This window comes from Ambystoma mexicanum, chromosome 9 (genome assembly GCF_040938575.1).
Source record: "Ambystoma mexicanum isolate Mex_15411 chromosome 9, UKY_AmexF1_1, whole genome shotgun sequence".
In the NCBI taxonomy this organism is placed as follows: domain Eukaryota; kingdom Metazoa; phylum Chordata; class Amphibia; order Caudata; family Ambystomatidae; genus Ambystoma; species Ambystoma mexicanum.
This window is the reverse complement of record NC_090931.1, coordinates 585,574,510-586,151,225: the sequence shown is the minus strand read 5'-3', so window position 1 is coordinate 586,151,225 and position 576,716 is coordinate 585,574,510. Positions and strand designations below refer to the sequence as shown.

Genomic DNA, 576,716 nt, shown 5'->3' with positions numbered 1-576,716 from the left:
ATAAACAATGTGAGTAACCCGTCATCTGTCCACCCTGTCTCTGAGGATAACTGTTTGAAATGTGTAATATATGTCAACAGGTCTTACTACCTTGCTTAAGATCTAGCAATTTCTCTTTTGTGGCTACTGAAATTTCTTGTCAGCTAAACATAGATTTTAGGCTATTAGTAAAGGCGGAGTGAGAGTCTAAGATCACGTTGTTTGATGTCACCAATGGAGTTGCCCAGGCCAAAGCGGGACCGGCAAGGTGGGAAATCACAAAGCCTACTTTATCCTTGTCTGTTGGAAAGAAACGAGATTTAAAAGTGAATTGCACTGTGCATCTGTCAAGAAACTCTATAAGTTTATGTGGGTCTCCATCAAACTTGCCTGTATTTAATGTAGATGGGGGTGAATCAGAAAACTACTGGGCGACCTGTTGTCGCAGCTGGACGTTATCTTGTTTGAGGGATTGCATCTCTAAAGACATCACTTGCATGGCGGCCATAAGTTGTTGCATTTGCTGGTCCATTGAATATCAGTCTGCCAACTCCTTTCTTGAAAAATTTTAATAGGCGTCGCTATCTGTTATCTCTGTAAACTCTAATCAGAATTTATGCCTTTGTAAAGCATCAACAAATTGGAAAAATAAGAAAGTCTCACCTCGGCAGACTGGAAATATTCAATGGGAAGCCAATGCTGAGTGAAAAGACTCCCCCAACCGCCATGTCACTCTCTACCCGGTAAGAAAATTACTGAGAGAAAGTACGCGACCGTCAGGGAAACCCTCTGGGGTAGAAAACCCTGGTAGGAAGCGGAATCCGGTGTATAGAGCGAATGGTGAGGACAGCGTCGACGATGGTAATGGCAGTTCTGTACGGGAAGGCTTCTTCTGATGGTAAAGAAACAACAGGGAGAAATAAGTTGCAGGAGAGCAGAAAGGCTTGGATATAGAAGGTCAGTAAGAATAGGAAGTACACCTAACCTCTTAGTCTGCAACTTCTCGGATACCTGAAGTGAACCCTGAAAAGCGGGATTCCGAGAGAGCTGAAAGACGGGAAGTCTAAAGGATAATTGAGAGGTAAGTGCGCGCACTTGGAAATGGGTAAGTATTGAGTCCGAAGGGATGACAGGATATCGTTCTGAACTGTAAAGAATATTTACCTGGAAGGACAATGAGAAACGGGATAGAAGCCGAGGCTCCCGATGAGGTGACGGGAGCAACCCCTGAGTTTGGGCAAGCAGGAAAGGCTGATAAGAGGATATGAAATTAGAGGAAAGAAAGAATTAGCAAGGAAAGTTGTAGGAAAGGTTTATCCAAGGGTAGAGTGAAATGAGAGCACCTAGTTATGAACTCAGGGAGCATCAGCCAAAAACAGTAGCGACGCAAAGAGCGGTCAAACTTTGTGCAGTATAAGGGATCACGTGAGCTGTTCGCCGCGTCCCTGGCGAACGTGTAAAGACTGCAACGTTGCTCTCCGAACAGACCGTTCTGCGGTCCGCCATCTTGGAAGTACCAACCCGAATTGAACCGCATAATCGGTTTTGGGACCAAAGGGACCAATGTGTTGCATGTGTAACAGTATGCCCCCTTCTTCTGGGAGGCGACCCCGGCTTCCCCGGATGTAATCGGAAAAAACATTGAACTAGTCGGGGCGCGTGAACCCCCGAAGCTGGTTCCCAGGTTCTCTCGGCGGGAGAGTACCCCTTCCAATCCACCAGCAATTGTAGTTTGCCCCTGCGATAGCGGGAGTCGCAGATGCTGGCAACTTCAAATTCAGAACTGGTATCTGTAGATACCGGAGGTGGAGGGGTTCTATCCAATCGATGAAAACGGTCTTGTACAGCTAATTTGATCTGAGACAGTTGGAATACAGGATGTATCCGAGACCATGAAAGGGGTAGAGCTAGCTTGATTGCAGCTGAACCCACCAAGGAAATAATCTTGAAGGGTCCAAAAAATCTCAGAGAGAGCTTAGATGGGACCAAGTGACGGGGAGAAATCGAGACGCCAACCAAACCGAAGCTCCCGGATTCAACAGTGGGAGTATCGGCGATGTCGATCTGCAAAATTCTTGGCCCGGTCTTGAGCGGCTTGCAGTGATATCTTGGCGAGTCTATGTCCTTCCTAAATTCCAGATATAAGACTATCCACTCCCGGGCAGCATGAAGGAGAATTGGTAACCGCTGGTACAAAGGAAGGATGAAATCCATATGAACAATGGAAGGGGCTAGTGTGAAGGGCAGAATGTCTGGCATTATTGTAGGCAAACTCTGCAAAAGGTAGTAATTCCACCCAATTGTCTTGAGCGGCGGATACAAAAACAATGTAATTATCCCTCCAGGGTCTGATTAAGACGTTCGGCCTGTCCGTTAGTCTGGGGATGATATCCTGAACTGAGAGCCAGTTTGATTCCTAAAGAATGACACACCTTCTCCCAGAAAACTGAAGTGTATTGAGGACCCCGGTCTGACACCACAATATCTGGTAGACCGTGTCGGGAAAATATTTCCGAAAGAAAGATTTTAGCCATTCCTTCTGCTCCTGTGTCAAGGAGTTCCCCCCTTCTCACCTGAGTTCGAACTTTGCTGGATTTCTTGATCGATGCCTTCTTGCGGACTGATCGAGTCTTGAAAAAGGCTGCAGGAGTCTCTTCCGACTCCAGCGTGCGTTCAAAGTTCCGGGATGCAAGGATCCAGGAATCCGGGAAATTAACAGAGTGCGCTACTAGCACACGAGTCCAGGAATCAAGAAAGGAAGGAAAGGGACAAGGAATGGGGTAGGCTGGAAGAAGCAAGGGAACCAATACCGCGAGCTACGGAGCACACGTCTGGTCGCTACTTCGCAATAGCATTGAGATGCGCAGAGCCGCGGGAGGCGTGGTCTATAAATAGAACACGCTACATCCAAGGTGTAGAGCGAGGAAGGTGTTTCACAGTGGACGGCCATGTTGGAAGTACAAGGGAGTGTAAACCCCGTTGAGATAAGGGCCAGGAAGTCCAAAAGGGGCGTGTTCTGTAGTTCATGACAGCATGCCTCCTCCGAAGACCCGTTCCTCTGGGTTTGCCCGGGTGTATAAGGTGAAATCTTCTGAGTAGTCGAGGGGCCTTGAGAATAGATAGTGGTTCCCAGGTACTTTCACTAGGAGGATATCCTTTCCATTCAACCAGGTATTGAAGCTGCCCCCGTTTATACCTGGAGTCACATATTCGGGATACTTCATATTCCAATTGGTTGTCGACCAGCAGAGGAGGAGGTCGGCAGGATTTCCAGGGGGATTGGGTGTAAGGTTTTAATAAGGATGTGTGAAATACTGGGTGAATTTTCTTTCAGGAGTCTGGTTGTCTGATCCGGTATGAAACTGGATTGATAATTTCCTTGATGGGAAATGGACCATAGTACCGAGGGGCCAACTTGTTTGGCCATAGATGTCGGGGTAGTAATTTCGAGGACAACCAGACTTGATCACCGATTGCATAAGAAGGACCTGGTCTTCTTTTGAAATCTGCATACCTCTTAGTCTGTGTCCTGGCCCTCTCTAAATTTTCTTTGGCCTCCTGGTGTACGTTGATGAGGGTTTCTTTCCAGGAGTTGACAGTAGGTACTGGTGTAGGATGAGGGAGACCAGAGGTTAGAACCGGTGGATGGAAACCTTGACTACAATAAAAGGGACTGGTCTTAAGTGCTGAATGATCGGAATTGTTGTAGGCAAATTCAGCCACGGGTATCAGAAGCGAACAGTCATCCTGAACCTTGGTGGCGAAACATCGAAGATACTGTTCCAGGGTCTGATTAGCACGTTCTGTGGCCCCGTTGGTTTGGGCATGATAACCAGACGAGAGGGCGCGTTGGATTCCCAAAATGCGACTGAGATGTTTCCAGAATTGAGAGACGTATTGAGGTCCTCGATCAGATATGATCTTGGAAGGAAGTCCATGTAAACGGAATATGTGTTCCAGGAAGATTCCAGCAAGCTCGGACGAGGATGGCAACTTACACAGGGGTGTAAAATGAGCCATATGAGTGAACAAGTCTATGGTAACCATGATGGTCGTGTATCCTCGGGAAGGTGGTAATTCCACAATGAAGTCTGTAGCAATGAATTCCCATGGCCTTGTTGGCAGTTTAGGTTCCAGTAGAAGACCCGCTGGTCTCTTGTTATCATGTTTATTTTGACTGCAGACAGTACAAGCTTTGATGTACTGCTGTACGTTGGTCTTCATTCCAGGCCACCAAAACTGTCTTTGAATAAAACGGAGGGTGTTGGTTATGCCACGATGTCCGGAGTGAAGGGTATCATGACAGAGGTTTATTATTCTTTGTTGTAATTTCTGTGTAGGAATGACCAGTGCATTGTCCTTGAATAAATATCCTTCCTTAACTCTTAGTTTCCATGGATTCTTCCTTGAAATATCCTTCCAGAGGTCAGAGGATTGGGTTTGCACTCGAATTTCTTCCAGGGGGTTGACTGCTTGAGCTACAAAGATTGTGTGGGGCAACATCTTAGGATAGGCCTTGTCTTCAGTAGTTACATATTCAGGACGTCGAGATAAGGCGTCAGCAATCATGTTTTGTGATCCAGGAACATGAGTGATTTGGAATTGGTACTGGGCAAAGAAGTAGGCCCAACGCGCCTGACGACTGTTCCTGCACTCCAACAACTGTAGAATTTGAAGATTCCAATGGTCCGTGCGGACCTGAACTGGATATCTAGCACCCAGAAGTAGATGTCGCCATTCAGTGAATGCTTGGCGGATGGCTAACAGTTCCTTTTCCAGGACGGAATAGTGTGTCTCACTGGGATTCAGGGTTTGTGAGAGGTAAGCAATGGGGTGTTCCAGTTTATCCTCAAGTTCCTGCTTCAAGACCGCTCCTATGGCGTAGTTAGAGGCATCCGTTTCCACTAGGAATGGTCGATTTATGTCGGGTTGGGCGAAGATGGGGGCTTGCGTGAACTCTGTCTTTAAACGTTGGAATGCCTTATCTTGCGGTGTAGACCAGATAAAGGGGGTATCTTTCTTCCAGAGGGCAACGATCAGCTGAACGATCTCGGAAAAGGTAGAAATGAATTTCCGGTAGAAGTTGGCAAGCCCCAGGAAGGATTGAACTTGTTTCACGGACGTGGGAGCGGGCCATGCCAGTATGGCCTTTACCTTTGAAGGGTCCATACCAATTCCTTCTGGGCAAAGGATGAATCCTAGGTAGTGAACAGAAGTAACGTGAAACAAGCATTTTTCGGGTTTGGCTAAAAGTTTGTGTTCACGGAGTCGTCGTAATACTGCCTTTACATGTTCTTCATGCTTTAGAGAATCCTTGGAAAAGATCAATATGTCATCCAGATAGACAATGACGAAGAGGAATTACATGTCAGAAAACACCCTATCCATAAAACGTTGGAAAACTGCGGGGGCATTAGCTACTCCAAAGGGCATGACTAGATATTCATAGTGACCAAAGGGTGTTCTAAAGGCTGTTTTCCTTTTGTCTCCTTCCCGGACACGGATCAAATGATAGGCACCCGGGAGATCCAACTTCGTGAATATTACGGTGCCTCTCACAGCTTCCAGGATATCCGAGATCAGAGGCAGTGGGTACCGATCTTTGAGGGTGCATTGATTTAAGCCACAATAGTCGAGGCAAGGTCTGAGTTACTTGGTGTCCTTCTTGGGAACAAAGAACAACGAAGCACCCGCTGGAGATTTTGAGGGTCTTATGGTGCCGTTTTCAAGGGTGTTATCCAGGTATTCTCGGAGGGCCTTTTTCTCTGGTTCGGAAAGGATGCACATTCTGCCGAAGGGGATCACTGCTGAGGGATCTGTATCTATGGCACATTCTTCAGGTCTGTGGGGGGGTAAGGCCTGGACTATGGCAGTTGAAAATACATCAGCATATCCCTGATAGGCCTCTAGGACTTGTATGATATTGGAAACTATGAGTGGTATTTGCTGGTCTCTTAGTGGTTCTTTAGGGGGTGTCGAGGAGGGATCCAGGAATAGACAGTGAGACATACAAAACTCTGAGCCTAGGAATAGTGATCCTGCTGTCCAATTGATATACGGATTGTGCTTCTGTAACCAGGGCATACCTAATACCATGGGGTAATGAGCTGACTTAATGATGTCGAATGTAATCCGCTCTTGGTGATGGTTTATGGAAAGCTGGATCTCTTTTGTCTGCAGGCTTATGGGTCCTGAAGTGAGGGGATCTTCCGTCGATTGCTTCCAACGGCTGCATGGTGCTTCGTGTCTCTACGGAATATGATGACTAACAACCCAGTCTTGATCAATGTAAATTCCCATAGCTCCGCAGTCTACCAAGGCCAGAATGGGATAGGTCTTATTCTTGGAGGGCGACATGAAGGCCTGTAGTATCACCAAATTGTTTTGTCCAGGAGAGTTCAAGGATGGAATTGATGTGGAGCAAACATCTCTCTCCCGAAGCTCTGCTCCATCTAGGATCGGGAGCTGGCGTTTCCCGAACGCCGAGGAGGGGCTAGAGGACACTCCCTAACCAAGTGTTTGTCTGAGGCACAATACATGCACAACCCCGTATGAATCCTTCTCATTCTTTCTTGCGGGGATATAGGTCCACGGAAGGCACCTATCTGCATGGGTTCAGGTTCAGAGACTGTGCCTGGGTTTGTGTCCGTCTTGGTGGTACTCTCAAAGGACAGCTTCGGAGGTCTACCTCTGGATTTCTTCTTCTCTGCCTTCCTTTCCTGGATACGGAAATCTATTTGCATGGCAAGGTCCATTAGTGCCTGGAATGAGTTTGGGCGAGCCACTCTGGCCAACTCATCCTTAATCTCCTCATTCAGTCCTCTCCCGAAAAGGGTAAAACTCGCCTCAGGGGACCAATCAGCTTCCTTGACTAATTGCTTGAATCGGGTAACATAGGTGAGCATATCCTGGGATCCTTGCTGAAAGTCTAACAGGCGTTCCTGGGCACTATAGACCTGCTCTGGACGGTCAAACATGGTCTTAAGGGCTTGTATGAAGCCATCATATTCGTCTAGGAGAGCATTGCCGGAATTAACGAGCGGCGTAGCCCAGGTTAAGGCGTTTCCTGAGAGGTGGGAAATTATGAACGCCACCTTAGCCCTGGGAGATGAAAAGTAGTAGAGCTTAAAAGTAAAGTGGACCAAACATGAATCCAGGAATCTGCGAAGGGTTTTAGCCGACCCATCGTATTAGTCCACTATGCCGCCCAGAAAGACACTTTCTTTTGGGGCAGAATCAAGGGATAGAACTAATTGTTTGAGAGCAGCGTTTTCCGCCTTTAGATTCTGCACCTCGGTTGATAGCTCTTGCATGCCACACATCAGGTCCTGGACAGCCGCTTCCATGTCCATACCGAGTTCGGTCGGTTGGCGTCTCAAACTGTCAAGGAGTTCCCCCCTTCTCACCTGAGTTCGATCTTTGCTGGATTTCTTGATCGATGCCTTCTTGCGGACTGATCGAGTCTTGAATAAGGCTGCACGAGTCTCTTCCGACTCCAGCATGCGTTCAAAGTTCCAGGATGCAAGCATCCAGGAATCTGGGAAATTAACAGAGTGCGCTACTAGCACACGAGTCCAGGAATCAAGAAAGGAAGGAAAGGGACTAGGAATGGGGTAGGCTAGAAGAAGCAAGGGAAACAATACTGCGAGCTACAGAGCACACGTCTGGTCGCTACTTCGCAATAGCATTGAGACGCGCGGAGCCGCGGGAGGCGTGGTCTATAAATAGAACACGCTATGTCCGTGGTGTAGAGCGAGGAAGGTGTTTCACAGTGGACAGCCATGTTGGAAGTACAAGGGAGTGTAAGCCCCGTTGAGACAAGGACCAGGAAGTCCAAGAGGGGCGTGTTTTGTAGTTCATGACATCGTGGTAATTTGGCAAATGGTGTAAAGTGAGCCAGTTTAGTTAAGTAATCTATAGTGACCATTATAGTGGTCTTGTTATGTGAAGTAGGAAGGTCCACTATAAAGTCAGTAGAGATTACTTGCATGGTTTATCTGGGATAGGCATCTGAGTCAATAATCCCATAGGTGGTACTCTTGGATTCTTAGATTGTGAGCATACGGTACAAGCAGCTACATAGTCTTGAACGTCAGTGCGGACTCCTGGCCACCAAAAGTGACGTTGCACTAAGTCCAATGTACCTTGAAACCCTCGATGACCTGCTGCTCGGGAGTCGTGGCACATCTGTAAAACTTCTTGTTGAAGTGTCAATGTAGGAACCAGAACTTGGGTTTTGTGAAAGTAGTAGGGCTTTTCCTCGGTGAGATGATGGGTAGAGGCAATCTTTTCGCAGATTGATTGGTTAGCTGTGGACGCGGATCTTAATTCTTGTAGAAAATCTGTTATCACAGCGATAAACTTTGCTTTGGGAAACAATTGTTCTGGACTGAATTGAGAGGTGGGTGAATCTTTATGGGAAAGGGCATCCGCCCTTAAATTTAGTTTTCCAGGAAGGAAAGGAAATTCAATCCGAAACGGGAGAAAGAAATATGCCCAGCTCACTTGTCGACTGTTGGTCGTGTGTGCATTCTGTAAAACCTGATGGTCAGTGCGGACCTCTACTGGGAATGGTGAACCTAATAATAAGTGTCTCCATTCCTCAAAGGCCTCTTTGATAGCCAATAATTCTTTTTCAAGCACTGAATAGTTTTGTTCAGAAGCATTGAAGGTTTTAGAAAGATACGCTACTGGTCTTTCGTCTCCTTGTTCCGTGCGTTGTAGTAAAACTGCGCCTAACTCATGATGGGATGCATCTGTTTCTATAAAGAATTGTTTGTTCTGGTCAGGAGTTACCAAAATGGATGCAGATGTGAACATTGACTTTAGGGTTTGAAATGCTTGACTGGTTGATTCGTCCCAAAGGTATGGAATCCCTTTTTTCAGGAGTCGCGTCAGTGGTAAAATGATTTCTGAAAAGCGAGGGATGAATTTCCTGTAAAAATTTGCGAAACCTAAGAAACATTGGATCTCCTTAACATTGGATGGAATAGGCCATTCGACTATGGCAGCGACTTTTTTTGGATCCATGGATGTGCCTTGTGGTGACATAACAAACCCTAAATAGGTTACTTGATTTTGATGAAATTCACATTTTGAGGCTTTGCAATAGAGATGGTTGGACTGCAGGCGTTCTAATACTATATTTACATGTTTGATGTGTTCTTCTCGGTTAGATGAATACACAAGGATGTCATCCAAATAAATTATCACAAAGTGAAACAGAATATCTGCAAAAAGATGGTCCATAAAACGTTGGAACATGGCAGGTGCGTTTACCAACCCAAATGGCATCACGTGATATTCATAATGTCCGAATGGGGTTCGGAAGGCTGTTTTCCATTCATCTCTGGGGGTAATGCGAATGAGATGATAAGTCCCACAGAGGTCTAGTTTAGTGTAGAAGGAGGCCCCCCGGACGGCTTCCAGGATGTCCGGAATCAGCGGCATCGGATATTTGTCTGCCACTGTGATCTTATTAATCCCTCGAAAGTCGATGCATGGTCTGAGTTCATTGGAATCTTTTTTGGGAATAAAGAAGAGTGAAGCACCAGCGGGGAATATCGATTCCGCAATGAGTCCATTTTCGTAAATTGGCCTGAAGATATTCTTTAAGGACACTCTTTTCACGCTGTGAAAGTACATACATTCTCCCGAAAGGAATAGGTTGGTCAGGGAGTAAGTCAATGTGACAGTCGTCTCTTCTGTGAGGCGGTAGGGTAGGGAATTCGGGATTGGAGAATACAGATTGGTACATCATATGGCAGTCTGGAATAACCTCCAAGTGAATTATGGTGGAAACCGAAGGAGTATCTGAGCTATCCATCGGGATGTGTATGCCTACTGACTCATCGGATAAACAATGGCAAATACAATATTCAGAGCCGAGGAAAAGGGTTCCTGCTGTCCAGTTTATAAAAGGGTTATGCGCCCTTAACCAAGGAAGACCTAGTATAATCGGAAAGTGAGCCGCTTTGATGAGATCAAACACCAGGGTTTCTTTGTGGGCAGCAATCTGACAAGTTATTGGTTTGGTTTGTTCTCGGATTGGGCCAGAGCTTAAAGGGTTTCCATCAACCCATTGGATAGGAGTGATCATAGCCTTGGGTATACGGGTTATTCCGTGATCCGTGGCCCATTGATCGTCCAGGAAGTTTCCTGCGGCTCCACAGTCAATTAAGGCAGGTATTCCTGGTAGGACCTGATTAGGCAATGCGATGGTTACGGACACAATGACCATGTCTGAGTGGTTGCAGCAGTGTCAATATTCAAACCGAACCTCTTTGGGGAATCAGACTTATGTACCCCTACCGCTGTTCCCCCTGTGGTACGGTTTTGAAGTTTCCCAACACCGAAACTTGAGTACAGCGGGGAGGAACCAGAAGACAATCTCGTAAAATGTGAGACGAAGCTCCACAGTACATAAATAATCCCGGGGTTTTTCTTCTCTCTTTCTCAGTAGTGGATAAAGGTCCTCTTACAGCTCCAATTTGCATGGGTTCATCAGTCGGAACTGGTTTACTGGCAACTGAATGGAATTCGATATGAGGTCGGATCCCTTTATTCTTTTTCCTTTCATGCGATCGTTCGTGTAGGCGATAATCAATTTGCATGGTAAGGGTAATCATGTCGGCTAGATTGGCAGGACGAGGAACTTTAGTTAACTCGGCCTTGAGATCATCCGATAGCCCCCGTCTAAACAATGTGAGTAACCCGTCATCTGGCCACCCTGTCTCTGAGGATAACTGTTTGAAATGTGTGATATATGTCTTGTCGGCTAAACATAGATTTTAGGCTATTAGTAAAGGCGGAGTGAGAGTCTAAGATCACGTTGTTTGATGTCACCAATGGAGTTGCCCAGGCCAAAGCGGGACCGGCAAGGTGGGAAATCACAAAGCCTACTTTATCCTTGTCTGTTGGAAAGAAACGAGATTTAAAAGTGAATTGCACTGTGCAACTGTCAAGAAACTCTATAAGTTTATGTGGGTCTCCATCAAACTTGCCTGTATTTAATGTAGATGGGGGGTGAATCAGAAAACGCCTGGGCGACCTGTTGTCGCAGCTGGACGTTATCTTGTTTGAGGGATTGCATCTCTAAAGACATTGCTTGCATGGCAGCCATAAGTTGTTGCATTTGCTGGTCCATTGAATATCAGTCTGCCAACTCCTTTCTTGAAAAACTTAATAGGCATCGCTATCTGTTATCTCTGTAAACTCTAACCAGAATGTATGCCTTTGTAAAGCATCAACAAATTGGAAAAATAAGAAAGTCTCACCTCGGCAGACTGGAAATATTTAATCGGAAGCCAATGCTAAGTGAAAAGACTCCCCCGACCGCCACGTCACTCTCTACCCGGTAAGAAAATTCCCGAGAGAAAGTACCGCGTCAGGGAAACCCTCTGGGGTAGAAAACCCTGGTAGGAAGCGGAATCCGGTGTATCGAGCGAATCGTGAGGACAGCGTCACCGATGGTAATGGCAGTTCTATGCGGGAAGGCTTCTTCTGATGGTAAAGAAACAACAGGCAGAAATAAGTTGCAGGAGAGCAGAAAGGCTTGGATATAGAAGGTCAGTAAGAATAGGAAGTACACCTAACCTCTTAGTCTGCAACTTCTCGGATACCTGAAGCGAACCCTGGAAAGCGGGATTCCGAGAAAGCTGAAGGATGGGAAGTCTAAAGGATAATTGAGAGGTAAGTGCGCGCACTTGGAAATGGGTAAGTATTGAGTCCGAAGGGATGACAGGATATCGTTCTGAACTGTAAAGAATATTTACCCGGAAGGACAATGAGAAACAGGATAGAAACCGAGGCTCCCGACGAGGTGACGGGAGAAACCTCTGAGTTTGGGCAAGCAGGAAAGGCTGATAAGAGGATCTGAAATTAGAGGTAAAACAGAATTAGCAAGGTAAGTTGTAGGAAAGGTTTAACCAAGGGTAGAGTGAAATGAGAGCACCTAGTTACGAACTCACAGAGCATCAGCCAAAAACATTAGCGACGCGAAGAGCGGTCAAACTTCGTGCAGTATGAGGGATCACGTGAGCTGTTCGCCGCGTCCCTGGCAAACGTGTAAAGACTGCAACGTTGCTCTCCGAACAGATCGTTCTGCGGTCCGCCATAATCGGTTTCGGGACCAAAGGGACCAATGTCTTGCATGTGTAACAGTACAACTCTTTATTCAAGTAGACTATGGTAGATGTGCAAAGGTGTGAATACTATTCTTTTAATGGTCCCAATAGCTGGAGGAGCACTGTGAGAGATACAAGAATGGTGGTTTGTGGGCATCTGGTCTGCCTAATCATGCACGCCTTATAGATTTATTCTTTGGGAATTGTAGTTGCTTCTGAGTTTGCCAGAAGTTCTGACTCTGCTGCCTTGTCGGTTCTCCTTTATGGCGATCATGGTGATTAGGGTGATTGAGAGTGTAGTGATGTTCATCCAGATGGGTATGCTGGTGATGTGGATCCAGGATTGTTGATGGTGTGGATTCAGGTGAGGGTTTCCTCAGGCCAGTGGTCACAGATGGGTTATGCAGAGGACAGGTGGATTCCAGCGCTTAGTAGCTCTTGGATCCCGAGCGGGTTCACCTCTGTGCGGGCATTGTCAAAATCATGGGTGTTTGGTGCCTCCATTGATGGAATCCCTGGGAGGAATGCTGCTTGTTGGCTGGCTTCAAAGGCCTCCATATTAATAAGGCCAGAGATTTTACTAGGAGCTGGATGGGGTTAAGGGTTGTTGACGGTAATAGTTGTTAACTCAGGAGATCTGTCACCTCAGGAGATAGACCTGAAGGAGAAAGATACCTTGTCGACATAAACGCAATATTTTAATCAGTGCCCAAAGGTTCAGTATAGTGAGAGTGCCCTCAGGAGATTTGATAGCCATTCAATTGCAATACCTAAAGAGTGCAGTCAGGTGTAGGGGTTATCAGGCTGGAAACATCACTGGATGCAGGAACCCCTAGGGTGAAACCAGTGGAAGCATCACAGTAGATCAATAAGGAGCAGACACCGCCAGGGTGCAGTTTTGTACAATCAAGAGCACAGTCAAAAGTGAGCAGTCAGGGACAATGATCCCAAGGGTGCAATCAGGAGCTACTGCAAGAAGTGATGAATTCTCACTGGTGCAGATTTACGATAGTCCAGGCAAGGTGTAAGTGTCACAAGAGTATAACCAGGAGAAAGTCTCAGTTTTGCAGCTGTGACAATTGGACTGGGAAGGAGCTGACATCAGAAAGGAAAGAGCAGGATGCATTTATTACAAGGGTGCAAAAAGGACAGAGTATCAGATTAGTGCAATCAGGAGCACACCAGAGGGTTGGAGATGTCACAAGGCTGTAATTGTGAGCCTAGACACTGGTGCAAACATGGGAAAGGTGAAATCAGGAGCAGAGTAGTTCTACTATCAGAAAGGAGTATCAAGCAATTATCACACAAGTTAACAGGAGCCAACAGTGTAGTGCAAACATCTCATTAGTGCAATCTGGGCAAAATACAGTGTGCAAGTATCAAACAGGAGCAAAACTCCAAAGGGTCATACCAGAAGCAGACAGTGGAGAAAATGGTACACATGATCACAAGGTGTAATCAGGAGCACATCACAATGGTGCAACTGTCATGGTGCAGGATATTATCAGGAGCAGATATCCCAGTGGTGTAGTCAGAAGCAAAAAACAATGGTGCAGGTAACACAGTGTGTCAGAAGGGTTCAACCACGAGCAAAATATCATAGTATCATAGTTAGGAGGAAAAACACAACTGTGCAAGTATCACAAGGCACCAATCAGCATGATATAATCTGCAGCAGATATCCCAGTGGTGAAGTCATGAGCAAATCACAATTGCGTATGTATCAAGAGTGTCTCAGAATGGTATAATCCGGAGAAAACACAGTGCTATGTGTATCAATTGAAATATCAGAAACATAACCAGTAGAAAACATCACAGTGGACCAAATACAGAAGGAGGTGCTCGAGAGCAAATATAGTGGTGCAAATAACAGAAAGGTGCTATCATGTGGCAATATTGCAGTGGTGGAAATAATCCAGTGCAAATGTCAGCCGAGTATAAACAGGACCGCCATCATAGTGGTGCATTCAGGAGCAAAATTTAGTTAGGCAAATATCAGAAAGGGGTAACAAGGAGCACATGTTAGAAAGGAATAGTCAGAAGCAAAGACACTATTGTAAATATCAAACAGGTGCAGTAAGACAGGAGTAAAACAGTGGTTCAAATATCACTGTGCATATATGAGAATGATATTCATAGGGGATAAAGACATCACACTAATGCAAGTAAATGAAGGGAGTAGCAAGAGCAAATATCCGAACCGGCATTGACAAATTAGTACAAGTATCGCAAATAAGAGCAACTAGGAGAAAAACCAGTGGAGCAAATATCAGAAAAGTGGAGTAAGGAGAGAGTATCAGTGTGGTTCAAATATGCCGAAGTGCAAATATCAGAAGAGTTTTATCAGGAGTTGAAATACCAGAAGAAGGTATATATGAGCAAACCCACTGGTGCAAATCAAAAGGGTATCACAGTGCTGGAAGTATCAGTAGGTGTAATAGGAAGCTAGTATAGCAGGTATATTTAGGGGAGATGTCCGTTACCTGATCGGCAAGCAGGTCTATGTCCCAGGAGCCAGGCGGGGTCAGGGCTTCAGTGAATGGGTATAAAGGTGTCACAGTTGGCCAAGGCCCTTCCTCTGCAGACTGGGCCAGGCTGTCTTTAGGGGTCCGAATTGAAGGGGAGGTGTTGCCAACCCACAATGGGAGGGGTTGGGGGGAGGTAGCGGGAAGAGTCAGGGCAATGGCTGCTGGGAGAATGTAGACAATGCAGGACAGAGTGGCAAAAAAAGCCAAGTCGAGAGTGGAGGGTCAGCAAACAGTGCTCAACTTTAGGCAAGCACAAAAGAAGTGGTGAAGTCCTTGATGCTGCTCTTGCAGGATCTTTATCCAATAGTAATGGTGAGGGTTATGGCGGAATGTGTGGCCCCCGCTTCAACCATGTACTAAAAAATCCAGCCTACTGCCATAGAAAGCAGTGCATTTTATTTGTATTTGGTCATTTGGCTGTTTGCATTTAATACCCGCGCTGTCTTGTATATTGGGATTATAGCAGAATAGTGAAACGTTTCAGTTCATGTATTATCTAAATGTATTTGACTTTTATTTCCTTGAGGCATTTGAGTAAGAGCATATAAACTCGAAACGTTATGGTATTTAAAATTGGTTGACTAGAAAGTACCATAATGTTAAAAATTCAGATTTTTAGAGAAGATCTAAAAAAAGACTCTAACTTAATGTGACATGAAAGATTCAGCATTCAATATCCAACAAGTCACATATGTGTTTAAATCACTACACAGTACAATGTATGCATTTTTGAATGAGTTGGCCAGTACAATCATATATGTTTACAACTTCTTGCTTGAAAGAATACAGTATGACACCACCTTAAATGAGTGTGCAAACACAGGTGGATTTAATTATATAACCATAATAATCCTATCAGTGGTCGCACCGATATGGAAAGCAGCCAGGAGCGGGCCCCGGGGCCCAACCATGTGGGGTCAGTAAAGTAAAAGACGATTATAGGACTGATGAGAAGAAGTGATGAGGGCACTTTAAACACCTCAGACTGAGTCTGCCATCCCCCAGCGACTGCTGTGCCTGGAACCCAGACAGTGAGACTGAATTCCAGAGAGCCTGGCCTATTGTATATTTGCCTCAGACCAAGGAGAAACCTTCACAATATTTCTTTCCCTATAACTTTGTTTTTACCAACAAATAAATCCCCTATAAAGTATATTCCACGTCCATTTGTTTAATTGATTCTCACATGGTTTATTGGCACATTCTAGTCCGAGCGACATTGGGACTCCTAGTTTTAGGACAACCGACCAAGAGATCCTCTTTGGGGATCTGTCTGACTCAAAATGTCCTAGTCAGAGTGTCTGAATCAGACTCCCTACTAATCTAAGGGTGCCGATTCTGAGACCCTCTTCTCCTAAGAGATTCTAAAACTAATAATTACCTACATAGAGGGATGAGGCCAAAGACGCCCCCCTGATCTTAGGAACTTTGATTTTGAAACCGTCTGAATCCAAGATGCTTGGACTCAGTCACCTACTCTGGTTGGAGGACATTTAAGGATCCCCTAGTCTGAAACCTTTGGCATCAGGGTTCAAACATGGGAGCCGTCTCAATTATATGCAGTTCATGGTCAAAAACCTTCTTATATTGAATGACTCAATTTCTGACAACCTCTGCGTATATGAGGGGTACCTGCACTGAAATCCTTCTAGATTAAGTGGGTAGTCTTAGAAGTAGCCATTACAACAACCCCCTGGTGGGAAGAGATGCAACTGGGAGAACCTCTTACTAAGAGGTACTCAGACATTACTGGTCTATACGCCTCCGACTCATGAAATATTTCTGTTAGAAAAGGCACTTTGACTGACAATGTTCTAATGTGAAGTGCATATACACTCGAAACGTCATGGCATTTAAAATTGGTTGACTATAAAGTACCATAATGTTAAAAATTCAGATTTTTAGAAATTTTGTTTGTATGCATGTTGTGGGGTACATGGCCATATGATATCTTGGACTGCTCCTAGACCTATGACGGGAGTAAAGAGCCAAAATAGTCTGCCTTGCCCCCTGCAGTCCTCGCTCGATCCTTCCCCCCCAGAGCTTTTCTTGTGCCTCCTTACCCCAGCTGACCCCCTCCTCATGCTTCTTCCCCTTGCTGCTTCCACAGTGCTCATTCCACTGCGTTCCTTACGTCGGTGCCCACAACACTGAATAGTGTTTCACTATAGAAAAGCCGAGTGGCTTTGGCAATGCTTTTGTGTTGAGGCGGACAAGAACGTTTCCTGCCCTAGAAAGTCTGGTTATATTGGTTTTTCCCACGTTGATGATGTTTCAGGCTTTAATGAACAAAGACACACAGCGCTAGCTGCCTCACTCACAGTGCGTCTTCTGACGGTCACAAGATTGGGCCGCAGCCCAGCAGCGTGCAGCCACAAATGCATCTTCTATCATGTGGTTTCAGTTCGTTTCGTCCGCGGCTCACGTTACAGGCCATTACGTAGAACAGACCACAAATGGCCCCGCAATGAAGTTAGTCATCGGCAGCCGGTAAGCAGTTCTGCCAAGCATTAGAGGGAAGCGTATTTTAAAAAAAGTCACACGAGGTGGTATATCACATGCACTCTTCCTCTAGAAAGCCGCAAGTTTTCTGTTCACCAGATGTAGAAATCCCAGGGGGCGTCTAGGTAGCCTTTCTTATTTGTATAGTTGAGGAAATGAGTACAGCCAGAGTTTGAGAATAATAGCCGCCAGTAGAGTCAATTAATTTTTAGTTTGAGCTATTAGGTGGTGCTTTAGCACTACCTATAAGCAGTAACTATTCCATTGGGGAACAGCTAGGAGGGAGAAGGGATGCACTTTTCTGTTCACTTGGCTTACCACAAGTGTGTGTCTCTCTCCTACTCTGTGCAACACTTACACAAAACCCCTCTTCGATCATCTCGACTCCAGAGAGATCATCTACACCAACTTTGCTGATGATACACAAATTCTCATCCCCCTTCACAGGAGATCACAACTCAGACACTATCAAAATCAACACAGTTTACAGTACAATCCAAACTTTATGGCCACGTACAACTTATGCATAAATGATGATAAAACAGAGCTCCTCATCATTGGCTCCCCACATGTGCTTAGACACCTGGACGCTATCTTCTCCTTTTGTATTGACGGTACGCCCATCCCGGCTCTCACACAAATTAAAACACTGGGGGTATACCTTGAAGCAGACATAACTATGTCAAGTAAGATGAATGCCTTGGCATCGTCCACTGCCTACACAGCAAGACTCATTTCTCCTACTGAGTAACTGCCTCAAACTCACACAAACATTCATCCTTATGAAACGCGAATACTGCAATGTATTACTTATTGGCACCTCGACTGCCAACATTTCCAAACTCCAACTACTCCAGAACAAAGCACTTCGTGCCACCCTCGGCCCCAAACCCTCAGACCACATCTCAGCTACTAGGCACAAATCCCATTGGCTCTCCATCAAAGCTTGCATGGAATTCAAAACCTTATCCTTCGTCCACCGTTGTATTCACAATGACGCCCCTCTGTACCTTAACAACTGCATTATCCAAATTGTCCCAGTGCGTGCGCTCAGATCCAGTACTAGCATCTCACTGCGTTGCTTCTTTCCTCGTGGTGACTGCAGGTGAGGAAATCGTGGCAGAGCCCCTCCTGGGCTTCATTGTGTATTTTGCTTTATTTACTGCGCCACGAGCGCCGTTGGTCTCTCCCTCCGTCCTTCCCTCCCTCCCCTGCTTCCAGTTCCTTGTTGTCTTCCCTCCTGCCAATCTGCCCGCCCCCTCCCCTGATTGGCGGCCTTGCTGCCGTGTGTTTAGTGCTTCTGGGCTCCGAGTCCCAGACACGCTTCTTTCCTCGTGGGGACTGCAGGTGAGTAAATCATGGCAGAGCCCCTCCTGGGCTTCATTGTGTATTTTGTTTAAAAAAGTATAATTTTTGCTTGATTGCCTGCGCCACGAGCGCCGTTGGTCTCCCTCTTCCTCCCTCCCCTGCTTCCAGTTCCTTGTTGTCTTCCCTCCTGCCTCCCTTCCCGCCGCATTCCCCTGATTGGCGGCCTTGCTGCTCTTACTGACCTTCCCAGGGCAGCCCCCACGGCTAAGGGCCCCTAGGCAAAGGGTGGCTCCCATAGAGGTGGCTCCTCGTTGTGTCCGCAGGTGTCTGCAGGGGAAGCCAGTTGCCAGTCATCTACCAGGGTTGACCCGCAATCTACCCTGCTTACCCCTGTCCACCTAGCAGACTCTCAAACTTAGGTGTGTTTTACTCCTGTTTTTAAATTGCATTGTGAAAGTATTTAAAATTGCATTGTGAAACCTAGGCCTTTTCCCTCTATTCAGGACTCTCAAACTTAGGTGTGTTTTACTCTTGTTTTTAAATTGCATTGTGATAGTCCTTTAAATCTGATTGTCTGTCGTCTTGTACAATTGTTCAACTTGTCTCGCCTCTCTCTGTTTAGTCTTGTCTGCTTCCACCCTGCCCTGTGTCCTTCCCTAGGGTTCTCCCCTTCCCTTTCCCTTCCTCGTCTCTCCTCTACCTACTCTATGGTGCTCTCTGTCTCACCTATCTTTTTTAACTGCTTCTCTATCGACAATCTTGCTCTCCTCACTAAATCTGGTAGGAAGAAGTTTAAAAAGGACACCCTGGTCCCCAATCCAGGCCTCCCTATCGCTGACACTTATACCAGTGCCTCTTCCAGGCAAACTTTCACAGACATCCTCTTTGTCGTTCCCTCACCAGACCTATTGATCCTACATATGGTCTCTGTGCTCTCTCCTTTCTCTTCTTCTCCCATTAATGGTGGCACCCGGTGGGAGGCCCTCCTGGCCTCCTTCCACTCCTCTAAGGTAATCATTAATGTTTATGTGAATGGTACCTTCTTGGTGTCCAAGGCCCTCAGGCCAACCTTCTCTTCGATAGACGCTTCCCGCGCCTCATCAATTTCCTTTCTTCTCTTGCTGCCCCCCCCCCCAAAGGCTTCCTCGCCTCCCCCTGCTGCCTCCTCCTTGGCTACCTTGTCCTCTCCTCCTTCCCTCTCTGCCACCCGTCAGGCTTCTTCTATACCTCCGCAGGGTGTACCTCTGATTTGTACCCCTCCCCGGAAGTTTTTCAAGGATGGCCACCTTCTCCATATTGCCACTCTTAACTCATTCAGCTGTCAAACAGTCCTCTGACACCTGCCGCCTTCTGGAGGAACTTGACCTCGATGTCCTCGGTCTCACGAGACATGGTTCACAGCCTGTAATAATTCAGACTGTTACGAGAGATGTGAATGACCGAAAGGTTACCTTAGAGAAACACTCGTCGTTCTCCCTCCTTCGCCTCCTTCTTCGGAAATGGTTCCGACAGGGGTAGAGAATGAGTGCCTCCCTGAGACCCTTCCTCCGCCTCAAATACAAAGATTAAGGAAGGGAAGGATTCCAGGGAAACCCTCTGGGGAAGAAAACCCTGTGTCGATGTCCACTGGATGGATGTCGTCTGTCCGGAGAAGTTCTTGGTAACCAGAACGTCTGCTGGAGTGGGCCGTCTGATTGGAGACAGAGGAAAGCGGTAAGTTGGAGCAAGGAAACTAGAAAGCAGAATATAGGTTGAGGAAATGAGGAGTACCTGATGGGAAGGGGGAAGCACCTATAAGGCTATATTGCAGGTCTTCCGAAGAGCCGCGGACAGAAGTAACTTCGAGGACGTTCCCGAAAGAAAATGGTTCTCAGATTTCTCTGCACAGGTAAGAGAATATTAGGTGTAACTTCTGGTCTATTTCTAACCTTTGATATATTACGGATTGAATGGCAATATTCACGTACCGCACGCCAGGGAGGGAGTCTCACTAGCGAACCGGTCAGTGAGCTTCAATTCGGAACGAGTGATGCAGAGGGAAACCACTCGAGACTTAGATGTCGTGTATGAGTTGGGAGAAGGAAGCGAGTCTGAAAACAGGGGAGAGGAAAGGGTAGAGTTATACGGAAGACATTACAAACAAACGAGCCTATAATAGATCCTAGTATCGAACTCACGAAGCGTTGTTGTTGAAGAGTAGCAACGCATCCGCGCGTTGTTCGCAGGACCAGATGAACCGGCTCCGGAGTCGGGGGGCGGTCCTTCCAGCGCGCGGCAATGGTGCAAGCCTAGACCCACACATTCTGTAGCGGCGGCCATCTTGGGAGTAAAGATGGCCGCAACCCGTCTAATCGACCATCTATGCCAGAGTGACCAAGGTCTCCGTAGGGGCGTGACAGTATGCCCCCTCCGAAGGGCAGGGCCCCCCGGCTTCCCCGGATGATTACGGAAGAAACGGCGAATAAGGGCCGGTGCATGCACTGCAGATGCAGGTTCCCAGGAACGGTCCGCCGGAGAATAACCTTGCCAGTCAATCAGAAACTGCAGGCGACCCCGAAAGATGCGAGAGTCACAAATACCCGCCACCTCATATTCAGGACCCGACGGGGTAGACACCGGAGGAGGGTGAGCATTCCTTAACCTTGAAAATCGATCACACACATCCTTCTTAAGTTGGGACACGTGAAACACGGGATGAATACGGGACCAAGAAGGGGGAAGCCTGATTTTGAAAGCAGAGGAGCCCAGCACCCGTAGAATGGGAAAAGGTCCGAAATATCTAGGAGACAGCTTGGACGGGACCAGATGCCGTGGTAAGAAACGAGAGGCAAGCCACACCATATCTCCCGCCTTCAGGGAGGGTGCTGGAGAACGGTGCCTGTCCGCAAACCGTTTGACTCTATCCTGAGCCTCAAGTAGCGAAGATTTCGCCGCCAAATGACCTGTCTGGATAGCTCGAAGTAGGTTATCCGCATCAGGAAATCGTGACGAAGAAGGAAGTCCAGTAGGAAAACAGGAAGGGTGAAATCCATAGGAACAAAAAAAAGGACTGGAACCCAGGGCGGAATGACGGGAGTTGTTGTAGGCAAACTCCGCCAATGGTAATAGAGAAACCCAGTTGTCCTGTGAAGCTGAAATGTAGCAGCGTAAATAGCCCTCCAATGTCTGGTTCAGGCGTTCCGTCTGGCCATTAGTTTGAGGATGGAAGCCAGAACTCAAAGCCCGGGAGATTTTGAGGCTTTTACATATCTGTTGCCAATAACGTGAAGTATATTGGGGACCACGATCGGAGACGATAGTTTCTGGAAGCCCATGGAGCGTGAAGATCCGCGAAAGGAAAATTTTCGCCATCTGAGCTGCAGTGGGAATGCAAGGTAAAGGAATAAAGTGTGCCATCTTCGTGAAGTAGTCTATGGTAACCATGATTACTGTACAACCTTCCGAGATAGGGAGTTCGACTATAAAATCTGTCGAAATTATCTGCCAGGGTCGATCAGGAATCGGCATCAATGATAGGAGACCCACTGGGGCAGACCGAGAGGTCTTTGTCTGTAAACAAATGGCACATGCCGTCACATAGTCTCTGATATCTCGGCTCAGCTCTGGCCACCAAAAATGGCGTTGAATCAATTCCTTGGTATTAGCCATACCGCGATGTCCAGCCATCGGAGAATCATGACAGAGTTGAAGTACCACTTTTCTCAGTTCTTCGGAGGGAATGAATAACTGTTTGTTTCTATAGAAACATCCCTGAGATGAGTTAAGCTTCCAGATAGCGGCAAACCGAGGATTAGTCTGTATAAATCGAGAGGTCTCCGTAGCTACTAGTTGAAGAAAGGTGGTGACTTCCTGCAAAAATCTGGCCTTGGGAAACAAGGGTTCAGAACGGAAAGGATTGGTAGAGTTGTAATCCTTTCTGGATAATGCATCTGCCTTGAGGTTAACTCTTCCCGGTATGAAGGAGAAGATGATATTATAGGGTGAAAAAAAATGAGCCCAACGAGCTTGGCGACTATTTCGTGTTTGAGAGTATTGTAAGACTCGGAGATTGCTGTGATCGGTCCGTACTTCGATGGCATATTTGGCCCCTAGCAGCAGATGTCGCCACTCCTCAAAGGCTCTCTTAATAGCCAATAATTCTTTTTCGAGGACCGAGTAGTTGATCTCCGAAGGCGAGAGCGTCTTAGATAGATAGGCCACAGGACACTCGTCTCCTTGTTCATTTTCTTGCAGTAGAACGGCACCTATAGCATGATGCGAGGCGTCTGATTCTACGATGAACTTCTTGTTTTGGTCCGGGGTCAGGAGTATAGGTTCCTTGGTGAATTCTTCCTTGAGACTCTCAAAGGCTATTAGAGCCCTGTCTGACCAAAAGAACCTTGCATTCTTCTTAAGGAGAGTCGTCATCGGGAGAATCTTCTCCGAATAGTGGGGAATGAAACGCCTATAAAAATTGGCGAATCCTAAGAATCTCTGCAGATCTTTAACACATAGTGGAATTGGCCATTCCTTTATAGCAGAGACTTTTCGGGGATCCATGGCAACTCCTTCAGCGGATAGTATATAACCCAAATACGCCACTTTATCCTTGTGAAACTCACACTTGTCAGGTTTACAAAAAAGATGATTCTCCTCCAGTCTCTGTAATACTTCCTTCACATGTCGGATATGGTCCGACTTGGAAACTGAGAAGACCAATATGTCGTCCAAATAGACAATGACGGTGTGTAGAAGGATATCCGAGAATATGTGATCCATGAAACGTTGGAAAACAGCTGGCGCATTGGAAAGTCCGAATGGCATTACTTTATATTCATAGTGGCCCAAGGGAGTACGAAAGGCGGTTTTCCATTCATCTCCTGCGCGGATTCGGATAAGATGGTAAGCTCCGCGTAGGTCTAGCTTGGTAAATATCTTGGCTCCCTTTACTGCCTCAAGAATATCTGGGATTAATGGCATCGGGTAGCGATCTGGAGTAGTGATTTTGTTCAAACCCCGATAGTCTACACATGGTCTGAGTTCTGTCGAATCCTTCTTAGGAATAAAGAACAGCGAGGCGCCAGCAGGAGAAGTGGATTCCTGAATGAGGCCGTTATGTAAGTTCTTCTGGAGATACTCCTTCAGGACTTCCCGTTCGCGTGCTGATAGTATATACATGCGACCAAAAGGGATTGGAACACCCTGATCTAGTTCTAGGGCGCAATCATCTCTACGATGGGGAGGTAATTCAGCGAACTCTGAATTGGAGAATACTACTTGGAACTCTTGGTAGTCAGGAGGAATCTCCTGTATGTTATGTAACACTGAAGTAGTGCTATTCCTTTCTTGGACGGGGTGTGTAGAACAGAACCCCAACGCTCCACCAGAAAGGCAATGTGTAATGCAATGTTCTGATCCTAGAAAAATGGTGCCGGCCTTCCAATTTATGTATGGATTGTGGGCTCTAAGCCACGGTAAACCCAGTATTAAGGGGTAATGTGCGGTGCGAATGACATCGAATACGATGGTCTCGTGATGAGACGCAATCTTCATTCGAATAGGTCTTGTTTGTTCCCGGATAGGACCGGAAGTCAATGGACTTCCATCAACCGATTCTACTGGAACAGCAATGGTCTTAAGGGAACATGGTATACTTCTGTCATTCTTCCAATGGGTGTCTACAAAATTCCCTGCAGCTCCGCAATCAATCAATGCTGGAACCAAAATTGGTTCGGAGGTGCCCCATTCCATTGAAACCTGTATGACAATCATTAGAGGATCAGGAGTGTCTGTGACTTGAGAAGACACTGACATGGATGAGGAACCCGTTATTGGCTCCCTAGCCGCGGTTCCCCGTGCGGTTGGGAAGAAGCGTTTCCCTGTCGTTTGATAGGGGTGATGGGGCAGTCCTGTACTCGGTGGTCCTTGGAACCACAATACATACACAAGTCTTTCGCCCTCCGTCGATTACGTTCTTCCAAGGTGAGTCTACCTCTTCCTCTTGTGATTCCTATCTGCATAGGTTCATCAATTGGGGTTTTCATAGGACTAGAAGGCTGCATAGTAAATGGTCTCACAGAACGATTACGACGTCGTTCTCTGAGTCTTTCCTGTAGACGGTAGTCCATCTGCATCACTAAGGTAATCATTTCCGCTAGGTTTGGGGGTCGAGAAACCCTAGACACCTCGTCTTTAAGTTCCTCATTCAAACCCCTGCGAAATAGTGTTATCAGAGCATCATCAGCCCAAGAGGTTCCAGCAGCAAGCTGCTTAAAGGAGGTGATATACGACATTAGATCCTGTGATCCCTGTTTGAAGTCTAATAATTGCTCTTGGGAAAAAACAGTGATCTCTTGTCTATTAAACATGGACCTAAGACTGTTCAGAAAGGCAGGATAGGAGTCTAGCAGAGCATTGTTTGTCACAACCAGTGGTGTAGCCCATGCTAATGCCGGTCCAGTCAGGTTAGCTATCATATGTCCCACCTTATCTCGATCGTTCGGAAAGAATGCCGTTTTAAATGAGAACTGGACCGTACATGCTTCGATAAAGGCCTTAAGCTTGTGAGGATTCCCATCATATAAACCCCCTGGAATGGGACCTGGAGGTAGTTCTGAACAACTAGGTACCCTTCCAACCTGTTGCCGCAAAAAGGCATTTTCCTGCTTTAATGCCTGAACTTCCGCAGTCAGAGACTGGACTGCAGAAACCAATTGCTGCTGTTGGGCAGCGTCCATGGTATCACCTAGAACTATCGAGTTCTCCAAGGCAACCGTTCAGCACCGGGGAAGCCCCAGTATTCCTTCTATATTTGGGCGTTGCTAACTGTAATAATTCAGACTGTTACGAGAGATGTGAATGACCGAAAGGTTACCTTAGAGAAACACTCGTCGTTCTCCCTCCTTCGCCTCCTTCTTCGGAAATGGTTCCGACAGGGGTAGAGAATGAGTGCCTCCCTGAGACCCTTCCTCCGCCTCAAATACAAAGATTAAGGAAGGGAAGGATTCCAGGGAAACCCTCTGGGGAAGAAAACCCTGTGTCGATGTCCACTGGATGGATGTCGTCTGTCCGGAGAAGTTCTTGGTAACCAGAACGTCTGCTGGAGTGGGCCGTCTGATTGGAGACAGAGGAAAGCGGTAAGTTGGAGCAAGGAAACTAGAAAGCAGAATATAGGTTGAGGAAATGAGGAGTACCTGATGGGAAGGGGGAAGCACCTATAAGGCTATATTGCAGGTCTTCCGAAGAGCCGCGGACAGAAGTAACTTCGAGGACGTTCCCGAAAGAAAATGGTTCTCAGATTTCTCTGCACAGGTAAGAGAATATTAGGTGTAACTTCTGGTCTATTTCTAACCTTTGATATATTACGGATTGAATGGCAATATTCACGTACCGCACGCCAGGGAGGGAGTCTCACTAGCGAACCGGTCAGTGAGCTTCAATTCGGAACGAGTGATGCAGAGGGAAACCACTCGAGACTTAGATGTCGTGTATGAGTTGGGAGAAGGAAGCGAGTCTGAAAACAGGGGAGAGGAAAGGGTAGAGTTATACGGAAGACATTACAAACAAACGAGCCTATAATAGATCCTAGTATCGAACTCACGAAGCGTTGTTGTTGAAGAGTAGCAACGCATCCGCGCGTTGTTCGCAGGACCAGATGAACCGGCTCCGGAGTCGGGGGGCGGTCCTTCCAGCGCGCGGCAATGGTGCAAGCCTAGACCCACACATTCTGTAGCGGCGGCCATCTTGGGAGTAAAGATGGCCGCAACCCGTCTAATCGACCATCTATGCCAGAGTGACCAAGGTCTCCGTAGGGGCGTGACACAGCCAGCATTGTCACGAGCTTTGACACTCTTCTCCATGACGGCTACAAGATCCTCTCTGCACCCAGGTCCAACCGTTCCGGAGGGGCTGTAGCCCTGATCTTCCCTGAGTGGATTCCTGCCTATGTCATTCCTACTCAGTCCTACTCTTCTTTCGAATACCTCGTCTGCAGGTTCTTTCTCTCTCTCTCTCTCCCCTAGCCATACCCTTACTGTGGCTACTATCTATCGGCCACCTGGTCAGATCGCCTCCTTTCTCTCTGAGTGGGCAGACCTCTACTTTTCCCTCCTAGTCTTGACCACTCAACTCCTCCTTCTTGGACACCTCAACATCCACCTGGATGCTTCCTGTGCTTCCTCTGGACTCTTTCGCAACCTTTGTGACTCTCTCTCACTCTCTATTCTCCCCTCTGGCCCGACTCACTCTGCAGGGCACACTCTAGATGTTCCCTCTCACCACTCCTCTCTCCTGGAGTGATCACTTTCTCCTTTCTTCCAGCTCAACTTCTCTACCCCTCAGGCCAAGCCAACTCCATCACTGCCACCCACCTTTGCAGTCATCCGACCCATGAAGCGCGTGTCCCTCCCTCTTTGGCTGACTCACACCCTGACACAGCCCTTTCCATGCTCCACTCTGCTATATCTGATACTCTCAATGTTCTTGCCCCTGTCATGAGGATCCGCCTGAAGCCCAATGCCAAGTGCAACTCCTGGTACGACTCAGACCTCGTCAGCCTTAAACACAAGTGCAGGGTGACTGAGAGGAAATGGCATGCTACATGTACATCCTCTGACAAACTGGCCTGCCGCCTGCTCCAAAGGCTATACCGGCTCTCTGTCCTCAGCAAGAAGAGAGCTCACATCCAAGCCCGTGTCTCTGCAGCATCTAACAACTCATCTGAACTCTTTAAAATCTGCAAGGAACTGGCCAATCCTGCCGCAGTCTCTACCTCTCCTGTCCCTTCCCAGGCCCTCTGCATGCGACTGGCTTCTCATTTCATCTCTAAAACTCAGGACATCCTGTCCTCTCTCTCCTCCTCTCACCTTCCTCCCTCTACTCCCTGCACTTCCTCTGGCCCTTCTTCAGCCACCTCTCCCCCCTCCTTCTCTGCCTTTCCCCTGTCCTCCCCAGACAAGGTTTCTAGACAAATCCCATCTATGAAAGTCTCGTCAAAACAGGTTCATCCCTGTTCCTCCAAAACCATCAAGGACCATATTGACTCCCTGGGTTCTGCCCTGGCCGACTTCTGCAACCACTCCTTTGCCACTGAAGTCTTCCCCTCCTCCCTGAAGCACTCCCTTGTGCACCCTCTTCTTAAGAAATCCTCTGCTGACCCGTCCTGCGCGGCTAACTATTGCCCATACTCCATCACTCCTTTCCTGGGCAAACTCTTGGAAAAGCTGGCCATCTCCCAGCTCAAGCTTGACACTGAATCTGTTGTTTGTCTCGATGATCATCAGTCTGGCTTCGGAGCTGCCAGAAGCACGGAAACGGCTCTCCTGAACATCCGTGAAGACATGCTTTCCAACCTTGATTCCAACACCCCCTGTGTCCTCATCTTACTTGATCTCTCTTCTGCCTTTGACACGGTCAACCATGCCATCCTGCTCAACCATCTGCGTGATAAACTGGGGATCACCGGTCAGGCCCTTGCGTGGCTTACTTCTTTCCTCTCTGGTCAACCCTCCCAGGTTCAACTTGGGTCCTTCCTCTCCTCTATCTCTATATCTACCTGTAGTGTTCCCCAGGGGTCTAACCTCTCTCCCTGGCTGTTCATCCAATACCTGGCACTTCTTGCCCACTGCATTGCCATTCTCTGCCCCAACTTCCAGTGCTATGCGGATGACACTCAGCTCATTTTCAGGCTACCCTCAGCCACCTCTTCTCCCTCTCTCATCTCTGACTGTGTTCGCCATCCAGGAGTGGCGTACCGCCAGTGATCTCTGTCTTAATGCCAGTAAGACCGAGATTCTCCTCATTGGCACACCCGCTCCCTCCTTTCCTGTCACTCTGTGGGGGGCTTCTCTTGGCCCTCTTCCTGCTCCCACCTCTGAGGCTAAAAACCTCGGGGTCATCTTCGACTCCACACTCTCCTTCTCTCCTCACATCTCTGACGCCTCTAAGAAGTCACACTACCAGCTGCACCTCCTCAGAGGTATTCTTCCTTTCCTTTCCTTCCCCCAGAAGCTCACTATCTCCAGAGCCCTGGTTCTCTCTAGGCTGGACTATTGCAAAAGCTTCTTTTCTTAATCTGTCTGCTTCTACTCTCCGCAAAACAGAAAGGTGATGGCTGGAAGGTTTTGAATTAATCATAACCACGGGCAAAGCTCTGGGCAACCCTCCAGACCATCGTTTTTCAGCCTGCCAAGCCATTACAGAAGGGGAAAAACCATATGCAAATCAGGCTTGGTCCTACCCCAAAAGGGGCAGTCCAGCCCGAACTGCTAGGTCACATCCCTTCTGCACGAGACCACAAGCATCCCCAGACATGTTTCAGCCTTTTTGGGCGTCATCAGTGAGGAGTAGCTTGGGTCTCTAGGCCCGGCAGACTCGGGACCCACGTCTGGGCATACCCGTCCCACTCGGGGTGACTTTAGCAAAACAGAAAGGTGATGGCTGGAAGGTTTTGAATTAATCATAACCACGGGCAAAGCTCTGGGCAACCCTCCAGACCATCGTTTTTCAGCCTGCCAAGCCATTACAGAAGGGGAAAAACCATATGCAAATCAGGCTTGGTCCTACCCCAAAAGGGGCAGTCCAGCCCGAACTGCTAGGTCACATCCCTTCTGCACGAGACCACAAGCATCCCCAGACATGTTTCAGCCTTTTTGGGCGTCATCAGTGAGGAGTAGCTTGGGTCTCTAGGCCCGGCAGACTCGGGACCCACGTCTGGGCATACCCGTCCCACTCGGGGTGACTTTAGCAAAACAGAAAGGTGATGGCTGGAAGGTTTTGAATTAATCATAACCACGGGCAAAGCTCTGGGCAACCCTCCAGACCATCGTTTTTCAGCCTGCCAAGCCATTACAGAAGGGGAAAAACCATATGCAAATCAGGCTTGGTCCTACCCCAAAAGGGGCAGTCCAGCCCGAACTGCTAGGTCACATCCCTTCTGCACGAGACCACAAGCATCCCCAGACATGTTTCAGCCTTTTTGGGCGTCATCAGTGAGGAGTAGCTTGGGTCTCTAGGCCCGGCAGACTCGGGACCCACGTCTGAGCATACCCGTCCCACTCGGGGTGACTTTAGCAAAACAGAAAGGTGATGGCTGGAAGGTTTTGAATTAATCATAACCACGGGCAAAGCTCTGGGCAACCCTCCAGACCATCGTTTTTCAGCCTGCCAAGCCATTACAGAAGGGGAAAAACCATATGCAAATCAGGCTTGGTCCTACCCCAAAAGGGGCAGTCCAGCCCGAACTGCTAGGTCACATCCCTTCTGCACGAGACCACAAGCATCCCCAGACATGTTTCAGCCTTTTTGGGCGTCATCAGTGAGGAGTAGCTTGGGTCTCTAGGCCCGGCAGACTCGGGACCCACGTCTGGGCATACCCGTCCCACTCGGGGTGACTTTAGCAAAACAGAAAGGTGATGGCTGGAAGGTTTTGAATTAATCATAACCACGGGCAAAGCTCTGGGCAACCCTCCAGACCATCGTTTTTCAGCCTGCCAAGCCATTACAGAAGGGGAAAAACCATATGCAAATCAGGCTTGGTCCTACCCCAAAAGGGGCAGTCCAGCCCGAACTGCTAGGTAACATCCCTTCTGCACGAGACCACAAGCATCCCCAGACATGTTTCAGCCTTTTTGGGCGTCATCAGTGAGGAGTAGCTTGGGTCTCTAGGCCCGGCAGACTCGGGACCCACGTCTGGGCATACCCGTCCCACTCGGGGTGACTTTAGCAAAACAGAAAGGTGATGGCTGGAAGGTTTTGAATTAATCATAACCACGGGCAAAGCTCTGGGCAACCCTCCAGACCATCGTTTTTCAGCCTGCCAAGCCATTACAGAAGGGGAAAAACCATATGCAAATCAGGCTTGGTCCTACCCCAAAAGGGGCAGTCCAGCCCGAACTGCTAGGTCACATCCCTTCTGCACGAGACCACAAGCATCCCCAGACATGTTTCAGCCTTTTTGGGCGTCATCAGTGAGGAGTAGCTTGGGTCTCTAGGCCCGGCAGACTCGGGACCCACGTCTGGGCATACCCGTCCCACTCGGGGTGACTTTAGCAAAACAGAAAGGTGATGGCTGGAAGGTTTTGAATTAATCATAACCACGGGCAAAGCTCTGGGCAACCCTCCAGACCATCGTTTTTCAGCCTGCCAAGCCATTACAGAAGGGGAAAAACCATATGCAAATCAGGCTTGGTCCTACCCCAAAAGGGGCAGTCCAGCCCGAACTGCTAGGTCACATCCCTTCTGCACGAGACCACAAGCATCCCCAGACATGTTTCAGCCTTTTTGGGCGTCATCAGTGAGGAGTAGCTTGGGTCTCTAGGCCCGGCAGACTCGGGACCCACGTCTGGGCATACCCGTCCCACTCGGGGTGACTTTAGCAAAACAGAAAGGTGATGGCTGGAAGGTTTTGAATTAATCATAACCACGGGCAAAGCTCTGGGCAACCCTCCAGACCATCGTTTTTCAGCCTGCCAAGCCATTACAGAAGGGGAAAAACCATATGCAAATCAGGCTTGGTCCTACCCCAAAAGGGGCAGTCCAGCCCGAACTGCTAGGTCACATCCCTTCTGCATGAGACCACAAGCATCCCCAGACATGTTTCAGCCTTTTTGGGCGTCATCAGTGAGGAGTAGCTTGGGTCTCTAGGCCCGGCAGACTCGGGACCCACGTCTGGGCATACCCGTCCCACTCGGGGTGACTTTAGCAAAACAGAAAGGTGATGGCTGGAAGGTTTTGAATTAATCATAACCACGGGCAAAGCTCTGGGCAACCCTCCATACCATCATTTTTCAGCCTGCCAAGCCATTACAGAAGGGGAAAAACCATATGCAAATCAGGCTTGGTCCTACCCCAAAAGGGGCAGTCCAGCCCGAACTGCTAGGTCACATCCCTTCTGCACGAGACCACAAGCATCCCCAGACATGTTTTAGCCTTTTTGGGCGTCATCAGTGAGGAGTAGCTTGGGTCTCTAGGCCCGGCAGACTCGGGACCCACGTCTGGGCATACCCGTCCCACTCGGGGTGACTTTAGCAAAACAGAAAGGTGATGGCTGGAAGGTTTTGAATTAATCATAACCACGGGCAAAGCTCTGGGCAACCCTCCAGACCATCGTTTTTCAGCCTGCCAAGCCATTACAGAAGGGGAAAAACCATATGCAAATCAGGCTTGGTCCTACCCCAAAAGGGGCAGTCCAGCCCGAACTGCTAGGTCACATCCCTTCTGCACGAGACCACAAGCATCCCCAGACATGTTTCAGCCTTTTTGGGCGTCATCAGTGAGGAGTAGCTTGGGTCTCTAGGCCCGGCAGACTCGGGACCCACGTCTGGGCATACCCGTCCCACTCGGGGTGACTTTAGCAAAACAGAAAGGTAATGGCTGGAAGGTTTTGAATTAATCATAACCACGGGCAAAGCTCTGGGCAACCCTCCAGACCATCGTTTTTCAGCCTGCCAAGCCATTACAGAAGGGGAAAAACCATATGCAAATCAGGCTTGGTCCTACCCCAAAAGGGGCAGTCCAGCCCGAACTGCTAGGTCACATCCCTTCTGCACGAGACCACAAGCATCCCCAGACATGTTTCAGCCTTTTTGGGCGTCATCAGTGAGGAGTAGCTTGGGTCTCTAGGCCCGGCAGACTCGGGACCCACGTCTGGGCATACCCGTCCCACTCGGGGTGACTTTAGCAAAACAGAAAGGTGATGGCTGGAAGGTTTTGAATTAATCATAACCACGGGCAAAGCTCTGGGCAACCCTCCAGACCATCGTTTTTCAGCCTGCCAAGCCATTACAGAAGGGGAAAAACCATATGCAAATCAGGCTTGGTCCTACCCCAAAAGGGGCAGTCCAGCCCGAACTGCTAGGTCACATCCCTTCTGCACGAGACCACAAGCATCCCCAGACATGTTTCAGCCTTTTTGGGCGTCATCAGTGAGGAGTAGCTTGGGTCTCTAGGCCCGGCAGACTCGGGACCCACGTCTGGGCATACCCGTCCCACTCGGGGTGACTTTAGCAAAACAGAAAGGTGATGGCTGGAAGATTTTGAATTAATCATAACCACGGGCAAAGCTCTGGGCAACCCTCCAGACCATCGTTTTTCAGCCTGCCAAGCCATTACAGAAGGGGAAAAACCATATGCAAATCAGGCTTGGTCCTACCCCAAAAGGGGCAGTCCAGCCCGAACTGCTAGGTCACATCCCTACTCTCCGCCCTCTGCAACTCATCCAGAACAGTACTGTGAGACTTGTCCCTGGCCTCAAGCCCAGGGATCGTACCTCTCCAGGACTGAAATCTCTGCACTGGCTCCCAGTGGCTGCGAGGATAAAATAAAATAAAAAAACCTGCATTTTCCACAAGGCCTTCTGGGGCCTGAGGCCTCAATACCTTCAACTCTCTCTTCCTAAATATCTTCCTTCTCAAGCTCTTCGCTCATCCGCCTCCAACTCCCTCAGGGTCGGTTGCTTTTCCAAGCAACGAGTTGGCGGTACATCTCTTTCTTCCGCTGGGGCCTCCCTCTGCAACATACTCCCTGCCTTACTGAAACTTGAGGAGAATCATCCCCGGTTCCGAAAGCACCTAAAAACCTTTCTCTTTGCTTCTGCTTTTTCTCCTCCTCTCCCCTGCTGACCTTCTGGCTGATGCTGAAACTGCACTGGTTACCTGGCCACCCTCTGATCTCGGGCCCAGGTCCTCTCCCCTGTCGCACACCTGCCCTGCCTTCCTGGAAACCCCCCACTTGGGGACTGTTTTCTGTATCCCTACAGTCCCACTACCAGCACTTAACACCTAATGTCTGCACTTATCCCTGCACCTGCCACCTGCTGGCCGTACTGTTACTTATTGTTTATCTATTCTATTATCCCATGTACTGCACTGCCCCCCTCACACTTTCCTCCTTCCCATGCACTTGCGCGATCTGAATGACACCTGGCCTAGTAGGATCGTTGTCTGTCTTCCCTCTGTTCCCCCTCCCTTGCCTCATCGCGCCTTGAAGCACGTGTGTATAGGCGCGTTATAAATGCCATATCATATCATACCTCCCGTTTGAAAAGCAAAAGGGAAGGCAGGGTCAGTTTCTCATCTTACCCTCCACACTGAATCTGTTGGTTGTCTCCATGACCACCAGTCTGCCTTTAGAGCATCCAGAGACACGGAAACTGCTCTTCTGAACACCTGTGAAGACCTGCTCTCAAATCTTAACTGTAACTCTCCCTCTCCCTCTTTACTCATTCTTCTCGACCTCTCTTCTGGTTTCGATATGGTGAACCACAACATCCTAATCCCCCGTCTCTGTGAACCCCAGGGCATCATAGATCTGGCCCTGGCGTGGCTTGCCTCCTTTCCCTCTGGCTGGCCCTGCCAGGTGGAACCTGGGTCCTTTCTCTCCTCTACCACTCTCTATACTTGTGGTGTCCCCCAGGGATCTAACCTATCCCCCTGGTTCTTCATTATCTACATGGCCTGCTTGGCCCACAGGATCTCTACCTTTACCACCAACTTTCAGTGTTATGTGGATGACACACACCTCTCTTTCAGGCTATCCTCAGCTTGCTCCTCCTCCTCGCTCATCCTTGACTGTCTATCCGATAGTCAGTCTTGGTGTGCTGCTAACAATCTCTGCCTGAATGCCAGTAAGACAGAGATAGCCTCATTGGAATCCCTGCTCCCATTTCCCACTTTCCCACTGGCCGGCCCTCCTTGGTCCTGCGCCCTCACCCACCAATGAGGCAAGAAATCTAGGTGTCATCTTCGACTTCACTCTCTCCTTCTCTTCTCACATCTCAGACATCTCAAAAAAGTCCCACTACTGCACCTCCTCAGAGGTATTTGACCTTTTCTCACATTCCCCCATAGGCTCACCACCTCGAAAGCTCTGGTGCTCTCTAGGCTGGACTATTGCAACAACCCCTTTCTCAATCTTCCTACTTCTACTCTCCGTCCTCTACAACTCACCCAGAACAGAACCGCAAGAGTTATCCTTGGCCTCAAGCCCAGGGACTGCATCTCTCTGGCTCTGAAATCGCTCCACTGGCTACCTGTGGCTGCAAGGATCAAGTTAAAGACCCTCTGCATAATTCAGAAGGCTTTCTGGGGCCTGGGCCCACACTATCTACAACGCTCTCTTCCTAAGTACTCTCCCTCTATAATACTCTTCTCATCCTCCTCCAACTCTCTGCGTGTGAGCCGCTTTCACAAACAGAGATTTGGGGGTAGATCTTTATCTTCTGCAGGTGCCTCACTCTGGAACAGCCTCCCTGCCTCTCTCCATCTTGAGCCAGAACACCTCAAGATCCGGAAACCCCTCAAGAACTTCCCCCTCTCTTTCTCCCTCTCCCCTGCTAACCTCTGTCTTTTTCTCTCCACCTTTCCTTTCGACCTCTCCTCCCTAACTCTGCTCAGTTTTTGCTGACTGGTTGCATGGTTCACCTCCAGAGCCTTCAAGGTCCCAGGCTTCCCTGCCTTACCTCAGGGCCACTGCACTATGCTCAGCATTACTGCACTTTCAGTTTTCACTCTGAGTGGGGGCAACCTCTCTGCACTTAACCCAGGGTCCTGTTAGACTGGACATGCTTGTTCCCCCCCAAACCCCCATTCCTCGCACCCCCATCTGTACGCATGCATAACCTAAATGTATGAGGTCTAGTAAGTTTGTCTGTCCCCCCGACCCCTCCTCTTTTTGTCCCCCCTCCCTAGCTTGGTCCCAACTGTACCACCTCATGCACTTGCACTAGGAGAAATGCCATCAGGTCTAGTTTGCTATTTCATTCTGTCGGATCATTCAGAAACTTCAAGGCCTAAGAATTATTACTGTACTCCCCTGTTCCCTTCCCACCTTGAAGTGCTTTGAATCATTCCACCTGTGTATAAGCACTGTATAAATTTACAATTACAAATAGTTAAGCGACAGTTAAGGTGATCAGATTTAACTCAGAAAATGCTTGAAATTCAGCAGATGTGGCAAGTGTTGATCATCTTAACTCGGTGCCCCCTCTGTTGCAAAGCCCATGAGCACATATATAACAGATGGGATTCATAATGACATACAAAATTAGAGGCCAGCAAGATAGCTCAGTGGGTTGCACGCTCGCTGCAGCATTCTGTGTTGATCTGCAGGTCGCAGGTATGACTCCTGGCAAGGCCAAATCAGCCTTTTATTCTTCTGAGGTCAATAAATGAGTACCAACTCCGGTTGGGGGATTTTCAGCCTCATCACAAGTTGGTCGGAGCAGGAAAATGCGGCGATAACGCTATTGCCACCTCATTTACCGAGTTGGGCGGAAAGTGGGAGTTTACATCCAGCTTTTTGCTGGAGGTAAAAATCTCCCGTTATCACCCCTTTTTGGTGCTATTAGCGCAGCGCTAATTGCGCCAGCGCTAACAGCCCTAAGATATCCCCTTTGGGTCCAATGGACCCAATGGGAATGGAGATTTACCTCCCCATTGCAACTCGGGATCCAGAGCAATTTCCACCGGACCGAGTTACGGTAACGCTAATAGCTCAGGGCAGTATCCTGGCACAATTAGCACCAGGATACCGCCCAACCCCTGATGAGGCCCATTGTATGTATATGTGTTCTATGTAAAGCACTTAGGCATAAGCGCTATATACATAACACATACTTAGATCCTAGGGGTCATCAACGGGGGACGCCAAGTTAAGATGATCATCATTTGCCACATGCGCTGAATTTCAAGGGATTTGTTGCCAGCTACGTCATTTCACCAAAATGCCTGGGATAGCGGAAGTGATATCACACAACCTATGACCTCTGATGACATCACAGGAAGTAATGTTATTTGACCCCATCCCTAGGTGACATCACGGGAAGCGATGGAACACAACCTTTCACCCTTTGACAAAACAGGAAGTGGCATCACATAGCATTGTTTCGAAGTACACTATGAAAAATATGGTTATGATATCACTGTAAAGTGATATACATTTCATACAAGAATGGATCCCCATATGTATCATTAATATAAGCGCGTATAGGCCCATTTACCAAATTACTGTGAATGCAAGCAGGCGTCCAAGCGATAATGATGTGTTATTATATACTACTTATGCTTAAGCGCTTCATACAGAACAAATATACATACAATATCACCCAACCTGTGTTGGTACTCATTTATCAACCTTGGCAGGATGAAAGGCTGAGTTGACTTTGCCGGGACAATCGCACATTGCAGCAGCGAGCGGTCAACCCACTGAGTTATAATGCCGACTATAGCTACCAGACAACCAGCCACTCCAGAAACCAAGAGCCACATGCTGCTGGCCACAGCTCAGGAACATCAATTTAAAAAACAGAAAAAAACATTTTTTTAAAACATTTTTTAGGGGTAGAAAGGGAGACCTCAACGGTCGCAGTTGCGACCCTTGGCATCCCCCTAAATGATGTCCCTGTTTGATGCATTAAATCTGATCACCTTAACTGTTCCTTAACTAAAGTTTTTTTCAGTGAATTTAGATTATGATTACTAGCACAACACAATACAACTTAAACTCACTTATTATGATACACACTCACATGATTGATGCAGTACAGAAAAAAATAGTAATAGGTGTAGAATAGGTAATTTCAGCTAAGCCACACATGCCACTGCACATCGAAATTCACCTCCAGTTCAAAGCCACTAAGCACTGGATTGTGAGTATGCAGATGAGCTCAAAAGAATGCTTTTGGCTCCCAAAAATGTTTTTGTTTTACTTTTGATCTAAAACTGCATACCCACAAAGAATTGCAAGGTAGCATTGGGGCAGCACGCCTCAAATCTTCTCCACTTGCACGCATACAGTGATCTTGTTGATGGTCTGCATGCAGCCAGCAGCATCCCCAAGTATCTCCTCAGAGAGGTCCCAATCTTCATCTGTTATCCTCTCAAGAGCCACGCATGTAGGTTGAGGGACTCTGGGTTTGGGTGGAGCACCCGACGTTCTGACTGGGAAGGAGATCCGGACGACTAGACAACAGGAGAGGTGGACAGATGGTCAAGTCCACAAGGTCTGAGTACCATGTCCTCCTCGCTCAACCCGCGGCAATCAAAATCAGGGTTGCTCGAAACCTTCTCAACCTCTTGAGACCCCACAGAATGACGTGAATTGGGGGGAGGGAAGGCATAGTGGAAGGAGAAGGTCCAGTCCACTAAAAACGCATCCGCTAGCCCGCCATTCACTGCAAATTCTCTCGAGAAAAACTGTCTGTCCTTCCTGTTGGACTCTGTGGCATCCACTCCTGGATATGATATGATATTTTATTTTATATCGCACCTATACACAAGTGTTTCAGAGAGAGAAGGCCTCTTCCACTTTGAGTTTGAGAAAACTCAAAGTGGACCAGTGGTGTGGAACAAGGGTGCAGCCACAAGGTGGCAATAGGGTCAGCAATAGCTGTGTTGAAGGGCGTAGCCCTCTCAGTAGCAGGACCCTCATCCAGAATATCATTTAAGTCATATTTTGAAACTGGCCTGGCTGGAGCACTCCACCCCAGGGTATCCACCACCTTGTCAACCAAAGCCCTGTACTTGGCATTAGTGTGGCCATAAGGGGGGGCTTGCTGCAACTCCACATCTGGGGATGTGTCCAGCCCACTGGCATCCTGCAGACCTTCAGGCAGTGCCTCTAGATCTGCATGGTTGGTGAAAAAGTCAGCAACTCCAGCCCCTGAGTACATTGGGTCAAAGACACCCTGGTTGTCAGGGGCACAGAAAATGTCAGCCCTGGAGCCAAAAAAATTGGTCCTGGATTTCCGCACGAAAGACTGCTAGATGGCAGTCAATGTCAATGTTTTATTGGCCAAAGGTGGCCCGGCCTTGATCGGCACGGAACCATATGGCTCTGCCGACGCTGAAGACAGTTTTTGCTCTTCGGCCGGAGTTACCAGGTAACGCTGCAGCTACCAGGGACTGCTGCATTGAGGGCTTGCCCGTACTGCCAGCCGCCTTTTTAACCATGTCTAGCATCTGGGTTTTAAATTCCTCCCATTCAGCTCTGGATGCGCGCTCCGTCGACAACTTGCTGCGTTCACTAGAAGGATCGGACTTGTGCCAGTGTTAGTGACGTTGTTTCTTTTTGTGGGAGGAGGAAGAGGACAAACGGCTTCAGAAATGAGATTTCTTTTGGATTTTTCTCTGATGCCTCTCTTCCTTTTCTGGAGTAAGCCCCTCCATTTCAGCTTCCGACGACCGTACGTCGACCATGCCAAAGATTTAGAGAGAGGCCAGCCTACCGCAATCTTCACCGATCTTCACTGCCTGTTCCCAGAGGGACTTGGGATTCGTCTTGCCACATGAAGTACAGCCCATGGCGTTGTGACCGGTGCCGAGGAACCACACGCAGATGTGTGGATCTGTCACAGATATTTTCGAGCTGGAATCCCTGCAGCATTTGAATCCTGATACTAACTCGCGCCAAGCAAAAAACAACAAAACCATCGAGTGAAATCAAAGTTATTGAGCAGGGTTCCTCTCGAGCAGCGTGCTGAGCATGCGGAAAAAGGAACTAAGCTACATGGACCTAGTGACGCAGGGTATGTACGACGACCAACGTCGTGCCTGGAGCCGACGACTGAGGCATCAAGTCAAGATGGATCAACGGCAGAGTCGAGGTGCACTACACACCCTGTCGAATGAGGTATCTGTGGGAGAAAGGCTAATTCTAATTTCACATTTCAAGTGAAGTTCTTTTCCCAAGCATTGTGAACCCACCATAACTTTGCTGGTGTTTGTTCAACACGTCCAAATGCTCCAATCGCAGGCACTTAGACTATATTGCACTGAGATCCCTACTAAGGATGAAACATGCATGCAGTAGCCTGAACCCTTGGGATCTGTATATCTTGGTTTGGAATAAACTATGTATCACATAGCACTGCCCTATGGATAAAAACATTTTCCTGGATCAAAAGGCTTGACATTTGTGCTAATTGGCGTACCCACATTGCATTGCCCATCTACCTCTGAACCAGAGGTGAACTTCCAGTGATGGCTAGTGAAATAACCAATTCTACTTTCACATTTCAAACGGAAATGTTTTTTTCAAGCATTTTAATCCCACCATAACTTTGCTTGAGTTTATATACATAAATATGCAGTGCAAACAAAAGCAAACTTATGGTTGCTTTTTTATTTAAAAAACTGATAAACCATTCCACCTGAAATGTGAAAGCAGAATAAGCCATTTCAGCTAAGTCACACATGCCAAAGCGCAACCCAGCAAACAGTAGTGGAAGATCACCCCCAGTTCAATACATAAACTCCACCAATACAAGTAGTGTATGGGCTACGTGAGCAGTATGGCAGCACATTCACTAACACAAGTTATGTTATCTTACAGGGTCTTGTACCACGCACTGTTGCAAGTGGTCTCTTGGCGCTTTGGCTGATCTGCAATGAAAGGAGGGTTAGGTGGGTATCTTAACTTGGATTGAGAGGGAGAAGAGCAAGACAGCATTGATGTGCTGTTGGCAGCTTCAGTTCGGAGAAAACGGTCACTGAACGTTGGTGCATTTTTCGGTTAGTAGCTGTCATGTGGTGTTGAGGTATGATTGTGCATGGTTTGGTTTCTTGGTTGGTTTTGTGAAGTATGTGCGGTTTGTGGTGCGGTAGCGGTATGGTTATGTTTAGTTAAGAATTTGAGAGGGAGTATGCAGAAGGGGGAGTTTTAGCACGGTTAGTTAGGAGCAACACATTTCCTACCCCCAACAATCCATCCAAGTGCGACACTCTTCCTGTCCCCAACAATCCATCCAAGTGCAACACACCCCCTGCCCCACCAATCCATCCAAGTTTGACACACTACCTGCCCCCACCAATCCATTCAAGTGCAACACATTTCCCACTGCCAACAATCCATCAAAAAGCGGCAATTTCCCACCCCGAACGACCCTTCCAAGTGGACTACATTTCGGAAAACCATCAGGAAACGAGAGAAGGAGGAATGGGTAAGGGCACCTTGCACCAGTGTAATGCAGTCTATGTGAAGTTTGTTCAGTGATTATGAATGCTAGGAGTTCTATGTTTGCATCAGTTCGGTTCCACTATGCTCCCGAGGTGCCTTTTACTACTGAAAGACAAAACAATGTGCCTATCACACAGACCAAGGTGCAAAAGCATGTCACAACACAGCTATGTGGCCAATCTTTGGACCAACTCAAGATTTTAAACTGGCAATGCTACCTTGGATAATCCTTAATCTATGCTAACCTGTAGCTCATACTTCTACTAAAACACGGACCATTCAGTCAGGTAGCCTATTGCTAAACATATGAATACCTCTGCCCCACACAGACTTGCATACGGTGCAAAAGCTAAAGAGCATAACAAGAGACACCATGGGAATTTATTTTTTAAGTAAATGAGGGAAAGTGTAAGGATCATTATGTGAAAACTACTGTTGCAAAAGTTGAATTATGCATCCTAAAAGCGCAGGACAAGAGAAACTGCATCCTTCTATGATGGGAGTCGATTTTGTCCCAAACCTCTGGTTAAGCGTATGATTAATGGTTTATGAGATAGAGATACATGTGTCATCAAATTCCACTATGTAGTAGGCATGATTCACATCCATGCACTCTAGAATGCAGCTATGGCTACAACAAATCTGCTCTAGTTGCACGCATAACTGTCTGCACTAAAACACCTGACGGGCCGCAACACCTCTGCCATTAGTATGCAGCTACAACAAGCAAAAACCTTCAGTCTAGCTGGGCACACATCAACTCTCCTGCACTAGCACTCTACCTCAATCACGTGCTTGATCTCTGGGCTGCTTATTGGAGCCTAGCTAGCCCTCATTAGTCCTAATCCAGGCAGAATATGCACACGCATCTTAAACTAAACTCTTAGAACCTCCCATACATGTACCTCGATCCCCGAGGGCGTTGCAACCTCAAAGTGAATTGAGGCTGTACAAATGGGGAAATGGCATTATATAAATGACGACTGCAATACAATGAACAAGTTACTTTCTTACCTGGTAACGTTCTTTCGATGGGATGGTCCGACGACGTATTCCATATCTATGACATGTAATCACCACAGCTGTGCTGCTTCGGAAACTTTTTTCGGCGTCTGCGTCCTGCATCGATGACGTCGATGCGCTGTCGTCGAGGACCTCCTCCGACGTCCGACGTCATCCGATGTGATAAGTAGGACGCACGACGCCCGTAGCCTCAGTTGTAGTTTTTTCCCCCAGAACGTGTGACATAAGTCAACTGCCAGTCAGACACAAAGCCTTGCGGAACGTAAGCCGCAATCGCAAAAGAAATTCTGCAGCGGGGAAGGCAGGGCGGGAGCGATATGGAATATGTCGTCGGACCATCCCATCGAAAGAACGTTACCAGGTAAGAAAGTAACTTGTCCTTCGAGGGGATTGGGTCCTCCGACGTATTCCATATCTATGACAGACTCCCAAAGCAGTACCAGAGCAAGGAGGAGGGAAAGAATTTAGAATCAAAATTTAGAATAGCCAATCAAATAGCAGAGCAAAGGACCGCCTTGCCAAAGGCCAGATCCTGCCCTCGGATGGAATCGAGGGAATAGTGACGTACAAATGTATGTACTGAAGCCCAGGTGGCTGCATTACAGATGTTGCGAATAGGAACACCCCTCTGCAGTGCAGTAGATGCAGCCACACCCCTGGTAGAATGGGCCCGCAAGCCAGCCGGTTGGTCCTTACCCGCCAAACGGTAACACTCCGAGATGGCTAAAATAATCCAGCGAGACAAAGTCTGTTTCGTCACAGCTTGCCCCAAACGCTTCCCAGCGTAACCAATGAAGAGTTGATCGTCCACTCTGACCCGGGACATGCGTGAAACATAAAAGCTTAAAGCTCTCCTAGGATCAAGCCTATGGAGCCTCTCCTCTTCCTTACCGGGATGCGGAGGAGGATAGAATGCCGGAAGCACAACCTTCTGGGCCAAATGAAATTCCGACACTACCTTCGGAAGAAAAGAAGGACGAACACGAAGGACAACCCTGTCCTTGTGAAATACAGTGAAGGGAGGCTTAACTGAAAGTGCCTGTAACTCACTCACTCTGCGAGCGGAAGTAACCGCAACTAAAAACACAGTTTTCAGAGTTAACAGCCTCAAAGGGCAAGAATGTAAAGGCTCAAACGGAGCACCCATAAGAAACCTAAGAACAAGGTTTAAATCCCAACCAGGCACCAGGAAAGGTGACGGAGGGAACACATTAGTGAGCCCTTTCAGAAACTGTGAAATTAAAGGGATTTTAAAGTAAGAACACTCTTCAGACGAGCGCTTAAAGATGGACAGCGCCGCCAGGTAACCTTTAATGGTACCCACTTGCAAGCCCCTGTGGGCCAAAGAAAGTAAAAAGGACAGAACCATGGGGATGTCACATGCAAAAGGATCCACATTCTGAACTGTGCACCAGTCGCAGAACTTACGCCAACGGCAACGGTACAGAGACTTTGTTGCTGGCCTTCGGACCGAAAGCAACACCTCCATCACGTCTTCAGGGAGGTCCCAATCCTTATACCTCAACCTCTCAGAAGCCAAGCGTGAAGGTTGAGGGATCTGACCTCTGGATGGAGAACCTGACCCCCCTCCCGTGAGAGCAGATCGTCTCGGTAGGGAAGACGACGTGGAGGGCAGATGGACAAGTCGAGAAGGTCCGGGTACCACGTCCTCCGAGCCCACGCCGGAGCAATGAGGATCATCCGGGAACCGAACTTCCGTAACCTCCGCAGCACTTGCGGGATGACGGGGACTGGAGGAAACGCGTACAGCAGCGGGAATGACCACTCCACCACGAACGCGTCTCCTAAGGCTCCGTTTGGAGGAAATTCCCGCGAGCAAAACCTTTCGCACTTCCGGTTGACACTGGAGGCGAAGAGATCCACTTGAGGGGTCCCCCAAAGGGCAAAGATCTCCAGGAGAATCTCCTGAGCCAACTCCCACTCGTGAGAGATCGCGCTCTGCCTGCTCAGAGCGTCCGCCGTCACGTTTTCGGCTCCGGCCAGATGAACTGCCGAGATCGAAACTCCCTGCTGGATGGCCCAGAACTCGAGCTGCATCGCCTCCCTGCACAGAGGAAGTGACCCTGCCCCCCCTTTCTGTTGAGGTAGTGCATGGCCACTGTGTTGTCCGTCAGGATCAGGACATTCTTCCCTTCCACAGACGGCAGAAAAGCCTTCAGGGCTAGCCTGACGGCCCTCAGCTCCAACAGATTGATATGGAGTCTGGACTCCGACGGAGACCAACGACCGCTGACTGTCAGCCCGTTGGCATGAGCTCCCCATCCCGTGAGGGATGCATCCGTCATGATCGTCACCTGCGGCCAGGGAAGCCAAAATGGAGCCCCCTTCATCAAGTTGCCTTCGACGGCCCACCACAGAAGGTCCTGGGCGACCGAGGACGCCACCTGAATCGAGTCCGACATCCTGCCGGAGGACTGCGACCATTGCGTCTTGAGTGCCCACTGCAAAGATCTCATCCGCAGGCGAGCCTCCGGCACCAGAAGAATGCAGGATGCCATGAGGCCGAGCAACCTCAAGAACTCGAACGCTGGGAGCGTCTGGGCATGCTGAAACTTGCGCACCATCTGCTGAATGTGAAGAGCCCTCACCTGGGGAGGAAAACACTGCCCCAGGGAAGTGTCGAGCACTGCTCCGATGTACTGGAGACGCTGTGTTGGCGTCAAATGGGACTTCTTTAAATTGAGGGAGAAGCCCAGCCTGTGAAGGGAGCGACAGGTGACCGATAGATGATCCAAGACTTGCTCGGGAGAGCTCCCCCTGATCAACCAATCGTCCAGGTAGGGGTAGACGTGAATCCCCCCTTGCCTGAGATGCGCTGCCACCACCATGAGCTTGGTGAAAACCCACGGGGCAGAGGTCAATGCAAACGGCAGGACCCGAAACTGAAAGTGCGAGTCGCCAACCGCGAACCTCAGGTACTTCTTGGCACATGGAAGTAAGCATCCTTGAGGTCGAGTGACACCAACCAGTCTTGAAGCTGAAGGGCCTGGAGGACTTGAGAGAGAGTAACCATCTTGAACTTGTCCTTCCTGAGGAGTTTGTTCAAACCGCGCAAGTCCATGATGGGTCTCAATCCCCCGTCTTTCTTGGAAATCAAAAAATAAGGGGAATACCATCCCTTGTTCCTCTCCGCTACAGGCACCAGTTCTATGGCGCCTTTCTCCAGCAGGGCTTGAATTTCCTGCGCAAGGAGCGGATCCGGACACCGCAAAGAGAGGTTCCCCGGTGGATTGTCGTGAGGCCTGTGCCGAAAGGGAAGACAGTAGCCGTGGGTAATGATCTCCAGAACCCACACATCTGAAGTAATGGCTTGCTACTCTACAAGATGCTGCGCCAGCCTTCCCCCAACCGGCGAACCATGGGACATGGCCTCATGACTGAGTGGGAGCGGCTGCGGCGTTACCTGAGGGCAAAGAGGCAACTGCCCGAGCGGCCTTGGCACCACGGGTACCCTGTCGTCCACCTCTGGTACCCCTGCGTTGGCCTCTTTGACTGCCAGCACCTCTCACTTTACTGAAGGACGAGTAATAGCGAAAGGAACCACCCCTCCACTGCTGTCCCCTAGGACGAAAAGGCAGAGGTTAGCGAACTGCAGCGCCCAACGACTTCGCTGCAGCTTTCGAGATCTGCAACCTCTCAAGGCTCTCGTCAGCCTTGCTGCCAAAAAGGTGCTCACCGTCAAAGGGCATGTTGAGGAGCCGGGACTGCACATCCGGAGCAAACCCCGACTTCTGCAACCACGCAAACCTGCGTATCACGGTGCTCGCCGCCATGGACCTACTGACGCATTAAGTCCAAACCCGACTGAACGGACTCACACATGGCATCCTTACCATCCTGGACCATAGCAAGGAAACCATCCCGTTCGTCCCCTTCGGGAATATGTTCAGCCGCTAACGCAACACAGTTCCACAGAGTGTGCGTGAAACGCGACAAGGCACAAATGGAGTTGGCCACCTGAAGCGCCATACCACCAGAAGAAAACACTTTCTTCGCCCAGCCATCAAAACATTTGTCGTCCCTATCAGGAGGGATGGTAGGGTACGACGCCTGCTTCGCCGGGGCCGTGGCCGCCTGCACCACCAAACTCTCTGGAGTGGGATGCCTGGTCAAGTAGCAGGGGTCGCCACTGGCTGGACGGTATTTTCGCGACAAGGATCTGCCCACCGCCGGGAGACTCTCCGGAGCAGTCCAACCCGCCGCCACCCTTCTCTGTAAAGCCATATGGAACGGCAGAACCGGGTCAGTTGGGGGACCAACATCAAGGATGTCCGTCAGATCATCCTGCACAAACTCCCCTGGGGGAGCAGACCATCCCAAGTACTCAGAAACCCTAGCCATAAGGCGCCGGTACGAGGAATCAGCATGAGAGCCAGGCTCAGGCCTACAAAACTCCACCTCCGGAGAGGTGTCCAGTCCACTGGCATCATGCAGTGACTGTCTCAACTCGTCAAACTGACTATGGCCCGAGACAATTTCATCCGGAACCTGACTAGGAACCAGGCCATCAGAATCCTCATCCGCCTCTGAAATATAGTCCAGGTGGCGAAAAGAAGGCACCCTAGAGTGCTTGCTCTTAACCAGATCCTTCCTAGGGGGTCCACCCGTGCCACGGTGTACCTCCGACACGAAAGGCGTCGATGGCGTCGAGCGAATCGGCGCCAGCGTCGAGAGAACCGGCATCGGCGCCGAGAGGATCGGCGTCGACGTCAAGGAAATCGGCGTCGACGTCAGATGCAGCGCCTCCAGAATCGGCGGCGTCGACACAGCCCTCGAGGCCGGAGCCCCGTGCGTGTCCCTCGACGACCTGAGCGTCGACGGCATCGACGACTTCCTCGGAGCCAGAGCCTCGAGAAAGCCTGTCGACGCCCTCGACGCCTCAGACGTCGATGCCTTCTTCGAAGACCTCACAGGTGCACACGGTCTCGAACGCGTCGAGGACCGGGACCTGGAACGGGTACGTCGAGAACGAGTCCCCTTGTCCGAACGGGACCTCTCCCGTGACTCGTGCCGACCACTCTTGCGAGCGGTGTCTCTCGACCTCACACGACCGACCCCACTCGGGGGCGCGGACGGCTGAGTACCCTGCGACTCAAGAATCGCCAGCATCGTCTTCCCGAAGAAAGCCCATTCCTCCGGTGTCGCACGGCTGGAGGGGTAAGCGACGTGCCGGGCAGAGTCCTCCGAAGAGGACCTGGAAGACGACCGGTGTCGGCGCTTCCGAGAATGCCTCGAAGAGGCTGAGGAGTGGCGAGACCGACTCCTAGAAGGAGACCCACGAGACTTCCGACGATGACGCGGAGAGTCACCCCTCGAATCATCCGTCGAAAGCCCTGCAGACTTCGACTTCCGGGGCTTGGACACCCGACCTACCGACAACTTCTTCTTACGTTCGCGTAAGGCTTTGGACGTGAGCGACTGGCAGTCGATACAGTCATCCGTGTCGTGGGCCTCCCCGAGGCACCAGAGGCAGGCGTCGTGCGAGTCCGTCACCGACATCTTGGACCCACACTCCCCGCACTTCTTGAAACCCGGATGCGGGGTCGAAGACAAAGTAGAAGACATCTTCTGAAGGATTTTCACAAAACGAACAGGTTCGAAGAACCGAGAAGAACAGAACTCCAAAGAGTTGAGGCGTTTAAACCGAGAAACACGAAGCAACACGTTCGCGGAAAAAACGGAACTGAGGCTACGGGCGTCGTGCGTCCTACTTATCACATCGGATGACGTCGGACGTCGGAGGAGGTCCTCGACGATGGCGCATCGACGTCATCGACGCAGGACGCAGACGCCGAAAAAAGTTTCCGAAGCAGCACAGCTGTGGTGATTACATGTCATAGATATGGAATACGTCGGAGGACCCCATCCCCTCGAAATAATACTATGGGTCTCATTACGGATCTGGTGGTAACCTTGCCGGTGCTACCGGCGGGTTGCTGCTGGACCCATAATAATTTATCGGCACCTGACTTTCCTGTGCCACCGGCCCATTATCAGTCCGGCAGCCCGGGAAGTCAGGCACCGGCAAATTGTAAGTATGCGAGTGGGGACACTGAAGCACCGGCACCGTTGCTAATGGTGTCAGTGCTTCTGTGAGCAGTCTGCCAACCTTGGCCGCTGCACCCGGCAGGGTCAGACCTGTCGGGCACAGCGGCCATGGCATGCAGACTCGAAGTTTGCCGATCCGGAAACAAGGGTGCTGGAGAGCTTACCAGCACCCTTATGTCCGGACCAGCAAACTCGTAATGAAGCCCGATTTCCTCAGTAGCTCGTGTTAAAGAATTTGTAGAGTATGAACAATACAATACAATCGGAACCTCAGTAACACAAGCCAGTGTGCTGTATGGGCATGAAATAATTACACAGACACACAAAACCAGTGTACACTCTACGAGAGTGAAACAACACCGTCTGTGACACAAGTGTGAACTCTTCGATGATAAAATAATTTTCTCTGACATATGGCACAAGTATGAAGTCAATGAGAATGAAATAATGATCTAATTCCTGAAACAACACAATTGTGTGCTGTACAAAGGCTGTCCAGGTTGCACATATCCAAAGTGGTTGCCTTCAAAATCAAACAAAGCCACAGATTTGACAACAGTCACACACCAACACTCACACACTCCAATCTAGCACACATGTAGTTGCGTAACCTTAAAGGTGTCTACATCTCTCCTATGCTTTTCTACATCATAGCTTTGACCTTCAGTGAAGGCTGGTGGTCAGTGATTCGGCTTAAAACCAGCGCTCACTTGTATATTAAACCATGAAAATCATGTCCGCAGTTGTAAACCAAACCAACAAGCAGTGCGACTTATGGTGTTTTCAAGGCCTGTTTGATCCTCAACAGATTTCCCTGATTTTTTAAAATGCAAGCATTAGTGTGGAAGTATCTTTTAGTCTTAACAAGACCAGTCTCATGTAGACCACTACTAAGTCCTTTCACAGCACATTGGCCGCCACCTTGCCACAGAGCATATAGCCGATATTGGAGATATGTTGTGATGCAGAGCAGAAATTAAACATACCCTTCCAGGTAGAAGTTGCTAAAGTCACAAACAATATCCTTATATTGCTATAAGTCCGTAAGCACTTTTTCATCTACAGCACATTCAGCATCCTTATTTATTTATTTATTTATTAATTTATTCATACCACTTTTGTAACTCCATTATCCAAGGGTATCACACATTTGTTTTTTTATTGCTTATTTTCTGGTTATTCAAAGAAAACCTTTAAGCCATTGTATCCAAGATCTGTAACTCACAGTGACATCAGATCAAATGTCCACATTATGCACATTCCCTGTAAAAATGTAGTCTTTTTAGTTACTACCCATTCTGGTCTAGAGGTACAAACTTTAGTAATTCCGGTTTCTTAAAAATAGCAGTAACCAGGTTGACAAATGCCACATGTCACGGCATTTGGTACAGTAAGCAGGCATAACAGGTACATTTGATACAGTTTTTAGTTGTGTTAAACAATGTATTTAAATATTACTCGTATTTATCAAACAACCACGTTTTTACAAGCTTTTTGAAGGCAGTGTAAGATTGTAAATTTCTGGTGGATGCAGGAAGAGAGTTCCAGAGGGACGGAGCCATGGCACAAAAACAGACACTCTTTTGTTCTTGAAACGAGGAGTGACCAACGAGACGCTAGAGGTAGATCTTAACGAGTGCACTGGGTATTTTTAGTGTAATACAGTTGTTGAGATAGAAGGATGCCTCCTTGTAAATGCATTGGACAGCAATAGTCAGAGTGTTAAACTTGATATGAGCTTTGATAGGTAGCCAGTTAGACTCACGTCTGGTTGCTGGGATGTGGTCTGCTCGTTTTACTCCTAGGGAGGCCTGTAATGTTTTGTTTTGCAACAGTTGTAGTTTGATCAAATTGGCTGCTGAGGTGCCCATCAGTAGAACGTTGCAGTAGTCCAGCTCGGTAAGAATAAGTGCTCATGCGAGTGTGAGGCAATTGTTTGGTGAAAGGGGTTGCCTGCTCAGGGAAATTTAGTCTGGCCGTGTAAGCGGTGGAATTCTGTATGGTATTATTAATTATGAACACACCCCTTCTATATCTTTTTTGAGTTTTAAAGAGTTAGTGCTTTACTAACAGAACGTCGCCAGTATACCCATGCAAGCTGATTCGGTGTTGGCCTAACAGCATGCAGATCGTATCCAATGGACAAAGCTTCATTTGCCTTCTGGGGAAAGGCAGATGTGAAATGTCAACCACAGCACCCCCACTTATGCTTGAAGATGCCATACCAGAATTGTGTCTCCTCCCCAGTCCCGCCTTTGGAAGGATCTCCTAGAGATCACGAGGCCTTTGAAGTGTCTGGTGTGCCATGTAAATCCCTAGCCATGAAAAGTGGGACAGACACCATCTCAGTTTTGAAGGGGAATATAGCAAGACAGTTTCTAAGTTGGCAACCAACTCTCACAATATTTTCATCTTGTCAGACTGCAGTAACAGAGGCCTCTGACCTATTTAGGGGCATCAATAACTTGGGGTGTGGAAGAGCTGAAGGGGTGGAAATTAGCCAAGGCAGTACCCCCTTTCAGGGCCAAAGTTTGGGGCCACATGACTCTTTGAGAATTTGCATCAATGTCTCCCTTGCCAAGGAGCCCAGTCTGTAGACTGCCTAGTAGAGTTGGGAGGGTGCACGTTCTAATCACCCCCAGGGGCAGAGGAATGTTCTGCCTTGTTGTGGGGCCTTGCCCTAAATGGCATTTGGAATCATCATCTGAAGTTGAAAGCTAAAAGTGCAGAACTATGTCTAAAACCCGACCGTTGAAGGTCGCATCTCAAAGATACTCATATTTTCGGTAGATTTGGTGCGGCTTTCAAAGGGCAAGAAAATGGCTCTTGCAGAGGCTCTACCCTCCTGAACACGTTGCCCCCACCCACTCTCCGTCCCCACCTTCTCTGGCGCTGGTGGGATTTTCTTTTAATCAGGGGGTTTCACCCCCCAACATTCTCTCCACAATGGCTTCTTCCCATTTCCGAGCTGCTGTGAAAGACGGCCCTGTCAGCCCCTCTGCATCAATATGCGGTTGCCTGCGGTTAAATGACCACACAGTAATTATAATAATTGGTTATTTATAACAAGCTTAATACCCAGAGGTTTCTAAACCAAAGGTTTCTAAGCGCGGACCCAGGGATCGAAGCTGTGTTGCTCCGCTAGTCTTGCTTCGAAGGCAAGCAAGTTGCCGCTGAGCTATCCTCCCATGACAGAGGTAGAAGAGCCTGGGGATTTGCCTCTGCATTTAGTAGAGACCCATGTGGTATGAAAAGCTGTGTCTGCCAGTCGCCTACTCGACTGGGGACTGAAGAATTGAACTGTAGTTCTTTGTGCGCCCCCACTTTCTTCAAAGAGACAGCAAGATGCAGGTCTACACCAGACAGACATGCGAGTAAAAGTATCCACAGGCTCTGCAGGTTTATTCTTCGTCTTCTTAAAACTGGAAGTTCATTTTGGTAATTGTCACAAGAGTGAACATTTTTGCTACATCTGGGTGGAGAAACTGATAGTGAAGTGTGCTAAACAGTACGCCCGCACTCACTGCCTCCCCCACAGGCTGTCTGGCGAACCTGGGGACGCCGCCCCTCTCTAGTGGTTCACAGGACCTCAGGGCCTCATTACAAGTGTGGCGGTCCGGAAACAAGGGTGTCAGTAAGCTTACCGGCACCCTTCTTCCCAGACTGCCACACTACAAGTCTGCCTGCCGGAGCCATTGCGCCGCGCAGGTCTGACCCTGCCAGGCGCAGCTGCCCTGATAGGCAGAGTTGTTATGGAAGCACCGGCACCATTAGCAACGGGGCCAGTGCTTTTGTGTCCCCATTCCCGTGGAGTCCAATCGGACTCCACGGGAATGGGGACTTACCGAATCCCCCGCCTGACTTCCTGCTCCCCTGGGACTTGTAATGTCCTGCTGGCACCGGGAAATCAGGCGGCAGATCCTGTGTTACGGATACGGATACGGCGGAAAGCCGCAGGTAGCATCGGCGGGTCGGCGGGTTACCACTGTATTCTTAGTGAGGCCCTGATCAGTGTTACCAACTTCTTTTGTGGTCAGTTTGTTTCTCCTTGTGAGAGAGGGTATGCCCAGACGTGGGTCCCTTGCTCGCTGCGCCACAGGGAACCGGGCTGCACCTCACTGAGGAGGTCCAACAAGGCCAAAACATGTCTGGGGTTGCTTGGTTTTCTGTGCAGAGGGGACCTGGCCTAGCAGTTTGGGCTGGGCTGCTACCTTCGGTGGCGGCATCTGCTGACTGATTTGCACATGGCTGGTCCCCTTTTGCAATGGGGCAGACGGGCTAAAAAACGGTGGTGTGGAAGGTTGCCCAGAGCAATTGCCAGTGGTTTAGATTCATTCGAAACCTTCCACCCATCACTTTTGTGGTCAGTTTGTTTCTCCTTGTGAGAGAGGGTATGCCCAGACGTGGGTCCCTTGCTCGCTGCGCCACAGGGAACCGGGCTGCACCTCACTGAGGAGGTCCAACAAGGCCGAAACATGTCTGGGGTTGCTTGGTTTTCTGTGCAGAGGGGACCTGGCCTAGCAGTTCGGGCTGGGCTGCTACCTTCGGTGGCGGCATCTGCTGACTGATTTGCACATGGCTGGTCCCCTTTTGCAATGGGGCAGGCGGGCTAAAAAACGGTGGTGTGGAAGGTTGCCCAGAGCAATTGCCAGTGGTTTAGATTCATTCGAAACCTTCCACCCATCACTTTTGTGGTCAGTCAAGGCTGAAGCAGCCAAGACTGGTTATCTATTCTTGAAGGCAGTGAACGTGAGATGGTGAATCATCCCTTGTTAAGATGCAAAGAAAGAACACCAGGGCCCTCATTACAAGTCAGGCGGTGGACCATGGTGCTATTAGCACCATGGTCGATGCCGGATTCCGCCATGGTGGATGGCGGAATTACTGCCCCATTCCAAGGTGAGTGGGGCGGTAATTCCCCATTCACCATTTGCCCTTCCCCATTCCCATTTTTGCCCCATAGGGCATAATGGGGATGGGGAAGGGGCTAATTACGGCACCGTAATTTACGGTGCCGTAATTAGCACCAAGGTCGCTTAGCGCCTTGGACTTTAACGCCTGCAAAAAGCAGGCGTTAAAGTGTGAATCAGGCGTTAAGGGTTAACGGCGCCAACGGCACCGTTAAACCCTTAACGCCTGACTTGTAATGAGGGCCCATGAGTGCCAAGATGTATTCATTAAAGACAATTAAATGCAGCAAAATGAACCAGATCGTGGTCTCCTGTCACGCGAGTTAAGGATGGAAAAGAAGCGTGCGAAGAATTCAAAAACAACGATAGTGCGTGCCCGCACTCCCTTATATTCCCAGAGGCAAGGATACTTTGCAAGGCCAAGTTCAAAGACAATCTTCATGGCAGAAGGCATGGGTGATGAGAGACGTTGGGCTAAGTGGGTGGGGAGGTACAGTCAAGTCCACCTCCTGGCACCTGAGGTATGAGCTTACGAGCTGCTAGTGAGCCGAACGTTCCAGACTGACACGAGCGTGCCAACCAATTGCAGAGGGTCTTATAACGACGGGCCATATAGTTTGAGAGCCAATAAAATACTGTGTACTTAATGATGAAGATGACTTGCACTAGAGGTGGGCACAAGATGTCCACCTGACAGTAGAGACCCAATCACAATCCAACCCCTTATGGAAAGTACAATTAGATGTTCCCCTTGAGCACATCACAACCCCCCCGTAGGTTTCCCTTATTTGCCACATAGTATGACATGATTTATGACACATTTTCTATATATAAATGTAATTCTTTGCATCATGCGCCAAGAGAGCTCGTGCGACGTACGTTGATATCCATTATTACTCCTTGTTTTAGACAATTGAAACTAAAACAGAAGATCTTTTGCCATCTTCCTGAGTTGGTTCCGTTATTTGGTGTAAGAGTTACTTACTCTCCTTCCCATCCACTGCATGACACGCTACTCAAAGGCCCCTGCGTTCACGTGGGGCCCTACGTTCACGCATCCTCTGCCATCTAGCCAGAAGATCTCTGGGTTTCTTGTGGAGAGCGGCCGAATAGAAATCTTGCAGAGAAATCGAGAAGGTGGTCAGGGCCCACTTTGACAAAAGCCCTGCCTGGTTTCCACGGGCGCTCTGTGGATGGAAAACAAAGTGGTCGGTTGGGGGAGGAGATGATACCGAAGGCCTTGAGTCAATTAACGAACGAATGGTGAGTAGACTAAGGAGAATGGCAAATTAAGGGGACAGGGTTGTGATACATTTTGAGTAACGGGAAATATTGTGCGAAGATAGAGATACCGCCAGAGAGACCTGGCTCAAGGGAGCTTCAGAAGGAGACATTTCAAACTCCAGTCGGAGTAGAGAGAAATATATAACGTGAAAACCTTGCATAAGGTGATGTCTCAAACCGTGTACAGTGCATAAGTAAAGGTGAGGGAAAAGAAAAAGTGTGATCACAGTGTTTATTTTATGTGTAACGTCAACTGATCTTTGTGTTGTTTGTTGAGTAAAGAAATTGAAAAACGATAGAAGTTGTGAAAGAATTGAGAAAAGAATTAAGGAGCTATAGTGACAACCTAGTGAAGTGGTTGGTACCAATCTAGAGGTAGACATAGAAAAGTGAAAAGTAGAGACTTGAGCGGCGATTGTTGGTGCACGCTCATATTTGTTGTTAAAGTATTGAAAAAGTGGTGAGAGAATTTTATAAAGTCTGGTAAGTATTGACAGTCGATTGAGACTTGTCACAATGGGAGACACTCCGCAGATGCACCTATGCAAGACACTATCATAACATATGCCCAAGCTCAAACAGTATAGTGCGGAATGGGTAAAAGCCACGGCAGATAAGATGTTCATGCTGTGGCCCAAGGGGGATTACTGTCAAAAGCAGTATTGCAACACATGACTACATACTTGCACGCTGCATACACGGGGAAGAAATTAGAGAAAAGGTTAGCGATCCTAGAGCTCTGGAGGATTTACCAGGAAGAAGATCCTCCACCTGAGGAGTGGATGCTTAGTCAGTGTAAGGAGGAAGGTGTTAAGCCTTCAGCTCCCCTTATCTCTCTTGAAGTGAAAGGCGCTAGTGCAGAAGAAGTAGGGTTGTACCCTTTAAAGGAACTGAAAGCGGCAACGGCGTATAGTAATCCGATATATGAACCGCCAGTTTATAGCAGCGATGATAGCCTAGAGGAGAATAAGGGAAAAGAGGAGATCTTTAATATCATACAAGACAAAGAATAGAAGAGTGAGTGATCGAATGTATCGACAGAAATAGAAAGAGAGATTAAGAGATGGAAAGGAGAGAAGAATAAAGCTGACGAGGTAACGCTTGTGCAGAACGATGGGAGGACAGGTATTACTCAAGCTAGATAGGAAAAGCATCGAGGAAGTTAGGCAAAGAGAAGATAACAACGAACAGGATAGAAAAGACCGGGAGCGAGAAAAGAGATTAAAGGAAGATGAACTAAAAGAAAGAGCAGGGAGCGACGGGAACAGATGTATCAGGAGGAGCAAGAGAAAAAGGAAGAATGGGCAGAAGAGCAAAGCAAGTATGACAATAGACAAAAGGCGATGGAAGACAGGGATGAAAGAGAAAGGAAGAGAGAGGAGGAGGAAGCGCAGAAATTAAGGGACAAAAGAATACAGAGGCGAAGAGAGGAGGAGGAAAGGAGTAAGGAGAGGAGAATAAAGACAAGAGGAAGACAGAATTAGAAAGGATGCAAGAAAACGAAGAGAATTAGATGAAGAGCTAGAACAAAGAAGGAGACAGCAGGATCTTGATGTTATCCTTATTCGTAAGGAGCCAGTAGGGGCAAGCTCAGCAATACGATGGGATAGAACAGAAGAGTTCCTTACGATAAAGGAAGCAACGTTAGGGGCATCTAGAATACTATTGGAAGAAGAAAACTTTGATATAGGAAGCATCGGAGATAGGACCGATATGGACTATCAAGAATTGAAGGAAGGGAGCTACTATGGGAGTCAAGGGAGGAGGGAGCAATCCTCAGGACTCCAATCACGAAGCAAAGAAGAAAATCTGTTCAGTCTCGAGCATAGAGCCTTGTCCTTAAGCAGACTGAACTTAGATAAAGGTGAAGGGGACGATAGTCAAACTCTTGGGGACGAGACATGTCTGACGAGGAAAGAGAATCCTTCCTTGGGGAACAGGGAGGAAGCGCATGCACACCCAAGGGAAGCCTGCAGATAGACAAGGAAGTAAAATGGTTGGATTTAGAACAACCTATTGCTAGGATGCCCAAACCCATAGCATACCCAGAGCATCCCAGAGGACGATCGTATAGTGAGAGGGGAGAATCACTGCCATATGCGAGCAGACTAAGATCACTACCAGCAAGAAGAAGGTCAGGGACGATCGTCCATGCGATGGATAGGCTGATGATGGGAGCTGACTGTGGGTTAGGGTTTGCGCAGTTTCCCTTATTGGAAAAAGGGGGGGCAAGACCACAATATATTCCATGGCTGCAGATGGATAAGGACAATATAAGGTGCATGCTCCCGAGCTTGACTTCGGACGCAGGGAAATGGATATACGAGAAAATGACAGGAGGAAACACATTGGCCACAGGGGACATTAAGGGTCTCTTGGCAGCTATTCTTGGGGAAAGGGCTGATGAGATATGGAGGAGAGCACGGCATTCAAGTGTGACAGCACAAAACACAGCACATGATGGAGCGCTGTTTAATAATTGCAGAACAGATGTGTGAAGGGCTCTTAGAGTACAGTATCCCGACAAATCAGATATGGATGCAATCATGACATGAAAGATGAAAGAAGATGAAGACCCTATTGCTTACATTCAGGATATTCAAGAGCGATGGCTACTTGAAACGTGCAAGCCGTAGGAAAAAACAGTGGCATTATTTTATCACACTTTATGTCAGGGGTTGCCTGAGCCAGTACAAAGGCAGATGAAAAAGCAAGTAGGAACTGGAGTAAACCCCTGGGCTGAGATACGACTGATGATAGTGCATCACTGTCGGTTATTGCAAGAGAAAAATAAAAAGAAAGATGAGAATAGGAAGATCTAGGATGCCAAGTTAGTTCTGAAAAAATGGTCAGTTTGTCATTGAAGGGGCGGTATTGACAAGCGGAAAAGGATTGAGAATGCAGGAAGCAGTGGGTACATCGCAGGCAAATAATCAGCGCCCGATGGAGCAAGGTGGGTATGAGTTCATGCCACGAGGTAGAGGTATGGGCTATAGAGGAAGGGGTGGATTCCAAAATAATCAAGGTGGGTTTCAGAGTGCACAGAATGAGAATCAGTATACCCAGGGAGGATTTAACCAAGGGGGATTAGTCAGGCAGGCTCCCCCTGTACGTTGGACCTGTGGGATGACAGGACACATTACATGTTTGTGTGGGAGCCAAAGCAATGTACAAAATAGTCAATTCACAAGAGGGGGGACAGCTTATCCTCCACCATATAGCCCTCAAACGAAGGAAAGGGTTTGCCCAAGATCAGACAGTGTATCAGACACAAGCGCTGCAAGTGCAGCAGGCACAACAACCTGAGCAAGTGCAAATGAATCCACTGCAAGGGCAGTCACAGCAAGCCCCCAAACAGACACAGCAGTATGCAAACACAGGACAATTGCTGACACCCAGAATAGGAGGCGTCACTGTGGTAGGAGGAAATCCATTCACAGGAACAGGGATGAGCCTGCACCCATAATAGGGCAGCTCACACAGTGACTTGATGTGTTCAGTACTATCAGTGACACCAGACCCCAAGAGAAACCAAGTGTCGATGTGATGATAGGAGGCAAATCCTTTAGTTTTTCAGTAGACTCTGGGGCTACTTGTTCATGTATACGAGAGGGAAAATATCCAATGTCGGTTATTGCCATGAATGCTCAAGGGTTCTATGGAGCTACAAGTTGAGTTCCTTTTACTGATGAATTACCAGTCTCTATAGGAGAGTGTGACATGTCTGTACCTTTGTTGTATTCGCGGTAGACACCAGTTATCATTTTGGGAAGGTATTTGATGACAAACCTAAACATGACGATTTCATTTACTGATCAAGGAATAGTGTGTTGCACACCAGGAATACACTATTTAAACGTGGGCGAATTTATAATGGCTTTCACAGGGCAAGTGGCTCTGCAAGGCGTCCCAGTAGAGCCAGAGGATTTCCTATATGGGGTGAGCATTCTATTGACATGGGTACCTGGCTTAGTGGGAACAATTGTGAGGATACCTGATGAGTTCCTGTTTAGACCACAGATACCTATGGATGAAGAGGGGGAGGACAGACAATCCCTATAGAATTGGAAGCAGCCATGGTACATAGGGAATTGGAAATGCTCGAAGGAATGGACAATGAGGGTGGACCATGGAGGACAGTAATAGCTTTCGAAGAAGGGTATAGATTGACTGATATAACTGATAATGACATGTTCAGGGAAGACCGAACAGATGATGAAGTGGTGTTCTTTATGAGCATCACATACTGGATAAGAATAGAGAAGAGGGAAGTCCCACAGCAAATGGCAATAATGCGGCAGCATCCAGCATTTTATAAGGAAGACTTGGAGAAGGTGCCCAGCGTCCTATGGACTACAGGCCCTTATGACATAGGGTTCTTGAAGGGGATAGGGGAAGTCAAAATAAAACTGAAGTCAGTAGGAATTTTACCTTGAGCAAGACAGTACCCCATGTCTCGAGGGGCTGATGAGGGTATATTTAAGACCATTTCAACACTGATGAAACAAGGTATTCTGGTGCCATCTGAATCATTGTGCAATACCTCAGTGTATCCTATCAAAAAATCAAAAGGAGGGTTGTGGAGATTTATACAAGACATGAGACTGATTAACAGATTGTAGAAGCAGAGTTTCCTCTAGTTCCTAATCCGGCAACAATACTATGCAGTATCCGAGTGGAAGCCCGATCTCACAGTGATCGATTTGAAGAATGTAATGCATTTTTCGCGATCCCATTGCACAAACATTCACAAGACTTGACTTCCTTTACGTTTCGCCAAACTCGTCTGAGACACACTTGTTTGCCCCAGGGGCACTGTGAGTTCCCATCAATCTTTAATAGAGTCTTACAAATGACTTGGGCAATATTGATCTTAAGAGTGCGGTGATACAATACGTAGATGATATTTTAATTTGTAGCACAACAGAAGATGAGTGCAGACAAGATTTGATTCAGCTGATGACTATCCTAGCAGACTAAGGGTGCAAGGTAGACAAAGAAAAGTTACAGTACTGTCAAGAAGAGGTGTTATACATAGGGCAGTTGATTTCACATGAAGGAAAGAAGGGGACACCTGAAAGAGCTATCGCGATTATCAAAACTGCAAAGCCAGAAACATTGAGACAAATGCAGCAGTTTTTGGGGCTCTGTAACTATGTTAGGGCCTGGGTGTTTGATTACAGTTCATATATGAGACCCCTTTTGCAAGCTTTAAAGAAAGCACTAGTGAATAAAGTAAAAATAGAGTGGACTGAAGAAATGGATAAAGGGTTTGAGGAAATGAGAAAAACAATTTGTACAGCCCAATTATGCTGAGGAGTTTTATTTATTCTCAGACACAAATAGGACAGTTATGACATCAGTACTCACACAAAGGACTACATTAGGGTACAAGCCTTTAGCATATTACAGTGGGATTTTAGACCCAGTTATGAAAGGACACTTTCCATGTGAACAGTCATTGGCAGCCGCTGCGTTGGCAATTGAGAAGTCTACAAGTATTGTTATGGGCTGCTCTATGACTCTCTTTGAGGAGCATGCACTGTTTGCCATTTTAGAGAACCCCAAAGGTACATTGACATCCTAGAGAGCTTCCACCTATGAAGTAATAATTTCAAACCCAGCGATTAAAATAGTCAGATGCAAAATAGCGAGTCCTGCCACGTTTGTAGCTGAGCCAATAGCTGATGGCGATCATGTGCATGACTCTGCAAATTATGTTGAATTCGATGATGATATACCCCATGTGAAAGAAAATGCTTTGTCAGTAGGGGAAATTCTCTTTATTTATGGTTCTTCAAAAATGTTTCAAACTAGTGGAGAGAGGCATTCAGGCGCAGTGGTAGTAATGCACAAGTTAAATAGGGAATCTGAAGTTGTAGCAAGTGCCAGACTACCGTCTTACTTTTAAGCACAAGCAGCAGAATTTGTAGTACTTATGTCACGCTTGAGTAACACGAAGGGCAGGAAGTGATGGTGTACCGTGACTCCGCCTATATGACGTCAACCGCACACGCAGGACTAGCATGTTGGAAAAGGAGGGGATAACTCCGTGCAGATGGCACTCCATTGCAACACTCATCCTTATTGGACAGGATTATTAAGGCACTACAACTCCCAGTAGCCATTGTGGTCGTTAAATGTGCAGCTCATAAAAATCAAACAGATTTTATCTCTTGCGGAAATGAAGCCTCAAACATAAAAGCTAAAAGGGTTTCATGTTCTCCAGATATATCGAGTTTCGATACTCTGAGCGTTAAAGAGAAGGTCTTCACAACTATGTTGATCCAGGAAGGGTTTAATAAATTGCAGATGACCCAAATAATGGAGATTCAAGGAAGTGCACCACAGCAAGAACAGGATTTATGGAAACAAAGGGGGTGTTCTTTATCCCCCACTGAAGCATTATGGCGACAGGATAGCACAGGAAAGCCGGTGATGCCAGTTGCATTATTAAAGGTAGCACTTCAACAGCTGCATAACCCCACGCATGGAACAAGGGAGGGTCTTGCTGCAACACTTGCAGAAGACTGGTTTATTTTGAATTTATTGGAGAACATTGCACTATTTATAGTGAATTGCATTGTGTGTCAAAAGTTTACTGCTGGGCATACACTGAGAACAATTGCAAGGGTAATACATTGACTGAATGGTCCATTTCAGCATTTACATATTGACTATGTCGATTAGCTGCAAGTGTGCAATGGATATAGGTACCAGATAGTGGTAGTGTGTCCCTTCTCTAGGTGGATCGAGACAGGTCCATGTACACACCCTGATGCCACTTGTGCAGCAAAGTTTTTAGTATGCAAAGTCTTTCCAAGATGGGGCTGTGTGTGAAGTGCTAAAATCCGATAATGGGCCACATTCTGTGAATGAAGTGTTCAAACAGATAGGGCTCCTATTAAGAATTAAACACAATTTTTCTTCCTCTATTTATCACCCGCAAGCAAATGGAATATGTGAGACTCAACGGCCTCCTAAAAGAAAGGATTGCCAAAATCAAATTAACCTTAAAGATAGGATGGGTATATTGCCTTTCCTTATCTTTATATGCCCTTCAGAATCACCCTGGCTCAGACCATCACCTCACCCCCCACAAACTAGTGACAGGGAGGTGGATGGGAACGCCTCATATACCTCTGTCTAGAAATAGAAGTGATGCCAACAGTGTAGTCAAAAGGTTAGGTGATGAATTGAAAGAATATTTGACATGCAAGACCACTAGCATCTCTCTAATTTCAGATAAACTCTGGCATCTGGGGGGTCGGTCTCAGAACATAGATGAAGACCATTCTGCAACTGAATCAAACTTTTATTGGCACCCAAGTTATTTGTTGGAGATTCTGTACTGGTTAAAAATGTACCCAGGAAGTGTCACGACCCATGTTTTCATGGCCCCTTTTGCATTGAAAATATATAACCCCGAGCAGTAAAAGTCCAAGGCAGGGGAGTTTGGCTTCACTTAAAGTGATGTGAAACAATATAAAGGCAAGACCTTACCTCCCACCGTTACTGATCCAAAAGCAAGACAAGAAGAAGAACTTCAGCGTGTGCAGACTCGATTGATGATAAAGAAGAAGGACGATAATACGACTAGCTGTTGATGCAGATTTTGCATTTGGACTAAGACTCATACAAACTCTCCTTATAGATATTTTAGTAGGAGTGTAAACCCTTGCTGAGAGTCTTAGAAATCTTGAAAAATGAACTTTAGAAGTACATTGACGTATCAAAGTTATGCCTAAACGCCAGTTTTTGATAAAGAACTGGCAACAAGTTCAATATCCAGATTCATTTCTTGGTGCATACCTGTTCTAAGTGGTCAAATCCATGGTTTTAACTGATAGCGATTTGCACAGACTTGTGCTTGCTGTTTTTGCATTTATCCTACAAGCTTATCCTGCTCTTGTCAGAAGAGACGTTGATATATGCACTCTTTTATAGCATCCTCATAATGGCCCTGTGATTAGAAGGCTGTTAATTGCGATCATTGAGCAAATACTACAACTTCAAGAGGAAAATAATTTGGTAAAGTGTATTAGAAATGAGAAAGATAGAAGTTATCACAGTTCTAGAGAATTGACACGTGCAACCAGCGCCAGGGTGGCGCGAGAAGAAGATGTTGATGGTCTTATGCATAGTATATGCCTGTACAATTACTCTTTTTGTCTTTCTGGACAAGTGAAATCCAAGAAGAGATGGGAAGGGGGACTGATGTCCTGTGCAGCTCATCTACTAAAGCCATAATATGTGCAAGAGCTACAGAAGAGAGTAAACAATGGCTGTTTGAAGTCATGGGCCAAGTATGTCAAACTGCTGACATGGATAGAAGATGAATCCGGTCCAATAATTGTGGTTCTATTGGCGAATGCAACATTATGTTTCAGAAGAGAAGGAAGGAAGCACGTGGGAGATAACATAGGCTGCAAAACTACAGTTGACATTACCAGAATGGGAGCAGTGTAACGCTTACCTGGACTCCTCGGGAGCATAATGCCTTCTCAGCCTGTGAACCTGTACTTGGGCACTTTTTGGATATCTTTTCTGTAAAAATGATAACAACAACATTAGTATGGCTATAACATCTAATTACTGAGAAGGTGCTGCCTATAAATACATATACTTTTTTGGGCCACCCTCGATGTTGTTTCCCTTTACACCTCCATTGATCACCAGGTGAGAATGGGACCCTGCAAATACTTTCTGGATACTCGTTCACTCAATCACTATGGCCATAGCTCTATGATTTTGGAGATGTTGTTTTTCTGCTTGACGAACAATGTTTTTTTGTTTGAGGGTGCCTTTTATCGGCAAGTAAGGGGTACTGCCATGGCCAGTACCTTTGCCCCGTCGTACGCCAATTTGACGATGGGATGGTGGGAGGCTACTTTTTTATTTGACCTGCATGCATCCAGTTTTCCTACACAAATGGTTGCCTGGTGGCTATATATCGATGATATTTTCATAATTTGGAAAGGTACAGAAATTAACTGGCAATCGTTTGTGAAAAGCATTAATATCAACACGGCTAATTTACGTTTTACAGAATGCCATAGTACCACTGAAATCATCTATCTTGATGTGGTTCTGACCCTTGAAAGATCTGGATTTCACACAGCATTGCATAAAAAACCTTCCAATACTGGTTTACATTTGCATGCCACCAGCTGCCATCCTGTGTCATGCAAAAGAAGCATTCCCTATGGCGAATTTATTAGTTACCGTAGGAACTGTACTGACTTGGCATGTTTCGCCTATCACTGCGCCCAGGCGGCCATCGACTTCCTGAAACAAGGCTGTGAAAGAAGAACTATAGAAATGGCCTATACGAAGGCCCGTGGATTATGTAGGGATAAACTCTTGTATGGCATCAAGTCTGATAAGATCATTACTGATGATGAACCTAGACTCATTGTTTCTTTCAATAATGCCTCCAACCATGTTCGTAGGATCATTGAATGACATTGGCGTGTTTTGATTTTGGAGGAAGATCTATGCCCGTTGCTTTCCAAACGTCCCACTATTACTTATAAAAGAGTACCCTCGCTTAGAGACATGCTAGTTTCCAGCTTTTTGCCACCCATTGACAAAAGTTCCTCTCTGACCAATTGGCTGGGGGGTCTCCCCTATTGGTTTTACCAAATGTTCTAAATGTAAACCCTGTGCTCATGCCACTGTTTGTAAATCTTTTATACATCTGGTTACCAAATGTAACCAGACTATCAAGTATTCGATGAATTGTGACATCGCATTTGTTGTTTACGTTCTCTCGTGTCCCTGCACGAAGTGGTATGTTGGGAGTAGCACATGCAAGCTCAAATTAAGGATCTTGCAGCATCTTAGGGCGATTAAAAACTCAGACCCCGCGTACCCCATGGCTAAGCACTTCAGGCAGGAACATGAGAATGATTTGAATCTACTTACGTTCTTTGCGGCGGCACACATTCCAATTCATCCCAGGGAAGGAGACAGTGTTTTAAAGTTAAGACAATTGGAAACGAGATTTATTCTGGACTTCGACACTAAGTTTCTCAATGGTCATAACCTTGATGAGGAGCTTTATACATTCTTGGGCACCTAAGCTGGAATTGCATACATATATTTTCTTTTCTTTCTCTGGTGCTATTCGATTTTCGTTTTTTTGTAGGTGTTTCTTCTCAGTATCTATCTCCGTCCACTTTATCCTTGGCTTGATTGTATTATTATTCCACCTCATTTTACTGGTGGTCCTTTCATCTTTTTTTAGACTTATTTAGTCTAATTTTTTAGCTGCTGTAGTCACGATCCTGTAGGAAATGAGCTATGTATTATTTATTCTGATTATATCTCTGTAGTTCTTTGTTTTTCTAACCTCAGTCATCTTTTCCTGCTGTTATCCAGTTCTGTCCTATCGTCATCTTTAGGCCTCCTTTGTTTTTTTTACCCTTTTATGCATTCTGATTTTTCTACACTGTGATGGGTTGCTGTGCTTTTATGCTGCTATAGGTGTTTTCATTTTTGATATATCATTAACAACGCTATTAAGCTTGTATTCTTGTTATATTTGCACCTTGTTCATTCATTCTTCATTGAGCTGCTTTCTATCGTGGGATGGCATTCTTTTTATTTAGCAACATGTCCTGGGAATCGATTGGCATTTCCGCCATTACATTTGCATTTTTCGATCAACTTATCGCACTTGTCGATTTATTTATCCAGCTGCTGCTATTTTGTTGCTACTCTGGATGTATTTTATGGACAGAGTTGTATTTTGCATAATTGCACATGCAGATGAACAAGTTACTTCTTACCTTGTAACGTTCTTTCGACAGGATGTTCCTCCGACGTATTCCTTATCTTTGATAATACGTTTCCAGCTTGCTGGCCTCGGAAATTTTTTCTGTAGAGGGCGCTGCGCGTCGACGTCCGCCGAGTCGATGTCCCTCGACGCCCACCGTATCGGTGCCGACGTCACCATGCCCATAAATAGCCATGCGCTGCGTCCGTTGCTCAGTTCCATTTTGTAGCATAAGAAAAGTCATGCCTGAATTGGTTATTGACCTTGAAGGAGCGTAAGCTGCAACCACAAGGGAAGTATCACTGCAGGGATGGATGGGAGGGGCGATAAATACGTCGGAGGAACATCCCGTCGAATGAACTTTACAAGGTAAGAAGTAACTTGTTCTTCGAAGGGATTGTGTCCTCCGACGTATTCCTTATCTTTGATAGACTCCCATAGCAGTGGCATGTAATAGGAGGTGGGAGTGAGAATATTATGTATCCCTTTAGGGATGGACCGAATGTAATACGGCCTTGCCAAATCTGGTCTCTTGAGTAGTGGAGGAATCCAGATTGTAAAATGTTGTGAATGTATGTGAATGTATGTGTGGACGACCATGTGGCAGCCGCACATATGTCTCGGACCGGTACCCCTCTTTGGAGAGCCGAAGAGGCTGCAATACCCTGGTTGAATGAGCCCTGAGCTTTTGGGGTGGCTCTTTCCCTGCCAGTTTGTAACATTCCAGAATGGCCAAAATAATCCACCTGGAGATGGTTTGTTTTGTTATGGGTAGTCCCAACTTGTGACCTGAGTATCCTACAAACAGTTGGTCTGCTTGCCTGATCCTAGCCATTCTGCTGATATAAAAGCTGAGAGCTCGCCTTGGGTCCAGCCTATGTAGCCTTTCCTCCTCTTTCCCCGGATGGGGAGGAGGGTAGAACGAAGGTAAGGTAATTTTCTGAGTAATATGAAATTCAGAAACCACCTTTGGGAGGAAATTAGGCTTCACCTGTAGGACAACTTTGTCCTTGTGGAAAATTGTATGTGGGGGTTTACAGGGGAGAGCTTGTAGCTCGCTCACCCTCCTAGCAGATGTTAGTGCTACCAATAGGACAGTTTTAAGTGTGAGAAATCTCAGCGAACAAGAATGAAGTGGTTCGAATGGAGTGCCCATTAGGAAGTTTAAGACTAAATTTAAGTCCCATAAGGGAAACTGGAATGGTTTTGGGGGATAAACATTAGTTAATCCCTTGAGAAATTGTACCACTAGAGGAAGTTTGAAATACGATGGTTCGCTTGAAGATAGAAAGCGCTGCGAGATAGCCTTTTACAGTGGCAACTTGAAGGCCTGAGTTTGCCAAGTAAAGTAGAAACGATAACACCGTTGGTGTACCACATGAAAAAGGGTTGATATTCTCTTCCCTACACCAGCTGCAAAATTTGTTCCAACGGCAGCGGTATAAAGACTTTGTTGCTGGCCTTCTGGCCGAAAGCAACACCTCCATGACGTCATCAGGGAGATCCCAATCCTTGTACCTCACCCTTTCAGAAGCCAAGCGTGAAGGTTGAGGGTTCTGGTGTCTGGATGGAGAACCTGACCTCCCTTCTGCGAGAGAAGATTCTCTTTAAGTGGAAGACAGATTGGAGGACAGATGGACATATCTAGAAGGTCCGGGTACCACTTTCTCCTGGCCCAATCCGGGGCAATTAGGATCATGGTTTTCCGGAATCTTCTCAACCTCCTGATCATTTGAGGAATAACAGGGACTGGTGGGAACGCGTAAAGGAGTGGAAACTCCCAGTCCACTACGAACGCGTCTCCTAGAGCTCCTCTCGGGGGAAAATCCCTTGAACAGAACAGATCGCACTTCCTGTTGGTGCTTGTGGAGAACAGATCCACCTGAGGGGTTCCCCAAAGGGCGAAGATCTCTTGAAGGACTTCCTGAGCTAGCTCCCACTAGTGGGAGACTGTGCTCTGCCTGCTCAGAGCATCCGCTGTCAAATTCTTCTCTCCGGCTAGGTGGACTCCCAATAGAGAGATTCCTTCTTGGATTGCCCAAAACCAGAGCTGCATCGCCTCTCTGCACAGTGGCAGTGATCCTACGCCTCCTCTTTTGTTGAGGTAGTGCATGGCTACCGTGTTGTCCGTCATTATCAGGACATTTCTCCCCTGTACTGATGGCAGGAAAGCTTTCAGCGCTAGTCTGATCGCTCTCAGCTCCAATAGGTTGATGTGTAGTCTGGACTCCGATGGAGATCAACGACCGCTGATGGTCAAGTCGTTGGTATGGGCTCCCCACCCCGTGAGTGAAGCGTCTGTGACTACTGTTATCTCCGGCCATGGTTGCCAAAACAGTTCTCCTTTCAAGATGTTCTCTGGATAGACCCACCATTGAAGGTCAGAGGCTACCTTGTCCGGAATCCGGAGGATATCTGTCATTCTCCCTGAGAATTGCGACCACTGACTTCTCAGTACCCACTGAAGAGATCTCATTCTCAGGTGATCCTCTGGCACAAGGAAGATGCAGGATGCCATGAGGCCTAGCAACCTTAAAAAGTCGAAGGCTGGGAGACGTTGGGCATTTTGAAACTTGGTGACCATCTGTAGAATATCCTGAGCCCTCACCTCTAGTGGCAAGGCTTTTCCCAGGGAAGTGTCCAGGACCGCTCCAATGAACTGGAGTCTCTGTGATGGTATCATCTGTGACTTCTTTAAATTGAGGGAGAAGCCCAGTTTGTGAAGGAAGTGGCAGACATAATCTAGCTGGGCCTGGGCCTGTTCCGAAGATACAGCCCTGATCAGCCAATCGTCCAGGTAGGGGTAGACGTGGATCCCTTCCCTCCTTAGACTCGCCGCCACTACCGACATCAGCTTGGTGAAGACCCTCGGGGTGGAGGTCAGCCCAAATGGCAGAACTCAAAATTGATAATGAGAGTCGCCAATTGCAAACCTCAGGTATTTCCTGTGTTATAGATGGATTGGCACATGGAAATAAGCATCCTGAAGGTCCAGAGATACCAGCCAGTCCTGGAGCTGGAGGGCCTGAAGGATCTGAGAGAGAGTTATCATCTTGAACTTGTCCTTCCTGAGGAACTTGTTCAATTCTCGTAAGTCCAGGATGGGTCTCAGTCCTCCGTCCTTCTTTGGTATGAGAAAGTAGGGGGAGTATCAGCCCTGGTTCCTGTCCGCTACAGGTACCGGTTCTATGGCACCTTTCTCTAGCAGGTCTATAATGTCCTGCAAGAGGAGCGAATCTGGAACTTTTAGAGAGCTGTTCCCCGGTGGATGACTCTGAGGGATGTGTAGAAAGGGTAGGCAGTAACCCTGGGCAACTGTCTCCAATGCCCAAGCATCTGTCGTTATAGCCTGCCATTCTGTCAGATGGTGAGTTAACCTGCCCCCTACAGGTGTATTGTGTGGAAAGGCCCCAGAGTGGTTTAGGGGCGGCTGATGCAGATGCTGAGGGTAAAGAGGCACCTGCTGCTGCTGCGGCCTTAGTACTTTTGACCCGTCCACCTTGGGTGGATCTCCTTTGGCCTCTTTGAGCCGGCTGTCCTCTTTCTTTCCCGAATGCGGAATAATAGCGAAAGGACTTTCCTCTCCCAGAGGTTCCTGAGGGGCGAAAAGGAGTTTGGTGGATAGCAGCTCCTAAAGATTTTGCTGCTGCCTTAGAAGTCTGTAACTTTTCCAGACTGTCATAAGCCTTTTTTCCAAATAGTGAAGAGCCGTCAAAGGACATATTCAAAAGTCTGGCCTGCACATCTGGAGCAAAGCCAGACTTTCGCAACCACGCATGCCTGCGGATTGTTGTACTTGCCGCCATGGCCCTGCTGATACTGTCAGCAGAATCGATGCCCATTTGAAGTGATTCGCACATGGCATCTTTGCCATCTTTAATAATGTTAAGGAAGGCTTCCTTTTCCTCTCCTTCGGGTATGCAGTCAGCCGCTGATGAAGCACACTCCTATAGTGTGTGACTGAACCTGGCGAGCGTACAGGTGGCGTTGATGGACTTCAACGCCATACTACAAGCAGAGAAGACTTTCTTCACCATAGAATCGTACCTCTTGTCACCTCTATCCTGTGGGACAGTAGGGTAAGCGGTCCTATTGCTAGATGAAGTTGCCGCTTGAACCACCAGGCTCTCTGGAGTCGGGTGTTTTGATAAGTATCCAGGGTCAGCAGCCGCTACCCTATACTTGGCTGACAATCTTTTATTGACCGCAGGGATAACTTCAGGAGCTTCCCAATTAGATGTAATTTTCCTTTGTAAGGCTGCATGGAAGGGGACCACAGGGTCCTCCTGTGGACCTTTGTCTAATATGTCTGTTAGGTCATCCTGTTGAAAAAACAGGGGAAGGCGCAGACCAACCCATAAATTCAATAATTCTTGCTCTAAGGGTTCTATAGGGTGTTTCGGCATGTTCCCCTGGGTCTGGCTTAACAAATTCCACTTGCCTTATGTAGTGACTCTTGTAGGTCCTTCAGCCTTCTTTCCTCAGAGGTGAAATCCTCTGAAATAGGCAGTGTGGTCCTCTGTAACCCAAATGTTTCCTGGTCAGAATCTTCCCCCTCTTCATAAATTGACCTCTGAAATGGTGTAAAACCCATCTCTAAGGCAGAAGGAGCCAAACTCGTCATTATTGGGCGAGAAAACGTCGATGTCGTCGACGCCGATGTGACAGGCTTCGAAGGCGCCAAGAACGGCGTCGAAAAAACTGGAAGGGGTCTCGAAGAACTCGAGAGGATCGGGATCCTACTCGAGGACATCGACGAAGGTCTCGGCGTCGTGCCGGAGGCCCTTGGAATCACCATTGGCTGTGGAGTAGCCTTGGTGTTCTCTTTCATCGGCGTCGATGTCGGCGTCGACGATGGCATCGAGTCGATCGACCGATGCGTCGAGGAACCCTTCGACAACGGAGTCGATGGCGCTGATCCATGTGTCAAAGGAATCTTCGACGACGGCGTTGAAGATGGTGCCTTCTTCCCCGATGGCTTGTGGCGCTCTCGGGTGGAATGTTTCGCCGGGTGCTGCGACTCGCGGCGTTTTGATTTTTTGGGTTTTTCACCCGGGGTATCACCCTCAGCTGTCTTCGAGGGGGTCGAGGCCGCGTTCTCGAAAACGCTTAACATTTTCTGAATTCCTCCCACTCAGCTTGAGAGCTGTGTTTTGTGGGACAGGAGACCCTTTCTGGGGACACAGAAGACGATGAGGAAGGGGATTTTCGACGTCTCTTCTTTGAGTGTCTTGATCTCGACGAATGGTGGGAGCTACTTCGAGATCTAGAATGGGAATGTTTTCGACAGCGAGGAGACAAATGCCTCGACTCAGCCGAAGAAACCTTCGAGGAGGTTTTGATTGACTTACCTCTCTCGAGCTTCCCCTTGCGCTCCTTCAAGGCTTTCGCCGTCATGGACATGCAGTCCTCACACTCCGAACAATGGTACTCGGATCCCAAGCACCACAAGAAGATCCTATGTGGATCCGTTATCGACATTTTTTTTTACCGCAGTCTCGACATTTCTTGAAGCCGGATTGCGGCGTCGTTGGTTCCAATGAAGAAGCCATCGAGAACGAGTAGGTATTATTGGAGTAGATATAGAGTTATCCTGACTGAACTGAGCAACGACGTTCCGAGGCCCCACGAAGCGCGGAAAAACGGAACTGAACAACAGTCGCAGCGCGTGGCTATTTATGGGCATGGTGACGTCAGCGCAGATACGGTGGCCGTCGAGGGACATCGACTTGGCGGAGGTCGAGATGTGTTTTGCATTTTTGCACATGTAGATGCTGCTATTCTGACTTTGCATATTTGTACATGTAGATGCTGCTATTTTTGCTTGCACTTGCACTTTATTCTATCCATCGCCTGTTTCAGAATTGCAGGCCGACTGGATGCGTAGTTATCATTTACATGTACTAGCTGCTTTATTTTTAATACTAACATAGGGTTGGGAAATGGTGGTCTTAAGCTTTTAACTTATAGTCACTCATGTATTCTTATTCTCTCAATTTTGTGTGGAATTTCAATTCAACAAATTTCATGTATGTTATGACTATGTTTTCTGGACTTGTAAACTGAACTGGATTTTGTAGTGGAACTGTGGGTGCGCCTGGTGTAGACTTGGTGTTCCAGTCCATATTCTTTGCTCTTCAATTGTTCATTCGCAATTGTTTTTATTCAGTGCACTACGCACTACATAGACCACCCCTTTCTTTATGGGACACATTCTGGCTCCCATTGCTGGCACCTGTTGCCTGTCCATTCCAATATGGCTGCCACATATTCCATATCCCACATGCACCTTTTCAGTTCCACTCACACAGCAAAAGGACTACATTCTACAGTTGATATTGTGCTCTGGTCCTTCTTTCCTTTTCGTGACCAAGCGCTCAGTTGAGCGTGAAACGCAGTGTTTGCAGGTCGTGCCCACGGGCGTCCTGCCTCTGTTGTTGCTGCTGCTACCGTGTTATTGTTGTAAAACCAATAAATTCATGAACTTTCCCTTTTTTTGTGAGCTGCGCTATTTTTTCCAATTTTGGTTTCGCTAATTGGTCCGCGGAGAGTGCGGTCGCCCCTCTCCCCTTTTTTGTTGTTGATATATATATATATATATATATATATATATATATATATATATATATATATATATGATACATTACTCACTATAATCGTATTTCTGATGCTTGTATCTGCTTAAATTCACATGCTGTGCATAGGCCAACATCTAGTGGAAGCTGCAGAGTATTACAGTTTGTTTTTCGAAACTCGAAAATGGCCGTTGACCTAGGGCATGCTAGTAATACTATCCCTAGTGTGACGTCCCCTGTATCCATGATCCCTCACGCGTGTAGGACCCTCAGATTGTATTTTTTCTGAAATGAGGTAGCATGAGGAGTAGCGTGAGTACAGATTATCCAAGCAGATAGATAGATAAGACTACAAGCATCCATGCACCTTCTCTCAGAGGGGAGGAAGGGCGGGCGCAATGTGAATCTAAGCAGATACAAGCATCAGAAATATGATTACGGTGAGTAATGTATCCCTTCTGAGGCTTGTGGAATCTGCTTAGATCACATGCTGTGCATAGATTAGCGAGCAGTGTTAGAAGAAGGAGGTGGGATGTGAGAAGGGTCATGAGCAAATAAATGTCTTAGAACCGCTTGTCCGACTTGTGTATCTGTCTTGGAATGAGCATCAATGCAGTAGTGCTGAGTAAATGTGTGAATAGAGCTCCATCTAGCTGCTTTGCAAATAGTGTCAAGGGGTACATTTGCAATGAAAGCCAGAGTGGCCCCAGTGCCTCTTGTAGAGTGGGCCCTTGGCGTAAAAGGCAGAGTTTTATCTGAAAGGGAGTAACACAGCTGGATACATTTGACTATCCATTTTGAGATGGCATCTTTTGAGACGCAATCTCCTTCTCTGCCTGTAGCTACGGAGACGAACAGTTGATCTGTCTTTCTTAGCGGTCTGGTCTTGTCTACGTAGTAGAGGACAACTGTTCGCACATTTAGTGTGTGTAGTTTCACCTCAGCAGAGCTCTTGGACTGGTTAACATGTAATTTTGAGATGAACTTAGATGACAACCTAGGGTGAGTTTGTAGACCAGTTTATCCTTGTGAACAGTAAAGAAAGGATCCTGCACTGACAGAGCCTGAATTTCGCTGACCCTTCTTATGGATCTAATGGCTACTAAGAAGGCAGTTTTATAGGTCAGATGTTTGAGACTAACTTTATGCATGGGTTCAAAGGGGGGGCCCATGAGTTTTGCAAGCACCACATTAAGGTGCCATCCTGGTGGTGGGTTCGAAATTGGAGGATGGAGTCTCTTTACCCCTTCCACAAAGGCTTTAACCACTGGTACTTTCCACCACGACACCTTGTTATGTGAGGTGGTGTAGGCTGACAGCGCTGCCAGGTGTACCTTGAGTGAATTAAATACCAACACTGTGTCTAGCAGGTGGAGCATGTAGGTGACAATATTGGAAGGAGTGCAATCAACCGGGTTGATTTCTTTATTCTGGCACCAAATAACAAATCTCTTCCATTTATCAAAGTAACAGTGTCTTGTGTTTGGTTTCCTTGATTCTTTTAGGATATCCATACATCTCTATGGTAGATTGAGATGGCCAAACTCTATGACTTCAGGAGCCATGCTGCCAAGTTCATCGAGCTGGGTTGAGGATGCACTGTTTGTCCTTCGTGCTGGGATAGTAGGTTGTGCCAGCACGGTAGTCTGATGGGTTTGCACGTTGCCATCTTGCGCAGGTGTGGGAACCACGGTTGTCTCTCCCACATGGCAGCAACTAGGATGAGCGTCATCGATTCCCTGTGCATCTTGTTGACCACCTTCCTCAACAGAGGGGTTGGTGGAAAAGCGTAGGCAAACATCCCAGACCAGTTAATCCATAGAGCGTTCCCCATGGAGTCTGGCTGGGGGAACCTGGATGCGAATCCAGGGCATTGTCTGTTTTCGCTTGTGGCGAATAGGTCTATAGTGGGGAAACCCCACTGTGAGAAGAGGTCTCCTACGACTTCTTCGTGTAGACACCATTCGTGTTCTTCTGGGTGTGGGTCTCTGCTCAAAGCATCTGCTAGTGAATTGAGATCCCCTGGAACATGTTGAGATGACAGGTAAATGTTCCGTCTGAGTGCCCATATCCAAATTCTCTGGGCAAGCCTGGACAGATTTGGCGAACGAGTGCCCCACATTTTGTTCATGTAAAACATTGCTGTTGTGCTGTCCGTTAGGATCTGCACTGACAGATTCGACAGGTGGGGTTCGAATGCCTGAAGCGCTCTGAAGACTTTCAGAATCTCTAGCAGATTGTTGTGATTCTTGGCCACTGTGTGAGACCAGAGACCCTGAGCTGTGTGGTGAAGGAGGTGTGCTCCCCACCCTGACAAGGACGCGTCCGTAGTGACCACCGCCTGTATCTCTGGATCGTAAAAAAGGGTTTCCCCTTTGTCAGGTTCTCTCTTGTCCACCTGTGAAGACTTTGTACCAGTGTTGGCGAAACTACCACTAGATCGTCCCACTGACCACTTGCCTGAGACCACTGTTTCGCCAACCATTCCTGCATGGGTTGCATGTGCAGGCACGGCTGGGGGGGGCAGGTAAATACATGACGCCATCATGCCTAGCAAACACATCGCTTTGTGCGCCCTTATCTGGCGACCGGACTGATATTGTAGAATTTGCAATAGTATGTTCCGAATTCTTTCCTCTGATGGAAAAACCAACCCCTCTTGAGTGTTTAAGATAGCTCCTAGGAACTGTTTGGAGGTGCTTGGCACCAGGCTTGATTTTTTCTCGTTGACTGAGAAACCCAATTCGAAGAAGAGGTTGATCGTTCTTTGGATGTTGGATCTGCAAATTACTGGGGTCTCCCCCGTGATGAGCCAGTCGTCCAGGTAAGGGTACAGTGGGATTGCTTCCCTGCGTAGGTGTGCCGCCACCACCGCCACTACCTTGGTGAATACCCTTGGAGCCGAGGCTATACCGAAGGGCAGCACCTTGAACTGGTAGTGCTGACTGTCCACCTTGAAACGCAAGAATCTTCTGTGCGCTGGGAACATGGAAATATGAAAATAGGCATATTTCATGTCCAATGTTTGTAATCTCCTCTTTTTAGGAGGGGGATTACCTCTTGGAGTGTAGTCATGCGAAATTTTTGGGGCTTGAGATACTTGTTTGCAGGGTGTAAGTCTAAGACTGGGCGCATTGTCAGATCTTTTTGTTGGCACCAGGGAGTAAGTTAAATAAATACTCTTGTTTACCTGGTTGCTGGGGACGAGTTCTATCGCGTCCTTTGCGAGAAGATTGACGATTTCCTCGAGGAGGATCTTTTGGTGGTCCAGGGAGTGTATTTTATGTCTTCGAGGGTGTTTGCCGGGACGCTCTAACAGTTCAATGCAGTGTCCCGCGGACACTGTGGACAGCATCCATCTGTCCGAGGTGATCCCTTCCTATGCCTGGGTGAAGGTGGAAATGCGCCCCCCTACTGGGGATGCATGGGAAGGGACCCTGTGCGGAGCATCACTGTTTGCTGGAAGGCGTACCACCTCTACCTGGGCTGCCTCTCCCTCTACCATGGCCCCTCTTGTTACCTCTAGTGTAACTTTGGGTAGTCTGTTGGTTTCCACCCCATGATATACCCTGCCCCTGTGAGAAATTAGAACCCTTCTGGAATTCTGGCCACGTGAGCGACGAAAATTATCATTATTCCCTCTTTGGTTCGTGGGTTTGTTAGTTAATTGTCCCAGGGACCTTAGGGTATCGTATTCTTCTTTGCCAGTTTTGAGTGCCCCCTCTACCGCTTTCCCAAACAAGACATTCGGTTCCACCGGCATGCCGATAAGAGTAGCCTGCGTCTCGGGTTTGAACCCCGACTGTCTCAACCAAGCGTGTCTCTTGATGACAGTGCTCTCTGCAATGAGCCGGCCTGCATGGTCTGCTGCATCAAAAGTCGCTTTCAGAATGCACCCGGACACCGATCTACCCTCCGACGCAATCTGGGCTAACTGGACCTTTAGTGGTTCTGGTGCGGAGGCAATGAGGGCAGCTACTTGCTCCCATTGGTGACAATTATAACTTGACAGCAGAGTGGTGGTATTCACGATTCTTGCCTGGTAAGTGGAAGTGGAAGCCACTTTCCTTTCTAGAAAATGGGTGTCGACCTAGGGCATGCCAGTAATACTATCCCTAGTGAGACGTCCACTGTACCCATGATTCCTCACGCGTGTAGGACCCTCAGATTGTTTTTCTCCGCCATACTTGTCGGAAGCATAGTTGCGGAGTTCCCTGGCTTTCAGCCTTTTTGTCATAATTCATCTAATATTCCCCGTTCTTTAAATCCCACGTCGACATTCCGAAGATCGACGCCGGTCCGAAGAACGAACAGCCGTCGAGACTGCGTGATGGACTTTGGGCCTCGGAAGGCCTCTGGCCTCGGCCTGGGCCTCGGAAGGCCTCTGGCCTCGGCCCTGCAAGTAAGGAGAGTGGTGGGTGGACATACTCACACTTGTTTATTTCCTACTTACACTCGCCCGCTGCCATAGAATAACATATGAATTCTGCCCCAAGTGCAACCGCAAGTTTCCTTGGGTGGATAAGCTTAACACTTATCACTTAGACGACCATACCTCTGTACCTTTGGTGAGCGAGGCACCCTTGGCAATCGTGGACGTTGCCGTGTGTCGTGAGGCGATCTCGACCTGGAACGCCCAGAGGACACCGTTTCTGTGGACCGCTCTCTTTGTGCCTCTTTCTTCCGATTACTCGACACGCGTGTCGAGTCTCGGCTAGGGTTAGTGTGCTTAGGTGCAGTAGTGTGTGTATCGCTCATGTCGCCGGGTGTGGTCCCCATAACTGCACCGCCGGACAATCCTCTGAGGCCGGGGACTCGCGAATGGGTGTCTATCGACGCCCCTGTGCCCTCGCCGTCCGATACGGCGGCGTTGCTGCCATCACTGAAGGAACCCACCGCCTCCATGGCCTCGAGCTGCCTGGCGTAGTGAGCCCAACTTTTAGTGGAGCGGTCCTTCAGTGTTTTAGCCTTATAGAGCTTACACGCTCTGCAGTTAGCTTCGGGATGATCCCTAGGCAGACAGAGATTACAAGTGTTATGCTTATCCCCCCAAGGAAACTTGCGGTTGCACTTGGGGCAGAATTTAAATGGAGTACTCTCCATATGTTATTCTATGGGAGTGGGCGAGTGTAAGTAGGAAATAAACGAGTGTGAGTATGTCCACCCACCACTCTCCCTACTTGCAGGGCCGAGGCCAGAGGCCTTCAGAGGCCCAGGCCGAGGCCTTCCGAGGCCCAAAGTCCATCACGCAGTCTCGACGGCTGTTCGTTCTTCGAACCGGCGTCGATCTTCGGAATGTCGACGTGGGATTTAAAGAACGGGGAATATTAGATGAATTATGACAAAAGGGCTGAAAGCCAGGAAACTCTGCAACTATGCTTCCGACAAGTATGGCGGAAAAAAACAATCTGAGGGTCCTACACGCGTGAGGAATCATGGGTGCAGTGGACGTCACACTAGGGATAGTATTACTGGCATGCCCTAGGTCGACGCCCATTTTCGAGTTTCGAAAAACAAACTGTAATACTCTGCAGCTTCCACTAGATGTTGGCCTATGCACAGCATGTGATATAAGCAGATTCCACAAGCCTCAGAAATATATATATATATGTATATATATATACACTTTGGTAATTCTCCCCTCTCACCTGTGTTTATTATGTGTGTAGCTCTCCATCCTGGTTTCTACAGGGGACGCGTTGAAATGGAATACAATAGAGTTTTGGAATTCTGAGGACTCAATAGATGTTTGCCTTGAAAATGCCTATACTTTTCCAGAAAATGTCTTTGGGTAAAGTATCTTGGTAAAAACACTGTATTCTTTATATCTTGTAATTATGCCTATGTTGGAGAGATCTCTCTTTCTAACAATTAACCTTTCTTTTGCAGATTCCAGAATTCGGAACAGTTTATGGCTGCGAAAGACTACACAGTTACTTAAGCTGAGGAAACGTTAAACAACGTAGGTTCAACTATGCGGAATAACTGCAGTCTTCAGGAAAAGTGCTGAACAAACTGTGCTGAGAGAAACTTGAAATACTTCAGGTACGTAAGCTTATTTAACTTTCTTTTGTATTTTTCTATTCAGTTCTTTAGTTAATTAAATACCTCTGTTTTATCTGCAGATTTGCGGTATGCTGAGAAAAATCCTTTCGGATGATGCGGAGGCGGCGGAAGACATTTCTGACTGAAGATGCTGTGGTTTCGGAGAAAACTGCGGTCGGAGATGCTGTGGCTGTGAGACGAACTTCTGACAGGAGCTGCTGCGGTAATAAATGACCACTGCTGACTGACGATACTGCTTTGAAGAAAACTACAGTTCTTTAAGTTTTTTCTATAAACTATGAGATTCTGTTGTCTTTTTTTTGTAAAGCTAATGTTTAATATTTCTCTCCTTTTGACAGGTTCTGTGAGGAGAAAGCGTTCGTAGCGTTACCCGCTGTCAGCGCAGAAGACACGAAGCGAGCGCTTCAGCGGAGGCGGTGCTTAAGACGTTCCGTCTGCAATATCAATGGAACGCGCTGTCCGAAATTAATTGGATCTTGTGGAAGCCATGTTTGGAGTATAAGGCCAATGTTAAAACTATGAGAGTCTATGGAAACTGATGCTGGGAGTGGTGGTATTGCCATATATGCCTGGCTAACACCCACTTAAGACCCACTGACTAATGTAATGTTCTGGGCTTATCTGGGATGCCTGAATGTACACTGTGCTCATTAGCTGGGATCATGACAAGCAGAGACAGCAGTTCTGGTGGTTCGATAATGGGCTTGTGGGCCTAAGGCCTACCTTAAGCTGCCCAAGGATTGGGAAGGAACGTGTTCCTTGGTGCTCATTCATGTTCCAGCATTAGTGATTCCTCAGAGTGACTTGAACATTGGAGAATTTCCAAAGATGGATACCCATTTGAGAAGGAGAAGATCACTTACATTTCTCAATCGAACCAAAAAGGAGAATTACTTCTCAGCAAAATCAATAGACGCATATGAGGCCATTCCATATGAACACAGGTTGTTCAGTAAGACTGCTTCAATCTTCACGACCATCTTCATGCTTGGGATTCAGACAATGGCTAATGCCAAATGGTTGCAGATTACCAGATGGGAGCTTCTGCTGACAACAACACCACCATAAAGGGATTCAATTATTATTATTATTAACTTTTTTAGGCTTATATGGTTCCCAATTAGAAAACCTTTAGCCATTTTTAATAATACAGATGTAACTACAAAAATAAAACCAAAAGTTTTCAAATCAATTACACCTATCAAGGTAAAGGAAGAGAAGAAAAAAATGAAAACAAGCAGAAGAAACAGCTTATCTTTAAGTTAAAAAGATACTCAAGTTAGAGGTTTCAAGTTTTGCATGGATTGCTAACAGAAATGTTATTAAGGCGACTGTAATGTTAGTTTTCTCTCCCTCTATTAATATGGTCCACCAAGCATTTTCTGATGAAGCACCATATTTGGCAATGATACTTCCCATCATACTGTATCTTTCTGTACTCCGTGACGGACAGTTCATTATTAAATGCTTAATTTGGATCGTAGAGATTTCCTCTTGTCACAGCCTACATACAGAACTCATCTCTTGGCCACTTAGCTTAGTCTGGGCCAATCTGGGGAGGAAAACATTAAGGCGGAATATCATATATTGTTGTCTCAGAAACCAGTTAGGAAAGATTTGAATGTACCTAGGAAGCTCATTCAGCTTTCTCTCAGCAAACCAGAAGTGTTCTCGATTTGTGTAGGTGTAAACTTTGTCCACAGTATCGATCCAGTCTTAGCGGTATAACTTCTTCTTTACTCTATTCAGATTTTGGATCAATGATTCCCCTGTTTCGTTCAGATATTCTATTAGCTTCTGGCATTGTTGCTCCACTGTTTGAGGATTCTTTGGGGTCCGTCAATGCCTTTTTCAAGATTTTAAAACCTCCCTTTGGGGTTTCTTCCAGACATTTTCGTTAGAAAGATATTGAGCTCCACCTAGCAGTAGCCTTTAGAGATGTCAGCGCCAGTTCTCTTCTGACAATCTGTATAAGGATACTTCGTGGTACTCCCAATACTGATTTCCAGAAGATCCCCTCCAGCAGGGACCATGAGTCTTCGGCCAACATAAGTGATGTTTGTGCGCTGTAGGTCAAAAACAGGACCACTTTTGCTCTATAAAACAAAATTAGCGGGATCAGCGAAAAATTACAGAATTCTTTTAGAATCACTTGCCCTTGCGCTGCTATGTTTTTCGCTTTTTTGTACAGTGCAACTATTCGGGGTGTTTTGCGTCTGCTGGTGTTGATGTTAAATTCCGTCACCACTCTAATTTTTTGACCTTTAGAGAACCACACTGGTCTTTTACTGCTTCTGTGTCGATCTTGATCACCAAAAACCATCACTCTAGATTTTTCTGGATTTATTATTAAATCGTTCATATCCAGATATCTTTCAAGGGCAGTAATCTGACGTTGCAACCCAGTGGGGGTGTGATCAATGATGGCGATGTCGACATAAAGGAGTCTGCTGATGGCGATGTTTGCGATCTTTGGGAGGAAGGCACGTATATCTACAGATGTATCTTCAATGTCAGATAGAAACAAATTGAAGAGCTCTAGTGCTAGTGGGCATCCTTGTCTTAAACCCACATTTGTGGGAATTGCCTCTGACAGATGCCCCTTTTGATCTAACTTGACTCTGATAGAGGTACCCAAGTGGAGGTCTTTGATGTTTTCTAATAGCAGCCTCAGGCACTTAATTTTTGCAGTTTTGGCCATAGTTTGTTTCTTCGTATAGAATGGAAAGCTTTCGACAGATCGATAAATGCAATGTACGTTTTACATCCATTTTTTGTTTCAGCTTTTGCTTTCAGTAGGTTGATTATAAAGATGTTACATCGTGTGGCGATCCCTTTAACAAAGCCCGAATGCCAAGGGTCACAATGGGATTTCTCATTGCTCCATCTAGAAAGTTCTTTTAGAAAGATGTATCTAAAGATTTTGCCCGCTATGCCAAGAAGCGCAATCGGGCGGTCGTTGTCTGGGTCTGATCTTAAACCTTTTTTAAAGATTGGGACAACTACCGCCAATTTCCATGTGGCCGGAATCTTGGAGGACTGTAGTATGCCCTTAAATAGGTAATGTAAAAATGTTGCACATAACTCAGGATTTTGAATCATAAGGACGTTGCTCAGCCCGTCTGGGTCTGGATCTCTTGAGTTTTTTAGTTTACTTATGATTAGTTCAATTGATGATGGCTCTATGTCAAGCGAGGGATTCAATGCTATCAAGGAAGAGCTAAGGGCCAAATGATTGACCATGCAGAACAGATATGTCCTTAACATGATCACTGTGATGGAAGGAGGAGTTTGTGCCAAAATTGGGTCATCATGTTTCACATTCATACCTTCTCACGATGACGAGAATTGGACCTTGACAGAGGCTATAACCTTGTTGATGAATCTACATACAAAGATGGAAGATAAGACAGAAGACATTGCAGATGACAGTTGGTTTGTGTCTATATTCTCATGGATTCCACAATCGATGGCGAACATCTTCAAGTTTCTTGGAGCAGTATTAGTGATGGTGATGTTTGGATTCTGTGTGATCAGGATAATAATTACAGTGTAAGAAGACAGCAAAAAAGGCCATAGGAATGAAGATCATGATCGATGTCGAATCAGAGTTTGGACCCAAGGAATTGACAGATGAATATGTCAGAAAAAATATAGAGACTAGCATTGTAGCACCTGAGCGAACGAAGTTCCTGTATCCAAAGAATCATAAGAAGTATGTGGGACAATGGGTCTATTGCAATCTGAATGCACAGTGCAGTTACATGACCTGGAGTGTGGATGAACATGTCAAATCAGCCAGATCCCTGACGGGAGTGATAAAGATCTGCACTCCTAAGAAGCACTTCTTCAAGACGAAGTATCAAGATGTGGAAACCGGTGAAGGTGTGGTAGATAGATCGATCATAGTGGGAGTGTAGAGGTGCAGCCGAATACCTCTCCAGTACGCCCGCCCACCTATATGTTGGAAGCCTGAGATTGTGCCATGTTTGACACCAGCAGTTGTGACCATTCCGCAGTGAATCTTTGAGAAACGGTATCCACTAAGAAAACCCTATCAGATGTACTCCCGAGGAGATGACAATCTCATGGAGGAAATCCCAGAAGGAATATGAAAGAGAGCAAGAAAAGGAGCTGGCGATGTCACAAGATGTGAGAGTTGACACACAGAGAAGACTGGCTGAAGAAGATGTATGATCCTTATAGAAACTGATGACGAAATAAAGAATTGAGTAAACTTTCATTATGCAAAAAGAAGATTGCACGTGTGAAGAGCACTGCAGAAAAGACAGGTTGTTTAATAATTGTACAGATGCAGCAAAGCAAATAGATCAAGTGATCTTAGAAGCTGGCTATGAGTAGTGAATAGACTGCAGGTGAAGCCGCCATTGTATAGAAACTGGACATCAGTGTCACAACTTTAGTAAGCTTAACCCATGGAGAGAAGAGCCATGAGCGGTGTTGCAGCAAAGAATTAACCGAGATTGTGGCTGGAAAGGCTGTCTGGACTGGTGTCAAGGCTGAAGCAGCAAAGACTGGTTGCCTCCTGTTGAAGGCAGTGAATGTGAGATGCTGAATCATCCCTTGTTAAGGTGCAAAGAAAGAACACCACGAGTGCCAAGTTTTATTTATTAAAACCAATTAAATGCAGCAAAATGGACCAGATCATGGTCTCCTGTGACGTGAGCCAAGGATGGAAATCGAAGCGGCAGAAGAATTTAAGAACAACGATAGTGTGTGCCCGCATTCCCTTATACACCCAGAGGGAAGGATACTTTGCAAGGCGAAGTTCAAAAACAATCTTCATGGGAGAAGGCATGGTTGATGAGAGACGTTGGGCTAACTCGGTGGGGAAGTACAGTCAAAGTACACCTCCTGGCATGTGGGGTATGAACTTCCGTGCTGCTAGTGAGCCGAATGTCCCAGAGTGGCACGAGCGTGTCAACCAATTGTAGAGGACCATATAATGAAGAGCCTTATAGTTTGAGAACCAATAATATACTGTGTACTTAATAATGATGAAGATGACTTGCACTAGGGTGGGCACAAGGTGTCTACCTGATAGTAGAGACCCAATCACAACCCAATCCCTTATAGAAAGTATACTTAGATGTTCCCCTTGAGTGAATCACAACCCCCGTAGGTTTCCCTTATTTGCCACGTAGTATGATGTCACGTATGATGGATTTTTGTTATATAAATGTCATTTTTTGTATGATGCGCTGAGAGAGCTTGTGCAACGTTCGTTGATGTCCTTTGTAACTCCCTGTTTTAGACAATTGAAAATAAAACAGAAGACCTTTTGCCATCTTCCTTAGTTGGTTCCTTTATTTGGTGTAAGAGTTACTCTGCTTCCCATCCACTGCATGGCACGCTACTTAAGGGGCGTTCGTTCATCTGCTTTCAATTTCACTTAAACATGATCTTGGAATCTGTAGGCTCAAGACTGATGGCTTTGTGGCACACTCCCCGTAAAGGCTGTGAGTAGCAGTGCCATGCTGACTCCAGAGGAATATGAGGTTCTAGCTCAGAATCAGGGGTTTTGTGTCTTAAACCAGGACAGCATCACTCTGATTTTGAAACGATAGTGTGAATAAAAGTAAGGTGGAGGTGTGTCCTGAAGTAACTGTCCAGCTCAGACAGGGATTTCATTGGGAAACCTGGACCTCACAAGAAGTGAAGAGCCAGGTCGCACAGAGGTGGGTGTGAGCTGGCATCAACCAAATAATTTGCCCCTCCTGCATTTTCTTGCATTCCTACCCACTCAACAAACCATGGTAGAACACTTTATTGCACTGACAAGCATTGATTCGAGCTAGATTAATCCACGTGGTAGCAATGCCTCTGGAGATGAGACACAATGCAGCAGGTTATAGGAATTGCAATGGTGGAGTTTGCGGAAGCAATAGAGTGTTGGGCTTGTACTTCTGCTTTTCCATGTCCGATGTTGGTTTTCCTAGTTGTGATGCTCATGTGGTGCATGGTGCCGTAAGTATGGTGAATGTTTCCTTTTTGGCACTCATTTATTTTATTTATTTATTCATTGTTGCATTCGTAGATGCACACAAAGCCCGTGGCCATCTAGGCACTGGTTACAGAGGTGACTAGACAGGCAAGTACAGTGAGATAAGCCAGTAAATTGCAGAGAAAAAAAAAACAGCATAACGCATAGGTGCAGTGAGGTTAGTTGCACAGGTGGGTGATAAGCTTTCTCTTGAACAGGTGGAATGAGGATCTTCCATGCAAGGAAGGGGAAGGCTGTTCCAGAGGGTGGCGACACGGACCAGGAAGTTGGCACCACCAGCTCTGTTGCGCTTAAATTTAGGTATGCTGAGGCAGTGGGTGTGGATGGAGAATAGGGATCTGGCCATGGCGTGCCTGGTGAACCTGCGAAACAAGGTATGATGGGGCATTGTTAGACAGACAGCAGTGGGTGGCGGAAAATAATTTTTAATGCAATTCTTCTCTAACAGGGAGCCAATGGGCGGCCCTTCTAGCTTCAGAGATGTAATTGTGCTTGGCCAGGTCCAGGGATTGTTTTGTGTCACTTGTAATTTGTTCATGTTTTTCACAGATTTCGGGAGGATAGCTCAGGGGCAACGTGCTCGCCTTGTAAGCCAGACCGGAGCAACACAGGTTCAATCCCCGGGTCTGCACTTAGAAACCTCTGGGTATTAAGCGTGTTATAAATAACCAATCATATCATATCTATCATGTGTCACTGAGAAGGGTTATACAGTAGTCCAGTTTGGAGCAGATGAGGGCTGGTGCAATGGTAAAGCGTTTTTCCGAGGACGGCAAAGGTTTGCTTGCTTTGAGGAGCTTTGTGACGTAGGCGCAGGGTGTGGTGTGGTTTACGAAGCAGATGAAGAAAGTTATTCTGTTTTTTTCTTTATTTTTCTTTATTTATGAAGCACTTTTGCCAATGTGCCAGTGTATGAAGTAATACAAATTGCTGAAATATTTTGCGGTGATGACAGGAAATGTACAATTGAATGCCATGGAAGAAAGAAGTGCAAGTGGAGACAAAGGGGCCGGAGGAACCAGCAGAGGGAGATCGGAGGTGGAGAAATATGGCCAAAGGGAGGGAGAGTACAAAGCAGACAGCATTGTTGGAAATAAACTGAAAAGGAAAGAGAGGGTGGTATATAGTAGTCTTGTCTTGTCACTGGCCTGGAGTGCTTGATATCAGAATGTTGGTGCATGAATGAAGCTCAGGAGAATGTTGAGTGGATCTGTGTGTGAATGTTCTGAGAGTGTCAGTTGGGGGCCTGAGCTGGGATGATAGGATGGCCAGTGGGTCTACTCCTCTGATAGTACTGTTAATACCTATCCATGTTCCTGTCCTGTCCATGCGTGACTGTAAATACCACAAGAGTAACTGGAATAACGTATGGACAGGACAGGAACATGGAAACAATTGTCTAGCGGGTTGCCCAGAACAATATTAGTTGTTATAATTTATTCCGAACCTTGCTGCCTCCTTTTTCCCTCTATTTCTTCATCTGCTTCCCTTTGCTTTCTCGCATTTCTTCTAACCTTTTCTTCCTCCTGCCTCTGTTCTTCCCTTCTTACTCCTTCTCTTCGTTCCTCTTCTTCTCTGTAACCTTTTGTCCCTTAATATTTGTGCTTCTTCCTCCTCTTTCTTTCTTTCCTTTCTGTCCCTCTCTTCTTTCGCTCTTTGTCTTTCTCCTGTTCCTCTTGATATATTTGTGCTTGCTGCTCCCTGCTTTTCCTTCTTTGCTCATCTTCCTTTAATCTCCTCTCTCGTTCCTCATCTTTCCTTTCTTGTTCGTCCTTATGTTCTCTGTGCCTAACTTCCTCGATTCATTTCCCATCAATCTTAAGTAATATCTGTCCTCCCATACATTTGTTTTGTACGAGCTCTACCTCATCAGCTTTATCTTTTTCTCCTTTCCATCTCTTGATTTCTCTGTCTAAATCTGTTGATAAATTCGACCGTTCGCTTCTTTCTTCCTTGTCTTATATGAATTTAAAAATATCTTCCTTTCTTTTATTCTCTTCCGGACTATTGTCACTACTGTAAGCGCAGGGTTCAAGTATCGGATTACCATACCACGTAGCTGCTTTCAATTCCTTTAAAAGATACACTCCTATCTCTTCAATAGCAACACTCTTTACATCAATCAAGGTAAGGGGAACTAAGGGCTCTGCGCCTTCCCCCTTATGCTGATTAATCATCCACTCTTCAGGTGGCGGGTCTTCTCTCTCCTCTTGGTACATCTTCCAAAGTTCTAAAATTGGCATAATTTCTCTAATTTATTCCCTGTGTATGCAGCGTGCAGGTATGTGGTCAAGTACTGCAATACTGCTCTTGACAATGATCACCCTTTTGGCCATGGCATGAACATTTTATCTGCTGTACCCATTCTGCACTGTACTGTTTGAGCTTAGGCGCGTGTTTTGGCAGTGTCTTGCATAGGTGCATGAGAGGAGTGTCCCCCATCATGACAAGTCTCAATTGACTGTCAATGCTTACCAGATTGTTAAATAAACCTTTTTACTTTGACTTTAAGTCACCACTTTTAACGTTTTAAATCAACAAATATGAGCACGCTGCTTAATCCTCTTATTTCAATGACCTTTTGATTGGCGCCAATCATTTCACTACACTTGATCCTATATCACTGTTATTTTTTTCCAACTCTTCACAATTCTATTGCTCCTCAATAATTTATTCAACAAACAACATTTAGACTATTCAGACATTACACATTTAAAAACACTGTAAATACGGGTTACTCTTCACTCGCATTTACTTTACCCTGTACAGGGTTTGAGGCATCACCTTACACTGTCCTGACCTGTGTATTATTTTCTCTATTTCTACTCCCGTTGGAGTTTTAAATGTCTCCTAATTCCTTTGAATTAGGACTCATAGGCAGTATCTCTTATCTTCACAATATTTCCTGTTACTCAAAATTATCACAATCCCGTCCCCTTATTTGCCATCCCCTTTGTTAATCGTCACAAGCCCTTCGATATCGATTCCTCCTCCAATCCTACCACTTTGCTTTCCGTCCGCAGAGCGCCCGTGGAAACCGGCCAGGGATTTCTTCAAAGGGGAACCTTCTCACCATCTCAGTTCTTCTTGTAAGTTTATTTCTATTCGGCTGCTCTCCACAGGAAACTCTGCGATCTTCCAGCTAATGGTGGAGGATGCTCGACCGTCCGAAACTCTGGAGCTGAACTAGTTTGGATCTTTAAACCATCCGCACCGCTACCACGTGAGCTTAGGGCCCTTTAGGAACGTGCATAAGTAATGGAGGAGATCACACAGATTAATTCTGAGTCCAAATAACCGAACCAACTCAGGAAGATGGCAAAGTACTGTTTTATTAACAATTATCTAAAACAGGGAGTTTACAAGAACATTAATAGTAAATAAAAATAATTTGGCATTTATATAGCGCTACGAACCCTCAGGTCTCTGAGCGCTGCTTATTATTGTGGTACTCATTTATCGACCTCGGAAGGATGAAAGGCTTAGTTTGGCACCGCCGGGATTCAAACCTGCATTAGCAGACTCTGCACCGATGTCAAAGCGAGGGCTCTACTCGCTGTGCCACTTGACCGGCTGTAAGTACATTAATGTAAGTACGCTCAGTTTCTCTCTTCAATCTTTTCACAAAACATAGACTTTATACCAAAAATACATCAGAGATGATGTCATACTACGTGGCAATAATGAAAAACCTATCAACGGTCGGGATTGGCTAAGGGGAACATCTAAGTATACGTTATATAGGAACTAGGATTGTGATTGGCTGTCCACTATCAGGTGGACAACATATGCCTACCTCTAAAACAGGTCATCTTCAGAAACATTAGATACACAGTTTCTCTTTGGTCTTTAAACGATAAGGTCCTTCATTATATGGACTGCAATTGGTTGGCATGCTTGTGCCAGCTCTGGAACATTCGATTCACTTAGCAGCACGTAAGCCCAGACCCAGCTGCAAGGAGATGGGACATGACACTATCTCCCTACCCAATTAGCCCAGCATCTCTCATCACTCTTGCCTTCTGCCATGAAGATTGTCTTTGAACTTGGCCTTGCAAAGTATCCTTATCTCTTGGAATACATGGGAGTGAGAGCTCTCACTATCGTGTTCTGGGACTCCAAGTTCGAACTCTGTTTTCATCCTTGGCTAACCTATTTTGCAGCTTTTAAATGCTTTAGATTAATTAAACTTGCCACTCTTGGTGTTCTTTCTTTGCACCTTAACAAGGGATGATTCATCCTCCACACGTTTGCGCATTTCCAGAATAGATAGCTGACATTGGATGCTTCAATCTTGATTCAAGGCCAGACAGCCTTGTCTTGTAGCTCCACGATTCTGCTCATTCTTGCTGCAGGACAGTTTTCCCTTCCCGCTTCATGGGTCCTGGCTTACTAAATTCATGATAGCGATGTCCAGCTTCTATATAATGGCAGCTTCGCCTGCGTTCTATTCACTACATATAGCCAGCTTCTATGATGACTTGGTCTACCATGCGTTTCAGCATCTGTACATTTATTGAATGCTTGATTTCCTACAGCACTTCGTCATTAGTTTCTTTAAGTTCCATACATTCTCTTCAGTCAGTATCTTGGAACGTTGTGCATACTTTGTATGATGTCACTGGCTTCTCTTTTCTGCGCTTACTCATATTCCTTCATGGAGCTCCTCCCTTAGGTTGTCATCACTTCGGGGATACACTTGTTAGGGCTGTCTCAACGGGTATCTTCTTTCGAACACACGTCGCAGTATTAGCACAACTGCTTGTGTCAAACACGGCACAGTCTCAGGTCTCCAACATATAGGAGGTAGGGGGGCAGGGTTTCCTGCAGATGCATGCAGCTGCTCCTCTACACGTGGAATAAGAATATTTCATTTTTTACCAGATCCTAAAAAAGAGACTACCTAAGGAAGTCCAGCATGATCTGGACAAAGTAGTGGGGATGGAGGCCAAGAGTACGCTGGAAATTCAGGCACATATTGTGTGCATTTTTGCAAAAGGAGACAGGAGAAGGAAAAGGAGAGCATAGAACAGGCACAAAAGGCAGAGGTCAAGCTTGTTCAGAAAATGTTAGCAAAGATTTGTTTGGAAGGAGCAGTGCTTACCAGCTCAACGGAGGGACAGCAGGGATAATCAGAACAACAGGGACATATTGAATTGTGTATGGTACAAGGTTGGATGGATGGGTATGCTCCCAGTCAGAGGTAAATGAGAGGGTTTCCGAGGGGTAGCAAAGGATTTTCACGAGGCGGTGGGTCATTTGGCGGGTTCGGAGGAATGGGGGCCCGGTTTAATGGGCTGATGGGAAATAATTATGGAGGATTGTATGGAATCCAGTTTGGTCATGCGGAAGAATGGGACACATGGCAAGAGATTGTCTGGGCAGGCCACAATATTTTAATGTAGGTGCCCAGCAAAAGCAACCCCTAAATATGCCATATGCCCCAGGTGCTGTGCAATCACAGCAGGTAAGGGTTGAACAGAACCCGGCATCTGGGGCTGCACAGACCGACGCGTTTCAACCGACCATGCTGGCACAGGCACCGGTACAAGCATGGGAGAAAAATCCTTTACTCCAAGGAACGGACACTCACTACACTGAAGCAAGTATTTTTGGAGGGAACCCTTTCCCACACCCCAGTGCTAATATGCACCCGGATTAGGACAGCCCACAGGGATCTCTGATGTGTCTAGTACTATCTGTTACTACTGATCCAGAAGAGTAACCCTGATAGGTGTACAGGTTGGTGACTAAACGTTTTCATTAATGGTCGATACAGGGGCTACAAAATCTTTAATCAAGAAAAGTGAGTTCCCATTGTCAGGCAAAACAATGGACACACAGAGATTCGCTTGGGCTGTCCTGTCGGTTCCTTACACTGAGGATCTCCATATTAAGGTAGGTACACAAAATGTATTTGCTCTCTTGTTGTATTGCATACATACTCTGGCGAATCTCTTGGCCAGAGACATCCTAAGTAAGCTCAACATGTCGATTGCTTTCATGGAGAAATGTATAGTATGCTTGACTCCAGGTTGGTATCCAGTAAGAGAAGCGGAGCATTTGCATGCATACTGTAGTTATAAGGTGATAAGTGGGATACCTGTACATTCAACTTTGTTTCTTTATGAAGTCGACGGAGATAACACCAGGCAATAATTTCACGGTTCTCTTAGAAGCAGTAGTGATATTGAAGGACAGGGTGGTTCTGTCAAGCACTGATGAGGAAGGCTCAGAGTGGCACACTGTTCTGTGCATCAACCCAGCCTTGTCGCTAAGGGACGTGTCCGACTAGCAATTGTTTGAAGACACCGAAGACACACGAGAGATTGTTTTTGTGATTGGGATGCCTTGCCAGATAGCGATAGAGTAAAATGAAGTACCACCGACCATGCTCATCATTAGAAATACATCGCCATATTGGAAGGAGGATTTGGAGAAGGTGCCTGACCATTTATGGACCAGCAATCCACATGATGTGGGGCTGTTAAAGAGTGTTGGAGCAGTGCGGATAACATTGAAACCTGGTGGGATATTACCTCGCTTAAGCAGTTTCCCATATCTAGAGAGGCTGGCGAAGGGATTTATGAGACCATTATGGTGTTGATGAAGCAAGGCATAATACAACCTTCTCAGAGGTAGGGATTGTAAAATGCACTGTTCATTCTAACCGTATTAACCATATAGCACTTGGAAATGATGCCACAGACAGGGCGGCAACAGAAGTCTCGTACTTGCCATTTACAGATTCCCCGAAAATGGAAACCGAGTCCCAGCAGGTACAGTTGGCAGCCACGTACACTGCAGTACCTTTGCTTCAAATAATGGAGATGCAAGAGAGAGCACTGAAGGATGAAAAGGAGCTCTGGGCAAAAATGGAATGTGCCCTCTCACCCATGGTTTTGCTGTGGAGGCAGGAGCTTACAGAGAAGGTAGTAATGCCTGTAGAGCTGCTTCTTGTAGCTCTAGAGCAACTACACTACCCGTCGCATACTTCTCGGTAACAAATTTTAGCAGAGCTCCAGGAGGAATGGTTCACACCAAACCTCTAGGAACAGATAAGTAGATTTGTAGGAAACTGACTGTATAGTTTGCAAGGAATTCAATCTTTGAAACACCATGAGGTCAGTAAGGGGAGTTTTGCTGAGGCCCTCTGGCCCATTTCGGGAACTCCATATTGATTTTGTTGATATGATTGAAAAATGTAAGAACTTTATCTCATTGTTGTAGTCTGCCCATTTTCCCGTTGGCTCGAGGCTTGGCCCTGCACACAGCCTGATGCTAAGTCTGCAGCAACATTTTTGGTGAGGGAGGTATTTCCATGGTATGGAACTTGTGAGGTCTTGAAGTCCGACAATGGAACCCACTTCTTTAATGCCTAGTTCTCAGAAATCACTTTTCACCTGGGATCAAGCACAGGTTGTGTTCAGTGTACCACCCACAGGCCAACGGGATAACAGAGCAGCTCCACGGGCTTCTTAAGGTTTGGTTATCCAGAATGTGTAGTGATTTACATAAGAATTGGATGTATTGTTTGCCTCTGGTTTTGTTTTCCTTGAGAAATCAGCCAGGGAAATATCACCATCTTAGTCCTCATGATATTATGACTGGGCATAGGTTACACACACCACTCTCACCTGCACGCAAAGCATCAGATGCACATAACTCAGCAGAGGTCCTGGGTGAGGAGTTTAGGGAGTATTTTAGGGCCTTAACTAAAAGTGTCATTGACTTATATCTTCACAGGTGGTGTCCTCTCATCAACAGACTATAGGAGAAAACGGCAAAGAATCTGATGATCTACACCGGCCAACATTGTTCCCCAGAGACCTGGTGTGCGTCTGCACCTTTGTTCGACGCTAGAACAAGCAGCGTTTCCATGGGCCACACTGCATGATTTGTTTGCAACTCTGTCTGCTTTGAAGGTGGTGGGCAGCAAGAGCTGGGTAAATCTCAGTGACATGCAAAGGGGTACCCGTTCCCCTCCAATGGCACAAGAGCGTGCTCCAAATAGTAGGCCCTAAGGATTTGTAGTTAATTCAAGTAGAGCATGGGGAGCAAAAGTAGACCAGCAACTGTTAATTTCAAGAATAAGAAGAAACATTGGATTTAAAATGAACATTAGAATGACTGATTATGTCTTTCTCGTTATTAAGCCTATATCCACCCCTCACATCAGTACTCCCCATAAATGAAGACCATAAATCACCATATTTCTTAAGAAACTTGCCAAAACGCCAGCGACCCCGTGCAGCTGAGACATTGAAAAGCAGAACTTGCGCAGCATCACCTTTGTGCAAGAAAGGGGTAACACAATTCCCACTGCTCCACGAGAGAGTAGGACAGCCCCACTATACTCCATGGAATCAGACAGACAAAAATAACTTGATAGATAAGCTACAATCATCTAGAGGAAGAGACAGCTGGGATAGCATTAGCCATAGGTGACATGAAAAGCCTATTTGCATCCATATTGGGTGATTAGGCAGAGGACGTGTGAAAGCGAGCAGGTTATTTTGCAGTAACAGAACATAACACCACTTAATATGATGGGTCACCATTCAATAATTGTAGAGCTAATGTATGGAAGGCGCTGACGGTGCTATTTCCAGACCAATCTGACATGAGTGCCATAATGACTAGGAGGATGGGCCTACTGAGGACCCTGCTGCCTATATTCAAGACATTAAAGAACGTTGGTGTTTGGAAACTAAAGACCATTAGGATAAAAATATACCAGTGTCTTATCATATTTTATGTCAGGGCCTACCTGAAGAAGTACAGAGACAGTTAAAAAAGATTGTGGGAATTGAAATGAGACCATGGCCAGAGACACAATTGACTATTGTCCATCACTGTAGGTTAAAGCAGGAGAAGGATCAAAAGAAAATAGAGGAAAGGCAAAAGGAAGAGGCAAAATTGGTGCAGAAGAAAGTATCCAAAATGGCAGTAGAAGGAGCGCTATTGATAAATACAGGAGACAGGAATAATGGACAGGAAGCTGTCATGCCATAGCAGGGCATGGGTGGTTATTTTGCAGGAAGGGGGGGAGTCGTTTTTACCCCAGAGAAGGAAGAGGATTTGTTCCCAGAGGGAGAGGCCTTGGGTTTGGTGGGGACAGCCCTGCTTCGGAGGACCTGGGGGCACCGGAGCAGTATGTTGGACATATGGGAAAGTAGGACACATTTCACGAGGTGCAATGTAGTATTGGCCAAGAGGGTGGATGGCATATCCAGTACCATATGGTGCACCACAGCAAGACTATGGTTATTATGACTACACACAATATTCACCAGATCAGACACAAGCACAGCAAGTGCAGCAACCACAAGGGCCACAGATACAGCCACAGATAGTGCCACAACAACCACAGCAGATGTTGACACAGCAGCCACAGAATGCAGCACAATCACAACAAGCAGTGACACAGTGGGATACAAAGATATTGCCACAGACACCCCGGATAGGAGGAGTGACAGTGGTTGGGGGGATCCCTTTTACAGGGACAGGACTGAACATGTATCCCCAATAGGCCAGCTCACAGAATAGCTTTATATCCCTATCCTATCAGTAACCACAGACCCTGAACAGGAACCAAGGGTGGAGGTATCTATAGGTGACCAGACTCTTTCTTTCTTAGGTAACACTGGGACAACAACATCCTGTGGCAGTAGGAGAGCAGACGGTAGCTATCCCATTCCTGTATTCCAAGAAAACACCTGTTAACATATTGGAAGAGATCTTATGGCCAAACTCAATATGTCAGTTCATTCACCTAGGTCAGCATAATATGCTCTACACAAGGCATACATTTCCAGACAGAAAAGGAATACATACAAGCCTTTCATGAGCAGAAAGTACATAGGGGCGTACCAGTGGGTCCTGAAGTATTTTTCTATGCAGTACAAGTGATGTTAGCATGGCTTCCCCGCATTGAGGGACAACTATTGAGACTACCCACAGACTTTTTATTCAAAGCACAGAGACCTACAGATGTAACTGAAGGGGAACTGGTTACAATTGAGCTAGAGATGGCTGTAGTTAGAGAGGATATAGTGATTTTACACGGCACTAATGAGGTAGGGGTGAGTTGGCGCACAGAAATAGCACTTGACGCATCACACAGACTGACCCAGTTAACAGATGATGAGTTGTTTGAGTACGGTGACTCTTATGTTGAGGTATTGTTTGAGTTAAGTATACCATGTCAATTGAGAATAGAGTATACAGAGGTGCCACAACAAATAATGCTAGCTAAAAAGTACCATCATTTAGGAAGAAGATTTGGCAAGGGTACCCAGCACACTATGGATGATTTGTCCATATGATGTGGGGTTGTTAAAAGGGAATGGGGCAGTAAAAATAAAATTAAAGAAAGGGGCAATTTTACCTTGAGTGAAACAGTTTCCAACGTCCAAAGAAGCAGCGGAGGGTATTTATGAAACAATAAATTCAGTCATTAAGCAGGTAGTGATCGTGCCATCAGAATCTCCTTGTAACAGTGCCGTATACATAGTGAAAAAATCTCAGGGAGGGTCTTGGAGATTTATTTATTTATCTATTTATTTATTTTACATTCATAAAGTGCACAAAAATCTCGGGAATCACGGGTTAGCACGATAAGCAAGAATAGCAAGATTACGTGACACCCTGCATATGGACTGACTGTTTTACACGTGCGCAGACAGATGCCCAAAGCAGTGCGACTGTGTTAGGAAATGAGTTACATGACTATTTGATGTCCATGTCTAAATACCTCTCCATTTCATTTCTTTTCAGGAAAGGGAAAGGCAGGGAGGTATCGCTAAAGGCACAGAAAAAGACGAAATAGAATTGAATACTACTGCAGTTGTCCATTTTTTTCTGTGGTTCAACATAGCCAACATAAGACGATACAAGAATACTGCATCCCTGCCCAACTACCAGGATCCCAAGGGAGAAGAGAACGAAAACAGACCCAGCACAAGATCCCAAGTGCATGCTGAGAAAGAAGATAAAAGGAATAAGGAACTTGCGAATAAAGGAGATATAAAACACATTGCGCCACTTGAGTAACACTGACGCTTAACTATCACTGGAACAGTAAGAAAGGAGTTGATGCTGAGGACGTTTTGAGTATCTAACCAGCATAGTATTAAAGACTATTTTTCACAAGAGCATACATCTATAACTGACTATTGTTTCTACTTTTCTATCTTTACATTTTTATTGGGACTATTTTTTATCTTCAACATTTTTATATTTTTATGTTTTTTTATCAGCACTATTTTTATATTTTTCAATGAACCACATAACAGTGGAAGTGGTATGAAAAAATAAATCTGTCAAATCTTTTATTATTGCCATTATAATTGGTTGCAAATTCTTTGAAAAAGGTATATACAGCTAGACTGCCTCACCATTGAAAAATAATAACCTACCATTGCCCGGTACTAAGTAAACTGTACAAATGTTTTCATATCCTTATGTTCCTGATATCTTCATAATACCCCGGTCAATACGCTGCAAGACACATGTACAAACAACTTACATTATGTATGGCTATTGCAGTCCTTCTGTTTTCCTTTCTCTTTTGTTGTTTTTATTTCTTATTTTATCTCACACTTCATTTGACTGATTATGATAAGATAAATGTGTCCCTATGGCATAATGTTGGTGAAGAAGTTAAAAAACAAGTAGATTTCCAGTTAGAGCAGGAAATTGTATTCCGCCCAGTTGGAGAGACAGTAAGGGCTACGAGAAGTATTGCAGATGATGAATATTATATGAAAAGATATTTTGCAAATTCCATAGATATTAGACGAAACTCTTGGTATATAGGTCAATGGTGAAGGTGGGGAGAGAGAGAGATCAAGGGAAAGCTACTTTGTTTGCTCACTTATCCCCTATGTCATGAAAGCCTCTTGAGTATTTATACCTCAAGAAATACCTGAGTCCAGAGCCCACTGCTTGGTACATCTTGCAGTATGCCACACCAGAGGACAATTTCAGGAACAAACAGCCATGGTGAAGTAAGTATCTCGCAGGATCAGAATTCCCATATGTAGACAACTATGTAAAAGAGGCACACATGATGGAGAATATAAGAATGAAAAGCAAGGTTCTCAATTATATACTATCAGGTCCAAAAAGAGGAGATGTCAAAGTAGTGGATCACCAAATATTAAGGTGTACAGATGCCCAGTTTAATTTGACACCTCATTGTGCCAACAGACCACAATTGCAAATCAAAACGAAAGTATATTCCTCTGGAGGATGGGTTGATGGAATAATGGGATGCAAAGCAGAGGCAGTATGGACTGCCCCAATAGAAGTGATAAAAAGTGTAGACAGAGTGTGCCGTGAGGAATGGAAACAAACTGCAAATCTTTTAACATGGGTGGAAGATGAAGCAGGACCACTACCCATAACCAAACTACAAACCTCAACACTGTGCTTTAGAAATAATGGTTCAGTAAAGCTTGGTAACAATGAAGGGTGCAAAAGCATTATGGATTTACCAGGTATGAAAGTGGGCACAGCTGTACTAATTGACCATTACTGGGCCTGCAGTAGAAGAGTTTATATGCAGCTTCCATCCAACTGGGGTGGCATATGTACAATATGCTACTGAATGCACCAGCATTGGTAAAGTGAGGTTGACATTGGGACTTTTCTTTCACTGCCGCACAACAGGAAATAAAACATCCCTAGGCCTAAAACGCACAAAAGAACTAAATATTTTTCCAAGAAGGCCAATGCTTCCTTCGATGAAATCCCAGAGAGTTATAAGTTGTTTGGTAAAACAACAACGTTCTTCACATCCTTTCTACAGCAAATGCACACTGGATCCAGATAACTAGGTGGGAACTGTTACAAACTATTAATGCCACAATAAAAGGCTTCAATGCCATCAAGGAGGAGTTAAAAGCGGTCAGATTGATGACCCTGAAGAACAGGTGTGTTCTGGACCTCCTCACAGCCATGGAGGGAGGAGTGTGCGCAAAGATAGGGCCAGGTTTCTGTACATATGCACCAGCACATGATGAGGAGAATGGGACATTGACAGAGGCCATATACTCCTTGAAAGAGATGCATGATAAAATGGAGGAGCAAGTGGATGACATTGAAGATGATAGCTGGTTCAGTTGCAGATGCATTCAAATTTCTATTGGCAATTTTAGTACTGGTCCTAATGGCTTTTTGCACCTTCAGAATAGCAATAAGCCAAAGTAAAATGACTGGCAAGAAAGCACTCCAAATGACAGTTTTGGTTAATGTGGCTGACACCGTACATCAGTACACTCAAACTGATGATGAAGTTTACTGTCCCATGTACCCGTTGGGTCAGCCAGGTAGACAACCTGGAGCATTGTTTACATACCCAAAAGATACCCATAACTACAATGAGCACTGGATGAAATGTGACGACAATGGCGAGTGCTGGCTTATGACATGCAGTCCAGCCAAATATGTAGCACAAGGAGGTATCTTGAGGGGTCACCAGAGTGTGACTGCCCAAGGTTGGCTATAATATGAGACAAAATGAAGGAGTGGTCGATGACTCGACCAGAGTGGGGATGTAGTGGGGAAATTATTGACTAGAGAGCATGTTCAGCTTCTGCCCCCTGCCTTGCTCAGTAGAAACAAAAGTGTAAGATAAGAAAGGACACATATGAAACTGCACTTTAAATTCTCCTGGAAATGCAGCTCACACAAAGAATAGTTATTTTTGCCCCACACAAGTAGGGAACAGATGAGGCATTAGCTTGCACAATTTGTGTTTTAAAATAGAATGCATTAGGTGACAGGAAGGCGTGCACACAAGATAGAGACTCACTACACAAGTAGGGCAGACAATTGTAGGCAGATAAGGTTGCGGCGTACACATAGGGAGGGAAATCATGTGGCAGGCATACACCAGGAAATCAGTAGATAGCAAGTAAATGTGTCCTGCAGAGGAAAAAAACGTGACAAGCAGTTGCCATTTTAAATTCCACCAGCAGAGCAGAGAATTAAGCTCTGTAGCGTTAAGTGAAGCCCCCAGCTAAGCACACTATTTGAAACAAATACATTAAATTCAGTAAAATGGGGCAGTGGCTGGATGGTAGCTGCCTCAAAGGAATGTCAAGGCCCAGGACATCATAAGGGAGTTTTACATAACGGAACACGGTACCATTGTGACCGTTCAACTATTAAGGTAAATCAAGTTACGACAACACGGCAGACTATTTGAAGTCCATGGGATGATCTGAACATCCCAGGAAATTTCCTAAGTGGCTGACAGATCATTGTCTCAGTGATCGGCTAAGCGTGACAGAGAAACTTAGATGCAGCTAAAAAGACAAACAATTGCTGCGGCAAAATCTTAACATGGTGGAAGTGGCATGACTCACAATAGTTATTCATAAATGTGTCAAGAACAGAATGGGGAGTTTACTGTTGCAAGACAGGGGAGTGCCGGAATTAGTGGAATTGGGCAAGGACGAGGTCCTTGAAACTCAGAGACATCATGGCAGAGATAACACGGGCTGTTTTATTTAATTAAGAACAAAGGCGATAGGCTTGTCCTCTCCTTCCATCTACATAAACATGTCATCATGCCGCCAGTTCACGGAGAGTGTGACTGCATGTTAACCGATAAGCATAGATCCTTTTCACCGTAGAAGTTAGTTTACCAATAATATTCAAGCATAATGAGGTTGTACATTTTAATGAGAGGTTTTATGGGTGGGACCTTAGATAGAGAGTTACCCAATCGGTAGGGTGGGACATATAGATACTATATGTAGCTTAGCAATTAGGACCAATGAGCAGTAGATAGGTTTTCATAGCACAGTGATTATGATGACATCAGAGTGACTCGTCATCATTATATAAACTGTGTTTTCTGTTCAAAACAGTGAGGAATTTGTGAGAGAGAGCTTAGCTGTTAATCTTGTGTTCTCCCCAGCTTGCAGTCTTCCAATAAAAGCTGAGTTACATTGCATTTGGCATACCACAATCCACTGTGTTGTCTCTTTATTGGCAAATACCAGATAGATGGCTATATTGTTTTGGACCTCTGATTTTCACTCTTAACAGCTATGGAGGGGGGAGTTTCAGAAGATAGGGAGCCCCTGATGCACATTTGTGACTCCTAATGATTCAGAAAATGGGATTCTGACTCAAACAATTGCCGCTTTGGGCAAGCTTAGGCTGGTCATGGAGGACGAGGCAGGAATCACAAATGACCCTTGGTTCGACTCCCTTTTTTCCTTGGGTGCCGTCTTGGATGAACCTAACTGTCAAGATCTTAATGCCAATTTTTGTCTCTTTGTATGTTATCTTTTGTTCCTGTCAAATTCTCTTACGATGTTGTTCTGCCCAGGTACCGAAAGCAGCTGCCATGATGACTGTGACCCTGTCCAAAGCTAGATCCACTAGCATTTATTTCATATCACATCGGTACTCACACTAAAACTGTCTTGTGTCCTCCACCAAAATGGGATGATCGTGTGGAGCAGCGGGTAGATTGGAGAAATGGTGGGGGGGGGCAACTGGGTTTGTTCAGTGGGGGAGTTTGCCCACACTGGGACTGATGTGAGAGGTGGATATAGAAGTTTATTTCCCAGACAAGATGGTTTTGAAGAACAAGATATTGGGTTATTAGTTAAAGTATTAACCAAAGAGGGGAATGTTTGGCTGGTCAATAAATGTCCCCATGAGGAAAAGGGGTTCATGTTGCGTGTGCCATATTATTGACTGGTGGAATTGGCGGTTTCGATATTTATCTTGTTACACACGTCTGATCTAATGGATCATTTTAAAACACAAAGTAACACTAAAAGTAACACATCGCCCATTCTTATTAACTATACTAAATACATGTGAAGTTGCAACATCGAGTCAATATCGCTGATGTTGTAACTTCACATGTATTTGGTTTAGTTAATAAGAATGGGGGATGTGTTACTTTTAGTGTTACTTTGTGCTTGATATTGATACATTTTAGATTGCACATGCGTAACAAGATACATTAAGAAACAGCTGATGAAATATAAATGCAATATAGGTATGATGTGCCACGAAGCGCCCAGAAACTGGATAACGAGAAGCTTCAAAATGTGCATGCAAGAAAGGAGATTTGTCATGAAGAAACCATTGGGAAGAGGACGCAGTAGTTTTAAACATGCATGCACCGATATACATACGGGGGGTCTGAAGGGACATATGTTTGGGACAGTTTGGGGTACATGGTGAATATGTAAAACCTGTATGTCGTGTGCTCTTTCAGAGTTGGGGCAGGCCCTGCAACCAGGGTTTGCAAGGGGAACTCTGTGTGACTGGGAAAACTGGTTTAGCAATGTTGGGGGGCAGTATGTCAGATGGTTAGTTACGGGCAGGCCCCGGGTTTTTATGTCTTGGCACTATTGCGGAAAGGAGAGGCAATATTTTTAAGTGCATGGGAGCTTGTTATTTATTGGCATGGGGAATCCGGCCTTCTGTTTGTGGCTGAGTAATAAACCTGGGTTCAAGGGACACCTAAGGAAAGAGCTGACCAATACTTTATGGGATTTTATTATTTTCTCAGGTTGTGTCCAGAGGCCATGCATGTTGAATTGGTAGTCGTTTAGATTAGAGTGAAACAAGGATGCCAGCAATTCCGGACAGGTGAGATAGTTATTGCCAGTCCAAAGTAACTTGTTTATTCTCCCCATCCTCATTTTTTGAAATGTTCTTGCAAACCATGTGCATCACGTCCGGGGCACGGCCTCGTGACTCCGAGTGTTTCACTTGTTTCAAGTCTTTTTGGCAGATGCATGAAACTAGAACAGAGCATGCACAACAACCTATGGCATGACTCAGTTGTACACAATTTTACGCACATTTGCAGTGTTTTTGCCCCGAGGACGGACCTGGTTCCAAAATGCATTGGCTATTTGACACCTATGGATTTTCACTGCCTTTTATGGTGGAATAAAAGAACTGAGTTATTAAAAATGTGCTCTGAATTATATGATTTAAAGATAATATGAATTATATTTAATTGATTTACATCAACTTTCTATGAATTTTTACCCGACTCTGCATAAGGGAGGAGGGAGAGCATATGGTTGGCTCAGGGGGAACCCTTTTTTGTTGTATAGAAAACCCTTGTGTCAAGGGCTTTTTTCAACATTTTGCTCCGTAAGAGTAGACAGACTGTTCTATTATTCACAAGAGTTAACATACAATAAGGTTGTATTAATATAGTGGTGCCCATCCTTAATTATCTCATGATGTCATGAACTACCACGGAAGACTCCAGGAAAGAGGTGTGCTACCAATATAAGCTGATGATGACAGCTAAATAAATGTGACCAATGAGAATGTGGGGGCGGGTGATTTGTAATAAAATATGGAGGAGTGTTTTAACTGTTTCAAAATGTATATAATGTGAAATGCTGTGTGTTTTAGGGGGACTCAGGTTAGTTTGACTCTACAATGTCATCTAGCCCCTCCCGGCCATTTTTACAATAAACGTGCTTTACGGACAAATGTGCAGTCGCTTCTTAAGTGGTGGGCCTACTTTGGGTTAAGATGATCAGAGGTCCACCTGCACACTATCCAGTGGTTTGGTTTGGGTCTCGGCAGTAAGCAGTCACTTCAGGCCTACCAGGTGATGAGCTTTAGCTGGGGCACGATGCAGTGTCGAGTTGGTCGAAAGTGCAGGCGATGTTCGATGTGGTGGAATAGTGCAGCAAAAAGCATCAGTGACTTCCTTCCTGTTGCAGGTGTGGTGAACACAGAGCGAACGGTTCAGTGCAGTAGTATAGGGAGCTTCTACTGGCCTGGTCCTCTGGTTTCAGGGAGGCCTACTCAGTGGGACTCGAGGATAAGATGGTTCCGTTCAGGGTCTGCTCTCCCAGCTTAGGCGATTCCGGAGCAAAGTGCAAAGTGATACATCCTGTTCCATAGCAGAGGTTACTCCCGATGTGCCCTGGGAGTGGTAGGGGGCAGTTCTTTCTTCTGTTTTGGATAATTCCTTCTTCACCTCAGGCTAAGGGCTTTGGAGAGTACAACTCTTCCAAAGGTAGTCCAGTGAGATCTTCAGAACGAATCTGCGACCTTAAAGGATCTGAAAGAAACTGAGCGAATATGCTGAAGGAGTGGAAGACCCCCTTCTTTTAAGGTAAAAAGTCCTTTTTCCTTAAGGGACAGTGAAAATCAAGATGGTGAACATCCTCTTCCATTTACCAGAGCACTCCTACCTATCATAATCCCGCCCCTTCCCTTCGCACTGAGAATAAAGGCCTTTAGAGTCTCAGCACCCTGGTGTGAGGTTATTCCTTTTGAATGGGTGTACTCCCTGGATGCCTGTGCCCAGGACAGATCCCTACTGTGTGGCTGTCTCGGGCAGAGGGTGTTGCCTGCATTCATGAAGACATCATATTGGAGGCCCGGTGCCCCAGGTCTCTGTCTTGCCATTTGGCTACACCTGGCTAAGCAGAAAACAGGTCACCTTCCACAGCAGAGCTGACTCACAGGAGCTGACACATGTGCGATATCAATTGGGACGTGGCGGTTGTGATCATAAGTAGTACCATGCACTATGCCTAAACTTAGGCATAGCTTTCATTTAGAGTTTACGATGCCATCAGCATGGGCGACTTATGATCATCATAGTTTTGAGTGCAAGGAGGCAAATCTTAAATACTGTGTCTGCTCTGTACCATGGTTAGAGCAGGTGCGGCGTATCAGGCTACTGATGCAGCAGTGTATAGCTTTTATTTAGAGTTTACCCTGCCACCAGCATGGGCGACTTATGATCATTATAGTTGTGGGTACAAGGGGCACATCTTAAATGCCGGCTCTACACCACAGGGACTTGGCTGTCTCATAGCATATTTATTACAAGAGGTACAGAGAAAATATCCAAGGGGCAGACCACTGTGCCCCATGCTACAAATACCCATTCAATCACAACAATAATTAGGTGGGATTAAAAACATATGAGGTTTATAAAATACCACATTTTTACCAATGCCACCTAAATTCATAATGACGCTGAGAAATATGACCCTTGGCTCATCTGCGTGACTGGTACAAGTAGCTTCGTGTCACACGTGGGCACGTGGAGCACTGGGGTGGGGGCAATGCTTTTAATTGTTGCCCATCCGGGGACACAAACAGCGGCACTGGAAATAGGCCTCACTGGAAATATGCCTTTGAAGTAAGACATCAATGGCACCAGCAGCCGGGAGACATTTATCATCAAACCAACTAGACACAATCCTCGGGGTTTGCACCACACTCGCAGCCTGTGCACAGAGTGAAGATGTCAGCAGGCGTGAGCTGTCTCCCTTCGGCTGACGGGTCCCCCGCTCGAGCTTTCAGGGCTTAAAGAGGCAGAGGCCTTGGAGCACAGCAGACCGGTCCTCCAGCAAGAAGCCCGCGTTACTAAAAGCAGCCTGAGCACATGCCGATGTCCACGCTAAGAGCTTTCACGCACCCTGGGGAGGCCGCGCTGCTGCTGCTTCCCGGGAAGCTCTCCGCCTCCATTGTGTTGCTGTCAGCCCCTGCTGCGCGACTGACCATCTCTGCCCGGGGGCAGCAGCAGCACCGGTCCTAACTAAGGAAGCCAAGAGGCGCTGACTCCATCCTTGGTAATGTAGAGGCCGACCCAGCATAGCGCTCTGCTAGGACCACCCCGCGACGAGGCACTTTAGAGGCAACCCCGCTGCATGTGTAAGTACCGGTTGTTACCCCTTCCCTGCAACATCCTCCCGCTTTGCCGCCATCCTCTTGGAGGCATCTTGGTCGCCTGTCCATCATGTCATCTATTATAGCACGGATTGCTCGTGTGTTAAGCGCTCGCCTGTGACATTGGGCAAGGCTTGACTTGCCAGTTCAAATCCAAGCGGGCTTAACTCAGCTGTTCATCCTTCCGACGTCATGGGTGATATGAGAACTGTAATTACAGTGCTTAGAAACGGGTTGAATTTGGGATTACATATTACAGTAAACGTTTGATATTATTATTACTAAATAGCACACATTGCTGATGCTGATACACCTCTGGCGATATCGCTCGGCCATGTTACCCCACCCCATGGGTTATGGTTTCATGGATTTGTTGGGAGATATGCTATATCAGCCGCTTTCCCGAGTGGCTGGAGCCACTAACATTGACGTGAAGTAGGTGGACCCTCTGAGGAGATTGCGTGAAACGTCTGTTTACTGGTATCGTGTCATAGTTTTGTGTAACGGCGTTTCGTGTTGAACCTAGACGCTTCCACCTGGCCCAAGGCACGGTTCGGACACACTCACTACTGCCGGCATTGCAGAATATTCTGAGCAGAGAGCATATTACATGCGTTATCCCAGACACGCCTACCAGCCCTGCTTGTAATCGTTTTGCGGAGTTCATGTGCAATGCAATGTTCCGGTATTACCCGGCAAGGTGTTCCAGAGTGCGGGCCGGCCACAGAGACACCAGGGTCTCTGTCATCATCTCAACTGAAAGATATTTAGGAAATGCAACGTGCTCGCAAGTGGGGTGCCACTTTTTCATCACGTTGAACTGCAAAAGTCTACATACAACAATATGTAACACTGTTATGCTATGTTACGTTTATCAGTGCCCTAATATAACATAGTATACCACAGCATAACATAACCCAAGATATCATAACCTGGCACCTCATGCTAACAAATGTACTTTTATTACTTGTCCAAGCATAATATAGCGCACTGTAGCATAGAAACTAACCATATCATAACTTACCATATCATGCTATGTAATGTAATTATATAATTTGGCCAAGCATAACATAGTGTAGTGCAGGCACCCATCATTCCATACCATATCTTGCTATGCAGTGTAAAGTCATGATTTGCCGAAGCATTACATAGCATAGTCTATCACTGAAACCCACCATATCATGACACATCATGGGGGAATGTACTTTTATAGTTAATACAAGCATAGCCTAGCATAGTGTAGCACAGAAACGCACCATATCATAACACATCCTATGGAATGTAATGTTATGATTTGTATAAGCATTACATAGCACAGTGTATCACGGAAACCCACTATATCATAACACATGGTCATAAGAATTGTAATTTTATGATTTATACAAGCATAGTGTAGCACAGAAACCGACCATATCATAACACTTTATCCTATAGAATGTAATGTTAGGATTAGAACAAGCATAACGTAGCATAGTGTAGCACAGAAACCGACTATATCATAACACAACACAATATCCAATGGAATTAAGTTGTATGATTAGTACAAGCATAACACAGCATAGTGTAGCACCTAAACCCACCATATAACATGCTCTGTACTGTATCTTTTTTTGTTGAACATCTTTTTTATTGATTTTGTAACCTTTTCAAACAACACAGAAGCATAGACAATGAGCAATGAACTAGAACACATCTGAACTATAACAGCAACAGTAACAGGCTCTGTACTGTCATTTTGAGATTTACCGCAGCATAACCTCTTCCCAGCGGCGTTTTATTCATTGAAGAACTAGAGCGCCTTCCCTGTCTCCTCAATATTGTTCTACTGCAGACATAGTAACTAAAATAAAATCTTGCTTCCCCAAAGCCCTCGCTCACTGCTCTCTATAGCACCACGCAGCCACTCTAGGGCAGCCATCACGCTCTGCAAATATATTCAACATAACCTAACACACCTTTAGGCACCGCAGCATAGCTCATTATATCCCAACAGATCATTCTATATCATTTGGCAGGTTTCCTTTGCCTTACACAGCATCATGCAGCACAGCAGAACCGTTCCAGGACATATGTTACAATGACACATGCACAATGTAATTGTAAGACATGTCCTAGCATAACAAAGCATAGTGTAGTATATTATAACCCATCATGTCATATCATTGCTTGCTGTACCGTGCATTTCATGATGTCTCCTACCATAAAGAAGCATGCTGTTGCAAGACATAGCCCGCCGTAACATAACACAGCATATCATCCTATCTAATGTTATATTCAGCTATGTTTCGATGCCCTAATATAACATAGCATGATTTAATATAAACCAGCCTAGTCCAACACAATCCATCCACCACGTCTCAAAGGGTAGCAGAATAGGGCGACTGCCGGGCTGCCCCCTTTGGCCTGCACTCAGCATTTCAGCTGAGCGCCCATGCATGAATACATTCAATGGACATTAGCCCACCTAGTAATGCATTTTTAATCATGGAAAGTATTTGCTGAGAAGAATGCATGAGTTGCATTAATTTATGAACATAAATAATTATATCTGAAGACCAAAAGCTACAAAGAGAGCACCTTTTGATACTCCCAGATTCTAAATTGTGGCATCGGTAATAATACATTGCGTTAGTATATGTTAATGCTAAAGGTATTTGTACCGCGCACCGTCACCACCAGCGTGGTCCGCAGGCGCTCTGGCGGATCTGGAAAGGGAAGAGGGTAGGAAGGTTAGTAGGATTGAGCGGGAGAAAGGCAAGAGAGCGGTGATGTGCTGGTTGCAGCCTCAGTTCGGTTAGCACCGTTTGGTGAGCTGTACTTTTCGGATGGGAGCCGTTGTGTGCTGTTGCGTGAGGCTATGTGTAATATATTTTGGTGTTGAAGTGTGGTGAATCGTGTGTGGTTTATTGTGCATTAGAGGTATGGTTGTATTTAGTTAGAGTTTGAGATATGTATGCAGAGGGGTGAGATTGGTTGGTTAGTGGCATCACTATTTAGAAGTGACACATGCTAATCTTCACAATCCTGTCTAGATATACGCAAGCTGACTTCACAAACCTGTCTAGATGTGACACAAGCTAATCTTCACAATTATGTCTAGATGTGACGCAAGCAAATATTACAGTTATCTAGATATGACGCAATGCCAATCATCACAATTCTGTCTAGATGTGACAGAGGCTAATCTTCACAATTCTGTCTAGATATGATGCAAGCTAGTATTACTTATGTCTAGATGTGACACAATGCAAATCTTGCAATTCTGTCTAGATATGACGCAATGCCAATCTTCACAATTCTGTCTAGATATGATGCAAGCTAGTATTACTTATGTCTAGATGTGACACAATGCAAATCTTGCAATTCTGTCTAGATATGACGCAATGCCAATCATCACAATTCTGTCTAGATGTGACAGAGGCTAATCTTCACAATTCTGTCTAGATATGATGCAAGCTAGTATTACTTATGTCTAGATGTGACACAATGCAAATCTTGCAATTCTGTCTAGATATGACGCAATGCCAATCTTCACAATTCTGTCTAGATGTGACAGAGGCTAATCTTCACAATTCTGTCTAGATATGATGCAAGCTAGTATTACTTATGTCTAGATGTGACACAATGCAAATCTTGCAATTCTGTCTAGATATGACGCAATGCCAATCTTCACAATTCTGTCTAGATATGATGCAAGCTAGTATTACTTATGTCTAGATATGACGCAATGCCAATCATCACAATTCTGTCTAGATGTGACAGAGGCTAATCTTCACAATTCTGTCTAGATATGATGCAAGCTAGTATTACTTATGTCTAGATGTGACACAATGCAAATCTTGCAATTCTGTCTAGATATGACGCAATGCCAATCTTCACAATTCTGTCTAGATATGATGCAAGCTAGTATTACTTATGTCTAGATGTGACACAATGCAAATCTTGCAATTCTGTCTAGATATGACGCAATGCCAATCTTCACAATTCTGTCTAGATGTGACAGAGGCTAATCTTCACAATTCTGTCTAGATATGATGCAAGCTAGTATTACTTATGTCTAGATGTGACACAATGCAAATCTTGCAATTCTGTCTAGATATGACGCAATGCCAATCTTCACAATTCTGTCTAGATATGATGCAAGCTAGTATTACTTATGTCTAGATGTGACACAATGCAAATCTTGCAATTCTGTCTAGATATGACGCAATGCCAATCTTCACAATTCTGTCTAGATGTGACAGAGGCTAATCTTCACAATTCTGTCTAGATATGATGCAAGCTAGTATTACTTATGTCTAGATGTGACACAATGCAAATCTTGCAATTCTGTCTAGATATGACGCATGCTACAGCATGTCATGCTGGATTCCTCCTGATTCTAAATGCATTAATAGCTGGTGTCATTATTACCCAACCGTAATGGTACTCAGTTCAGTTTATTGACCTCGGAAGGATAAAGGGCTGAGTCGCATCCTGCTGAGATCAGAATTTAGCGCTTAACCCACGAGCTATCCACCGGACTTTACACCTTTCACTGGAGAATAAAATCATATGATGACCCTTTTCAATAGCTGAATATGTTTATTCGTCGACTGCCTTTTCAAGTACTGTCTAAAAATAACACGTTTACAGATGTTTGTGGGAGGAAAAGCTCTGGGAGAAGCATATAATAAAAGAAAGAGGCCAGGTCTGCAAATCTGAATAATGCATCCGATAGAACCAGCGCCTTCTATTCTGGGAATTATTGATCCCAGAGAGTTAATACCGGAGCTGCTGAGATTACAGCCTGACAAGAGGAGTGATGTGTGTCTAGTGGCTAAACTATTAGCAGTGGAATCAGGCGACTGGATTTCTAATCCCAACATCACCGCTTGAACACATTTGTGATCCTGGACAAAATGACACATTCTTATTAATTTGCCATCCGCCGTAATATGTGCTGTCGGAAAAAGTGGATGTTAACATTTACTTCTGCGATCTGGCAATGAAACCAAACCAACTTCAAATTATACTTTGAACTGCAAACCGGTTCATGTTAATGTTAAAAAAGGAGGAAAAACAGCACTTCCTGAGGATAAGCCCCATGTGGACTTAGAAGCTATCAGATCTAAATAAGAGCTAGTCTAAAAATGGAACTATCCTGTGTATTTTCCATTTTTTGTTATCAAGCTGTTCTTTGCATCTGGGAAACATGGCGCTAGGCAAAGGCTCTCAGAATAGATGAAAGCCACCCCCTAGTTTATATGCTGTCTGATTCACGGCAAATATGCTAGCGACACAGACACGTTACATTACTGATGATCTCCATGCGTGCATACTACGACAAGAGGAAGCTACAATGCAAACTAAGACGCAACGTAAAGAGCCTTGAAAAAGCACGACAACGGCACGAAACACGTGTCAGCTGAGGGCTAAACATTTATATCGAACCTGAGGTTTGATACATGACATTTAAAATGAGAATACAAGAGTGAATGCAAATCTTTGACCTCTTATTTACGAAGTCTGGGTCTTTATCCCCCGAGAATATGCCAAGAGAGTATTCCAAGAACTTTGGAAATAATAATTTGTAATAATAAAAGTGTTCTGTGAATATTTCATGAAAAGTGGTCAAACCACCCATCTCTTGTTTGATTGGACAGGTTTGTAAAGTTTCAGCTGAGGAGATAAAGCTTGAAGTGGTACTGTATATAGGTGTTGTAAATCATGTGTGCTCAAGTGCGTGTGCTGGGAGAAGAACGTGAATAGTTTAGTTTAGTTTATTATTTGTAAGGCGCGTCTTGCCCTGGACCATCGGGGCGCACAAGACAAGAATATGCTCAACTTCGTTGCAGGTACATCTGCATGGTCATAGTACAGTATGCAATAGAAAAAAAAACATGTACAGGTACATGTGCGTGGTCATAATACAGTATACAATAAGCAAAATATGTACAAGGCAGGAACTAGGTCCAGCAAGCAGGTGATACAGGTGAGGGTATAAAGGACATATACAGTGGAATAAATACAGTAATATACATTGGTGTAAATACCGACCGAGGTAATGGTACTGGGGGCATGCAGGTGGATCACCAGTTAGGACAGTTGGGTCCAGTAGGTCAGAGTAATTAGCTGTCATTGGCTCTCAGCCACTTGGTCAAATTCTGCCTGAATTTCAGGAAGGGCTGGGGTTCTCTAATGTCATGTGGTAATGAGTTCCACAGCTGAGTTGCTTTGACTGCGAAGTTATGTCCTCCAATAGTGGTACGTTTAAAGCGAGGGGCATGAAGGCAGTTCGCATTGGGCATTCTTGTAGGTCTAGATGAGGTTCTCAGGTGTATCCTGTCCATGAGGTAGGGTGGTGCCATGTTATTAAGACACTTGTGAGTAAGGGAGGCAATTTTGAGTTGGATTTTGTCCTGAGTGGATAGCCATTTATATTCTCTTCTTATAGAGGAGATATGCTCTTTTCTGTTTATCATGAGAGCAGCTCTAAGGGCATTATTCTGGAGGACCTGGATTTTGTGGATGGTCTGTTTGTTAGCCCCAATGTAGAGACCATTACAATAGTCCAGTTTGGACAGTATGAGGGCTCTGGCAAGTGTGATGCAGCTGTCTGTGGAGAGGACTTGTTTGCTGGCTCTAATGAGTTTGCAAGTATATGACGTTGTTGAGACTAGGGAATTGACTTGCTTGACAAAGTTTAAAGTGGCGTCAAGGTAGAAGCCTAGGGTCTTGACTTCCTTTGCCACCTGGATATTATTACCGTCTATGATGAAGCTTGCATAGTCGGGGTTAAGTTTAGTTATGTGAGTCGGGGTGCCTAGGATTATGAGCTCGGTTTTGTCGTCGTTCAGGCATAATCCATGGGTGGCCATCCATGCCTGAACGATGCTGTAGATTTTATTCACTAAAGCCAGGTCCATGACGTAATCGCCTGAAAGCGGAAAGAGGATTTGGGTGTCGTCTGCATAGTTGGTGTAGGCGATACCCAAATGATCCATTTCGTCGAAGAGTGGCTTTGTGAATATGTTATAGAGGGTTGGTGAAACACAGGATCCCTGGGGCACGCCGCATGTTATGTGGATCGGGTCAGCTGAGGCTGATGGAGAGAAGACTCTCATGGTGCGGTTACTCAAGAAGGATTTGATCCATATTATGGCCTCTTTGGAGAAGTGAGCAGCCAAGTCTAAGTGGCTGCATAAGACTGTATGGTCGACTAAGTCGAAAGCTGCTGAGAGGTATAGCAGGAGGAGTAAGGCTGCTTGGCCATTGTCCCTACATTGATCTATTTGGGCCTTGAGATCGATAAGGGCAGTCTCGGTACCATGCTGTGGACGGAATCCAGATTGGGGGGTTCCGAGCAGGTGGTTGGATTCAAGGAAGTTTTGTATTTGCATGTATGCCACTTTGTCTAAAATCTTTAGGAGAAAGGGCACGGTCGTGATAGGCCTAAAATTGGTGGGAATGGCCGGGTCGAGGGTTTGCTTCTTTAGGAGTGGCAGGACCCACGACTCTTTCAGGTTATTCGTTACAGTGCTGGTGGTGAAGAAGCGTGTTATTTGTTTAGGTTTAGGTAAAGGTGCTGAGGTGAGAGCGCCATGTGGTGTGAGAGATGCTTTTTTAAGGGCGATTTTAATTTGAAGGTTGACTACTTTGTTGGTAAGGGCAAACTGAGTGTCTGAGCACCATTTTCAGTCCTTGGTGCAGTTATCTTGGGGAGTGATAGGGGGTTCCAGCTCTTTCAAGATACTGAACAGTTCTCTGACACTTGATTTGGATTGGGATATTCTGGTATTGTTGTTTCCTGTTTAGCTAGTAGGATATCTTTTTTGTATTGGGAGGATACCTTTGCAATGTTCAGTTTGTTTTCTGCTGTAGGAGTGAGTCTCCATAGGGATTCTAGTTTTCTTTTGGTTAACCTGAGATTTTTTAGATGAGGGGTGAACCATGAGTTGAGATGTTTTTTTGGTTTGCTAGTACGTAATTTGAGTGGTGCTATGTGGTCAAGGGCTGTGTTCATAGTTTCATTGAAGTGATCAACTAGCACATTAGGATCAGTGTTGGCTGGAAGCGAGTTTAGCTGTGGAAGTATGATGGGCAACAGTTTTTCCATGGTCATCAGCTTTTTGTTCCTCGTGGGTATAGGAGGGGCAGGTGTGGACTTGGCTGTGACTGAGTTTGTAGCAACTGTGAATAGTAGTAGATAGTGGTCTGTCCAGATCTGAGGGATAGAGTCTGTGATGGTTACTCCACAATTGTGTTCAGCTATCCAATGAAGGATGCAACCTTTGTTATGAGTGGGAAGGTTCACTTTTTGGGCGAAACCCAATTCTTTTAGGATCAGAGCAGTAGCTGTATACTGGGTATCCTTAGTGTCATTGTAGCCTAGGTTAAAATCACCTAGCACTATTGTTTGGGAGGTGCTTTTCAAATTGTTAGACAGGGTGGTGGAGAGGTCCTCAGCAAAGGTTCCAATAGGGCCTGGAGGTCTGTAGACCAGGACGATGTTTAGTGTTTGGGAGCTAGTGGTGGCGATTTTGACCGAGAGGCATTCACAAGATTTCGTGATAGGGGATGTAGAGATTCTCATGTCAAGACTGATCTTGGCTATAATGGCTAGACCTCCACCTCGTGAGGTGTGTCTATCTGCTCGTATGATGGTGTAATTGTCGGGAACTGCTAATGAGAGGGCGGGACCCGCTGCATCGTGCAGCCATGATTCTGATATGGCCAGGAAGTCTAGTTGGTCTACAAGAATAATATCTGAAATTTCTGTTGCATGGGCGATTAAGGACCTAGCATTTATGAGCGCACCTTTGAGATGATGTTTGGTGAGCGTGGTACTTGCTATAATGGTAGGTTTGGAGCATTTTTGTGTAGGTCTTTTAGGGATATGAACTTTCCTAGAGTATTCTGCAGTTAATTTCGGCTGTATGTTCTTTTTTAGGAGGTTTAGTTGTTCAATTTGCTTTGCTGGTAGTTCGTACAATTTCGCTAGGCGTGCACGAAGTTTGAGGTTTCTGTCTGCAGTACTACAAGGCCTATATGTAATAGTATCTTCTTGATACTGGTTTTATGGTTTGTTGAGAGATGGACATGATAAGGTAGGAGAGTGATAGTGCCGCTAGTATGATGAGGGAGGCGGCGTAGAGAGGTAGCTTAGCTGTCCTATCTAGTGCAGCGATATTTAGTTTGCTTAGTTTTAGAGAGTACATGCTAGCTGACTTAGTCCAAGCAGGCTGGCTACACCTAGCAGACCAGTTGAGATACAAGGTGCGCTAGTAGCTGGTGTGACAGGCTAGGAGCGTCAGACGTGACTAGGTGTAATTTTATCTCATCTCAGTTTAAGTATCAGCAGCTCTATGCAGGTTCAAGTGTCGATAGTGCACTACAGTTAGGATATGGCAATGGGGCCTATGTAACTAAATTCCACTTTAACAGTTAATCTGAAGAGGCAGTTGCAAAATGTGAATCAAAGCCCACCTAAATGCAGCTTTAAAAGTATGCAGTTGCAAAGTGCGACTAAAAGCACAGCTAAATTCCACTTTAAAGTTCTGTGTTAGTAATGCCAACCTTAATGTACATTTCAGGCATGCTTAGCATTGGTCGTGCAGGAGGTATTTCCATGGTATAGGGAGAATGAGTGTCTGTATTCAAGGTCTGGTGCTCTCCTGTGTGGGCCAGGGGGGCTGGCAGAGGCAGAATCGGCAGCAAACAGGCACAAACAGGTGTTGGCCTTACTTCCCGTGGGCCTTAGAGTGAGTGGGCCGGCTTCGCCTGCCGACAGCCAGTGGGGGAAGAGAAGGGCCCGGTGGCCAATCAGATGGCTGCAAAAGGCTGCAGAAGGCTCAGTTAGGTGGAAGGGCTTCGGGAATCGATCGGGCGGCCATCTTGGAATTACCAGGTACCTCGTGTACCTTAATGGTGGCTTGGGCTTCCTGGAGCTTTCTGGTGCTCCTCATGGAGTGGTTGGGCAATTCCGTGCAGTATTGCAAATTAATTCAATGCACAGGCTGCCGGAAATTGCTTTTAAATCCCTTTTTCTTGGTTGCTGAAAATACAAAATACCGGTCCAGAATAGTAACATTACCATCCTGTATATAACCATTATCACTGTGCCATAGGGATGTACAGCTATTTAGCTTTATGAACCCCCTTGGAGGTATTCTCTGTGTGTGGTTGGTCCATTCATGGCCACATGGTGTGATATTGGTTCATTTTCTATGACCCCTGGGATGTATGCTCTGCCATCACTAGTGCACATATGAGAGCATAGCAATGCAAGCCATTAAGAAGCTCCAACAACTGTTAATGTGTAGTGCTACTTAAAAATGCCATTTGACACAAATGACCCTCTACAGAGTAAAATCCAGGCCAAATAACCTGGTCCGTGGGAGTGGATTCTCTTACCTGTGGGATGGGGCCCTCTGGCCTGTGGGATGGGGCCCTCTTAGAAAGGTCTACAACTACATTTTTGCTCATGTGCCTGTTATGAAATCCCTACTCCTCTGCAAGAGTACAGGGATGAGTATGGCTAAATCGGTTACTCAGACCCACACTACTACTAAACCAGCAGTGACCACCATCATAAAGGTGAAATTGGCACAGCCAAACAGGTAAGAAATACATGGCTGCTTTTGGTAGAGCGGGCTGAGGGCAGGCTGTATCTCCAGGAATGGAGTGACCTGATACAGTTGCAACACAAACAATAGTATTGTGGTACCATAATAAAATGTCTAATCAATGGTCTATAAATAGAAACTTTAATAAAAGCTAACAATGTGCACAACTAATTAAATACAATAAAGACCCACCCCTGTAAATGAAGCACAGAGAAGAAGGCAGACTTTGAGAATAAAGGGCACTCTGGGTTGGTAGGCGGTTTTGCACCGGCAAAAGATTTCAGCAACAAAGTCAATGTTGAAGAATAATTATTTAAAAGTTAAGAAAGGGGGCTTAAAAGTGACTATGGTCTTTTAAGGTGGACTAGGTGCTCGACAGTGTCAAGCCAGCGCTTCTGGGTGCTTTCCTGCAGTGAACCCAGTGTTGAGATGGTCAAGTAACGCTTATCCAGTGGCAATTTGACATCAAGGCGGCTTTAGGCCAGGGCACCTGTGGATCGAGTGGGCGCTCAACACGGTTCGAGTCTATGGATCCCAATAGCTCGCGGCAGTGGTTGAGTCAGTTTAAAACAATAGCTCCGCTGGGTCAGGTCAGCATAACAGATAGGAGAGTCGATGGCGTTTAGCAAGTCGAGTCAGCTTCTTTAGAGTTGTGTCGATGATGATGCTTCTGTTGGGCCAAGTCGGCGCTCTGGATGTAACATGTCAGGTCCTTCCAAAGCAGCAAGCCTGAGATTATGTCACATTGGCGATGCGATTCACTGTGTTACGTCTGCACTGCAACAGCTAGAAGTGGTCCAAAACAGTTTATAGTGAATAAGTTGAATTCAAAAAAGCCGAATGCAAAAATGTCGAAAAAAAAAAAATTCGAATGTGTTTTTTTAATTTCTTTTTTTAATGGGGGGGTCCCCCGGGGGGGTCCCCCCCCAGCCTCCTGTTTATTTTTTCTAGCTAAAGCCAAAAAAACATACAAATAAAAAAAACGCATTCGAATTTCTTTATCGAAATTTTTTTTTTAAAATGTTTTTTTTGAAATTTTTGGATTCGACTTTTTGCATTCGACATTATGACTTCAAAGAAAGTACCACAGGTCCTGTGGCAGCTCAATGCGAGATAAAAGCAGTAGAGCGGTCTCGAGGCAGTAAGCAGGGTTTCTGATGTCTTCGTACCTCTGTGCTGCAGGGAGGCACAATCGAGCATCTCCAGTGAAAAGGTCAGGGCGCCTTGTCCACAATGGGAAGCAAGGTGTCACCCCGACCCGATAAAGGACGAGCCAAGCAACCCAGTGAAAGCACTGAGTGCTGCACCAGCTGCAGCAAGCAGCCAAAGGGTGGCTCTTGGGCTGGGCTGGCTTTAACTGGTTTGTCAAAGGGAAACTCCACAGTGCCTTACCAGAGGAGCAATAGCAAGTTTTATAATCCATCAGGTGTAACGCTCACCTGATTCCCGTAGAGGTGCCGGTCTTGACTGGGCGTATACCGTATCTTCAAAGGTGATGTGTAACACACGGCTGGCTCTTTGGGCTGGACCTCTGTGCACTGTATGTCTGACTAGAAGGGTAAGATGTCTGCAGATAGAAAATATGGGATTAATGAACTGGGTTATTGAATGTCTCTCTCTTCTTCCCTTTCTCTTCTCCTGTAGAACCCCAAAGGTTAACGCTCTCACCTTAGGTAAGTGAACGCCGTGCTCTCCATCTGCCGCGAGGCAGGGTGCTGTAACCAGTTTCTTCACTGGATAAGGGGAGCAGGCCTCTTGACTTCAGAGGACTGCTGTCCGTCGTTTACTGCACGAACGGTAAGTTTCGAGTAATTCTAATGTCTTTAAAGTCTTTAGTAATGATGTCTCTTGTTTTGCAGGGTTCCGGCGATGGCGGATGACGGGCTGAAGTGAGTTGAAGATGGAGCCCGTGTGATGAATAGAAGCGCCTGGAAGCACGTAAGTAAGCGCTTGTTGCCTGCTTCACGATGCGCTCTAACTGTCTTTTTATTTTGCAGGTACAAGTTCGGAGCGGCTGCAGGGTGCCGGAATACCCACTGGGTTAGATGTGGAAAGGAGTAATGGCACGTGAGTATTAAAGTTCCCCAATGTCTTTAAACGCACCTTGTTTTGTCTTTCAGATGCGGGATGCAGCGCCGAAGGCCTCCGGAGCGTGCGAAGAGTTGGTAAGCTTTTGTCTTTCAGATGCCGGAATGCAGTGTGAAGACCTCCGGAGCGCACGAAGAGTAGGTAAGCCTTTGTCTTTCAGATGCCGGGTAAGTGAAGAGCTGTCACTGAAGACCGTAATGCTAACCTGTTCTTTCTTGTCTTTATAGGTGTTGCTGAAGACTGGATTCAGGATGGTAAGCCTTTTTCCTTAGGCCCAGGATCAGATGCAGAAGACACGATGAGCGTTCTGCTGCTAAGGATGCAGAATAACGCAAAGCAAGATTCATCCATCGGGTGTGGTTTAAATAGCCTCCTGTAGTGCTTAGGTGTCTCCTTCTACGGCCACGCCTAGATAAGAAAAGAGTTCCTGCTTTCCAGAAGAGTTCCAGTGTTCTGAATCTAGGGAGTGGCTCCTGCCCCACCCAACAGGAAAAGTAGTTCCAAACAGAAGAGGATCAGAGGCTCAACTGGCAGGCAAGTAAGCAGCATGGTCTGATGCAGGTAAGTCCAACCAAGCATTATGAGCCCGGCGCTTCCAGCGCTGGGACTGGGCATATTTATGAGCCTGGTGCCACTGGCGCCAGGACTGGGTCCAAAAGGTCCCAATTGGGACTGGTTGGCACTCGGAACCTGGGTTATGGATCTGCTTCCAAGGGAGTTGGGAAAACCCTGACCTTTTGGAAGCAGAGATCATGACATCAGGTCCTGCCCACCAGGATAACCCAGCATTGAACTGCCGTGCTATTCTTCTCTGAACCGAGTACCAGCAGTAACCCCAGACAGATTTTTCAGCCTTGTTGGATGCCATTCATGAGGTGCAGTATCTCCAGACACTGAAAGCAAGAGGTCCACATCTAGGGTTCCCTTCCCCACTTACTATGAAAGCCCAAGCCTTCCACCATATACCAAAAATGGCAGGGCCGAGTGCTCTTCTGAGAATGAACAAGACCAAATAAGCTCTTCTATGGGACTAGTGTCCACTCACGAGGGTCTACAGTAAGAATCTGTTACCTGCCACTTTCAGGGTTTTGTATATGTGTATGAAAGAGGTTATCTGAAAATGTTGCATGTTAAAACAAGATAAGTCCAGGTGGATATTTTACAAGTTAAGTGCTGGCCTCAAACATGGTAGCAGCCTGCACTTTGCAAGCTTGAATTCCTCAGGGCTGGCTCACCTCTTCACCCTTCAGAGGTTAGGAAGTACAGCACTATGAAATTGAGTAATAACATATGTCATTACAGTGCGTAGAAGCAAGAGGAACTCTAGCATGAAACTTGACATTATTCTATCTATCTATCTATCTATCTATCTATCTATCTATCTATCTATCTATCTATCTATCTTTTTCTTATATTATATTGCGCCACACGCCCAAAGGCCTCAGGGCGCGTATTACTGTTATTCCTTGCCATCCTAGAGAAATGTGCCCCTCATGCTGTATCCATTGGAAAATGTTTTGTGTCACCAAGAGAATCAGAGTAGACAGGAAGGGACCAAATCGGGTCTTTACCGACTGCCTTTGCGTGATTATATTGGAGTGCAAAAAGAGCATGTCGCATAAGTGATACACTAACTGCTGCATGCATAGCCACGCCCGCTGCTTAAGAAACATTGAGTCATCACAGCCAAACACTTAGGGGATGTTCCTGGGGACCTAATGGGAGTGATCGTGACTTGCTTACAAAAAGATCTTAATGTCCCACAATCAGGGGTGTTGCTAGGTTTGTAAGAGATCCAGGGCTACGCTAACACCGGGACTGTCGGAACTCGGGGCTGGCTAGCCTTTTGGTTGCAGTCCCTGAGCTTCTATCTGGTGCTACAACCAAAAAATCCGGGGCTATAGCCCTCTCAGCCCCCATCCTAGCAACGCCTCTGCCCACAATTCTGAACAATTATCGCCCACTTACGAGTCCATCTGATTTTGCCAAGTTTATGGGGCATGCATTTGTGATACAATTCCAAAGTACTTGGGCTGGCAGAGGCTGCACCATACAATCTAATCTGGCTATCACACCCGCCAAGGCACAAAACAATGCTTGTGGTTGCGCGAGAAGACACCTGCAGATCGTGGATGAAGGTGGCTCAGCACTACTCATTCTTTTGGGGGGCAGGAGGATAGTTTAGGGGCAATGTACTTGTGCTGGTAATAAGAGAGGGCTGAGCTGCATGGGTTCAATACCTGGTCCCGCGCGTACAGGATGGAGTCCGTCATGAAGCGTGTTAGAAAAAAAACAATACTTTTTTTGTCAGTCGCCTGTTACATGGTCAACAACCCCACACTGTTTAGCTGCCCTCAATGCTATCTAGGATTACCTTAATGCCTGTCCTGTCACCGTTTACCTTTTCCAAACTATTCCCCGACACCATCTGGTAACAACTACTACACCATGGCATATACAGCTCCCAGCAATGGGACAGCACCTCCCATCAATATGCCCTTTGCATAGTAGTTTTTGGTGAAAGACATTTCATTTTCAGTAAATAAATACAAAAAAGGAATTTGCATATCACTCATTTTGGAAGAGGTGCTGCCACTACACTGAAACAGGACCTCTTCTGCAGGACTCCTCCAGCCACTCTTTCATGTAGCGACAAGAACAGTTCTTCCTAGGGCGGCCCCTGTATCTTGTACACCGCGCCCCCTCAGTGTTCCATTATTGACACTCATAATGTCAGTTGCCATTTCTGCACTGATGCCAACCATGTCTCAAACCTCTCAGCCAGCCTTGCTGGCATTAAGTAATGGATCAACCAAAGGCGCCTTAGGCTCAAAGCAGCATTTTTCTTTTTTTGACAGCTCTTTTCTGCTCAATCTGTTCCAGGTTCTCAATACCCTTCTATTTGGCAAGTTGGGTTACACCACAAGAATCGGGGAGGCACTTTTGACACCACTGTGGGTGTGGTGGCTGGAGAAGCCCCTTTTATGTCTGCCACCTTAATGGGGTCGGCAGATACGCCATCACTGTTGAAAATGTATCCGAAGAATGTTATTTCCTCCATTGGGATGGTGGATTGTGAGTTCGGCCGTCTCCAGTCTGTTGAGTACCATTTCTTATTTGCATATGTGTTCTTGTCACTGGCGTGGACGAGGATGTAATTGCTGATGTTCAGTACTCCAGGAATCCCTTGGATTACTTCTTGGATGGCTTGTTGGAGCACCTCCGCAGCGGACAATATTCTGAAGCTTAGCCTCTTATATCGTCTTAGGCCCAAATGAGTTGAGAAGGTTGTGATGTATCGTGAATCACAGTGTAGTTTAAACTGGTGGTAACCAGTATTGAGGTCCAGTTTTGAGAAAACCAAAGAGCCTGTTAGGTCCGTTATTATTTCATCTAGAGTTGGGGTGATGTGCCGTTCTTTTTTTATGGCCGCGTAGGGTAGGCGCATGTCTTGCAGATATGCACTTTTCCCGGTTGTTTCGATTTCTTCGTGAGAACCATTGGGGACACCTAGGGTGTTGGGCCGGACAGTGGTTCGATGATGTCAGCCTTCTCTAGTTACTGTAGTTCTTTCGCCACTGGGTCTCACATGTGGAACGGAGTTCTTCTGTGCCATATCGCTCAGGGCTGAACTGTAGGGTCAATATGGAGTTTGATCAGCTTTCCTTTCAGACATCCTATGCCTTGGAGAATGCCAGGGTGTTTTGCAAGCAGGTTGGCGATCCCCGTTGAGTCAGTAATGTCGCAGATAAAGTTTATGAGTCCTAATTCCTCTGCTGACTCCCAACTGAGCAGGCACTCAATGCCTACATCTACTACAAACATTATTGATTGGATTTCCTTTTCTCCTCTGCTTAGTGCAGTCCGGTAACGTCCCACCACCGGCAATGTAATTTTGCTGCCATATGCGAATAGCAGGGTCTCTGTGCATTTGATTTCAGGCTGGGGATGTAGCTGTCGGAACATTTCAGCCGGCATCACGTACACCGACGCTCCAGTGTTGATCGTCATTATCGTTTCCTGGCCTTGTATGTTAACGAGACACTTGGGTCTTCCCTTCTTCCTCTTCAATATGTTTTCCCCTTGTTCCAGTGCTCAGATGAGGTGAATCTTGCCTTTTCTCCTTGTCCATCCCGCTTCAACTGCCGTTGCTGCTTCTTCATGCTCGTCTCCCAAATCATCTGCTGAGGAATTGTCACCAGTCACCACCAAGCGTGTGTCCGCTTGCTTCTTTTTCTTGAGAAGAGGTTTTGGCGGTTGAGGTTGCGTGCGTTGGTGGGGGCATGATGATCGACACACACGTGTGTAATGATCTCTTCTGCTGCATGCTCTGTACATGGTCCCTAGTGCTGGGCAGATCCTTTTAACATGTCGCGCTCCTCTACACCATGCGCATTCAGACTGCCCCAGGATTCTTGGTTGCCACCGTGATGTGGTGTGCGTGTCTCTGCTTTCCTCCCTGGGTGCTTAGCGGTTTGTGACATGTGCTACTGTTATTGTTGTTGTGGCCAGTTGTAACTTTTGCAAGGTTGTGCCCATTTGCACTGCTCTTGCGTGCAATATCTATCTCTGGCATCCGTATTCTAGTATTCTTGCCAGGATGATTCCTTTCTCACTCAGCGCTATTCTTTGCAGCTTTTCTGAGCTCATCCCATTAATAACGTGGAGCCTTATCTCCTTTTTGATGAGTTGAAAATGTGTAACACGTCATCACCGACGTTGAGTAGAAGGTTTGATCTCATTTTCCTTGGTGTCGTCACGTCTTTACAGTCCTTTGCCATCTCAAATTGTTGAATCCAGATCATGTAGTGGGACCCTACTGATGATGGGTCTGAGTAAGGGTCAAAAGGACCTAGCCATGATGTGGCACCCCCCTGGTTTTGGTGTATTGGGGCCGGTAGCATCAGTGGCGCTGCTAGTCTCACTTGTGTGCTGGGCCTTCGTGTTGACAGCCCTATGGCCAGGTAGTTTTGTTTTCTTTCTGGTGATTACCAGTGTGTGTTGTTTATGAGTGGTTGGGGCCACTCCTTCTCACCTGGCGTCTTGCTGTTGTGCAATGCTGTGCGCCTGTGATGAGTTGTGCTTCTTGTGGTTTCACTGGTCCCACTGTGTCTGAGTGGGGCGAAGTTTTGATGACTGGCAGTTTCTGTCACACGTGACATCGCACAATTCCACATGCGTCCAAAAATTGTTTTTGTTATTGAAGTTCCCTCAGCAGAGAGAAATAAGTGTTGTTTGTGGTGCGCATGAGTTAATTTTGTTTCCTCGTCGCCAGTGTAAAGTCCTTGCCGGTGCTGCTGGTAGAGATTGGGGTGTATGCAGGCCCTGCAGTGAGAAATAAGTGTTGTTTGTGGTGCGCATGAGTTAATTTTGTTTCCTCGTCGCCAGTGTAAAGTCCTTGCCGGTGCTGCTGGTAGAGATTGGGGTGTATGCAGGCCCTGCAGTGTTGGCCTTTCGTCCCGCTGAGCAGCTCACAGAAAGCATGGCACGCCCATGGGCTGGTAATTCCCAAACTGGCGTCTTCCGGCAAACGAGTTCTTTATTATGTCTTACGTCACTGCGCATACGGGACACGAGGCGGATGTAACACCTAGTAAAGCAGAAACACCTCTCGGGTGTTCCTGGTGGTACCCTTACTCATAGAAGAATTGCCACCTAGCATTTCTGTGCTGGGCTGTCCTTGTGGATGGGACCAGCTGGAAATGGTTGTGTTTATTGTGTTTATATAGCGCTTTACGCCAAAGCGCTTTACATTATAACAACAAGAATACAATAACAGTAGAAGCAATTACAAATATGAGTAAAACCAGTAATACAGCAACTAGAACAATTTGCCAGCGAAGATAAATGAGGGAAGAAGGGGTGGAGAGGGGAAGGGAGTGGGGAACAGGAAGTGAGATAAGCTGAAGGTGAGAGAGGAGGAGAGGTGATTTAAGAGGAAACGAGGCAGGGGGAGAGAGGTAAGATGAGGAGGATAAAAAAGGGGGGGGCAGTGGAGGAGGATCAGAGTATCAGGGAGGGGAGTGGAGAAGAAGAGATTTTAAGGAAATGCAAATGGCTATTTCTCCACTGGTTCGATGCAGAGAGCAAAACGTATGTGAATGTAGATCCTTGTGAGTGGGTGCCAGTCACACGAATGGGTCATTTAGCCCTGTTAATTAATTCTTAGTAGAGGGCATCTCACACTCCTGAAAACTGGGGCAGTTATTGTGTTGTTGCTGGTCACTTTACTCATCCCTGCTTCCCAGATTCTTGCTTTCCCTGTGCAATGAGTCTGTAAATATTAAAGGCATGGTCTAGTAAAATTTGTTATTGTCCCTACGGGTCGGCCATGTTTTTTTAAGCCTAAGTGGCTCGATTTTAGAAAACTTTCCTATGGACCTTACCCGAGTTTTCGTCCATTAAACGCACGCGAAAACAAGCACCAGGGAGCCGCCATTTTCTGATAATCCTATCTTTTCCCCCATCGCCCTGGCTGACCTGCTTTTGCGGCACTAAATCAATTACCCCATCCCTGAGCCTGACATTATCAAAACATTCATATTCCCCGCCTCTCTCTGTGACGTTACTGTGCTGCGTAGGCAAACGCGCCCAGTCGTCTTCTGCGCGACTCCACACAGAACCCGGAAACCAACACAGATCAACTCACAACAGAGCGCGCCACAATTCGGAATATGAAACTGTACTTTAAAATGAAACAGCAACACGGTACATTTGGTAAAGTACATTTATTTGACATTAAATGTTTAGAGAATATTCAGCAATTGCCATATGAACTCCGAAAGCCATTTATTTTCTTTTATCTGTATCCGCAATAACTGTTCCGTTTCATCTTGAGTCACGCGCTGTTCCTTCATGGTACACAGGGTGTTCATTTTCGTAAAAAGAATCACTTTGGAAGCACGGTGAACCGCAAGGCTGTTCCATCAACTAGGCACTAGTCCAGCCTAAAGGTTGATATGTTGCTTTTAGCCACTAGTACAGCGTAAGGGCATGTGGGCCCTTGGCGATCGTCCCATAATATGGTGATCGTGCTCCAGTTGTTGACACGAAGCTGCAGGTGTCTGCTGAAGAATCCATCCGCCGGTGTCTCAAACAGATGGCAGTGGCAGAATGGGATCAAATACCTGTTATGAAAACAAAAAAATTATAATTAGTCTCGCTAGCCGAACTTCATTAATATTACTCATTTTATTTATTACGGCCGATCAGAAACTATTTGCTTGCAAGGATAGTTCAATGGAGTATGTTCGTCTCTAAAATCAATGCGAAAAGTAACGAGATAAATCGAGGCCAACACACAATGATAAACGACAGTTAGTCTACATGCGTGAGGAATGATATGATACATGATATGGCATTTGTAAAGCGCCTATACTCAAGTGTTTCTAGGCATGACGAGGCAGGTGGGGAACAAGGGCAGACAGACAACGATCCTACTAGGCCAGGTGTCTTTCTGATCGCGCATGGGGAAGGGCTGTTCATGGTTAGTTGAATACAAATTAAATAATAGGGCCAGCTGGTGGCAAGTGCAAGGTAAATGCCGGGAGAAGGGGCTGTAGGATACAGAGACAGTCCCGTAGTGCATGTAGGCAGTGCAGGGAAAAGTGGCTGGGCCAAGGACCGAGATCGGTGAGACCAGTGGACCTGCATGCCCATGTGCTCACTACGAACACGTTTTACTTGCTTTTCCTAGCTCTTCATTCATTCATTTATTCATGCATCCATTCATTAAATCTTCATTCCGGTATAAAAGCGTGTAAAGATTTACTTACATTATATTTGAAATTTCCATTGTGTCTCTTCGTAATGCAGTCTGTAAAACGGACCATGCTCTTGACAACGATTTTTCGTATACTGAACTAAAATTAAACTCGGTCTAGTTTCTGAATTTTCTGCCTTATCGTCTCTTACGTTATTGCGCAGTCCCTTCAAATATAGTTCTTTCGGCATGGTCCCTGTCTCAAGGTAAAAAAACAATAGACCCTTATACTTCCAGTGCGACTTGTGGGCCTCATCTGGGCGCTGTCCTTCACATTCTTTATTTGCAACATCACGTAGTATAGGCATCTGTGAGAACTTGAAGTTTAGAATTCGTCTATGTAGTGCGCCTCAATGTGCAAATGCGAACTGGCTTCTCTCCCAAATGCCACGGCCCGCTTGGCTGGAGCATTCTAGGTGCCCCAATTTTGTCCCCGTTTTCTGCTTGCTTTGCAGCCCAAATTGAGACATTTAATTTTTTTGCGGAAGGTCAGGGAAAGTATAAAGTACCACAGGAGTTGAGTTAAAAGTGAGATTTATTGTTTGTTTGTTTTATTATTTGCAATACGCAAGCCTCCCCTCCGTTAACAGTGCGCAGCATTTACATTTACATGAGATGAGACATGAGAAAAATATATACATACACATATGTGAGGTGAATAGAGAGAATTCAAAGATGACACCCAGCTTGTTCGCCACCCATGATGGTGAAGGTAGGGGTTAGGTTTACAGGTACACTGTACAATAACATTTATTTACAAAAAGACAATCGTATTGCAATTATTTAAACCAGGATTTGTACTTCACAATCAGCTGTGCTTCGGGTGGGCATGGCACAGTCGCAATGTTCGGTGGCAATGGATCACTGCTCTGCACAGAAACGTCCAACATTCCATATCTGTGCTTCTCTAACACAGCAACAATAAGGCCTTTCACAAAGTCGAACTGCCTTTCATCATAGACTGGTTTGATCACCCATTGCTTACTTCGTTTTGAAAACACCTTAGTGTAGCGAGGAATCCTTACTTTACCCCTAGTCCTAGATTGTTCACATCCGACATTGCTGTTATGGGCCAAGACCGCTATTAGAGTGCGATGTTTCATGCCCCGAAAGCTAAAATGCAAGCGCTTTGGCCTGTACTTTAGGCACATATTGTGGAACACCTCCAAATCTCCTGTGTGACAGAATTCTGTCAGTCCTCTCAAATCTCTTGATAGAGTTTTGTCGAAAACAATCTTCTCAATGGCTTTGTGTGTCGGTGAAAATGGAATCAACCACTTCTTCTTCCGTGCCTCCTCTGGGGAGAAAGGGCCATGTTCACATTGGTGGAAATGTTCATTTGCTGTCCAGCCGTGAACGTTGGTACAGTGGGCATCAGTGACCGCCATTTAGTAGTAGTATTTGCACTGACCCCTCACAAGTTTTTGAGCTCCACCAAAGATGGTTGGTGATATAATGTGACCACTGCAAAATACTTTCAAAACCTTTTTTTTTCCCTGCAGCCGAGATTTTCTTATTGATTGATTTAGCAAGATGCCATACGTCAAATTGATGTTTAATATGTGGGAACTGCTCTCTCATTGTCTTGGCAATTGAAACGTGTCTATCCGTGGCTATGAGGTCGATGTGCATTCCCCTTGATTGCAGATATTCCACTGATTTTATAAATCCTAGTTTCTCCATGGCCACTGACGATGAACATTGTGTTACCTGCACGACCACCGAACTCACAATTTTATTACTATCCATGTCCTGAAGGTGGTAGGTGCAGTACTTGGCAGAAAATCCAGGGCTGTCGCACTGTCCATCGCCGGCTAGCCTGAATCGTTTGCCTTCGAATGTACTTGCTAGAGACAATTGTTCAATTTTCCAAGCATCACTAATGGCCGGAAACAGATAATCACGTTGGTATATGTAGTACAGCGCTTTAGAAATGAAATGGAGTCCCACAAACTGAAAGAAAACCTCTAACTTTCTAAAACTGGAGCCACTAAAAAGTGATGCAGCTGCACACAGTAGATTGCCTGCTGGCAGTTTCCCCAGCATCGGTTGTGCAGACCATGAGAACCTATGATTTAATCTACAGGCGGCATTTATTTTGACGTTACTGCCTTTTATTTGACGAGTCAAATTAATCAGTGGCTTCCCACATACTTTCCCTCTAATGGAATGGACACATTTCAGTATACTTATAATTTCCATCAAACAACTGTCGAATACAATGTATTTGCTCTCTTTCATTAGACTGTCATCCTGCGTCAACGTTGTTTCGGCCTGTGACGTTGTGGAGATTTCAACACATTGGAAAGTAATATCGCTGATATCAAGTTTTGATGCGTCTATGGATGCTGCGGCTGATTCATTCTCTGTCATTTCGACATCTATTACTTCAACATTGATGGGAGAACACAACAATGTCGACAGGTTTTTTGGTGGCAAATTTTTGGCGGGTGTAGATTGTGTAAATTGATCTGCAACTACTTCAGAGCTATCTTCAATACATTCAATAACATCTTCTTGTGGTGGTGCGGTCGCACTGTAGCTATGGTCCAATGCAACTTTGCTGTAGTCTCCAAACACAGTTAATTCATGTTCTGGCCATTGGACATGAGCATCTCGAGCCTGAACACGCCTCGCCTCAATTAATAGTTCCTCCATAGTGCACACGGTCTGGCAAGCCACATCTCTCATTCGCTTCACTGTCTGTGTGTGTATAGTTCTGACACCCACGGGTAACTGGAGGAGAGATTGGAAAAGGGATGTTCAGTTTAAACACAAGATGGAGTGTAGTAGAATTGACTGGAAAATAACATAAAATAGTCCCCAGCACAAACATTTTTTTAAAGTTATGAACTGTTTGTAACTAACCTTTTTTGTTTTTTTTTCTTTGCAACTTTTTTGACTCGACCTTCAACATCTGCACGCTGTAGCTCCGATTCGTTTCTGCATGTCCTCGCTTCCTCTTGCGCTGCAACGACTATATTTTCTGTATCGGCATAGACAGCACGGAATGAGGCTCCATCGTCTCCCTGAAACATAGTACTTTCATTACTATGTATCAAAATATTGTTAGCATAAAACACACGTGAGGACGAACACACAGGTACATCTCAATAGCCAAACACGATTTAAACATTGTGTGCAACAATCAAACAACAAGTATTCGACCAGTGATGATCTATTTCGATGGAACTGTCAGTATCCATACCTCTGGCTCTGCATGGACTGCCATGAATGGTTGTAGTGGAGAGGAGGCATCCGCATCTCCCTGAAACACAGTACTTGCATTAGTATGCTTTTCAATATTGGAAACACAACACACACTTGGGGTCGACGGCACAGGTACATATAAGGAGATAACCACAAATGATGCATTGTCCAAAAGAATCAAGGAAAATCCAAATATGATCACATTTCATCGACTTATTTCAATGATTCCTTTACATCTGCATCATCTAAATGAGATGTTGTGATTGTGGTGGAAGCTCCGTCGACTCCCTGAAACACAGTACTTGGATTAGTATGGTTTTCAATATTGGAAACATAACACACACTTGGGGTCGAACGCACAGGTACATATAAAGAGATAACCGCAAATGATGCATTGTCCAAAAGAATCAAGGAAAATCTAAATATGATCACATTTCATCGACTTATTTCTCCGATTTATTTACATCTGCATCATCTAAATTGGATGTTGTGATTGTAGTGGAAGCTTCGTCGTCTCCCTGAAACACAGCACTTGCGCTAATAGGGAAGAAAGTATAGCAAATGGAATCACGTTATATGATCACGCATGATGGAGCTGTCATTATCCATACCTCGTGCTGCTGAATAATATCTATGGATGTTGCAAATGTAGTGCGCACTTCCGAAAGCTGTTGCGCCGATTCGTATACGCATGGTCCCGCTTCCACTTCCCCTGGAATTACTTGAATGTCAGGCTCTGCATCAAGTGCAAGGGTTGACGCTCCATCAACTGCCTGAAACATAGTACTTGCATTAGTGAGGATTACAATAGTGAAAACATAACACACACATGGGGTCGACAGCACAGGTACATATAAAAAGCTAACCACGAATGAAACATTGTGTAGAACAATCAAACGACAAGAATTCCAGCTCTGATGATGACGCTCGATGGAGCTGTCAGTAACCATACCTCCTGCTGTTGAAGAACATCTAGAAATGTTGTAGATGTGGCGGACGCTTCAGCATCTCCCTGAAAGACAGTACTTGCATTAGTATGGATAACACTAATTATAACTGAAAACAAACACCAGTGGACGATAACTAAGGTGTATATCAATTGGAAAGCACTAACCAAACATTTGGTAAAATGATTACACGATAAAATAAAAATATTACTTGACATGCATAAAACAGGTCTGTAGCGGATTAGCCTAGTAAGATTACATGATAGGCGCTAGAAGTGGTTGATAACTGCGACCACGTCAAGGATGTAGAATGTTCTTGCATCAGATTCAAGGGATAGTCAAGAAGTTGTAAAGGTAAATTAATCATTGATAATGAAATGCCAATATTAAAAATAGCCATGTAAGGCGACGGAATACTTGTAAAATGCTCAATACAGCACAGTTCCCTGTTCCCATATATATACATTGCGTTTGTGGGTTATGAAATAGAAAAAGAATATATTGGTAAATGTCATTATTCAAAAAACTATACACTCATATCAATATCGAAATTATTACAAGGGATAGAACACCTACAATATCAATTAATCCGTTCGGATACCTACACACTACCGCAATGCCTAAAGCTAAATCCGGACACTTGACTCACCTGTGGCGGAATGTGGACGAATAGAGTGGGAATAGCGTTTTCGAGCAATTTCTGTGTCGTTCGCCGTTTATTCTTCTTTGTTACCCAAGATGTTGTATACATGTCCAAGGAAAAGTGCCGGCTGCAGATGCGGTATCGATCACCCCTCGTGTCCTGTAAGACTTGTTGGACTCTACTTTCCAGCTCATCCAGTGGATATCCGCAATGTCTGACCCATTCTCTTATTCGATCAACAGTTTTCGGGAATACATGCATTGTAGTGCCTTCAGATTTAGCATGGGTCTTCGAAGGGCAACCGCTAATCGAACAGGCAGGCATTGTTGATAAATCTGAAAAGTAAATATCGACATTATTATACAATCTTCAAGAATAAAGATTTGATACAAAAGTAAATGAATCATACAATGATCAATGCAAGGTTTGTTTTGGTCGCAGGAACTATACCAGTTCATTATGTGCGGCTTAGTATTTGCATAAATTGCAGAAATGTATAAATGATGTGACTAAAAACTGAACATGTGACTCGTCCCTTGGATGTTCTGTATTGCACGAGAAGGAAACATGCTTACATTATAGACTGGACCCCCGAAGGGTGCAATTCGATGACAATAGACACAGATGAAAATAAATAGATCTATTCATAGCATAGCAATGGAAACTCAAGTCAATAGCAATGAGACCAATGAACCTAGCACTATTGTGTACTCAACTCACAAATAGATAGAAATTTAAAAATCTGCGAAATATGACTAGGATACATGGCCTTACCTTGACCAACAAACAGTTGGATTCAGCAAGCGGAGCAGTATGTTGCAGGAGAATAGGTGGGTGGCCACAGATAGCACACTGATGGGTTTGCTCTAAGCGGTCACAGAAGTTCACGGATAGCACGATGACGAGCAGATCAGCGTAGATCTCAGTGGTTGCCAGGTAACACGTTCAGGAGATGACTTGCAAAGCACAAAGATGTTCTCATGAGACATATCAAGTGGTTTATAAAGTATTAGAAACAGGGTGTGTTTGTGAATGAATGACGTATGTATGTCGTGGTCTTAGGGGGGCGGCCTGCTTCAAGGGGAGGCCTGGCTGGAGACACGGGGTCTGAGGAGGCCATGTGACCGATGGCCCCTTGGCGTGGGACACCTTTTGAAGTGTATATGTAGTTTGGCGCCTTGGCCTTTCGCGCCCCTGACAGGCCCCCCATGCCAGCGCTCATCCCCGGGTGAGAACCGCCTTTGATAGAGGGGGGTGGGATGGATGGGCCTAGGGCGTGCAGATAAGGCACAGGAAGTCTGCTGAATGGAGACACACTTATGTGGATTGCAGGGGGGCGGCCTGCTTCAAGGGGAGGCCTGGCTGGAGACACGGGGTTTGAGGAGGCCATGTGACCGATGGCCCCTTGGCGTGGGACACCTTTTGAAGTGTACATGTAGTTTGGCACCTTGGCCTTTCGCGCCCCTGACAGCCCCCCATGCCAGCGCGCATCCACCGGCGCGAACCGCCTTTGATACAGGGGGGTGGGATGGATGGGCCTGGGGCATGCAGATAAGGCACAGGAAGACTGCAGAACGGAGACACACTTATGTGGATTGCAGGGGGGCGGCCTGCTTCAAGGGGAGGCCTGGCTGGAGACACGGGGTCTGAGGAGGCCATGTGACCGATGGCCCCTTGGTGTGGGATACCTTTTGAAGTGTACATGTAGTTTGGCACCTTGGCCTTTCGCGCCCCTGACAGCCCCCCATGCCAGCGCGCATCCACTGGCGCGAACCGCCTTTATATCAATATATAGTACATCGTCTTTAAATCAATGATAGTATATCGTTGCTTATCAATAACAAATGCCACATACCGGAGATTCTTGTGAGCACAGACCCACACTTCAACCGGTGTATTATAGTGGTCAAGACCCAAGGCCTGTATAATCCAATGGTAATAGTTAGTATAGACATATGTGTGACTTTTATAGAGACATAACCCACTGAAAGACTTTGAACAAGTGTTATTTAGTGCATGCATTATCGAGAATATGTTATGTTAGCTTAGATAGATAGTGACCACCCTGCTTCACAGCGACCAGACCTTCACCCATTCGGAGCACAGATGTCTGACATCCATCCTTGAATGGAGACACACTTGATTCATTTAAAAAATCGAAACAACCGTTGTTAAAATATATGTGGTGTTTTATTTTGTATCTTATTTTGATGACACAAAAATACAAGACTTTAAACATTGTACAGTTCAGGTTGCAGCACAGCGAGAGAAAATCCCCTGTGCTGACCGCTGTCACTCGGGAACGTTTCTCTAATGGCACGAACGGCACAGGCGGGTATCACTCTTCGAACGCGGTGCCCAAGCCTCCCGTGGAGCCACCATGTAAAGGAACGATAGGCCACCAGCCTGTACCACCTGTGAAAAGGAATGAAACAAACTGTTTTTAAATTACCAAGATAAGTTTAATAAACGTTTGTTGTCAATGACAATTCTTTTAACTAATGGCATTCTGCACGGACAAATGCTATCTAGACAATGCACACTAATGAACGACTTACATGCGTTACAATGATATGTAGATATAATTTTGGATATAGTAGAAGAACATGAAATAGGAGTGGCATGACAAGCAGAGTATACTTACTCGTTACTCGGATTACGAGGACGAACAGTTGCGCGAAGTTCGTGCATAAGCACCATCATTATTCTCAACACTGCCCGTGTGAGGCAGGCTGCCCTGAAGTCTGGCAGCTCGGTGATGCATTGCGGTCGTGGCTCGCCTTCCGAAATGTAGGCCAGGCATCCCGAGTTTTCTCGGCAGCAGCAGTTCTCATCCTCGGTCGGCATTAGCTTGCACCGATTGCATGTGCACCAGGTGGAGACGCCGTCCATTCGACTAGGCCCAGGCTCTTCATCTGTTGATTCGTCCTGCCAACTGCCGTCCGAATTCCCATCGTTTTCGCATGCTTCCCTTTCCAGTAGTTCCTCCTTGGTATACTCGGGCTCGTACATGTAGGGCATTATTGTAGCCATTGTGTGTTAAACAAACTAAAATAATTTATAGCGGTGGTACTGGTATCTGTTCACACGGGCTACAAGCGGCGAAGGTAGCTGACCAGAGCACTGAAACGAGTCACAGAATACTCAAAGTAACACAGAGAGAGGAATGGAATCGAAAATCTGCTGCTGTGTGTTGTGAAACGGTCTGTTTATACTTATTGAGGAAAGAGGCGTCCTGCCATTTCCATGGCGACACGTCATTAGCTGAAGCGCAGCGAATGTTGACACGAGACGTGCTTTGGCGTTGGGAAATGGGCGGTAAGAGTCTGCTGATGACAGGCTCAGGGGCGGGGGAATTGATTTAGTGCCGCAAAAGCAGGTCAGCCAGGGCGATGGGGGAAAAGATAGGATTATCAGAAAATGGCGGCTCCCTGGTGCTTGTTTTCGCGTGCGTTTAATGGACGAAAACTCGGGTAAGGTCCATAGGAAAGTTTTCTAAAATCGAGCCACTTAGGCTTAAAAAAACATGGCCGACCCGTAGGGACAATACCATTTTTTACTAGACCATGCCTTTAACTGCATTTCATTGCTGCAAAACGTCACTGGGGTTATAAGGGCTTCCAAAGTCTGTTAAATTCTGGAGCAAGAGTGGAGTCGTGAGTTGTCATCTGAAGGGGAGTAGTTTGTAGCCAATGCAGTACTTTGCAGGGATATTCAAATGGGTAGTGTTGCTTAGATGTATGCACCAGCTTGCAATTTTGTAAAAAGAGGACACTTAAAAATATTTTGGGTGGTTACAAATCTGTTTACTTCAGATGTTATTCAGTTTGGTTTTCAGTTTCAGTTTTGAATTGCTGAGTGTTAGTATGCATCAGCTATAGTGGATAGTCTCTATCAGTTGCCTGTAGTCACTTTTTGAAAGATACTTTTGCATATAATCTTTGATAAGTAGTAGTTATTCCAAGACTTATTTCAGTGGAGTATATTTGAGTCTTTTGTGAGGCCTCTAAATTATCTCAAACCTCACTTGCTTTCAGTGAGGTATATTTAAGTCTTTGTGAGACCTCTAACCTTTCTCAAACCTCAACACATGTTTCCCCAAGGTGGCTTCAGTGGAATATCATGAGGGTTTACTATGGTTGTGAGAATTTATCCTTTGATATCCTCGTCATCGTCCGTAGTCGTGCTGTATCCGTCCCCGTACCCATGTCTGGGTCTGCTGGGGGGGAGGGGGCCCGACGGGATGTGGAGGCTGAAATGGGGGCAACGGATAACGCTTCCTCTTCTTCATTGGAGGCTGAACGGGTGTCTGGGGGACCACCAGAACCGGGCCTGGTGGCATCCTCTTCTGGATCTCGGACACCAAGGTGTGAAGGGCCGGCAGAATGTCCAGAGACACACCCCTTGGCTGAGCTAGCAGGATTGTAAAACTAGGCCCCAAGCCATTGTCACAGTCGTCGCTGTCGTCCTCCTCTTCCACGTCCTTGTGGATCGTGTTTAAGGACTCCTGGTACTCGTCATACGTGGACGAGACCTTTATGGCTTGGCCCACCGCCTGGTAGGGCTATTTCAGGGCCTCCCCCCTTTTTGTTTCCCCCTGCGAGGCTTGACCGGGACCTGAGACAGTTTCCCCGTTCTGGCATGCCAGTAGACTTTTTTTTTTATTTTTTTTTATTTTTATCGGTTTATTACAAATCTTTAAAATGTTTACTTTGCCAATGTCACTGTGGCGGTGCTGCGCCTTGAGGGGCAGCCTTTACCGGGTCAGCTCCCTTAGCACTCGTGATAGCAGCTGTCACCAACTCTGTCGTCGACAAAGTCTTATCCTGTGCCAATTGGGCCTGCTTGGGCTGTACGGCCCTCTTCTTCTCTGTCGGTGTCTTCTCAGACATTTCCCGCAGTTTTTCCAGGTTAGATTTCCTTTTCGAGGAGGAGCATGATTGTCAGCTGGCAATGGAGGCGGAGCGTGATGTCGATCGCGCCCTGTCCACCTTGGGACCCGCTTTTGCTGTGAACCCGGTGGACTTGGACTTAAAATTCTTGGCCTTGTCTTGGGCCCGCACGAATGAGGCACACTCAAAGGATTTAGAAGACCGCTCCTCAGACAGGCCGGTCCTGGTTCAGGCATGACCCTGCTCGGAGCACAGTGCAGAGGCCTTAACATTAAGCCACGGCACCAGTCTACTGTGTCTGTCTCTCGCCATCTTTTTGGAGAACTGAGGCATAACTCACACTCCACCTCCTTATGGTCTGGTGCAGGCAGTAGAGGCATTGCAAGTGCTTGTCTTCTACAAAAACATTCTGTAGCCCGCATTTGGCGCAGGCTTGAAGAGGGATTTTCCCTCCTTCTTCTCCTCTGTCATGGTCTGAGTGCGCAAAGTAGGCCTGATGGCCTTCTGGAATCTTCGACGATCTTTGCCCTTGGGGGCGCTGAAATTCACTGACAACGGGTGCCCATTGTCAGCAGATGGAGAAAAGAGCACACAGCCTCTTTCGGAACAAAAATAGAAAATGTTTCCGTTAAAAACATGAAAAAACATAGAAGTAGCTCACAGAGCAAACTCGAGGACTCACAACACTGAAGCGTGCTGTAAAAATCTGAAGATGGCTGCCAGAGGAGGGGCTTGGGGAGAGGACTGTCACTGGATGGGGGCAGTATGACCCAGAGAACAGAGATTGGTTTAAAGGAGAAATACAGTTTTTAAGTGAAAGTGAAACTGTTATTTCTTTTAACGAGGATTCCCAGCGTGAGAACGGGGAATATTCATGAACATGTGAATCCATGCAAGACCCCATGCTGGAGAAATATGTATGCCAGTGGCATGGCCAGTAGCACATTCTGTGTTATCTAAATTCATGTCACATTTAAGTGATTTAAAACAGTACTCACTGTCTGCAAAACAGTTGTTTGCCTGAATGTAATTGGTTATCTTCTCCTTATCTGCATTCCTTTAATATTTTGGTGATTTTGAACAGCAAATTCTTCCTCCAAAGCATCTCTTTGAAAGAACGTGGGTTAATAACCTTGCAGTTATTAGACAGTTTATGGTGTAATAAAGAGCCTTAGCCAAATCCGCCTTCAGCCACTTGATTTCTAAGGAAATGCAACATCCGAGCACACAGTCGTTGCTAGTTATTTTTAGGTTTGGATGTTAGAGTGTGCTCCCACTGAGACAAAACTATTGGCACAAAATGTGAAGATAGGCACGAGATGAAATGAAAGGAGGGACACCGCTTGTGGGTGGTGGTGTTTTTTTTTTTTTGCCATCCTTCGACCACCAATGGCTCTGCTAGTCACTGTGACATTTTCAGTCATTACCTGCCCATCCCAACCCAAAACACAAACCCCAGGGATCTCTTTGAGCTTGCTCTCTGCCTTCAAATGGATGCCAGTGTTATCTCTAAACAGTCTTGGGAAAGTGAGTGACATCATTGCAGCTGTATGCCAGCTACCGCTGTAATAAACATGTCTTGACCAAGTGTGCCTTCGGGCACTTGATTTTTAAGCATTGTGTCCTTCGATCTCTTCTTTGCACTGAATTCCTGTTAAAAACAAGCACTGTAAAAGTAAACGATTGCTGGTACTTGTATGGGCCTCAGCCTGCTGTGGTCGTATACATAGGTATGGCCTTGCCTGGAGAATGCCTACCTCATGCCCACACAAAAGACAACACTATTAGCTTTGCCTATGCCTGTTTTTTCTTTTGCACAGAACATGTAACGACTAGTAGTGACATGTTGTTATTTGTAATGGGATCAAACCATTTAATATGGAAGTTGCAATGTTAGGAATATTTGAGTAGGGGCAAACTTGACAACTTTTAATTCGTGCGATCTGGATTCATCTTGGCTGCACCAGTGAAGGTCCGGCTGCCGCACTCTGCCTCACTTGCCGCATCGCCAAATTTGGCGTGGCTTAGAAACCAGCGAAAAGCAGATGCTGAGCGCTGTGTAAACAGCAGCCCACTTGCGCACGCGCACACAGCCCAGCTTCACACTAGCAGCGGACATGTGGCAACTGCACTGCGAAACGTCCAGCCATGAAGCCGAAGGGCCCCGCGGAGGGGGTGAACTTTACACAAAAGACGTACATCTCAACATGTTTCCCTTTTGTTTTTAAACATTTCCGAAACATTAAAAGAGCGGCTAGGCAACCGGGACATAAAGCAGGTTGAGTTGGCGCTGTCGAAGAAAGGCTCCCCTCCTGGTGGTGTGATGATGATGCTACACAGCACTCTCCCGAGGGCGATGTCATCACACCATAGCCGTGGACATGTGTCTCGGTTCAGCGCAGTGGGAGGTCTTATATATGCTGGTTTCAGTGGAGGAGAGTCAGAGAGAGATGGTCAGTATTGTGGGGTCGACTGTGGGGGCTGGCGTCACAGGTCCTGGGTGTGCCAGTAACTTAGTGGATTTGCCAGGAGGACCCAGACTTACGGTGGTTGCTGGGCAGGCCTCTGAGAGGCCATAGGGATACTGCCTGGGTGTCTGGGAACCATGGATGCGGGGAGCACCCTAGGTGGAGGGTGCACTGCCTGGGTTGGATCCAGGGCACCAGGCTGATCAGGGGATGCCGAGACCAGCAGGGACCTGCAGGACTGTGATCACACAGTGTGGGCCTGCAGGCATGAAATGAGAGATGAGTCAGCAGTTCCATTGTTGGAGTCTGCAGCCATTCTTGTCGCAAGTGCAAGCAGGGGCTCTTTTTATTAGCTCAGGCCATGACTGTGTCAGGTCTCATCTTAAAAGGGCAATACACTGGGGAGGATCACACGTAACAGTCAGGAATAGTCATGAAGCACCATCTAAGAGTGAGCCATGAGCCCCAGATGGCTGTTAGTCAGTGGTGGAAATGGAAACAAATTGGTGGGGGATCCCACAAGGGCCGGGGTGGGGGCAGAGTTTAGGGGGGTGGTGCCCGAGGAGGCTGGGTTTAGGGGGGCAGAGCTGGCAGTTGACCTCTGATCAAAGGACATGTCCAAAATAATAGTTTAAAACTGTGCTATTTCTTTCATGCTGCTTCTTTTCCAAACTATATATCAATTCCACTTTAAACCAATTCCATGGCACTGGTGACGAGTCCCCCCCCTCTTTTAAAAAAGAAAGGGAGTGTACAATCTCTATAAAAAAAGTATTCCCAAATAAGTACAATATCTGTGTTATGTGCTAAGGGGCATAGATGGTAAAATTGAGCTTGTGATAAGAAAATCTGACAAAGCTAGATATTGTCATTTGAGGTAAAGGTCATTATGTTCAAGTGGGTTGTAGGCTCGTCTGTGTTATGCACACCTGTGAAAAAACCATAATATTGAATGTAAACATGTTTTGGATGACCGAATTTAGTGTAAAGTTCCTCTGATCGTAACAATATGGTACCAGAAGATTCTATCAAGGTACATTTGAGCAATGCAAACGATACACGCCCTTTCCGAAAATCTACAAATCCTTACAGCCTCGACTGGGTTGAACTACTGGGATCAAAAAACATCTCTTAATGAGAACATGTCTATGATCTAGGATCATTATGTTTGTCTATATTTAGAACACTTAACATAGTTTGTGTGGGCACAATAGGGGGCCTTATCTAAATGTTTCAGATTCCCCTGAGAAATACTAGATGTTCCCTTTTTGGATATATCAGTTGACTATGGCAATGATAATGATTTGTTATTTATTTATAGCGCTTACGTGTAAGTGATGTACATAGAACATGTTTACATACATCATCGTCATCCCAACTTAAGTTGGTACTCATTTATTGACATTGGAAGGGTGAAAGGCTGCGTTGGTCTTGCAGGGATTCGAACCTGTGACCTGCAGATCACACATAGATTGCAGCAGCGAGTGCTGAACCCGCTGAGCTATCTTACCAATTGTGACACTGGTTTTATGCCGTAAACTATTTCTTTAAAGCTAGGTCCGCCCCCTGTCACCATCATGTTAACTTGCCAATCGAAATGATAGTGTTAATCCCACAACCAAGTAGCGTTATGTGCAAAATCAACACTATGGCCCTCATTACGGGTCCGCAGGTAACCGTGCCGGTAAAACCAGCAGGTAACTGCCAGACCTGTTAACAGTTAATAGAGCCTGGCTTGCCGGAAACACCAGGGTATTACAACCCCGGCTGCCGGAAAGTCAGGCGCCAGTAAGGGACAAGTTACTTACCTGTAAGGAACAAGTTACTTACCTGTAACTGTTGTTCTCCAGCATGGGTCTGGCATGGATTCACATGCTCATGAATATTCCCCGTCGTCAGGCTGGGAATCCTCGGTAAAGAAAAATCAGTATCAGTTTCGTTTCTGATCTGTCTTTCGTAGTAGTAACCAATCACTGATCTCTACGTCATACTGAACACAGCCAATGACTGCCATCTCCCTAAGACCCGCCGCTGGCAGCCATCCTCAGATTTGGTAGCACGTGAAGTGGCAGTATGACCAAGTGAAGAGCCGCAGAGGGGTAGGCGGGAGGGTTCGCATGTGAATCCATGCCAGACCCATGCTGGAGAACAACAGTTACAGGTAAGTAACTTGTTCCTTCTCCAGCATGGGGTCTGGCATGGATTCACATGCTCATGAATAAAAGAATATATAGCAGTACACACATGCACAACCACGGGAGGTGGCAACAGGCTCAACATTAAGCAATAAAACAACTCAACATTAAGCATCTCTTACCTCCTCACCAGGCTCACCTTAAGCGAACAGTTGCGCAGCACTGCCTGGCCGACCCTGGACTCCTCCCTGGAATCCCGGTCGACGCAGTAGAATTTCGTGAAGGTGTGCGTTGACCTCCACGTAGCAGCCCTGCAGATATCCAGTAGGGGCACACCAGATAGGAACGCCGTGGTAGCTGCAATCGCTCTGGTGGAATGGGCTCTCGGACGGCCGGGCAGCGGTCGGTTTGCCAACCGATGACAGTACATGATACAGCCGGAGAGCCATCTGGAAATGGAAGCCTTTGAGAGAGCCTTCCCCTGATTGACAGGTCCAAAGTTCACAAAAAGTTGTGACGTCTTCCGAAAACTCTTCGTGCGGTCCACGTAGAACTTCAGCGCTCTAGCCACATCCAGCGAGTGCAAAGTCCTTTCAGCCGGAGACGAAGGCGACGGGAAGAAAACAGGCAACACCAAGGGTTCGTTGAGGTGGAAGTCCGACGGCACCTTGGGCATGAAGGAGGGGTGCGTCCTGAGCACTACCCTCGTGTCGTGAAAAGTCAAGTACGGGGGCTTGCAGGAAAGGGCCTGGATCTCTCCCACCCGGCGTGCGGAGGTGATGACCACAAGAAACGCTGTTTTCCACGACAAGAACTTCAATGGAGCTGAGTGTAGAGGCTCGAACGGAGGTCCCATGAGCTTGGTCAGCACCACGTTGAGCTCCCACGCCGGGGCCGGAGCCTTCACCGGCGGGAACGATCTGAACAGTCCCTTCATGAATTCTTTCACCAGACGATGAGACCACAAAGACGTCCGTCCCGTGGTTCTGGTGTATCGGGAGATCGCAGCAAGATGAATCTTGATGGAAGCGTACGCCAGTCCAGCCTTGGCCAGCGTCAGTAGGTACGGCAGTACTTGAGGAGCCGTAATCCGTAGAGGGTTAATCTTCTGTGCGTGGCACCAGACAGAGAACCTCTTCCATTTGTGTCTGTAGCATTTAAGAGTTGAGGACGCCCTGGCCTTTGCAAGAACCTCTCTGCAGTCGGCCGGTATGTCGTAACCTCCAAACTCTAACGCTGCAGGAGCCAGGCCTGCAAATTCAGTGACTTCGGGTCGTGATGGAGGATGGCGCCTCCTTCCCTGGAGAGAAGATCCGCGTCCACTGGCAGCTTGATTGACGGGGACGCTGACAAGTCCAGAAGGTCCGGGGACCATATCTGCCTCGCCACGCAGGTGCGACGAGGATCATCCTGCCCCGTGACCTCTTGAGCTGGTTGATGAGCCGGATCAGCAACAGCAATGGAGGGAACGCGTATAGAAACAGGCCCTCCCAGGGGAACGAGAAAGCATCGCCCATGCTCCTCGGCTGGGGAAACCTGCTGGCGAACCTCCGGCACTTGGAGTTCGTCGCCGTCGCGAACAGATCGATCTGGGGTGTGCCCCACCGTCGGAAGAGGCGGTCCACTAGATCCTGTCGTAGTTCCCACTCGTGGCACGAACGCAGCTCTCTGCTGAGCGAGTCGGCGATGGTGTTTTTTATTCCTGCCAGATGAAACGGCACCAGAAACATCCCTTGGGCGACGGCCCAATGCCACAGATCCTGCGCCTCCTTGGACAGGGCTGGGGATCTGGGACCGCCCTGCTTCCTGATGTAGAACATGGTGGTGGTTTTATCGGTGAAGATCCTCACCACCTTGCCCTTGAGGGACGGAAGAAAGGACCTGAGGGCCCAAAACACTGCACGGAGCTCCAGGACGTTGATATGGAGGGACTTCTCCGTCGGAAGCCAAAGGCCTCTCGCGTGCAGATTTTCGGTGTGCGCTCCCCACCCTTCCAGGGAGGCATCCATGGTCACTGTCTTCTGGTGGCCCGGGGTCTGGAAGTCCATGCCTGCCGTCAGATGCGTGCGGGTGCCCCACCACTGGATCACTCGTCGGAAGCTCTCGTCGAGTGTGATCCTGTCCTCGAAGCTGCCCGTCGTCTGGATCCAGCAAGCGCCGAGGAACTCCTGTAACAGGCGCATTCGAAGCCTGCACAGGCGGATGAGATAAATGCAAGAAGACATCATTCCGAGGAGGGATTTGATGGACCTCACCCTGGCCGCGTCCGCAACCAGCATCCGCTGCACCTTGCCCAAGATGGCCCTCGTCCTTTCCTCCGACGGCAAGGCCAGAAGCGTCACTGTGTCGAGTTTCGCTCCCAGAAACAGTGCGTCTTGCGCGGGCACCAGGTGGGACTTGGCGTAGTTTATGGAGAATCCCAGGTCCGTGAGTAGTTACGGTCCTCGCCGTCTGCTCCGCGGCGAGCTCCCTTGTCTTTGCTTGGATGAGCCAGTCGTCCAGGTAGGGGTAGACGTGGATCCCCTCCAGGCGCAGCCGCGCCGCCACCAGTGCGAGGCACTTGGTGAACACCCTGGGTGCCGACCTCAATCCGAAGGGAAGGGCTCTGAACTGGTAGTGACGCCCTTGGACCACGAATCTGAGAAACTTTCGGTGTCCCTTTAGGATGGGGATATGGAAGTAAGCATCCTCCAAATCCAACGACGACAGGAAATCGCCCTCCTCCAGCTGACCCAGGACGTGCTGGAGGGTGACCATCTGGAACTTCTGTGCCTTGATGAATTTGTTCAGTCGTCGTAGGTCCAGGATGGGACGCCATCCTCCTGTCTTCTTCTTCACGAGGAAGTATCTTGAGTAAACTCCGGAGCCCCGAAGCCTCTTTGGGACGAGCTCGATGGCGCCTTTCTTGAGCATCGCCTTTACCTCCAAGAGAAGTTGAGGGACGTGATGTTCCTTCCTGGCCACGGGGGGGACGCGCGGGCACTTCTTTAGAAACTCGAGCGCGTGACCCTGGGCCAGGGCGTCCAGCACCCAACGGTCGGTGGAGATGGACTCCCACACGCTGACGAAGTTCGCCAGCCGGCCTCCCACCGGGGTGCTTCGGTGGGGGCCCATCCCCACGGCCGGTTCAGTCCTGCTTCGACGAGGTTTTGCCGCCTTGTCCTCCCTGGCGACGACGGCGGGGTCCGCCCGACTTGCCTCGTCCCCTGTAGGCTTCCGGTGACGACGAACGGGCCGCTTGACGGTAGGTGGAATATCCGCCGCCGGAACCTTTGGAGGCACCCTGCTTGTCTCCGGTGCTCCGAAAGGGCAGCCCTCGTTGCTGGAGAACACCAAGAGCCCGGGCCGTCTCCGTGTCCGTCTTGATGGCTTGCAGGGAATCGTCCACTGTTTTCCCAAACAGGTTGCTCCCGTCGAACGGCATGCCCAAAACTCTGGTCTGCACGTCCTGCCTGAAGTCCGTTGCCTTGAGCCATCCACGTCGTCTAAGGCACACGTCGTTGCCCAACTGGCGAAACCCAGTGTCAGCGATGTCCGTCGCTATCGTAATGGCGTGGTCCGATGCCACTTCTCCTTCCTGCAAGATCTCTAGGGCCTCTGCCCTCTTGTCGTCCGGTAGGAAGTCCAGCAGGGGGCGATCTTGTACCACAACTCCCTGTCGTAGGCATTGGCAGCCTTAATCGTCGTCGCTGCCGATGAGATGACTCTGCGTCCCATCGTGTCCAATTTCTTTCCCTCGCCGTCCGGGGGGGAGGTTGATGTAGAGGCCGATGCCCCCTCCGCTTTCTTCCTGGCCGCCGCAGAGACGACCGAGTCCGGGGTCGGCTGTGCCCGAAGGCACAAGGGGGCCGCGTCCTGGACCCGGTACTTCTTCTCGTACCGATCCCTTCTTGGAGGCGTTGTGGATGGGTTCTTGAGGAGGGCGAGACCCTCATCCCAGATATCGTCGAGTAGAGGTACAGAGAGGACCGTCTTCCTCTTGGTCTCGCGCCGTTGATAAAGGAAACCTTCCTTCTTCTCTTCCGGGCAGAGCTGGAAAAGCTCGGATGCCCTGGCGATCATGTCATGAAACGATCCAATCTCGTCGGGCGGGGAAGCCCGGGGAGGAGGGGACGACGGAAGATCCTCGTCATAAACTTCGTCGTCTGTACACGTCGCGGCCGTGTCCATCCCCGTATCATCCCCACGGGTCGTGGACGGGAAGGAGGGCTGAGCAGGGCGCGATGGTTGAAAAGGAGGTGGAGGATGAATCCTTCTTCTCTTACGGGAGCGGTTCCTCCATTGGTGGTAACGGCAATCTTGTCCATAAGGACTGTATAGCCAACTAAATGGCCACCGAGTTGTCTTGCAGCACTGGTTGAGGGGATTCCGACGGGCGGTCAGGAACCTCGTCAGCACCCTCGACGTTCTCGTTGTCTCCTTCGTCAGGGTCCCTCACGACGGGCTGGTCTTCTTCCATGCCAATGCCGTGGCTTAAGACTTCGATCAGCTCCTCTTCAGAGGTTGAGGCCGAATCCACGATGGACTCCTGCCCCCCCCTTTTTCTTCTCCGTCGGAGGTTTCACGGGGGTCCTGTCGATGGGCTTGAAAGAGGACTCCCTCAGCGGTGGCAGGGAGACTCTGGGCCCCGAGGTCGCCTCCACTGGTGTAGCCTCCACAGGCTGAGCCAGGGTCGCCGCGACTGTCTCGATAGAGGCCTTGGCAGGGTGGATCAAGGCTTTCACCACCTTAGGTGCGCTCACTGCCTTCTCCTTGGGGGGAGGGTCACCGCCTCGCTCCCCCTCCGATGGGGCCTTCGAGCTCGACCGGGGCCTCTCCAGAAGCTTCGCCGGGAGCTCGGACTTCCTCTTACCCGAGCCAGAGCGTTGGCTCGTGGTTGATGGCGCCGGGGAGGTTGCGCCCTGCCTGGCAACCGAAGAGCCCGAACGTTCGGCGCTCCTGGTGCCAGCGGACTCGCGGTGCTTGGCCTTCTGTTGGGCCCCCGTCGCCGGGGCGCCCTCAAAGGTCTTAGAAGACCGCTCGGACTTCTTCTTTTTCTCGCCTGACGGGCTCTTCCCTTCCAGCCAGTTGGCGAGACGCACATGGCGGTCCTTCATGGTCCGCTCTGACATGTTCCCGCAAAACGCACAGTCCTTCTCCACGTGCGTCTTGTCCTCATGCAGGCAGTAGATGCAAAGGGAGTGTTCGTCCTCCTTGAAGACATTCTGAAGCTGGCATCCAGGGCAGACCCTGAACAGCTTTCCGGGCGTCGAGCTTCCCTTCTCCTGGGCCATGTCCGAGATGGGCCTGAGAAACTTCTGGAGTCCTCCAAAAGTGTGGCTCGACGTAATCTTCACCCTTGAGGATCGTAGAAGAATCCGACACGGGTCCCCATTGATCGGATAAAGAAACGGTGGAGCTTGAGGCTCTTTTGACCGAAAAAAAGAGAGAATTTTCCTATGAAAAAGCGCGAAAACGCACTAAAGCTCGAGAGCAATAGCACGAGGATCCCAACACTTGAACGTGCAGTAAAAATCTGAGGATGGCTGCCAGAGGCGGGGCTTAGGGAGATGGCAGTCATTGGCTGTGGTCAGTATGACGCAGAGATCAGTGATTGGTTACTACTACGAAAGACAGATCAGAAACGAAACTGATACTGATTTCTCTTTACCGAGGATTCCCAGCCTGACGGGGAATATTCATGAGCATGTGAATCCATGCCAGACCCATGCTGGAGAACTGTTGTTCTCCAGCATGGGTCTGGCATGGATTCACATGCTCATGAATATATTCCCTGTCGTCAGGCTGAGAATCCTCGGTAAAGAAAAAATCAGTTTCAGTTTTGTTTCTGAAATGTCTTTCTACTAGTAACCAATCACTGGTCTCTGGGTCAAACTGCCCCAAGCAAATGACTGCCCTCTACCTAAGCCCCTCCTGTGGCAGCCATCTTCAGATTTGGTAGCAAGTAAAGTGGCAGTAGGACCAAGTGAAGAGCAGCAGAGGGGTAGGAGGGAGGGTTCGTATGTGAATCCATGCCAGACCCATGCTGGAGAACAACAGTTACAGGTAAGTAACTTGTTCCTTCTCCAGCATGGGGTCTGGCATGGATTCACATGCTCATGAATATAAGAATAAAAAGCAGTACACACATGCACAACCATGGGAGGTGGCAAGGCTCAACATTAAGCATTTCATCAACTCAACATTAAGCAACTCTTACCTCCTCACCAGGCCCACCTTCAGGCGAACAGGTTGCGCAGCACTGCCTGGCCGACCCTGGACTCCTCCCTGGAATCCCGGTCGACACACTAGAATCTCGTGAAGGTGTAGGTCGACTTCCACGTAGCAGCTCTGCAGATGTCCAGCAGGGGTACGCCAGACTAGAACGCCGTGGTAGCAGCGATCGCTCTGGTCGAGTGGGCTCTCGGACAGCCGGGCAATGGTCGGTTTGCCAACCGGTCACAGTGCATGATGCAGCCTCCATCTGGAAATGGAGGCCTTCGAGAGGTCCTTCCCTTGGTTCACAGATCCAAAGTTCACAAACAGTTGTGATGTCTTCCGAAAGCTCTTTGTGCGGTCCACGTAGAACTTCAGCGCTCTAGTTACATCCAGCGAGTGCAAAGTCCTCTCAGCCGGCGACGAAGGCGACGGGAAGAAAACAGCTAACACCAAGGGCTCGTTGAGATGGAAGTCCGACGGCACCTTGGGCATGAAAGAGGGGCACATCCTCAGCACCACCTTCGTCTCGTGGAAAGTCAGGTATGAAGGTTTACAGGAGAGGGCCTGGACCTCTCCCACTCGTCGTGCAGAGGTGATGGCCACAAGAAACGCAGTCTTCCACGAGAGGAACTTCAACGGTGCCGAATGCAGCAGCTCGAATGGCGGCCCCATGAGCCTGCTCAGCACCACATTGTGCTCCCAAACCGGGGATGGAGCCTTCACCGGAAGGAATGATCGGAAACAATCCTTTCATAAACTCCTTCAGCAGGCGATGGGACCACAGAGATGATCGCCCCAGAGTTCTGGTGTAGCGGGAGATCGCCGCTAGATGTATCTTGATGGAGGCGTGCGCTAGCCTCGCCTTGGCCAGCGACAGTAGGTACGGCAGCACCTGGGGGGCCGTAATCCGCAGAGGGTTAATCTTCTGTGCATGGCACCAGACAGAGAACCTCTTCCACTTATGTCCATAGCACTTGAGAGTCGAGGACGCCCTGGCCTTTGCAAGCACCTCCTTGCAGTCTGCCGGGATATCGTACCCTCCAAACTCTAGTGCTGCAGGAGCCAGGCCTGCAAGTTCAGCGACCCCGGGTCATGGTGGAGGATGGCACTTCCTTCTCTGGCGAGGAGATCCGCATCCGTCGGCAGTTTGACTGGGGGGGGGACGCTGACATGTCCGGAAGATCCGGGAACAAGATCTGTCTCGGCCACGCCAGTGCGACGAGGATCATCCTGCACCGGGACCGTCTGAGTTGGTTGATGAGTCACAGCAGCAACGGCAACGGTGGGAACGCATACAGGAACAGGCCGTCTCAGGGGAATAAGAAGGCATCGCCCATGCTCCCCGGCTGGGGAAATCTGCTGGCGAACCTCTGACACTTGGTGTCCGTCGCCGTCGCAAATAGATTGATCTGGGGATTGCCCCATCGTTGGAATAGCAGATCCACTTGATCCTATCGCAGTTCCCACTCGTGGCACGAGCGCAGCTCCCTGCTGAGTGAGTCGGCGATGGTGTTCTTTATTCCTGCCAGGTGGAAGGGTACCAGCAACATCCCTTGGGCGACAGCCCAGTGCCACAGATCCTGCGCCTCCTTGGATAGGGGTGGGGATCTGGTACCTCCCTGCTTCTGGATGTAGAACATCGTGGTGAAGATCCTCACCACCTTGCCCTTGAGGGACGGAAGGAACGACCTGAGGGCCCAGAACACGGCCCAGAGCTCCAGTACGTTGATGTGGAGTGACCTCTCCTCCGGGAGCCAAAGGCCTCTTGCGTGGAGATCTCCGGTGTGCACTCCCCATCCCTCCAGGGAGGCGTCCGTCATCACCGTCTCCTGATGCGAAGGAGTCTGGAAGTCCATACCCGCCGCCAGATGCGCACGGGTGCCCTACCACCGAATCGTTTGGCGGAAGGTCTCGTTGAGCGAGATCCTGTCTTCGAAGCTGCCCGCCACTTGCATCCAACGGGCGTAGAGGAACTCTTGCAGTGGCCGCATCTGCAGTCTGCACAGGCACACTAGGAGGATGCACGAGGACATCATGACGAAGAGGGGACTTGATAGACCTCACCCTGGCCACGTCCACAGTCAACAGCCGTTGCACCTTTCCCATGATGGCCTTTGTCCTTTCCTCCGACCGGGAGGCCAGTCGCGCAACTGTGTCGAGCTTGGCTCCCAGAAACAGTGCGACCTGCGACAGAACCAGGTGGGATTTGGCGAAGATGATGGAGAATCCCAGATCCATGAGCAGTTGGATGGTCTTCGCTGTGTGCCCGACGGCGAGTTCTCTTGTCTTTGCTCGGATGAGCCAATCGTCCAGGTAAGGGGAGACGTGCATCCCCTGCAGGCGCAGCTGCACCGCCACTGGTGCTAGGCACTTGGTGAATACCCTGGGCGCCGACTTCAATCCGAAAGGAAGGGCCTTGAATTGGTAGTGCCGTCCTTGGACTACGAATCTGAGAAACTTTCGATGTCCTTTTAAAATGGGGATGTGAAAGTAGGCATCCTCCAAGTCCAGTGACAATAGGAAGTCGCCTTCCTCCAGCTGCCGCAGCACGTGCTGGAAAGTGACCATCCAGAACTTCTGGGCCTTGATGTACTTGTTTAAACGATGAAGGTCCAGAATGGGTTGCCAACCTCCGGTCTTCTTTCTTACTAGGAAGTATCGAGAGTACACTCCAGAGCCCCGGAGCCTCTTTTGGGACGAGCTCGATGGCTCCTTTCTTCAGCATCACCCTTACTTCCAGCAGCAGTTGAGGCACGTGGTTTCCTTCCTGGCCACGAGTGGAATGCGGGGGCACTTCTTTAAAAACTCGAGAGTGTGCCCGCGGGCCAGGGCATCCAGCACCCATCGGTCGGTGGAGTTGGAGATGGACTCCCACACGCTGACGAACTTCACCAGCCGGCCTCCCACCGGGGTGCTCAGTTGGGGGCCCGATGCTACGGCCGGTTCAGTCCTGCTTGGCGGCAGCCTTGCCGCCTTGGCCTCCTTGGCGACGACGACGAGATACTTCTGACTTGCCGCGTGCTCTGTAGGCCTCCTGCGACGAGGAGCTGGCCACCTGGCGGTACGTCGAGGAGCCGCCGCCGAATCCTGTGGAGGCACCTTGCTTGCCTCTGGAGTTTCGAAAGGGCGGCCGTCGTTGCTGCAAAACCCCCAAAGCCCGGGCCGTCTCCGTGTCGGCCTTGATGGCCTGCAGTGATTCGTCCACTGTCTTGCCAAAGAGGTTATTCCCGTTGAAGGCCATGTCTAAAACTCTGGTTTGCACATCCTGGCGGAAATTGGTCGCCTTGAGCCAACCACGCCGTCGAAGACAAACACTGTTGCACAACTGGCGGAAACCGGTGTCAGCAATGTCCGTGGCCACCATTATGGCGTGGTCCGATGCCACCTCACCTTCCTGCAGGATCTCCAGGGCCTCCGCCCTCTTGTCGTCCGATAGGAAGTCCAGCAGAGGAGCTATCTTAAACCAAAGCTCCCGGTCGTAGCGGACTACAATCGCTAGGGCGTTGGCCGCTTTAATCGTCGTCGTCGCTGACGAGATGACCCGTCGCCCCATGGCATCCAGTTTCTTCCCCTCGCCGTCCGGGGGGAGGTTGAAGTCGAAGCCGTAGCCCCTGCCGCCTTCGAGACAACCGAATCCAGGGTCGGCTGCGCCCTAAGGCACAGAGAGTCGGAATCCGGGAACTGGTCTCTCTTGGCAGGGGTCGTGGACGGGTTCTTCAGGAGCAACAGCCCCTCGTCCCAGATGTCGTCAGGTAACGGGATCGAGAGGACCGTCTTCCTCTTGGCCTCATGCCATTGATAGAGGAAACCTTCCTTCTTCTGTTCTTCGGGGCAGAGCTCTAAGAGCTTGGATGCCCTGGCAATCATGGCGTGAAAAGAGCCAATTTCGTCGGGCAGGCAGGCCCGAGGGGGTGGTGATAGAAGGCCCATCCCATCGTCACCACCGTCGTCATCCGTCCCCGTCGTAGCCGTCTCTGTTCCCGTGTCCTCCCTAGGATCAGGGGAAGGGGATGAAGGCTGTGAGGGCCGCGAAGGCTGGAAGGGCGGGGGGGGGTATTAACTCCCCTCCGCTTGCTTGGAGGGCTCCCCGACGGGCCAGGCTCTGCTGGATCATCCGTTGGGGCAAGGGCAACCTCGTCCTTATCTCCGTACATAAGGCCTGGATCGCCATCAAGATGGCTCCCGAGTTGTCCCATGGCTCGGGTACCGGCTGCAACGGGCACGACATTTGGGGAGTGGAATCCTCCGCCTCCACGGGAACCTCGTCGGCACCGCCGTCGCTCTCTTCGTCCGCCTCATCGGGATCCCTCCCGTGGGATCGGACCTCCTCGAGCTTCTTGTTGAGGATCTTCACGACTCCAGCCAGCTCCTCTTCAGATGCTGTATCCGTGTCTGTGATGGCCACTGCCCCCCCCCTCTTTTTCCACCGGGGTTCTCACGGGGGTCTTATCGATGGGCTGAAAAGAGGATTCCCTCTGCGGTGGCAGGGAAACTCTGGGCCCCGAGGTCACCTCCACTGGGGGAGCCTCCACAGGCTTCGCCAGGGCCACCAAGACTCCCTCGATAGAGGCCTTAGCCGGGTGAATCAAGGCCTTCACAACTTTAGGCGTGCCCAAGGCCTTCACCTTGGGGGTAGGATCACTGCCACGCTCCCCCTCGGCTGCTTCCGTCGGGATCAACTGGGGCTTCTCCAGAAGTTTACCCGGGTTCTCTGATTTTCTCTTCCCCGAGCCAGAGCGTTGGCTAATGGTTGATGGCGTTGGTGAAAGCGTGCCCTGCTTGGCAGCCGAGGAGCCCGACCATTCGGCGCTCCTGGTGCCCGCGGACCCGCGGTGCTTAGCCTTTTGTTGGGCTCCCACTGCCGGAGCGCCCCCATAGGACTTAGAAGACCGCTTGGACCTCTTCTTCTCACCTAGCGGTGGGCTCTTCCCCTCCAGCTAGTTGGTGAGGCGGATCCCAAGATCCTTCATGGTCCGCTCCGACATGTTCTTGCAAAACGCACAGTCCTTCTCCACGTGCATTTTGTCTTCGTGAAAGCGGTAGAGGCATCTAGAATGCTCGTCCTCCTTGAACACATTCTGCAATCCGCATCCAGGGCAGTTCCTGAACAGCTTGGATCCGGGCGTCGAGCTTCCTTTGTCCTAGGCCATGTCCACGAGGTAGACCTCAAGGTCTTCTGGAATCATCCAAGAAGTGTAACTCGATTAAAACTTTGCCCTTGAGGGGCGTAGAAAATTCCGAAACGGGTCACCGTTGATCGCAAGTAGAAACGGTGGAGCTTGAGGCTCGATTGACCGAAAAATGAGATTAAACTCTTTGAAAAATCGCAAAACGCAGTAAAAGCTCGAGAGCAATAGCACGAGGACTCCCAACAGTTGAACGTGCGGTAAAAATCTGAAGATGACTGCCAGAGGAGGGGCTTAGGTAGAGGGCAGTCATTGGCTGGGGGCAGTATGACCCAGAGACCAGTGATTGGTTACTAGTAGAAAGACAGTTCAGAAATGAAACTGAAACTGATTTTTTCTTTACCGAGGATTCCCAGCCTGACAAAGGGGAATATATTCATGAGCATGTGAATCCATGCCAGACCCCATGCTGGAGAATTATGTTGTTCCCCATTCCCAAAGAGTCCCATAGGACTCTATGGGAGTGGGGACCACGGAAGAACCGGCAATGTCAATAACGGTGCTGGTGCTTCCGTGACGGTCTGCTTACCGTGGTCGCTGTGTCCTGTCGGGCACAGCAGCTCTGGCATGTAGACTTGTACTTTACCGGTCCGGAAACAACGGTGCCGATAAGCTTACAGGCACTGTTGTTTCCGGACCGGAAAAGTTCTAATGAGGGCCTACATCCAGGTTAAGGGTATGGCCTTGGGGGAACATGCATTTCCACTGACTAAGCCACCCTACATCTGGGGGGCGGGAGAAGGCAGTAGCCAGAAAAAAAGATAATGAGAGGTTATATAAGCATGTTCTTGCAGCCACAGGGTCCACTGATGATTTCCAGTGGTTCTGGAATGGCAGTACTTTGGCGATGGAAGAATAGGTTACATTTGTTAATGGAAATCCGTTAACGTTTAGACTTATATAGCAAAGTACAGTTATTCAAACCCATCACGGGAAGAAATAAAAGCACATTTAGCCAATCCTGAAAAGTTTATCTTCTATTATGCAAAAATGTCAGCGCCAGTAACAATTTCTCCTAACCTGCATAGTCGTGCTAATTCAGTGCAAAATACAACCACACACAAGAGTAAAAGAAAATAAACGTATTTCTTTACCTACTGGACTGGAAAGCAGAAGCACAGCTTGTGTCCGGCACACACAATCCTCCATGTCCCCAGTCCGAAGGGCCCATGCTATGGCACTGCAGTGAAACAAACATAACTTTGCATCAGCCCGCCAAAAATAAACAAGCAAACCCTAATCAACACTTTTTCTAAAATCAATGGCATCAAATGACGGCCATCTTAGGTCTGTATTAAATGCACTACTCAATGTCAATCTGTCATCTTGCAAACATATGTATGAGTTATGCAGATTTTAAATGTCTAAATATAAAAATAGAAGACCTGGCTAAAGTGCTAAATTCTAAAATATATAGGAAAGGAGCACCCGCAAAATTGATTCTGAACATTAATGCCTGCTGTCCCCGATCCACTCAAAAGCAAGCGCCTCAGAGAATTGATCAGATCTCGCTGGGACAGCGCTGTAGACAATATTCGGATAGAGACAGAATGATTACGTGATTTAATAGAAGAGGCTTTGAGAAATGCAGGAAGTACTGTACCAAGTGTTGTATCATCAGCCAGTTTCATTTCTAGCTCCAAAGAAGAAAGAAGATAATTATAAAATTTGATTTGTAGCACACTAAAGTGTATGTGTCCCACAGGTGAGATCCTTGTCGGTGAAACAATGGCATATGGACCATGGAGATCCTTCTTGGCTAGAAATGAATCCTGTACTTTTGGATTGCCCAGACACCACTCTAAGCATCACTGAAGAGTTGCTCTCCTGCTCAAGTTCATGGGCCCTGAGGGTGAAATCTGAGAGGACAGGGAGAGGAAACGGAGGCCAGTGTAACACATTAGTTTCAAAACTGTGATGGAGTCTCATGGAACGAAGAATGGGAAAAAATTGAGAACAATTGACAACTATGTGGGTTATTTTAAGAATGAACATAAGTAATTACACATTATAAAGAAATATTGTCAATTTTTCACCCAATATCATCTGTTCGTCTTATATTTTATATCCCATTTTAGAGTTTCAGTCTAATACCTAAGTGTATAAATGGGGATTTTCACAAAAATCTACCCCTCTTGCAGGTTCTCTCTCTCGTCCTCCCCTCTTCTTCTCTCTTTCTCGCTCTCTCTTTCTTCCCCTCCCTCTCTCACAACTTCTATCTTTAATTATGCAGACCGCTCATTGTCCCTAGGTCTTACTTTACCTCAAAAACATCTTGGATTTTCAAGCTGTCCTGCTTATTCGTGAAAGGAAGTAGCATCTCTGTCTCAGACGGGCCTATCGTGCAGTCGTGAATTTGGCGATGGGCCCGCCAAAGAACATACTGTGTGCACATTTTCTGGGGACAAAGCTTGCATTTTTGATTGATCTTAATGTCCAACTGTATGCTTTAAAAGACAGTACATTATTTGTCATTAGTTGTACATAGGTATTACTTAGTTTGGCACGAAAAGTAAGACTTTTCTTAAGGTAGATCGTCACTTTCTGAATCTCCCACTTTATTCGTCTGTCTGAACAATCCTCAAGACAAGTGTACAAGCCATTCATTTGACCTTTGCCTGTAAAGGAAATGGCCAGGTCAATCAAAGTTGACATTACTCACTTCTCATTGCAGCTGCCATCGTCTGGCCATTGATGATCTTGCAGTCACGCAGGAGGCTGTGAATCCTTCTTGGATTGGTTTTGGTTGATGTGGCTTTTTTAACCACCACAAGCGGTTACTGGAATAGAGAAGCTGATATTTAAAGTAGAACAGGTTTATCCAGCAGGCCTGGCTATCTCACTATGCGCAGGATGCCAGGAACAAACCATCGAACACTGATTCAGCAGTGATGCTCGTTGTTTCCGATCAGGGTCCCAGTTCTGCGGAGCGGTCCCTCAGCAGATCCTTGGTGTGGATGCAGTCACAGAAGAGATGGTACTCCATCTCGTCTCCTGGTCATCCCCTCTGGCAGCTCTTGAAGGGGTAGAGTCTTATGGCATGCATGAGGGCTATCACTGGCAGCCCTCCTTGGACGACCACCCAGGTGATGTCCTTGAGCATGTTTATCAGTCTGTAGGATGCAATGTTCTCCCACATGTGCTCTGCTGTCACTGAAGGTATGGAGCCGGTCTGCTTGCAGATGTCCTTCTCCTGGATGCACGTGTAGATATTGGGTTGACAGGGAATCTTTCTGGCAGTTTAGGGGAAAACTCAGGACTGGTGGCTCTTCTTCCTGCCAGGATTCCACAACACCTAAGGATTATGGAGAAAGCCACCAGCAAAAGCTCCTCATAGACAAGTTCCATTTACAATAGACATTGGAAAATAGGCCCAGTGCCAAACAGATGTTGCAAGACCCACATCACACACACTGCTGTACCAGGGACCTAAATCGATCAAAGGCCCAACAGAGTCTCGCATACCAGCACAGACTCATACTTACCTGACAGACTTTAGGCAACTGTTCTCCCTGCAAGGATTGTACTCCCAACACCAGAGCCATATTGTCCTGTAGAGCAGGTCTCTAAGCATCCGGCACTATGTCATGAATACACAAAGGACCCAAACCACTGTTTTAGACCATGATATAACTCCTATAGGCCAATGCATCTGCAATTTTCGAGACACTAATACATCAACTCAACAAAATGAAACATGTAGGATATGCAGTACCCAACTTCCTCAATTGCAAAGATCTATACCATAACCTTAACCTTCCAACAGCCAGGAGATAACAACATCTTATAGGTACCAGACCCCTCTCCTTGATAGCACCCATCAGGACTCACACAGATGCTTATTTATCACAACAACAAACTTGGAAATGTAGGTGTTGGGGAGAGCCTATAGGTACTTGACCCCCCTTCCAGGAGTGCTCACTTGAACCACTCCTCATACCTATACTGTGTTGTCCTACAGACACACCTATCACTGTCTAGTATATCAGTGATCACTGGATATGATAATGCAAGTAGTATCTTTATCAACCCATCATATCTTGAAATTACATGGCCTATACCCTTGGGGCTCAGAGAATAGAAAGATGCCCTGCTGTCCTCTGGAAAGCACCCAGCAGCCATCCCCTTGCCCTCCCTGAAGTGTAGGGTATTTGGCTTCTAGTCAAGGAGGAGTCTATGCCACTGCCCCCAGGTTTAGATTGCTGTGTTATTGAATGCCAGCCTGCTAGCCAGATCCTGGCAACACAACTCTCCCCACTCTCTAGTAGATGGAGACATGCAGCATTAGTCTCAGACAGTGCATCTCTCAATGGAGTGCTACAAAGTGAAGACTTCTCTTCAGGGAATTAGGACCGTTAATTTCCCAGCCTCACTTACACTTTCTTCTCCTTCAACATTTCACAAGGATTTTAGGGTACCACAATGTTTCTCCCTGCCCCAGTCTCCTGTTATTGCCATGGCACTTTTGGAAGCAGCCACCGAGAAAGGTAGCCCGGGGCACCACAACATTGTGCATCTTGAGTTACCCAACCACAATGAGTCTAAAGGTAATAGAGGGGTACATGACTCCTTGCTTTTAAATGCCTCCCAGGTACCAGGAATGTTACTTGTGCTACCAGTGGCTTCAGGAACTTATTTATTTAAAGAGCTTTCATAGTGCTTTTGACCGAAACGCTTTATAAAATGACAAGAAGTCGGTGCACTTAGGGAGTGTAAATCAATCAGGAAAAAACAGTTAAATTAGAAATCCTGACCAATTGAAACATTGATAATGGACCAGAAAAGAAACGGTCAATTGTGTTCAAAGTAAAACTAATCAAAGTTCTGCCCCAAATAGACCACATACATTGGAAGGACAAACTGGGCTGGAGACCTGGCAGATGGACAAACAGGTGAGTCACTGGTGGCCGCAGGTGCTACGAGGGCATCAAGCTTCATGGGCAGAACCGGCCCATGGAAGCACAATTCATACAGCAGCCAGGGAACCCAAAGGATGATGCGGGCTCCACAAATAGAGAGAAGAAGATGCTAAGGCAAAGATAACAGAGAAATGTGGTGGTCTCTGGTCCTGCTGCTACAGAAAGCCACAGCTGAAGAAAGACCACTGACTCACTTCTGTCCAGTGACCTTGCCTTCACAGCTTTGCCATGTTTCCACTCCCCCAGGCTCCCCACTCCAAGCATTCAGGCTCCCACCATTGCACTACCTGCAACAGCCACACAGCCTTGCCCTGCTTACTCAAAGCACAAACTGAGCATAGACCCTGGTCTGAAACGATGTTGCTGTTTTCCCTTTCATCTCTAACTGGTAGCATGACGGATGACTCAACTGGCACAGAAGCAAATGGCAAGGAGGTAGAGCTGCCTACTTTGGACTTGAAAGAGCCAGCCTACAACCCAATGTCCCTCAACCACTAGCTCTGTTTGGTTAGACTTAATCATCTCGAAAAAAAACACTGGCATGGGGCGGAAGGGTCGCAACCCCATGATCCTGAGTAACGGATGGAGGACCTAAATTTGGTGCTTGACTTAACCTGTTGGTGAAACAGTTTCCTAAAAGAGTCGGATGGTCACTCTGTGGAAAGGCCTTTACTTACTAGGCAGTTGACAGCACTGCTCTGGACCAAGCAGACTGGATCCTGATGGAACAGTCTGTTGGGCTACTGGGAGAGAAGATGGTAACGCTGCCCAGTGGTTTCCCCGACCCCAGCTTATGAGCATATTTGGCCTCGTTTCTGATTGTTAAACATATACCCGGGAGACCGGGGATTTGAGGAACACAGCACCACACCTGGCTTTCAAGACATTGGACCTCATTACGAGCATGGCGGTAGCTGTTCCTGTATGGCAGGCACGGCTACAGCCATGTTCGCTACCGCCACCACCTCCCGTGATTGGGCAATAACCGGCCCATTACCAGATGAAGGGGCCAGTAATTGCCCATTCGCAGGAGGCGGTAATGCCAGGCTCCCGCTCCCAATTCTGCCCCATAGGGCACAATGGGGGTGGGGAGCATGGTTGCACCGGCACTGTCAATAATGGTGCCGGTGCAATCACGAGTTCCACTCGCGGGTGCCACACAGCCCGCCAGGTAAGACCTAGCGGGCTGTCAGGAACCCGCAAGCAGAACTCATTATGTGGCGGCCCGGTATGAACAGGGTCGGTGCCTTAATGGCACCGTTCATACCGTGACTGCCACTATTGTAAAGAGGCCCATTGTAGCTACCTCCTGATTGTTGCACATCAAAATGAAGTTCTATACCACCTGTGAGATGTCGGCACTCTTTTCTGCATAAGGCAGCGGCAGCTCTTCAAAGGCCGTGACCAATGTGAGCACAGAATGAGTAGACAGTAATCAGGCGGCAATTCACCAATTAGCAAATGCAGTGTTTGTGGTGGTCAAGTGGAGGAACCCGCTATTGCAACAATCTCCATTGACTAAAGCCGGGAATGTAAGCCATACATTGCCTGAACTAGAAAACCTCATCAATAAACTTTATTTGGATATAAAATAATCCATTGAAGTTTACACACAATAATAACTGTGACATATGCAACAAGGTTATACAATGCAACAATTAATAAGCTCTAAAAACGAATGAATTTGCAAATAATTGAAACCAATAAACTTTGGTGATACAAAGGAATCACTTATGGAATATAGTTCAGCAATACATCTCTCAATTGTAATGCCCTTCACAGAAATATGTTAAGTGGGTCCAGGCAACAGATTTCGAATCAGCTAATCAAAGGGCATATAAAGCCGGCCTGCACTGTCTGAGTCCTGTTTCATGTAGCAATGGTTGTCAGACTTGTGTCCCTATTATAAAGTCCACAGGGCAAAACACAATAAGATGCATCAAGTCTTCAGGAGCTGCATTGCATAACAAGCAAATTACATTATTCATATTGTGTGGGCCACTTCTATGCCAATTCCCAGCAATTGCCCGGATAGGTATTAAGTGAAACCTGACCCTTGAAATAAGAACCCGCTCATATTTATAATCAAACCATAGCAAATAATCAGAAGTCTTAAAAGGTGACAAAATGATATATGAGCGGTAGGTACTTTGGCTTGTTCTCTCTGTACACGTTCGGTCAAAGGAAAAGATATCAAGTTCTGCAAGATACCACACACACTGTGCGTTTGTAATAGGTCTTGGGTACATAAAATAGCCAAATGGGTTTACGAAGGCCAGATGTTTCTTTATAAAAGACAACCATGCAATAGAAATTCAAAGGGGCTTCCCGTGACACCACATACTTTAGTATTGCTTGATGAAGATTCTCCTTTCATTAGCCCATATTTTCAACCAAAGCTTAACTGTTCCCAGAACAGCTCATCTTCAAGATATGGCGTTCTGACCTCATGCACAGAATATGTTGGAGCCGAAAGTGGCAGGCCATGCACTTATTTGTACAGCTCCAGGAGCACCTGGGTGCTGTCAGCATAGTTTGTATATTGTACACCCAGGTTATCCAGCAGGTCAAGTAAGGGCATAATGTAGATGTTGAAAAAGGTAGGCGATAGGTATGATCCCTGTGGCACTCCGCAGGTGGTGATGATAGGGGAGGCATGAGCATTCTCGACAGCCACTTTTGATGTTCTTGGACCTAAGGATACAATCCATTGTGTGGCCTTCTCAGAGCAATATGCAAGGCCTTTCAGTCTTTCTTGCAGGAGAATGTGAATCAATGAGATTAAAGACTGCTGAAAGCTCCAATAACATCAACAGTGCTGGATAACCATTTTCCACAATGCCAACAATGTGGTACTTGAGGTCGAATAGAGCTGTCTCTGTCCCGTGCCTAGCTCTAAATGACGATTGGCATGTACCTGAGATCTTATTACTTTCTATGAATCCCTGAAGCAGCAGGTAAGCAACTCTATCTATGATTTTGAGAAGATACGGGACATTGGTTATTGGTCGATAGTTTTTGGCCAATGAGGGGCCTAAGGAACTCTTCTTTAATAATTGCGTAATCCAAGCTTACTTCAGGAAAGGTGCAACTGTGCTATCCCCGAAGGAAGTGTTCCACAGGACAAGTACATCTAGAGACTCCTTGAAAATGTTGGCTGGGCAGATATCACCCATGCATGAAGTAGGTTTGAGTTGGCAGACTATGGCAAGAATGTCGGCTTCTGTTCACAGTGGAAATCAAACTTGGGTAATGTTAGGTTAGTATTGGAAGTAGTCGGGTAAAGTGATGCTTCGGTCTCTGCATTAGTACCTTTTAAGCAGAGTTGCCGGTCGGAAATGGCCTGCTGGAGGCCAATGATTTTATTAACCAATTAATTTTGTACCACCTCAGGCTGCGTCCCTGGTGATGGAAGGGAACGTGGAGGTTTTACTCTCGAATTCTTTGAGAATTGTAAAGAGCTCACTGGAGCTGGATCTTGCATTATTAATTCTCGAGTTGCAATTCGTGGTTTTGGCTTCTGTAATAGTAAGCTTGAATATTTGTACGGATTCCTTGTACTCGCTCAGGGTGAGAGGGCCGGGATTCTTACGCCATTCCCTTTCTAAGGCCCTTTTCTCTTTTTTAGTTTGTATGATACTGTTGTCAGACCAAGAGGTCTTTATATTCTCAGGTTTAATCTTCTTTGTTTTTTCTGGAGCCAAAACCTCAATAGTGGAGGTAACGGCATGTGAGAGATGTAATGCCAGGTCTGCGGGGCTGTCAAAGGTTTCCAATGAGTCTGGTTTGGTGGGTTGCTGAGAATTTGGTAGCCGTGGCATTTTTGAAGTTACTGCATTTTGTTGCTGTTTATCTAGCCTGGATGGTGCAGTAGGTAGAAGTACTGTCATATGGTCTATAGAATGGTCTGACCAAGGGCATGCCAGCGTGGTAATGAATGTACTTTGGAGGTTGTGTGTCAGTACCCCGTCTGGAGTATGGACTTCTATTTGGGTCTGATCTTTGACTAGTTGGGTGAAGCCGATGGCTTTGAGAGCTGAGAGTAGAGATAAAGCTTGCATATCTTGCTTGTCCTCTGCCCATAGGTTAAGGTCCACTACCACAATCATTGGGGTTTTGGGTTTAGTTATGCTGTAGGGGCCCCTAAGGGACCCTCGCATATGGAAACAAGGCACAATCACCACACACAAACTGATACTTCAGACACTAGGTTGAATTCCCAAAAGCTAGGGTTTATTGCAAAGCAAATAGTCTCAGTTGGCCAACTGGGTCTCACGCCCCGCAACGTGTATCTCCAGACCCCGAGGGATGCAAGAGAGCGAGCATTGTACAACAGTTACATATATACAAAATGGGGATCTCACAATCAGTAATGACATATTCAATACCGCCCATAATGTATTTCCTTTGAATTGGGTTCGATGATTGACAATTGTGAAGAGTATGACACCTTCAGACATTTATTTAGCAACAGTTTGCAATTTCATGAGCCTGCAGACACAATTCTTTGTTTCAAGAAAACACTGCTTCTGTTCTCTGCAAACAAGCTGTTTGCAGGGGAGAGATACATTCCAGGCCTTGCTATCTCTTAGTTTCTATTTGTGTACTGGGGGTCAACTCGCTCTCCAAGCTCTACCGGGCTCAGGGAAGGGGGGAGCCGCAAAGAAGAGCATAATTCAAACCATTAATTGTTAGTTTCTACCATTCTTACCACATGAGCGAGACTGGCTGGCACCTGTGTAATGATTAAATGCCTTCTTGCTCAGTTCCAAGGATTAGTGAGGGAGGGGACCGGGCATTTCTGTCTGGGTCGCCGGCGTTATGTTTCAACAAGTATCTCCCAGCCTTGCTCTATGCACGAACAATAATATACTAGTGGAGCAGAATAAGCTTTCAGCAAAGCAGCTTAAACAGAAAAGCAAGAGGCGAAAGTTAAAAACAAAATGGCAATTTCAATCACTTCAAAATGGCCGCACTTTAGTCAAGCTGATAGATGCGTATTTCTAATACCGGCACATGAGGCGGTTGGTTTCTGGCCAACAAAATACACTGCCTCCCTCATGGGGGGGTACCTACTTTTTCTAGACTGACAAACCCTCCTTTTGGCCGTATGCTAAACACCTCATACAAACATTGCATCCTCTTCCGACCAAGTATATGATTCTGAATTTTGCATACTACTAGTCTCCTCCTCGTTATCAATATTGATTGTCATGAATTCTTTTAATGTCTTCAATTCATCATTTTCCTGAGTACCTGATTTAGTAGTGCTCTTTTCCCCTACCATCTGTACACACTCCTCGCTTATTTCAGTACACACTATAGGTAAGCAGTGTATGCAACAACATGTCATGAATATTCCTAGTACTCCTACTAGGATCGCAAATAATTTCCATCCCCATGAGCGTAATACCTCCCAGAACCAGGAGCTTAAGTTCAATTCCCAACTTCCTTCAGGGGGGTGCAGGTCAGAGCTCAAAACGTGCAACTTTCTTATGGCTTCAAAAATCGTAGGGGAGGAGTCGCTTACAAATACGCAACTTGCTGATCCCACGATTTTGCAAACTCCCCCACGATCAACCAAGATTACATCAAGAGCCATCCTATTTTGGCGTGCCATCAATCTAATTCCTCTTTCCTCTATTGTCATATTGTATAATATATCTGCTGCCCCATTTATCGTTTTTTCTAATATTCTAGACAGTTGTCTTATATTATAGGAGTTTATTGGCTGGCCCCAAAATGGTATGAATGATTTTTCTATGTCTTCCCCGATCAAACCTCCTTCCTCATTTCGCCGTGGTCTTGACCTGGCCAATTTGGCTATATCTGCTGTTCTTGAAAGGAATACCCCCGGGAACAAAAGTCCCAAATAACAAGTACCTTCCCAGTTTCTAGGTAACCAGGGATACGCTTTTTCTCCACATATGAAATATACAGGGTCACTTACATACTCTGGCTCTACCTCTCTATCAAGGAACGCTATATTCATGCATCTAGTAAATGTCCCCACAGAATAGGAACCCTTTTTTTCTCAGGCAAAAGGGGACAAAGCGTGGACTGTAATTTACTGAATAGGAGGGGGGCACTGTATCTTTGTTTCTTTCTGGGTTCATATGAAACGTGATTACAGATGATTTATAGGGCACAAATAATCTGTCTTGTGGCATCACTACTGGTGTGATCAGTCGTGCTTTGTGAAATATAGAACAACCTACAGGTTTCATAATAATTTCTTCGAATTCATTTATATTTGTTCTATCTAATTGACCGGTTTCACTTTCGTTCAATTTCCCATAGTATAATGCACTCAAGGATGCGTAACATGCAGAACTCAATGACAACGGCTGCACATACCAACCAATTCCCTTTCCACCATGCTGTGGCAAATAGGCACATACCTAGCAATTATTTTTTCTCAATATTGAATGAGTCATATTCATTATTAGCAGTAATGTGTTATTCCCATAACCTTCTCTGTGCCTTTCTTCCATCAGGGACAAAGTGTAAGTAATCACATGGGCCGGGCTTTCAGTAGTGGAGATGTTTCTAGTGGGCAAGAACACTTCCAAGGGGTGTATTTCTTCTAAATACCATAATACCATTACAGTCATTATTGGGACTAATATACTTCTCACACACATGACTATTTTTAAGATCAGCATACAATTGTTCCGACAATTTCTTTTTTGTAACCTTCCAGTCTCCACATTTAACTCATTATCAGCAGTGGTGCAGGAGGAGGCAAAAGCTGGATCCGGCAATTTTTCTCTCGCTGTTCTTCTTCTCCAACTATGTTCGCCGTGAATGTCTCTTCTCGTTGCACTCGTTCGAATGTCAGTAAGTTTTGAAAATGTCTACAGTTTGTTCTGCCAGTTCTCAGCAGCCTGGATTGCTATACGTTGGACAAGATTTCAGTGCATCTGCACATTGCTCAAAAAACTCCAGAGCAGTTATCAATTGCCTTCTTACCATGTGAGACCCTCTTGTCCGTAAGGGGTGATCTGCACATGGATTTTTTCTTCTAGCACGAGGAGCCGCGCTCTTGAGTTGTCCGATTTGCACTACCCTTACGCCACTCTCCTCTAGGCCTCCGGTTCCTACGTCATCCGCGATAGGAAACAGAGGCAACAAAGATCAAAAGAAATGAAGATTTGATCACTCCTTTTTCCAAGGCCGTAAATTATACCGCCTTGCTCCTGGTATTGTGTGATCAATGAATAGTGCGGACGCACTTCCAGACTCAAGCTCAGAGTCAGCCTGCAGCGCAAAGGCAGATGGTGGGCGCCAAAGTGGTAAACGTTTTGTGTCAGCCAGCAGTGATGCAGATTCTGCTGGACAACGTTGGGGCACTCTTTGCCCTTTCTCCTATATAGCAATTTTCCCAGGCTTCGTTTCAGGCTCAGACAGATCTTGTGACAAAGAACTGGCAACAATTTCTTTCGTCTCTGGGGCTGCTGTCTCTTTCTGGTTGTCTTGATCAGGCAGTTTTCCAAACGGCGGTGGAACCTTTTTAGCATGCGTTGCATGTATCCACGCCTTTCTCCCGTCCACGCGGATTGCAGTCTGGATTGTCAAAAGTATCTGGTAGGGTCCACGCCATCTAGGTGCAAGTGATGATTTCCTCTCGAAATTCTTCACTAGAACCCACTCTCCGGGTTCTAGTGATTGTCCCGGACCAGTGTACCTGACAGGTCGAGCCTCCTGCACCTCGTGATAAATCAAACGCAATTTCTGAATTAAAAGATTACAGTAAATGCTGAGCACAGGATATTCTATCTCGTTTAGCCTCTTCAGCTGCGGTGCACACAAAACATTCGCCGGCCTCCCCATCACTATCTCGTATGGGGAGAGCCCAGTTCTTGCCTGCACAGATGTGCGCATGCACAGTAACGCTAGCGGTAAGGCGTCCACCCAGCTCAACTTGCTTCCTGCACAAATTTTACTTATTTTGGCCTTCAAAATGCCGTTGTGACGTTCAATAAGACCGGCACTCATGGGGTGTCTGGAACAATGGAATCTCTTGTCAATCTGGAGACCTGTGCAAATTTGTAATATCACTGCGCAAACAAAATGCGGGCCATTGTCTGACCATATAACACGGGGCAGACCAAACCGGGAAAAATACTCCTTTAACATTACTTTCGCAGTGCTCCTGGCGGTGCAGTATTTTAATGGATATGCTTCCACCCACTTACTGAACGCACATATAACCACTAAAACATATTTCAAGTTTTGGCACCTCTCCATCTCTATGAAATCAAAATGGATTACCTCAAATGGCATGGAGGGAGGGCCGAAACTGCCTGTTGGAGTCACCATTCCCTTCCCCACATTGTGTTGTATGTACATGATACAATTTTGGACCAGCCTCTCGGCATTTTTCTTTATGTGTGTATTCTCCCATACTGTGGCTAGATGCTCGACTATCTTCTTAGCACAAATGTGTGTAGGGCTGTGGGCCATCGTGACCATTGCAGTTACGTAGGAGTTGGGCAGCATCCAGTTTTTACTTTTCTTGTCTACCCAGCAACCTTCTAGATCTAATTCTGCAGAGCCTTCAGCCCACCCTTTTATCTCGTCAGCAGTAGCTTCTGCCTGCATCTCCTTGACAGTGCAAATTCCATTTTCTATCATGCAGGGCACTTCCTCAGACTGTACTGTCAACATTTTAGTATTCAAATCAGTGGCAGTTTGCTTCGCAATTCTGTCTGCAAATGCGTTTCCCTCTCCCACTTTACATGTTACCTTTTTATGCGCCTCGCATTTCACTATTGCTAGGCGCTTTGGACACGTAAGTGCAGACAGTAACCGTACAATCAAAGGGCCATGTTAAATTCTGGCTCCATGTGATGTCAAGAAACCCCTCTCAGCCCAGAGTCGGCCAAAGTTATGAACCACGCCAAAGGCGTATTGGCTGTCAGTATATATGTTTACTCTCAGATTCTCAGAAATCTCACAGGCTCTAGTCAAAGCTATTATCTCCGCAGCTTGTGCAGAGTTGTAAGGGATTCTTTTGGTTTCTACAATTCTTTTCAGTGTAGTGATAGCATAGACAGCAGTTGATGTGCCATCAGGTAATTTAAAACAGGAGCCGTCACAAAACAGTTCTCCATCTGGCTCTTTTTGTTGGGTATCTGTTAAATCAATTCTTCCTTTCGTTTCTTCCTCAGTAACCATTAAACAATCATGGGGAGGTGATTCATTGTCACCTAATTCTCCAATGGGCAATGGCATTAATTCAGCAGGATTCAAAGCGCTACACCTCATAATTTAGATGTGTGGTGCGAACAGGACAATTTCGTATCTAATTAGTCTAGCAGATGTGAGGTGTTGCATCTGCGTTCTATTTAATAGAACGTCTATGGCATGTGCCACCATCAAAATGAAGGTGTTTCCCAGTACCATTCCTTCTGTTTGTTTCACTGACGCAACAGCCGCTGCGACAGCTCGCAAACAACGTGGTAGTGCGCGCGCTACAGGGTCCAGCACAGAAGAAAAATAGCCGCATGGCCTATTTCTTCCACCTTGTTCCTGTGTCAAAACAGCCAACGCACAGCCTTCACTCTCGTGTACAAACAATCTGAAAATGTTTTCATAATTTGGTGTGCCCAAAACTGGAGCAGAACACAATGCAGTTTTAAGCAGATCAAATGCTCTCTGACACTCTTCATTCCACTGCAAAGGCGTCACAGCATCCTTGTTGTCAATGCCACCATTGGCTTCACAATCAATGCAAAACTCACAATCCACTGCCTGGAATAGGAAGCAATGCCTATTATAGCTCTGACTCCTTTCTGTGTTTTTGGAATAGGCATACCAGAAATACTCTCTATACTTTCTGGCGTTAGTCTTCTCCCCTCTCTCGAAAGTAGGTAGCCCAAATAGGCCACCTCCTTTCGACAATATTGAAATTTCTTTAAGCTCGCTTTATAACCATGCGCTGCTAAGTGTGACAAAAGCAAAACAGTACTTTTTTTTACAAATCTCTTCTGTATCAGCAGAAATTAATAGATCATCTATATATTGCAACAGCACACATCCGGTCGGTAATTCTAGCATATCTAATTGTTCTTTCAATGCCCTGCTGTAAATACTCAGGCTTTCTGTATAGCCCTGTGGAATGCATGTGAATGTGAATGATTGTCCTCCTAGCGTGAAGGCAAACAAATATCTACTTTCCTTGTGTACTGGAATGCTGAAGAAGACATTCTTTAAGTCTATAACACTAAAGTACTCTGACGTGGTGGGAATCATTGTCAAAATCGTGGTGACGTCTGGGACCAATGGGAATTGAGGGTCAACTACTTAGTTTAATGCGCGCAGATCAATTATGAAACAATATGGTACCTCATTACCTCCTTTCTTGTATACCGGGATAATGGGGCTGTTACATGTACTGCCTGTAATCTCTTCGATTACCCCCAGTTTTACCAGATCTGAAACAATACTCTTCAATCCTTTCTCTCCTTCTGCTGAAATTTTATACTGTGGAATACGTGGTAGCGTTACTCCTTCTTTTAAAAAATCTTCACTGGCTCTATTTTCAAACATCCCACATCATTGTCATTCATCGCCCATATGCAAGTTGGCACTTTACTCAATTCTCCTGGCAAAGGTTTGGACAAAAAATCAGACACTGGTACATTCTGTGGCGAAATTGTCAAGAACACTCCATCAGGAGTGCAATGGATAACTGCACTCAGTTTTTTCATAAATTTAAACCCAAAAGATTTTCCCCACAATTTTCTGTTAAGAGAAATGGACAATATTCAGTGAATAGACCTAATGTTACTGGTACTGGTTGGGACACTGGATTGAATACCGGGGTACCTGCGAACCCTACTGAAATATTCTTTTGCCCTGACAGTGGCATCTCTGGAACCAAGTGATGCTCTATCGAGCACTTTTGCGCCCCTGTATCTACGAGAAAGCTATGTTCTCTATTCCCGACTTTGATTTCTACGTAGGGTCCTTTTTTGATTCACGGGAATAGGCACTGGTTCCGACCCCTATCCTGGGCTGTCCTATTGAGGGAACAACACATCATCCGATGTGTAATCACTACTATAATACGTATTTGGTTGAGTATCAAAAATGTTTCCGCCCCTCCCTCTATTTCCATTTTGCATGTTCTGTTGGCTCTGGTTTTGGCTGAAAGCGTTCTGATTTTGAGCTTGGTTCTGATTCTGTGTAACATTTCCTTATTTTGGTGCTGCTGCATATTGTTTCTATTCTGCCCATTCGTTCCTGGGTGCCCCCTATGCTGTCTTCTCTGTCCATACCCATTTCTATTTTGTAAATGTGGACATTGCGCTCGCCAGTGGCCTTCCTCCCTGCAGTGCGCACGCTGATTTACTCCCAGAGGCCCTCCATGCATATTCGAATTACTTCTGCCATGCGCGTTCCCTCTTCCTCTATTGTGTCCTGTCACTTGCTGAAGTAGCACCTCAATCATCGTCTGTAGTGCTTTTCTTTTCATTGGCAAGGGGTACTCATCAAATATCTCATGTATTTCCATTGTGGGAATACTAGGATCTGTAATCCATCTTAACGCATCTCGTATACACACTTTTAGTTTATCACCCGTTTGTCTTGATGATGGGAAAAAATCGCCGCTGTATATTTGGTATCGCCACCTCCCCCCTGTCTCTCCTTATATCCTTTCCCCTGTACCCTGGCATACTAAACATTTCAGCATATGCATCATCAAGTTCATTCTTATATTCAAAAAGCCTGTCTATATGTTCCTTTATTTCTTCATCTCTCTCTCTACATCGTGCCAACGCATTCAAATCCAACAACTGCTGTGGCGGTACCCTCCCAATCAACTGCTTCCATTTCCCCTTCAAATATTCTCCCATGCATTCCAACACTACCTGTCTTTCATTGTTCCTCCTGAAGTCATACATCGAAGCCAGAGTTGACGTTTCATCATTCTCGTCTATAAATATCTCGGCTTGTTCTTGCAGCTCCCGCTTTCTCTCCTTATTAATCGCGCTGCGAGTCACCCTAGTGCATTCACTTTGTCCCGTCCCCTCTCTCCTTTCAATGAGTTCAAGTTCAAGTATTGGGGGTGCGGATGGGACAGCGACAATCTCTTGGGAGGGAGGTACAGATGGGACAACGGGATCGGGAAGTAACTGCTGCAGCGCTAGCTGGCTAATGGGAGGTGCTACTTGTGAGATTTGTGGCTGTGCTGGGATCTGAACAATAGGGAGCGGGCTGAGCAGCTGGAGGGTGCTGAACAATAGTCACAAGTGCGGTCTTCTTAGACTCTCTTGTTGAGCGCTCTCGCCTTGTTTAAGTTAATATCTTGCTTATTAACTCATCTGATGAATGCAATTCTTGTTGTGGATATATCTTATCTATACTCAGTTGGTCACGTCTGTTTGATTTTCTCAAGTTATTATCCCACTCCTCCTCCTCCTTTTCTTTTGCTCTTTCCGCTTTCGACTTGTGCCTGCGTGCTTTTTTCTCTCTACTTTTCCAACGAAGCATAGCTTCCTTTCTCCAGTCTCTAAGGATATCAAATGCTGCCGGACGTGTTTTCTTTTTCAACAGCATTTTTTCCAAATAATCTATTCTCAATATCTCAAAACTCCTGTGATTCGGCCATTGTAAATGTTCTTCTTTTCTGGTTTGCCTATGCCAAATCTCACAAAACATTATCGCCCCTAAACCATATTTCACATACATCTCATACGCCGGCGTCTCCATGGGTGGCGCGACCTGGACAGTTTCCAAAGATTGTCTACCGCAGTGGAAAAATCCCGCTAAGGTGGACAATACCCCAGGCATGTTGTAACCTTACCCTCGGCTAATCAACCTTACACTGGGCGTTTGATTTTGCAAAATCAACTCTCAACCAATATCAGGATTACTTTGAATCAGGGCACGACTCACCTGATCAATCAAGCCGTCTTTCAAGACGCGATTTGTCCGTATACTGACGCAACCAATAATCATCGTGTCTGCGTATCTTGGCTCACTCTGCCTCGTTTCGGGATCCTCGCCTCCTTGTTCTCTGGCCGGGCACGTCGATCAGGCATCAGTTGTGTACAGATCTGCAAAGGAGTCTCTCATCTCTTTCACAGGGGTGTCCGAACACCTCTTGGTCCCGGCTCGACCGTCTCCGCCGTTCTTTCCGCCTTCCTTATTTTACAACGTACACGATTGAACAAGTGTGGGAAGGTCTATATTCGTGTGCCACCTTGAAGGGGCCCCTAGGGGACCCTCGCGTATGGAAACAAGGCACAATCACCACACTCAAACTGATACGACAGACACGAGGTTGAATTCCCAAAAGCTAGGGTTTATTGCAAAGAAAATAGTCTCATTTGGCCAACTGGGTCTCACGCCACACGACGTGTGTCTCCAGACCCCGAGGGACGCAAGAGAGCGAGCATTGTACAACAGTTACATATATACAAAATGGGGATCTCACAATCAGCATTGACATATTCAATACCGCCCATAATGTATTTCCTTTGAATTGGGTTTGATGATTGACAATTGTGACGAGTATGACACCTTCAGACATTTATTTAGCAACAGTTTGCAATTTCATGAGCCTGCAGACACAATTCTGTTTTAAGAACACACTGCTTCTGTTCTCTGCGAACAAGCTGCGTGCAGGGGAGAGATACATTCCAGGCCTTGCTATCTCTTAGTTTCTATTCGTGTACTGGGGGTCAACTCGCTCTTCAAGCTCTACCGGGCTCAAGGAAGGGGGGCCGCAAAGAGCATAATTCAAACCATTAATTGTTCGTTTCTACCATTCTTACCACATGAGCAAGACTGGCTGGCACCTGTGTAATGATTAAATGCCTTCTTTCTCAGTTCCAAGGATTTGTGAGGGAGGGGACCGGGCATTTCTGTCTGGGTTGCCGGCGTTATATTTCAACAAGAACTTGCGGCCTTGCTCTATGCACAAACAATAATATACTAGTGGAGCAGAATAAGCTTTCAGCAAAGCAGCTTTAACAGAAAAGCAAGAGGCGAAAGTTAAAAAACGAAATGGCGATTTCAATCACTTCAAAATGGCTGCACTTTAGTCAAGCTAATAGATGCGTATTTCTAATACCGGCACATGAGGCGGTTGGTCTCCGGCCAACAAAATACATCATGGGTGGGGTACCTACTTTTTCTAGACTGACAATGCTGTTAAGGAGTGAGGGCAAGTAATTGCTCTTCAAACTGGGGTAAGGTTTTAGGCGGTTTGTATAGGGTGAGAATGCTCAAGGATGAATTGCCATTAACTTAATCTTTATTAGCAGGTCTTCACAACCCTAGAGAATCGGGAGCTAATGGAGTGGCAAACCAAGTGCTCTTTAACAATGAGTGCTACCCCTCCCCCTCTCTGTCCGAGGCGATCTGCTCTAAATATTTTATACCCAGGCAGGAGGGATTGCAGGACTGATCATCTGTGCAGTTTCGTGAAGCCACATTTCTGTTACTACTAGCATATCTAATTTAAACACGGTGAGATGTTCAGCGATCTCAACTCCATGTTGGATCAGCGAGCGTATGTTGAGCAGTGAAATACTCAGGTGCTGCTCATGACTATGGTCCTTGATGTTGACATTGGCATTTAATGTTGTATAGTTCAAATGTGCGTGATTGAGTGAATGCGTGTTGGTGGTATCCCCAGTAGCCGTGTTTTCCCTGAGATGAGCATTCTGATCACTTGTAACTAGTTTGTAGGTGGAGCTTTCAAGCAATATGTTGGAACTACATTTTGATAGAGTCTCGTCAATAATGGGTATGATAAGTTCCATGGATTTCCCAGTCTGGTCCATGTCTGTTTGATCAGGTACACATCTTTCTAATGGGATTTCACTGGCATGCTGTTTAGATATGTCAGCGGAATAGTCAGTGGCTTGAGCATTACACACGCATCATATTTAGGCATGGCTTTAGGTTTTGCCAATTCTCAAAGCAGCTGGTATCGGCTGGGCTTTATATGCTCTTGCTAGTCTATGAATGTACCCCTAGAGTTTGTGACATTTGTATCTGGGGCTTTGGTGTGTGTTGTGGCCCTGTCAATCTTGGTGTAAATCTGAAGCCCAAACATTTGTATGAAGTAGACTTTTTTGTCCTCGTTGGCAGCTTTAAGTAGTTTAGAGGATTTATGACCATTTTGGCAGACCATTATAGCAGATTTGGAAACATTGGTAGACAAATCCAGTTTCCCCCAAAAATGAACATAGGCAGATACTCAGTAGTTTCTGTAGTAGAGGTCCCCTCTCTGTGTGTGATCTCATATTTTAGTAATGACAAGTTCTGTTAAATCCATATTTAGTTTACTGGGCAGGGTTGAGTTGGGCACAGACTTCATGCAGGCAGGGCTTAGCCTTGCAGCTCCAAAGCCACCTTTATGTATTTTTGACATCGCCCTCTATTGTCTTTGCAGAGCAGCCTCCTCGCTCCCCCTCTCTGCCCAGCTCATGCCCACACCCCGTGCTGATTGGCTGTTGGGCCCCTTCCTTATCCCGGAAGCATAGTGGTTTCACTTGTGGCCTCCCACCTCTGCCTATTTAGGTCCAGGGTTGAGTTCAGCAGAGGCGTCATGCAGCTAAGGCCTCCTGACCCCCTTGCAGCCCCATAGGCATCTTTATGTATTTTTTACATCTCCCTCTGCAGCGCTCACAGAGTGGCCTCCTCGCTCCCCATCCCTGCCCAGCTCCCGTGCTGATTGGGCCACTACTGTCCAGGAGCACCTCTTCGCAGGCAGTGCCTGGGCAGCCACCGGCTAAGGACCACAAGGGAAAGGGCAGCTCTGCCCCGTGTTCACCTGGGAAGCCTGCCGCCGTCAACCAGCAGCGACTAATAAGGTAAGTGTGGTCTGGATGGGGAGTACAGCAATTACTGTACTCCAGTAAAGCCCTACCACTCTTCTTACCTTACATAACACAGAACTCCCATGTTAGACATTGAGTTTGTAGTTTTCCCATCTCTGCTGTATGTCGAATGTAGGCATTTCCCCGACTGCTCAAATGTCTCAAATCTGGGTGGTTCTCCATTTCATAATGTGTCCCAATTTCAAGCATTTTATATGTATTGTTGTGTCTCAAATTTAGGAGTTTATCCCATTGCTCAGTTGTCTCAAATCTGTATGGTTCTCCATGTACTGCTTTGCCCCAATTTCAGGTGTTTTATATTTATTGCTGTGTCTCAAATGTAGGCATTTATCCCACTGCTCAGGTGTCTCAAATATAGCTGTCTCTCTCTCAATTTACTGCTGGGTCCTAATTTCAGGCTTTTATACTTATTGCTGTGTCTCAGATTTACAAGGTTTGTTCCACTATTCAGGTGTCTCAAATGTGGGTGCTGATGTGTCCCAATTTTAGCTGTTTCTCAATTTACTGCTGTGTCCCAATTTTAGGTGGTTCTCCATGTGCTGCTGTGTCACAATTTTAGGTGCTTCTCCATTTGCTGCAATGTCCCAATTTTAGGTGGTTCTCCATTTGCTGCTGTGTCCCAATTTTGGGTGGTTCTCCATTTGCTGCTTTGTCTCCATTCCATGCATTTTATATTTATTGCTGTGTCTCACATTTGGGCGTTTATCCCACTGCTCAGGTGTCTTAACATATAGGTGCCTCTACATTTGCTGCTGTGTCCCAGTTTTAGGTGGTTCTCCATTTACTGCTGTGTCCCAATTTCAGGCGTTTTATATTTATTGCTGTGTCTCAAATCTAGGCGTTTATCCCACTGGTGCAGTATCTCAAACCTAGGTGTTTCAACATGGGGCTAGCCCATTTATGTGAGTGAGCCATATCTTGCATTTAGCCTACCTGTGTTAGTGAGCCTTGTCTCGTATTTAGCCCATTTGTGTTAGTGAGCCAATCTCTCACTTAGGCCATCTGTGTTAGGGAGCAATATCTCGGACGGACAAACCACGGGGCACAGGGAACACATCACCCCTGCATGAAACCGTGGGGGTGGTAATTGCTCCACACCAGAATGTACGACACGGGGAGGGATATCGACCACAGTTAGTCAGAGCAGCAGAGGTGGGTAAGGGTACTGCCACTAACCAATGCTATTAAACACTCACCCTTCTGCATACACTTTCTCACACTCTGAACTAAACACAACCATACCTCTACAGCACAACAAACCACACATAGCTTTGCCCAACAGCACATGTCAGCTACCAACCAAAAAACACACCTACACTCAGTGAACAGTGTCAACTGAAATGAAGCTGTCAAGAGCACATCACAGCTCTCTTGGTTTTTTCTCCTGCTCAGTCTAACTTACCCTACATCCCCCTTGCTTTACAGTTCCGCCAGAGTAATAGGAAACAATGCAGGTGGCAACACTGCGCAGTATAAAAACCTTAACAGAACAATGTGGGCTATAGCCTAGTTAGGACCCGATTCACAGAGCGTTTTCCTATGGGATGCCCCATTACAAAATAATGAATCAGGCCCCTAATCTTTTTTCCCTTTAACAAAACATCTTCCTCATGTGTCTTAGTAGAAAGTATAGAAAAAAATCTATTACGTAATAGTAAATTGGTCCGTGCCAGTTTAAAATTGCCCACAGAAAACTGTTGTGACAGCTGCCTATGACCCCGAAAACTGTCACACTAATTTCATTTTGTCCCAGGAAATTACTATGCCAGTTTACTCGTGCCCACTGACATCTATCAGCCCAATTCTACATTGTTACCCATTCCACTTTCACATTAACCCAGAAAATGACATCCAGTTTCACGTTGCCTCCAGAAATGTTTACCGTGGTCGATAAACCCATCATACAGGTAGTGTCAATGATCAGTTTCCCTGCACTCCCCCAAACGCACCTGCCAGTCATCTCCTTCGCCCAAAAGAAGTGTGCCAGCACCGATAGCTCCATTCCTCCACATAAACACGCTAAGCCCTCACTATCTCCACTTCTCTGTGTCATTATCCCTTGCTCACACATGGCCAAATGTGAAGGGCCTCTCCCAGTAAAGGCCTTATGAACTTAAGATAGCAGAGACTTTTTCAGTAAAGATGTGAATCCCCTGGCTCTGGAGGAAGAAGACGATCCAAAGAAGATTGCACCGGTGCAAATGTAAAGTTGCACGGTATTAGCACTAAAAACACTGGGGCATATTAGAAAACCATTGATCCATGACAAGTGCAGTTTGGCATGGTGTAAACACCAGGGCAGCACTTTCCCTAGTGTAAAGAAGATGATCTTTTCACTGCATTTCTGCACCAGGGCAAAGTTTGCCCTAGTGCTAAACTGCACTTGTCGAGGAGCAAGGGTTTTCTAATATGTCCCAGTGTTTTTAGAAATAGGGCAAACTTTTCCCTACTGCTAATACCGTGCACCTTTGCACTTGCACCAGTGCAAAGGTTCTGTAATCTACTCTGTAATCTCCTGGGATAAAGAACAAGCAAAGAGTGCAGAGAACTATTCCAGTTGACGCCAAAATATATTTGAGGGCTATTAGTGGTCTAAAAAAAAGTGGTACTCGATTAGCAGACACATATGTTCAGGGGAGAAAGAGTTTGAATAGTGTCTCTTTTTTTTATACTGGCCTGGGCTTTGGGGAAAGCGATCTCTATGATTGGCACTCAAAGATAATAATGTGATCACTATCTGCTAAGCATCATTTTCATGCTTTGTGATTTCTATGAGGACCTATGGCTGTAATGACGTGGGCGAGCCATTTGCCGGGAGGGTGAATCTATGACTAATTAGGGTAGAAATAGTTTTTCAAGCCCATCATTTTATTCTGAAAGTCTTACAGAACCGAAATCCAAGTGCAAACATTGAAACAATTGATGAATTCATGAAGCAAGTTAATTATGTGGTATCACCACCTCTTGTGTTAGGTTCACAGCCTCGCAAACTTGGTGGCTGGTTTGATGGGAAAGGCAGGAATTCTGAGACCCTCCTTTTGGCATAGGCAGGCTGTTTCAGAAATATCCATCGAGATATGCCCGCGAAAAGATGCGCTGTTCCCAACCAGCTATTTAAATTTAATTGTCTGGTGGCAATGTCAGTTAGGCTAAGTAGGTAGCGGTTGATATTGTATTTTATCTCCCTAAAAAAACCTTTGTTCCCCATCAATAAAACCATTCAGCTTATAGCGATTTTGCGCTTGCAGCAGAAAATTGCAAAATTCATAATTTTTAATTGTCCCGCAATATTTTGGAAATGACGATAAACAAGGCACAAAAACAAGGCACAAAATCTATTAATTTACCCATATGCCACTTCATTGACGAATCCATGTCCATTTCTGATATCCAGTGACCTCCATTTGCAAGAGATTAGGTTCAACCCAGAGGCACAATCAGGACATAAGAAATACAATGCTGTACGTTTAGTAGCTACCTTTAACTATTTTAATTAGGCATGGATTCCGAAAATATACATATTTGTGCTGCAATAGTTCCCTTATCTTTTCCGCAACATTTGGAAATAAATGCTGCAATATCCTGGGGATCTGGTTAATTTTCTTTGGGGCAGAACCTGCATTGCTTAGAGCAATTACTGGTGTATACTCTGATAAGAAGACTGCGGTAAGAGGCGAACTTAAGGGTGAGCTATCATAACGTGTTAACATTGGTAGGGAGGAATCCCCAGGGTTCAGTACTGGTCCCCTCCTACGTAACATACACTTCAGTGTGATTTACTTCGGGACTGCTGGAGATGGAACTTGTGCAAAGCTTTGGTGGAGTATCCCTATAGGCGACCAAGCCGCTGAGTTCAATGCGCAGCAGTCGCCAGGGGGAGCCGGGGCACTCACGATATGATATGATAGGTTATTGATAATGCGCTTAATACCCAGAGGTTTCTAGCGTGGACCCGAGGATCGAACCTTTGTTGCTCCATGTCATCTTGCTTCCAAGGCGAGCACTTAGCCGCTGAGCTATCCTCCCGAGACAAGATCATCTCTGGGGTTAAGGCGCCAAAGGCACCAAGAGGGCAGAGTCCCCTTAGTATAACTACATTATAGAACACACGTGAATGTGAGTATGTAGATTGTATACAATATAAAATCAGTGAGCTATATAGTAATTTAAGCTGGTATTAATATGGGGGAACAATCACAATACGTGTTTTGAGTTTTTTTGTTAATGTAATATTTTTCCTGTTTTTGTATTAGTCCAGGTGGGGTATGCAGAATTTAGACTTCGACCTAGCAACCCTTTTAAATCGACTTCTAATCATTCTATAATGACAGAGCGGGCCTCCAGAGCTTCCTGTAACCTTTTTCGTTTTTCAATACTTTGATGTCAATGTGGGGAAGGCAAAAAAAAAACCTAGAGGCTGGTAGTGTGTTTTATCAGTCTGCAAACAGCCTTTCACGGTAATTCATAGAATTTCGCACAAAAGTGGCGCACGCGGCCGGCGCGCAGTGTGCGCGTTGCAAATGTCTGCGCCAGCCGTGTGCGCTAAAATCTATTTCCGCGCACAGCGTATTCATGGATTTTAGCCTCCAAAACCAGCCGTGGTACAGAGTGGCGCAGCGACCCTGCAGCAGCGCCAGTTACACCCCCAAGAACGCCCTTGCGCAAGGAAAAGCCGTCAAAATTCCCAATTCAGCGCAAAGGGCTGCGCTAACCCTGGACCAGTTTACAGGGCTGCCAAACAGCAAACGCCAAGCGGGGAACGTGTATTACTGGGGTGCGCGTGAAGTTTCACACGCGAAAGGGCCTGTTTGAGTGGGGTACGTGTGTTACTGGGGTTCGCAGGAATTTTCACACGCGATTTTAGCAGGGTATGTGTATTACGGGGTTCGCGGGAAGTTTCACACGCGAATGGCCTGGGTACGTGTATTTCAGGGGTGCGCGGGAAGTTTCACACGCGAAAGGGCCTGTGCGAGTGGGGTACGTGTATTACGGGGGTGCGCAAGAAGTTTCACATGCGAATGGCCTGGGTACATGTATTTCAGGGGTGCGCGGGAAGATTCACACGCGATTGGCATGTGTACGTGTATTTCAGGGGTGAGCGGGAAGTTTCACATGCAAAGGGCCTGGGTACAAGTATTTCAGGGGTGCGCGGGAAGTTTCACACGCGATTGGCCTGTGTACGTGTATTTCAGGGGTGTGCGGGAAGTTTCACACGTGATTTCAGCAGGGTACGTGTATTACGGGGTTCGCGGGAACTTTCACACGTGAAAGGGCCTGTGCGAGTGGGGTACGTGTATTACGGGGGTGCGCGGGAAGTTTCACACGCGAATGGGCTGGGTACGTGTATCTCAGGGGTGCGCGGGAAGTTTCACACGAGAATGGCCTGGGTACGTCTATTTCAGGGGTGCGCGGGAAGTTTCACACGCGATTGGCCTGTGTATGTGTATTTCAGGGGTGTGCGGGAAGTTTCACACACGATTGGGCCTGGGTACGTGTATTTCAGGGGTGTGCAGGAAGTTTCACACGCGATCGGGCTTGGTACGTGTATTACGGGGTTCGCGGGAACTTTCACGCGTGAAAGGGCCTGTGCGAGTGGGGTACGTGTATTACGGGGGTGCGCGGGAAGTTTCACACGCGAATGGGCTGGGTACGTGTATCTCAGGGGTGCGCGGGAAGTTTCACACGAGAATGGCCTGGGTACGTCTATTTCAGGGGTGCGCGGGAAGTTTCACACGCGATTGGCCTGTGTATGTGTATTTCAGGGGTGTGCGGGAAGTTTCACACACGATTGGGCCTGGGTACGTGTATTTCAGGGGTGTGCAGGAAGTTTCACACGCGATCGGGCTTGGTACGTGTATTTCAGGGGTGCGGGGGAAGTTTCACACGCGATTTTGCTGTCAGAGCGGGGAACGCATATTTCGGGGGTGCGCGGGGAGTCCTACACGTGAATTGGCAGTGCGGGTCCTCCCAGGTGTCCCCTCTACCCCCTCCACGGCCCCTGCAGGCAGCCCACACCACAGGGGACTACCCCATACCCCTGGTCATGTCCCGCAGGCAGCACATCCACCATGGGCATGCCCCCCAGCCAAGCCACATGTCACGTTGAAATATGATCACCAACTCATGTCTCCCAGCACCCCCACTCCCCAGCAGTGCAGGGCACCTGCCAGCAGGCCCTCACACATGGCCCACTCATGTCCCCCAGCACCCCCACCCCCAGCAGTCAGGGGCACCTGCCAGCAGGCCCCCACACATGTCCCACTCATGTCCCCTTGCACCCCCAGCAGTGCAGGGCACCTGCCAGCAGGCCTCCACTCATGTCCCCTTGCACCCCCACCCCCCAGCAGTGCAGGGCACCTGCCAGCAGGCCCCCACTCATGTCCCCTTGCACCCCCACACCCCAGCAGTGCAGGGCACCTGCCAGCAGGCCCCCACTCATGTCCCCTTGCACCCCCACCACCCAGCAGTGCAGGTCACCTGCCAGCAGGCCCCCACTCATGTCCCCTTGCACCCCCACCCCCCAGCAGTGCAGGGCACCTGCCAGCAGGCCCCCACTCATGTCCCACTCATGTCCCCTTGCACCCCCACCCCCCAGCAGTGCAGGGCACCTGCCAGCAGGCCCCCACTCATGTCCCCTTGTACCCCCACCCCCCAGCAGTGCAGGGCACCTGCCAGCAGACCCCCACTCATGTCCCCTTGCACACCCACCCCCCAGCAGTGCAGGGCACCTGCCAGCATGCCCCAATCATGTCCCTTTGCACCCCCACCCCCCAGCAGTGCAGGGCACCTGCCAGCAGGCCCCCACTCATGTCCCCTTGCACCCCCACCCCCCAGCAGTGCAGGGCACCTGCCAGCAGGCCCCCACTCATGTCCCACTCATGTCCCCTTGCACTCCCACCCCAAGCAGTGCAGGGCACCTGCCAGCAGGCCCCCACTCATGTCCCCTTGCACCCCAACCCACCAGAGGTGCAGGGCACCTGCTAGCAGGCCCCCACTCATGTCCCCCTACACCCAGGTCATGACGATCCTCAATCATGGCCCTTATGGCCAGCCTCCCCAGCCCAAAGACCCAACCAAGTACTGCACCTACCCACATAGAAAAGGCAATTACATGATACAACCCCAATGGCAAGTATGTAAATGAACACATGTCCGTCACACACACACACAATGGTTGCAAGTGAATGTGAAAACCCATATCATGACATGCATGAAACCAATGAGATAATACCACACATCGAAGTCTGAAGAAAAAAATCTATTAAAAGCAACATGAATGGAATTAAAATCAAACAAACAACAATGGGAATAAAAAAAGAAAAGTTGCATGTCCGTAAAATAATGAAAAACAAGAAATCATAATCCAAAGGAAAGGTGTCCAAAGTCACAGTCCAACAAAGCAAATCCAAGGGAAAAACAAAAGTGAAAACCATTGCTCCATGGGGAAATCAAAAAAAAAGAGATGCATCCAATAGTGAACTATATACAGATGAACAATCCAGGGTCCATGATCCCAACTGAAGAAATGAAACCTATCAAAAATACTACCTAATGAAAAACTATATACAGAAACGTGGTGCATTGTCCAAGCACAACCAAAATAAAGAAAAAAAAAAAGGAAACCTAACACTATCTAACTATTTACAAGGGCAGCGGGCTAGTCCGACGGCTCACTTTTGGATGTCCCGGGCCAGGGCATCATCGAACTCCTGCTCAATGTCCCGGAGGCGGTCCTCTTCCATGGCCCCGAGAGTTCGCAGGGACGATGACATGTTCTCCTTCAACTCCCTGCGAATTGCCTTAGAGGCACTCGGCCCGCCTCAGGGCCCTCCGCTTGGAGTTCTCCGCCCTGACCATCGTGAGCCGTGCCTCTTCTGCCCGCTGCTGCTCCGCATCTATGGCATGGCCTAACCGCTGCCACACGGAAGTCACTTCCCGTCCTGGGTCCTCCTGCCCTCTGGCCGATGCCTGCCCCTCGATGACGAAGGCCCCGAGCCATCATGGCTCCCACCTTGTTGCTGCTGCTGCTGTGCCTCTGCCAGTGCCCTGGCTCCTGCTGCCTGCACATCCTCCTCCGGCTGGGGTGCAGTTGTTGAGGTGGCCACCCCTGCTGGACGTCCGACTCCCGACTATGGCAGGGATGTGTCCTCCACCAGCCTGGCCGCAGGGTCAGAGGCAGCTCCACAGGGCACCCAGGTGACACATGGGTGGGAAGATGGCACGGAGTACAACTGGTGCATAGGGGGTTCAGTTGAGGAGGGGGTCGGAACAAGGCACAGCAAACGGAGGAATCCGGCCGAGGTAACCTGTCCCAGTAAGTCGACGTGGTCAACGAGCCATCCGAGATGACATGCAGTCCCCCCATGAAAAGACTGCATTTCGCCTCGCTTGGCCCGTTGACGCAACGCCACACCACCCAGGACAGGCTCAACCCGGTCCCGGATAGCCACGTCTGCAGGCAGAGGAAGGCCAGTTGTCGTAAGTTCATCCCCTGCCTGAAAACGGGTCTGGACGTAGGTATCCCTGCTGGTGCAAGATGATGCAGTCACAGGATCGGGGACAGGATTACACACAGGCACCTCTGCGGTGGCCTGTGCTGCCTCCTGTCCCTGCCCCTGCACTGCACCACTAGCACCAGTGGAACCCCCACCTCCAGACCCCGTCTCTGTCCCTTGCACGGCCCCCTCCTCCACCAAACCCCCCACCAACCTGGACGACTCCGTGCCATTTTCCTCCGTCGGGCCCTGTGGGGTCTCAGCTGCCCCTTCTGCTGCCGAGGAGTCCAACTCCGACCTCCGCCTCTTGGACCTCCCCTCAGCAGCTGCGACCTGGGACGCGGCACCGGACTCCTCACTCCCCGACGAGATGACAACCTGGGAGGGGAGCCGGGCCTTGCGTCTCCGGCTGGCGGTGCGATCCCTGCCGCTGTGCTCCACAGCACCCTCTCCGCCCTCTTTATCAGTCGACGCTGCAGACAGGGAGAGATAGGACACAGGCAACAGGGCACTGTACAATGGACTCATACACACATGACAGTTGCACACGAGTGTCATTGTCAAACTTCAGACATGGCATCACAATCCCCAACACACATGTAATTTCAAATCACACACATGAGCTATTCCACAGCCATATCGCCACAGCTAGCACCATCCATACACATACAACAGCATGAGCAGGCAAAGGTGAGCCAGACATCACATGAGACACAGGGAGTGCACTAGACATGCATACACGCCACCACACTTACATGCATGTGTACACCTCCACCAAGTGTCGCACTGATGAGATCGGCATCCATGTCACATCTGGCAATCAGTCTTCTACATATCAGTCTCACATGCATCCATGTTGCATGACAGTTGCACACTTGTCAGAGACACATACATGAACATGTACACAGTGCAGATACATGCAGCTGGAACCAACATCCATGTGTGACACCACAACCTTGACAACTGACATACACAGTCATTCAAACATGTGTGCTCACACATCTGCATTTGGCCTGCATGCTTACCCACAAATACACCATCCATGTGACTCACACATGAAAGGACTCGCATGTGTCAGCCTCACAGCCCTGTACATACACATCCATACATGGCCCTACAAAACCACATGTGCAACCTGCACACTACTGGCACACCACCACACGCACAGCTTCCAATCAGTATGCATGTACACTTACCGCTCAACTCCAGATGGGTGTGCCTCTCAAGGACCTGGACGTGGAGCGCTAGGCATACGCGTTCCAGGACCCTCATTTGGTCTTCCGACAGGTGGCCCCGGCGCCCCGGCGCCCCTTAGCATCCGCTGCCTTCAAGAGGTGCCGGGCCTTGTTGAGGGTCCTGGACCTGAAGTCCTCCCAGCGCTTCTTGACATGATGGAATTCGCGGACTGCCACCCCCTCCGCGTTGATGGCAGTCACGATGTTCGTCCAGATCCTTGTCCGTCCTTCCTTGTCGGCGCGCGACCTTCCGAAGAGGGCATCATACTGCCCCAGGACTTGCTCCACCAGGACACCAACTTCGGTGGCGGTAAAGCTGGTGGCCCTCTGCCTCTCTGGCTGGGGGTTACCAGTGCCGACAGATGGTGTAGTGCTGGACATGGCAACCCCAGAGGCAGGAGTGGGTGGGTTAACTGGGTCCTGGGGCTGGGCTGTGGAGCAATGGAATCCCAGTCGGGAGTCTTCGGTTCCAGCAGAGGTGGTCACAGCAACAGCACCCCTGGCTGACGTGCAGGCAGCAAATGGCAGGGCACGTGGGCAGCAGGCAATCAGGCAGCAGCAGATGGCAGGTGGGAGCGTGCTCGGGGCTCTGGGGGACAGTAATTCGGCCTTCTGGGCAGGAGCGTAGTCTTCCGTGTGTGAACGCGTGGCCAGCTTGATACGGAGTGATTTGGCACGTGAAAATCTTGCACGTCAGCATGTAATTCGAGGAAAGGCCCTTAGCACGTAAGCGCGTCAGCGCACGTACGCGATTTCATTGGACGAAAGGCCCTTAGCGCGTAAGCGCGTCTGTGACGTGACGCGCGCAGTGTTTCCCCTCATAGCACGTGATGACAGAGCACACGTGGAAAGGCTGCACGTCCGAGTATCAGCGCGTGTAATTGGAGGAAAGGGCGCGTACATGCGTAAGTGACATGTACGTGTGGGCCGGTATAAAAGGTACGTGTAGGAAGCCATTTCCTTGTACGTGCTTTTTGTGGAGAGCGAGTGGGTGGATTCTGTACTTCTTGTCGGTTCACACGCGATTACTTCACAGCGTTTCAAGTTCGTACTCCCTGTTACCTCTGACAGCTTTCATTTTTCTACTTTTTTTGGGCCTGTTTCCTCAAACAGTGTTTACTTCTCCTTTTGTCCTGTCTCCTCAGACAGCATACAATTCTTCTTTTGGCGGGGGTGTTGCCAACGCGCACATGTGTGTATTTTTCACGTTCTTTTTCCAGGCAGACAGTGAGTTCCGCACGTACTTAGCAACTGTGCTTGCCCCGTGTGTCGCGTACCCCTTCAGAGGTCATTGTAGGCTGCGTGTATCACACGTACGCTTATTTTTGTGTTCCTGGGTGCCACAGCGTAGTGTGGGTTCATTTTTCCACGCATGTGGTCTACGAGGGTTTGCGTGAATGTTTATTTTGGTTTTTGGGCTGCCTGTGCGTTGCGCGATCCGTCATCTTCCGCCAGGGGTCACAGACAGCCTTGTTAGAGCACTAGGGTACGAATTCCATCTAGTACCCTACCCCTTTGACCCCCAATTGCCCAGGACAATAGTTTACTGCTCCTCCCATACGTACAACAACATCAGTGCCATGGTTGGGAGGCGACCAAGCAGTAAGGGAGGCAAAGGTGGCCGACCTTCAAAAGATGGACTTGGTGGGCGCGGTAGGGGACGTGGCCGGGATTTGCAGGGTGCCCCTATACCCCCATGTGTGGAGGAGCAATCAGGGACACCCATTACCCCCCCCATGGTTGAGGGAAACGTGGCTGAGACCATCCGAGCTCAGCCCTTGTTGGACCAGCCCATTGTGGCACCTGACCTGGCACAGGATGACTCCCTGGCTGACTTCCAGGTCAGCAAGTCTAAGCCACGCGTGGCGGTTCAAGTTGTCACCAAGCCACGAGGATCTGGGGCAGCTATGTCATCTGCTGCCCCAAGTATGCAGGGTGGTGAGGCTGCAGGGGCAGCTGCAGCTCCATCCGCCCCAGCTCTGACTCTCCCAGCCAGGACAGTGTCGGTCCTGGTCCATCATACTGATGTTCCCCCTGCCAACGTCACACTTCAGACAATGCCTGCACCAAGTCCTATGGTCAATGTGAATTTGCACACTCCAACAACCCAGTCCACCGGTGATTCTGCCCCTGCTGACCAGAGCGGCGTTAGCCACTCTGGCTCCGCTCCACCTTCTAAAAAGAGGAAGAAGGGTGCTCTGGCACGACAGGCTGAGACCCCAGGCACGGATACACACTCCGGTACCTCAAGGAAGCCTTGCTTCAATGATTCGGAACTTAATGCACTTGTGAGCTATGTGTTGCAACATAGCCACGAAATGGTGGTGACTGCAGGGTCCAAGACCACACCTGGTCAACGTAAGGCACACTGGCAGACCATCGCCAACCACATAAGTGCCCTTGGATTTGTGAGGCGCTCAGCTGATGATTGCTACAAGCGGTGGAACGACCTGAAACGCAGAGCAAAGGACAAGCTGGCCTCAAGTCATGCCGCTACTCTGGTGACTGGCGGTGGGTCTCCACAAGAGGACAACGAACTCACTGAACATGAGTCTGTTGCTGGGACCTTCGTCACAGAGGAACAGATCCGAGGTGTGGGAGAACTACCCGATTATGACACATTGTCCGGTGAGTGCCCATGCGTGTGTGTTTAATGCATGTGTATGTTTGGGTGACGAGTTCTGACTGAGTGCCAGGTGAGGGTGTGTGGGACTGAGTAGTATGGGTCACCCATGTGCTTCATCCAAAACATTCTGCGGCCTTGAATTTGGGTGTGACACTATCCCTTCTGCCCACAGTAGTAATTTAGCACAACATTACGGCAGTTGCCCTTGAGGTGGCATCATGCAACAACATTGTTTGTATTTTTCAGTGTTCTTTCAGGCTGATTGTTTCAATTCTCCCACTTTTGCAACACATTCCTCAGCCCTATTGTGACATATGTGACATACTTCTGTCATTGAAGAACCCCACATTGGCCCACATATGTCACCTTGGTAGTTGAATGATTTGACCATTCAGGCTGAATGAGTATTGTCCTGATCACATGATGTTTTTGGGCCTGTTTGAGTGTGGAACATGCTAGTTGTTTCCTGTCATGTTGAAGAGCACAACCATTGATGTGTACATGGCCCTGCAATCACTGTATTTTTGTACACTGGATGTGTTGCAGTGTGTGGCACATGGTTTATCTTTTCACACTATGTGGCATTTTTCATCTCTTCATGTCCATCTCACATGGATGGGTGACAGTACTCATTCACTGACATATGGATGTACTTGCGGAATGTACTATGGCTATGGTACATGCCATCTGTGTGATGGCATGTGTCATTTATGTGTACAGGACATGCCACTCACAGGCCAATGTGTGATGGCAGTGCTACCCAGCATGCAGCAAATGTGTTGCTCTTCCATCTTGGTGTCATCAGTGTCAGACTTTTGCCTCCCCTTCCAACTCTGTGATGGTGCATGCATGGGAGGGTTATAGTCATGTGGGACATGTGTAAATCATGTACTGGTTCTGTAGCTTTTCAGGCCTATTTGTGTGCTATGGTGCTAATGCCTGTTTCCATTTTTTGTCTTTCATGTTTTTGCAGGGGATGACGCACTTGATGCTGTTGCGGTTGAGGAGATTGTGCAGACCCAGGAGGAACCTGAGGCACAACCGGCCAGCAGTGGGGGACGTGGTGTGGTGGTGGGTGAGAACCCACTCTTGCTACAGACTATTCTGTCCAGGGGTGTCTCTGGGTGCACCTCCCCAGACCTCTATTCAGGTGTTGATTCGGATGATGAGACCTATGTGGCGTCGCAGGTAAGTGTTTCTGGAAGGGGTTCTTTTCTGTCCAACCCACCTGCACCAGGGGTAGAACCCTCTATGGGGATGTCAGTGTTTGTTAGTCAGCCTTGGCGGTTACGGGTGCAGGGTCACACTCCACAACATCTGATCCTGTTCCTGGGCCAGCAGATCAGAGGGGGAATGCAGTCCTGCAGCCTCAGGCAGTGCCGGCACAGCAAGGCGCAAGTCGCCTTGCCCCAAACAGTTGTGGTGCCCGCCGACGCGGTGGCCGTACGCCACCAGGCAATACTGCATGGGAACAATCCATTAACGGTATGGCAACCCAACAGGCAGCATCAGTTGAGATGATGGCTCAAGCAATGGAGAGAGTGGCCACTTCCATTGTCCCCCCTGAAAGGCAGATGGAGCTACTACAGCAGGCAACACACTCCATTTGCCAATCACACAGGGAGGACATGTTGGCGTCCAACAGGAGACTCTACGCCAATCGATATCAATAGAGTCCCAGGGCCACAGGGAAGCCCTGAGGGTAAAACTCCATCACCTCACGGAGACTCTTGTTGACCTTGAGACTTCCACTAACTTGAGGACAGAACAGCAGCTGGAGCGGCTCACACGTTCGCTCTCAGCTGAGATGCAGGCAACTCGGGAGGAGATCCGGGCATCACGTCAGGTGCTGCATGGGGATCTCCGCAATATAATCCTCCGGAACGAGCACTTCCACACCCGCATGCTTGCTGCCATGGAGGACCATACCAGGGCGTTGCGTGGGCTGCCTCCCATAGCACCACCACCTCCTGTGGCAGCAGCAGAGGGTAATGAGAGCGACAGCAGCAGTTCTCCCACATTGGCATAGCCGTGCAGGCCATGAGCCCATGGAGGTATTTTTTTTCCCAACATCCACACAGGCGGCTGTTGGTGCGCACCCTGTCCTCAGACCTCCTGGGTGGCCTCCCCACCCCCCCCCCCGGCCCCCACATTGCCATTTTTGATTTTTGCTTTTTTGATTTTTGATTATTTTTTAACAGTGTGTTGCCTTGTGTGGCTCCAGTGGGCATCCACTGTATTCCGGCTGGGCACATGCAGGATTGCCCTGAGTTTGGGTCCGATGCTTGGGTTCGTGAGACACACACCCCTCCTGCTTCAGGTTTCCATGGGCTTGCAAAGGGTGTGACCAAGTGACAGTGATGTACACAGTGATGTTGGGCTCCCATGAGCTGTGTGGGCAGTCTGTAGTCAATACTGTGTAGACATTCCTTGTGTATATTGTTGTTGTATTGTACACTGCATGTTGGAATTATGTATGCTTCTACTTCCATGTCTCCCTCTGAATTTGCAGGTTCATTCCTCATGTCTTCACAAGGCCGTCTGCTTTGGAGATTGAGTTCATGTTGTATGCAGTACACAGACAAGTTTTGAAGCCTGCAAGACTACAGTTGGAAGGGGGCGATGTGGTGGCTGTAAGACTACGACTACTTTATCTTAGTACGTCATGTTTTAGTTATATTTGAGCTTGTGTAGCTGCATTGTATTATTGGTAAGTATTTGGTCATGTGTGTTGTTAGTTCAACATTACTGGGAGCATATTGTGTGTGGCCAGTTTCTATTAGGGACACTGTACTTTGTGACACTTGTGTCAGGTTTTCGGGATTGCTTTGTTTGCTCTCACATAGCATGGCATGCCATGGTGTGTTGGGTGGTGGTGCTGGGGAGGGGTTGGGTGACATGGCACTGTTCTCATGTTGTATTTTGCAAGGGGGTAATGCATTTAGCACCACATGTGTCTTTTGATGACACAGCATTGGTGGTGTTTCTGTAGGTAGGGATGCACACATTGTGACACTTCCAGGTGACCAACCTCAGGCTGGTATGGTTGTGACAGTTCACTGTCCCTTGTGTCATCATCAATTGTCAGCTGGTATGTGGCAGGGCTGTGTGCACTCCACAGGGGTGTGATTCTAAGTGAAGTAATTAGCCACCAGCTGCGTTCGGGCTGCCTCACCCCGTGCCCTTTCCCCTCCCATGCGCAGCGGGCATGCATGTGGTTCGGCATGTGGGGGCACCACCATGTCCATCGGCAGGCCCCGGCATGTTGCAACGTTGTGCAGGACACATGCTGCCACTATGATCCTGCCCACAACTGGGGGAGCGTATAACAGCTGCCCGCCAGAACGGTCAAGGGAGCGAAAGCGTGACTTGAGCACTCCGAATGTGCGCTCCACTATGCCCCGGGTTGCAATATGGGCTGTGTTGTATCTTACCTTGGGTGGCGTGGTGGGGTTCCGAATTGGCGTCATCATGTGGCTGCTCAGAGGGTAGGCATTGTCCCCTGGGGAGGTGGTGATGGGTATCATTAGTAGGGTTGTGACATTACTCAGTATCTGGCATGCATGCATGTGCTGTGGCATTTATACTCACCGAGCAGCCATGTATCGCCATGCCGCCCAGCTTCTAGGTCCCGGTTTAGGGTTAACATTCTGTAAATGAAACTGTCGTGGGTGGACCCTGGATAGTTGGCATATACTGAGGTGATGATTCCCTTGGCATCACATACTACCTGGACGTTGATGGAATGCCAGTGCTTGCGGTTTCTATAGATGTGCTCTGATGCCCTGGGGGGACGTAGAGCCACATGGGTGCAATCAATGGCACCTAGGACTTTGGGGAATTGTGCCACCCCGTAGAAATCCTGGACGGCAGCCTGCCTTTCTGCAGGTGTTCTGGGCAGGTATATGTGCCTGCGGACTGATGGGCGTGCAGTCATGATGGCCAAGACCTGGTGTAGGCAGCGTGACTGCGTGGCCTGTAACACCCCCCCCACTATGACACTTGTCCACTGAAATGATCCGGTGGCCAAAAAGTGCAGTACATTGAGGACCTTCTCCAGGGGGCTGAGTGCTTGGGAGCAGAGGGTGGGTGATGTGAGGTCATCCTCCCACTCACTGACCAGGTCGAGTATTATGTGAGGTGGAAACCTGTACCTCCCATACACCTGATCATCAGGCATGCCAAAAAGGCTGGTTCTGGGTGTGAAAATTCTGGGCATGACTATCCTCCTCCTCCTCCTGCGGTATCCCACGACCACTGCTGCTAGGAACGGTATGTTCATCCTGGCGTCTGAGCTTGCTTGTTGTTTGCACGCACTTTTATGCCCTGCGGGTCCACGTACGCCTGCTTCCTGCTGGCGTACGTGTTTCCGGATTAGCGCGTCTTTTTTGGCGCGTGCGTGTGGGCGTTCCGCGCATTTGCCTCCTGTACTTCCCCGCCCACCCCAGTAATACACGTACCCCGCTCGCCCAGGCCCAATCGCGTGTGAAACTTCCAGCGCACTCCCGAAATACACGCTATTTTTGACACAGCGGGTGTCCGTGTTTGTCGCGTACCCCTTTGCACGTCATTTGTCCTAGAGGGCCACAGTATGGGACATTCATCAGAGCTGCATATACGGGCTTTTTGTTAGCGCACATTTTTTAATGCGCAGGGACGCTACCACCTGCCTTCGTGTGGCGGACATGTGTTGATGTACATAGTTGACTTTTGGTTTGTGTCATGAGATTGCCATTTCACTGCTGGGGGGTGGGTGTGCAAGGGGACATGAGTGTGGGCCTGCTGGCAGGTGCCCTGCACTGGTGGGGAGTGGGGGTCCAAGGGGACATGAGTGGGACATGAGTGGGGGCCTGCTGGCAGGTGCCCTGCACTGCTGGGGGGTGGGGGTGCAAGGGGAGATGAGTGTGGGCCTGCTGGCAGGTGCCCTGCACTGCTGGGGAGTGGGGGTGCAAGGGGACATGAGTGGGACATGAGTGGGGGCCTGCTGGCAGTTGCCCTGCACTGCTGGGGGGTGGGGGTGCAAGGGGACATGAGTGGGTGCCTGTTGGCAGATTCCCCTCAGTGCTGGGGGGTGGGTGGGCAAGGAGACATGAGTGGGGGCCTGCTGGCAGGTGCCCTGCACTGCTGGGGGGTGGGGGTGCAAGGGGACATGAGTGGGACATGAGTGGGGGCCTGTTGGCAGGTGCCCCTCAGTGCCGGGGGGTGGGTGTGCAAGAGGACATGAGTGGGGGCCTGCTGGCAGGTGCCCTGCACTGCTGGGGGGGGTGCAAGGGGACATGAGTGGGGGCCCGCTGGCAGGTGCCCTGCACTGCTGGGGGATGGGGGTGCAAGGGAACATGAGTGGAACATGAGTGGGGGCCTGTTGGCAGGTGCCCCTCAGTGCTGGGGGTGGGTGGACAAGGGGACATGAGTGGGGGCCTGCTGGCAGGTGCCCTGCACTGCTGGTGGGTGGGGGTGCAAGGGGACATGGGTGGGACATGAGTGGGGGCCGGCTGGCAGGTGCCCCTCAGTGCTGGGGGTGGGTGTGCAAGGGGACATGAGTGGGGGCCTGCTGGCAGGTGCCCCTCAGTGCTGGGGGGTGGGGGTACAAGGGGACATGAGTGGGGGCCTGCTGGCAGGTGCCCCTCAGTACTGGGGGGGTGCAAGGGGAAATGAGTGGGACATGAGTGGGGGCCTGCTGGCAGGTGCCCCACAGTGCTGGGGGTGGGGTGCAAGGGGACATGAGTGGGGGACTGCTGGCAGGTGCCCTGCACTGCTGGGGGGTGGGGGTGCAAGGGGACATGAGTGGGGGCCTGTTGGCAGGTACCCCTCAGTGCCGGGGGGTGGGTGTGCAAGGGGACATGAGTGGGGGCCTGCTGGCAGGTGCTCTGCACTGCTGGGGGGTGGGGGTGCAAGGGGACATGATTTGGGGCCTGTTGGCAGGTGCCCTGCACTGCTGGGGCGTGGGGGTGCAAGGGGACATGATTTGGGGCCTGTTTGCAGGTGCACCTCAGTGCTGGGGGGGTGGGTGTGCAAGGGGACATGAGTGGGGGCCTGCTGGCAGGTGCCCTGCACTGCTGGGGTGTGGGGGTGCAAGGGGACATGAGTGGGGGCCTGCTGGCAGGTGCCCCTCAGTGCTGGGGGGTGGGGGTGCAAGGGGACATGAGTGGGGGCCTGCTGGCAGGTGCCCTGCACTGCTGGGGGGTGGGAGAGCAAGGGAACATGAGTGGGACATGAGTGGGGGCCTGCTGGCAGGTGCCCCTCAGTGCTGGGGGTGCAAGGGGACATGAGTGGGGGCCTGCTGGCAGGTGCCCTGCACTGCTGCGGGGTGGGGGTGCAAGGGGACAGGAGTGGGACATGAGTGGGGGCCTGTTGGCAGGTGCCCCTCAGTGCTGGGGGGGTGGGTGTGCAAGGGGACATTAGTGGGGGCCTGCTGGCAGGTGCCCTGCACTGCTGAGGGGTGGGGGTGCAAGTGGACATGAGTGGGGGCCTTCTGGCAGGTGCCCTGCACTGCTGGGGGGTGGGAGTGCAAGGGAACATGAGTGAGACATGAGTGGGGGCCTGCTGGCAGGTGCCCCTCAGTGCTGGGTGCTGGGGGTGCAAGGGGACATGAGTGGGGGCCTGCTGGCAGGTGCCCTGCACTGCTGGGGGGGTGGGGGTACAATGGGACATGAGTGGGACATGAGTGGGGGCCTGTTGGCAGGTGCCCCTCAGTGCTGGGGGGGTGGGTGTGCAAGGGGACATGAGTAGGGGCCTGCTGGCAGGTGCCCTGCACTGCTGGGGTGTGGGGGTGCCAGGGGACATGAGTGGGGGCCTGCTGGCAGGTGCCCTGCACTGCTGGGGGGTGGGGGTGCAAGGGGACATGAGTGGGGGCCTGCTGGCAGGTGCCCTGCACTGCTGGGGGGGTGGGGGTGCAAGGGGACACGAGTGGGACATGAGTGGGGGCCTGCTGGCAGGTGCCCCTCAGTGCTGGGGGTGGGGGTGCAACGGGACATGAGTGGGGGCCTGCTGGCAGGTACCCTGCACTGCTGAGGGGTGGGGGTGCAAGGGGACATGAGTGGGGGCCTGTTGGCAGGTGCCCCTCAGTGCTGGGGGGTGGGTGTGCAAGGGGACATGAGTGGGGGCCTGCTGGCAGGTGCCCTGCACTGCTGGGGGGTGGGGGTCCAAGGGGACATGAGTGGGGGCCTGCTGGCAGGTGCCCTGCACTGCTGCGGGGTGGGGGTGCAAGGGGACATGAGTGGGGGCCTGCTGGCAGGTGCCCCTCAGTGCTGGGGGGTGGGGGTGCAAGGGGACATGAGTGGGGGGGCTGCTGGCAGGTGCCCTGCGCTGCTGGGGGGTGGGGATGCAAGGGGACGTGAGTGGGACATGAGTGGAGGCCTGTTGGCAGGTGCCCCTCAGTGCTGGGGGGTGGGTGTGCAAGAGGACATGAGTGGGACATGAGTGGGGGCCTGCTGGCAGGTGCCCCTCAGTGCTGGGGGCTGGGGGTGCAAGGGGACATGAGTGGGGGCCTGCGGGGAGGTGCCCTGCACTGCTGGGGGGTAGAGGTTCAAGGGACATGAGTGGGACATGAGTGGGGGCCTGTTGGCAGGTGCCCCTCAGTGCTGGGGGGTGGGTGTGCAAGGGGACATGAGTGGGGGCCTGCTGGCAGGTGCCCTGCACTGCTGGGGGTGGGGGTGAAAGGGGACATGAGTGGGGACCTGCTGGCAGGTGCCCTGCACTGCTGGGGGGTGGGGGTGCAAGAGGACATGATTGGGGGCCTGCTGGCAGGTGCCCTGCACTGCTGGGGGTGCAAGGGGACATGAGTGGGACATGAGTGGGGGCCTGCTGGCATGTGCCCCTCAGTGCTGGGGGGTGGGGGTGCAAGGGGACATGAGTGGGGGCCTGCTGGCAGGTGCCCTGCACTGCTGGGGGGTGGGGGTGCAAGGGGACATAAGTGGGACATGAGTGGGGGCCTGTTGGCAGGTGCCCCTCAGTGCGGGGGGGTGGGTGTGCAAGGGGACATGAGTGGGACATGAGTGGGGGCCTGCTGGCAGGTGCCCCTCAGTGCTGGGGGTGCAAGGGGACATGAGTGGGGGCCTGCTGGCAGGTGCCCTGCACTGCTGGGGGGTGGGGGTGCAAGGGGACAGGAGTAGGACATGAGTGGGGGCCTGCTGGCAGGTGCCCCTCAGTGCTGGGGGGTGGGGGTGCAAGGGGACATGAGTGGGGGCCTGCTGGCAGGTGCCCTGCACTGCTGGGGGGTGGTGGTGTAAGGGAACATGAGTGGGACATGAGTGGGGGCCTGCTGGCAGGTGCCCTTCAGTGCTGGGAGTGCAAGGGGACATGAGTGGGGGCCTGCTGGCAGGTGCCCTGCACTGCTGGGCGGTGGGGGTGCAAGGGGACAGGAGTGAGACATGAGTGGGGGCCTGTTGGCAGGTGCCCCTCAGTGCTGGGGGGGTGGGTGTGCAAGGGGACATTAGTGGGAGCCTGCTGGCAGGTGCCCTGCACTGCTGGGGGGTGGGGGTGCAAGGGGACATGAGTGGGGGCCTTCTGGCAGGTGCCCTGCACTGCTGGGGGGTGGGAGTGCAAGGGAACATGAGTGAGACATGAGTGGGGGCCTGCTGGCAGGTGCCCCTCAGTGCTGGGGGTGCAAGGGGACATGAGTGGGGGCCTGTTGGCAGGTGCCCCTCAGTGCTGGGGGGTGGGGGTGCAAGGGGACATTAGTGGGAGCCTGCTGGCAGGTGCCCCTCAGTGCTGGGGGGTGGGTGTGCAAGGGGACATGAGTAGGGGCCTGCTGGCAGGTGCCCTGCACTGCTGGGGTGTGGGGGTGCAAGCGGACATGAGTGGGGGCCTGCTGGCAGGTGCCCTGCACTGCTGGGGGGTGGGGGTGAAAGGGGACATGAGTGGGGGCCTGCTGGCAGGTGCCCTGCACTGCTGGGGGGTGGGGGTGCAAGGGGACATGAGTGGGACATGAGTAGGGGCCTGCTGGCAGGTGCCCCTCAGTGCTGGGGGTGGGGGTCCAAGGGGACATGAGTGGGGGCCTGCTGGCAGGTGCCCTGCACTGCTGGGGGGTGGGGGTGCAAGGGGACATGAGTGGGGGCCTGTTGGCAGGTGCCCCTCAGTGCTGGGGGGTGGGTGTGCAAGGGGACATGAGTGGGGGCCTGCTGGAGGTGCCCTGCACTGCTGGGGGGTGGGGGTCCAAGGGGACATGAGTGGGGGCCTGCTGGCAGGTGCTCTGCACTGCTACGGGGTGGGGGTTCAAGGGGACATGAGTGGGGGCCTGCTGGCAGGTGCCCTGCACTGCTGGGGGGTGGGGGTGCAAGGGGACAGGAGTGGGACATGAGTGGGGGCCTGCTGGCAGGTGCCCCTCAGTGCTGGGGGGTGGGGGTGCAAGGGGACATGAGTGGGACATGAGTGGGGGCCTGCTGGCAGGTGCCCCTCAGTGCTGGGGGGTGGGGGTGCAAGGGGACAGGAGTGGGACATGAGTGGGGGCCTGCTGGCAGGTGCCCCTCAGTGCTGGGGGGTGGGGGTGCAAGGGGACAGGAGTGGGACATGAGTGGGGGCCTGCTGGCAGGTGCCCCTCAGTGCTGGGGGGGTGGGTGTGCAAGGGGACATTAGTGGGAGCCTGCTGGCAGGTGCCCTGCACTGCTGGGGGGTGGGGGTGCAAGGGGACATGAGTGGGGGCCTTCTGGCAGGTGCCCTGCACTGCTGGGGGGTGGGAGTGCAAGGGAACATGAGTGAGACATGAGTGGGGGCCTGCTGGCAGGTGCCCCTCAGTGCTGGGGGTGCAAGGGGACATGAGTGGGGGCCTGTTGGCAGGTGCCCCTCAGTGCTGGGGGGGTGGGTGTGCAAGGGGACATTAGTGGGAGCCTGCTGGCAGGTGCCCCTCAGTGCTGGGGAGTGGGTGTGCAAGGGGACATGAGTAGGGGCCTGCTGGCAGGTGCCCTGCACTGCTGGGGTATGGGGGTGCAAGCGGACATGAGTGGGGGCCTGCTGACAGGTGCCCTGCACTGCTGGGGGGTGGGGGTGCAAGGGGACATGAGTGGGGGCCTGTTGGCAGGTGCCCCTCAGTGCTGGGGGGTGGGTGTGCAAGGGGACATGAGTGGGGGCCTGCTGGAGGTGCCCTGCACTGCTGGGGGGTGGGGGTCCAAGGGGACATGAGTGGGGGCCTGCTGGCAGGTGCTCTGCACTGCTGCGGGGTGGGGGTGCAAGGGGACATGAGTGGGGGCCTGCTGGCAGGTGCCCCTCAGTGCTGGGGGGTGGGGGTGCAAGGGGACATGAGTGGGGGCCTGCTGGCAGGTGCCCTGCACTGCTGGGGGGTGGGGGTGCAAGGGGACAGGAGTGGGACATGAGTGGGGGCCTGCTGGCAGGTGCCCCTCAGTGCTGGGGGGTGGGGTGCAAGGGGACATGAGTGGGGGCCTGCTGGCAGGTGCCCTGCACTGCTCGGGGGTGGTGGTGCAAGGGAACATGAGTGGGACATGAGTGGGGGCCTGCTGGCAGGTGCCCCTCAGTGCTGGGGGTGCAAGGGGACATGAGTGGGGGCCTGCTGGCAGGTGCCCTGCACTGCTGGGGGGTGGGGGTGCAAGGGGACAGGAGTGAGACATGAGTGGGGACCTGTTGGCAGGTGCCCCTCAGTGCTGGGGGGGTGGGTGTGCAAGGGGACATTAGTGGGAGCCTGCTGGCAGGTGTCCTGCACTGCTGGGGGGTGGGGGTGCAAGGGGACATGAGTGGGGGCCTTCTGGCAGGTGCCCTGCACTGCTGGGGGGTGGGAGTGCAAGGGAACATGAGTGAGACATGAGTGGGGGCCTGCTGGCAGGTGCCCCTCAGTGCTGGGGGTGCAAGGGGACATGAGTGGGGGCCTGTTGGCAGGTGCCCCTCAGTGCTGGGGGGGTGGGTATGCAAGGGGACATTAGTGGGAGCCTGCTGGCAGGTGCCCCTCAGTGCTGGGGGGTGGGTGTGCAAGGGGACATGAGTAGGGGCCTGCTGGCAGGTGCCCTGCACTGCTGGGGTGTGGGGGTGCAAGCGGACATGAGTGGGGGCCTGCTGACAGGTGCCCTGCACTGCTGGGGGGTGGGGGTGCAAGGGGACATGAGTGGGGGCCTGCTGGCAGGTGCCCTGCACTGCTGGGGGGTGGGGGTGCAAGGGGACACGAGTGGGACATGAGTGGGGGCCTGCTGGCAGGTGCCCCTCAGTGCTGGGGGTGGGGGTCCAAGGGGACATGAGTGGGGGCCTGCTGGCAGGTGCCCTGCACTGCTGGGGGGTGGGGGTGCAAGGGGACATGAGTGGGGGCCTGTTGGCAGGTGCCCCTCAGTGCTGGGGGGTGGGTGTGCAAGGGGACATGAGTGGGGGCCTGCTGGAGGTGCCCTGCACTGCTGGGGGGTGGGGGTCCAAGGTGACATGAGTGGGGGCCTGCTGGCAGGTGCCCCTCAGTGCTGGGGGGTGGGGGTGCAAGGGGACATGAGTGGGGGCCTGCTGGCAGGTGCCCTGCACTGCTAGGGGGTGGGGGTGCAAGGGGACATGAGTGGGACATGAGTGGGGGCCTGTTGGCAGGTGCCCCTCAATGCTGGGGGGTGGGTGTGCAAGGGGACATGAGTGGGGGCCTGCTGGCCGGTGCCCTGCACTGCTGGGGGGTGGGGGTGCAAGGGGACATGAGTGGGGGCCTGCTGGCAGGTGCCCTGCACTGCTGGGGGGGCAAGGGGACATGAGTGGGACATGAGCAGGGGCCTGCTGGCAGGTGCCCCTCAGTGCTGGGGGGTGGGGGTGCAAGGGGACATGAGTGAGACATGAGTGGGGGCCTGTTTGCAGGTGCCCCTCAGTGCTGGGGGGTGGGTGTGCAAGGGGACATGAGTGGGACATGAGTGGGGGCCTGCTGGCAGGTGCCCTGCACTGCTGGAGGGTGGGGGTACAAGGGGATATGAGTGGGACATGAGTGGGGGCCTGCTGGCAGGTGCCCTGCACTGCTGGAGGGTGGGGGTACAAGGGGATATGAGTGGGACATGAGTGGGGGCCTGCTGGCAGGTGCCCTGCACTGCTGGGGGATGGGGGTGCAAGGGGACATGAGTGGGACATGAGTGGGGGCCTGCTGGCAGGTGCCCTGCACTGGTGGGGGGTGGGGGTTCAAGGGGACATGAGTGGGGGCCTGCTGGCAGGTGCCCTGCGCTGCTGGGGGGGGTGGGGGTGCAATGGGACATGAGTGGGACATGAGTGGGGGCCTGTTGGCAGGTGCCCCTCAGTGCGGGGGGTGGGTGTGCAAGGGGACATGAGTGGGGGCCTGCTGGCAGGTGCCCTGCACTGGTGGGGGGTGGGGGTTCAAGGGGACATGAGTGGGGGCCTGCTGGCAGGTGCCCTGCGCTGCTGGGGGGGGTGGGGGTGCAATGGGACATGAGTGGGACATGAGTGGGGGCCTGTTGGCAGGTGCCCCTCAGTGCGGGGGGTGGGTGTGCAAGGGGACATGAGTGGGGGCCTGCTGGCAGGTGCCCTGCACTGCTGGGGGGTGGGGGTGCAAGGGGACATGAGTGGGGGCCTGCTGGCAGGTGCCCTGCACTGCTGCGGGGTGGGGGTGCAAGGGGACATGAGTGGGGGCCTGCTGGCAGGTGCCCCTCAGTGCTGGGGGGTGGGGGTGCAAGGGGACATGAGTGGGGGGGCTGCTGGCAGGTGCCCTGCGCTGCTGGGGGGTGGGGATGCAAGGGGACGTGAGTGGGACATGAGTGGAGGCCTGTTGGCAGGTGCCCCTCAGTGCTGGGGGGTGGGTGTGCAAGAGGACATGAGTGGGACATGAGTGGGGGCCTGCTGGCAGGTGCCCCTCAGTGCTGGGGGCTGGGGGTGCAAGGGGACATGAGTGGGGGCCTGCGGGGAGGTGCCCTGCACTGCTGGGGGGTAGAGGTTCAAGGGACATGAGTGGGACATGAGTGGGGGCCTGTTGGCAGGTGCCCCTCAGTGCTGGGGGGTGGGTGTGCAAGGGGACATGAGTGGGGGCCTGCTGGCAGGTGCCCTGCACTGCTGGGGGTGGGGGTGAAAGGGGACATGAGTGGGGACCTGCTGGCAGGTGCCCTGCACTGCTGGGGGGTGGGGGTGCAAGAGGACATGATTGGGGGCCTGCTGGCAGGTGCCCTGCACTGCTGGGGGTGCAAGGGGACATGAGTGGGACATGAGTGGGGGCCTGCTGGCATGTGCCCCTCAGTGCTGGGGGGTGGGGGTGCAAGGGGACATGAGTGGGGGCCTGCTGGCAGGTGCCCTGCACTGCTGGGGGGTGGGGGTGCAAGGGGACATAAGTGGGACATGAGTGGGGGCCTGTTGGCAGGTGCCCCTCAGTGCGGGGGGGTGGGTGTGCAAGGGGACATGAGTGGGACATGAGTGGGGGCCTGCTGGCAGGTGCCCCTCAGTGCTGGGGGTGCAAGGGGACATGAGTGGGGGCCTGCTGGCAGGTGCCCTGCACTGCTGGGGGGTGGGGGTGCAAGGGGACAGGAGTAGGACATGAGTGGGGGCCTGCTGGCAGGTGCCCCTCAGTGCTGGGGGGTGGGGGTGCAAGGGGACATGAGTGGGGGCCTGCTGGCAGGTGCCCTGCACTGCTGGGGGGTGGTGGTGTAAGGGAACATGAGTGGGACATGAGTGGGGGCCTGCTGGCAGGTGCCCTTCAGTGCTGGGAGTGCAAGGGGACATGAGTGGGGGCCTGCTGGCAGGTGCCCTGCACTGCTGGGCGGTGGGGGTGCAAGGGGACAGGAGTGAGACATGAGTGGGGGCCTGTTGGCAGGTGCCCCTCAGTGCTGGGGGGGTGGGTGTGCAAGGGGACATTAGTGGGAGCCTGCTGGCAGGTGCCCTGCACTGCTGGGGGGTGGGGGTGCAAGGGGACATGAGTGGGGGCCTTCTGGCAGGTGCCCTGCACTGCTGGGGGGTGGGAGTGCAAGGGAACATGAGTGAGACATGAGTGGGGGCCTGCTGGCAGGTGCCCCTCAGTGCTGGGGGTGCAAGGGGACATGAGTGGGGGCCTGTTGGCAGGTGCCCCTCAGTGCTGGGGGGTGGGGGTGCAAGGGGACATTAGTGGGAGCCTGCTGGCAGGTGCCCCTCAGTGCTGGGGGGTGGGTGTGCAAGGGGACATGAGTAGGGGCCTGCTGGCAGGTGCCCTGCACTGCTGGGGTGTGGGGGTGCAAGCGGACATGAGTGGGGGCCTGCTGGCAGGTGCCCTGCACTGCTGGGGGGTGGGGGTGAAAGGGGACATGAGTGGGGGCCTGCTGGCAGGTGCCCTGCACTGCTGGGGGGTGGGGGTGCAAGGGGACATGAGTGGGACATGAGTAGGGGCCTGCTGGCAGGTGCCCCTCAGTGCTGGGGGTGGGGGTCCAAGGGGACATGAGTGGGGGCCTGCTGGCAGGTGCCCTGCACTGCTGGGGGGTGGGGGTGCAAGGGGACATGAGTGGGGGCCTGTTGGCAGGTGCCCCTCAGTGCTGGGGGGTGGGTGTGCAAGGGGACATGAGTGGGGGCCTGCTGGAGGTGCCCTGCACTGCTGGGGGGTGGGGGTCCAAGGGGACATGAGTGGGGGCCTGCTGGCAGGTGCTCTGCACTGCTACGGGGTGGGGGTTCAAGGGGACATGAGTGGGGGCCTGCTGGCAGGTGCCCTGCACTGCTGGGGGGTGGGGGTGCAAGGGGACAGGAGTGGGACATGAGTGGGGGCCTGCTGGCAGGTGCCCCTCAGTGCTGGGGGGTGGGGGTGCAAGGGGACATGAGTGGGACATGAGTGGGGGCCTGCTGGCAGGTGCCCCTCAGTGCTGGGGGGTGGGGGTGCAAGGGGACAGGAGTGGGACATGAGTGGGGGCCTGCTGGCAGGTGCCCCTCAGTGCTGGGGGGTGGGGGTGCAAGGGGACAGGAGTGGGACATGAGTGGGGGCCTGCTGGCAGGTGCCCCTCAGTGCTGGGGGGGTGGGTGTGCAAGGGGACATTAGTGGGAGCCTGCTGGCAGGTGCCCTGCACTGCTGGGGGGTGGGGGTGCAAGGGGACATGAGTGGGGGCCTTCTGGCAGGTGCCCTGCACTGCTGGGGGGTGGGAGTGCAAGGGAACATGAGTGAGACATGAGTGGGGGCCTGCTGGCAGGTGCCCCTCAGTGCTGGGGGTGCAAGGGGACATGAGTGGGGGCCTGTTGGCAGGTGCCCCTCAGTGCTGGGGGGGTGGGTGTGCAAGGGGACATTAGTGGGAGCCTGCTGGCAGGTGCCCCTCAGTGCTGGGGAGTGGGTGTGCAAGGGGACATGAGTAGGGGCCTGCTGGCAGGTGCCCTGCACTGCTGGGGTATGGGGGTGCAAGCGGACATGAGTGGGGGCCTGCTGACAGGTGCCCTGCACTGCTGGGGGGTGGGGGTGCAAGGGGACATGAGTGGGGGCCTGTTGGCAGGTGCCCCTCAGTGCTGGGGGGTGGGTGTGCAAGGGGACATGAGTGGGGGCCTGCTGGAGGTGCCCTGCACTGCTGGGGGGTGGGGGTCCAAGGGGACATGAGTGGGGGCCTGCTGGCAGGTGCTCTGCACTGCTGCGGGGTGGGGGTGCAAGGGGACATGAGTGGGGGCCTGCTGGCAGGTGCCCCTCAGTGCTGGGGGGTGGGGGTGCAAGGGGACATGAGTGGGGGCCTGCTGGCAGGTGCCCTGCACTGCTGGGGGGTGGGGGTGCAAGGGGACAGGAGTGGGACATGAGTGGGGGCCTGCTGGCAGGTGCCCCTCAGTGCTGGGGGGTGGGGTGCAAGGGGACATGAGTGGGGGCCTGCTGGCAGGTGCCCTGCACTGCTCGGGGGTGGTGGTGCAAGGGAACATGAGTGGGACATGAGTGGGGGCCTGCTGGCAGGTGCCCCTCAGTGCTGGGGGTGCAAGGGGACATGAGTGGGGGCCTGCTGGCAGGTGCCCTGCACTGCTGGGGGGTGGGGGTGCAAGGGGACAGGAGTGAGACATGAGTGGGGACCTGTTGGCAGGTGCCCCTCAGTGCTGGGGGGGTGGGTGTGCAAGGGGACATTAGTGGGAGCCTGCTGGCAGGTGTCCTGCACTGCTGGGGGGTGGGGGTGCAAGGGGACATGAGTGGGGGCCTTCTGGCAGGTGCCCTGCACTGCTGGGGGGTGGGAGTGCAAGGGAACATGAGTGAGACATGAGTGGGGGCCTGCTGGCAGGTGCCCCTCAGTGCTGGGGGTGCAAGGGGACATGAGTGGGGGCCTGTTGGCAGGTGCCCCTCAGTGCTGGGGGGGTGGGTATGCAAGGGGACATTAGTGGGAGCCTGCTGGCAGGTGCCCCTCAGTGCTGGGGGGTGGGTGTGCAAGGGGACATGAGTAGGGGCCTGCTGGCAGGTGCCCTGCACTGCTGGGGTGTGGGGGTGCAAGCGGACATGAGTGGGGGCCTGCTGACAGGTGCCCTGCACTGCTGGGGGGTGGGGGTGCAAGGGGACATGAGTGGGGGCCTGCTGGCAGGTGCCCTGCACTGCTGGGGGGTGGGGGTGCAAGGGGACACGAGTGGGACATGAGTGGGGGCCTGCTGGCAGGTGCCCCTCAGTGCTGGGGGTGGGGGTCCAAGGGGACATGAGTGGGGGCCTGCTGGCAGGTGCCCTGCACTGCTGGGGGGTGGGGGTGCAAGGGGACATGAGTGGGGGCCTGTTGGCAGGTGCCCCTCAGTGCTGGGGGGTGGGTGTGCAAGGGGACATGAGTGGGGGCCTGCTGGAGGTGCCCTGCACTGCTGGGGGGTGGGGGTCCAAGGTGACATGAGTGGGGGCCTGCTGGCAGGTGCCCCTCAGTGCTGGGGGGTGGGGGTGCAAGGGGACATGAGTGGGGGCCTGCTGGCAGGTGCCCTGCACTGCTAGGGGGTGGGGGTGCAAGGGGACATGAGTGGGACATGAGTGGGGGCCTGTTGGCAGGTGCCCCTCAATGCTGGGGGGTGGGTGTGCAAGGGGACATGAGTGGGGGCCTGCTGGCCGGTGCCCTGCACTGCTGGGGGGTGGGGGTGCAAGGGGACATGAGTGGGGGCCTGCTGGCAGGTGCCCTGCACTGCTGGGGGGGCAAGGGGACATGAGTGGGACATGAGCAGGGGCCTGCTGGCAGGTGCCCCTCAGTGCTGGGGGGTGGGGGTGCAAGGGGACATGAGTGAGACATGAGTGGGGGCCTGTTTGCAGGTGCCCCTCAGTGCTGGGGGGTGGGTGTGCAAGGGGACATGAGTGGGACATGAGTGGGGGCCTGCTGGCAGGTGCCCTGCACTGCTGGAGGGTGGGGGTACAAGGGGATATGAGTGGGACATGAGTGGGGGCCTGCTGGCAGGTGCCCTGCACTGCTGGAGGGTGGGGGTACAAGGGGATATGAGTGGGACATGAGTGGGGGCCTGCTGGCAGGTGCCCTGCACTGCTGGGGGATGGGGGTGCAAGGGGACATGAGTGGGACATGAGTGGGGGCCTGCTGGCAGGTGCCCTGCACTGGTGGGGGGTGGGGGTTCAAGGGGACATGAGTGGGGGCCTGCTGGCAGGTGCCCTGCGCTGCTGGGGGGGGTGGGGGTGCAATGGGACATGAGTGGGACATGAGTGGGGGCCTGTTGGCAGGTGCCCCTCAGTGCGGGGGGTGGGTGTGCAAGGGGACATGAGTGGGGGCCTGCTGGCAGGTGCCCTGCACTGCTGGGGGGTGGGGGTGCAAGGGGACATGAGTGGGGGCCTGCTGGCAGGTGCCCTGCACTGCTGGGGGGTGGGGGTGCAAGGGGACATGAGTGGGACATGAATGGGGGCCTGTTGGCAGGTCCCCTTAGTGCGGGGGGGTGGGTGTGCAAGGGGACATGAGTGGGGGCCTGCTGGCAGGTGCCCTGAACTGCAGGGGGGTGGGGGTGCAAGGGAACATGAGTGGGGGCCTGCTGGCAGGTGCCCTGCACTGCTGGGGGTGCAAGGGGACATGAGTGGGGGCCTGCTGGCAGGTGCCCCTCAGTGCTGGGGGGTGGGGGTGCAAGGGGACATGAGTGGGGGCCTGCTGGCAGGTGCCCTGCACTGCTGGGGTGTGGGGTGCAAGGGGACATGAGTGGGACATGAGTGGGGTCCTGTTGGCAGGTGCCCCTCAGTGCTGGGGGGTGGGTGTGCAAGGGGACATGAGTGGGGCCTGCTGGCAGGTGCCCTGCACTGCTGGGGGGTGGGGTGCAAGGGGACATGAGTGGTGGCCTGCTGGCAGGTGCCCTGCACTGCTGGGGGGTGGGGGTGCAAGGGGAAATGAGTGGGGGCCTGCTGCCAGGTGCCCTGCACTGCTGGGGGGTGGGGGTGGAGGGGGTCATCCGTTGGTTATCAGTAGTGCAAGCTGACATGTGGCTTGGCTGGGGGGCATGCCCATGGTGGATGGGCTGCCTGCGGGTCATGACCAGGAGTGCAGGGTAGTCCCCTGTGGTGTGGGCTGCCTGCAGGGACCGTGGAGGGTGTAGAGGGAACACCTGGGAGGACCCACACTGCCATTTCACGTGTAGGACTCCCCTGCACCCCAGGGCCTGTCGCGTGTGAAACTTCCTGCGCAGCCCCGAAGTACACGTACCCCGCCGCCCAAGGCCAATCGCGTGTGAAACTTCCCGCGCACTCCAGATTTACATGTGATCCGGTCTGGGAATCTTTTACCCACAGCAAATATACCTCTAGCCCTGAGGCCGTTTCTCAGAAGAATAGCACCCCATTAATCCTTGGTTAGTTGTTATTTCTCCCTCTCTTGTACCCAGAAGGCACCTGTACAACCTACAGCCTGGAACCTAACTCCTCAATGTCACAAGTAATGGCATTGGTTCCTGCTTTAGACTGAGAGGTTTTCTTTCGAGGGGGAAATGATGGAAGAGTTCCGTATTGATGGACACAGCTTCATATTTTGATTATTTGGGTCCAATGATGTACACGTTCCATATCCAAAGCTGCCAGTATATAATGCAAAGGTGATTCATGCTTCAAGAAATGCAGCTGAGTTCAAGGGTATAGCAAATAATGCACACATATAGGTTGAAGAGAATACATTTCTAAAAGAGCTGTTGGGGGTCCCATTGTTAGTAAATAATATTTTCCTACTTCAAATGGGCCACACTCCAATCTCAGACATCCTTGTGTTGGCTTCCTTAATCACTTTTGCCTTGTATACCGGTAGCGTTAGACATGGTACATGTTCCCCAACAATTTCTATTAAATTAGGCTGACTGGCTGTGCTGCAATATTAGCAGCATGAGAGACCTGCCTGGAGCAGGAAGACATCTTTCAGGCATCATTAGACCCACATTCCATATTGCGCATCCGCGGTCCTCATGTGCATACACCATCAAGCTTCTGAAACAGATCAGTGCTTATTTATCATTGAACAACAGAATACTCTTGGCCTGCGCCCTTGTCAATTCTAAACTCAACTACTGCAACGGTTTGTTGGCAGGCACGTCCTTGACCAATCTGAAGACACTGCAGATCATTAAAAATGGTGCATTAAGAGCCATCCGGTGACTAGGCAGGACTGATCATATGTCGGGAGCAAGAAGGTCTCTTCATTGACAATGTCAGTCTGGAAATGCTCCACTCTACCTATCCGACCGACTCATAGATGCTGCCGAGTTCAGACTTATGCTATCAAATGATGATAACAAACTCTTTCAGCCATGGTTTGGGGGAAAAAGATTTGACGTTTGTGTGCAGAGCGCCATAGTAATCTTCCACCTAAGCTCTGTGGAATATCTTGTGCTACTCAATTCAAGAAAACAGTTAACACATAATTCTTTAACTCAGAGGACTGAGTAAGCTTGCGTCCTACCTTCCTCTGTTAATGCACTGACTGAACAATGCCTGGAACTGGATATGAATTTGCCTTCTCCCTTTGAATCCCTGTCACCTTATGAGTTTATTGTGTTGCACATAATAAGTATTACATTAAATTAAAATATCGAAATACGGAGCTCTCTCCATCAATGTGGAACTCTCCTTGTACTTGCTGTGCATTTGCAGAAGTAGCATTGCCAAGATCCCTTCTTAATGATCTTGTAAGGATGATAAATGTGCATATACACCCTTGTAAAGTCTACACTCATTTCATTGAACTTTCAACACTTTGAGATCTCTGGTGCATGACAAAGAGGTAAATGACCTAAAAGTCATAGAGACGCATTCAAGAAATAAGATTGCAATACTGTATACTAGAGGACTAGAGGATAGTAAGCCATACTTCACCCAGTACATTGTATCCAAATAAGATTTTAACTGTCAAAAATACTTTTTGTGCATACAACCACTTAGCTCAGAGCAAATATCTTGGTTTCAGGTTGAATAGATGTCACATGAGTCATGGCATATTAGGGGAAATCTAGGAAGCCTATCAGATATGCTTGAGGATACTTTTAGTCAATTTCTAGTAGTTCGCCCATTGTATATAGCTATACTTTAACTATAAATGAACCTGTTATTGTTATACTGTAGCTTTAGTAGCCAAGACAAAGGTATTGCTTTGTTGATAACTTGTGATGATCCAAAAGTGAGTATACATGTGGAAAAGTACCTCAGATATTTGAGTATTCTTTTCCTACACATTTAGTCTTGCTGATGTTCATAAATTAGCATTAGCTTCAGAGCACATGTTTACTTCACTTGAGAGAAGTACAATCAATTTAAATTAGGCACTTTAATTCTATATGTATTAGAGACCAAAAACACAGCCAATTGTATTAGATGTTTTCACTCAAATACCCTCAATTGTAGTGGTTAGCTTAATATTATATTTTGAAATAATGTCTATTTGAACGTGTTTGGATAATATCTCCATCAATCAGTTTTGATACCTTGAATTATTGATTACTCTGCATGGGGTCACTCCCAGTGCTGGCTGATGAATGTTTCAACTGGTGGGCTGTACACATTTCCTACCAATGAGTCACCAAGCGTAGCCTGAACCAAACAAGCAAGCTCAGGGGAAGTGCTTGAGGTCCTTTACCATAGACATATTTCAAATTATTGTGTTAAAACAGTGGATTTAATAGCACACGGTTTTTGATAAATTGAACAAAAAGTCCAACAATTTACTATTGTACGGTAACACATACAATAGATGTCAGATCACCAACAGTACTGTACAAAGAAGCATGTATTTTCATGATGCCTATCCCGATGAATAATGAGCATTGTTACTGCAAAACACACTTCATGATGCCTATGCTCACATTATATGCCAACACTGCCACTGTATAGCACATACTCATTATTGCCTGTGCCCACACATTTATACCATCATTGACACAGCAAAACATTTCATGATAATGGTTCCCAAAATGTATGGCTGTATTATGCCACAGAAAGAAGACATTTTGATGCTGGCTGTGTTAATATATAGCAGTATTGCCACTTATGTTCGTTGTTGTCATCGACAAAGTAGCGTATTTTTCAAGGAAGCCGAATCAGCCTCAATTAATGTTGCCACAAAGTGCATGCACATCACCATGCCTGTACAACTTATTTACGGCTCCCTTATTTGCTATGCTGACATTGGAGGGAGTCATATTCACAAACTATGCGGATGACACGCAGTGTGTCATCCCACTAACTGGCAATTATGATACAGACATTATCCTGATCGATAAGTTCTACTCCCTAGTAGAGTCTTGGATGATCTCTAATAAATTAGCTCTTAATAGAGTGAAGACCGAATTATTTGTTATCGGTTTTCCTCATACCATACAGAAATTAGGCTGTAACTATGAGAACTTTGCATTAGGAGACACCAAAATGACCCCTCTTAAAAAGGTAAAAACTCTAGGAGTAGTGTTTGATCAACGCCTTACCATGAAACCACATGTAAGCAGTTTGATATCATCTTGTGCCTACTATATAAAACTACTCTCCCACCTTAGACCATATATATCGCGAAAGAGTGCAGAAACAATTGTGCGAGCAATGATAGGTGCAAAGATTGACTATTACTCTAGCCTCTTGATAGGCATTGATAAAACCACATGTAACAAACTGAAAGTACTCCAAAATGGAGCGGTAAGAGTGGTTAAGAAGCTTGACCGAAGAGATCATGTCACTGAGGCAAGGGGGAGCCTGCATTGGTTAACCATTCACTCACGTATCCTTTTTCGTATCCTCACTATTACGCAGAAATGCATTCAGGGAAAAATGCTGCTTTACCTGCGAGAACTACTAGCCGACAAAACTCAAGACTAGGCTGCTTAGATCTACCCAGCAGAATCATCTGTCTATTCCAAGATGCAGAACGGTGAAAGTCGCCAATGCTGCTTTTTATGTCATCGCACCGAAAGCCTGGAATGACCTCCCACTAGAAATGCACTACATTGAGTCCCTTGATATTTTCAAAGGGAAACTCGAGACCTACTTGTTTGCCTAGCTACTGCAGGAATGCTCCTTCTTCTCATGCACGTTATTCATGCCTATTCGTTAATTGTTGTCTGTCTTTTTTGCGTCCTTAAGCCCAAGGTTCAATGGCCGTGCATTATAAATTTAATAAAGTAAAGTAAAGTCGCCAATAGTAACATTATTGTCATTGAAAGAAGTCATTTTCAAGCTGGCTATGCTCTTAAATGTGTTCTTAGATCTGTTATCCTTGACTTCTCTTTCTTGCCTTGCCCCTAAAACCAGTTCTAGAATTTTATTCAACTATGCACTGAACACACAGGACTTCAACACACACCAGACCTCATGGCTTGAACACCTGGACACTTGGACGAACTCAAACAGACTTAAGCTCAACCATACCAAAATAGAGCTCATGCTCAGTGGTGAGAACCACTCAATCCCATATCAACCCACTGGCTGGAAGTAATGCACCCTAGCCCACTGCCCTCTTCAGCTGTTAAAAAATCAGATTCAAAATGTAAGGCTTGCACTGACCCACAGGGTAAAACCATCATAAAGAGTTGCTATTTCCAACTCCACACCTTACAGCATATCATGCTCTAGCTGACCTTGATACACAGCACCAGGGCTGGGCGATATATCGAGTTTTGGAGATATATCGATATATATTTTCAAAATCGATATAGGATGAGACAATATCGTTAACATCGAGATATACAAATGTATACATTATTACATATACTACAATTTTTTATTTACATTTTGATATTTACATAGCTGTGTGTATTCTCAAACAGGAAGAGGAACCCTGTATTTGCACTTTATTTTGAGCAACTTCTTATACGTAAAGGTGTTTGGGACATCTCACATGTAGTTGTCAGCTTACAACTGAGCCTTTAACCCACATAAACAATATTGAGATATAGATGGTATGTCGCCATTCAGCCCAAAACTATACAGATATAACTTTTGGTCCATATTGCCCAGGACTACACATCACCATGGCAATAATATCAATGGTACTATCAAGACTTGGCTATGCCAATAGCCTTCAATTTAGTCTCCCATAATGTCTATTTAACAGAATAAAAATAAGCCAAAACACAGCAGCCAGATTACATGTAAGACTGATAAGATTTGAACAAATGAGAACTTTAAAGGAGAGTGGTTGAGAGAGTGGTTGTGCATGGAGAGCCAACCAGCATATTGTTGGTAGGTAGAATTTGGGTAGGATATGTGAATATTGTTCAGTGTACGTGTATCAAAGTTGAGGACTTTTTCTAGATGAAGAAAGGAGTAGATAGGAAGGCCAGGAAGTAGGCTTGAGAAGTAGTCAAGCTTTCTGAGCATGTGGAAGGAGGATAGATTTTTTGGAGGGTGGTTATTAAGAAAAGGACAGATTTTCTGAATGTTAAGGAGGTTAGTATGAGCAGCTTAGGCAGAGGCAGTGAAGAATCGTTACAGCGTAGGTCGCTATGAAAGAAGACCTGAAGTTTGCAAGCCTTGGTTGGGGGAGCAAAAAGGTCAGGTGGAACGGAGACAGGAGATGGGAGAGAAGGAATGGAATTTGAAGCTTGGAGAGATGACTTCCATTTTTAAAGAGTTCAGCATGAGGCAAAGGAGAGCCATCCAGTGACAAATTGCAGTGACACAGTTCGTAATCTGTTCCAAGATGACAGGAGGTGAAGGTGGAAAACGAGAAATAAAATTGAGTGTCATCAGCAAAAAAGTGATAGTGAAAGCCAAAGGATGAGATACGTCTTTGTATGGCAGAGGTATAGAAGGTGAAGAGCAGAGGTCAAATGACTGATCCTTGGGGGACACCAACAGAGAGAGGGGTGGAGTCAGAGGTTTGCAAATTCGAAGAGATTTTAAACCATCAGCTTTCCAGTTAGGAGGTGATCCAGGCATGAGCTGATTTGCAAAGCTCAAGGTCCTGGAGAGTGAGGACAATAAGAAGGCATAAGTGGAGAGGGAAAGGCAATGGGGCACTGAGAACTGAAAAACAGCAATCAAGGGATGGCACTCATTGAAAGGAAAATATGACATCCAAGAACACAATTTCTGTCTAAAGAATAGCAAGTCAAACAAACAGGCATCAAATAACATCTTACTAAAAACATTGCACAATGTAATGGGGGTTGGTGTAACCACATTGAACCATATGCCAGTATTGCCACTTAAACAACAAACACATGTTGGCTAGGCCCAATATTGCTAGTATTGCCACTATTATCAGAAGGCATGTTCATACTTGCCATAGAAAGAAGACCTTTTCTTGTGGACTATGCCAATATATGTGCCCATTTTGCACTCTAAGTGCACTCTCATGTTGGCAGTAAACAATTATGCCAGTATTGTCACTGTGAGAAGCTATTCCATGCTGGCTGTGCTAATATGTTTCAGTGCTGCCATGGCAAGAAGACATTTTCATGCAGGCAGCCAAATACATTAAACCCCCCCCCAAAAAATGTCAAAGCCTGCCTAAAACGAAGATGGTTCTAGGGCCCTCTTAAAGAGGGGGGAAGCGCATTCCACAATTTTTCATCCGCAAAAGATAAGCTCGACCTCCAACTCGGGATAGATGGACTTTGGGTATCAGCAACAAATTGGCTCCAATAGAGCGGAGAGAGCGGCCAGGAGAGTATCGACAGAATTCTTCTCTCAGATATTCAGCCCCCAGGCCATAGAAGGCCCGCTAGACCAAGCACAGGGATTTAAGCTGGACTCTCTGAGCCAATGGAAGCCAGTGTAGAGTCCAGAGTACTGGGCTGATATGAATTCTGTATGGAGAATTAGTGTCCACCTAGCTGCCAGATTTTGCAGCAGCTGTAGTCGGTGAATAGAGCCAAGAGGTTGCCGCTGCTAGCCAAAACAGCAGGATTGAGTGGTCGACAGTGTCAAAGGCCACTGATAGATCTAATAAAATCAGGGCCCGCATTCCACCATGGTCAACCAACATTGTCAGCTCGTCGACCACAGACACCAGGACACTCTCTGTTCCCCTCCCTGGGCGGAATCCAGATTGAAAGGAGTCAAAGAATAAAGACGTTTCCAAAAAAGAGCAAATGCCAGTATTGCCACTGTACAACAATGTCAAGTTGATGGTGCCCAATATATGTAAGCTTTGAAATGGCAAGTAGACATGTTTATGCAGACTGTGCCAATATATTCCAGCATTGCCACTGTGCAAACACACTCATACTGGCAGGCTGTACCCAATATTACCAGTATTGTCACTATAAGAAGGCAGTCTCATGGCAATATATGCAAGTATTGCCACTTTAAAACCCACTCATGCTGGCTATACCCAATAATGCCAGTATTGCCACTTTAAGAAGACATGTTCATGCCAATATATGCAAGTATTGCCACTGAGTTGCTTGCAGCCAGTGCATACAATATGCCAAGATTGTTATTGAAAAACACACTGCTGGCATTCCCATCTACCATTTCACTCTGCTCCTGACCCCCACATATACCACCCCAATACACTGCCTCACACATGCTAATACACACAAACATTGCATATGCATGTGCAAAGATAAATGAGAACTAAAATACAGACGGACACACTTATTCACACAACACTTGTGCATACACAAAAGCAGGTTTTGGTTTTGCTCTCATATTTTCTGATGGTTGCACCTGGTCCTTTGCCCTTTTAGATTATCTTCTTAGGGTCACCACACAGTGACAGGAACGAGGGAGGAAAGTTGGGTGACACTTCATTCCATGAGTCCTCCCTTTGCACAGCCCGTAGAAAAGCATGATAATAGCCTCTAAATAGACACCTTCATGGCTTCCTAAGGGCCATGATCCCTTGCTCTCACTTCTGCCTGCAGTGTCATTGACCTTGTTGGCCTCTGCCTTGGACAGCACCCCGAATAAGAGACTGTGGAGCCCCTGTCACGGCAGGCATTAGATGATTATTATGTCATGCACAGCACTCCTGAAGTAGAATGCCTTGCATGACAGAATAAGTGAAGGCCAGGGCATATTGGGACGGGACACACCCCAATGCTCATTATGCACCAGCCGGTCATGGTTACTGCCCTCCTGGGCATGGAAAGAAGTCCATGAAAGGAGTAACTAACAGCATTGTTGGTTACTACCCTACAGGACAAGAACCAAGAAACTAGTAATGCAGCTGTTAATTCCCTCCTGAGCCAGTTAGCATTACGGAGTGACTCCCCTACCCCAGGAGGAGAGTTGCTCAGTAATGAATGACTCTCTAAACCCTTCCACTCCCTTCTTCTGGCAGTAACCAGTAAGCATTCACTGAAAACAATTAAAATGTCTAGAAGTTCTGAGAAATGCATTTCATGAACGTACACCCTTTTTCACACATATCTCTTGAACTTATTGTGTTCTAACAATTACGTTCAAGAAGTCCTAACTTGGGCCCCAGTACGTTTGAAACATTATTTGGTGTTAGTTTCAAAACCTGTAAAAATTAACAATTTAACAATGCATAATTTGAAAACAGTGTGTTGTTTTGCATATACCTAACGCATACTAAATATATGTTTTGCAGGTTCTATGCATTGTTATGATTATGTAGTGATTACAGCACTGGCTTTTATACAATGTATCCCCTACAAAATATGTTATTTTGGTTTAAATGGTGGAAAGACCAATACTGTCACAGTATGCCTCAAGTTTGATAATGGGTTTCTGATTTGCATACAATGTGTCAAATCCAAAATACGCTACCCATTTTTGAACAGCCCAATGCCGGCTGTTATATCAGTGCACCCTTTTCGCAATAACGGGTACCATTTGAGCTTAGACATCCAAGATTGCCATTTCCAATATCCTGTGACCTCACCCATTAGGAGTTCTAAACAGTAATGTCCAACAGCTGTTGGTGAAAGGTGGTGCTGGTGAGTTGTCCTATGGCATTGTTAATGTGATTGCCTTACTAGTCCTGGGTTGAAAGTTGGCTTTATTGTGGCAAATGAATCCTGTATCTATGTTCATACCTCTGCTTTTAAGGTTAAGCATCTTCAAGTACTTTGGCTACCATTTTCCTCTATCTATTGTATTGAAGAAGCCACCTTTTAATACCAGCTGGGCACCTGCGCCAAGTCCCTTGGGTTTGATAACCACAGACACCTCTCCTTCAAACAGCACATAGCACGGAAGACACAAACAGCTTTCTCTCCTGCAGAAAATAAAGCCCTTCATCCCAGAAAACAACTTCAGATCTGCTGTCCAAACTTTTGGCCTTTCCCACTTGGATGGTGGCAATTCCCTTTTGGAAGGCCTTTCTGCGACTACCCTGGCTCCTCTGAGATGTGTCCTGCATGCTGCAGCACGACTCATCAGAGAACTCTGCAAATTCGACCACATCAACCCGAGCGGTATCGAACTGCACTGGCTCCGGCTGCAAGCCTGTATCATCTTCAAATCCTGCTATATAATCTACAAGGCTGTCACCCTGAAGTTCCCTTCCTACCTCACTGAGAAGCTTAGCATCTCCGGAGGTCTAGGGTCCACCAGACGTAGGGGCATGTGCAGACTCCACTAGTGCAGGAAGGAAAAAAACAGAAGACAAACCTTCTCTGTCTATGCCCCGAGGCCCTGAAACCTCCTCCCCATCAACATCTGACTTGCCTCTCACTTCTACAGTTCAGGAAGGAGCTCAAGAACCTCCTCTTCAAGGAATGGCTCCTCCCTAACATCTAGGTCCATACATGGTCTACTCCCCACTATACATGAGACTAGGTGATTTGATCCTCTGTGTTTCCTCCCCTGATTACTTGCGGATCCATTGCTGACAATTACCCTCCCTCCCCTGATGTTAGGTCCCATCTCACCTGTTCCCTAACCTTGTTCTCCCCCCTATGACTGTAAAGAACTCAGTTCCTTCCCATAGCTAGGACTGCGCTCAATAAATACCCTGATAATAATATGAATAATAACCAACTGATCCTACATTGTGTCCCCACCTTGTGTGAAGTGGCATCCTACTGATGTTTCTTTTTTGGTGTTCGAGATGGCTTAATCTTTTCAATGGAGCTCTAGGCAAGTCTCATCTATATATGTTCCCTGTGGGCCTTTCTTGCATTGGGTGAGCTGCGCAACACTGGGCAATCTGCAGGTGCATGTCCTTTATATTTCCACAGTTTGGTTCTGTGATTCTTTAAAGCAAATTCATCAGAAGATGTTTTAGCACATTTTCGATTGACTAAAACTGCACGGGTATGTTTCAGGTTTTATGTTTTCTTCATCTAGTGGAAATCCACTTTTGGTTATGGGTCGAACTAGGTTTCTCAGTTGTTTGTATGCAATTAAGGGGGTTCTTTGAAAATGTCTCGAAGCTCATTATCTGCTAAAGATTTCTGCAGGTCCTTAACAATCCTACTCACTTGGGTTGGCATTGGATGAAAAGTGACCATGAAGGGTATTTGTTCTGTATTTCCAGTGTCTCTGTCTTGTATCAAGCTGTAACTTCAACGCACAATCAAATTCCATGTCAATTTGTCTGGCTGAGTGATCCTTTTGTAAGAAGGATGTACGGGGTGTGACAAGGTGATTGTTACTTGTCTTCTTGTTGGAATATATGAGTTGATGCTGGATGGCCTCGCCGCAGATTACAGACCATTTTGTGTGGCTTGGACAGAAGGTTGCCCTATGCAGGCATGTGTCCCTGTCCATCGTTTCCGATGTACAGATCTTTCTAGGTGTTCATTTCTTCCCATAGAAAGAGTAGTATCCAGGAAGTGTTTGCTCTTCTTGGAGAATTGCATGGTGAACCTGATGCAGTGGCAGATGTCATGCAATTGTTTAAGAGAAGCCTTGCCTTCTGTCTCAATCAAGAAAATGTTATAAATGTATTGTAGGTATGTTAGAAGTTTGTAGGATTCTCATTGGTGGAAATAATTTTTGAAGTGTACCAAGACAAGGTTAGCATACTCATATTCCACTTTTGTGCTCATGGCCATTCTGGTTCTTTATAGGAAGTGTCTTACATTGAAAGAAATGTAGTCTTTTTTCTGCTACTGAACATTTGGTACTTTAGCTAAGGTGCCCATCTGATGAAGAACTCAATAGGACTTCGAAAGCTAATACATTGTGCAATCTCTGCATAATATTTCCAGTTTATCCAGTAAAAGGTATCACAACTTGCATCGTCTGTTATTTGAGTCAAGTAAAGAAATATTTAGTGAATAATGTTTGCCTCCATACTTTGATATAATGTGATCAAATCAATTTATAATATCCAATATTTATATAGCATTCCATGATAGATTCCATACACCTTGAAACACTTATAAAAGCTGTAAAATCTGTATATGTATAAAACCAGCAGATATGTTTTATTACAGTCTAGTAGTAGGGGGAGTTGTCAGGAAGAGTAGCTGCATGTTGCAGCTTATTTTAAAATGCAACACCTGCTTTTAAAAAAATTAAAGTGCATTATGGTTAAAAGCATAAATCCTTTTGCACTACAATAATTAAAACATTAATAACAAATATAAGTGTCATCCTTCCATACAAAATAAATAATTTCATTACATTTATCATTTTCCTTTTATACAATGAATACACTGTAAATACATTGCATTTAAATCAACTATTATTTGAAACAAACAAGGAACACCTTCTTACATAATATATCACATATCGATTAAATAGAAGGTAGTGAGTTTCTTTTAATACCCATCCTCCAAAATCAATACCAAGAGTATACTAATAAGTTTTTTTAATACAAATAAAGTCCTAAATCACTGATTTTTTCATTTTCCCATAGTTTCATTATTTCCTTCCATACATGTAGGGTGGCTATGGTAATAACGAATGATTCCCCTCCTTGCAGGGTACACCAACATTGATCTGCTTCGTAGGCTCTATCTAAACATACAAATCTACCATAACTGAGCAAATATATTTCTGTTAATGCTTCACAGTTGGTAAGGAGGTGTTAACAAGCCTCTCTCGTTCTCGTGCAGAGGCGACACAATCTATCATCTTTATTAGTTTTGTCCCTTACTCCTGTATAATCTAAAGTAGGTAGAATATTAAGGCGCAGATAGCTAATAAAACGCCTTGCTTCATGAATGCACGGTTTAATGAGATATGATCTAGATTTACCTGGTTGGAAGCCTTCTTTACAGAACTCTCCATACCTTTTCTAATGGGCTAATGTACACAAGTTCTGATCTCTGTCCCAAATCAACCTTTTCTTTTTTAATGCTTTTGTAAATAAGTGTAGAGTACTAGGGGGGCGTGGCTTGGCGGCCATGCGAGAGTGAGCAGACTCCGAGAGGCTCCCACCAGATCCGACCAAAGATCCTGAGAAAGGCGTATATTAGGACAAAAAAACCCGAACAAACGCCAGGAAAAGGCGTCGGAAGACCCAAGGCACACACGGGAGAAGACCCGAGGAATAACGGAGGCCAGAAGAGCGAAAACGAGAAGAGGGAGAGACGCGCGGCAACACCAACAAAATGGCGGGCGCGCAACGCTGAAAAAGAGACCCGCGTCTCAACACACGAAGAAGGCCGAAGGGAAGGAGTAGAACCGGGCGAGATAGCCGATCAACATCCAGCGCAGGCAGGACCGAAGTACCACCAGAGTGGCAGAAATCCGAGACGCCAACTGCGGAGATAGCCGCGCGACACCGACCCAGAGAAGGTGAAGACGGCTCGGCTCAAGAACAGGAAGCGGCCCACGGACCGGGGCTGGAGAACAGCTTTCCCCAGCCGATGCGGAGACGAGCAGCAGCAGTGGAGGCCTAGCGGAACAACGAAAGAACCTGAGCGGTGAGGCAGCGGAAGCGAGGGGCGACCCATAGACCGAGCCTCAGAAGAGCGGAGGTGAGCGTCAACGGCGGAGAGCCAACGGAGCGACGTGGGACCCCGAAAGACGAGGCGGCGGAGACTGGGAGACGACCCGTGGACCGGACCAAGAGAGCCCTCCCCTGACGCGGAGGAGTGTAGAAGCAGCGGAGGCCCAGCAGAATAACCGGAGAACCCGGAAGGCGAGGCAGAACGGATCGAAAGCGGCCCACAGACCGAACCGAGGCAGATTCCCTCACGCCGAAGCGGAGGTGAGCAGCAGCAGAGCAACGAGGGATCCCACAACGAGAGGAAACGGAGAACGAAGAGCGATCCATAGGCCGGACCACAGAAGAGCCTCTCCTGGCCGACACGGAAGTGAGCAGCAACGACGGAGACCCAGCAGTGCAACGAGGGACCTCGAGAGGAGAGACAGCGGAGAACGAGAGGCGGCCCACGGACTACACCCAGAAGAACCCTCCCCTGCCAACGCGGAGGTGCGTAGCAGCAGCGGAACCCGATAGGAGAAGCAGTGAAGAATACGAGGCGGCCCACAGACCGGATCGCTGAAGAAGAGCCCTTACCTGCCAGTCCGGAGCGGAACCGAGGGAGACAGCAGATCAACGCCCAGCCCAAGCAGGATCGGAGCATCACCCGACCGGCAGCGAGACAAGGCACCGACGGCAGCAACAGGAAGAGAAGCCCGAGACAGCACTACAGAAACAGCGCGACACCAAACTGGGAAGGAAGAAGGCGTCGAGACCCACGGACAGGAAGCGGCCCACAGATCGGACCGAAGAAGAGCCCTTCCCTGCCGACGCAGAGGTGACTAGCAGCAGCGAAGAGCCGGCAAAGCAGCGGGAGATCCCGAGAAGGGAGGTAACGCCGAGACACAGGAACCAGGCCCAGGGAACAAGAGACAGACCGCGGGGCAGGTCAGGAGAGCCGAGACCTAACAGAAACGACATAAGAGAAGAAGGTAGCCGCCGTCGTAACGAGGAGAGCAAAAGAATTACACATAGACCCGGACACCACCCCAACCAGCTGCCTCACAGATAACCAGCAAGCGGGGGAGAGAACGTAACAGTCACTACGAACCACAAATCCATCCAGCACAAACAGACCCCCCCCACACAGGCAGAAACTGGGGGATGAGCCGCCTCACGCAAGGCACAGACTCCAACCACCCAAAAGCGAGAGGGAAGAGAACACCGGAGAGAGACACGGCAAACGGACAATGAGGGTAAAGAAACAGAGAGAAATCGCTTATTAAAAAGGCAACACACGCAGGAAAGAGTGGAAGCGAGTGTGAGAATTGAGCAAGGACCCACTGAAGCACAAACAAAACCTGACTGAACAGGGCCCAACTACAGGCCAAGAGCAGTGGGTACTAACATGCCAGACAAGCCTAAAAGCGGCAGAGGGAGACAAACAGTCATGGAGACATTCACCCGGAAGAACGACGACCAGCAGCCAGAGGCTGGGGAGAAAGACACGCCGGAGTCATACGCCACGCAAGGAGAGATCAGGCAAGTGGAAAGCAGCATACTGGAAGCCATAGGGGCGTTAAAGACGTCGATAGAAGGCAAGTTGGACGCAGTGATGGTAGATGTGGGACTCCTTAGACAAGATACGAGAAACCTGGCGGAAAGGATGACAACAGTGGAACAACAAGCACAGAGCAACTCAGTGGAAGTGTCCGCCTCGCGAACACAAATGTCGGAAGCACTGGAAAGAATTAATATACTAGAACGCAGAGCTGAAGACGCAGAAGGCAGGGCCCGGCGCAACAACGTACGAATAGTGGGGCTGCCAGAGGGGGAGGAAGGAAGGGACCCCACGAACTACATAGAGAACCTCCTGATCCAAGAAGTGGGAGCAGAGACCCTATCCCAAGGCTTCGTGGTAGAAAGGGCACACCGGGCGCTGACTAGAAGACCGCGCCCAGGAGCACCACCAAGACCAATGATCGCAAAAATTATGAACTTTAAGGACAGGGAAAAAATCCTGACTTTCTCGAGAGAAGGAGGGAACATCACAAGGAACGGGGCCAGGATAACGATATATCCAGACTATACGGTACTTTTGCAAAAGCAGAGAGCCCAGTTCTGGCAGACCAAAGAGCGCCTTCGAGCGGCAGGGGTGAAATTCATGCTGCTGTATCCAGCCAAACTAAAAATACTGCATGACGGAAAAACACAGATCTTCGAGACAACGACCGACGCCCAGGAGTGGATGGACCAGCGTGGGATTCCACAGTCGGCAGAGAGGAACGAGCGAAACAGAAACCACCCCCGGCAAAATAGAGACTAGAACCGGGCACGACAAGTACACCCAACGCTACAGGAGCAAGAACAAGACGGTAGAGATGCCCTACCGGGAAGTAACGAAAAGGAGCAACCGACAGCCTCCAAGTTGAAAAGCCCACAGTAAAGAGACTTACAAAGGGAGCACAAGACTCGGGGAAGGGGAACCGCCAAGACCCACAGAGAAGCCCCAGTAAAAACAATGTTTATAGTGTCAGTTTCAAGACACTACGCCGCGACAGGCAAGGCCGAGGAGGAAAAAGCAGCACCTGGAAAGCGGTGGAGCCCGAGCAGAGGAGGGGAGGCTGGGCGTTTGTTGACGTTATTTGGGTTAACAGTTATAACAGTTGGGAAGTTAAGGCAAAGCCCGCAAAGAAAGGAGGAGAGCGGAAGAGGAACTAACAGTTGTCACACACAAAGAATCGGCAAGGAAAACAAATTCAGGGGACAGTACCCACAAACAAAAAGCTGGCGGAAAGCACGAGGCAAGACCGCCCACAACAAAGAGCGGCCAACAGAGAGAGAAACGACCCGAGAGAGAAAACGAACGGACGATTCAAAACTCAACAGCCAGAAGAAGGGACACAGATCCCCGGCAGGAATACACCGAGAGAATAAGACACTGAGTGAGCCCATGGGAAAGAACAGGCCGCAAGCGCTAGTCCCCACAAGGACCAAGATGTCTTAAGAATTGTCACGTGGAATGTCAGGGGGATGAACGCATATGTCAAGAGGCTAAGGATTTATACCTGGTTGAACAAAACAAGGACCCACATTGCACTGTTGCAAGAGACGCACCTGACGGCGGAAAAACAGGCCAAAATAAAGAAAAAATGGGGAGGCCAGATGTATAGTGCAACATACTCCAACTACGCTAGAGGAGTCATAACCTGGGTCGCCCCGGGCGTCCCATTCCAGCTCATCAACCAAGAGAAAGACGCGGAAGGGAGAATCCTGGTAGTCCATGGGATGCTAGAAAATCGGGAGATATGCCTCGTGAACACCTATGTCCCTAACCACGACGCTACAGCCTTCTTCAGGACGCTCCCGCCCCGGCTGGCCCCGTACAGGAATGCAACGATGATTTGGGCAGGCGACCATAATTGCACACTGGACCCCCGGCTGGACAGGTCGGACAATAAGCACAAGAGAGCGGCGCCGCCAGCGAGAGCACTACAACAGATACTGGACCGGCTCGGGCTCGGGGACGTCTGGAGGAAGGTACATGGGGAAGAGAGGGGATACACGCATTATAGTGCCCCACACAAGACATTCACACGGATAGACTACCTGTTTACGGGCAAGGAGACACTGGGGGAATTCACTGAGGCACACATACACGCGCGAACCCTATCTGACCACGCCCCCCAGACGATCACATGGGCGCACACACACAGGAGAGCCCCTATACCAACATGGAGATTGAGGGCAGAGGCATTATTGGACGCGGGCTTCCAGGAACACATCCAAAGCGTAATAGAAGATTATTTTGAACATAATGAGGGTAGTGTGGAAAGCACAGGAACGGTCTGGGAGGCCTTCAAGGTGGTAGTCAGAGGGGAGGCGATGGGGAAAATGGGAGGCCTCAGACGAGAAACCCTAGCACAACTAGATGAGTTAGAAAGGAGAATCGAGAAGGCTGAGAGACAAGCGGGGGAGAAGGGGGCGGAACAAGAGAACCTCACCACCCTGCGACAACAGTGCGTGGAGACCTGGGAAAGATTGGGACGGCTAGACTATGGGAAATATATACAGAAACTACATGCTGAGGGGGACAAGCCTAGCAGACTCCTGGCCTGGCTAACCAAGCAGGAGACTAAGCGGGAGCCAATTAATGAAATTCAGAACAGAAAGGGAGAGGTGATAAGATCCCAAGAGGGAATAAACGAGGTGTTCTCGCAGTTTTACGAGGACTTATACTCCAGGGTCCAGGAGGCAGAGGAGGGGGACCTGAAGGAAGCCCTCGCGGAAATTAGACTCCCACAATTGACGGAGGAGCAGGCCCAAATATTAGACGCCCCTCTCACTGTAGAGGAACTAACGGAGGTAATCGCCCAGCTCCCGACAGGGAAATCTCCGGGGCCAGATGGGCTCCCGGGGGAATTTTACAAACAATATAAAAATGACATAGTCCCGAGACTGCTAGAAACACTAGAAGAAGCATACGAGAAAGGAAGACTCCCGAGTAGTATGTCAGAATCTATAATAATCCCGATCCTTAAACCAGACAAGCCCCCCCTTGAATGCGGTTCCTACAGACCGATTTCCCTAATAAACCAGGACTCCAAGATCCTGACGGCGGCACTAGCCAACCGCCTGAAAAGAGTGCTACCCACCCTGATCCACACGGACCAGACAGGGTACGTGCCAGAACGGAACACGTCCTGGAACCTGCGCAGACTCCACTATGTTATAGAAAGGACAAACCAGGAGGGAGGGGAGTGTGCTGTAGCCTCACTGGATGCAATCAAAGCATTCGATTCGGTGGGATGGGACTGGCTCCTGGGAACGCTCACCCACTATGGGATTGGACAAGGGTTTACAAGATGGATAGAACTACTATACAAAGACCCGAGAGCGAGAGTCAAGACGGGTAGACAAGTTTCTAGGGAATGGGGCATAGAGCGAGGCACAAAACAGGGATGCCCCCTGTCCCCAATGTTATATATCCTGGCCCTGGAGCCGTTCGCAGTATTCCTAAGAACGGATTACAAAGACACGGGCATAGAGATAGACGGGGAAACACACCAGATATCCATATACGCAGACGATATACTCCTTTACATACAGAACCCACGCACCCACCTGCAGGACTTACTAGAGGCGCTGCGCGCGTTTGGTAGGTTATCTGGAATAGTGGTCAACAGAGAAAAATCCTTGCTGTTTCCCCTGGCAGGCCTACGCGCAGTGCCGTCAGATCAATTACCGCCTCTGGGCATCACATGGGCCCCGAACACCTTCAAATACCTGGGAGTGGACATCTATCACGACACCATGGAAACACACGCAGGTAACACACAAGTAGCTTTAGACAAAATTGAAAAGGCTATGAAATTCTGGCAGACGCTACCGTTGGGCATGATAGGCCGGGCGGCACTACTAAAAATGACAGTCCTACCCCGACTCTTATATTACTTCACGAACATCCCATACAACATACCAAGGCCCTTCTTCAAGCGCCTACACACTATGGCGAGAACCTTCCTAGGGGAGGGGGGCGAAACAGGGTGGCACTAAGCACACTACAGAGAAGCTATGAGTGGGGGGGCATCAAACTCCCAGATTTTGAATATTACTATTTGGCAGCACAACTCCAATTTGTGGTGCGATGGCTGGGCGAGGAGACCTCAATAGATGCAATAATTATTGGGCCAACACTCCGGAGGTATTACCTGAGAGAATTATTATGGGTCAATGCCGCCCAAGCCAAAGACCTACCCAAAATAGCCCAACTAGGCCGAACACTATGGAAAAGAGCCTGGAAGACACAGGGCATACGAGACCCCTGCTCAAGACATATCCCACTGGCGGGGCTGGTGGACACCCGAGTGGCCAGCCTGACCACGTACAGGGCACAATGGGAAGACAAAGGTGTGGCCCAAATTGGGGACCTGTGGCGTGACGGACAGTGGGCTGAATTCCAGACCCTGATGGACGAACAAGATGTACACAGGGGCCAATTCATCCTGCACAATAGCCTAGTTCGGACAATAAAGAAGAGGTGGAGCACTATGCCAGAGCCTGAGGACACCGAAGGGGTACTAGAGGCATGGTACGATATATCCGAAGGAGGTCATACGGTGTCCAGACTCTATGAGCAAATACTGGGACACACCAACAAAAAGACACTAACAGCACGGATGAAGTGGGAAGAGGAACTGCAACAACCCTTCGAAGACGAGGAATGGAACAAAGTCCTCATGTACACAAAAAAGGTGTCCAGAAACGCCAGGTTCAGACAACTGCAGATATACATAGTACATAGAGCATATCTAACTCCCAAGAGAATGTCAAAGATGGGAGAAGGACAAACCCGGAGCTGCCCGCGGTGCGGAGACGAACAGGCCGACATGGTGCACATGTTCTGGTCGTGCCCGCAAATAGCAGACTTCTGGAACACGGTGAGAGAAAAGGCGTTGACAGCAGACATACGGATGCCAGCAAGAACGCCAGCAACATACCTATTGGGCCTGTTCCCAAGGGGGCACCGGCAGATGACACACGTGGCAAAAATGAAGGATTTAATGACAATACTAGCGAAACGCCGCATAGCGATGGCATGGAACAAGAGCGAAGGCCCCTCGAAGGAAGGATGGTGGGCCGACCTACAAAAATGGGCAATAGCAGAGACGGCAGTCTGGGCGAGAGCTACACAAAGGGGAGAGAGCGACAGCGGAGCCAGACTACAAGCATGGAACTCCCTGGTGCAAGACCTGCTTGGCAGCGGAGGCGAGGATGATACGACTGACAATAGCGATCCAGGCGACTCAGGAAACGATGAAATTGAACCGCCCACGTCGGGAGGCACTACATAATTCAGAGGAAGAGAACTAACGGGAAGAAAGAGACGAGGTCGTGACCAGCGCGGACTCTGAACAGTGCAAATCCAACTGGGAAAGACCAGCAAACACATGCAAGGACAGGACCAAGGGAAACTCCCAGGGAAAGGAAGGAGGCCACCGGGAGACCGGCCCCTCCGCTACGAACTTGACAACGGCCGGCGCCGGCCCCGAGGCGGCAACGGACCACGAACATACTGCGGCAGCCTTTGGGGAGAGGGAGGGGGGGAGGAAGGGGGAAAGGAAAATGGGAGGGTGACTTTTGTTTCTGTTTTGTCTGTTCTCTCCCATTCCTTTTATGTTGTAAAACCAATAAAAAGAAGTTAAAAAAAAAAAAAAAAGTGTAGAGTACTATCATGAGGGACGCATTAGGTACACAAAGGTCAATTGCTTCTAGGTGGCGCATTACAGTTTTTTCTAGGCCTTAAAACAATTAATTCCCTTTATTAATACCATAGTTAATTGCAAGAATCTGCAAATGTGTGTTACACTTAGATCCAGAATTTCTGAGAGCAACATAGCTCTCTGCCCTACTAATAAGCTAGAGGGCAACAAATGAGGGAGTTCCTAACTCACATCGTAGCGCTTCTACCGGCACCCAACTGTGGTACTCTGAAAATGGAACGAAGATGTTTGCCCTCTAGCTTATCCAACCAAGAGATCATTTTAAAAGGGAGAGTCTCTAATCCATATAGAACACAAGGGGCCTCATTACGGCCTGTGCGGAATGGGTTAACGGGTCCCGCTAATGGGTGCGAACCCGTTAACACCATTCCACACAATTACAAGCTCCCCTCGCGGGACCCGGTAAGGAACGCCTGGTCAAACCAGGCGTCGTTACCGGGTCCCGCAATGGGAAGAGGGAGCAAACAACGGGCCGCTCGTAATCAGCCTGTTGTTTGCTCCCTCTCCCATTCCCATTGAGCCCTATGGGGGCCCGGGTTCCCAGAGGGAGGAATTAGCGAGCCCCCCGTACTCGGAATGGGCCGGTAATTCCCCATTCTGGGAACCCGGTAAAGGAGCCCGGTTTGGCAGCAGCCATGGAGCTAATAGCGAGTTCCCCTCGCAGGACCCGGTAAGGACGCCTGGTAAAACCAGGCATCGTTACCGGGTTCCGCGAGGGGAAGAGGGAGCTAACAACGGGCCGGTCGTAATCGGCCCATTGTTAGCTCCATCTCCCATTCCCATTGAGCCCTATGGGGGCTCAGATGGGAATGGGGAATGGTGAAGGTCTGGGCCCGGGTTCCCAGAGGGAGAAATTACCGGGCCCTCAAATTCGGAATGGCCCGGTAATGGTCCGGTAATTCCCCATTCTGGGAACCCGGTAAAGGAGCCTGGTTTGGCGGAGCCTGGGACTCGTAATGAGGCCCAATCTCTAACCTGATTAACAATATCATGATCGTTAAAATGACTCACAACAAGTTGTTGCCTTTGTTATGCGTGAACCAACTCATTAGCAATTCAGTGACTTTATGTTGAATACTCTTGGTATAGGTCCCTCCAAGGAGATCATATAGATTGATGATTCACAATTTCTTTATCAAAGTAGATAAACCCTCAATCACAACACTTGAAACAAAAGGACATGTCTTACCCGCAGAAAATCTAATAGCTTTAAGGTGAGTTTTCACTCCTATACATAAACCCGCCACAGGGCTACCTCTAATTTGTGCAATCGCAGGCTGTTGTATGATGTTAAAGTCATCAATTGTAAAATCTCTAGTAGAGAATGTTTCCTGCAAAGCAAAAATATCAGTCTTTGTAAGTTCATTCAGTTCAATTTCCTTGCACAGAAAGGAGCGATATCTGCAAGTACTACCTTGATAATACATTATTTTTATGTTTTGACACATATCATGGATCCACATCCCTCAGAAATTCAGGGATCCATCTCTCCTGCAGAACCATGGTCGCTTTCACAGGAATGGATTTCGCCTCATAAGATAATGAACTGGAGTGCTCAGTAGTATGTCCTGCTTCAGTCTCTGTGGTTCTATTTACCTCCGGGCATATTATCTCTGTTGGGGCAGGCACTGTATGAAGTTTTTAACATATGATCAAGTTGAATCCTTTATTGTGTATCAGGTTAAGATTAGTGCATAACAGTTCCACAACTAGAGGGGATACAAACTCTATAAGGGCCCAGTTTTCAGCACAGTAAATTTGTGGTAACTCAACATGTACTATGTCTGTATAGTTAATGGTTTTTAAAGCCGGTATCCATTTTAAAAGGTTCAACAAATAGCTTCTATTCATAAACAGGCTTTCCCTTGTAGGGTCTAACTCGACTAGTTCACCGATTTTTCCACTGGTTTTATCATAGGTCGAAGTTGAAATGTGTGGGTGTTAGTCACACTTAAGGTTTTATTTTGTGTTGAGTTAACTACTGTAGGACCTTGTTGCCGTCTATTGTCAATCAATGAGGTAGTATCACGTAAATCCTCAAAGCTGGATTTATTACCTTTACCACTGTCCTCGTTGAAATGGACCCATTTGTCGAGTGTGCCCTCTTTGATAGTTCGTATAGGAGGGCTTACCTGCTGAACTTCTAATCGTACTTGAAGAGACTTGACCCTTTGATTCTTCTTAATTACCCTGGGATTTAAAGTTTCTACCATAATGTTGTTGTTTCATGCAATTCTCCTTCATCTGTCTTTTAGCTATTTGAATTTGTTGTTTCCTCCTTTTACGTTTCCCCCTCTTTATCTCCCGGTCTCCATTTTTGTTACTGCCACTTTCAACTGAAATATCAGTTACTGTCATATTTTCAATTTGTGCAGTGTTTGCCACTTCAGAAAATGTCACATCAGGTATTTTGTCATCCAACCATACAGGATTAGATTGTGAGCATGGCATGAATGGAAGTATTGATTGGCATTCCCAAGAAGATAAACGCAGGTCCCTAGGCCCTTGTTCTTCGCTATTTGCTAGTATAATATCAACAACGCAAGCCACTTTTGAGTTCACGTTGCTCTATTGCCATTGAGGATACTAGAGCAAACACTGCTTCAGTTGTCGCTGCAATTGAATTCAAATTTGTCACTGTTGTATTAGTGTTTTTCTCAATGGGGTAAGTATTCATGCTGTTTTCACTCTCACTGTCAGTTATTGCTGAGTCCTTAGTTATGTCTCTAAAACCCACTAGGTCCGGAGAGGCAGACATGCTCGTACAAATAATGTTGTCATAGACTTCTGCTGTGTTTGGTACGCTGGCCAGGTTTCCACTCCCAAGAGAATCTCTTTGTAGATTCAGACATAGGTGTAATAGAGAAATATTATTGTCTATAAGAGGTGAACTGAATCCGTTACGTTCATTATTACTCAAAGGTTGCAATGTAGTTTGAGTTTCTTTACCATTGGGGGTCCGATGAACCACTACCATAGATGAAAAGAAGCCGGTTATTTTTGATGGCGCTTCGCAAGTGCCTTCAGCTGCCCCTCCCCCCCATTACTTTACTATTAGGGGGTGCCAGGTTAACACATTTTTCCTCTCAGGGGCTAGAGCTATTTGTGATAACTTGTTGCTCTGCTTGCTTCTTCTCAGCGCAAGGGCTTGCTTTGTGGATTTCATAATCGCTACAATGCCGCGAGATATACAGAAACGTACTCACCAATCAGATTTATCTTCAGGTCTTTTTCAATTTTTGGGAGCAGGAATGGGGTATGGGGGGAATACAAGGTGCCAGTGCCTCCCCCGCCTCAACTGCCGTAACTGTCCTTCACCAGTGCAGGGTATTTGAGGCTGAGTAAGTCCCTCCTCTTCCTCAACGGCTGGCCATTGCCACGAAACGGGAAAAGGGACCGCCAGTAGTTTATTCTCGTTCCCAGCAAGTAACTCTGTTTGCAGTGTGTCTATGGCAATGATAAAGACTTTCCAAAACTGATTCCAAAGTGGCAGAGAGTACTGACGTAACTGCCCTTCACCGTACCTGCTTTTAACTATGCTTCCAATATTTGTTTGTCACATATAGACAAATGGAAGATATTGTGCGTCAGCTTGAGGATAATACCAGGTTTTGAAGGGATGACTGTTTGACTGTACATCATGAGGCATAAACAAACTACCAAATGTAAAAATGGTATTGCAAGAGAACTTGGGGCTCTGAAACCTGATAAGACATGCATTACTTACCGTAAAAGTATTTCTGATGATTATATCTGCTTAGATTCACATGCTGTGCATATGGTCCGACATCCAGTGGTAACCGTGTAGTATTGCATCTTGTCTTTCGGGGACCGAAAGGGGACGTCGGCATAGGCATGTCTGAAACACTATCCCTATCGTGACGTGTGTAGTACCCAAAAACCCTCACGCGCCGAAGTCCCTCCGATTGTATTTTTTTGCCAAGAGGGAGCCCAAGGCTATAGTGAGTGAGTACATGAAGAGAGAAAGTAGTAAGAAGTCTATGTTCCTTCCACCCCGAGCGGGGAGGCAGGGAGGGCGCATGTGAATCTAAGCAGATACAATCATCAGAAATGCTTTTACGGTAAGTAATGCATGTCTTCTGATGCTTGTTAATCTGCTTAGAATCACATGCTGTGCATAGACTAGCGAGCAGTACCCGGAGTTGGAGGTGGGTTGTGAGAAGGAACAGTAGAAAAAAGATGTCTTAGTATTGCTTGTCCCACCTGAGAATCAGACCTAGAATGAGTGTCTAGGCAATAGCGTTTTGTAAAGGTGTGTACAGAACTCCAGGTTGCCGCTTTGCAAATGGACTCTAGGGGAACATTTGCAATGCATACTATGGATGCCCCAGTGCCTCGAGTAGAATGTGCTCTAGGCTTATAGGGCAGTTCTCTCCTTGCAAGTGTGTAACATAGTGTGATGCATTTGACAATCCACCTTGATATTGCTGATTTAGAGACAGGGTCCCCTTCTCTACCAGCTGCCACTGAAACAAAGAATTGTTTAGTTTTCCTCAGTGGTTTAGTTCAATCCATGTAGAACATGACTGCCCTGCGCACATCTAGTGTGTGAAGGCTTCTTTCGGCCATGTTAGTAGGTCTCTGGAAGAACGTGGGTAGTTCGATTGACTGGTTCACATGGAACTTCGAAATAAATTTCGGCGCAAATCAGGGATGTGTGCGCAGAACTACCTTATCTTTGTGGACTGTAACAAAGGGGTCAAAAACCGAGAGGGCCTATAGTTCGCTAACTCTTCTGATAGAAGTGATAGCTACTAGAAAGGCTGTCTTGTAAGTCAGGTCTTTCAGACTAGCTTTATGCATAGGCTCAAAAGGGGGTCCCATGAGCCTAGTTAAAACCACATTTAGATCCCACCCAGGGGCTGGGTGAGTGATGGGGGATACATTCTTGTAACCCCTTCAATAAAAGCTTTAATCACAGGTATTTTCCACCACGACACCTTCTGCTGTGACGTGGTGTAGGCTGACAACGCCGCTAGGTGAACCTTTCAGGAATTGAAGACTAACCCAGAGTCCAACAGATGGGTTAGATATAACACAATGGGGGTCATTACGACCCTGGCGTTAAGGGTTTAACGGCACCGTAAAAGGTGTCGGCGCCGTTAAACCCTTAACGCTTGATTACGAGGTCCCTTTGCGGGACCCGACCTTAACGGCTGGTTTTACCAGCCGTTAAAGTAGGGTGCTGCAAAGGGACCTCAGTGCTAATTACGGTATCGCAATTTGCGGTACCGTACTTAGCGCCTTCCCCAGTCCCATTGAGCCCTATGGGGCGAAAATGGGAATGGGGAAGGGCCATGGTGAAATGGGGAAATACCGCCCCGCCAACCTTGGAATGGGTCGGTATTTCCCCATTCCACCATGGCGGACTCGTTACAACACCGGCACCAACCATGGTGCTAATAGCGCCATGGTTTAGCGCCGGGGTTGTAATGAGGGCCAATGTGTGAAGGTGAGCAAATCGGTGGGATTGATGCCTTTGGAACTGCACCAGATGACAAAACGTTTCCATTTGCTGGCATAGCAATAACGTGTGTTAGGTTTTCTTGCCTCCCTCAGTATGTACATGCATCTTTGAGGGAGTTGCAGATGTCCAAACTCTATGACCTCAGGAGCCAGGCTGCCAAGTTCAGAGTTTGTGGGCATGGGTGCAGAGTCTCCCCCCTGTCCTGAGACAACATGTTGTATGGGCAAGGCAGCTTGACTGGTGGGGAGAGGGACATTTCCATCAGGTGCGCGAACCAAGGTTGGCGGGCCCACATGGGAGCCACCAGAATCATGGTGACTGGTTCCTGGTGCATCTTGTGTACTATCTTGTTCAGAAGGGGAGTCGGGGGAAAAGCGTAGACAAATTTCCCCGACCAAGTTATCCAGAGACCGTTCCCCTTGGATCGGTTCTGGGGGTACTTGGAGGCGTAATCTTGGCATTGGGTGTTCTCCTGAGTAGCGAACAGTTCTATCTCTGGAAACCCCCATTCTGCGGAGACGTTGGATACAATGTCTTCGTGCAGTCGCCATTCGTACTCTTCTGGCAGAGGAAAATCTCTGCTGAATACGTCTGCCGGAAGATTGAGTTCCCCTGGAACATCAAACAAGAAAAGTGGCAGAGAGAGGACCTTAAAGGGTGCAGCGCATGGATGTCAAATTTGGGTGCTTGCTAATGGGCTGCGGCTGAGAGCGGTAGTGGGAACCTGCCAAATTACCCACGGAGTAAAAGATAAGGAAAGACTGGATTTGCTCTCGCACTGCGCACACAATATCAAATAGAAAGCACAATTTGCTGATTATATTGAGTGATTTTAATCAACAACGTTGCAGCCTGACACGTGTTTCGAGCTTCATGCTCTTCTACTGAGGCTACTTGGACATAATTTTGATAAAAATAATTATTACACAAATCCAAAATCATTAATAAAAGTAGAACAAAAACCCAGACCCAAAACACATGGACCAGGTAGGGTGTACCAACCAAATTAAAATCATAACAACCACAATGCCATAGCAATTCAATATAAAGTTAACAGAAAATACATTTGAATTAACCATAAGGTAAAAAGCATATTACCAATGGAGTGCGGCATTGTTTGTCAAAGGATATCAGGTTAAGAAAGAGAAATAGAAAAATAAATAAAAAACATTAATTGAGGAAAGAGGGTTGCAATGGTGATCAGCCAAAAAGTACATGGGTAAAGCCCAAATTGTACAGGGGTACCTTAATCTTGGTCAATCTGTAAATCTTGTGCTAATGGAAATAATTGCGCAATGTATTGAAATGAAAATAAGTCAAAGGATGGGTAGAAATCCATAAAAAGCATGAAATGCGAAAAAACTTTGCCAAGAGTAAACGGCTTACCAGGTATTGAACCTTAAATAGAAATGAAAAGTAATACGTGGGCTCCCTATAAAACAAGAAAAATGTAACAAATTTTTGAGCACCTATTAGCAGATCTGACGGGCAAAAATAGCACATAATTAAAATTGAAAAGTAATGGCAACATACCAATAACTTGCAGTTGCACGGAGAACGTATTTAGTCAATTAGAGCAATGCTGAAATATGGCCGGAATCCAAGTGGTAAACATCCCGTAATGAAAAAGAAGAGCAAAAGAGAGACATCAATTAGCAAATTGGATGTTGCCTACGGCGGTCGTCTAGACTAACACGGAACTGATTTAGGTCCCCGTGTGGGTTAGGGCTCATCTGCAAACTAACTGAGCGATGACTTACCAGCGCGTCCGCTGCTAAATGAAATGAGTGCAGCCGCTCGCGTGAGGTTCTGTGTCCATAATTGAATGGAACAGAAAGGGGCGGCAACAGCAAAGAAGGCCGTACGCCCCTGGAACATGTTGGGATATCAGGAACATCTTGTGTTTGACAACCATATCCAGATGTTTTGGGACAGCTTGGATAGCCCTGGAGAGTGAGTGCCCCCCTGTTTGTTCAGGTAATACATTGCTGTTGTGCTGTCGGTTAGGACCAGCACTGTCTTCCCTTGCAGTTGCTCCTGAAAGGCTTTCAATGCTTTGAACACTGCTAGTAGCTCCAGTAGGTTTAAATGGTTGGACGCTACCTGAGGGGACCATACTCCGTGCGCTGTCTGTTGAAGCAGGTGAGCCCCCCACCCCGTGAGAGATGCGTCTGTCGTGAGAGTGGCTTCCACTGCAGGGGTGGTGAAGGTTTTCCCCTTCAAGAGGTTCTCCCACGACCACCATTGCAGAGAGAACGAGGGCTGGCGAGACAACCAACAGATCTTCCCATCGTCCGCTGGCCTGACACCACTGGCTGTTGAGCCACTCTTGCATGGGACGCATGCGCAGCCGTGCGTGGGGAACCAAGTATATGCATGACGCCATCATCCCTAGCAAACGCATAGCTTTGTGTACCGTCACCTCTTGACTGGCTACATACTGAGGAACTTGAGAGAGCATTCTCTGAAACCTCTCGCTGGAAGGGAAGACAAGACAGTCTTCGGTAGGAATTAGAGCGCCCAGCAACTGTTTTACTTGGCTGGGGACTAAGCTGGATTTTCTTTCGTTGATAGAAAATCCCAGGCTGAACAGTAGGTCTACTGTTTTTTGGGTGTTCGAAAAACAAACGTCGAACGAGTCCCCCGTGATTAGCCAATCGTCGAGGTAAGGGTAAACTGGAACTGAAAGTCTGCGCAGGTGTGACGCTGCCACTGCCAGGACCTTGGTAAACACCCTTGGCGCCGAGGCTATGCCGAAGGGGAGTACCTTGAACTGGTAGTGTTTGTCCTGAATCACGAACCTTAGGAATTTTCTGTGCGCTGGCAGCATTGAAATATGAAAGTATGCATCTTTCATATCCAATGTTGTCATGAGGTCCCCCTGTTTTAGCAATGGGATCACCTCTTGCAGTGTTACCATGCAAAACTTCTGGGGCTTTATGAACTTGTTCGCTGGGCGCAGGTCTAGAACAGGACGCATGGTGAGATCCTTTTTGGGTACAAGGAAGTACACTGAATAGATACCCTTGTCTACCTGAAGAATCGGGACGGCTTCTATGGCGTCCTTTCCCAGCAGCGCTTCCACCTCTTGGATCAGGATCTGCAGATGTTCCGGTGAAAGGCGTCAATGTTTTGGCGGTCTGAACTGTGGAGTTCGGGCGAATTCCAAGCAGTAACCGTGGGCGACTGTCTTTAGGACACAATGGTCTGAAGTTATCCCCTCCCACCCCTTGAGGAAAGATGTTAATCGCCCCCCGACCGGGGAGACATGGGAGGGGACCTGGACTTGGTGGTCATTTCTGACACAATTGACGCTCCTCTGGAATTGGAGCCTCTGCCTCTATTCTTTCCGCGCTTCTGACCCCTCTGGAGGTAGTAAGTGGGGCTTGCAGCAGGTTGACTTGAGTTGAAGTTGCCCGTGCCGAAATAGTTTTGAGCGGCGCGGGCTTGTCCCCGAAAGGACCGCCGAGAATTACTGACCCTTTGTGAAGAGGGTTTCTAGGAGATTTGGTGCAGCGACTTAATAGTCTCGTGCTCCTTCTTGGCTAAGTCCAACGCATCGTCTACCGCCTTCCCGAAGCGGTTGGCCTCTTCAATGGGTTTGTTGATAATGGATGCCTGGGTCTCAGGCCTGAAGCCCGACGTGCGCAGCCACGCGTGCCTCTTTAGGAGAGTACCCTGTGCGAGAGACCTGCCTGCTGTCTCTGCGGTGTCCAGGGTATTCTTTATCACATTCTGATTGGCAAGTTTGCCCCCCGAGATAATGGCGAGAAGCTTGTCTCTGGTTGGTTCCGGAACCTCTTGAAGGCCTTCCTGGAGTAGGTTCCATTGGGCGTCGACGTAGCTTGCTAGTAACGTCGTGTTATTGGCAATCCGGACGGTATAGGCCGCTGCCGACGTAACCCTTTTGCATAAGGCATACAACCTTTTGGACTCCTTGTCCGGGGTGACTCTCCCGTGGCAAGGGGAACCCCTGCTCTCTTGCGAGTGTTGGTCACCACCAGCGAGTCTGGGATTGCGTGTCCTTTGATATAAAGCAGGTCGGTGGGGGAGGGTCGGAAAAGTTTTTCGACCCTTGGGTTCACAGCCCTAGTCTGAGCGGGTGTGAGTAAGAAAGGGGACAGCCGTCTCTTTACAGAGCTCAAGAGAGGGATAGACTGGCTTGCCGGAGGCTTTTCATTAATAATGTCCACTGCAAAATCTTGTTCGGGCAAGGCTTCAAGCGTGGCAATTTTAAAGAATTCCGCTACTTTTTTCAACATGTTGTTGAAAGCCATTTGATCATCCACCGGGGAAGCTTGTCGAATCGGGGTGGATGGGGGAGAGTCGAGGCAAACGATATCAGAGTTGTGATCGTCCTGCTGGGTGTCCTCCCAGTTGTCCGTTGCTCCTTGATCTTCCCCATAGTTGTCCAGAAAAGAGGACTCCTCTTCTTCTGTATAGATGGCTCTATACGTGTCCTTGTGGACATCTTCTTGATAGTCAACTTGGTGTTGGACATCTAGGTGTTGGACATCTTGTGTTTGAGCGTTAGGGTCTACCTGAGCTTTTTTCGGCGGAGGTTGATAAGAGGCCCTGAAAAACTGCTCCAGCCGATCCATACACCCCTCGAATTGCTCCGTGGTCCACTTGGATGACCCAAATGGACCTAGCTGAGTAGGAACCGTGTTCTCCGCCCTAAGGCATTGAGAGGATCTCCTCAGGGTGCTTGAGAGGGGTACCTGGCTTTCTTCGTAAGAGTCTTCGGGATCGTCTTCCAAATCCGTGGAAAACTTTTTGGCGGATTGGCCCATAACTGTGGGCGGAACCGGTACCAGGCCCACCGCCGTAGCAATCCTATTGCTGCTCTTACGGATAGTAACCGAATCTTCGGGAGACAACGCCTCCGATGATGTGTCGGCAGTGGAAATGTCTTCCGCGGCTCCTGAAGGGCCAGGGGATGGCTTCTCGGGTAGAGGCCTACTCGTAGTTTTCGGGCCTGTACAGGCCTTGGAAACCTTGGAATCCGTCAAATTTTCTTGTTCTGAAACTTCGGCACGTGTAGTTTGGGGAGTAGCGCCCTTGTTATGTTTGTTATGCCCAGTCGTCATGCGCTGCTGCGGATGCGGGGAAGGCTTCAGACCTGACTGATCCGTGGGCCCCGCCAAAATTTCCGGCGGGCCTGTTGGCGCTTTCGCCTTCTTCGACGAGGACGGCGTTTGGGTTGTGTGCTTGGTGCGGTGCGATTGTACGCCCCTGTTGCCGGGTGTGTTCCCTGTAGCAAGACCGGAGTCGAGCCTGGAAGGGTCGGGGACGGGCGTGGCGGCCCTAGAAGTGTCCGCCTCAAGGTCTATAACGTCCACATTGGACGTTTGGTCATCCGACGTGCCCTCGTCACTTTCGGCTGGTGTCGCGGCAGGGGAAGGAGGCTCCACGCGTGACATGCCGTACGCGGCCCACCGCTTTAACCGGCGCTCGCTAAGGGTCTTAGGTTTAAGGAGTTTACACGCCGAACACCGCCTTTCGTCATGCTCTAGGGGGAAAAAAGCGTTACACGAGGTGTGCTCGTCTTTCCACGGATATCTAACCCTGCACACAGGGCAGAATCTAAAATGGAGTCCTTTCCAAAGCAGAAGGGAAGGGTGACCAGACCAAAAGGGAAAGCAGTGGAAAAGAGGAAAGACATAATAACAGTATGGCAAACCCAGAGCCCACTCTCCCTACTGTGTAGGTCGGCCGGAAGGCCCGACCACGTGGAAGTCCGAACGCCGAATCTTAGGCGCCGGAACCCACAGCCGTAGACGATTCCCCCTTAGTCGTCGTCGATGATGTTCTTGATAGGCGAAGTGACTTAACGGGGATAAACTGACCATTCGGTAAGATAAACAATGTCTCATGAAGCGCTCCGCTATAGGGCGACCAGTGATCTGGGTGGAAAAAAACAATTTGAGGGACCTCGGCGCGTGAGGGATTTTGGGTACTACACACGTCACGATAGGGATAGTGTTTCAGACACGCCTATGCCAACGTCCCCTTTCGGTCCCCGAAAGACAAGATGCAATACTCCGCGGTTGCCACTGGATGTCAGACCATATGCACATCATGTGCTTCTAAGCAGATTAACAAGCATCAGAAAGGAACTTTGCCAGGTTCATCTTCGGTGACCTGCAAAGTCCCTTGTATTGTATGCTAGGGGATAAGGTATCCCCTATATTGTCACACAATGTAATGGTACCCGGTCTCAGAAGGATGGTGACTTCATCCAGCCCTGCTGGCATTCAAATTTGTGAAGTGCAGCTCTGCCTCTTTTCAGATGCCAGTGCTTAACCCGTGACCTCTCCACTCGGACACTATAAGCACATGTATCTGATACACACAAAACATGTCCTGTCCTCCAGAAATAGCCAATGTAAGTTTCTGGGCCTTGTTTCAAAATGCTGCTCATAGGGCAGTGTGATTTGATGACATATTTTAAAGCTGTTTGGCACTGGTCCCCTCTCGACAATCGTATGTTACATAGGCCCGTGCTCTTTTGGCCAATAGTTTGCAGGCCAGAAGTAGACTGCGGTGGAGCTATGGCACCCTCTCTAATGCCAGTGCTGAGTAGCAAGTTTGGGGACAAACGGGAGCTGCTGTGCCACCCTGCAAGCCAAGCTGGCATGGCCTTCATCCTCCTTCAGCACTTCTTGCAAATCAAGAACACGAAATGGTGCAATATATTAATAGCAGGTGTTTATATAGCACTCCATGGCACATTCCTCCCACGCCTAAGCGCTGTAATAATAGCTGTGCTCGTTACCCAACTTAATGGTAGCATAAGGTTGATTCCGCCCTGCCAGGATTGGAATTTCAAAGTACAGGCTTGTCCCCAATTTAAGGAAGGAGTGATTAACCCATGAGCTATCCACCAATAGCCTGCTTGAGAATCTGTAATGTGATCGATTTCTTACCGGATATCTGATCGGTCCATTGGCAGCCAAGAGTCTTGTTCTTCCCCCCACATACCTCTCCCCATTCTCCCGAGCTGGACTTGTCTACATACATGTATGTTTCTTACATTTTATATAGGCTTACTACAAACCTTATACACAGAATAATGCAATAAAGAAACATCAACTAAAACCAAAAATTAATATTTCAAATACTGGAATAAAACCCTTATTAACACAATCCACAACATCAAACATTATTTAAAATAAATCACTCCATTTGATCAACTTTAAAAATGCAATCACTCTAATTAATAAGGATTTATGCTGTAATTTTAAACGACTTTCCCGGCAGAAACACTTCTTCCAGCAAAAGCTACAATGCAATCATCAGGGCAGAGCCTGCAAGAAGCTCCGCGAACCCAAGGAGCCCTCTAGGGGTAAAGCAAGGCTTCCTGCTGCAGGACCAGACCTCCGGCCCAGCCTTCCCAATACGGAGGGCATCACGTGGCGCTCTCCATGGTGCTGTATGACAGCTGAACTCTAGCGTTCATGCGTATTGCTTTGTAAACTAGCAGCCGCCATCATCACGCCACTCACACCCCTTTAATCCTGCTTTCGCCATGCAATATGCGCTGCCACCTCTACTGCAGCAGAGGCCCTTATGGGTAGCCGAAGCATTTCTTCCACTACGCAAGCGTCTTTGCCGACATTAGCATGGCTTCCTTAGAGTTATAATCCGTGTGCCCTACTCTCACAGTTCCGCAACTGCAAGCGATCAAATGCGCCCAGCGGCTACACTATTGGTCCAGGCTGCGCCGAGACACCCTCTGTTAATCAAGCAAAACTGCAGCCTCACCTGAGCACATCATCCACCTTCAACGCCAAGAGTCAACTTGGGGTAGTAAACACCATATACACTCAAAAGATCAGTAATTTTCATTATGCAAGTGCTTAGTTCTCAACTTGCTAGCCTCAGACACAGGACCATTTCCAGTCCTGGCGATGTATTACAGAAACATGAAACCTTTTGTTTCAAAACTGTGCAATTTTTGCCAATTAATTAATTAAGTGGATTTTTTTTCTTCCCGAGGGCAATCTTTCATCTAGTGTTAATACCATTCCGTATTAGCACTAGGGAAAAGATTCCCCCTGTGCAATGATGCATTAAAAGAATATATTTCTTGCACTAGGGCAATTTTTGTCCTAGCTCAAATGCCATGCAAAATGGTGGGGGGTGTACTGTAAAGCGTATTTTGTATTCGGCTGAATACTGATCAGTTTCTATCAATCAATATAGCTTTATTTTGGTGCTGTACCATAAAAGCAACTAAAACACATTGGCCCTCATTACGAGTCCTTACCGTTACCAGCACCTGATATCTCAGTGTTAGCAGGATATGACGTGTGCCGGCAACGGTTGTAAGTTCCCATTCCATACAGTCCCGTAGCACTCTGTGGAATGGGTTTGCCCCTATCACCGGCATTGGTAGTAACGGTGCCAGTGATAGGGGCCATTCTTTGCCGGTAGTGGCCTGAACCAAACTTGGAGTATGCTGGTCCGGGAACAATGCCAGATCCGGTACTATCGGCTGTTTTACCAGCATTTTTCCTGGACCGGCACACTCGTAATGAGGGACATTGCAATTAAAATCAGCATTACATTATCATCGTACACATGTGTTGTGGCAACAAACCATAAAATAGATAAATATAAATAAACAAATCTCATAACAATGATGCAAGAGGGCAAAGGTCAAAACGTGGTTAAAAATTGACGCATAAAAACTGGTCAAGCTAAATTCTCTGTGGCACTGTTGGTCAAGCACCATTAGGATTTGAGTCTACCTGTCATGTATTTCACAGGTGTATAAAAAATACATTGTTATAAAATAGCAAATTAATATATTCAGGTCAAAGTGCATGTGCACGCAAAGGGCACAGAAGTATGGACTCAGAACGAAAACATGTTATTCAAGGCCCATATGGGCTGCACAGACCAATCGTCAATGTTATGCATCGCATTATCTCGACAGATATGCACAGCAAGGTTTAATATTTAGCGATGATGACATTCTAGAGACTTTTAAACGATCTTGGCCCATCTCCTTTTCCAAGCCTGTGAAGATAATTAACTACAAAATGGACCGCCAAGCTATCCTTGGAGGAACAACGCAGGGTCATTGCTTGTGCGGTGGTGTTATTATATCCTGCACGAAAGAGGGGTTTTAGATAGCTCTTTCTCAGGACTAGGTTGTGAGGGCATATCAGCATGAAGTGGACAGTGCACGCTTCCGTGGTGTTGCTATTCCACTTGTGTCACAAGCACGCCACTGGTAGGATGCCCATTCGTAGCTTAGCATATAAAGATCCCATGGACTTGACTTGAGGAGTACATTGTCCAAATACTCTTCAAAACTAATATCTTGTTTCAAGTCCCAATACTTGCTTAGCTGGAGGATTGCCCTATTTTTCACAATAATTCTGTTTCTGCCTTTACGAAATAAGCATTTTTAACAGACAACTTTGTGTAAGCATCTATGTATTTGGGTAATTTTAATTGTAATTGTTTATTTGTAAAGCGCTTATACACTAGTGAAGTGTTTCAAAGCGCTTCAAGGCGGGAAGGGAACAAGGGAATACAGAGTCATTCCGAGGCCTTGAAGTTCCCGAATGATCTAACAAAAAATGACTGGCAAACTAGGCCTGACGTCATTACTACTAGTGCAAGTGCATGACAGGAAAGAAGGCGAGAAAGGGGGAGGAGAGGGAGAAGAACATACAATCCTTAAACTACCGTACTAGGCCAGCGATGTTTCAGATAGTGCAAGTGCATAACAAAGAGTGAGGTGATAAGGGGGGAGGAGACGGAGATGAACATACTGAAACCAGAAAAACCTCTGTACTAGGCCTGGCGAACTAGGCCTAGTGCATTGTAGGTAATGTAAGTGCGCAGGCAGGAAGTAAAAGGGAGGGGGAAGGGAACAAGTAGGCCCAGTCCAGCAGGGCCCTGGGGTAAGTGCAGAGGTTACCCTTCTCATGGAATGAATTCCAGAAGTGCAGTAGTGGTGAGCAAAGTGCAGAGGCCTGGGGGCAAGTGCGAGGACTGGTGGCAGAGCCTGAGACCTGTGTGGCTCTGGAGGTGCACCAGACGACCAGTCAGCAAAACAGAGCGGACTTAGGGAAGAGGAGGAGGAAAGTAAGCGAGAATAGGGAGGAGGTTAGCAAGGGAGATGGAGAGAGAAAGAGGAAGAGGAGAGGAAGGTCTTGAGGAGTATCCAGAACTTAAGGAGATCAGGCTCAAGACAGAGAGCGGCAGGGAGGTTGTTCCAGAGGGAGGCACCTGCAGAGGATAAAAATCTACCCCTAAATCTCTTTTTGGAAAAACGGCTCACACGCAGAGAGTTGGAAGAGGACAAGCGTAGGGCTCTAGAAGGAGAGTGGTTAAGGAGAGAGAGTTGTAGATAGTGCGGGACCCAGCCCCAAAAGGTCTTGTGGACTATGCAGTGGGTCTTGAACTTGATCCTTGCAGCCACGGGGAGCCAGTGGAGGGATTCAGCGCAGGAGAGATGTGGTCCCAGGGCTTGAGGCCAAGGATAAGTTTTGTGGTTCTGTTCTGGAGGAGTTGTAGAGGACGGAGAGTAGAAGTAGGAAGATTGTGAAAGAGACTGTTGCAGTAGTCCAGCCTAGAGAGAACCAGGGCTCTGGAGACAGTAAGCCTCCGGGGGAAAGTGAGAAAAGGTAGAATACCTCTAAGGAGGTGCTGCTGGTAGTGGAACTTTTTAGAGATGTCTGAGATGTGAGAGGAGAAGGAGAGAGTGGAGTCAAAGATGACCGCTAGATTTTTTGCCTCACTAGTAGGTGAGGGCGCAGGGCCAAGGGAGGCCGGCCAGAGTGAAAGTGGGAAAACAGGAGCAGGGGTCCCAATAAGGACGATCTCTGTCTTCCTGGCATTGAGGCAGAGATCATTCACAGAACACCAAGACTGAATTGCAGACTGTCAGGAATGAGCGACGAGGAGGAGGCCGGGGGTAGCCTGAAAGAGAGCTGTGTGTCATGCGTATAACACTGAAAGTTGGAGGTGAAGGCAGAGATCCTGCAGGCCAGAGAGGCCATGTTGACATTGAAGAACCAGGGGGATAGGTTAGACCCCTGGCGGACACCACGAGTAGAGAGAGTGATAGCAGAGAGAAAAGACTCAAGTTCCTCCTGGGAAGGACGGTAAGAGAGAAAGGAGGCAAGCAATGCCAGGGCCTGATCTGTGATGCCCAGGGTGTCACGGACATGGGAGATCAGGATGTTGTGGTTTACTGTATCGAAAGCAGAAGAGAGTTCAAGAATAATGAGGACAGAGGCAGAGTTAGAGTCAAGATTTGAGAGCAGGTCTTCACAGGTGTTCAGAAGAGCAGTTTCCATGCCTCTGGATCCTCTAAAGCCAGACTGATGGTCATAGAGACAACCAACAGATTCAGTGTGGAGGGTAAGCTGAGAGATAGCCATCTTCTCCAGGAGTTTTCCCAGAAAGGAAGTGATAGAGATTAGGAAATAGTTTGCCAGAATAGAAGGGTCAGCACAAGGTTTCTTGAGCAGAGGGTGCACAAGAGAGTGCTTGAGAGAAGTGGGTAAAACACCAGTGTTGCAAAGAGGTTACAAAAGTCTGCCAAGGCTGGAGCGAGAGTGTCAATGTTGTCCTTGATGGTTTTGGAAGGGCAGGGGGCCACCTGTTTGGAAGAGACTTTCATAGAGCAGACTTGTCTAGAGACCTTCTCAGGTGTGACAGGGAGAGAGGAGAGAGGGAGGAAGAAGAGCGGGAGGGGTGGGTGCGGCCGAGGGGGGTCTAAGAAATGTTGGGGCATGAGTAGGTGCAGAGGCGAGAGAGGTCAGGATGTCCCGTGTTTTGGTGGTGAAGTGTGCAGCCAGGGCCGAGCAAAGGGCTTGGATGGGAGCAGTAGAGGATGATGCTGCAGTAGGGTTGGCCAGTTCCTTGCAGACTTTGTAAAGTTCAGCCGTGTTGTTAGATGCTGCGGAGATGCAGGCTTGAATATGGACTCTCTTTTTGGACCAGATGAGGCGTCTGTATTGTCTTTGAAGTAGGCGGCGGGCCAGCTTGTCAGAGGGTGCACCTGAAAATCCCCTTTCCGCCAAGCTGCTCTGAACTTGCGTTTCAGGGCAGCCAGATCGGAGTCATACCAAGAGTTGTACTTTTTGGCAGGCTTCAGTCAGACCATCATGACAGGGGCAAGAATGTTGAGAGTGTTGGAGATGGAAAGGTGAAAGTTAGAGAGGGCTGTGTCAGGGTGGCAGCCAGCCACAGGAGTCGAAGGAGGCGAGTAGGTAGAGGCAAAGGCAGGCACTGACACATTATTCATGGGTCTGAAGACCTTGAAGGTGGTTGGTGGTGCAGGGTGTGCTAGTGCTAAACGAGAAGAGAGCTTCACGCATAAAGATAGAAGAGAGTGACAGTCCAAGAGAGTGAGGTAGTGAGAGGGATAGAGAGAGGGATGTCTGTGGATATGAGAGCATCCAAGGTATGGCCTGCAGTGTGCATCGGGCCTGAGGGTAGAATGGAGAGAGAAAGAGGGTCACATAGGTTGCAGAAAGGTCCTGAAGAGTTGGACAGTCAAGGTATATGTTAAGATCCCCCAGCAGGAGGAGTTAGGGAGAGGAGGAAAGGAGAGCAGAGGCCAGGTCCGCCCATTCTGAGAGGAAGAGGATAGACTGGCCCGGAGGCTGACAGAATGTGGCCAGAGTAAGAGAGAAGACAGGAGAGAGAAAGAGCCTGCAGACCAGGCATTCATAGGAGGAGTAGGCCTGACTGGGAGTAATGGAAACAGGGATCCACTCAGGAAAGATGAGGGCTACTCCACCTGCTGGCCTGTTGAGCCTGGGCTCAGAGAGGATCTTGTAGCTGCCCTTAAACCATGTCTCAGTGTTGCCCAATATTCCCTCATCACAATGCTATGGCAGTGAGGTACCACCTTCCTAGGCCATTATATCAGCAAAGGCTTCTCTGTACCTTGCTAGCCTTGCGGTGGTCCAGTTCCTAACCCAATAGAACACTGATTTAGACCTACATAGAGATTCCACTATTTGAAGATTAGTTTCCAGATAAACTGACAACTTGGGTGTGTTAATTGGTAGGCCTAGAATGTTCTTCATACATGTATTCTCAACAACTGTTAAGACTGTTGCAATTGTTAACTCCCCATAATTCTGCTCCATACAAAGCAGCCTGCCTGGTCTGCAGTTTGTATGCTTCAATCGAAACACTTAAAGCCTCACTGCCAAGTTTCCTTCTAAATATTGCTAGGGCAAAGAAACGTGCAGCCAGCCGTTGGACAACCTGTGGCGAGTATATATTTTTTTTTATCAAGTCTTATGATCTTGGTGAGTTGATAGATAGGGGCTGCGACAATCGGTGTTTAGACACTGTGGCTGCCCAGTATTTTGAAATACTGAGATGGCAGGAAAACACCTGTGTTTGCGCCCTCTAGTTTCAAATAAAGTGGCTTGACGTCATTTACTGTGGAGATAGAGGTTTTATTTTGATTTCACCCCCGACGCGTGTTTCTCCAAATAATATTGTTTGGTTCCAATACCAAAAAATGAAATGCGCTTGTTATCTTCATCGGCATGTTCCTGAAAGAAATGATTGGCAAGCGGCTATCTGGTGTCTCTATTTTTGAGAGTTCTCAAGTGTTCCATTATTTGTGTTCTACGATGGCGAATTGTGCTGCCTATGTATAGTTGCTGGCAGATGCATTTAATGCCATACACTACAAACTTTGTGTTACAGTTAATAAAGTCTTTCAGCTAATAGTTCTTTCCATTGGGTAGTTGTATGGGCTTTTTGGCGTTTTCCGAAAAGCCACAGACTAAACAAACTCCACATTGGTAGTTTCCTTGTAGAGAAGGCATGTTCCAAAGTTGCGTTTGGCATTGTTTTGGTTGTTTTCGGGCTAGAAAATGCAAGGGGCATAGCAGGATTTTGAGGTTTTCAGCTCTGTGGTATGTAATGCAGGGATGTTTATCCAAGTGTGGTTTCAGATCTTCATCTGTGATCAGAATTGACCAATGCTTATTCAGCATTTTCCGCAATGTTGAAGCCTCTGAGTTATAGGTTGTAATGAATCTTATGTCCTTGGATGACACTACTTTTTTGGGGGGTTTGTTTTGTAATAATTCACTTCTTGTTCTGTGTACTGTCTTTTGATATGCCTGATTCAAAAAGCCGCCTTGGTGTGCCCTCCTCTGGATTCCTACCATTTCAGTTATGCTCCCATTAACATTTCACCTAATTCCCACCTTGTTATTTGTTTAGAGGATGTGGATAACCCGAAATAGCGGTGGAGGAATACCTAGATCCCTTAGAGCATTCCACAGCCTTAACCTTATAATACTGTCAAATGCTCTTTTGAGTCGATGAACACTGAATATATACACACCTTTCGTAAGTTCACATATTTATCGCACAGGAGTCGCAGGTGCAGGCTTTGGTCTATGGTGCTTGTGCTACTCGGAAATCCAGCCTGGAGATGGTTTAATAAGTTATACTCCTCTATCCAAGACTACAGATGCCCCAAGGCAGCTCTAGCAAATATTTTCCCACCCCAGCATCCAATGAGGAGATTGGGTGGTAATTACTGAGATCATCCCAACCACACTTTCTCAAGTGTTTGGCTGAAGACAAATACACATTTTTTTTGTAGATCAATTCATTTTGAAACATGATGAACACACTTCATCACAAATCACATAGTCCAATTGCAAGACCGTAGATGCTGAACATTGGCATTCCTCCACCTCCTGCATTGGGACTAATAATAAATGCATCAATGGTTTGCAACTGTACATGCGGCTGCAACCCATTGGATGCTTTCCCAGGTTGAACAGTAGCCTTCTGCCGAGTGGAAGTAATCTGCAAAGGATTGTATCCCCTGTGCATGAAGATGCGTCTGGCATCTCAAGAGACCACTGCCTTCACCCAAGATATCCATTCAATTCAATGTAGCTTTATTTTGGCAAACAAAGCATAATAGCAATACACAACATCAATTTAAAACACAATATAAATACAGATGCATTATATTTATACAAATATAAAAGGTTTTGAGAAGAAATGCTACTTTTACATTAAAAGTCACAAACATGTACTTACACTTCAACAGACAGGTGAAGATAATTCTCAAGTTGTGCACATCCTAACTCCTCTGGTGAGTTGTGCAGTATATTTTTAACTCATCCTCAGTATCTGTTCCTTGTCATATCCTAAAATCCAGTACACAAGACAAGTTAAAATGTACAATAACAACACAAATAGAAAAAACAACCACTAAAATCATGTATGAGCACAGTATATGAACATGATAGATTTTAATAATTATCAGCCGCAGCCTGGGTTGGTCATTAAAAATGATTACACAGATTCAAAAAGTACAAGATGCAAATATATAGAAAGTGCTGGATGAAATTTTCTGGGGAACAGGCTACAAGGCTAAATACTCCTGTACCCTGCACACCCACCACTTCCCCCAATCTTAAAGGCATAGTCCAGTAAACATTTTTATTGTCCCTACGGGTCGGCCATGTTTTTTTAAGTGGCTCGATTTTAGAAAACTTTCCTATGGACCTTACCCGAGTTTTCGTCCATTAAACGCATGCGAAAACAGGCACCAAGGAGCCGCCATTTTGTGATAATCCTATCACTTTCCGCATCGCCCTGGCTGACCTGCTTCTGCGGCACTAAATCAATTCCCCCGTCCCTGAGCCTGACATTATCAAAACATTCATATTCCCCGCCTCTCTCCGTGACGTTACTGTGCTGCGTAGGCAAACGCGCCCAGTCGTCTTCTACGCGACTCCACACAGAACCCGGAAACCAACACAGACCATCTCACAACACAGCGCACCACAATTCGGAATATGAAACTGTACTTTACAATCAAACAGCAACACGGTACATTTGGTAAAGTACATTTATTTGACATTAAATGTTTATAGAATATTCAACAATTGCCATATGAACTCCGAAAGCCATTTATTTTATTTTATCTGTATCCGCAATGGTACACAGGGTGTTGCTTTTCGTTAAAAGAAGCACTTTGGAAGCATGGTGAAGCACAAGGCTGTTCCATCAACTAGGCACTAGTCCATCGTAAAGGTTGATATGTTGCTTCTAGCCACTAGTACAGCGTAAGGGCATGTGGGCCCTTGGCGATCGTCCCATAAAATTGTCAGTGTGCTCCAGTTGTTCACACGAAGCTGCAGGTGTCTCACGAAAAAAACGTCTGCCGGTGTCTCAAACCGATGACAGTAGCAGAAGGGGAGCAAATACCTGTTATGAAAACAAAAAAAGTATAATAAGTCTCGCCAGCCGATCTTCATTAATATTACTAATTTTATTTATTACGGCCGATCAGAAACTATTTGCTTGCAAGGATAGTTCAATGGAGTATGTTTGGCTCTAAAATCAATGCGAAAAGTAACGAAATAAATCGAGGCCAACACACAATGATAAACGACAGTTAGTCTACATGCGTGTGGAATGATATGATATATGATATGGCATTTGTAACGCGCCTATACACAAGTGTTTCAAGGCGCGACGAGGCGGGGGGGAACAAGGGCAGACAGACAACGATCCTACTAGGCCAGGTGTCTTTCAGATCTCGCATGGGGAAGGGGGGTAAAAGTGCTGTACATGGTTAGTCGAATACAAGATAAATAATAGGGCCAGCTGCTGGCAAGTGCAAGGTAAATGCCGGGAGAAGGGGCTGAAGGATACAGAGACAGTCCCGTAGTGCAGGTAGGCAGTGCATGGAAAAGTGGCTGGGCGAAGGACCGAGATCGGTGAGACCAGTGGACCTGCATGCCCATGTGCCCACTACGAACATGTTTTCCTTGCTTTTCCTAGCTCTTCATTCATTCATTTATTCATGCATCCATTCATTAACTCTTCATTCCGGTATAAAAGTGTCTAAAGATTTACTCACATTATATTTGAAATTTCCATTGTGTCTCTTCGTAATGCAGTCTGTAAAACGGACCATGCTCATGACAACGATTTTTCGTAAACTGAACTAAAATGAAACTTGGTCTAGTTTCTGAATTTTCTGCCTTATCGTCTCTTACGTTATTACGCACCCCCTTCAAATGTAGTTCTTTCGGCATGGTCCCTGTCTCAAGGTCAAAAAACAATAGACCCTTATACTTCCAGTGCGACTCGTGGGCCTCTTCTGGGCGCGAGCTGAAAATCAAAGCCGCTGTCCTTCGCATTCTTTATTTGCAACATCACGTGGTAAAGGCATCTGTGAGAACTTTGGCGCGTTCTAAGGCCCCCAATTTTGTCCCCGTTGTCTGCGAGCTTTGCAGCCCCAAAAAATCATAACTATGGAGACATTTAGAGGGTAATTCATAGAATCCAGCGCACAAGTAGCGCACGCGGCTGGCGCACAGCGTGCGCGTGCGATAGTCTGCGCCAGCCGCGTGCGCCAAAACCGAATCCGGCGCACAGCGCATTCATGGATTTTAGCTTCCCCAGGCAGCCGTGGCGCACAGTGGCGCAGCGACTCGCTGCAGCGCCAGTTACGCCCCCAGGAACGCCCCTTGCGCTGGGAAATCTCATAAAAATCCCAAACCAGCGCAAGGGGCTGCGCTAACCCTGGACCATCACGGCAAGCGGCCCATGCGATTTTCAAGGGTGCGCGGGAAGTCCCACACGCGAAAAGCCAGGGTACGTCCATTACAGGGGTGCGCGGGAAGTTTCACACGCGAAAAGCTAGGCTACGGGAATACCAGGGGTGCGCGGGAAGTCCCACACGCGAAAAGCCAGGGTACGTCCATTACAGGGGTGCGCGGGAAGTTTCACACGCGAAAAGCTAGGCTACGGGAATTCCAGGGGTGCGCGGGAAGTCCCACACGCGAAAAGCCAGGGTACGTCCATTTCAGGGGTGCGCGGGAAGTTTCACACGCGAAAAGCTAGGCTACCAGAATTCCAGGGGTGCGCGGGAAGTCCCACACGCGAAAAGCCAGGGTACGTCCATTACAGGGGTTCGCGGGAAGTTCCACACGCGAAAAGCTAGGCTACGGGAATACCAGGGGTGCGCGGGAAGTCCCACACGCGAAAAGCCAGGGTACGTCCATTACAGGGGTTCGCGGGAAGTTCCACACGCGAAAAGCTAGGCTACGGGAATACCAGGGGTGCGCGGGAAGTCCCACACGCGAAATGCCAGGGTACGTCCATTACAGGGGTGCGCGGGAAGTTTCACACGCGAAATCCCAGGCTACTTCCATTTCAGGGGTGCGCGGGAACGTTTCACACGCGAAATCCCAGGCTACGTCCATTTCAGGGGGGCGTGGATAGTTGAACACGCTACTCCGATCGTTGGGTCTTCACAGGTCTTCCCTGTACAGCCTCCATGTCCCCTGCATGCAGTCCACACCACAGGGGATTACCCTGCACACCTGCTCATGACTCCCACCCCCCAGCAGTCATGGGGCACCCTCCACCAGGCCCCCACCCATGTCCCACTCATGCCTCCCACCACCCCCACCCCCCAGCACTGTGGGGCACCTGCCAGCAGGCCCCCACTTATGTCCCACTCATGCCTCCCACCACACCCACCCCCCAGCAGTCATGGGGCACCCTCCACCAGGCCCCCACTTATGTCCCACTCATGCCTCCCACCACCCCCACCCCCCAGCACTGTGGGACACCTGCCAGCAGGCCCCCACCCATGTCCCACTCATGCCTCCCACCACCCCCACCCCCCAGCACTGTGGGGCACCTGCCAGCAGGCCCCCACTTATGTCCCACTCATGTCTCCCACCACCCCCACCCCCCAGCACTGTGGGGCACCTGCCAGCAGGCCCCCACTTATGTCCCACTCATGTCTACCACCACCCCCACCCCCCCCCGCAGTCAGGGGCACCTACCAGAAGGCCCCCACCCATGTACCATCCATGTCCACCTTCACCTGGGTCACAACCCCACACAATCATGACCGTAATGGACAGTCTGCCCTGCAAGAATTCCCAAACAACTATCCCATCCACCCACATATCAAACACAATGACATGTGACACACCCAATGTAAATCATATGAATGAACACATGTCTGTCACACACAGATGTTGCAAGTGAATGTCCAAACACCCCACATGTCATGCATGAAAGCAATGAGATGATACAACACATTGAAGGATCAAATGAAAATGTATTAAAAATAAACAAGGATGGTAAAAATAAAAAATAACAATAAACATGCAATGCAAACTAAATAATAAAAAAGTACAACCAAAAAAATCAGGAACACTAATTAACAAAAATAAAGTAAAATAGGGGTCCAAAGTCAAAGTCCAAAATTAAATCCAAGTACAAATGAAAGAAGAAACACATTGCCTCATGTGAAAAATTAAAACAAATATTAACATCCCTCAAACTATCAACATGATGATCCGGGTCCATGAGCCCTAATAAATGAAACCTAACTATTTACACTAAGTAAGAAAATGTCTATATACAAAAATGTGGTGCATTGTCCTTTGGCAACCAAATAATAACATTAAAACAAAGGAAACCTAACTACAACTAAACTACAGAACTATATACAAAGGCGGCGGGCAAGTCCTGCGGCTCACTGATTGTTGTTCCGGGCCAGGGCATCATCGAACTCCCGCTCGATGTCCCGGAGGCGGCCCCGTTCCACAGCCCCGAGGGTCCGCAGGGACGCCGATGTACCCACCTCCAACTCCCTGCGGATGGCCTCGAGGCACTCGGCCCGCCTCAGGGCCCTCCGCATGGAGTTCTCCGCCCTGACCATAGCGAGCCGCGCCTCTTCCGCCCGCCGCCGCTCCGCATCTATGGCATGGCCCAACCGCTGCCACACGGAAGACACTTGACGTCCAGGGTCCTCCTGCCCTCCGGCTGATGCCTGCCCCTCTGATGGTGATGGCCCCGAGCCATCAAGGCTCCCACCTTCTTCCTCCTGCTGCTGACGTGCTGGTGCCGGTGCCCTGACACCTGCTGCCTGCACATCCTCCATTGTTTGGGGTGCTGTTGTTGCGGTGGCCACCCCTGCTGGACTCACGACTCCCGACTGGGGCAGGGATGTGTCCTCCACCAGCCTGGCCCCATCGTCAGAGGCAGCTCCACAGGGCACCCAGGTGACAGGTGGGTAGGAAGATGGCACGGAGGACGACTGGCGCATAGGGGGTTCAGGTGAGGAGGGGGTCGGAACAAGGCCCAGTGTATGGAGGAACACAGCCTGGTCTCCCTGAGAATGGGTCCGGACGTGGGCAACCCTGCTGGTGCAAGATGATGCAGACACAGGACCGGGGACAGGATTACACACAGGCACCTCCGCGGCGGCCTGTGCTGCCTCCTGTCCCTGCCCCTGTGCTGCACCACTAGCACCAGTGGAATGCCCACCTCCAGACACCATCTCAGTCCCTTGCACGGCCTCCTCCTCCACCAAACCCACCACCAACCTGGATGACTCCCTGCCATCTTCCGCCGCGGAACCCTGTGGGGTCTCAGCTGCCCCTTCTGCTGCCGAGGAGTCCAACTTCCTCCTGTGCCTCCTGGACCTCCCCTCGGCAGCTGCGACCTGGGACACAGCACCGGACTCCTCACTCCCCGACGAGATGACAACAGGGGAGGGGAGCCGGGCCTTGCGTCTCCGGCTGGCGGTGGCATCCCTGCCGCTGTGCTCCACAGCACCTTCTCCGCCCTCCACATCAGATGACGCTGCAGGCAGGGAGAGACAGGAGACAGGCATCAGGACACTGTACAATTGACTCACACACATAACAGTTGTACAAGAGTGGCATTGTCATACTCCAGACCTGGCATCACAATCCCCAACACACATGTCTCCTCAACGCACACAAATGAGTCATTCAACAGCCATATTGCTACAGCCCGCTACATACATTCACATACAGCAGCATGAGCAGACAAAGGTGAGCCACACATCACATGATACACACGGACTCAAATACACATGCACACATGCAAAGCACACATCCAAGCATGTGTACCACTCCGCAAACTGTCAGTCATGAGATGAACATCCATGTCACATTTGCAATTCACTCTCCAACATGACAGTGTCACCTGCATCCATGTAGCAACACTGTTGCACCCTTCACAACTACACACACGCACACGCTGCAGACTAATGCACCTGGAATCAACATCCATGTGTCACACCACAAGCATGCCAACTCACATGCACAGTCAAACACATGTGCCCACACACAAGCATTTGCACTGCAAGCACACACACACACACATGCACCATCCTTGTCTCACACATCACAGGCACACATGTGCTTGTCTCACAGCCCTGCACACACACATTTATACATGGCCACACAAAGACATGTGCAACATGCACACTCCTGGCACACCACCACACACACAGCTTACAACCAGTATGCATGTACACTCACCGCTCGACTCCAGACGGGTCTGCCTCCCAAGGACCTGGACATGGAGCGCTGGGGATATGCGTTCCAGGACCCGAAGTTCATCTTGCGACAAGTGGCCCCGCCGCCCCTTGGCATCCACTGCCTTCACGAGGCGCCGGGCCTTGTTCAGGGTCCTGGACCTGTAGTCCTCCCAGCGCTTCTTGACTTGATGGAATTCTCGGACTGCCATCCCCTCTGCGTTGATGGCAGTCACAATGTCCGTCCAGATCCTGGTCCGTCCTTCCTTGTCGAGGCGCATCCGTCCGTAGAGGGCATCATACTGCCCCAGGACTCGCTCCACCAGGACACCAACTTCGGTGGCACTGAAGCTGGTGCCCCTCTGCCTCCCTGGCCGGGGGTTGCCAGTCGTGCCAGATGTTGTGCTCCCTGACATGGCAACCCCAGAGGCAGGAGTGGGTGGGCAACTGGGTCCTGGGGCTGGGCTGTGGAGCGATGGTACGGCTGTCGGGAGTCTTTGGTTCCAGCAGGGGTGGTCACAGCAACTGCACCCCTGGCTGATGTGCAGGCAGCAAACAGCAGGGCACGTGGGCAGCAGGCAGTCAGGCAGCAGCAGATGGCAGGTGGGAGCGTGCTCGGGGCTCTGGGGGGCAGGATTCCGGCCTTCGGGGCAGGAGCGTGGTCCTCCGTGTGTGAACGCGTGGCCAGCTTGATACGGAGTGAATTGGCACGTGAAAATCATGCACGTCTGCGTGGAATCCGAGGAAAGGCCGCGTAAGCACGTCAGCACGCGTACGCGATCTCATTGGTCCAAAGGGCCAGGCGCGTAAGCGCGTCTACAACGTACGGCCGTTTCCCAACCCGCGTGAAAAAATAAACCTCCCGCGCGAGCGCGTCAGCACGCGTACGCGATCTCATTGGTCCAAAGGGCCAGGCGCGTAAGCGCGTCTACAACGCACGGCCGTTTCCCAACCCGCGTGAAAAAATAAACCTCCCGCGCGAGCGCGTCAGCACGCGTACGCGATCTCATTGGTCCAAAGGGCCAGGCGCGTAAGTGCGTCTACAACGCACGGCCGTTTCCCAACCCGCGTGAAAAAATAAACCTCCCGCGCGAGCGCGTCAGCACGCGTACGCGATCTCATTGGTCCAAAGGGCCAGGCGCGTAAGCGCGTCTACAACGCACGGCCGTTTCCCAACCCGCGTGAAAAAATAAACCTCCCGCGCGAGCGTGTCAGCACACGTACGCGATCTCATTGGTCCAAAGGGCCAGGCGCGTAAGCGTGTCTACAACGCACGGCCGTTTCCCAACCCGCGTGAAAAAATAAACCTCCCGCGCGAGCGCGTCAGCACGCGTACGCGATCTCATTGGTCCAAAGGGCCAGGCGCGTAAGCGCGTCTACAACGCACGGCCGTTTCCCAACCCGCGTGAAAAAATAAACCTCCCGCGCGAGCGCGTCAGCACGCGTACGCGATCTCATTGGTCCAAAGGGCCAGGCGCGTAAGCGCGTCTACAACGCACGGCCGTTTCCCAACCCGCGTGAAAAAATAAACCTCCCGCGCGAGCGCGTCAGCACGCGTACGCGATCTCATTGGTCCAAAGGGCCAGGCGCGTAAGCGCGTCTACAACGCACGGCCGTTTCCCATCCCGCGTGAAAGAAACACAAGCCAGTGTCAATGCGTGTGATTGGAGGCTGGCCCTTCAGCGCCTACACGCGGAAGTGACGCAGGACCTGTGGGCCTGCATAAAAGGTACATGTAGAACGCCATTTCCTTGTACGTGCTTTTCGTGGAGAGCGAGTTGGTGTATTCTGTACTTCTTGTCAGTTGACACGCGATTTACTTCACGGCGTTCAAAGGTCGTACTCCCTGTTACCTCTGACAGCTTTTTCTCTTCTGCTCTTTTTCCTGGGCCTGTTTCCTCACACAGCGTTCCCTTCTACTGTTGTCCTGTCTCCTCAGACAGCGTCCCATTCTTCTTTTGGCGGGGGTGTTGCCAACGCGCACACGCGCGTCTTTTTGACGCATTTCTCCCTGGCAGACGGTGAGTTGCGCACGCATCTATCATCTGTGCTTGCCCCGTGTGTCACGTACCTCTTCAGAGGTCAATCTAGGCTGCGTGTGACACGCATACGTTCATTCTTGTGTTACTGGATGCCACAGCGTAGTGCAGGGTTTTTTATACGCACACGTGGTCTAGGAGGGGTATCGTGCACGTTCCTTAACTTTTTTGGGGTGCCTGTGCGTTGCGTGACCCGTCATCTTTCCCCAGGGGTGTCATATAGCCTTGCCACTGCACTAGGGTACGAATACCATCTGGTACCCAACCCCTTTGACACCCAATTGCCCAGGACAATTGTGCACACCCACTCCCATACGCACAATAACATCAGTGCCATGGTTGGGAGGCGTGCAAGCCGTAAGGGTGGCAAAGGTGGCCGAGCCACACGTGGTGGCCGTGGAGGATCCACTAGGGGACGTGGTTGTGACTTGCAGGGTGCCCGTGTCCCCCCCAGTCTGGAGGACCAGTCAGGGACACCCATGCCCCCCCCTCCCCCGTTCCCCCCAGGTTGAGGGTCATGTGGCTGATACCAACCCTGATCAGCCCTTGTTGGACCAGCCCATTGTGGCACCAGACCTGTCCGAGGGTGACTCCATCGCTGACATCCAGGTCAGCAGGTCCACTGCACGTGCACCGGTGCACATTGGTGTCATCAGGACACGCGCATCTATGCCAGATAGGTCATCTGCTGCCCCCCGTGGGCAGGGTGTGGCTCCATCCACCCCACCTCTCATTCACCCTGCCAAGACTGTGTCGGTCCTAGTTCATGCACCTCAGATCAGGCCTGACCCTATCCCTCTACCCCCAATGCCTGCACCTACTCCCATGCTGAGTGTGCAATCCCACACACCCAGTACTGAGTCCACCACGGCTCCTGCCCCTAGTGTCCACAGCGGCGTAGGACACTCTGGATCCCCACCCCCTTCCAAGCGGAAGAGGAAGAGTGCACGTCCGGCACAGGCTGATGCCCCAGGCACGGCTGCACAGTCCGGCCCATCAAGGAAGCCCAGCTTCACAGACGCCGAACTGAATGCACTTGTTCAGTATGTGTCAGACCATGATAGGGAAATGCTCATCGTTGCAGGGTCCAAGACCACACATGCCAGACGCCAGGCACACTGGCAGACCATTGCTGACAAAATAAGTGCCCTTGGAGTAGTGAGGCGCACAGCTAGTGATTGCCAGAAGCGCTGGAATGACCTTAAGCGCAGGGCAAAGGATAAGCTGGCCTCAAGTCATGCCGCAACCTTGGTGACTGGAGGTGGGTCCCCAGCACAGGAAATAGAACTCACACCACACGAGTCCGTAGCTGGATCCTACGTCACCGAGGGACAACTCCAAGGTGTGGGAGATCTCCCTGATTACGAGGCATCATCCGGTGAGTGCACATGCATGTGTGTTATATCCATGTGCATGGTGTGTGTGCGAAGCCTTCATGTTGGGTGCCTGTCAAGGGGGTGTGTGGCAGAGTTGATAGTGTCACCCATGTGCCTCATCCAGTATGTTCAGTGCAACACCATGTGCCCACAGCACTATCCCTACTGCCAACAGTGCACATATGGCCCTACACCATGGAAGTTCCCCTTGAATTGTCATTTTGTCACGACATTGTTGCTCATTCTCCCCTGTCTATTCATCTTATGTCTTACATACCATTCCTACACTTTCCCCCAGCCATTCAAGTTCCATCGTCACATGCCTGACATGCAATGATACCACATGCTAATGCGTCCTCTGTATATACATGGCACTCAACATGCTGTCATACTCTGGAATTTGCCTTGACACCCACCTCCTACCTGTGTGCTCTTGTTCCGTCTGGTTTCAAGCCCCATTCCCTCACACTCCATGCTGCTCTTCATGGTCTATCTTCCCCGACTTCTACTGTTCAGACCATCGTGCCCTACTCACGACACCTGCTTGCAAACAGTCAAATGAGGGCACCCTGCCCTCCAATGCGACCCACCCTATTGCTGACAAGTACATCTGAGCCTACTCAAGGTTAACTCTCACTGACATCTGCTCATACATGCCTTTGCCTGTCCCATGGACCCTTCACATGGTCCCAGTCCTCTCTCCTTGCTCCTCTTCCACCATCAATGGTGTGACCCGTTGGGGTGTACTCTTGGCCTCCTTCCAATCCTCAGAGGCCACAATTGATGTGTATGGTAATGGGAGCATCTCAGTCCAAGGCCCTCAGGCCAACCTCATTCTCCTTGACAAATGCTACCCACATCTCATCAACTCCCTTTCCTCTCCTGCTGTCCCCCCTCCTCTCTCCTCATCTATCCTGCACTGCCTCCCTGCACCCTCCCATGATCCTTCTCCGCCTCCCACTCCAACTCCTACACATGCTGCACCTCTGATCTGTAGCACTCCCCGTAAGTCCTACAAGGCTGTCAACCTCCTCCACATTTACACTCCTTACTCTGCCGCTGCATCAGGCATTCCTCCAATATATGTCACTTACATGAGGTAATGCACCTTGACATCCTTGGTCTCATGGAAAAATGTCTGACGGCCAGCTCTGTCTGCATCTTTGACACACTCCTACCTGACGTTCAGGAGATCCTCTCCTTGGCCCGGCACTACTGTGCAGGGGGGGGTGTGCCCTTGCCTTCCCTGAGGGTATTCCTGCCACTGTCACTCCTACGTAGACCTACTCCCCTCTGGAATGGCTTGTGTGACGTCTCTCTCCATCTCACCTCGACATTCACAAACTGTGCGTACTGTGTATCGGAAAACTGGTCAAATGTACTACTTCCTTTCCGAGTGGCCTCACCTCTCCTCCTCACTCATGTCCCCAGACACTGAAATCCTCTTCCTTGGTGATGTACGCATCCACCTGCATGCTTGTTGTCCCCCCCACGTGACTTTTCCGTGACCTCAGCAACTCCCTATCACCCTCTAAACTCCCGTCTGTCCCTACTCATTCTGCAGGGCACACTCTTGATGCTCTGATCTCATCTGACCTTCCCCTCTCCATCCCTCTCTGCACTCCTCTCTCCTGGAGTGATCACTTTCTCCTCTCCTCCCACCTCACCCTCACCACCCCACAGGCAAAGCCACCCTCACCACTGTCACACACCTTCTTGGTATTCCAACCCATGAAGTGTGTGTCATTCGAGGCTTATGCTGCCAAAATCTCCCCCCCATCCAGCTCCCCCTTAGGCTCACTCCCATCCTGACAGGGCCCACTCCATGCTCCACTCCATGTCAGGTACACTGGATGTCTTTGCCACGGTCATGACAATCCGCCTGAAGCCCCATGCCAATGCTGACTCCTGGCATGACTCGGATCTTGTGAACCCAAAACACAGGTGCCGGGTGGCAGAGAGGAAATGGCCTGCATCATGCTCATCCTCTGGCAAACTGGCCTGCCGCCTGCTCCAAAGGCAATAGCGTCTCACCCTTCTCACCAAGATGAGAGCCCCAATCCAAGGGCACATATCTGCGGCATCTGACAACTCTGCAGGACACATTGAAATCTGCAAGGACCTTGCCGAGCCAGATGCAGTGTGTACCTCCCCTGTCCCCTCCGAGCCCACAGCACTGCATGACTGTCTCTGTACCCCTATAGGCCACCCCCCCAGCACTTGTCTGCGCCTACCACCATCTGCCCTCGACGTTAAGTCCTACTTACCTTGTACAGCACTTCCAGCCGCAACTTCCCCTTGCACTTCATTGTGCCACCCACCTCTGCACTTGCGTTACATGAATGACACCAGCACCAGTAGGATTGTTGAATGGCATCCCCTTCTGCCCCACCACCCCTCAGTGCTCTGCTGTACCTTCATACATTTCTGTACAGGTGCTTCACGAATGCTATATGAATCCATTACAGGTGATGGGGAGGTGGAATCTCATTGTTTACTGCATTTTGTTAATGTTGACAAGGCACTGTGCATCGTGGCCAATTGGGACTAGCAGATCCATGTCCAACATGTTAACTTCTTGATGTGATGAAGCAATGTCAGGACCAGAGTGGCCAAAATCCAAATTAGTTGCCCTCCTCTCCCTCTTCACTTGGTGGCTATGTCACATGCCATGTGTGTGATGGCATGTGCATTTGACATGGCAATCACCGGCCAATGTGTGATGCCAGTGCTAGGCAGCATGGGGAGCAGGCGTTGCTCTCCATTCTCTGTGTCATCATTGTGTGCCCTGAGCCTCCCCTCCAGACCCAGTGATGGTGAATGCCTAGGAGGTTTCCCAGTCATGTGGGACATGTGTCATTGAACTACTGGCTCTGTTGTTCATCAGCCCTTGTTGTATGCCATGGTGCTAATGCCTGTTTCCATTTCTCTCTTTCATGTCTTTGCAGGGGACGACGCACTTGTTGATGCTGGGGATGTGGTGGTGGAGCCGTCCCAGGAGGGCAACCCGGGCCGACCTTCCACAAGTGAGGGACGTGGTGTGTTTGTGGGTGAAAACCCACAAGTGCTGCAGGTCGTGCTGTCGAGGGGTGTCTCTGGGGGTTCCTCCCCCGAGCAGTATTCAGGTGTAGACTCGGAGGATGACACCTATGTGCAGTCGCAGGTGAGTGTTCTTGGGAGAGAATCTCCTCTGTCCGACTCACCTGCAGCCGGGTTATTGCCCTCAATGGGGATGTCAGTGTCGGCAGCTCAGCCTCCGGTGGTTACGGATGCAGGGCCACACCACACAATCTCTGATCCTGTTCCTGGGGCTGCAGATCAGAGAGGGAATGCAGTCCTGCAGCCTGAGGCTTTGCCGGCACAGCAAGGCGCAGTCCGCCTTGCCCCAGGCAGGTGTGGTGCCCGCCAACGTGGTGGCCGTATGCCACCTGGCAATACCGCTTGGGAGCAATCCATCTACGGTATGGCCACCCAACAGGCAGCATCATCCGAGATGATTGCACAGGCCATGGATAGGGTGGCCACTTCCATTGTCCCCCCAGAAAGGCTGATGGAGCGACTGGAGCAGGCTACAGAGTCCATCTGCCAGGCACACAGGGAGGACATGTTGGCGTCCAACATGGACAGGCGGGCAGGACTGGCGACTCTGCGGGAATCACTTTCCATGGAGTCCCAGCGCCACAGGGAAGGCCTGAGGGAAGAATTCCATCACCTCAGGTCGACCCTGTTGGAGCTTGAGGCTTCATCCCATAGAAGGACAGAGGAGCAGCTGGAGCGTCTGACACGGACGCTCTCGGCCGAGATGCAGGCAACTCGTGCGGAGGTCAGGTCATCCCGGAAGTTACTGCATGGGGACCTCCGCATGATTATGATCCAGAACCAGACCTTCCAGACCCGCCTGCTTGCAGCCATGGAGGAGCAAACTCGGGCTTTGCGTGGGCTGCCTCCCATTGTCACACCATCTTCTGAGGCAGCTCCCCCACCTCCTGAGTCAGCTGCAGGGTCTGGCCAGAGCGATAGCGACTCATCTCCCACAACAGAGTAGCCGTGTGGGCCACGAGCCTATGGGGTGTTTTAATTTCCCATGATCCACACAGGTGGATTGTGGCGTGCATCCTGTCCTCGGACCTCATAGGTGGCCCCACCCTCCCCGCCGGCCCTTTCATGGCCATTATTTCTTATCATATTTTTCTTTTTCAAGTGTGTTGCCTTGTGTGGGTACCTGGGCATACACTGTATTGTGGCTGGGTACATGCAGGCTTGTCCTGAGTTTGGTTTCAATGCTTGGGTACCTGACATCCACACCCCTCCTGCTTCCGTTTCCATGGGCTTGCAAAGGGTGTGCCCAAGTGACAGCAAATTACACGGTGACATTGGACTCCCATGAGCTGTTGGGCAGTCCATAGTCAATACTGTGTAGACATTCATAGTGTACATTGTTGTTGCACCTAACTATGCATGATGGTTTGATATGTGCCTCAACTTACATATGTTACTCATGTTTTGCAGGTATTTCACACAGTTCTTCACACGGGCATACTCTCTGGAGTCAGACTACATGTCGGTAGATGTGCAGTGACACTTTTGCGTGGCGCCATCACTGTACATCTGGACGGTGTGGACATACCAGCACAATCAGGTATTGAGACTACCATTGATTACATGCTTGTTTTGGTGGGCTTCAGGGTGGGTTGGTGTGTAATTTGATTGAAATGACTCTTACACAGGTGTGTAGTAGTGCCTCCATCACGGTTAGCTGTTCAAGTGCGGCTATGTTCCATTTGGGGCACTGCAATTTGTGACACCGGTGTCATGTTGTGAGGGTCAGTTTGTTTGCTCTCACATACCATGACATGGTGTCCTCTGTGGCGGGACTGTGAAGGGATTGGGTGACATGGCAATGTTGTCATGTAGCAATTCGCCTGTGCCAATGCATATTTGATGAATGGAGTTGTGTCTTTTCATAGTTATGCATTGCTGGTGTATGTGTAGGTAGGGGTGCACACATAGTGACACTTCCATGTTAACAATCTCAGGCTGATGTGTTTCTGACAGTTTATTGTCAAGAAATTTTGTGACATTGTCAGGTAGTGTCATCATTGATCGTCAGATGGTATGTGCCAGAGCAGTGTGCACTAGCCAGCACTGTGATTCCTAGGTGAAGAAGTTGGCCACCAGTTGCGTACGGGCTGCCTCCCCCCGTGCCCTTTCCCCTCCCATGCGCAGCAGGCGTGCATGTGGTTGTGGATGTGGGGGCACCACCATGTCCACGGGCAGGCCCCGGCGTGTTGCAACGTTGTGCAGGACACATGCTGCCACTATGATCCTGCACACTAGTGGGGGAGCATATAACAGCTGCCCGCCAGAACGGTCAAGGGAGCGAAAGCGTGACTTCAGCACTCCGAATGTGCGCTCCACTATGCCCCGTGTTGCAATGTGGGCTGTGTTGTACCTTACCTCGGGTGGCGTAGTGGGGTTCCGGATTGGGGTCATCATGTGGGGGCTGATAGGGTAGGCACTGTCCCCTGCGGAGGTGGTGATGGGTATCATTAGTGGTGTTGTGACATGACCCTGTATCTGACATGCATGCATGTGCAGTGGCATTCATGCTCACCAAGCAGCCATGTATCTCCATGCCGGCCAGCCTCTAGGTCCCGGCTTAGGGTAGACATTCTGTAGATGAAGCTGTCGTGGGTGGACCCGGGATAGTTGGCATATACTGATGTGATGATTCCCTTGGCATTGCATACAACTTGCACGTTGATGGAATGCCAGTGCTTGCGGTTTCTATAGATGTGCTCTGTTGCCCTGGGGGGACGTAGAGCCACATGGGTGCAGTCAATTGCACCAAGCACTTTGGGGAATTGAGCCACACCATAGAATTCCTGGATGCACGCCCGCCTTTCTGCAGGAGTCCTGGGGAGATATATGTGCCTGCGGACTGATGGCCGTGCAGTGATGATGTTCAAGACCTGGTGTAGACAGCGTGACTGCGTGGCCTGTGACACACCACCCACTATGGCACTTGTCCGCTGAAAGGATCCAGTGCCCAAGAAGTGCAGTACATTCAGGACCTTCTGCAGGGGGCTGAGTGCTTGGGAGCACAGGGTGGGTGATGTGAGGTCATCCTCCCACTCACTGACCAGGTCCAGTATGATGTGTGCTGGAAACCTGTACCTCCCATACACCTGGTCATCAGGCATCCCGAATAGGCTGGTTCTGGGTGAGAAAATTCTGGCCCTGACTCTCCTCCTCCTCCTCCTCCTTTGGTAACCCACAGCCACTGCTGCTAGGAACGGTATGTTCATCTTTGCACTGAGCTTGTAGGATGTTTTCACGTGAATAGTTAGACGTGCCGGGTCACGTACGCCTGCTTCCTGCAGGCGTACGTCTTTCCGTATTGCCTGTTGTAATTTTGCACGTGTCGTGGCCGAGCGTGTGTGACTACATGCTCGAGGTTTACCAGGTTAAATGTACGTTATTAATATTGTAATTGTATTCAGATGTAAATGGTAACCGGGCGTTTTTCACGCGCGCTGTTGAATATGCGATTACTCGCTGTGTGCCTTTGGACCAATGAAATCGGGTACGCGTGCTGACGCGCTCGCGCGGCACGTGTATTTTTTTCACGTGGGTTGGGAAACACCCGTGCGTCATAGGCGCGCTTACGTGCCTGGCCCTTTGGACCAATGAAATCGCGTACGCGTGCTGACGCGCTCGCGCGGCACGTGTATTTTTTTCACGTGGGTTGGGAAACACCCGTGCGTCATAGGCGCGCTTACGCGCCTGGCCCTTTGGACCAATGAAATCGCGTACGCGTGCTGACGTGCTTACGCGCTGAGGGCCATTCCTCGGATTCCACGCAGACGTGCATGATTTTCACGTGCCAATTCACTCCGTATCAAGCTGGCCACGCGTTCACACACGGAAGACCACGCTCCTGCCCAGAAGGCCGAGTTACTGCCCCCCAGTGCCCCGAGCAGCCTCCCACGTGCCATCTGCTGCTGCCTGCCTGCCTGCCTGCTGCCACCGTGCCCTGCCATTTGGTGCCTGCACATCAGCCATCTGCAGGCGTACAGTTGCTGTGTCCACCCCTGCTGGAACTGAAGACTCCCGACTGGAAGAACACCACTCCACAGCCCAGCCCCAGGACCAAGTTGCCCACCCACTCCTGCCTCTGGGGTTGCCATGTTGGGCACTGAAACATCTGGCACCACTGGCAACCCCCAGCCAGAGAGGCAGAGGGGCCCCAGCTTCAGTGTCACCGAGGTTGGGGTCCTGGTGGAGCGAGTCCTGGGGCAGTATGATGCCCTCTTCGGAAGTAGCCGCGCCAACTATGAAGGACGGACTCGGATCTGGGACGACATCGTGACTGCCATCAACGCGGAGGGGGTGGCAGTCCGCGACAACCGACATGTCAGGAAGCGTTGGGAGGACTGCAGGTCCAGGACCCTCTCAAAGGCCCGGCGCCTCGTGGAGGGGGGCCGGGGCCACATGAGTTCGATCCAAATGAGGGTCCTGGCACGCATACACCCAGCGCTCCACTCCCAGGTCCTTGAGAGGGAGACCCGTCTGGAGTTGAGCGGTAAGTTTGCAGGCATTGCTGTGTGAGACAGTGCATGTTGCAGTGTGCTGGTTGTGTGATGCTGTATGTGTGGAATGGGCCTTGTAGGCATGTATGTGTGCAGTGTTGTCATGGCGATGCATGTGCGACCTGTAATTTGTGGATCACATGGTTGTTGTATGTGTTGCTATGCAACCTGAGGAGGCCTATGCAGATTGGACACATGTGAGCATGCAAGTGTATGTTCGTGGACATGGGTGTGGGTGAGGGATGGATGCTGATGCCAGGTACATGTATGGTGTCGAGGTCGGTGTGCTTGACCTGCATGTCTGTGACTTTTGAATGGCATGGATGCATGACACATGTCTGTGACACTGTACAGATTCACTGATGCTGCCTAATCATCCTTGTATCCACTGTGTTTGTGATGTACGAGGCCACATGGATGTGACAGAGGTGAAGTGCGTGCGTGTGATTTGCATGACCAATGATGCACGTGAGTTCCATGACATCGTACTTTAGAAGAGTGCAGTGGACATGTATGTTGATGTGCATGCCATGGACCATGGGTGTTGCGTGTGTGTATTGCCTGACCCATGTGTTGTGGAGGGACATGATAGAAGTGTACTTTACCATTGCCAGTCATCTGATATTGCTTCCTGTGTAGGGGACCATTGTACAGTGCCCTGATGCTTGTGTTCTATGTCTCCCTCTATGCAGCGGCTAGTGATGGAGAGGGCGGAGACGGCGCTGTGGAGGTAGACGGCGGGGATGCCCCCACGGCTGCGGCGGAAGGGGTGGGTGAGCCCCCACAGGGGCCAGCTACAGCGGAAGAGGGCAAGGAGCCATCCAGGTTGGTGGTTTCTACAGAGGAGGAGGCGGCCGAGACTGAGGCACACCTGAGGCCTGGTGGGGGCATCCCTGCTGGTGCAAGTGGTGCAGTCCAGGGCCAGGGGCAGGAGGCAGCACAGGTCGCCGTGGAGGTGCCTGTGCATGTCGCTGTCCCTGACCCTGTGAGTGCACCACCATGCACCAGCATGGATGCCCCGTCCCAGGCCCGTCCGCAGGTGGAGGGGGTGTCTATGTCATCTGACTCCCCTCCACCTGCGGACGAGGGGACCCGTGGGCGCATGGAAAAGGTCCTGATTGGGGTCGCGTTGCGCACGGGGGTCATTCGTGATGACGTGCGTGCTTCCCGGGAGGAGCACGCACATCATCACGAAGAGCACCGTGCCGACGTGGCCCAGTTGGGATCTGCCATTGGCGCGGGTTTTCTGCAGGTGATGGCCAATGTGTCGGGCATCTCCTCCTCTGTGGAAAGTATGCGCCGGTCGTTCTCCTTGCCGTCTTCCGGCCCAGTTGACACCAGGGCCCCCTGTGGACCTGCCCCGACCAATGCAGCCGGCTCAGTGGGGATCCCATCCCTGCCACAGTCGGGAGTCGGTGGTCCAGCTGGTGTGGACACCATGGCAACTGGACCCCTGCAGGTGGAGGATGTGCCGGCATCATCAGGCAGGGCACGTGCACGACGGCGTCGGTGGATACCATCAGCCTGGATGCCGTCGTGCTGGCAGAGGCAGTGGCTGCAGAGGCAGCGGCAGCGACGTGGGAGGCGTCATGGCTCGGGGCCATCAACATCGGAGGGGCAGCCATCGGCTGGAGGGCAGGAGGACCCTGGACAGAATGTGTCTTCCGTGTGGCAGCGGTTAGGCCACGCAATAGATGCGGAGAGGCGGCGGGCAGAAGAGGGGCGGCTCGCTATGGTCAGGGCGGTGGACTCCATGCAGAGGGCCCTGAGGCGTGCCGAGTGCCTCGAGGAGATCCGCAGGGGCTTGGAGGTGGACACTGCGTCAGCCCTGCGGGCCCTCGGGGCCATTGAGGATGAACGCCTCGGGGAGATAGAAAGGGAGTTCGATGATGCCCTGGCCCATAACATCTCTCAGTGAGCCGCAGGACTGGCCCGCCGCCTTTGTATATAGTTATGTAGATAGTAGGTTTCCTTTATTTTTATTTATTATTTGGGTTGATTGGACAATGGCCCACGTTTTTTGTATATAGTTAGCATTAGTTAGGTTTTGGGTAGGTTTCATTTTATGGTTTTTAGGGATATTGGACCCGGACAATCATCTTTGTACATAGTTTGTGGATATTTTCGATTTTATTATTTGGACCATGGGGCAATGTGTTTGATTTTGATTTCCATTTTGATTGACTTTGCACCCGTTCTTTTGGATTTCACCTTTCATTAGATTTTTTTTGTTTTTTACCTGTTACTTTGTGTATTCATTTAGGTGTTTCTTTTTTTTTCCTTCTTACATTTTAATACATTGTTCTTTTGATTCTATTGTGTGGACTTCTCTCATTGGTTTGTTGACTGTCACAATCTGGGTTTTCACAGTCATGTGTTGCCATTGTGTGAGTCTGACGGACTTGGACTCATGCGCATACTGCTCATTGGTTATGTATCATGTAATGGGTATTTGATTTTTGAATGGATGTGTACCTTGGATGTGTGTATGGACTGGGGTGACATGGGGTGGGATGTGGTTGCCCATGGGATCCTGGGATCTGTATTGTGATTTCCTATTGGCAGGGGAACATCTGTGTGGGCCTGGTGGAGGGTGCCCCATGACTGCTGGGGGGTGGGGTTGGTGGGAGACATGAGTGGGACATAAGTGTGGGCCTGGTGGAGGGTGCCCCATGACTGCTGGGGGGTGGGTGTGGTGGGAGGCATGAGTGGGACATAAGTGGGGGCCTGCTGGCAGGTGCCCCACAGTGCTGGGGGGTGGGGTTGGTGGGAGGCATGAGTGGGACATGGGTGGGGGCCTGCTGGCAGGTGCCCCACAGTGCTGGGGGGTGGGGGTGGTGGGAGGCATGAGTGGGACATAAGTGGGGGCCTGCTGGCAGGTGCCCCACAGTGCTGGGGGGTGGGGGTGGTGGGAGGCATGAGTGGGACATGGGTGGGGGCCTGGTGGAGGGTGCCCCATGACTGCTGGGGGGTGGGGTTGGTGGGAGACATGAGTGGGACATAAGTGGGGGCCTGCTGGCAGGTGCCCCACAGTGCTGGGGGGTGGGGTTGGTGGGAGGCATGAGTGGGACATGGGTGGGGGCCTGCTGGCAGGTGCCCCACAGTGCTGGGGGGTGGGGGTGGTGGGAGGCATGAGTGGGACATAAGTGGGGGCCTGCTGGCAGGTGCCCCACAGTGCTGGGGGGTGGGGGTGGTGGGAGGCATGAGTGGGACATGGGTGGGGGCCTGGTGGAGGGTGCCCCATGACTGCTGGGGGGTGGGGTTGGTGGGAGACATGAGTGGGACATAAGTGGGGGCCTGCTGGCAGGTGCCCCACAGTGCTGGGGGGTGGGGTTGGTGGGAGACATGAGTGGGACATAAGTGGGGGCCTGCTGGCAGGTGCCCCACAGTGCTGGGGGGTGGGGGTGGTGGGAGGCATGAGTGGGACATAAGTGGGGGCCTGCTGGCAGGTGCCCCACAGTGCTGGGGGGTGGGGGTGGTGGGAGGCATGAGTGGGACATAAGTGGGGGCCTGCTGGCAGGTGCCCCATGACTGCTGGGGGGTGGGGGTGCAGGGGGACATGAGTGGGGGCTTGGTGGAGGGTGCCCCTGGTGGCGGGGGGGTGGGGGTGGTGGGGGGCATGGGTGGGGGCCTGGTGGAGGCTGCCCCTGGTGGCGGGAGGGTGGGGGTGGTGGGAGACATGGGTGGGGGCCTGGTGGAGGCTGCCCCTGGTGGCGGGGGGTGGGGGTGGTGGGAGACATGAGTGGGGGCCTGGTGGAGGCTGCCCCTGGTGGCGGGAGGGTGGGGGTGATAGGGGACATGAGTGGGGGCCTGGTGGAGGGTGCCCCTGGATGGTGGGGGGTGGGGGTGGTGGGAGACATGAGCAGGTTTGCAGGGTAGTCCCCTGTTTTGTGGGCTGCCTGCGGGGGCCGTCGAGGGTGACAGGACCCACCCAGCCTAATCGCGTGTGTAACTTCGCACGCACCCCTGTAATACACGTACCAAGCCAAATCGCGTGTGATAATTCCCGCGCACCCCTGAAATACACGCGCCCAGGCTATTCGCGTGTGGAAATTCCTGCGCACCCCTGAAATACACGCGCCCAGCCTATTCGCGTGTGGAAATTCCCGCGCACCCCTGAAATACACGTACCCTGCTATAATCGCGTGTGGGACTTCCCGCGCACCCCTGAAATACACGCGCCCAGGCTATTCGCGTGTGGAAATTCCCGCGCACCCCTGAAATACACGTACCCTGCTGTAATCGCGTGTGGGACTTCCCGCGCACCCCTGAAATACACGCGCCCAGCCTATTCGCGTGTGGAAATTCCCGCGCACCCCTGAAATACACGTACCCTGCAGTAATCGCGTGTGGGACTTCCCGCGCACCCCTGTAATACACGCGCCCAGCCTATTCGCGTGTGAGACTTCCCGCGCACCCCTGTAAATGACGTACCCTAGTTTTTCGCATGTAGGATTTCACGCGCACCCCTGGAATTCCCGTAGCCTAGCTTTTCGCGTGTGAAACTTCCCGCGCACCCCTGTAATTGACGTACCCTGGCTTTTCGCGTGTGGAACTTCACACGCACCCCTGATATCGACGTGGCCAGGGCAATCGCGTGTGGGACTTCCCCGCACCCCAGGATACACGTACCCAGGGCAATCGCGCGAGTGACTTCTCGCGCAACCCGTTGTACACACACGCGCAAATTGTTGAACAGTGGGTGTCCGTGTTAATGGCGTACACCTTTGCACCTCATTTGTCCTTTGGGGTCACGGTATGGCCCATTGCTGTATGTGGGTGGTATTTGTTGGCGCAGGTTTTGGCGCACTTTCGTTAAGTGCGTCGGGACGCTACCGCCTGCTTACTTGTGGCGTACGTTTTTGGGCCTGTGCGCTGGTTTGATCGAGCGCTGTTTTGCCTTGTTCGAATCCATGAATACGTGTTGCCGGAGAGCGTGTGGGCGTTCCGCGCACTTGCCTCCTGTACTTCCCCGTGCCGCCCACATTCTTCCCCATTCCGAGTGTTGTGCCCCATTTTATTCCCCATTCCGAGTGTCCCGCCCTGTGTTCCGCCTACTTTAGAGCTGTGCACTGCGCTCGGAGTGATAGCGCAGTGGCCGTGGCGCACGCCGTTGGTTGACCTGTGCGCCGGCGTGCGCCGCGCACTTTTTCAGCGCACGTCCTATGCTTTTCTTACGCACGGACTTCCATGAATCGACGTGCGCTGGTTTCCCTGCGCTTTTCGCTATTTTTCGGCGCAGCGCACGTATAGGCCCCTCTGCGCCGGTATTTTCGGCGCACATTTATTCCATGAATCGGCCTCTTAATTTTTGGCGGAAGGTCAGGGAAAGTATAAAGTACCACAGTAGTTGAGTTAAAAGTGAGATTTATTGTTTGTTTGTTTGTTTTATTATTTGCAATTCGCAAGCCTCCCCTCTGTTAACAGGGCGCAGCATTTACATTTACATGAGATGAGACATGAGAAAAATATATACATACACATATATGAGGTGAATAGAGAGAATTCAAAGATGACACACTGCTTGTTCGCCACCCATGATGGTGAAGGTAGGGGTTAGGGTTACAGGTAGACTGTACAATAACATTTATTTTCAAAAAGACAATCGTATTGCAATTATTTAAACCGGGATTTGTATTTCACAACCAGCTATGCTTCGGGTGGACATGGCACAGTTGCAATGTTCGGTGGCAATGGATCACTGCTCTGCACAGAAACGTCCAAAATTCCATATCTGTGCTTCTCTAACACAGCAACAATAAGGCCTTTCACAAAGTCGAACTGCATTTCATCATAGACTGGTTTGATCACCCATTGCTTACTTCGTTTTGAAAACACCTTAGTGTAGCAAGGCATCCTTACTTTACCCCTAGTCCTAGATTGTTCACGTCCGACATTGCTGTTATGGGCCAAGACCGCTAGTAGAGTGCGATGTTTCATGCCCCGAAAGCTACTTTAGGCACATATTGTGGAACACTTCCAAATCTCCTGCGTGACAGAATTCTGTCAGTCCTCTCAAATCTCTTGATAGAGTTTTGTCGAAAACAATCTTCTCAATGGCTTTGTGTGTCGGTGTCGGTGAAGATGGAATCAACCACTTCTTCTTCCGTGCCTCCTCTGGGGACAAAGGGCCATGTTCACATTGGTGGAAATGTTGGTTTTCTGTCCAGCGGTGAATGTTGGTACAGTGGTGCATCAGTGACCGCCATTTTTCAAGTAGTATTTCCACTGACCCTTCACAAGTTTTTGAGCTCCACCAAAGATGGTTGGTGATAGACTGGGACCACTGCAAAATACTTTCAAAACCTTTTTTTTTTCCTGCAGCCGAGATTTTCTTACTGATTGATTTAGCAAGATGCCATACGTCAAATTGATGATTAATATGTGGGAACTGCTCTCTCATTGTCTTGGAAATTGAAACGTGTCTGTCCGTGGCTATGAGGTTGATGTGCATTCCCCTTGATTGTAGATATTCCACTGATTTTATAAATCCTAGTTTCTCCATGGCCACTGACGATGTACATTGTGTTACCTGCATGACCACCGAACTCACAATTTTCTTACTATCCATGTCCTGAAAGTGGTAGATGCAGTACTTGGCAGAAAATCCAGGGCTGTCGCACTGTCCATCGCCGGCTAGCCTGAAACATTTCCCTTCGAATGTACTTACTAGAGACAATTTTCCAAGCATCACTAATGGCCGGAAAGAGATAATCACGTTGGTATATGTAGTACAGCGATTTAGAAATGAAATGGAGTCCCACAAACGAAAGAAAGCCTCTAACTTTCTAAAACTGGAGCCACTAAAAAGTGATGCAGCTGCACACAGTAGATTGCCTGCTGGCATTTTCCCCAGCATCATTTGTGCAGACCATGAGAACCTATGATTTAATCTACAGGCGGCATTTATTTTGACGTTACTGCCTTTTATTTGACGAGTCACATTAATCAATGGCTTCCCACATACTTTCCCTCTAACGGAATGCACACATTTCAGCATACTTATAATTTCCATCAAACAACTGTCGAATACAATGTATTTGCTCTCTTTCATTAGACTGTCATCCTGCGTCAACGTTGTTTCGGCCTGTGACGTTGTGGAGATTTCAACACATTGGAAAGTAATATCGCTGATATCATGTTCTGATGGGTCTATGGATGCTGCGGCTGGTTCATTCTCTGTCATTTCGACATCTATTACTTCAACATTGATGGGAGAACACAACAATGTCGACAGGTTTTTGGGTGGCAATTTTTTGGCGGGTGTAGATTGTGTGAATTGATCTGCAACTACTTCAGAGCTATCTTCAATACATTCAATATCATCTTCTTGTGGTGGTGCAGTCGCACTGTAGCAATGGTCCAATGCAACTTTGCTGTAGTTGAGCATCTCGAGCCTGAACACGCCTCGCCTCAATTAATAGTTCCTCCATAGTGTACATGGTCTGGCAAGCAACATCTCTCATTCGCTTCACTGTCTGTGTATGTATAGTTCTGACACCCACGGGTAACTGGAGGAGAGATTGGAAAAGGGGTGTTCAGTTTAAACACAAGATAAAGTGTGGTCCAATTGACTGGAAAAAAACATGAAATAGTCCCCAGCACAAACATTTTTTTAAAGTTATGAACTGTTTGTAACTAACCTTTTTTTGTTTTTTTTTCGGAACTTTTTTGACTCGACCTTCAACATCTGCACGCTGTAGCTCTGATTTGTTTCGGCATGTCCTCCCTTCCTCTTGCGCTGCAACGACTATATTTTCTGTATCCGCATAGACAGCACGGAATGAGGCTCCATCGTCTCCCTGAAACATAGTACTTTCATTACTATGTATCAAAATATTGTTAGCATAAAACACACGTGAGGACGAACACACAGGTACATCTCAAAAAGCCAAACACGATTTAAACATTGTGTGCAACAATCAAACGACAAGTATTCGACCAGTGATGATCTATTTCGATGGAGCTGTCAGTATCCATACCTCTGGCTCTGCATGGATTGCCATGAATGGTTCAATATTGGAAACATAACACACACTTGGGGTCGACGGCACAGGTACGTATAAAGAGATAACCACAAATGATGCATTGTCTAAAACAATCAAGGAAAATATAAGTATGCAGATTTCATCGACTTATTTCTCCGATTCCTTTACATCTGCATCATCAAAATGGGATGTTGTGATTGTAGTGGAAGCTCCGTCGTCTCCCTGAAACACAGTACTTGCATCAGTATGGTTTTCAATATTGGAAACATAACACACACTTGGGGTCGACGGCACAGGTACGTATAAAGAGATAACCACAAATGATGCATTGTCTAAAACAAACAAGGAAAATATAAGTATGCAGATTTCATCGACTTATTTCTCCGATTCCTTTACATCTCCATCATCAAAATGGGATGTTGTGATTGTAGTGGAAGCTCCGTCGTCTCCCTGAAACACAGTACTTGCATTAGTATGGTTTTCAATATTGGAAACATAACATACACTTGGGGTCGACGGCACAGGTACGTATAAAGAGATAACCACAAATGATGCATTGTCTAAAACAATCAAGGAAAATATAAGTATGCAGATTTCATCGACTTATTTCTCTGATTCCTTTACATCTGCATCATCAAAATGGGATGTTGTGATTGTAGTGGAAGCTCCGTCGTCTCCCTGAAACACAGTACTTGCATCAGTATGGTTTTCAATATTGGAAACATAACACACACTTGGGGTCGACGGCACAGGTACGTATAAAGAGATAACCACAAATGATGCATTGTCTAAAACAATCAAGGAAAATATAAGTATGCAGATTTCATCGACTTATTTCTCCGATTCCTTTACATCTCCATCATCAAAATGGGATGTTGTGATTGTAGTGGAAGCTCCGTCGTCTCCCTGAAACACAGTACTTGCATTAGTATGGTTTTCAATATTGGAAACATAACATACACTTGGGGTCGAACGCACAGGTACATATAAAGAGATAACCACAAATGATGCATTGTCTAAAAGAATCAAGGAAAATCTAAATATGATCACATTTCATCGACTTATTTCTCCGATTTATTTACATCTGCATCATCTAAATGGGATGTTGTGATTGTAGTGGAAGCTCCGTCGTCTCCCTGAAACACAGCACTTGCGCTAATAGGGAAGAAAGTATAGCAAATGGAATCACGTTATATGATCACGCATGATGGAGCTGTCAGTATCCATACCACGTGCTGCTGAAGAATATCTATGGATGTTGCAAATGTAGTGTGCACTTCCGAAAGCTGTTGCGCCGATTCGTATATGCATGGTCCCGCTTCCACTTCCCCTGGAATTACTTGAATGTCAGGCTCTGCATCAAGTGCAGGGGTTGACGCTCCATCAACTGCCTGAAACATAGTACTTGCATTAGTGAGGATTACAATAGTGAAAACATAACACACACCTGGGGTCGACAGCACAGGTACATATCAACGGCTAACCACGAATGAAACATTGTGTAGAACAATCAAACGACAAGAATTCCAGCTCTGATGATGACGCTCGATGGAGCTGTCAGTATCCATATCTCCTGCTGGTGAAGAACATCTAGAAATGTTGTAGATGTGGCGGACGCTTCAGCATCCCCCTGAAAGACAGTACTTGCATTAGTATGGATAACACTAATTATAACTGAAAACAAACACCAGTGGACGATAACTAAGGTGTATATCAATTGGAAAGCACAAACCAAACATTCGGTAAAATTATTACACGATAGAATAAAACTATTACTTGACATGCATAAAACAAGTCTGTAGCGGATTAGCCTAGTAAGATTACCTGATACGCACTAGAAGTGGTTGATAACTGCGACCACGTCAAGGATGTAGAATGTTCTTGCTTCAGATTCAAGGGATAGTCAAGAAGTTGTAAAGGTAAATTAATGATTGATAATGAAATGCCAATATTAAAAATAGCCATGTAAGGCGACAGAATACTTGAAAAATGCTCAATACAGCACAGTTCCCTGTTCCCATATATATACATTGCGTTTGTGGGTTATGAAATCGAAAAAGAATATATTGATAAATGTCATTATTCAAAAAACTATACACTCATATCAATATCGAAATTATTACAAGGGATAGAACACCTACAATATCAATTAATCCATTCAGCTACCTACACACTACCGCATGGCCTAAAGCTAAATCCGGACACTTGACTCACCGGTGGCGGAATGTGGACGAATAGAGTGGGAATAGCGTTTTCGGCAATTTCTGTGTCGTTCGCCGTTTATTCTTCTTTGTTACCCAAGATGTTGTGTACATGTCCAAGGAAAAGTGCCGGCTGCAGATGCGGTGTCGATCACCCCTCTTGTCCTGTAAGACTTGGTGGACTCTACTTTCCAGCTCATCCAGTGGATATCCGCAATGTCTGACCCATTCTCTTATTCGATCAACAGTTTTCGGGAATACATGCATTCTAGTGCTTTCAGATTTCGCATGGGTCTTCGAAGGACAACCGCTAATCGAACAGGCAGGCATTGTTGATAAATCTGAAAAGTAAATATCGACATTATTATACAATCTTCAAGAATAAAGATTTGATACAAAAGTAAATGAATCATACAATGATCAATGCAAGGTTTGTTTTGGTCGCAGGAACTATACCAGTTCATTATGTGCGGCTTAGTATTTGCATAAATTGCAGAAATGTTTAAATAATGTGACTAAAATCTGAACATGTGACTCGTCCCTTGGATGTTCTGTCTTGCACGAGAAGGAAACATGCTTACATTATAGACTGGACCCCCGAAGGATGCAATTCGATTACAATAGACACAGATGAAAATAAATAGATCTATTGATAGCATAGCAATGGAAACTCAAGTCAATAGCAATGAGACCAATGAATATAGCACTATTGTGTACTCTACTCGCAAATAGATAGAAATGTAAAAATCTGCGAAATATGACTAGGATACATGGCCTTACCTTGACCAACATACAGTTGGATTCAGCAAGCAGAGCAGTATGTTGCAGGCGAATAGGTGGGTGGCCACAGGTAGCACACTGATGGGTTTGCTCTAAGCGGTCACAGAAGTTCACGGATAGCACGATGACAAGCAGATTAGCGTAGATCTCAGTGGTTGCCAGGTAGCACGTTCAGGAGTTGACTTGCAAAGCACAAAGATGTTCTCATGAGACATATCAAGTGGTTTATAAAGTATTAGAAACAGGGATGTGTTTGTGAATGAATGACGTATGTATGTCGTGGTATTAGGGGGGCGGCCTGCTTCAAGGGGAGGCCTGGCTGGAGACACAGGGTCTGAGGAGGACATGTGACCGATGGCCCCTTCGTGTGGCATACCTTTTGAAGTGTACATGTAGTTTGGCACCTTGGCCTTTCGCGCCCCTGACAGCACGCATCCACTGGCGCGAACCGCCTTTGATAGAGGGTGGGTGGGATGGAGGGGCCTGGGGCGTGCAGATAAGGCACAGGGAGACTGCTGAATGGAGACACACTTATGTGGATTGCAGGGGGGCGGCCTGCTTCAAGGGGAGGCCTGGCTGGAGACACGGGGTCTGAGGAGGCCATGTGACCGATGGCCCCTTGGCGTGGGATACCTTTTGAAGTGTACATGCTGTTTGGCACCTTGGCCGTTTGCACCCGTGACAGCGTGCATCCACTGGCGCAAACCGCCTTTGATAGAGGGTGGGTGGGATGGAGGGGCCTGGGGCGTGCAGATAAGGCACAGGAAGACTGCTGAATGGAGACACACTTATGTGGATTGCAGGGGGGCGGCCTGCTTCAAGGGGAGGCCTGGCTGGAGACACGGGGTCTGAGGAGGCTATGTGACCGATGGCCCCTTGGCGTGGGATACCTTTTGAAGTGTACATGCTGTTTGGCACCTTGGCCGTTTGTGCCCGTGACAGCCCCCCATGCCAGCGCTCATCCCTGGGTGCGAACCGCCTTTGATAGAGGGGGTGGGATGGATGGGCCTGGGGCGTGCAGATAAGGCACAGGAAGACTGCTGAATGGAGACACACTTATGTGGATTGCAGGGGGGCGGCCTGCTTCAAGGGGAGGCCTGGCTGGAGACACGGGGTCTGAGGAGGCCATGTGACCGATGGCCCCTTGGCGTGGGATACCTTTTGAAGTGTACATGTTGTTTGGAACCTTGGCCGTTCGCGCCCCAGACAGCCCCACATGCCAGCGCTCATCCACGGGTGCGAACTGCCTTTGATAGTATATCGTTGCTTATCAATAACAAATGCCACATACCAGAGATTCTTGTGAGCACAGACCCACACTTCAACCGGTGTATTATAGTGGTCAAGACCCTTAATCTAAGGCCTGTATAATCCAATGGTAATTGTTAGTATAGATATATGTGTGACTTTTATAGAGACATAACCTACTGAAAGACTTTGAACAAGTGTTATTTAGTGCATGCATTATCGAGAATATGTTATGTTAGCTTAGATAGATAGTGACCACCCTGCTTCACAGCGACCAGACCTTCACCCATTCGGAGCACAGATGTCTGATGTCCATCCTTGAATGGAGACACACTTGATTCATTTAAAAAATCGAAACAACCGTTGTTAAAATATATGTGGTGTTTTATTTTGTATCTTATTTTCATGACACAAAAATACAAGACTTTAAAGATTATACAGGTCAGGTTGCAGCACAGCGAGAGAAAATCCCCTGTACTGACCGCTGTCACTCGGGAACATTTCTCTTATGGCACAAACGGCAATATGCACAGGCGGGTATCACTCTTCGAACGCGGTGTCCAAGCCTCCCGTGGAGCCACCATGTAAAGGAACGATAGGCCACCAGCCTGTACCACCTGTGAAAAGGAATGAAACAAACTGTTTTTAAATGACCAAGATAAGTTTAATAAACGTTTGTTGTCAATGACAATTCTTGTAACTAATGGCATTCTGCATGGACAAATGCTATCTAGACAATGCACACTATTGAACGACTTACATGCGTTACAATGATATGTAGATGTCATTTTGGATATAGTTGAAGAACATGAAATAGGAGTGGCATGACAAGCAGAGTATACTTACTCGTTACTCGGATTACGAGGACGAACAGTTGCGCGAAGTTCGTGCATAAGCACCATCATTATTCTCAACACGGCCCGTGTGAGGCAGGCTGCCCTGAAGTCTGGCAGCTTGGTGATGCATTGCGGTCGTGGCTCGCCTTCCGAAATGTAGGCCAGGCATCCCGAGTTTTCTCGGCAGCAGCAGTTCTCCTCCTCGGTTGGCATTAGCTCGCACAGATTGCATGTGCACCAGGTGGAGACGCCGTCCATGCGACTAGGCCCAGGCTCTTCATCTGTTGATTCCCCATCGTTTTCGCGTGCTTCCCTTTCCAGTAGTTCCTCCTCGGTATACTCGGGCTCGTACATGTAGGGAATTATTGTAGCCATTGTGTGGTAAACAAAGTAAAATAATGTACCGAGATGGTACAGGTGTTCACACGGGCCACAAGCGGCGAAGGTAGTTGACCAGAGCACAGAAACGAGTCACAAAATACTCTAAGTAACACAGAGAGAGGAATGGAATCGAAAATCTGCTGCTGTGTGTTGTGAAACGGTCTGTTTATACTTATTGAGGAAAGAGGCGTCCTGCCATTTCCATGGCGACATGTCATTAGCTGAAGCACAATGAATGTTGACACAAGACTTGCTTTGGCGTTGGGAAATGGGTGGTACGAGTCTGCTGATGACAGGCTCAGGGGCGGGGAAATTGATTTAGTGCCGCAGAAGCAGGTCAGCCAGGGCGATGCGGCAAGTGATAGGATTATCACAAAATGGCGGCTCCCTGGTGCCTGTTTTCGCGTGCGTTTAATGGACGAAAACTCGGGTAAGGTCCATAGGAAAGTTTTCTAAATTCCCTTACCCCTCCCAATATATTTATTTTATTTGACCGAAAAAAATATCAAAATAGTTCAGTCAAATAGAAAAGTTCAAATGTTTTTCGATCAAGTATGCTAATACCGATAGCATCTCCCCTTTGCTTTCCGCCTTCATCTCAGGACAACACTTGATTTTAGGCCTACATGAGATTTTCATTCAGGCGTGAAGCCAAAGGTCCCAATTACATATGCCTTGGTTTCGCCCCTGCTACTGATCAGGTAGATTCCATTGGAATCCATTATAAAACACTGTCTGCAAAGCGTGTTTGCAGGCAGTGTTTTATCGCTATATATAAAAGTCCAAATTTGTTTGTTTGTGGTGGGATTTGTGGCAAAGTATTGTTCCTTATACAATTCCACACGGTTTCACCAATATGCACCACATTTTGAATAGTTGCCTGTTAGATCCCTTCAGACATTACTGTCTACATGACATTTGGATACCTCACCCCTTTCCCCAGATTTCAGCAAAAGTCAAAATGTATTTGTGGGTTTGTGGCAAAGAAACCATTAAATGATGCAGTAAGCGCCCAATAAATAAATAAATAAACATAGGCTTGGAAACTTTAAATAGATGTTTTTCATGACATGCTTGAATGATCTCTATTGACAGGCTTTCTGTAGAAAACATATGCTTTCAGCCTGGCTTCTAATTGGTTGATTTTACTTGGATAAGAGCACTGGTAATGTGTGTGTCCTTTAATTGAAATCACAAAAGGAAAGGAGAGAGCACATGCCACCATGGTATCCTTAAGGGTGCATTTTCAAAAGGTAGTGCGTTTCTGAGTAAAGAAAAAGTCAGATATGGGATTAGAGTGATTTTTTTCTAAAATGTATAGATTGAGATCACGTGGTTACTTACATCACATTCCTTAAGTATTACAAAAATCACTATAGATGGTACAAGTACATTATGGTGGCGTGCTTAACAGTTAAAGTTACGAACTTCAAATACCATCTGAAAACCTTTAAAAAGGAAAACAGCTTGAAGAGACTTTTGCCAAGTTTGACATCAAACATATAGAACCTGCTAAGAGGGGTGACAGAGATCAGTAGACAGGACAAGAAGCGAAGGCAATGTAAAGGAAGTTTCTTTATCTTTGCAATATAGGACAAGGTGGGCCACATAACAAATGTGTGCTGTAAATGTAACTCAGGACACAAATGGGTCTTCTTGTGAGTTCAAAAAACACAAATCCCGGTTCATAGGGGTTCCCGAACCCTAAATTACACATTTCCCGGAGGGGATTGCCTTCTGATCTCAGGTTGGTCTTAAGGGTTTCCCACACCCTCCTTCTCTGGGTTTCTTGGGGTTTTAGCCACTAGTTTCTCAGTCCCAAGTTTAAGAGGCTCCCAAACCTGTCACCTCTGCTCCTCCCTCAGCCTCTTCTCTTTTGAACTCAGGGTTTAAATGAAGGGTTCCCTTTACACTTCTTCAAATACTTCTCCGGGGTGTCTCCTCCTCTGCTCTTCCCATCTTACTTCCCACTTATTTGTGGAGGTGCTCAGCTTTTTCCTTCCTTGAGTTTTCACAGGATCAGCTTTTAGGAGGTTCTCTTTCACCTCCCTGGTTTATGGTCCCGATTCCTACCCTACAACATCTGTCCTGGTGTTTGTCCTTCCTGATGCCAAGGCCAGGTCTCAATCCTCCTACTGTGGGCTCAACTCCTTCAGCTCAAGGCCTCCCCATTGAGTCCTGGCTTGGGCCACGTAGGCCCTCTCGTTCCTTTCTGAGCTTACTTGCTAGCGCCTTGCTAGCCACCTGTCACCTCTACAAAATTCATTCCTATCCTTCCCACCTCCCCCAAATGCTTCCCATTCTCTCCAATCTCCTCCAAAGTCTCTCATCTCTCTCCCATCTCCTCCAAACTCTCTCTACTCTTTCCAACCTCTTCCAACATTTCTCTGCTCTTTCAAGTCTCCACCTAACTGTTCGCACCCACCTCTTCAAAAGGCGCTCTTCTCTCTCTAACCTCCTCCACATTCTCTTCTCTAGCCCCTACACCAAACACACCCCACTTGACTCGTAGCTTGGGCATAAATAGCCCTGTAGCCCCACCCCTGGGATTGGCTTTCCTGTGAGTGTCTGCCTCTGTGTGGGCAAGTGAGTGAGGGCTAGCTATTGGCAGTTCTTAATTGGTTCACCTGCATGGGATTTGGGTCTTGCAGGTGACACCAAGGCTTTATAAATATGAGCCGCCATTTTGGATTATGTGCCCCGTTAGTGTGCACCATGTCTATTCCCACCAGTTCCCTGAGGTAAATACACCCTGGGGCTTGGCCTTCTGCGCTTGGTGAACCTCTATTGTTGGTAGGTGAAGGAAAGCCATTTTAGGAATGCTGTCAGTTTCCCCAGAGCCGTGCAGGGGAACTGACACGGTGTGCTCTGAGCTGGCAGGTTCACCATTCAAGCAGTTATTGTGGTTCTGCGGTCGGCACTGGCCTATAAATGTAGTGTGTGTTTGATGACTGTGCGAGCTTGTGAAGCTGCGCAGGCATTTTCACCCTGCCATTGATGTTTGGATGGCACTCCGGTGTTAGAACCAGAGAAAGGGATATGTGTGCTACCGATTTACTTGAAGCCACAAACCTCAATTCTTTTAAAGGGACAGCATCAGTAACTGTATCACAACCATGAACACATGCACCAATGATGATTGAGAATAACTTTGTATCACTTTTTCCAATCATTCGAGCGCTTCCCTGTACAGGAGCTGAGCCTCTTAACGAGACAGAGATGCTGGCCCTCATGTGAGCATCACCTGCTGTGTGAAGAGGATTTATCAAGAGAGACCGGAGGGTCCTCCCCATACCACCCCTGATCCCATCATCCGCTAGCTTGGTAGGATACCGAGCCTCCATGGTCACCCCTCTAGGAGTCCCAGGCTGTGGTCCCCATCTGGGCTCTGCAATAACAAAATAGGGTATCATCATAGCCTTTCTCAGGTTCATTGGTCCTAACTTAGAATGACAAAAATCGGCCTAATGCCGTCTAGAAAGTTTCTTAAGCACAAAAGGTTACAGTAAAGCATCTGGCTTTGCCAGCATTTTATTGCTAAGGACCTCTAACACATAAACCTTGCACTAGTGTGGTTTAATTTTGCAACAGTGCAAACATTGGACCACTGAAAACTGCATTCTTGCAATACTTGTTTGTATGGGGACATGTATGCTTACTAACCATGACAGTGCACTGCAGAAGTGCAAATACTGGCTCAGGCACGTAAACCTTAAATCAGTGCAGTACAATTACGCTCCAGGTATACACTGGGGAAAATATTACACTGTGCAAAAATGCATTGCTTCAATGCATATTTGCATGGTGGCGATGTATGCCCAGGTTCAAATGCTAATGACTAGGACACTGCACCAGTGTAAAGATGATGTCATATTGGCTCCAGAATGGATTGCATAGCTCTACACCTGACCAATAGCTGCTTAGGCATTTAATAATTTTTATATTTCCAAAAATTGCAATGTGCTCTGTTCCCTCTTTTGGTATTGCCTGTCCCATTGAGAACTAAGAAAATAAATAAATAAATAAAACCATCTATTCCGGATGAAATAGGCAATCTTTTTGTAAAAATAATTGATACACCTATGAACCTTGGCTTGCACATAAAGTCTTTGCTCACTGATGTTAAATTATGTTATTGGTATTTGTGTAAAGCACATCTGCCAATGTTGTGTTCTCTTGGTACTCAATTTTAACTCGTCTCTGCTTGATTCCTTCCTGCACAGCCTTGCAAAAATGAGGAAGTTGGGCAGTTCCACAAGCCTTGAGGAATCGGACCAAACGGATGAGGCCACATTTACCCTGGAGACGGAGGACCGGCAAAGCGATGATCTCAACATCGAGATTGCAGAAGATTGCTACACTCCCAAGCTTCGGCCGGCCAAGTTCAACATCTTCTCTTCACCCAAACAGAAGAGGCTGCGGTTCCGGAAAGGGGACAGTGACAAGGACATGGCCCCTATGGACTCCATGTACACGATGGAGAGCAAGGTGCTGACCCCCACCATCAAGCTGAACGTACACCTCGATAAAGGGAAGAAATGTCAGTTTGTTACGTAAGTGTCTCCCATACGAGAGTAACACCCAGCATTCTGCGTCAATGGATATCACACTATCTGCCCACATTTAATCAGAACCATCGAGGGCTTCACTGAGAAAGTCTTACCCAACACTGACAACCTTACTGCTTCTTAGTTTGATTTGATGTCAACCAGGCTGTGCCGGATAGGCCTCTGACTATCTCAGCCTAGCTAGATATTCCAAGGCACGCCCACCCTAACTTGAAACTATCCAGCGTTCCCTATAAGTCACTCTGACTCTTCACATCTGACCCATGGCAGGTCACGCCTAGGGAATTTAAGAGCATGTTTGGGCGGGTGTGGTCTGTTCTTCGGGTCAGTGTCTTTCTCTTCTCACGACTGACATCCGAATCAACCCCCGTGAGGACAGAAACACATTGCTGGTTCAACTGTAATTTTGCATGATATTAGCAGTAAGGCAAAAATGACCTTCCATCAGTGGTATTCAAACGTTTTCATGCCCCCCCTCCGCTCCCAAGCAAAACTATTGGTTCTGGGCCCCCATTAATGACATATATGCTTATATTTTCTATTAAAAGCAGGCACCGTACTCACTTTTTGAAGGGACTTGTGCCACCCGGACATCCTTCAGTCCTGCCTAGACCAGCCCCACAGTTTCAAGGCCACTGCCATGCAGCAAAACATAGTCTTTCAATGCAATCTTGCACCAGAGCAACGTTTGTCCTAATGCTAATAAGGCAAAGTAGCAGGGCTAGGGCAAAAATTGCCCTATTGTGAAAATGCATGAAAAGAATATGTGCTTGCTCTAGTGCAATGTCTGCTCTTTTGCTAGCACCTCTGCAAAGATTCTGTAATGAGGCCCCCAGTGTCTAATTGCTCCCTTTTCAGGAAGAGCAACTCGTTAGACTCCACCACCAGCTGCAAAGACCACTGCTACAAGCTCTATGATCAGAGGATGATCTTTGATGCTGCGGCTGAAGGGGACAAAAGTGAGCTGGATGGCCTCCTGGTGTACCTGCGCCGCACCCTGAAGCATCTCACGGATGAGGAGTTCAAAGGTAAGTCCTTCTTCAGGCTCTGTGCTGTTTAAGCAGAAGTGCAGAATATTGCCACAATGCAATACCCAGGGGGAGTACAAGGACCCCACACGCCTCATGGAAAGACTTTCACCGAGATTGAGTATTATAGTATGTCTTTGAAGGTATGATACGCCCACATGAGTGCACATGGGTTCCATTTATATTTTATTTTATTTATATAGCACTTTTACAAATTAAAAGACGGTACAAAAACTTTGCATAGGTAATGTAGGATAACCAATAGAGTTAAGTAGTAGAAAGAGATAGTAGATGGTCTTTCAGACGAGTCTAGGAAAGACATGATGGATAGCAGTAACGTGTTCAAGTGTTTTGGAGCGAGAAGGAGCAATAGCGGGAAAGTGCAGAGGGTAATGACCAATTTAGAGAAGGAACTGCGATTGAGAGTGCAGTGCACGAGAGGCAGAGTAAAATGAAATAGGAGCAGAGAGATTGGGAGGAGCCAATCCATGTAAAGATTTTAAAACAATACAAAGGAAATGAAAGATAAGGCAGGATTTAAACATAAGCCAAAGAAGTGGGGAAAAGGCAGAGGAAATAGAAGGTCGAGGAGTTAAGCCAAGAAAAAGACAAACAGATGAAATGTACATAAAACGCAAAGGGGCAAGTTGCTAGGTAGGAAGACCCAGTAACAAAGAGGAGGAGTAATCCAGTCTGGAGAAAACAAGAGAAGTAATCGGGAATTTGGTCACTGTGATGCTGGAAATGCATTAGAGGGACAGGGCCTCCCTGTCCTTGTCCTGTAGTCCTTTTTCATTTGTATTCTGTATTGTTTTCTGCCCAGGAGTCCATGTGGGACTCCTGGCAGTGCAACTCTTCTTATTTTTGGTTTGGTGTACAGACCCATGGGATACCCTTATGGCACCCATGGGTGGGGGTACAACCTTGTGCCCCTATTGTATGTTTTTGGGCATCTATGTGTGGCCCACAGAGCAGGGAATGAGCTGGTGGCAGCTCCATGCTGAATTTGACAGGTGCTCTGAGTATCCTCCATTTTGGGATACCCAGGCCCTGCCATTGGAATCAGTTGATTCCTGATAGGAAACATGATGGCCCCTGTGGCCTCTTGCTTTCAATTGCCTGTTACCTTGTTTTCCCAAAGACCTGGGAAGCCCTGACTCTGTCCCTTCCCCCTGACTGGCCGTTGGTTGGAAGATCCATATATGGTATTGTAGTGAAGTCCAGGCCAGACTGGCTGGAGCCTTCCCAGTGACTGTATGTTGTGGGTACACCCTGTGGGTGGGACCTAGGTGAATGGAGTGTTTCTAGTATGAAACACAATGACTGAGACAGCCCTGCCCGAAACTGGTTTGAATGCAGTGTGTAGTGTTGAATGGCTGGGTACGTGTCCCAATACACATTCCTTTTTGTGAGTGTCTAAGAGGGAGAAGAATGGCCTGAATGCAGTGTATGCCTGATTGGCTGACTGGCTGCTGAATGCCCTTCTGAGTGATTGGTTGCCTGAGTGTGACCCAGCAGAATGAATGGGAGATCAACTAGTACATCTGGAGGCCCCCCACTGCTAGAATTCGTTCAGAAGCTGAAGTAGAAACTGACATTCAAACTGAAGCTGAATCTCGAAGCTGAGCCCGAAGACGAAGGTTGACTGCTGTTACCTTCACCGCAATCTGAAAGCCGCTGTGACGTCGAGACTGATCCAAGAGAGGACCTGGTTAGGCGCCCTCTTCCCGTGCTCCGAGGGACCATCGAGCACCGCTAACCTTCACCAAAGCTCCCTGGAAGTTAGACCCTCGATAGACTGCCGACCGGAGACGGGGACCGCCGAGGAGAACGAAGTTAAGCACCGGACATTCCGTCCACCGTTGTCGACCAGCGCTTGCAGGTTTGCTTTAACCGCTGGAGGCCCATCGAAGCCGTGTTGCCCAGAAGCGGGAACCGCTTGACACCGTGCCATCGACGATCGGAGCCGCACACTCCATTGATTAAGACATTCTGATTCCCAGACGTGCTTGTCTGCACCGCCGACCGCCTTATCCTGCCAGAGAAGGCCAGGCCGTCAACGCGCCGAGGAGCATCCGCCGGTGGGTTTCCCACCACACAAAAACTGTAGAGACACCGGACGACTCAACGCCCTTGCTGGACCACAGTTCTTCACAAACTCTTTGCGGTCCTGAACTATCGTCGTCGAGGTGCCCCGACCGCCTCTTCTTGCAGGACGTCTTCGCTCTGTCATCGACGAGCACCGCTGGGACTGCAGCTGCTGCCTCGACACCGAGTTCACTATCTTCGAGGGATCTCAACGATCTGTGGCTCCTGCTTTAAAGGGAGCTGCTAAAGAAGGATCTGTCGACGACCCGTCGCTGAACTCTGCTATTCCAGGTACATTGGGGTGGTAGAAACATTTTAGAAGGAAATAAGGCTAATTGGACAATATATGGACTGGGCTTGTGATATATCTTTATTTTACAGGTTGCCCAGGTGGGGCGATCTCCACACAGAACTGTGTCTAGTGGTAGGGGCCACTATTTTGCCAATTGTTCTAACCAACTGCTTTTCCTCCTATGTCTATTGTTGGTTACCTTTATTAAGTGATTTGTGTGACATTTGACCAGAGTACAGTTGATGCAGTTTAATGAAATCTGATAATAATTGTGGTACCACTTCGAACTGTGTATATTTGTCATTATAGATTAACTGAGCACAAAGTGAGTTATTTTGATTGTGTACATAACCTCGAACTGTAACTATATAAAGACTGTGTTTTAACTAATACAGTATGTGGACATTCCTTTGTGGGGGCTTGGGGACTACACTGTACTTAAGAATCAGCCTGCATCACCTCCTGAGAAGCTAGGCCTTGATTGCTCGCCCATTGCTACCGTAATAGAGAATCTTGGCTGGGGTCCTCTGTGCCTCTCCTCTACCATATAGAGAGCAGAAGTACAGACACCCCCTCCAGTCTTTACAGTTGCATGAAAGGAGAGATAAGGGCGTGCTGTTCTAATGTGAAAGAGTTCGTAGCAACAGGAGTGAGCGGTGATAGAAATATGAGCAGAGAAAGAGAGAGAAGAATCAAAGACAATACCAAGATTTCTAGCAGATTGCGATAAAGGTAATGTAGCCGAAGGAAAAGGTATAAAGTGTGGGGGAATGGAGGGAGGGAATAGAAGAAGAAGGAAAGAAAAGGACTTTTGTTTTTGTGGGATTAGGGTGAAGCTAGTTACTGGACATCCAGTTTTGGATGGCTAGCAAACAGCTGGACAGGGAATAAGAAGAAAGTCTGTTAGAGAAGAGAAATATGTGTGTGTCATCAGCATAGAAATGGTTAGATTGACCAAAGGATGTAATTACAGGGGAAAGTGGGATAGAATACGGAGACAGTAGAGTTGGCCCAAGAGACAGAGTATGTGCGGTTAAAGAGATAAGAATGCAACCAGTCAAGGACAGAGTTGTCGAAATCTAGGTGGAAGAGAGTGGAAAGAAGAACAGAATGGTCAAAGGTATCAAATAGGGCTGGGCGATATAGCGAGTTTTGGAGATATATCTGTATATTTTCAAAATGAATGTAGGATGAGACAATATTGTTAGCATCGAGATATATACATAAATCATTACATATACTACAATTTTGTACTTACATTCTAATATTTACACAGCTTTGTATTCTCAAACAGGAAGAGGAACCCTTTGTTTCCACTTTATTTGGATCAGTGACTTATAAAGAAAGGTGTTTGTGACATCTCACATGTAGACGGCGGCTTACAAGTGACCATTTAACCTACATGAACAATATCGAGATTTATATTCTACATTGCCATTCAGCTCTAAAAATATCGAAATATGACTTTTGGTCCATATCGCCAAGCCCTACTATCAAATGCTGCCGGCAGATAGGCAAGACAAACAGGGAGGACTGCTCCTCGATGCTAAATAAAACATGGTGCAGATCCCTGGGTCCCACTGAAGTACATTTGACATACTATCCCCTTCTCTAGCACCCCTGGCACCTCAGATAGTAATGTGAGTTAACCCTGACTCCAGCACCTCTTGAAGGTGTGCTGAAAGTAAAAACAGAAGATAACCATGACTGTGACATTTGTAATTATTTTAATACGTTTCAGCGTCAGGTTATTTCACAAGTGTGCTCATTTTGAATGAGGACTAAAATCTGCCGAAGTGGACAACCTTGGTGACCACATCTGCGGTCTGATTCTGTGGATTTATGAAAATATTTGCACATGTCAATAAAAGAGTGAGGAAATTCAGACCCACCCCGGGTTCCCATGCCGTTTACACTACAGACAGGAAATGAACGCTGAAATGGTGTCCTTCATGCATGGGTGTAGCGTCCGTAATTACAATGAATTCCTATGGATCCCACCTGCTTCATTCAGGTGTAAAAAGCAGATGGGAATCAATAGGGTTTGGAGGTCTCCTTCTGCAGCAAAATCAGATGCAGGTGGGAACACTGGCTTCCATCCCTGCGTGGAGCTGGGAAATGCATGGAGTGCATTTCCTGCTCTGCAACCTCAGGAGAAACTGGATGAAAATGTCAGAGATCAGATGAACTGGCACAGAGCTTCTCTCTGCCTATTTTTACCAACCCATGCCATTTTACCAGGTCTGCGAAAATGAAGCACAAAATGTCCAGGAATTGTGGGTTGACCCCTTTGAGTTCCACCGGGTGGAGAGCTAGTGGCTGACGGTGCATTGTGAAAGAAACCTGTAATGGTTGATGGCAATAGTTAACGTTTTGCTAGATGTAGTGACAAGGAGTGGGGTGTCCCAGGTAAGTGCTACAAGGAGTGTGAATGATTGATATCTTGCCGTGACAACGAAGGGCTTGGGGATGGTGGAGGTGGGTATACATTGCAGAGCAGAATGAGTTGGGTGAGGTAGGGCAGGGCCATGCAAAGAACTGAAGACCACATTCAGCAATTTGAAGAGGGAGTGACAAGCAAAACACATGCCTACACCTGTGAAGGAGCCATTTTGAGATATTCTAATGTGCCCTTTTTCTTCCCAGAGCCGGACACTGGGAAAACCTGCTTGCTGAAAGCCATGCTGAACCTGAGCCATGGGAAGAACGACACCATTCCACTGCTGCTGGAAATTGCAGAGAAAACGGACTCCCTGAAGGAATTCATTAACGCAGCCTACACTGACGACTATTACAGGGGTAAGAGAAACCGCCCATGGCAGGTTATGTCTCGGCTACAGTGGGGGGGCTGGCCAGCAGGGAACTCCTGAGATTTTCAGCTGGGCCTCTAGACCATGGCCCCTTTTACTGTGGGTAACCTGGTTTTCTGCTCCTCTTCCCATCCATCCCAATCTCCCCCACCTCTTCCTCCCATCTCTCCTCATCCCTCAAATTCCCATGAAGCAGAGAGTTCTCAAGTAGTATGTTATTGCTCACTTATAGGAAATGTTGCATGAATGTGTGTTGTTATGTTTTACTACTTTTTGATCCCCAGATAAGGAAAATTGTGCTTTCAAATTCACTATTTGGACCCAATTTTGTAATTTTCTTGGGAGAAGAACACCTGCAAGCAATATTTAGAGGGTTCTTGTTATCTACATTCACTCATACAGCGTAATATGCAGCTACTTTGAAAAACCTTTCCAGGGCCACTTTGTTTCCCAGTCCCTTTCCCCCATTCCACCACTCTACCCGCTCAGCCAGCATCAGAGTCGAAAGGCGAGAATTGATTTGTCGCAAAATTCACATTCACTTTTATTTTACTTTTTAGTGCATGTTAAGAGAATTTCATTCGCAACATAAAAAATCTCCCCAAAAACAGGAAGGAAAAAGTGATAAGTGTACTTTAATGTAGGTTGTGGAGGTGGGCAGTGGGTGGCAGTGAGACGTATAAAGCGGGAACCTTCCAAGAAAGAAAATAGAGAAAAAATGCAAAAACCCAAATATGAAAATCATGATCATGAAATTCCATAGCATAGATCCTTTGGCGTGACATGCCACCCAATCAGCGCTAATACATTGTTACGTATATTTGTTGCCACAAAGGGCTTTAAGACACACTGGGCCTCATTACGACCTCGGCAGTAGCCATGCCGCTATTGGCGGCATGGCTGCCGCCGAAATCGCGTCCGGGTCCTCAGAATGAGGAATTACCGGGCCATTACGAGTTCGGAAGGCCCGGTAATTCCTCCCTCCATAGGGCTGAATGGGAATGGGAGAGGGAGCAAACAACGGGCCATTACGAGTTGGCCCGTTGTTTGCTCCCTCTTCCCCTCGCGGGACCCGGTAAGCACGCCTGGTTTGACCAGGCGTTGCTTCCTGGGTCCCACCAGGGGACCTCGTAATGAGGCGGTACGGGGTAAACTGCGCCGGCACCTTTTACGGAGCCGTTTACCCCGTACCGCCAGGGTCGTAATGAGGCCCACTGTTTTTGTGCAACAAAAAAATACAAATAAAATAGATTGAACAAATCTAGAAAGGGAATGGGAAAGGTAAAAAGAGAGTGGAGAAGTGCCGTGGAAAAGTGGTCCTTCGTGGTTGTGAGAGAGTCTGTTCTTTGTGGCTACTGTGCAGAGGAGGAGCCGGCACCCTGTGAAACTGGGAAACAGCATTTCCAGCATGGAGAAGTGGCGTGGAAAAGTGATCATTCGTGGTCACTCGTGTGCAGGAGAGGGGTGGAGCTCTCCATCCCCGACACACTACCGGCCATCTGAACGAAGGACTGATACGGCATGACAGGAACTAGCGGTAAGCAGGAAAGTTGTGACTGCTGACTGTGAACGAACGGCAGACTGCAGAGGGTTCCCCTCTTTGATCCTGCAGTGTTCTGAGTGTCGTAATTGAAACTGCAGAGCTACTAATGAATCGCTTTGGCCAGAACACCAGCAATACGAATTACTCATTATTTCCTAACATTTCTTCAGCCATTAGAGTAATTCTAATTGCATTGTGATTTGATATGCCCACGAAATCTAAAGCTACCAAAACACGCTATAACCTTAGGAGGGGCAAAATTGATAAAGAAAGCACAATGCCGAAATCTGAAAAGGGCACGGCAATCCCATCTGGTGCCCGGGCTGAAAAGGGAAGTATACCAGCCCTCTTCCAAAAAAAGTACTCCTAAAGCTTTTGGGCCTCATCACGAGTCTGGCGGTAACCCTTAAATGCGGCAGTAGCGCTATTACCGCTGCATTTAAGCAGCCACCAGATCATGGCTTTGGCGGATTTCCCCTCCCCCCATCTGAGCTGGGGGAAATCCGTGGCAAATTTGCCGATTTTCAGCGCGATTACCGCCAGCTGTAAATCCGCTGGCGATAATAGCGCAAATGTTCCCCATTGGGCCCAATGGGGAATGAGGAATTACTGAATGGGCCCAATGAGGAATGGGCAATAACCCTTCCGCCAAACCCGTGATCCGGCGCTAAAAGCGCCGGGGGGTTTGGCGGTAGGGCTATTAGCGCCAGCGCTAATAGCTCTGGCGTTACTGCCCAACTCGTGATGAGGCTAATGTAGACAATCTCACTGCCTAACCATAATGGCAGCCAGGTCCTGGACACCACGAACTATGATGACATAGACAACATCTCCCTATTGGATTTATGCCTCTCCATTCAAAGATAGATGGCATCGACAATTAGGGAGGATACTCCTGTGAACAAGGTCGTAATCACTGTGGAAGCACAGGTTCTGAACGCAGCAAACAGTGCACTGGCAATTACGACGGAGGCGCAGGAACTGAACTCAACAAATAGCTCGCCAATAAATATACCGGAAGCGTAGTCATATTGAATCCTGCAAACAGCTTGCCAACAATCCCAGAATCTGGATGTCTATCGGCATCACCCAACTTATTAATTGAAATTAAAGATACGGGACGACTCGATGAGACTAGACCAAGTGAGACCTCCCGTTCTAAAGTAACAGCAATAACTGAACTGCAAGCCACTATGTCTTCTATGCAGTTTGCATTGAACATTCTCTTGAAGCTCTGTGGGAGAATACATGTCAATACGGTTCTCCACCTTGGTTTGCTTGACCCAAGGACAGTACGGGAGACTGACGCACCTGTAACCATACCATCAGTGCTCGAGCATGAGGATCATGATCATCCAGTGAACAAAGAGATAAATTCTGATCCTGTTGAAAACTCAGCTATTTTTATTTTTATTTACTAAGAAGCAGCAACGTATGGCTAAACGAGCTGCAGCCAAAAACGGAACAGTTGAAATAGCCTCTCCATTACCGGCAACTGAAATTCTGCCTAGACAATCCAAAAAAAGCGAGGAAAAGAGCATGTAAAGCTAAAAAACAACAGACCAAAGGCCCAGGGACCTTGACTAGCTGGATACTACCTGAAAAGATAAATGAGATCTCACTCTTAAGCAGTATTGAGCAAGATTCAGATTCCACCCAATGCACTACTAATGAAGGAAATCAATATTCTACTCCTCGTAGGAGATCAAAGCCACAGGTACAAGAATGCTCCCCTATGGCGGCAGAAAACCATGAACCATCTAGGGACTGCAAGATAATGGAGAGCAAAATATGCATAATAAAGAATTTGAATTAAAAAAAGGGACAAATGGTTGACAAGATCAGAGGTGTTAACAAAACTACACCTCATACCCCAACTACGAGTGATACTATCTGAAGACTTTTCTTTTGTGGAACATTAAACGGCTTGCAACTCTAATGTTACAGCGTTGCATTGCAGAGTTTTAGCCTCTGCACAATTGATTCAGACCCATAAGAGTAGTCTAATGCAAGTAGACCTAAGGTTGGATGTTAATCCAGAAGAAGAAGATCCCTCATTACCAATTAAATAAAATACACAGAGTAACAATAAGACTGGTAAACCTAGTTTCCCGGCTGGGAAGAATGTACAAATGAGTGACATTCAAAATTCCTTGAAATGGTTAGCAGACTCATTGCCATTGGTACAGCAGAAACTCTGAGATTGTTCATTACTCACATCGAATACATGTGGGTTTAAATATCTGCTAACCACGAATGGATCTTTATCCTTTGTTAGGCAAATCTTTTTTCTACTACAAGAGACCTGGCTGATATCACCAATTGTAATAAATGGGTATACTTTGTTTCATACTGCTGCAAAAAGGGGGCTGCATGTGCAGCCGTACGGGGGGCTACTAATTGGGGTTGCCAACTCTATAGAAAGTAGAAAGATTGTAACGTTCTACAAAGATTATATTAGTGCTGTGGAAGTCAACATTATGGTGGAACAGAGCTGGACAAAATGCTGTTAGTTAATTTATACAACCCTCCGGGGGCAAACCACAGAGAATTGATTCAGGAGGCATTACATGATCTTTTGGGCCATTGGAAGGTTGACACCAAAAGTCACTTTATTATCATTGCTGGTGACCTTAATTGCATATCAAAGGGGTGGGGGGTACAGCCATTAACACATTACTTTATCCTTACAGTCTTATGGAACACAAAATTGAGGAAAAGGAGGGAGACTGCTGGTCGAGTTTCTTTAAATGCTGGGAACTTGAAATTATTAATGGGCGCACCTTGAGTGACAGACCTGGTAAGAGTACTTGGAGGAGTGGCACTTCACGGAGCACTCTTGATTATATATTCACCAATGGTGAGGTGGAATCCATTGTAAGTGACATGAAAATACTCAAAAACTCATGGAGTGATCATGAACCATTAATCGTGAATATAGGTATAATTAACCACTCTCCAAAAGTGATGAACACTGGCAATCTTTTTGTTAACCATTCTGCAAACCGGGTAACGTGGTCCGAAAATAACATCCAAAAAGCTGGTAAAGCGATTGGTGAGTGGGATATGAATTATGCACGTATTTTCAAACTTATGCCAATAGAAGAAATAGAAAGGTGGATATGTACCTTTTCTGGCAAACATGCTACCAGCAGAGTGCCCCTTGTGTCTAATAAAGCGGTAAGTGACGCTCCTTATGATAAGGAAATCAGGGATGCCAAACGCAAGCTCAGAGGGGTCACTCGCAAACTCAGAGCAACTGAACTCTCACTGATCCTAATTCATAACAGCATTAGGAAGCTAAAAAATAAATACTGACGATAGTCAAAACTCCCGAAAAGATCAAAAAAATTAGAACTATGGCAACATACAGTTAAAATATTCTGTACCAGAAATACCCATAACATATGGGCACTGCTGGGGCAGGCAAGAGGAAGCAGGATGACTCCTTTGATCAACCCCATTGGTGCCCAAGAGTGGGTTGTATTTCTTGAAAGTCGTAATGGTACAGAAACGACTTTTGGGACTGTAACGAATAGTATCAAACGAGTCATCCCCCCATTTGCAGTTACTATAGAGGACCCCCTCAACAAAATCAGTAAATTAACATCATTGCAGGCTCCGTGACCCAATGGACTATCTAATGTGGTCATGAAAAACAATCCTCAATTTTGGGCAAGCCTTCTGAAAATACTGATTGAGAAAGTGTTAACAGATGGAAGAATCTCAGAGACATGGCAAACTGCTATCTTAGTACCAGTCTTTAAAAAAGGTAATAAAACAGACCCTGGAAACTATTGTTTATTGCCTATGATTGATTGCATTGTCAAAATGTTTGCCTCTTTGCTACTAAAAGAATTACAAACTTGGGAAGAAAAAGTCGGGGTCCTTGATCGCTTTCAGAGCGGTTTCTGGACCGGGTACTCTACATCTCACAATTTACTTATAATGGATAGATTAAGGAATAAAGCAATTCAACCTAACAGCCCGCCACTGTATGCTCTATACGTCGACTTCTGGGCGGCATTCGATGTAGTGAATAGAGAAAAGCTTTGGCACAAATTAAGAGCATTGACCTTTCCGGAAGCCTTAGTTCACTACTTAAAGCTCCTCCATACCTTTGTCCATCTTAAAATAGACAACAGAAGCACAATGATTAGGCCAATCAAACAAAATAGAGGTGTAAAGCAGGGATGCGTAACTGCTCCCCTACTTTACAACCTCTTTGTTTCAGATATCCCTGAATATATTCAGGGAGCCCACAGTTGCCCTCCCAAAATTGGCAAGAGTCACTGTGTGGTAATGGCCTACACAGATGATCTGTTGATCTTTGATCACACTTTTAGCGAGCTACTTAGATCAGCAGAGCGGCTCTGGCAGTATGCAGAATTAAACAAGTTGGTAATCAACCATAATAAGACCAAACTCATTCTCTACACTTCTGGGAAGGTTGCACGGCCACGTATGTGCTTAAGAACAATTGAAATACAATATATCCACTAGTATAAATATCTCAGAGTGGAATTCGACAGCAAGGGCAATTATGACTCATGCATTCAAGCTTGTAAAGTTAAGGCGGCACAACTCACAGCCATGATATATAAATTCACGCGTAACCAGAGCAGGTATTCCATCTGGGGGGGGCGCGTCAATTGTATATCCAGTGCCTTGTGCCTATGATAAAATATGGACTGGAGGTGCTGATACATATGAATAATGGATGGATTCAGACCATAGAGGGAAAATTATGGAGGAGGCTTCCGGGTCTTCCCCAGTGTATACCCATGGCCATCCTTAGATTGGAGCTGGGGATCTTCTCTCTGAGGTCAATTGTAATGGGAAAAAGGGCAAAATTATTTATCAAAATCTGGAATGACCCCTCAAACTCATCACTGTTATGTGTAAAGGATAGAAAGCAATATAAGTTAGCAGCTGATATGGATAAGTTGTTTGAAACAATTTGCTGGACTCCCCCATGGGGTGAAGACTTTGTATACATGAAGTACCATCTACATAAGCGTCTAAAGTTATGGGACTGGCATAATAATTATGTACATATGGAGACCTTAAAAAGTTGCAAGTTTGTGTCGCATGTTCTGTATACATTTTAAAAGGGCCATATGTACTTAAATGTATGCCCCTCAGATGTTCTGAGACCATTCATATTGTTGTTATGTATTAACCATTTACCTAATCTAGAGGCTATTAGGCCAGAGCGATCGATACCGAAATCAGAAAGGCAATGCAGAATATGCAAGAACTGTTCAGAGCCCAAAACGGCGAAACATATATTAACCCAGTGCCCTAAAATGGGCAGTAGTTATATTAAAAATTATGGAAAATGCATACACAATCTGGATCATATCGTAGACACTGAGTTCTGGCACCAATGTATCAACACTCTTAATCCCAGCTTGCAACTAGCCCTCTTCAGAGTATGGACTGATGCTGATAAAATTATGAATACTGAAGTGTTATCTTGTTAATATCACTGACTGAGAGGATCAAAAACCCAGATGAGGATCAGCTTTGGAGGCAACATCAGATATGATTATTGCTCATAACAACTATTGCTATGAATTTACCAATGATTGTGTAGAAAAGGCGGGTAATTAACTGTTTTGATTAATTCGTGAGGATAGTCCATCTACCATGTGCTGTCTATTCAGTGGGTACTACCTAAAGTCCCAATCAATTATTTAGAGTAAAAGTAACATGACCTGAAACAAAATATAATACTCGTTTTCCGAAATAGCGGGTATGGTACTTTGTTGTTGTTTGTTTGTTATGAGTGTTTAATTTTGGTTTTACTCTTATTCATTTTTAACTTCTTTTGAGACATGATGTATGAATTGAGTTTATGCTTCATTACTTATATTATGTCTAATTTTATCTTTTTATGTGAAATATTTCAAAAAAATTTTTGATTATGTTTGGATGAATGTGTAAAGTTTTATTTATATACAAAACTATATCACATTAAACCAAATAAATAAATAAATAAATAGAAAGTGGAGCCTGGGGATCCCCCATGGAATGCAAAAAAAAGTAAAGCAAGAAAAAAAACATTTAAAACTGTTACTTTAGTGCCAATATAACGACATAGGTTGGGATTCAGTGCTCCAGATGAGTTTTTGAAGTGGTATTTAATCCCTATTTTTGAAAGTTGGGAGTAAAATGATTTTTTAGGGAGTAAAAACACAAGTCCAGTCCCCAATTGGAGTATTTTATAAACAAGTTAAAAAAAATTCAAATGTAAAACAGAAATATTTTTGGAGAAATACTTCTTTGCACCAAGATATTCATGCCCATTAAAAAATAAATGTGCCCTCTTCCATAATTATAGTCATTTCTTCCTGTTGCACTGCATGCACACAAAAAACAATCCGGGAATCTGAATCAAAGTAAAGAATGGCTTAAGCGTTAGATAAGGTATCCGTTACATCACACAAAAACACTTAATTGTTAAATTATAGGGTCTCATTACACGGAAGGCGGTAAGGGTTAACGGTCACCGGTAATGGTACCGGTGACCGTTAACCCTTACCGCCTTACTACGAGGTCCCTTTGTGGGTAGGTACTTTAACGCCTGCTGTTTAGCAGGCGTTAAAAACCAACCCGCAAAGGGATCAGGGTGCTAATTACGGTACCGCAATTTGCGGCACTGTAATTAGCGCCTTCCCCATTCCCATATAGCCCTATGGGGGAAAAATGGGAATGGGGAAGGGCAATGGGGGAAGGGGGAATTACCGCCCCACCAACCTTGGAATAGGGCGGTAATTCCCCTTTCCACCAAGGCAGTGCCAGTATTTTACCGGCATGGACCAAGGTGCTAATAGCACCTTGGTCCTCCGCCTACCGTGTAATGAGGCCATTAGTCTTGCTTCTTTTCAATTAAATTAGAACGGTTGCCTTAAAAAAGTAAAGACAATCCTTGGTAAACTAGTATAACTGTACTTGACATATTCTGATCGACATAGTTTGACCCATGCAGAATTTTTATATTCATCTCTATCTGTGTTGTTTGGGCGGATTCATAAAATTACCACTCGATCTATACACTGTGGACACACTTCCTGGAAGGTGAATAAAAGAATCATAGGCCCACGTGCCTTTAGGAAATAATTCCTCCACGAAATGTCAATGGAATGCAAGTAGATTTGGTTCAGCCCCTCGCCACTCTTGTTTAGTCATTGAGCGAGGTTTTAACTGTATACCTTGTAGATTTAGGGACAGCTCTCTTCTTTCCTTTCCTATTAGATAGGCGGCCCATCATCTCTAACCTAGGGACAGGCACCCCACACAGGGAAAGGGTGTTCTTCTGCCTAGGGACTTTGGTAGCTTGCACTGCATGCACTACAGCCCCAAACACATCCATGGATCTGTTAGGGTGAAAGCAGGGGCCCAAGCTCCTAAGTGTCTATTTCCTATTTTTTATTGGCAGTACTTTTACTCCCTATTTTTTGGGAGTATTTGCCTATCTTTGGGCAGTACAAGTGGCTGATACACCCTTTATCTGTAGGGCTGGCGGGATTAAAGGCGTGTAAGCATCTATTGGAAGAGACTGCCAATAGACCTGATGGTACAGAGAGGGAGTGACTCTTCTAATTCAGGGGAGCATTGATCACTAAGCTACGTGCACCTGAGCAACACCAGGCTCAGCATCTTTTCAAGGGTAGCTTAGCAGATGAGTGTTCTGTCATTCAGAAAGGAGAGAGTTTATGTTTTACTGCAACAGGGGCTTTACTCAAACAACACCATCATTGAAATAGCCACACTTATCCGCACTCTTGTAACAAGCACACACATCCCTGTCACGAGAAATCACAAACAGTGTCATGACAGCACATGCTTGCGAGACACATATCTTTTGGGGGCCACGGTTCCTCCCATTGCCACCTTGTAGAACAAGGGTAGGACTTCAAAGTTCATATAGGATCTTACAGAACAGCAGCCATTTCGCTCTGCCACCTCCAACTCTCTAAAGGCCTGAAGCTTCTCCAGGCAGAGAGTAGGGGGTGAGGGGGGTAGATCTCTCTCCTCTGGAGGTGCCTCCCTCTGGAATGTCCTCCATGGCCCTCTCAAACTTGAGCTGGACCACCTGAAGTTCCAGAAGCAGCTCAAGACCTTCCTTTTCGCCCCGGCTTTCTCTCTCTCTCTCCACTGTTGACTTACCTGCCTGCTGCGCTGACTGGTGGCCTGGCCACTTGGAGGGCCTCATTCCGAGCATGGAGGTAATGATGGTGCTATTTGCGCCATGACTACTTCCCATACCGGTACCTAGTCTGACCTGGTTCAATGGGGACTTACCGGTCCATTCCAACCTTGAAGGGATGGTAAGTCCCCATTGAAAAAACCATTCCCCATTCCCATTTCAGCCCCCATAGGGCTCAATGGGAATGGGGAAGTAGCTGGTCAGACCAGGCGTTAAGGGAGGAACCCACTAAGGGACCTCGGAATAGGGCGCAAGGGGATTACCGGCACCCGTGTCCTTACCGGTGCCGGTAATCCCTTTGCGCCCAACTCGGAATGAGGCCGAGAGTCTCACCGGGACCCAGGCTCCTCCACGACCAGTCGCCCCGGCATTGCCTCCGGGCCTCCCGCACCCTTGGGGCTGTATCTCTAACCCTACAATCCCCTGCCTCCTTACACTTACCCAGAGCCGCGCTGCCCCGGCTGCACTTACTCAGAATAATGCTGCCATGATTGCACTTCCCCTTCCCTCTCCCTGGCACTTTGCATTATTGCACTTGCATGGTCTGAAGGACACAGGGCCTAGTAAGATCGTTTGTTTTATCCTCCCTCTGCCTTCCCTCCCTTGTCTTGTAGTACCTAGAAACACTTGTGTACAGCCGTGTTATGAATGACTTATATCATATCATATATCATTAATATACACCCAAAGGTATTCCAGACTCTATATTCGACAATCAAGCTGATCGAAGTCTAATGGGACAGGTTGCAATAATGATGAACACATCTCTGTTTAAAATAGTGGTATCCTGAATAATTTACTTTTCCTTTCATTGAAGAAAACATGGGTGGTAACTTGGTAAATAGCAACATTTTAGAATGAATCATCGGCACAGCTCACACAATGCGGCCCACACTTATTCACCTCTGCATATGCTCACACAACTCCTGAGAGGGAGAGATAGACTGACTGAGAAAGACGTTTCTTAGTTGCATTGTCTACTGTGCAGTACAGTACTACAAGCTGGCTCCTTGTGTAATTTGAGAGAGGATGTAGCCTCAGTTGAACAACTTTGGGATTCCAGTCATGAATCTCATTTTGGGAGTTTTGGCACTTACTAGTAGCCGCTATTATTACCACGATCAATACTACTCATTTAATCAACAGCAGAAGGATGGAAGGTAGGTTGGACCTTGGTGGGTGTGGAGCCTGTGGCCTACAGGCTATACACATGTCACCTGGAATCACTCAACGGACGGTGGCTCCTTAGTGGATTACCAGCCCTGATGTGTACTGCTGGCACTGGTCGAGAAGACTGGAAGGACCCATTGCTACATTATTACATTGCCTGGGAAGAGGGGAGATGAAGAAGCCTTGTCCCTCCATCCCTGCCTACCTCCCCTCCTTAACCCCTCTCCAAATGGCACGCAGTTGACATTGTAGGCAGTTCACATGTCAGTCAATGTGGACAATTGGGTTCTTCTATTTATTTAGTTCCCCCATAGATCTCTACTGTGCAATACAGCTTATTCTTCCATTGGGCCTCATTACAGGTCCGGCGGTAACCGTGCCAGTGCTACCGGCGGGTTGCCGCCGGACCCGTAAATATTTACCGGCACCTGACTTCCCGGTGCCACCAGAAGATTACAACCCTAGCATCCAAGAAAGTCAGGCGCCAGTAAAATGGGGTTCCCCACTCTATTGGAAGGGGGACATGGAAGCACCGGCACCGTTGTTAACGGTGCCGGTGCTTCCGTGACGGGTCTGCCTATCGTGGCCGCTGTGCCCGGCAGGGTCAGACCTGTCGAGCACTGCGGCTCTGGCAGTCGAGAAACAAGGGTGCCGGTAACGAGGCCCATTGTCTGATTTTTCTGATGGACTTTAGCTGTCCTCAACTTCCCTGTATAAAGACATGACCCACTGACCCACTTAATTTTGTATCTTTCAAAAGGTGACACCCTCATAGCCCCTGTGTATCTACCACCCTCTTTTCGGGCCCCCAGTCTGCTTCTAATTGGCTAGGCTACTTCACTTTGTCTACAAACATTGCAGAAAAGCAGACTGTCGTAACAAAGCTGGGAACATCTTGACCCGCTAACGTGTGAGCTATCCTGCGCCCAGATGCCCCCGGGTTCGGTGCGCTTTATAAATGTCAAAATAAAAACAAATAAAATATCCTCCCAAACCTTTCACTATGTGACTTTTCTGTTTTTTCCACAGCTTTGCCAGAGCAGTGGGAGATTGTCAGGGCACTGAATCATTGCTCCATCTCCTGCCATACCTTTATTGTAACTGGCCAGATTTCCATCCTTTACAAACCCTCAGGCATCTGAGCACCGCTTTTTATTACCCACGGTGTGCGGTGCTCCTTTATTGACCTCAGACAGATGAAAGGCTGAGTTTGCCCTTGCCAGGATTCGAGCGTTCTACTCACTGTGCTATCTGACCGCCTGCTATCACCTAATTTCTCTTCCCCTGTTATCACCTAGTTCTCTTGTGTCACGCTTGGTTTTTAGTTGTATTTTAGAAAATGTCTCCCAGTGCTTAAATATGGTGGTAGTGTTTGTGCTGCGTTAATGGACACCAATCAATCATTCAGTGTCAGAAAAATTGTTACATTAGTGAGCTAGTCTAGGATACTGTAGATGAAAAAAGGTACCTAGACTTTGTTTGTCAAGATAAGTGTAACCTGGAAGCACATATTAGAAATAGTGGGGGAACTGCACTCAAACTAGGCGCTGGATCCATTAGTGCAGGTTCTCTTGTAAATAATGAGTCAAGTACTCTGGTGATTAACCTTAGAGGCCACAGGGGCCAGGCCATGGGGGCCAGGCCTTGGGGGCCACTGCGACTAGATGGGCGGTAGCCAGAGCCCTTGACTCGGAGCTCAGTTTAATCTTATACAATTTCCACTTTCAAACACACGCCTTGAAAAAAGATGTCGAAACACGTGTCGGCATAAGTGTTTAATCAAATCTCCCTGTATATGGCAAAAGTGTTTAATCAACTCACCCTGTAGATGAGGCACACATGCTTGACAACATCATCTGGTATATAAAGGCACAAGTGGTCAAACAAATCACCTTCAATATTAGGTACAAGTATCTAATTAAATCGCCTGGAATACACTCATTACGCAAGACTCAGCTCTCATTATTTACAAGAGCACATGCACTAATGGATCCAGCGCCTAGGTTGAGTGCAGTTTCCCCACTATTTCTAATCTGAACTTCAACAGGATGGACGGGCACCTTCTTACCGGAACTACTCACTGGCTGCAGGACACAATACCAACTACACTGGACAAGCGCAGTGATCTAAATACACTAGTGCTCTTCCCCACCCCTTTGCACCCTTGAAGCAGACATGATTTCAATGGGCAAAGAGGCAGGTAAGGTAAGGTATGTGGTCTTATATAGCACCCTTTTGACAATGATGTTGGCCTCGCTGCTCATGGCTCTGTAGGACAGTCTGGTGTGGAGAGGGGTAATGTTAGTAGGATAGCAGGAAAGACAGATGCTAAAAAATCTGTCATTTTGATGGGTGCAGGTCAGAAGCACCTGTTACCTGTATGCCGATCTGAGAATTATGCTCATTGTGATGGGTATCCATTGGCGCTCGTTATCCATAAAGGTATGGTTTCAGTTTGATGATTGCGGTATACCTGGAGAGTCGTCCGACTGGGGTGAGCGAAAGTGTAAGGTTGCAAGATATTTGTAAAAGCAGATAGGTTAGTTGTGGCAGGAGAGTGTAGGCTGAGGGGGTTGAGGGATTCACATACTGTCGCGTGCTTGCTCTTATCTGAACATTTCTTCTAGATATTCAATTAGTGGGTTCCTACAGGTGGTAGCCTAATCAGGTAGTCAAAATGATTATAGGATTTCGTTATTAGGTTTCCACATGGTATTTGAGGTACTGGTCCAGATTAAAGCTTCTGGGCGTGGAGGAACTGGGGTGTGAGTGCTCCCTGCTAGCACTATGGAAGGGCTGCTCTGCCAAAAAAAAACTTTTATGTAGCTTGTTCTTTCTCGTTTAATTCGGTGAGGGATATAAATGGGTGGTTGTCAGTTGTATGGATAGAGGTTGATTGCGCATGTCTTTCAGGTAGATTGCTTGAATATTCAAGTCTTGAGTTATTTCGGAAACGTCAGGGGGTTTACTTCCAGGCGAAGATGTTTAGGTCGGGCGTTCCAGCGTTTTGTGGCCAGGAAGGAGAAAGAGGAACCCCCTTGCCATTTTGTTCTTGAAGATTGTGACTAAGACCAGTACAGAGTTGCTGGACCATAGTGTCTGTGAAGTTGTATAGGGCAGGAACTTCCTTCTGAAGCAGTGGGGGCCCCTTCCATGGTAGGAGCGATGAGCAATGCACATGGTTCTGAAATGAATCTTTTTCTTGAGGAGAAGCCAGCAGAGATTCCGTAAGGCTGGCATGATATGTTCGTTTCTCCTCATTCCGAGTAGTAGTCTTGCCGCTGCATTTTGGACTCTTTGTAGTTTTTTCTCAGGTAGTCCCGGAAGCCGAGATGGAGGCTGTTGGCGTAATCTAGTCTGGATATTACTAGTGAGATTGTAACCATGTGAAATGTTAAGCAAGGCAAGATGCGCGCAAAGTGCTGAGCTGACATTATATAGCTAGAGCGGCAGCGGCAGCAAGCCAACTGAAGTACTCGCCTCTGTGATGGTTCCCATGCTGCCGTGCAATATAAGAACAATTGCATTATAACGTTTATTATAGTGCTTTTATTATAGTGCTTGCTACTGTAGTTCTTGCAGTTTAGTTGTATTGTAAAAGGCAGTTTTTATTGGTAGAGATTCAGTCCTAAATGGCTTCCCACACCTCCCAAATTGATAACTCCTTTTGGGGGATCATTTACACATCAACATATAGCCTATTGCTGTTCTCCAGGGTGCCATTGATGGTTACTTTAATGTTTTTGTTCACTGATGCAGGATGCTATTCCTTTAAGGACAAGAGATGAAATGTGTTTACAGAGTTGACGTTGACTTTAGTCCAGGGAGAGGTAGCCCCGTGTGTCGGTGGTCTGCGCCCCCTGCTCCGGTGGTCTGCGGCCCCTGCTCTATAAGCGACACATATGAAAACTGAATACAGATAAACGGCGATAGAGAACAAGCGGCAAACATTCGATATGATGGGTCCGGCCTCAGATCCACCAAGTGATTCTATAATGAAACCACTCGAGGCTTCTAAAAGCAAGTAGATGATGCTTCCTGCTCTGTCACAGGATATCACTGTGGGGGGGGGGGTCATCCACGGCACAGACAGCATGCTCTAAAATGCAATCCCAATGGCAAATAACAGGAACTTCCTCGAGTATTATGTCGACAATTTGTACTGAAGCCACAACAGATTTGCCTCTTGTGACTTAATAATAGCAGCTATTATGACCTCCCTGGCGGATACTCATATAATGAACTTCCGACGTACGGATGGTAGAATGGGCCTCACTGGGATCTGAATCTATGACCGACCTGCAGGCTGTGACAGGCGACCCCCTGTGGAAGGGGGTCCCCTACTGTGCCCTGCTGTCATTGGTCAAGAAGAATGCCATTTCCCATTGCTGCTTTACTGCAAGGACTAAGAGGAGGGTGGGCAGATGTATCCCTACACTGCTGGCCACCTCCCCTCCTTCACCTATCCTCCCCGCTATAGCTGGAGCCCACCTGAAACTGTGAGATGTGAAGCCTTTGAGAGGTTTCTTGTTCATTTCGTTTTTGCCCATGTTCTTGACCTTTCCTCAACTCACTTATGTAAAATTATAGAGAGAAAAATATCAGGTTTTCATGTAGTGCCATGCTGGATTCCACCAGATTGCAAGCACCGTGAGTTACTGGTTGAAAATGCGTTTTGAATCAGTCATAGCCTCTGGTGTTGCACTGGGCAGCCCTCCAGACCATCATTCTTTAACCTGGCATGCCTTTACAGAATGAGAAAGACCATATGCGAATAAAGGGGCTCATTCCGAGTTGGGAGCGGTCTGGTAAAAAAGTGCCACGATCCGCGGATACCGGCACTTTACCGGACCGCCCGACTACGGGTTTGCTGGTGGGGCACGTTGGCCTACCTCCAGCTAAAAGCTGGAGGAAACCCAGGCGCCCTACTGGCAATAAATGCCCTCATTACCGCTGCATCGCCAGCACTCGTAATCCAGATGGCAATGCCACCCAGCCAAGTGCCGGAAACGGTAACAGCTTCTGCCGGTATCCTGGCGTCTCTACCGCCAGGATAACGGCAAGAGTGTAATGAAACCCAAAGCTTGGTAACTCCCCAAAAGGGGCAGTCCAGCCCAAACTGCTGGTCACGTTTCTTCCGCATGAGACCACAAGCATCCCTAAACAAGGTTTTCCCTAATTGGGCATCATTAGTGAGGTGCAGCTTAGATCATACGGCATAGCAGGTTCGAGACCCCCATCTGGGCATACCCATCTCACTTGGGGTGACTTTAGCAAAACATAAGGTTGATGGCTGGATGATTTTTGGATTAATCATAGCCTCTGTGATTGCTCTGGGTAACAACCCTCCAGACCATTGTTTTCTCTGCCATGTCATTACAGAAGGGGAAAACACATTTGCAAATCAGGATTGGCTTCATTCCAGAAAGAGCAATCTGGCCCAAACTGCTTGGTCACATCCCTTCTCCACAATACCACAGGCAACCCCAGATATGTTCCACCTCTTTGTGTGCCATCAGTGAGGTGTGACTTGGATCTCTGGGCACTCTGCTTTGGGCGGCGTGCATCCTTGCACAGGCACTGCCCACTGCAAACAAGCCATAGTTTCCTAAACTATATTCAAGTCCAACAAGGAAGAGGTCAAACATCTGCTAGACGCTGTACTCTATGAATCCAAATGCTGCTTCCAAAGGATGGCAAACTCCACAGAACATGCCAGTAGCCAAAGATGAGTGTCATGAGTAAGAGGGAAGGATGGAATTATTTAATAGATACATCCATGACAATACTTTGCCCAGGTTCCCTCCCTTTCCACCCTCAAGCAGTGCAACCTGTGGTGCCCATGTCACAGCGGGACACGAGTTAAAGGCCGGTCCGATTTGCAGTGCATTGCAGACATCTTTGTTTCTGGAATTCAACTTCCTAATCTAACTGACATGTCAGTTTAGCCAGCTGTATGTCTCAATAATGGACCAAAGAGATGTTAGAACTCTTGGGTCATGCAACAGCTATTAGACATAATACACCTGTCATTTTGTTGCTTGACTGCATTGCATGTATGGCTACTGACCTGCATGTATTTAGGGAAAAGAAAATATACATACAGAGACAGCATCAGGTGATTGGCAAATTATCCGTGTGCTTGAAAAGCGTTGCAAAGCCACTGGTTTCGATTTAAAATGATGCCTCTATGGTTTTAGGCACTGTGAAATGGGATGATTGCATACTCAGAAAAAAATAATTTCAGATTTTGGTCAGTTGCATTGTAGTTAAAAGTGGGGACAATCTGTCCCTAATAGGTGTTTTTGTTTGGTAAATCCTTGTGAAGTTCGTATACACTTTTGGATGAAACAATTAGTGCATACCGATGAATGCATGTCATAGTCATTTAACAATTTTGCCTATTTCAACAATATGACATGGTCAGCTCGCTTTACAGCTGGCTGGTTCATTTGCCTAGTACGAAGTGATATGTCCTTGCTAGTTCACTGAAGAAGGGCAGCTCATCCAAAACGTATTTCAACAGTGTCTTCTTCCCACGTGGCTGATGTGCAGGGCATTTGGTGGAATTCTACTGGATCCATTTGCTAACATGTATGCAAGTTTAAAACAATGGGGTCATTACGAGTTTGGAGGCAGCCATGGTGCTATTAGCGGCATGGCTGCCTCCAAAGTCGTGTCCGGGTCCGGGTTCTTTGAATGGGGACTTACCGGGTCATTCCAACCCTGGTAAGTCCCCATTCAAAATACCCATCCCCATTCAAGCCCCCATAGGGCTCAATGGGAATGGGGAGGGAGCTAATAACAGGCCCGTTATTAGCTCCCTGGTCCCCTTGTGGGACCCGCAAAGGACGTCTGGTCTGACCAGACGTTCTGAGCGGGTCCCGCAAGGGAACCTCGTAACGCGGTGGTAAGGGGTCAACGGCACCGGCATCCTTACTGGCGCCGTTAACCCCTTACCGACGTACTCGTAATGACCCCCAATGTCCTGAATTGCTATGAGGTGTCCCAGTGGTGATTTTATTGTGTGGAATGTTCACTGTTTATTCGCTGTAGGAGTTGAAAGTTAGGTGGGGAAAATGATAACCATTCACGGGAGCTTTGAGCAGATAGGTTCGTGATTATTCAAGTGGATAAATCATAAGCTATCACAGTATGAGAAAGAAGAGCTTATATTAAAATTACATCTGAGTGAGATTGAACCTAAATAGTTCAGGAAAAGTAACAGGCAACTTTGAGGCCAAGTATCCAGACCTTAGTGTAACACACTCAAGGCCTGAATGCAAAGTTTGGCTTTGACCTGTCCCTGAATCTGTGTGTTTCATGAGATTTGAAAGGGGGCAATGATTCTCAGACCATTGCACACATCCTAACACTAAAAGCAACCCAACACCCTTAGAATCAATGCGGAACAAAGTAACAACCAGAGATTGGAGAGGCAAAGTGCAGAAGAGAAAAAAAGAAGTAGGGATAGGGAAAGCTGCTGGAGTTGGATGTAAACTCTACTCTGGAAAGGTTGCACCTACTTAGGAAATATCAACCAAACATGGAGAGAGATCATGGTGGCCATAAATGAAAATGACCTGTTGCATGAAGAAGCCATGTGTTGGAGGAACCCTGCCCTACAAATAGGAAATAAGACCCCTTTCATGGAGGGACAAAGTTTGAATACAGAATGTTTGGAATGATGTAGCCCTTGTCTCGCCGCAGTAGCTCAAGTTTAAATATAAGATGGATGCAAGTGGCAAACAGATGGGTCGGATGTCTGCTAATCTGAAAGTGATCCACTGGTTCAGCACTCGTGTGCCTCCCACACTCTTAGCCTTCTCTTGAACGGGCAAACTCTGCCTCCACATTGTATGGGTTCATTGCTCCTCAGGTGACATTTTCTGACGTGGACTGGAATAGGGAATGATGGGCAAAAGAATTGGGATCCATAATCCCTGCTGAGGAATGAACACTGTAGCGCTCCGACACATTTACACAGCTTCAATGCACTGTGTCCAGAGGGCTAGTTGGCCTCTTCCAACTGCTGGATCAGCCATAAGGAACAAGTTACTTACCTGTAACTGTTGTTCTCCAGCATGCGTCTGGCATGGATTCACATGCTCATGAATATTCCCCGTCGTCAGGCTGGGAATCCTCGGTAAAGAAAAAATTCAGTTTCAGTTTCGTTTCTGAACTGTCTTTCTACTAATAACCAATCAATGGTCGTAACACAGAAGTAGCCATTAGAAACATCGAGAACTGCATGCGGTTTTGGGCAAAGCTGCCTCTGGCGATGATGGGACGGGGAGCGATGCTAAAGGTGGTGGTCCTGCCGAGGCTCCTACATTACTTTGGGAATATACCGTACCTGATTCCTAGGGGGTTTGTCACCAAACTAAATAGCATATGTCGGGACTTTCTGTGGCACGGCACGCGAAACAGAGTGGTGTTGTGGAAGCTTCAGAACTTCCATGACAAAGGGGGAATTAAGCTGCCCAACTACGAGGCGTATTATGTGGCGAGCCAGTTACAGTATGTTGCCAAATGGCTATCTGATGAAGAGACTTCCGAACACAGGTTGTTTGGGCGGGATTGTGCACCTTTTTATCTGAAAGAAGTCATGTGGGCACCCAGAGCGGAAATGGGGGGGCGCCCTAAAATGATGCTACTAGGGTGGAAGGTGTGGCGCAGGGCATGCCAAATAATGGGGGACCCGTCCCCATGCTCACCGCAGATGCCATTGGTAGTATTGACAGGGGCGGACGCTCAGCTGCGACTGATACTCCGGACCCACTGGGAACCGGCTGGGGTGGCAACGATGGGGGACATCTGGCAGGAGGGCTCTAGTGTTACTTTTGAGGGGCTACGGGAAGTAGCTGGGTTGCATGAAGGCCAGTACATTACGTACCAAAGAATGGTACAGAGGATTAAGAGAACATGGCCTGAAACGGTGCTGGGGGAAGAATTGGATGCCACCATAGATGTGATATATGATATAGCTGAGGGGGGTCATGAGATTTCCAGACTGTATGAGATGTTGATGTCTAAAGTGGGGAAGGAGGTCACGCAGTTGAGAATGGACTGGGAAACAGAGGTTGGGTCCCAAATGGGAGATGTGATGTGGAAAAGGGCGCAGGTGTATTATAAGAAGGTGTCTAGAAATGCGAGGCTCAAACAGATACAGTTGTACATAACACACAGGGCTTACATGACGCCTTGGAGGATATTGAGGTTTGAGAATGCAGGTCGGCAAGCATGCCTCAAATGTGACGAAGAGAACGCGGGCATGGTGCATATGTTCTGGTAATGCCCGATCATAGAGAGGTTCTGGAGGGGTGTAAAGGAGAAACTAGAAGGAAGAGGGGTCAAGATAGTAGTGGATACATTGGGGGCCTGTCTGCTGGGGGGGTTCCCAAGACCACAGAAACTCAGGCACGTAACCAAAGTAAGGGACCTGACTTATGTGCTTGCAAAAAGGAGGATTGCCATGGGATGGAAGTCATGCCATGTGCCGAGGATAGAGGTGTGGTGGAAAGACTTGCAAAAAAGGGCAGAAGCCGAAACAACAGCATGGCAAGAAGCGTGTGGCAATGGGGGGAGGAGGAGAATGAGTCCCTGATGGCCTGGAAATCACTGATAGCCGGACTGTTTGGGTCATTGGACGACCCGACTGAGCCTGTGGAGGAGGTGACCGAACCACAGGGTGTGGAAACTGAAGGTTCAATGCAATAGACTCGCAAGGGGGGTGGGGTAGAGGGAGTAGTGGTTAGGAAGTTAAAAAAAAGTGTATTGAAACTGTTGGAACATGCACTATTTGTTTGGTTTATTGTTTGTTTGTAAAATGTAATAAAAACCTTTTAAAAAAAAAAAACAATCAATGGTCTCTGGGTCATACTGCCCCCAGCCAATGACTGCCCTCTACCTAAGCCCCTCCTCTGGCAGCCATCTTCAGATTTGGTAGCACGTAAAGTGGCAGTAGGACCAAGAGAAGAGCCGCAGAGGGGTTGGAGGGATGGTTCGCATGTGAATCCATGCCAGACCCATGCCGGAGAACAACAGTTACAGGTAAGTTACTTGTTCCTTCTCCAGCATGGGGTCTGGCATGGATTCACATGCTCATGAATACAAGAATACATAGCAGTACACACATGCACAACCACAGGAGCTTGCAAGGCTCAACATTAAGCATTTCAACAACTCAACATTAGGTATCTCTTACCTCCTCACCAGGCTCACCTTCAAGCGAACAGGTTGCGCAGTACTGCCTGGCCGACCCTGGAACGAGCGTAACAGTCCTTTCATGAGCTCCTACACCACGCGGCGAGACCACAGCGACGACCGCCCCGGAGTTCTGGTGTAGCGGGAGATAGCCGCCAGATGGATCTTGATGGAGGCATGTGCCAGCCCTGCTTTGGCCAGCGACAGCAAATACGGCAGCACTTGTGGGGCCGTAACCCGTAGAGGGTTGATCTTCTGTGCACGGCACCAGACAGAGAACCTCTTCCACTTATGTCCATAGCACTTAAGAGTCTAGGACACCCTGGCCTTTGCAAGTACCTCCTTGAAGTCCGCCGGGATATCGTAACCTGCGAACTCTAGTGCTGCAGGAGCCAGGCCTGCAGGTTCAGCGATCCCGGGTCGTGTAGGATGGCGCCTCCTTCCCTGGCGAGAAGATCTGCGTCCGTCGGTGAAGGCAAGCGTCCCCAAACAGCACGATCCTCCCCGCAATGAGAGACAATGAAGGACTCTCCCAAAATGGGAATAAGGCCAAGACAGAGTGCGGGTGAGCGTAAATGGGAGTTTATCAATCAGAATAGGGCATGCAAAGAACTCTGCAAACTCCGAGAGCGCTCTGTCTGACAATAGCAAAGACAGGCGTATATATTTACAAAAAACGTCATAAGAACCTACACACTATAGGGGGCACAAATTCATGGGGATTGGGTGGCGACGACTAACTATAGGTGCTGCTGTGATGTGGTTGGCTTTGGCTGGAAGACGTCATTGGGCAGCCTCGTGGGTTGGGCTGGGCCTGGCCGGGTGGCGGAGTTCATCCAGGCGGTGTTGTGGGGCCATCGTGGCCAGTGGCAGAGATGAATGCCTCTTCCTGACTTATTAGCCCTATGCCATGCACACCGCAGTCATTCGAGCATTTTTAGCATTATCTTCTTCAGTAAATCTTACAATAGGTTATACAACAGGTTAATGCAACACAGGAGGAATGCACCTTGTGAGGGGACTGGAGGCAATACGTCAGGGCATGGTTACCAGTGTCCTGTTGACCGGGGCCATAGGTCGAGGGGCTAAGCTTCAGGGCCTGGCACGGGCGGTACATGTCTTTCTGCCTTGTTAGAAGTTGTTATGGATGTTCCGCTGTGTTTTGTCAAAGTGTTAGGTGTCTTTACTACACAGGGCCATAAGTCTGAGGTGGTCCGGTGGGTTTGTGAGGTTTACGAGGGGGCGCGTACGTTCAGGCAGAGGTTTACTGCTGTGCTGTAAATAATGCAGGTGGCGGGTGGTGGCCTTGGGTGCTACAGAGGGGGTTACAAATCTTTGAAGCGGCTCCAGTCTGGTTGTGGGAGGTAAAGCAGCGCGGCGCGGTCTCTGCTCTCATGCCTTTGGCGGCCCTCACAGGGTGGGAGGGGGAATGGCCTTGCAAGTATTTCACAAAGGTATCTCCCTCGTGTGTTGCTGAGTTAGGTAAAAACATCAAACATTTGAACATTCTATAATACTTATTCAAATCCTTTTAGAACATGCATTTCAACTTTGCTGGATGTGTCTCGATTATACCCAGTCTGTACACCGTATTCGTACACTATGTTTTAACAACTACAGTATTTAATTATATGCACATATATTTGCAGTAAGTGAGGTAGTAGTCGGGTTGGTGGAATACATAGGAAATGACTCGCCACTGTACGTGACGGTGGTACATAAGAAGCTTAGACATACACACATAACAAGTGCATTTCTTGCGCATCCTTCACATGAGTTCCACAGCCTGGTTACATTCGTTTCCTCGTGTATTCTAGCAGCATTAGTTCAGTTATGGCGCGAGCCCATGGGGTGTAAGTATCTCAGTAGTACACGTACCAAATAGCTTCCTGGTGCGTTCCTTTATTATTTGCAACCAACTGCAATGGTATATGCTCATCATTGCTTATACCATGGGGGCATGATCTCTTTTAATCATACATCTTACGGGCTTTTATAATATCAGGGATTTTATGAGAGGAAAGCATCCTTTGCAAGTATTCTACACATTAATATGCGAGGATTGTCAGGCCTGTGACGACCATTTTACTGTTCATTTTCATTTTGCCTAGGCCTGCTGGCCGGGTCATGCTGGGAGCGATGATACGATACACTGCGGGAGGTGAACTGTTACAATGTTAGTGTATTACACTAGCTCATATCCTTCTGGTTCGTGGGAACGGGCTCGCAGCGGATCTACCAGGGTGCTGCGGCAACAAGGATGACTGAAACCCTCCGAGGGTGGGGGCCGCGCTACAGTGCGCTGAGCTCACACCATTTTTACCAGACAAAATGGTGTCTAGGCCTAGCTGAATTTTAATACGTGTGGGCAATTAATACGTGCGGGCAATGTCTCCAGTGGGCGAGCCCTCCACCACCTGGGCCCGGGTGGCATGAGGAGACGCCCAAGAGAGCCATAGTCCTTACCTGGGGAGAAAGTGCAGGCGAGGGGGGTCGTCTTGGACCAGTCCTCCCCTACATTTCCCCCCTTTCGTTACTAAAGTAACGAATTCTTTAAATCTTCTATCCTCCTACATTCTGCCTCGTCCATCACTGCCTCATCCCATGCCGGAGTTCCTTTGATGGGCATCCATGCCCTGCACACTGCTCTTAAGCTCTCACCTCTCCGGGCATATTCATCTGGAGTACACGTTAGATATATGCACCCACCATCTGCTTCTAAATCTACCCAAACTTCCTCATACCATTCTAGTATACGGGGCTCTTTGATGGTGGTGTGCCACAACTTATCTACAATATCTTTATCGTGGTATATGGGCACCAGTTGGTATCTGGGCGAATTATCTATCCCTGTTTGTACTTGTGCTTCTTGCATTGTTTTTATTGTACCGTGTGAGTTGCCCATTGTCACCATCATCATTGCACCATTTGGTACTGCGTTAGCACAGACTCGAAGACCCACCTGGCACAGGCAAAAAAGTAGAAGGAGGAACACAACAGCTGGTATTAAAAATTTCACAGTTGTTCCAAGCCATGAGGGAACCCACGAGAAGATGTTGTCGAACCAGGTGCTCGCTTCTGCTCCACCTTCCATTTTCATTTTTTCTCCTAGGTTATGGACTGCTTCGATTACATGGGACAGGGAGCCATTCTCTGCGTCTTCGGAAGGTACGAAAGTGCAGCAGGCACTTCCTATTTTTCGGCAAACACCACCGTCCATCGCTGTCAACAGGTCCAGGACATACCTGTTTTGCATGGTCATTAGTCGTAAAGCTCTTAGTTCGACTCTGATGATATTGAATCCTTCTTCAGTGTCGTTTGCCAGCTGAATCAGTTCCCAGCGTGTTATCTGGAGCCATTTTGCATTTGCCCTTGCTTGGACACTTGAGACTAGTGAGGCAAAAAATGTTTCTGCTGAGCTGAATAATCGATATTTGTCTGGGATCTGGGCCAATAATTCAGATGATGCTTTTGATATGTAATTTGATGCTCGTCTTTTACGGGTCAGCACTTCTCCCTTGCTTCCAGAAGACAGGACATATATTTGTGCCTCTGCAGTGGGTTGAGCCACACTCTGCATGCGTTCCTGTGTCCTTTTGCTCCCATCGATGTGGCTCTCTGGTATCACCATTAGTGCCGAGTGTAGAGTGGCCATTGAGCAGCTGCCACTCCATGACTGGGGGAGGTGTAGGTATGCCTGTTTGCCGCACACCCAGTACGTGTCCATGAGGGCCGCAGTCCCTTTTTTTAGGTCTGGGATGGTGAGGGTCTTGTTGCAGTTCTTGTTTGTTCCCATGGGGGTTCTCCCTTCTCCTTTAAAGCACAGTTTATAGTCCATTTCGCTCTGTAGTTTGAATGGCTTTTCAATGGCAGTTACCCAAGTTAGCTTCGAAATGTGTTCTCTCCATACTGGTGTACATGTTTCCTCTATCCACTGTAATTTATCCGGCGCCACACCTCTTAGTGCTTCCGCTTTGCACAGCACTTCTTCATCCTTCCGCTTGTTGTCAGAAAAAAGTGTCCCTCCTATCACAAAAAATGGTTCTTTCAAACATACAACTCCTGTCGTTTTTGGGTAACAGGTTTTCTCGTTCTGCAGCATTTGAAAAATCACTTCGTGTGCCTGGAAGGTGTTCTTAATCCTGCACAGCGTGAGATGAAGGAGACATTGGGCATCCACAATAGGCAACTCTTTGGGTAACAATACTTTGGGTGTACCTGATGCATGGGGGATGAGGGAACAGACATAACAGCTTTCGTTTGTTGTCTGTTTAGCTGTGGCACTCATGTCTGCATACCACTTATTTGTTTGATGGGGGTGTCGTGGGTCTTCCATCTTATCTAGACCTAGCCCATAATACTCATCATACTTCTTCCTCCCTGTTTCTCTCTTTCGTCTGGTGTTCTTGTTACTCATGTACTTCCCAACCCCCTGAGCAGTGGGCAAACTAGACCCCCCTTTCTCATTCCCGCCCCCCTGGGCCCATTCATCATATAGTATTTCGTGCATTTCTAGTAGTTTTTCGTTTTCTTTCCTGACGCTATCTGGCAGATTGTTTTTTGAAATGTGGGCAAGTTTGCTGGTGGGGGTGTCATACAACCATGATATGGCAGACGGGTTTCGATCGTTGAGACTATGGGCATTGTAACTGGATACCCCTGGTGGAGACACTGTGTTGCTCTGCATTTCACCATGTGGCTTTTCTCTTTGTGCGGTCACAACACTTGATGGTGTGGTATGATACCCCCAGACAAGTTTAGTTCCGTCCCATATCAAAAAATCACCTTCCCTGGTATTGACATCTGCAGTTGTATTGGGCCCGGTGGTACTGTTAATTGGTCCAGTAGTGTTATTACTCCCTCCCCCCTTGTACATCTCGATAGAGATGAACGCTATAAACCAATATGTAACCAAGCCAAACATCATCATAAAAAACAATGTGATGCATACTGATAATCCACACTCATACGAATATCTACATCTTTCATATACTAATTCTCTCATTCTACTAATTCTATTCGTTGCAGGCTGCCCGTTAGATGCCATGGAAGCTCCTGTTTGAGATATAAAAGTGCATTAAGTGCATGCATGTAAACGTTTTGCTGGCACCATCTGTGCCAATACATTTGACGGGGAATGGAAGCGGGTGGGGGTGCGGGGGAGGGGTATTCACAGACAAGGGTATATACAAGTTATAATATTATTATTTCATTAATTATACATCACTCACCTAGATAAAAAAAAAGAAATCCCACATACACACCCTTCTTTTTTTTTTTTTTGTAATATCCTTGTCAGGCATTATTTCATTCAATTCCAGTGCTGACATTATTCCATTCAGGTCCAGTGTTGACACACACACTCACGCAAGTCGATATTTAGACATACTACTCATTTGCATCGTTTGCTGTTGTCTGTGCCTCCTCGTCTATCTCCTCGTGTACATTGCTGTATGCTTTTCGTACGTCGGTTAAGTGCACCCAGTATCTCAAACCCTTCACCTTTACTGCCGTGGGCGTGCAAAATATTACTTCGTATGGGCCATGAAATCGTGGTGCATTCCACCGACGCACGAAGCTTCTGACATAAATTGAGTCGCCTGGCATTAACTGTAGCTGTTGCCCTGGCTCCGTGACAGATCCTGTTACATTTCCCTCTTCTCTAGTGAAGGGTGGGGAGAGTTGCTTCGATATTGCGCGCGCTGCCCTTGTTAATTTTCTCAGGTAGTCTGTGAACTCATCCCCCAATATTGCGGCGCTTCTGTGAGCATCTGAGTGTTCACGCAGTGGAGAGTGTGCTGTGTTCATTCGTCTCCCAGTCACGATTTCGTGTGGGGACAAGTGGTGGTCTTTACTTGGTTGATTTCTCAACTCAAATAGAGCCAGGGGTAGACAGTAAATCCAATTTTTCTTTAATGAGAAGCATAGTTTTGATAATCTACCCTTTAACAGGCCGTTCATCTTTTCCACTACGCCATTACTTTGTGGATGATAAATCGAACATAATTTATGTTTTATACCCAATAACGTGGTAACTTCCTTGAAAAGTTCATTCACAAAGTGGGAGCCGTTGTCTGAGCGTATTACGTCACAAATTCCCCAGCGCGGGAACACTTCCCTTACTAGGAACTTGGCGGCGCTTTTGGCATCAGGTCGCGCACATGGTCCCGCTTCCACCCACCTCGAAAATGGGCACACCACCACGATCATGTACCGCGAGCCATTACACCTTTCCCCCATGTCTGCATAATCTATATGCAGTTCTCTGAAGGGGCCAATGGGTTTGGGAATTGTTCCCCGGAGTGTGCGTAATGTCATTCCTGAGTTGTATATTTGGCATGTTGTACATTCCATTGTCAATCTAGACACATGTTCCTGGAGACAGGGCACAAACCATTCTTCCTGTATCTCTGCTGCGATGTGCTGCTTGGTGTTGTGTGCGGGGAAGTGTAACTGTTGAAATGCAACTTCTAGTAACTGCAGTGGCATTACCACTTTTCCTGAGTTATTTTGCCGCCATAGTAGATCTGTCCCTGATTGGCTGCATCCCCGTTTCGTCCATGTTAGTTTTTCTTCTGCACTAGCTCCTTCCTGTAATTCTAGTATTTGTGATAAGGACATCATGTTATACCCTACTGACAGTTCTTTGGTTGTTGTGTTCGGATCATGAACTCACCGGTGTCGTATTTCTGAAAATAGGAAGCCTCCTTGGCGGCAGCGTCTGCTGCCGCGTTCCCTAAAGACACAACGTCTGAGTTGGAGGTATGGGCCTGGCACTTCACTATTGCTACGGCAGTAGGGTTTTGTAGGGCCTCAATTAATTCTTTTAACAATTCTGCATGCTGCACTGGTGTTCCATCTGCCCTTCTGAAACCCCTACGGCCCCATCTTGCTAGACCTCCATGTACGGTCGTTGTCATGTAAGCTGAGTCTGTGTATATTGTAACTGCACAGCCCTTTGCTGCGTGTAGTGCTTCTATGAGCGCAACCAGTTCTGCTGCCTGTGCAGAGTAATGCGACGGGAGGCGGTACTGTACTAATGTTTCAAACTCACCTTCCTCTAATCTCACTACCGCCATGCCAACGTGTTTTTCTCCTGTGTCCATATCAATTGATGCGGACCCATCCACAAAGTACACTTCCCCCTCGCTGAGAGCGTTTTCACACACCACTGTGCCCTCCCCTCCTTCTCCTGTGTGGGTTGCGCAATCGTGATTTTGCATGTCTTCTACTGCGCACGCTTCTGTAATGAATGTGGCGGGGTTCACTGTTTTACATCTCACTATGTGAATGTTGGCGCTGGACAATATAATCTCATATGCTGTTGCCCGCTGTGTGGTCAGTGTGCTTTTTGATCTTTCAAGTATTGCAAATAATGAGTGCTCCACAAACAATGTCACAGGGCATCCCATTACTATTGTGGCACTTTTTTCAATCGCAAATGCGGCTGCTGCGAGCGATTGTTCGCACGCGAAATGACCCTGCATCACGGCATCTAAAGTACCACTATAGTAAGCTAGGGGCTTGTGTCCTAAGGATGTCTTTTGTGTCAGCACCGCTGTCATAAGTGTTCCTTTGCAATGGGAAAATAGGTAAAATTTGTGTCCATAATCAGGGTTTGCTAGTACTGGAGCGCTTGAGATTAGCTCTTTCAGTGATTTGAACGATGTGCTCATTTCTTCTGACCATTTTATTTTTACATTCTCCTGTTGTGCTTCTTTGAGTGCTTGTAGGAGGGGCCTGGTGTATGCTGCATAGTCTAGTATCCATGCTCGGCAATAATTGCACATCCCCAAAAATTTCTGCATATCTTTCACTGTTGTGGGTTCTCCTACCGATCTTATTGCCTCTACCCTGTCGGGAATTATTCTTTTTCCATCTTTCGATATGAGCTGTCCCAGGTATAGGACCTCAGGCAGACAATACTGTAGCTTCTCCTTGTCTACCTTGTATCCTTTGTTGGCCAGTAAAGTCAGGAGCGTTGTTGAATCTTTTCTACACGTTTCTTTGTCTTGTGCACACACCAATAAATCGTCCACGTACTGAATAATCGTACTCTCTACTGATAGGTTCCCCAAGTCTTCATGCAATATGCGGTTGAATATGCTCGGGCTTTCACAGTATCCTTGTGGCAGTCTGCAGTGTTCATATCTTTTTCCCCCCAGTGTGAACGCTGTAAGGTATCTACTCTCTTCAGCCAGAGGTATTGAGAAAAATGCGTTTTTCAAGTCCACTACTGTAAAATGTGATGCTGTTTTTGGGATACTGCATAGTATGGATGCAGGGTTCGGGACTAGAGGGGACTCTTTTTGTATTATATCATTGAGGGGGCGTAAATCCTGTATCATCCGCCAAGATCCCCCCTTTGCTTTTTTGATTGGATAAATACATGTGTTACATGGGGAGTTTGAAGGCACTATTATTCCTTGTACTAGTAGTGCATTTATCGTCTCTTTTATCCCTTCTTCAGCTTCACGGGACAATGGATACTGTTTAACTCTTGGTAAGATAGCTCCTTGTTTTAGGTTTATTCTCACAGGTTGTACTCCATGCAACAGCCCTACATCATGTGGGCCTGTTGTCCATAAATTGTTTGGTACTAACCTCATGTCGTCATCAAAAAATGACGGTGGTGTTCCTACCACTGCCATCAATTGGACGGGGATCTCTCTGGCTTGGATCAAAATGTCACAGGGCATCGCTATTTCCATTACTATATCACCATCTACTTCTGTGTCTGAAAAGAGATCCTCATCTGTTACCTCGCGTAGGGCAAGGTTGGCGTTTGTACACAGTACGGTGCGCCACTCACATCCTTCTCTGTCCATTCCAATCACAGCGATCCGTTTCGTTGATACCTGCACAGCGTGCAAATCCAACGACACCACTGATCCTGGTGTTGCATTCGGACACACTATGGGGCGGAAGAGGAATTCTGCTGGAATCCTCCAATCCATGTTTTTTAGCTCTGGGACTATGAGGGCCAAAGTCTTTAGCCCTGCAATAAACATCTCTTCCTTTTGTGGCAGCCCTCGTATTTCCTGTGTGGTTGTGTAGGCTTGCACTACCAACATTGCACGCAAGGGACATATCCCGGGTGTAGAACACACTATTCCTCCTTCGGTAAATGATATGGTCATGTTAAGTTTACTCATAAGATCCCTCCCCAGCAAATTTATCGGGGATTGTTCATAATACAGTAAGGGTGCTTTTACGGTCTTGCCCCCTATGGTTACATCCAAAGCTTCTGTGTAAGGAACTTCAATTACAGCCCCAGAGAACCCCTGCGTCTCTAACTTCCTGTTAGATAACGGGAATCGGCCCTCTCTGACACATGATTTCTCCGCTCCCGAATCAACCATGAATATAAATTGCCTGTCTCCTATCTGCGCCCCCACCAATGGTTCCTCTGCTGCACTGTGGGTGGTAGATAGAACTGGACACGCAAGTGTTCTCTGTGGGCTGTCCTATGCTGGGTGTCTCATGGCCCCCCCTTCATTAAATACGTTACCTGAGACCACTGACATGCCGTTATAAGGTGCTGGTGCGGGGGCCCCGTTAGCTGCTGTCGCGAAAGGGTTGCCTGGTGTATATTGCATGCTGTCGTTGTTAGGCATGTTTTGTGGGTGGTTCTGTGTTCTATATTGGGGTCCCTGTTGCTGGCTCGTGTTACCCTGGCTTGGGTCTCTCAGGTGCTGTTGTCCCATCGGAAGGCCATATGGGCTTCCCGGGTGGGGATGGCCATACTGTTCCACCTCCTGGAACCCGTTGTTTTGTCTACTTCTGCACTCCCTGGAGTAATGTCCCCATCGCCCACAGTTCCAGCAACTCCCCTGAGGGCCCCTGGGACCCTGCCATCCACTTCCTCCCATTCCTCCGTACCCCTGTGGTCCACCTCCTCTTCGGCTCCTGTACCCACCTCGTCCCCCTCGAGGGGTCCACTCTTGCCACTGCGGACCTCCACCCTGCTCTTGCTCGTTCCACTGCCGCTGTCCTGTTCCCGCCCAATTAGTTGCCATCCTTCCTTGTATTGCTATCAGCCCCTCCTCCTCCTCTTCCCCCTCCCTGCTGTGTGGGAGCGCGGCTACTGCTGCTGCAACCTTCACTAACTTTGTCTGCACCAACTTCGCCTCGTCTGCCAATCTTTTCTGTGCCACCTCCTTCTCCCTTTCCTTGATTCGTTTACAATGGTGTACTATTATGCTCTGAATTTCCGGCCATCCCTTTGCTTCTATACCTGCTATTTTGTCAAGCGCCTTCTGCACTTCCTTTGGGAGCCCCCTTTTTATAATGAAGTAAAATAAAGATGTCGATTGATACCAGGGCGTGCCCGTTTCCGCTCTCCACATCTCTTGGACCCGAAAAATGTAATCCATAGCCTCCTCCCCGTCATTCATGGCACACTGCATCACGGACTGTAAGTCAGGTGTGTCTGGAAATGTTTCGCGTAAGGCGTCCCACACCCTAGCACGCACTGTGTTAAAGGAGGCCCCATCATGGCGGTCGCAGTCTAATGTTACTCCCGGGAAACCGGCTTTAACCCATACTCTTTCAGCCTGGTCGCCCACCGCTGATACGAGCAGACTTTTCACATCTCCTACAGCTAGTGGTACCCCAGCTGTATGTTTTTCGAAGGCGTATATCCACTTACTAGCCCCTCCTGATAATGGGGGCAATAGCTTTAATAAATTAGCTTTATCCATCTGTGCCCATGGGATATAGTTAGGCCTTCCTCCTCCCCTATGTATCAATGGGAGCTGTAACTTTCCCTTCGTTGTTGCATCCGGACCCGTTTTGGCTGCTGATGTTCCCATTGATGCCATTTTCCCCACTCTGTTCCTTAGTCGTCCCGACCACTCATCATCTAGGGTTCTCATAGAACATGCACCTTCCTCCCCCTCGCTTCCCCCTCCTATTGCCATACTCAATCTGTCGCTTTCGTCTAGCTCTTCTCTAATATCACATAGTAATTCCTCTCTAAGTCCCCCAAGCCTTTCTTCGTTACCACCATCTTCCTCTCGGGTCCCTACTTCTATTATTCGCGTTGGTTCTTCCTCAATCCTAAACAGGATCTCGCCCTTCTTCCACCCCTCTTCGGGCCTTCTGCTTTCCTCCGATGCTCTAGACGTACGTCCAGCTCTAGTTGTATCCAGTGCTATCCGTTCGCATATGTTTTTTATCCTCGAGAGCTCATCTTTTGCTATCGACAGTCTTGATTCTAGATCATCTGTCAGTTTCTCTATGTCCACCCTTTGTGTACCCGCCTGGCCTCGCTCCCTTGTACTTTCATAAGGTGGGGGTGCAGTGGCCCGATGGGGTGTGGTAGTTGTCGGGGGAGGTACATACGTTGGATCACTGTATCCTTCTGCGGGTACAGGTTTCTTTAATATCGGGTATAAACTTATTACCTCTACTGGTGGTGTTACACCTGACAAGTCTTTGATATCTTTCTGTAACACCAGTGGATTGTCTGTAGTAGATGGGAGATCAGGATTTGGTGCTGGCGCTTTAGGCGGTGGTACCTCTTCGAATAACCGCCAAAGATCTAATATTTCCCTCCTATTCTGCAGTTGTTTCCCTCGGTACTTCAAGAAAATGCATGTCATCACCATATCTAGGACGCTTTTGTCAAATGACCCACCCTCTGGCCATATCTGGTGTAGCCCCTCTCCTTTCAGCTCGGTTACCCATTGATCGTGGTATTTCTTAATCCGCTCCGCGTGTCCTGGAAGGCTTTTACAAATATGTGATAATGGTGTTTCAGGCCCCATCTCTGTGTGCCCTCCTAGTGCTTATGTGTCTCTGTATGTCTGCAACTCCAATGTTACTGTAGTATCGATATTGTTTTTTCGTATTCTACTTCACATCCAGTGTTATGCTCGGTTGGGCTCTCCCTCCCTTAATTGCCCAATACAAAAACTGTCTGTACACAAATTCTACTTTGTTCTCTTCGGGGGACACATACAAGAGCAATCCATCATTTATTTTGACACTATCACCCCGGAAATCAAAAGGTACCCACTCACGTCACTGTCTCAGCGTTGCTTCAAAAGAGTTTTTATCCGGTCACACTTACCATGACCATTTGACAATTATACATTTATAGCCGTTTTACACATTCGCAACATCAAAGTCGTCCCTTGACACATACGAGGTGCACACACCTCTTGGTAACACTCCGCACACCATTCACGCTGCCCTCCCTTTCCTCCCTAGCCGGCTGTCCCTCTCTATCTTACTTAGCGCATATGCATATATTTATAGGTTTTAACCTTCTCCCCCCCCTCTAGTAGGACCCTTGTTCTCTTACTTTTCTCCCAAGTTTGTGCTAATTCCGTTTTTATTCTCCCCCTACCCCTAAAGAAAAAGGAAAAAGAAGTAGTAGCGATCACTAATATATTCTCAGTGCCCCCTTTTGCTGAACACTTTTATCTTGTATTTCACTTCGTCATATATTCCCAGCACTAGTCAATATAGCACTATGCGGCGCCGCCTTCCACCCCCTTTCGGAGCTAGGTTCCCGTCACTTCTATCTCTTTATTCACCTCGTAATCCTAATGGCCATATGCAAAGAAAAAGAAAGGAAATTTTAGAGTAATCCTTAGTATATCTTCGTACCCCCTTCTCGTTCCCTGTCCTACCCTTCTCTCCCCGCTCCCTTTACAATCGCTCACACTCAGTACTCACGTGCCCGTCTTGAACCGATAGTCTCCGAAACTGGGTCCGTCCAGGCAGTGTCGCCGTTAACTCAACAGTCGGCCCCGGCTCCGGCGAGCGGCACTCAAAGGGGATTTTTTTCCAATCGGGATCCCGTACCCTTTCTCATTGAGTGCGCACTTCTTAGTGTACCGGTCGCCGTTGGCGGGCAGCCTCCCGGAGCCGGCTCACCGTGCGTATCCCTTTTCGACCGGAGATTCTCGTGCCAAAAGGGGACGGTTATAATGGGTTTAGGAAGAAATAAAATCACGCTATCGGGGTCACCACTGAAGGCAAGCGTCCCCAAACAGCACGATCCTCCCCGCAATGAGAGACAATGAAGGACTCTCCCAAAATGGGAATAAGGCCAAGACAGAGTGCGGGTGAGCGTAAATGGGAGTTTATCAATCAGAATAGGGCATGCAAAGAACTCTGCAAACTCCGAGAGCGCTCTGTCTGACAATAGCAAAGACAGGTGTATATATTTACAAAAAACGTCATAAGAACCTACACACTATAGGGGGCACAAATTCATGGGGATTGGGTGGCGACGACTAACTATAGGTGCTGCTGTGATGTGGTTGGCTTTGGCTGGAAGACGTCATTGGGCAGCCTCGTGGGTTGGGCTGGGCCTGGCCGGGTGGCGGAGTTTATCCAGGCGGTGTTGTGGGGCCATCGTGGCCAGTGGCAGAGATGAATGCCTCTTCCTGACTTATTAGCCCTATGCCATGCACACCGCAGTCATTCGAGCATGTTTAGCATTATCTTCTTCAGTAAATCTTACAATAGGTTATACAACAGGTTAATGCAACACAGGAGGAATGCACCTTGTGAGGGGACTGGAGGCAATACGTCAGGGCATGGTTACCAGTGTCCTGTTGACCGGGGCCATAGGTCGAGGGGCTAAGCTTCAGGGCCTGGCACGGGCGGTACATGTCTTTCTGCCTTGTTAGAAGTTGTTATGGATGTTCCGCTGTGTTTTGTCAAAGTGTTAGGTGTCTTTACTACACAGGGCCATAAGTCTGAGGTGGTCCGGTGGGTTTGTGAGGTTTACGAGGGGGCGCGTACGTTCAGGCAGAGGTTTACTGCTGTGCTGTAAATAATGCAGGTGGCGGGTGGTGGCCTTGGGTGCTACAGAGGGGGTTACAAATCTTTGAAGCGGCTCCAGTCTGGTTGGGGGAGGTAAAGCAGCGCGGCGCGGTCTCTGCTCTCATGCCTTTGGCGGCCCTCACAGGGTGGGAGGGGGAATGGCCTTGCAAGTATTTCACAAAGGTATCTCCCTCGTGTGTTGCTGAGTTAGGTAAAAACATCAAACATTTGAACATTCTATAATACTTATTCAAATCCTTTTAGAACATGCATTTCAACTTTGCTGGATGTGTCTCGATTATATCCAGTCTGTACACCGTATTCGTACACTATGTTTTAACAACTACAATATTTAATTATATGCACATATATTTGCAGTAAGTGAGGTAGTAGTCGGGTTGGTGGAATACATAGGAAATGACTCGCCACTGTACGTGACGGTGGTACATAAGAAGCTTAGACATACACACATAACAAGTGCATTTCTTGCGCATCCTTCACATGAGTTCCACAGCCTGGTTACATTCGTTTCCTCGTGTATTCTAGCAGCATTAGTTCAGTTATGGCGCGAGCCCATGGGGTGTAAGTATCTCAGTAGTACACGTACCAAATAGCTTCCTGGTGCGTTCCTTTATTATTTGCAACCAACTGCAATGGTATATGCTCATCATTGCTTATACCATGGGGGCATGATCTCTTTTAATCATACATCTTACGGGCTTTTATAATATCAGGGATTTTATGAGAGGAAAGCATCCTTTGCAAGTATTCTACACATTAATATGCAAGGATTGTCAGGCCTGTGACGACCATTTTACTGTTCATTTTGCCTAGGCCTGCTGGCCGGGTCATGCTGGGAGCGATGATACGATACACTGCGGGAGGTGAACTGTTACAATGTTAGTGTATTACACTAGCTCATATCCTTCTGGTTCGTGGGAACGGGCTCGCAGCGGATCTACCAGGGTGCTGCGGCAACAAGGATGACTGAAACCCTCCGAGGGTGGGGGCCGCGCTACAGTGCGCTGAGCTCACACCATTTTTACCAGACAAAATGGTGTCTAGGCCTAGCTGAATTTTAATACGTGTGGGCAATTAATACGTGCGGGCAATGTCTCCAGTGGGCGAGCCCTCCACCACCTAGGCCCGGGTGGCATGAGGAGACGCCCAAGAGAGCCATAGTCCTTACCTGGGGAGAAAGTGCAGGCGAGGGGGGTCGTCTTGGACCAGTCCTCCCCTACATCGGCAGTTTGACTTGGGGGGGGGGGCGCTGACAAGTCCAGCATGTCCGGGAACCATATCTGCCTCGGCTTCGCCGGTGCGACAAGGATTATCCTGCACCGGGACCGCCTGAGCTGATTGATGAGTCGCAGAAGCAACGGTGGGAATGCGTACAGGAACAGGCCGTCCCAGGGGAAGGAGAATGCATCGCCCATGCTCCCCGGCTGGGGAAACCTGCTGCGAACCTCCAGCACTTGGTGTTCGCCGCCGTCGCAAACAGGTCGAACTGGAGACTGCCCCATTGTCGGAATAGGAGGTCCACTTGATCCTGGCAAAGCTCCCACTCTTGGCAAGAGCGCAGCTCCCTGCTGAGTGAGTTGGTGACAGTGTTTTTCACTCCTGCCAGATGAAAAGGAACCAGGAACATCCCCTGGGCGACGGCCCAATGCCACAGATCCTGTGCTTCCTTGGATAGGCCTGGGGATCTGGTGCCCCCCTGCTTCCGGATGTAGAACATCGTGGTGGTGTTGTCGGTGAAGATCCGTCCTACCTTCCCCTTGAGGGACGGAAGGAAAGACTTGAGGGCCCAGAACACGGCCCGGAGCTCCAGGACATTGATGTGCAGGGACCTCTCCTCCGGGAGCCAAAGGCCTCTTACGTGGAGATCTCTGGTGTGCGCTCCCCATCCCTGCAGGGAGGCGTCTGTCGTCACCATCTTCTGATGCGCTAGGGTCTGGAAGTCCATGCCCGCCGCGAGGTGCGCGCGGGAACCCCACCACCGGATCACTTGACAGAACGTATCTTTGAGGGAGATCTTGGGCCTCATTACGATTTTGGCTTCCTAGAGTGAGGAATTACCGGGCTATTCTGAGTTCGGAGGGCCCGGTAATTCCTCCCTCTGGGAACCCGGACCCGGGCCTTCCCCATTCCCATTTCAGCCCCCATAGGGCTGAATGCGAATGGGAGAGGGAGCAAACAACGGGCCGATTACGAGCGGCCCGTTGTTTGCTCCCTCTTCCCCTCGCGGGACCCGCTCTGCACGTCTGCTGAAACCAGACATGCAGACAGGGTCCCGCGAGCGGACCTCGTAATCAGGCGGTACAGGGTTGGCGGCGTCGGCACCTTTACCGGCGCTGTTAACCCCTTACCGCCTGTCTTGTAATGAGGCCCCTTGTCTTTGAAGCTGCCCGCCGCTTGCATCCAATGGGCGTCGAGGAACTCCTGCAGTGGCCGAATCAGCAACCTGCACATACGTACGAGGTAGATGCACAATGACATCATGCCGAGCAGGGACTTGATGGACCTCACCCTGGCCACTTCCATGGTCAACAGCCATTGTACCTTGCCCAGGATGGCCTGCATCCTTTCCTCCGACGATGAAGCCAACCGCGCCACTGTGTCGTGTCTGGCTCCCAGGAACAGGGCGTCTTGCGATGGTACCAAGTTGGATTTCGCGAAGTTGATTGAGAATCCCAGATTCATGAGGAGCCGGACAGTCTTCGCTGTGTGATCGACGGTGAGTTCTCTTGACTTTGCTCGGATGAGCCAATCGTCCAGGTAGGGGTATACGTGGATCCCCTGCAGGCACAGCCGCGCCGCCACCGGTGCCAGGCACTTGGTGAAGACCCTTGGCGCCGACTTCAAACCGAAGGGTAGGGCCTTGAACTGGTAGTGTCGCCCTTGGACCACGAACCGTAGGAACTTTCGATGTCCTTTGCATATGGGGATGTGGAAGTAGGCATCCTCCAAGATCAGCGACAATAGGAAGTCACCCTCCTCCAGCTGCCCCAGCACGTGCTGAAGGGTGACCATCCGCACCTTCTGGGACTTGATGTATTTGTTGAGGTGGCGAAGGTCCAGGATGGGTCGCCAACCGCCGGTCTTCTTTCGGATGAGGAAGTAACACGAGTATACTCTGGAGACCCGGAGCCTCCTTGGGACGAGTTCTATCGCGCCCTTTTTTACCATTGCTCATACCTCTCGAAGTAGCTGTGGCACGTGGTTTTCCTTCCTGGCCACGGGTGGTAGACGGGGACACTTTCTTTGAAATTCCAGAGTGTGCCCATGGGCCAGAGCCTCCAGCACCCAACAGTCATTGGAGATGGACTCCCACACGCTGACGAATCTCGCCAGCCAACCTCCCACCGGGGTGCTTGGGTGGGGGCCCAACGTCACGGCCGGTTCAATCTTGCTTCGCTGAGGCCTTGCCGCCTTGGCCTCCTTGGCGATGATGACGATGTCCTCCGGCCTTGCTGCGGCCTCTGTAGGCCTACTGCGACGATGATCGGGCCGCTTGGCGGTACGACGCGGAACCGCCACCAAATCCTTTGGAGGCACCTTGAGACTTGCCTCCGGGGGTCCAAATGGACAGCCGTTGTTGATGTAGAGAACCCAAGGCCCGGGCCGTCTCAGTGTCTGCCTTGATGGCCTGCAGTGACTCCTCCACTGCCTTGCCGAACAGGTTGCCACCACGACTCCTTTGATCGAGGCCTTTGCTGGGTGAATCAGGGCCTTCACGACCTTGGGCGCGTCTGGGGCCTTCACCTTTGGGGGAGGGTCACCGCCATGCCCCCCCCCTTGGCTTTCTCCGTCAGGATCAACCGGGGCATCTCCTGAAGCTTACCCGGGTTCTCCGACTTCCTTTTCCCCGAGCCAGAGCATTGGCTCGTGGTTGATGGCGTCGGGGACATCGCGCCCTTCCTGGCAACCGAGGAGCCCGAACCAATGGCGCTCCCGGTGCCCGCTGACTCGCAGTGCTTTGCCTTTTGCTGGGCTACTGTCGCCACAGCGCCCTCAAAGGTCTAAGAAGACCGCTCGGACTTCTTCTCATCTGCTGCTGGGCTCTTTCCCTCCAGCTAGTTGGTGAGCCAAATACGACGGTCCTTCATTGTCCGGATGGACATGTTCTTACAGAATGCACAGTCGTCCTCCACGTGCGACTTGTCAGCGTGAAGGCAGTAGAGGCACCGGGAGTGCTCATCTTCCTTGAAGACATTCTGTAGTCCATATCGTGGGCAGTTCCTGAACAGTTTGGATCCAGTAGTTGTCGAATCTCCTTTGTCCTGGGCCATGTCCGAATCGGGGCAGGCCTCAAAGGTCTTCCGGAATCCTCCAAGAAGAGAAACTCGATGAAAATTCGCCCTTGAGGGGCGTAGGAAAATTCCGAAACGGGTCCCGTTGATCGGAAGAAGAATCGGTGGAGCTTGAGACTCGAATAGACCGAAAAAATAAGAGTAAACTCTTTGAAAAAACACAATAGGCAGTAAAAGCTCGAGAGCTACAGCACAAGCACTCCTAACACTTGAACAAGCGGTAAAAATCTGAAGATGACTGCCAGAGGAGGGGCTTAGGTAGAGGGCAGTCATTGGCTGGGGGAAGTATGACCCAGAGACCAGTGATTGGTTATTAGTAGAAAGACAGTTCAGAAACGAAACAGAAAATGAATTATTTCTTTACCGAGGATTCCCAGCCTGACGACGGTATTCATGAGCATGTGAATCCATGCCAGACCCCATGCTGGAGAAGAGAGAAGACTCTATAATCCATATGTTCTGGGCCTGTGAGAAAGTCACCTCCTTAGTCTGACATACTTGTCCGTATAGATGTGGTAGGACCGGCTTCACTACATCAGGCACTGACCATAGCGATTCTTGGTCTGCTTCCCTGTGCACCACATTATTTGATATTTCAGGGTGGTTGGTCGTATAGGGCCTTAACAACGGCGCCCAAACAGATCCTGAGACACTGCAAGGGTATGCTAAAACCCCAGCCGAATGTCTAGATTGAAAATCTCATAGCACTTTCAGCAAATGAGAAGATTTCCTTCAAACAAAATGCTAGGTTTGCAGAATATAAGCGGACATGTTCAGGCTTTCATGTTTTATATATGCAAATATGATGCGCCTTAGACAAGTCTACTCCTCCTTTTTTCTTGAATCTTTCATAGTTATTCTCATTTTTTAAGTCAGGTCTCTAATTATTTCAGCGTTTGGAACCTTGTACTGCTAGAATTGTGCCTCCATATTTAAAGGCTCTTGTGGTTTGGAGTAAGCTGTCTTCCATGTGACACAGATCTTAGATTTCTCGTGGGTATGTACTTATAGAACTGATGGGGGTTACTTTGGGGTTCCCCCCCTATAACACCTGATGAATTAAACTGATTTTCCTCAATCCAATATATAGTTTCCCCAGCAGCCATCACAATGCCTTTAGGTCTGGTGAAATGTAGTCACGCATTTCAAGACCATGGATGATTCTGGCCACTTCTGTTCATGAGAAGCTGAGGTTGATGTGCAACCTTATTGGGTTTCCCTGTGTGCATGCTATTGCAGTAGTCCAAGCTTGAGAGTATCATCTCTCTAACCACCTCAACCTTGTGTGTCAAATATGTTGGGAAACGTTGTGCTACTGTCTTATGAAGTTCCTTCATTCTGTACCATATTTACAAATGATAATGTATGCTTATACTCATGTTATGTTACATGCCATTCGTGTGGTGCCAAGCTTCCTTTGCTATTCCCTTAAAGCACTGTGGGTTTATAAAAGATATCCTGGGCGATGAATAAACAAGCTTCAAGCAACAAGGCTGAAAAGTCATATGACAACAGCAACTGCTGCGCTAAAGGCAAGGACCCCCAAACACACACCACGATATTAGGTCAACAGACCTTTTTAAAAAAAAACAAATTAAAAACAGAACGATGTATAAAGACTGCTCTGGAGATTGGTCTTTCTAAATCGAACTGTCAGCCCCTGTTACACACACAAGGGTGTGCAGGGGCTCACAGTCACGCCAGGACCCGGAAGCAGCCACAAGGGAGAACGCATACGTTCATGTGTGCGTGTTTGTGTGCGTTTTGCCGGGCGGGGGTCTGGAGGGGAGGAATGGCGGTGGGGGCTGAGGGAAGTGAGGTATGGGGGTAAAACCCCCCCTCCCCCCGATTCTGAGTAAAACTGGGAAGGGAGATGGTGGGGGTGGGGAACTGAAGAAATGTAATTATTTCAATTTTTGTAGGCTGCTTAAAATCTGCAGAAAAAAAATCGGTGTTTTGGTTAGGCGACCTACACAAATCGAAATAATGTCATAGAGCCCACACCACACTCCTTTGGAACTGCAATTCAAGGTACAATGTATATGTTGTACCTACCAGGAAGAATCTGTTTGGCGCAGCAGACAGATCTTTGTAATTTTCTAAAGGAGTTTGGCCACCATTGTGTGGATGATATATAAAGTGGTCCAGTTGAACAAATAACTCAGTCACTATTACTAGGATGAAACAATGACGTAAACACAGATTGTGTTTTCAATAAAATGCTTCTCAGATTAGCCCTGTCTCCTGATGTAATTTCTGTGTGTGTCATCCATGAGAGCAAGGTCCAAGAAGTGGTTGTTTTATTAATAACTTCACTATCCAGATATGTTTGAGTATTTGCACTTGGAAGTGTATTTTCTTGGTCACTACATTCCCCTTAAGAATGTATGTTAACTGGGAATTGTGATCACTGCAATGTTCTCTGCTTATTTTACAGGCAATGGGGGAGATCTCATGGTGGTGGGCCATAAGGCAGGGAGATATTATGGGTTTTAAGTATAAAAAAACAGGACCTACTGTTAGCTGCCTTAAAGCAGAGGCAGATTTCTTTATTCAGTCCTCAGTAAGAGCAGATCCTTCTGAGTTTATATTTTAACCCTGGTTTATGTCAATAGAAAAGGAGCATCATCAGCATAGAATTTGAGAGCGTCCAATCTAGATCCACACTGTCTGCCAGAGGCTTCATGTAGACATTGAATTGCCGTGAAGGTTTGGGACATGGCGTCCCAGTGAGGAAATAGTTCCTCCATCTTAAGTCTGTTCCACGCTAAACCACAGTGTTTTTTAAAGGTTTCAGGTGGATTGTGTGATCGGTGGTCTTGCAGGCAGTCGAGATGTCGAAGAGAACGATGAATAATCGTGGAATCTTTATCTTGAGTTTTCAGCAATTCCTCTTTCAAGTAAAGGGGGAAATTCCAGGTCTTCTCCCCTATTGGAAGCCTGATTGTACCCCAGAAATAGGGCGATAGTGTGCAGGTTCCTCGGGCTACTATTTAGTATTGCAATAATAATGTACAGTCACTTGTTGAAAGTCTCAGCAGAGAGGAGAAGTCCTAAATGTGTAGTGTCTAAACCAGACGTTGATACTTTTATGTTCATGTAATTATATTGTGTACACACACTTTTCACAACTTTCCCACACATAACATAACTAACAGTGCCCCAGCCGTGCAAGAGATACAAAAATATCCTATGAGGAACAGGAGTGACCAGCCACCTACGGTACTGCGTAGACAGTACACTCCCTTCATTCTCTTACCTGATCATTCCCAACATGAGATTTATTTGAGATTAGAGACCTTGGAACATTTATTTGTAGAATGTCCCAAACTGCAATTACTAAGACAATCTTTTTGCTAGGTTTCTCTATAGGATGAATCACCTTGTGGGAGGGAATCGTACATAATTATTGTTGGTTATTTATAAAACGCTTAATACCCCGAGGTATCTAAGCAAGCATGGACCGGGGATCGAACTTGTGTTGCTCCGAGCCCCTTTGCTTCCAAAGCAAATGTGTTGCCCCCGAGACCTAACATGGAAATCTAACTTCCCTTTCTATTACCGCTTGTGCATATGCACAAACACGTTTGGTTCACACAAAGAAATACTCATATCCTTTTTAGATAACTAATTATGGGTCGTTGAAACGATAAACTGTTGCTTTTACATTTTGTAAAAGTATGGTTCTGACTGATTTGTATATAATTTCAATCAAAGATTATTGTTTAATATCTGTGAAATACATGCAAAATATCTGTTTAATATGTGTAAATGTTTTAAATTATTTTGTAAAAGGTTTGAAATAAACCATATACAATAAAAAAAAACAATGTACTAAAATAACCATTACCAAGTTATGCTGGAAGCAAATAGATGTATGATTCTGGAAAAATCGAAGATCTCCAGATGAAAAGCCACACTCCAGAGGTACAGGATGTGTGCTGGCAGTAAAGCCTTTCATCACACACAGAACAAGTACAGTGTGGGCAGCATTACTGCATTCTATTCTTGCATAATACAGCACAGTAAGTATAGTGGCAGTTCTGCTTTTGGTGCCAACGGGGCAGATAACTCCTGAAGGGACACCAAGATTCTAAACAATTCAAGGGTGAGCCCTCACTAGAGGTGGTGAATTTTTTCAGTTATGTGTTCACAAATTAGTGCGAGCAACTAAGCATAGCGAGGGAGCCCTAAATAATTAAGAGGGGGTTCAGGGGCTGGGCGGGTGGGGGGGTTTCCCACAAGAATTTCTCTTTTCAACTAATGTGCTGGAATGATGCATTTTGCAGCACAGTATTTAAGAAAAATTGGGGGACAAACAATACAATTTATAATTGTTTCTCTACGGAAACAACAAAAATATCTGGTCAATTTCATGACTCACAGGCCATCATTCCTGGTGAATATTTTGAGTGGAGGGCCATACATATTTCCTCAAATTAGCACAAGGGACCAACTGTACAGAGAGAGCACAGAATAATTAAGTGTGGGGAAATGTTTTAAATATTTGTGCTGAAATAATGCATTTTGGAGCACAATTTTTGACAAAAGATGTAAAACACCATACAATTTGCAGTTGGTTCCATGAAAGAACCCAGGATATGCCATGCCAACAACAACGGTGCACTAAATAGGAGCACTTTATATTATTTTCATTAGGCTGCAGCCATCACCTATCTATGCCAGTAATGGCCACTTCAAATCACATCCATGAAGTGATTCATGTACCTGATTTAAAGGGACCATTACTGGCATAGATGGCTGATCAATGCAGCCTAATGAAAATAATATTAAGTGCTCCTCTTTAGCTGTAGCGAGGGAGCCTGTACCAACCAAGTGGGTTCGGGAAGGGGAGGAGAGGGTATACTATTGAGTTAATATGTTGCATTATACAGCACACTTGATGTGAAAAAACTGGGTAAAAAGCCTAACAGTTTGCAATTGGTTTTATAGGGTATCTCCAATCCAGAAATGCATTAGATGCAAGCTACCAACAGTTCACAGGAGCATTTCACAACACCAAAAATGTATGCCAGTATAACACCAAAAATGTATGCCAGTATAAACATATTTTCACACTGGAATGTCCATAGATTTCCATGGTGGATGCACCAATAGTTGCCGAAATTCCTATATAAGAACATACTCTTGTTTGCCTCTCTCATAATCCCAGTAATGACACTAAAAGAAAACATGCCCACACAGGCTTTGTCAATGTATGGCAGAATCCCAACAAAAGAACATACTCCTGTTGGCTTTGCCTTTAAAAAATACCATGTCAAAATATGAAAATAAGTCCAAACTATGTATTACAGTCATCACACATACCAACACCTATCATGTTTGCTTTATTCTTATTGCCAGTCTAGTCACTTGATAACACTTAACATGCTTGCTTTAACATAGATGCTGAGAATAAAATTCCATGCCTTATAAAAAAATAGCTAGACTGGCTGCACCAAAACGACAGTCTAGCCAAGTACTAACAAATACTGTGCTTGTTTTATCATAGATGCCCAGTAAAACATGTCCTGCAACAGTAAGAAAGGACTAGACTTGCTGCACTGAAATGACTGTCTAGCCAAGCAATAACACATACCATGCTTGGCTTATTGTAGATAGCCAGTATACAAGTAATGAGAAAACTATGAGGACAACAGTCTAAAGGAACCCAAATGGATCGTGTATTCATAAGTAAAAGTTGTACAAAATGATATTTATTAATTCAATGAGAACAACAGTGTTTCTCCCATGATGTAATGCCAAAGTATTGCAGACAAGAGTCCGTCTTCAGGGTAAACCTTATACAAAGCACATATAATTAAGTACAAAAAATCAGAAAAATAAAAATAAGAAGTCCATTAGTAATTATGACAGTCAAGAAAGTTTAAGAGAAATTCTTCCTAGATGTTCAAAAAATACCTTGGGCCTCATCACGACTTTGGTGGTAACCTTTAAATCCGGCGGTCGCGCTATTACCGCCGGATTTAAGGGTCAGCCAAATCAGGACTTCGGCGGATTTTGCCCCAGCTCTTGGCTGCGAGAATTTGCGCTATTACCGCCGGCGGGAAATCCGCCGGCGGTAAGAGCGCGAATTTTCCCCATTGAGCCCAATGGGGAATGGGGCATTCCCGAATGGGCTCAATGGGGAATTACATTACCGCCAAACTCGTGCTCCGGCGCTATTAGCGCCGGGGAGTTCGCTGGTAGGGCTAATACCGCCAGCGGTAATACCACCGGTGTTACCGCCAAAGTTGTGATCAGGCCTTTTATCTTGGTCATATAAAGAAATGCAATATCATTCTGTGAAACCAAACCACAAACAAAAAGTCTGTGGCCCTCATTACGACCCTGGCGGAGGACCATAGTGCAATTTGCACCATGGTCCATGGCGCAGAGCTGCCAACTCCGCCATGGGGGTTGGCGGACTTACCGCCCCATTCCGACCTTGGCGGGGCGGTAAGTCCCCAATCCCCATTTACCCTTCCCCATTCCCATTTTTGCCCCATAGGGTATAATGGGAGTGGGGAAGGCGTTAATTACGCCACCGTAAATTACGGTGGCGTAATTAACAACAGGTCCCGTAGCGCCATGGATTTTTCCGCCCGGAAAAACCAGGCGAAAAAACCACCATGGCGCTACGGGAACTCGTAGTAAGGCGGAAAGGTACGCCATGCATTACGCTGGCGTAAAACCCTTTCCGCCAGGGTCGTAATGAGGGCCTGTATCATCAAAAAGAACCACGCTTGCATATTTCATATAAACACCCCAAAATGAGATCAAAATGAAATCGAATGGTACCTGTTTCATCTATTTGCACTTTCATCAACATAAGGAAGCAATTCCACATAATTAGAAAATATGAGTAGAAACGCTCCTGATTGGTGCAAGAACTGCATGTGTTGTTTTCAGAGCGGGAAGCTTCCAAACAAGTGTATATGCGAACACAAGAAAACACTTGTACATACCTGGCCTTCTTAAGTGTAATACAGTGGGCACGGTTGAATTTTCTCTTGGTTGCATTCATTTGCACCCTAATGCTAAGGGTGGTGTTACCAGAGTGCTCCCGGACTTTGATAATATTAATTTAATAATGTTGAGTATGCTTATTAATCCAGTGATCCTCACCCTTCCGTTTCATTTATTCAGTATACAAGTCATGCCACAGTAAGAAAGGACCAGGCTGGCTGCCTCAAAATTACAGTCTATCCAAGTAATTACACTTAACATGCTTGCATTGTCATAAATGCCCATAATAAAATGCCATGTCACAGTAAGAAATTGCTGTACCAAAATGTTAGTCTAGCCAAGTAATAGCATATACCATGCTTGGGTTTTCATAGATGCCCAGTAAAACATGTAATGTAATGCCACAGTAAGGAAGTGCTAAACTGGCTGCCCTGAAATGCCAGTCTAGCTAAGTAATAACACTTAACATGCTTGCATTATCATAAACATCTAGTACAACAAAACACATGCCACAGTAAGAATTGGCTACACTGTCTGCCCCCAAAATGCCAGTCTAGCCACCTAATAACACAACATCCTTTCTTTTATCAACCGCTAGTTGATAAAAGAAAGGATGATAATTTTATACTCGCCATCTAAGAGAGATGACAAGTAAAAACGACCTCTAGCCCGGATACCAACTTGCCGGCACAGTACAAACACACACGTGCATACACATTCACATAACACATACACAAACAACATTCACACGTGTACCCATAGGCCATACTCTCACTCATTCACACACAACACATAATACATAAACAAATAAACTCTTACCACTGCAGCCCCAATCCTCACAGACGCTGCTGCTGTCTCCAGTGCAGCAAGAACCGGTAACAGGAAGTTGATGACGCAGCACCACGGTTCATTTGCATGCATAGCATCAACATAATTGCAAAGGTGTCTGAATCCACCACACACACACGCACATGTATGGATGGCAACAACAAAAGATTTACTCATAGGAACAGAGCATGTACAGCACGGACCTCAGCAGTGAATGTTTCTTGCACACAGAGCAGGTACATGAAAGCCATCAGCAATGCAAGCATTCTTCAAACGCAAGAAGCAGTACTGCAGGCTTCACTAACATACATACATTCTTTTTTTTTAACTTTGGTTTTATTGGTAATTTTTCAGAAAAAGAAACAATGACAACACCGGGAGCAGTATGAATATCACATTAACATCATCATCGAACCCCCATAGTCTCCTCCCCTCCTCCCCCCTCACCCTCCTCCCCAACTCCACCCCTCCCCCCAGATCAGAGTCCCATCGTAAAACCAATCGCAGGAGTCGTCATCCATACTCGAAGTTCAGTGCTTTGGAGCCATGCTGTGCGTTCCCTTAAATGCTGGCTTAGACGGATCCGCTGTCTCCCGGGCCGTGGGCTACCCCATTGTTCTTGAGTGGTTCTCTCCGGGCTCCATCGCCCCCCCGCCCTGTGTTGTCCACGTAATGTCAGTGAGCCTCCCACCCCCATGCCTGGTAAACCCCATACTACTTTGCCTGGAAGGTGCTCAATTCGTTGTTTACCATGGCTGTCAGTTTGTCCACGAGGAACATGTTCTTCAGTTTTTTTAGCCAGTCTTCCTTAGAGGGGGTCTCCGGACTTTTCCACCTTTGCGCTAGGGCCACCCTTCCTGCTCGCAACATGGTCTCCCACATTCTTGGGTACCTATATATTTCTGCCTCCTCCGGTGGGTGGCCCAACAACATCGTCAGTGGATTGAGTGGGAGAAGTTCTTCGGTGACCTCCGCCATCCATCCCCGTACCTTCTCCCAGAACCCCTGTACCTTAGGGCAGGACCACCACATGTGACCCCTCGTCCCCACTTGGCCACATCCTCTTGGGCAACTGGGGGACACACCCGGGAACATCTTGGATAACTTAGATGGGTCCCTATGCCATCCCTGTAAAATCTTAAAGTTGTGCTCCATGTCCGACGTGAACAGATTCCCATGGAAAGCTATTTTAAACACCCTGGACCATGCGTATTCCGAGAGAGCCTCTCCTGCCAGGTCATTCCAGAACCCACAAAACCCTCTCCTCCCTTCCAAGTCAACAGTGTTCAATATTTGGTACATTTTGGATACTACCCCCTTCCTCGTTGTGGCCGTGTCTAATAACTTTTCAAAGGGGGTCAGCTGTCTCCGCAGATTCAGGCCCCAAGTCTGGTCACAGAGGATGCCCTTCAGGCGCAGATATTCAAAGACTGAAAGAGACCCCCGCCCAAGCGCTTCTCGCAGCTCCTCGTATTCGAGGAACTCGCCCTCCTTGAACAGCTGCCCCGCCCATTCCAGCCCCCCATCCGACCAGGACTGGGCATTCCTGAATCCCCTGCTACCTAGTTTGAGCGGGTGGCCCCAGAGTGAAGACATCGGGGAAGGCCAGGACGTGAGGTGTGCAGTTGTGGGTCCCTCCTTCCAAATCGACCAGAGTATTCCCAGGGTTGCGTGGGTCTGCAATTTATTTGGGATGTGTTTACGCGGGAGCCACAAAAGGTCGCGTACTTTCAGAGGGTGGGCATCCATGTCCTCCAGATAAGACCAATAGGTGCCCATCCCCTCCCTCATGTGTTCCAACAGGACCCTTAGCTGGGCGGCCCGGTGGTAGAGAAGGAAGTCCGGCAGCCCGAAACCACCCTCCTCCCTAGGTAACGTTAGAATGGCCTTCCCTATCCTCGGGTTCCTCCCTTGCCAAACAAACTCTCGGACTGCCCTCTGTAGGTCTCGAAACATCTGGTCGGGGACCCCCGTTGGGAGTGCCGTGAAAAGATACAGCAGTCTTGGGAGGATGTTCATTTTCACCGCTGTCATGCGCCCGTACCAGGACAGGATCATACCTCCCCACCTCCTCAGGTCTGACTTTATAATGGGCCCATAATTCGCCGAAGCCAGTTTAGAGAGATCCCTTGTGAGGAGTACCCCCAAGTACCTGATGGAGTTCTTCCCCACCACAATCCCCGCACACCCATCCCGGTGGTCCAGCCCTGGGTCCCGAGCCCTCATAGGGAGTAACACTGATTTTGATGTGTTTATTTTTAGCCCCGAGAATTGCCCAAAGGTCGTCATCAGGGTCAAGAGGGGGGGAGCGAGGTGCCGGTCTCCACCAGGTATGCAAGAATATTGTCAGCAAACAGGGAGAGCTTGAACTCCACCTCTCCTCTTTTAATCCCTTTAATGTTGGGGTGAGCACGGACCGCTATGGCCAGGGGCTCCATCGTCAGGACATATATTAAAGGGGAGAGTGGGCATCCCTGTCGCGTCCCCCGTGTGAGGGAGAATGAGTCAGAAAGTTCTCCATTCACCTGCACTCTCGCCGTTGGGGCCCCGTATTGGGCGGAAACCCAGTTCCTGATGTGAGCCCCGAAGCCCATTCGACGGAGGAGGAGTTGCATGTACCTCCACTCCACCCTGTCAAAAGCTTTCTCGGAGTCCAGGGAAAACAGACTTGCATCTAGATCTGATTCTTGGACATGGTGGATTAGGTCTACAATCTTCCTGATGTTATCAGAGCCTTGCCTGCCCCCTATGAATTCCACTTGATCCCCGTGAACCAGCTTGGGCATTATCCCCTCCATCCGTTTGCCTATCACCTTGGCCAGGATCTTTACATCTATATTGAGGAGGGAGATTGGGCGATATGAGGAGCATTCAGTGGGTTCTTTGCCCTCTTTGGGCAGGACCAAAATTATGGCCCTCATCATGGTCTCCGGCAGAGAGCCCCCCTCTAACACCCTGTTAAACACCCTCACCAGGTGAGGGGCTAGGATAGCCCAAAACCTCTTATAGAAGTATACGGAGAAGCCGTCTTCCCCCGGCGATGTTCCCACCTTCATCCCACTGATCGCGTGCTCCACCTCCTCTTCCGTCACCCGGCCCTCTAGACCCTCCGCCATTTCACCTGTCAAGGACAGGATCTGGATGGAGTCCAGGAAACCCTCTATCTGAGTGTCATCCCCGTCATATTCTGACGAGTATAACTTTTCATAGTAACGGCGAAAGGCTGCTCCAATGTTAGGGGTGTCGTGATCTAATGATCCCCGATCATTCTTCACTGCCTTCACCGTTCCGTTCCTTTGAATCTCTCTGAGTTTCCAGGCCAGGATTTTGTCAACTCTGTCCCCCTTCTCATAATATTTCTGTTTCACTAGCTGGAGGCTCCGTTCGGTCTTATGTAACAGGAGGTCTTTCAACTGGAGTTTATAGTTTTCCAGGGTAGCAATCTGCTCTCTTTCCAGGGGAGCCTGCGGGAGGTCACCCGGTTGGAGTTGGGCTATCTTTTCCCTCAGGGATTTTTCCTGGGCCTCCCTCTCCCTCTTTTTCTGGGCTCCCATTCTAATGAGGACGCCGCGTAAGGTCGCCTTAAAGGCGTCCCACAGCACGTGTGTGCCCACCTCGCCGTTGTCATTTTCACCGCTGTCATGCGCCCGTACCAGGACAGGATCATACCTCCCCACCTCCTCAGGTCTGACTTTATAATGGGCCCATAATTCGCCGAAGCCAGTTTAGAGAGATCCCTTGTGAGGAGTACCCCCAAGTACCTGATGGAGTTCTTCCCCACCACAATCCCCGCACACCCATCCCGGTGGTCCAGCCCTGGGTCCCGAGCCCTCATAGGGAGTAACACTGATTTTGATGTGTTTATTTTTAGCCCCGAGAATTGCCCAAAGGTCGTCATCAGGGCCAAGAGGGGGGGGAGCGAGGTGCCGGTCTCCACCAGGTATGCAAGAATATTGTCAGCAAACAGGGAGAGCTTGAACTCCACCTCTCCTCTTTTAATCCCTTTAATGTTGGGGTGAGCACGGACCGCTATGGCCAGGGGCTCCATCGTCAGGACATATATTAAAGGGGAGAGTGGGCATCCCTGTCGCGTCCCCCGTGTGAGGGAGAATGAGTCAGAAAGTTCTCCATTCACCTGCACTCTCGCCGTTGGGGCCCCGTATTGGGCGGAAACCCAGTTCCTGATGTGAGCCCCGAAGCCCATTCGACGTAGGAGGTGTTGCATGTACCTCCACTCCACCCTGTCAAAAGCTTTCTCGGAGTCCAGGGAAAACAGACTTGCATCTAGATCTGATTCTTGGACATGGTGGATTAGGTCTACAATCTTCCTGATGTTATCAGAGCCTTGCCTGCCCCCTATGAATCCCACTTGATCCCCGTGAACCAGCTTGGGCATTATCCCCTCCATCCGTTTGCCTATCACCTTGGCCAGGATCTTTACATCTATATTGAGGAGGGAGATTGGGCGATATGAGGAGCATTCAGTGGGTTCTTTGCCCTCTTTGGGCAGGACCAAAATTATGGCCCTCATCATGGTCTCCGGCAGAGAGCCCCCCTCTAACACCCTGTTAAACACCCTCACCAGGTGAGGGGCTAGGATAGCCCAAAACCTCTTATAGAAGTATACGGAGAAGCCGTCTTCCCCCGGCGATGTTTCCACCTTCATCCCACTGATCGCGTGCTCCACCTCCTCTTCCGTCACCCGGCCCTCTAGACCCTCCGCCATTTCACCTGTCAAGGACAGGATCTGGATGGAGTCCAGGAAACCCTCTATCTGAGTGTCATCCCCGTCATATTCTGACGAGTATAACTTTTCATAGTAACGGCGAAAGGCTGCTCCAATGTTAGGGGTGTCGTGATCTAATGATCCCCGATCATTCTTCACTGCCTTCACCGTTCTGTTCCTTTGAATCTCTCTGAGTTTCCAGGCCAGGATTTTGTCAACTCTGTCCCCCTTCTCATAATATTTCTGTTTCACTAGCTGGAGGCTCCGTTCGGTCTTATGTAACAGGAGGTCTTTCAACTGGAGTTTATAGTTTTCCAGGGTAGCAATCTGCTCTCTTTCCAGGGGAGCCTGCGGGAGGTCACCCGGTTGGAGTTGGGCTATCTTTTCCCTCAGGGATTTTTCGTGGGCCTCCCTCTCCCTCTTTTTCTGGGCTCCCATTCTAATGAGGACGCCGCGTAAGGTCGCCTTAAAGGCGTCCCACAGCACGTGTGTGCCCACCTCGCCGTTGTCGTTCAACTCGAAATACTCAGAGATGGCGTCCTGCACCTCCTGTACTAGAACTTCGTCCTTCAGCAGGGAGTCATTACACTTCCATCGCCCTCTACTGCCACCCCGCCATCCCCCTACTATAGTGGTATGGACCAAGTCGTGATCGGACCAAGGAACCGGGTCAACCCTCTGGCCAGAGACATGGGGGAGAAGGGGTTAATCTACCAGGATATAATCTATACGGGAGTATGATGTGTAGATTGCTGAGTAGTAGGTGAAGTAGGGGAGGCCTGTCCTGGGAGTCGGGATGGTGTCCACCAGGCCTAGCTCCGCGTTGACCCTCTGGAAAGTACGGGCCATGGTTTCATCTGCGGCCCTAGTGAGCTGCGGCCCCAAGCGTTTCCTATCCCCGGTTGGGTCTAGGACCATATTGAAATCCCCCCCACCACCAACATCCTGTGAACAAACAATTTCAATTTGTCCTTCACTCCCTCCCAGAATTGAGCCTGTCCCTCATTAGGGCCGTACACAACTGCCAGAGTCAGAGGGGAACCCCGCAAAGAGCCCTTTGCCAGCAGATATCGGCCCTCTGGGTCCTTCACCGTGGCTTCCACTTCAAAGCCAACGTCCCTTGCTAGTAGTATGGCTACCCCCCTTTACTTGGTTCTGTGGGATGCACTGAGGACCTCCCCGATCCCGCCCCCTCGCATTTTTGGTTCCTTCCCCCGGGCCCAGTGTGTTTCCTGAAGAAAGAGCAGGTCAAGCTTTGCCCTCCTAAATTCCCTGCAGACCAAGGATCTCTTGGTTGGGGTGTTCAACCCCCGCACATTAAGGGAACCCACGCCCAGGGCGGGCAGATCCTCAGCCATTGTCTATGATCAACATCTTACTGGGTAGCTGGCTCGATGGCACTTTTCCTTTCCTGCTCCTTTTGTGTTACAACCTGATCTCCCTTACCCCCTCCCCCTGCCCCCCAGGTGGGCCTTAAACCTGTCCCCAACTGCTCCCGGGTCCCCCCCGAACTGAACAACCCCAACTATTCCTTCACCCCCCACCCCGGCGTCCAGCCAAATAGTTCCACCATTGCTGGTAATTGGCCGGACCACCAGCCTACCGCCTCCGGCTGGGCTAATGTCGGAAATTACTCCTCCTTGAGCCACCCCCTTTCTCCCCCCCACACCCCCAGCGAGACCCTCCCCCAGGTAACCGACATACTTGCTGTTCTGGGAGGCCCCTTTCGTCCTTAGGCCCCGTAGTCCTGGAAATCTACTCGTCCTTGTGCCAGGCCGGACGTTTGTGATCGTGAGTTGAGTTCTTTGCCCGGTTTCCCCGTACCCTTTTGTACTTCCAGGCTACCCCGGGCTCGACCGGCCCGCTCCTCCCTGGCCGGGGTCGGCGTCTTCCCTGTCCGTCACCAGGGACGGCGGTTTCAGTTTCTTAAATTTACGTGGACCCGTCTTCTTTCTCCTCTCTCCTTGTGACCTGCGTTCCCTGGCTCCTTCCGCTGCGAATCCCGTGGGTTCTCTCCGAGGGGCCGGATCCGACACATACCCTTGGATGGCTTCCCTTATGTCCTCCTCTGTAATCAGGGTCGAACGTTGGCCCTCGTACTCGAACGAGAGGGAGAAGGGATACCCCCATCTATAGCGCACCCCCTTCTCTTTTAGCATTTGTGTCAGGGGGCGGCACATCCTGCGTTTGACCAGCGTGTATGAAGAGAGGTCCTGGAAAATGGACACTTGTGCGTTGTTATAGGTTATTTCCCGTGCCTTTCTGGCCTCCTCCAGAACCTTCGCTTTCTCGGTGTAGTAATGAAAGCGGACCAGGATTGACCAGGGGCCCTCAGCTCTGCCCCCCGCTCTGTGGACCCGGTCAAACATTGGTTCAGTCGTCATCTCGTCTGAGAAAAGGAGGGTGATGATGTCCCTCACCGTCCGGTTCAGTTCTCTTTCCGTTTCTCCCTCCAACTCCGGGACCCCAAAAATTCGGAGGTTGTTCCTCCGTTCCCTATTTTCAAAGTCGTCCATTTGCCTAGCCCTCTCCTCGTCTCTTTTTTCTAGCGCAGCTATTCTCATGGACATGTCCATCTCTTGGGTCGTTGCTGAGGACTGGTTGGTCTCCAGCTGCAACAGTCTGTTCTCGACCTTGTCCACCCTGCGGTCCATGTTCTCCATTTTCTGGGCAATGTCCACCCGCATGTCTCTGATCTCCTGCAGGACCGAGGCAAAGGCCCTTTCCATTGTAAGGGTGGGCGGGGGCGAGGTCTCGGGCTGGGACATTCTAGTCGTCCGATCCAGGCCGCTAATCTCCCTTCTGGCGTCCTGGTAGCGATACTCATGGAGGGTTTGGCGCCAGCTCATCCGATCTCCCTATCTCTCCCTCCGGTCGGTGGTCTTCGGGGGCCAAGAGCGATGATCCTGCTGGGAGACCGCCCTTCGGGCAAAAACTGCTCCGTGTGGGGCTATCTTTGAGCGGGCACAAGCCCCACCAGTCTCCGGCGGGGGCCTCACACTCTCTACACGCTCTTTTTCCCGCTGCTTGTGGTCGTCTGTCCCCGTGACAGCGATGAGTATCAAATTTGTGATCGGATGAGAGTCCAGGCCTGGCCCCAGGGGACTTGGGGCGCAGCGCCGACAGCGTGCTGGTTAGGCCATGTTTTCTTCTGAGTTCGTCTCCAGGCGGGCACTCGCCCTGGGACGGAGCCCAGGGGCCACCACCTGTATAAGTCTCACACCTTCTTCACCGGCCTTGCCCCGCTGTTTTCCGCAGTACACCGCTCCGATGGCCCTCGCCAGGGTCTGTTGGTCGGGGTCCCAGCGCCCCTGTTGTTCGACTCCGTGATCGAGCGCTCAGGTCAAGCGGGCTGCCTCACCTCTGGCTGGTTTGGTTGGTACCTTCCCCCGTATTCCGGGGCACTGACAGTGGAGTCCCCGCTGAAGCGCCGGCGTGCTCTATGACCGGAATAGGGTGGAGGGGTCAGGCGCGCTTGCAGGCCTCAACGGCTACTGTGTACCGCGACTCCCCGCACAGCTCTGGAGACGGGCGGGGCCTCCCGCGGATTCTCTCGTTGGGCCGCAGGGCCTCGTTCTTAGGCGTCCGAGGGTCTTTCGGCGTCGCTCTTTCGCCCGGGGGGTCTCCCGGGATTCACTGCCACTGAGAACCGCAGCTGTTTCGTGGTGGGGTTGTGGGGGGGGCTCAATCCCTCAATACGGCCCAGTTTCGGCGGGAGCGGCGTCTTCAGGCAGCCATCGCCTATGCGCACCCCTCAGTACTCATACATACATTCTTGACGATCCTTCACATCACTATTATTTGTAATTACAAAAAATGACATTGAAACGAGCTGGAGGCTGAACCTTCTCGGTCTATGCAGTCATTCTCTGGAAGTCTCTTCCAATGCAGCTCAGACCCATGGTCAATTATTTCCACTTCAGAAAGGTCCTCAATACTCACTTTTCTTTTATAGCTTAACTGGCTAATGTAAAGATGTCTGGCACAGAAGTGCCAGGAAGCCACTTTTGTCGTGACAAAGCACTCTGTAAGGGTACATATGTAGCCTAAAATACAATACATAATAGATATTTTTTTATTTTTTTATTAACCAATTGGTTTTTTAAAAAAGATCTGTGTCAAACTGTTTCAGTCTTGTGAAGGCTACTCAGGACACCACTCTGGTTCAACGAAAAGAGCTTCTAGAGCTTCTGGAGCTTCTGGTACGACCTTAGATCCTAGAAGCCGAGGAAACTAGTCGTCAGGCGCCGTGTTGGAAGAAACACCAGGTGCGCTAGCTCTTTTGAGTGCCAATTCCAGAAATTTTGCTGCCATTCTCGACCATCTGGTGGAGTCACCTGCAATCAGCCGGAACCATGTGTTTCCTTCATCTAGAACAGACGGCTGTGTAATGAGTGGTGACAAGTATGCCTGTCTTTCCCGCGTTAGTGCTGGACACGATGTAAGGAGATAACGTACTGTCTCTACTTGATCTGCCACTACGCACAAGCGGCAGTTTGTTACTGACGAGAGCGCTCTGGATACCGAGACTTCCCTGGTATGAAGTAAGTTTAAACAGGCGCGCATGTAGACTTTCCTCAGATCTTTCTCAGGGAATTTTTCGCAGTACCTTAAAGGCGCCTTTAGTTGATTGTGGCTTGGTGGGAGATGTTTTAAAGATTTGTAGTGTAGAATTCTCTCATTTGTATTTATCCAATCTTGTTGGCAGAGTTTGATCTTAACTCGTCCAGGGTTGGAGATGAGCAGGTCTTCGTTGCAATTGACTTCTTCCAACTTTGCTTGGATTTTCTTGACCCACTTGACTAGAGGTTTACAAGATCCTTTGCTGATTTCAGCAGCCACAACCAGGTAGATCGGGAGGGCATTTGGCATACAAATTTTCCTATAGAGCAGTATGGCACTTTGCATTACCACGGAGGCTAGGGATAGTAAACCAAGATCGCGTCGAATTGCTGGCATTGGGGCTGATTTTGGTAAGCCTAACACCGATTTCCACAGGAATCCATCCAGCTTAGTCCAAAACTCCACAACTAGGGTTAGATTGGCCGCCATTCCGTATGTTATCGTAGGGACTACTTTTGATTTATAAAACTGTAGAGCCGGTGTCCATGAAAACTTTCCAAATTTTCTATCCACTGCATGAGTTTGTGCTGTCAGGTTTATCATCTTTGACCACAAGGTCACAAGTAATAGATATACTAAAGGTTGCAGAAGTACAAAGTTCCCATACACACGCACGCACAAAACCAAGTAGCACATGCTTACAAGCTGTGCATCCCAATTCTCCCAGTCGTTCTCGTACAGAAGAGGTACAACATCTGCAGCAGTGCACACTTCCTTCTCACAGAGGAGTAACTGTGCGAGCAGCAGCAGTATGGCGCTCATCAAAAGCACCTGGATGGAGGCGGATGGGCGGGGAACTAGATGTGTGGGTGATTGGATGTCGAGTACACAAATTGCTGAGTGAGTGGATGTGCGAGTAAGTGAAAAACTGAGCGACTTGATGGGAAAGTGGACACGCAGGTTAGTGGGTGGATGGATACTGAGGAGGGTATATGGACTACGCCAGAATGGCTTATATTATGAGCAAACACAGACCCCCAAATGTTAATGCATTCTGTCCCCTCAGCATATGTTGCTGTGTTTATGCTTGTAAAAGAGGGGATTAAAGTGTCTGCATGGAACTGCCTCCACAGAAGGCATAGTGTGCGTTAGGGTGTGGGTGTGTTTTAAGAAGCCCGGTGCTAGTTGCTACATGACTTCCAGGCAGGTAATACGCATCCTTCTGGGAGAAGTATCCTAGGACGTGCTGCTTCTGTTTCTTTTGGATCCAGGCTGGGCATTATATCACCCTTTTTTGCTAAGCAATGCCTTGAAATAAAAGAGAAATAGTTCTCGTAATAGAAGACATATTGAAGCCTTGTAGATCGTGTTGGGTGTCAAGATCATGGAATAATGACCTGTCCTCGAGTTACTGACCAAGGCAGAGCGGAGTGCCAAATGCTGGGGAAGGGTCATTATCCCAGGAGATTATGACACCTCCTGAGGTCGACAAGGCAAGTAGCACATGGAAGAAAGTGAATGCTATTAGGCTGCTGCTGAAGTCGGAATGTTTGAAAGAGGTCTATACCAAAGATTATAGACTGACGCCTGAGCTTTCAGATTTCCTGAGAGGGGGTCTATAATGTAATCTGTGTGCTAATGAAACCATAATGACTTGTTGCTTGGGCCATACCATGCAGTAATGGCCACATGCACTTAAAGAGGGCCCTGGCACAGTACTACCCAGTACAGCCCACACAAAGAGTCATTATTGTTATTAGCACCAACACCGAGGGTAGTGAGGGCCAGAAATGTGTGGGAAATAATGCGCCCCTACTAAAGTGTAGCCCTTGTTTCTCACAAAGACCAAGATAAATACCCTCCAAATGGATGCCATGGAAATGGAGGCATGGGCTCCATGCAGGAGCCCCTCTTCCGTTGTCTGGAGGATGTGCCAGTAGGAGTGAGAGCTGGAGAAGTGATGGCTGAAGAATGTTGGCATCAGAATGGTGGACAGGGCTCCAGTTAGAGGCATATTGTTGGGGATCCACAGGGGAAGTGAATGGGCAGGGGTGCGAGGTAGGATCGGGCTAGAGGATTGAGGTAGGCATCGGTGAGCAATGCGGCAGTCGTGAGAGGCCAAGGCCCCGTGTGAGCATCTAACATCTTATTCAAACATATTATTCAAACGTAGGCTTTGATGAGTGGCTAAGACTATGGTTAGGAGAAATCTGATTGGCTGCTGCACGCACCTAGGCTACCAGCAGAGCTTTCAAGGGAAGAAGCTACCTTGTGTATCAGAGGAGAAAAGAGCACTGCATTGTCTACTTAAGTGTTGGCTTCTGTCTCCTGGCATCCCTGAAGACAGCAGTCCACGCGTAACTAAACATTTATTATAACCATTGATGGGATTTATGTTATTGCCTGTTAATGCGGCCCCAGCACTATCGGCTCTGATTGAATCTGTGGTCAGTGTTCTTTTTGCTGTAGAAACATAACCGCAAGTGCCTTATTTATCAACATAAAAGATGGCAGTTCTATAATAACGCGCAATGTTACAGTCTAATATTACCAGCAGTCATTATTCTTAAAAGTATACGCCTCATGAGAGATGTGTGTCTTACTCTTTAATGCTGCTATATTTAAAAAAATTGGCACATACCTCCTATTAGTCCCCGTTTAATATCCTGGTGCCAGACGATGGGATCTAGCAGAGAATGCAGAAGCAGCATCTCTTCTTCATGGCCTGAGCTGAGCGCCTGCATCAAATATTAAGTTGGCTCCTTATCAACAACCGGTGCTCCTTATCAAGAACCGGTGGAGAACGGGCAGATATTGTAATTGGTTATTAATAACACGCTTAATACCCAGTGCTTTCTATGGGCGGACGGGGGTATCCAACCTGTGTTGCTCTGCGTCGTCTTGCTTCCAAGGCAAGCTCGTTGCTCCTGAGCTATCCTACGGAGACAGGTCTCCTCTTCTTATTACAAACCATTTGTTTTGAATAAACTATCTTCCTGCTCCAGGGCCTTGCCTTCATACCCCTGGGGTTCTCCACTGACAAGCAGCATTGTCCTCTTCCTGCGCCCCTGACATGTGCACAGATGTCTGAAGTGACGGTGGCTAATTGAACGCCATGGTGCAATGCCGCTGTCTGCAGCCTGTCTCTCTACGTAAGCACGCACACTGTCAGGCCCTGCAATGGGAGCCCTGGGCTCGTTTCAAGGTGCCCCAGTCAGATGCCAAAGGTCTATGGACGGCACCACCTCCTCTGTTGCATCCATGAACTATGCAACTTTAGATTGGGGAATAACGAAGCTGCCCACAGATCAAAGTGTAATGGTAGTCATCAGTACAGCATACCAGGGTAGGAAATGGGACGGCACAAGTCTCATGGCCAAGAGGCTAGCCTGGGAAGCTCTGAGATCTCTTCTCAAGCTGAACTCTCCACTCATGAGCCGCCCCGGATTCAGCGACTCAGTATGGAGACAGAATGCAGAAACAGACAAATCCTAAAATACGGGTTTGCAGCTGTGCAAATTGCTACATATGTCTTGCAATTTACAGAATTCTTTTTGTTAGATTGAGTATTGTGATCAATGAAAACAACAGAGTCCCACTTCCATTATTCACTCAAAAAGGTTTCTTGCTGAATTACTATCAGACATGTTTCAAATGTAAAATTGTAGACATTCTTATGTTCCCATAATGCTTTCTGATTTTGTGCAAATGGCCAGGATGGAGTACTATGAAGAGATACTGTGTCGCTGACATGACCTCGAGCCACGCCCTTCAGCCCCATCCCCCCTCCACACAGCCATGACCCTCCAACGATGAGAGGGTTCCCAGACAAAATGTTTTTCAGTTCCAGCACTGTTCTTTCTTTTGTTAAATTGATATGTTTATTAAGATATAGTTCTTTCTTTTGTTAATTTAATATCTACAGTTTAAAAGCTCCCGAAAAGCGATCTAGGTTCTTTCTCTCTTGTCCACGGGTAAGAGCAGCCATGGGCTTGCGGTGGGGCTGAAGATCTCCCAAAATAGCAGTCCACAGTTTGTAGCGATGGCTGCTGCTCCGTGAACATAGTTAGCTCGAATTAAAAATGCTGTACCTTTGCCCTCAATATGAAATTCCAACCCTGCACAGCACACTCTTGGTAGAAAATGGGATGGAACAAGGCAAAGCACAGATCCAGCAAAGTTTGTCTTGCGGGAGCGCCATTCCGTCCTAACGGCCAACCCCCCACCCCCAGTCTAGGCTAGCCCAGGAAACACCAAGGTGCATTCCCTAGCCGGACTTTCGCCCCCAAGCAGACAGCACTTCAGGAAAACCGGGCATGAATGTTTAACCTATGAACTCCGAGCAGAAACAGCCAAAGCTTCAGGTCGTGTGGACAAGCTGTCCAAGTTGGTATAGATGTTTTGTAATTTACTGGCAATTTTTGTACGGTGAGTATTGTGACAAATGAAAAGAGCATAAAGCCCAACTTCCATTACTTTAGGGTGAACAGACGTCCCGGTTTTGCTGGGACTGTCCCGAAAATTGGAGCTCTGTCCCCCTTTGTCAAGATTATGTTTCCATTGGAAGCTGCAGTGGTCCCGGTTTTTGGTAGGTCTTCATAGCTGGGAAGCACAGCTTGCACAGAAGAAATTAGGCATTTTACAACTTAAGATAGTTTGTGATGAATTAATTATAATATGTTTATTTGAACATTAATATTTAAACCCCCTTCTCCTTCAACATAGGTCTTGGGAGTATAGCTCAGGGGCAACGTGCTCGCCTTGGAAGCAAGATGACACGGAGCACCACAGGTTCAATCCCCGGGTCTGCGCTTAGAAACCTCTGGGTATTAAGTGCGTTATAAATAACATATCATATCATAACCGCGCCTGTAGTGTAGTGCCTTGACAAACACTTTCAAAAGTTAGTCCTACTTCTATGTTAGTTGCACTGTCCCGGTTTTTTACTTTTCAAATCTGGTCACCTTACATTACTTGCTCAAAAGGGATTCTTGCTGCATCAGCACCACAGTCACATTTCAAATATCAAATTGTGGGCCCAGAATGCTCTTTTGCAAATCACGAGACTTGGGTTCCTTCATGAGAGAGGGCGTGTTGCATGACCTGAGCAAGGGCTCTGTCCCTCAGCCCCACCGGCATTCCCTCAACCCCAACAAAGCAGGGGGGTTCCCAGAGTACCTTTTTTCAATTTCTTTCACTGAATACATTAAAAAATCTATGAAAGATCCTGTGTTCCTTTTGCTAACCGTGTGTCAGCCTACCTAAGAAAAACATTTTCTTAAACGCAAACCCACCAATTGATTTCCAAGCTTATTGTATGTTTAGATTTTTCTTTGTGTGGATGCAACCTGTGCTCACATCACACACCCCTTCACATGCATGCTGAATTAAATAATGGCTCAGAATAGGTGACGTTCACAAACACGTGTAACAAATTAATTTTATTTTTGATTTTTATTAGTGTATATAGTTAAATAACACACCTTTGGCATTACAATTTAAAAAGAGGAAAAAGGAAACACACGTATCCAGATCAGATAGTTACATGCAATCAATCAGTGCATAAGATCAGTTTTACTATTTTTGTGCAAGAAGTGCATGGACATAAAGGAATAGTTAAAATTGCATAAAAGAATAGCAGTTCAAATTCGTGACGTCCTTCTATATATCATAACACTTCATCTCAGACACAAAAAACAACAGCTTCTAAAATTCAAAACGTAGTTCTATTTATCATAACGCTTCATTCAAAACGTGAAAGGCAGCTGCGATAATAACAATTGAATCTGCCCCAAATATGTAGCTCCAAAATTGATAAGTGACAACAACATGGGTATTATACTCTGTATTGACAGCACAATATGTATATTTCCTCCTATAGCAGGACTCCATCCGAGGACATTGTGTCAACAGCTGGCGTGCTGTTTCCAGCGTCACAATACAAAGCCGGCATAGCCACTCACCAAGTGGTCATTTCTGCCACCGTCCTACATGTTCACTAGCAGGTAATATGTTAAAACGAAGCTAAGTAATGAATCTGCGTAGTTTTACAGAGCATATTCTGGTTAGGTAGGTGCGGGGATGGTCTCGTCGAAACCCCCGGGTGCTATATACTGCAATCATTTTCTTGTTACTTAATGAGGTAATATTAGACATACAATCCAAGTCTTTCGTTGCCATAGTATAAGGATGTGAAATCAGACCTTTTAATACCAAGTCACAGTGAGAAAAATGTTCGATGGCTGTTTCCCTTAATTGTGATAGGAAAGCGTTCTTACATTCCAGTGTATATTGATGACCCAGGAAACTTAATAAAGTGTTGACTGAATAGGAAGATGTAGAAATAGTAATAAAGAGGTTACACCGTTGAATGAGCCAGAAAGCCCGAATCGAAGGCACTCCCAGCTCACAATAAAGTGCCTCAACAAGAACTGTGGTTGCAACACCTAGAATCGAACGCAACCATTTAGCTTCGAACTTGTCCGCCCACTTCATCATGTGCTCTGATAATACTCCAAGGCCATATATAATCCCTGAAAGGATGCTCTTGGGATAACTATATGCTAGACCCTGAATATAGACAGCCTCCCTTTTTTGGACATAGCACTTCAACAAGAGCCATTTTTTCAAGGTTTTCGTTATAACATATTCACCATAAAAATGCTGTGAAGGCTTAGGGCAGAAGGGGACACTGACATAGATGCATTTATCAATGACTTCAATTGGGGTCCCCTTAAAATACCAAGTGAAACTGTATTTTATTTCCTGGCAAATAATCATGATTTTAGTCTTTGATGTGTTCACTTTAAGACTTTCTTTTCTGCATAGATAATAAAGGCATCCAAACAATGGTGATGACCAATCGGGGTGCTGTCAAGCAATATAGTGTAATCTGCATAACCAATCCACAACACAGGAGTGTTTCCTACACGTGGAGGAAAATAGCGGGCACACTCAATGGCGGCACCCATAACAGCGACATAGAGGTTATAAAGAAGGGGGGCTAATACACAACCCTATTTGAGAGCAAGGTCACTTGGCTTTTTACCAGTGAGTTCCCCCTGCTGATTAATTCGTACAGTGACTGTGGTGTTGGTATACAAAGATCTGATAATGTACAATAAAGTGTGGTCTATGCCCCAGTATGTTAACTTAGTTGATAACAATGGTTGTGAGATCTTATCGAATGCTTGGAATAGTCTACAAAGCATATATAACGGTTTGAATTTACTTTACTATGGCAAGTAGAAATGATCAAATGTAAAGTGCTAATGTTGTGGAGTTTATTGTGAGCTTTCAGAATCCGGTTTGGAATGGAGATAATAGATTATTGGTTGCAACCCAAGTATTAAGATTTCTTAATAGAATGCTTGCAACATTTTCTGACCAATATCAATCATTACAAGTAGACAATAGTCTTGTGGGTTTGTGTGTTGTCCCTTTTTAAACACAGGAATCATTATTGACTCCTTCCAGCTATTAGGAATGAACCCTCAAATCAAAACTCGATAGTATAATTGCTCCAGTTTAGACGCCCAGAAGTGAGGTTTTTAAACAAAAAAACTAAATTCGACAATATATCCGGGCCAGGAGCACGGGAACCATTCAATGCAAGTATGATCATAACAATATCATCTTTTTCAAATCCAGTAAAGTTAGTTAAAATAGACAGGTCGGCACACATTTCTATGCTCAACATAGGATTAAAGTATAGGCTTCTGATCCCGTTTGCCCATTCATATTGGCCAAACGGATTTGACTCTAATTTGGAGAGGTCATTAAAAAAATCATCATTTTTGTGTTTTAAGAGACTGAAAATAAATGTCCAGTCGGCACTATACATTTAGAATCTGTGGCTACGAAGCCAGTTCTCGTGTTTAGTTGAAGCATGTCTGCGCAATACCTTTTTTCTTGCCGCTTTAGATTCTTCACATTTTTGACACACTGTTTACAAAATAGTTTCTTTGCATGGTAAATTGCAATGTCAAAGATTCTAATAGCCCATTAAAGAGATCTTGTGTTGGCCCATGTAAGATGCTTAACAGGTCCTTCCTTTTCGAGTGCCATCACATTGCATTTTGGTATTTGTAGTCCTGTGTTTACAGTGGGGCAAAAACTATACTGTACACGAATACAGAATGATATGAGCAGGAATATAGAACTTGTAAAACATCCTCCCAACCCTTAACCACCACAATGTGAAAGATGTGTTTTTGTATATTGTTTATAAAATAGGTGCAGCGATTTCAGTGGGTTGTTCCTTAGTTTAATTTCCTTTCATTATGACTATTGGCATTGGGATAGACAGGATTTAGGGCCAGAGAACATTGTTATGTCCCATCTAAAATGGTAGAATTTAATCCTAGGCAAACATCTCCCTCACCCATTCACCCCAACCCTACCTTTTAAAGGACAGTCGCCTTTCCTGTGATGTTGCTCCTCCTCAGTCCAGGGTACTAGTTCAACCCTTGCCAGTCATGGCTTGTTGATTTGAAACTAAAGTCGGAATGCTACGTTATATTATTGGGTCTAATACTGCGGACCGCTGCCACTTTTGTGGTTTCTTGGTGGCCTGATGAAACTGAAAAGAAAGAAGGGCTTTGTTAGTGGGATTTAGAGGGGAAAGTGGTAGAGAGCTTTGATGTGCTGTTGCTAGCTTCCGTTTGAAAAAAACGGTCACTGTTTGCTGGTTTGTTGGTAATCATTATGTGGTGCTTGGTGTGTGAGTGGGTGTGTGGAAATGTGTGTGTGGCTGGCTTAATTTCTTGTTCTGTGTTGTGTGCAGTTTTTTGTGGTGGTTTATGTTTGCTACGGTAGAGATATAGCATATTTTGTTGTGTTTTAGGGTGAGTACGCAGATCATTTGAGAATTGTTAGTTGGTTCGTGGACAGATACATCACATTCAGCAACATTTCATCTGATGGCTGCCCTCAAAAATCATCTAGATTCAATACATTGGCTACCCTAAAAAATCATCTAGATTCAATTAGCTACCCTCAGAAATCATTTAGATTCAATACATTGGCTACCCTAAAAAATCACCTATATTCAATCAATGGAATAATTTATTTTTTTTATTTGTTTTTTATTGACAATATACATATAAGGATGGGCGGGACAGCCGACCCAACCAGCAAAACAATCAAAATGAACCAGATCGTCAATGATATTTTTTCTTTTTTTACAATAACTCCCTTCCCCATTTCCCTCCTCCCACCCCACCCCCCCAATAGATCAACATGCCAAGTTTTGAGGTGTTGCAAACTTATTGAAACTTAGGGGAGAACACTTGCATACCACATGATTGTTAGAGGTACCACTTGAGACAGTGGGGTCCGACCAAAAGACAGTTGAACAGGAAACATCTCGGGTCCTTAGGGGGTGTAAGAACATGTACCATATCAAAGCAGCTCAGTATTCATTCTACAACCGCATAGAAATACAATCATCATGGAGAAGAACTGCAGTCCATTCCTGTAGAAAATCAGTCATAGTATCGTTTGTTATTGCAGTAAGTTTTTCGTATACAAAAATCGACCTAAGTTTATGTGGTGCTTGGTGTGTGAGTGGGTGTGTGGAAATGTGTGTGTGGCTGGCTTAATTTCTTGTTCTGTGTTGTGTGCAGTTTTTTGTGGTGGTTTATGTTTGCTACGGTAGAGATATAGCATATTTTGTTGTGTTTTAGGGTGAGTACGCAGATCATTTGAGAATTGTTAGTTGGTTCGTGGACAGATACATCACATTTAGCTACATTTCATCTGATGGCTGCCCTCAAAAATCATCTAGATTCAATACATTGGCTACCCTAAAAAATCATCTAGATTCAATTAGCTACCCTCAGAAATCATTTAGATTCAATACATTGGCTACCCTAAAAAATCACCTATATTCAATCAATGGAATAATTTTTTATTTTTTTTATTTGTTTTTTATTGACAATATACACATAAGGATGGGCGGGACAGCCGACCCAACCAGCAAAACAATCAAAATGAACCAGATCGTCAATGATATTTTTTCTTTTTTTACAATAACTCCCTTCCCCATTTCCCTCCTCCCACCCCACCCCCCCTAATAGATCAACATGCCAAGTTTTGAGGTGTTGCAAACTTATTGAAACTTAGGGGAGAACACTTGCATACCACATGATTGTTAGAGGTACCACTTGAGACAGTGGGGTCCGACCAAAAGACAGTTGAACAGGAAACATCTCGGGTCCTTAGGGGGTGTAAGAACATGTACCATATCAAAGCAGCTCAGTATTCATTCTACAACCGCATAGAAATACAATCATCATGGAGAAGAACTTCAGTCCATTCCTGTAGAAAATCAGTCATAGTATCGTTTGTTATTGCAGTAAGTTTTTCGTATACAAAACCGACCTAAGTTTACAGAGCCATTCTTCCTTGGAGGGGGCAAGGGCGCTCTTCCATTTTTGGGCTAGCGCCAGCCTCCCCGCTCGTAGCATGGCCCCAATGACCTTGGGATAAACATTCGATTCTGTCTCCGGCATAGGAGTGCCCAGTAGAATTTTCAACGGGTGTTGGGAAGGGCCAAATCCCTCGATATCTTTAATCCAGCTGAGTAGTTCCGACCAGTAAACCTGTATGACCAGACAACCCCACCACATGTGAAACCAGGTTCCTCCTTGGTGACAGCCCCTAGGGCAAAAGGGGGACACATCTCTAAACATCTTGGACAGCAGGGCCGGGGGACGGTGCCACCAATGGAGGATTTTAAAGCTATGTTCCATGGCAGCGGTATACAGAGAGCCCGTAAAGATACTTTTAAAGACAGCCCTCCAAGTGTGATCATCCAATGGCATGCCCAGCCTTTCCTCCCATATTTTTTTGAAGGGTTGTCTACCTTCTAGGTCCGCTGTTATCAAAACACTATAAAACTTAGATAAAGAACCCTTTCGAGTTGTACTTTTAGCCAGGATAGTTTCAAAAGGAGTGAGAAAGCGTCTAAACTGGTCAGCCCAGCGAGGGTGGGTCAGAATCCCCTTCAAACGTAAATATTCAAAGACCGTGGGTGGTCTATCTGTCAGTGCCTCGATCAGGTTGTCATACTCTATGAAGCCCTCGTCTCGTGAGAGCTGAGAGACCCTCTCCAGACCCATGTCTGACCAGGCCTGAGTGTCTCGGAAACCCCTGGAGCCCAGATCAATGGGGGGGCCCCAGAGCAAGGACAAAGGGGAAGGCCATGAAGACAGTTGTTTATTAGCTTTATTAGGCTTCCATACTGCCCACAAGGCTGCCAGGGTTGGGTGAGTTTTGAGCTGAGAAGGGAGAGCCTTAGGAGGGGCCCACAAAAGGTCTCTAACTTTTTTCGGGTGGGTGTGAATGTCCTCGACATATGTCCAATGAGTTCCCATATCGTCCCGCATATGCTCCAACATCACCCGGAGTTGGGCTGCTTTATAATAGAGCCGGAAGTCGGGGAGACCAAAACCACCATAAAGCTTTGGGAGGGTCAGGGTGGAGGTTTTAACTCTCGGCCGCTTACCGTTCCAAATGAATTGGAGGACACGAGACTGAAGCACTTCAAAAAAGGTCTCGGGTATCACGACTGGAAGCGCTGCGAAGAGGTAGAGGAGGCGGGCCAAAATATTCATCTTCACCGTGACAATGCGCCCAAGCCAGGAAAGCGTGAGGGGTGCCCACCGTCTGAGGTCGCTGCTAACCTGAGCAAGGATCCCCGGGAAGTTGCACTGGTATAGTTGGGATAGATATCAGGGGATGGTGGTGCCCAGGTACCTAGTGGATTTCCGTTCAATTCTAACCCCCAGAATGTCGGCGTCACCTCCGATGTCTCGATCCCCTGGACCCATGGGCATGATGCTTGATTTGGACTTGTTTATTTTCAGTCCAGAAAAGGAACCGAAGTAGTGTACAAGATCAAATAACCGGGGCAGGGAGTCTTGAATATTTGTTAGGTAGCCCAGAATGTCGTCCGCAAATAAGGATAGCTTAAAGTCACAATCACCACACCGTATTCCCGTGATTTCTGGGTCGTTCCTAACTGCAATGGCCAGGGGCTCTATTGCCAAAGCGTACACAGGGGGCATCCCTGCCGGGTACCTCTAGGAAGGGAAAAAGGCTCTGAAGTGCCCCCGTTGACCAGCACTCTCGCCGAGGGGCCATTGTATAGAGCTGCGACCCACCCACAAAAATTGACTCCCAGACCCATCTTTCGGAGAACCCATGTAAGGCCACTCGATGCGGTCGAAGGCTTTTTCTGAATCTAGCGAGAGAAGGTACCCCTCCACTCCCTGTTAGATGCCTCATGCATAAGGTCGAGAGTTTTTCTTATATTATCTGATCCCTGGCGACCGGGGATGAAGCCCACTTGGTCTCCATGTACTAGAGTAGGGAGGAGCTTTGCTAGTCTATTCGCTAGGAGCTTAGCCAATATTTTAACATCATTGTTAAGGAGGGATATGGGGCAGTATGATTGGCAATAGGAGGGATCATTGCCCTCATTAGGCAGGGCTACGATTAAAGCAGACATCATCGTGGGTGGGAGGGTGCCTTGATCCAGTGCAGCATTGTACATCTTAGCCATGAATGGGGCAAGCGTGGATCTGTAGGACTTGTAAAACTTAACTGTAAAGCCATCGTCCCCCGGGGCAGTGCCGCTCTTTAATGAGGATATGGTGTCTATTACTTCTTCCGGGGAAATGAGGTGTTCGAGAGAATCAGCCTTGTCAGGAAGAAGACCCGGGATGGGAAGGGAGTCTAGGAAACTGTCAACATCATTCCCATCCCCCGTATATTCCAGGCAATACAAGTTTTCATAATATAGCCTGAATTGTTCTGCAATCTTGCTATCCCTCACGGTCGTGTCCCCTTCCGGGGTGCGTAATGAATTCACCCTCCTACTGTTCCTAAGTTCTCGAAGTCTCCAGGCCAATATCCTATCCGCCTTTTCCCCCTTTTCCATATACTTCTGTTTCAGAAATGAGAGCTTCCTTTCCGTTCGTCCCACCTGGAGTTCCGCCAACTTACATCGCAACCCCTGCAGTTGCTCCCATTGCCCGGGAAACATCTGTGTTTTCAACTCCCCCCCCTGTTGGATAGCCTCTATCTTTTCCTTTAACAATTTCTCCTCACGGTCCCTCTCCCTTTTTCTCCCAGACCCTATACCAAAAAGGGTGCCTCTAATCGTTGCCTTAAATGCCTCCCATACTCCCATAGTACCAACCTCCCCATTGTCATTAAGAGTGAAATAATCTTCTATGGCTGCTAGGAGGGATTGGCATATCTCCTTGTCTTGCAGGAGGAGGTCGTTACACCTCCACCGGGTTCCGGTCGCCGGGGCAGGGGGAAGGCCAATCCTAATCTTTACCATATTGTGATCCGTCCAGGGGACGATCTCCACACCCGAGTCCGAGACCTCTCCCTGCAGCGAGGAATCAACCAGGATGTAATCTATATGAGAGAAAGCAGCATGTGGTTTTGAATAGTATGTGTACTCGGGGTTCCGACCCCGCTCGGGTATACACGTGTCACATAGACCCAGTTCCCCATTTACTTCCTGGAAGGCCAACGCCAATTTCTTGTGGAGACGGATGTTGGGGCAGGGTTTATCAGACTTTCTGTCCCTCTCGGGGCAAAGCACCATGTTAAAATCCCCACCCACCAGTAGGGTGCCCTCAGAAAATGACATGATTATCCCTTTCATTCCCTCCCAGAAGGTGTCGTGTGCTTCATTCGGAGCATATATGCAGACCAATGTGAACAAACGGCCCCGCACTTCCCCCTTTACCATGAGGTACCGACCATCCGGATCCGCTTTTGAGGCTTTAAACACAAAATGGGCCCCAGGGGAGACCAACAAAGCTACCCCCCGCTTCTTTACCTGGGAAGAAGCCGTGAACATCTGCTCAATGGTCTTGGCCTTGAGCTTAGGCTCCTTTCTCTGAACCCAATGAGTCTCCTGCACAAAGAGAAAGTGAAGCCGCAGCCTCGCAAATTCCCTCACAATTAGCGACCTTTTTGTAGGCGAATTGAGCCCGCGGACATTTAATGACCCCACTGTCATGAATTGGAGTGAATCATCCATTAAAACACAGGTAAAGTCTCATAGCTCCATGCTTAGAACAGCAAGCGTTGTTGCTCCCACAGTGCTTCCGCAACCCCCTAGCGGCTCGAGACAGCCCCAGGGGTGCGAGAAGGACCAGAAAACTTGGCGCGCCATAACTGTAACCCCAGCAACCCAACTCCCCCTCATCCATTTTTAAGGAGCATTTCTCTTCTCTCCTCTCGAGCTCCGACAGGTGCATGTCAAACTGTGTCTCAAAGATGTCACTCGAAGCTGTATTGTCCTCCAGTGCCTGAACCCTGTCGTCAATATTGTCCACTTTTTTATCCAAGGTGTCCAGTCGTAGAGCAATATCCGCCCTAAAGCCTCTAATTTCCTCCAGTAGGGCTGCCATGCCCCTGGTGACTGTGCTTGTATCAGCAGATTCCTGCTGCGTCTGGGCTGCCATTTCAGGGGGTATCAGGGGATCGGGGGGCGTGCGGCGAAACTTCTGCAGGGATTCCTTCCAGTTCATAGACTCTCCCCAAGCATCCCTGCTCCGTGGGGGCCTTCCCCGAAAGCTTGTGCCCAAGGTGGCCCGCTATCACACACGCATACAACGCCACCGGGGGGTGAGGGCCAATGTCAGCCGAGGGGTGAGGAGCGGAGACCCAGCAACGGGGGTCCGAGTCCCCGACTAATGTACTCCTGCGGGGATAGGTTTCGCCTCCGCCGGGTTCCCACCTCCCCTCTCACCCATCGAACTGTATAACTTCACTCCCGTCGGAGCAGAGGCAGTACTTAATGTTCCAGAGGCTGGGCGCGGGGAGGACCAATCTCCAAGCCCTCGTGTCTGTACCCCGGTGTGGCCTGCTGAGGCCGATCTCTCCCAACTGGGCCCTGAGTGCCCGTTCCATCTGCCTGGGAGCCGCTGTACTCGGGGGACACTCCGCTGCCTGAGATGGTGTATGCCGGGGGCTCTCCCCAGCCTCACTCTTCCCGTGACACCTTCAGTCTCCCGGAGGTCCTCCTGCCCGGGCCTGCACCTCCTTACCTCCTCGGCGCAGATCCGCCGCTCAGCCTGTGGGAGTCCGTGTGCTTCGTGTGTAGGCCAGTGCGGGGCTTCGCCTGCCTCCCACGCACTGCCGACACCGATTCCTGAAGCTCCAGTTCGCCCTACGCGGGTTCACCAAGCACCTGTGGGGGCCCTCACACACCTTCCTTCTCCTAGTACTGTAGGCCTCGCCCAGGCCTGGAACTCCACAGTGCTTTCGTAGTACCGCCTCCGGCTCCCGGATCCGCTGCGGGTGCCCCCAGATGTGTCCCGTTCCTACCGGTGTGCGCTAGGCGGGGGCCGCCAGTCAGGGTAGTCGAGCCCCACGACAGGCCTCGCTCGGGCCCGGGTTCGCCGTAGATTCTCGCGGAGCCGCTGCGCCGCAGGGGGGAGGGGCTTCTGTCCCTCTAAACTCGGAAGCTCTTATCTCTGGGATGGTTCCCCCCCGGGGGCTCAAATTTGGGCGAGGGGTGCCCGGATCACTCAGATGGGTGGGGGTGATGCCAGCTTCTCACTCCGGGGGTGTAGGGGGGGCTCAGGTCCCACGATCAGTGCCCTGCGGAGGAGACGAGCCGAGATGCGTTAGAACATCTCTGCGCCCCCTGGTGGATCCTCCAATGGAATAATTTGTAGCCTGAAACCTGCAAACTGTGCAACCAGAAAACGTATGCTCAGAGCCAGACCTCCCTACTTGATTACAGTGTTTCTCCATAGATAATACAAATATTGGTCATGTATATAGTGCGCAGCACAGGATGAAAAGTCCCCTAACTCGCTCACACCCTGTTACTTAAGAAGAGTGAAGCCCTCCTAATAAAACAAGTGAAATACTTAACTTGTACTTTTATTGCTTTATTTTGACAAAATAGTCATAAAAGCAGTTCACAGAAAAGTTAAAAAACACATTAGTTACATCGTCACAATCGCTTAGTTCATAATTATTCCACCAAAATTACACAATCAGTGCTTTACCTTAAAACCAAATAAAAACAGATCAACATTATAGCAGCTCGTACAGAAAGATGTCTTTACCCCATAGCACTGTTCAGCAACTTAGCCTTCCTCATATACATTTTTCTTGACCAGCTCAGATACCTTTTAGTGGCAAGCACAGCCTCCTTATCCGAGGCGACCAGGCAAATTGCTATAGCGCCAGCTAGGGACCTACATCCACGGCTTAAGAACAGAGGCTTCAGGGAGCGCTTCCTCAGAGGCATGGTGGCTGGACAGAGTAACAAATGATGTTGTACCGTCCCTTCAGACTCACCACAAAGGATACATGATGCAGAAACAGCAATATTCCATCTATGCCGAAATACATAAGTCAGCAAGATTCCAATACAGATCTTTAAATATAATGCTCTTTCCCACCTGGGCGAGACATAGTCCAGGTATTCTTCGCAGCCCGCCCGTGTCTTTATAGAAAGATATCCGGCCAGCTGCTCAGAAGCCCTGGATCTTCCCCGGATGTCCTCCCGCGCCTTTGCCCTTGCTGTGCTCTTGATTGCTTCCTTTTCAACCGGTGTGATGATTGAGGGATTTGACCAGTAATCCTCCAAACCCAGCAAACCCAGATATCCTTTCACATGGGCAGCCCACTTTAAGGAGCTGCCCTCCTGCTGGGACAAAACATCTGTAACTACATCTTGTATTTACGGATGTGAGGATTAGACCAGAGGCGAGCCCAGTAAATTACTGGGCGTAATTTACAGATCATCTCAAACCCCTCCAATCCAGTTTCCAAAAGCACTTTGATGTTCAGGGCCGCAGTGGGCAACCCAAGGATATTCTTCAGATATGTTGTCTCAGTCACTGCAAGGGACTTGAGATCTCCACGTGCCCCCAGAGTTCCACCCAAAACAATGCTGCCTTACATGCTTGTGCTCTGTATGCCTCCAGCGAGACCCGCACTGCCCCATTCCCATGTTCGTTGGTGAATCTAGTGAGGGCCCCGCTATATCTAACCAAATTGAAGTTGGCCTTCTTAACCTGCATTTTCCAACTGCATGATGCCATAACTCTCAGACCAAGATAATCATAGGACTGAACCTGCTCAATTGCACCCCCCTCTACAAAGAGAGATAAGGGCTTGTGCTTCTTCTCGGAATTGGCATTGAAGATCATAGCCTTGGGTTTTTTGATATTCAAGGCAAGCCCATTCTTCTTTGCGAAAGACACAACAATCTCCAGTTGTTTGTACACACCAGCCGACGTGGGATTCAGGACCACAGCATCATCAGCAAACAAAAATGCAGGAATCTTGTCACCTGCTAGCAAAGGGGCATCAGTCTGGGCGGCTAACAACCTCTTCAAAACTTCATTAATGAAAATGCAGAACAGCCTCAGCGCCAACACACATGCCTGGGCGGACTCCCTCCTGTATAGCAATGCCAAGGGAAGTGCTTGCCTCTTGGCTCCAGCGGACCACTGCCGAGTTCTCTGTATAAAGACGCTGAATTTCTGAAAGCAGAGCCACAGGAATCCCAATCTCCTCGAGGACCTTCCACAAACATGCCCGTGGGACCATATCAAAAGCTGTGCAGAGGTCCACAAACACAGCATAGACGCTGACCTTTCTCAGAACAGAATACTTTTCACAGATCAGGCGCAGCCGAAGACTTTGGTCTATCATGCTCAGGCCCTCACAAAATCCAGCCTGGCGATGATCAATTACTCCAGAGATTAATGCCCACTCATCCAAGTGGAATAAAAGTGCCCTGGCAAACGTCTTCCCCAGAGCATCTAGCAGGGAAATTGGTCTAAAGTTGACTGGGTCATTGCGCGCGCCCTTTTTATCTATTGGGACTATTTCAGCCACACTCCAAGACCCCGGAACCATGGTGCTGGCCAACACAGCGTTATATAACTTGGTCAAATAGGGCACCCATATTGAAGACTCATTCCTGAAAAAATATATCGGGACTCTATCTGGGCCCGGGGCCTTGCCCAGCTTCTGGCATGCCAACGCGCACTCCACCTGGGCCTCTGTGAGCGTTATGGGAGATGGGGGTAGAGCCAGGGCCAGCACAGGGCAATCGCCAGCAGTGCAGAACTCCATCAAAGTCCCTGGGTCCTCACGGTAAAGGGTACCATAATAATCTGCCCATACTGATTCCAGAATTAAACCAAACAGCTGGGTTTGGCTCCCTGGTGTACACCGCCCATGTTGGACCAAAATCCCCTAGAATCCCCACAGGTAATTGCTTCCAGGAGATCCCCCATAGCTCCTCCTGCAAGCCCCTTTTCTTCTCGCTCAATAACGTGCGGTAAGCAGATCTTACCTGTCTAACCACAATGCATCTCAGGGGCCTTTACACTTAGAAGCAGCTATAAGGCGTCCCTTGGCTTCCCGACACTCCCTGTCGTACCAGGGTGTCGCTTTCTCCCTAGGTTTATATGTGTTCCTCGCAGGTTTAGAACAATAGGCTCATACTGTCCCCTGGATTTCCTCATGGAACTTAATCAAGGCTACAGCATGTGAAATACATGAATGTTGCCTCAACGATCGTTGGATGAGGGAGCTTGCCTGAGGCATTATCACTGACTATGTTATGGTCTGCCAACATGATTTGTTTACTCCCTGCTCCAACCTCACCCATGGGCTTAGGTCATATCGTGTATACCTGATACCCATTTGGGAATGCAGTTACAGCACACTGGTCATGGGCATTGGGGATGCGTACCTCGCTCTGAGTGCTGATAGATACTAAGAAAGGCATGTCCCGCAGTTAAGGTGAACACTATTGTACTTATCAATACATTTGCAAAGTCCTGTAAAGGTATCCAACAGTTTATCACCTTGCAGTATAGTACAAGCCCTCCCGATAAGCATGGGTCAACTTCCCGAGTTTTGCACTTGAGTTCCCACAGCCGCCTCCAAAGTGTATTGAGTTCATGGTATGGGCTTGTCCAAATTACCGAATTTCTGTTTTGCTGAATTTCTGTTATTTGTTTATAAAATTATTTATTAAAAGAAAATGATACAGTAATATTATAAATGAAAATGAAAGGTTAATCTGTCATCGATTAAATGACTTCCTATACTATGCATAGAGTGAAATATCAAGTTTACATACTAATACTGTTTAGAGCACTATTCAATTCTAATGTAATGGGGAATCATTTCTTTTAGTGCAAATGACTCAAATATAATACTTATAAAACATGTTCTTATTTGCGGAAAACAGCATCTTGTTTAATTTGAATTGAGTGTGATCAAAGACTTCTATTTGTTAGTATATTGTTTGGATATTTCTGTTGGAGATGCATTTGTGCCATTCTTTATCACTACATGCATTGTCTATTCAGGCACCAATGCAGCAAAGCTTTCAAGCCAACGAAAAGTGCAAACCAAAGGACGAGTACTCGCTGCCCCTCTGGCTGCCTCCCACACTATCGTGTTTGATGCAGCCAGAGTGGCGTCCGCTAGTCCCCTTTTCATGCCGACCACTAAAGTTGCCAGTTACAACCCAGCCTCCTCCATTTATTCAGGATTCCACAGAGATTGCATTGCCACACCTCTGTGGGAGATACCATCATTGTTTTGCATTGTGCCAGCATTGACCCCTCACCATAATTCCAATGCACATTGCTGCGCAGTGCACAGTATCTGTGCATAATAGGCAGGATTAATGACTGTGATCGCACTGTAGATTTGCATGTGCATGAGCATTAAAGCCCTCACTATACCATGTAAGTGCTTACAGCACGTAAGCAGGTCAAAAATGTATGTGTTTAAAAAACATTCAGGAAGGTGGTAGGAACATGCTCGGCACATTCAGGTGCCAGTGATTGTGGCGGCCCGCCACCAGTCACCAGGGTGGGCTGCACCAAATACCGGGATCCCCCGGATTTACAGCCACGCTGTGATCACGCAGCAAATGGGCCGCAGGGGGCACCCTGCGGCATCAGGATCACCAGAGCCATCGACAGTGGCTGGGGACACACAGCAAACAGCAGCCTTGGCCGTGGGGGCCCCCAGGCCAAGGCTGCAACCATGGGCCATGATCACATGGCAGTACAAGTCCCTGTACATGTCCCTGGGGACGGTGTTGCCCAGCAGGGGCACCGTCTAGATGCTGTGCCACGCAGACAGGGCCTCAGCAGGCTGAGCGGCACCAGCATGGTGCCAACAAACAAAGACGCAGGAGTCAGCTCTTGATCGACTGACGAGCCGGAACTGGCTCGTCCCTTTTATTAGGTAGGTCACATGGTTACCACCATGTGACCAAGGCACAAGTCCTGGGAGCTACCATGCTCCCAGGAGGGGTGACATGCAACAGTGATGTATGGTATTTCTCTGTTCCTTACACACATTATAATAAACTGGGCTCCAGGGCCAGTGCAGCTGGAGGCCATAAGCAGTGTAAAACAAACGGGCATTGACCCTTCCCAGCTGAAGATCTGCCAGGTGTTAAAAAACCTCAAAGTACCAAGCTGCGTAGAAACAAAGCATTGTCTTAAAATGGCTACCTAGTTTAACCCATCACTCCTCTAAAGGGCTCCCACTATAACAGAGCCTCCCCCCTGCATCACAGAGCAGCTGATTGGCACTGGACCCCTCTAAAATGTACATTCAAGAGGCCTAGCAAAGCTAACTGGCAAGAGGTTTGAAACGTTTTTTTTCTGATACCTACATTTTCATTCTCAGAAAACACGCTGTGCCAGACGGAAGAATGCCTAGATCTAATTTGTGTACATCTCCAAATTTAAATACAGACACCTTAGGTAGTATGTTGGCAGGCAACCGTGTCTATTTATTCAATCTGAAGGAATGCGTGCATTTAACTCTGTCATAAAGGCAGCGTAAGCACCGAGGTTGGTTGATTCTCATGGCTACGCATCCTCTTATTGTCACCCGAAGTATTTGACATTGAACTGCAGTGAGCCAGCGAGGCAGCCATGATTGGTCGAGAAGCGTGAACGAGAGGAAAGGGATTCATGTTTAGCTTTTGAGGAGACACCACTTGCACGAATGAGGCGGAGAAAGGTGATATATGGAGCTTCTTTATTATACGCATATCTCTAGCCCTAGTTCTTCCACTGGTCTCGCTAGGAGTAAGGCGGTAACTGTAAAATTGTGGTATTTTAAATACCACTTGTTTTTAAAATACAATCTACCCATGAATTGGCATTACAAAGGATTTTACTACATGGGGAAAGTAACTATTAGGGTAGTTCACCTAATTCAATATATTCTATGCACCCCATGCAGTAAAGTTGCCTTGCAGTCTCAACTCATGCTTAGGAAGAGGCATTTAAAACACCACATTTTTTGAACTCTTACCACCATACTCGTAATGAGGTCTTAAGTATTATTTCTCCCCCCCAACCCATGCATGTCCTGTTTATTTAATGAGACAGAAGGTGGTGTGCAGTGCTCGATGTGTGACTGGTAGGCTTCAGTGCTATCATGCCCTAGCTTCTGTCTAACAACATGATGGGCAGGTTGAGAGGAACTGGCTCTTTCCCAAAAGAATTCGCTGATGGTAGTTGGAGGCTTGGTAAATGGCATCATGAGCTGGAAGATCCCTTATTTGACCTCGGCATGGTGTCTCCGCTGGCTATGTTGTAGATCGCAAGCCTTCATTTATTTCCATTCATAGCTTCAAAGCGCTCTGGGGTGAGGTAAAAAACAAGGGCGTCTGGGCCGTTACATTAATCTTTTATTCTTCATGAGCCCGGTGCATTGCAAAGGAATAGAGGGTCTGCCGGAAGCTGCACATGTTGGGGCGCCAGCCTTTGACCTCCTATCTGAACTGAATTGTACTTTCTCTGCACTGTACTGCTCATTGGAGCGTATTGTGTTTTCCCAGGCCAGACGGCGCTGCACATTGCCATTGAGCGGAGGAACATGTACCTGGTGCAACTCCTGATCCAGCACGGGGCCGACGTCCACGCCAGGGCAGATGGAGAATTCTTCAGACAGCTTAAAGGAAAGCCAGGCTTTTATTTTGGTGAGCATTCACTACATTGAACATTTGGTATGGAAAGCTTTGTGGCTTAATGTCAAAGTAGGGACAAGGATTCCATCGGTTATCAGTTGAGTTCCAAATTTTGGATATAGACAATCACTCATATTTTGCTACTCAAAGCATCCTTTTAAATCAGAGTCAAATGTCTAGATTCATCAGCCTTAGGATCAGATCATCGTTATCATTCTCATACAAATGATCTTTCATAGTCACTATGATGCCATGACGACACATGTTTCGCGCTGTTTTCAGCTTTTCCAATGCGTGTCTGAATTTAATTTACCAGTATGATAGCTGGGATGACTGGCATTCACCTTTGCTGCCCTCAACCATAACAGCAGCACAGATGAATGCCTCTCACCCAGCTATCCTACTGATAAATGAAAGTCTATAGATCTTGAAACAGCACACCGAAGCTCCAACATGTGTGAACTTTATTTTCAGAAACACCTAACTGTGAAAGATAATTTGCACAAAAAGGATTATGTGGCACTGCTGGATGCTAATAGTATTATTCTATGGAGCTGCTAGGAAATAAGGGCGTGTCGTGCCCTGAACCTTCCATACGTACCCTAGATTCACTCAGGCCATACGCAGGCCTGGTGGACACATAGCTCTCAGTACTCCCCGCAGCTGTGATCAATAATGCTTAAATAACTGAGTTGACAAATCTGTACCTAAACAAGAGTATTCCTCATCGACTTGCTTTCACGGGACACATCACATCCAGGGAGTTGTGCAGTATCATTTAAAGATTTCTTTTGAAATAGTAATTTTCTTGTATTTTTACAAATGAAAATTTTTAAGATACATGAGTTCATTAAAGAAGATCATTTGTGAGACAATTAAGCGACTAGGTGCCATGTTGTTCCCAATTCCACATATCAGTACGTTTAAACTTTGTTTCCAGAATCCTCTTCCATTTCAAATCCAAGGTCAATCGAAGGACAACCTGCTCACTTTTGATACTCCATCTTACATCTAGGGGTCAATCTCCTCATTGCATGTGATTTAAGAGCACCGCTGGCATGACATTTTAGATGCTGATAATTGTGCTTTGTTGCTTCTCACAAGGTGAACTTCCTCTCTCCCTTGCCGCCTGCACCAACCAGATTGACATCGTCAAGTACCTCCTGCAGAACCCGTACCAGCCGGCCAACATCACCACCAAGGATTCTAAAGGCAACACCGTCTTTCATGCCTTGGTGGACATTGCTGACAACACCAAAGAGAACACAAAGTTTGTGACCAAGATGTACAATGAAATTTTGGTTTTGGGGGCAAAGATTAACCCCACCTTGAAGATGGAGGAGATTACGAACAAGAAAGGGCTCACTCCCTTAACCCTTGCTGCAAAGACAGGCAAGATCGGGGTAGGTGTGCATACAAGGTCAGTCACCCGATCAACCTGAATTTCCCCCAGGAGCAGAAGGGAGGGGCGCAGCCCTAGAATACCCATTGGGCCGGTCGCTAAATCATTTTTATGTGCGCAAATGCATTAACCATTCTAAACAAATTGCCCCAGTACACCTTTCACCCGCAAATGGAATTCTATGTTAATGGGGCTCATAATATTTTACAGTCACCAGTATTTCATACGTATTTTTTGAAGGGCTTTTATGGGTGAACATCAGAATAAAATATTGCCATGAAAATATATACGTGCAGAAATATTTAATTACACATAAACAAAATGCAAACACATACTTTTGCTATCCATACAATGGAGGAGCAGCACTTCCGCTTATGGTCACTTGGGATGGCATAGGGAAAAAAGAGTATACAAATTGTATTTGTTTCACATAACAATATCGACTAAGATCAATCGACACCCTTATGACAAGAACACCAAATACAAGTGAGTACTCTGGTACAGGGTCCAACATGTGCACTCTCCACTAATTGTCTAGTGATATTGGACTCTTGGCGAGTAAGAAATGGTGTGCGCTGTATATGCATAGAATTGAGGTGGCAAGTGACTTGTTTATGGCTAGCTAGTAGCTTGCAACATACATTTTTGCCCCTCGCTGGATCACATTCTTAAAGATAAATAGCAATATTTGGACCAACCGTCAGTATCTTGTGGACTCTGTTAACCATGCACTTGTTAAATTAGAGTGTCTGACACCCACACACGCGCGTGACAATGATGAAATGCTGTAGAAGCTTTTATAAACTTCTAGTGGGTATTTCATAGTGTGCATACTGTAAAATGGTCGTAGTCGCTCTAAATGCATGAGGGCTTTACGGACATGGTTTTAGGGCTCCCAAAAGGCAGTGGTCGAAGTGAGCGGGAGCGGTCAGGAGCGGTCAGGAGCGGTGATCCTCTACTTTTTAAAATTACATTTTACAGCTCCTATACTTTTATTTTAAAAATAAACCGTTCCGGAATGGTTTCGTTTTAAAATAGGAAGACGTTGCAGCTTGCATTTTCAGTGCACTACACTGAACGTTCCCTTAAACAGCAGGTGAAAGTGTTTGGGGGTACTGGAGCAGGAGGACTAAAGACCAAAGTTTTCTACAGCAGTTGAGCTTCACACATTACACAACAATGTGCACCAGTCCTGCTTAAGTGGGTGGGAAGCAGTTAAGCTGCTCTTGTGAGTGCCAATAAGGGTGCAAATTCTATAATGATAGAGACCTGGTTGTGTTTGTGGAAGAATAGGGGCGCAGTCGCTTTGTAGCATCACACACTTTGCAATTACTAAGGAAGAAACGGAGCCGCTTTAGTTGTGAATTCCACGTAGTTGATGGTTATGTTTCATGTCTGCCCATGCACTTTTCTGTGCTTTGGTCACTGTACCATGGGTCGCACTCTGCTTTTCCCTCCAAACTTCTTTGCTGCCTTCATGTTTGGCGGTGAACATGAGTTAGTGTTATTTGCAAATTCAAGCCTGGGGCTAGTAACCTATTGAAACAATCTGAAGCAGTCATGACCCAAGTTCATTAAGCACTGCGTGGCCCCCGTCAGAAGCTCCAGAGTGCGCCGACTATCAACAAGGCACATGCAAATAGTATAGCACGTATAGATATCCAATTCAGGTGTGTCATTCCAATTGAACAGAGTTTAGCAGGTATTTATGGCAATCTTTATGAAATGCCAGGAGTAATGTATGCTTGGGGTTGTGAAAGTCAAACCTCTAACCTCTGGGCTTCAAGCAATGTCAGTCATTTTCCTGTAGAAAGGATTTGGTGGGCTACATTGAAAATATGATGTTTTACATTGATCAGAAGGACTGAACTGCTAGGCAATTATTACAAATACAAACACATTTTGCATGATAACTGAATATGTACATAAGAAATATTCTAACCTGTGATGGCTCCTAATAAAGTACATCTACGCTATTGATGTACATTAAGGCCCTGATGATCAATAGTCATTTGCTTTATCAACAAGACGGGTCTCGAAACTGAGGCTCTCCAGAATCTTTGGTCTTCAAATCCCATGATCCCCCATTGCATAGACAATACTGAATTGGTCTGGTGGGAACTGCAGTCCAAAACATCGACAGTGTCAAACATTGCAGTAGAATGTTGTCTCCTTCCTGTCTTTGTACAGATTCAATACCACCGTCCCGTTGGACTGAAAAATAATGTCATCTCAATGCACATTCAAGCTGACAAGTCCGTTCTGTACGGCTATTGCTGCCATTCTCAGCCCTTCTTTTGTTTTCATTTAGGTCTTTGCATACATACTGCGGAGGGAGATCAAGGATCCGGAGTGCAGGCATCTGTCTCGCAAGTTTACAGAGTGGGCCTATGGACCTGTGCACTCGTCCCTCTATGATCTGTCTTGTGTAGACACATACGAGAACAACTCTGTGCTCGAGATCATCGCCTACAGTAGTGAGACGCCGGTAAGCCCTTCACTTCCTGGTTCCAAGCTATCTGCAGCTCCTGTAAACAATATTTCATTTTTTACAGGGTGAGCAGGTGTGTAAGTGAAAGCCGGGGTTACTTTCATGATACTGAGTCATGTTCTTCCTCATTCGGTCATTAGGGGTGGGCCCACACACACCAAACAGGTGGCTGGAAGAAACAACCAGAGAAAGAAAGAAAAACGTGTAGGCCCTCACCTGCCGTATTATGAGGCGCACTTCCATTGGGTAATTCGGTCAGGTAATAAAGCCGCCAGTTCAGATTGAGGAACGCCACAGGGAGTGTGGGAGGGAAGTAAGATTTGGGACAAGGAAGAGTAGAAATGAAGAGAACCAGTACCAGTAAGTAATCCGGGTATAATGCCCTGTCCCTCTTCCTATCCCAATCTTTACTGCATAAGGACAATAAGCGATACATGAAGTGTATAAAAATACAATAAGGAAAGCGAGAAAATGATTTAAAGAAAGCATACAACGTATATAAAAATCCTAAATTTAGATAGAGAAATTAGGATTTCATTGCTCCATTTCCTGGCCAGTTAAGGTTGGCAGTGAACACATAGGGCCTCATTACGAGGTGGGCGGAATGGGTTTAACAGTGCCGGTAATGGGGCCGGTAAACCCATTCCGCCCTATTACGAGGTTCCCTTGCAGGACCCGCTCTGAAAGTCTGGTCAGACCAGACGTCCTTTGCAGGTCCCGCAAGAGGACCAGGGAGCTAATAACGGGCCCGTTATTAACGGGTCCGTTATTAGCTCCCTCCCCATTCCCATTGAGCCCTACGGGGGCTCAAATGGGAATGGGGTTGGGTTTTTTGAATGAGGAATTACCGGGTCCTCCAAGGTTGGAATGGCCCTCATTCAAGGAACCCGGATCCGAGTTTGGAGGCAACCATGCCCTTATTAAGGGCATGGCTACCTCCAAACTCGTAATGAGGCCCCTAATCATATATTTTGGCAAACAGGTTCTCCAAAGGGGTGCTGGAGAATTGGCACTCCACAGTGTTCCACCGCCAGCATTTTTCTTACCTGAGGTTGGGGAGCCAGCAATTCCCTGAAAGAAATGGATTAAATATTTTGAACATTATGTAAATGTGGTATGTGGCATCAACTACAGTGTGGTAAGGAGGAAGTTGCTACTCTTGCACTTTTTGGGTTCAGCAGGACAGGAGAAATTTGAAGATCTACCATTCCTTCCAGAAGAGAAATGTACAGACATGAATGAATATTAGAATATGAGAAGAGTGTTGTAACAGGATTTATCTGGGGCAGCCCAAATATCACATACAGCGGCTGCAAATACTCCAGAATTCGACAGCCAGATTGGCTCAGAATGCTCCCAGACTGACCCCTTCTGCAGGTCTGCTACTGAAACTTCATTGGTTGCCGGTCACTTCTCGAGTCAAGTTTAAGGTTCTGTGTGTTACTCACCGGGGCTTTCCATGAGGTGGGTGCAAGTTACCTGAAAAGTAAGATTGAGAGGTACCATCCAACTAAATGTCTTAGCTCATCTGCCATGGGGCTTTTCTAAGTACCTAAGTTTCAGCGAGCCTGGCTCCGACTCCCATTACCTCTGAGAATTATGAAGGAGTATCTTGCTTTTCTGTTCTAATTTGTCTGCCTGTTTATTCTGCCAGGGTTATTCTCTCTTCCCTAGTGCCCGTCTGTAGATTTAGCGCCTAGATGCCTATGGGCCTTAGCTGCGCTTTCTAATTTTTTTTAGATTACATTACATTCATCAACAAAATGAGTAAACACTACGAAAAGAAAATAAGCACGCTCTTGGAACGCTACAAGTTTGGCAAACGTATGCAAGAAGAAGGGGGAGTGTGGTACAGTTTATTACAGCACTGAGAAAACTTACTAGAACCTGCAAATTCAATCAGCAACTGGATGAAAGACTTGGGGACCATTTCATGTTAGAATGAAGAAGTGGTTAAGTTAGATATAAATTGTGGGCAGAGGATGATCCCCCACTTAACACCATTCTGCGGATTGCCAAGTAGGCATGTCAAAGTGCTAGAAAACAGATTAAAGGAATCAGCCATAAAGACAGAAGTACCACCCCAAACTGTGACTGCAGTTATCCCCCCTGAAGCAACTGTGGCTGTCAACAGAAGCAACTTCCCGTAGAGCAAAACGTTTTCAGACGATAGGAGTTTCAGAGGAAGAAGGAATTTTGAAGACTCCAAGGGGGAAGATGAACCCTCAAGGGAGGAGGCGCAGCAGCCCAAGGAGGTGCTACAGTTGCGACAGCGCATCATACCCGGTGGACAGCCTTGATTACTCAGCTTTAAGAATCGTTTGTAGAATTTGTAAACGTAAGGGACACTTGGCAAGATGCTGTCGCACCAGGAAAGTTGTGACATATTGGATTGGCAAAGACTATAATGATGAAGAAGGAGAAACATTTCTTTTGTTGGTGGTCGACGATGATGAAGAACTGGATAGCCGGAAAGCCCTCATCAATGGTGTGACTACGATGATGATGATTAATTCTGTTGCCAAGTATGCTCTGATGCCAAGGAACATATGGAAAAGATTAGGACCCAAATAACTGAATGAAGCTGATATCAATCCTAAGGCCTATGGTGGAGTGAAAATAGATGGTTCCGTGTGACGTTGCGCTTCAAGGGCAGAGACACTACTGGAAAAGTGTACGTGTAAAAAATAGTGGCCACTTGCATACTGAGCTGGATACACAAGAAGAAGCTACAGGTCAAACTTGATCCTAATGCAGAAGATGCTGTACTATCAGTAGAGAGTTCACCCAAAGGCGTGTATCTAATGCAGGATGTTTTTCAGGATAAGGTTGGATGTCTACGGGGATTTGTTCATCAGATAAAACTCAAGGATAACTGCGTACCTGTCACGCAGAAGAGGCGAAACATACCCTTATCAATGAGGGATGAAGTGAAAGCAGAGTTAAAGAAGTTGATGGAGCAGGATATCATAGAGAGCATTGACGCCTCGGAGTGGGTATCTCCTTTGGTTGTTATAAAAAAGATCTCTGGAAAAATAAACATTTGTGTGGATATGAGAGAATTGAATAGATGTATTGTCCCAGAGAGGCATTTGTGACCAAATATTCACGACGTTTTTTCCAACGATGGGTCTAGCAGAGTTTTTCTCCACATTGGATCTCACTTCTACCTTTCATCAGGTGAGGTTGCACAAAGATTCAAGACATTTGACTGTCTTTATAACCCCAGAATGGATATTTCAGTATAAACGCATGCCGTTTGGTCTCATTTCGGTAGCTTCAGTATTCAAGAAGATTATGTACTGCTGTGTCTTTGATGGGGATGCAGGAGTCTTATTCTTTCAGGATGATGTTCTAGTGTATGCTGACAATCTGATGGAACACAACAAGAGGCTTCAAGGTGGGTTTTGGAAACTATACAATACTGGAATTACTTTAAGCAGAGAGAATTGCAAAAATAACAGAATCGAGAGTGAGTATTTTGAACATGTCATCTCGGGAGAGGGAGCGCGTCTGAAGAAGAATTTGGTGGATGAAATTGAAGGGATGATTACTCCAACTAGTCGAGAGTAATTAGAATTTCTGATAGATTTTGCTTCCAGGCTGCTGAAAGGAGCCAAGAAGAACTATGCCACTACAAAAAAGGAGGCTCTGGCAATTAAATAGGCAGCAGAGAGGTTTATGAGTTTCATGTGGGTGATGAAATTCAATTCCATACGGACCATAAACCGTTGGTTGAAATAAAAGCATCAAAAGGACTGGACAAAGTGTCAACCAGAATTAGAAGATGGGTCTCCCTCCCGTCTGCTAGAATATGACTGTGTTGTGAAGTACTGATTGTTTGTCGGGGGTGACAACTACTGAAGAGTAGGGCAGCAAAGAAGAGGACCAATAAGTGGTTCTAGAAATCACTAGCAGCTCTATTCCTAGAGAAAGGTGGGAGAGAGCCATGCAGGAAGATATTAAATTGGGGCAAATCATGAACTGTGTGTGGGAATGAAGACTCAGCAAGAGGCTGGTTGAGGATTTGAAACTCATTGTCTGTGGAATGTGAGGGATGAACTATGTGTCCAGAACGGAAAGCTAAAAACGGGTTAAATGATCATTTGGCCTGAGGGAGTGAGGAAGACCCTTATAGAACTTGGACAGGAGGGGCATGACCTTTGGTAGCCGGCGTGTGACATCCAAATCGAGAGGGCCATCAGAGACTGTATCCTTTGTGATAAAAGTGATAAGGCATGTGTGGGTATGAGGTGTCTGTTGGCTGTGACGGACTGCGCAGATGCACACTCTAGTTAGTGCGTCCCATGGCCTCCCTGAGAGGTCTCTTGGAGCATCATACATTTGTAAAAGTATGGTGTTTAAATGTATTATCTACAGCACACGAAATCTAGCAGTGGCACAGTGATTTGACAAAGCCGGGATAAACTCAGATGCATTCCTTAGCTACTTAAAGAAAATATTTATGCCACAAACAATTAGCTTTTGGTGGCTGTAGATCCAATGCTCCAGCTAAGCCCTATGAGCCAAGACCAGTTGGCTAACATGCTTGGATTATTGTATGTCCCCTGATGAAAACGTGGTTTAATTGTGCCAAATACGTCAAAACCGGTTGTTCCTGTTCAAATGTCTTGAAATGAGACTACGAAAATAAATTAATATCCATTTCAGGAGAGAAAACATAACCTTTCAGGTCCTGTTCAAATGCCTGGAACTTAGACTAAGAAAATGAATTCATGTCCATTCTAGGAGAGAAACATATAACTTTTCAAAAAATGTTCAATCATTTTGTGATGGTTTTACAATTTTAGTCATTTAGGAGTGTGGTTGTATAGAGTGAATGCAGATATGGATATGCTTGTTTAGACTGAGGCACATTTCCCAGTATGAATGTGAGTAATAATTGTTTTAAAAAAATATTTACCTTTTCTGCATTGAATTATGGTCTTTTGATTTGTTCTCGATTTACTCAATATTCTTATTAATTAAATAAATAACTTTTCTACTTTTGGATCTGGATTTTTCCTTCAAAAACCTTTGTGACGAATAATCCACCACAACCGTGGGACAAGATTGGAATGAATGTGATTGGTCTTGTTTGGAGTGATGGTGTCCAGTCAGTTTGCTTAGCTGTGATTGACCTGCTCACTAGGTGGGTAGAGGTACTTGTGATGCCCAGTGTGATTGAGTTCCTAGAGGAATTGTGCAGACAAGAGGGTTATCGCATTGTTATTATCCCTGATAATGGTTCTCAGTTCAGGTTGAAAGAGTTGGGGGAATTCTGCTGCATAAACTCCATCACACACAAGACCAGCACAATCTATTACCCACAGACAAATGGGGTGGTGGAGTGTTTTAATAGAGTGTTAAAATAAGCAGTAAGGTTGGCTTGGGCAAATGGCAGGAATTGGAAAACTGCACTGAGGAAGTCTGTAATAGCTCACATGTTCCTGCCCCGCAGAACCACTGGAGTACTGCCTTTTGAGCTCAGAAGAGGGAGGAAGTCTAACAGCAAATTGTTTTCGTCGTGGATGGGAAGGTCTGTTTTTGCTGAGGGTTAGTTGGATGGTGTTATGGAGAATATTAGGAAGAGTCAGGTGAGGAACAAAGAAATGTTTGGCAGGTGTGATATCAAACTCAAATAGTCTCCGAAAATGGCAGACATGGATAGGATCAAACGTCCTTTTGCTCTACGAGATGGCGGGTGTAAATGGTCAAATCCTGTCAGAAGATTTCAGATTTGCTGTTAGGACTGAAGATAACAGAGTATGGAAACATGGAGAGAGTGATCGTTGTGAGGAGGAGGAATTCTGTGCCTGTGGAGTGTGCCTTGGGACAGGATTACACTTGGAGCTGGAGGGTTTTTCTTGCCAAATGCAACAGGTTGGGAATTCAACTCCAGAAGTGGAAGAAGGTACCTCAGGCCGGTGTACCTCAGAATATGCACAATGAGGTTTTGGATTCCTGGAAGCAGACATTGGAACTTTGTGAAGAGAAGGGGATGTGTAGAGCAGGCTGTCTGCATGAGACTCCTTGTCTCAGAGAGTTCCAAAACGGAATGCGGGCAGTGGAGATATTCATTGGAGCTTGCAGTACTCTTACTACATAATTACTTTATCTTATTAATTAGTAATTTCCCCACCTATGTGTCCCTTCCAATCTGTACACTACACCACCTAAAGCTCCGTGCATCTTCAAATTCCCCAGAAATGCAGCGGAACAAGGAGCCATTATATAGCGTTCTGCAAATCTGACCTCTACATATGAGGCAAACGTATAATTTTGTCCATTATTTATGATCTCTTATGCATTCAGTTTTGTATAGAAGTGTACTAATGTTAATTTATAGATTGCCCTAAACACACAGAGTTCAATTCACATAGGTAGCTCCTGGTAGCGGTTGATGTCAAGCTCACCAGGCTCTTCTAGGGAACAGGCAGGAGCTAAATAGCTCTCAGCTCCCCTCAATTTCGAACCCTGTCCGTAATACACCCTTCGAGATACCGCAAGAGCCCAGGCAATTAACAAAAGGAACATATGTGGGGGCACTTCACATTTTAACAAGACCGCATGTCTGTCTAATGGGGTTGCAGTAGACTTGGCGCATCTCACAATGAAAGGGAGAGTGTTCTGTGTCATTGAATTCTTTAAGTGCTCAATAGAACTGATTCACAGTAAACATGCTTGATACATTCCGCTTTTCGTTTCCAAAAATCATGCATCAATGGGCGTCTCTGCTAGTGAAATAGCACACACACAGCACCTTACAACGATTGCTAACTCATCTAAGAAACAAAGCACGCTGACCTGACTGCTGCGGAATAGCTGAAGAGTGTGGCATCACTCAGGCACCAGTAATAGGGAAAGACTATAACCTGATTGGCATTGCTATTTGTTCATAGTTTTTGTAACGTTGCTCTCATGGAAGGATGTGAAAGTGAAGTAAAGCAAGCCTTGCCAACACTAAAACATCTGGGTTTGAAAATGCAGACGCTAAGATTTTGTTTATGTACAGCCCTGACTGTGCAAAAAATACTCACCCTCTGATGGCTTTGCCAATTCTTGTTTTTATGTGCAATTGAGGTTGGCTCCAGAAAGATGTGTTGGATCTACATCCCCAGAAGAGGCTGCATCTTCAATCCTGGGATGGCTTATGCATGTGGCAGCGTCTCCATCGGGCACCAGATCCACTGTGCCTCGGAAAGTGAACTGTTGCTATCATGCCCACCCTCTAAATGCGAGGGCGCTTTGGGGAGACTTCCTTCTTCAGCGTAAAGACCCCTCTTGCTATGAACACTGACTTGTGTGCCTCCTCACTGAGGAGCTGCAGCTTATGCATGGAGACTAGAAGGTGAGCTAGATGGATCTCCCCCTTTGCTGGAGGGTCACAATCTTTAGGTTGCTCTAAGAAGCCCACCCTAGAGGGCCTAAGGTCAGGTCTGCCCTTCCTTAATGAAGCACCCAAAAAGCCTCTCTGTGGGGACAAGCTCTATGTCGAAAATCCTTTGTGCGCTAGCTCCTGTAACCAGTGAACTATTAGTGAGAGTAACCAGGCAGCTGGATTGGAAGGAATCTCGTGTCATGCTAAGTGGCAGAGCTGGGGCGGGGGGAGGGGTGGTTGTGGAGGCTCAGAAGGCAGTCAACCCTCAGTTCAGAGCTCGATGCTGCCGCCACGCCTCTACCACCAACCACAAAGTACTGAAATTGTGCCCCATGAGACGTCCTTTGCCCCATTTGGCCCCCACGCCTAGCACTGCTACTGCCTTTGGCCCTTGTGCTACAGATCAGTGAAAGTTTGGCAGGTCAGATATGCATGGACATGGCAAATGTAAAATGAAATGGTACTGGCAGGGCTTATGCCTCTTTGGCTCGAGCTTAGAGAATTGTCAGCAGATGGAAGGTCCTGCAGAGTAGCCCTTGAGCGCTGTTCTCCTCATTATACATGGCGGGTGCCCTGCTGTGCTCTAACCTGCTTTGCTTCAGATACGCAATTAGATGTCATAAACATGTAGTTTTTCATTTCATGCCACATATCAAATTCTTGACATTACACTAGGGACATATCCGGAGTACTTAAACTCAACTCTGAGAGTCATTACCCCTGTCATCAAATGAAGAGATGGGACTTTTAATGAGATTTCAAGGCAATAATACACCATGGCATGTTCTGCAGAATGGAGCCGAAAATCGTCATTCGTACCAGTAATTGCTGCTTAGGACGGAAAGACGCTCTTTTTTTACAGATAAAACCTTTTTTGCTCCATGGTGTTTGGGGCCATTTTTCTGGTATCTAAGTGGCAAAACACTAGGATCCCGACAGAGAAAAAACATGGCAGACAAAGTGCAACGACGGAATTGGAGGTAAAGGTAAACAAGCGGGATTTCACTAAACCGCCTGAGTCACCTCGCTCCCCATTACAGAGAGTGTAATACCTCTGGACGTACACCAACAGTACAAAGCTAGCGGTAGATACCTCCAGATTACGGGTCGAATTTTGACCCTGCAAATCTGTCAATGTTTGCCTCCACCCAACAATGCAGGTAAAACGTTGTAAAATGCTCCCAGAATTGTTTTCAGGTGTTTTTTTGTATAGAAGTGAAGCACAAGCAATTCCCTCCAATAAAGGAAATAAACTGCTGTAATGGGGAAATTGGGTGGAGGTGAGCAAGTGGGCATCTCTGTTGCCCTCCCTCTGACTACCTTTCACATGTAATGGATGGAAGGGTCAGAACTGATCCTTTCGTGCACTCTGAGAAAATGTGCAGTAGTCGTATGAACCACTACCGCACAACATACGCCACCAACATCGATATGACGGTGGAAATGGATCGGAAAATTAACTAAAGCAAGTGGTATTTGTAGATTGCAGCGAGACAATTCTAGAAATACCACTACCATTACTAGTGGGCCAGTGGTAACCATTTAATTGGGTGGACTTTTGGAAATGCCCCTGACAGTGATGGTAATTGCCACCAGCAGTTTTCGTCTCCGAAAATCCATGCAGACTCCAGTAATGCCTAACTCTGAAAATGCACCCAATGACTGAATCGAGGATACTAGGAATGTATGTGATTAGGCAGTAGTCGCCAAATCCCTATAGGCTTGAAGTCCTGCGATCAACAGAATCGGGGGCAAAATCAAAAGCAACTGTGTCCATCAAGCACAAGGCAAACACTGATCATCACTCCAGTCACTGTCATTGTGCTCCGAGCGCATTCACCAAATGAATATCCACAGAATCAAACACATAATATGCAAAGACAAACAAAGAAACCAATATTATCGTAATCTTTGTTTCAGGATGAAGTCCCATAAAAGCACACAAGATAAATACAATATAACCAACAAAGTAAAAGTCTAAATAAACACATGGCACATAAAAAGCAATATGACCAACTAAAAACAAACCATTCTATGTGATTCCACCAAATCACAAGTCATCGAATCCCCCTCCCTCCAAGGCCCATCCACCGAACTCCTCTCCTGCATTCCCATTCGCGGAGCCACCTTACGTCAAAACCCGCACTCCCTGCAACCACTATCCTCGTAAATTGAGGTTTCACTCCATGCCCTCCTCCCTCCACCACACACCTCATTCTCCATATGAATAATGGGGCATATGCCCCATGACCCTCGTCCTGAAACCCAGCCCACCTGGCGCAACCTCACCTCACACTCCCACTCCACCAGACCTTCTTCCTCCACTTAATGCTCCCCAAACCCACCACCGTGCCCCCAATCTCAGTGCCTGCTCGTCATCAGTAAAACTCAAGAAAGCGGGCTACGCTTTTGTTCAGTCAGTGTTCGTTGTTTGGTGCAGGCAATGGTTTGGGGATTCGCCTACATATATTCTGCAAAGATGGATTTGACAAGTCTATCTTCATCAAATGTGGGTAGAACTAACAAAACGAACTCAAATCAAATATAGTCCACCCATCCTAAATTCAGTGACCTATAACAACTTTAAATACATTAGTGTGATACCGAATTGGCATTAATCAGCTGAAATCATATCACTAGCAATGGAGGAATTCCCTTTGATCTTAAATACCATGCGGCTTTCAAGTATTTTAAGAGGGCCCATGCTGAGCTATGGCAGATCATCCAAAACAATTATTTAAACGCAATACGACATTGCCGAAATGCAGCCTGTAATAGAATGTAGTTATTTATTTATTTGTGAGGGTACGATTGTTCTGTTTCTAAGATCAACATCAGAGCAGAGGAGAATAAAGTGCAGTAGTGTCTCAATTTGACCAGGGAACAATGGATAAAAAGGACTTAAATCTGAGTTTGTCCTCCATCCATGGGTTTTCCCATTCATTTATCCCTTTCATGCAAGGACACCTATCTAAGTAAGGTTGAATACAATAGCCAGTTGCAATGTTTTCTGAAAAAACACTTGAAGTTTTAGTTAGTTCTCGATTTTCTGAATCAGCACTGAAACTGGATAATATAGCTGACTTAACCCTACTAATCCCACTTCTGGAATATGGTAAAGTTTGGGTAGGTAACAAAGTCTGATCTGCTTTGGTCCCATGCACACAAAACACAAGAAATTATGTTTTGTATTGCCCTCTGTAAGTTTTTTTCCTCGATTGGTGCAAACAAAGTCTTCATATTTGTCCGAGAGATGGTGAAGACGATTCGTGGATATTCGTAATCTCACTCGCATCTGTCAAAATCTGGGTTAAGCACTTGCAGATGTTTCTCAACTGTTCAATGTCAAGTATGAGTAGCTCATCCAGTTCTGTTTTTTTCTTTGCATTTGCACCGGAGAATCATGTATGGAGTCTCAAAGGTCACAAATGGAACCTCTCCTCCTCGTTCACCTTCTAGAGACTCTCTGGGCTTGACAGCGGAGCGCTGAAACGTCAGCGTTCAGATGTGCCACGTTGACATTCTCTACGCCCCCACTGATTTTGTGCAGCATGGCCCTCCGACGGGATCCAGCCATGAAAAGAAGGACATGCATTCTGTGGGCAGTAACTCCCGGAAAGCACTTCCTTTAGGAATTGTTGTGGATCACAAATGTGAACCCTACATTTCCTGATCTTACTCGCAGCTACTTGGTAGCATCCTGAATATTTAAGCAGAACCCCAATCTTAGTCGCAGCACTAAGCAGCATCTTGAAATCTTTGAAGGCCCTCTTGAAAATTCAAAATTCTAAGCAGCAGCTTGATCTTGCTTGCAACACTGACATGTTGGGCAGCATTGAATTGAATTGATATTTTATTTCTATTGCGCTCGTACCCAAGTGTTTCAGAGCACAAGTGTTTCAGCATTACATTATTAACCGCACTACAGCACTTAGGAGTCACAGCATGGGGGGGCGTGGCTAAGCGCCGACCCAGATGGCGGCTTAGAATCATTGCTCCGTTCCTGAAGAAGAAGTTATGGAGCATTTTGGTAGCGGAATGGGGAAACTATGTGTGTTTCATTCAGTTAAATATGAACTCTTTGGGCCCATTTCCATGTCTTACAAGTTTGGGTGAGAGTGACTTACTAATTCTTGTTCTACAGCAGGCGTTGGACCTCTAGAGCACCGACGAGCGTGGGAAGACAATGGCAGCAGCTGCGCAGTCCGGTTGTAACGCTCACCTGATTCCCGTAGAGGCGCCGGTCTTGACTGGGCGTATACCGTATCTTCAAAGGTGATGTGTAACACACGGCTGGCTCTTTGGGCTGGACCTCTGTGCACTGTATGTCTGGCTCGAAGGGTAAGATGTCTGCAGATAGAAAATGTGGGATTAATGAACTGGGTTATTGAATGTCTCTCTCTTCTTCCCTTTCTCTTCTCCTGTAGAACCCCAAAGGTTAACGCTCTCACCTTAGGTAAGTGAACGCCGTGCTCTCCATCTGCCTCGAGGCAGGGTGCTGTAACCAGTTTCTTCACTGGATAAGGGGAGCAGACCTCTTGACTTCAGAGGACTGCTGTCCGTCGTTTACTGCACGAACGGTAAGTTTCGAGTAATTCTAATGTCTTTAAAGTCTTTAGTAATGATGTCTCTTGTTTTGCAGGGTTCCGGCGATGGCGGATGGCGGGCTGAAGTGAGTTGAAGATGGAGCCCGTGTGATGAATAGAAGCGCCTGGAAGCACGTAAGTAAGCGCTTGTTGCCTGCTTCACGATGCGCTCTAACTGTCTTTTTATTTTGCAGGTACAAGTTCGGGGCGGCTGCAGGGTGCCAGAATACCCACTGGGTTAGATGTGGAAAGGAGTAATGGCACGTGAGTATTAAAGTTCCCCAATGTCTTTAAACGCACCTTGTTTTGTCTTTCAGATGCGGGATGCAGCGCCGAAGGCCTCCGGAGCGTGCGAAGAGTTGGTAAGCTTCTGTCTTTCAGATGCCGGAATGCAGTGTGAAGACCTCCGGAGCGCACGAAGGTTAGGTAAGCCTTTGTCTTTCAGATGCCGGAATGCAGCGCGAGGCGTTGGTGACAGCCGATGGACCAGGTAAGTGAAGAGCTGTCACTGAAGACCGTAATGCTAACCTGTTCTTTCTTGTCTTTATAGGTGTTGCTGAAGACTGGATTCAGAATGGTAAGCCTTTTTCCTTAGGCCCAGGATCAGATGCAGAAGACACGATGAGCGTTCTGCTGCTGAGGATGCAGAATAACGCAAAGCAAAATTCATCCATCGGGTGTGGTTTAAATAGCCTCCTGTAGTGCTTAGGTGTCTCCTTCCACAGCCACGCCTAGGTAAGAAAAGAGTTCCTGCTTTCCAGAAGAGTTCCAGTGTTCTGAATCTAGGGAGTGGCTCCTGCCCTACCCAACAGGAAAAGTAGTTCCAAACAGAAGAGGATCAGAGATTCAACTGGCAGGCAAGTAAGCAGCATGGTCTGCTGCAGGTAAGTCCACCCAAGCATTATGAGCCTGGCGCTCCCAGCGCTGGGACTGGGCATATTTATGAGCCTGGTGCCACTGGCGCCAGGACTGGGTCCAAAAGGTCCCAATTGGGACTGGTTGGCACTCGGAACCTGGGTTATGGGTCCGCTTCCAAGGGAGTTGGGAAAACCCTGACCTTTTGGAAGCAGAGATCATGACAGTACCCCCCCCTCAAGGCCCCTCCCAAACCGGGCTTCTCCGGGGGTTTTGGCTTGTCAGGAAATGTTCTGTGAAATCTTTTGATTAGGCGAGGAGCGTGGACATATTCAGCAGGTTCCCAGGATCTCTCTTGGGGGCCGTAGCCTTTCCAGTCAATTAGGTAGAATAGTTTAGATTTGGAGATCTTGGAGTCCAGAATACTTTTGACTTCAAACTCGAGTTCTCCATCAACTAGGATAGGTTTTGGAGATTTGATTAGTCGGGTTTGAGGTTGCACGGGTTTTAATAGAGAGACGTGGAAGACCGGATGTATCTTCATGTGCGGGGGCAAGTCCAACTTGACCGCTACTGAGTTTACTATGGTAGTGATGGAATAGGGACCAAGGTATCTTGGGTTGAATGTGCGTGGCCCTTTTAGAGGTAGATATTTGGTGGATAACCAGACTTGATCCCCTACTTGATATTGAGGGGCTTCCTTCCGATGTTGATCTGCTCCTTTCTTGTATTGTTCTTTAGCCCTTTGAAGGTGAGAAACAGCTTCCTTAAAGGCTTGGGTGATTGTAGAATGCAGGTAGTCTACTGCTGGTGTTTCAAGATCTTGGAGGGGATCCAACTCCGAGGTTCGAGGGTGACTGCCGTACAAAAGAAAAAACGGGGTTTTCCCAGTTCCCGAATGGACAGAGTTATTGTAGGCATATTCGGCTATCCAAAGGATGTCTTTCCAAGTTTTTTCAGTTTGTTGCAGCATGCAGCGTAAATACTGTTCCAGAGTTTGATTGGTCCTCTCGGTTTGTCCGTCGGTCTGAGGGTGGTGACTGGTCGATAGTCTCACATCAATTTGCGCCGACCGACAGCAACTTCGCCAAAAATGAGAAATAAATTGACTACCTCGATCCGAAATTAGAACCGAAGGAAAACCGTGCAGTCGGACGATGTTTTCGAGAAATTCTCGGGCCAGATTTGCTGCTGTTGGCAAGCCTTTGAGCGGAATGAAATGCGCCATCTTGGAGAATAAGTCCACGATTACTAGAATCGTATTGTATCCGGAGCATGGAGGTAGATCGGTGATGAAGTCCATAGAAAGCGTATGCCAAGGGCGAGGTGGGATGTCAACAGGGCGTAAGAGGCCTGCTGGTCTTTCCTTTTGACTCTTGTTTTGGGCGCATACTCCACAGGACATTATAAAGTCTCTGATATCTTTTTTCCAAGACGGCCACCAGAAGTAGCGCTTGATCTTTTCTGAGGTCTTGGCCATACCGGGATGTCCTTCCATTAAAGAATCGTGATAACAAGAGATTACTTTTTTCTGTAAATCTGTGCTGGGTAGGTATAATCGTTCTTGGAAATACAATAAGTTGTCCTTTACTGCAAAGTCCTTTCCCTTCAGATGCCAATTCTGTATGTCTGCTGGAGTTACAAGTTGCCTGGCTTTATCCTTAACTTCCTCTATGGATTCTGTGGCGATTACACCCAGAATTCTTTGTTCGGGAATGATTGGTACAGGTTTAGGGTTGATCAAGTGTTCTTCCACTCCCATCCGAGAAAGGGCATCAGCTTTACCGTTTTTTGTACCAGGTCGATAGGTAATTATGAAGTCAAACTCGGCAAAGAATAATGCCCACGGAGTTGTCTAGAGGATTGGGCTTTTGCGGTTTTCAAATATTGCAGGTTTCGGTGATCCGTAATCACAGTAACGGTGTGTCGGGCCCCCAGCAGATAATGCCGCCAAGCCTTAAAGGCAGACTTGATAGCCAGAAGTTCCTTGTCAGTAATCGTGTAATTGATTTCAGGAGGCGAGAATTTGCGGGACCAAAATGCCACGGGATGCAACTGATTGGTTACCGGGTCCTTTTGTGATAGAACTGCCCCCATGGCATGGCTTGAAGCATCAGTTTCCACGATGTAGGGGAGTTCGGGGCAAGGGTGTTTTAAGATTGGTGCAGAGATAAATTTAGTCTTCAAATCCTGGAAAGCTTGTTCCGCCTCGGTAGACCATTCAAAACGTTTGTTTTTCTTTAACAAGGCAGTGATGGGCTGGACTATTCGAGAGAATTTGGGGATAAACCTGCGGTAAAAGTTAGCGAAGCCTAACATGCTTTGCACACCTTTTACGGAGGATGGTGATGGCCATTTGAGAACTGCATCGACCTTCTTTGAATCCATACGCACTCCGCCAGGTGATAATATGAATCCCAAGAATTCAACTTCAGTCACGTTGAAAACACATTTTTCCAACTTAGCGAAAAGTTTGTGTTGACGCAATCTTTCGAGGACCATTTTCACGTGTTTCCGATGTTCAGATTCCGATGAAGAATAAACGAGGATGTCGTCAATGTAAACAACAACACACACATCTATGAGCTCTCTGAGGACATCGTTCATAAAATATTGAAAGGCGGCCAGGGCATTACAAAGTCCGCAGGGCATGACCTGATATTCAAATAGCCCATACTTGGTGCGGAAGGCCGTCTTCCATTCATCGCCCTCTTTTACTCGTACCAAGTGGTAAGCTCCTCTAAGATCCAGCTTTGTATATATGCATGCTTTTCTGACTTGGTCCAGGAGTTCAGGGATCAAAGGTAACGGATATCTATTCTTAACGGTGATCTGGTTCAGGGAGCGATAATCTATACAAGTTCTAAGGTCTCCTTCCTTTTTTGGAACGAAGAACAAAGCAGAAGAAGCAGGGGACTTGGAAGGACGAATAAACCCATTTGCCAGGTATTGATCCAGGTATTGTCGAAGGTTCTCAGGCTCGGTGAGGGCATAAATTCTACTACAAGGAGGAGTAGATCCAGGTATCAGGTCGTTCTGGCAGTCATAAGACCTATGAGGAGGTAGAGCGTTAGCCTGATCCTTCCGGAAAACATCTTGGTATTCTAGGTATTCGGGAGGTAACTGGGGAGTCTCTGAAGAAATTGCTGCCAGTGCAACACCAGGTGGAGGGTGACAAGTAGAGACACATTCTGGAAACTGGACCGTTCTTGCTCGCCAATCGATCAGAGGATTGTGTTTCTCTAACCAAGGTATTCCTAGAATAATCTGAAACTGAGGGGCCTTGATCACATCGAACACGATCTTCTCATGGTGTCCATCTTGACTTACTAGCGTCACTTCTTGAGTGGTATGCGTTACTGGCCCGGAGGCTATCTCCGTACCATCCACCGTAGTAATGACGTCCTTTACAGCCTTGGGACAAAGAGTTAGATTCATCCTCAAAACCATTTCATGATCCACATAATTGCCGATGGCACCGCTGTTGACGTAAGCTTCAATTGCATGTAATCGATCCGGATTATCAGGGCTAATGAGGACCATAGGTATCACGAAATGCGAGGTCACGGAACTGGTTTTCACGCTCGGCAAGAGGACCTCTATTCTTGTCGGGCGAGGTCGTTTCCCTGCTCAGAGTTTGTAACTTTGGTAACTGCAGCTCCTACTGCCTTCTTGGCAGGTTTCACCGGACAGTCTCGAAGAAAGTGCCCTGAGTTTCCGCAATAGAGGCATAATTGCAACTGTTTTCTCCTTTCCCGCTCCTTTTGTGTTAGAGGACCTTTCAGACCCCCTATTTGCATGGGTTCCCCGGAGTCTACTCCTTTGGAAGGAGTTGGCGGTTTGGAGAAATACTCGAGCATCAAACTTGGAACGATCGGCCTTCCTGTTCGGCAGTCTGTGATCTATTTGAACGACTAAGTCTATATAGTCCGAACAATCTTGTGGGGGATTCACTACTTGGGCTAACACATCTTTGAGCTTTCCGCGTAGACCTCTATAAAACAGCGTAATCCTTTTGTCCTCAGGCCAGTGAGTTTCCACTATCAGTCTGTTGAAAGACGCAATATAAGCCAAAAGGTCTTGATTACCTTGTCGCAACGAAAGAAGCTCATTGTCCAAGGCCTGCCCTTGTGAATGTCTTGCGAACAGTTTTTCCATACTGAGCTGAAAAGCTTGAAAATCATGGAGGACCGGATCATCTTGATTTACTAGAGGGATCGACCAGTCTGCCGCATTGCCACTAAGGTACGAAAGCACGAAAGCTACTTTAGCTTGATCAGTTGGAAAGACTGCTGGCCGGCATAAGAAATGCAACCGGCACTGATTGATAAATACTGCAAACCTCTTTGGGTCACCAGAAAATCGTTCTGGCGGAGCCAGAGGTACATTCCCAGGTAGGTTGATCTGCACTGGATTCATAGAGGATGTAGAAGGAAGATTTCCCCCAGATGCGGGTAACGGGGTCTGTCCGGCTTGTGACTGTAGCAATTGTCTAGCGAGATCATCTGTTCGCTCCTTGGAAATAATCAGTTCCCTTCTTAGAGCGTTCGTTTCCTGACGGGCTGCATGCACTTCTGCCCTTAGTTCCCCAAGTAACTGGGCTAGCTGGTCGGTATCCGAGGTTTCCATAGCGCCTGGATGGGAGTTTTGTGGTAGGCTTTGCGTTCTGTAACGCTCACCTGATTCCCGTAGAGGCGCCGGTCTTGACTGGGCGTATACCGTATCTTCAAAGGTGATGTGTAACACACGGCTGGCTCTTTGGGCTGGACCTCTGTGCACTGTATGTCTGGCTCGAAGGGTAAGATGTCTGCAGATAGAAAATGTGGGATTAATGAACTGGGTTATTGAATGTCTCTCTCTTCTTCCCTTTCTCTTCTCCTGTAGAACCCCAAAGGTTAACGCTCTCACCTTAGGTAAGTGAACGCCGTGCTCTCCATCTGCCTCGAGGCAGGGTGCTGTAACCAGTTTCTTCACTGGATAAGGGGAGCAGGCCTCTTGACTTCAGAGGACTGCTGTCCGTCGTTTACTGCACGAACAGTAAGTTTCGAGTAATTCTAATGTCTTTAAAGTCTTTAGTAATGATGTCTCTTGTTTTGCAGGGTTCCGGCGATGGCGGATGGCGGGCTGAAGTGAGTTGAAGATGGAGCCCGTGTGATGAATAGAAGCACCTGGAAGCACGTAGATAAGCGCTTGTTGCCTGCTTCACGATGCGCTCTAACTGTCTTTTTATTTTGCAGGTACAAGTTCGGGGCAGCTGCAGGGTGCCGGAATACCCACTGGGTTAGATGTGGAAAGGAGTAATGGCACGTGAGTATTAAAGTTCCCCAATGTCTTTAAACGCACCTTGTTTTGTCTTTCAGATGCGGGATGCAGCGCCGAAGGCCTCCGGAGCGTGCGAAGAGTTGGTAAGCTTCTGTCTTTCAGATGCTGGAATGCAGTGTGAAGACCTCCGGAGCGCACGAAGAGTAGGTAAGCCTTTGTCTTTCAGATGCCGGAATGCAGCGCGAGGCGTTGGTGACAGCCGATGGACCAGGTAAGTGAAGAGCTGTCACTGAAGACCGTAATGCTAACCTGTTCTTTCTTGTCTTTATAGGTGTTGCTGAAGACTGGATTCAGAATGGTAAGCCTTTTTCCTTAGGCCCAGGATCAGATGCAGAAGACACGATGAGCGTTCTGCTGCTGAGGATGCAGAATAACGCAAAGCAAGATTCATCCATCGGGTGTGGTTTAAATAGCCTCCTGTAGTGCTTAGGTGTCTCCTTCCACAGCCACGCCTAGGTAAGAAAAGAGTTCCTGCTTTCCAGAAGAGTTCCAGTGTTCTGAATCTATGGAGTGGCTCCTGCCCCACCCAACAGGAAAAGTAGTTCCAAACAGAAGAGGATCAGAGATTCAACTGGCAGGCAAGTAAGCAGCATGGTCTGCTGCAGGTAAGTCCACCCAAGCATTATGAGCCTGGGACTGGGCATATTTATGAGCCTGGTGCCACTGGCGCCAGGACTGGGTCCAAAAGGTCCCAATTGGGACTGGTTGGCACTCGGAACCTGGGTTATGGATCTGCTTCCAAGGGAGTTGGGAAAACCCTGACCTTTTGGAAGCAGAGATCATGACACCGGTTAGCTCCGGCGGATCCTCTCTTCAGAAAAGTATGGCGCACCGCGTGTACAATGACACATTAAGGAAAGCTCTCTCTTAAATATAAAGGAGTGACTTTTTGTTTTGCTTCCTGTGTGCTGCTATGTTTGTTTAGCCCCCTCGAGTGGTCACTGATGGTACCTGCAAACATTTTATTTATGAAGGCAGATTTTTTTCTATCTTTATCTCTCCCCAAGTGGCGCTAGCTGTCAATTGCTTGTTTCATTTTTATTTAGGTGAAAAGTGTACCTTTCTTTCTTGGAAATACACATATTCCAGCGGAGTCTTTCTTATTTTTTCTTGTTGTATTTGAAGTGCCAGTTACTGGTATCATGACATCTTCAAAAAAAGGCCAAACTAAGGAAGTTTCTTCCACAACATCTAATACCTTTAAATGCCCCAAAAGTGATTCCCCAACACCTAAGGAGGAAATTTTGGAGCCCACACGGCAGACTATCTTAATGGAACTTTGTGCCTTAAAGCCTTTCATGGAGGCTACCAATACTAAGCTTCAGCAATTGGATGATAAATGGTCACTGTTTGAGTCCAGAATATCTGAAATTGACCGAAGAGTGGGCCATGCAGAGGATGTTTCTGATAAAGTGGAAGCATTGGAGACAGTCTGTTCAAAAGCAGTCCGAACATTTAGAAAACAGGAATGGAAGGAATAACCTTTGTATTGTTGGCCTTCCTGAGGGAGTAGAGAAAGCTAATCCTATTCGATTTCTAAATTCCATGCTTTCCAAGCGCCTTGACTTTCCCGCATCGCCACAACTCAACATCCAAAGGGCAAAGTTGCCATACATTTCTTCTTAATTTTATGCTGATTTTTTGTGTCCCCCCTTCCCTTGTGTCTCTTTCCCCGTTTCATGTTATCCCACCACGATATATTAATATCATATGCCATGTTTTATTCTTTGAGCCGTCCAGTCCAGGGCTAAATACGCATCTTTATGCTTTTTATATCAGTCAACATGGTGTGTATGTTTTTCCAGTTTTGAGTCTATGCCAATAAATATTACCTCATGGAATGTTAAAGTTTTAAACAACCCTATTAAGAGACAAAAAGTTATTTCTTATTTAAATAGAACCAAACTGTCAATTGCTTGTATTAAAGAAATGCACCTTTTAGAAGCTGAAGTAGCTAAAGTTAAGAGATTATGGGTGGGTCAGGTGTTTACAAGCGCAGCGCAAGGTAAGAAGAATGGAGTTATTACCCTTATCAATAATGCTCTTAAGTGTAAAGTGATTAAGTCTGATTCTGAGGATTTCAGTAGGTGGCTCCTTGTTAAAATTTGCATTGACTCAGTTGAATATGCAATTCTCAATGTGTATAGTCCCACCTCACCTGATCCCACCTTTGTACCCCATTTGAAACTAGCTGCTACAAGCTAATTTATGCAACCTAACTGTTTGTGGGGATTGTAATGAGTTTATGGATCCCTTTCAGGATAGGAAGTCTGCTACACTTTTTAAGAGCTCTAAATCAAGCAAGCAATTTTTGAACTTTGGGCCTCATTACGAGTTTGGAGGCAGCCATGCCCTTAATAAGGCCATGGCTGCCTCCAAACCCGGGTCTGGGTCCGTGGTCCCTGAATGGGTAAATACCGGGCCATTCCAACTTTGGAGGGCCCGGTATTTCCCCATTCAGGGAACCCGGACCATCCCCATTCCCATTTGAGCCCCTATAGGGCTCAATGGTAATGAGGAGCATGCTAACAACGGGCCCATTAATGACGGGCCCGTTGTTAGCATGCAGGTCCCCTCGCGGGATCCGCAAAGGACGTCTGGTCTGACCAGATGTCCAGAGCGGGTCCCGCAAGGGAATCTCATAATAGGGCGGAATGGGTTCAACAGCGCCGTTAAACCCATTCCGCCAGGGTCGTAATGAGGCCCTTTACCTCTCAAGTAGGCCTCATCGATGCTTGGGGCATAACTCACCCCTCCGACTCCGAGTTCACTTTTTACTGCAGTCCTCAAAGCTCTTTTTCTAGGATTGATCATATTATTCTTTCTAAATCCATATCAGCCTCATACTTCATACCAGCATAAATTGTATCTCCCTATCTGACCTTGCTGAAATTGCATCAAATAACCATAAATAAAACAGATGGAGACTTAATACGACCTTGCTAAAGGATGATCTCTTTAATCAATCTTTTAGCAAATCACATCATTTTTTCACTGATAATAGAAGTGAGGATACCTCCATCGAAAATAATTTGGACTACTATATAGCTGTACTTAGGGGGCATATCATTTCATATGTGGCCAAGAAAAAGAAGAATTTGAAACATGAATCAGAAACTATTTTGAAACAACTAAAAGCTCTTGAAAAGCAGTAGTCGCAGAATCACAACCCAAATACCTTTAATAACATTTTACAGCTGAGAATTAAGTATAATAAAAATACTTCTGAATACTTATGCGCATCATTATGGAAATATAGAGCCAAGATATACCTGTTCTCTAATAAAATAAGTAGATCTCTTGCTTCTTACCTCAAGAATAAAAAAGAAAGATCAAGATTAGCTGTTCTTAAAAATACATTAGGTAATAGAACATCTTTGGATAGAGATATTGTTGATATTCTTTCTGAATTTCCTCAGAAGTTACATACATCTGAATCTAATCATAATAACTCTCAAGATTTATTGACGCATTTTTGCCGCTCTACTTTTCCTACACCAGTTCATTAAACAATTCTATGAATCAGAATGAAATCCATAAGGCAATTGATGGCATCAAAAAATATAAAGCCCCAGGCCCGGATGGCTGCCCCGTTGATTTTTATGCTTACTTTAAAGAATTATTAGTCCATAAATTGAATGAGCTCTTCACTCACATAGTACTTCTACAGGTACCTTTACAGAATCTATGCTTGTTGTGTTCCCTAAACCGAATAAAAGACCCTGAACTCCCTCAAAGCTATAGGTCTATTTTTCCTTATACATGCTGACTGTAAAATGTTTGCCAAGATCCTAGCCAACCGTCTTCTTTCTTTTCTGCCCAGGTGAGTAATAACGGATCAGGTTGGATATGTCTAGGGTAGGCTTCCCTCTTCCAATATCAGATTATTCCTGGACATTCTTGATACTGCAGATAAATCCAATGACAGCTTTGTCGGTGTAGCTCTCAATGCTGAAAAAGCTTTAGACTGAGTGGAATGGAATTTTATGTTTGATGCACTTAAATGGCATGTGTTTGGCAACCCCTTTCTATCTATGATCAAGAATGGGCCTCATTACGACCCAGGCGCTAATGGGTTAATGGCGCCGTAAAAGGCTGAGGTGCCGTTAACCTATTAGTGCCTAATTACGAGGTCCCTTTGCGGGACCCGACCTTAACGGCTGTTTTTACCAGCCGTTAAAGTAGGGACCCGCAAAGGGACCTTGGTGCCAAGTACGGTGCCGCAATTTGCGGCACCGTACTTAGCGCCTTCCCCATTCCCATTGAGCCCTATGGGGCAAAAATGGGGAAGGGCCATGGAGGAAGGGGGAATTACCACCCCGCCAACCTTGTAATGGGGTGGTAATTCCCCCTTTCTCCATGGCGGAGTCGGTAACTTACCGGCATGGACCACGGTGCTAAGACCAGGGTCGTAATGAGGCCCATTATATTCACATCCGATAACTGCTATTTTTGTTAATGGACACACGTCATATTTTCCTTTGTTTAGAGGTACTAAGGCTGCCCCCTATCCCACCTATTATTCATATTAGCCTTGAAACCCTTTCTGGAAACTATTAGGAGTGACACAACAATACAGAGTATTGCTTCCGGTAATGTACAAATAAAATTAGTTGCTTATGTCCTCTTGGTTCTTATGAATACCGAAACCAGCTTTCATAGCCTTTAGCTGTCCTAACCTGTTTTTCACTAGCTTCTCGTTACAAATTAAACACAGATAAATCAGAAATGTTGCCCCTTAATGTCCACTGTTCCAGACATCACCTTCAGGTGTATGGTGCAAAATGGGGCCCAAATGGGATTACATATTTAGGTGTGCATATTGCTTCTTCAATAAAAAGATTATTAAAGAAAATATGAACATTGTATTGTCCAGAATTAAAGAATTAACAAATACATGGACCCCTCTGTTTCTGTACTGGTGGGGTTGTCTCGAAACTATCAAAATGATGATTTCTCCAATTATCTAATTTACCTTATACATGCTTCTGGTGGCCTTTCCCTCTAAATTTAATTAAGGGGCTGATTCATGGAATTATTTGCGCAGAAAAATTGAGATTTGTGCGCCATTCTGCCCGCAAATCCCCTGTTTAACAAATGGCACAAATCCCGTTTTTTCGGTGCAAAAATTCCATGAATCAGCCCCATAATGTATTCATGTTTAGTCATGTTTTTATGGAAAAAGGGGAAACATAGAATTTCGTCTACGTAAACTTACAAGATTCTCTCAGAATGGAGGTGTAAGGTTTCCTAATATTAGAAATGATCATTCAGCAGTTATGTTAAAACAAACTCACATATGGTTTACACCAGTAGATGACAATATTCCACCAGCATGGTTGAGTTTAGAAAAGGATATGAGCTCCCCTCTAGCGCTCGAAGATTGCTATATGCTTAAAGGTAAAAATAGATTTATTAAATGTGCAAGTGTTACTGCTTCTGCTGATCATTTCAGAATGTATTTATTTCCAGCAGCCTCATCTCAATTCATTTCACAATTTCTGTGGTTTAATAACCTGATATGTGTAAGGGGGAGATCTGTCTTTTAGCCAATGATGACATTGCCTGGCCTGCGATTGGGACGTTTTTATCACTCCATCTAAACTATACGAGTGCAAGATTATGCAAAACGATCTGTGCTGGAGTTGTCTTGATGCAGAAGGCTTATTGACTGTAAATTTGTTCTGAAATTTGGAAATGCGCCTGGGATACTATAAAACTTATTTTTATAAATACGTGATTTTGATTTTAAACATCTCTCTTTTTGGAAGCCTACTACTCAAGGATGCATTACCAACTAATGCCTATAACTATTAGCAGCCATTCAAACTATTACAGTTAATTGGAAAAATCTAGACCGCATCAACTACAAACTTTGGTGGAACTCAATATGTAATATTCATAGGTTAGAGGGAAATATTGCCTCATCTCGTTGTTTACTTCGCAAACATGAATTAAAGTTAATTTCCTACCTATCAATGTTTCCATCTCATAGTATTGCATCCTTATTATCATATTATCATGTCTCTATCCCCTCCTCTTGTTGCCATCTGTTTTGTCTGTACTTGTCTGTATCTGTCTTAGTCCTTGTCTGTACATTTGAAAATGTATTTCAATTCTTATTTTCAAGATCATCCTATCTTATAGAAGTGGGAGTAGTTAGTATAGAACAGTGCGCCTTCCCTGTGTTTAGTCAAACTTACAGTTTATTATTAGTATGTAGGTATAGTTGCCTGGCAGCAGTACCTAGCAGAGAATGATACTCACTAATCAGTCGGAAAATATAGATTTACAATGTACGGTATAGTAGGTTTGGCTCATGCACCTAGGTTTTCATCATTCAAGTAAATAATTAGCCTGAGTCCTGATTTGCATTTTTAAATTTTTACGTTTAATACCAGTTCATTTTCATGTGTAGATAGTGTGCCTGTTTATACATGGTGCCAACAACATTCTCCTATTTAGGAAGCATGTGCACATTGTTTTGCCCTGACATGGGCTTTCTCAAGGCATAAAACTGTTCTCAAGTTACCCAATTATGAGCATAGTGTGTCTAGTACATATATTGAATTCCAACATATACATTTATTGAGCTTCACAGGTGTTAATTCAAACGTGACCTTTTTCTTGGTAATATCTTTGCACATAATTGTACTCAATACTGTTGCATCACAGTACAAGTGTACAGTCTCATTATACACACATCTCTATTCATTCACAGTTGTGTCACCAAAATTGAGTTCTATGGTGTTTAGTAAATGGTGGTGGAAGGAAGTGTAGGAAGGAAGAGATAGCAAAACATAAATATGTTAGTTGCTAGTTGGTTTTTCTGGTTTCCAATATATTATTTCCCAATTAAATAGTTGAGAGAATCTCTTACCTAATGTGCTAGGTCAGTTTCAATCAGTCTTCACAGAAATTAGAATTCCTTGCTGTCTCTATATCAATCTTGATTTTCTAGATAGTGTCTGTCAATGGACATGGTAAGTTAAAAAGCCACCCAATCCTGGGATCTAAATTCATTTTTGTGCATCTTTATAAAGTAGGACCAAACGAAAATAATCTTTAGGCCAAACTCAGAAAGTCCTGGAATTACATTTAATCCTTAGCAGCATAACATGTTTTACTATAGAGGAGGGTGCCTGCTTAGGCTTACTATATTAAGATGAAGATCTGATTTTTTTTATTGTGTTATTCAATATGATAAATTGAGAAAATTATTAGTTGAATCCAAGTATAGACGTTGATTAGTTATTATCAGTCTCTGCTAGTGTCACAAGTCTCTCCCCTTCTCACCTGTTTTTGTTGTTTGCTTGAGGCCTTCTTTGGTGACTTCTTTCGCACGGTCCGGGATTTGTATAAACCTGTGTGCGTGAGGATTACAATCCAACTCCAGGATGCGTTCAGATGTCCAGGACGGAGACCAGGAAGGAACAATATCCGAGCTCGGAGACACGGAACGCTGTGATCCGAGCGCGGGCGAAAATCCAGGAAGTTCGAAGATAAGTTTTGAGGAAAGGAAGGAAGAAAGGGGGGTTCAAGGGACCGGGAAACAGGATTCAGAAGAAAGCCCCGAGCGAACTCCGGCAACACAAGTCCAACTACAGCAAGCGGTAGCATTGAGACGAGTAGAGCCGCAGGGGCGTGTCTGTTTAGTAGAACGCAGAGCGTGGAGCGCACGGACTGGCAAGCAGCGTTCCGTAGCAGGCGGCCATGTTGGAAGGATTACTGCATTCAATCCCCTATGAGTCAGGGACCACGAAGTCCAGAAAGGACGTAGACGGCGGTTCATGACAGCTAGGTATTGCTGCCAGGCAACTATACCTAAATACTACTAAATAAACTTTAACTTCAACTAAATACAGGGAAGGCGCACTGTCCTATACTCACTACTCCTACTTCTATTTTAACTTTGGTTAGACGGTGCGGCCACCAATCATAGAATTTAAACCATGTCAACCAACGGTGTGAATAGTGATGTGAACACAAGGGCTCTATTCACTGCAAGAAGCAGTACAGACAGCGCCTCTAGAAACAGAGCTACAAATAATGAAAGTATGCATGAAAAATGCGTGAAATTGGACACACAATCCAAAAGAGAAATGAACAAATACTACGAGAGGGCATCAATGCAAAATTGTTTAGAAAACAACCACTTTCTGCAAGGTTTGCGAATCCTTATACTTCCGAATTTTACCAACTCTGAAGATTCTGACCTAGCGGAAGAATAGGAATCCAACCTAAGCTCAAATTAAAAAAAGATGGTGCAATGGCTAACACAACATGCAGACAGGGAACACAAAAGAATAGAAACAGAGATGGAGAAAATAGGAAAAAGAATACATGAAATGGACACCCTAAAACCACCAAAAAGAAAAGTTATAAGACAACGTATGCCATTCTGAAACGTCACCAGGACGAAGTAAAAATAAGAAAAACATGCAGAACATCAAGAGACGACAGGTATTACAGACAGGATAGAGTCTACATTTTTCCACAGAAATATGATGAGAAAAACAAACCATCATCATGCACTAGCACACCAGGAGCATCACTAACAAGATCAGATGTGGACAGTGAAGGAGAACATCAGGCAACTTCCAATGTGAACCAAACAGACATTCTTAGACCAACCAAAGGTTTTTCTTAGAACACTTATAAAGATATCACTGTGGCAACAGGCTAATAAACACAAAACAATTGACATTTAAGGACCCAGTAGAACAAACTACTTCAAGTTCAAGGTCCATACGAGAGGTTGTAGAGCGGTTCAAGGGGCAGAAAGAGTTGAACAGAACAGGAATGAGAACAAGATCGGAACACAGAAAGGAAGGAAAGGAAAGGAGATAAACCTGCTCCATAACTTATCGGATAGGCCATTGATTGACACAGACATACAGGTGCTCAGCAAAGACCTTTCATTCGCACCCAATCTGAGTACAGATTATATTAATTTACAGATTGACACCTTCAAATTTGTAAGGAAATAAATGCTACATTTTTTCCATCCATAATGTCGATCCCATTTGAGAAGAACAGACTATTGAACCACCCATTAGTGACCTATCCTTTAAGAACATTGTGGATACAAGAACAGTCCTATCTTTAGAAGACAATCTGGAGATACCAGAGGGTGACCTAAAAGATCAATTGGGCATTCACTGTGATATATTAAAGGAAAGTAAACTAAAACCAAAATCAAAATTAATTCCTATCATACAGCAAGAAAACTGCATAGACGCCTTTCATAAGGCTGTGATCAAAGATATAGAAAAGAGAATGGACAAGGGCTAACTCAGTCCCAACAAGAAAAGCGCTAATAACCCGAGCACAAAGGAATGATTAGCAATTGAAGACCTAACATCTTACAGGGACATAATCATCAAAGAGGTGGACAAAGGGGGAAATATTGTGGTCCTAAATAAGAGTGACTATATTAAGATGGCGAACCAACACTTGAACACCCCAGTTGTTATAAAGAAGTCAGCAAATGCTGTGTAAATAATACTGTACAAAATCTGACAACATTAGTATACAAATGGCACAGCAAACTATTGCTTAATGATGAAAAATCATTCCTAATGATCAATAAACAGAAAATACCAACAATATATTTCCTTCCTAAGATGCATAAGGAATTTACTGACCTCCCTGAGGTCCAACCAATTGTTATATGTCCATATATATAGACAATATCATCCGACCAGAGGTATATAAACTAGATTCTTATACCAGGGATAACATGCATGTGCTGGAGAACCTAAGCAAAATAGAATGGAAGGAACATTATCTTATGACTACCATGGACAGCCTTATACAGGTCTATAGACCATACTTTAGCATTAAAAGCAATTGACTGCATATATCGAAACGTCTCTGCATCTTACTATCAATTTGTCGAAATGTTAAAATAACTCTTGGGATTTGTACTAAACAACAATATCTTTATGTTAATGACATGTATCAGCATATAAAATGTGTAGCTATGGGCACATGTTGTGCGCCATCTATGGCAAATCTATGGGCGTATTTGAAATGAAACATTCATATTTACACCCCATATTGTCTAGAAATATACACTGGCAAAGTTACAATGATGATATTTTTATCATATGGAACGGCAATGAGGAAGAATGATGTAATTACTGTGAATATCTGAACCTAAACACTTTTGGGTTACAATTCACATTGGAAAAAAATAACATAGAGGTAACTTCCTGGACCTTTGCATATACATAGAAAATAGGTACATACAAACAAGGACCTTTCGTAAGAAAGCAGAGGTCAATGCAACACTGCACGCAGACAGCTGCCACTTGAGAAGCACTATTAAAAATATCCCATAAGCTGAATTCACCAGAGCAAGGAGAAATTGCAGCAAAGAAAAGATGTATGACCCAGAATGTAAGATCATCGAAGATAGGTTTCTGACACGAGGGTATCCAAAAAATTGCATCACAAAATCCAAGGAGAAGGTCAACACTAAAAACTGCACAGAATGTCTGTCCCCTAGACACAAGAACCCCAAATCTGATGGTGACAGAGTGAGAGTGATCACTCAATGTTCCGAAAACAATAAAACGGTCCGTAACATCTTTCAAAAACACGGGCATCTATTGCAATTGGATCCAGACCTAAGGGATTATATCTCTGAAAGACCAACCATAACATACACAAAGGCCCCAAACATGGGAACCAGGCTAAGTCCCTATTTCTATGGACACAACCAGACACAAGCACAGACACCTGACACAAGCAACAAACCAGCCTACTAACTGGCACCCCAATCAAGGGATTCTATAACTGCAGCAACTGCAGTATGTGTAAGCATACCTTGAATAACATCCAAACCTACGTTACTACCAATGGCAAATTGAACAGTACAAGCCTGAGCATGAAACCTAAAAAACCTCACCACAATAAATCGAAAAATGGTATGGGCTGCAGAGGGGATCCTACTACATCCTAAAGAGAAGACCGTATTCTGAGAGACAATTGGCCATAATCAAGATCTCCATAAGGGATGGGGGCGCATTTGCATTCTTGCTGCTCAGCGAGAGCAATACTTTGTTTAGCTAAACATGCACTGACAAAGTATGATTAATATGTTATAATGATTTAGAACTTGTAAAAAACACTTGATGTAAATATTAGTATGAAAGGATCAAAGATGCGCCTTCATTTACATTTTATTCGCTTCTTATTTATTTCTCTTCAACATGTATACTTGGATTCAACTAATACGTTTCTCAATTTTTCATATTGAATAACACAATATTCAGTATCCATTGTTAGGTGCAATAAAAGAATAATTATGTTAATTGAAAACCGCGGTAGTATTTGGTTCAATCTCCAAACAGAAGCTCTTTAAACTGAGGCGACATTAGCAAAACGTTGAAGTGTAGCAGCAACACTCCTGCGCTGATGACATCATCACGCTCCTGCGTGCGACGCCGTCAATGGGGAATGAATATAAAATCTCACTTTCAGGATGGCGGCCAAAGTGCAACAACGTGGAACGCCCCCATCCTGAAAGAATCCATGGAAACATCCGATCTTCATCTAAATAAGGTAAGCCTAAGCAGGCATGCTCCTCTAGCGGAAAAAGATTTATGCTGCTAAGGAATACATGTAATTCCAGGACTGTCTGAGTTTGGCCTAAAGATTATTTTCTTTTGGCCCTACTTTATACAGATGCACCCAAATGAAGAACAAACATTAGAATAAAAAAGAAACAAGAAGAAGAAATGTATTGCACTGGAACTGCAATGTTCATAGAAAACAGGTAACTGATGGCCACATTCCCCTTACTGAATGAATTTAAATCCCAGGATTGGAGGCTTTTTTTACTTACAATGTCCAATGATCGCATCATAGGCCAGAACTAAAACTCATGAATAACCACGAAGCGGACACCTTAAAATATGAGATAACTGTGTATAAGTTATATGTGATGCAATTGTCAGGTAATGGAGACAGTCATTTCTTTTATGACAATTGTAAATTGCTATTAGACAAATAAGGGAACCAAAGGATTCTATAGATATACCTATACAGGACATATGAGAACACGTGGCAGGGTCAAGGATACAATAAAACCACCTTTATGATCTTTAATTACTATCAGGCTAAATAAGGATGTGACAAGCCCAATATGGTAACTTAGGACCTGCTGTCAGACAACCAATGGCCTTAAAAAAAGCTTATTTTAAATTCACACACACTACCTAGAAAATCAAGATTGATATAAAGACAGCAAGGAATTCTAATGTCAATAAAGTCTGATTGAAACAACTGACCTAGCACATTAGGTAAGAGACTTTATCGACAATTTAAATGGGAAATAGTATATTGCAAACCAGAAAAACCATCTAGGAACTAACATATTTATGTTTTGCTATCCCTTCCTTCCTCCGCCTACTACTAACCACTGTAGAACTCAATGTTGGTGCCACAATTGTGAATGAATAGAGATGTGTGTATAGCTAAACTGTACATTTGTACTGTGATGGAACAGTATTGAATACAATTATATGCAAAGATATTACCCAGTAAAAGGTCACGTTTGAATGAACACTGAGCAATTGTGAAGCTCAAAAAATGTATATGTTAGAACTCAATGAGAGTATATGTACGAGACACACTATGCTCATCTTACGCTTAGTCGTATTCTGCACTTCTGTTATTTTGCTACATACTACTATTCTTCAATAAAATACTTTCAAACTACATAAAAAGGAGTCAGAGCATATATAACTGAGTGCTACATTGCATAGTAGACATATGCTAGCGGCAATATTGATCAGATTTTATTTTTTCGGATGGGAGCAGGCATTCTGCCACTCACTGAACTTGAACTGTGATGAGCCTAAATATATGTTATTCGAATTAGTTTTTATTCCTGCTGGCACCTGATTGATGATGCATTTTTCCTCTTCTGGGCAAAATGCATCAGCTATGCACAATTTTTCCGATGGCTCAGATATGTGTTAGTGGTGAATCCTGGGTTACAACTGAGCACGCCATTTTATAATGGACTAACAAAGGTCTTTGTTGCCACAGAAGAAACATAATCCTGGTTGCCCCAGTGGAGCTTGGAGTATTGGGTGATTTCAGGAGATTCTATTTAGAACTGCTTCTAAAACATACAGCTGGTTAACCAATATATTTGGGACAATTTACATTGAAACACGCGATACTTTGCACGGCTTTAAAAAATATATATCTGTTGTGTGGGGAAAAGAAAGCCTTGCTTTCCAGAGGGGTGGCGTGCTCATATGAAGCCAGTCCGTTTGTTTTTTCAAGTACTGGAATCATAATGGTAAAGGGCAGGTGTCTGCAGCCTGTGGAACTCCAAATGTTTTGTACTACAACTCCCACAATCACTCACCATTGACTATGCTAGCTGTGGTTGGTGGGAGATGTAACCCAGAACACCTGGAGGGCCAAAAGATGCAGACCACTGGTATAGGCAAAACTACTTTTGCAAGAATCCCTGAGATCAAACCATTGCATAACTATCCCGTTCTTGCAATGTGTAACCACTGAGGAGATCCTTTGTTTCCTGTAACCAATCTAACCGCTGATTGATAAAATATAGGTATGTCTTGAACTTTTTTAATAGTTTGGTATTAAAGTGTTTGTAAAGGTTTAAAAAAGATTGCTTAAATGAGAGATGTAATGGCATGTCTTTGGGTTCAAGTATCCTGCGATGTCACTTCGTGTGATGTCACTGGTGGGGTCAAGGGTTGCACGATGTCCCTTCCACCAATCCCTTTGATACAGTAACGTCACAATCATTTATGTAAATCAGTTATAATGGCTAATTTGCCATTGCTTCTGCTTTGCAGGCTCCTTATTTTCTTGCCAGGAAAGAGCAAACAAAGTGATTCGATAACATTTTATTCCAAAGCAAGATGCATGTGTTTTTGTGTTTAAGCTTCGTTCCTCACCCACATGTGTTGGTCGTTATCTAATCATGCTTCCCTGCTGTGCCCACTTCCTAAATGTCATTATATTTTGTTTGCCACAGAATCGTCATGACATGGTGCTGGTGGAACCCCTCAACCGGTTGCTGCAGGATAAGTGGGACCGATTTGTCAAGCGCATCTTCTACTTCAACTTCCTAGTGTACATCGCATACATGATTGTTTTCACCATCGCTGCCTACTATAGGCCTGTGGATGGAAAAGTAGGTCTGCTTCATCTCTAACAACCTTATAGAAAACTTGAATCTTTTCAAAATTGCTCACATATGTGATTATATGTGATCCCAATGTGTCGTGTATCACCTTGTCTCTTACAAATTATATTGCTCACGTAAACCCGCACTATTTGTTGATTGTATGTTTTTTTTATCTTGAGAGAGATAATAAGGATCAATAATTTGAGTTAAAAATACAATTTACAGACTATGGGGCTGATTCATGGAATTATTTGCGCCGAAAAACGTGGATTTGTGCGCCATTCTGCCTGCAAATCCCTATTTAACAAATGGGGATTTGCAGGCAGAATGGCGCACAAATCCCAGTTTTTCGGTGCAAATAATTCCATGAATCAGCCCCTATATCAGGGAGTTTCTTTTTTCATTTTTTACCACTCACAATAGGTAGCGACTATTCACAAGAATGAAGGCTAACTATTCAGAATCGCTACCATTATCCAGGATGAATGCCAAACAGCGCAGCATCTCTACTACATAGCAGGACTCGGCTAAACAGTGCAGAATCTCTACTGTATTCGTGAGGAAGGATAGCTCAGGGGCAACACGTTTGTCTTGGAAGCAAGACAATGCAGTGCAGCACAGGTTCGAATCCCAATCACGGGCTTAGAAGGCACGCTCTGGTATTTGGTGGGTTGTAAAAGAACAATTATAATTATATAAATTATAATTATATAGCAGGACTAGGGTAAACAGTGCAAAATCTTACAAGTTACCAGAACAGTAGTGAAGAATCGTATTAACTTGGACAAAGGCAGACATACACACAAACAATATCCACCTTTGAGGCACAGGTGTAGTACATCACAGAGGGTAACTAGTACTCTGCTGTATCCCATGATGCAGTGTAAATAGTGCACATACAAATATAGTTCAGAAGCTTTACTATTTACAAGTTTCACGGCTAAATAGTACTTAATCTAACTAGTTAGCAGGACAAAGGCATGGGCACAATCCACTGTCACAAATATCAGTGCGGGTAGACCACTAACTAGGGTGGTAAGGCAGAAGTAGAAAAGGCCTATTACATTAATTGCACTGCAAACGATAACCAGTGCACTTTCCCTATCTTTTACCTGCTTGAAGGTTAATAGTGCACATTTTCGACTGTTTAACAGGAAAAAGGGGAAATAGTGCATATTTTTACTGTTCACCTGGACGCCATGAAAGCAGCCCAGGGGTGTGTTAGAGGGGTACTAGTGTGCAGTACCCATTGTCTGACTAATGTTGGCATTGTCCCGTGTATAGTAAATTAGGCATGCTGTGAGGTGCTGTTCATTTTTGACCTTCTAAGTAGTAGTGGTACAGTCTCATGAATTGTCCAGGCCTGGTATTAAGTGCTGGAGTTGTACCTCAAGACAAATGCTTGTCTTAATCTGGTGGTGCCTTGGTATATTCCTAAAATACATTTCACCTAGCGAGTCAACCAAACAAACGGCCCATCACTAGAAACCCCTAATCCCACAGTAAAGGGGGTTGACAAAATTACAGTTTCCCTTGGTAAAGTGTAGCATAACTGCGCTATTTACAAGGATAATGGGCCCTGCTGACTGCTCCACACCTTGGACTATTTTATGGCTGCTTCCATGTCCTCCTGGTAAATAGTAGAGAATTAGTGCTAGTTACCCTTTGTCTTGGTAAATACAGATTCTGCACTATTTAGCCTTTCTTCATATCACAAGACGCTTCGAAGTCCATGTCGCTCGTTTTCAAGAATTGAGTCTGTAGGCAGAGCTCAATGCTCACTTTCAAGAGCAGATTAGTCTGCAGGCGGAGCTTCATGCTCGCTTTCAATAGCAGATTAGCCTGCAGGCAGAGCTCCATGCTCACTTTCAAGAGAAGATTAGTCTGCAGGCGAAGCTTCATGCTCGCTTTCAAGAGCAGATTAGTCTGCAGGCCAAGCTTCCTTTCTGCTTTCAATAGTGGGTCCGTCTGTAGGCAGAGCTTCATGCTTGATTTCAAGAGCAGGTCATTCTGCAGGCAGAGCTCCAGGCTCGCTTTCAAGAGCTTGCCAGTCTGTAGGGGAGCTACATGCTTGCTTTCAATGGCAAATCAATCTGCATTTGGAGCTCCGTGCTTGCTTTCAAGAGCAGGTCAGTCTGCAGGTGGAGTTCCATGCTCGCTTTCAAGAACAGGTCAGTCTGCAGGTGGAGCTCCATGCTCGCTTTCAAGAGCAGGTCAGTCTGCAGGTGGAGGTCCATGCTCGCTTTCAAGAGCAGGTCAGTTTGCAGGTGGAGCTCCATGCTTGCTTTCAAGAGCAAATCATTCTGCAGGCAGATCTTCTTGCACGCTTTCAAGAGCTTGGCAGTCTGTAGGGGAGCTCCATGCTCGCTTTCAAGATCAGATCAGTCTGCAGGTGAAGCTCCATGCTCGCTTTCAAGATCAGATCAGTCTGCAGGTGGAGCTCCATGCTCGCCTTCTAGAGCAGTTCAGTCTGCAGGTGGTGCTCCATGCCTGCTTTCAAGAGCAGGTCAGTCTGCAGGTGGAGCTCCATGCTCGCTTTCAAGAGCATGTCAGTCTGCAGGTGGAGGTCCATGCTCGCTTTCAAGAGCAGGTCAGTTTGCAGGTGGAGCTCCATGCTTGCTTTCAAGAGCAAATCATTCTGCAGGCAGATCTTCCTGCTCGCTTTCAAGAGCTTGGCAGTCTGTAGGGGAGCTCCATGCTCGCTTTCAAGATCAGATCAGTCTGCAGGTGGAGCTCCATGCTCGCTTTCAAGATCAGATCAGTCTGCAGGTGGAGCTCCATGCTCGCTTTCTAGAGCAGTTCAGTCTGCAGGTGGTGCTCCATGCCTGCTTTCAAGAGCAGGTCAGTCTGCAGGTGGAGCTCCATGCTCGCTTTCAAGAGCACGTCAGTCTGCAGGTGGAGGTCCATGCTCGCTTTCAAGAGCAGGTCAGTTTGCAGGTGGAGCTCCATGCTTGCTTTCAAGAGCAAATCATTCTGCAGGCAGATCTTCCTGCTCGCTTTCAAGAGCTTGGCAGTCTGTAGGGGAGCTCCATGCTCGCTTTCAAGATCAGATCAGTCTGCAGGTGAAGCTCCATGCTCGCTTTCAAGATCAGATCAGTCTGCAGGTGGAGCTCCATGCTCGCTTTCTAGAGCAGTTCATTCTGCAGGTGGTGCTCCATGCCTGCTTTCAAGAGCAGGTCAGTCTGCAGGTGTAGCTCCATGCTCGCTTTCTAGAGCAGGTCAATTGTAGCCACATCAGCATAACCTAGGCAGGCAAGGAGTAGAGGTGCAGGGGGACCCGTCACTGTTCCTGATGACCCGCCCAAAAATGCAGTGCTACTGCTCTCTTTTCTCCTCTCTGTACCCATTTCTCTTCGCTGCCCATCATTCTCTGACCGTCCTTTCATTTCATACCATTCATGACTCTCTTCTGCCTCTTTTTTCCCTCCATTGTTCCACATTACTCTCTCTTGTACCCCTGTCCCCGGTCCTTATTCCCTTTCCCTTATTCCTCTCCCCTATTCATCATTCCGTCACCCATTTCATGCCCCTTGTCCCTAATGTCACTCCCCTGCCCCTCATTCCTAACCCTCCTTGCTCCTCCTTCCTAACCCTGCCCATCATTCATCTCTCCAGCTCCTCATTCCCTGCCCATTATTTTTCCTCTGTGCTCCCTCATTAATCGCCCCTCTCTCCTGACCCTCATTTTCTGCCCATCAGCCTTTCCTCGGCTTCTTGCTCCCTGCTCATTCGTCTCACCTGCCTCTTAGTTCTATGTGCTGAGCCTCATTCCTCTCCCATATACCTCATTCCATTATCTTTATTCTTCACCCCTGCTCATCATTCCTCCCTCCCGCTCTTCATTCCCTCCCATTATCCCTCTATACTGCTCCTCATTCCACTACCCTGCTCCTCATTCCCTGTCTGTTATTCCTCTCAGCTGTCCATTGTTACTCTTCCTTACCCCTCAATCCCCGACCCTTATTCTTCTCCACTGCTTCTCATTCAGTACCCAACATTCCTCTCCCCTGTTCCTCATCCCATTTCTGGCATTACTCAACCACGTGCATCATTCCAATCCACTAGCAATCCTTCCACCATCCCCAGCCCCTCACACGTTTGCCCTGTGACTCATTCCATGCCTGTCAATACCTGCTTTTCATTCCTTGCAGTCTTTCCACTCCCTTGCCCCTCATTCCCCCACTGCACCCTTCATTTCCCATCATTCTGCGCCCGCGCCCCTCATTTCGCACTAGCTATTCAGCTAGTGACACAGATTCAGCTCCCCTGCCCCCATGCCCACCTAGTCATTCTTCTCCCCTGGCATTAACCCCCCTCCATCCTCTCATTCTCTACCCATCAGCCTTTACCCGAGCTCTTATTCTCCACCCCTCGTTCCTCTTGCTGCCTCTTATTTCTCTCTAGAGGGCCTAATTGCTCACTCCTATCACTCATACCCCGCTTCATCACTCCCCCTTGCCCATCAAAGCACTCTCCTGCTCCTCCTTCACTGCTTGTTATTCGGCTCCCCTGCCCATGATTCCTCTCGCCTGCTCCTCTCAACTTTACCCTGCTCCTCATTCCCTGCCCCTCATTCTACTCACATTCCTCATTCCTCTCCTCTGCTTCTCATTCTGTCAGTCTGATCCCCGGCCCCTCAGCTTGGTGCTCTCCTATGCCCCTCATGATTCTCCCATGTCTGTTGTTCCGCTCCCAGGCTCCTCATAACTTTACCCTGCTCCTCATCCTCTGCCCGTCATTCTTCTCCCATGATGCTGTCTGTCATTAGTTTCTCCTGCCGTTTGTCCCCAGCTGGTCATTCTTCTACCGTGTCCTGCATTTTTCTCATTCACCGCCCACCAGTCTTTCCCCTTCCCCACAATTTCTCTCCACTTGAACCCATTCCTCTCTCCTATCCCTCCTTCCCTGCTCCCCATTCCTCCCACTCTCCCATGAAACCTTTCACCCGTTCCGAATTTCCTACCTATTATTCCTCCTTCCCTGTCTGTTGTTCTTTCCCCCTGCTCATTCCCCAACTCTGCTTCACTGTCACTGTCTGTGATTCCTCACCCTCATTGCCCCAACCATACTCACCATCCCCTGCCCCTTATTGCTCTACCCTGCCCTCATTTAGTGTCAGTTATTCCTCTCCCCTGCCACTGTCTGTCCTGTCACCTGCCCTTCATCCCCTACGAGTCATACTTCTTCACTGACCCATATACATCTAACCTACTCCACTTTCACTGTCCTGATTCTTCTTCCCTGCAAGTCATTCCACTCCAGGGACCATTATTTATCTCCCCTGGCCCTCATTCCCTACAGTGACCATCATTCCATGCCCTTAGTTTCTTTCCACTGCTCTGCATTCACTGTCTGTCACTGATCTTCCCTGGCCCGGTCCCTCACTCCTCTCCACTGGTTAATTTGATTTTACCGAATCACAAAACAATGAACGACGTTTTAACGAACCAAAAATGTCCCCCATCCCTGGTTTTTCACTCTTTTCCCCCACCCTCAAAACTACTATTCCCATTCCCAAATGCATATATACAGTTTTTTTAAATGAGTTTGTTAAAAATTGCATCCGTTGTTTTGAATTTGACAAAATCAGTGCATACCCTCTCCACTGCCCTCATCCCTACACCAATCTACTCATCTGCCCCTGATTCCGCTCCAGTGCACTTCATTGAACTCGCCCACCAACATTCCTCTCTCATGACACGCATGGGCAGAGGCAATTCCTTTTACTTTGTGGCACAAGCCAGGTCTCTGTTATAGCACTCAGCAGGGGCTCTAAAAGCCAAGGGTGTGACAACAGGAGCCTGCCAAATTTCTCACGTCACATGGGCCACTGCAAAGAATAATTAACGTGGCAGCAACAGCAAATTTAAAGAGGCAAAACTTCTGTCCAGGTGATATCAATGTACCCCGCCCCCACCACTATGAATAACCCAAAGGCTTAACTGGTGGGCCCAGCTTTTAGGTGGCCCATGCACCCAATGATTAGCCTCACTTTGTGAAAGTAAATAGCCACTGAATTGGGATGCAAAGGAAAGCCTAATGGCTTTTCTGCCTTCTGAGTTCAGATGAAGAGGTTTGGCGCAGGGATAGGTAGCACAATGGGTTGAATGGCCCGGCTCACTACCAGCTTTTAAAATTGTCATTCACCACCCCACAAAACATTTACGCTAGCTCTGCCGCCCCTGCTTCCACGTATTGCTCTCCCATGCCCCTCATTCCTCTCAACTGCCCTCATTTCTCACCAGTCTGCTCTTCATCATTCATCATCCGCCCCTCATTCCTCTTAATTTGTAATGCGACACTGCCTGTGATAACAACCAAAGTACCGTACACGGATTTCTCTCTTCATTCACGGCCCAGCCATAGCTGTCGCTCATTTCTTGCCTGAAGACTCGACCACGAAGTGACTCGTGCGTGCCTCCTACGTCTCGACCGCGACTGGTCATGTGATGGACGTGAGCCAACCACCCTCCCCTGACGGAAGATAAGGTCCCGTGACTTTGCACTCTAGAAAATGAAAACTTACTTGACCGCTACCATTGAACCTGTAAGCGGAAATTACTAATTCCTTGTTGTATTTACTGGTTGCCCCCAGTGCTCCGCGCCCACTTATTTCAACCCCCAATGTAGTCCCAACTTTACTTTGCACGAATACAGTACTGAATAACCAGTTTCCTTTTTTAGTCATGATAAATTAATGTCTCTTATTAGATGGCCTGTCAGTCATACTTTTGCTATTTACAAATATTTTCTCCCTAAGGATCCGCTAATAATAATATTTAAGGTGCAGCAATGTTGGTAATCTTTTCTTTTATTATTTGGCCAGAAATTGAATTGCTTTTCATTTCTGTGTTACACCAACCATTCTGTTGCGTCACTCATACTTGCGAACATGACCATTCCATTCTGTAGGTGCTTATCTAGTCCTTGCTGTGTAACATATTTGTTATCAATTTTAACAAAAGTCATATTTTCCATGCGTGTTTCCCAACACTTTTTCATAATACATATTTATTTCTTATAAATTTATTAAAATAACGTTTACTTTTTTTTGGACAATGAATTTTCAATGTCAACAAGCACTAGGGCGCATTAACAAGCTGTGCACTACCCCCGCCCGCCCCCACCCATTCAAATTAAAGAAAACACTAAATATTTGCTAATTGACATTTTTTGTGTTATCGGCCCTTTATTTGTTCAGCCCTGATAAATTCGAAACTGTCAATAGGCATTATTTATGCTCCAGGAAACAATCTCCAAATACTCAAAACACCATGTTGTGGCCTTAAGGGACGACAGGACGCTGTAGTGAGTTCTACCCGACTTTATTAAATGACAACTGGTATGGACTCTTATATGTCCAAGTTCAAATCAAGCACGTACTTACAAGTTCAGTTAAGTTCAGGACCTCCCCAGTTGAATCACTGTGGGAAGTGTGTGCACTATGGTGGCACGCTGTAAGCTTCTAGGGCCCCCATGTAGCCTCCTGTGGCTGTGGTGTTACACCCTAGAAGCTGTGTCATACGGCTGCTGCAAGTCTCACTTTCTTGGCTCCTCATCAGGAGCAGCGCTGTGGTGCGACCGCTTCATCTGGTGGGCTGCCAGCTCTGAAGCGGGAAACGTTTTCCCGCGGAGCGTGGGCTCGCGAGATCACTTTATGTGCGATCTCGCGAGAACACGCTCCCACGATCATGTGATATCCCCACACACCTCCTTTGCTGGGAAAAAGGACGGGTGGTCATTCCATGACGAAGTCTGCAAACCTGCTGGGTTTTCTTCTCTCTCTCTAAGGTCTGCTTAGATCTGTATATGGGACAGGATTGCTGGAGTACTCTTGGGGAGATGCGGGTGATTCGAGTTCTCCTTCCCTTGTTCTTCGCTGTGACTCCCTAGGTGTATTTGGAGAGTTGGGGCTTGAGGACTCGTTGCCGTGGTGTGGCTCCAAGTCACCTCTCTCCGAGCGGCGAGGGTTTTCGGATGTCCCCTGGCGGTCTTGATCTTCTCCGGTATCCCAGTGTGGTTGTTCCATGTCTTCCTTCCTGCAGTACATGGCCACTCTCTCTAGATTCCATTTCCTTCTGTCGCTGGTGCAAATGTGGTTTGACCCTCTCTCCATGACTTCTATGGGACTGCTGTACTTGGAGCCGGTCGAAGTGTCTTTGTGGGGGAGGCGTATTTTCACCAGGTCACCTCTGTTAACTGCTGTGTGTCGAGCGGCTCGACGCAGGTCCCCTTGGGCCTTCATGGCTTCTTTGTTGCGCTGCATGCGAAACGCTACGTCGTCCATGTTCACGTCTTCGTCAGCCCTCACTTGATGGAGCCAGGGTGGTACCAGTGAGGATGCTGCCCTTCTCCCCCTCAGCAGATGGAATGGGGAGACACCAGTGACGGCGTTGGGGGTGAGGCGGTGGGGCGCTACAGCTTCCTTGACTGTCTTGTATGGGTCTAAGCCCGAGGCATGAGCCAGTTGTAGTGCCCCTTTGATGAAGCGGTTTGCTCGCTCAACCAGGCCATTGGCCTGTGGGTGGTATAGGCTTGCTCTCCGCTGTCGAATGTTGTTGAGCTTGAGAAATTTCTCCATTTCTCGGGAGACTAGCTGGACTCCGTTGTCTGTGACGAGTTCTTCTGGCAGACCTTCCCGCTGAAATACGCCGGTGAGTGCTTCAATGACTGTGCTTGTGGTGATGTCTGAAGTGAAGTCAGCTTCCACCCATTTGGAGAAGTAGTCGACCATGACTATCCCGTATTTGTGCTCTGGGGGCATGTTGTCCAGGGGCCCAATGAAATCCAAAGCTAGTTTTTGCCACACCCCTTTGGGGACTTCGGTGGGCAGCACGGGGGCTTGCCTCACGGCTAGGCGCTTGTCACTGTTGGTGCACTCATGGCACCTTTCGACCATTTGTCTTATGTCCTGGTCCATGCCTGGCCACCAGTAGGCGTCGCGTATCCTGCGTCAGGTCATGTTGCCTCCCAGGTGGCCTGAGTGTGCCCTGCACATTATCACTTTGTGGATGCCGCTGGGCGGGATGATTTGATCGCCTCTGAGGATGAGACCGTTCATGGTGGTGATTTCCTCGTTCACTTTCCAGTAGGGACGAAGGCCTTCGGGGATTGCTCTCTCGTTGGGCCATCCTTCGCGAACCCAGGTACTAAAGTGCCGTAAGGCATCGTCCTGTTCGAACTCCTCCTGCCAGTGGCGCTCACTCAGGTCCATGTACTCGCCATTCCTTAAGTCACTGATGGAGGCTACGACACACTCATCTTCCAGGAATGTGGTACCAGGGGCGCTTTGCTTCAGGAGTCTGGACATGCAGTCCGCTTGTGCGTTTTTCCAACCCGCAATGTGCGCTATCTCAGATGTGTATTTTTGAAGCTTTGCGGCGATCCTGGCCAGCCTCGGGGTGGCCGTCTTGGTGCCGCCCGGGCTCAACATGTGGATGAGGGGCTTGAGGTCGGTGATCAGCTTGAATCTCGTCCCCCATACGTACGATCTGAAGTAGTCGACGGCCCATGCACACGCCAACATTTCCTTCTCAACCGTGGAGTCATTCTTCTCCGATGATGATAGCGCTTTGGATGCAAACGCCACAATATTCTCAGTGTCTCCCTTCTTCTGGGTCAGGGTGGCCCCCAGGCCATACGCGCTGGCGTCTGTGGTAATGCAGGTGTCCAATTCAGGGTTGTATGGTTTCAGGCACGGCGCATGTAGAATTCTCTTTTTGATTTCGCAGAACGCTTCGTTCTGTTTCGGGCCCCAAGAGTAGGCTGCCCCCTTCTTCAGAAGCTCCCTCATGGGAGGCGTGGTCTCGGATAATCTGGGGACGAATTTGGCATAGTACTCCGCTAGCCCCAGGAATGAGCGTAGCTCCTCTTTGGACATCGGAGCCGGGGCTTTTGTTATGGCCTGCATGAGGTCCTTCTTGGGACTGACGCCGTCACTTGAGATGCAGTACCCAAGGTATTCTACCTTGTTCACTCCGAAGACGCATTTTTCATGGCGTAGGTGAATGCCCTCTTCTTGAAGCCTGCTCAAAACTGTCCTCAGTGCCTTGTCATGGGTCTCGTTGTCTTTGGCATACACGAGGATATCATCTTGAAAGAAAGAAACATTTTTGAGTCCTTTGAGTAAGGAGTTCATCATCCTCTGAAATGCGGATGCTGTCGACGACAACCGAAATGGCATGCAGGTATATAGAAAGGTGCCGAAAGAAGTGATGAACGCTGTAAGGGGCCGAGAGGCTTTGTGCAGGGGAATCTGGTGATAAGCATCACGCATGTCCAGCTTAGAGAAGGTTGCCACCTCTTTCATCATGAGGACGATTTCGTTGATGCTGGGGAGTGGAAAGCTATCTGTGATTACCTCTAGATTGAGGCTTCTTAGGTCGATGCAGATCCTAAGGTCGTTGCTGGATTTCTTTTTGACCAAAACTACTGGACTCAGCCACTCTGAGGATTCCACGGTCTCGATGGTTCCTTCTTCGACCATCTTCCGAAGGTAGGCATCCAATGCGGGTCTCGCTGTGGCAGGTACTGCCCTGACTTTGTGTTTCACCGGTATTGCGTTGGGTTTCAGGTGAATCTTGTGGACAAAGTTTCTCACCTTCCCTGGGTTCTCGGAAAACAGGTCCGGGAACATCTCCTTGAAGTTTTGCGCTGCTCCTGAGGAGACCATGAGTACCTGCTCCGGAGTGCTGGGATCTAGTTTCATGCTGAGTTTGTGTTGATCGTCCCATCCCAGTACGGCTGGGCCTTTGGGTGAGAAATACACTTTGGTGGTGGTAGACCTCCCTTTGAAATCGATCCGGGCTTTGATGTAGCCTAAAAGGTCGACAGTTGCACCACCGAACACCGTCGGCTTTTGCCTGGTCGTTCTGATCTCTACTTTTGCTTGTCCCATAATTTCCTTATATGTGTTGATGGGGAGGATAGTGAGGTCGGATCCCGAGTCTGCCATGAAGCGCGTTTCCATTCCGTCAACCCTAATGGTGCAGTGGGGCTTTTCCCTCCTGGCATGGGGGGCGTTGACCATGACGACCATGGGTCTGTCCTGCTGATCGTCATCATCGCTTGAAGCGCAGTCACCATCGACACGGGAAACCGTCTTCTCCCACCACGTGCATGCCGGAGCCACGTGGCCGATGCGTCCGCACTTAGAGCACTCTTTATTCCTGGCGGGGCAGTCGCGATCATTCGCCATGTGCTTGGTGCTGGCGCATCTATAGCATTTGGGTGCCTCCTTTTGCCTGGGACCTTTGTCTCTGGGGCCGTCGCGGGACTGCTTGTCTCTGCGCCCTCTCCAATGTAGTGCCGCCAGTTCGGGCACAGGCAGGTGACTTCCCGCCTCTTTGTGTCTGCTGGAGGTTTCCTCCTCCGCCCTGGCAATTTGGATGGCCTTGTCAAGGGTGACCTCCTTTTCTTGTATAAACTTGTCCTGCACTTTCCTAGAGTTAGTGTGAACGACGATCATGTCGCAGATGACCTGTTCTGCGTTTTCGCCAAAGGCGCAAAGAGAAGCCAGCTCCCTCATCCTGGTGATGTAGTCATCCACGGGTTCGCTCCCTTCTTGTTTGCGGGTGTAGAACCTCAGCCTGTGCAGTACAACGTTCTCCTTATTGGTGAACCTCTTCGCAATGCGACGGGTCGCTTCCTTGTAGACGTCGTCATCGTCATCATCGGCAGCACGTATTTCCTTCAAACCAGCAAAAATGCGCTGACCTTCAACCCCCAACGCATTTAACAGCATCTCCCTCTTCCTCACGGGGGCATACCGCGTGCCGCCCATTGCTTCCAGTTAGGTGGAGAAAAGGGGCTCCCACTGCATCCATGGAATCGCTGGTGTCCCTGGTGAAGGGAGAAAGGCAGGGGGCGGTGTGGCGCCTTGCATGGTGGGGCTGTGGGGATTTTGGTATCCTCGTCGCCAATTATGTTGTGGCCTTAAGGGACGACAGGACGCTGTAGTGAGTTCTTCCCGACTTTATTAAATGACAACTGGTATGGACTCTTATATGTCCAAGTTCAAATCAAGCACGTACTTACAGTTCAGTTAAGTTCAGGACCTCCCCAGTTGAATCACTGTGGGAAGTGTGTGCACTATGGTGGCACGCTGTAAGCTTCTAGGGCCCCCAGGTAGCCTCCTGTGGCTTTGGTGTTACACCCTAGAAGCTGTGTCGTACGGCTGCTGCAAGTTCTCACTTTCTTGGCTCCTCATCAGGAGCAGCGCTGTGGTGCGACCGCTTCATCTGGCGGGCTGCCAGCTCTGAAGCGGGAAACGTTTTCCCGCAGAGCGTGGGCTTGCGAGATCACGTTATGTGCGATCTCGCGAGAACACGCTCCCGCGATCGTGTGATATCCCCACACACCATTCATACATATTTTATGCTCATTCATATTAGAATCACGCAGGACAAATGGGCTGGAGAAGATCCATTTCCTTTACTACTTCTGTGCTTCCTGCAGCATGCAATTTTGCCTTTCTGTATTTCATTTGGAGAAAAATAAAAGTGTGTCACTATTTAAACGCAAAGAATTACCTCCCAGAAAAAACAGGTTTATTTCTAAAATCAATTCTTCCTGAACGTTTACAGTATTTACCTTTTAGCTTCTTGAAAACAGGAAGTAAGGAGAGCCTCTATGAAGCACAATCGTCAGCACCTTCCGGGAGCATTGGGATAATTTATAATGTCACTTCCAGCAAAATGGTGGGCTCCTCATAGTTTGTGGGTTGCAGAAATAGCCTTGTATAAACACGACACTAGAAGGTTAATTGTAAAGTAGGGTAGGTTAATAAGGCACTCTCAGTGCAGTCAGGAACAGAGGTAAAAGGGAAACAAATAAAATGAAACATAAATGCTAGCATAACTAGAATAGAGCTGGTAGAGAAAAGAATTAAGGGTGGTCTGAAACGTTTTTAGACAAAGGCAGTTAATACCTGTGGTGGGTGAGGTATCGATATTTGATTTTTATTGCGCTCGTACACAAGTGTTTCAGAGCGCGACAAAGCAAGAGAGGGGAACAGGGGAGAACAAAACAGCGATCTTACTAGGCCCAGTGACATTGAGAACGTGCAAGTGCATGGGAGAGGGGGAGGGGAAAAGTGCATGGAAGGGGGAGATGTGGAAAGTGCAAAGCAGAGGAGAAACAGATAAATAATAAATAAATAAATAATAAAGGCAACAAACAGTGGTAGTGCAGCCAGCAATTTGCAAGTGCTAGGTTTAAAGGAGCAGACAGGGTAGGTCTGATAAGTGCAGGAAGAAAAGGGGGGGGCTCTATAGGTACAGATACAGACCCCAGTGCAAGGGGTGGCCCGGAGGCAGTGCGGGAGGGTGGCAGGGTGAGCAAGTACCTGGGCCCAGAGGAAAGGGGGAGGCCAGGTGCACGGTGCCAAGAGAGACCAGATCAGCAGGGGAGAGGGGGAGCGAAGGCCGAAGAAAAGAGGAAGGTCATGAGGTGTTTCCGGAACTGAAGGTGGCTCTCCTCAAGTTTTAGAGTGGCAGGGAGGCTGTTCCAGAGCGAGGCTCCAGCCAAAGGCAGAGATCTACCCCCAGCTCATTTCTTTGAAAAATGATTGACCCTGAGGGAGATAGAGGTAGAGGAGCAAAGAGCTTGAGAGGGGAGGTATTTGCAGAGGGATAGCTGAAGGTATTTTGGACCCAGGCCCCAGAAAGCCTTGTGGACAATGCAGAGGGTTTTGAATTTAATCCTTGCATCCACTGGGAGCCAATGGAGAGATTTCAGAGCTGTAGAGATTCGATCCCAGGGCTTGAGGCCAAGGACACGTCTCGCACTCCTGTTCTGGATTAGTTGCAGATGGCGGAGAGTAGAGGCAGGTAGATTTAGAAAGAGGCTGTTACAATAGTCCAACCTAGAGAGAACCAGAGCTTGGGATACCATGAGATTCTGGGGGAAGGAGAGGAAAGGCAGAGTACCTCTGAGGAGGTGCAGTAGGAAGTTTGACTTTTTAGAGATCTCAGAGATGTGGGCGGAGAAGAAAAGGGTGGAGTCAAAGATGACCCTGAGGTTCTTAGCTTCGCAGGTGGGGGTAGGAAGAGGGCCAAGGGAAGCCTGCCAGAGAGCAAGGGGAAAGGATGGTGAAGGTGTGCTGATGAGGGGCATCTCTGTCTTGCTGGCTTTCAGACAAAGATCATTGGCGGCACACCAATCTTGAATGGCAGTAGTTAGGCAATCAGAGATGAGAGAGGGAGAGGAGGTGGCCGAGGACAGCCTGAAAATGAGTTGAGCGTCGTCAGCATAGCACTGGAAATTTGAGCAGAAAATGGCAATGCAGTGGGCGAGATTTGCCAGGTATTGGTTGAAAAGCCAGAGCGAGAGGTTAGACCCCTGGGGAACACCACAGGTAGAGAGGAAGATAGATGATAGGAAGGACCAGGTTGGACCTGGGAGAGTCGAACAGAGAGGAAAAAGGTCAGCCAGGCCAGAGCCTGATCAGTGATACCCAGGTTTTCATGGAGACGGTTGAGCAGGATGGTATGGTTGACTGTGTCGAAGGCAGAAGAGAGATCGAGGAGGATGAGGACAGAGGGAATGTTAGAGTCAAGGTTGGAGAGCAGATCTTCACAGATGTTCAGGAGAGCAGTTTCCATGCTTCTGGCAGCTCTGAAGCCAGACTGGCGGTCATGGAGACAGCCAACATAATTGTAATGAAGCTTAAGATGAGAGATGGCCAACTTTTCTAGGAGTTTGCCCAGAAAGGGAGTAATGGAAATTGGGTGATAGTTAGTTGGACAAGAAGGATCAGCTGTGGGTTTCTTGAGGAGAGAATGCACAAGGGAGTGCTTCGGAGGGAAGGGGAAGGATCCTGAGGCAAAGGAGTGGTTGCAAAAATCAGCAAGAGCCGGAGCGAGGGTGTCAATGTGGTCCTTGATGGTTTTAGAGGATCAGGGATGAACCTGTTTTGACGAGGCTTTCATAGATCGACTTGTCTAGCAACCTCATGAGGGGAAGGACGAGAAGGATGGTGGGGGGGTGGCTAAAGGAGGGTCAGCAAGCACAGATGGAGAGGGGAGAGGAGGGGTGGAGAGGGTGGACAGGATGTCCTGGGCTTTTGAAATGAAGTGAGAGGCAAGGGCATTGCAAAGAGCCTGGGGGGCCACAGGAGGGGTAGAGACTGCAGCAGGGTTGGCAAAATCCTTGCAGATTTTAAAGAGTTCGGCCGAGTTGTTAGATGCCGCAGAGACACTTCAATGTGGACCCTCTTCTTGTAGCAGGCGACACACCAGTTTGTCAGAGGATGAACAGGAAGCCCTCCATTTCCTCTCAGCTGCCCTACACTTAAGTTTAAGTGTAGCTAGGTCAGTGTCATACCAGGAATTGCACTTGGATTTGGACTTCAAACTGATCCTCATGACAGGGGCAAGAGCATCAAGAGTATCAGAAATTGAAGAGTAGAGCAGAGACAGGGCTGTGTCAGGATGTGAAACAGCTACAGGCAGAGGGGTGGGGGAGAGAAAGTGGCAGCAAAAGCCTCAACTGACACACGCTTCATGGGCCCGATGTCAGAGAAGGTAGGTGGCAGTGTTGGGGTAGGCTTGGCTTGGGGGGAAGAGAGGGAGAGATGAGAAGAGAGGAGGGAGTGATCGCTCCAGGAGGGAGGAGTGGTCAGAGGGATGGAGAGGGGGAGGCCAGAGGAGATTAAGACATCAAGTGTGTGCCCTGCAGAGTGAGTTTGGCCAGAGGAGAGGATGGACAAGGAGAGGGAGTCGCAGTGGTCACGGAAGAGTACAGAGGAAGAACAAGGTGAGTCTAAATGTATATTGAGGTCACCGAGGAGGAGGAGTTGAGTGGTAGAGGCCAGGAGGGAGGAGGAGAGGTCCACCACTCAGAGAGAAATGAGGTGATTTGACCAGGAGGCCAGTAGATGGTAGCCACACTAAGAAAATGGGTAGACGAGATAGAAAGCATACAGACAAGGCATTCAAAAGAGGAGTAGGTCTGAGTGGGAATGAGAGAGGCAGCAATCCACTCAGGAAAGATCAGGGCTACCCCCCCACCGGACCGGGAGGATCTGGGTGCGGAGAGGATCTTGTAGCCATCAGGGAGGAGAGTGTCAAAGCTTGTGACAGAGCTGGCCGTGAACCATGTCTCAGTAAGACCAAGGACATCAAGATCTAGTTCTTTAAGGAGGTGGCAGATGTCGGAGGAGTGTTTGACAGCAGAGCGAGAGTTGAGAGTGGCAATATGAAGAAGGTTGCTAGCCTTAAAGACCTTCTGGGCAGGGGTACAGATCAGAGGTACGCCCAGCGGAGGAGAAAAAGAGCCCTAGGAGATGCAGAGGAGGAGGAGAACAGAGAGAGGGCAATGAAGCCGAGGGGGGAGTGGAAGGGAGGTAGCCAATCAGGTTGCTTGGAATGTAAACATTATTAGTAGTTGCAAACCTGCAGTGTGAATAAAGCGGTTGCACTCTCCTGCAGCTACCTTCCACCACCATCTCCATGTGTGAAACAAATATATATTTAAAACTTAAAGTAGCCTTTGTTTTCTCCTTGTCATGATTCCTGTCCCTCATGTCCCCAGCCCTCCAAGATGTCTGGCTGGAGCCAGGCCACGATCACCTACATGGCCCTCAAGGGCCTCTCCATCCCTCCAAAGACCCACTTGGAGTCAGACTTGGCGCTTGTGGCACCAGACTCACTCACTCCCATAGGATAATATTGGGGATTGGACTTGTAGTGCTTTGATGGGGACAAGATAGATGCCCCCACATATTTCGGTTCCCAGAACTGCATGGCAGTCTAGTCTTCTGGGTGTGGTTCAGTCCAGAGACACCTGGGATACCCAGAGACTATTTAAGCCACGCCCAGGCTGAGAAACATGCTTTGTGTTTTCTGCACCTGCAGCGTGACACTCACCGTGTTCGGATCGGTCTCCAGTAGGCCTGCATCTTTCTTCTGTGCTCAGCTCCTGCAGGAACAAGAACACCGTTAGGAACAGCCTTACCTTGCGGCGCTTCTGCCCATCATTCATCGCTTCTTCTGTTCTGCGGGCATCTTCGGCGGTGTCATTCCCATCCCGGCACGCCACTTCCTAAGGAAAAGGGAAAGAACAGAAAAAAGGCATAGGTAAGCATTCAGCAAATCTTCGCTTATTTTTAAAGACTGTACGAGCTTCAAACGCTTACCTGAATCCCAGCCGCTCTGGGGGAACTCTGTCTCCGGAACTTCTCATCCATCTGCTAGAGGGAAAAGACACTCCAGGTTAGCATGGATACATCTAGAGGCGCCGCATACCGCGCTTACTCGCGCATCGCGCCCTCACTCACCTTCAGCGCTACTCATCTCAGCAGCACGTCGCCATCCCAGAACGCTGGCCATCATCTAAGGAAGGAAAGGAATGAAGTTAGAGAACTGTTCAAAAGACTCATTATACTTACCTGTCGGACTCTTGACAGTGAAGTAACTGCGCTGAAAGCAGGACGGAGAGCACACTTCCAAGAAAACAAGGTCAGCTGTGTATCAAAGGGAAGGGTTGGACCCCGGGGAAGAAGGGGTTCAAGCACACAGAGACAATAGGGAGTCAAACTCTAACAATCCTGTGTTTCAGGCCCAGTCTCCAGTCGAGTAGACTCCAGGGAAGGGTTTGAGGTCGTAAGAGGTCAGAACAGGCTGAGTGACGTCCCTGTGGATACCAGGTGAGCGTTACAGAACACAAAGCCTCACATCAAAATCCACCTGGGCGTCATGGAAACGCCAGAAACCGACCCGTTAGCCCACATGTTGGGGCAGCTACATTCCGAAGTACATGCAGCCAGGCAGGAGACCAACACCCTGAGGAGAGAGCTGATAGTAGCCAAAGAATGCACTGATGATTTAAGCCGGCAACTTCTCCAGTCACAAGCAGGGCATGCACCATTGCCGGGAAGCGTGCCCTCGATGCCAGCACCATCAGCCAATCCCGTTCAGATAACCCTTCCTGGGGCAGGTCCCTTGGCCCCGCCCGAACGATTTATGGGGGATCCCAAGAGGTTTGCAACGTTCATGAATCAGTGGCGCCTGCACTTCCTTTGTCGACCAGGGGCCTTTCCAAATGACCAATCACGGGTCGCTTTTGTGCTATCCTACCTGAGTGGTAGCGCCGCGGACTGGTCTGTACCCTTTGTGGTCCAAGACGATCCTTTGCTGCATGACTTCCGGGGCTTTTAGGAGGAGATGGAAAGGATGTTCGCCTGTCGTACTCATGGGCAGGCATTAGACAATGAACGTCTGTCCCTACGCCGAGGGAATCAAGACCTATTAACATACATAGCCACGTTCAATAGACTCGTAGTTGAAGCAGAATGGCCAGTGGAAAAGAGAACCACGTTATTTCATCGGAAGTTGCGGGGGGAGCTCAAGGATGTTCTCGCACAAGTAGTGAACCCCCCGAAAGACTGCTCAGAATTCATTGACCTTTTTGTTCAACTGGATTATAGGTTGCAGGACCGAAGAGCAGATCGAACCAGACCGGACCCTCGCCCTATGTCAAAGGACAATATTGCCCGCACAACAGAAGGTTCAGGAGAACCAATGCAAATCGGGGGGGTCAGATCCCCCTTGACGAAAGCGGAAAGGGATAAAAGGAGACAGCAGCAGCTATGTCTGTACTGTGGAAGGTCAGGTCATTTCCTTAAAGAGTGCCCTGTGAAGCCACCGAGGAGGACGGTAGGGGCCTCGGGCAAGGAACTACAGACCTCCCATTTTGCACTATCTGTGGTCTTAATCAATCACCAACAACCATCTTGGATGCACGCAGTAAGAGCGTACCTTGACAGTGGAGCCGTTGGGAATTACATCGACCAGGATCTTGCGGCAAAGATGGGGCTTCCGTTACGCCCTAAATGAACCACCGATACTGTTACCACTGTCGACGGCACGGAAATAGCTTCTGGTCCAGTATCCCAATGCACTGCAGCTTTAACCCTTCTGTGCCAGGATGGACACCAAGAATCTATCGTTTTCGACCTCATTAAGGCACCACAGTTCCGGTTGATTTTGGGAATGCCATGGTTGGTAGCTCACAATCCTCGAATCGATTGGTGAGCAAAGGAATTGGCCTTTCCCGAAACTTGAGCCCACACATGTTATCGCCAAGAGAAATAACCAATAGACACCAGAACCTCCACGCTTGCAACTGTGGCAATCGGCACCCTACCAAGTGAATACCAGGACTTTCAAGATGTCTTTCAAGAAAAGGCTAATACCCTGCCAGCGCATAGACCATACGATTGCCAAATCAACCTGATAACCGGCGCACAAATCCCTTGTGGGCGAATTTACGCACTCACAGAACCAGAAAACCAGCACCTGAAGGCCTATCTTGACCAATACCTGGCCAACGGGTTCATCCGTCCCTCGAAGTCTCCAGCAGCCAGTCCTCTATTCTTCGTACCGAAAAAGGAGGGGGACTTGAGAACATGCATCGGCTATCGCGCACTGAACCAGATTACCGTAAAAAACCGCTACCCCCTGCCACTGATCCCTGAATTGCTTGATCAAGTCAAAGATGCCCAAATCTACACAAAACTAGACCTGAGGGGGGCATATCACCTTGTTTGCGTAAAACAGGGGGACAAATGAAAAAACGCTTTTCGCACCCAATACGGCTTGTACGAATATCAAGTAATGCCCTTTGGCCTTTGCAACGTGCCTGCAGCATTTAAATACTTCATGAACGATGTCCTACGGGAATTGATTGATGTCTGTGCTCTAGTGTAAATTGACGATATTCTAGTATATTCTGCATCAAAGCAAGGCCACGTTAAACACGTCCGATCTGTATTGGAGAAACTCCGTCAACATCAGCTCTACGCCAAGCTCGAAAAGTGCTCATTCCACGTCTCCGAGGTGGAATTCCTGGGCTTTATTCTCAGCCCGAATGGAATCTGAATGGATGTACACAAGGTAGATGCTATCCTGAACTGACCATCAACCAAATTCATTCAAGGGGGTTCAAAGTATGCTGAGTTTTGCAAACTTCTACCGCCGGTTCATCCCAGGATTTTCGCAAATCATGCATCCCATCACGTCGATGCCCTTTCCCGTATGGTTGTGGAAGAGCAAAGGTATCAGACCTCTGACTCAATAGCAATAATCCCGAGTGACAAGCTCCTAGGAATCACAGCAACCATAACTCAGAAAGAATTACATGCAGAAATGAAAAACCTAATGAGTCCGGAGCAATTACAAGCGTGGAGTGCACAAGGAGAACATTACATGATAAAAGATCAGTTGCCCTACTTCAGGAATCGTTTATTCTTACCAAACCAAGAACTACGAGAACAAGTCATGTCCCGTTATCATGATTCCTTGATCGAGGGCCACGCCGGAATCGCTAAAACCCTAGCCAAGGTAAAACAAAATTATTGGTGGCCCACGTGGCGTAAAGACATTATCCAATTCATCCTATCTTGTGGAGTGTGTGCTCAAAACAAGTCAGCCATCAGAAAGTGGCTGGGCTATTACAACCATTGGAAATCCCACCAGCACCCTGGCACACGTCCCTCGATTTTATTACTGATTTACCACCTTGTCAAGGATTTAACACTATTCTTGTGGTCGTGGACCTATTTTAAAAATGGCACATTTCATTCCTCTTAAGGGGCTCCCAATTGCTTCCACTCTGGCAAAGGTATTTCTTGAAGGCATCGTAGGGCTCCATGGGTTTCCTTCAGTTTTAGTCTCAGACCGAGGTACTCAATTTGTATCTAACTTCTGAAGAAAATGCTGCTCTATGACCCAGATCGACATCCGGCTATCCACCAGTCACCATCCCCAAACGGATGATCAAACTGAGAGGACAAATCAGACGCTCGAGCAGTATCTGCATTGCATGTTAGACCAAGCTGAAGGAAGCTGGTTCGACCTATTATGGATAGCTGAATATGCTTATAATAATTCCCTACACACCAGCACAGGGCAGACACCCTTTTATACCATGCATGGCAGGCACCCACGTACTTCTGAGTTGGACGTTCCTACAACCCTGGAAATTCCAGCAGTCAAAACTTTGCACACAACCATTTCTCAAACCTTTTAAAGGGCAGCTGAACACCTACTTCAAGCTAAGAATCGTCAACAGAAATTTGCTGATCAACACCGAGCAAAGGCCCCCAACTACCAAGTGGGAGACAAAGTCTGGCTGGCGTCTAAACACGTGTCCATTAAAGGAACCCGAACTTTCCATCCAAGATACCTGTGTCCATTCACCGTCACCTCCTTGATAAATCCTGTGGCGGTCAGACTAGCTTTGCCGTCAAACATGCAGATTCATCCTGTGTTCCACGTGTCTCTCCTTAAACCTGTTCAACCTGGCACCCGGGTAGCAACGCCAACGCAGCCAGTAGTAGTCGCCGAGGAGCCAGAATTCGAAGTCAAGGTCATCCTGGATTCAAAGTATGTCAGATCCAAATTATACTACTTGGTAGTCTGGAAGGGGTATGGTCCACAAGACAGGACATGGGAGCCTTGTGAGTACCTCCATGCACCTTGCTTGCTTAGATGATTTCATCAAAACCATCCAAACAAACCAGGACTAGACAGAAGAGCCACCTTGAGAGGGGCCTTGGGGGGGAGTGCTGTCATGATTCCTGCCCCTCATGTCCCCAGCCCTCCAAGATGTCAGGCTGGAGCCAGGCCACAATCACCTACATGGCCCTCAAGGGCCTCTCCATCCCTCCAAAGACCCACTTGGAGTCAGACTTGGCACTTGTGGCACCAGACTCACTCACTCCCATAGGATAATATTGGGGATTGGACCTTAGTGCTTTGATGGGGACAGGATGGATGCCCCCACATATTACGGTTCCCAGAACTGCATGTGCAGTCTAGTCTTTTGGGTGTGGTTTAGCCCAGAGACACCTGGGATACCCAGAGACTATTTAAGCCACGCACAGGCTGAGAAACATGCTTTGTGTTTTCTGCACCTGCAGCGTGACACTCACCGTGTTCGGATCGGTCTCCAGTAGGCCTGCATCTTTCTTCTGTGCTCAGCTCCTGCAAGAACAAGAACACCGTTAGGAACAGCCTTACCTTGCGGCACTTTTGCCCGTCATTCATCGCTTCTTCTGTTCTGCGGGCATCTTCGGCGGTGTCGTTCCCATCCCGGCACGCCACTTCCTAAGGAAAAGGGAAAAGAACAGAAAAACGGCATAGGTAAGCATTCAGCAAATCTTCGCTTATTTTTAAAGACTGTACGAGCTTCAAACGCTTACCTGAATCCCAGCCGCTTTGGGGGAACTCTGTCTCCGGAACTTCTCATCCATCTGCAAGAGGGAAAAGACACTCTAGGTTAGCGTGGAAACATCTAGAGGAGCCGCATACCGCGCTTACTTGCGTATCGCGCTTTCACTCACCTTCAGCGCTACTCATCTCAGCAGCACGTCGCCATCCCCGGACGCCGGCCATCATCTAAGGAAGGAAAGGAATGAAGTTAGAGAACTGTTCAAAAGACTCATTATACTTACCTGTCGGACTCTGGACAGTGAAGTAACTAGGCAGCAACGAGCCCGCATCAATCAACGCGCCCCTGCGCTGAAAGCAGGACGGAGAGCACACTTCCAAGAAAACAAGGTGAGCTGTGGATCAAAGGGAAGGGTTGGACCCCGGGGAAGAAGGGGTTCAAGCACACAGAGACAATAGGGAGTCCAACTCTACCAATCCTGTGTTTCAGGCCCAGTCTCGAGTCGAGTAGACTCCAGGGAAGGGTTCGAGGTCATAAGAGGTTGGAACAGGTGAGCGTTACAGAACACAAAGCCTCACATCAAAATCCATGGCACCGAACCTTGCTAATCTTTATGTAGAATACTTTGAGAAACGAGTCATCTATCCCGTCACCAATCCTTTCAGAAAACATCTATCGAAATGGTTACGGTTCATAGATGATATTTTCATACTATGGGAAGGCACAGAGGCAGAGGCCTTTGTGTAATGGTTGAATGTACAGAATCCGTTTCTTAAATTCACCAAGGAGATCAATGTGAAAGAGATCAATTTCCTGGATATCACCATTTTTCATCACAGTGGTTATCTCAAAGTGAAGCCTTATAATAAAAAAAGGACAAAAATGCTCTCCTACATTTCTCTAACCATCATGCCAATCATATCAAAGCGAATTTGGCCTTTTGGCAATTTCTCAGGCTTAAGAGAAATAGTAGTTTGCAGCAGGATTACAAGGATAGTGCTGCCCTTCTGTCTAAAAAACTTCACAATAAAGGCTATCTAGCTAGACTTGTGAAGACGTCATCCAAAAGAGCTTACTACAATAACCGGGAGGCGTTATTAGAAAAAAAGCAAAGAGATGACAAAGATAATCGTATTGTGTTTGTCAACACTTTTTCAAATTTGACATACAAAATTAAAGGCATCATCAACAAAACATGGAGAAAAGTGTATAATTACAAATCCACTCCTCCTCCCCTAGTGGCTTTCAATGAAAGCCAGAATATTAGAGAGATGTTGATTAGGAATGACATATCGATCAAGCACAAGAAAGAACCTAGACAAACTACTCTGTGGGGGCTCCCACCTGTGAAGGGGCATTTCCCCTGTGGGAAATGTGTGATGTGCGCTTCGACTAAAGAAACCAAACAGATAATGTTGAATTCAACTACTCAGTGAACACTCAATGATATGACTAATTGCAACACAGAGAATGCGGTTTTTTTAATCACTTGCCCATGTGGACTACAATATGTAGGAAATACTAATAGGAAATGTCGCACACGGATGGTAGAACATTGGAGTTGCATAAAAAATCAAATACTAATGGCACCCATGGTTAATCATTTTGTCCAAACGAAACATTCCCATGAAGATTTTAGGTGGGCCATTTTAAAGAAAATTGTTTGCAAAAATAAATCAGGAACAAATTGCAAACTAATATTGTTTGAACAAAAAATGATTTATAAATGTCAAAGTCATATCATTGGTCTGAATGAGGAAATAGATTGGCAACACACACACTGATAATGATGTACCTGGGGGGCATGTAATACTGGGTTCATCATGTAAAATCGGCTGTGAAGAAGAATAAGGAGAGAAAAAAAGTATTATTTTCTGAAAAAAGGTTTTTTGTTTTTGACTGATCTGTACAATCAAGTATAAACTGTGTGCCTCTTTGAGAAAGTGTAACCAGTGTATTCGTGATTAATTTGTACATATCAATGATTATATACCATCAGGACATTTTCTGAAAAACAGATATATTTGCTGGCAGTGTTTTCTAATTTTAATTGAACCTTTTGGTCCTAAGAAATACCTGAGGAATGTTGTCAAAAAGAAAATATACAAGACTGTTTGCATTTTCCAACATGAAATCCAGTGCCCGCTAATGCTTTAAGTAATTTTGGGGCCGTGTTATTTCTTGGGGTAAAAAGGCCAAGTCCTTTCTCTGTTTCCATGGCCCCCCGGGGTCGATCATTTAAACATTTTTTACCATTTTTCTTATATTCGTTTTTTTAAACGTAGCCAGCGTTTGGATGTGTTATTTACATCAGGAAAAGGAAAGGTGTCCTTTTTGTGGATTTGGCTCATTTGACAGGTTTCATTATGAGTGCAACCGCGGTTTGATAGTCCTCCTTTCACCTCTATGAAGGATGGGGGCTGCAAGTCCGTTTTCCATTGCGATGCATCAGTGAAACGGATGCATTAAACCCCGCGCGCAGCACGCCCAATGCACTGCCATTAACAACGTGGGACTCGAATAGTCAGTGTTTTCCAGCACGCTCGGACAGGAGTCATTTCCTGAATTAAGGTATTTTTATGGCGGGGGCGTTGAAAGTGCTATGATCATATGTCATCAGTGATAGTGCATTGTTTTTAGGCGACCACTTGGTGATTTCTTTTGCCTTTACTGTTTTAAGGTATCTTACTTTGAAGGTGCAGCACTCTTTGTGAGAGAGAGAGAAATTTTGTTCTGACCGTGGAAAGAACCACGGTGGAAACTCTGCGGACGTTTAACCATCATTGAGGAGGTACTATGGCAGCACTGCGTGGATGCGGTGATGGGTTTAGCTCGCAGTAGTACTTTAATACTTTTAGAAATGCACAACATAATCTGTTTATATCTGGAGGGGTGGTGCATTGTGGAGAATGGTATTTAGTCTTCACTTTTAGAATGAAGGGCACAGGATGGTGCTAAACATGGTGATAGTAGCAATATGGTGATGGGATAAGGTGTTTTAAAGTGGTATTTTTCTAGACACACTACAATGGGTTGTTTGTTTTTTTACAGCACTGATTGGGACCCTGGTTATTTAAGAACCATATGAAAATTAGAAAGACTTGAAATTGAAGTCTGCAGCTATCCAGGTGTGTATTGTCACACCAGCACTACCAATATCCTACTAGGAGGTATGTAGTTGTTTTGTAGCGTTTGTAAGGCAGGGTTGACATCAACCCATGGACCTTACCCAGTACATTGCAATTAATTAGCATGTTCACTGGGCTGTTGAGCTATGTTTTGGAGCTTATACTGACTTTTATATATGGTTGGTGGTGATATATAGTGATAGCCCCCCTATTTTTTATTTTAGGAGTACTATTGAAATCTCCTTGCGTGGCCCTGGATTGCATGGTGGAGTCTAAGAAAATTCAGTTCTTCCCCTGAAGAAAGTTTGTGCAATTAGTGCAATGAAGAACTGAAACATGCCGGGATTGCTTTGCCTGAGTTAATAACACTCAGTTTTGGAAGAAGTGTTAAAGCCATTGTGTGTATTTTTGTACTGTATTGTATTTATTGTATATGAGTATATGTATGTGGAATTAGTGATATGTACTGGTTCCATATCTACCATGTTTTGTTGTGTTGGGTTACTTTTTGTGCAAAACATTTTTAGGAGTTTTTAATCCTTTGTGAAAAACTTTATTAAAATAAATTGGTTTGATACTGTAGAAAAACATCACATACTGAGACTATTTGTTTCTAGACTAGATGTACAAGTAGGACCCGCTGCACCAGACCATGGGTATAGATCAGCATTTTTGAAAAACATTATATCTGTCTCCTTTATATAAAAATATTTGTGGTCACCCTCTGACCGTGTGAGAGAGGGAGTATTCTAAAGGGGTACTGTTTGCCTTCAATAAGGTGGAGCGTTACACTCCTGCATCTTCACTGCCCAGACCATGGTAGTCCATTTTTAGTCTTCATTGCATTCCTTTGATGATGACTGAAAAGGGACTAGTCCCAGAGATCAATGATGCTGCAAAATCCAGAAATTATATGTTTTCTTCTCATCATTAGAACCTGCATGTTTCACTAGAGTGTACGGGTGCTAATTGCTCAAATACCTTCCAGACAGTGATTTCACTTCCCTACCCTTATTAATTCTGACGGGTGGGCTTCTACCCACAAGGAAGGCCCTCCCTGCCAGGCATTAGCACCATATTAAATAGGGGACCTAGGAATGTGATGTACTAAAGACATGATCTCCATAGACATTGTTATTCGCATCAAGTCTTCTCCAGGTCAACGAAGAATTCCCTCTTATGTATAAAATGAGGGAAGGAATTCAGCATGCAGACCCCTCCTTGATTCCCCCCTCAACTCCCTATACTATGGTGATGATATTATGTTTTGCTGCTCTTACAATGGCTAATTTCGTGCCCTTTTCTATTTCACACAGCCTCCCTTCCCAATTGAGCATTCAAGAGACGCTTATCTGCGCTACGCTGGAGAGATCACCACTGTGATCGGAGGAATCTATTTCTTCATCCGAGGGGTAAGTTTCATCCTAAATAAGGTTTTTAAACTAAGCACAGGATTTAGATTGTGCAAATGGCATAACGTGATAGAAAATAGAACCCCACTTTCTTAAGTGACACAAATATAATGAAAAAGTCATCCTATGAACCAATGCCACCAAACACAGTGGGCAGATTCACAAAGAAATTACTGGTAGTAACTTTGACTTACTCCTGGAGAGTGACTTTTCGATTTGTAAAGAAGTTGCTGGTAGTAACTGACTGATTAATGGAGGTAGACTATTCGATTCAAAAAGCAGTTACCAGGAGTAACTCTGAATTACTCTTGGAGAGTAACTATTCGATTCATAAAGCAGTTACCAGGAGTAACTCTGAATTACTCTTGGAGAGTGACTATTCGATTCATAAAGCAGTTACCAGGAGTAACTCTGAATTACTCCTGGAGAGTGACTATTCGATTCATAAAGCAGTTACCAGGAATAACTCTGATTTACTCCTGGAAAGAGATTATTCAATTCATAAAGAAGTTACTGGTAGTTACTGACTTATTAATGGAGAGAGACTATTCGATTCATAAAGCAGTTACCAGGAGTAACTCTGAATTACTCCTGGAGAGTGACTATTCGATTCATAAAGCAGTTAGCAGGAGTAACTCTGAAATACTCCTGGAGAGAGATTATTCAATTTATAAAGAAGTTACTGGTAGTAACTGATTTATTAATGGGGAGAGACTATTTGATTTATAAGGCAGTTACCAGGAGTAATTCTGAATCACTCCTGGAGAGACACTATTCAATTCATAAAGAAGTTACTGGTAGAAACTCGGGCTTACTGTTTGAGAGAGACTATTCAATTCTTAAACAAGTGATCCAGAGTAAATTAGATTTATTCCTGGGACAGATTATTCAATTCATGTAAAGAAGATGCAAGGAGTGGCTAAGACGTATTCCTGCAGAGAGGCTAGTCAATTCCTAAAGAGATTACCACAAATAACTATGACTTACTCATGACTACCTTTTTGTAAATGGTCTCATTTTATCTAAAAGGCTTGTTAAGAAAGTGTTAGAAACAGAGCAAGGAAAGAATATACTAACAAGCCATATTACAAACACAGTGGGCCTGATTTACAAAAGGGTTTTACAATGGTGCAAACCCATTGAAAACCCCTTTGTAAATTAGGCCCTGTATGTACTTGAAATGTCTAGAAGTTATCTGTTCAAGGGAAAAGTCTGTTGAATTTAAAAATGCACTGCTGCGTATAATAAGGTAAGCATATGCAAAATGTTAATACGTCACTACTGTGGAACATGCGATAGAACAGGCCATTATACACTTCGAACTAAATAATCAATATATTGAGCATTTATATGTAAACTGAATGCCTGTTAGCATTCAGATAAGTGCGTGTGTTTCCGACGTGGCTTCCAGTGAATTGTGAATCCAATCAACTGAGCAGGACGTGGCCATCTACTTACTGTGCACGCCCTTTCCATTGCCCTCTACCTTAGTAGCCTTTCTTACGTCAACCTCTAAAATTGCGGACGCAGAATTGCAGCAGTTAGTCCAGCCGCAATAAAAAAAAAATACAGTGGCTCACATGTTACATTTTTGTCAGTGTTGCTGGGATTCAAACCTGTGACCTGGCTGCTCAACCCACTGAACTATGTTATATGCTACAGCGGTTCAGCAACTTGGAGGCAAGCATTGCCTCTGAACTGCGAGTCACTAGAACAGTTTATAAATCAGCTAAGTGAGCAGCTGTAGCAAGATATGCCAATTTATTCTCCTCTCCGCCCTCCTCTGCCCCCTCATTTCAAGAGCATTCAGTGGTGGTAGGAAGGTGCCAGTGTACTGCAAAGGCTGCGTTCTCTCTTGGAAACCATGGTTCTATGTTCTTAGATCGCCAGGTTTTTTAGCCGAATATAATATTTATTTTATTTGTGCGTTCCCCCTCCCCCAGGTCTCCCTTCCCTATTATCTAGTCCCTATACCCCATACCCTCATACCACTCACATCCTCTTAACGCCACTCACCTATATTTTTAGATGTGTTTTTTCAGCCAAAAAGGTTTTGCAAAAAACCCCCCGAAAAAATTTTGTACCGTTCATCTAGTTGCTGAGATTATTCTCCGGAAATTATTGCATCTGATCTTTTTTTTTATCAGCAGTGCATGCTGTAAACCTATCTACTTACTCTCTTGCTGGCATTATTTAAAATGAATAAGAGAAGAGCATGGGCTCACTTTATGAGAGCACCAGGAAGTGCAAGTATTTTGTGCTTACGAAGATAGCAATTCTGCAGAGAAATTCTAGAACTAATGCTGTGAAAACTAGTTTGCGGATAACTCGATCTACCTGCATTTCAAACATTCGTGGAAAATCGCCCTGCATTGTTTGATAGTTGAGGAATGTATCTTTTTGTTGTGAGGTTATTGCAGCTTGAAAACTCACTGCCCGCCTGAGAGTACATTTGGAGCCGTAGAATCCGTATGCGTATCCCTGCTTGGACTAAATAAAGCAGCAATTTGTCACATTTCTGGACTCCTGTTTTTTGGGCATGAGGGGATTTCCCTCCAGCCAAACTCTGTTGTTCTAACTACACTTCACATGGGTCAAAAGCTAGGTCCCAGTGAGGGAGGGCAGGCTGCTGCCATCTTCCATAGGGCCCTACTCGATGCCCCACTGCCCTACTGTGGTCTGGCAGGCACTTGCAAGTTTTTCCAGTGCTTCTATAGTGCAACTAGAAGATCGTTTTTAGATTTCTTTGGAGTGCTGTGGGATGACATGAGAGGGAGGGGGCATGTGAGTGTTTCATGGGATGGGGGTGACCTGTTCTTCCTCCCACAAAGTGACCTGTCAATATTCAAAGAACACCACACCTTTGAATCAGTGAGCTGCTAATATTCGTGGGTCATTTTGGGGGTTTTGCTCAGCTAGAATAGAATACTGTTCACAGGAGCGTTTGATCCAGGGTTAGAAATGGAGTCAAAATCAGAACTTCTTGAAGACCTGGATGAAATGTAGAAAAAGCAGATGACGTTTGAAGAAGCACTTGGGTATTTTGTGGTTAGGGAAAGTTGGTGGAGAATCTGTTGGACAAGGTCTGATGTGAAATGTGGCATGGCTTGCCCTGTGTACTATGCTCTATGACATGATAGGTTATTTATATCACGCTTAATATTCAGAGGTTCTTAAGCGCGGACCCGGGGATCGGACCTGTGTTGCTCTGTGTCATCTTGCTTTCAAGGCGAGCACGTCGCGAACATTGACAGAACAAGAGCCATACAGTGGAATGCAGTAAGAAATAAAAAGACTGATGTATTACTTCTCAGAGAGCTTACACTACCGAGTAGAATAACATACTCAAATGTTCCCGGGCCATTTGTAAGACATATATTGAGTTGACAAGAGTGTTAGGCAAGACAAGCTGGATTCCAGCAAAAGAGACTTCCATTTCTCACACTTGCTAAATCTGAAACACAGCATGAAAGAGACAGTCATATGCACTAGTGTGGCATGGACCAACAGTATGATATGAGGATGACAATTTTGGGGACATGGAAGAACTATTTGTTTAGATGATTTTCCACCCCCAATCAAATTCTTCCCTTTTCATCTTCATGGTATTATTGGATTTTGGCTATATAGCTGTTGTCGAAGCGAAAACCTAATAACATTGTAATGTGGTGGAAGAGCTACACTATAGCTGTGAAAATGGAAGGCATTCATGAGTTTCAATATGACGGACTGTGGCAGGCAACTAGTCACAGAAAAGAGGCTCATATCTCCCAGCATTGGAACACTGAGAAGCATGACGTGTGGGTGTCAGAAATAAATCATGTTCCATCTATGCTTCTTTGAAAAGTATTGTACTTAAAATGACCGAATACGACAATGACCAAAAATGAGCAAAGTGAAAGCACTAATTGGGACTCTACTTCTTAAAGGGGGTCATTTAAGAATGATGGCTCTAGTGAAACCAAAGGCATAACAAGCGATGAAATACAATTGGCTTAAGACTTGAAATACAGACCTAAAGGGGCGGAAGGAGGAGGGTACGGGAGAACCCGAGCATCACTGTTGGACATTAATGGCCAATGATTTAAATAATAGCAGTATTCTGCGTGGCAAAGGAAGGCCTTGGTATGTGTCAGGTGAATATAAGGTGGTGCTGAATAGTTTTTAATTTAGTGCTGGAGCTTGTCCCAGAAAATATGGAAATCTTGATCCTGCCTCAACACCACATCAAGTAGCAGTCATGCTTTGGGTGGGACAGGGGTGTGCAGCCTGTGCCTTTCCAGATGTTTTGGACGTCAACACCCATGATCCTTCACCATTGGCTACTATTGCTAGGGTTGATGGTAGTCCAAAACATCCGGAGAGCAAAAGGTTGCAGATACTTGGTGTGGGAAAAGGGACAGTTGTGATATAGGAAAAGGAACTTCTTGATTGACGAAATTCCTTTTTTTATGGCTACATAATTTTTCTCTCACCTTTTGCTATGCGGAAAGGTGTTTTGAGGTTTATATGCAAAAGCACTTTATATTTTGGCACATGCAGCAATGAAATATCCTTCCCAGTCACTCATATGCATCGCAAATGAAAAGAAGCATTTGAATAAATAAGAACATAATAATATTGGGTGTATAGGTAGGGCTTCATGCTGGATTCCTCCTGCTTCTAAGTACTGTAATATCATTTGTTATTATTACCCAAATTACTGCAACTCGATTTACTAACTTCAGAAGGATGAAAAGACTGAGCTGGACTGCCAGGATTTCAATGTTCAAAGTGCAGACTTGGTCCATGTCAAGATGAGTGCTTAACGCATGACCTATCCACCCAGCATGATCTTAATTTGCATGTGACTTTATCCTTTCCTTTCTCCTAATCACTATTTTCTTCTGCTAGATTCAATATTTTGTGCAAAGGCGCCCTTCTCTGAAGACCTTGTTCATTGACAGCTACAGTGAGGTTCTGTTGTAAGTATTACTCTATTCTCTATTACAACTTTCCACAGGTTCATGGTTGAGCTGTCCTTCTGTCCACCAGACTACAGCCTTATTGAGGGCATTGAGCAGGTACTTACAGTCCACCCAATCAACCACACTCCCTAGCATGCACATGTGAACACTGGCACTGGCTGATTAAAGCTGCAGCTTTATTTAATGGTACAAGAGACTCAAATGATCATGAACCGCCCAAACACAGATCATCCGACAACTCCTTTCACCTAAGCAAGCCCTAATGCTAGGCCCACGTATCCTGCCTGGCTCATACTCTCTGAAGATCTTTCTCAGCCTCTACAAAACAGTTGGCCAGGTTGTTATATCAAGATGTCTCCTCTGTTACAGGCCAACTCTTCTTAGTTGTGACTACTGTTAAGAGGCCTTGAGCAAAGCTTGTAGCAAACCCAAAGTGGCGATGGCTGAAAGGTTTAGAATTAATCTTAACCTCTGGCATAGCTCTGGGACACCCTCCAGACCATTGTTCTTCTCCTGCCAAGCCATTACAAAAGGGGAAAGACCATATGCAAATCTGGCTTGGTCCCACCCCAAAAGGGGAAGCCCAGCCCAAAATGCTGGGTCACATCCCTTCTGCATGAGACCAAAAGCATCCCCAGACATGGTTTGGCCTTGTTGGGCCTCATCAGTGAGGAGTAACCTGGGTCTCTAGCCAGGCTTCTTCCATTAAAATGAATGGGATGTAGCATTGTGTGTATCATTTTGCTGGGACAGGGCCCAAATGAAAAGGCTCCTCTGGCTTTCAGACAACTTAATATTATTTCATACAGTGATGTCATCAAGACCTAATAAGACCTGATGCCGGCATGGTAATATCAACAGTCTGTTACCTGCCGCATGCTCTGTCCTCTTGTTGCCCACCCGCAGAATTCAAATCTCTTACTGGTTGATGGAAGGATCTAGCAAAGTATTGGGAAGGCAGGCAGTCCATTTCTGTTAGGATCAATCTCCTACTCCATCTACAATCAATCATTCACAAATATTATTTATGAGATACTAAATAACATGCACACTGAAACATTGAACATGCTGCAAATCGGATGGGCAGATGAGGTTGCAAACAGATGTAATGGTATAAGAGGGTCAGCTAAGTCAGTAGACCACAAATGTTGATCACATGATTACACTTGTCACCTGCGCAATGACCACTTCCATAGTTAGCCAGGATGGCGTGCAAGTGGCCTCTCGTCTCCTTAGCATAACAATCACTATACAACCCCCTAGGATGAAGGGCCAGACCATTGGCCCGTCCTTCATGAGGTATGATTACTTGTATCTCCTGTAAAAACTACATGTATTTCCTGTATAATTCCGGCAGCCAAAATTACTTTTATCTCCTGTATAAACTACATTTATTTCCTGTAAAGATTTCCATATTACTGCTGATCTTCTTGTTCAACATTCTGTAACCTCTGTACAAGCTTTAAGCTCCCAGTTACCTGAGGGTTCCGTGTGCGGTACAAATAAAGAAACCAAACTAAACTAAACTAAACTATGAGGCAGTGAAAAGTCCCATATTGTCCCTTGGCCTTCGACATTTCATCTTTCCCCACTAAAGACTGATGTCCCTTTCAAGACCCCATCGGCTTCTTAACTTGTGTCTGTCCTTTTTCCTCACTGCCCCTTTCTCTTCATCTGTGCCCCCTTTTTGCATTCTTGTCTTCCCTTAAGTTTCTTTTGCCAACACTTGTTCAACATTTTCTCATTTCTGCCAATCCCTTCTTGTTTCTAACTTCATTGCCTTGCTCCATCCTACTTCCCTTACTGCTTCATTCCCCTCTATATTTGTCAACCCTCTTGTAGATGGCCCCAGTCCACCAATCCTCTATACGTCACCTTTCTCTTACTATCTCATACCCCTTTCCCATCTCCCCACCTACCCTTCAGCAAGGGCTTAGTATTATTTTCCAGGATTTCATCATCATCATCACCTTCTACTTCCTCAGAGCACTCCTACTAATCTGAGCTCTTGGAACAAGAGCCCTTTACCTGTTCTGTTGTGCTGTCCCTTTCGCCTTTGTGTGGCTGCTGTGGATTCCAGTGAAATTACTGCTGTTTTACACTTTGCCAGAAGCTTGCACACACCATTAGCAGTAACGGTAAGTCTGCCCGGCAGAATTGCCGCTGTAAATGAGTTTCAGACAGTAATTCTGACCAGAATTGGCAGAATTACCATTACCGTTGCCACGTTCAGTGCTAATTCCGTTGGTGGAATTAGAGACGGCAGAATTACCGCCCGCGAAAATAGCATTATCGATGGAAGAGGAAGCATGGCGGCGGTCATCTTTAAAAACCAAATCCACCCAGAATCCCCCTTTTCCGGTTGCCATCCGAATCCAGAAGGATGACAGAACACGTCACAGGACAAAGGCAAAGGAAGGTGCCAGATATGAGGCTTCGCAAGCAGAAATTCAGCAAAGCAGAGCTGCAGGTCCTCACTGCTGAGCTAGTGCCCATGCTGAAGAACTGTATGGCTGTAGGCACAGGAAGACATCTGGCCAGAGGAAGGTTGCCATCTGGGCCAGCATCCGAGATAAGGTCATGGCAGTGGTCCCAGTTCCAAGGGACAGCGAGGTCAGCCATAACAGGTGGAATGTCTGCAGGCTCCTGTCAAAACTACAGTGAGAGACATCTACAACAGGAGACGGCACTGTGTACCCCCTTGTCCAGACCCCATGAGAGGGGAGGGAAGGCAAGCAGTATACTCCATATGGAGGGTATAGTAGGTGTTGGGAGTGCCCAGGTTGGAGCCAGCAGACAAGGCAAAGCTGGGAAGTATGAATGCCCCCAACCTACCACGACAATGCACTGGCCAAATAACCATCCCATTCATGTGTCCCTCAGCATAGATGCACCCAATGAGCAGTGGAATATACAAACACATGCCAATGCATCCAAAGGCAATGGCACTACATGCGTATGCAAGGGAAGGTGGGTGACTGTGCACATACCCAAGCACTGTAGTATGAATTAATTTGCATGTGAGTCCATGCAACCATGAACAGCACCCAAGTGTGCTGGGAAGACCAAGTGCCAAAGTGACCCCCCCCCAGTTCAACCACATGCACAGGCCATATCGTCAGCCCAACAGGCAAAGCGTCCATGGGTGTACACCATCAGCAGACACTTCCCACCACTTCCCCACCTTACATTAGAAATTTGCATGGACCCTGCTCCTCAGACCACATGTGTGTACGATGATCTTCGACCATGAGTGACTTTCAAGCCCACGTAAAAGTATGAATGATGACTTACAGCACGTCATTGTACACCCAACAGGTTAACAGTCAGCAAAGGTAGAGGATGCAGGCCCATCTACGTCTCATGGCAGTGCAACCACAACAACCTCCACCCATGCACTGCCAGCAATGGGAAAAGCAGGAGAAAGCGCAGGAGCGAGACACCAGGGCCCAGCAGTGCCATGCCAGCTGCAAGAAGTGGAGACACCACCACAGTCCGCACGAGTGTGCCAAGTGGCCCACCCACCAGCATTGCACATGTCACTGGCAGCACTACACCAGATGGCATCACTACACACGCAGCTGCAGGTGCTGCACCCCAATCCCTGCAACTGCCACTCCACACCTGTCCCCTTTGGTTGTGTCCGAGGTAGCCTGATGCTGCCATCGGTGCACATCAATCTGCACCCACACACACCCATTTGCCCCATGACACCCCATAGTCACCTGAGCAAGGCGACCCGGCACACATGCAGCGTGACCTGGAATCAGAGGGTGCCACTGATGCCAGTGAACTGCACGGCAGAGCTCACAGAGGTTTTGTGCCCCCCTACTTCAGCCCTAGCCCTCGCCACAGCCCATAGCCCATTGCACAGCATTCTATCTGTGCTATATAGAGGAGGATGGACATGATGGAGCAGCGACAGATCAACCTGGAGACAATTGCAGATACCCAAGAGCACCATCTGCAAGGAAACTGTGACTCTGTGCAGGGTACCTCATAGAGGAATGCAAGGTTCTTGGACCAGGAGCGACCACAATCATCGGTGGCATCATCTGCCCTGACTGTTGTGGGTCAGAGAGAGCTGATGGAGGGCATATCATTGTCAATGCAGGCCAGCATGCTCCTGAACCTCAAGCACATCCGGAGGCCAGAGTCTGACCTGTCCACCTCAGTGACCCACATGGAGGCATCGTCTGCTGGCAGCCCACAGCGCTGCTCCATGAAAAATGTGGCTGACCCACAGCCAGAACTGCCTGGCAAGTGCAAGAGGCCAAGGAATGTAATGTTACCACATTACACTTTTTCACCGGGCATGGGTGTGGGGGATAGTGGGGGCGGGTGGGTATGGGGTTTGGGGATGGGGAGGTGGGTGGGTATGGGTGTTGGGGATGGAGGAGGTGGATGGGTGTGGGTTTTGAGGATGGGTGAGATGGGTAGGTATGGGTGTTAGGGATGTGGGTGGGTATGGGTATTGGGGTTGTTATGGGTGTTGGAGATGGGGAGGTGGGTGGCTATAGGTGTTGTGGATGGCGAGGTGGGTGGGTATAGGTGTTGGGGATGGATGTTTTTGACACTGCACAATTAAATTCTTGTTCACTTGAAGCAATGCTAGGACAATCCTGTTTGTGTAACTGTGATGTATTCAAGACTTGGCTATATACAAAGGCGTGCAGCAGTTGATTATCAATGTGTTCGGCAATAATTGCCAATTATTTCTTGCTGCCAGATGACCATCTCTTCCCTCCTCCTGCTCACTGAGTGGTAGCACTGCACCTGTAGATATTGAGTCGCTGTCTTCTAGGTGAGGCATGTCCTCATGGGGAGGGTGATGTTCTGCAGCATGGCACAGGCAAGAATTATTTGTCCAACCTTCTCTGGACTGTACATCAAGGCCCCTCCAATCCTGTGTAGACACCACCCACGAGTTTGAACGAAAAATTAAACATACTATGGCAAATCCACCAAAGATAAATAGCGAATCTATTCAAACCTTAATTTTCGCTGATGACATTATAATCATGGACAAAACAGTGAAAGGACTACAAATAACACTGAATAAAACGCAAGCTTTTATGAAAGCAAATGATTTACAAATTAACACAGACAAAACCAAAATGATGAAACTCATCGCTGAGAACTCAAAGAAACAATGGTCGCCAAAATGCTATCTGGACCAGAAAAACATCGCGACAACCAAAACCATAAAATATTTAGGTGCAATAATTAACCCATCTAAGAATGAAAAAGAATGGCAAGAAAACATTGAAGAAAAAGCAATATCGTTGTCAAGACAAGGCCGCTTCTTTCACTGCAAATATGGCGCATATACGGTAAAACCTACAACCCTACTGTATAAACAAAAAATCATTCCCATCCTGACGTACGCGAGCGAATCTTTGATAAATCAACAACTATTGAAATGGCCAAGATATGAAGCTATATTCTGGAGAAAAACCCTTGCTCTGCCAAAAGCCTTTCCAATATCTAGAATTCGTTATGAACTTGCCCTCCAATCTATTCAATCCATTGTACTGTGGAAACAAATGGACCTATATAGAAAAATTTTCTTGGAGGAAAAAATCCCAGCATTGGAAATCTTAAAAGACAAAAAACAGGCATTCCACGTCACAGCGTTAACAAAGTGGACAAGCGAAATCAAAATAAAAATGGAACAAGAGGAAATCACGGAGGAAATCTTGAGAAACAGACCTCAATATGCTAAACGAAAAATTCAGAAAAACGACTGGATAAGAACAATAGAAGACCAGAAAAAATTTAAAAGACATCTGAATGCTGACATGGAAGCAAGAGCTATAAACGTGTTGCCTGCGTATTTACTTCAATTCCCTTGTACGAAAATCCGTGACTTGTTTTTGCGATTTCGTTTGAACATCCTACCTACGCGTGAATATCTGTCATTAATAGATCGAACACATAGTACGTCACCAGTCTGTCGTTACTGTAAAGACCCTACAGAACCAGAAACACTATTTCACCTAATCATGGTGTGCCCAAGGTTAACAAACCAACGTGACCTATTCAGAGATTTCTTTAAAATATCAAACCACCGAATGTCAAGTGAAGAGCGATGGGCAATGTTGCTCCAAGGAAACAAACAATCGCTGATCATTACAGTGATCAAATTTTGGATTGAAATCAACAAAGAACCGTAAAAGAAAAATCAGAATAAAAACTTGTGGTAAGAAGAGTAGAAGCAGAAATACAAATGAAAAGTTTGATAAGTCAAACGAAACATTTTAAATAAATAAAAAAAAAAAAAAAGTAGACACCAAAAACGGCCCAAATCATACGCCATAGGTCTCTAATTGTCTGTGATTAGCATTGCAGAGTGTGTGTAGCCTGTGTTGGGCCTGTACATTGCTATCATGCATGTGCCCTGATGGGTGGTTTGTTGTTCGTGTGCATGTTTACGGTGTTTGGGTTCTTTCGATTAGAGCTTCACATACATGGTTAGCGGATTACATGGCATTGCTTTCTGCCAGAGTTACATTGTCTTTGTGCAGTGTTGAACTGTGACATTCAATGCGTAGGTATGTGTCCCCTTGCATTGTGGTTCCTGCAGTCCACTATGTGTGCATTGCTTGCTTGTTTGGGCAGTATGCATCGCCGACATACTACTGCATTGTCCTGCATGTCCAAGTACTGTGGGTTGGTGGCTGTCATGTGCGAGGTGAGATGGTAGGTCCTGCATGTGCAGGCCCTTGACAGGACATACTTTGATCAGTTGTGGTAATGTCATCACCCTTTCACATTCCAAGGGATCGATATGAAGAAATAGGGAGATATGTAAATTATAATCACATATCTAGGAGCTCTCCATTTAACAGGGAGTTCAATTTAGGACATTTTAGCAGTTGAGTAATATATTGAACCTCTGCGTAACGTCCTTTATATTGAGGAGACTACCAACAATCAATATGAATGTTTTTTGGGCCATGAGGCTCATGCCTGTCAGGACATAACCCACTTATTTTTCTACATATATCCCAGTCTTTGACAGAGTAGGAAATTACCCTCCAGTATATCACCACCCTTTCACATAGCATTTCACTAGTGCTGCAAGATCATTTTGTGTGGTGGCACTTGTACTCATCCAGTATGCATGTGCATTGGCCTCTGTGGCTCTCCATGTATGCGGGAAGTGTGCTGTTCCACAGGACCATAGCATTGTGTGTGGAACCAGGGAATGGGGCACAGCAGTGTGTGATCACAAGGTCAGCATCGCAGGTAACCTGGACATTTATGGAGTGATATTGCTTCCTGTTGCAGTATACCTCTTTGGATGCCTAGGGGGCGACCAACGCCACATGGGTGCAGTCCAGATTGGCAATTATGTTTGGAAGGTGGGCTGCAGCATAGAAACTGCCTTTGCTGTATTCATCTGTGCCGGGGTGGTGGCAGGGAGATGTGCCGGACGGGCATTCTGCAGGAGTGCTTACAGCAACTGCACAAGCACATATTAATATGTGGGCTGGGACAAGCCATGCAGCATTCCCACAGTGTGCTGATACCTGCCAATTTCAAGGAAATGAAGGACCGACTCATGCTTCAGCAGCGGGGGTAAGGCAGTTTGTATGTGATTCCTGCTCTGTATGGCGTCATGGATCAGGGAGAGTAGCTCTACTATGGTCTACCTGTTCAGCCGGCACAGAGTGTCAATGAATGTCCAGGCTGAGGGCCTGACCTGGGTAATGTGCGCTCGCCTTGCATGGCGTTTCATCCTCCTCATCTCTGTGCCCTGTGCTGCTGTACCTGCCTCTGAACTCAATGTAGAGCAGGAAGAGCTGTATATCCCACTTAGTGGCAGTTAGCGGCAGCATGTTGTTGGAAAGTGTGTTTGTGTCAGGTGCACGCCTTTTGTAGTCTTTCAGAGTGGATTTGGTGCACTTGTGACTTGTTTCCATCACTGTATGCATTTACCTCTACCTTTTAGGTGGATGTAACTGCACTGGGTTTTTGGCTGAATTATCACCCATTTCCAGTGGTATTTAAACTTGTGATACAGTGCACATACCGTTTTCAATCCTGGTAATAATTTCGCCAGTGGATATTGGTAGTAATTCTGCCAATGTTAATTCCACCGGGTCTACTTACGCCTGTGTAATTAGCACCAAGTCCTTATTCAGTGCTGTGATAAAAGTGGTGGTAATTCTGTTACCGCCACTTTTACCGTATACCGCTAAACTCCTAATGAGCCCCAGTGAAATTAAGAGATTATTCAGGTGTATATAAAAACAGACATTCAAATATAATTCATACATTTCAATAAAAGCAAGATCTAAGTGCTGGGTTGCTTTGAGTACAACCACAAGTGTTTAAAGTAGGTGTTGCGGTCAGAGGATGGATCCAATGAAGCAAAAAATAAAACATGATGAATTGCTTATACATAATCGCAGCAAAACAGGAGGTTCAGCACCATGTCACTACCTCTGTTCCACTTTGCCAGTGTAGTCCCAATTGGCATACTGCGCCGCAAGCTACTGACCCTGGGTTGAGACACAGAATAATTAGTCAGAGGGTAAAAACCATGCAAGGACCATACCACTATACAGGAACGATGATCAAAATGTCGATTCATAAGAAAATGTCATATATAATGGACAAACCAACATCTACTGGCAACATCAAGCAGTGAAGCCTGCGCTTCTTCAGTTAATAGCAAGACTTCATTTGGTAGGTTAGCTATAATCCAAGTTAAGTCCAAACAAGCAGGGCCAGATGGATTGTTCACATCTACACCTTAAACTCATGCCTATCCTCAGATGGAAGCATTCTATGCAGCAATGCTATTTGCAACTGAAGATGGGTTTCCCTTGTGTGTTTACGATCTTATAGGTGCTAGATCTTTTGTAACAGCTCCTATGTCACTCTGATTTGTAGATGGCCAGCTGGTGCAAGTGTATCTAGGTCACGTGCCCTCTGCCCCGCCCCCCTGTCAATCACAGCTGATCTATTTATTTATGTATTACATCTGTATAGCGCCCAGACCCGGAGGTATCTGTTGGTACCTTCTTCTTTTTGGAGGCCGGCCACCTTGATATATAGGAATTCCTTCAAATATAATTTTTATAACACAGTCTCAGAAGTATATAACTCCTTACGTTACTCAGGAATGATTTGTTAATTCTTTAGGACATACAATCTTTATGCAATCATAGAACCATGATTGTTCTTTTTCCAGATTTGTCAAGCGATTAACCATTGCATGGTCTCATTGCCCTACCTTATTGCAGTAGTGTTTCCTCATCCGAAAAAAAGGGCCTTCTCAGTCCTTCTAGACAGCATTTTATTCAGGCCTTTTTATTTCTTTATGAGTTCTTGTCGCTTGTCTAGGTGAATCGATAAATCATATTCGATGTCCACTTGTTATAGTTTCTTCCCTAGGCGGCTGACCTCCTTTTGCCTCTCCCTTCTTTATTCCCTAGTAATATCCATGAGAACTCCTCTCAGACAGCACGTGGACACCCCCAGACAAATGCTGCAGAAATATGACCTTCTTGCTCAGTCTTATGAAGAATGATTTTGCTTAACTGCTTTTCTGCCACAGTATTCTTATTTTGGGATCTGAGATGTACATTTTTCCAGTCAAAGAATTTCTTGAAGGTGTCGTCCAGAGCTAGGTGGAGACAGACAGGTGCATAGTGTAGCGCAGGTAGTATAGTTCAGTGGCAACGCTCTGGTCTTGGAAGCAAGACGACGTAGAATAACACATGTTTGAATCCCAGGTCCGCGCTTAGAAACTTCTTCGGTATTAAATGCGTTATAAAAAAACAATTATGATAATATATGTCCCCAATCAATGAGTTGTTGCAGCTCTGTGTACATTTTCCAAATGTTGGTGTTGCGTTAATCTTGTAAATAATATTCATAGAAGAAATCTGCATCAAAGGTGTCAGCGGAGAATGTTGTACACATTAGATACAAAGCTCCTTTTGATGAATGTGTATGTGTGTTTTCTTATTCTCCTGCACAGTCTTATGGTTGGTCCCCTGGTAAGAGTTGAGCTTACTTTTTCTTCAACCGCAGCTGACAAATATGAAACATTTCTGGATACAAAGAGAAAAAAATTACTATGAACTATTAACATAAACTCTTACACAATCCAACTATCAAGCTATTATGGTGAGGTGTGCTCCCTTGATGCGGGAGGAACTTTATTTTTTTTTAAAGCTGTTCTCCACAATCAAAGCATAGATGAGTTCAAGCCTGCTGGGTCAAAATGCTCTTGTTTATCAAATGCACAGAACTTCCTGTAATGGGACAGAGAGAACTTTGCAGGATATTTGCTTGGGCCTCGTCATGCAAAGACAGGCATGCCTGGACTTTGCTTTGGTGAATTTGAGTTGCTTCGTACTATCAAAGATCAAAGATCCTTTGAATCACTGCAATAGTGATGCTGCCAAAGGTGAATTCTTTTCATTGCTCACCACTAGACTACATTAGAGTCCATACATCTCAACCTTCACATCTTCATTTTTTTCTGTCCATTAGAGAGCCCTTCAAAATTAGCAGCATTACATTTAAATAGGACATGCCGGGATAAAGCATATCATATCATATTAATATAAAACAGAACCTCTAATTTTCAGTGTAAAGGGATGTTCTCTGCTACAATCCCCATTGCATATTCAAAAAGCCCAAAAGGAATTCTCAAGTTCGCAATTGCACCATGGGGAGAGGGGACAATATCAGCACATATTCAAGAGCCAAGGCTCATTTCAAAGGTATCTCATGTGTCCTCAGTGGTGACAGAAGGAAGTTGGCTTCTGGCTTCCATTCTCCTTCCACTTTGACTTCTTTCTGTTTCCTGCACTAAGAAATCTAAACCTGAAGGTTCAAAGGCTTCTGAAGCTAGGAGGGATAGAATTGGTGCTTATTAGGCAGAATCCCGTGCAGTTCCCTTAGGGAGCACTACAGAAGATTAGGACTACAGGTGAGAGCAATAAATCCCCTTTTGGTATCAGTCTGTACCACAATGATTTAGTTGGTAACTGTGGCTGGGCAGTCAGACTTATCTCAAGAGGGAGATGAGCAGTATTCAGGGTTTACACAATAAGCCCACTAGACTATGGTACAAGGAAACACTGACCAAAGCTTTGTATTTAAAAAGTAGATATATATTTATTTTATACACTTCTAATAAAACACATGTATCACAGTCACCAAGCAAGTTCAATTAAGTCAAAGGAAAAATATACACACTCCCAAGTTAAATTGTAGACCAAGTGAACCAGAGTGAAAACTGAGCAAAACGGCACAGTGACAACTACACACAAGGGATCCTCTAACAATTCCTCACAAGGGAGGGAAACCACAAGTTATAAAGAAATAGGTTCTTACACACCCTAGCAACACTTCCCATCAGTTTGTGAACCGGTTTAAGCAAGGCAGTGTATCAGTATAAGCAATACTTAAATGAAAACTGAGCAAAATGGCATTTCACAAGGTTAGAAAATGGAAAGGAAAGGGTAGTTAAAAGAAAATAGGTGCACCACACAATTCTAGCTGAGAATCAATCTAAAGAAGGCAGATCTAAAGAATGTGGCCAGAGTCTGTAGGCCTGTGCCAAAGTCAGTTGGTACAGGGCAAGGGCCCAGGAGCAAAAATGTTCTTGTAGCTGCAGGCAAGTCTTTGGTTAACGAAGTGGAAAAGGCGGATGCAGACATTGAAAAGACAATGTTAAGAGAGAGGGGTGGCCAAACCAACAGGTAGGTAAAGGATTTAAAACACCTTTAGTGCTACCGTGAAGAAAGGGCGGCCTGGCGGAACAATGTACCTTAACATGGAGAAGTGGCTCCTGCGGTGGCGGTTGTTCCTGGTAGTTCCTGCAGTTTGGGTGATCCAGCAGAGGAAGAGAGGCTCTCGTCATGGTGGAAGGTTCGAGTTACTGCACTACCCAGGGATGAAACCAGCCACGGTGCTGCCCGACAAATAAAAGGTACGCTCCTTTAAATCACAGTCCGGGTGGACTGGTGCCTGGCTATCCGGCCTCCAAGTACAGGGTATGGGAGATTCGACCAAGGCAGGTCCGGGAAGGCGATTGGAAAACTGGTTGGCCCCACCATTTCAAGGGAAGAAGGCTCTTGCAGGTGAAGATCTTCCCTCGTTGTGTTGAGAAAAGTTGTGAGACGCTGCAGCAGGGCTTCACCGGTGGTTCAGTTGTTGTAGATGTCTTTGGCTTCTCTTCTCTTCGGCTTCTTCCAGTGGCGACGTCTTGCTTTTCCAGTCCTCAGGACCCTGATTTTATGCAAAAAGATCCTCATTCATACAGCCTAATTGTCACTCACACAGTGGAGTGGTCATCTTGGCGGGAGACCCTCCAGCCTATCAGGATAGAGTGCGACATGGCTTGCTGAGGCAACCCTGTCCAGGGGTTCTACTTCCCCTCCCACACAATGGACCCACCCCAGACTCAGTGGTACCAAAAGGAGGGCTTCTCGGCAGAAGCCCGCCAAAAGGACGAACAAAGGATCCCCGACCTGGGTTAGGAGTTTAGAGGAAGACACGAGAAAGAAGTTATATTAAAGTTCTGGCAATAAAAACCTACCGGAGCAAAGTTAATATTAAAATACACCGGCGGTATGTTAGAGGCTGTCAGTAAAAGTGGTAGCCTCGAACAATGGGAAAATCCCATAGGGAAATATTTGCGGTCGAATATTTACAGTAATAACCACTGCCACCAGCCAGAAACTTTTGAGAGAGGGATTGTACGGTACACAGTGGCGGCTGGTGAGTTTGAAAGCTGGTGGGGTGTAAATGTTCCAGGGCGAATTTAGTAGCGAGCGTGCGCAGCGCGCGAGCCCACCCCCCCAAGCGGGGTGCGGGCGGTTCTCCCACCACGAAAATTTTGGAAAAATGGCCTACAAAATGTGCAATTTACTGTCCAAAAAACCCACCGAAATATGAAAAAAGCATTCGGTTTTACATATTAATGGCGGTACACTTTTCTTACGTGTGCAAGTGTGATGGTGTATTTTACAGCAGCTTGTATTGAGAATAGCTGGTACTATGGTGTATGTATAAAGAAATTCATTATATAGTCAGTAATGATGGAAACATGTTTGTCATGCTGTTACTGGCATTCACATGCGCTCATCCTCTTACTAAGGTGGGATTTTAGGCATTTTCTGAAAGGGGGAAACTAAGCTAAAATATTACTTTAGTTTTTAACCACTTAATTATTGCGACATTTGTCCTACCTTTAATGGCTGTCTGCCACGCTGAGTTGCCATTGCTTCAGTTTCTCAAAGTTGCAACACGTGGAATGCACAGGTCTCAGAAATAGCACATACATATTGCATGGAGAAAAATGCAACAGAAATAGTTTACTAAGTTTATTATGTTGAGTGCTTTATTATCAACCAACAACCATAACATCAAAACATACTTCACATTTCTTACTGTTCTACACAAAATCCTAACATACATAAGGCCATTGAAACAAAGAATTCAAGGTAACCCACAAAATAACTGCAAATAGCTTGTTTGTAACAGAACATTCACTGGTCAATCATTTTGAAAGTTTGTACACAAATTGTGCATGTCTATTTTTCAGAGAGGCAAATTTATCAATAGTCCGTTTATTGAAGTCAGGGATCTCTTGAATTAGTTGTTTTTCCATGGACAGCATGGCCAAAGCATTCAGACGATCCTCAGTCATTGTGTTTCTCAATAATGTTTTAATTCACTTCAGGGTGGAGAAACAGCGCTCAGACTCAGCTGTTGTCATGGGTGTAGTAATCAGAATTTTTAATAACTGCATTGTCTTACTAAATGCTTCTTCGAGATTGTTTTCAACAAACACTTTTAATAAAGAAATTGCCCCACTTGAACTACAGAATTCTGGTCTCTCATAAATAATTGAAAGCTCAGTGCGCAGTCTTTCCTTGTTTAACATGGGGTACGCTTGGACAGTTGCATTCAGTGCATCATTGGGAAAAGACTGTCCATGTGTTTGAAATAGGTCACTCTGCAACAATTTGGCCCCCTCCAAATGGTTAGTAAATGCAAAGCGTTCTTGGGCTTGTGTAACTATAATGTCACATACTTCTTTAGCCAAACGATTCAAAGTGTTCATATTTACATTGCGACCTGAAAAAGTTGCCTCTGATGGAAGTTTAGCTTCCAGATTGTCACTGCTTTCACGTACTCTGCCAATGCACTTGATAAAAGTTGCAGTAGCTTTCTGTACATACACAGAGTCAATGTCTCGCTTCTGAAGCTGGTTATATAGAATGTCGACATTGGGGCATTATGTCATTGAACAAAAAAAGGAAGAAAAGGAACTCTTTCTCTTTCAGAGTTCGAATGAATCCCTGGGCCTCATGCACAGTAACCCCCTCAAAATCAGTCTGTCTTTCAATAATGGTCTCAAAGCATGTACGGAGTGCTTCCCTGTGCTGATATATGGCTTCCACTACCCGAATATGGTAGCTCCAGCGAGTGCGAGATGGTTTTGGAAGTCTTTGATCTGATACCTCATCTAGAACTGCGGTTCTTTTTGGAGAACGAGAAAAAAATGTACAGAAGCCAGAGATATCACAAAAGAAAACTCGAGCTTCTGAGATTTTTGAAACAGCCTGTTCAATGATGAGGTTAAGCTGGTGTGCATAGCAATGTACATAATGTGCATTTGGATACACTTCAGCTACTTTCTTTTGGACTCCACCAGACACCCCCCTCATTACACTCGCACCATCATATGTTTGCGCAATTACTTTTTTTTGTGGCAATCTTCAGGGAATACTTTGTCCAATTTTTCCATTATGGCAGTAGCAATGGTCTGCGCACTAGAGTCTTTCAGATGAGAGAATCCATAAAACATTTCAACAATTCTGTATCGTTCATCAATGTAGCGATAGACTAGCACAGACTGAGTCTTAGTGGAAACATCAGTTGTATCGTCTGCCTGAATAGCCACATAATCTGTGCATTTTAACTGCTCTACAATGATCTCTCTGGTGACCATGAGCATGCAGTCCAGCAGTTCATTCTGAATTGTTTTTGAAGTGCCCTTGAATACTGTTGCATTTTTTAAGTGTAGTTCCATTGCACTGTCTATGCTGGATACAAAATCCACCAGGCCTCTAAATACACCAGGATTTAGAGAGTCTTCAGTTTCATCATGGCCACGTAAAGCCAATTCAAATGCACCACAAAAACGCACACAGTCTATTAACTTTGACAAGATGTATCGGTTTTTATCCACATCCTCATTATGTCTCATCACGCTCCGGCGATAGGCATCATCCAACTGTGTTGCAATATTTACACTTCCCAACATGCACAGCTGTAATATATTCTCAATATGAGATTTGCACGATTCATGTCTCTTGCTTTTTTCTGACAAATGCTTTAAGTCAGTGACTCTGGTTTTTGTCCATGCCGTTTCACCTCCAAACAGCAGGCAAGGGAAGCAGAACAAAGACCGCTTAGCAATGCTACCAGTGAGCCATGTCTTCTTTTCATACCACACCATGGAAAATGTGCGTGTGTAAGCCTTTCCCCTATCTTTTGCGGACTGTTCAATTTTTACATCTGGCCGATCAGGCCCTAGTCTTTTCACCTCCAGTTTTTCATTGTGTGCGAGTCCAGAAAATGGTTTTGAGAGTAATTGGTCCACTGAATTCATTTTCGGCAACAGTGACACCTGTTAATAAGCAAAATGATTATGTACATGTATATGTAGATGGAATCATGTAGTCATTGTTAGGTATGCTCTTCAATAACACATTAGTATAATTAGTCGGTACTAGACACAGATAGCGTCTGCAATTATACACAACTCTGCTGTACTTATCATCGACCAGTACAATTGACACCAGCCACGCAGTACGTATTGCAGCTTGTTTGGCAAATGAGTACTTATGGAAGAAATGAGGCAAGTTTGTTCTGTTAATACTGTTAAAAAAAAAAACTTTGTTTAGAATGTAGGGAGATTTTTCTGACTGCATGACACAACCCCAACCCCTCCCAAGCAATGTGGGAGCAACGGTGAAGATTAGAAAGAAGGTATTCTGATGTTTGAAAGACTGTGGGATTTTACAGCAGTAAAACAAATTACTGTATGCCATTCAACTGGAAGATACCAGGACATCATGAGGTAAGTGGGAACCACCACCCAATGCTATCCTTCGAAAAACTGTTTCCAAATGGACAGGTTTGATTCCATTGAACCATAATCAGGCCTTTTTGCACTATATGTATGACTTTCCATTTTCACATGCCACCCTCTCAGCTAGTCATAGATGCCATTCTGTATCTGTAGTCTGTACTGTTCATCACATTTTCCCCCACCTCATTGATCCCCACAAATATGGGCTTCTTTAAAAAAAAAGGTGAACAAGATAGCTGTGTACCTTCTTTACTACAGATGAACACAAACCGAGTTGGAGTGCCCTGAGCACCAAACCCTACAAAAGACTCATGCTAGCTCACCTCGTTCTGGAGAATGGTCACTGCAATGAACTCCTTCGCAGGCTATGAGAAATCCAAATCTCGGAAGGTGCACTGTGGAGGTTGAAGTCCGATGTTTTTAGTTGCACAATTGCCCTGGACTGGATGGATTTGTTCATTTAAGGTGTTGCTGATGGTCTGTAAAGAGAAAGAGAGAGACTGATCTGAGAAAGGGCAACATAGGCTCAGAGCAGTATTAAAATGGGTTTTCACACATGAAGGAGAGTTAACTGCTTGTAACATTGAAGCTGCACCAGAATAATCATTAGTGCAATGTGTAAAGAAAGTACTAGCAACTCCCACCATGTTCCAGTCATCAGTTGTATAACGCTGCAATATATACATTTCTGTAATGTTTTTGTTCTGGGGCTTTAAAAGTGCGCTTTGTGGAGCTCACATTACAAAATTAATTTGCTGCAGCCCTTCAGGCACCCGATTTATAAGCACTCTGCGTGTCCTTCGCTGAAGTCCTGTTAAAAACAGCATTGGCAAAGCCACTGAGATCCTGTTCAAACACAAGCATTGACAAAGACAACATTTTGGCCTTGTGCATACGGTGTAAGCTTCTGCCAGGCACTGCTATTAGATCATGATGCCCAGGAACTTGCACCATGTTTCTGCTTCTACAACAACGGGTAGTTAATTCTGCTACAGCTGTGCCTGGCAAGTGGCACTGTGCCTGGCAAGTACCTGGCAAGTGTAGCTGCGCTACAGCTGTGCCTGGCCGCAACAAGGGATGAAGGGGTGAAGGTAGACAGAATAAGCACAACACAAGGCAGTGAGCCGAGGTCAAAGGGGAAGGTGGGTAAACAGCAAGAAGAAGCAGCACAGGCTGACAGTTAAATACCTGGGGTGCAGATAAGCAAGAAGGAGAAACGGCAAGTCAGAGAACTGGTTGTAGATCAGAGAGAAGAGGAGCGAGGGGGTAACAAAGAACGTGGAGGACAGAAGGCAGAGAAGGGGGGAAATCAAGGAAAGCGGTTCAAAAGGTAGATCAATGGATGCAAGTATGTGCTACATTGCACAGCCCAGGAGGCAAAGTATCAACCAGATGGTAAATAGCCGAAAGGGCAGTCAGCTAAGTAGGGTGAAGGGGTAGTAAAGCGCAGGGTTGGGAAAGACAGACAACATGGGGGTACATAACTTTGAGGTGCATAATTATTTACACAGGGAAATACCTCTCACCATGTACTGTTTCCACATGATTCTTATGTTGTTTTAAAGATTGTCACGACTCACGAGAGATCATCTCAATGGAATTCCTACCCAACACTCTTGCTCTCACGTAGCCTGCTGGCTGGGCTGGCATCATAAGAACATGGTCTGCGCCCAGCACACCACAGGAATGCACCCTGGTGAAACATTTGCTAAGAAGTGTTTCGTCCGTAAGCTGGGCGCAGTCACATTGACTAATGGCCCATCGGTAATGGATAAGATTAGATCACACATACTTCAATACAAAAGGACTATTATGCAACGCAACAGGCCACGGGTCATACAAAACATGCACGAAATATAGAAAGCACTGCATCAAAATGTGTTTCAATGATGACAGTGGCCCAATAGCAAGGGAGATTCATTCTGCGTGCAAATTCTGTCAGTCAGTCAACAGCCCTAGAAATCCAGAGCGCGCAGCGGTAATGAAGCTGAGCCCTGTGGGGAGTTTGGTATTCTCAGGCCCATGGCACGCCTAATGAACCCATTTAGATTAGAAAATGCATTTAATATTTTATCGGAATTAACCTGTGCCAGGAAAGGGGATTACAATTCATATCTGCAAATGTGGCGGCGTTACGGTTGAGGCAGCATATTACATGAATATTAAGTGCTCAGCTTTGCGCATATTGTCATGAAGCCAAACATTGCAAGGCAATTATATGTTAATATATACTGCTAGTGTTCTGCCAATAATTAAATCTGAGTAGGGCATCGTGGATATTTTACTGGATGTAAATCTAATACACATTATATTTTAACAGCTGAAATCATCTTGCATACACATGCTACACTATATTTCAAAACTTTGAAAGCAGAGCAGTGAAAGCAGTGTTTCAACAAAGATATTATTTGTTTTTGTCCAAATATGATATGAGATGATAGGTTATTATTGCCCCTTCCACCGTAGGCCTCTCTGCTGCTAAGAGTGCCCAATAGAAATGGGGGCTCTGTGACGTGTGCACAGCTGCCCAGCTGGAATTGGACTGAGACTGGCAGCTCATGCACACAGGGGTACGCATGGACATGGGTAGAGGGAGGCACAGAATTGACTACCCCCTAGATAGCCTAAGAGCAAAATGAACCTCTTTGTAAAGAATGTATATATACACGACATAAGGACCATCAAATGGTTAATCCTGTTCACAATGAAGAAATTGTGCAGTGATTGTGTGCGCATGCGTCAACTGGCAATGCTGACCTCACGGTGTGTGGCACCAGAGCCCCTGACACAGGCGATTCTGTGTTAGCCTTTGACTGCACATCCAGGGTTCATCCTGGGCACAGCTCAGGGAAGAGGTTTAGCAAAGAGCGGTGAAGGCACATGGTTTTCAGCCGAGACTGGCACTGGCTTCAGATGGCACACCCCAGTGGGATATATTTATTTATTTAATATATTGTTTATATGTACAGCGCCTGTACATAGAGACATGCTTCAAAGCGCTCAATGAAGAGGTGGGGGGACAGTAGGATACCAAAAGAGAAACTGCCAGGAAGGGAGGGCTGCAGGGAGAGCAGGCACAGAGCAGCGAAGCCTGCACATCCCTATTTAGATGTTCGTATGCCCATTCAGACACTGTGCCAGTAGACCAGGGTGGGTAAGGAATGTGCATGCTTCGTGCCTTCTCAGTGCTAGGGGTAGTGTAGTGTCTGGCTGCCTGCTGTGCCCCAGGGCCCGCTCTGCCCACTGTGGCCGTGTGAACGTGGCATTAGTGGGGTTCTCCATCTAGTGCTCTGGCATGGGTCTCCACACATGTGTTGGGCAGGCTACTACCCCTATGGTGGTGGTCCTACAAAACGGACCACATACTTGCCCGGCCGGGGCTGAAAGGCAGCCGCGGCCCGCAAGCACTCCCGCATCATGCTAATTGTGCCGTTTTATATTTTCGGCATTTTTCGACAAAAAATGCCGAAAATATAAAATGGCACAAGTCACCAGGGAGAGCCCTGGCAGCGAGAGGCCCTCTCCCTGCCAGGGCTCTCCCTGGTGACTTGTGTTTGCCGTTTTATATTTTTGGCATTAAAAATGACGAAAATATAAAACGGCACAAATGCGGGAGGGTCGCGGCCGCGGCTAGGTGGTGGTGAGTTTGGCTCCCTTCTCCCTCTCACAGGGGAGTGCCCCACAAACATCCCGGCCCGTAGCGGTGCTCAGTCAGCACTTTTGTGATGAGGATTGCATTTGGGCAACAAGTGTCCAAGTTGCTGTGCGCATGACTTCCTAACAGTTTTGTTTTGAAGAGCCCCCAGGGTGGCTCACTCGCCAGCGGAGGCCTTCATTTATTTTATTTTATTTTGGCTTAGTTTCTCCACATGGGAGTTGGGGTTTACATGTAGGTACTAGTCTAGGAGGGCTTTTTTTTAGAGAAGAAAAATAAAATCACAGTGCTCTAGGGAATGGGTTTGTGCTGCTACTTGGGCAGCAGCAGCGCACGCCTGCCTGCCATTGCCCTGGGCCAGGGCACTGGCAGGCAGACGTGCATTGCTGCTGCCCAAGTAGCAGCACAATCCCTTCCTGGGCCTTGCAGCGTACCGGTCCGGCATGGCCCGAGGCAAGGCCCATGGGCCACGGCACGGACCGGGGCTAACAATACAAAGTAGGCCCAGGCAGGCGGCCCCCTGGCTTGGTGGTAGCAGGCCGCCCGCTACCACCAAGGTAGGGGCCGCCTGGGCGTAGTACACAGTGCTATTTTCGGTGTTGGGATTGAATTTCTGCTGGTACTTGGGCAGCAGCAGAAGCACAAGCTTGCCTGCCAGTGCCCTGGGCCATAGGCCCAGGGCACTGGCAGGCAGGCGTGCGCTGCTGTTGCTGCCCAAGTACCAGAAATCCCTTCCTGGGCCTTGCGTACCGGTCCCAGCGTGGTGGCCCAAGGCAAGGCCCATGGGCCACGGCACGGACCGGGGCTAACAATACCAAGTAGGCCCAGGCAGGCGACGGCCCCCGGCTTGGTGGTAGCGGGCCGCCCGCTACCACCAAGCCGGGGGCCGCCTGGGCCTACACAGTGCTCTTTTCGGTGTTAAGGCTTAAGGGATTGAATTTGTGCTGGTTCTTGGGCAGCAGCAGAACTGAAGCACAACAAGCCTGCCTGCCAGTGCCCTGGGCCATAGGCCCAGGGCACTGGCAGGCAGGCGTGCGCTGCTGCCCAAGTAGCAGCAATCCCTTCCTGGGCCTTGCGTGCCGGTCCCGACGTGGTGGCCCAAGGCAAGGCCCATGGGCACCCACGGCCACGGCACGGACCGGGGCTAAACAAAGTAGGCCCAGGCGGCCCCCGCCTTGGTGGTAGCGGGCGGCCCACTGTTGGGCCGCCCTCTACCACCAAGGCGGGAGCCGCCTGGGCCTACTTTGTTTAGCCCCCTGGTCCGTGCCGTGGATGCCCAACTTGGGGCGAGCGTTGGTGGTAGCGCTCGTCTTAAGTAAGTTGACGGCAGCACTGCAGTCACTCAGCTCGGCAGCACTGAACGACGTGTAGGCCTAGCCTAAGCCTACACGTTGTTCAGTGTTGAGTGACTGGGCCTGCCTGCTGGGCCCCGTAGTGGAAAGTGGTCCACATAGTTTGGGCCCGGCGGGGGGGACTCACTCCCGACTCCGAGTCTCCGAGTCCCCGGCCCGGGCCAAAACTAACAGAGAACTTCTCTGTTAGTTTTGGCCCGGGCCGGGGACTCGGAGACTCGGAGTCGGGAGTGAAAAAACAAGTTACAACGAACGAACGCTGCGCCGTGCGCGCAAATTACTTACCGCGGGTCTGCTGGTCCGCGGCGTCGCTGCTGGGCTGGTGTGGCCTGGTGCTGCAGCAGCACTCCTCTCCGGTGTGCTGATGTTCGGCCGGCGTCGGGGGAATCCAGATTCGAAAAGAAAGGGTCGGGTGTGAAGGCGGCGCAGGCGCACGCACACACCCTGCGCCGCCAGTAGATACAGTATGTCATTGGCTGTTTGCCAGCCAATGACATACTGTATCCATGGCAGGGGAGGCCGGGAGGGAGGGATTAATAATATAAGTGCGCTGTTTGCGCACTGGCGGGGCCACCCCTGAAGCGCCCCACCAGGCCTCTAATTAAAGGGGCTAAAAAAAAAAATACTAAATTGGGACGCGCCCCGCTGCCGGGTCGGGCGGCTATACTGATTGTTTCCTTGCCACAGCGCCCCCGCGCTGTTGGCAAAGGAAATGCAGCAGCATCTGGCTAAAAGAGATTAAATCAGAGAAGTTCTCTGATTGAATCTCTTTTAGCTTCTCTCTCTTTTTCTGGGGGGGCGGCGCCCGGCCGCCCTATTATAGCAGCCGCCACTGACGGTACCCTCTCGAAAATGATCATTGGGGAAAAACTATTAACACCTTCCAGTGCTTCCATAGTAAGATGGGTTGTACTGGTTTAGTTCATAGGATTCGACTAGTAAAGTCAATGGGGACTTTACATGCCCTGGGAGACAGTAGTCAGTCCCAGGGTATGGAGTCTATGTTTTGGGGTCGCTACGACACCCCTGTGTCACTGCACTCTGTAACACATGTGAATAAAGATGGTTCCTATGGGGTTGAGAGAGATCCCATAGGCATTAAACACAAAAATAGCCTAGAACACAAATAGCAAAAATGCCTAAGAGTGGGAAAAAAGAGTCTCACTCTTAGCAGGAAAAAAGGAAACAAACCCTTCAAATCCAGCAAAGCTGCCGGGGGACTCTATAGGTAAGGGAAATTAGCCATAGAATGATAATTCTCCCTAACAGTGCTACCTGTGAAAAGGAAGCAGGCTTCGGTAACAGTGAAAAATCTTCTGAGTGACTTCAGGTCAGTTCTTGCACTGATCATTTTCTGTTGCTATGGAGCACCTTCCAGTTGAACATTCAATATGGTCAAGCCCAGATTCTAGCCTGACTGCAAAACATGGCTGTGCATGATAAACCTCAGGGACACATATTTCCACATTCTGATTGGGCCTTGCCATCAAAGAGACTTGGCATTCACAATGGTTGGAACCCACAATAAATATTGAGTTTTTCCTTGATTTCAGCACACAAGGTATTCACAAACATCATGAGTTCTTTCACGACATATCTGAGAAAGCAGGAGTGTCATGGGTTCACCTACAACAACAACATGCTTCGTAGACCACCGTACCATAACATTTTGTCTCAAACGAAACATTCACAACTTTTTTCCAGCTCAGTCTTTCACTCGCTTCCAAAAAGTAATGCATTGGCAAAACATTAGGGTGACATATATCCAGAAAATCTGCAATGATGTTGGCCGATCTGAACACTTTCTATGTTTTCAGAGTTCTAAGCATAGCCTTTAATGGTTGTTATGAAACATATCTTATGTAACTTGTATAAGCTTACACTCTAGTATTAAGGGGGTGGGAATGTTCGAAACAATCTTGTTTCTACAGCACAATAATTGGGTGTATGCAGGTTCATAACATTTTTGTAAACTGTCCATTTATAAAAGAAATGTCCTGAAAATGATTGTAGGTATGCAAATGTTCCAGTGAGTTGTTTTACTGCTACAAGAGGAGCCTACCTCACTTTTCACTGATACTTGTTAAGCAAGGCTAGTGTGCACTCTGTGGGGTTGAGGACACATTAGTCACTTTCAAAAACCAAGTCAAAAGTATTGGCAATACAATACAGTGAAGCAAGTGTGCTCTTTGTGTTAATTGAAGGACAGCTACCTCTAGTAACAGTCTAGGAAACTACACCATATTATTCTCTGCTCAGCTGCTCTGGGCTTTTAAATAGAATCATGTATTCTGTGTTTAGAGCCTCTAGCATCCCCTCCATCTTGTTTAACTCTTAACAGGGAACTGCAGGAGAAGGACCTACATCCGTAATACTGCTGAGTAGTGTTGTTATTTAATGATAAGACAAATCTATGTGATTTTTTAAGGTGCTCTTTAAGGAACCTTTTTGAGATACTTATTTGTTTTATTTTCTTTAGACCAGGGGTGAGGAAGAGTGGGCTAAACAACAATTGGCTTGATTCTAAGCTCAGTCCTTTCACTTCATATGGCAGGGTAACAAGCAGGACTCAGATGACATTTTACTCCATAATTCTGGCCGTTTGCAGTCCAATTATTTTTCTTTGAGCGCAAAGGCATTTTACATTGCCATTTCAGTGCTTTGTAGGTGAGTGGAAATCTATTTTTAAATTGGAACAGATAGCTTATTAAAATCCAAACTTCTCCAGAGTTCCTTTTACCTAATAATTCATACTTAAAACATGATATTTCATATACAATTCCTTTTCAGCTCAGGCAGCAATATTATTAGAGCTCCCTCCTGTGCCACTGCTCTGCTGGAACCTCTGACTGAAAAATATCAGTGGAACTTGGTGAAATGAAGAAGTGTGTAGGCTCCTATATATATATATTGTTTTCTATATTGTGTTGAGCGTATTTCTACTCCCTATTTTCTTTGTTCAGAGTATTTTAAAGCAGTAAATGTTGCTGGGACATATCTAGAGGACAACATAATGAGTAAGTGGTGTCACTGCTCTTCTCTCCGAGCAACATAATGTTGATAGTCAGCAACAGTGCGTAGTAAACAGAGTTCTTTTTGATTCCCTCTATTGGGTTGCATAGAGGAAATGTTTCATAGAATGGCTTAGTTTTTTTGATGCACTTTTGTGCTATCTTTTAAGTTCCCGTTCACTAAAGTCCTCACAATGTCCTCAGTAGTTTGGCAATATTATGCCCTTTTGAGTTTCCAGAGTCCTCACAGAGTCCTCATTGCATTGCTGTGCTATCTTATAAGTTCAAAAAGTCCTCACAGTATCCTCTGTGTTTTGGCAATGTTGTGCCCTTTTTTTAATTTACACTCACAAAGTTTTCATTGCACTGTTGTGCTATCCTTAAAGTTCATAAGGTCCTCACAGTATCCTCTGTAGTCTGGCAATGCGGTGCCCTTTTTGATTTACAGAGTCCTCACAAAAGTCCTCTTTTTGATTTACAGAGCCCTCACAAAGTCATTGACACGTGTTTCCCCGTTGAGGATTGCAGCGGTTCTTCAGGAGGGTGATAGATTTAAATCCCTGAGCTCTGTAGATTTGAAACAGATATTCACTAAAAGTTAGTGCTGTTCTTTATATTTTTTAGGAATTCTTAAAATCATACTCGATGGTGCAGCAATTCCTACCGAATTACTTTCCTGACACATACACGAGAGAGCCATGTTCTCCTGGCCCTGAATGACTTAATTCTAGTGACACATGATTTTTTAATGGAATGCTTTCTGGCAAACACATTTTGCTTGCCTTTATTCTATTTGTAACATTACATATGATGTCTGAATTTATTACCAACCACTTGAGTTATGTTAAGTGATATTTGTTGTTTGTAAAACTGATGAGTGTGCTCCCTGTTGTGTAATAAATGCACTGCGTTGCCTCTGAGCAGTTTGCCACTTGACAAATGAATAGCCGCATCTAAGCCCAGTGTTTGTATTGAGCGCACAACACTCTCTTTTGGTAAATCCACGTCTTTTTCTGTGAAAAGGAGGACATTTGCTAGCCACTGTGGCAGACCTTTCAAAGTCTTGGAATGGTTTGTGAGCTCTCTTAGAAGTGCCTATGAAACATTTATTTATTGAACCCAAATATTTGGAAATAGTGTGTTCTACTGATTTGTAAAGCATTGCAGTAAATGGGGGCGAGGGGGAGTTTCCTTCCACGCTCCATTCGGAGAGGATAGCTGACACACTATACAAGCTCACGAAGTAGCACACCTGTTAAATCAGTTGTGCAGATGGAAAATACAGTGCACTCAAAAGCAAACTATTTCTGACATTAGAGAAAGATATTTAGAGGGAATGTTGTTTGTGAAACCCCCGCCCCAATCCTTGACTCTGTACTCCCCTCAACATAGATTGTACTCATAAACAGAATGAACAAGACTAGCCTGACAGGACGGCTGGCTGTCAGGAGTGGCGGAGACACCATTCACAGGCACTTATTACAACCCTAGGCCACCTGCTCTGCTACCATCCAATGCGAAGATGTTGCGAAAGGTATGGCTTTATAACTGAACCAGCAGACATTCAAATTCTTAAAGTCAATGGATACATTTTGGATTGAAAATGATTAAGATTCTGAAAAAGGCAGGTCAGGAATGGCTAAACGAACGAATGAATGGAGGTATTACAAAATTCCAAACCTGATGAATAAACCTGTCTACATGATTAGTCATGGGCCCGGGTAGTGCTGTGTAGCTTCATATCCAGTTCCTCAACTCTATGAATTCTAGCAGGTCTAATAAGACCCCACTGGGTCACCCTGCTTCCTTTTCCATAGTTGAAGAAGCCAAGGGAAGGAATCGTAGATGCGGATCGAGGAAATCAACAGCGATATTAGCAAGGACAGACCATGTGGCATTCGCTGGAATATAGCTTCAGCGGGAGCACAGCTTGGAAAGCAGCAGCAAATGCATCAAGACTGTCCGCTTTTCCCTCCCTTTCCTGTATGCACTGCCCGTAATCCTCTGTAACCCGTCTCTGCATGCCCTTGCAAGTGTACCTCTAGTAGTATATCCTTTCGATTCTTTCTGTGTCATTGTACCGTATCGCTGTATCCCATGTGTACAACATTCTGTTGATTCACAGTTAGGTTTGTGCTACTTATAATCCACCACATACAATGATAGACTAAGAGGAACGGAGAGGAATCTGGGCCTAGAACTCATGTCTCTGCTACACAGTTGAAAGTCTAGCCACTAGACACATCTTCTTCATGCTCCAGTTGCAAATATTGATTGTCCAGGTGTCTGTTGATGCGGTTCTGCCTTCTCTTTCCATGGGACACGTCTTGTAACAATGTCGGCCACTGATTTCCCCTTGCAGCTTTGTGCAGTCGGTGTTCCTGCTGACGGCGGTGGTGCTGTACTTCATCGGCATGCAGGAGTATGTGGGCTCCCTGGTCATGTGCTTGTCTCTGAGTTGGGTGAACATGCTGTACTACACTCGCGGATTCCAGGTGATGGGCATCTACTCAGTCATGATTGAGAAGGTGAGTGTGGAGCCAGGTGAGCTATATGATATGATAGGTTATTTATAACATGCTTAATACCCGTAGGTTTGTAAGCGCGGGCCCGGGGATCGAAGCTGTGTTGCTCTGTGTCGTCTTGCTACCAAGGGGAGCACGTTGCACCTCAGCTATCCTCCCGAGACTGATTTGTTATATTCTACAGACAGATGTATGTTTGGGTATTACCTGGCTCTGGAAATCTCTCCCAGAGGATGACCATAGTACCGACAAGCTCCTGACGTTCTCAAAACGTTTCAGTACCAGCCATTTCTAGTTGGCCATGTTGGACACTTACTAATGATTCTTGGCACTTAGATGCCAAATGGGCCTTTAGAGCGTCACGAATATAAAAAACAAATCTAATGATTGCCTTGCCCTGCCATCCCCATTGCATTCTGGGAGACAGGACCTTAGAATTCGAAGCCTTCCAAGCCTGGAGCTGTTATGGCAGCCGTGTATTGAGGGGATGGCTCAAAATGACCAGTGTCATGAACTTTCATATAAGGATGCTTTATTAAATGCAGGTTCATTTTACACCAGTTTTCTCTCTTGGCATCAGTCATGTCCCGTGATGTCTTGAAACCCCTTCCGCACACCTACCCCTTTCCATGGGTACATTTACAATTTATTTCCAAATTCATCCCTACTGCTTGTCCAGTTTTTCCACTGTAACACTTCTTATCCCTTTTGCAGCCCTTCCCCATTCTCCTTTCCTTCTGGCCTGTTCCCCGTGTTTCCTTTCCCATTCTCTCTCTTGTGAACACTTGTGAACACCTAGGCCCTTTCCCTACCTTATTTCTTGAAACATAAATACAAACGATCCATATTATAACCTCAAGTCCTTAACATTTTAACATACTCATGTCTTTTCTCGGCGGTAGACAGAGGAACCCTCCCCAGCTGGTGTCCCCCTGCCCCACAACCCATTCCCAAACTCCCTTCACAGACCCCTTTGCCACTTCCATCACCTTCGCAAGGTGCGTTGTCATCGCTTGGAATGACAGGTGCACTCCGTTCTGCTGAATACAGGCAGGTCTCTCAAAACGTGTCACCTCGTTATTCACTGCACCAATTCCTTCACTGCACCAATTCCTTCGTGTCGACGGAAACCAGCAACCGCCATTTTTAGTTCTTTACACGTCCTATTTACCTCAACTGGCTTCTTCGCACCCCTCCAAGACCTCCTGAGCCACAATTGACAGCTGACCAATAGACCTTTCCTCCAGTGCCAGTGTGATGAGACGCGATACGGGTGAAAGCAGCTCCTGGGTGCTGTGCGAAAGGGCTGTGGGAAGGAGAGTCCAGGTCGTGAGACAGTGGTAAGGCGGTGAGGTTACCCACTGTGTTGACTCCGGTGTACCGCACGTAGGCTTCCTGGCTGCACTGAGGCTTGACGTAGCTCGGCGGTGGGTCCATGCCACTAGGCTGCAGCTGCAGGCACACAGGGATGCCGAAATGCAGTAATAAGGGAGAGTCACAGACAACTCTCTGAACTGCCCTCGCGGCTGCCCCCTCAGGCTACAGGCTACAGAAGCTGCGTAATGGTTCAGAAAAGCCCAAGGATCTTGGAGAACAAGCCCGAAAAAGTGTGGTAACTGAGCGAGTGGGGGAGACCCTTCTGTTGTGTCCTGAGTTGCTGAGCTGTACTGGACTGTAGGGAGGTAGTGGTGGAGGTATTGGGGAGGTATTGGGGGTTCCGTGTGAATCCAATCTCAATTAGGATAAATGACTCTAGGGTAGGAGTGTGTGCTGGAGTGTGGGTACCCCATTGAGTAAAGGGTGGTCCATACCCTCACATAGCCTTTGCAAGTCTAAGACTCTATACTGTGTCCTCCCATCGCTGCCATCCTCTTCCTCTATTTTCTATTTTCTTTTCCGCGCTACCTCCATCCCCTTTTACCTCCGGAGTTATACAACATTGGCACACTGGTTCCCCTTGCTTGAGTATGTGGCCCACCACCATGAATAACAAACTGCCTAGTTGGTCTGGCTTGCGTAGCGAATCCTTAAAAACGAGGAAACGGGCATGGAGCCCATTAAACCCTAATAAAGGTAATCCAGAGGCACCGTCCACAAAGAACAGCAAAATGATGGAGGAAACGGGGGAAAACCAGTGCCTAACGACCAGAGGCCTATTACTGGCTATTTCCAGGCCGTCAGCCAGACCCATGTGTTATTTTCGATGTCATGCCCCTCAGTGACGCAAGTGAGAGATGGTCCCTCATGCAACGTAAAGGGGGACAATAATCTGCAAGCGCCAAGGAAAACTCGAATTATTGCAACCAATAATATTGCAGATCCAGCAGACAAATTCGACAACCAAGTGCCAAACTCACCACTGTCTGTTGACAGTAATGGATCATTGTTTCACTTATGTAAGACTTTGAAACGCAACTCTCTTGGTCCCCCCATTGGAAGAAACCTGTCCAGTACCCCTAACCTCGAAGCATTAGTTGATACCTTGGAAATCTCAGGAGATGTGAGTTATGGTGCGCCCTCCAACAGTACTACCCAGGGTGAAGCCTTCCTCCCGGACGAGGTACCCTTGAAACACCAACTTAACACTATTCTTTCTAAAATGGAAACCTTATTGGTTCTTTGTACAAATCTGTCCACTGAGCAACATGACCTAATGGTAATAACCGCAAAGGTAGGGGACATTATCTTAGATGATACGGCCTTGTGCCAGGGTCAAAAACCAGAAAATAAGGGAATAGATAAGTCAGGCAGGGGATATGAACCCACAGATGGGACCAATGACCCCCCACCATGTATACTAGTTATGGATGAAGACCTAAAGGACCAATGTGAGCATTGGGACAGCCTTCCCGTCAGCATCCCTAGTTCACCGGCATCAGTAATGCTCCAAGACTCACTTGCCCTGGAAGCATTATGCAATGAAATATCAATGATGGAAAAATCTCCTCCAGTCGACATCTGAGGCAGTTATGGAGGTCAAGCACACATACATCACTTACAAGGACATCCTTGGGCCCTGCCTGGCAAAGCCCAAAGCAAGTTTGCTTTTTGAATAATAACAGTGAGCTTTCCCAAACCCGGTGGTTAGACAACAGAGTGTCTCCATCCAGAACCTACAACGGTCATCAGAGTACAGGGCGATGGCACAAAGAGCAAAGTAACTTTGAGTGGGCCGCTGGACAAATGGTCTCATGTAGTCTCAAATCAACCACGAGTAAAACCCCAGGTTGATTCGGAGAGCGGTTGCCCTCGTTAGGCCCAGGAAAAAGTCCCTGTCGCTGTGTCTTGCCACACGGGTAAAAGTCAGCCCACTGACACACATCTGGTGAACAGCCCTATGCCAGACATTGGCAGTCCCATCAGTGAAGAGAAAGGGTCCGCAGCTCTTTGTCAACCAAGAATAATGTCACCAGATGAAATCTGTACATCTGTTTTCCAAAACAAATGGCATAGCGGGAGAGGAGATTATAATCCTGATTTAAGTGAACATTGAAGAGAACCAGAGAGCTGCAACCAGTCCCTTCTTTAATTGGTCATCCCTGCTCCACATGTGGTCTATGATCCCCCAGCTGTCATTGATTTCTTCGGCAGATATTTTACGACTAGAACTCCCTGAATGGGACAGTCTAAATAACTGGGTCTTTATTCGATTGTATGCTCTTTGGCAGTACCCTTGCTATGTGCTAGAGTGGATGTATTGTATAGCCTGGGGCTTAAATTAATGATATACCATGAGCATTACCCTGTTTCCACAGTGACACCTATAACCGATAGAATGCTGTATGTGGAAAGGTTGTTGTACAGCCCTCCCAAGGGGTTGAATTATTCAAAGAACATTATGGACCCCATAATGGATACGCACAGGCGGGGCCATGTGCAAATAGAGTTACAAGCAGCCAAACACAGTCTTCGCATGATTTTGGGTCATGGCCCCGGGAGCAACAGGCTGTTACGCCACGTATGGGAAAACTTGCTAGGGGGAATTGAACTTTTAGGTTTGCTAGTTGGAATACCAGGGTTTAGCGACACCTTTTACAGAAGGGGGGGTCAATGCAAATACTAACCAGCTATGATGTCTTCCTTCTCCAGGAAACCTGGCTCGACTCTCCCCTCTACGTGGATGCTACCGCCTATACCAAGTAATGGATAAAAAGCGGACGTGGGCTCGACCATATGGGAGTTCATTATTGGACAGACCAGAAAATTGGTTCTAGCCAAGTGGCGGTAACATCTAGCGAGGGGATGGTCCAAGTGGTTGAGCTGTGGCCTCACTCAGAAACAGAGGAAGGCATTGATAATAAATACTTATAATCCGCCCGAAATGTCCAGTATGGAAGAAATCCATTCTCAGCTCGTTGACATCTTTGCAGTACATGGAGTTTCGAAAGGCCCCAGCAAAGGGTGGCACTGTACATCATATTTGTCAATTTTCAAGCTGCCTTTGACAGCGTGAACCATGAAAAACTATGGACCAAGATGGAGGGCTGGGGTTGCCCTAAGTGGCTCATGTGTGTATTGAAGTGTTTTCACCATAGTACAGGTGGGTGGTTAGATTGGATGACGAAAGCACTATGACCGCCAGGTATGAAGCATGGATGCACATTAGCTAATTAGCACCCTTGCTATATAATGTATACATGCCGGACCTTCCTGTCTGTTTGACCTCTGTGGTCGACTGTAGCCCTAGAATTGGTGGACAAGCCACTACCATGTATGCTCTACACCGATGCCCTGGTAATGTTAATCCATACCTTTAGCGGAGCCATGAAAATGTTCGCTATATTAGTCTCATACGCCATAGATAATGATTTAACCATAAATATGGAAAAGACAAAGGTAATGTTGATAGCCTCCAAGAGGGTTAAACCCCCAATTTGTACAACCAGATTGGGGCAATTGGAGTACGTTGTGAAATACCCTTATCCTGGCCTGGAAATGAGTGTCAGTTGTAATTACTGTTATATAAAAGAGACACAAACGGCTAAAGCCTGCTGTTTGACACACTTGATTGGGCAATTTTCTAAGCAAAGGGCAGGCTTTTCTATGGCAGGGATAATCACATTCTATAGACAGTGTTTTTGTCCCCCATGGTCTTGTATGATTATGCAGGAGATCGGTTGGTTGGATGAATTAGAAGGTTACTTTTGGAAAAGGTTAATGAAACTCTCTTCTTCGACCCCAGTTGAGTACCTGAGGTTGGAGTTAGGTCTTGTTTCTCTTAGAGGTAGATTGTTGCTCAGGTGGGAGCCCTACACTTAAAGGCCAACACGTACCCCAAAAGTCAAATGTTAGCTTTAACGGAGAGTACTAGGGGACCTAATCGAGAGCACACTGGTACTGAGTTTAATTGCCTGAATAATATAGCATATAGTCATATTAACTGGCAACCCGAACTTCGCACGTGGAATCAGGTTTGTTACTTTGAAATGTATATTTAAACAAAAACTGGTGCAATGGGATTGGACTAATATTTATGGACACCTCTCAACTTTAAGTACTTATAAATATGTCTCATATGTTACACACAGCTACCTTCATACACAAAGGTAATGACTACACTGTCCCAAACCAGCGCTGCGGAATGTGATGCTTAGACTACGTACTAACCAACTCCCACTTTTGGTGTTTAAGGGTTCCTATAAGAGGACCCCCTAACTGACAGGGTCTCTCGAATATGTAAAAATCCAGGGAATATTGAAGCTGCAAAACATTTATTTACTGAGTGTAAACAACTGGGCCCAGTTTACATGACCACTCTTGGCAAATACGTCCGTACCCTTGATGCAATAAAACACAAGGCTTTTTGGACCTATTGTCTTAACACTGAGACGGAAAGTGTTCACAATGCTTTGTATTGGTTATGACGTGTAATCCCGAAATTTTTAATAGTTGATAGCGACAAATAATATTGAATGAATCAATTTTAGCCATTTGGTCACATTTAGCTTGCAGAGGCGCGGACCAGATCATTACTGTAATTGAATGAATTTGATGATCATATGTAGGCCTAAAAGTGTTAATTACTATTTGTTTCTAATCACAGTGAATTTTAAAGTGTATTTTAAGCATATTTTAAAGTGCATTCTTTTAAAATGTAAATATATGTATGTTTTTATGTTTACTAATGGAATTTTATTTTTCAAAATGTTTTCTGTAAAAGTTCTTTTAGAACTAAACACAAATACAATAAATATTACAACAATAAATATTTAAGGATTTTCAGCCAGCTTTATCAAACCCAACCTCATGATTTGGATCAAATTGTTCTCTCCCAGGTGTATCAACAGTAAATCATCCTGCCCAATTTCAATGTCATGGGCAATAATTGGCTCTGCCTCATTCCGCCCAGCTCAGTCCACGTCACGTCAACGTTTACGTGCGAACACCCCAGCTGTCTCCATTACTCTGTTCGGCTTGGTTCCCGGCCAATTTAATGAGTGTATGGCCTCAAATCTAAATGTCCTTCTTCTGCTCCTACTGCTCCTGCATTACAATAAACAAGCAGCCATGAACCCACCAGCCAATTAACACCATGTAAAACTTTAAGCAATCAAACGCACATAGTCCCTGTACCTCTCGGATTTTATTCTGCGCTAGGGCATAATGTATGTATGCCAAACTATTATGTGTCTGTCCCAAACGCTTTCTCATTTCTGCAAACACTTTTCACCCCAGTAGTACCATCCAGGTGGCAAAAATACCACTGCCATGTCTTTTTGCAGCCATCAGACTCACATCTCTCATCTCTTGACATTCTGAGAAGTACTACACATCCTTATCCCTTCTCGTCGCACTTAGACTTTCTCAGACGTAATGTACCCTTCTTCCCACCAAAACAGCCTCCCCCATCTCCAATCCTGACATGCCTTTTCCTCCCACAATTTCAGACAACCGGAAACCACCCACAAACATTGTCTCAAAGACTGCAGCAAAAAGAATATGCTCAAGCTCACCACTTACCACCAGCTCAAATATCCCAACATGCTCCTGAATAACAACACTGAGAGCGGTTTTCTTGCATTTTTTTCGGATCCTTCTATACCCACACCACCTTGCTACAGCTCACTTCGTGAGGGCTTGTAATCCCAAACCAATTCCCATAATACACCACTTCATTCCACTTGTCTGAGATATTCACTGCAGAAGTTCCCTTTCAACCGGTGCCATCACAAATTGCCCTGTATCGTTCCACCTGTTTTCTTTTTTTTTGTAATTTCTTTTATTTGCATTTGGTTTACAAAGCAATTAAACCTTTACACAAAGAGTAAAGGTTTGTCTTGTTTACATTGCTAAATAAGACTTAAAAAAAGAAAACTATATATAAAATATATTTCCAGATGATAATAATAAAGTTTGATATGTCATCAATAGCCAGTGTACTGATTTAAAAAGCAAAGATCTCTTAATACTTCCACCACTGCCGGGGTGAGAAGAGTTTCGTGGCCTGAGATCATTCTGTTACACAGATGTTCTGATAGAATTCTTTCCTTGTTCATGACAAATTTCCCGAATTTGTCAAGCCTTGGATTCAAAGTCCTGTCACACTCTATTAGTAAATGAAAGAGGGTCTGATTTCGTGGACTGGCGCAGATTTTGCACAATGAAACGGCATTCTCTCTCTGTCGTCGGATTTCCAGAATTTTCCCTGTGTGTAGTATGTTCAGTCTGATCCTGAGGAAGCTGTTCCTAACCTTATAGTCAGGGTAGTTCTCCAGGTATCGTGGTAAGAAGCCCAGTTTTTTGTCCACTACTAGAAAGGTATTTTTTGGTGTTGAGTTCCGAACCTTTGAGATTGTCTCAATCCAATCTAGTAGTTCCAGGTCTCTCTTTATTTTTAATGGATTCGAAACAAGCGTCTGTGTGTCTAGTTTCGTTCTTGCCAGTATAGGTTTTACCTTTGATTCTAGATTGCATAGCAGTTTGGATTTGGAGCTGGTTATCATTTTTCTGAAGTCTTCATATTGAGATTTTGGTCTAGGTATTATGATTTCTCTATATAATGATACCAGCTTCCACTCCGCCCGGCCTTCCAGTGAGTTGAGGCCCAATTCAAATCGCAGATGCCAGCCCGGAGTACTTGGTGGTAAGTTCAGAACCTCTTTTCATAGCCTGCCTTCAATTTTGGACCACCTGTTTTTACTGTATGGCCACCTCACCTCCAACATTCTGTCCTATTTCCCTGAAATTCCTTCTATTGTCATCAACAGTGGCACCAGGGGGACTCTCCCGGTTTGAACAGTTCCTTCAGCGCAGGAGTCAACCGCTCTTTTACTCCTGGGTCCAACCACGGAACCTCAACCTGTGCTAATGAGAGAAAGCATCAGCCATACAATTCTGCAAACTGGGGATATGTGGGCCTGAAAAACAATGTTCCTCTGCAAACATTACAATACCAACATCCACAACAAGCTCAAAATCCACACATCTCTCGTGTATTGCTGGTTGATTGTTGGCACCACTGCCTTTTTGTCCACTATGAATGTCACCCAGAGGTTACACCGCCACTTTCCCCACAAATATAGTGGCACCAGGACTTGAAATAACTCCAGAAATGCAAGGGTGCACCCTCTCCTTCTGCACGTGCCTGGTCCCGGTTCTGCACACCACCTGCCATTCCAGTAGATCCCCCAATCCCAAAGCCCCAAGTGCATTGGAAAATAACTCAACTAGCCGTGCCAATGCCTCTGGGGGAAACCATTTTGAGACTCTAGTAAAATCATCAACGAATTCCAACCATATCTCCAAATCCTTTCTTAAATTCAATGTCACTCGAACCTTGTGGTGAGACTTCTTCTCACCTGTAATGGCCTTCGCCAAAAGGTGTTCCATCAGTTGCTACAACTTTCCCTTTTCATATTTCCTGGCCCTAATCACCTCCCTCAGCATAATCCTCAACTTTTCACCCTTGTCAGCTGGAAGACGGGCTTCCAAAGCCACTGATTCCAGTTCAATGCCAAAGAACCTGAACGCTGCTGACGGTCCCTCAGCCTCTCCCCGTGACAACGGCATGCTTTCTTCCTTTGTCTAACTCCGGAAAACCACGCGACAGGTGGGTGCATTCTTCCATGAACTTCCCTGTTTCCCTAAAACTGAAGGTCATTGCGCTAATGGCGCACCTGCTTGGAATCAGTCCAACATGAAAAAGCCCACTCCGGAAACAAGCTGCAAACCCAAACACTGCATAGGCCACTGAACCCCAAAGGAGCATCACCTTATCCATCTAAATGAAGCCATCATAATGAATGTCGAGCAAGTACACATCACCCATTTGCGCCGGCAACAACCATAATGCTGATTTGATATTGTATTGCAATTCGCCATCTCAGCCCGACCACACCTCCTTGCCAACTAAATTGGTCAATGCTGGAATACAGCACTGAACAATCCTCATGAGCGACACAGTCCTTCACTGACCACCCCTCTGGCCAGAACAGATGATGCATTCATACGTATTCGCCCGGCTCTTTCTTATGCATAATACCCATCGGAGAGATGACTAAATTATCCTATGGCGCCTTCATAAAGGGCACACCACCCTCCCTACAGCCATTTCTTTCCCTAGTTGCTCCAAGACTTGAAATGTTCTGCCCATCTGCTATAACTCGGTCCTCGATAAACAAGTCTGAAACCCTCCTCAAAACATTTAGACAACAATTTTGTGCTATCCGTGTTCTTGTGGTGGACCATCCACTCCTACAACTTGTCCCACTTAACCGGAGTACAAGCCTTTTTCCAACAGCCCCCTACCGCCATTACCTCCTCGGTGTGACCACGGACGCCAAGCTCGACCACTCTGCTGATCCTTTGCACCAAAGGGTGTCTTCATGCATGTCTATGCAGGCTGCTACTGTACACATGCTCTGTTATGCATGCAGCTAGCTCACCTGCCCCAGTCTGGGACTCACCTTTGTTCACACACCCCATCTCTGAGTGGGTTGGGCCTGAAACGATATGTGCGGTCGCGGCAACTAACGTAATAACCTCTACAACTCTCCCATCCAGGTTTTCTTTTGTGGCCGCTGACAGGTGTGCTCCCAATGGCTTTGCTACTCCCATGTGAGGCAACCTCACCTCTTTTGCTTATCCCCTGACTCCTCTTTTTCCTCCTCCTACAACCTAGTCAGCGGCGTTGGGCACTTCCTGTGCCACTGCTTCTGTCTGCAACGGCATAGACATCTGCACCAGAGCCGTGTCCGCCACTGCCTACACCCCTGTCCTACCCACTGAGGCATGCCCCCTTTCTCAAGTAGCAGGCCCCCTCATCCCTGCACGCCATATCCTCTCTTCTCTTGGTCCTCACATACCTCGCCCCTTCTCTTCCTATCTCATGTCATTTATCATCCAATCTTCTCTTTCCAATGTCGTGCCCTCGCTTCACCATTCCCACGTCTGACCGTTTCTATGTGATCTTTACTGAAAAAGACATTGCAATTGATTTTTTTACCGAAAAAAATGGATTGAAAAAAACATCGAATTTTTCATATTTTTTATTTGGGAGGGTTCCCACAGCCCCCCATTTCCCTATGTGTTTAACCGCACACAAAGCCCCTCCCCACCCATGTTCACCCCTTACCCCACTTCCATATATCTTTTTAAAAAATCAACGTTTTTTTAAATGGATTGTTTTTGGTAAAAAAAAAATGTTTGTTTTTCCAGTAAAATCACTGGATACCCGTCTGACCAGTGGCACCCTCAAAGCCATATCTCTAACAGAGACTGGCCTCGCAGTCATATCCTACCACAGGGGTCTGCAACATTTGGCTCGCCAGATGTTTTGGACCACAACTCCCATCATACCCAACCAACATAGTCAGTGGACAGATATCATGGGAATTGTAGTCCGAAACATCTGAAGAGCCAAAGTCTTCAGATCTCTGTCCTAGCAGCTTCACCACACCTCTCCCACAATCGCCATCGCACGTGGGACCCCACTCTCACAGGGCCCTCTGAGTTCTTCCCATTACTGGGGACTAGCTCGTCCCACTAGATCCCCACACTTGGTTGGTCTCCTCCGTGTTCACCTCTTTGTAGCGTGCTTCTCACCATGCCCTTAGGCATCCCACTGCACCCTCTCTCATTCCTTGTACCCCTGTCTAGCCCCCCAATCATAACTTTGTTTATCTTCCTCCTCCACCACTGCCACACTATCTTTAAAAGAGTTCCCCAGGCCAGTGAGGCAGTCCCCCCTTTTCTGTGCAGCCCACTGCCCACCATCACTGCCACTGAACTGCTTCCGTTCCTGCCAGTCTCCTCTTGTCCGACTACCTCCTGTTGCCTCACTTGCTACTCACCTCTGACTCATGACTGGTATCCCCTTCCCTGGTCCCACTTCTGGCCTCCACCCTTGCTGCCGCTTATACTCCCCACTTCCTGACCACCACCCGCAAATGTTTTTCTCCCCCTACCCACGTCTTTCTGCTCTCTCTACCCCCTATGCAAACCTTTCTACTCCTCTTCCTGCCACCTCTGTCTCCTCTTTTGTCTCCTGCGCTTCCTTTGTTCGCCACTGGGCCTTGTCTTATTCACCTTCTCCTGTCGCTCTCACTTTCCGAATTTTGCTGAGCTCTGTATTGTTCCCGCCCAATTCCTCCCCTATCTGTGACGTTGGGAAAGGGACAGTTGGCTGCTAGACTGAGAGAAGGGCATTTGTCTGTGGCATTGTTGAATCCTGGTAGAGCAGGATCAATGAAGTATACCACAGCGGGACCAATGAAGTATACCACGGCTGTGTGTCGTATTATAAGGAGGTAGGGTGTACACACCTCCATGCACTGCGTTCTAGCAACGAGCGGACGTGCTGGAACACAGTGCACCAGAAGAACCACAACAACAGAAAGAGCAATGCTGTGTAAGCTCATCATGCTTACCGCAGTGGGGGAAGTACAACGTATTGACAGTACCGTTTAGTACTAACTCGAAATAATGCTTGTTTTCCTACTTGGCAGTTGAATGACGTACTGGTTGAACCCTTCCACTGTCCTTCTAACTCCCACAGCAAATAACTGAATCCCATCTGTGTTAAGCTGTTGCATGTTATGACCATTGAGATGTATTGTGTCTGTCATTAGTGACAATATGGCGTCCAGGGTTTGTGTGACACAGAACACAGGCTTCCCTCCTTTTGAACTGAGTTACAAGTTGGCATGATGCCACAGTGTGCGTTTGTGCTACCAGTGCAGGTGTTGTTGTTTCTCATCGTGATGTTGTGTTCGCCCCTGTGAGTTGTATTCGTGCAGGTGTCACATTTCAACATGCGAATAATTTCACTCTAGTCAGCTTTCTGGCTGATGTCACTCTTCGGGTGTGTAATTCCAGTGTGAAGTTGCTTATGACCCTCGTTGCTAAGTGTGCAATTCCCGTGCGTGGTGCGCTTGGGTGCAGATGTCCTGTATTGTGGGTAATTTCCGCATATTTGTGGTTATGATTTGGTGTTGCAGGCATTTTCACTCCCTTGATGGCGTCGTGTTTCGTTGGCACCTAGCTTTGGTTTCTCGATGCCAATATATTTTCTGGTGCTCTGATTTCCTTAAAGGGGGCCTTGTTCCAGGCAGCAACTCCTGTGTTTGATTTGTATTTTGGCCATATTTGTTTGCAGGTCCTGGGGCGCCTTCAGTGGGGTAGAGTCTGGCTCACAATGAGACCGGCAGAGACTGAAGTAAGAGGCCTTGAGTGTAGGCCTTGAGTGGGGGCCTGCTTCACCTGCCGGCGCAGGTTTCCTCTGGTCACATTTGTTTGTTGTCACTTTTGTTCCACAGTGTGCACGCTTTTTCGTAAGCCTCAGGATCGTAGGCCGCAGAGCTGGTGAGTTTGGGTGTATCATAACGAACCCCTGTCCTGTCACACATCAGTATTACATTAAGAGACATGTAAAAACTTGGTCTTTTATATGTGCACAGTATTGTTTCTGTAGCGTGTGATGAGAATTTGGCTGTGCCTTGTATCTAGCTGTTTCTGATCTTTAATCACATTACCCTGAAAAAGGATTCACCTGAATACAAAACAAAATGTGGTTGCAGCACCGTAAGTCATGGAACTCCTGTTTAACAATAGTTTGGTGGATGGAATTAACTGCCAGAAGCTTTGGCAACAATATTAACATCTGGTCTTTGGGAGGAGCTTGAGTCGTCTAGCTTCTTGTGTTGATATGATATCATACTAGCTGGGGTACCCGGCGTTGCCCATGTCCTGATCGAGTGGTGTCTCATGTGCTCTGGAGGTGGTTGCTCTTGTCCTCTTGTCAGCATGTCTTGCTTCAGTTTGCTCTGGTGTTGCATGTGCCCTAGAGGATGTTGCTCTTGTCCTCTTGTCGGCATGTATTGCTTCAGTTTGCTGTGGTGTCCCATGTGGCCTGGAGGATTTTGCCCTTGTCCTCTTGTCCGCAAGCCTCGCTTCAGACTGGCATCTCATTTGCCCTGGAGAAAGTGGCTCTTGTCCTCCGGTCGGCATGTCATGCTGCTGTTTGTTGTTGTGTTTCAGAAGCTCTTGATATTGCTTTTTGCTTTCCATCAGAAGGAAATGTTCCAAGTGATGTTTGTTTTTTGTTTCGGCATGTTTCAGTCACTCAGTGGCTTCAGCATTTGAGAAAATGTCCAAGGAAGATTGATTGATTGTGCTCTCTTCCCGTGAATGAACTTAAGTAAACTGTAACCTTGCCATTCCCCATATTTGGAGTGGCGTGATAAAAAGAAGGTTTACATTTTTTTATTCCCTTTAAAAATGCTTTAATAAACACTTCCGAACTGTATACAGTGGTAATACATTTTAAAGGAATAACCAACATAGCGAATATTTTGCTTCACTTTTTCAAATTTTGTCGCCTTCTAGTACCTACTGCAGTGAAGCGGGGTGAGCATCAGTAAATACAGGTGTCTACGGAGTACATTTTTTGGATCCAAACATTGACTACGATCTTGCCCCAGACAAAGGAGGAATCCATGCAAAATTTGGTAGACGTGGGTTGAACAGTGTGGATTTGTATGGCCAGACAAACATGCACACCTACATACATTCAGCTTTATATATAAAGATATCATTTCTAACGTGCCTATACACAAGTGTTTCGAGGCGTGACAAGACAAGGTAGGGAAGACAGAGGGAGGACAAGACAAATGATCTTACAAGGCCTTGCGTCATTCAGATCGGCTGTTTAAAATGTGCGTGTTCCTGTAATTCAGCTGCCATGTTACTGCTGTGCCACAATAACACCTAAAGTCCATTGCACTGCATTTGTACCCTATAATACACATCCTTCATGTGGAATTTTACTGATTAACAGCAAGCGCTAATTCCGCTCCCGTAATTCTAGTGATTTTCAGCCATAAGGGGGATGATTTACTTCCAGCTTTAGGCTGGACGTAGATACGGCACCTTGTCGCTGAAACTCAAGAGTGAGGTATATGGTGCCAAAGTGTCGGCTTTACCATCACTTTTTACTGCACCGCAATAATCGTGAAGAAGCCCTTTTTCTCGGCTCACGGAAGACGTTTTATATGTAAATGATTTGAATGTCTCTATAGTAAGGACATTGGATGCATTTTTTTCTTTTTTTCCAATGATACCGTGGACGCCTATGTTTGCCATTCAGAAATGTGTTTGTTTTAACAATTTCATCATCTTACAAATATGTACACACTTAAGGACAGAAAAACATGTAATAATACATATTTCAACTCTGCAAATTTACAGACCTGCATTGGCGCACCTTTAATCAAGCGTTGTGGTTCAAAAGCAGATAAGTACATTCATTTGGCATTCAGTCAAATCCCTCTGTGTGTGTAGACATCCTGATGACTGTCCACTTGCTCAGCAAGCTTCTTCACTACCCACTCATTGCCTGTTGGCATGCCCACTCATTGCTTGCATCCAAACATTCTCTCGGCTTGGGTGACTATTTGAACTGATCTTCTAAAACCATTGACTCCTTAACTTCTTATTAGTTCCCAAAGCAGAGCAACGTCAGCAGGAGTTCACAGGCAGTTGCCTTAACTTAGTCCAGACCTTTTGACACCCAAACTGCAACCACCTTGAGCTGTCTTACCACTGTTAAGCATCTCTCCGTACCTTTAATTTTTGTTGAAATATTTAAATAAGATTTAAGTTGAGTCAGCAGTTTGCCATGCCTTTGCTCGCCCAGCCAAGCATAACCCTGGGTAAATAATTTTCACCCATCGTTTTAATGTCAAGTATGTACTGCCAGCACAGGGAACGGACTGGAACAAGAAGAAGTGGCGCTCTGGCAAAAATCATCTTGCTTTAGTGCAACTCCATTCCCCAGGCCCAGGGACTAGCAGATAAATGTACCAGATCCTGCATCACAACAAGTCTGTTGCTCATTTACTGATCAGCTCTAAAGCTGTATTATTGCATGCATAAGCAACAGAGCGTTAGAAGATTCAGCATTGGGCACTGCATATAGAAACTACCACAGCTTCACATACAGGTTTACAACTGTCCTTCTTCTTCTTAATTAAGGAACGCGTGGGCGGACCCACGCAGGCGCTTCCCCATCCAATTGGATGATGTGCACCTATCCACTATTCAGCATTCAACCTACGTAAAACTCACAATTCCTCCCACCGTCCTGTCTGCCTCACAAAATCCAACAACACACTACTCCTCCTCCTGCCACTCACCCCGTCACCTCCCAACAAAGCCTTCCCACTCAACTCAGCCACACCTTGCGCAGACAATCGAACCCTCATCAATTCTCTCTCTACAGCGTGTCTCTCACACCTAAACAGAAAATGTTCCACAGTCTCAGGCTCTCCACACACCGCACATTCCCTCGACTCTCGTTTCCCAACTCTAAACAGATATTCATTCAGCCCCACATGTCCTATTCTCAATCGATTCAGCATTACCTCCTCCCCCCTCCTCCATTCTAGACTTCCCGGATCCACCTTTACTGACACTTTCTCACGAATACCAAACATCCACCTACCTTTTACCCCACTCACCCACTTCTCCTGCCACTCATCCATGACCCGCCTCACCATCACTACCTTTGTCTCATCCACACTCAAAGGCAACTTTACATCAACCGCTTCCCTTCTCATACCCTCACCCGTCGCCAGATCCACTAACTCATTTCCCAGAATGCCGCTATGACTGGGGACCCACGCCAACTCCCGATCCATCCCCCCACGCACACATTGATCAATCTTTCTCCTGATATCCAAAATCACATCCTTCCTATCTCCATCCCCTGCCACAATCGCCTGCAACCCACTCAATGAATCTGAAAATACCACTACTTTCTCAAACCTCAACTCGCATACCCTTTCAATCGCCATTGCAATCGCCACCAATTCAGCCGTACAAATTGACACATCATCCGTCAGACGCCCCACTTTATACTCCCCAGTGCTTTCCAAATAGTACGCCATTCCCACTCTTCCAGATACCGGATCCTTTGAACCATCCGTGAACACCCTGCACCCTTCTTTCTCTGCCACATATGCCTGACCCAAATCTTTGATCTCACCCCGCAATCCTCGCTTCTTTGACACCACACTCGTCAACTCCAAGCACACCTTTGGAGACCCCATCATCCACATCGGACACCTCACCAGATCCATATCTGTCACAACCATCAACTCGCCCACACCCCACTGCACCCCCTTCTCCCACATGTGAAACCCCAAAGTGCCCCCTTTCCTCCTCCACCGATCCCCATAATAGTCAAACCTCCAATTATACCGCAAACATTCACGTACCGGATGAGCCACACTCTTCGCACTACACTTCACCCACCACCTCATATTCAACACATCCCTTCTCAATCCCAATGGCATCTCCCCCACCAGTACCTGAACCGCATTCATTGGAGAGGACCTCATCACACCCGAACATACTCTCAACGCTCTCGCCTGCACCCTATCCAACCGCAACTTCTGACTCTTTGTGAAACCCACTGCCACCTGACATCCAAAATCTAGCACACTCAAAATCAATCCCTTATATAAAGTAAACACTTCTGCTGTGCACCCCACTCTTTCCCAGTCACTGCCCGCAACAAATTCAACCTGCGTTTACAACTGTCCAAACTGATATATACATCCTGCAATCTACAGACATCTCTTTATTAGGGTGATTATTGTGACCACTCAAAACAGAAGAGTGCATTATTTCCTTAAAATAGTTTCTTACTAAATCACTATAAGACATGTTTGACTTTTAAAATTGTAGACATTATGATGTTCCCATAATGATCTTTGCTTTTATGCAAATCACCAGGATTGTGTTCAATGAAGACCTACTGTGTTGCTCAAAATAGCTGGGGCCCGCACCCCTTGGCCCCACCCCATCCTTCCCACAGCCCTGCACCTCCAACGAGGTAACTGTTCCCCAGTACATTTTTTACATTTCCAGCAAAATGTACAGCCTCATATATACAGGTCCAAACGTTTGGTTGCATGAGTGGTTCACACTCCCTGCTATTATGGAAGTACCATATTTGCCCATAATTAATGCATCTGTTCAATCAATCGTACTTAATGCATCTTTCATCAAGTTCATGCTGCCATCTTTGAAAATGCTTAAACTCATCTTACTTCTGTATGGGGAGCCCTTAGGCTTCTGCTTGTTGTTTTGTTGTCTCATTTCATGCTGAAAAGTGTGAATGAACATGCAGGGGACACGCCTCAATATTCTGCCAACACCTGCTTTCTATGACAGCTGTTTACATCTATGTGTACCCCCTATCTAAGCACATCTACATTATTGCATGATTCGCTTAAAAAAAGGAATTATAACAAAAACTGATCTCTCCCAATGCATGTCCTTATAGTATGCAGGGTCTAGAGGAGAAAGATTGAAATTCATGATGTGTTACCTTTTGGATGTTTGTGGTGTTTGATCTCCTCTCACAATTGATATCTTTGTAGGATGGATTGTTAAGAGGAGATCGTTTTGCAATTTTTGTAGTTTCTGGATTTTTGGGGTGTTTGATCTCCCAAAAGGCAGTGTCTATGTAGGAGGGAGTGTTTAGAGGAGATTGCAAAGGATGATGTACTGTATTGTTTGGGATGCTTGATCTTCCCCAGTGCATGTTCACATAGCATGGAGTGTCTAGAGGAGATAGATTGGAATTGATGATGTGTTAACTTTTGGATGTTTGGGGTGTTCAATCTCCGACAATGGATGTCTTTGTAGGATGGAGTGTCAAGAGGAGATGGTCTTGCATTGGTGATGTTTTAAGATTCTGGATACTAGGGGTGTTTAATCTCCCACAATCGATGTCTTTGTAGGTGTCAAGAGGAGATGGTCTTGCATTGGTGATGTTTGAGGTGTCTTGATGTTTGGGGTGTTTGATTTCCCACGAGTGGGTGTCTTTGTAGGATGGAGTGTCAAGAGGAGATGGTCTTGCATTGGTGATGTTTGAGTGGACCATGTGTTAAAATCGCTGCAAAAAATGGCCGTGAACACAAAATATTGCAGCAAAAAAGCTGTGGTTTTGCTGCCGCAATCCATGTGAAGGATGCGGGAGACACCTCTGCAACCCCTGGACCCATTATATCATTTAAGAGGAGCGGGGGACACCCCCGCAACCCCCAATCCCCTTAAATGGTGTAATGGGGTATACCTTTAGCGGGTCAAACCACTGCATTTTTGCTGCGATTTTTTGTTCAGGTAACATTTTTGCCGCAATTTTATCACTGCATACCGTTTGAGGTTTCTGGATGTGTGTGGTGTTTGATTTCCCACGAGTCAGTGTCTCTGTAGGATGGGGTGTCAAGAGGAGATGGTCTTGCATTGGTGATCTTTGAGGATGTTTGGGGTGTTTGATTTCCCAAGAGTCGGTGTCTATGTAGGATGGATTGTTTAGAGGAGACAGATTGGAAATGATGATGCATGGTACCTTGTGCGTATTTTCCGTGATGCTTGATCTAGCCCAGTGTATGTCTTTGTAGGATGGAGGGTCTAGAGGAAATTGTATAGCATTGATGATGTGCGTAATTGTATGATGTTTGCAATGTTTGATCTCCCCCAATATGGCTGTCTTTGTAGTAAAGTGTGTCTACAGAAAACATGTTGGAATTCATGATGTTTGTAATTTGTGGATATTTGATCTCCAATGGATGTCTATGAGGGATGGAGCATCTAGGAGATATTTTGGGAGTGATGATGTGTGGTACCTTTTGTGTATATATTTCGGTCGTTGACCTCCCCAGTGCGTGCCTTTGTGTGATGGAGAACCTACAGTAGGTAGTTTGGAATTGATGATGTGTGGTACCTGTTTAGATGATTTGGGGATGTTTTTGAATTAGTCAGTGTCAGAACATAGAACTATTTGCAAAACTTAGCTATGCATTCCAACGGATGTGCCTGGTGTTTCATAAGCAATGCTATTGCTCTTGTTTTACCAGCTTTAAATTGTTGCTGGAGAATGTGATCCGCTCTTGAGGGCCCTGTCTCGGCATTTTGATTTTGGTGCTGTGTTGTGTGTTCATCTTGCTGACTACCACAGAAAACTGAAACAATATAACATGTCTATCCATAGTGTCGTTTGTTGGGGTTTTAATAATCGTTTCTCTGTTGCAGATGATCCTGAGAGATTTATTGCGCTTCATGTTTGTTTACAGTGTCTTCCTCTTTGGATTTGCTGCAGGTAATCTTCAAAAGGCTGGGGGTGTTGATAAACACTGTGATAACCTGATGTCTGGTAATAGCCTGTTTTTATTACATAGTTCTTGCTGTCATAGTCTTGCATTTTCATAGCACTCCTATGTTCTTCATTCTGGACTCCAGGATTTCTGGTTCCAACATTTCTGTCAATATTGGGACTTTGCTGTGTTACTGATCCCCCGTGTTTAATCCCATATACATCTCTACCATCTATACCTACTCACACAGTCCCTGAATTAAATAATAATTGTGCTATTTCCTGGAGGCTACACAATGTTTATGTGCACTTGGAAAACATTTGAGATATGATTTAACTTAATCTAGTACGTGAATTCAATTTTTCTCAAATATCCGTAATCACTTCATCCTATATATCACCAATCTACGTCTTTCCTTCACTCTCTCTGCCCTCTTCTACCAACTTTAGATCTTTAGATCCATCTTTAGATCCAACTTTAGATCCATCCTTCTCCAGTCCCCTTCCAACCGATCACCAAGTTTATTTAATGTCCTCCTCTCCTCAGCCCGTACTTTCCCACTCTGCATCTTATTTCATCCCCATCTCGTACCTCTCCTCGATTTATAAGCACTCTGGGGGTCATTCCGAGAAGGGCGCAAAGGGATACCGGGCACCGTTGAGGACATCGGTGCCAATAAACCCTTTGCGCCCTACTACGAGGTCCCTTTGGGGCCCCGTCCTTAACGCCTTCTTTTACCAGGCGTTATGGAGGGGATCCACAAAGGGACTTCAGAGCTAATAACGGTACCGTAATTTATGGTACCGCTATTAGCCACCCTCCCCATTCCCATTGAGCTGTATGGGGGCTCAAATGGGAATGGGTATCGACATCTTCAATGGGGATTTACCAGTCCCGCACAGGTCGGACTAGACCGGTAAGTCCCCATTGAACGAGGGCGGACACGGTACCGGTAATGGTGCTAGTCATGGCGCTAATAGGGCCATGACTAGCACCAACCTCGGAATGAGGCCTTATGTGTGTCCTTTGCTGAAGTCATGTTAAAACCAAGCATTGGAAAGCCAACTTTTGTGCCTGGCAAGTGCATTTCCCATACCTACACAAAAGCCCAAACTGTTGCCAGTGCTTGTTTTCGGATACTGCACTCATCACCATTGTACGTAAAGGGGGACAATGTGGTGTATTTCCTCTTAGAAGCTATACTGATTGCATGTTTACTTATTTCTTCCTGCTGGAAGGACAAAACTCAACCTAGGCTGATCAACTGCTATAATGAAATAGCAGAAGCATTCCACAGCAAATATCACATTGTGATGAATCGGGGGAAGTACCAGGTGGCCAATGGAAAGTGGGATGTTTTGCAAAATATTTCAGTAATCATATGTAAAGATTGTGAGAAGATTAAAAATAGGAATTGGTGAGAATTCTAAATATATGAATTTAGAAAAACTGCAAAGCCTTGTTAGTATAATAACAAAAGAGGCATTGATAGAACATTTTAAATAGAATAGAAAGTCACGATGATAAAAAGGCTGCATGTTTCCCATAAATTCTTCTACACATAAAATTCAGCACCTGCTGGTTGTTCCTTAATCCTGATCCCCCCCACAAATCCTCATGTTCTCATCATGGCCTTATCACACCGACGACCTCAGACACGGTATCTTTAAGATCAATGTAGTGTGGGGGTGACTTTGAAGAGCTCATGTACCATCCTCAATGCTCCTCAGAAGTTCTCATGACTATACACTTGACTGCATTCAATCGTTCTTCTACCCTGATTGGCCAATTTATTGGGTCTTCCAAACCACACCTCATTGTTTTCAATCCCACTGGGGGTTCAGCTCTACGATAGATATTTGCATCATCTGCAAATGCAAGTACATGACATCGCAGCTGCTCTGCGGAGCCATTAGAGACTGCATGGAAAGCTTTGAAACTAGAGCTTGTCGTTGTGGCAAACACTTTGCAACTTAGTTTCCCCCTGAAAGGATTCACCCTTTTATGCGTCTTCAGTCTGGAACCTAATTTTTTTAAGTCTTCAGTGAAGTCCAAATTGACACTATCATTACTCTGCCTTGGCATAGTTCCCTAGTCTGCCAGTCAAAGCACTCAATCGGATGTGGCTGATAGGATTTTTCACTTTTTGACCGTACTCGCACCACACATGTGTAAACTGCAGCGAGATCGTCTGCAGGACATAGATGCTCAATGGAGTGCACACTGCTCAGGCTATGCAAAGGTGCAGTTAGAAATGCAGGTTGCTCCATTCACGTTCCCTCGAAATTACCCATTGGTGAATATATTAATCCCTATTGATGTGCTTATGTGCAACCATCATTTATTTAGAGATCACTTTCATGCAGTGTTTTTTGTTGTTGCACTGATCACACTATATTTGACATTCATGACTTGCCAAACATATCCTATCACGGCTTGACATCATGGAAGACAGCACTAGAAAGACACCCTTCATAGTCCATTAGCACTCACATGCTTGTCAGTCTAGGCGACAGTAGGGAGACAGGAATATCCAGGTGAAACCCACGCACAAGAGCTCTGCTCACTGGTTTAGGATGTTCATGCTCCTCCTTGCAATGGTTGCTGGTGGTTGGAGTGGACAGAAAAGCAGGTTCCAATACTGTTTGTTCAACAAAAGTACCCTTAAAACTAAAATCCATGGTCTGCTGAGTTTACAATGATCTCCGACAGAAAGATCTAAATCAGATATTAATGCAATAAAAGATATTAGGTACTGAGGCAGCCGATCAATAGTGCAGATCCCCGCCCCCCCAACTTTCCTTTCGATTTTAGGCCACCACTGTAGTGTCAGGCAATCATGAAAACACCATTGTCTCAGGCGATAGCTGAAGGGCAACACACTCGCCTTGAAAGCAAGATGATGCAGAGCCAGCCAGGTTCGATCCCCGAGTACACGCTTAAAAACCTCTGGGTATTAATTGCGTTGTAAATAACAAATTACTATAGGACTTTGGTCAGATGTTAAGATAAGAGCTTTAAACTGTATTGACAGTGCAGACAGTTGAGGGGCAGAAGTACAAACTGGTCATTGAACTTCCGTAAACCACTCTGGTCTCTAAAAGGTACAGCTATAGCAAATGTCTTTTCCGCAGTGCTTCTGATTCTTCGTTAGTCAAAGAGTAAAGTTGAACATATCATAGCTCCTTATGTTGAAATCTGATATTGGTTCTGCACTAAAACACAAACACATATATATTATGTGAAATTGTAAATCAGGACATTTTCATATTGTTTGAGCATTTTTAGTATAATTTCTCCTTTTATCAATGCGTGTTAATGAAAACCAATCCAAAATAAATGTATGACTGATTTATTTTTATGGTTTTGCTGTGTTCATCAATCCCACAGCTTTGGTCACCCTGATTGAGGACGGCGAATTTGTCGGTGAAAGCAGCTCACCGTCGCCCAATGAAGGAAGCTATTTTCCCAGCTTGGGCTCTGGCCAAACAAGACGTGGGGTCTGCAAAGGTGGTCCGGAGTCCTACAACAACTTGTACTATACCTGCCTGGAACTCTTCAAGTTCGCTATCGGAATGGGGGACTTGGAGTTCACTGAGAACTATCGATTCAAGCCCATCTTCATCTTTCTCTTGGTTGTGTACGTCATCATGACATACATCCTGCTGCTCAACATGCTCATTGCCCTCATGGGTGAGACCGTGAGCAAAATTGCGCAGGAAAGCAAGAGCATCTGGAAGCTGCAGGTACCGTATATCTTAATCGTGTTATCCATAGGTGTAGTCGATGTGGTTAAGATTTTAGATTTGAGGCAGCAAGCAACGCTTCCACCGCAAAGGAGTCTATTTTGTCAGCATCTCACAAAACAGCCCAAACAAAACCAGTCTTCTATACTCTAAATATATACATTTTTGTGTCAACATTTTTTATTTAAATTTCCAAACAGACAACAGACAAATTATTTCGGATAAATCCATTACTTGTACAAAAATATATGAAATATTGCAAAGGTGCAGACAAATATGAAAGGGTCCTACACTCAACACAAAGACATCCTTCCACAAAGTTAAATTATCAGAAAATCTAATGTTTCCTGGCAAATGTCAAGTATCAGATGTCTAAAGTAATTTAGTCTGCATGCACCAGACCCTAAAGGAAATCTGGTTATCTGGATCATGGCTCGATTTGCACGTTTACCAAGCTGCTTGAACAGACTTTAATACATTTGCTCACTAACCCACGTTGCAGCCACTGCGATCTAAAATATGTGTAAATTGGGCAAACAAAATATTCAGAATGCTCTCAGTTTACATACATTACAGCCATATCTCTCTATCAAGTTATGGTTACTTCAGAATCATATGCAAATTAACAAGGGGGGTCCTGGGAGTCCCTCTGCCAGACATTAGTCCTGGTTACGAGAGACTTACCCAGAGTCTTTAGCTCACTATCTTTCACAGAGAAGAAATGTCCCAAACATATCAGTCTTTGTCCTGCCCTGGGGCAGTCCAGCACCGAAATGCTAGGCAATTCTCCTCTGAACAAGAGTACCAACAGAAACCCCAGACACGTGTTTCGGTCTGGTTGGACCTCATCAGTAGGGTGGATCTGTGCCTCTCTAAGAATAGTGAGCAAGGGGTCCACGTCTGGATTGCCCTAGTAACTTAGGGTGAGACCCAAAGTTACTTGAATATGCAAATTAACAAGGGGGGTCCTGGGAGTCCCTCTGCCAGACATTAGTCCTGGTTACGAGAGACTTACCCAGAGTCTTTAGCTCACTATCTTTCACAGAGAAGAAATGTCCCAAACATATCAGTCTTTGTCCTGCCCTGGGGCAGTCCAGCACCGAAATGCTAGGCAATTCTCCTCTGAACAAGAGTACCAACAGAAACCCCAGACACGTGTTTCGGTCTGGTTGGACCTCATCAGTAGGGTGGATCTGTGCCTCTCTAAGAATAGTGGGCAAGGGGTCCACGTCTGGATTGCCCTAGAAACTTAGGGTGAGACCCAAAGTTACTTGAATATGCAAATTAACAAGGGGGGTCCTGGGAGTCCCTCTGCCAGACATTAGTCCTGGTTACGAGAGACTTACCCAGAGTCTTTAGCTCACTATCTTTCACAGAGAAGAAATGTCCCAAACATATCAGTCTTTGTCCTGCCCTGGGGCAGTCCAGCACCGAAATGCTAGGCAATTCTCCTCTGAACAAGAGTACCAACAGAAACCCCAGACACGTGTTTCGGTCTGGTTGGACCTCATCAGTAGGGTGGATCTGTGCCTCTCTAAGAATAGTGAGCAAGGGGTCCACGTCTGGATTGCCCTAGTAACTTAGGGTGAGACCCAAAGTTACTTGAATATGCAAATTAACAAGGGGGGTCCTGGGAGTCCCTCTGCCAGACATTAGTCCTGGTTACGAGAGACTTACCCAGAGTCTTTAGCTCACTATCTTTCACAGAGAAGAAATGTCCCAAACATATCAGTCTTTGTCCTGCCCTGGGGCAGTCCAGCACCGAAATGCTAGGCAATTCTCCTCTGAACAAGAGTACCAACAGAAACCCCAGACACGTGTTTCGGTCTGGTTGGACCTCATCAGTAGGGTGGATCTGTGCCTCTCTAAGAATAGTGAGCAAGGGGTCCACGTCTGGATTGCCCTAGTAACTTAGGGTGAGACCCAAAGTTACTTGAATATGCAAATTAACAAGGGGGGTCCTGGGAGTCCCTCTGCCAGACATTAGTCCTGGTTACGAGAGACTTACCCAGAGTCTTTAGCTCACTATCTTTCACAGAGAAGAAATGTCCCAAACATATCAGTCTTTGTCCTGCCCTGGGGCAGTCCAGCACCGAAATGCTAGACACGTGTTTCGGTCTGGTTGGACCTCATCAGTAGGGTGGATCTGTGCCTCTCTAAGAATAGTGAGCAAGGGGTCCACGTCTGGATTGCCCTAGTAACTTAGGGTGAGGCCCAAAGTTACTTGAATATGCAAATTAACAAGGGGGGTCCTGGGAGTCCCTCTGCCAGACATTAGTCCTGGTTACGAGAGACTTACCCAGAGTCTTTAGCTCACTATCTTTCACAGAGAAGAAATGTCCCAAACATATCAGTCTTTGTCCTGCCCTGGGGCAGTCCAGCACCGAAATGCTAGGCAATTCTCCTCTGAACAAGAGTACCAACAGAAACCCCAGACACGTGTTTCGGTCTGGTTGGACCTCATCAGTAGGGTGGATCTGTGCCTCTCTAAGAATAGTGAGCAAGGGGTCCACGTCTGGATTGCCCTAGTAACTTAGGGTGAGACCCAAAGTTACTTGAATATGCAAATTAACAAGGGGGGTCCTGGGAGTCCCTCTGCCAGACATTAGTCCTGGTTACGAGAGACTTACCCAGAGTCTTTAGCTCACTATCTTTCACAGAGAAGAAATGTCCCAAACATATCAGTCTTTGTCCTGCCCTGGGGCAGTCCAGCACCGAAATGCTAGGCAATTCTCCTCTGAACAAGAGTACCAATAGAAACCCCAGACACGTGTTTCGGTCTGGTTGGACCTCATCAGTAGGGTGGATCTGTGCCTCTCTAAGAATAGTGAGCAAGGGGTCCACGTCTGGATTGCCCTAGTAACTTAGGGTGAGACCCAAAGTTACTTGAATATGCAAATTAACAAGGGGGGTCCTGGGAGTCCCTCTGCCAGACATTAGTCCTGGTTACGAGAGACTTACCCAGAGTCTTTAGCTCACTATCTTTCACAGAGAAGAAATGTCCCAAACATATCAGTCTTTGTCCTGCCCTGGGGCAGTCCAGCACCGAAATGCTAGGCAATTCTCCTCTGAACAAGAGTACCAACAGAAACCCCAGACATGTGTTTCGGTCTGGTTGGACCTCATCAGTAGGGTGGATCTGTGCCTCTCTAAGAATAGTGAGCAAGGGGTCCACGTCTGGATTGCCCTAGTAACTTAGGGTGAGACCCAAAGTTACTTGAATATGCAAATTAACAAGGGGGGTCCTGGGAGTCCCTCTGCCAGACATTATTCCTGGTTACGAGAGACTTACCCAGAGTCTTTAGCTCACTATCTTTCACAGAGAAGAAATGTCCCAAACATATCAGTCTTTGTCCTGCCCTGGGGCAGTCCAGCACCGAAATGCTAGGCAATTCTCCTCTGAACAAGAGTACCAACAGAAACCCCAGACACGTGTTTCGGTCTGGTTGGACCTCATCAGTAGGGTGGATCTGTGCCTCTCTAAGAATAGTGAGCAAGGGGTCCACGTCTGGATTGCCCTAGTAACTTAGGGTGAGACCCAAAGTTACTTGAATATGCAAATTAACAAGGGGGGTCCTGGGAGTCCCTCTGCCAGACATTAGTCCTGGTTACGAGAGACTTACCCAGAGTCTTTAGCTCACTATCTTTCACAGAGAAGAAATGTCCCAAACATATCAGTCTTTGTCCTGCCCTGGGGCAGTCCAGCACCGAAATGCTAGGCAATTCTCCTCTGAACAAGAGTACCAACAGAAACCCCAGACACGTGTTTCGGTCTGGTTGGACCTCATCAGTAGGGTGGATCTGTGCCTCTCTAAGAATAGTGAGCAAGGGGTCCACGTCTGGATTGCCCTAGTAACTTAGGGTGAGACCCAAAGTTACTTGAATATGCAAATTAACAAGGGGGGTCCTGGGAGTCCCTCTGCCAGACATTAGTCCTGGTTACTGAGAGACTTACCCAGAGTCTTTAGCTCACTATCTTTCACAGAGAAGAAATGTCCCAAACATATCAGTCTTTGTCCTGCCCTGGGGCAGTCCAGCACCGAAATGCTAGGCAATTCTCCTCTGAACAAGAGTACCAACAGAAACCCCAGACACGTGTTTCGGTCTGGTTGGACCTCATCAGTAGGGTGGATCTGTGCCTCTCTAAGAATAGTGAGCAAGGGGTCCACGTCTGGATTGCCCTAGTAACTTAGGGTGAGACCCAAAGTTACTTGAATGGGGCAGGACAAAGACTGATATGTTTGGGATATTTCTTCTCTGTGAAAGATAGTGAGCTAAAGACTCTGGGTAAGTCTCTCGTAACCAGGACTAATGTCTGGCAGAGGGACTCCCAGGACCCCACTTGTTAATCTGCATATTTAAGTAACTTTGGGTCTCACCCTAAGTTACTAGGGGAATCCAGACGTGGACCCCTTGCTCACTATTCTTAGAGAGGCACAGATCCACCCTACTGATGAGGTCCAACCAGACCGAAACACGTGTCTGGGGTTTCTGTTGGTACTCTTGTTCAGAGGAGAATTGCCTAGCATTTCGGTGCTGGACTGCCCCAGGGCAGGACAAAGACTGATATGTTTGGGATATTTCTTCTCTGTGAAAGATAGTGAGCTAAAGACTCTGGGTAAGTCTCTCGTAACCAGGACTAATGTCTGGCAGAGGGACTCCCAGGACCCCACTTGTTAATCTGCATACTTCAGAATCATAACCAGTGAATTTGTTAAATGTTTGTTGGTTTGGCACTGCAACCACAACGTCCCTTTTTACTAAGGTGTTTTTCACTGGATTGCAAAGGAAAAGACCCGAGTGGCTCAAAGGCAATTGCCTGAAGTCGCCACCCACACGCTAGGGAAAAAAGACCAGAGAGGCTCAAAGGTAGGATGCCAACAGTCACCACACTCTTATTTGCAAAGAAGCTAGGTAAGATCTACTGGTCTCAGTCCTCCGACGCCACAATTGGGCAAAGGCGACAACCGGATTTGAAATGAACCCGAGCAAGGCAAAAAATTAGCAGCCCTGGTGTACAATAAGAAAGCAGCACTTGACTGAATATATAAATAGTAGGATAAAACAATACAATAATACTTCACTAATCCATGGTCAAAGTGGGGGTAGTGATCGTGTTGGGTACATCTCTTACAGCGAAATTTGTGCATCACAGAGTTTGTGCTCCCGATCAGCCGCCTTTTACTTCATGTAACAGTGATTACCTGCCCACGTAGAGAGGTGCTGAAACATTGAGCGTCCTTACACCATACCAAGCAAAACCGCGGGAAACACAGAAAACACACTGCGCACACTGCGCACTCCGCGTTAGCTAGGGATCTTAAGCTCCTGAATCATAGACAGGGAAAGCAGACTTCACCTCCAACAGTTCCGGCAAGACCAACATGGAAAACACACTGCGCACCAAACACTAACATAGAAAAGGAAATTCGTGCGAAAAAGTTCTACAAAAGGTCACCAGCTATAAAAAGGTGAAGTTGGCATAGGTTGGGAATGCCCAAACGTTAAAGTACAAACACGAAAGGTAACCAAAAGTACAGTTTACACAAAGGTCCATCGCACTACAAATGAAACCTTATCTTATCCTAACCCAGTACTTCACAAGACACCCTTTAACGATACTGTGGATGTCAGCTATCTAATGTTGTGAAGTAGTGTTCTAGCGCGAGTGAGGATGTAATTCGAAGTGTGGTGGGCTTGGTATTTAGGAAATACTTTCTTTAGACTGGGTGTTTGTACACTAACCTTGCCATTCCCGACCTTTGCAGACTGTACATTGCCAGTTCTCATGGAAGTCAGCACCGCGGGCGACATCGTGAGCAGTGCATTGCAGCGGCTGACCTGTGGTTGCTTTGTAATGGCGTTGGCGAGGTTATCCACTGCGCCCATAGCGTCCATTTAACACAGATGCTTTTCCACATTAGTTGATTTTTTTTTTAATGATATAAGGTATCATGTCTTCGCTACTCACAATGCATGGGCACTGCCAAGTCATCTGATGGGCCCATTGGGTCTGGCCTGTGGCCAGGTTCATTTGCCAGCGTCCTGGCGTAGGGAATTAGGCCCTTTCTTGGGCATTTGAATTGTACTGCAGCATGGCCTTCGCCACTACCCCAGGTGGCCCAGAGCCACCCACTTGCCACAAAAGGCAGGGCCTGCAGCCATGCCCATTGGCTACTTTGAACAGAGTCGGTGCTTTGGCCCTGCCCCGCGTAGCCTGTGCTACTTAATGTGGCTGCTAGGTGTAGCCTCCAGGAAGCCATGACCATTTTGACTTCGTCAGGGTCCTTTTCCCCTGCCTTCAAACCTACCCAAGTGTGCAGAATGGGTGCGATTTTGATTCATGCAGGGCTTTTTGCCCTGCCCCAGAGACCTGAGACCAACACTATGAGCCCACTTGCCCCTGTGCCAGGCTAGGACCATTAGGCCCTCCACAGGCTATCCGAGCCATCAATGGTCCACTGGGTATATCCTGTGCCCATGTCCAGTGGTCACTTTGTCTGTGGGAGGGATTTCAACCATGCCCTGAGCGACCCCAAGAGACCTGATGGGCCCAGAGAGCATGTCCTTCCGCCGTGCCCAGTGGCCACTTTAAAAGTGACATGGGAACACTGGGTATTGCAAGTAGCCATAAACAGTGGTGAATATTTTTGTTTTCACATTTATTTGAAGAGCATGTATGACAATTTTTATCAGAAATGACTTAAAAGAACACATTTAGAAATGGCGAAAGGCATTTCCCGGGAAGGGCGCCTGTACAATAACACAAAGAAGAGCATAAGTGAAAAACCAGTTAATGAGGGTGTGACCAAGTGGGACATTTTGTTTCTTCTTCTTGGGGTATTACAAAGGTAACATTAACCGAGGGGGGAAAGTGCTGCGAACTAAGAAGAGTACTGTACAGATATTCAAAATTACATGATTACGCGACACTGAAGGGAGTGGTGGAGTCAAGTAGGGAGGATGGGGGAGGGGCAGAAAGGATTCACTCTTTGGCCAGTAGGTGAGGTTTAAGTTGAGCTTAGAAGGGATCCACAGTCAGGCTGTTTTTTTATTGTGATTGGCAGGGGCTTCCAATGGAGCGTGGCAAGTAGGAACAAAGAGCAGAAGCAAGGGGCGGCACAGTTGGCATGGGACACTGGGGTTGAGTGCAGAGGAGGAGTTGCGGAAATGAGATGCCGAGTAGACAGAGATACAGTCATCCCGGGCTGAGGAATAAGACCATTGATAACTTTGCTGTCCGGTCATTTGGTCGACAGAAAATTGGTCGACAGACAAATGGTCGACGCAATCTGGTCGAAAGACAAATGGTAGAATTTTTTTTTATTTTTATATATATTTTTCAGGTTTTCGTTTAGGAAAAAAAGGGTTTTTAAGCAAAAAAAGGAGGTTAGAGGGGGAACCCCCCAAAAAAAAAAAATGTGAAAATAAAACAACAAAAAAATTCGACCATTTGTCCTGTCGACCTTTTTTTTTTCGACCAAATGACCGGTAACCGATAACTTCTTAGACTAGGAGAAGGAGCTTGAAAAGAGAGCGGTTGTGCATGCAGAGCCAACCAGCATGATGTTGGAAGGAGAAGTCAGGGAGGACCTAGGTAGGTTGTAGAGAGTATGGGTAGCAAAGTCGATGACTTTGCCTAGACTAGAGGGAGGAAGGGATACAGAGAAAGGCAAAAAGGAATAGACGCACGCAGTAGTCGAGTTTGCTGAGCGCGGGTGTGAAGAAAGAGTTCCATTTTGCCTGCAACAGTAGCATTCCTTTAGCAATATATTTTGATTTATTTTTTATGGTTAACTTAACTATAATGTCCCTTTCACTGAATTTCAATTTTTCCTAATGATATACACTATATTTGGGGGTAAAGTGGGTGCAGATAGCTTTATTACCTGGAGTCACCAGGCAATACTCAATGTTTTGAGCCCCGGCCCTCATGCACCCTTGCTTTGCATAGGTCATTTAAGTGAACCTTCTGGGCTCATAACATTGTATTGGCTGCGACGCCAGGCAATAAGGCCAGATTGGATAGATCACGAGCTACTATTAAATGGGGTAATAACACCTTATGGTATCACAATGCTTAGAAGCTGGGGGGATTCCCATGATGTGCTACCTAAGAACAGAAATTGTTATCAGAATTAATATTATTATTTTTACAATTATCATGTAGATATTCAGTAGATAAGCTGGGATTTTGGAACCGCCTTAAATTAATTTACATAGGTCTAGCTGAAAATATAATTAATGTGTAGAGGGGCGTTTTAACTAGCAGGTTAGGATCAGCAAGCACACTGTGTCAAGACGCAACTTGAAAGTTTGAATTCGTGATTGCCAAAAAACAACATTCTCTGAAACGTGTAACAAAAGCCTGCTCTCAGGTGATCAATTGAAGCTGGAAAGAGTGTTTCTGTCCCGCTTAGTGGCTAGCATAACAGCTCCTGCTAGCTATACCTCTCCTCCTTGGGTAGCCCTGATGGAACAGAACTGGAGCATCATATAATGTGTAGCAAAGCTGGATGCAGGGTTAGAAAAACGAACAAGTTGCCCAGGACCTGTGCTTTGCTAGGCCATGCTTAAGTATTTGCAACATTTATTTATTTATTTTTGCATTTGAAGCAGTGCACTGAACCCTCAGGTATCTAGGCGCAAGTTACATTAGGGAAAGGGGTATGGGTTGTACAGGTAAAGGTAAACAGGAAAAGAACGAGGCGTACGTTCAAGACGTTCAGCAATGATTCGGCGTCTTGGCTCTGAGGAGCTTAGGCGAAAAGCCAAGTTTTCAAGTTTCTCCTGAAGGTCCAATATGAGGGTTCCATTCTCAGGAACATGGGGAGATTGTTCCACAGCTTGGCGGCAACGACAGGGAAGCTTGCGCTGCCTGCAGTTTGACAATTGAAGATCGGCACTTTGAGCAAGTGGTCATGTGAGGATCTTAGTGGGCGAGAGGGGGTGTATTATTCCACGTGCTGAGAAAGGTCGTCCAGTGCCGTTTCGGAGAGGAACTTGTGAATAATGGAGAGGATCTTGAAGTTGATTCGCTCTCGGATAGGAAGCCAGTGGGTGTCTTTTCTCGCTTCTGAGACGTGGGCGTGTTTGGTAAGGCCAAGAGCAGCTCGGAGGGCATTGTTTTGGATGATTTGTAGCTTTTTCAGGGTGTGTTCTGAAGTGCCAGCAAAGAGGGTGTTGCAGTAGTTCAATGTGGTCCCATTGATGGCTCTGGCAATGGTGAGGTGATTGAGTACGGAGAGAAAGTGTGTACTGGCGTTGATCAGTTTGGCTGTGTGGGCAGCTGCGGTGGAGATGGCATGGTAGAGTTTCAACCATAAAATGTAGTAGGGGAAATATATGCTCATTTAGGGACACATTTATTCATTTCTTATGAATGAGGCTGATGCTTGTCTTACATTTGTTTATCCCCATTAAAATAAATAAAGATTGATGCAGGGCAAAACGGCCGCAGGGAGTGTTCAAAATGGCCGCTCAACAGTCTGATAAAGTACAGAAGTGGACCATTTCATCAGCCTGTGTGTTCTCGAAGTAAATTGCACTACTTATTGTAATCAGATGACATAAGATTCATAGCAGTGGTTTATAATGTTATCACAACCACAGATATATTAAACTAATACACTGCATTTGTGCCTCTTTGCCATAACTTTCAGAATTTTCAAATGCGCAATCTAAGTTTTAAACCCAGCTGCCACACTTGACCAAAATTGTGTAATTCAATGGAAATCATTTTAGCTCGCATGATTCTTTTTGTAGCCAAATTCATTGTACTTTGATACAGCTAAAAACTATCTTTAAGTACTACAAAAAACAGCATTATATGTTAAGACAATGATTAGTTTACATGGAAAGCCTCGCTCACATTAAGGCCATACATCATCTATCCCCACGTCTGGATCCAGCTTGCATCATTTGTTTTGTATTGATCGACTGATGAAATGATGCAGAGGTATTGTTTTTGTTTCCAGTAATACGACCAAGAGTCCATCGCGGAGAGGGATGGGGGAGTCCATTACTACCAGGATGCACTCAGGAATTCATCATGTATCGCCAGCATTGCGCTGATCCTTACATTTCCACACACGGGTTGGCGGTTGACATACACTGTCTGACAAAGCCTCCCCCTCTCGAATGATCCGCTCTTTGTGCTTCCTGAATAGTTAATAGCCTCGTGGAAACAAGCTGCGTAGTTGTCGGGTCACAAAATATATTGAGTAGAACGCGCGATACCTAAATTACACCTTATGCCCGGTGGGTCTCATAGTCACTACTCAGGAGAAGGTCGATAAACTCAACAGGAGTTGTCGCCCAATGTACACTCGCTCTGGTTGGTCCTCTTCCACCAGCTTCACCGACATGCCATCTTCCAAGGTTGGGATGGGGGAAAAATGTTGTCTGCTAGTGGTGATGTGGCAGGACATACACAGCACCACAGGCCTCTTCAACCTCAGGGCGCAGGCTTCGATTTAAGCAACAAAAAAGGGAATGTTGGGGACATTACCACTTACTAAACTCCTCTGATTGTCCAGCCATCACTAGAATATTTTATGTAATCGGTTATTTAAATGCTTCAGACCAGGCGTGAGTCACTGCATACAACTCTCAAAAGCATTTTATGACAGCCATCTGGCCACTCATTTTCCTGGACCCATCAGTGGTGCACTACACATTGGTGTGAGGCCACGCCCGATTTGCATACGGTCTTTCCCCTTTTTGTAATGGCTTGTCAGACAAAGAACAATGGTACGGAGGGTTGCCCAGAGCAATGCCAGAGGTTCAGATTTATTCAAAACCTTCCAGCATCACCTCTTTTATTTTGCTTTAGTCACCCCGAGTGTGACGGGTATGCCCAGATGTGGGTACTGTGCCTGCTGGGCCTGGAGACCCAAAGTACACCTCAGTGATGATGCCCAGTGAGACCGAAACATGTCTGGGCATGCTTGTGGTCTAGTGTAGAAGGAATGTGGCCAAGCAGTTTGGGCTGGACAGCCCCTTCTATGGTGGGACCAAGCCTGATTTGCATTTGGCATTTCCCCTTTCCGTAATGGCTTAGCAGGCGAAGAACAGTGGTCTGGAGGGTTGCCCAGAGAAATGACAGAGGTTCACATTTATTTAAAATCTTCCAGCTATCACCTCTCTTGTTTTGCTGTACTACACATTTAAGCATGTCATCTTCCCACACCGCCTCCACTATACAATTTGTGGCGAAGGCATGACGCACGAATGGCTCAAATGTTTTACAGGACAGTTCATCTCAGGTAAAACATGTTAATTCCTCTCAGTATCCCAAAGAACATCTCAAGGAGTCCTAGGAGGTCAGCGTTCTCACCATGGCTGGTCAACATGTACGTGAAACCCTTAACCACAATCGACAGAAAATCCTCAATGGGTTTATAGACTACACCTCAATGGATTCAGAATTGAGATACTGTTCATTGACTAAACACATCCCAACAGCCTACCATTTAATTGACCGCAATCCTTGGGAAGTAAACAAAGAAAGCAAGAAATGTGCACAACCCTTTCGAAGCAATGCTATCCTCCAATCTTGTGCTGAATGCCATAGCAACAAATGCCTGCATTGAGATCAAAGGGGAAGATGGTGGCCATGTAGGACAGCACCACAAGAGATCCTTTCGCTCCCTCATGAAAGAAAAGTGCACCTAAATATGTTCTGTAATCTTTATTAAAGCAGAGGCCCCAGAAATGGGTACAGTGCTTTTGCTCTCATTCTGTTCTGAAACCAAGTGACACAATATCCACCTGGTACTAGAAGACAGACTCTGACTTTACTAGAGGACGGACTCTATTATGGGAAGTAGGTATCCTGGAGTTTGACCAACATGACAGAGATACATTTGAGCTAGGAAATGGGAGTGTCCAGTGTGAGATCTGTACGGATGGAGAAGGAAGAAGGCCAAGTACATAGCTGAGTGTTGCAGAAGACATTCTCAGAGATAACGTTCTCCTGGCTCAGGCTAGAGGCAGCATATACCCTCCACTGAACAACCTAAACCAACAATCTGTTGGTTTAGGTTGTTCAGTGATAAGAATCGAGAGGAACAAATCCCTTTACTATGAAAATAGGAGGATTAGCATGCCAAGTTTGTAAGATGGAAGGTAACCCATGACAATGGACTCTCAGAACCATTCCTTGTGGCAGGCCTGCGCAAGAGATATTCAGTGACTGGTGCCAAAGAGATGATTGAAAGGGCATGTCCTCGAGATCTAACAATTGTGAACACACAAGTGGTGAGTGACACTTTAGTTTGCCATGACAACCCATCCATTCATCACCCCAGAGCATCAACCGACAACACTGGTTCAATCATTATGGCTTGGTTTAGTAGGATCTGCTGCTCGGCTACAAGGGTCTACAGAGAGCAAGGCTGCACTAGATCCTAGGCAGAAGAATCAGCTGAGGATGGCTTAAGGTTGTTGGGATTCCACGGGAGCAACGAAGCTCTGAAAAACAGAAAAGTAGAAAGTTACTTTCTTTCAACACATATGATAATGTATCTGTTGAGTTAGAGAGATACAACTGCACTGCCACCATTCTGCTACCTACACTTCTAACCTTGACCGTCACCCCCAACTGGAACACAGCCAACTGAGAAAGTGCACTAAAACCTATCACCATTTTGGGGGATATAACACACACAAGGGAGGGAGCAGAGTGTGATAAAGAAAGGTTGCATGATGGCAATCAGTTTTGGATCATTGATACCACTTTAATGTCTCCCGCTACCAAAACCTTAGCCAATATGAACCCATCTAAACAGGCTTCTAGCACAGTGTTCAGCAATACTGTAGTTACCAATGAAACCAGGAGCAGGACACAATCGGGTCATTTATGCTATCCTTCTGTTCCTTTTAAACACTTACATTTGGGACGCAGCAGTGATTGAAGATTAATTACTAGCTGGCTAACATGGGTGTGCTATGCTATGTAAGGTAATAATAGTGGTAGGGCTTCACTGAATACAGTAATTGCTGTACTCCCCACCCAAACCACACTTAACTTATCAGTCGCTACTGGTTTACGGCGGCAGGCTTCCCAGGTGAACGCGGGCAAACATGTACTGCATCTGCTTCTTCTGGAGCTGTCCTTTGTCTTGGGGCCTTTAGCTTGGAGGTGCCCGGGCATATGCTACCCTGAGTGGAGGACGGCATAGGGTTCTCGAGGCCAATAAGAAGGGTGATAAGTATGCTGGGAGGCAGACAGACCAGGATGCAGGCAATCACGGTTAGCAGAGGACATACAGAGTGCAAAATAACTTGAAATGTAAGTTTCTAATACCAATAAAGGCTTTAATTAGCTGGGACAGGCACATGCAGCGGGTAATACACTTACCCTTTGGACAAACAGCAACCAAGTTGTTGCACAGCTGACATCAGCTGCTTAGACCCTCCTAAGGTGTATGATGGACAAAGGGCCCAATCAGAAGAGTGGTGGGCATGCTGGGAGGCGGGCAGACGGGAAGACCAGGAAGCGGGTGCTCACGGTGAGCAGAGGACAAACAAATGTCTTTGATGGTTTGAAGCTACTTACATGTATCACTCTTTTTTATTAGCTTTCATTGGGGGTATAGTCATGATTTGGAAATATGGTCAACTGGAACAGTCATAGACCACTCTTTCAGTAATATGAGAAACCTTTATGGAGAAGATTTATATGGCCAATAGTTAATACTGATACAAATGTTTTTAAACACAAAGCTACTCAGTACATAAAATGTAACACCCACTGAGGTTGGCAGTAACTCGCACCACTGGGCAGTTGCTATTGTGTCAAATGGAATTACAAAAACAAATGCCACTTTGCGTGAGTGGGCAGTTACAGCTAAAAGCAGTCTGTATTACCAACTGGCGGCCAATTTCTGCATGGCAATCCAGTGAACCAGTGGATTGAGGGTGTTAGGGTGATGTATCCTCTCTAGAGCAGGAGCCTTAGTAACCCTCCTGTAGTGGGGTGAGGGGTTGTGGTGAAAGACCTTTAGGATTCCCCAAAAGGCTGACAGCAAAAATACCTAGAAAAGGCTTCCATAATCCTAAGACACATTTCCCCAGTAGTTATTTAATTCCCAAATTGAGCAGGGCAGAGACTGTGGGCAGGACCAAATATGCCTGCAATAAGACTACTGTGATAACCTCAGGCTGCTTGGATTTCCTGCTGGCAAGAGTCACAACCAACCATTTCATAAAGGATGGTTCAACTGTCCAGGAAGTGGGAGGGGCTACTGTTGGGTGATAAAGACCACCCAAAGGGCAAAGTACTGGTCATTACTTTAAAGTCTCAGTCTGTGGCATTTTGAATGCTTTTCATGACTGGCCAGGCCTATTGTTTTTCACGCCTTACTTTGTGTTTTCCACTGCAGCGTGCCATCACCATCCTGGATATAGAGAAGAGCTTCTTGAACTCACTCAGGAATGTTTTTCGGTCCGGAAAACCAGTCCTTGTCGGAATCACCCCTGATGGCAAGGAGGATTACAGATGGTGCTTCAGGTAAGTCAATATTCTCATGAAAAGGTCCATACACCCATATGCTCTTATAAAAAGAAACCTGCTGAATAATTCCACTGGGTATCTAAAATTACTTGCCTCGAATATCCACCGAAAAATGACTGGTGGGAAGTGATTTCAGTGCAGAGATGTACTGAATTTCCTCAGAGTCAATTTGCTGTTGCATTTTCACTTGAGATTCATTTTAGTTACACTGGGGACACCACTATGAGAGCTGTGCACAGTGCTGTGCACTAGCACCTTGGAGCGTCTCATATGCTCGATGGAATTAGCAATAATGATCTTAGACCCAAATAACCAGACAGACTCAAAGAATATGGCAAAGTACTACTTTATTATCAGCTCAATAAAGTAGGGACATATGGCATACAACAAATTGTAGTCCATGCACTCACAATAACAATCCGATTATACAAAGGCTTTATACCTCAATATGCATCAGCTATGACGTCATTCTACGTGGCAAACTGTAAAACCTATTGAAGGGCGAGATTGCTTAAGGGAACATATGTACATATATGTCTTATAAGTAATAGTAACGTTACTGGATGCCCCTTAGCTGGTAGTCACACCTTGAACCACCTCTAAATACGTATAATACAGATTATAACAGAATAACAGCAGCAGATTGGCCTGTTCAACATTGTATAGCATGTTGCTACATAGACCCCTATGATTGGTTGACATTCTATCCCAACCTTGGACTTTCGGCTCGTTAGCAGCAGTAAGCAAAACGAAATTCAGGTGCAGATGAAAACCCACTTGTCCAGTTAGTCCATCATCTCTTATCGGTCAGGCCCTAAACCAAGGCTTCTTCTTTGTAGTTGACCTTTCAGCCTGTTCCCTGCTCTGGAACTTTCAAGGGAGTGCAGGTACATCTTTATCTTCATCTGGAGCTTAATGTAGAGCCCTTGTTTTCGACTTCTGAATCACGTGTGAGGAGACCACGATTTTGCCCATTTCGACCTTTTATTTAGTGCTATTTAATTAAATTTGGCTGACTGTCATTACTCCTCTTGGCTTCTGGAGACTTGGTTGCTCTATCTCCCATAAGATTTCTGCGTTCTTGATTGTCCAATACTTGGTACTTGCAAATGTTTTATTCTTTGCTTAATCTAAGAGAAATATGTCTTACGTTACATGGCTTATCCTCTTGACTCTCTTTGTGCCTTGCAATTATTCCTTGATGTGGGATCCTTGATCCGAGGCCAATAGACTCCTCTTTATTCCTCACACAAAGCTGTTTTTCAAGCGTCTCTTGACTCTGCAGCCCTGGTCTGTCTCTGAGGTAGCTTGATTGGTTTCAACACAAGTCCGGCATCCATCTTTTTCTCATGGCCGCTTTAGTCACATACATTCTCTTCTGCAGCAAGTTTCTATATGTGTCATCTACCTTCTGTTTCTGTGCATGTACATTCACTTCATCTCTACTCACTTATTTCTTTGGTGCACATGATTACTTCGTATTTGATTACATGTTTCTCTTGTTACTTCAGTTGCATCTTCATTCTTTAATTATTTGCATATGTTTCAGTGTGTCGTTATGTCTTTCCTTCATGATGTCATTTTGCAGCTGTCAGATTTTATTTACAGCTCTCCAAAGCTTAGTGGTTCCTGCAAATCTCCCACTACCCTTTCAGTTTGTGGGTACATTTGATACGGTTGTCTGAGTGCCTATCATCTCTCATACACTCGATGCATCATTGGGACAATACCTGGTGTCACACATAGGGATCTTCTACTACTGTTCCAGTATGACGGAGGTGAGGGCGCAGAGTCTATCAGTGATGTACACGTCTGCTCCTCTACATTCCCCCCTCTAGTCGAGTGCTGGAACACCTCCTCTTCTTCAATGTTCTTCATCTTTTCTCCATATCTTGGTTTGTTCGGGATCCATACTTTTGTCACCTCACCCCCCTCAGGACACCTGCATTCTTTATATGTTCATCCACACGCCAGGTCATGTGACAACATTCTCCACTCAGTTCACAGAATACCCAACATCCAATATAGTTCTTATGATCCTTTGGGTAATAAAATCCCATTCCTGCATGTGCCAACAAACTCTTCTTTATGTTCTCACGGGTGGTGTCTTCAGTCTGTCGTGTATGGTCACCATTCACATTCATCATTATCTTCATCCCAATAGCTTTCTTTGCTGTCTTCTTGCTATGCCCTATAATGATCCTTATAAGACAGAATCCTAGCAATACCAACACTAGTATTGCTCCAAGTAGTTTGAAGTCATTCGCAAGCCAAGTTGGAATCCATGAAAACCGAGACAAAAACTAGTGTTCTTCCTCTGTCTCATCAACTTCATCCTACATCTTTGTATGCAGGCTGTCGGCATAGTTATTGCCTCTGTGTGGGTTCCATTTTCTCCATCATGGGAAGGTGTGAATGCACAGCAAGAAGGCACAATCTTGGCGCACACGCCTACTTCCATTGCTGTGATTAAGTCCATGACATACCTGTTCTGGAGGGTCATGAGCCCAATTACCCTCAGTTCTTCTTTGATCACATTAAATCCTTTTATTGTTGTATTGATCGTTAGTTGCAGCTCCCACCTAGTGATCTGTAACCACTTGGCGTTTACTGCAGTCTGTATTCCTGGAAGGAATATGGCTGTAAATATCACTGCTGTCTTGCTGAATAATTTATGCTCCGCTGGAATTTCGACAAAGGCTGCTGTTGATATTGCTGAAAAATTGTTATCTCTTTTCAACCGAAGGAGGTTGAGGGACCTCTTCTTTCTCTGGTGTACATCAATTTTTGAGAACATCAATATGGAGCTCACTTTGGGGGATCGCCAATGCTGGAACATGTATCATCACCATGGAACACGTTCCTCCCCAATTTTTAGGCAGCTGCATATAAGCTTTGGGTCCACATGCTCAATAGCGATCCATTAGCATGGCAGTTCCTTCATTCATTCCAGCTACTTCGAGCGTCTGCTTGCATCCATTATTTTCTCCAACTACAACCAGGCCTTTGTCCGTGAAGCATGTTGTTGCATTCTTTATTGGTATTATGGACACCGGTCCTGCTTCATTGTTAACCCATATTAGTACCTTGGAATACTTGCCCCATGACTTTAGGTATCCGTCATTTACAATTTGCACTATGTCTACTGGTTCTTTCATCAATAAATGTGCACTGCAGGATATCATTCCTTCTTCCCATCCTGTACTGGCGGGAGCTTGTCCATATACCAATAGTGGAGGTCTCTCCCAGCATCCTAGCAATCCTGGTGTTTCCTATATACCTGCACATCTCAATCTCTTCAGTTCAGCAACCCTTTTTTGTTCTCCATTAATGGATGAATATATGAGCATTCTGCTCAATCAACGTATGTCTTTTTCCATCTTCTGCATTTTTACATAAGCATCTTTATATGGAGATGATTTATTCAATCGCCATCGTAGGGTTGCCCATCTTCCTTCAAATTGTCCTCTTGTTGTGCTCACTGCTAGATGGCTAAGGCACTTTGCATTGTGTGCAGGTATTTATTTTGCAATGAATGTTCTGGCTGCGTTCATGGCTTAAGGGATGAGAGAACATACATACCAGCTTTCATCTAACGTTCTTTTCCCCACCTCTCTCATGTGCTGATACCGCGTGTTATTCTCTAAATGAGCTGAATTGTCAAGAAATGAATTTATATCTTCATTACCTTCCCCAACATCTCTTTTAGATCGGACAATTTGTTCAGAAATATCAGAAAAAATATCACTCATATCTTTGTCAGGGACAGAAAGGCATGTCTCAGTCTCAAGTATTTCACTTAAATTATAAAACAATATCTCACAAAATGTGAAAAGCATAAGTAAATACAGACAACACATGAGGCAAAATGTAGTTGTAAGAAGTATAGCCATAGTATTCAAATGCCACACGAACACTTGTGGAGTAGCCAGTCTCCTTGTTAGTGTGCATTTTATATTCCCATTTTTTATTTACTGTGTAATTTCTGTTCTTTTTTTGTAAATCACACGTTTATATCAAAAAATGCATAATGATTCTAACAATTATATGACTGTTTTTAGAATTACCAAGAAATGTCACAATGTCTATGTGTCGTCTTACTAGACCTGGATAAGACAGCAATATGTAGGTAAAAACAGCATACAAGAATGTGTGCAATGTTATTGTGATTGACACCATAGAAAATGCAGTGTGCTCTTTTTCTTTGAATCCAGTACATTAATGCATTGTCTCTTGTTCCTATATAAAATAGTTCTAGAACAGCTGCAAGTCCATTCATTACTTATTAGACTTAAGAAATGTCAATGTTGTTCCAGAGTGTTTTTTAATCCATGGATTCTTTATCCTTGCTCTTAGCCGATCTGGTTTGAATGCGTGGAACTTCTTTTCTTGCTTCACTATCAGCAGATGAAAGAGGGGTCAAGGTCTCCCCTTTATATAGCTTGATGTCAAGATTATATGATTGGGTACTCCCAATTTTTTGTTATCGAGGGGGCGGCACTATCGGTGGGAGACTAATATGTATAAAACAAGAAGTGATAGGTCGCCTACCCCTACCTCAAGACCCTGAATCACCAAAGGTTATGTCCAAGGTAGCCTTATATAATTTTCAGGTTACACACACCAACCCTCATACAAACGGTTATTATTCAATATTCAATTTATTATTCAAAAAATTAGTATAAAAAACATTAATATACAAAACAACGCCTAAGGAAATATAAAAACAAACTGTGCTAATCACTTACAATCTAGATGGTGACAAAGCACCAGACCTTTCAAAACGTCAGTGACCATAGTGAAAGGTAATGGGAAAAAACAGTATATCTTACTGTGGGTATGTGCATGTGTACTTTCAGGGAAGAGTCAACATATATTGTGGTCTCCCAACTTCTAATGAATACCTCAAGGGTGTTTAACCAGAGTGAATGATGTAATGTTATGTTCTTAATTGGTTAATCACTCTGTGTAAGGTAACTTATGTGGATACAGGGTAGCAGCGGGTGATTTAGTACACGCCAGCTATCCTATCATGGTTTATTCTAAGTGAGAGATAGGAATCAGCTAATACACGTTCCTAATAACACGTCGACATATGTTTCGGCCTTTGTGACACATGCGGGATTCTCTCTGGTACCGTTGGTCAAGATGTGGATAATGGCCGTCTTCAGGACAGACGCAGATTTGAAAATTTTCCGTATTAAATACTTTCCCAATGGTAGAATATCTGGATAAGAATATATAAAAGAAATGCATAAAAAGGTTGTATAAATTGTGACATATTATTGGCCGATATTTAAAAGAGGGTGTGAACTGCTGGTCATGAAACTGTAGTAACTTGGACTGACCTGAGAGTAACTCTATTTCTTTGGGTCGTATCTGGTAGAAAATATCGGCAGATTCAGATGGGTTCCTACAGGGTGGCCATCCATTCAATTTCAAATATTGTGTCTGTAAAACATACAGACAATAATTCGTTAGATACCTATTTTGGCTCTTCATTATTTATTCAATAATTTGTTAGCGCATAGGTGCCAGTGATTTTTAAAGGTTACCTTTCGTTTTTCTTTTTTCTTTCTTGATGGACTGATGAGCTACAACAACTTCACTAAGCTCGATTCGCAATGGTGATGGTGTTCTTGCACTTGTTATTACACTGAGGCTGTGAAGAATAACAGAGACATTTACAGCTTGCTCATATATGAAAGGTATTTTAAGTCATGTTATTTTAGAAAAACAATAAATAACGGTAGCTATATCAGTGCATCGTGCACATATATATTCTAAGCTAATGGCAACTGCTAGCCAAACGGCTGAAGTCCTTTACACTGTGCAGCTAGTATTAGTGGTCATTGCAATTCCCACTTATTATTACACTGAGGCTGTGAAAAATAACAGAGACATTTACAGCTTGCTCATATGTGTAAGATATTTTGAGTCATATTTAAAGAAACAGTAAATAACGATAACTATATCAGTGCATAATGCACATGTGTGTTCCAGGTAAATGGCAACTGCTGGCCTAACGGCTGAAATCATTCACGTTGTGCTGCTAGTCTTAGTGGTCATAACAGTTCCCATGTAACATGGGGACCGGCAGCTGAAACAAAGTAACATATTCCGAACGCGGGAAGACCCTTTGGCCTCTAGCACCCGTGTTGAAAAGCGCAGCGCGAGGTGGGTTGTTAAACCTACGGCGCCATAGATATATTGTCTGAGCTCACCTTCAGTCCAAGTCTGAATCCGTACGATCCGATTCGAGGTATCGTTGCTACGCCTAGTGACCGCACATATCGGCTAAGTACGTGTTTTCAAAAGAACGTAAACAGCACGTGAGGAGTATCACGTGCGTATACGTACCGTGAATTGGTGTCTCTCAATTTCTACAATTAGTTACTTTTCACAGCATCTAATGTTATGCATTAGAAGGAAAGTGGCACAAACGGCCTACGATCACTGTAAGATTTTCGTAGTAACAGGGCAATTACGGCCGACTCTCGTGTCGGTCCGGCAAAGTGCACCTGTATAATGCATGCTGGGGTTTGTAGTGTACATAGTCAGTGTAGTGATAGAGACAGATTAAAAGTGGGACATCATCACGTCGACCAGTTGTGTTCTATATTGCAGAAGAGTAAATGTAATTTACAGTTGGGCTAAACCACTTATGTTGTTCATATTTGATACACATCAAGTAGCAGAAACACATTTTACAGCCGTATGTTGTATATAATCCTATAAAGTTAGCATGTTGGTGATACGTATATACAATAAACCTGTGTCTTTTAGGCCCCATCTTTTAGAACGTAGGTACTATAGACAATATACAATGTTCTTACACTCACTTCAACCATCAAATTGTATGTACATGATAAATTATCACAGTTGTTCGACGTGAAACTTACTTATGAGCATAACTTCTTGTTTATCAAACAACTCTCGGCATGGTGATACTTTATACAAGATTTGGTCCAATCAGTGAGACATGTGTTCAATCGTTTACAGAAATTTGTTCCATTCAACCGCTATGTTTAAGCTAAAGCGGAAGGTGAGCTCAGACAATATATCTATGGCGCCGTAGGTTTAACAACCCACCTCGCGCTGCGCTTTTCAACACGGGTGCTAGAGGCCAAAGGGTCTTCCCGCGTTCGGAATATGTTACTTTGTTTCAGCTGCCGGTCCCCATGTTACATGGGAACTGTTATGACCACTAAGACTAGCAGCACAACGTGAATGATTTCAGCCGTTAGGCCAGCAGTTGCCATTTACCTGGAACACACATGTGCATTATGCACTGATATAGTTATCGTTATTTACTGTTTCTTTAAATATGACTCAAAATATCTTACACATATGAGCAAGCTGTAAATGTCTCTGTTATTTTTCACAGCCTCAGTGTAATAATAAGTGGGAATTGCAATGACCACTAATACTAGCTGCACAGTGTAAAGGACTTCAGCCGTTTGGCTAGCAGTTGCCATTAGCTTAGAATATATATGTGCACGATGCACTGATATAGCTACCGTTATTTATTGTTTTTCTAAAATAACATGACTTAAAATACCTTTCATATATGAGCAAGCTGTAAATGTCTCTGTTATTCTTCACAGCCTCAGTGTAATAACAAGTGCAAGAACACCATCACCATTGCGAATCGAGCTTAGTGAAGTTGTTGTAGCTCATCAGTCCATCAAGAAAGAAAAAAGAAAAACGAAAGGTAACCTTTAAAAATCACTGGCACCTATGCGCTAACAAATTATTGAATAAATAATGAAGAGCCAAAATAGGTATCTAACGAATTATTGTCTGTATGTTTTACAGACACAATATTTGAAATTGAATGGATGGCCACCCTGTAGGAACCCATCTGAATCTGCCGATATTTTCTACCAGATACGACCCAAAGAAATAGAGTTACTCTCAGGTCAGTCCAAGTTACTGCAGTTTCATGACCAGCAGTTCACACCCTCTTTTAAATATCGGCCAATAATATGTCACAATTTATACAACCTTTTTATGCATTTCTTTTATATATTCTTATCCAGATATTCTACCATTGGGAAAGTATTTAATACGGAAAATTTTCAAATCTGCGTCTGTCCTGAAGACGGCCATTATCCACATCTTGACCAACGGTACCAGAGAGAATCCCGCATGTGTCACAAAGGCCGAAACATATGTCGACGTGTTATTAGGAACGTGTATTAGCTGATTCCTATCTCTCACTTAGAATAAACCATGATAGGATAGCTGGCGTGTACTAAATCACCCGCTGCTACCCTGTATCCACATAAGTTACCTTACACAGAGTGATTAACCAATTAAGAACATAACATTACATCATTCACTCTGGTTAAACACCCTTGAGGTATTCATTAGAAGTTGGGAGACCACAATATATGTTGACTCTTCCCTGAAAGTACACATGCACATACCCACAGTAAGATATACTGTTTTTTCCCATTACCTTTCACTATGGTCACTGACGTTTTGAAAGGTCTGGTGCTTTGTCACCATCTAGATTGTAAGTGATTAGCACAGTTTGTTTTTATATTTCCTTAGGCGTTGTTTTGTATATTAATGTTTTTTATACTAATTTTTTGAATAATAAATTGAATATTGAATAATAACCGTTTGTATGAGGGTTGGTGTGTGTAACCTGAAAATTATATAAGGCTACCTTGGACATAACCTTTGGTGATTCAGGGTCTTGAGGTAGGGGTAGGCGACCTATCACTTCTTGTTTTATACATATAGCTTGATGTCATGCAGGTGCAGCCAGGCTCCTCTTCTTTGTAGCTTGACAGCTGTGGGAGTAACTTCTTCTACTTTGTATGGTCCTTCGAAATGTGGTTAATTCCAGATGCAAATTAACTTCGTACCAGCACCTGGTCTACTGGATATAAACTAGGTTGCTTCAATAGATTCTCTGGATCAATTAGTTGGCATCTTCTTCAATCCTCTTTGACCTCTCCCTCCGGTTCTTGATCTGTTGAGAATTAAAAGAGACACTAGTGGTCACAGTCTCCAAATAATGATGCATCCTGTCACCTAACCTCTTTGCTACAATGTGGGCATCAGTTTCTATTCTAGTCGGAGGAGCAAGGAGTATTCTCATACGGTGTCCAGTCACCAACTCATGAGAAGTCAGTTGGTGATCTGAGCCAGGCTGATTTCACAGTGCAAATAATGCAAGCGGTAAGCAATGTAACCACCCCTTCTTTAAAGTGATCTTGATTTTAGCTAACCTCTCTTTAAGGAGTCTTTTTAGATGTTTGCATATCCTATTCACCTGTGGTTGATAGGCAGAAGAGAACCTATGTTTTATACCTAATGAACTATTTGAGCAGGTTACTCTTTTATTAACAAAATGTGGTTCACTGTCAGACTGCAGGACTTCGCACACACCCCATCTTGGAAACACCTCACGTACAAGGAGCTTGGCAGCGCATGTGGCATCGGGGTGCATACATGGACGTGCCTCAATCCATCTGGAAAAGGGACATACTACTACTACCAGCATGTGCCTATATCCATTGCATGCCTGCAACATATCCACATAATCTATATATAGAAGCTTAAATGGGCCATTGCGTCTGGGGATTGCTCCTCTCACTGTCTGCAAAGTATGCCCTGCTATACATTTCTGGCACATGTTCTAAATAATTTGGTGAAAACCAATCTTCTGCAATCATAGCAGCAAGACAAGACTCTTTTGAGTCATGTGCGCGGGGTAGTGAAGCTGCTCCAGCACCACCCTCAATAATGCTAGAAGCATAACCGGCTTTCCAGTGCTATCTTGTCTCCATATAGCCTCATGATGAAGACCCCACTTCCTCCATAAATCTTGCTCCTCTTGTGGGGCTCGACCTTGTAATTCAATTAGCTGAACAATAGACCACATATGTAATCCTTCCTATATCAGCATGCACCTTCCTGACATTTGTTTAACACTTTTTACTTCAAAATCAGAAATGTTTGGGAAATATGCTGCGCTTTTGGCTTCTTTATCTGCGGCTTTGTTACTGCAAGAAATCATGCCTGTTCTTTTAGAGTGGACTGCGCATTTCACGACAACGATAAGACAATGGGAGTCTTAGTCCCTCAATAAGCTTATCCAATAGGGACGCATGTTCCACTGGTGTGCTGTATGCGTGGAGGAAGCCCCTCCTTTTCCAGCGTGACAATCCTGCGTGTACAGTTGACATCACATAGGCTGAGTCAGAGTACAATGTCACTTCCTCATCCTCATATCTTTGGAGTGCAGCGTTGAGTGTCACTAATTCTGCAGCCTGTGCTAACCTATGCGAAGGCAATCTCGCACTTGTCACTACTTCAAATTAACCCTCACAGTTCAGTTCTACTGCTTATCAATTATGCCTTTTACAAGTCGTTTGGTACATTTTTGAAGAACCATCAATAAAGAGAACCCCCCACCGAGAGCATTTTCTCTAACGCTGGGAATGTCACCATAAAACTCAGTATACGTTGTGCAGTCATGTACATTGAGTTTAGCGTCATTTAGGAATGTGCATATCTAATTGATGGGATCACACCAAATAATTCCAAATCCAAATAGCCAAACCAACTCAGGAAGATGGCAAAGTACTGTTTTTATTAACAATGATTTAAAACAAGGAGTTTACAACAAACATCAATGTGCGTACGCTCAGGTTCTCTCAGCGATCTTCACACAAATCAGTCTTTTATAAAAAAAATATGTCAGAGGTGAAGTCATACTACGTGGCAATAATGAAAAAGCTACTAAGGGTTGGGATTGGTTTAAGGGGAGCATCTAAGTATATTATCTATAGGAACTAGGATTGTGATTGGCTGCCCACTGTCAGGTGGACAACATATGCGTACCTCTAAAACATGTCCTTTTCAGAAACATTAGATACACGGTTTCTCATTAGTTTTCAAACTATAAGGTCCTTCGTTATATGGACCACTACAATTGGTTGGCACGCTTGTGCCAGGTCTGGAACATTCGGTTCACTTAGCAGCATGTTAGCCCAGACCCAGGTGCGAGGAGATGGGGCATGACACTACCTCCCCACCCAATTAGTCCAGCATCTCTCATCACCCATGCCTTCTGCCATGAAGATTGTCTTTGAACTTGGCCTTGGAAAAGTATCCTTGTCTTTAAAATACATGGGAATGATAGCACTCACTGTCGTGTTCTATTTTCATCCTTGGCTCACGTGACAGGAGACCACAATTTGGTCCATTTTGCAGGTTTTAAATACTTTAAATGAATTGAACTTGGCACTTTTGGTGTTCTTTCTTTGCACCTTAGCAAAGGGATGATTCATTCATTGCACGCTCGCTCCTTTCCAGAATAGATTGCTGACCTTGGCAGCTTCATTCTTGACTCCAGGCCAGAGACCCTCGCCATGCAGCCCCACGATTCAGCTTATTCTTGCTGCAACACAGTTTTCCCTCCCCCTTCATGGGTCCAGGCTTACTAAATTCATGATACCGATGTCCAGCTTCTATACAATGGCAGCTTCGCCTGCATTCTATTCACTACATATAGCCAGCTTCTATGATGACTTATTCTACTTGCATTTTAGCATCTGTACATTTATTGAACAGTTGATTTTCTGCAGCACTTTGTGCACATGTAATCTCCTTTTTCATATTTAAAAGTTCACTTGATTCTCTACTTCGTCATTAGGCTCATCAGGATCTATATATCTTCTTCAGCCAGTATCTCGGAACATTGTACATACTCTTTTGTGATGTCACTGGCTTCTTTTCTCGGCTCATTCTCATATTCCTTCAGGTAGTTCCTCCCTAAAGTTGTCATCCCTTTGGCGATACATTCGGTACGGTTGTCTCAATGGGTATCTTTTCTCGATCACACGCTGCAGTATTGGCACAACGGCAGGTGTCAAACACAGCACTTTCTCAAGTATCCAATGTATGGGAGTTAAGGGGGCAGGGTTTCCTGCAAAGGCATGCAGCTGCTCCTCTACAACATAGTCCTCCTTCTCTACTGGTTCTGCTATGAATGTTGCTGGGTTCACTATCCTGCATTTAATAATTTTGACCATTTGGTTTGGAATAATTACCTCATATTCTGATGCTCTTTGTGCAGTCAATGTAATTTTGGGTTTTTCTAGAATGGCGTACAATGAGTGCTCGACAAATAATGTTGTTGAACACCACATTGTATTGCTTGAAGCTTTTACAATAGCAATTGCAGCAGCAGCTAATGATTGTTTGCAAGGTTAATGCCCTTTAATTACTGTATCTAAAATCCCACTAGAATAAGCCTATGGTTTGTGTCCATGTCCTAATGTCATTTTCTGTGTGAGGACTGCTGTCATAACTTTTCCATTTGAATGAGAAAATAGGTACAATTCTTCATGATAATCTGAAATTACTAGCACTGGGGCTGTAGCGATCGCCCTTTTTAATTCTTCAAATCCTTCAGTCATATCATCTGTCCATGTTATCTTACTTTTGCCTACCTGTGCTTCCTTAAGTCCTTTTAAAAGTGGTCAAATATATGTTTTTATAATGGAAAACCCAGACTGGAACGTAGTTACATAGGCCTAACAATTGTTGCATTTCACTCACTGTTTTAGGTTCTGGAGTCTTCATAATTGCTTCTGCTCTTTCAGGTGTCACTTTTCTCCCTTCTTGAGAGATTAATTGTCCTATATACAGGATCTCTTCCTGGCAATGTTGTAATTTGTCTTTTTTCTACTTTGTATCCCTTTTCTGCTAGTATTGTCATTAATCAAACTGAATGTTCCCTGCATTGCTCTTCTGTCTCAGTGCACACTAATATATCATCTACATACTGGATTATTGCACTCTCAAGTTGCACGTAACCTAAATCTATCAGGACAACCCTATTAAAGATTGAGTGGGACTCACAGTACCCTTGAGGAAGATAAGTATGTTTTAGGTGCAGATTTCTCTATGAAAATGAAGTCAAGTCTTGTGAGTATTCATGAAAGGGAATTGAAAATAATGCGTTCTTTAAATCTATCACTGTAAAATATTTAACCTTAGATGGGATGTTGCATAATATTGTAGCAGGATTTGAAACTAAAGGAAACTCTGCTTCAACAGTATTGTTTAGGGGACAGAGATCCTGAATAAATCTCTACGATCCCCAGTTGACCTCTTCACTGGGTGAACAGCCGTGTTACATGGGGACTCAGATGGCACTAATATTCCCTGCTTTATTAAAGCAGCAATAGTCTCAAATATACTTTCATCTGCTTCTCTAGACATGGGATATTGTTTTGCTCGTGGCAAGATTGCTCCTGGTTTAAGCTTGATTTGAGCTGCTCCTGCTCCTTTCAATAGACCCACGTCATATGAACTGTTGGTCCATAAAATGTTCAGCAATTTCTCTAAATCTTCCTGGAAAAATGATGGTTTCTTTTTTACCATTGCCATACTCTGCAGTATTTCTCTATTCTCCACTTTAATCCAATAAGTGAGGCTTATGAAAAATACTAACTCATCATCTGAATGATCATCCCTGAAAAGCTCCTTGTCTGTCAAGTCTTTCAACCTATATCCTTCACTGGGGGCTATCACTGCTCTCCATCCTCTTTACTCATTATCTGTCCCTTGGACGACCACCCTTTCTTCTCTAACCACTGCTGCTTCTAACTCTAAGGGGATAACCTGTCCATCATCTATAGGTATTTCTGGTTTATATAAAACTCTTCAGGTATTCTCGATATTTTACGTACCAACCTGGGTACCCATGTTATAAAACTATCACTCCATACAAAAATACTTCTGGATCTAAAGGGCTCCTCGTAATGCTTTTTGGCCTGAAAATACAAATATAAGCTCTTTCACATTAATGCAATGTATTCCTGGAGTGGAGCACACTATTGCTTCATCAGTAAAAGATATTGTCATGTTATGTTTTCACATCAAGTCATGCCCTAATATGTTAACTGGTGTCTGCTGAGAATACAATAATGGCATAGCTACGTCATGTTTTCCCATAGAGATTGCTAATTCATCTGTAAAAGCAACTTAGCTCATCACCCCAGGGAATCCCTGTGCATTCATGGCAATGCCTGACATTGGGTATTTTCCCTCACAAACACAGGAACGAGTCACTCCAGTGCTTTGCCTCCTATCGTTACCTTGACCCTTGTTTTATCTTGGGGGCCTGTTGTCACTGATAGTACTGAACACAACATGTTGCTCTGTGAGTGGTTGTATCTTGGATATAAATGCATCCCCATACTCGTGAAAGGATTTCCTTCTACCACAGTTACGATCCCCATTTTTGGTGTGGGTGCTTCCAGGACTCCTGCATTCATATTCCAATGTGGTACCAAGGCCAGTTGTGTCTGCGCTTTCTGAGTTTGTATCTGTTGTGTTTGTATTGGCACTTGATGGGGTTGCCTTTGTGGTGATTGCAATTGTAATGGAGCATGCTGTGTTTGCTGTGGTTGTGGTGAACGTGTCTGATTCTGCATATGATCTTGAGCATAATGCTCTTGTGGTTCTGTATTGTATTGTGGCACATAGCCCATCCCCCCTCTTGGAGTTTGCCAGTTTTGCTGCATACCCCCTCTACTTCTGCATGCCCTTGACATATGTCCCATCCTTTCATAATTCCAATATTGCTGTTGCTGTCCATCATTAAATCCTCCTCTGCCCTGACAGTTTTCGAATCCACCTCGTCCTCCCCTAGTTCCATTCCAACTCCCTCATGGCCAAAAATGTAACCCACTCTGATACATATGGTACACTACATTGCTTTGCTGTGCTGGCTGTATCTCTTGTGTTGTCACACCTTCATCACTCGTCAACACTGCTCCTTCTATGGTTAATTTTGACAATTATTTCTGAACTAACTTTGCTTCCTCCTGCTTTCTGCTCTCACCTTTCTTCATATTCTTCTCCTGCAACAGTCGACAATAATGCACAATAGTCAATTGCATCTCTGGCCATGGCTTTGTTTCCATCCCTACCTGTTTCTTCATCTGCAATTGCACTGGCTCGGGCAGTCCCTGACATAAAATGTGGTAAACTAATGCCACTGTTTTATCCCATAGTTTGCTCGTCTCGCGATGCCAGCATTCTTGAATATCTTGAATGTAGGCAACAGGATCTTCATCCTCACCCATTTTCCTAGTCATAATCGCACACATGTCTGATGTACCAGAATTTTGTACCCTGAGAAGCCGCCTTACATATGCTCTGCAATTATTAAATAGTGCTCCATCATGTGTCGTGTTTTCTGCAGTTACGCTTGCATACCCTGCTGATTTCCAAATATCATCAGCCCTCTCCCCTAGAATGGCTGCTAGCAGGCCTTTTATATTGCCTTTCGCTAATGTCATTCCTTATGACATTCTCTCTAATTCATAAATCCACTTTCCTGCACCTGAAGTCAAACTAGGTAATTTACATTTCAAATTATCCTTGTCCATTTGTGGCCACGGTATATAATGTGGTTGTCCTCCCCCTTTCTCTAACAATGGGAATTGTGTAAATCCTAATCTGTAATCATGCCCACCAACACTTCTTGTTTTGCAGGTGGGGCTAGTCTCACCCATTTGTCTCTGTCCTAGTAGTGACCTTAATCTGCTTACATAAGGCAGGGATATCTTCCCTGCACTACACAATCATAATTGTGGTTACTCAGTGTATGGTATTGATTCTGGTGTTTTTTCTTTAGGGTTCTGACCATTTTACCCCTTTTTCTACATTTGAATCTTTTGAAAACTGCATGCACCCTCTCGTTGTGCTTCTCGTTTTCTTCCCTTTCTTCGTCTGACATCATTAGGCCCCAGCTTGTATGGCTATTGTCCCTTTCCACATCATCAAGCTGTAATCTACCTAATGACAACATTCTATGTGTTTCTGTTACTATGTCATCTAACCTGCCTCCTGTTTCCCTCGATAGAGATCCTTCGACATTCTCTTTGGTTGTATACCCATCTTTATCTCCTCATTTGCCTATATAAATCCCCAATCCTTTTCCCTATGTCTTTGGCCTCATGCTCATCAGCCGATGTTGTATTCTTGGTTCCCTTGCAGCTCCCTATAAGGCTGTTGTGACCCTCACTCTTCTTCCCATCGTTCTCGTGCTTCGATTGGCACCATGTCTCTGTTGAATAAATAATCTATTTTGTCATCCCTTTTTCCCCTAATCCTGTTCATCTCTTCTTCCATTCTCCTCATCTCTCTTTTCTCTTCTTACTCTTGCCTTCCTATATACTTTCAATCTCTGTGTTTCTATTTCCTCTTTTTTCTTCTCCTCTAGTCTCTCTGCTTTTCTTTATTTTCCTCATACCATCTTCATACTTCCTTTTGCTTCCTCTCTTTTTCGTATGCTTTCTCTCGTTCTCTTTCCTTCTTTTCCTGCTCTTCTCTTTCTTCTTGTTCTCCAACCCCAACGATGCCCTTGTCATCTAGTTTGAGTAATATCTGTCCTCCATACATTCATTCTATACTATCGTTACTTCCTTGGCCTTCTCCTTCACTTCTCTTGTCTCTTTGGTTCTCCCTATATCTCTGTCTGGCCTTTCTTTCATCACGCTGTTTATTTTCATTGTGTGCGGACATATATTTGCATTCACTAGTTTTGTTTTCTTCCATATTGCCCTCACTGTTATAGGCGGTGGTGGGGGGGTTATATGTCAGATTAACATACATTTCTGCTGCTTTCAATTCCTTTAAAGGATAGAATACATGCTTCTCAGTGTCTGTGTTCTTGTTTTCAGAAGGGGAAAGAGGAGCTGAAGGCGTTACATCCTCCCCTTTATGCCGATTAAGCATCCACTCCTCCTCAGGCGGATCTTCTTTCTCTCTCTGATACAATTTCCATAACTCTAAAACAGCCAAACTTTTCTATAATTTCTTCCCTTTATATGTAGCATGCAAGTATGTTGTCATATGTCACAATATTGTTTTTGACAATGAGCCTTTTTGCGGCCACAGCATGAGTGTTTTATTGGTCGAGCCTTTGACCCATTCAGCTTGGTACTGTCTCATTTTGGGTGTACATTCTGGTAGTGTCCTACATAGATATAGAAGGGGAGTGTCACCCATAATGACAAGTCAGTTTCGACTGTCAATACTTGCTTGATATTTTATTCTTTTATTTACGTTATCAAATATACCCCACCAATTGATTTGAACAAGCACCATCTATCGCCACTCATTCCCAGAAAACCAAGTGTTTTAACCAATTTAACAAATCTATGCAATTATGTTCTTTTATTCCTTCATTTACAATTTCTGTCAATTTTTGCTGTCGTTTTATTATTGACACTTTAAGAATCTCATCTTTCTTCCTTTCTTTCTTTCTTTCTTTCTTTCTTTCTTTCTTTCTTTCTTTCTTTCTTTCTTTCTTTCTTTCTTTCTTTCTTTCTTTCTTTCTTTCTTTCCCTTTTATTTTTATCCTCCTGATTGATGTTAATCTCTTGATTTAAAATCTGATGATCACCTTAATGGTTTACTATAGTTTTATATCTCTTAATCTAAACACAATAAAAAATTTACACTGACATATTTATAACCCCATACACATGTGCACTTCTAATTGCTTGCGTACACCTTCCTTTACTATAGTAAACCTTTACCTCTAGTAAATGAATCTCATGTTTACCCCATTTTGGAGTTTGATACACACTCTTCATTTTGGCCTTGGCTCACGAATTCTTAAAAAATACCCTGTCTTGGAGTTTTAATGCATACTCTTCTGTCCCTCTTGGAACCAGGAATCGAGGTATCTATTTCTTTTCTTTTTACTCCCCAAAAATCCTGTTACTTATATGTATATATATTTAGGATACAGTCCCCCCCTTATATTTGCCACTTTTGATGCTCTACTTCCATCCGTGGCTCAGCTCGAGTCCCTCAGCATCGACTCTTCCCAATCGACCAGTTCCCCTTCAGTCTGTGGGGCGCCTGCAGGGACCAGACAGGAATGTCTTCAAAGGGGCACCTGCCAAGCGATTCTTTTCACACATGTGTATTGCGCGCTGCTCTCCACAGGAAGCACCACGATCTTCTGGCTAATGGTGAAAGTCGTTGATAGTCCGAGAGTCTAGATCTGGGCCCATGCCGACTGGACCAGAACCATCCTGCACTAGCACCTTGGAGCGTCTCATGTGCTCGATGGAATTACCAATAATGATCTCAGACCCAAATAACCGGACAGACTCAAAGAATATGGCAAAGTACTACTTTATTATTAGCTCAATAAAGTAGGGCAATCTGGCGAACAACAAATTGTAGTCCACACACTCACAATAAAAATCTGATTATAGAAAGACTTTGTACCTCAATATGCATCAGCTATGATGTCATCCTACATGGCAAACTGTAAAAACGATTGAAGGGAGGGATTGGTTAAGGGAACATATGTACCTAAATGTCATATAAGTATTAGTAACGGTACTGGATGCCCCTTAGCTGGTAGGCATGCCTTGAACGAACTCTTAATACGTTAAATAGAGATTATAGCAGAATAACAGCAGTGGATTGGCCTGTACAACATTGTATAGCATGTTGCTACATAGACCCCTATGATTGGTTGGCATTCTCTCCCAACATTGGACTTTCGGCTCATTAGCAACACGTAAGAAAAATGAAGACTCATGTGCAGAGAACATCAGACTACTACCCACTGGCCCAATTAGTCCATCATCTCTCATTGGTCAGGCCCTAAACAATGTTTCTTCATTGTAGTTGACTTTGCATGCTGTTCTCTGCTCTGGGACCTTGAAAGGAGTGCAGGTACACCATTATCTTCATCTAGAGCTTGATGAATAGTCATTGTTTTCAACTTCTGAATCATGTGTGAGGAGACCACGATTGTTTCCATTTGGACTTTTTATTTAGTGCTATTTAATTAAATTAAGCTGAGTATCATTACTCCTATTGGCATCTGGGGACTTTGTTGCTGAACTTCACATAAGCTTTCTGTATCTCTGATTGTCCATTACTTGGCACTTGCAGATATTTGTTTCTTTACTTAATCTAAGAGAAATATATCTTACGTACATGGCTTATCCTCTTGATTCTCTTTGTGCCTTGCAATTCTTCCTTGATTTGGCATCCTTGATCCCATGCCAATATACTCCTCTTTATTCCTCACACAAAGCTGTTTTTCCTGCATCTCCTTAAAGGATAGTTCCGGGACTTTTTTTTTATTGTCCCTACGGGTCGGCCATGTGTTTGTAAGCATAAATCGGTAGATCGTAGGAAACTTTCCTATGGACCTTACCCGACTTTTCGCCCATTATCGCACTCGAAATCAGCCTCCATTTTGTGATAATCCTATCATTCCGCCGCATCGACCTGGCTCACCTGCCTTTGCGGCACTAAATCAAATCCCCCGCCCCTGAGCCTGACATCAGCAGACGCGTACTGCCCATTTCAAGCACGTCTCGTGTCAACAATCGCTGCGCCTCAGCTATTGACGTGTTGCCATGGAAATGGCAGGACGCCTCTTTCCCCAATAAGTATAAACAGACCGTTTCACAACACACAGCAGCAGATTTTCGATTCCATTCCTCTCTCTGTGTTACTTTGAGTATTCTGTGACTCGTTTCAGTGCTCTGGTCAGCTACCTTCGCCGCTTGTAGCCCGTGTGAACACCTGTACCATCTCTGTAAATTATTTTACTATCTTTACCGCACAATGGCCACAATAATGCCGTATATGTACGAGCCCGAGTACACCGAGGAAGAACTACTGGAAAGTCAAGCACGCGAAAACGATGGGGATTCGGACGGCAGTTGGGAGGACCAGTCAACGGATGAAGAGCCTGGACCATGTCGCATGGACGGCGTCTCCACCTGGTGCACGTGCAATCGGTGCGAGCTAATGCCAACTGAGGAGGAGAACTGCTGCTGCCGTGAAAATTCCGGGTGCTTGGCCTACATTTCGGAAAGCGAGCAAAGTCTGCAGGAAGGCGAGCAAAGTCCGCAATGCATCACCGAGCTGCCAGAGTTCAGGGAAGCCTGCCTCTCACGGACCGTGTTGAGGATGATGATGGTGCTTATGCACGAACTTCGCGGCACTGTTCGTCCGCGTAATCCGAGTAACGAGTAAGTATACTCTGTTTGTGATGTCAGTGATGCCACCACTATTTCATGGTCGTCTCCCACATATAAAATTACATTTACATATCATTCGAACGCATGTAAATTTGTTCCATATAGTGCATTTTCTAGATATAATTTTTTTCTAAGAAAAATGACATGTGTTACCTGAATCGACATTGATAAGAAAGTTTGGTCAGTTTAATACAGTTTGCATCTTTTTTTTTCACAGGTGGTACAGGCTGGTGGCCTATCGTTGCTTCACTTGGTGGCTTCACGGGAGGCTCGGACACCGCGTTCGGAGAGTAATACCTGCCTGTGCGGTACTTGCCATTAGACAACATTTCCCCAGTGACAGTGGACAATACCGCGGATTTTCCCTCGATGTGCTGCAACCTCAACTTTACAATGTGTAATGTTTATTATTTATGTTTAATTAAAATCTAAAATAAAGCCCAACATATATTTTAACAATGGTTGTTTTGATTTTTTAAATGAATCTAGTGTATATTCTCCTGGGAGGGTGAGGTATTTATAAACTCACCCCCCTGCATTCCATGTAGTAGATCCTGCAGCCATCCTCTTACATTCAGTTAGATGGCCTCTCCTTGGTGAGGCCCTGCGGCAAACGGGTCTTGTCTGCACGACCACCGCCCCGATCCACCCCCCGCCCTATCAAAGGCAGTTCGCACCGGGGTACTTGTGCTGGCAAGTGGAGCTGTCAGGGAGCGATAAAGGCCAAGAGGTGCCAAAGACCATGTACACTTCAAAGTGGTCTATAGAGCATGGGTTGTTGTTCCCATGTCTACCTCCAGACCCCGTGTCTCCTGCCAAGCATCCCCCCTCACGCTGGACGGCCCCCTGCAATCCACATAAGTGTGTCTCCATTCACGAGTCTTCCTGTGTCTTGTCTGCACGACCACCGCCCCGATCCACCCCCCGCCCTATCAAAGGCAGTTCGCACCGGGGTACTTGTGCTGGCAAGTGGAGCTGTCAGGGAGCGATAAAGGCCAAGAGGTGCCAAAGACCATGTACACTTCAAAGTGGTCTATAGAGCATGGGTTGTTGTTCCCATGTCTACCTCCAGACCCCGTGTCTCCTGCCAAGCATCCCCCCTCACGCTGGACGGCCCCCTGCAATCCACATAAGTGTGTCTCCATTCACGAGTCTTCCTGTGTCTTGTCTGCACGACCACCGCCCCGATCCACCCCCCGCCCTATCAAAGGCAGTTCGCACCGGGGTACTTGTGCTGGCAAGTGGAGCTGTCAGGGAGCGATAAAGGCCAAGAGGTGCCAAAGACCATGTACACTTCAAAGTGGTCTATAGAGCATGGGTTGTTGTTCCCATGTCTACCTCCAGACCCCGTGTCTCCTGCCAAGCATCCCCCCTCACGCTGGACGGCCCCCTGCAGACCGCATAATGCCACGACATATACACGTCATTCATTCACAAACACACCCCTGTTTCGAATTCTTTATAACCCACTTCATATTTCTAATGAGAACTTCTTTGCGCTTTGCTAGTCAACCCGTGAAGGTGCTGGTTATCTGCTCTTCGTCTCTGTGAACTTCCGTGACCACTTTGAGCAAACTCGTCAGTTTGCAACCTGTGAACTGCTCCCTGTTCTACGACAAGAAACTACTCTGATCCCTGCATCTAACTGTTTGTTCGTCAAGGTAAGTCCATGTACCATAATCATTTTGCGTCCAATTTTTTAATTTATATCTATTTGCTAGTAGTCATCAAATTGCATCCATGTTTTCTTTTCGTTCACGACAGTACATGCAAGGAACTAGTCACATGTTCTGAGTTTAGTCAAATTACTTTTTCTATTTTTTGAAAGTTATTGAAATACTTATCCGCATGTGAATAACATGTATAGTTCCAAGAACCAAAACGGACCTTGCATTGAACCTTTTATGTGTCATTTAATGTTTTAACACATTGGTATTCATAGAGAATTGTTGATCTTTACTTTTCAGAACTTTCCATAATGCCTGCCTGTTCCATTGGCGGTTGCCCTTCGAAGACCCATAACAAATCTGAAGGTACTATAATGCATGTTTTCCCTAAGACAATAGATCAGATAAGAGAATGGGTCCGATATTGCGGATATCCAGCCTCTGAGATAGAAAGTAGAGTCCTAGAAGTCTTTGCGGACAAGAGGGGTGATCGATACCGCATCTGCAGCAGGCACTTTAGCCCAGACATGTACTCCACATCATTGCTAATAAGGACGAAAACACCGCGAGCGAGGCGAAAATTGCTCTCAACCGCTATTCCCACTCTATTCGTCCACATCCCTCCACTGGTGAGTCAAGTTTACGTATTTATCTCTCGGCATTGCGGTAGTGTGTAGCATTAGCTAACAATAATTTCCCCATTTATGTATCCACTCAATATGAAGGCTGAAGATTCTCCATCCGTGTCGTTATTGCAGTCATCAGCCACTTCAAGCGCCTATCGGGTAATCTTACTTAGCTATTCTGACACTGACTTGTTTTAGGCATGTAAATCAATAGTTTTAATTGATCGTGTAATTATTTTACCTAATGGTACACCACAGTACTCGTCCTCTAGTCTTTGTTTTCAGTTATAATTATTGTTATCCAAAATAATGCAAGTACTGTCTTTCAGGGAGATGCTGAGGAGTCCAACGCATTGACGACAACCGTAGATGTCACTCAGATGCTCGAGGTACGTTTCCGGACAGTTCCATCGATGGAGATCATCAGATCTTGCATTCTTGTAGCGTGATTGTTACACACAATGTTTCTTTCGTTTTTAGCCATTGGTATGTCCTTCTGTCGTCGCCCTCCTATGTGTCTTCTTTTTTCAATATTGTGTTCATTACTAATGAAAGTCCTATGTTTCAGGGAGTCGATGGAGCATTAGTCCAAGAGGAAGGGGGAGCATGCAGTTACGGGTCGGCGCAACAGCTTGCAGAAGTGTGCACCGCAGTTACAGCGTCCCTTGATGTTCTTATGCATTTCGAGGTATGGATACTGACAGATCAATCATGCGAGATCAAATGACGTGATTACATCCGCTATACTTCCTTCTTTATTAACGCAAGTACTATGTTTCAGGGAGCTGACGGAGCTTCTTCAACAAGAACATCACCCCTAGTAGTTGATGCAGATCTCTGGGTGGTGACACTTCCAACGATGGAGCAAATCGAATCATATTTAGATATCCATTATTTATTTTAGACAACTGATCATTTGTGCAGGTCTATTTAGATGAGCCGTTGACGCCTGCAGAAAGTTTATGTTCTTTTAAACAAAATAGAAAACCATACTAATGCAATTACTGTGTTTCAGGGAGTTGCTGAAGCGTCATCTTCAATAATATCATCAATGGAAGTCTATGCGGAGCCCGAGGTATGGATCTTGACAGTTCAATCTAACTAGATCAACAATGCGTGAACTATTGTCGTTTGAATGTTCTACACAATGCGTTCATTCGTGTTTTGCTATTGAGATGTACGTATGGGTATTGGTCCCCAAGTACATTTTGTGTTTTCAATATTATTATACATACTAATGAAAGTTCTATGTTTCAGCGAGTCGATGGAGCCTCAGTGAGTGATGGATGTGCTTATCATGAAAGTATAGTCGTTGCAGCGCGAGAGGAAGTGGAGACATGCACACACGAGTCGGAGCAACAGCGTCCAGATGTTGAAGTTCGAGGAAAGAAAGTTTCAAAGAAAAGAAAGCAAAAGAAGGTTAGTGTCCTGTTCACTATATTATGTTGTCTTTCACTGTCAATAGTTCAATACTGTAAGTTGTGTTTAAACTGAACATCCCTTTTCTAATCTGTCCTCTAGTTGCGAGTGGGTGTAAGAACTAGATCTACACAGACAGTGAAGCGAACGAGAGATGTTGCTTGTCAAACCTTTTGGCAGGGACTTGAGACTGGAGATGCATCGTGCCAATGGGAAGAATATGAAGTGATTGACAACGGAGCTATACCACCACCAGCCATTGATAGTGAATGTCCTCCTGGTAGTTTGGATGCAGTCGTAGATCAATTCACAGAATCCACACCCGCAAAAAATAAGAGCACGCGAAAGTTGAAGACATTGTTTTTTTCTCCCATCTCCGGACAAGGAACAGATGTTGCAATGGAAGAGAATGAAGTGGACGACAATGAAACACCATCAATATCACTCAGCATAGCGGAAGACGATATCAGAGATTGTACCTTTCATGCGAGTGACATGTCCTCAACGTTACAGGCCGAACCAGCTGGGATGCAGAGTGACAGTATAAGGAAAGAGGCCAAATTCATTGTATTCGATAGCTGTTTGATGGATATTATTATGATGATGAAATGTGGGCATTGGGTTGGTGGGGAAGTATGTGGGGAGCCATTGATTAATGTGACTCGTGCAATTCGAGGCACTAACCTTAAAATACATGCCACCTGTACACAATATCATCCGTTCGCATGGTCTGCACAACCCATGCTGGGGCAACTGCCAGCAGGCAATCTACTTTGTGCAGCGGCCGCACTTTTTAGTGGTTCAAGTTTTAAAAAGTTACAGTATTTCTTTCAGTTTGTGGGAATCCATTTCATTGCGAAAAGTCAGTTCTACAAATACCAAACCGATTATCTATTTCCAGCCATCAGCGAAGCTTGGAGAATGGAAAAAATGTCAATGGAAAGTACATTCGCGGGCAAACGCTTCAGGCTAGCCGGTGATGGACAATGCGACAGTCCAGGATTTTCAGCCAAGTACTGCACCTACCACTTTCAGGACATGGAAAGTAAGAAAATTGTGAGTTCGGTGGTCGTGCAGGTGTCACAAAGTACATCCTCAGTGGCCATGGAGAAAGTTGGCTTTGTAGCATCATTGCAAGAACTACAATCGCGGGGAATGGTGATCGACCTGATAGCCACGGACAGACACGTTTCAATTGCCAAGACAATGAGAGAACAGTACAAAAATATAAATCACCAATTTGACGTATGGCATCTTGCAAAAACAATCAATAAAAAATTGTCGGCTGCAGGAAAAAAAAAAGATATGCAAGGTATTTCACAGTGGTCCAAGTCAATCAGCAACCATCTTTGGTGGAGCTCAAAAACATGTGAAGGGTCGTTGGAAATTCTACTGGAAAAATGGCGGTCAGTAATGTTGCACTGTAGCAACGTACATCAATGGTCGACAAATGAGCATTTCCACAAATGTGAACATGGCCATTTGTCCACAGAGGAGGCACGGAAGAAGAAGTGGTTGATTCCTTCATCACCCACTCACAAGGCCATTGAAAAGATTGTATTTGATAAAACTATAACAAGAGATTTGAGGGGACTCACGGAATTCTGCCACACAGGAGATTTGGAGGTGTTCCACAATATGTGCCTAAAGTACAGGCCCAAAAGATTGCATTTTGGCATGGAAGGCATGATAAATCGGACTCTTCTAGCGGTCTTGGCACATAACCATAATGTTGGCCGTCAACAAAGTAGGACGACCGGAACTTTAGGGACGCTTCGCTACAATAAGGCCTTCACTAAAAGAAGTAAACAATGGGTGATCAAACCAGTGTTTGAGGATATGCAATATGAGTTTATTGAGAGACTTATCGTAGATGTCCTCGATAGGCACATACATGGAGTGGTGAACGAACCTATGCAGGGGACAACTGCATTGCCACCCAACATTGCCTCTGTTCCATGTCCACCTAAAGCAGAGCTCATTGAGAAATACACATCACGGTTTAAATGATTGTAATTCGATTGTCTGTTCTCTCGAGTCTCCTCATGTTGCAGGCCCATTGCAATTAAACCAAACAGTAATATAAATCATTTTTACAAAAATTATAGAATGTTTCCGTATTACAAACACATGGCCGACCCATAGGGACAATAAAAAAAAAGGCACGCAGACAAGATGCCCTTACACTAACTGGAGCTAACTAGAAATGTGTGCTCGCTCAAAGTGAAGGTCAGCTGCTTTGATGTTTTGCTCGGGTGGCGGAACGGCCCACGACCCAATATAAGGTTCTATTGTGATTTGACCTTGACAGGCCGGGACCATCCTGAAAGACTAAGAAAAGATAATGAATAAAATTTCAGAAACGAAACGATGAGCCACGTTCATTAGAAGAAGTAACGTCGGCAAAGAAGGAGTGGTGTTTCGGGTCTGCCCTACACAGAGACACAATGGAAAATGCAAATATAATGTAAGTAACTTTTGATGAGTTTATACCGCAATTTCATTACTATACAGTGGCTTTAAAGACGGGTTCAGTTGTACTTGTTCGTTCTATGTGGCATAGTGTTTTCTACCGCACACTATCTGGAGGAGAACCATCTTCTTTTACTGAAGCACCTCAAAACCTTCCTCTTTGCTTCTGCTTTCTCTCTCCCTCTCCCCTGCTACAACTGGTCCACTGTCTGCGACCTCGGTCCTGGGCCCTTCCACTCTCCACCTGCACTGCCTCCCTGTCAACCCCTGCACTGGGGGACTGTCTCAGTATCCTACAGCCCCCCCTTCCCAGCACTTGTTCTGCACTTACCTTGCACTTGCCACCAGCTGGCCCTATTTATTTATTATTTTATGCTACTTACCTTGTACTCCACTCCCCCCCCTCCATGCCTCGCCACGCCTTTAAACACTTGTGTACACCCAGTAGCGCTGTCCTCGCTATGAAATGAATAATTTTAATAAGGATCTGATGGTGAGACTAATTTCATTTTTTATGTTTTTAGGTACATCATTCACTACTGTCTGTGTCACGAGTACCAGACACCGGCGGACGGCTTCTACAGCCGCCAGTTGCTTCTCCGCGTGAACAACGTTACCACCCTGACCATTTTATGGGACGATCGCCAAGTACAAGTATGCCCTTACGCGGTACTAACGGTTAGATGCAACATACCTACCGTTGTGGTGGCCTAGTGCCTCGTTGTTGGAACAGCCATGCGATTATCAGTGCGACAGAAGAGCTTATTTTTATCGTAAACCAACACCCTGTGTACTGCACACGAACATCGCTTCCCTCAAGACGAACTAATTTGGATCGAGAGCAAATAAAAATGCAAATCGCTGAATATTCTCTAAACATTTGATGTCCAATAAACGTACTTTGCCAAATGTACAATCTTGCCGTTTGCTTTTAAACCACGGTTTCACATTCCGAATTGTGGTGCTGTATTGTGAGATGCTCTAAGACCCTGTGTACAGCAAAGGACCATCGCGTTCCTCAATACGAACTTTTTGGAACATGAGCAAATAAAAATGCAAATCGCTGAATATTCTCTAAACATTTGATGTCCAATAAACGTACTTTGCCAAATGTACAATCTTGCCGTTTGCTTTTAAACCACGGTTTCACATTCCGAATTGTGGTGCTGTATTGTGAGATGCTCTAAGACCCTGTGTACAGCAAAGGACCATCGCGTTCCTCAATACGAACTTTTTGGAACATGAGCAAATAAAAATGCAAATCGCTGAATATTCTCTAAACATTTGATGTCAAATAAATGTACTTTACCACATTTACAATCTTGCGGTTTGATTTCAAAGTACAGTTTCATATTCCGAATTGTGGTGCGCTGTATTGTGAGCTGATCTGTGTTGATTTCCGGGGTCTGTGTGGAGTCGCGTAGAAGACGCCTGGGCGCGTTTGCCTACGCAGCACAGTCACGTCACGGATAGAGGCGGGGAATATGAATGTTTTGATAAAGTCTGTTTCAGGGGCGGGGGATTTGATTTAGTGCCGCAAAGGCAGGTGAGCCAGGTCGATGCGGCGGAATGATAGGATTATCACAAAATGGAGGCTGATTTCGAGTGCGATAATGGGCGAAAAGTCGGGTAAGGTCCATAGGAAAGTTTCCTACGATCTACCGATTTATGCTTACAAACACATGGCCGACCCGTAGGGACAATAAAAAAAAAGTCCCGGAACTATCCTTTAATCTGCAGCCCTGGTCTGTCTGTGCGGTAGCTTGATTGGTTTCAAGATGAGTCCGGCATCTATCTTTTTATTATGGCTGCTTTAGTCAGGTTACATTCTCTTCTGCAGCAAACTTCTATATGTGTTATCTACCTTCCGTTTCTGTGTATGTAGATTCACTTCATCTATACTCACGTTTTTCTTTGGTGCACATGATTTCTTCATATTCGATTACATGTTTCTCTTGTTACTTCACTTACATCTTCATTCTTTAAGTATTTGCATATTGTTTCAGTGTGTTGTTATGTCTTTCCTTCATGACATCACTTTGCAGCTGTCAGATTTTATTTACAGCTCTTCAAAGCTTAGTGGTACCTGCAAATCTCCCACTATCCTTTCAGTTTGTGGGTACATTTGATACAGTTGTTCGAGTGCATATTGTCTCTCATACACTTGATGCAGCACTGGGACAATACCTGGTGTCACACATAGTGCTCTTCTACTGCTCTTCTAGTATGATGGAGGTGAGGGGGCAGAGTCTGCTCCCCTACTGTGCCACCACCTCCATTTGACCTGCCTCCATTCCCTTACCTCTGCCTTACACCTGCTCTCTTGATCACACTCTTCAGCTTCAGCTGTTTACAAAAACAGCCTTGTCAGGTTCTTTGTCACACCCAGATCATGCCCCCATTGCATCATATGAATGCCTGTGATGTTTTCCTGGGGAATTGAAGTCATTCCACTCACGGGAGACTGAGACACATTCCCATTTAGAACAGGTTTTCGTTTTTTTGAGAGATATATATATAAAATAGTATAATGATGATGTTTAATCAGCAATCTCTCCATCTGTACCCAATTTTATGACTTTTTAAGGATCGCCCAACTGAGTGTATACTCTTGTGTCTGTATCGGTCGGAGAAGGTAGAGAATGTCAAAACTCTGTACACACAAACCCTGGTATCCTTACTAACTTTTTCAGTTTTGAAAAAACAAAATAGTTAAATATGAACCGATGTTGAGAAGTGGGTAATAAATACAATGCTGGCAAACATATGTTTACTGGTAGGCATACCCAAAAAGAACAGATTGTGATTGAGAAGTTCTGTGACACAAATGGCATATACTTGTTGATACAGACTGAATCAGGCAGTTGTTTAAAACAACTTCTGGATAAGTGAATTGGATTGAAATGTTTCTGGACATTGAAGGAATTTCTTATCACTTTCAGCCACGCAGGAATGCAGATTCCAAGGTTAGAAGAGCAGAATTCATATCTCGGAGTCCCTCTAGATATTGAATTTAAGCATAAATTGAATCAAATTGACAGTGGCCACTGATCACAGTGCTCTGTGTGGGAATATACCTTGAAGTGGTTGGACAGGGATTTACAACCAATGAGGCACATGTCCCAATTGGCTACAGAACATAGTGGGCAAGGTGTACACGTAATAATTATCTTTAATACAGTGTGGCTTTCTGCTAATTCATCATATGAATTGAGGATTTTTTCCGAGAACCTCAAAATGGAGCACCCATACTGCAAATGATCTATTACTCGGGGGCCACGTGTTTGTCTTGGAAGCAAGAAAACGCATGGCAACACAAGTTTGAATACCGGGCTTGCACTTAAAAACTGGTCCCAGGTTTTGAGCGCGTTATACAATACAATTATAATCATATTTAATTATAATTGTTAATTAAACATTGATTTCTTTTATTTGGCTGAGTGTATGCATATGGAAAATACTATTCATGATGAATTGATTTTCCTCACAAAGGGGCCGATTCATGGAAAAGAGCGCATTAATACTGCAAGAGAACGACACTGAGTGAGCCTGCGCACAGAATAAAAAATGCACGCCCTGTGTATTCATGGAATTTTCTGCACCAAGTAACCGTATACACAAGTCGTGGTCGGAACGCACCCAACACTCCCCCACACAAAGCAAAAACAGCCAGAACAGCTACCTTTGTGGGCTCCCACAGGTGCGAATACATGCACCCTCCAAACAGTGCATGTGGTGCCCCGCCAACAGGCCTGCATGTCAAGGACCCTGTGCGGGATCTCCCGTAACTGTTACCGGCATTCCAACCACATGTGTACTCAGAAAATCGGCATGCGAACCCCCATAAACCGTTTCTGCTCCACACTTCACTGCCTACATGCACACCTAAGTCCGATCGGATCCCTGGCTGCCTGTATGCACCCCTAAATCCGACATGCAAACCTACCTCCACGCTGTGATTCCTGTGCGCAATTGTACTTACACCTATCTTCGGGTGGCAGACAGATAGAGGGATTTGCGTGGGCATTTCGCAGGCGAGAGGTTGCGCGGTCACATCCATGAATAGGCTTTGTCATTGGCATGCTATGGACTGCCTGTGGCCCATCTCTCATAAAGCTCACTTTTTCCCTTGTTCTTCCTCATTTTCCGAGTTCCGCCCCCTACACTGCCATCTGCGCAGGCCTCATCCACACTCTGCATGGTGTCTTGCGCAAGGCACTCGACTGCTGTCAGAGACGTGCCAAGCCTGCGTGAAGTCCACGCAAGTTTTGAAAAAGTGCCACGCAATCGATTCCATGAATCGACGAACAGGGCTTCGGGCCCAAAGTATTAAAATGTCATGAGGGTCTACAGTAATTTAACTACAACAATGTCCACTAAATTCAATTGTATTGTTTCATAAACAATCAAAAACCTTTATAATAACTACAAAGTCATTAAGGATTACAACGTCATTCAGAATGGGAATATGTCATCGTTGCTGACTGGCTACAGAAAGGAGGGCCGTAGAATCATGGATCAGGGTTCAGGAGGGATAGAGCCAAGAATGAGGAGTGGAAAGGACACACACACTTTAACTGGGACAGGGTGGTAAGGGCCAGCCACAGAGGCATGGAACGACAAAGGTATGACTTTGGAACAAGCTGAATCAGAGGAGAGGAGCATAGAATTTGAATGTGGACCAGGCAGGAAGGTGCTGGAGTCATAGAAGCATGGAACATTGACTACAAAAGGAGCAAAAGTGCTTGGTGCATGAGTTGGAGACTGGGTAGGAAATGTGAAGGGCAAATAGTATTGGATCTGGGAACAAGTGAGAAATGGAAGGTGCAGATAGTCATGGAAAGGATAATGGACTGTGAGGGGAAAGGGAACTGACGCATTGCAAGGGGAAACTCCTGGAGGGAGTGGCTCCTGGGACATGCGGCAGGGTCCATTTGAGGAGAGTAGAGGAATGGAAGAGGACAACGTGGGGAGGGACACAGAACATGAACTGGAGGATATGTTATGAATGGGGCACAAGGCTTTGAATGGGACGCAGAGATGGAGGGTCAAAGAGGTATACCATGGGCCCTGGATGGGGAGGGGCACATGGCATGGAGCAGGCACCAGACTCGGAGTGGCAGGCATTACTGGCGAGAGACAGGCCAAAGGTCATGGAACATAGTCTAGTCAGGTAGAAAGAGTGGCAGTGAGGCATGAGTGGGAGTATGACTAGGAGCTGGTGAAAGGTATGCAGTCCTTCGTACCTCCCCCACTGCTTATCTAGGGAAGGAATAGCAGGAACTGTGGTCATACAATAACCTCAGGAATGGGCACTATATCCCACCCAGGGAATGACGCCTGAGGTCTAGGGTGACCTGACGAATGCAGTGGAGTGGTGTGCTTCCACAGAAACCTATAGGGACTTGACATGGGAAGATCCCTATCATAACATGTGAATACCCTGTTGAAACACTTGGAGTTTCATGCTACCTTTTTACGGGTAATCCAGCAATGGAACCCTTCCTCTATGTGCCGAGAGAGAGATGTTGCATCTCGGCCACATCTCACTCGTGATGCTGAAACAAGGCAGAAACACATGTCTGTGTAGCTGTTGATAATCTAGTTCAGTGCAAATCTACCTGTCATTTTGGTGCTGATCTGGCCTTTTGGGAGGTCCAAACTGATAGGAAGATATTTCTTTCTTGGGTATGGCATATAGAGCTTGAGATAAAATAATGTTACAGACCTTAGAACAGGTTATTGGGAAACTTTCTCAACAGAGGAGCTCTCACATAGTTGGCAAATGTACCTACAATGCAATGACCTACCAACCATCAGAGGAAGACCACCTCTGCTTCAAAAAAGGTCTCCTGACTACCGTCTTTAGAAAAAAAAACCTTTGACCTGTAGGATCATTCTCCTGCTTTTCAAGTGCCCCCTTGTCGTCTGTCATCCTATCCTGGACTGGCCTCCCTGCCCTCCATGGCCCTGCGGTGCATGTTGTTCCCGGATCCTTCTCTGGATGCACCTTAAACATGCTACAGCTGTGGAATTTGTCTTTGGTGAACTGCCATACACTTATCTTGCACTCGCCCTTTTTTCCCTCCCCTTGCATGTATCCCCTGACTCTCCTTCTCACTTTAAAGATCGAGCCCCACCTCACTCGTGCTCCCCGCTCCTTGTGGGGCTCACAGTTGGTGATTTATAAATCATCAATGGATAAATGAATAAAGTAATGATCAACACACAATAGGCACATAGAGAACAAATGACAAAAATAAATTCCCAATCCTAAAAAGTTCAGATAGGCTTTTAGATTTAAACAAGTCTATCAATTTCTTATGGGGCAATGCTCTTGTACAAACCGTTCTGTGTTTGTCCTGTAGAAGGGTTTCAGTCTCCTTTCCTGGAATGATAGTTACCTCTTGCATTGGTCTGGTTTGTGGTCATCATCCACAGTTGACAGTTACTAGTCTTAGACCTTGGACAGGTTCTAGTCTTAGACCGTTCTCATGTTGTAGACAGCTCCACTGGCATCTGACCGTCGGACTGAGAGTGTCTAGTTTCAGCAAGCCGAGGTCTTACCGGTGTCAAATCTTGTCCTTTCCTCTGAGAGTGAGTCCCAATTTCATGTGGACATTTATCTCTGAAGACGCTGGTCTCATACAGCTGAATCTGGTGCTTAACTGTTTCCGGTTTCTAAGTGGCACGGACTGGAGAGGATATCAGCCTGAGACTCTTGTATTCCCTTTCTTTGATAGCAGCTTCACTTTGGAATTAGGTTTCTTGTCTCTGCTTCTGAAAGCCTTTCTATTGGTCATCTTCCCTTCCTCAGGTTTCTCTGTTTTTTGGTAGCACAGGCATCTTCTTTTGGTCCTTGTCAGAAGTGGCGGCTCAGGGCATGTGTTGCATCGTCCATGGTGATTTTGGGAAGGAGCAATCTCTCTTCCATATTTAATTGGGCTAGGCTGTCCCACAGCTCAAAAAGCACAAGGGCACATGTGGTGCGCCATCTATTATAGCATGGGATAAAGAACTTGTATCGTGGTGAGAATGGTCAGAATCCTTTTTCCAGATAATCCCAGAATTAAAATGAGTAGAATATATTGTGACTTTATTCCAGCTCATGGAGATTTCCATTCCTTCTGTCTCTTTAACATGGGCAATGTAAAGCCTAAAGCAAAATGTCTCTGATGAAGAACATAAGTGTAAAGCCAATTAAACATTCAGTTTCATGAGGCACAGGTTCTATGGATATGCAAGAAAACTGAGGTCTGTGAAATATAATTCTTGTACACCCCTAGTTTGGAGTCAGGTACCTATTCGGTACATTGACAGGATGCCACTGCAATGATTATCAATGGCATTCTCCTTGATAAAGAACTCATTAGCGGCAGCTCCTTTTCACGCATGAGAATTCAATTCCAGTAAGTAAAGGGTGTGAGCTAGTAGTCCCAAATACTAATGCACCCCATTTGGCTTTGGGGAACCACATTCAGCAGCCACTCTGTTCTTAGGGGTGTAGCTGTGCTAACCACTTGGGTTAAGTGGGTTACGCTCAGATACAAATAGCAGGAACCAGATGAGGCCTGTGAGAGGCGCAGACACGGAGCATTAGATGCAGAGTTGGCAATGGTATAACAGCACAGCTCTGTGACACAAAACTAATACACCAATGGTTCTGCTGAAATGCATTATGTTGGGTGGCAGTTGGGAAGTGGGAAGAGAAAAGTGTGTGCAAAAGGTTGATTAGCCTTCCGGAAGTGGGTGTTTGTGATAGTGTTAGGAATGAATTGGAGTAGTAACCCTGTGGGAGACTACACCACCCTTGTCCTCTTGGTATTAGGTAACCCACCTAGTGGTATAGGTCCGTACTACACAAGTTGGTAGTGTGACTGAGAAGCCAGACTTATCTCAAGAGGGGTAAATGTGAGCTGTAGCATCGATATCCACAAATAAAAGTATCCAAATAACACTTACCCTCAGGCTTTTCTTCTCAAATGATTATTTATTTATTTAACAGTCAGTGTTAAATAAGCCTTCTTTAAAAGAGCAATGTGCAACTATAAAAATACACTTCAAAATACTTTCTCAGAATCAAGACAAAGCAAGTAGATACTCTTTAGAGATGCTTCCTACACACTTCCTACACCCTGAGGTGACTTCATTAACTGGGACAGTAATGGCATTTATATATCACTTTTTCACTTCTGAGGTTGGTAAAAAGGAAAGGTTAAGGGAAGGAACAAGGTTAACAGGTTCTCAGAGCATGTGAGCACTTTTACATCTCCCAATGAAGATGATTAGATTAGATTAGATAAAACCATTCCCAGCAATATTATTTAAAAACCAATGGATCACCTATGAGGGACAGTTAGAATCAAAGTCAATGGACTAGAAGAGGTTGCAGGGAGCCAGGACAGCCAAAGTCAATTGGAGCAAAGTCTATGTAGCTACGGCACTTCTTAGATAGCAAAAAGTCTTGCACAAAGTTACAGAGTCTGTTGCAGAAAATCACTGTTGGGCCACAAGCTGGTACACTTGTGAATGTTACGAGCTTAGATCAACTCTAGAAAAGCAGCTGCTGCAAATCTCAACTGAGAAGAGCAAGCTACAGACAAAGAGGTAAGTACCCTTTAGTCAGCACAGTACCTTAGGTTAGAAGAAGAGGATCCAGCGGGCTTCTGTTCTGGGGGTAGTGTTGCAGATCCTGGGTTCCTGGACTTCAGTCATGGGGACAAGAGGGAGGACGTCTGGAGGACTCCTGCACAGTAGTTCGGAGGTCAGCGGTAGCTACAGGCTCTTTTCAATTCAGCGGCGCTTTGCGGTTTCAGCGCAAGGTAAACAGCATCACCGTGGATCTTTGATACCGGTTGGGCTTCCTTCACTCTTTGAGTCCAGAAATCTGGTGAGGTGACTCGAGCTTGGTGGGTTGTCCTGCTTCGTGAGGATCCTCAGGAGACTCCTGGAGCTTTTGGCCGGCTTACAGATGTTGCACTCGACTACAGATTTCTCAACCCCTAGAATTCGGTTCCAGCAGCAACAAAAAAGTACAGCCAGTTGGGGAAGGTCTTCCAGCAAAGTTCGGCTTGGGATTAGTTGGTTCCACTAACCCAAGGGAAGAAGTCGTCCTTTTCGGAGCATCTCTTGTCGATTCGGAAAAGGAGTTTCAGCACAGTGGCAGGGCTTCACCGGGCAGTTCAGCGGTCCAGGAGGATGCAGCAAGCTTTTCTTCACGATTGCTTTGTCAGATGTTTCGTCTAGTGGTTGACTATGTCTTCAGTCCAAGAAACCTTGCCTTTTATGCAGGTTTCCCCCATTCTGGCACAGCCTAGATGTCACTCACACAGCCATCCAATCAGGACTGGGTGCATTCAGGTAACCAAGGAAACTAAGGACAGGGAGTGTCGGACACCTCCCTCACTTCCTGCCCTGCTAGACACACTGGAGCCAGAGGAGGGTCTCAGTACTGAAGCCTGCCAAAGGCAAAACAAATAAAGGGTTTAAACCTGGTTTGGCGTGCAGAGTAAAACCCAAGAAAGACCTCACAAACAAGAAATAGCAAAAAAAGAAGACTGGGTACATTTTTACACAAAGGTCACCCATGGGTGCTATACTGCAGCTGTGGATTCAGCCTGCTGTAGAAAAGCACAATAGTAGGAAACTAAACCACTGCCACCAGCCATTTAAGTTAGTGAGGGTAACATAAAAAATGTTACATGAGTAAGTAGAACAAGGGGCAACTACTTAACCCTCAGCACTCCACATAAGAAGGGGTGTTCTGGATCTACAGAGAGAAAGGGTAAGTACAGTTAATTTCACTTTACTATTCTTGGGAGCAGTAGTTTTCACAAGAAAAGGTATTTAAACCTTCAGAGAAATCAAAGGGATTTCTTTGTGGCACTACACTGAAGGTGCTGTGTGTCACTATACAAAAAGTAGATGCCTATGGAGTTTGGCAGACTCCAAAAACAAAGGAAACACATCATCCAAATCAGATCGGAATACATCAGAGAGTGAGAAAAGGGTCTTACACTCTCCAGTGTGAAAATTAAAATGTCCTAAAGTCCAGCAAAAGAGCTGGGGGTCTCTAAGGTGGGAGGAATTAGGCACTAAAATGAACATTCTCCCTAACAGATAGCTCCAAAACACAATCTTGGTTGTTTATAACCTTCGTTGTTTAAACATCAAAATCCAATCTCCTTGTTGAGTGGAGTTTTAGATTAATTTCAAATAGTAACAATGTCGCAAGGAAAATGTAAAATTTAAATAAAATCTCAGAATGTAATTATATAGAGCCACCCGCAATCCTGAATCGTGTATAGGAATCTTGGAAGAAAGTGTTTTTTTTTTTTATTTCCATGCAAAACAATCTGTTGCCTTTTCAATGGGTTGTCCAGTACTCCCAAGAAATTGTACTGATGGTGACGTTGCATTGACTCAAGTTATGATCCTTCCTAATCCTTATTGGTGGTAAACTGGGCAGTGCTGGCAACAAACTACTGACAGGCGGGTGAGGAATGATGAAAACATGCGACGCTGGCATCTAGAAGTCTGAGCAAAGGTAAGCCCAGCTTAAAGTGAGAGTTGCTAGGTAGCAGCAGCATCCTGCTGGCAGGGCAGACCATTCTGGCACGCTTGGCCTTCTTGGTGACCTGGCAGGAAGGGTCGGATTAGGGTACTTTGGTGTGGCAGAATGCCACCCATTTATGGCCATCAATTCCAAAAGTATGTTGCCTACTTATGTGAGCCAATCAGTAAGGAAAAGGAACGCATTTTGCAACAGTTCCCATTCAGAAATGTTAACTTGTGCAAACGTGAGTTTGCGCATGCATTCTGGCCGCATGCAGAGTTCACGGCAGTGGGCATACCCTTTCATTACTCCACCTTCCCTATAGTGCCTGAATTAGAAACTTGCATGCACAGCTTGAGCAATTCTATTCAGTCTGTAAATTGCCACCCCGAGATGGACAAGCAGGATTTCATGTTTTAAACTCATTAAACGACAAAATAAAACAATGAAGGCCCATCACTTGAAACACGCACCCCGCTCGCTCACTAGTGTAGGGCTGGGCGGGGGCCTGTTGGTGTTAGGCATCCAAAACTCCTTCCAATTGGGTGCAGAGAACCTGTGGCGCTGTGTGGAATAGATAAGCAATGGCGGCCAAGCTGCACAGTCATTAGGGTCCACGGTCTGGCCCTCCTCCAGCATACGCGTACCCCCGTGAATAAGGTGAATGGTACGTAGCTCCTCTGCAGGTGTCGCGATGAGATCAGCAGATTGTTGTCGCATTCTGAAGCCCATAGGCAGCCAGACGTGAGGCCTCATATTTGATACCTTGACGTTTAAGCTAACTGGCTCTTATTGAATGTTGATGTTGCTTGTGTGATTCAGGATGACTATCATCTACTGCCTGGTCCAGTGTAGGATAAGCACATTAGTAGATATTTATTTATTCATGTGTTATTTATTCATTTATATACAGGGAGGAACAATGCTCTTTAATCACAAAAGAACGTACAATAGATAAGAAATCAGATTTGACGGGAAGCTGTGAGCTTCTTACAATGGGTAGAATAGGAAGCCAGAACAGGAAGATGGGTGTAGTTGGTAACAAGGCTTAGCTTTTCAACTGTAAGTTATGCTATTTAGGTGCCCTTTTTTAGCAATCAACTCAATTAGTTTGTTTCCCTTGAACCAACGTTCTTCCATGTTGCTTGTCAAGGCGTGCGTTTGTGTAACTCCAAATTCCATCTAAGCCAACACTTTGGTTGGCATTCGAAGTGTCATATTCATCAGACATGCAGCAACTTATCTCAACTGCAAGGTATGATTGTGCTTAATCAAAATAATCATACATGGCTACTAAGTTTCCAAAGTTGAGGTGCAGTTGTCTTCATTTTGTTACCTTGATTGATGTCAACTGTTGCAATGTGAGTTCCTCTATATCACTCTGGATTCCCCAGGTGTGTGTGTGTGTGTGTTTGTGTGTCTGAGTGTGTGAGCATGTGAGGGTGTGTGATTGTGCCTTAGTCTGTGTGTGTCTCGGTGTCTTGGTGTATTGCGCACTCATGAATTATAGATACATTTCTCTAATCTTGCAATGGAAATTGGATTATTCTAGTTTCAAAATCTTTTCTGTGTGCACTAGTTCCAGGTAAGTGCTAGGTGTGTGCCAAAAATCTCGAAAATCAAAGCCGTCTATTTCGAGATATGGTCTACAATAAAATGTTTTGGGTGGTTAATGGAAACCCCAATGCCAAAAAACCCTTTTTTCCAGATACTTTTTTAAAATTCTTTTTAATTATGTTTTAGCCAATTATTTGACATTTTACACATAAATTAAACAACATTTCGTATACAAATTACCTTAAGAAATGTGAAAAGGGAGAAGAAAAGAAAAAGAGCAAAATATTCATGGATTATGAAAATATCTTTGTTGACATATCAAAATAGATAGCAATCATAAAATGTATCTTTGTTACAGGATAATCACACCTAACTCATTAAAACATGTTGACCACTTCAAATGATCAAATTCTTTCGTGTCCTGCTATTAAGCGTTCACAGAAGCAATCTGTGGTCAACCATTTAGTATTGTCCACATATTTCCTTAGCCTTAGTTTATGTAGTTCTTCTGTTTCTTTGCACGATATACGAATGTGATGTAACGATTGTAACTCGCAATCATCACATAGATTGCACTTTGTTAAACCTGGCAGCCCCTCTAGAGCACACTAGACCTCACCAGTTTTTACAAGGTTTAATCTTATTCTTAGAAATTCCTTCATAAATTTGGAATCAGGAAATCGAGACAGATAATTTGGTAAGTAATGTTTTGGTTTATCAACATTTAGAGGGATTTATATATTTTATAACCTCTCATTTGTGTAGTAGCCTTGCTGCAGTCTGCTCGGGCTATGGCTAACTGTACCCCTTCTGGATTGTCCACCAAGATAATTATACAGCTATCACATTAATCTAAAACGTTCATACATGTTTTTCCAGTTGAACTAAAAAGCGATTTTGACCGTTGTTCAGTTCACAAAGAACATATATTCGCTGGAAATTTGTATACATCTTAATAAGGTTAAGATTTTCCAATATAGACTCATTCTTAAAGATGCCAGCCCCAACTCATATCTGAGGCTAGTTATAGGATAGCTCACCAGGAGATATAAGACTTGCTTCCACATTTTCCCTTTGATTTGTCCCAATTTATAATTTGTGAGTTTGGAATTGTATCAAAGCCATATAGCAATGATCGAAAAACCTTTGCTTTGTAGTAGTTTATCAGAGGGCTTATTGAGAACTTACAATAGGTCGTAAATATTTTCTTCATCTGTGCCGTTTTTCCACATTCTTTTTTTATATGAAAATGTTCATGAAATTTCACCAAAGTACTGTACCCATGTGTTTTCAATTTCATAATGCTTCAGGGTGGCAGTTTCATATCTTGACTTAGACATTCACCACTGTTTATGACATGCCACTCACACACAGTATGACATCATCACATAGTTATGCAATAACGTCATCACGGAAGTAGTGTGGAAGCTACCCGTACACAGATCTATTGTTTCTGGCATTTGAGATAGCGCAGGTTTCTACTACAGTTTACCGAGTTTGTCAGCTGCAGTGAATCCACAAATGCTCCTATACTGAGCTGGTTTGGTGATCCCACAGGCCCACTTGTATAATGAATTCAGTATTGAACATGTAATTCATTCATTGGGAATTTTACGCTATTTGTTTTCATAGTTTTTTATTAGTTCCTGTGGATTTGTTGTTTAGGTAATCAGATGTTTTACTTTTTTTGGTAGATTTTCACTTATGCGCATAGTTTGTAATTTAGATTACAATATAAGTGGGGTTTGACCTTTTTTATCTGTCACCTTAGGTGTCCTTTATTGTGGAAATCTAGTATGTCTTTGATGTTCTATATTTCACAGTGAGTTTTTACTTTGTAAAGGATCCGTCTTTTCTTTTAATGTTTTTTGTTGTTTAGACCATGCCCCGATTATGGACTGTTGGTCCTAAAACGCATTGGCTATCTTATTAGTCTATTTCCTCACGTTTCTCACAAGAAGACCACATAAAATATATCTGATCACCACTTGTGTTACATGAAAGAGCTTTATTTTTATATCGCGGAAGGACGTTATCAAGTAGTATTGTTTTGGTTGTTTGTTTATAGCAATGTGTGAGCACACGGTCCATGGCTGCTTTTCTGTGTATATTGCTACCCAGTGTGCCAGTATGAATTACTGTGGTGCTCCTCTGCATTGTCATTGTACTACTAATTAACTAATGTATTAACATTTGCATTTTAGGCGGTACCCACTTTGCTTATGGTTGGTGATGGAATTACTGACATTTTACAGCACCACTGAATTGCCAGTTTGTAGGTAAAGTGGAGGATTCCCCTACAGCAAAAAGCTGGAAGTAAATCCCCCACTTTACCTTCAAAATCAGTGAATTCACTGCGCACTATTACAGCTTGAAGTCAATCCTCCAAAAATCCCCACTGAATCCGATGGACTCCAAAAATGTGGATTCACACTGTCCCTACCGCCACTCATAATCCTATGGCAATGCAAAAGGAAAGAGTTGCTGTAGTGGGACATGTATTTGGTGGTTAATCGGTGGATTTACTGCCGATTTACCACCATACTTATAATGAGGCCCATAGAGTTTAAACCTTAGACAAGTGTTAGTGATATGATCTCTTGGCGTCAACCCTAGAATTTGTGCAGCATTCTTATTTTGAGGGGCCTGGATTTACTGGTGGGTAAGGTTCAATTAAAGATTGTTTCAATAAACATACAGTTATCACTGATCCTTTAAAATCACTAAAGAAACAGGAATTAAACATTAACCTATCCTCTTTGCTTGCTTTCTGTTTGAGTACTGAATGATTGAGCCCTTATTTAATCTTCTCCCAACAGAGTGGATGAAGTAAACTGGACTACATGGAACACCAACCTGGGGATCATCAACGAGGACCCAGGAGACTGCGAAGGCATCAAACGCACTCTCAGTGCCTCTATACGACCTTCCAGAGGTGAGGAATTTAAAATGTTTCTTTTATCAAAGAGGGGTTCCAGTGTCTGTGTTCATTTTAACAGTCTTTCCAAAATATTCTTTCTTCGCCACATCTACATGTCTCAAATTAAAATAAAAATGTTTTTCTTTTCTTTTCGGTGTAGTGGTATTGATGTCATTGCAGTTAGAGCAAGAAGTGCCGCCAAGAATTCTACTACCCTAGAGTCTAGCTAGAATCCCCTTTCCTCTGCACCGGACCAATATAAAAGCTGAAGCTCGATGGTACTGGCCGCCTCTCAAAGATGGCCGCCATCTCACCTCTGTGCTGCCCGATCATTGCCAATGCTGCTGTACATTCCACATTTTGCAATGCAATAGCCTTAGCGCAAAAGGGAGCAAGTGTGATAAAGAAATACTATAGAGCATTCCAAGCTTGAGCTGACAGTAGTGATAGCAGAAGATTCAAAATGTTTGATGCACTCTGTGAAGACATTAATAAATATGTATATATACATTTATACATCTTTGAAAGTTCTAATGTCCCCAAGCTGCAATATATGACACCTGAGACCCACCTGTTCCATTACCATTTTTACCCAATTTTGCATCATGAAAGTGTGTCATTGTTCCGAGGATACATTCTGGAGGATCAATAGTAAATTATCAACAGTAAGGCGTAAAAGGGAAATATTTTGATATTATGTGTATACTGTGCACTACTGTGAATTTTTGTTTTCGGAAACTATGTGTGTTAACGTGTGCAACCAATGTCTCCTGTCTCTGTCTCAAGATGTTTGCTATGTTGTGTTCAATAAAGCAAGAGTTTAAAATACATTTGTCAATGCATCTGCCATATTGACTGTATAAATCAGAAGTCTTCATTTATATAAGTGTAAAGGTGTGAGTGACAGCTCAGTACAGCTCAATTGCCCACCTTCTTAACTAGGATTTCCTCTGTAATTGGGGCACCTCGTTTACGCATCTTAACAGGGTTCGTTAGGTTATACATGAAAGATTCCGTGAGGCACCCAAAGTTGGCATAATTGCCAAAACCACAACAGAAATGTTTCCATGCATTCGGGAATGGAAAAGTAGAATCCAGGGCAAAGAAAGCATGCGCTGGCTTGTATCCATTTATGATTGGTCGATGAGCATTGCATGGAACCCAATGGAAATAGAGGGGAGGCTGCATGATTGCCACACATTGGAAAGTATGCGCAATGCTTTCTTCATTATACTTATCTCCGTCCCTATATACATTGCAGGGAAAAGTTGGAGGACTCTGGTTCCACATGTAAGAGAATTAAACAGCCGAGCAAAGGCAGAGACAGTACTGGAAGAAGTGGCTTTAAACCCTATTCTAGCAACCACAGAGCCTGACGACGACACGCCACCGAGGGCCCCTCTTGTCAAGACTGTGTAATTGTCCTGGATTTGTCAATAGTGAGACAATCATAACAAGAGATACATGCCTTGTTTTCTTAGACTTTTGTAGGCTGTTACTCAAGTATGGTGGATTCTTTCACATCATTGACTCAAACTATGCTACCCACCATTTACCATTGATTGGTTGTATTTATTTGAATTCCCTCAATATGCAAAACGAATGTTCATCAAAGTAATCAATTTATTTCCTGAAGATGTTACAAAGAGTTAAGACTTATTACTTGCATTGGTGCAGCTACATCAATGTTCAGATGTTGGCTTCTGTTGCCAGTGCTGACGTGCCAGGACATTGAACGTGTCTGTGCTATGTGGATCCTACGATGATCGCCGACGACAACCAATCTACAGAGCAACAAGATTTGAAGGTATAAAGTGCAAGCGGTTAAGCTCAGCTGCAAGCATCAAAGAACATGAGGTTTTTTTGGGGGGACAACTGAGGTCTCCACTGTCACATGAACTGCTTAACTATTGTGTCTTACTACTATATGACCATGTCTAACAGTCAAGCTGCAATGTATCCCATTACGCCCATTTTACTAATTTATTTTGAGGTTGAAGCAATTGGATAAATGTACACACCACAACATGTGGATTAGGTTTTGCATGATTTAAGGTGTCCCATAATGTTTATCACCACAAACAAAATTAAAAAAAGAATTGGAATGGAAACAGGAACATGTAACACATGATTGCCATAGGGATTTACATGAAGCCAGGTGCCCAGTTCTGCGTATCGATAAATGGATCAAATGAGGGGAGAAGAGCATATGTAGACATGAAACAAACAAGAAAGACATCAACGAAGAGTAACAGAGGGCATGGGGACAGTTGTGCCGTTATGTTTAAGAAAGATGGGTTGCGTTAAGCACCCAGTGGTCAACAGTTGATGAGCTGAGCAGGACGATGCCATATTGGCGGATCAGTGAGGGGCATTGGGGCAGAATGGCGATGGAGGGGAGTGAACAAGCAGACTCCTCCACGTAGGCAGTAGCCTTAAGCAATGATGCTGGGGGGCACATCTTAAGTGGCAGGGTTCTTTAAAAACCAGTGCCAAGATGCAGATGCAGAATGCTGTGATGGTGAAAGAAATGTGGCTTAACTTTGATAATAACAAGTAAAACTGTAGACCCTAGAAGGGCTTTCTGGATCTTCCCTAAAATAAATATTTATGGGAATGCTTTCTCTTCCAGGTTACTATGATGACACTTTTGGAGAAAACCCATCCTGTAACATGCCGGGAGATTGCATGTATTGCTGTAAACAACAATACTTCTAGCGACCAACCTCCCACATGGTGTCACTCAAGAGCCCTGCTACATATTAAAAAAATCAACCTTTGGCTCAAACTGCATTCCTTCAGACACCTCTTAAGCATTGTGCTGCATTGATCAATGGCGTCCCATCCTTATTCAATGTCTGCCCTGCTGGGCCCCAAGGTCTGATGTTCGTCTTCTCTGACTAATCTTTCAAGCAGTGTTCAAGCCTCGCAAAATCTTTATACCCATGATGTGCTGATTTCCTTTTGACATAGCAACCTTGTCACCCAGGCAATCTTGGGCAGTCCAGGTGTACTCCCTCCGGGCTACTCCTAATGTGTGCCCTTACTTCAGCAGCAGAGTCCGCTTGTTCCACCAGGTCAGCCCATAAAAAGTCAACAAGATGGGACCTCTAAACAAGGATCCACAGAGTGATCAATGCACACTCCATTCAGGATCTTTTCAATATCACTCAAAATCTCATCAAATGTGTCTGATTCTGGAGTCCTCTAGACCTCTAGTGGGGGACGATGTGGGCCAGGTGCCTCTCCACGTTATTAGATGATGGGCCTGAGGGTGGCTTGGGGAGGATCCCCTGGTCACCCCCATACAGCTCCGTTTTGTGGTAGAGGTGGGTCACATGAGGCCTAAGAACACTATCTCTTTAAGAGATCTAACTCTAGTGCTGGATATGCTGAGCCTGAATGACAGCAGTGGTGCAATGTTTCCCATTGTCCAAACGGGGGCCATGCAGCCCTACAAGAAGCTGACACTTACCACACTTTCCCCCAGGGATGTCATTTGGGGGTCGCCAGGGGTTGACCCCTGAGGTCTCCCTTGCTACCACAAAAAAAAGATGTATTTCTTTTCTTTCTTTTGTATGTAAGCTCCTGGGCTGTGGCTAGTGCTATGTGGCTTTTTGTTTCTGGAGTGGCTGGCTTTCTTGTTCAGGCCTCTTTAAAAAAAACATAGGGTTCCACAAGTCTAACACTTTGCGCAGTGAGCCTAAATAAGAAAGAAAAGGAATAACAAATAATTTGTCTTTCTGAAATTCTAAACAATAATTGCTAGACTCATTAAAGGTTTATTTCAGGCACACTTCAGGGGGCGAGTCACTGATTTAGTCTGTTCCTAAACACCTCGACTCAGCCTTTCATCCTTCTGAGGTCGATAAATGAGTACCAACACAAGTTTGGTGATATTGTATGTATATTTGTTCTATATAAAGCGGTTAAGTGTAAGTGCTAGATAATAACACATCGTCATCATTTGGCCTTGGACGTCTGCTTGCATTCACAGTAATTTGGTAATATAGGTCCATACACACTGATATTAACGATACATATGGCGATCCATTCTTGTATGAAATGTATATCACATTATAGTGATGTGATATAATCATATTTTTCTTAGTGTACTTAGGACCAATGCTATGAAATTATGAAATGCCACTTTCTGTTTTGTAAAAGGGTGAAATGTCATGTTCCATCACATCCTGTGATGTCACTTCGTTGTGGGTTCAAATAACATCACTTCCTGTGATGTCATCAGCAATCAAGGGTCGTGTGATGTCACTTCTGCTACCCCTGGCATGTTGGTGAAATGACGTCCCTTCTTTCCCTTTGAGACAGCAGATTTCAGACTCCAAACAAACATGTTGTGGCTAAATGTGGTTTCTTTAACATTTTGAGCAGACCCCCTCTCACAAACCTAGAAGCTTGGAAAAGTATATAAGACTTATATAGGGAGCTTGCAGCGGCTGCAGAAGATAAGTAATGCTCCTTGCGGGGCTAGCTCGGAAGTGGGCAAAGAGGAAACTAACACAGTTGGCACCTTGCATTTTCCCTCTGTCCTTTCACAGCGAGCCAATGGACCTCTGTGACGCAGAGATAATTGTTCGGCAGGCGCATGCGTGCATGGCGCTCGCAGAAAAAAACTCACACTCAAAGCTCATTTTTCTGTATTCAGCAGTAACACAGACTCCGGAGATCTGAATGGCCCAAACTTCAGAACCCATACACTTCCAGAGATGCCTGCTAGAATTGTCACGGGAGTGGGAATGGAATCCAAAATGTTGAAACAACATTCTGGAAGCAAAGTTCCTCCTCCCTGCCCAAATGTATACTCGGCGGTTGAATCAAGATTGGCAAATCACTATCAGTCACTCATTTGCCCACACAAGTGCAGATCCTCAGAGGCAGGTCAGCCCCAGGGAAAGGGTCACTGGGCTACATAAACCCAGAGGCTCACTCCGGCAGTGTGGATGTTTGGTGTAAGAGCTGGCGGCAGAAGTGTAGAGGAGATTAGAGTACGAGAAATATTTTTGGCAGAGGTTAGAGAGAGGGGAAGGAATGTGGAGGAGATGGTTGGAGAGTAAAGGTGGAAAGAAGGCAATACTTGTGAAAGAAGAGATGGTGGAGAAAGAGTTGAAGGAGGTGATTGAAAAATATCAGGAGGGTGTGAAGAGAGACTTTGAGCAGGCAGTAGAGGAGAGCCAGAGTAGGCGGCAGAGAACTTGAGGGAGACGCCAGGGGAATACCAGAAGGATCTGAGGTACAAAAACTCCAGATGAACAACAGTGGTAATCAGTCAGACTTGAAAGTTTAGGAGGGCACGCTTGTCCCAAGGTGAGAGCTATGGGCGACAGCCTGAACAGAAGGGGTCAAATCCATGCTGCGAGTCGGAAGAAGCAGGTCATGTGACATTAAGGCGGAAAGGGACCACAACGAACGTTGAGGGGTGAAGAGCGTAGGAGTCAAGATGCTGAGGCAGGGATGAGATGGAGACCCTCCTAATGGCAGCCCCAGTCTGACCTCCGGTGACGCAATATCCAGTTGCCTCTGCAGCCATGCTGAAAGCAGTGGAAGGAGCTCAAGAGAGGAGCATTGGAGAAGACAACCAGAGAGGATCAGACGAGTAGGGGACAGGGAGTCCTTTAAACCGAAGACTGAGAACCCAAGTCAGAAGACCATTAGAAGACCAGAAAAAGAGGATAGGGAACTTCTTAAACCCGAGTATAACAATCTATAGGGAGGGAACACCTAGAAGCTATTGGAATGGGGTGCAGGAAAGCCTTAAGCCATACCTGAGAGTACAAGGAATTCCTCTGCAGGAGAAGGGGAACAAAGGGTGAGGGGGGCGTTGTAAAACCAGATTTGTATTATCCTGGGATGCAAGAAGGCTTACTTAGGTTCCACATTCATTTTTAAAGTGACCCGTTTGTTTTTGTGGCCAACAACAAAGTGAACTTGCTTAACTTGCGATTCCTTCTTGGCCTAGCTATTGATCCCTGGCCCCAGCTGACCTTTATTTTGTTAACTGCAAACACATTTTCCAACCGTTCAATCCCCATTCGCTTATCACATGGTTCATGGGCCAACTGAACTTCGGCCAAGTGCCTAGACCTGCCAATCACCCCATGGGGGCTCTGTCTCCATAAATCTCTTGATACCATTCAACCGTTGGCAGTGTTATGGACCCGTAAATACGTGGGTACGCAAAAGCTACATAAAAAAGCATTAATTGCTGCACTCTTTTCTAGTCACCCCATGATTACCCATGGTAGACTGCGACTGCACAGGTAACTGTGCTGACAAATGTCCCAGAGCTCTAAAAACGAGACAATGGGCCTCATTACACGGTAGGCGGTAAGGGTTTATCGGTACCGGTAAGGGCACCGGTACCGGTAAACTCTTACCGTCTTACTACAAGGTCCCTTTGCGGGACCCGACCTTAACGGCTGGTGTACACCAGCCGTTAAAGTTGGGACCCGCAAAGGGACCTTGGTGCCAATTACGGTACCGCAATTTGCGGTACCGTAATTAGCTCCTTCCCCAATCCCATTGAGCCCCATGGGGCAAAAATGGGAATGGGGAAGTGCCATGGAGAAAGGGGGAATTACCGCCCGCCAACCTTGGAATGGGGTGGTAATTCCCCTTTTCTCCATGGTGGTACCGGTATGGTACCGGCGGCAACCATGGTGCTAGTAGCACCATGGTTTACCGCATAACGTGTAATGAGGCCCAATGTGCCATCGATCTTATTTTTACTGCCTGGCCTAAACGCTGTAGGGAAAGAAATGATCATTTGTAATCATTTCCGGGTCGGAGCACGGATATGATTCCCTCATTTAAAAAAAAAAATAATCCTGTCTGGAAATGAAAGGTAGCACCTTCACAAAGGAGGAGCCACGTTTCTATTTTCAGAGGCAATGGTGAGTGGCAGCATCATAGTTATCGCAGCCATGAGCAATGAAGATGATACAAGGCCCCTCCCCCCCTTCAGGATAGCAGGTAAGTTAAATAAAACAGGAGGCGCTTTGGGCCCCTCTGATTGAAATGAAATGGAGTCCAATACCTCCGGATATTGCCCGCGATCTCATTAGCCCAGACTCACCTCCCAGGTGCTAATTGACTGTAAAGCTCCTGCACTCAACTTCATTCTAAAATAGGATACTGTATGGTATTTGATTTATTTATTTAATTAATGTGTTGTTAGCGCCAGTGACCCAGAGTTATCACGGCATTAGGATGCATGTTTCACAAATATGGGGAGGTACAGATTACAGGTAATGTTTGGTAGCACACGGTGAAGGGTTTCAGGCATATTTGTCAAATAGCGCAGCTCTGATTTTTTTACAGGGTGGTCCTTCTTTGGTAGCTGGCAGGAGGGAGTTCCACAGTGTGGGAGCAATGACGGTGAAGCCGGTACATGGTGTATACCATGTACCAACTTAATGTACCTATTGAGCTCATGCAATGTTCAGTGATTGGTGATTCTGCCTTTATAGATAAAGCTACATGAAATAATCACTCATTTTGGTTCTCCTTGATTGACATGAACTTGTTCTCAGTTCTGAAACTCAGCCTAGGGATAACGGTGACATTGTAATTTGACCTCTTGGGACCAAGACTACAACACAATAACAAAACAAACAACTACCATAATGTGATGATAATTTAGCTTATGCTTATAGGCAAAGCAATGTAGTTGTTATTTATTTTATTTATTACATTTATAAAGCGCACTAGCAGCTCAGGGGCATCGAAGCGCCCGTCCAAGGAAATGTATTAGTTACATGGTACAAAGATTGCTACTGGTTACAATAAGTGTAGCAGTTAAGAGTAGATAGTACAATACTTTCTTTTAGTTACATGAGTTGTTTATGGATACAGTGAGCGGACAATGATCACCCAGTCATAGAGGGTGATGGCAGGTTCATACGAAAAAGCATGGTCTTGATCGCTTTGCGGAAGGCTAGGTGGGATGTTATTCTTCTGAGGTGAGGTGGTAGCGAGTTCCAGTAGGAGGCAGCAATGAAGGGGAAGCTGGAGCCTCTGGCGCGTGTTCTTAAGACCTTAGGTACTGTGATTCGGTTGGTGTATGGGGTTCTGGTGGATTTGGTAGTGTGTGGTCTTGTGATTCTTTGAGAGATATACAGTGGGCTGTGTTGTGTAGGCATTTGTGTGTGAGGGCCAAGGTTTTGAAGATTACCCTTTATTTGATAGGGAGCCAGTGGGCTTGTTTACTAGTGGCTGTTATGTGGTCTCTTTTGGGGATGCCAATGGTCGCCCCGAGCGCATTGTTTTGGACAACCTGGAGTTTTTCCATGTTTTTAGCAGAAGTGCCGGCAAGGAGGGCGTTACAATAGTCAAGGCGGGATCCAAATATGGCTCTGGCTATGGTTAGGCAGTTTTGCTCAGAGAGGAAGGGTCTGGCTGCAGTTAGTAGTTTGGAGTGGTAGGAAGCTGCGGATGCTATGGCGTTGACCTGTCTTGACATGGATAGGTTGGAGTCCAGGTAGACTCTAAGTGTTTTGATAGCTTGGGAGACAGAGATTTGAACATTGTCGATGGTGAAGGCATTGTATTGATCAACCAACCAACACTATCAATATATGTCCCATACTTTGTTGTTATTCAGCAATGCCCAAAACAAAATGAAAGAGGTCTGAATGCAGATCTTGAACTGTTTATATTTAAGGAGTATTTCAAAATGGTAAATCTTTTTGATGTTTACAATCCCTTAACTTGCTAGCACTAATCATGAATGTGAGCCGCTTACCTTTTTTCATGCAAAAGTAAACAATTCAGAGAAAAGTGCTCTCTTTTCTAAATGTTGTGATGAAGTTTGCTAACTTGGCAGTGAACAATCGGGTGGTCCAAGGGGCCAGGGGCTGTCCCGAGGTTGTCAATGCTGGACCTAGGCGAGCCATATGGGGGATCCCCAGACCACTGTAACTGAGTCCTTATGCTAAAGCAGGGGGCTGTCACAGGAGTACTTACCTCCAAGAGACACCCATGGCCACAGGAGGAGCATGCACCAGCCCACACCATATAGATCCTCATGATCATCAATGGGGTAGGCATCAGGCCATTTCCACTCCCACGGCAGGTGTGGGCATACAGAACCCGCTGTAAGTGGTAGTTATAAAGGTAATCACAGTCCCACCAATCTTACCAGTACAGCCACAAGGAGAGGGGGAGACTCATTTTCATAAAGATGGGCTGTGAAAGAGCCATTTCAGCTCCTTAGCTAGACCCAAACGTCTAGCGGAGAAAATGATCCTCTCCCTTTAAGGAACAATCTGGCAACATTTCCCATTATGGACAAAGAAATGTATCATCATCATCATCAATGCAACGTTATTTGGGAAAATACACAATTTCCATCAAAGTTAAAAACAATAAACATACTACTTATTTAAAATGGAGCATCTCATGGGCTGAATTTGTTCTTACTATCACAAAATACAAAACAAAACAACAATATAAATCTGTGTAAAATAACAGAAAACACATTTTCATTGCTAAAAAAGACATTTCTCAATTGTCAAACAGAACAGCAGTGTGTTAAGCACTAACAGAAATGAAACTGCTTGGCAACAGTTTCTAAAACCATATTTCCTAAAAAAAAACGGGTAGCAGCATAGCACAGTGTACTTTGGACAAAATATCATTACATGCAATAATCCTCAGGTATATTCAAAGTGCAAGTGCATAATGCTGTTTCTATTGGCCCATGCTCCCATGTTCTTATAACATTGTTTAACGGCAGTAACTTAAAATGGTTCCATGTGTTAATATCCCTACAAAAATATTGCTGTACTAAAAATATCGCCTATGGCCATTGCCGTCAACCTTATATATATATATATATATATATATATATATATATATATATATATATATATATAGGGCGATATTTTTGGTGGGGATAATATTACCCGATACCCTTAAAATGGAACTTGATTAAGAGTGCCTGCCGCAGAGAAAATATGACTCTGAACCCAGAGTAGATTTCAGAGTAAAATACTATCTTATAGCGTGTTTCTCCAGGCAGAGCTCCTCTTGTTGTAATGTGAAATATTTGTCCCAGATCAAAGTTATTGTAAATTCTAGGGATCGAATCTGGATTGGTGAACCAGCCTGCCAGAGTTCTTGTTTAACGTGAATCAACCTCGGTAGGTATTCGACTTGCCGAGACACTACTCATAAGGTCTGTCAGTATGGACCTTGCACACATATTTCCGGATTACTCCAGATTGAACGCCATAGTGAAATACATTCTTTCTCTTAGCATTGCTCCTGCTTGAAACATCTATGTTTATGCCTCACCCTCACTCAACTTGCAGAACCCCATGAGCACAAAATCACACTGTGGCGCTAAGGAACTGCCTAAGGCAGGTCAAGCTGGGAAGGAAACTGACGAGGCACAGTCTCGTGGCCTCGCCAGCTTTGTGGGGATTAGAACATTGGAAAACAACTGTTACAAAAGTATTGTCGATCTAACCCCAAAACCCCATGATTTTCCAGGTTCATAGCAGAATTCTGAGAGAACCGAACGAATTGGACTAAAGCACGCAGTGGGACATAGCTCCCAGAGGGAAGGAAGGAAACCCCACTTGTCAATGGGCTTTATAGAATTCAAGAGGAAGACCTTCATGTAACCTTAGGCAAGCCCCCTAACAGAGCACATGACCATCCCCCATTGGCCCAATCACAAAGCAGCTCACTACACTTGTGTTTTCCATACCCTTAACTCACACTCCAGGGGAGGATAGTCCCTATTACAAAAAGCGGCCAGTTCAGTCAGGAAGCGTGGTTCTGTCGAGTAGTAATTAGAGGAAAGTGTTTGTAGGAGAGTGGTAAGTCAGTGGAGGACTGAGAGGCGAGCAGGAGGTCAGAGCTGATAGTTGGAGGGAAGACCTGGAGCAGGGTCAGGAAAGAAAGAGTGTTTTCTCAGAGTGAAAGTTGAAGGTTGGGGGAGCACAGAGTGTTATTTGGCATATAGAATCAGCGATTGGAGGATGTGAGGCAAAGAGGTACAAATGAGAGACTTATTTAGAGGAGAAGGGGAGTTATCATCTGAAAGAGAAGAGTGGTTGGGAAGAGGAGGTTGAACAGAAGCGAAAGAGAGAGGGATGGGAGTAAATTGGAGTACATTTGGGTCTCATCTGGAAGAAAAGATTAATATTTTGAAGGAGAGGCTTGAGTAACACATAGTGGGATTTGGTACCTTCCAGAAATACAGAGAGTGCGAAGGCTGGAGGAAAAGAAGGATCAAGAGTAAAGGAAACAAGCAGGGGGAAAGAGAATGAAGAGATTGCAATTGTGAACTGGGGAAAAGGAGAAGGAAGAGCTGGGGGGAGGGGGAGGGTTTAATCTACAATACCTGAGGCGACAGGCAGAGAACAGGAACCCCTACTAGAGGAAAAGGGTAGAGAGGCTTGGGCGGGCCAGGTTAATCCAAGGCCGAATCAAGAGACTGTGGGAGAAGTTACAAGCTGGTGCAATATCATCTGGGTTCAGGATGCTCTCCATAATATAAATCAGAAAATGGGTTCCTCTGGAGCCGGGATACTGGAGCAGAGCGACGATCAGCAGGCAGGGAACTCCCCAAGCCCAACTCTGAGCCCCTGGGAAGATGACGTATAGCAGAAGGGGTACAACCACAGCCTGAAATTCAATGGTGGCCCTGAACATCATACTCAACGACCAGGGTTCAAGAACCTTGGAAGAATCCTGGAACCTAAATACAAAGACAAGTTTGTCAGTAAACAACACTTTATTCAACTTAAAGTCTTTCAGTGAATAATTAAATACACATCGCCCACAGTACCTCAGTAGCCGATCCACAACCATCAGGAAGGTATAGGGCAGTTCTGGAATCTTTCTCCCTGGCCATATCTCCTTGGGTAGACTGCAGATCTGGGAGGTGGGAATCCGAGCATGACTGGCATGACAAAGTGGAATTGGGTACAGCAGCAAGATCAAACTTCTGTCACTTGACCTGATAACACAATGGAAGTCCCAGCAAGGAAAGTAATGGCCCAAGACCCAATGATAGCATCATGTCTAAGCATCCAAGTATCCGGTAGAGTCAGTTACCAGGAATGCTGGTCCAAAAATGTGTTTATCGAACAGTGGGAACCGTAGGTCAATCTGGGAGTCTTGGAGATGTAGAATGCTGCCTGAGCCGTGAATCCAAACACCGAAGGGGGGATCCTAACCAGAATTCTTAACTGTCTGGTTGTCGCTCAGACAACAATTCAACAGGAGCTAAAAGGACAGGTACCGACACCACCCTTGTCCATGCTCCAGCAATGCATTGAAGGTGGAGAGCCTGAAGCTTTCTTCTGTAAATTTGAACACATTGCGACCACAGCTAAGTTTAAGAGAACCAACTCAACCCACTTCTTCGCTCCGTGTTTAAGTGGAGAACTCCAAGCAGCGTACAAGGTCCTGAACGAATATGGGAAATCAATGTATGAGGTCCTACAACTACGTAATCTGGAGATGCTTAGGAGAGATGTGGAATACTATAGGCAACACCTATGGGAGGTGAAACAAAAACTGGAAGAGACACTGTGGCAGCTCAGCTACCGAATCCAGTTTCTAATGGATAGGTGACTGGAAATAAAAAACATCACAGAGGCCAAGGAAGAACTGATCCTGGAGCAATTTTTAAACTAGCACCATCTTTGCAATGGTTCGTCCAGCAACTCCATCATCCTAACATGGCGACTGCATTTCAAAGAAGCTATGGGAATGCAGAGAGCCCAGCAATGAAAGACCACAGGAGATGAAAGTAAGCCCCACCAAACCCTAGCCTAGCCCCGAAAAGATCCAGCTGTGGGTCGATGTGGTTCAACAACTGGGAAGGGAGATTCGATGAAACCAGAACCAGAAAAACCCCAGGATCTTGGCAGACTTGTTCCACCCCATGCAGTTCCAAAAACACAGAGAGGGGGCTATCACAATGAAGACAAAGAAAATTGAGTCCAGTCAGCCTGAGCCACCTCCAATACCATGCTTTGACTACGGAAAACTGGACACCTAGACCGTGGATGTCCAACTCTGCCACCAATGGAAACTCATTATTATGGAACCAGAGGGGGAGAAGCCAGGATGATGGTTAGAGCCAGAGGATCAGTCTATCGAGGACTCTGACATGCTGGGCCAAGGGACTACCGGCCAAGCCTATTATATGCCCGTGAAGATCAGAGGTGAAGCAATGTTGGCACTAATCGATTTAGGTAGTTGTCATTCTGAAATAAGGGACAACATGGATTACCCCATAGAGATTAACCCCATCATCGTGATCCCCATTACATATTTTCCAGGGTAATTTGGTTATCTACTGAAAGGCCTGGGTTTGCTTTCATTCACTGGACGGAGGTCTTGCAGCAGAAGTAGCGATGTTGCTTGGACTACCATAAAAAGCCATCCGTGGGACAGGCCTTCCTGGCTTTGAGAATTGGTTCAAGTAGTCCTTGAACCAGGAATTCCAGAAAAAGATGCAGTCCTTGTCGTTTGGTTAGAAGACGCAGACAGGACCTGGAGTGGCCCAGAGACTTCATAGAGAAGGAGGACAATCACCTTCCTATTTCAACAGATCAAACGCAGGGCAGATCAACCCCAGGCCACCCCAGCTGCAAAGTTGAGGTCTGAGGAAAGCCAAATGACGAGTATGGAGTGTGGCTGTTAGACCCTTATGAAACATTTCCTAGCCAAGTGGGGCCATCCTCCCTGGCCACGACACCCTTCAGACACTCTCAGTAGATAGACCCATTAAACGTAGTCCACCCAAAGTGGACCGGAGGAGGGCTTCCAAACAAGAGGTGAAAATATGTAGCAAAGTCTCATGCCTGACCTTGGGACCTTAAGGGGGCTGGGGCTACCTCAATCGAGTGGATGCTGGACCCTGAGGAGGGAGACTCCTCCAGACTACCCCAACTGAGTCCCCACGGAAAGCCAGGAGGAAATCACAAAAGTTTTCACTTTCTTAGCCCCCATCAGACACCTATTGCCACAGAAGGGGCAGTCATAGGAGCACTCACCATTCCAAACCCCCATGCATATTCCTCAACAGCAAGGGGGTAGGATTAGAGCCATTTACACTCCGACTGATGGTGCTGCCATGCAAAACCCCTAAGGGATAGTTATAGGGGAATGTACAATCCATCACTCCCACCAGTGAACATGGAGAGGGCGATACCTAAAGCAACCCATTTTCATAATGAGCCATTCCAGCTCCCTAGCCAGACTCAAACTTCTACGAGAAAAAAATGAAGCCTTTCCCTTTTGCGGCAAAAAGCTTGTAACCTTTCACCATTATGGACAAATCAAGAAATACAATCTTTCCCTCAGGGTTGATGCTACTGAAGAAATAAAATGTTATGTCTCACCCAGGCTCAACTCGTGAAATCCCCCCGGACAAAATGACACTCTGGAGCACTTGCGAACTGACTCGCACAGACCACAAAGGGAAGGGTACAAGTAGCCTACATGTACCTGGTCTCACAGAAGTGTCCATGGGGATTTTGTACAGTAGTGCAGGGATTATAAATTGCGAAAACTCCCTGGAACAAAACGAATGTCAATGTAGCCCAAAGCCCCACCATGCGTTTCATAGGATTTTCCCACTTCAGATCCACACACTGAGAGAACAGAGGACCCATACTAAGATAGGCCGAGGCAAAGGGGTTCCCAGAGGGCGGGAGAAAGCCTTAAACATGTCAAAGGCCTTTCTAAAATCTAAAATTGTGGAAGGTCTACATAGACCTTTAGGCCAACTCCCTTCAAAAGCACAGCATCACCCACCCTTGACACTATTACCAAGTGGCTCATCCCTCGGTACAAAGGTGTTTCCCATATACTTAAACCCCAGCCTAGGGGAGTAGAGTCCCTACTATAAGTGCTGCCAGGTCAGTTTGGCAGTGTGATGAGTTTACGTAGGAGTTGAGGAAATTTGAAGGAGTTTGATGGAGAGTGGTGAAAGAGAGGAGTCTTGAGATAAGAGCAAGAGGAGGGAACTGGAGGTTGGAGGGAGAACCTCAAGATGAGAGAGTTGGAAGTTAGAGGAACAGTGAGTGTCGTCAAGGGAGAGAGACAATTGGATTTTGGGGGAAGTGAATCAAGGAGGTTAGAAGGAGAGGCTTATGTGGGGAGGGGGGTTGTCATCTGAAAGGTGTTCTCATCTGAAACAGAAAGGCTGTTAAGAAGAGGAAGAGGTTGACAATGAGAGGAAGAGAGAGAGACCAGTGGGGAGGTTTGAGGAAATTGGTTACCATCTGGAGGAGAAGATTGAAGGTTGAGGGCAGAGTTTTGAGTAGGGAGTAAAGGTATTTGGTAGCATCTGGAAAGACAGAAAGTGGGATGAGTGGAGGAATGGAATCATCAAAAGTAAGGGAAATGAGGAGTGGGAAGGCGAATGAAGAGATTATCCTCTGTGGAAAACGAGAAGGCAGAGTTAGAGGAGGATATATATATACAATTCAAGAGAAGACAGGGAGAGGGAAGATATGACTAGTAGAGGAAAGGACTGGGGAGGCTCCGACAGATCAGGGCAGAATCTAGAGGCAGAGGTATAAGATCACAGAGGGGGTCAGAAAGCGGGTGCCCCAGGAACCAGAACCATAGAGCAGGGAGGTGGTCAGCAGGCATGGAACTCTGAGCCTGACTCTTATTGCCTGAGAAACTGACTCAGAGCAGAAGAGGTACAACCACAGCCTCAACCCTTGGGAGGAGTTCTTCCGACTTTGTCCACATCTTGTTGGACAAAGCTGGTCTGATAACACAGTAAGTAGAGCGCTCGCTTTGACATCTGTGCAGAGCCTGCTGACGCAGGTTTGAATCCTGGCAGGGCCCAACTGAGCCTTTCATCCTTCCGAGGTCAATAAATGAGCACCACACACCGTGGGTAATAATAAGAAGTGCTCAGATACCTGAGGGATCGTAGCGCTATATAAAATGCTAAATTATTGTTATTGTTATTATTATTATTATTGAAGGTGTTGATCTAGGAGGCCCTAAACATTATACTCAAACAATGAGATTCAGGAAACGTCAGAAATACCACAATCTGAAGAAAAATGCAAGGGACAATGATTTGACGTTCGAGCAGGGCCATACCGAGGCCGGACCATGGAACTTTGTGAGGATCTTTTATTTATCACGATTTATTTGAGAAACTCTTGGAGAAGCCAGATCATACATTTTCGTGCTCCTTCTTTAGCTGTCCCTTTTACCTGAACAGAGGGTTTCTATAATCTTGGATGTGAAGCTTGACCACTCAGGAGGACTCAAGAAGAAAATCCTGCTGAAGCAAGCTTATTTTTAGTTTTCTTTTGTCTCTGCCCCTTGCAACTTGAGTGGTTCCCCACACTCACCTTGCCTGATTCACATTGTTCCCTGTAAAAATAATACAACTCCTCAGTTTAGCACTAATATTTGTCATGTCGTGTATCTCCCACTGGGCGCAATCTGTGATACTGCGTTACAGCGTAAGCAATTTTTCAAACTAATATACTCTTAAAGGTTTGCAATCGTTCATCTCTCTTCTGCCACAAGGATCGAAAGCTGTGACAGGTACCTGACCTAAGAAAGAAAGTGTGATTTAGTTGTATTTTTGGCTGCAGTATTTTTTGAAGCAGTGCTTACATGCCTGAGTACTTTTAAATAAAGTGTACAATATTTGGATATTTCTGCAGATCACGTATACTATTCTTCGCGGCTCACCGGTCAAATGATTCTCTCTACTTAACCTTGCTCCCAATCAAAATAACTTGAATGTGGTGCCATGCTGCCCCTTAAGCTCTAGTCTCACCAGAAAAGTTCTCCTTACATAGCCGAGCAAGCATGCCACCTTTATGTTATGTTCCTGGGATTTGTACCGTGCACTGCTGCCATTTGCATGATCACCTCTGGCACGAACCTGGGTAGCCTACGTCAGGAAGAACTCTGATGATCTGATGCATTGGTCTACCTTTGCAAACAGGAAAAAGCAGGATGCTCGAGGAATTTGCTGAGAAGATTCCCAGTTAGACTTCCTCGATGAAATGGCAGGCAGTGGAAGAGAGAACCCAGAGACACTGGCCCTTGGAAGAGGCACCACGTTCAACCCTCCTATTTATTTTAATTTAAATGTTTATTTATAATGCGCTGAATACCAGCCTAGGATTCAAACCTGTGTTGCACCACGTTGTCTTGCTTCTAAGACAAACGCGTTGCCCCTCAGCTATCCTTCCTCCTCACAAAGAGTTCAATTTCTGGATGTGGTGGGTTACAACATTTTTCAGCACCTTCCTCAGCAAAGAGTGGAACGCACCTATGAAGTTGGAACAATAGACTTATTTTATGGGCTATTAGCCCAGCTGAAAGAAGATAATATGTCCGCCTTGTTCCTGCATTTGGCTTTCCCGGGGAACAATAGCACATTAGTAGAACTAAGCCCTATTACTCTTCCATAAAGTGAATTTTGTGTCCAACACTCACATAACTTAGGTCAAGATTGGCAAAAGTTCTGTATATATATATATAGCTTTATTTTGGTTATACGCTCTAAAAATATATAGCATAAATTGGTTCAAGTGTGAAAGATACTGAAAATTGTGCGCTATTTACCAGCCTTTAAATTCGTTAGTGATTGAAATGCATAAAAATGCTTCCGGCAGCAGGAGTCTTTCTAAAGGTGAACCCCCCACTCAATGGTTCACAGTACATATAACCAACTTGAAAACTATTAGAATACTGTCACTGCGCACAGGAAAAGATATATATTCAACCGGATAAAATGAAATGTTCTGATAGTAGCAATCATGAACCGATGATATAAGTAATTGAATCCACACATCAAATTAGGAGAAATTTCTTCTTCGTATTGTAAAGTAATAGCCGACATGTGTTTCGACCCCGACGGTCGTTTTCAAGGCTATTTGTTTCCCATAGTTGTACAGTCAGTTAAAAAATAGGCCATTAAAATGAAAGTGGCATCATATTATGCAGTAAATTATTGATAAACATAAAGAATATACATCAAAATCCACCCATGATGGAACATAAGAAAAATAATATAAAAATTTAATAAAATTATAGCATGCCACACCACTTCGTAGAAGGTTTGGGATGAACAAACGTGTATGAAGGTAAATAGGAGAAAAAAAGACAATGAATTCAGTTGGCATTCGCTATCGTGGATACTTTGCTTAGGATAAAATAACATTCGTTATATGCATTCAAAAAATGTACGTTGACACTTATCCCATTATCTTACATCTGTTAGATTCATTTGTTCTATTTAAATGTCCAAACAATAATGCTATTTAACTTTATACTTTTTGACAATCATACATATAGATAACATTAGACGATTGCGATGTCACTACAACACATTTTTTTCATTATTGCGTGTAATGTTTACATTGTGACGTCACGCGCATCTGTGCGCGTGACGTCGTCACGTGACACGTCATTCCCGAGCGCAGCAGTTCGCTGTATCTATTTGTACAATGGCATCCTGGGTCGAGGGAGCGAACTTATTGACTGCGGAGATTCCTTTACCCATGAAAGGTAAATTTTAACATTATAGGAGCTACACACCCCAAATTTAACATCAGGCATACCAATTCCACGCATATATTGCTTTCAGTGTCGCAGGGATTTAACCCACTGACTTTTTGCAATTGACCAGGCGATATCCTGACTCAAGGTCACTTGAAAATATCCTATTCAAGGTAGACAATTCTATACATGAGTGTATAACACACCGTTTATATGTTTTTTGTAATTGGAAATACAGACTTTATAACTACATAATAACAATTACAGGTTTGAATAACAACTTGTGCATCCAGATGGTAAGGAATTGTTTCCTTTTATTGCACATCAGATTTTTATCACAAACTTTATGTCACGTTGGCTGTGGTGCATCTCATTTTGCAATCTTGAACTTCACTTTTTCCAAAGTCCTCTACATGGGCTAGACTTGTATGGACTCCAGACGGGTGACCGTGGGCGCGGGTCACATGTCCCACTCCGTGCTCTTTATGTATAGAAACACTAACATAATTATATTTCTTTGGATTATGCATGCATATAACGAATGTCACTTTATCCTAAGCAAAGTATCCATGATAGCGAATGCCACCTGAATTCATGGTCTTTTTTTCTCCTATTTACCTTCATACACGTTTGTTCATCCCAAACCTTCTACGAAGTGGTGTGGCATGCTATAATTTTATTTCATTTTTATATTATTTTTCTTATGTTCCATCATGGGTGGATTTTGATGTATATTCTTTATGTTTTTCAATAATTTACTGCATAATATGATGCCACTTTCATTTTAATGGCCTATTTTGTAACTGACTGTACAACTATGGGAAACAAATAGCCTTGAAAACGACCGTCGGGGTCGAAACACATGTCGGCTATTACTTTAAAATACAAAGAAGAAATTTCTCATAATTTGATGTGTGGATTCAATTACTTATATCATCGGGTCATGATTGCTACTATCTGAACATTTCATTTTATCGGGTTGAATATATATCTTTTCCTGTGCGCAGTGACAGTCTTCTAATAGTTTTCAAGTTGGTCTAAAAATATATACATTCATACATAAGATAAAATATCAAACGTCGTACAACATCTGATAATTACAGTTAACATCAGCCTTCAAAATATGTGTAACAAAAAGAAACCAGGATCAACATCACGGCATAAGTACAGTAAAAATCTCCAAATGCTAATGCAAAGTTTAAATCAGCGGTAAACATTATCAACAACAAAAAGGGCAAGATGAATCTTCTCAGACCCTAATCATTGTTTGCCTGGAAGAGCAAATAAGAACAGCTGAGTACAAATGAATAAAACACAGTGTCCACTTTGCATGCCCGCGATTAGCATTCCCTATGTCCGCTAAGTGTATAAAATAGGCCCCGTCTAGCTACTTAAAACATCTTCCTTTGTTTAAAAGCAACAATTAAAAAGGAAGAAACGACCGAAAACACTGTAAAGGCGGAAAAAGATTTCCATAGAATGAAGGCCTGCATCGTTCATCCAACGCCAAGCTGAATCAGCATTGGTTTAAGCCACTTACGCCTGGCCGCGTCATAGAAAAGACACATACATATAAAGTGCTGTTCGTCTTCATCATGGGTGTCACCGATTGATCACTTACTAACACAAAAAGGTCACAGGTTATGATATATGGGGTTGTACTAATTACAAAAGTGTAGTTCAGTTTATGCTGCTTAAATAAATTGGGCACCTTACCGCTTATACAAATAGATACACCCCCTTTTTTTTCTGGAGGGCTTGCAAAGGGAGGTACCCGCCTCTAGCCCGCCCAATTGCCATAGTAACACATGGTTGAGTGTTCCACATCCCTGCAATCTGCAGCACCAATAACTTGCATAAACGGCATTATCGGACAACCAACTACCCAAGACAGAATTAGGGTGGCTACAAGGTCTGCCAACCAATTACGCCTCATTTACACCCAGAAGGCGCTTCAGGAATTTGTTCTCAGGCGCTTAAAGGGTACAGCAAGATACATGGTGCCACAGTTCGGCTCCATAAGTAATGGCTGGAATAGCCTGGGCCTGATATACCCTTAAGGCAGATGAGAGTGCTCTCCCCCCGAAGAGCGTGGAGAAACCCACGACGGCACCACAATGTCTAGCCGCTATCAGAGACTCCTGTCGATCTTTCTAGCCTATTTCAAGTTGCTAGAAAGAGTTTATGTCTAAATATTCAAAGGAATCCACAGATTCTACCAAAAATTATTTTCATACAATTTTGGGGGAGCCCGATAGGCATAACTTGCAGGGAAACATGTCATAACTTGAGTTTTACTCATATTTATAGTTAAGCATTTGTTATTACATATGTCCTTAAAGGCAGAGTGTTGACGTTGAAGGCCAGAACGGGTTCTGGAAAGAAGGACTGCATCATCTGCAAAAAATAGCAGACTCCATTTATAGAAACCTAGGGCCTCATTACACGGTAGGTGGTGGTCCATGCCGGTAAAATACCGGCCCCGCCTTGGAGGAAAGGGGAATTACTGCCCTATTCCAAGGTTGGCGGGGCGGTAATTCCCCCTTCCCCCATTGCCCTTCCCCATTCCCATTTTTGCCACATAGGGCATAATGGGAATGGGGAAGGTGGTAATTATGGTACTGCAAATTGCGGTACCGTAATTAGCAACCTGGTCCCTTTGTGGGTTGGTTTTTAACGCCTGCTAAAAAGCAGGCGTTAAAGTACCAACCCGCAAAGGGACCTCGTAATAAGGCGGTAAGGGTTAACGGTCACTGGTACCATTAACGGTGACCGTTAACCCTTACTGCCTTCCGTGTAATGAGGCCCCTAGTCTTGAGGCATCCATCTCAATTGCACTCAGAGGACACAGTGCTGTTTACATATAGTAAAAATAAAAGAGGTGCTAGCACGCAACCCTGCCTTACATCGTTATTTATAGTCAGTGGGTCTGTGGTTTCACCACCTGCGCCCCACCGAATTCACGCATAATTACTTTGGTGCAGAGACTTAATTGCGCTAATAAGACAAAAAGGTCCTCTAACATTTCCCATAAGAGATATTAAAATGGATGCACAATCTCCTGAAATGGTGCACGCAAATTCTTCATTCAAAGCGCATAACCGCTATTCATTTGATTTAATTTAGTGTACATTGATTAGAAAATTCCATCCAATGTCCTCATACTCCAAGACAATCTCTCTCTGTAGTGACAAAACAAGTGTCAGTGCTCGAACATTGTCAGGTGCCTCTTCTCCTTAGGCTTACGCCATAGAGGAATTCCTCACTCATTCATTCATTCATTCAAGCCTTTCTGAGACTGCACTGCCGTAAGATCCCGGAGGTCCACCTCAGAGAAGAACTGCAACGACGTTAATTCACCAAAGTGCAGGGGCAGCTTAAGGGACATCATGTGACCAATGGCATCGCAAGAAATGCCATCACTCGACCATTGACCCACACCCACAATATCGCAGGAGGTGGTGACACATTACCTTTAACCTTGATGACATCACGTGGTGTGCCAGCACCAACATCAAAAGGCTACATTAGGTGAAGTTACTGAAGTAGACAAAAGCCTAAATTGGCAAACCAACAACTATGTTATGTTATGCAATGTTAATCCGCTTTTATACTGTGCCAAATCACCAGCGTAGTGGTATCAGAGCGTCCAGGCCCGTCTATGGAATGGCATACTGTGGCCCTACCCGGGGAGCCCATACCCTAGCCTTCTGGAAAAAAGAAAGGAGGGAGAGGTGGAGGGAGAATGTTTTGTGATAGCTTGGGGGCATGTCAGTCCTGTTTGGTGGACCGTGGTTCTGCAAAGCGGAAGGAGGTCGGTAAAGCGTTTAGATAATTGAGCTGTGTTTCCCAGGTAGATATGGAGAATTGCAAGTTAATATACAATCTAATATTGGATAGATGAGGGGCCCGAGAGTGTACTCGGGCAATCCTGGATGTTTGGCGGCTTGTTTGCCTGGGTATGTCTGTGCTTTGTACCGCGGATCAAACTCCAGAATGTTCATGCTGTGACTGCCAAGCATGAGCCAAGCGTGGCATACTCAAGAATAGACTGTGAATAAAGGGGAATGGTGCTGGTAACAGAGGGCAAGGGTCAACCCGGTAAAGTAACATTAAGAAGGACTGGCACCTTGTTCATTTTTAAGGTTACTGTTAAGAGGCTGGTCCATGTCATGTCATGCTAAACTTTACTTTAGTTCTCAGTAAGACAGGATGGTGTTTTACTTGGAAGTAGGCTATGAAAGAGGTACAGCGTTCTTTCATCGATTGGGGAAATTTAGATGGGGTTTTTCCCGAGTACATTTTACTGAAAAAACTAATCGAGGGTGGTTGGGAAAGTATGTATAAGGGGTGGGGGTGGTCGGGAACAGGTAAAAAACAATAGGGGATGGGGTGTTTGTGGGAGGACCCCCCAACAATTTAAATAAAACAATTTTGATTAGTTTTTCCTGTATAAAATACTCTGGAAAAAAACATCGAAATTTCACAAATGGATGAAATGACATAGAACCATCAAAGTATAGTAAAATGTTGCCGTCTATAGTGAGAATACACAGCCTGAGCGCTTTCTGCAGGTTGTGTCCATTAGTCTATGTCATGGGTGGAGGGGAATGCGCGGCCAAAGAAGTAGGCGGAGAGAGGGAGCAGATGTCTGTCCTTCAACATATCCAGTGGCATACTGTGGCGATGCTGAAACCTGGTGCTTAATGTGTGCCATCACTACCTGCATATTAAAACAGGAGAAGGGTTACGGGTCTGGGCCACCTGAGTAATTCCTGACTATTCGATTAACACCAGGCTGGTGCAGATATCAGGCTGCTGTAAGCATTGTGCCTTCACGTGTCCCCTTCTTTGGAAAACAACCTCTAGGAGTTGCACAGAGCCCTTGGCAACTCCTCTCTGATCATGGTGCATATGTGAACATGTATTGAAGGAAAGTAAGCGGACACATGAAAGCTCCCACACTGGCATGAGAGTGAAAAGCATGTTTCCTACATACTACTGGGACCCTTACCTATGATGCTCCAGGCATATGTACAGCGCTGCCTTCTAGAGTAGGAACTGTAAAGACTGCAGGTATTTACAATGTGTGCACCATCCTATGATATCTCTGCTTCTTTTGAGATCCCATTAGTATACTTGCCAACATTCTGTGACCAAAAAGATGTAGGATTTTTCAAGTTTCAAAATAATACGCTGCATAACAATTACATCACAGGAAAATACAAAACATGCATTGTTGGCACCAATGGAGCATTCTAAAATACCCAACCCACCAAACAGCCCAACATGGAAAGATATTCAAATGTTTAAAATGTTAAATTCTGAATCGTAAGTTAACACCAAATTCAATTACCTAACTTCACAGAAGGTAAACACAGAGAGCTGGTAGGCAACGTTTGCCACTGCTCTGAAGCAGCAGCCTGGGCAATACGTATGTATTCCAACAGTGCAAGATGAATAACCGAACAACATGGAGATTGATACCCTCCTCAGTTTGATATGCAGATGCTGTGTGACGGTGGTACGCTCTGCCTCTTGCCCTCACTGGTGGTTCACCTAAGGCCTGTCCCGCCAGAGTGCAGGGCAGAGCCATGTAGCTGTCAGGTCACTGGATTGGTCAGAGCCCATCACTCAAAGTAATCACTTACCCGCCCACCGCACAGACAGACTAAGTAATGGGTTGCATGCTTTGTCCTGGGCCAGTCTCAAGCAGCCTGCCTTAAAATCACAAAGTATTTACTTTATCTGGAATGAACTATTGTTAGATGTATATGTGAAGAGATTTGGAAATGAATTGTACATTTCTCTGTTGTATCTTAAAATAATTGAAAAACTTTAGGGATTTATTTCAGATTGAATGAATGAATGTTTGGATGCATGTTTTATAGAATGTTTTTAGAACTAAATTGATTAAAATGTGTAATGTTTTTGTATTTAAATCAAAATAAAATGAAATAATGATTTGATTTGTTTAGCTTTCTGCCCTCTTTCTCCTCGTTAGTTCCGCTCTCCTGGCACCACTTAGTATTTCGTTGTATGCTTCTACCTCAAGGTGCCAGTGACTGCTGAGGTTCCCACTTTGGGTTTGTGTATCAGCTACTTCAATGCCAATGTTTTATATTTCGTCTGTGCTGGGGTCTGGGCAAATCATTCTAAAGCAGTATCGCGCTTCTTTGAGAGGTGGGACAGTCTGCTCGGGGCGTCATGGTAACGTCTCGGGAAGGATATGAACCTGTGAAAGGAAACCCAGCTACATCATGACCCCCCTGGGAGGACGATGCTAGACCGCCGTGATATCTCACAGGAGCACACCAACAAGAGCCATCATAGGCCAGGGGCGCTGTCTTCATAAACCATTACAGCTACATATATCGTTAAGTTATGTCAATTGAAGCCGAACATGTTAAAAATAGCCAGTGTATGCAAAATACAACTGTGCTCACCCAAATGCTACCATCCTATGCAAAGCGTAGTCACATGTATAACTACTGCCATTGTATGCAGGCACAGTTTTACACACAGGTGCAAGTGGGCAGACGCATCACCACACATCCACATTTGCACCCAAAAACAGTGGCTGGCAAATTAACAAAGTGCGTCGGAAAGAGCGCGTTTTTGAGGCGCTCATTCAGATGCCCTTTCCCACCTTTGCACATTTGCGCAGAGGAGGCATTTCTGGGCATCTTAAAAGCGCACCGCGAATTCTCAAATGGGATGCGCTTTAAAATGCGCAAAATGATGGTGATCCCGCTGCACCTTTTCAAAAAGGCACAGGTGAGGTGCAAATCGTGGCAGGGTCATTTCTGCCCCTGCAATGATTTGTGTTTGAAGTGTGACAGCTGTGGGTTAAACACAACATTTCCATCCCCCAAACGGTGGCCCGTCTCAGTGAAATGCGCTCCCAGCAACCACAGAGCCTGTCAAACATTACTGTCTGGACAGCACATCTTTGCGCCACTGTCCAGTCCCTCCTGAAATGCGCAGGTCACCTTTGCAATGTGGTACAAGCTCACCGTCCAGGTGCTGGCAACATACGCACAGTTCAGCATCTCGTGCCAAGTAAAGCATAAGGTGCCAGGTCTAGTCCTCATATGCAGCATACACTACACACAGGTCAGCTTGAAAAGGGGCACTGCAAACCTCCCTCACACAGAGAACAGTGCCATCTTGAGGTGCACAACTGCAAGCTCCTCACCAAAGCAGTCTAATTTCTATTATTAACAACAGGCAAGCTGTGGGCAACAACAGTCGTGCAATGTTCCATCAGACCTGACCGCATGGGCCGCGGCAAGGCAACCTACCTAATACAGAACATGTAGAGCCTACGCCACATCAGACCACATGAGAAGGTGTATTTTTTAATCATAAAACACTTTGGCACTCTTCAAATTAGCTCTCTCTCCCACAGGAGATGTTCCAGTTCATTTTCTGCAAGAAAATACAGGGGCCTGTGCACTGTAAAAATAAACACCCCTTTGGGCAGCTTATAACAATGTGCTGTAAACAAATATTTAAAACAGTATGATGGAAGTGTAGTTCGCAGCCACATTTGTGTTTAGAACGTGCTGCACATGCAGATAGATGTTTGTTCTCTGTTACTGAGACTCACTCACTGCACCCTTTGTTCCTGCATCATTGTATCTCCCTGCATCCCCCTTTCATCCTGTGTCTGCCTCCTTCCGATCCCCTCTTTCCCCTCTTGCCTTTCTCTCATCTGCACCCTTCCTCGTGTATGTTTTCCCTTGCAACTGTCTCGTGCACTCTTTTCCCCTGCACCACTCTCTGGCCATGCACCTCTTTATAGTTCAGCCATCCTCCTGCTCTACTCTCTCCGCTACACTGCTCCCTTCCCCACTTTCTCACTACTCTACTTTTCATCTATACTAAACTCTTCTTGCTCAGGCCATTCTTTTTTTTCTCACTCAAATCTTTGTATTAAGGAAAATGCAGCCAGAGTGAAACATCATATTTTGTCATAGCAACAGCATCATCTCATACATGTAGTAACAATGTGTAGTGTGGGATTGCATTGTATATGGCAATGCAAGCCATGGAATGCTGGTCAGGTTGGAACCTTGTGCTCCCTCAGGATTCTACAGATTACAGTTGGTGATTGAGGATGGGAGCTGTGACTAGAAGGTTGTCTGTATCTATGCGCTCCCCTTACCTCTAGCCTGTACCCTGAAACTACAATAAAGCTCCCTTACCTTTTGTACCTGCTGGCTCCTGTGTGTTCCCTGCATCCCGTCAACCATAGACAATTATTGTTCAGAGTCCACGGAAGGATGTACACAGATAGAAACATACAGTGCAACTCTTTTAGTGATTGGCAGTCCACTAGTACTGCCCCACAGGGGCAACCAGAGAAAATGTGTTCATGTGTTGGAGAGCCAGCAGAGGGTGGCAGGCTGACGAACAATCCCTGGGACTTGCTCCACGTGGAAAGGAGCCCATATACTAGGAAATTTACCGAGCAGCCCCAGGCGTGTAGCCATAATTCTTACCGCCACTGCTGTCTCCCAACACTTAATCCACCACTTCGAGGTCAGAGGACCTTTGGGGTTCGTCCACAGGCGAGCCATGGTGATTTTGCAGCTATTAGAAGGTGGGTTATCAGGATCGCTATTGGGCCCGACAATGGAACTCGTCTTGTATCTGTGTGCTTGGTGTGACATCCAGTACCACATTTGGGCATATCTAAAGTGCTCCATTACCTGCACCCGAAATGTGGCCTTACACTCCTCAAAAGATAAGAAAAGTTACGTAGAAGTGATAAGCCCCCCACTTTCCACTGCTTGAATCTGGTAGCGTCACATCCAGGGAGAAAGTCTGGATTGTTCCAGACCGGGGAGAAAGGCCCCAAAGTGGATCGAATACCCCATCTGCACACTTCCCTTCTTAAATGGTGTTGGCAGTAGACATTAATGGTTTGGTCACAGGTTCCTGTTGAGTAGTCCTTAATTGGGGGAGGTGTGGAAGTGGACTTGTGGACCAAGTTTCTGTTATAGACTTGTTTCTTTATTTTATAGTTACAAGCCACCAACGCTTGTGCTTCTTAACGCCACTTTATTTCTACATCAATTGCCTTTTTCCATCTTATGTTCTAGAGTCTTCATGCTAATATTCTACTATTCTAAATTCTACCTAACTACAATTATGTTAAACTAATGCAAGTACAATACACAACACCCCCCCCTTACTTATCATTTAACTGCTTATTAACAGGTCAACAATTACATTTGTTCAATCAGTCTCGCTGGCTTGCGGACAACTCTTTGAGATCTGTTTCTAATGTTCACTTCATGTGGCTCATCTCCAATGTCCATGTTCCGGGAGTTCACACCACAGTCAAAGTTTCTGCCTTCAGGATTTACTCCACCCACATCTCCTTCTCCATTGTTATTTACACACTCTTCTCTTGGAGAAGACCCTTCACCACCACCCAACACTTCCTCATCATTCGCATACAACCAGGTCAATCCAATATCCATGTCAGAAATATTTGACCCATTCATCCCATTTTCCCCACCCAGTTCTTCATCATGCCTGTCCTGTATGAATCTTTTAAAAAAGGATACATTTCTCGTGACTTCGCCATCACTCCCCACTGCTGTGACCATGGATCCTTTTCCATGTTTGACTTTCAACAGTGCTGGTCTATATTTTGAGTCTGTTTTCTTTCGCTGCTTCTGCCTCACAACCACCATGTCTCCTTCCTGTAATTTTATCTGCGCAGCTTTTCTTTTATGATCAACCCACTCTTTGGTCTTCAACCGCTTCATTTGATCTCTTTCGCTGATTTCATCATCCTCCTCTGCTGTATAATCCTCCAGTCTGGGAAGTCTGATTCGTGGCTTGTACCGAATCATCAGTTCCGCTGGAGAGTGACCCGTCATCTCATGAGGGGTATTTCTATAGCTCCTTAGCATCTGTGAAACTGGTTGAGGAAATGGTATGTTATCCACCACAGCCCTTTGTCTGGTTCTTTTCAAGTTACTCATAAATCTTTCCACCATCCCATTTGCTTGTGGCCACATGGGTGTAATCGTTTGATGTTGGAAACCCATGTGAGCAGCATATTTACTAAATGTACTAAATTCATGCCCTTGAAAGGGTGCTCCATTGTCTGTCTTGATTATTTGAGGCATTCCCCACTCGCTAAAAAGCTCGTCCAATACCAAAACCACATGACGAAATGCCGTAGATTGGACCTGCTTTACCAGCGGAAACCTTGAGTATTCATCTATTGTTAGCAGGAGATATCCACCTTCCTCCATTGGGCCAAAAGAATCCAAAGCTACCCAGTTTCAGGGTCCTCTGGGCAATGGTACGATCTTGAGAGGCGTTGTATGAGTCGCAGGGGACGTCACTTGGCATGCAACACACTTTTGTATAATGTCCTCGACAATCAGATCCATACATGGAAACCATACTTGGTTCCTTAAAATTTTCTTTGTGTTCATTGCTCCCCTGTGCCCTTCATGAGCCAACGTCACTAAGGTCTTCCTCAAACTCCTGGGTGCCACATGTATATTCCCCCGTAGAAGCATTCCCTCTCTGGTTGCAGACAATTCATTGCTAGTTTTCGCTAACTTCCTCAAACTTTTCATATCCCCTTCCTCCAAATCCTTTTCTTGGTCAATGCATTGCCACTTCCCAGTTCTTGTGAGCCTAACTACTACTCCTATCATTGGATCAGTTCGGCTTCTCTCTATAAATGTCTCCTTGGTTATTGCAATGGGCAATGCATTTGATAATATACACGATATATATTCTTCCGCCTCCATCTGCATTATTGAATCCACCATGCTCACTGGATGTCTTGACAAATAGTCGGCTGGATTTGCATCCTTCCCAGGCCTATGCACAATCTTGTAATCATATTCTTACAGTCTCATGCCCCAACGCTCAATCCTTGGGGGCATCTTGATTCAGGGATTTCCAAATATTGAGACAAGTGCCTGATGATCTGTTACCAACATAAAGGGTTTTCCAATTATAAAATGGTTACATTTCTCGCAAACCCACACAGCGGCGAGACTCTCCCTTTTCGCTTGTGAGTAGGCCTGCGCAATGTCACATAATGCTCGACTAGCATAAGAAATAATCTTTATTTGCTTGTCTTCCAATGTTTCATCAGGATTCGTTTGTGCTAGAATTGCACCTAATCCCACTGGGTTAGCATCAGCAATCACCTCAGTATCCCAGTTAGGATTAAAATATGCTAACTGTCTGTCATTTGCCAGCTCACTCTTTATCCTCTTAAAACTTTCTTCACATTTTCCATTCCATACGTATTCTGCATCCTTTTTTAATAGCTGTCTCAAAGGCTTAGTCAGTGTAGCATACTCTGGCATGTCTCTTGCACAGTATCCTACCATTCCCAGGAAAGATCTCAGTTTGGTTGCATCTCTTGGGGCCTGCAATTTCAATATCACTCCCACTTTCTCTGGATCTGCCTTCATACTGTCCTCCGAGAATATATGTCCAAAGAATTTTAGACTGCGTTTGTTTATTTCACATTTTTGTGCATTCAATGTTAGTCCACTCTCCTGTAACAGTCTACACACTTGTCTTAGAGCATGATCATGTTGAGTTTGATCAATCCCGTACACAAAAATATCGTCGCTATAGTCAAATGCGTTTGGTGATGGTGCTATTACTTTTCTGATGGCTTCTTGGAAAATTTCAGCAGCAAAAGAAACTCCAAAACTAATTAGCGCGGCGCAAGTGGGCAAAAACGTGCGAATCGCAGTGGAATAGCGAAAATCGCAGTGCAAGTGCGAAAATCGCACGAAAAGCAGCGCACGTCGATTCATGGAAGGCCGTGCGCGAGAAAACCAGCGGATGTGCGATAAAAAAGTGCGCGGCGCACGTTGGCGCACAGGCCATCTAACAGCGTGCGCCAGGTCACAGCGTAAATCGCACAGGCCACAGCGAAATTCGCACATAGCGCGGCGCACGCAACAAAAGTAGGCGGAACACGGGCGTAACACTCGGAATGGGGAACAACTTGCCAAAACGTGGGCGTCACGGGGGAAGTACAGGGCACAAGTGCGCGGAACGCCCACACGCTCGCCTACAACACGTATTCATGGAATAGAATAGGACAAAAAAGCGCACGCTCAAACCAGCGCACAGGCACAAACACGACCGCCACAAGAAAGGAGGCGGTAGCGTCTCTGCGGCTGTAAGAAATGTGCGCCAAAAGGTGCGCCAACAAATAGCACCTATATACTGCCATGATGAATGTCCCATACTGTGGCCCTCCAGGAAAAATGACGTGCAAAGGGGTACCCACAAACACGGACACCCGCTGACAAAAAATACGTGTGCATATATACCGGGGTGCGCGGGAAGTGTCACACGCGATTTGCAGGGTACGTGCATCACAGGGGTTCGCGTGAAGTTATTCACGCGATCGGGCCTGGGGGAGCGGGCTACGTGTATTTCAGGGGTTCGCGTGAAGTTCCTCACGCGATCGGGCCTGGGGGAGCGGGCTACGTGTATTACAGGGGTTCGCGTGAAGTTCCTCACGCGATCGGGCCTGGGGGAGCGGGCTACGTGTATCACAGGGGTTCGCGTGAAGTTCCTCACGCGATCGGGCCTGGGGGAGCGGGCTACGTGTATCACAGGGGTTCGCGTGAAGTTCCTCACGCGATCGGGCCTGGGGGAGCCGGCTACGTGTATTTCAGGGGTTCGCGTGAAGTTCCTCACGCGATCGGGCCTGGGGGAGCGGGCATCGTGTATTACAGGGGTTCGCGTGAAGTTCCTCACGCGATCGGGCCTGGGGGAGCGGGCTACGTGTATTACAGGGGTTCGCGTGAAGTTCCACACGCGATCGGGCCTGGGGGAGCGGGCTATGTGTATTACAGGGGTGCGCGGGAAGTTCCACACGCGAATAGCCTGGGCGTGTGAATTTGAGGGGTGCGCGGGAAGTTCCACACGCGAATAGCCTGGGCGCGTGTATTTCAGGGGTGCGCGGGAAGTTCCACACGCGAATAGCCTGGGCGCGTGTATTTCAGGGGTGCGCGGGAAGTTCCACACGCGAATAGCCTGGGCATGTGAATTTGAGGGGTGCGCGGGAAGTTCCACACGCGAATAGCCTGGGCGCGTGTATTTCAGGGGTGCGCGGGAAGTTCCACACGCGAATAGCCTGGGCGCGTGTATTTCAGGGGTGCGCGGGAAGTTCCACACGTGAATAGCCTGGGCGCGTGAATTTGAGGGGTGCGCGGGAAGTTCCACACGCGAATAGCCTGGGCGCGTGTATTTCAGGGGTGCGCGGGAAGTTCCACACGCGAATAGCCTGGGCGCGTGTATTTCAGGGGTGCGCGGGAAGTTCCACACTCGAATAGCCTGGGCGCGTGTATTTCAGGGGTGCGCGGGAAGTTCCACACGCGAATAGCCTGGGCGCGTGAATTTGAGGGGTGCGCGGGAAGTTCCACACGCGAATACCCTGGGCGCAAGTATTTCAGGGGTGCGCGGGAAGTTCCACACGCGAATAGCCTGGGCGCGTGTATTTCAGGGGTGCGCGGGGAGTTCCACACGCGAATAGCCTGGGTGCGTGTATTTCAGGGGTGCGCGGGAAGTTCCACATGCGAATAGCCTGGGCGCGTGTATTTCAGGGGTGCGCGGGAAGTTCCACACGCGAATAGCCTGGGCGCGTGTATTTCAGGGGTGCGCGGGAAGTTTTACACGCGAATAGCCTGGGCGCGTGTATTTCAGGGGTGCGCGGGAAGTTTTACACGCGATTTCTGCACGGTACGTGTATTTCAGGGGTGCCGGGGAGTCCCACATGTGATTTGACAGTGTGGGTCCTCCCAGGTGTACCCTGTACACCCTCCACGGCCCCTGCAGGCAGCCCACCCCACAGGGGACTACCCTGCATCCCTGGTCATGTCCCGCAGGCAGCCCACCCAACATGGGCATGCCCCCCAGCAAAGGCACATGTCTCCTTGAACTAATGAACACCAACACATGTCCCCTTGCACCCCCACCCCCCAGCACTGTGGGGCACCTGCCAGTAGGCCCCCACCCATGTCCAACTCATGTCTCCCACCACCCCCACCCCCCAGCCACCAGGGTCACCCTCCACCAGGCCCCCACCCATGTCCCCTATCACCCCCACCCCCCAGCCACCAGGGTCACCCTCCACCAGGCCCCCACTCATGTCTCCCACCACCCCCACACCCCAGCAGTGCAGGGGCACCCTCCACCAGGCCCCACTCATGTCTACCACCACCCCCACACCCCCAGCCACCAGGGGCACCCTCCACCAGGCCCCCACTCATGTCTCCCACCACCCCCACACCCCAGCAGTGCAGGGGCACCCTTCACCAGGCCCCCACTCATGTCTCCCACCACCCCCACACCCCAGCAGTGCAGGGGCACCCTTCACCAGGCCCCCACTCATGTCTCCCACCACCCCCACACCCCAGCAGTGCAGGGGCAGCCTCCACCAGGCCCCCACTCATGTCACCCACCACCCCCACCCCCCAGCCACCAGGGGCACCCTCCACCAGGCCCCCACTCATGTCTCCCACCACCCCCACACCCCAGCAGTGCAGGGGCACCCTTCACCAGGCCCCCACTCATGTCTCCCACCACCCCCACACCCCAGCAGTGCAGGGGCACCCTTCACCAGGCCCCCACTCATGTCTCCCACCACCCCCACACCCCAGCAGTGCAGGGGCACCCTTCACCAGGCCCCCACTCATGTCTCCCACCACCCCCACAACCCAGCAGTGCAGGGGCACCCTTCACCAGGCCCCCACTCATGTCTCCCACCACCCCCACACCCCAGCAGTGCAGGGGCACCCTTCACCAGGCCCCACTCATGTCTACCACCACCCCCACACCCCTAGCCACCAGGGGCACCCTCCACCAGGCCCCCACTCATGTCTCCCACCACCCCCACACCCCAGCAGTGCAGGGGCACCCTTCACCAGGCCCCCACTCATGTCTCCCACCACCCCCACACCCCAGCAGTGCAGGGGCAGCCTCCACCAGGCCCCCACTCATGTCACCCACCACCCCCACCCCCCAGCCACCAGGGGCACCCTCCACCAGGCCCCCACTCATGTCTCCCACCACCTCCACACCCCAGCAGTGCAGGGGCACCCTTCACCAGGCCCCCACTCATGTCTCCCACCACCCCCACACCCCAGCAGTGCAGGGGCACCCTTCACCAGGCCCCCACTCATGTCTCCCACCACCCCCACACCCCAGCAGTGCAGAGGCACCCTTCACCAGGCCCCCACTCATGTCCCCTATCACCCCCACCCCCCAGCAGTGCAGGGGCACCCTTCACCAGGCCCCCACTCATGTCTCCCACCACCCCCACACCCCAGCAGTGCAGGGGCACCCTCCACCAGGCCCCCACTCATGTCCCCTATCACCCCCACCCCCCAGCAGTGCAGGGGCACCCTCCACCAGGCCCCCACTCATGTCTCCCACCACCCCCACCCCCCAGCACTGTGGGGAACCTGCCAGCAGGCCCCCACACATGTCCCCCTGGCCCCAGGTCCTGACGATACACAATCATGGCAGTAATGGCCAGCATACCCAGCACAAACACCCAGGCAAGGATTGCATCCACCCACATAGTGAATGCAATCACATGACACAACCCCAATGCCAAGTATGCAAAAGAACACATGTCCGTCACACACACATACACAATGGGTGCAAGTGAATGTCAAAACCCATATCATGACATGTAACAAACCAATGAGAAAATAACACAAGTGTAAGAAAATATAAAAAATGTATTAAATACCAAAAATAAGTGAACTTTTGAAACATACAACGATGTGGCTAAGTAAATAAATGGTCCATGTCCGAGAACAAAAGTGATAAACAAAAAAACAAAGGAATAAAAAATTAAAATGAATTTGTCCAAAGCAATATCATGTCATAGGAAATTAATGAAAAACCATTACGTCATGGTGAAAACAATAAGAAATTAAAAAAATGTATCTCCCAAAAAAACAAACTATATACAGGAATGTCCCAGGGTCCATGAGCCCAACACCAAAAATGAAACCTACCACTAACTAATGTAAAATATATGTACAAAAAAGTGGCCATTGTCCGAGCGGTCCAAAATAATAAAAATAAATAAAGGAAACCTAGCACTAACTAACTAAATAACTATATACAAAGGCAGCGGGCAAGTCCTGCGGCTCACTTGGTGATGTTGCTGGCCAGGGCATCATCGAACTCCATGTCGATGTCCTGGAGGCGGGACTCTGTCCTGGCCCCGAGGTCTCGCAGGGACAACCCCATGTCCACCTCAAACTCCCTGCGAGCTTCCTCGAGGCACTCAGCCCGCCTCAATGCCCGACGCATGGAGAACTCCGCCCTGACCATGGCGAGCCACTCCTCTTCCGCCCGCTGCCACTCCGCACCTATCCGCTGGCCAAACTCCTCCCACACGGAACACACCACCATCCCAGGGTTGCCCTGCCCTCCGGCCGATGCCTGCCCCTCTGATCTTGATGGCCCCGAGCCATGATGCCTCCCACGTCGAGCCCGCTGCTGCCTCCGACGCCACTGCCTCTGCCAGCACGACGGCATCCAGGCTGATGGAAACCACCGACGCCGTCGTGCACGTGCCCTGCCCGATGATGCCGTCACATCTTCCATCTGCTGGGGTCCACTTGCTGTGTTGTCCACCCCTGCTGGACCTCCGACTCCCAACTGTGGCAGGGATGGGATCCCCACCGAGCTGGCTGCATTGGTCGGGGCAGGTCCACAGGGGGCCCTGGTGGCATCTGGGCCGGAAGACGGCAAGGAGAACGACCGGTGGATAGCCTGCACAGAGGAGGAGAGGGCCGTCAGATTGGCCAACACATGCAGGAAACCCCCGAACATGGCCGATCCCAATTGGGCCACGTCGGCACGGTGCACTTCGTGATGACGTGCGTGCTCCTCCCGGGAAGCACGCACGTCATCACGAATCACAGCCGTGCGCATCGCAACCCCAATCAGGACCTTCTCCACGCGGCCAGGGGTTACCACGTCCGCAGGTGGAGGGGAGTCAGGTGACATGGACATCCCCTCTACCTGCGGACGGGCCTGGGACGGGGCATCCCTGCTGGTGCATGGTGGTGCACTCACAGGGTCAGGGACAGTGACATGCACAGGCCCCTCCACGGTGACCTGTGCTGCCTCGTGCCCCTGGCCCTGGACTGCACCACTTGCACCAGCAGGGATGCTCCCACCAGGCCCCATGTGTGCACCAGTGTCGGCCTCCTCCTCCTCTGTGCAAACCACCAACCTGGATGGCTCCTCACCGTCTCCCGCCGTAGCAGGCCCCTGTGGGGGCTCACCCACCCCTTCCGCTGCAGCCGTGGGGGCATCCCCGCCGCCTTGCTCCACAGCGCCGTCTCCGCCCTCTTCTTCACTAGCCGCTGCGAAGAGGGAGACAAAGGACACAAGCATCAGGCTACTGTACAATGGTCCCCTAGACAGGAAGCAATAGCAGATGAGCACCACTGTCAAAGTACACTTCCATCATGTCCCTCCACAACACATGGGTCAGTCCAGGCAAAACACACACAGTAACAGGCATGGTGCATGCCATGGACATTTCCATGCATGTCCAATGGACTCTAGAAACATTCAATGATATGTAACTCACATGCATCATGGCTCATGCATATCACATGCACACACTTCACCTCAGTCACATCCATCTGGTCCCAAACACACCGAACACAGGCGAAACAAGGGTAAGTTGGGTGCGTCACTGAATCTGTGCATTGTCACACACATGTGTCATGCATCCATGGCATGCACAAGTCACAGACACGCAGGTCAGGCACACAGACATGGCTACCATATATGTACCTGGCATCAGCACCCATCCTTCACCCCCATCCATGTCCAGGTACAGAGACTGGCATGCTCTCATGTCCAAAATCTGCATAGGGCTCCCCATGCGGCATTTCAACACATGCAACAACCATGTGGGTCACACATCACTGGTCGCACATGCATTACCATGATGTCCCTGCACACATACATGCATACATGGCCCATGGCACACATACAGGCAAGTATCATAGAACCAGCACACCGCAACATGCCCTGTCTCACACAGTAATGCTTGGACACATACCGCTCAACTCCAGACGGGCCTCCCTCTCAAGGACCTGGGCGTGGAGCGCTGGGCGTACGCGTTCCAGGACCCTCTTCTGGATGGAACTCATGCGGCCCCGGCCCCCCTCCACGAGGCGCCGGGCCTTCACAAGGGTCCTGGACCTCAAGTCCTCCCAGCGCTTCTTGATCTTCTGGACGTTGCGGGTTGCCACCCCCTCCGCGTTGATGGCAACCACACAGTCGGCCCAGATCCTCTCCCGTCCTTCCTTGCTGGCGCGGGACGATCCAAAGAGGGCATCATACTGCCCCAGGACATGCTCCACCAGGACACCAACTTCGGTGGCAGTGAAGCTGGTGCCCCTCTGCCCCTCTGGCCTGGGGTTGCCACTGGTGCCAGATGTGGAAGTGCCCGACATGGCAACCCCAGAGGCAGGTGTGGGTGGGCAACTGGGTCCTGGGGCTGGGCTGTGGAGCGATGTAATCCCAGTCGGGAGTCTTCAGTTCCAGCAGGGGTGGACACAGCAACTGGACCCCTGCAGATGGCTGATGTGCAGGCACCAAATGGCAGGGCACGGTGGCAGCAGGCAGGCAGGCAGCAGCAGATAGCACGTGGGAGGCTGCTCGGGGCACTGGGGGGCAGTAACTCGGCCTTCTGGGCAGGAGCGTGGTGTTCCGTGTGTTTTCGGGTGGCCAGCTTGATACGGAGTGATTTGGCACGTGAAAATCCTGCACGTCAGCGTGAAATCCGAGGAAAGGCCCTTAGCGCGTAAGCGCGTCAGCACGCATACGCGATTCTATTGGACCAGAGTCCCTCAGCGCGTAAGCGCGTCTGACGTGACCCGCACGGGCGTTCCCCACTCAGCACGTGATGACGCAACACACGTGGAAATACTGCACGTCAGAGTGTCATCGCGTGATTGGCCTATGTACGTGTATTTCATTGCGTGTAATTGGACAAAAGTGCGCGTACACGCGATTGGCCTATGTACGTGTATTTCAGGGGTGCGCGGGCACTTACACACGCAAGTACGTCAGCGCACCTGTATGGCTGCTGCGTGTGAATTTCCACACGCTATTGGACTGGGAACTGGATTCCAGGGGTGCGCGGGTCACACGCTGTATCCCGTGGTGCGTGTGAATTTCCACACGCTATTGGACTGGGAACTGGATTCCAGGGGTGCGCGGGTCACATGCTGTATCCCGTGGTGCGTGTGAATTTCCACACGCTATTGGACTGGGAACTGGATTCCAGGGGTGCGCGGGTCACACGCTCGCCTAGAACACGCGCAAAGCATAAAATTGCGGACTTTAACAATAACAAGCTCAGACGCCAGGATGAACATACCGTTCCTAGCAGCAGTGGCAGTGGGCTACCAAAGGAGGAGGAGGAGGATAGTCAGGGCCAGAATATTCACACCCAGAACCAGCCTTTTCGGGATGCCTGATGACCAGGTGTATGGGAGGTACAGGTTTCCACCACACATCATACTGGACCTGGTGAGTGAGTGGGAGGATGACCTCACATCACCCACCCTGTGCTCCCAAGCACTCAGCCCCCTGGAGAAGGTCCTTAATGTACTGCACTTCTTAGCCACTGGATCATTTCAGCGGACAAGTGCCATAATGGGTGGGGTGTCACAGGCCACCCAGTCACGCTGCCTACACCAGGTCTTGAACATCATGACTGCACGCCCATCAGTCCGCAGGCACATATACCTGCCCAGAACACCTGCAGAAAGGCATGCTGCCGCCCTGGATTTTTACGCTGTGGCACGATTCCCCAAAGTGCTAGGTGCCATCGACTGCGCCCATGTGGCTCTACGTCCCCCCAGGGCATCTGAGCACATCTATAGGAACCGCAAGCACTGGCATTCCATCAACGTGCAGGTAGCATGTAATGCCAAGGGAATCATCACCTCAGTATATGCCAACTATCCCGGCTCCACCCACGACAGCTTCATTTACCGAATGTCCACCCTAAGCCGGGACCTAGAAGCTGGGCGGCATGGCGATACATGGCTGCTTGGTGAGTATGTATGCCACTGCACATGCATGCATGTTGGATACTGAGCAAGGTCACAACCCCACCAATGATACCAATCACCACCTCCACAGGGGACAGTGCCTACCCTCTCAGCCCCCACATGATGACGCCAATTCGGAACCCCACCACGCCACCCCAGGTAAGATATAACACAGCCCACATTACAACCAGGGGCATAGTGGAGCGCACATTCGGAGTGCTAAAGTCACGCTTTCGCTCCCTTGACCGTTCTGGCGGGCAGCTGTTATACGCTCCCCCAGTAGTGTGCAGGATCATAGAGGCAGCATGTGTCCTGCACAACGTTGCAACACGCCGGGGCCTGGCCGTGGACATGGTGGTGGCCCCACATCCCCAACCACATGCACAGCCGCTGCGCATGGGAGGGGAAAGGGCACGGGGGGAGGCAGCCCCTGGTGACTGGGGGTGGGGGTGATAGGGGACATGAGTGGGGGCCAGGTGGGGGCTGCCCCTGGTGACTGGGGGGGTGGGGTGGTGGGAGACATGAGTGGGGGCCTGGTGGAGGCTGCCCCTGGTGACTGGGGGGGTGGGGGTGGTGGGAGACATGAGTGGGGGCCTGGTGGAGGGTGCCCCTGGTGACTGGGGGGGTGGAGGTGATAGGGGACATGAGTGGGGGCCTGGTGGGGGCTGCCCCTGCACTGCTGGGGGGTGGGGGTGGTGGGAGACATGGGTGGGGGCCTGGTGGAGGCTGCCCCTGGTGACTGGGGGGGTGGGGGTGATAGGGGACATGAGTGGGTGCCTGGTGGAGGCTGCCCCTGCACTGCTGGGGGGTGGGGGTGGTGGGAGACATGAGTGGGGGCCTGGTGGAGGCTGCCCCTGGTGACTGGGGGGGTGGGGGTGATAGGGGACATGAGTGGGGGCCTGGTGGGGGCTGCCCCTGGTGACGGGGGGGGTGGGGGTGATAGGGGACATGAGTGGGGGCCTGGTGGGGGCTGCCCCTGCACTGCTGGGGGGTGGGGGTGGTGGGAGACATGGGTGGGGGCCTGGTGGAGGGTGCCCCTGGATGGTGGGGGGTGGGGCTGGTGGGTGACATGAGCAGGTGTGCAGGGTAGTCCCCTGTTTTGTGGGCTGCCTGCAGGGGCCGTGGAGGGTGTACAGGGAACACCTGTGAGGACCCACCCAGCCTAATCGCGTGTGTAACTTCCCACGCACCCCTGTAATACACGTACCAAGCCAAATCGCGTGTGAGAATTCCCGCGCACCCCTGAAATACACGTACCCTGCTGAAGTCGCGTGTAAAACTTCCCGCGCACCCCTGAAATGCATGCGCCCAGGCTATTCGCGTGTGGAACTTCCCGCGCACCCCTGAAATCCACGCGCCCAGGCTATTCGCGAGTGGAACTTCCCGCGCACCCCTGAAATACACGCGCCCAGGTTATTCGCGAGTGGGACTTCCCGCGCACCCCTGAAATACACGTACCCTGCTGAAGTCGCGTGTAAAACTTCCCGCGCACCCCTGAAATGCATGCGCCCAGGCTATTCGCGTGTGGAACTTCCCGCGCACCCCTGAAATACACGCGCCCAGGCTATTCGCGAGTGGAACTTCCCGCGCACCCCTGAAATACACGCGCCCAGGCTATTCGCGAGTGGGACTTCCCGCGCACCCCTGAAATACACGTAGCCTGCTGAAGTCGCGTGTAAAACTTCCCGCGCACCCCTGAAATGCATGCGCCCAGGCTATTCGCGTGTGGAACTTCCCGCGCACCCCTGAAATACACGCGCCCAGGCTATTCGCGAGTGGAACTTCCCGCGCACCCCTGAAATACACGCGCCCAGGCTATTCGCGAGTGGGACTTCCCGCGCACCCCTGAAATACACGTAGCCTGCTGAAGTCGCGTGTAAAACTTCCCGCGCACCCCTGAAATGCATGCGCCCAGGCTATTCGCGTGTGGAACTTCCCGCGCACCCCTGAAATACACGGGCCCAGGCTATTCGCGAGTGGAACTTCCCGCGCACCCCTGAAATACACGCGCCAAGGCTATTCGCGAGTGGGACTTCCCGCGCACCCCTGAAATACACGTAGCACGCTGGGAGACATGAGTGGGGGCCTGGTGGAGGGTGCCCCTGGTGGCGGGGGGGGTGGGGGTGATAGGGGACATGAGTGTGGGCCTGGTGGAGGATGCCCCTGCACTGCTGGGGGGTGGGGGTGGTGGGTGACATGGGTTGGGGCCTGCTGGCAGGTGCCCCACAGTGCTGGGGGGTGGGGGTGGTGGGAGACATGAGTCGGGCATGAGTGGGGGCCTGGTGGAGGCTGCCCCTGCACTGCTGGGGGGTGAGGGTGGTAGGAGACATGGGTGGGGGCCTGGTGGTGGGTGCCCCTGGTGGCTGGGGAGTGGGGGTGCAGGGGGACATGAGCAGGTGTGCAGGGTAGTCCCCTGTTTTGTGGGCTGCCTGCAGGGGCCGTGGAGGGTGTACAGGGAACACCTGTGAGGACCCACCCAGCCTAATCGCGTGTGATAATTCCCACGCACCCCTGTAATACACGTACCCAGCAAATTGGCGTGTGATAATTCCCACGCACCCCTGTAATTCACGTACCCTGCCAAATCGCGTGTGATAATTCCCGCGTACCCCTGTAATACACGTTCCCTGGACAATCGCGTGTTGAACTTCCCGCGTACCCCTGTAATACACGTTCCCTGGACAATCTCGTGTTGAACTTCCCGCGTACCCCTGTAATACACGTTCCCTGGACAATCGCGTGTTGAACTTCCCGCGTACCCCTGTAATTCACGTTCCCTGGACTATCGCGTGTTGAACTTCCCGCGTACCCCTGTAATACACGTTCCCTGGACAATCGCGTGTTGAACTTCCCGCGTACCCCTGTAATTCACGTTCCCTGGACTATCGCGTGTTGAACTTCCTGCGCACCCCTGAAATACACGTACCCTGGCACCCTGGCTAATCGCGTGTATAACTTCACGCGTACCCCTGATATGCACGTTACCCGCTTTGCGTTCCTTGTTTGGCAGCCCTGTAAACTGGTCCAGGGTTAGCGCAGCCCTTTGCGATGATTTAGCGATTTTGATGGCTTTTCCTTGCGCGAGGGCGTTCTTGGGCGCGTTACTGGCGCTGCTGCAGGGTCGCTGCGATACTCTGCGCCACGGCTGGTTTGGGAGCCTAAAATCCATGAATACGCTGTGCGCGGAAATCGGTTTTAGCGCACGTGCCTGGCGCAGACAATCGCACGCGGACACTCTGCGCCAGCCGCTTGCGACACTTTTCTGCGAAATTCTATGAATTACCCTGTAAAAGTCTCTTATACCAAAATAACCCTTCATGAGTACTAAATGTGGTAATTGGATGAGATTCCTGATCGATCACCAATTGATGGTAGCCCTGGTTTAGATCCAATTTGCTGAATCTCCTGGCCATGTTTAAATGAATAATCATGTGTTCTATATTTGGGCCTGGATGCCTCTCTCTCAATATGGCTGTATTTGGTATCCTCATATCCACACAGAGCCGAAGCCGCCC

The 576,716-nt window shown here is 47.1% G+C and overlaps 1 protein-coding gene across 2 annotated transcripts; it reads left to right on the top strand.

The window, feature by feature from the left end:
• The first annotated feature begins 102,375 nt into the window (after positions 1–102,375).
• On the top strand, positions 102,376–536,640 carry TRPV1 (transient receptor potential cation channel subfamily V member 1). Of its 2 annotated transcripts, none has more exons than XM_069615193.1 (16): positions 102,376–102,793; positions 275,889–276,218; positions 277,092–277,261; positions 282,288–282,440; positions 360,665–360,805; positions 361,898–362,196; positions 364,507–364,683; positions 396,863–397,021; positions 423,633–423,728; positions 428,622–428,692; positions 455,214–455,379; positions 474,919–474,985; positions 478,371–478,726; positions 493,114–493,241; positions 534,429–534,544; positions 535,791–536,640. In XM_069615193.1, the coding sequence occupies exons 2-16, from the start codon at positions 275,899–275,901 to the stop codon at positions 535,946–535,948; spliced, it is 2,577 nt and encodes an 858-aa protein (XP_069471294.1). In that variant the 5' UTR covers positions 102,376–102,793; positions 275,889–275,898; the 3' UTR covers positions 535,949–536,640. The 2 variants fall into 2 exon arrangements, with proteins under 2 accessions (XP_069471294.1, XP_069471295.1); XM_069615194.1 differs by lacking the exon at positions 535,791–536,640 and adding an exon at positions 534,690–535,768.
• The last annotated feature ends 40,076 nt before the right edge of the window (positions 536,641–576,716 follow it).

Coding starts and splice junctions, on each gene's coding strand:
- TRPV1 (XM_069615193.1), top strand. CDS start 275,899: ATGAGGAAGTTGGGCAGTTCCACAAGCCTTGAGGAATCGGACCAAACG. Junction 282,441..360,664: donor CACTGACGACTATTACAGGG/GTAAGAGAAACC, acceptor GTGTTTTCCCAG/GCCAGACGGCGCTGCACATT. Junction 362,197..364,506: donor CAAAGACAGGCAAGATCGGG/GTAGGTGTGCAT, acceptor GTTTTCATTTAG/GTCTTTGCATACATACTGCG.